The sequence below is a fragment of the Bubalus kerabau genome, chromosome 18, assembly GCF_029407905.1.
Source record: "Bubalus kerabau isolate K-KA32 ecotype Philippines breed swamp buffalo chromosome 18, PCC_UOA_SB_1v2, whole genome shotgun sequence".
Classification (NCBI taxonomy): domain Eukaryota; kingdom Metazoa; phylum Chordata; class Mammalia; order Artiodactyla; family Bovidae; genus Bubalus; species Bubalus kerabau.
This window is the reverse complement of record NC_073641.1, coordinates 58,095,216-58,671,931: the sequence shown is the minus strand read 5'-3', so window position 1 is coordinate 58,671,931 and position 576,716 is coordinate 58,095,216. Positions and strand designations below refer to the sequence as shown.

The 576,716-nt window shown below is 44.3% G+C and overlaps 4 protein-coding genes and 1 long non-coding RNA gene across 13 annotated transcripts; 1 reads left to right on the top strand and 4 right to left on the bottom strand.

Annotated features, from left to right (window-relative positions):
* The first annotated feature begins 36,819 nt into the window (after positions 1-36,819).
* LOC129633205 (uncharacterized) lies at positions 36,820-39,063 on the top strand. Of its 2 annotated transcripts, none has more exons than XR_008704957.1 (3): positions 36,820-36,856; positions 38,517-38,672; positions 38,873-39,063. It is a non-coding gene; the product is annotated as an uncharacterized LOC129633205 (long non-coding RNA). The 2 variants fall into 2 exon arrangements; XR_008704956.1 differs by lacking the exon at positions 36,820-36,856 and adding an exon at positions 37,271-37,404.
* Positions 39,064-58,901: 19,838 nt separating this feature from the next.
* On the bottom strand, positions 58,902-72,711 carry ZNF622 (zinc finger protein 622). Its single transcript, XM_055554759.1, has 6 exons — positions 71,943-72,711; positions 70,810-71,070; positions 70,431-70,593; positions 67,717-67,829; positions 60,316-60,459; positions 58,902-59,116 (listed from the first exon to the last, which is right to left on the bottom strand). The coding sequence occupies exons 1-6, from the start codon at positions 72,544-72,546 to the stop codon at positions 58,989-58,991; spliced, it is 1,413 nt and encodes a 470-aa protein (XP_055410734.1). The 5' UTR covers positions 72,547-72,711; the 3' UTR covers positions 58,902-58,988.
* Positions 72,712-79,829: 7,118 nt separating this feature from the next.
* RETREG1 (reticulophagy regulator 1) lies at positions 79,830-131,583 on the bottom strand. Of its 3 annotated transcripts, XM_055555129.1 has the most exons (8): positions 131,078-131,583; positions 121,918-122,062; positions 92,307-92,433; positions 89,310-89,394; positions 86,559-86,696; positions 85,722-85,786; positions 84,975-85,101; positions 79,830-82,054 (listed from the first exon to the last, which is right to left on the bottom strand). In XM_055555129.1, exons 2-8 carry the CDS (start codon positions 121,998-122,000, stop codon positions 81,561-81,563), a joined length of 1,119 nt encoding a protein of 372 aa, XP_055411104.1. In that variant the 5' UTR covers positions 122,001-122,062; positions 131,078-131,583; the 3' UTR covers positions 79,830-81,560. The 3 variants fall into 3 exon arrangements, with proteins under 3 accessions (XP_055411104.1, XP_055411105.1, XP_055411106.1); XM_055555130.1 differs by lacking the exon at positions 121,918-122,062 and having other exon boundaries at positions 131,078-131,577; XM_055555131.1 differs by lacking the exons at positions 121,918-122,062; positions 131,078-131,583 and adding an exon at positions 105,508-105,566.
* Positions 131,584-191,365: 59,782 nt separating this feature from the next.
* Positions 191,366-243,711, bottom strand: LOC129633245 (reticulophagy regulator 1-like). The gene is made up of 3 exons (XM_055555132.1): positions 243,392-243,711; positions 197,624-197,730; positions 191,366-191,501 (listed from the first exon to the last, which is right to left on the bottom strand). Exons 1-3 carry the CDS (start codon positions 243,697-243,699, stop codon positions 191,467-191,469), a joined length of 450 nt encoding a protein of 149 aa, XP_055411107.1. The 5' UTR covers positions 243,700-243,711; the 3' UTR covers positions 191,366-191,466.
* A 32,584-nt stretch (positions 243,712-276,295) lies between these two features.
* Positions 276,296-534,794, bottom strand: MYO10 (myosin X). Of its 6 annotated transcripts, XM_055554770.1 has the most exons (42): positions 532,522-533,629; positions 478,351-478,449; positions 429,080-429,425; positions 420,947-421,105; positions 401,425-401,612; positions 389,005-389,139; positions 387,059-387,183; positions 386,378-386,391; positions 386,177-386,261; positions 385,090-385,193; positions 375,711-375,840; positions 374,118-374,236; positions 372,324-372,470; positions 372,074-372,174; positions 371,896-371,962; positions 371,294-371,386; positions 370,802-370,870; positions 369,830-369,912; positions 366,924-367,032; positions 364,247-364,327; positions 318,471-318,595; positions 318,264-318,378; positions 310,907-311,013; positions 309,846-310,079; positions 308,769-308,814; positions 306,885-307,742; positions 305,830-305,953; positions 301,939-302,182; positions 298,203-298,298; positions 295,165-295,258; positions 294,169-294,224; positions 292,107-292,249; positions 291,407-291,601; positions 290,201-290,358; positions 287,029-287,152; positions 286,040-286,337; positions 284,960-285,167; positions 283,733-283,869; positions 282,422-282,542; positions 281,548-282,000; positions 279,316-279,507; positions 276,296-277,784 (listed from the first exon to the last, which is right to left on the bottom strand). In XM_055554770.1, exons 3-42 carry the CDS (start codon positions 429,212-429,214, stop codon positions 277,683-277,685), a joined length of 6,174 nt encoding a protein of 2,057 aa, XP_055410745.1. In that variant the 5' UTR covers positions 429,215-429,425; positions 478,351-478,449; positions 532,522-533,629; the 3' UTR covers positions 276,296-277,682. The 6 variants fall into 6 exon arrangements, with proteins under 6 accessions (XP_055410745.1, XP_055410747.1, XP_055410751.1 ...); XM_055554772.1 differs by lacking the exons at positions 429,080-429,425; positions 532,522-533,629 and adding an exon at positions 534,223-534,794; XM_055554776.1 differs by lacking the exon at positions 429,080-429,425 and having other exon boundaries at positions 532,522-532,540.
* Positions 534,795-576,716: the final 41,922 nt, after the last annotated feature.

The window sequence follows — 576,716 nt, the reverse complement described above, 5'->3', positions numbered from 1 at the left end:
AGCTGTGCTTCCTCCAACTTCGGAAAAGCTCAGACTGAATCACGGTTGAGTCCACTGAAGGCTGCCCTTCCCCAGTGCAATCCTCCAGATGCCGTGTCTGGGCAGTTGCCTGGCCACCTCACCCTCTGTCATCCTGGCCCGTTGCTCATGGGTGAGGAGTGTGCCCGTGGTTTACGGCATCCAGGTTTCCCTGGTAGCTGAGTTGGCAAAGAATCCACCTGCAATGCAGGATACCCCAGTTTGATTCCTAAGTCAGAAAGATCCGCTGGAGAAGGGATAGGCTACCCACTACAGTATTCTTGGGTTTCCCTTGTGGCTCAGCAGCAGAGGTGCCCAGGAAGATGGAATTTACTCAATCAGTCACATTGCCTTCACACACTCCACCCTTCTGGCTGGAAGCCCTTCCCGATTGCACCTGTTGACAATCGCCTTAGGAGCAGAGACTGTGCAGCCCGTGACATAAGGGAGAGCCAGCCACTAAGTAGGGTTGGTACAGTATTTCCTCCTGACAGCAGCTCCTGTATTAAAAAAAAAAAAAAAATTGGAGAACAACTGCTTTACAATGTTGTGTTAGTTTCTGCTGTACAACAAAATGAATCAGCTTTAAGCATACATGTCCCCTCCCTCTTGAGCCTCCCTCCCTCCCACCTCTCTAGGTCATCACAGAGCACCAAGCTGAGCTCCTTGTGCCATACAGCAACTTCCCACTAGATGCTTTGTGAGAGGAAGGTCTCTGAAAGCTCAGCTCCAGCTGTTAGCCCATCCCAGCTATTACATTATCCAAAACCACCTGGGAAAAGTTCCCCAACAGGGGAAGAAATGGACCAGCTGCCTGGCCATCTGCTTGTGAGCACTGGTGGCCTGTCTGCAGAACAGAAGTAATTCGGACACTGTGTCATCAACAGGACTGAGTGTTTACTTTAACTGCCAATTCACTTCCTGGTATGATTTCTCAAGTGAGAGAAAAACCTGTGTATAGAAATCACACTGCCCCCAATACTCAATTAGCCACATTCCTTGGTTTCTGTCTTAGGACAGAATGCCATTTGATGGAGGGAGGGGGTGCAGGAGGTAGAGTGGGGCAATTGGGATAAAGAGAGGATATTTAATTAAACAGATGACTTTGCAATCAAATCGGGGTCATGATGAACTTGTTGCTCTGCACCATTTAACAGAAAAGAGAAAAATGCGCATCTTCAGGATACTTGCACCTTCAGTGGAGGACTCGGGGAGGTCACTGCAGTCCTATGAAGCTAATCAGGTAGCATTTAGAACGTTGAACAGAAACTTACTCTCTCCCTCCTGTGAAAGGAAGCAATGTCATAGCTTCAGTGTCATCCTTATAGAAACACTTGGTGCCAGTTTGGAGGTGCAACACATGTAGCCGAGTAATGGAAGCACCCCCAGGCGTGTACTACCCTGGGGCGGGGGTGGGGGGCAAACTACCGTGAATCTGGTTTAGCTGATTTACGATCCCATCTGAGGGTCTACGGGAGTAGCCTTTGCAGGGCAGTGGGGAATGTGTGTATGTGTGGTAGAGGGGTCAGTGGGGAAGGATGCCTCGGCCTTGCTCTGTTCTGAAGCCACAGGAGGTAACCCACATCCTAGGTGATTCTCTGTAAATTTCTGTTATCACCACAGGACAGGCCAATAATTGGGAGAAGAGGCTTTGAGGCAAGGAATAGCAGCTTTGTTTGGAAAGTTAGGAGTCCAAGAGGATGGTGGACTAGTGACCTAGAATACCGTCTCATCAGAGTCTGGATGCCAGTTACTATATAGAACAGAGAGGGGGAGGAGGTGAGGAGGTAAAGAGGCCGTTCATCTTGCTAAGTATCTCCTGGCTTGGCCAGCATCAGAGATCAAGGTGGGCAGGGGCAGAATGTCTCCCTATGAGCTGAATAAAGGCACTTGAATTTAACATTGGGCACAGGGGCAGGTTCCCGGAGGCAGGCCATGAGGTGTGCTTACAGCTATAGACAGCAGCCTTCCAGTGATTATAGTAACAAAAGGAACGAAAAGCAAAGGTTAAAGGAACAGATCCAACATGGAGTCCACTTCTGTTGGTCCCTGCTACATTTCCCCTTTCATGGCATTAGGGAATTGTGAAAAAGAGTGACAGAAATAACTCCCCACCAGCCATTTCTCAAATCCCAGTCGGTTCGTGGAATTGGTGTCTGTGTGCAGGGCAGGCTTTCTGTTTGGGGCGCACCCAGGCAGGGGAAGACCTGACTCACCACTTGCATCGCCCAAAGCACCGCACACCAGGGCGCTCTGACCCTGCAGCTCTCCTCTCCTTCCTTCTCCTGCTACGTTCTTTCAAGATACTCATTTATTTATTCATGATGCGTTGAGGCTTCAGTTTATGATGGTCAATAAAGTGACATCACTATTAAATGATGCAGGCTCTCTCTGCTGGGGACATTGCCAAGCCATGAAAGCGGTACTCTCTCTCATCTTGCTGGACTTCTTTTCTCCCTCCACACATGCATCCCTGGTCGCCAGCTTTATTGCAATGGCACAGACCATGATCCATGGTTTGCTGAGTTGAGACCATGCAATTTACTTTTTTTTAGACAAGAACTCTGACTCCAGCATCTCCAAGATGTTGGACACCATTACACAGATTTCCATTCATTAAGTAGATCAGGAAGTTACTTATTTCTTTCACTGGGATTCTCTACATGAATCAACATGCAGAATAAGGAACAAGTGTAGATTAAGAAATAATATTGATTTTCCAACTACAGCTTATGTACTTAAAATATGTTCATATTCAAACATAAATGATGTATTATCAGAATATCATGTCACAGTCTCTTTCTGTTCTTAAGCGGAAGGAGTCCTACATCATTGGCAGACTTTCTAAATGGACTTGACAATTGTGATAAAAAGATCTTAAAGATCTAGGATAGAAAAAGGAATATCCTGATGGGAAGGACATGGCTCCCCACAGCTGGGAAATGGCTTCTTCCTAAACCACACACTCCCTATGCCCTGTGATCCCCATGAAAATTCTTCAGCCTGACTTGATATCACCTAGGAACAAACCTCTCCAAAGGAAGCTCCTCCAGCAAGCCTCTGCTATTCTGATGACGCTCACTGCTTTCCTCTCTTTGCACAGAGGTTTTCAATAGCCTTGCTTCCGAACATCTCTCCCATCCTCCCATCCCTTTACTTACTTTTGTCTTGAAAGCCTCCACCTTCTAGGGAAGCATCTTGGATGAATGCATCCAGACTTGTCCCTTCATCATCCTCTTCTCTTCCCCATCCTCTCTCCATGATATTTTGCATCACTTCACTTGCAGATATACATATATATACTTTGCATTTCTCTTGTGTCTTGTGTACACATACATGTGTGTGCTTGTGAATGTGATGTTTCTCCAACTAGGTCTACAGATTCAGGAACTGTATTATTTATCTTTCATATCTCTGCTTTCCTAGGGTCTCTAAGACAGTAGATGATCAAGATGTGTGCCCATCAGATAAACTAAATGGTGGAGGGCCTCTCTTGAGATCTTAAAACTCAACTCCAGAGTCACCCTTATTGGGAAATCATCCATCTACCTAAGTCCATGTTAGGATTAAATTTTCCTTCACTGGGGTTTTAGAGCACTTGACTTGTTCCTTTATTATTATAACATCGCATACTCCATCTTGTAGTATATATAGCTGTGCATACATTTCTCCCCTCAGGACCGACTGTGTGCACATGCATTGCCTCTAACCCATACAACAATCATTCTACGTAGATATAATCAATACTGTATCTATTTTAAAGACCAGAAAACTGTGGCTAACAGACATTAAAAGCAATAAACACTGAGTCATAACCTGAGATAAGATAGTGCTTACACAATAAGACTCCAGCCCCTCTCCTAGTGTTTTCTTTCAGTAAAAGGGAATCCCAGGAGTGGAACCCTCCAGGCCTCTCTCTGCTCCCTTACCTCTTCCTCCCCAGGAGATACGGAGCATCCTGATGTGATGGTTTAGTGTGGAGGGAGAACCTGGACACACTTTCCTCTTATCTCTCCCTCTCCCTTCCCTTCCTCCAGAACAGGGAACACTGAGATTCTCTGCTTTACATACCTTAAGTCTTTTGGAAGTAGCCATAGTTCCTGTGGCTAAAGGCATGACGGGTTACAAGTGGAGAAATTAACCATTTATTTTATTATTAAAATAATAAATGTAAAGTAATAATAGTGACTGTTATTTCCTGATCACTTACCCTACAACCGAGCATTAAGACCAAAAGCTGGAAATTGCTCTGTCAATATACTTATTGTATATTTTTGCTATTTTTTTTTTAAAGCTCTCTTAGTGAGCACAGAATGTTATTCTGGCAATCATTTTGGATGTGATTTTTAAATATTAAGTATGGATGGCTCACCTTGCTTCCAAACTTGGGGAAAAAAAAAAGTCATTCTCTTTTGTGAGTGGCAGCCATGTGTAATTTTTGGTCAGCGTGTAGATAAACTGTCATTTGAGGAATGAAAATAATTCATTTAGCCTCACCCAGAACTAATGTTATATGGCATGTCAGGCAATAATTCACTGACTTAAATGAGATGATCGGTTTTGACCCACACTCCCCACCTTAAATGCCCTAACCTCTTTACTTGGAGTGGTGGGGAATTGGATATAAATTTTTAAGCACTGTCAGAAAAGACTTACTATTTTGAAGGGAGGGAGAGACAGCTGGAATAAAAGCATGGTTTAGGAAGAGGCAGAAAAGATGCGGGGAGAGCAGCCACTAAATTTACATGGAGGAGGCAGGAGGGAAGAGGAGAAGATGGGTACCTTGAGAACCGGGCTGTGATGTGGGAAGTTTAATGCAGGTGTGGTGATTAGTGAGCATGTTTGCTAATGGGATTTTAGCATCAAAGAACTGAGTAGCAAATAGTCTTTAAGATGTTCCTAGAAAACCTGGAAATTTCCTACAGTGACAGTGAAGCGGTCACGTGGCAAAGTGGCCTTTGAAGGAAATTCTTGGAAGCCCTCCTTCTGACCCAGGAGAAGAGGAACCCAGAATTCCATGGAAGTCGACCAAAAACCAATGTGCCAAGGGACTTCCCTGGTTGACATCACCTTCTCATGCAGGGGATGTGGCTTCAATCCCTGTTTGGGCTGGTCAGGGAGCTCAGATGCCACATGCCTTGAGGCCAAAAAACCAAAACATAAAACTGAAGCAATATTGTAACAAATTCAGTAAAGACTTTTAAAATAGTCCATATCAAGAAAAAAAAGAAAAGATGTGCTGAGCTCTGCTCCACCCCAATCCTGCGCCAAAGAAGAATTATTAAGGTAAAATGTAATAGTACACATGAGTGGAAGGAAAGGCAAGTTTGGATTTCAGACTTCAGAAGCCCAATTTCTATGTTTCTGGGGACATGCACTCACTTGAAAGAGACCGACACGTATAGGCTAATGGAAGACCCAGTGACTTTGCTATTTAAGAATGGCTTAAGAATGGCTATTTAAGAATCACATATAATTAGGACATAGCAAGTATTTATGTAGAATGAGTGGTTTCAAATGTTTTTTTTTATTTTAATAACTTGAATAGTTTTATGTACTTCAGTGTCTTAGTCAATATTTTGTGACTAAGATACTGAAGTACTACCCCTTGACTCAATTCACTTCCGTCACTAAGTCGTGTCCAACTCTTTGTGACCCCATGGACTGCAGCACTCCAGGCTTCCCAGTCCGTCATCAACTCCCAGAGCTTGCTCAAACTCATGTCCATCAAGTCAGTGATGCTGTCAACTATCTCATCCTCTGTCATCCCTTTCTCCTCCTACCTTCAATCTTTCCCAGCATCAGGGTCTTTTCCAATTAGTCCATTCTATGCATCAGGTGGCCAAAGTATTGGAGCTTCAGCATCAGTCCTTCCAATGAATATTCAGGATTGATTTGCTTTAGGATTGACTGGTTTGATCTCCTTGCAGTCCAAGGGACTCTCAAGAGTCTTCTCCAACACCACAGTTCAAAAGCACCAATTCTTCAGCACTTAGCTTTCTTTGTAGTCCAACTCTCACATCCATACATGACTACTGGGAAAACCTTAGCTTTGAGTAGATTGGCCTTTGTCAGCAAAATAATGTCTCTGCTTTTTAATACATTGATAGCTTTTCTTCCAAGGAGCAAGCGTCTTTGAATTTCATGGCTGCAGTCACCATCTGCAGTGATTCTGGAGCCCAAGAAAATAGAGTCTCTCACCGTTTCCATTGTTTCCCCATCTATTTGCTGTGAAGTGATGGGACGAGATGCCATGATCTCAGTTTTTTGAATGTTGAGTTTTAATCAAGCTTATTCACTCTCCTTTTTCACTGTCAAGGGGATCTTTAGTTCCTCTTTGATTTCTGCCATAAGGATGGTGTCATTTGCATATCTGAGGTTATTGATATCTCCCCGCAATCTTTATTCCAGCTTGTGCTTCATACAGCCTGGCATTTCACATGATGTACTCTACATATAAGTTAAATAAGCAGGGTGACAACATACAGCATTGGCATACTCCTTTCCCAATTTGGAACCAGTCCATTGTTCCGTGTCCGGTTCTAATTATTGCTTCTTGACCTGCATACAGGTTTCTCATGAGGCAGGTAAGGTGGTCTGGTATTCCTGTCTCTTTAAGAATTTTCCACAGTTTGTTGTGATCCATGCAGTCAAAGCCTTTAGCATAGTCAATGAAGCAGAAGTAGATGTTTTTCTGGATGATCATCAATTCTATACTTATTGTAACAAGTGATTGAATTCTCAGACATTCTCTGTCTCATTGCCCCTGTTCATAGTCCTCCTCCATGCTTCCCATAACCACCCCCCACCCACCCACCCAAGAAGACCGCTCACACAATTATAATAGATCATCTGCCAGGAATTGAACCAACTCCTTAGCCTATGGATTATTTTCTGCATCTTCTTAAGGTCTAGTTGTTAGTTGTTCAGTCATGTCTGACTCTTTGCAACCCCAAAAGGCTCCTCTGTCTTTGGATTTCACCAGGCAAGAATACTGGAGTGGGTTGCCATTCCCTTCTCCAGGGGATCTTCCTGACCCAAGGATCGAACCCGGATCTCCTGCTTTGCAGGCAGATTGTTTACCAACTTAGCCACCAGGGAAGCCCTGTTCTTAAGGTACAGTTAGGTTAACTCAGTATGTTAATTTATTAGGCATATGTCAAGCTTTAATTTTTCCCCCTAAGTGCCACAAAATTAAAAGACAAAAAATAAACACAAAAATATTTTCTCCTCTCCGAGTTAGTTGACCTACTATGAAATTGCCTCAAATGACATTTCCTGATACGTGTTCAGTTGTTAAGTCCAGTTTGACTCTTCTCAGCCCTATGGACTGTAGCCTACCAGTCTTCTCTGTCCATGGCATTTTCCAGGCAAGAATACTGGGTGAGTTGCCATTTCCTCCTCCAGGGGACTTCACAACCCAGAGATCAAATCTGTGTCTCCTGCATTTCCTGCACTGGCAGGGGAATTCTTTACCACTGAGTCAACTGGGAAGCTCTTCTTGGTACAAGGTATTTCAAATATGTTGACAGTCTAAAACAAAATGCTAAATAGACTTGCCTTCATCCTGCATTATGTAATTATGGTGGGAGGGGGTGAAGGCTGGAGTTCAACTGTTAATTAGGAATATTCTGGATACTACAATTTGGTTTTGTAAACAGAAATTACTAGCTGAGTCGTTTTTGCAGATTTATGAGGAAAATTTTGGAAAAGACAGGTTTTCTTTGCTAAGCTATTAATTAAGTTTACAATTGTCAAAGTAACTGTCATTTTGATTTGTATATAAAACCAAAATGATAAGACATCACTGAAAAAAATAGTGGGGGGGCTTATGACTACATAAAGAATAAGCTTGATGATTTGCAGACTCAGTTGATTAGACTAGCTGACTCCAAATTTTCCAACTCATCAAACCCGTTCTTTGACTGAATTGACTGCTAATTCATTTTAGAAAATGAATAAGTTAACCCTGTATGTAGGACTTAAATTACTATTTTGCATCCTGATTTTGCCTTCCAAGAAAGGTAGCTGAGGCAGCTACCATTCATCAGAGATCGCAATTTCTTTTTTTTTTTATTTTATTGAAATATTGTTGATTTACAATGTTGTGTTAATTTCTGCCCCTTCATGGACCACAGCCTTGTCATGGCGAAGGGGCTTGTATAACTCAATGAAGGTATGAGCTTTGCTGTGAAGGGCCCAAGACGGACGGGTCATAATGGAGAGTTCCGACAAAACATTAACTTCTGCTGTACAACAAAGTGATTCAGTTACACTTATATATATTGTTTTGCATATTCTTTCCCATTATGGCTTATCACAGGATATCAAATACAGCTCCCTGTACAGTACGCTACTAGGACCTTGTTGTTTATCCATTCTATACATAATAGTTTGCATCTGCTAATCCCAAACTGCAACTGTCATTACAATTTCTATTTTCTTTCCTCCTGAGACACTTCTCACAACTCAGGTAAACCACATTCAATCAATGAAGAATCATTTACGTTCTTAGTAGTTATGTCACGAACTGCTATGAGACACTGCAGCCAGCCAGCCAAGATGAGAATAAAAATGGAAAATAGGGAAATAAAGGTGTCGGTTTCCAGAAGGGAGAGCGAGGCCTCCCTATTGTTCCAACTCCCTGATGAAAATTGTTACTACCCAGATGGATATTAAGGAATTGCAGGGAAGTGAACTGGCATCACTACAAATGAATGCACACAGCGATGGAAACTGCTAATTTGTTATCAGTGTAACTACATGAAAGCTATCAACATAATTTCCTCTGACAAGTGATTCATTCTAGGGAAAAAACATGAACAAGGAAGCCTCTGTGGTTAGTTATCAGACATCTGCAAACTGGTTTTTTTCCTTCTCCAACCCCATGCACTGGTATTGCAGACTGGCTGGATAGCATTAATGGTAGGCAAAGGGAAGGCTGTGATTTACTGAGACACAGGCTCTTGTGTAAACACAGCAAGCTTCATTATCACTTAGAGAAAGTGTCTCCGACGGGGTGACAACTCATGTTATAAATAGTGTTTTCTAAAGATCCAGAAACGAAGAGAGCTGGGCTCGGCATTTGAAAACACACGGCAGACAGACCAGGGTGAATTAGTATATGCCGCAGAATTATCTCAGCCTCCTAATGGTGCTAACATTTATTTTTACTTAATCGCAGAGAATGACAATCGGGAGAGGAAGACAATAATTATCAAAGAATGAAATCTACCAGATAGAGAGAACTCACATCCTGCACAATTCCAGCCTCTCTTGGGAAGCCTGTGTGTCAGCAATTAGAGAGGAAAGAGGGGTGGCACCATCTTCCTTTGGTTCTTCTGTTGATCCCTTTGCCTGCTGTTTGGGTCCCAGATTCAGCTGTGAGTCATCCCTGGTAGAGAGGGAGGGGTGGGGGTAGCAGAAATGGAAGCCATCCTCTCTTATCTCTTTGTGTGGGCTTTATTTGAAAAAGGCTAAATATAATTGAAGCTAATATTATTAGCGTGCATCAACTCTTGGATTGTTTTTTTCTAAAGACCCATTTATTTGATACATACATTTTCCTAAAAGCTTTTGCATGACTTCGATGCTTTTGACTTTTGCTCTATTAACCTAAAGTGGTCAGGAAGAAAAGGATTATTCCAGAGCAGCAGCGGGTTCTTGATTGAAGATCTCTACTGATCTCTGACATAGACTACTGGAGTCATGTTATTTTTCAGGGTGATGCTGCAATTCCAAACAAACAGGACTGAACGCTTTATCATTAGAATGATGCGCGCATTCATGCTCAGTCACTTCAGTTGTGTCTGACTCTTTCTGACTCTACAGACTGTAGCCCGTCAGGCTCCTCTGTCCATGGGATTCTCCAGGCAAAAATACTGGAGCGGGTTGCCGTGCCTTCCTCCAGGGGATCTTCCTGACCTAAGGAATCAAACCTGTGTCTCAAGTCTTCTGCATTGGCAAGCAGATTCTTTACCACTAGGGTCACCTGGGAAGCCCATTATTAGAATGTTGCTCCTCCCCAAAAATGCCTACATTCAGAAATGTGGAGGAAATAGTTTGACAATTTAAAAATGTTTATTGCTGATCTACTAACAGTTAAACCTTTGTCTCCACAATTCAGGAAACTTCTTTTTCCCCCTTTTTCCCAGCCCTCCCACATATACACTGCACAGCTGTGATGATACAATTGCATGGCACAGTGCCCAGTAAATATAGATGCTCAGATATTGCTAGCTGTTCTCCCTAAATGTGCCTTTCTAACATGGCTAACTCACAGGACTGAGGACTGATTGGTTTTGAGATCAGTACAGAACCACAGCAAGAGAATGAGGAAACAGCTAATTGCCACCAACATGGTGAAGAACGGACTTCCAAGGTGGTGCAGCGTTCAAGACTCTGCCTGCCAATGCAGGAGATGCAAGAGCGGTGGGTTCAGTCCCTGGGTCAGGAAGATCCCCTAGAGGAGGAAATGGCAACGCACTCCAGTTTTCTTGCCTGAAAAATTTAATGGACAGAGGTGCCTGGCAGGCTACAGTCCATGGGGTCGCAAACAGTCAGACAAGACTAACACACACATATACATGTGGTAAAAAATGAAGAGTCTACGTGTTCAGATTGAACTCGAATACCAGTTTGAGCATGTAATATGACTTTCTCACCCCAACGCTCTGAGTTTCTGTTCATCTTCTGTAAAATATAGTAAATAATACATGACAGGACATTTTTGAGGATACGAATTGGAATATACAAATCAAATATTGAAATTAAAATATATAAAACCCCTATTGCAATATCTGGCACATAGTATGTACTCAAAATATGTTTATCATTAATTTAAGGAAACACATACACTGGTAATAAAATGATTTAAAAGAAACAACAGCAATGTTTTCAGTGCACATGTCATAAAAGTGTCTTTTCTTGAAGGCATCCTTGCAGTAGAGCAAAGCAACTCCCTGCAAATGTGTTACGTCAATTTCACTATTTGAACAGAGCAGAAAAGAGAGGGAAAAGGCCAGGGGTTCAAGAAATGGGGAAAGAAAACAATGTTTCAGTGTTGGAATGTGTTCTCAAATTAACCGTTTAGAGAAGGTCAAGTGAATGTAGTTGCTGTGTCACTCGTAGGTCAAGTTTGACTCTACCCCATGGACCGTAGACCTCCAGACTCCTCTGTCCACGGAATTATCCAGGCAAGAATACTGGGGTGGGTTTCCATTTCCTCCTCCAGGGGATCTTCCACACCCAGGGACTGAACCCTGGTCTCCTATATTGTAGGCAGTTTCTTTACCGTCTGAGCCACCAGTATTCCCAGTAGCTCAAGTGAATGAGGCTCTTTACAACTGCCCCTTCTGAGGCTGGGCTTCAGATCTGTAGGGATGAAATCATGCCCTCTATATTTCTTGCTTAGGTCACTCCTTTCTTGGCTATAGATGAAAGGACAAACAAGCTAATGAGAACTTGAATCCAAGAGCCTACTGGATCAACATATTTTCCAAATGGCTGGAAAATCCGCAATATTTCTAACTGTAACCAAATGCAGTTTCAGCAACTGGTCACTCAATAGTCAATAAATTGAGGGGCAAGCTTCGGTAGAGAAGAAATTTACTTTTTTAGAAAAGCCGGCAGTCTGGGGAGATGGTGGACTTAGGTCCAGAGACCAACTCCAAAGATCCTGCTCAGCCAAGATGATTTTTAAAGGGATAAAGGGGAAATGATCTTAATGAATCATTGAGGCAGGAGGCCAGATTTTTGCTCATCTTTCCATCACGTGCAGATTTGCTGACTTCTGCCCATCTTCCTTGGAATGCTGTCCTACCCACATGCGTGGGTGCATGCTCAGCCACTTAGTCATGTCCGACTCTTTTATTACCTCATGGACTATAGCCCACCAGGCTCCTCTGTCCATGGAATTTTACAGGCAAGAATACTGGAGTGGGTTGCCATTTCTTCCTCTGAGGCATCTTCCCAACCCAAGGATAGAACCCATGTTTCCTGCATCTTCTGCATTGGCAGGTGGATCCTTTACCACTCAGCCACCTGGGAAGCCCCCTGCCCATGTGGTCCACCTGAAACTGGATGTTCTTTTGCCCAAATGGTCCACCTGCAAATTTACTAAGGGTAAACTGAGGGTAGAGGGTCTTTCTCTAACTACTTAATTCTTTCTTCTTACTTTTCCTAATCCAAGAAAGGAACTACCAGGTTAGGTAAAGTGTTGTATATATTTAGTAATATTTGTTGTATGTTGTATATATTTAGTAAAGCAGAAGTCAAGAACTAAGTTAAATGTTGTTGAATGATCTCATCTCTATGATTAAGGTCCAAAGAAAACAGGGATGATCAAACAGAAAAGAGGCAAAGGAGCTGCTTACATACCCTTGTTTTCCCAACAGAATTACATCTCCTCCAGACTGCTGATCCAAAAGGACACAGGATCTAATCTGTAATCTGATACCAGTTTAGTCACAGAGTCATGTTGGCAAATGACTAAAGGCCACTATGTAAGAAGCAGACATTCCTTTCCTAATTCAGCCACATAACCTCAAACTGAATATTTGAATTAAATGACATCAAATATGAACCTGGAAGTTCAACTTCATATCTGGGTTCAGGGAACTGTCCAAATGAAGCCCATACCTGTTACTTGTCAGATGTCTGCACATCCTGGCTGATTTCTAAATTCTAAATTTCTAAATCTGGCTGATTTCTAAACTCTAAATTCAAATTTCTAATGAATTGAGAAATTGGTTACAATACTCTAAGAAAACAAATTTAAGTGCATTGGAATACAGAGGGTAGCAGAGGATTTTGGAAAGAAAATATTGCTTGAGGGCCAAGAAGAGAAGAGGCACAGTTTTTTTGCAGGAGGCCACCTTCAAGCCCTTGGCCTGGTTTCCCCGGAGACCAATGTGGGAACAAAAAGGCTTTCATTGGTATCACTAGGGAGGCAGAAAAAGGCTAAGAAAAATCCTCAAGGACAGAGGAAAGCTGGCCACTGCAGGGGACTCTGGCAACAGGGACGACTCACAGCTGCCCAGGTATTTCTGTAATTTCCAGTGGCTGTGCCACCCTCCCACCTGCCTTTTCCACTTCAACAAATATCATTAAGCACCTACTGTGTGCCAGGGAGTGCTAGGTACTATGTGATCATGGTGAATAAAGAAAAAGTCTGATCTGTGCCAAAGTTCAACTCTGGAGGACGTCTCTTGCGGTTGGGCAGCTAAGACTCTGTGGCCCCAGAGGAGGGGGCCCAGATTCCATACCTGGTCAGGGAACTAGGCCCCACGTGGCTCAACTAAGTGTTCACATGCCGAAACTAAAGACCCTGCACACCGTAGCAAAGATCGAAGATCTTGCTTGCCACAGCTAAGACCTGGCACAGCCAGATAACAACATCAACAAAAAAGTCAAAGTCCAACTCCAGGAGCTACGCAACTTTCACACATGTGGATCCCATCACATCCGAAAGAAGTCCCATCTTACCAAGTAGACCCCAGAATTCCAGTGGCAAAATTCTATTTCTGGGTTTGAGCTCCTTGAAGACAATGATCACATTCCATATACTAAGCCCAGTGCCCCTCACATAACATATTCAGAGTGTATTGTGAATTAATTAATTAATTTTTGAGTGGACATTTCAATGGATAATCTTAAAATATTTTATAATTACAAAACATCACATCAAATAAATACTATTGTTGTTTCGTTGCTAAGTTATGTCCAACTCTTTGCAACCCCATGGACTGTAGCCCACCAGGGTCCTCCGTCCATAGGATTTCCCAGGCAAGAATACTGGAGTGGGTTACCAAGCCCTCCTCCAGGGGATCTTTCTGACCCAGGGATCAAACCCACATCTCCTGTGTCTCCTGCACTGGCAAGGTAGATTCTTTACCACTATGCCACCTGCGAAGTCCAATAAACACTATGTGCTGTGTGCTTAGTCCAGCTCTTTTCAACCCCAACGACTGTAGCCCACCAGGCTCCTTTGTCCATGGGGATTCTCCAGGCAAGAATACTGGAGTGGGTTGCCACGCCCTTCTCCAGGGGATCTTTCTGACTCAGGGATCGAACCCAGGTCTTCCACATTGCAGACAGATTCTTTACCATCTGAACCCCAGGGAAAGTCAATAAATACTATAATTTGTACTAACATTATGTCTATTATTAAAAGAATAATACTATAATAAAGGGCTTCCCCAGTGGCTCAGCTGTAAAGAATCTGCCTGCAATGCAGGAAACTTGAGTTCCATCCCTGGGTCAGGAAGATCCCCTGGAGGAAGGCATGGAAACCCACTCCAGTATTCTTGCCTGGAGACTCCCTTGGACAGAGGATTCTGTTGGGCTATAGTCCATAGCATCAGTCGAAAAGACTCGGAGACAACTGAAGCAACTTAGCAGGCGTGCATCAGTCAGTTCAGCGGCTCAGTCACATCCAACTTTTTAAGACCCCATGGAGTGCAGCACACCCAGCTTCCCTGTCCATCACCAACTCCCAGAGCTTGCTCAAACTCATGTCCATCGAGTCAGTGACTCTATCCAATCATCTCATTCTCTGCCATCCCCTTCTGCTCCTGCCTTCAATCTTTTCCAGCATCAGGGTCTTTTCCAATGAGTCAGTTCTTCGCATCAGATGGCCAAAGTATTGGAGCTATTTTACACATGGTATATCAATCCTCTTGCGCTGTTGGTGGGAATGTAAACTGGTACAGCCACTGTGGAGAACAGTGTGGAGGTTCCTTAAAAACTAAAAAGGGAATTACTCAAGCAGGCAGGCATGCATACACTGTAATAAAAATTAATTATGGTTTTCTCAGGGTATATGCCCAGGAGTGGGATTGCAGGATCGTATGGTAGTTCCCTTTTTAGTTTTTTAAGGAAGCTCCGCACTGCTCTCCACAGTGGCTGTACTGGTTTACATTCCCACCAACAGTGCAAGAGGACTGATACATGCTGCCACCCGTAAAACAGCTAGCTAGTGGGAACCTGCTGCACAGCACAGGGGGCTCGGCGCTCCGTGAGGCCCTGGATGGGATGTTGGAAGGGCATTCCAAGAGGGAAGGGAATGCGCATCCATAGAGCTGACTCACTTCATTGTGCAGCAGAAACTAGCACCACACTGTAAAGCAACTCTACCCCCAATAAGAAAAAAATTTTAATTAAGATTCAGTTGAACAAACAAAACATTTCCTAGTATTTGAAGGCCTCTCTATGTGTATCCTGAATTGCCTCTGAATTCTCTCTCATATCTTATAATTAATATCATTGTGTAAAACCTTGATGTCATTTAAGGCTCCTACTTCTTTATTCCTCAATTCTACTGGCTTCCCTATCTAGTCTTGTCGGTGGAAATATACTTCGGCCTCTAAAGGACCTTCCATGGCTCTATTTTTCTCCTCCATTATCTCATCTAGATTATTGTCTTCACTGTCTCCAGCAGCGAAATCTTCCTTCTTCACATTTTCCTAATTAAATGAACCTTCACTATGGTTTTATTTTTGTAGAAGAAAATCTGAGCAGTGAGATAACTTTTGTGGCTGTTTCAGTGCATTTCCAGGCTGTTGAAACCATAGAGGCCTCTATCTCTCAGTACATACAGCACACACAAGGGAACTGTGACAACAGATCACATTTCTTTTCGGTAGTTTATACAATATGAAAGCTGCTGGCAGTATGTCAACCACTATTATTGATGCTCTCCTTGTACAGGCACCGGGCAGTGAGCTGAGGGGCATCTAAACATATGTAAACAAGAACCATGAGGTCTACAGTCCACACAAACAATTCCCCTGGTTACAATGGTGACTATTTGAAATCTTTGTTATGTTCATGGGGACTAACAGAATTGTTCATCCTCTATTGTCTCTCTAGCCTTTAGCCCTTTAATTGATAAAGCCATAAATAATGCCATTTTTGAACCCTAGTTCAAAGAGTATTTTGCTTTCTCCCAGCCCTAACCCCGAGGATAACAGAACAGATAGGAAAGGCCACTGGCCTTGAAGACTGACTTGAATGCTTCCCTGACCTCCTTAAGTCTATCGCACCTCTCCAGGGACACTTATTTCACCAATTATTTAAGGGAAGCCTTTGAAACACTTACCCTTAAAAGTTATGATCATCCCATATGCACAGTAAGTTGTAAAGAATTTCATTTTTCCATGTTGAAAAGTACAACTGGGGGGACTTCCCTAATGATCCAGGGATTAAGACTCAGCCTTGCAACACAGCGGACAAGGGTTCCATCCTGTGTCAGGGAATTAAGATCCCACGTGCCTAGAGCAAGTAAGTCTGAATGCCACAAATACTGAGCCCAACCATCACAGCTAGAGAGTCCGTGCCCTGAAACGAAAGATCTTACCTGACCAAACCAAGACCCGACACAGCCAAATAAATAATATATATATATTTTTTTTTAAGTACACTATGTTTTTTGTGAAGCTGGCGGAAAAATTATAATGGGCTGAGAGTGGTTGTGTAATTTGATTCCTTCTAATTAGCAGGTAACTGAATGAGATTAAGATTCAGCTGAACAAACAGAACATTTCCTAGTATTTGACACCCTCTCTATGTATATCCTGAATTGCCTCTGAATCCTCTCCCATATCCTATAATTAATATCACTGTGTAAAACTTTGGTGTCATGTAAGACCCCTACTTCTCCTGTATTCCTCACTTCTCCTTTATTCCTACTTCTTCCTTTATTTCTCACCCTTGGTGATGGACAGAGAAGCCTGGCGTGCTGCAGTCCATGGGGTCGCTAAGAGTTGGACACAACTGAGCGACTGAACTTAACTGAATGAGATTACAATTGTTTGGGGAATCATCCTGGAGGGGGAATGAATTATACAAATGAGCCTGGAACCCACGGCTGGTGCTATTCCACCCAGAAGCAGGATCTGGCAAGTCTGATTTCTCAGAGTATGTCAGAGTTCATGTTTGTGTCACTTGATAAAAAATTAGTCCTTTTCATTTCTTATACAGTAACAGAAACAAATAAGTCACTATTCATGCTGTGTCAACTAAAAAAAATGAGGGGATATGAGAGTCTAATCAGAGTAGTCAAAATTTTGGTGACCATGGTTCATCCTGCGAGCCAGCAGCAACTCACATCTTTCATCAAACTAATCGACTGCCTGCCTCGTCAGTTTCTTACCATATTCAATTGTTGTTCAGTTGCTCAGTCATGTCTGACTGTTTGCGACCCCATGGATTGCAGCATGCCAGGCTTCCCTGTCCTTCACTATCTCCAAAAGTTTGCTTAAACTCAAGTCCATTGATTCAGTGATACCATCCAACCATCTTCAACATTCAACCATGTTCAATGAGGTGACCAAAAAGGGACAAATATTATTGACTTGAAGACTCATTGTTTCGGACTAAGCTTTTGAGAGCATAGTTACTAAGTGAGTAAATTGGTAATAATTTCAGTTTGCATGGGATTTTTCAGGTTTTATCACTAAACGTCCCGGATCCCAGGAAATCCCCGTCCCATGCATACTGGGATGCTTGTCCCACGGGGAGGTGTAAATCAGAATTTAGGAACTCAGGGTTGAATCAATAGCTTTTTCCTCTTGAAGTGAAAACAAAGGGCATCTTTAGAAAAGGTAAAAAACGGAATCCATTAAAGGGATTCATTATTCATTCATCAGTTTTCTTAGTGAATCATCTAGCATGACTTCTCTCAACATCTAATCAAGGGCAAAGCTGAGTTGGGTCACCTATAATGAAACTACCACAGGGAAAAAGTGGTTTGAAAACTTGACAAGCAGTTCATCAGGGCACAGGTGATGAGGCTTCTGTGACTTAACTCACATACATGTGTTGAAAATTCCAGCATAAGTAGAGACTACCATTGCTGTTTAGTCTCTCAGCCATGTCCGACTCTTTGCAACCCCATGGACTGCAGCATGCCAGGCTTCTCTGTCCTTCACTATCTCCCAGAGTTTGCTCAAACTCATGTCCATTGAGTCAGTGATGCCATCCTACCAGTTCATCCTCTGTCACCCCCTTCTCCTCCTGCCTTCATTCTTTCCCAGCATCAGCATCTTTTCTAATGAGTTGGCTCTTCCATTCAGGTGGCCAAAGTATTGGAGATTCAACTTCAGCATATGCCCTTCCAGTGAATATTCAGGGTTGATTTCCTTTAGGGTTGACTGGTTTGATTTCCTTGCTATCTAAGGGGTTCTCAAGAGTCTTCTCCAATACCACAGTTCAAAAGCATCAATTCTTCAGTGCTCAGCCTTCTTTATGGTTCGACTCTCATATCCATACATGACTCCTGGAAAAAACTGTAGCTTTGGCTGGATGGACCTTTGTCAGAAAAGTGATGTCTCTGCTTTTTAAAATGCTGTCTAGGTTTGTCATAGTTTTTATTCCAAGGAGCAAGCATCTTTTAATTTCATGACTGCAGTCACCATCCACAGTGATCTTAGAGCCCAAGAAAATAAAGTTTGTCACTATTTCCATTTTTTCCCCATCTATTTGCCATGAAGTGATGGGACCCGATGCCCATAGTCAGTCGTGGTTCTTCTCTGAAAAAAAGATTTCATGCCTGTTTCCTTGGTTGATGATCAACAAATCAGTTACCCTTTTCATCCACCATGTAATTGTCACAACATATATGAATCAGGTTCTCCAGAGAAGCAAGAAAATAAGATATAGATATATATAGAGGAAGAGACATTTTATTTTAAGGAACTGGCTTTCCTAAATGTGGACACTGGCAAGTTCAAAGTCTGCAGGATGGAGGGGCAGGCTGGAGACCCAGGGAAGAGTTGCAATTTGAGAATGAAAGCAGGATCACCTCTTCCCCTAGGGAAAAGGACTTCAACTAATTGGATGAGGCCTGTTCATCCATTTTATGGTGGGGAGCCGGGGTGTTAGCAGGTTTTATTGAAAGTTTATTGACTAAAATCATAACCTTTTCTAAGAAATAAGTTCACATCAACATCTAAAATAATGTTTGACAAAAATCTGGACACTCACCAAGTTTAACAGAAAATTGACCAGCATGTGACCCAAGTGGCTTAACCTCTCAGTAAGAGACACTAACCCAGGGTTTAACAAACTGTAGTTGAAAATGTGGCCTCATTTCAGTTGAAACTCAGGTTATCTTTCAGGAAATAATACTCAGTTCAGTAATAACCAGAGATGGGTAGGAAATTTCTGCTTTGTTTACCCTGTTTGATTTTATTATAACAAACAGGTACATATAGTTTACAATGAGGACTTGCACACACTTTTAAAACGAGTCTCATAAAATGAGATTTCAAGGAAAAAAAATTTTTTTCCATAAGCTCTTTTGGTCTAGGTGCCCCATCTTCCCCAGAGACATTTCTACTTAAACTTATTTTTCTTTGTTGTTTTGTTGTTCAGTCGCTCAGTCGTGTCCAACTCTTTTGCAACCCCCTGGACTGCAGCCCACCAGACTCCCCTGTCCATGGTATTTACCAGGCAAGAATACTGGAATGGATTGCCATTTCCTACTCAAGGGGATCTTCCTGATCCAGATATCAAACCTGAGTCTCCCACATTGGTAGGTGGTTTCTTTTTTTAAAATTAACTTATTTATTTTAATTGGAGACTAATTACTTTACAATATTGTAGTGGTTTTTGCCATACATTGACATGAATCAGCCATGGGTGTACATGTGTCCCCCATCCTGAACCCCCCTCCCACCTCCCTCCCCATCCTATCCCTCAGGGTTGTCCCAGTGCACCCTGTTTCATGCATTGAACTTGGACTGGTGATCTATTTCACATATGGTAATATACATGTTTCAATGTTATTTTCTCAAATCATCCCACCCTCACCTTCTCCCACAGAGTCCAAAAATCTGTTCTTTATATCTGTATTTCTTTTGCTGTCTTGCATACAGGGTCATCGTTACCATCTTTCTAAATTCCATATATATGTGTTAATATACTCTATTGGTATTTTTCTCTATTACTTACTTCACTCTATAATAGGCTCCAGTTTCATCCACTTCATTAGAACTGATTCAAATGTATTCTTTTTAATGGCTGAGTAATATTCCATTGTGTATATGTACCACAGTTTTCTTATCCATTCATCTGCTGATGGACATCTAGGTTGCTTCCATGCCCTAGCTATTGTAAACAATGCTGTGATGAACATTGGGGTACACATGTCTCTTTCAAGTCTGTTTTCCTTCGTGTGTATGCCCAGCAGTGGGATTGCTGGGTAGTATGGCAGTTCTATTTCCAGTTTTTTAAGGAATCTCCACACTGTTCTCCATAGTGGCTGTACTACTTTGCTTTCCCACCAACAGTGTAAGAGGGTTCTGGTAGGCGGTTTCTTCAACATTGTTATGAAAAATTGCTGTGGAGTGTCACCTTATTCATCTCAAGTTTTTGGCCACCTTGATTAGGAAATTTTCCATCAGCTGTCTCAGTGAAGCCTGACCACTTGGCATTGGTGGTATAGAACAGTTTCAACTTCATTCAGCAAAGAAAATAGGGACATGACTGGGTTCATTATTCTTAACCCAAGTAGGCAAAGGAGTTAACCATGTCTGTGAACATAGAGACCTGAGTCCACAGTTGGCTCAGTCTCTGTCTGCTTCCTGACCTCTGGAGGCAATACAGAGGGACAGGAAACAGTGGGAATTATGGCCAGTCATCACTGAGAAATGAGCCAGGACATGTGTCTTCAGCAGAAGGAATCTATGAATTAGTGTTTCCAATAAAAACAAGAGCATATGCCTTCCTTCAACCAACAAACATGCCTGGAGCACTTACTATATACTAACAGCCCTCTACTAGGGGTGTTGGTTAGGGTATGGCTTGTATTTGGTTCGTGCTGTCAGGGCAGGTGTGGGGAGTCAAGCTGAGATAAAAGGTAAACGGATGATGGGGAAGCTACAGCAGTGGGCTTCATCCTGAGTGTGCCTGTTGCATAATTGAACTGGATCGTCCATTGTAAGTCTTCGTGAAAAACCAGCTGCAGAAAGCCTTTAATTTAAAATGGAAAAACCCAATGATTTCCTCCTACTGGAAATTTAGAAGGGGAAAACCTCTATTATCTAATAAATTATCTGCATTAAAAATGCATCAGTCATCAATCTTCATACCATCTGCTGACAGCTACATTGCTTATTTAAAAACAACACTGTCCCCTTTCTCCGAGCGGGCTTTTTATGGTTCTTTTGAAAGAAACTCATTACACTCAGCCATGGAGGAAAAAAAACTGCTTTACAATGAATTTAGTATGTTATAAATAAGGGAATGTTTTGCATAATATTTTAATTACTGTTTTAATTTAAGGCCTAATGCATTGCTGCTCAAAATGTCTACTGCAGAAACCTGAAGAACATAGACCTTATTGTTGCTGGTAAACTCTAGAAAAAAAGACCAGCATTTATTTTTCCTTTGCTCTAACTGGATGACAGAGGATTCTTAGGTGCCCTGTGAACTATCCATAACAAACGGCATTTCCCTCCTTCCTTTGAAAGGTCCCTGAGCCCAGTTGTCCTAGATCCCCGGTTACCCATGGTTAGAAAGGCAGATGCTTCAAAAGGCACAATGGCTCTTGTAAGTGTATTAATATGCTGTATTTGACTCTTTTAGAGCTGTAAGTGTTTCCATGGTTCTTTGTACAGCATTTCAGGAGATGCAAAAAGTATCATAAAAACTAATTAGCGATGGATTTGTTTGTTTCAGACAAGTGGATGATTTCTATCTTTGGTTGCTGAAGAAGTATTATTTACACCAGCAGTACCCAGCCTCTTTGGCACCAGAGACAGGTTTCACGGAGGACAATTTTTCTGTGAACCGTGGGCAGGGGGATGGTTTCAGGATGATTCAAGTGTGTTACGTTTATTGTGCACTTTATATCTATTATTGTTAGATCAGCTCCACCTCAGATCATCAGGCAATAGATCCTGGAGGTTGGAGACCCCTGATTTAAACACTAGAAGAAGCTGGTACCCAACAAATGACTCAGAACTCCTTCTAGAAGGCAACAGTCCACGCTACTTCCTCTGTGTCCCAAGGGACTGAGTAGGAAAGGCGCTTCTGTAAAAAGAAAGCAGAAGAGACACCATATTACTCAACATCCTGCCAAGTGACAAGAGGCCAGCGGGAAAGTGAATGAGAAGAAGGAACCAATCAAGTTTGGGAGAAGGAGAAGGAGAGTTTCCCGCTGTCGGGAAGTGAGGACTCAGGAGAAGGTCGTGAGTAAGGGAGGTGAACAGTTATTTACTGTTCACCTGGAGATTGTGATGAAGAAATGATGAATAAACAGAGCCAACTTCAGAAAATGAGATTTTTCTCTTGTTTTGGAATACCTTCCTCTCTTCCCACTCCCAGGGAGAATCAAGTCCAGTGTTTTCCTCTTTCCTTTCTTTTCTCCACTCAAGTTTCTGTTTCTTTAGGGTCCAGGTGACCAGTTCCCTCCCACGGACAGTGGTCAAAGGAAAACCTTGGGTCCACTTTCTGTTTCCTCCATCTGCTGGATGTGTGACCTTAGGCAAATCTCTTCCTCTCTTTGACCTCAGTTTCATCTGGTGTAAACTCAGAACACCAGGACACAGCTCACAGGACAAGAATGCATAATGCTTTCTCTGAGATTGTTGAGGTCCAGCCCAGGGCTGGGTGACTGCCCATTTTGGGAGGAGGAATTCATATCTTTGACCCCCGATCCTCAGTGCTGACTGCCCACTTCCCCTCAGTGTATCCCCTACCTGCTCCAAACCCTTGAGTCCACACTGTGATGGCAAATTCCTCGAGTTCCCAACCTGCCTAACTCAGGTCACCTGTAAATCAGACAGGTCATCAGAATCACCTGTAAATCTTCCTCAAAAGAGAAATTCCAGGAACCAGTGAAATTAGAACCAGCGAAATTACTGAATCAGAATCCCAGAGGTAGAAGGAGGATGGTGTTGGTTCGTGATCTGACTGATCCCCACACAGAAGACAAGGAGACACAGAATAGAGGGAGTCGGTCCAGACTGGCAGGTGGAGGGTCTCAGAAGAAAGGGAACTCACATATGACATACGAGGCTTGCTGTGGTTCCTGCAAGAACCCTGTGAACCTGTGGTTCACAAGAACCAAGAACCTGTGAACCTCCATACATGCTCACATCAAACTTTATAGGAGGCCTTAACTGGGTTCAGCCACTCACTGCCCTATCATGGATGTGTTCTGGAAGACAGCTCCCACCGTGGGAACAATAGGCAGAATGTATGTTCCAAGGACAGGAAGGGGTGATGAGGAGCCTCCGATGACCCAAGTCCAGCTGGAGGGTCGACCAGTGGTCTTATCCTCTCGGTGACCTCCTGCAATAGGTAGGACATGCATTTCTTACAGAAGCTCCCCATCTAATAACTCTGATGCATTGTCAGGCTTGGGCTGCATTCAAGGTCTATTTCCTAGTGAGGAACATTGTGTTAAATACCTGCTTTTTGTGCCTACAGCTTTTGGTGACCTGTAATGTTCTAGATCTATAATCTTATGATTATTACAGTAGAAGTGAGAAATAGATTTAAGGGACTAGATCTGATAGAGTGCCTGATGAACTATGGACTGAGGTTCGTGACATTGTACAGGAGACAGGGATCAAGACCATCCCCATGGAAAAGAAATGCAAAAAAAGCAAAATGGCTGTCTGAGGAGGCCTTACAACTAGCTGTGAAAAGAAGAGAAATGACAAGCAAAAGAGAAAAGGAAAGATATAAGCATCTGAATGCAGAGTTCCAAAGAATAGCAAGAAGAGACAAGAAAGCCTTCCTCAGCGATCAATGCAAAGAAATAGAGGAAAACAACAGAATGGGAAAGACTAGAGATCTCTTCAAGAAAATTAGAGATAACAAGGGAACATTTCATGCAAAGATGGGCTCGATAAAGGACAGAAGTGGTATGGACCTAACAGAAGCAGAAGATATTAAGAAGAGGTGGCAAGAATACACAGAAGAACTGTACAGAAAAGATCTTCATGACCCAGATAATCACAATGGTGTGATCACTCACCTAGAGCCAGACATCCTGGAATGTGAAGTCAAGTGGGCCTTAGAAAGCACCACTATGAACAAAGCTAGTGGAGGTGATGGAATTCCAGTTGAGCTATTTCAAATCCTGAAAAATGATGCTGTGAAAGTGCTGCACTCAATATGCCAGCAAATTTGGAAAACTCAGCAGTGGCCACAGGAGTGGAAAAGGTCAGTTTTCATTCCAATCCCAAAGAAAGGCAATGCCAAAGAATGCTCAGACTACCACATGATTGCACTCATCTCACACGCTAGTAAAGTAATGCTCAAAATTCTCTAAGCCAGGCTTCAGCAATACATGAACTGTGAACTTCCAGATGTACAAGCTGGTTTTAGAAAAGGCAGAAGAGCCAGAGAGCAAATTGCCAACATCCGCTGGATCATCGAAAAAGCAAGAGAGTTCCAGAAAAACATCTATTTCTGTTTTATTGACTACGCCAAAGCCTTTGACTGTGTGGATCACAAGAAACTGTGGAAAATTCTGAGAGAGATGGGAATACCAGACCACCTGACTGGCCTCTTGAGAAACCTATATGCAGGTCAGGAAGCAACAGTTAGAACTGGACATGGAACAACAAACTGGTTCCAAATAGGAAAAGGAGTACATCAAGGCTGTATATTGTCACCCTGCTTATTTAACTTCTATGCAGAGTACACCATGAGAAACACTGGGCTGGAAGAAGCACAAGCTGGAATCAAGATTGCCAGGAGAAATATCAATAACCTCAGATATGCAGATGACACCACCCTTATGGCAGAAAGTGAAGACGAACTCAAAAGCCTCTTGATGAAGGTGAAAGAAGAGAGTGAAAAAGTTGGCTTAAAGCTCAACATTCAGAAAATGAAGATCACGGCATCTGGTCCCATCACTTCTTGGGAAATAGATGGGGAAACAGTGGAAACAGTGTCAGACTTTATTTTGGGGGGCTCCAAAATCACTGCAGATGGTGACTATAGCCATGAAATAAAAAGACGCTTACTCCTTGGAAGGAAAGTTATGACCAACCTAGATAGCATATCAAAAGCAGAGACATTACTTTGCCAACAAAGGTCTGTCTAGTCAAGGCTATGGTTTTTCCAGTAGTCATGTATGGATGTGCGAGTTGGACCATGAAGAAAGCTGAGCGCCGAAGAATGGATGCTTTTGAACTGTGGTGTTGGAGAAGACTCTTGAGAGTCCCTTGGACTGCAAGGAGATCCAACCAGTCCATTCTGAAGGAGATCAGTCCTGAGTGTTCTTTGGAAGGACTGATGCTAAAGCTGAAACTCCAATACTTTGGCCACCTCATGTGAAGAGTTGATTCATTGGAAAAGACTCTGATGCTGGGAAGGATTGGGGGCAGGAGGAGAAGGGGACGACAGAGGATGAGATGGCTGGATGGTATCACCGACTCGATGGACTTGAGTTTGAGTGAATTCCGGGAGTTGATGATGGTTAGGGAGGCCTGGAGTTCTGCGATTCATGGGGTAGCAAAGAATCGGACATGACCGAGCAACTGAATTGAACTGAACTGAATGCTCTAGAAGCTTCCATGGTGGTTTTCTTCCCCTTGGAGTTGACTAAGTTCTTTTCCTCCTATTTCACTACCTCAAGTCTGTGCCCTGTCCTGCCTTTCCCAGACTATCCAGTCCTCTGCATCCAAGGCCAGCTTTTCCATAAGCCAAGTTGACCATAACCTCTTATTTATTCTTTCCCCTTGAATTCAGACATCTGATTGCCCAACATTTGGAGTACAAATCTGACTATGTGTAGTGGTCACATGCTTTAGCTCTTATTTTAAGACTGCACGCCTATTTCCTCCCAAGGCTCCTGGCCTCTGCGGGGCATCAAGAATCCTTCCAGTTAGTCATGTGAACCCAGAGGGGCAGTTTCCCTTTCCTGACCTCAATAGAAATGCCTTGCATCCCTTATTAGGAGCCCACTCCTCAGGCATCTTTAGCCCTTTCAAAGCAAATCCAGCCTGTCTTGGATTTTCTGGCTAGTGCTGAGTCAACAGAATACAAATGTCTCCTTGGCAAGAGCCTCAGGAAAGGCATGATTAAAGAGGACACACCTCCCACACGTCTGTGAGACATCTCACTCATTACCCAGACCCGCCTGCCTCAGAGCCACTCATCACCTCTGTCATTTCACATCTGTGGATTCTGGGCTTCATCAATACTCCCTGGGCACTTAAATACATCACACACACACACACACACACTGAACTGAAAGGAAGAGAATGAAGGCACCGTGTGTGTGTGTGTGTGTGTGCACGCACACGCGAACTTGTGCATGTCTGTGCAGCCCCAAGCCCGGTGGCAAAGGACTGTTCCTGGACTATGAACTATGTCTGTGTTTCTGATGAGGGAGCTGCCTTGGGCATTGAAGCAAGGAACCCGAGTGTGCAGTGGAAGTTGGAACAAAGAGAATATACCAGGATATTTTCAGATGCAGGTTCCTACCTAATCACTCGAAAGTAGTTTGCACAATAACGACATCTATCTCATAAACCAAGAAGCTCAGAGGAAGGGTAATCCCCCAGGCTGCTGCGACAGGTCAGGGACAGCCTCTCAGGCTCTTTCCATCCTTCTGATCTGCACTTCCCAGTATTGGAATGTCCCTTCTTAGGACTGCAAGAGGACTGCTGCAGAGCCAGGCATCACCCACAGTTATAACCACATCCAGTGAAAAATATTGATACTTCCTCTTACGAATCTCTTTTATTGTTGTCCAATCACTAAGCCCTGTCTGACTCCTTGCCACCCCATGGATTGCAGCACACCAGGCTCCCCTGTCATTCACTATCTCCCAGAGGTTGCCCAAATTCATGCCCATTGGGCCAAAGACACCATCTAACCATTTCATCCTCTGCCTCCTCCTTCTTCTTGTCCCTTCAATCTTTCCCAGCATCTGGGTCTTTTCTTATGAGTCAGCTCTTCGCATCAAGTGGCCAAAGTATAGGAGTTTCACCTTCAGCACCAGTCTTTTCAATGAATATTCAGGATTGATCTCCTTTAGGATTGACTGGTTTGATCTCCTTGCCGTCCAAAGGATTCTCTCTTTTTTTTTAGAAAATCAACTTTTCTTAACATCCCTCACATATACATACAGCATTTTTTCCTTTTAGTTCCCTGCAGCCAGGACTGGCTTTAACAGAATCATCAAGGTGATTTAGAAACATATCTGGCTTGTGTATATCATGGTGGGAAGATGGATCTGGCAAGAAATAAGAAGCCAAGGGACAGAGACAGGGATAGGTTTGCTGTTGGGTAAACAGTCAACACCAGTTGTTCCAGGGGCTCGGGACTAGATAAAAAGAAGGATGGAAGAATTTCCTGCCTGAATCTTGAATGGTCCCTCCAGGTATATATGTAAAACAGATTCACTTTGCTGTCTACCTAAAACTAATACAACATTATAAATCAACTGTATTTCAATAATAAATTTTTAAAAATATTACCTAATCAAAGAGAAGCTATGACCAACCTAGACAGCATATTAAAAAGCAGAGACATTACTTTGCTGACAAAGGTCCATCTAGTCAAAGCTACGGTTTTTCCAGTAGTCATGTATGGATGTAAGAGTTGGACCACAAAGAAAGCTGAATGCCAAAGAATTGATGCTTTTAAACTGTGATGTTGTCGAAGACTCTTGGGAGTCCCTTGGACTGCAAGGTGATCAAACCAGTCCATCCTAAAGGAAATCAGTCCTGAAGGACTGATGCTGAAAGTGAAGTTCCAATACTTAGACCACCTGATGCAAAGAACTGGCTCACTGGAAAAGACCCTGATGCTGGGAAAGACTAAAGGCAGGAGGAGAAGGGGACAAGGATGAGATGGTTGAATGGCATCACCGACTCTACAGACATGAGTTTGAGCAGGCTCTGGAAGTTAGTTATAGACAGGGAAGCCTGGTGTGCTGTAGTCCGTGGGGGTCACAAAGAGTCAGACACGACTGAGCTACTGAACTGAACTGAATTGATAAGTGGAACTAATTTGGGTACTGATTGAAATATATAAAATAACAAGGAAAATGTGAATTGACAGGATATCTGACAATACTAAAGAATTATTATTAAAAATTTTAGGTGTGACAACAATATTGCAGGTATTTTTTAAGGAAGCCTTGTCCTCTAGAAATGCATCCTGAAATATCTTCATGTGAAATAACATCTGGGACTTGCTTCACAATAGCTTGGAACGGGGAGGGAATAGATGAAACAAGATTTTCTGGGTGTGGATGACTGTTGGAGCTGGTGATGGGAAGCCAGGGTTCATTAGATAATTCTTCCTACTTTTTTATATACTTGAAAATTTGCTTCCCTGGGCTTTCCTGGTGGCTCAGCTGATAAAGAATCCTCCTGCAATTCGGGAGACCTGGGTTCAATCCCTGAGTTGGGAAGATCCCCTGAAGAAGGGAATGGCTACCCACTGCAGTATTCTGGCCTGGAGAATTCCCCGGGGTTGCAAGGCCTGGAGAATTCCATGGACTGTGTAGTCCATAGGGTCACAAGGAGTTGGATGTGGCTGAGCAACTTTCACTTTTACTTTTTTCACTTGAAAATTTGCATAAAATAATTTTTAAATAAAATTACATAAACACTTTCTAAACACAAAAATTTCACTTTTGAGGAGTGATACAAATTATAGAAAAGATGTTTATTTTACGATTACTTGTAATGAAAAAAACTAAATATTAAATCATGGGTTAAGTAGATTATAGTAATTCCTTTCAATATAACAATATGTGCCCTTCAATTATGTTTAGAAATAGTTTTTTAAGACATGGGAATATACTTACATAATATTAGCTAAAATATATATCAAGATTATAATATTATCTCAAATAAATACAAGGTACATCGCATAAAAGGATGTTTCTAAATTGCCTTATCATCGTGATTTTTATTGAGGGGAGTATGACCTGGTGGTTAAAAGGGCAGGTTCTAGAGGGAGTTGGAGCCTCAGCTGAAACACATACTAGCTGTAACCTTAGGTAAATCCCTTTACCTCCATGTTCTAATCTCTTGAATGGGTACAGTTGTGGCACCTATCTCATAGGTTTTAAGAATTAAGCACATGGATTTATTTAAAACACCCACAACAATGCTGCCGCATGGTGAGCTCTTTACAAATGTTGGCGGTTACTACCATTCGCAGGATAGTGCGTATAATACACACTTGCCTGAAAACTGATGGTTTATATGGACCCTATTTCTAATTTTCCAAAGCACCATTGCCACATGATTCTATTTTATTCTTGTAACAGCACAGTGAGAAAAGAAGTCAAATAATAACTGGTTACAAAATGAAGACTAAAACTCAGTTGCAGGGAGTTGAAGGAACTTTCCCGAGGTGCCCCCAGGGATCTCCCAGAGGTCCTGAATGTCTGTCTTGGCCTCCTGGCTTCTTTCTTCCAAGACGCCTTTCTGTGAGCAATCAAGGTCATTGTGTGAAGGGCTGCTAGCCGCTGTCCATCAGGCCCAGACATTATTTTTACTCCCTCTGCTCTGGTAGATAATGGCTCCAAATTCCAGGGCTGGAGTGATAAGGCCTCCCCCAAGCTAAGCACTGAAGACTCTAAGACCGCTTAGTGTACCTGGAGCCCTCGATAACTGGTATCGCCCTGCCGCTCCAGCTCGGTTCATGTCTCCAGCCTGAGCTGGTCCTATCTGGGCACCTCCCGAAGGATGGTGTCCTCACAGACCATCCAGACTGTGAGGGCCTTTATCTGCATCTCCTGGTTAGCCTTCAATTTGTATGCAAATAAGCCCTTGCCTTTGTGGCTTGTGGATAAATGGCCACTGCAAGTTGGAGGTCTTATGGTGAAAGAATAGGAAGTGATCTTATAGAATAAGAAGTCACATTTGTATTTTTTAAAGACATGGAAACTCAGGCCCAGAGCAACCAAGTGGAGCTCCCAGGGGCATGTTGCTAGTGAGAGCAGCCAGTCCATATATTGAGATCCCCATAGACCATATTTTTATCTCTACCCTAGAACCCCAGTTGAGCTGGAAAAAGCAATCATCCATTAACATCAGTCTATCAGTTACTGTGTGTGTTCGTGAGAGAGAAGTTTAAAACAAAGAAAAAGAGAAAAAAAAAAAAAAAACCCGAAAGAGAGGCAGAGAGTGTGTGTGGGATGGGGGAGGAGTTTATCCCCAGATTATTGGTTTCTAAACTGTTGGACTCACCTCCTTAAAGCAGAGATTATGCTCCATTTAGTCTTCAATGGAAATCTATTTTTTAAATAAAAGGTATTTTCATTTTTAAAATAAATATAGATGGTTAATCATTGTCCATTTTTATTGGATTTAATTGATATCTTTAAATCAGTTAGACAAGTAGGCCGTTAGACAGAGGTGGCACCAAGACCATGGCAGCCTGTGTAAGCCAACAGCATTCCAAACCTCTAAAGGCCTCAAGTTTTGAAATCAAAATCTAAGGACGACCAAACACAAATAGCCAACTAGGCTTTAGGCTACAGCCAACCAATCATTTTCTCACTTTGTTCCTGTCGTTTCTGTATAATTCTCTCCCCTGATCCTGTCAGCAGAGCATTTCTAACCAGTTCCAGTTTGAGGTTGCCCAATTCAGATAGATTTTTGTTCCAAAAATCTCTTAAAATCTGTAATATGCCTCAGTCTTTTTTTAACAATACTAAAAGTCCAAGGACTTTCCAGCTGGTACTAATGATAAAGAATCTGCCTGCCAATGCAGGAGACGCAAGAGACATGGGTTCAGTCCCTGGGTTGGAAAGATCCTATGGAGGAGGAAATGGCAACCTACTCCAGCATGCTTGCCTGAAAAATCCATAGACAGAGGAAAAGACCAAATCAAATGACTGCCAGTAAATACAATATTTTAATGTGAAAAGAGAGGGAACCACATAATAAAGACTTTTTTCTTACCATATAAAACCAACTGGCTGGTGGGATTGGAGAGACACAGGGAAACTCTGAGAGGTATTGGCTGAGTCTATTGTCTCGATCATGGTGATGGAATCACAGGTGTTCCAAGATGTTCAAACTCATCAGATTGTCCACATTAAATGCATGCAGTTCTTTATCAATTGACCTCAATAAAACTATTTTTTAAAAGGATCAGATCAGATCAGATCAGTCGCTCAGTCGTGTCCGACTCTTTGCGACCCCATGAATCGCAATACGCCAGGCCTCCCTGAACATCACCAACTCCCAGAGTTCACTGAGACTCACGTCCATCGAGTCAGTGATGCCATCCAGCCATCTCATCCTCTGTCATCCCCTTCTCCTCCTGCCCCCAATCCCTCCCAGCATCAGAGTCTTTTCCAATGAGTCAACTCTTCACATGAGGTGGCCAAAGTACTGGATAGGGGAAAGTAATTATAAGTCAAAAGGCAAAGATGAAAGAGGGGTTAAAATAATCATTGGAAGATATAAACAAAGGGAATAATAGTCAAGATTGCTTAATAGTAGGATTTCCCTAGCAGTCCAGGGGTTAAGACTCTGTGCTAGCAATGCAAGGGGTGCAGGTTCGATCCCTGGTCAAGGAATTAAGATTCTGCATGCCAGTCGGTGTGGCCAAGAAATAAATAAATTAATGAAAGCATCAAAATAAAATTTTAAAAGGAGTAAACTAATTTTTTTAAAGGATTGTTTAATAAAAATGTAAATCATAATTGACATCCTCATACACACACAAAAAGTGGCAAATAATTCATGTTCAGCATCCTTGCTAACTTCAGCAGGACTGGAAAATTCCTGGAGTCAAAATCCAGGATCTTGGGCCCAGCCAGGATCCCAGAAAGACCAAAGCCTCCCGCAATTCTCTCCTAGCAGAGGAGAATGCTCCTCCTGATCCTAACACCACCTAATCCTGAGAAGAAATTCTTACCATCGGGGTGTGTGTGGAGACCTGCAGGAAGGGATCTGCCTCTGGAGCCAATACCTATCGGCTCAGCCTGCCAGCCTCCAGCAGAAACTAACTAGGGGTGAGGGTATTTGTATAGGCTCTTCTCCCCCAGCTCGGGAGTCATCTTGGTGATCACGGCAACACACTTAGAAATGCAACGCAAATGTGACCCATGGGCTTTGGCTGGTAAGATGGGCGAGAAGGTCCCATAGGGTGTGCACTGGCCTACAGAGGACACCCCAAATGATCTAAGGTTGTCCACAGGGCCTAGCAAAGCCAACCTGGTTCACACAGGCAGCCCCCAAGGCTGACACACCTGGGAGCTTCTGAGCTTCTTTTGTACCAGAACGAGGAGGGGCAAGTTGCTACTGCAAAGGCAAGAGGTCACGATGAGATGCGGACCACAAGGGAGAGCCCTCCTTCCCTGCCCACCCCAGCCCCTAGTCCGGCCAGACTAGATCTGAGCCCCAAGAAAGAGGTCTTAGGTCAAAGCATGAAGTAGCTAGGATCAGGGACCAGGGGGCTGCTTATATAGATGGCACCATTCCATTTACTTTACATACAAGATGTCATTTAATTCTGACCATCTTTGAGGGAGGTACTGCTATCATCCAGACTTTACAGATATGGAAACTAAGTCACAGAGAGGGTAAGCAGTTGCCTCAAAGACACACAGTAAGAGGGAGAGCCCAGATTCCAACGGAGAGCGTCAAACTCTTAACCACTGAGCCACATGGCCTCAACTCCTCAGGCAGCAGTGCTGCGACATGAGACAACACACCCTGGTCCTCCCAGGAACCCAGAGACATGACGTGGAGCAGGACTTGGGGGGGGAGGGGGCTGGGAACAGGGACTTCAGGGGCCCCTTGAACAGGACAGTGGAGCTGATGGAGTGAGCCAGAAGGTGCTGCTCACTTGGACACACCAGACACACCCAGGGTCCAGCAGGCCCTGGATCTGCTCTTGAGAGATGGGTGCTGGAGTCCAGGGGACCCAGGTTTCCAGCTCTTAAAAGGAATGGTCACAGAGAAAAATGAGAAACCCAGCAGCACTTCCTTTACCCCTCCTCCACGCCTTCCCTGTACCCTGTCCTCTGCTTTCCAGGGCAAGGCAGTGTTCTCAACGGCTCAAATTACTAGCATAGCATGGAGGAACCCAGCCATTACCATAAACCAAGCCAACTGCATCAGTTCAGAGATGTGCTCAGGATAACCACCAACCTCGCTGAGTCCCCAGGACTTAGCAACACCCTCTGAGCTCCCAAACTGGAGCAGGGAGACTGGCTTTTGGTGAGATGGGAGCTATGACACATGAAATGGTAGGTTGCGTTCATGATTAAAAAGGAGAAGCAGCAGCCAGATCACTATTTTCCTGGGAGCCCGGGGTTGCCTGTCAGGTGCATCAAAGGTATCTAATTGCAGCCACCAGCAGACCATAGGTCCCCTGGGGCAAAGGGAGCTGGCGGGGGGAGAGCCAGCCCTGCCCTCCCTGGGGACCCAGGTGACCACGCAATCAGGATCTTGCTTCAGCTAGAAGACGCCAGCTCCTCCTCTGCAGGCTTCCTTGTGTCCACAAAGGAAGCCAGAGCATTATCATTCCTCAGTCATCCTGCAAGTTGCTGAGGCTTGAAAGCTCCCACAGAGGCGGCTGCTGGAGCATGGCTGCTGGGGCCGCCCACGTTAAATTGCTTCACACGTGGGTACCATTTATGGGGCCTTTGCTCTGTATTTAACACCACAGCCAGTGATGGACTTTCGCTGTTGGAAAGTGCTCCGGTCCCCTGCACATCGCTTTATAACTGATGGGAGAAGATGTCCTCTCTTCGGTAAATTGTATCTGGCCTTTCCAGCCCCGCAGTAATTAATGTTTGTTCTCATCCAATGGGCAGATTCAAAGAATACAGCTCTCATTAGCTCTCGCTCAATTAAGAAAAATGGTCCTCAGCCCCCACGATTCAAACACTGCTACAAAGCTGGAGTTGCTTGAATTACACGGCTGGGAGGACCAGGAGGGCATCCTAGCCCTCTCTGGGGCTCCAGACCCATCCCCAGCAGCATCCAGCCTCCTCTAGTCTCCTCCAGTGTCCCCCCACCATACACATTCCACACCCACTTCCTAAGGAACCAGAAGGACAGTAATAGCTAGTGTTCATTGAGTGCTTACTAAGGTACCATCCTAAACACGCGTGAACCAGTTCATAAATGAGACATATGGACCATCACAAATACACATGAACCAGCTTTTACAGGATGAATATGAATTAGCTCATCATAAATGATGCTGATGAATCAGTTCATTGAGACATGGTCATGTATTTATGATGCCCAGAGGTCATGAGTTGAACAAGAACTATTTTGGGGATTTAAGACTATATGTTTATATTCTTCCTTAAAGAATTGTGTTTGAAATAAACACATAAAATATTTACATTCTCAGAGAAAACTTACAAATCCTCTAGCATATGTTGGTGGTCTCCAGTGTGAGAATCTCTCCTTGTAACATAATAATATGTTTTCACTCTCTCTACAACTTGAGCTGATATAAACAAAGACTAAACAGTCTTTAAAGGATTTTAGTTTAAATAGGCAGGACTTCTTTGAATTGTTCTTTTTTCCTCATTTCTTTTATTTTTGTCAAAGTCTGTGTATTTTCAAATTAATCTTTATTGGAGTGTAGTTGCTTTCCATTGTCATGTTAGTTTCTGCTGCACAGCAAAGTGGATCAGTTATGTTGCTGCTCTTTGGTCACCCAGTTGTGTCCAACTCTTTTGCAACCCCATGGATGGTAGCCCGCCAGGCTCCTCTGTCCATGGGATTTCCCAGGGAGTCAGTTGCCATTTCCTTCTCCAGGGCATATTCCCGATGCAGGGATTGAACCCAAGTCTCCTGCTCATGTCTGTTGCATTAGAAGTGGGTTCTTTACTGCAGAGCCACCAGGGAAGCCCCCAAATATATATATATCCAGTCTTTTATACATTTCCTTCCATTTCAGTTCAGTTCAGTTCAGTCACTCAGTCGTGTCTGACTCTTTGCGAAGAGAGAAGTGACCCATGAATCACGGCACACCAGGCCTCCCTGTCCATCACCAACTCCCGGAGTTTACCCAAACTCATGTCCATCGACTCGGTCGGTGATGCCATCCAACCATCTCATCCTCTGTCATCCCCCTCTCCTTCTGCCTGCAATCCCTTCCAGCATCAGGGTCTTTCCCAATGAGTCAATTCTTTGCATGAGGTGGCCAAAGTATTGGAGTTTCAGCTTCAGCATCAGTCCTTCCAATGAACACCCAGGACTGATCTCCTTTAGGATGGACTGGTTGCAGTCCAAGGAACTCTCAAGAGTCTTCTCCAACACCACAGTTCAAAAGCATCAATTCTTTGGCGCTCAGCTTTCTTCACAGTCCAACTCTCACATCCATACATGACCCCTGGAAAAACCATAGCCTTGACTAGACGGACCTTTTTTTGGCAAAGTAATGTCTCTGCTTTTGAATATGCTATCTGCTGCTGCTGCTAAGTCGCTTCAGTCGTGTCTGACTCTGTGCGGCCCCATAGATGGCAGCCCACCAGGCTCCCCCGTCCCTGGGATTCTCCAGGCAAGAACACTGGAGTGGGTTGCCATTTCCTTCTCCAATGCATGAGAGTGAAAAGTGAAAGTGAAGTCGCTCAGTCGTGTGCAACTCTTAGTGACCCCATGGACTGTAGCCCACCAGGCTCCTCCGTCCATGGGATTTTCCAGGCAAGAGTACTGGAGTGGGGTGCCATTGCCTTCTTTGGAATATGCTATCTAGGTTGGTCATAACTTTCCTTCCAAGGAGTAGTGAAGTGAAGTGGCTCAGTCATGTCCAACTCTTTGCAACCCCATGGACTGTAACCTACCACGCTTCTCCGTCCATGGGATTTTCCAGGCAAGACTACTGGAGTGGGTTGCCATTTCCTTCTCCAAGGGATCTTCCCAACCCAGGGATCAAACCTGGGTCTCCCACATTGTAGGCAGACGCTTTACCGTCTGAGCCACCAGGGAAGTCCAAGGAGTAAGCGTCTTTTAATTTCCTTCCATTTAGGTCATCACAGAGCATTGAGTTAAGTTTCCTGTGCTACACACTAGGCTCTCATTAGTTAACCTATTTTATACATAGTAGTGTATAGATCAATCCCAATCTCCCAGTTCATTCCTTCCCCCTTTTCCCCTTGGTAATCATAAGTTTAATTGAACAGGAACTTGATTAAGAGTTTGAATTCTACTACTGACACCTGTGAGCTGAGTGGGCTTGCAAGTCACCAGGTGGAGACCTACATCACTGTAACTGATCAAAGCCAAATAGTCCCTGTGTGCGGCTCCGGTGCTGCTATCTCCACAGACCAGTTCCCTTTGCTGTTTCCTTTCCTCAGGCTACACCTAGGCAGCGGATTCCCAAATGGTAGTGAATGGACCAGGGGCATGAGGGAAAGGAGAGAATGAATCAAAATCCATCACCACCCTTGAAAATAATGCCTGTGATTTATGTCTGGGCATCTGCAGGTTGGGTCTGAAAAGAACCAGCTGTGGATGTGTTAACTGGCAGGGCCTCTCTGGAGGACAATTTGCTAGTATGTCAGAATTTCAAATGCATGTCCCCTTGGACCTAGTAATTATACTTCTAGGAATCTGTCCTAAAGAATGGGGGTAGAGGGTGTATGTACCAGGATATTTATGACCATATTGTGTGTCCTAGTGTGGGACTGGAAACAACCTAGTTGAGGGACCTACTAAAAAATTATGGTATATTTGTTCAATGGAATAGTATGTAGCTATAAAAAACAAAGGCAGCTTTAACTAAATTCAAGTGGAACAATCTCCAAGATATTTTTCAAGCTAGAAAAAAAGCAAGATGTTATCATTGGCATATCATTTTAAAATAATCTGTACTCCTTTGCTCACCGGTGAATAGAATATCCCTACAAGGAAATCAACAATTGGTAATCGTTGCTTTGTCTGGGGAAGGGCCTGGGGTGGCATAAGGTCAGGAGTGAGGGGGATACTCATTTTTGTTGTGTATCATTTTGCATCTTGAATTTGTGACATAAGGTGAGCAGGTAGGGACTTCACCAGTGGTCCAGTGGTTACGAATCTGCCTTCCAATTTAGGGGATGCAGGTTCTAGCCTTGGTCAATGAACTAAGATCCCACGTGCTGTGGGACTATTTCTGCCATAACTAGAGAGAAACCTGAGTGCCACAACTAAGATCTGACACAGCCAAATAAATAGTTTAAAAAAAAAAAAAAGAATGAGAAGGTGGGCCTCATTCAATCAGCTGAAGGCCTCAAGTTTAGAAAAAAAAAAAAAGATTGATATTCCTCCTAAAAAGGAAGAGGGAGTTCTGTCTCAGGACTGCCTTCAAACTTGAGACCGCACCACCAACTCCTCTGGGTCTCAAGCCTGCTTGCCTGCCCTGAAGATGCCAGACTCACCAGCCTGCCGCAGTTGCATGCCTTAATTTCTTAAAATAATGAGGGGTGGGGAAGAGGTATGTGGGTTCTGTTTCTTTGGCTAATACACTGTCCCGAGTACTATCACACATTACACCTGGTGTAGCCAACGCTAATCGCTTATTTCCAGGTCCAGCCAGCCAGGCTGGGAGGTCTCTGTAAACAGGCACTCTATCTCCATCATCAGTGTTTTTCTAACACTCAGCAGAGAACCTGCATCAGGAATGAGGGTTCACTAAAGATGTGTTGTTGAAGGAAGCAACACTTTTAACTTCTTTGTTTGGCCTTACCGTGTGGTGTGTGGGATCAACACGCAAGATCTTATATTAGCTCCCCCACCTGGGATGGAACTGCGCCTGGTGCAGTGGAAGCACAGGAGCTTAACCACCGGGATGCCAGGAACGTCCCAAGGAAGCAATGCTTTTAGTGACGAGTTCAGATACCAAGTACTTGGGTTTGGCTCATCTACTGATCAGCATCTAAATCAGCTCATTGATGAGGGGAACACAAAGGAAAATAATAGGGAAAAAACAACCTTCCCCATTTATTGTCAATTTCCAGGACACTTCATTTTACATGTTTCTTCTTATACAGCCATCTGAGGACCTGTCCAAGGCAAGTCACTGTTCAGAATTTAATGAGTTGATCATGGTAGTCAGGTTTCCCCAATGTCAGACTTAGCCTACACTGACTCAAAAAATCAAGAATTCTCCTTGGAAATAAGATATATAAATAGAAAAAATAACAAAGAAAGATGTTAATATTATCATCCTCCCTTAAACCTCAAATCTGTAGAACTTTATCAACCATTTGAAAAGAAAAAATTAGGATCCCTGACTCCAAGAGCAAAACATCATTTCTGAAAAGCAGATTGAATCCTAGATCAGAATCCTCTGCAGATATCTTCCCCACAAGTTTTCATCATTTGCCATAGTTTTAAAGGATTACAGATGAATTCATCCTTGACAAGTCACTCTGAATCAATCTGAATTCTCAGGTGTATAAAGAACAGTTGGTTTAGCTTTCTGATCAATAAGACCATTTTCATTGTGCACCAACACAAACAACTGTGTCCCATAGGAAAGCTGATTTATAAGTGTGTCAAATGGAGATTTTATTTTACTTCCTGTTTTTACTGCTCTGCCATCAGCTGTCACCCCAGAACCTACAGGCTATCCCCTGGGAGAAGGAGGCAGAGAGCATGAGGCCCTCAGAGGTTATCCTTGAAAGCAGGACACGCTCAGCTTTGGCCTGGTCCATTGAAATCAATAGAACACGGTGTAGAGAAATGAGGCAGATGGCAGAGGTAGGTACATCAGTATTTTCCTTTATTAAATAATTTGCATTAAATCCTATTAAAGGACAAGGGGATTAAATTGACCATGAGAGATACAAAAAGTGTATGCAACGAATCATATCCCAAATGAATCTGCTTCAGCACTATAGGATTTATTGTCTAGGTTTATTTTTCTTTTAATGAAGTTACCTTATTTCTTTCCATTCTAGGTTATGTGAAACAGTAGAGTTAGAAGCATAAACAAGAGAATACATGACCTGTAGTCTCACCATCAAGAGACACCACTATAGACATGTTAGTATATTTGATCACAATATTGTCTTCATGTGTTTTTTTTTTTTAAGAAAATTGTGAAGCCTGCTTTTTCCACTTAACGCTATAATAAAATAATTCTGTATGTTATTTTAACTTCCTCTTCCTTATGAGTTTGTATTATCCTTGTGTTGTGAGATAAAACCTCTTCTGGGTCCCCAGAACTAGGATTCTTATCATGTTCTAACCACCTATAAAGCCACCTTCTACTATTTCAAACAGCCTTAAAGATAGCTATTCCTTTTGACCCCATAAATCACCTTTTGAAAATCTATATGGAATGTGAAATGTACAAGATGAACTTGGGACATCTCAAAGTGCAAAAAAGCAAGAAACTATTAAAGACTAAATAGATAATGTCAAAAGGAAGCCAACTTGAAAGAGAGCCCATTAGGCAAAATGGAACATTATGACTACTAAAAGAATAATAATCATACTCAATTAAAATATTATTTATATATGTAATTCATGATACTTTTCTTAAACTTACTAGTTGCCACTGGATGTCATAAGGGCACTAACTCATTGCTCTGGAAATTGATAAATATATGGAAAGTATAAAGAATTGGCCTGCGTTTCCTATACAAACTCTGTTTCGAGGAAGCCAAGAAACTGATGAGGATGAATTATTCTTTATAGAAGAATTATGGCTAACTAATGCAGAGAATCATGGCTAATTTGCTGACTAATTATGGCTAACTAACTGGCAAGAGAATTGAATTCAATCCTTAATGAAACTCTGCATCGAAGCAATGGTCATCAGTGAATCCTAAAATAATAGGTGAAATGTTCTTAAACTCGCAGGACATTCTGACACCACCTGGACGAATTGGTGACATTTCTGAAAGTGGGGTATTCAGATTTCCTAAGCTCTTGATATGATTCCATGGGAAGTATACAGCCTAAGAAATAATATGACCCCAAAAAACATCTGAACTTTAATCAAATCATGTCTCAGGTCTAACTACCAGTTTACAGCAAACACAAAGAAGAGCAAGTTAGAAACATCATATAAAAATAACTATACATTTCTAGAACTGGGTACAATTCTATAAAGGATGAGTAATCTGATTTCTCCAACAAATTCAATGGTATGAGAGGGGAGGGGGAACCACGTAGATTAAAATAAGAGATATGGCAAGCATGCCATTTATGAACATCATTGATTCTTATTACTTAAGTAGACCAACTGTAAAGAAAAATTTGAGATGACTGGAGACATCTGAATATAGCTTGGGTATTAGAATATGTAATATCTTATTGTTATTTGGGGTATAATAATATTCAGGTGGCTGCCTCTTGGGAAATTTGTATGCAGGTCAGGAAGCAACAGTTAGAACTGGACATGGAACAACAGACTGGTTCCAAATAGGAAAAGGAGTACATCAAGGCTGTATATTGTCACCCTGTTTATTTAACTTCTATGCAGAGTACATTGTGAGAAACGCTGGACTGGAAGAAACACAAGCTGAAATCAAGATTGCCAGGAGAAGTATCAATAACCTCAGATATGCAGATGACACCACCCTTATGGCAGAAAGTGAAGAGGAACTCAAAAGCCTCTTGATGAAAGTGAAAGTGGAGAGTGAAAAAGTGGGCTTAAAGCTCAACATTCAGAAAACGAAGATCATGGCATCTGGTCCCAGCACTTGATGGGAAATAGATGGGGAAACAGTGGAAACAGTGTCAGACTTTATTTTTTGGGGCTCCAAAATCACTGCAGATGGTGACTGCAGCCATGAAATTAAAAGACACTTACTCCTTGGAAGGAAAGTTATGACCAACCTAGATAGCATATTCAAAAGCAGAGACATTACTTTGCCAACAAAGATCCGTCTAGTCAAGGCTATGGTTTTTCCTGTGGTCATGTATGGATGTGAGAGTTGGACTGTGAAGAAGGCTGAGCACCGAAGAATTGATGCTTTTGAACTGTGGTGTTGGAGAAGACTCTTGAGAGTCCCTTGGACTGCAAGGAGATCCGACCAGTCCATTCTGAAGGAGCTCAGCCCTGGGATTTCTTTGGAAGGACTGATGCTAAAGCTGAAACTCCAGTACTTTGGCCACCTCATGCAAAGAGTTGACTCATTAGAAAAGACTCTGATGCTGGGAGGGATTGGGGGCAAGAGGAGAAGGGGACGACAGAGGATGAGATGGCTGGATGGCATCATTGACTCGATGGACGTGAGTCTGAGTGAACTCCGGGAGTTGGTGATGGACGGGGAGGCCTGGCGTTCTGCTATTCATGGGGTCGCAAAGAGTCGGACACGACTGAGTGACTGATCTGATCTGATATTTTAGAGCTTCCCTGGTGGCTTAGACTGTAAAGAATCTGCCTGCAATGCAGGAGACCAGGGTTTGATCCCTGGGTTGGGAAGATCCCCAGGAGGAGGGAATGGCTACCCACTCTAGTATTCTTGTCTGGAGAATTCCATTGACAGAGGAGCCTAGTGGGCTACAGTCCATGAGGTCCCAAGGAGTCAGACACAACTGAGCAACTAACACTCAACACTCATATGTTTTTATATCAGTGTTATATTTTTGAAGTCATATTAATTAAATGCAGATAAAATATTTTATGTGGAAAAGGATGCAGTGTCTGATATTTCTTCAAATATTCCAGGAAAAAATTGTGTGTGTGTGTGTGTGTGGTGGGAGCAGGAAGGAGGTGGTAAAGATGGGTAAATAAATAAAATTTGCAAAATGTTGATCCTTGTTGAAACTGAACAATGGGTGCCCAGGGGTCTACTACACTATTTCTTCTACTTTTGTGCATGTTTGGGAAATTCCCTAATTAAAAAGTTAAACACTAATAAATGATGTTTAAGAGGACATCAAGACCTATAGAAATGAAATTCCAAACTTGCCAAGGACTAGAAAGTAATGAAATAAACAATCTGAGGAAAACAAAACTCTCATAAAATCTCTCCATAATCAATATGTTGATTTCTTACATATATTTGAAATTTGGAAACACTCCAAATATTATCTAATTTAATGATTGAAAATTTGAAAAAAAAAAATGGATCACCTACAGTATGTTTGTTTGGGACTTAATACCACCACAAATTTAATAGAAAAACCATCAAAACTAACAGTTTAGGGCTTGTCTGATTGTCCAGGGGTTAAGAACCCACCTGGCAATGCAGGGGACATGAATTTGATCCCTGGTCCAGGAAAATCCCTGTCACAGGGCAACTAAGCCCATGTACACAACTACTGAGCCCACACTCCAGAACCTAGGAGCCACAACTACCGAAACCCAAGCACCCTAGGCCTGCCCTGCAACAGGAGAAGCCACCACAATGAGAAACCTATACACCACAGCTGGAGAGTAGACACTGCTCGCTGCAACGAGAGAAAGCCCAGCACAGCCAAAAACAAATAAATAAATAAATTTATATTTAAAAAACTAACAGTTCAAGAAAAAAATTCAGTGAATTGAAAGATCTACAATATGCTTAGTGAACATGTCTTTCTCTTTGCAAAGAAATAATTTGGAGGTGGAAAGAGAAGATCAATTTGCAGATCCGTTGTCTGTGATCCTCTTTAAAGAGGTTAAGATGATGTTTGGATTTTTTTCCCCAAAATCTGATGCTGGAAATCCCAAAGTGAAGCAAAATTAATTGTGAGTGGAGGGAAGAAAAGAACAGTTCTAACAACCCTTCTCTTCCAGGGAGACAGTGAAACAAGCTAACAGCATCCAGGGGTTAAAACTAATTCCATTTACCATCTGCCACACAGTCTATATAATGACAGACTGAGATCTAATTTTTTAAAAAACTTCCTACATTAAAAAATACTTCAGAAACATCTATCCAAACAACAGATTAGAACTTGATTAAAAAATAAATAATTGAAACACCAAGAGCTCACTGAGAGATGAGATGCTGTGTGGAGATGCCTTCCCACTGAAACAGAGCCCTTTGTGTTCAGCACAAGGTTTTCTGCTGAATGAAACTACTGAATATTTTAATTTTCAATTTGTAAGGGAAAATTATTCCCTCTTAGTCACAGGTCTTGGAGAAGGCAATGGCCACCAAGTCCAGTACTCTTGCCTGGAAAATCCCATGGACAGAGGAGCCTGGTGGGCCACAGTCCATGGGGTCGCTAGGATTCAGACATGACTCAGCAACTTCAGTTTCACTTTTCACTTTCACGCATTGGAGAAGGAAATGGCAACCCACTCCAGTGTTCTTGCCTGGAGAATCCCAGGGACGGGGAACCCTGGTGGGCTGCCGTCTATGGGGTCGCACAGAGTCAGACACGACTGAAGTGACTTAGCAACAGTCACAGGTCTATTTTAACCCCAGTTACAACTGGGAAAATGCATTTGTAAGATGCCTAAACCAGAGTGTGGTCTTAGGTTCCTGGGGACCAGCTTCTGAGATGGAAGGTCACACACAGGGGCTTTTGGGGGGAAGTGCTCTCACATACCCACCTTGAGGGCTGAGGGAAGCAGGATGGGGTGTAGGGAGAAGTGAGCTGGGATGCAGTTGCAGAAGGAGCCTTAGTGATACCAGAGGGAGACGGCCAGTGGACATGGCCCCTCGGAGACCCTCACAGAGGCGAGGGGGCCAGGCCTTTGTGTCCTTACAGAAGCCCATCTCCAGATGCCATTGGAAATTGGCTGTAACCTTGACTGAGGCATCGTCCTTTGGCCGAGCGCCATTCCTGAGCAGGACTCACGGTGAGTACCTTTGCAGAAGTCAGTCAACCCTTCCAACTACCTAAGCAATGAATGCTTCATTCCTGAAGGGGAGACCCCCTAGATCTATTACAGCTCACTCCTCAAGCCCTCCAAATCCAATTCCTATATACACTGATTTTGTCTCATGTGGGAATGCATGCATGCTAAGTTGCTTCATTGGTGTCCAACTCTTTGTGATCCCATGGACTGTAGCCCGCCAGGCTCCTCTGTCCACAGGATTCTCCAGGCAAGAATACTGGAGTGGGTTTCCATGGCCTCCTCCAGGGGCTCTTACCTCCATGTGATTCTGGATGATCCCTTTTTCTGGGGAAAATGTTAAGAAGAAGGGAGGTTGTTGGGATGAACTCCAGCTCCTGCCACTACCGCTGGTACCACTGTCTCCCTCCCAGCTATCCTTTCTAGAGCATCCCCGCTAGTCAGGGTAGCTTACCTGTGTGGGTGAACCAGTTCTCATCTCTAAGGGCTCTGAGCCCTCAAGGGGTGACCTTGAGGACATGGCCGTGGTGGTAAATGACCAAAGCCAAGCCATAGCTGCTTTACTTGTTCTTTTAGCTTAAAAATGTGGCCAGGGAGTCCCAAGGAACAGCCTAGTGAATCACATGAGTGGATGTGGCTGTAACGAGGCAGCAGCTGTAGCTTCAAGCCAAATGCAATTCTCACCGTGTCCCCTGATAGGAGCAACCTCTCCCTGAACACCAGGGCCTGAGAGACTAAATGTGCGATGACAAGGAACACAAATTCCCCAAGCAGGTCATTGAGAGTAATGGTCAATGGGCCCGGCCTCCTTCCAATCTTTGTTTTACGGACCAATCCATTCCACCTATTGGGAGCACAGCACTATATAACAGACATTGATTTAATGCTACCCAGTCCTCCCGGGGTATCATCTCCAGGCTGTCACCTTAGCTGTGTTTTCCAAAGGCTCTATTAGGCAGGCAGCTTCTGGGTGGTGTGTTTCTGTGTAGGTAGGCTCCAGTTGCTACTAAATGGGATTCTTGGTCCAAGGTCACATTGTATATAATCCCATGCCAGTTTATCAAATAACCTACAAACTCATGGATGGCAGTTCCGACTGAGTCCATTTAGGCAGGAAAGGCAAAGGTGTTTCCTGGAATACACATTAATTCTGGTCATTGCCACTGGCAGATTAAAGGGATCCCATGCCATCAAGTTGCTAACAAGTAACTGGTTGGTCAGGGGAGGACGTAGCTCTGGGATCTCAGAGTTGGAGTCTGTGCTGCCAGGTTGGATATGTAGCAATGGTAATGCACTAAGTCTGTTCTTAATGATTAGGATCCTGGTTTTATTTGTTTATTATATTTATTATTTTTTCTGGCTGCACTGGGTCTTCGTTGCTTTTCTATTTATTTTTTTTTTCTTTTGCACTGGCTTTCTCTAGCTGCAGGGAGCAAGCTTCTCATCGGTGCTGTCTCTTGTTTCAGAGAACAGGATCCAGGTGCATGGGCTTCAGCAGTTGCATCACTTGGGCTCAGAAGTTGTGGCATGGCATGTGGAATCTTCCTGGACCAGGGATCAAACCCATGTCCCTTGCACTAGCAGGTTGTCCACTGCACCACCAGGGCAGTCCAGGATTCTGCTTTCACATGGGGCAGAGTGGCAAATTAAATGGGGGCCTGATGGGGCCCACTACCCTGGCAGTGTGGAGTCTGTTAAGGGAGCAGATATTGCTGCCACTCTCCCCATCTGTGATACAGTTTTGCTAAACTACTCTCTCAACCATAGTGGGAACATCTCAGGGTCCTCCTCCACATGGCCTTCTCCTCTACAGCAGCTCACTCGACAAACCAGAGAGACAATGAAGAGATTCTGGCAACTGAAGGATGTCCATTTACTGACACATTCAGAGACTGAACCAATGATCTCCAAGTAGACCCATGGAGCCAAAGAACCTACTGTGGACAAGACTGGGTATCTTACTACCTAACCCCTGCCAACTAAGCCCAATTTGAGTAAAGAGCCATGATGAAACACAAAAATCTCTGCATATCAATGAAAACTGCCATGCCCGAGAGTCTCTGAAATCTTTGGGAAGCCACTCTATAGTTACCCAAGAAAAAGTTTACCCACAAACCTTTGGATAAAGACTAGGAAAATTATTACTGTATGCCCTTGCCTTGGTATAGCAGGATCCTTTTTCAAACCAGTCTTTCATTCAGGCGCCAGCTTTGAAGTTGAAGGACCAGCTCAGGTCTGGAAGTTGGCCATGACTTTTCACTGGGGGGGATTGTCAGCATTATCTTAATTAGCCACTCTTCTTCCTGCCCTTAACAACATCAAGTTCTATTGGTCATCTTCATGGCTTTCTGTGAGTGAGCGGCCCCTTAACTTGTTTAAATTGCATCCTCTTTGCTTCCATTATTTAAGTTTTGCTGCTGCTAAGTCACTTCAGTCGTGTCCGACTCTGTGCGGCCCCAGAGACGGCGGCCCACCAGGCTCCCCCGTCCCTGGGATTCTCCAGGCAAGAACACTGGAGTGGGTTGCCATTTCCTTCTCCAATGAATGAAAGTGAAAAGTGAAAGTGAAGTCACTCAGTCGTGTCCGACTAGTAGTGACCCCATGGACTGCAGCCTACCAGGCTCCTGCTACCTGACCTCAAAGCCCTAAAAGCTATGATTTTTCCAGCAGTCATGAATGGATGTGAGAGTTGGACCATAAAAAAAGCCAAGAGCCAAAGAACTGATGTTTCTGAACTGCGGTTCTGGAGAAGACTCTTGAGAGTCCCTTGGAATGCAAGGATATCAAACCAATCAATCCTAAAGGAAATCAACCCTGAATATTCATTGGAAGGACTGATGCCAAAGCTGAAACTCCAATACTTTGGCTACTTGATGTGAAGAGCTGACTCATTGGAAAAGACCCTGATGCTGAAAAAAGACTGAGGGCAGGAGAAGAAGGGGACAACAGAGGATAAGATGGTTAGATGGCATCATCAACTCAACAGACATGAGTTTGAGCAAACTGTGAGAGGATGAAGGACAGGGAAACCTGGTGTGCTGCAGTCCTTGGGGTTGCAAAGAGTCAAACACAACTAAGCAACTGAACAATAATGACCTGACCTCTGACAAACTGAGATCTCATCTTCATTGTTTCCAGGGAGCCCAATTCTGTATCAGCATCTTTTATAGCATCAGCCCTGCCTGCAGAGGTCAGCCCACTGAGACTCTCAGGGAAAGAGGATGTTGCTCTCACCGGTTCATTGCTTACAGCCTTGGTAACCAGAGCATCCTCTGGGTGCCCCTATAAAACACGGTGGATCGGTAGATTTTCCAATCATACAGAGCATATCCACTCTGGCGAGCCTGCTTCTTGGAGAATTTTGATCCCTTTCTCCAGTGTCAGCCAAGGCACTGCTCACATATATCCTCCACTTAGCATGGTCATTGCTTTCCTAAGTTTCCAAGAGCCAACCAGGAGAGTGTTTAATAAACCCTATATGTCAGGAGAGTTCTTTCATGTGGAGAAACGCTCCTTTATCCATCCTAATAATCCAGGCCCTTCCAAAATCAATCCCATGTGTACTCTTCCACTTCTGCTAGTATTTATTGTCTAAGACCTTCATCTTCTTCAGTGTATTTTCCCTTTACTCCCTTATCAGAACCAGCGCTTCTCCTGCTGGGTTTTATTATGACTTGACTTGAGCTCTGCTGCTGCTGCTGCTGCTGCTGCTGCTGCTGCTAAGTCGCTTCAGTCACGTCCGACTCAGTGCGACCCCATGGACAACAGCCCACCAGGTTCCTCTGTCCACGCGATTCTCTAGGCAAGAATACTGGAGTGGGTTGCCATTTCCTTCTCCTCAGATCAGATCAGATCAGTCGCTCAGTTGTGTCCGACTCTTTGCTACCCCATGAATCACAGCACACCAGGCCTCCCCGTCCATCACCAACTCCCGGAGTTCACTGAGACTCACATCCATCAAGTCAGTGATGCCATCCAGCCATCTCATCCTCTGTTGTCCCCTTCTCCTCCTGCCCCCAATCCCTCCCAGCATCACAGTCTTTTCCAATGAGTCAACTCCTCGCATGAGGTGGCCAAAGTACTGGAGTTTCAGCTTTAGCATCAGTCCTTCCAAAGAAATCCCAGGGCTGATCTCCTTCAGAATGGACTGGTTGGATCTCCTTGCAGTCCAAGGGACTCTCAAGAGTCTTCTCCAACACCACAGTTCAAAAGCATCAATTCTTCAGCGCTCAGCCTTCTTCACAGTTCAACTCTCACATCCATACAAGACCACTGGAAAAACCATAGCCTTGACTAGATGTACCTTTGTTGGCAAAGTAATGTCTCTGCCTTTGAATATGCTATCTAGGTTGGTCATAACTTTCCTTCCAAGGAGTAAGCGTCTTTTTATTTCATGGCTGCAGTCACCATCTGCAGTGATTTTGGAGCCCCCCAAAATAAAATCTGACGCTGTTTCCACTGTTTCCCCATCTATTTCCCATGAAGTGGTGGGACCAGATGCCATGATCTTCGTTTTCTGAATGTTGAGCTTTAAGCCAACTTTTTCACTCTCCACTTTCACTTTCATCAAGAGGCTTTTGAGTTCGTCTTCACTTTCTGCCATAAGGGTGGTGTCATCTGCATATCTGAGGTTATTGATACTTCTCCCAGCAATCTTGATTCCAGCTTGTGTTTCTTCCAGTCCAGCATTTCTCACGATGTACTCTGCATAGAAGTTAAATAAACAGGGTGACAATATACAGCCTTGACGAACTCCTTTTCCTATTTGGAACCAGTCTGTTGTTCCATGTCCAGTTCTAACTGTTGCTTCCTGACCTGCAGACAAATTTCTCAAGAGGCAGATCAGGTGTTCTGGTATTCCCATCTCTTTCAGAATTTTCCACAGTTTATTGTGATCCACACAGTCAAAGGCTCAGGGGTTAGCAAACTTTCTTTGTAAAGAGCCAGTCTTGTTTTAGGCTCTGTTGCAATGATTTGAGTCTCTCACTCTGGCATAAGAGCAGCCACAGACAAGATGCAACGGAATGAGCAGAGCTGTGTTTCAATAACACTTTATGTACAAAAAAACAGACTACAGGCTAGACTTGACCCATAGGGTGTAGTTGCTGGTCCCCATCCTGGTTACTGGTCTAGTGTCCAGGGATGGAGGTAGGGGTGGATCTTGGTTTGGGAGCTGGTTTCATGCTGATGGTGGACAGGCTGCTGCCTCATCTTCAAGTAAGGGGGCAGAGCTAACTTTTTTCATGGGGAGGAGCAGGCCCAGGGGGTTCAAGGGCATTTGGAGATTCCAGACTTTTAATAGTGCATGAACACAGCTGTCTGCATCTCAAGTCTCAGCATCTCATTTATTCCCAATTAGGGCCTTGACCTTGGCATAGCAGACTTGCTGGGGTTGAAAAATTCAAACTTCTCTGGAGCTCTGTTGGCCTTCTAATTAAGTCCAAGGTTGAATGCTGGCATTTTTTTTCTGCCTCTGGCTGCAGGAGATGGGAGTCTCTCTATAAACCTTCAAAGCCTTTTGGCTCTCACACTTAGCCTTAGATTGGTGATTAATCACTCCAGCCTTTCACTACTTCCTCTAAGTCGTTCCACAACACTCAGCAACAGCCATGTAATTCCACTGTACCTACGATTACTACTTCCCTTGAACCTCTCAGATGTACAGATCCTTTACCCTTCTATGCATTCCCTCCTGGCTGTCACCCCACAGTGAAGGTTTGAACAATTGCAGGACTACAGAGTACTGGGGGCTAGCTGTTCTCCACCCACCCCCAGAGATGGTGTTCTCGTTCACTGAGGTCAGCTTGCCAACAAAGGTGCAAACATGCATACTCAGTCACTTCAGTTGTGTCCAGTTCTTTGAAATCCTCTGAACTTAGCCCACCAGTTTCCTCTGTCCATGGGATTCTCCAGGCAAGAATGCTGGAGTAGGTTACCATGCCCTCCTCCACAGGATCTTCCTGATCCAGGGATCATACCTGCATTTCTTACATCTCCTGCACTGGCAGGCAGGTTCTTAACCACTAGCGCCATCTGGGAAGCCCCATGGTTTTTCCACTAGTCATGTTCAGAGTTGGACCATAAAGAAGGGTGAGCACCAAAGAATTGACACTTTCAAATGTGGTGCTGGAGAAGGCTTTTGAGAGTCCCTTGGACTTCAAGGAGATCAAACCAGTTAATCCTAAAGGAATATTCATTGGAAGGACTATTGCTGAAGCTGAAGCTCCAGTACTTTGATCACCTGATGATAAAAAGACCCTGACACTGGGAAAGATTGAAGGCAAAGGAGAAGGGAGTGGCAGACGATGAGATGGTTAGATAGGATCACTGATTTCACAGACATGAATTCGAGCAAACTCCAGGAGATAGTAAAGGACAGAGAAGCCTGCGGTGCTACAGCCCATGGGGTCACAGAGTTGGACATGACTTAGTGACTGAACAACAATAAGCTGGTAACCCAGCTCCAGATCTCATGTAAGAGCTTCCTGGGACATTTCCTACCACCATTGGCTTTCATTATGCTTTCTTGAACAAACTCTGAGATGGAGATTTACATTCAGGACTTTTTTTTTTAACTGGGGAGTGCCTTGGGGATCTTTACCTATAAAGAAGTAGAAGAAAAAGGAATCCATAGTGGGAGAAGTTGAACTATGATGCAGTTGCAGCAAAGGCCTCAGACGGTCCCATGGAGAGCCCTGAAGCTGGGCAAGCTGTCAGAGTTGACCTAATCTAGGCAAGGGGACCAGCCGCTGGATGCAGAGGAGGTGTGGCCTTCAGAAGGGCAGCCTACTTCTGCTAAGGGCTATTCCCAGAGACAGGCTCATCAGTGAGATATCAGAGGCCAGCTCTCCTGGCATCTGGGGGAGTGCCTCCGTCCTGGAGAGGAGATTAGGCAGCACACCACAGTATCCACCACAACACATAATTGAATTGTTGAATATGTCTATCCATGGTAACGAAACCAGATAGGCATCCCTGAGCCCAGGTTTACTGTCATACACTAGTTACTATGGATCTTGGGAGAAGCCCTGGGTTCAACTAAACGCTGTGATTGTAACTGCTGTTCCTGAAAGAATTCTAGGTAATGAAGGCAATGAAGTATCAGTGGTTTACTGTCCAACAGAAACATTAAAGTCCATTTTTGAGGGGTAAAATTAGAGGAAATAAAGAGGGAAGGAGGGAGGGAGGGAGGAAGGAAAATAAAAGGAAATATCAAATCCTCCCACCTCACTGCAGAGGCGATATCTACTGAAATCAACATCGGTAGTTTAAAAAGTTAGTATTTCTGCTCCCTTCCTTTTAACAAACATTTGCTGCATTTTGACATGGTCTAGGAGGGGACATTTTAATACTATGATGCTAAATTTTTACATGACAAGGAAACCTGGCATGCCACAGTTCATGAGGTTGCAAAGAGTTGGACACGACTTAGCAACTAAATAACAACAACAAAGGGATGTCAGTGCCTCAGTTTCCCCACTTGGATAGTTAGGGATATTACCTACCTCCCGTACTTGTGAGAAGATGATGGTCTAACACATCTAAAGTACACACAGCACTATCTGGCACATAATAAGCTCTGTTTCATTGTTATGAATGTTTACATATTATATATTCTTATGTTTATATTGTGAAAAACTCCCCCATGCTTCAAGATGAATAAAAAGAAGACACTACCAAATTATCCACATAGATTTCCTTCATTGAATCAGAAATAGGAAAGACATCTTGGAAGGGGGTTCATGCTTCAAGCATGAATGTCAGAGTAGTTCCCATTTGCTGTCAGTTTCATATTCCCATCACCAGTACTAATAAGAAAGCAAATCTCTTCACAAACACTAAAATCCCTTGCTTCTATAGAGTCTTATTCTCCACATTTGCAGATGCTGGGTTTAGAAATTGGATGTTCTTGGTCAGGGCAACATGTATGAGACACATTACTCCAGATGAAGATGGTATTTGTGGATGGAATATCAAATATGGTCATTAATAATGAAATATCATGGAGTTAACATAATAATGAACTCCTTGGATTTAGAGGTCTTATTCAATAAAATCAAAATTGTAGATTTCCTTAACAAACAGGCTTGATGTTTTAGTGTAGTTTAGTGCTTTTAATATATTTGTAGGTCTATGCTAAGTGAGCATTCTTTTCCTCCAAAGAAATGCATCATGTTTTCTCAGGAAATAGTTTATAATAAAAGGTTGTTTGAAAGAGTTGAAAAAAAGTTTGATTTTGCTGAGTCGTGTAGTGAGTATCGAGCCCAGCATGGAGATACTGGTTTTCCCATGCTGTCAATTACTGACGTATACCACAGAGGAGTCACGTGTCACCACCCGGAGCACCCGGGTTCTTGTATGTAACCCAGATGGGAGGGAAGAGGTGGGTGGTGGGAATTGATCTGATTCTGTTTAGAGTGTCACCAAAGCCTGAAATTCCATGACTCAAGCAGCACAGCTGGTAAAAAGCACAGTGATGAAGAACACAAGACCCTGGCAGCAATGCCTGAGATTCCTGAGCTGTACAATGGGAATAATAATTGTACCTACTTGATAAGAACATTGCAAAAATCAAGTAATAAAAATAATGTATGTAAAGGCCTTGCCCTTAAAGCCATATTGACAGAAAAACTGCACCTAAAGTTGGCAAAGGCTTTGGCATAGTCAATAAAGCAGAAATAGATGTTTTTCTGGAGCTCTCTTGCTTTTTCCATGATCCAGCGGATGTTGGCAATTTGATCTCTGGTTCCTCTGCCTTTTCTAAAACCAGCTTGAACATCAGGAAGTTCACGGTTCATGTATTGCTGAAGCCTGGCTTGGAGAATTTTGAGCATTACTTTACTAGCATGTGAGATGAGTGCAATTGTGTGGTAGTTTGAGCATTCTTTGGCATTGCCTTTCTTTGAGACTGCAATGAAAACTGACTGAACTGAAAGTTGACAAGTGGAAACCAAAATGCCAACTGGGCGAAACATGTGATGGTACAACAGTTTAGTGTGCTGATCACTGCTGTTGTATAAACCCAACGGTGTAAAACAATTTTCTGTCTTTTAAATTCTCACAGCCTCTATGAGTCAGGAATTTGGGGAAATCTGATTTGGGCAGTTTTGGGGTCGGATCTGTCATAAGGTTATGGTCAGATGTCAGGGAACGTTGCAGTCCCTTGAAGGTTTGACTGGGTGTGATATGCAAGATGCTGACCCTGGATGCTGGCAGTTGGTGTTGGCTACTGAGTGGAACCTCAGCTGGGACCATCAACCAGAGCACCTACAGTGACCTCTCCACATCACCTGGGCTTTTGCACAGCCTGACCTCCAGGAAAGGTGGGGGTCAGACGTCTTCCATGGTCAGGGGCCAAGAAAGCAACATGGGAGCCAAACTGCATTATGTGATTATCCGTGGAATTGGCAGCATCACGCCCGCCACATTTTATTGGTTATGAGCAAGTCATCGAAGGCCAGCCCAGTATCAAAGGAAGGGGAGGCAGACCCTACCTCTCCATAGGAGCAGGGTCAAAGAATCCGCCAGCATGTTGTAAGGTTGCCAAACAAGGTTAATAAAAAAAATATTCATTTTCAGTCTCTAGTGGGCTCCATGAGAGATCTGGGTTCGATCCCTGGGTTGGGAAGATCTCCTGGAGAAGGGAATGGCAACCCACTCCAATATTCTTACCTGGAGAATCCCATGGACAGAGGAGCCTGGTGGGCTACAGCCCATGGGGTTGCAAAGAGTTGGACACGAATGAGTGACTAACACACACACACACTCTCTTAAAATAATTTTTAAAAGAGACATGTTGGACACATTGACCTGAGCAAGTCCCATAAGATCATATCATTTTTCTCCTCACTGTTCCCCAATCCTGCATAACAGAACAATCTAGCCCACCTCTGTGTGAGAACAAAGGTAAGAGGAAAGAGAGGAACCCAGCAATTGCATCTCACATACTGTTGCCTTGGGCCAGGTCCCATGAGCATTACCCTGGGGTTTTACTCTGTTGGATTGTAAGCGAGGCAACTGTAACAGAAACGCTACCACACAGTGGCTTCAGTTTATCTCACATAACAGTCCAGCCAGGTCCGGTCAGCAAGGCAGCTCCACTCCATGATGTCATTTAGAGACCCTGGTGTCTTCCGCACGATTGCTCTGCTGTCTTCTGAGGTGTCATCCTCACCTGCACAGGTGAGAGTGGCAACAGCTCACCTCCAGGTGGGCAGAGGAAAAAAAGAGTCAGAGTGTGAAAATGCTGTTTGTCTCCAAGTCAGAGATGATCTGTACTTAAATTGAATCCAACCTCCACTCACAGCCATTGGCCCTAATTTAGTCACATGACCGCAGCTTGCTGCAAGGGAGGCTGAAAAATATAGTCTGGCTGGGAAGCTCAGTGCCCAGGAAGGAAGAACACATCTACAGAACAGTCTGCCCCACAGATAATCAAAAAATTATTATCCTAACATGGACATGTTGGCCGCGTTTAACAAGCTAATCAACTCTTCCTAATCCCCATCAATTTCAGTGGCAAAAATAGTTCAGTTCACTTACCAGCTACAAATGACTCTAAATTAAATGACAGGTAAAGCTCAATATTCAGAAAACTAAGATCATGGCATCCGGTCCCATCACTTCATGGGAAATAGATGGGGAAACAGTGGAAACAGTGTCAGACTTTATTTTGGGGGGCTCCAAAATCACTGCAGATGGTGACTGCAGCCATGAAATTAAAAGACGCTTACTCCTTGAAAGGAAAGTTATGACCAACCTAGATAGCATATTGAAAAGCAGAGACGTTACTTTGCCAACAAAGGTCCATCTAGTCAAAGCTATGGTTTTTTCAGTAGTCATGTATGGATGTGAGAGTTGAACTGTTAAGAAAGCTGAGTGCCGAAGAACTGATGGTTTTGAACTGTGGTGTTGGAGAAGACTCTTGAGAGTCCCTTGGACTGCAAGGAGATCCAACCAGTCCATTCTAAAGGAGACCAGCCCTGGGTGTTCTTTGGAAGGAATGATGCTAAAGCTGAAATTCCAATACTTTGGCCACCTCATGTGATGAGTTGACTCATTGGAAAAGACTCTGATGCTGGGAGGGATTGGGGGCAGGAGGAGAAGGGGACAACAGAGGATGAGATGGTTGGATGGCATCACCGACTCAATGGACGTGAGTTTGAGTGAACTCCAGGAGTTCGTGATGGACAAGGAGGCCTGGCGTGCTGCAATTCAAGGGGTCGCAAAGAGTCAACACAACTGAGCGACTGAACTGAGTGACTGACTCTTCCATGCACTTTGAAAGTATCTCTAGGACTGCAAGACATTCCCTTGCTAGAATGTCTGCTTGTTGAGTTGGAAACAGCAATTACCTGGTCTTCTACAAATGAATAACTGTGAACTCTGAATTAATCATGGCCAATGGAATCCTATAGAGTTTTGAAATATCTGAGGACAGCAATGAAGAGTCCACAAGTGACACAAAATTGGTTGAAGGCCAAATTCATTCACATTCCAGGTAAGAAAAAAATGTTATCTTCTTTTATGTGGTGACATTTATGTTAACTCTGTGTGCATAATGTAGGTAACATTAACATACATGTTAAATTTCACGTTTCTGGATTTAGAACAAGATTCTTTCACACCTGCTATAAATCGACTGCTCAACACCCCATGGACTGCAGCCTATCCTATCCCTCTGTCCATGGGATTTTCCAGGCATGGGATTTTCCAGGCAAGAGTACTGGAGTGGGTTGCCATTGCCTTCTCCAGCTATAAATTGAAGGGACTTGAATAGATGTTTACAGCCCCACTAAGTGTACACTTCAGGATGAGAAGCTGCTAAAAATTCTTTATGAACATGTTACAACATTAAGAACACTGGACAGGGGCCTCCCTGGTGGTCCAGTGGCTAAGACTCCACATTCCTAATGCAGGGGACCCGGGGTTCGATCCCTGGTCAGGTAACCAGGTGGCTCAGATGGTAAAGAATTCTCCTGCAGTGAGGAAGACCTGGGTTCAATCCCCGGGTAGGAAAGATCCCCTGGAAGAGGGTATCCAACCCACTCTAGTATTCTTGCCTGGAGAATCCCATGAACAGAGGAGCCTGTCGGGCTACAGTCCATGGGGTCACAAAGAGTTGGACATGGCTGAGCGACTAAGCACAGCACACAGGACAGGTAACCAGACCCGACATGCTGCACCAGAAATCCCACATGCTGCAACTAAGAACTGGTGCAGTCAAGTAAATATCTAAATAAGAACACTGGACCAGAACCTCTGGCTTCCTTTGGTTGTCTCCTTACCAAAGCTATTAAACTTCCCTAAATCTATTTTCTCACGTGTGAAATAAAAATGTTACCTACACCTCACTGTAGAGAAATAGAAAATGGCACAATGAAGCACTTTACACTCCATAAAACACAAACGCAGTGTCCACAAGGCAGGAAGAGCGCACGGTGCCATCACCAGACGAGCACTGCAACCCATCAGCAGAGCTGTATGGGACTTGGGTAAAATGCATGGAGGGGATGAGATTACATTCTCTCACTTTTGATCCCAGTGTTGTTATCTCAACCAAAGACAGACAGATCCACTTTCAAGGACCAGCCGATCCTGGGGTTACTCCCAGGATGAAAGAGTCCACCTGAGTCACAGTCAGTCAGCTGCAGCAGCCAGTGCTCACTCAGTCCTGATGCTGAACCGCTAATAAGATTACTTTTGTATCTGCTATCAGTTTGGACAACTATCTTACAGTCGCTATTAGGAAGTCTTGATGAGAATGAAGTACAAAATTTGGATTTAGTAAAAATATACTTTGGAGTTACTTTGGATAAATATTTAATTTTAAAAATGTGAATAAATAATTGGAGAAAGGAAAGCAGTATGTCAATACATTGTAAGTAGTGAAATTCAGAATGACAGAGTGTGAGGTGAAGGATGGCAGCTTTGCCTTAGACTCTAAGCTGGTATTCTGACACGTTCTGCCTCTTCTCCAGTGACTGGCTTAAGACACCAGGTAAAGAACATGTGGCCTTGAAAGGACTGAAGTGGGGAGGCCCGACTGCAAACTGCTGTGTGGCGATGGGCCAGGAAGCCCCAGGAAGCCCAACTACACAAGACAGACTAGGGCACAGTGCACCCAGAGACAGACAGAGACCCATCAAAGGACAGAATTACGGGGGAATTTAATTATCAGACACGTCCTCAGTTTCCTGAACCACAAAGAAGTGCCCCTCCCAAACAAGCTCCTTTCTCATGTTCTTTATTTAACCACGAGTTGTTCGAATCTTTTTTCTTTGCCTTCATTTCCACGTAGAATTTTACTCCAGAAAGGCACATAAACTGAAGTTGTAAAAGTTATTAAAATGATGTAGGTAGCGGTGTAGTGGATTCCTTCACAAATTTAAATCAGAACCGGTCTTTTGAAGCCTGGAAGGAGATAATAAATCAATGAAATATTTCAAACTGTCCTCATCGACACTCAAGAGGTAAAAAGGTCTTAAAATTAAAAGGGCACCTATACAGATGAGGCACACCAACAGTGCAGGGCTGCTGTGAGACCAGAGGCGAGACAGGAGGTGTCAGCTGCAAGGGAAGGGAAGTTCTGCGTGGGGGACACAGCATGGATGTCTCCCAGCAATTACATGATGAATTAAGCTTATGAGGCTGAGTGAAAAAATACTGAAAGAAAAACAAAACTGACAAGAACTATATAGCACAATATCACGTACCGACTCTCTGTAACCCCTGGGACTGAACTCCGCAAGGCTCCTCTGTCCATGGGATTCTCTAGGTAAGAAAACTGGTGTGGGTTGCATTTCCTACTCCAGGGGAAATTCCCAACCCAGGGTCAAACCTGCGACCCTTGTGTCTCCTGTATTGAAGGTGGATTCTTTACCACTGTGCCACCTGGGAAGGCCACATTCAATTAAGTATAAATTAAAAACATACCCCATGCCAAGCAGTGTATCATTTCCCAGGACATAGATTTAAAGATGTCAAACACAGCAGGGTGGAGGACTGTTGTGTGACGAGAATGTTAGGAAACAGGATGGAATAAAACCAGGGAGCCCTCCACTGTTGGACAGTGAGCCCTGTACTAAAGAAATAAAATGAATTCAATTCTGCATCCAAGATTTAAAGAAAAATAAGCGTCTCCATAGCAATCAAGGGCTGGTGAATGTACAGTGAAGTACGCTCTCTGGGCATCTCGGAAGCCACCCCTCAGGGAGATCATCACACTGACCAGACACCCCCTCACTCAGCGGGGCCCCTGCTCCACCCAGGAGAACGTGAAGCACTTAGTCTGTGCTGGGGACTGAGTGACTGATGGGTCCACTGCTGATTTAATTCATCACGCACCACCTGCAAGGTAGTAAACACCTCACTGTACAGATTTTAAAGATCAAGTCACTTTCCAAAGTCAGAAAGGTCGCTCAGTGGATTTGAACTTCATGTTTACTTTCATTTCCAACAGACCATGGCCTTTTCCCCAAACCACCTGTACTGAGCATGTCTTCAGAGATTGAACCCTGAGATCACTTTTGTTTCTAAAATGAAAACTCAACATTTTACATTTATTTTCTTCCTACTCTAAAGGGAGCACTGGCTCTCAGTTAGAAATAAAGAGGGACTTCTTCCCTCGTGATCCAGTGGTTGGGAACCCCCCTTGCAGTGCAGGGGACCCGGGTTCGATCCCCGCTTGGGGAACTAAGATCCCACATGTTTTAAGGCAGCTCAGCCCGTGCGCCACAACTACGGAAGTTCGAGAGCTCCAGAGCCCGTGCGCGGCAACACGAGACCCCTCATGACACAATGAGGATCCTGCACGCTGCACTATGACCCGCCGCTGCCAAAAATAAATGATAAATTCAAAAGAACTTTTACAGCCAGCCATTGACATGCTTTTTAACTCTGCTTGGATTTAATGAAAGTGCCCAGAGATCGTCGCCATCTCGGGAGCCACAGTACATTCCAATGAGGGACACTCCACTCTGCTCCCCCAGAAGCTTCAAAGCACCTAATGTGGGTCACGGCTCCAGGACACAGCAAGGTGTTCCTCTGAACATTAAGCCAGGCTCAGGGCAGACAAGCCAGTCCTGAGTCCCCCACGCTACTCTGACAGCCCTAAATCAGCTCCAAGCTGACACTACACAGCACCTCTCAGGAGCAGGGCAGGGCCTACGTCCAGCAGACAGTACTCACTGGGTGAAAAGATGACCCCTCAACCCTGTCCAAAAACGACACAGGAGAGCCAATTTGATCCTGGCTTTTATTATCAGGTCAGGACAGAGGAAGTACAGGGGAGTGGCAGCAGGAGGGCCGTCGTCCCAGCCCCTGGCCAATCAGAACAGCACCTGGGGCCGGAAGTGCATCTGCCGGGTGGCGTTGTTCTTCATCCCCATCTTCAGCATCCACTTCGACTTCATCCTCTGGACATACTGCATGTCCCGCTGGCGCACCAGAGCTGCTCCTAGGGTTGGGAAGAGGGTGAGAATGAGGAAAAGGGCTGTGAGCCATGATCAGAGAAAACCCAACTTGGCAGAGAATCAAAGCTGGTTTTGGGTAAGCGGGCTCTAATATTTAACCAGGAGTTATTATATGATGCCTCTATCCAACAAGCCCTGGGGGGTTCCATGCGCCCGCCACTGTGTACCAGGACTGCTCTCTATATACATGCCTCTTCAGTTTTCATCACCTGAAAAGGTCTAGAAGCCCAAAAGGTGAAGCCCACTGACCAAAGGCACAGAGAAAGGCAGATTAGAAACCAAGTCAGACAGGAATTCCTGAAAAGACTAACAGGAAGTCTGTCCACTACATTTAAGTGGCCTCACAGCTCCCAGGGAGCCCCAGCGAGGGAACCCACGTGCATATATGAACACAGAGGCCTTGACAATGGATTTTGGTTTCGGCGCTTTCCAGGCCATCGGAAAGCACCTCTCCCCACTCCTGTTTTCAGGGACTGACGTTCTCCTCAAAGATCCAAGCATAAAGAGCTGCACTCAGCAGACATCAGAATAGATTTAAATAAGTTTCATACTGATGATGTTTCAAAGCTGAACAATTTCAGTAGCGTGCTCTAGCCCTCTGAGTCTTACTAAGCTTTCTAAAGAAAAATTTCAAAACGAAGGATGATAGCCGGCGTTTATTATGTGCATGTACTATGTCATACAGGCTTTATGACGTTCAACCTGCACGACTCTATACGTAGATATTATTAATACCACCTCCATTTTATCAGTAAGAAAGCAGAGGCTTCGATTAACTAAATTACTCAGACTCTTTGTATAAGAACCTATAAGAATATCAGGTAAGTCATGTTTGACTCTACAGCTCAAACTATATTGCTTCAAGGACATTATTTAATTCCACTGTATAACCTCCAGAATTTCAACCTTTGATGATTATAAACAATTATTTTTGCAATTATACCTCCTAAAAGTGTTAATGGTTTACAGGCAGTTTTAAAAAGCTACTGTGCTGGGGAATATGAAATTTTTAAGTCATGGAGCTTTGGGTTTATCACCATATGTGTCTCAAGTGGTCATAGGCAAGAAGTTAAGTTTCCCCCAGAGAGGACCAATAAGGACAGAGGGAAGAGAACCACGTCACCCAAGCCCCTTTGTGTAACGCAAGTTCCTGGGCTGGCCCGGGAGGTCCCCAAGGACGTACCTGTGCTGCCAGTCCATCCCAGGGCTCTGTACTGCTGCAGGACCCGGCCCACAGCCTTCCGATTCTTAGTAACCGCCACAGCTCTCGACAAGCCAAACCGTTGCTTGTAGTATCTCATCAAGGAGCGATGACCCACCCTGGCACCTGGTTTTCAAAAGAACAGTACTGAAGTACGGAGGTGGATCATTTTTCAAAGCAGAGTTATAAAGCAAGGGCTTTCCAAATCACTTTTCATGTTCATCTAGCTGGCAAACGCATGTGCCAGAAAAAAAACACTCCTACCAGCTGAAGAAAGATGAAGCTGTATGTTAACCAACGAGGGAAAGAAGGCAAACCCGAGCAGAGATGCTGAGGGACATCCCTGGTGGTCCAGTGGCTAAGACTCCGTACTCCCAAAGCAGAGGGCCCAGGTTTGATCCCTGGGCAGGGATCTAGATCCCACGTGCTGCAACTAAGAGTTCACACGCCACAACTAAAGATCCCGAGTTTGCAACTAAGACCTGGTGTAGCCAAATCAGTGAGTAAACAAATATTAAAAAAAAACAAAACCCTGGAGGAGGAAATGGCAACTCACTCCAGTACTCTTGCCTGGGAAGTCTCATGGACAGAGCAGTCCATGGCATTGCAAAGAGTCGCACACAACTTAGCAACTAAACAACAACAACACACAACCAGGCAGACTGTGAACTGGGGAAATACTTCTTGATGGAAATGTGGCATAAAACAGAGTGAAGTGACCTAGCAACGTGGAATAGAGAGTTTTGTAAGAAATTAAAACTTGTGTATAGAATAATAGTTGCAAATATTCAACCAATTAAGTCTATGGTTAAAGGCGAAAAAAACAGTAGAGATGCTGACAAATGATAACAGTAGAGATAATGACAAGTCACTGTCAGGTGAAAAATGCAGCCTCCGTACTTACAATATGCCTCCATAGAAATTCACATGGCCATCCCTACTAATACAGATAACAGGATCCTAGGAGACAAGGAATTTTAACTTTCTTTAACAGAAAAAAGATTGAACCCATAATGGCCTGATTTTAGTTCTACAAGCCACAGTCTGGTTTAGAAGAGAAGCCAATCCACTTTCCCTTTGCTAACATTCTCTAATGGGGTGCTTCTCAAACAGGGGTGACTTTATCCCCAGAGGACACGTGGCAATGACTGGAGTCACAGGTAGAGGGAAGCTCCTGACACCTAGTGGGTCGAGGCCAGGGATTTGGCTAAACACCATACAATGCGCAGGACAGCCCCTCAGCGAAGAGTTATCTGGCCCAAAATGTCCACAGTGCTGAAGTGGAGAAACCCCGACCTACTGCTTTCTAAATGTTGGAAGTTTTTTGGGTAGAAAGACCATGAACAGAATACTATAACCATTATAGATGGCTATATTTGCTTTTAGAATCTAGATTTTTAACCTACTAGAAAAATCTCTATCAGGTTATTTTGTGTGAAGTCCCAGTACTTGACGAGCTACCTGCGTAACATTTTGCTCCCTACACAGATATGAATAAGTGATTACTTCCAGGTGATTGATTTGTGACCAGACTCAGGAGACAACAAAAAGAGAAATTTTCAATTCTAGGATGCTGTGGTCTCTGGATACTAACATGGATGAACGATGTCTCCCTGGACCCAATTATTCTGGTGGGGGAAGAATTAACAAAGCTCCCAGACCACCAGAAACAAGTGAGACGCAGCGATGGAGAAGGCTTGCACGTACATGGAGGCTCTGGCAGCAAAGCCCAGCAGTGCTGATGACAACTTTCTATTTATAATGTAGGTCAGGATGCTCTGAGTTTGCAACAATGACTTCCTCAGAATCATTAAATGATAATGCTGCTCATTAGGACTTACTAAATTGATTTATTTACATTTGTAAGCAGCATTTAGAAATACCTATTCTTGAGGGCTATCTTTTAAGACATGTTTGAAGAGGGTTCATGAATCAGTGCCAGGGTTTCTGACACCTGGCAGAACTGTAAGCGCTGTTTAGAGCCACCCCTTCCTGTAGCAATGACAGGCGCGCCTGGCAGTAAGCACCTAGCACAGGCGCTGAGAACAGCTCCGCTTCGTACCAGAACACAGTGTGCCTGTCCGTAAGTAACAGATGGGAAGTGTCTGAGTCAGGCTGAAGCTTCCACCTGTCCATCTATCTTCTGTCACAGTAATAACTGCTTACAAGACTGTCCACTCCTGATCTAAAATATGATACAAGTGAACTTAATAAAACAGAGCAGACTCGCAGACATAGAAAACAAGCTTTTGGTTCCTGAAGAGGAAAGAGGGTCAGGGAAGGAGAAATTAGGGCTTTGTAACTGCAGTAGCAGATACAAACTACTATGTATAAAATAGATAAACAACAATGTCCTACTACACAGCACAGAGAACTATATTCAATATCCTGTAATAAACTATAATGAAAAAGAACACACACACACATATACATATTTATGCAAAATGTAGAATCATTTTGCTGTACACCAGAAACTCACACAACAGCGTACATCAACTATACTTCAATTAAAATGAAAAAGACTGTCTGCTGCTGCTGCTAAGTCGCTTCAGTTGTGTCCGACTCTGTGTGACCCCATAGACAGAAGCCCACCAGGCTCCCCCGTCCCTGGGATTCTCCAAGCAAGAACACTGGAGTGGGTTGCCATTTCCTTCTCCAATGCAGGAAAGTGAAAAGTGAAAGTGAAGTCGCTCAGTCATGTCCGACTCTTAGCGACCCCATGGACTACAGCCTACCAGGCTCCTCCGTCCATGGGATTTTCCAGGCAAGAGTACTGGAGTGGGGTCCTACTTAACAAATAGCCTAACATTTGACATTAGACAGTGAAAAAGAAAGTATCTCTAACAGTAATTTCCCTAAGATTGATTATGTATCTCTTGTGGATCCAGTGGCAGATTCTTCTGGCTAGTCAGCAACTAACTAGAGGTGTCCTCACACCAACCTGCTCCACAGGAACTGAAGAGCAAAGTGGGAACTGAGCCAACCAGTCTTGGATACGAATACTCACGGCGCCCTCTACTGGATGCTTTATGTCACTGCCTCTGGGACCATCAAGATCACAGCATCCGGTCCCATCACTTCATTGCAAATAGATGGGCAAACAGTGAAAACAGTGACAGACTTTTATTTTCTTGGGCTCCAAAATCACTGCAGCTGGTGACTGCAGCCATAAAATAAAAAGATATTTGCTCCTTGAGAAAAAAGCTATGACAAACCTATACAGCATACTAAAAAGCAGAGATATTACTTTGCCAACAAAAGTCCATCTAGTCAAAGCTATGGTTTTTCCACCAGTCATATATGGGGATGTGAGAGTTGGACTGTGAAGAAAGCTGAGCGCCGAAGAATTGACGCTTTTGAACTGTGGTGATGGAGAAGACTCTTCAAAGTCCCTTGGACTGCAAGGAGATCCAACCAGTCCATCCTAAAGGAGATCAGTCCTGAATATTCATTGGAAAGACTGATGCTGAAGCTGAAACTCCAACACTTTGGCCACCTGATATGAAGAACTGACTCCTTGGAAAAGACCCTAATGCTGGGAAATACTGAAGGCAGGAGGAGAAGGGGATGACAGAGGATGAGATGGTTGTATGGCATCACCAAGTCAATGGATATGAGTTTGCGCAAGCTCCGAGATTTGGTGATGGACAGGGAGGCCCGGTGTGCTGCAGTCCATGGGGTCGCAGAGTCAGACATGACTGAGCGACTGAACTGAAACTGACCTGAAGCAACTACAGTCAAGGAATCCCAACTACTTGCTGCTTTTGAAACCAGTTTTATGCAGACTCTACTAAGGGTAGTTGATTAAATATCACTATGCTCTCCACATTAGAATCCTTCTCAAATCAGCTTCATGCTAACGTCCACACCACCCAGTCATATAACTGAACATAATCAGAGGTTTCTGAATGGTGAATTTGTTCAAAGAAATAACCAGGTGATTGAATATACTGCCATAATGCCACTACACGTCTAAACGGTATTTATTTGAGAGTTCCTATTTCCTTGGTTCATTAGAAAAAACCCAAACCAGTATTGAGGGAGAAAACAATGGACAATGAACTGTCATATCTCATTACAACCAAGACTGACCAGAGGATGATTGGTTTTTAAAATGAGATAGTAAAAGTATATGTAACTGTAGCGCTGGAAAAAATTTCAGAATATTGCTAGTTTATGGTTCACTAAGAAAGCCATGTACTATTGCTATTTAAATGAATTCTATTATAAGGTTTCAGAAGTCAGTCATCTGTGAAGAAGACCCAGGAAGGCAATGAATGATGTATATGTAGATAGTTCCTTTTCTGGCTCCAGGTCACACATGCTTTTTAGACACTACATACAGACTCTCCCCGGGGTGGGGGGATACACTTATCCACATGGTCAAAAAAATCTGTGTAGCCACACAGGTTACTTGATGCCGTTACGTTACGGCCTTTCCCCAGGAAAATGTACGTACAGAAGAGATGTGCAGAGCCTAGTTACCCCGGTTCGGGGAAGTACCTGGTAGTCAGTCAAGTCTCTCCAGAGGCTGTATAATGGTACAGTACTGCCTGGTACTCTAGGACCACAAGGGTCACTCACTACTGCCAAGTCTCCCTCAAGAGCTGCCTGAGGTCACCATCTGACACTTTAAAATAGCATGACCCGGTATGTGGACAGGCAGCTGTCAGTAAGGAAGTTCATGTTTTAAAAATGCAAGAATAGGACTCCTCTGGAAGTCTAGTGGTTAAGGCTTTGCCTTCCAATGCAGGGGGTGTGGGTTCGATCTCCGGTTAGGGAGCTAAGATACCACTTGGCCCAGAGCCAAAACATAAAACAGAAACAATGTTGTAACAAATTCAATAAAGATTTCTTAAAAAAAAAAAAAAAAGTCCACATAAAAAATATCTTAAAAATAAAGACTAAATAAAACCCAAGAAACTGGACCTACAAGTTAATCTCATGGCCCTTTCTTCTTTGATTGTCTGAAGAACAGGCAGAGCAATCTGCCACCTGGGGCTGTAGGCAAATATGACGCGTGGTCCCTGAGGCCACGTTGGAACCCAGGATGGCTCCTTCGGCTCTCTTTACGGGCCCTGTGGCAGGCCCGGGGAAGTCACCTCCAACCTTCCAGTCACTCAGTCAGCAGACGTTTACGTGGCTCCCATGTATCTGAGGCACTGTGCTGAGATGAAAGAAGCCAGTTTGGTCCTCAGTAACAGGGACAGAAGGCAAGTGAGTCAACAAGTACCAAGAAGAAGAGACCCATCAGGAGGGCCGTGCGAGTGTCACAGGAGCAGAAGAGACTCTCCTCACCCAGGGCGGGAGCTCAGCTCAGCCGCTTGGAGCAGGGAACCCAACTTGAGTCTCAGAGGAAGACAGGCAGTGCGTGTACAAAGGCCTAGAGGAGGGAAACCTCACGTGGGCAGGAAAAGGAAGCACACAAAGACATGGCGACAAAGTGACCCTGAGGGCCAGGGCTGCCCCTGGGAATTCCAGAGGGAGAAGAAAATGTAACAGAATGGTGTTTGTTTTAGAAAGAATGTTCCAGTGGCCAAGTGGCAATCAGACTGGAGAAGACCAGAGAGGAAGCTTTCATGGTAACACAGACAAATGGATAAGGAGGAAAAAAAAGAAAAAATATTCAAAACCCAAAGTCCTAACTAATTAGGAACTGCAGTTAGTTACCATCTGGATTTAGGAGAGGAATAAAGGATCCTAAGAAGACACTCAGTTTTGGCTTTGACGAACCTGAGGAGACTGGATCACTCTGGGCAATGTGTTGTCTAGATAGCTAAGGAGTCTTTAAGTTTCTGAAATTTTAAGTCCAGATGAAAATTTCTCTCAAAATAGGCTATATTTCTTAAATAGGATATGCTCACTGTTGAGCAGACTTTTGTCATGAAAAGTGCTAAAGTGGCTGCAAAACGAAGCCCACGTTCCTAGTGATCCTGCTACAGCCAGACACTGCTGGCAGGGACTAGCACATTCACTTTCTCAAAGTCTACTGTGATCTTAGTCTCCCAGGTGGAACCAGTGGTAAAAACCCTGGTGGGTTCCATAGGGTCGCAAAGAGTCGGACATGACTAAAGCGACTTAGCATGCAAGGAAGGGGACCCTAATAAAATAAGGGCCTAAGCAAATAGTTTTTGAAAAAGAAGTTTCCAAATTTATCTCTGAGGTTCTGCATTAGTATTTTCACCAGGGGAAGAGATCAGGTCCCTTGTGATACACTTAAGTCTGTTTTGCTACTGTGTATTGTACGTGCCACAATATTCTGCTGCATTATAGCTTTCTTGTCACTGTAGAGGAGTTATATCCTCAAGACAGGTTCTGCCGGCACTTTCCTCCAACTGTCACTGCATAAAGCTGCCATTCACCTTAGAAGGTTATTATTCCAGGTTAAGCAGGGCTGTCTGTTCCTAAACAGCAATATTCCATGTGGAGAGCAAACAGCACAAGCTGGTTCCGTCATGGCAGACATGTACCCACTGGCAGCATGGCTGCTCCTGCCTGCCCACCACCCCCCCATCACAGCAAATCCCCCAGGCAGTGGAGGAAAGGTGGAATGGGCTCTTCACTGACGAGGTCCCTGATCTTAGGCAAATTACTCATCCTGTCTAAGCTTCAGGTGGCTCATATGTCAAATAAGGACAACAGAATCTAACTCACAGACTTGATCTAAAGATAAAATAATGTATCTGCCTGAATATGCTAACTTCTCAGTAAATATACTATTAGAACCTTATTATCTTATCATTCCATTCCCTGTCATTTTAAAATGTATATTCTCTAGCTGCTCCCATTCCTATCAGCTAAGCACAACACTATAAACAATATTTCACACTTCTCATATTCATAGCTTTCCTTCTTCTTTTCATATCTGGGACAAAATTCGACCATTATGAATGCTGTTCCCCAAAGGAAAAGGCAGAATTCAAACTCCAAGTCTCTCCCTGCACCCAGAATATGAACAGGAAGCCTAGGTGCTGTCAATTATATCCAACCATGCCAGACTAACACACGCAGTCTGAACAACTATGGAAACAGGAATTAGTTCAAGGAATAAGGGCAAAGTCAAGTTTAACAAGAAAAATCCAGAGGGGCCAAAAAGCTAGATAATAAACAGAATACAAAAGGTTTATGTATTGAAAAGAAAGGAAACAGCCAATTAAAGCATTATAAATCACAACAAAGTGAGGAAAACACTGATGCAACTTAAACAAAATAGCTAAATCAGAGCTATGGGGCTCCCTTCAGAGGTGACCTTGTCCAAGGAACATAGACACACACTTGAAGTTGTAGGTTCTCTCCCCACAGCGTGGAAGGGAAGTGATGGGAACACGCTTCTCCGATAATCTCAATGGCGTGAAGCTACGTATTCTGGACAAATGCACTTACCAGAAGGGAGAATCAGCTCCATGGTTTCATCATCATAATCCAGGGTCTTTTCTGAGGGCAGCTCCTCAGTCTCATCATGGTCCTCGCCTTCTTTGTGATCTGGGTAGCTACTCCTGGAACCACGGAATGCCATTAACACACAGACCAAGACCCCAAATCTCATTAAAATACTGCCGACCTACTAGATCACTGAAGGGGTGGCGGGTGGGGGTTAACGTCTACAGGGACTACACTGAAAGCTTCTGGAGAGAAAACAATTTGCTAGCATTTTCTCTTTAGTAAAGTAAGCAAATAGCCTGTGAATTCAAATTGGATCCCAGACCTAAATCTAAAATACAAAACTATAAAAAATCCTAGAAGATAATATAGAAGAAAACCTGGATGACTTAGGGTTTGGTGATGACTTTTTAGGCATGACACAAAAGGCACAGTTCATGAAAGAAAGAATTGATCAACTAAACTTCATTCAAATTAAAAACTTCTGCTCTGTGAAAAACAGTATCAAGAGAATTAAAATACAAGATGAAAACTTGGAAAAAGTATTGACAGAAGACACATCTGATAAAGGACTGTTATCCAAACATAAAAAGAACTCTCAAAATTCAACAGTACGAAAATTACCGATTTGGCCAAAAATGGGCCAAAGACCTCAACAGACTCCTCACTAAGAAGAAACACATGGCAAATAAGCATATAAAAAAGATGCCCACAGCATATGTCATCAGAAAAATGGAAATTAAAACAGAGATATCACTACACACCTATCAGAATGGCCCAGACCTGGAACATCTAATGCTGGGGAGGGTCTGGGCAGTAGGAATCCCTCGTTGCCAGCAGGGATACAGGAGGGCAGAGCCACCTTGGAAGAGCTGGTCGCTTGTTGCAAAATCAAACATACTCTTACCATAAGACCCAGCCTGCTGCTTGGATTTACCCTAAGGAGTCGAAAACTTCTGTCTATACAAAAACCTGCAAGTGGATTACAGAAGATTTATCCAAATTCCTACAACTTGGAAGAAACCAACATGGACTTCAATAGGTGACTAGATAAACAAACTGTGGTACATCCATACAAGGGAATAGTTTTGGATTACACCAAAAAAAAAAAAAAAAAATGAGCTAGCAGGCCATGAAAAGACACGGAAGAACCTTAAAACCATGTTACTGCGAAAGAAGCAGTGAAAGAAGCCTGATAAGGCTACATTCTGTATGATTCTAACCAGACAATATTCTGGAAAAGGCAAAAATATGGAGACATCAAGTGTCACTGTTTTCTAGGGATCGGATGAAGGAGAATGATGAACAGGCAGAACACAGAGGATCTGTAAGCCAATGAAACTACTCTAAGGGTGGATACAGGTCACTATATGTACATCTGTCCACACTCTCAGAACAGACAACACCAAGAGCGAACACTGAACTATGGACCTTAAGCGATAACTGGTGGGTCAACTTGGTTCATCAAATGCAACGTATGTGCCACTGGGGGAGGCTGATAATGAGGGAGGCTATGCACTTGTGGGGTGAGGAATACATAAGAAACTGCTATACCTTCGGCCCAATTTTGCTGAGAACCTAAAACTGTTCCTAAAAACAGTGAGCAAATAACCTATACCAATTCTTCATCTGTGTTATCTGTTTCTCTCGAGGAGGGCTGGCAAACAGGGGAAGAGGGAGAGGCTGTACAGTGGGAGATGCAGCTCTCCTCAACTTAAATCCTTACAGAAACAAGTTCTAGAAGAGCTCAGTCCAGGAGAACTCTGTGATGATACAGATCTTCAGTCTGCGTGTCCAGTATGGTGGCTACTCTGAAAGCACATCTGCTTTTAAGCATAGGTCTTGAAATGTGGGTGGTGCAACTGAAGAACCAAATTTTTTAATTTTTAATTTAATTAATTATCCTAAAGAGTGACATGAGTACATCTAGAAATTAGCAAATTAAGACACTGTAGTTCTAGAAGAATCTCTGTCTTTCAGAAATACACACAGAAAATAATTGGAGAAAATCACACTAAAATGTTAACAGTAAGGCAGATAAGTTGACAGGAATGGACAAAAATGGACAAAAGACTAGATCAGACACTTCACAAGAGATATTCAAGTGGTTAAGACACCCAGTTAACACACAGTAAAAGGTTCTCAACTGCATTAGTTCTCATCAGGGAAACGCACATCAAAACCACAATGGATACCCCTACACAGCCACCAAAGTGGCTATAATGAAAAACTGTCAGGACAAGTGAGAAATGAGAAATCAGGAGGAAAAAGCAAAAGGACAACTTAAAAGACCAGGACTTTTCTGAGTACCTGTACCAGGTGGACTCTGCACTCCTGGCATGGTCATGACACACACCTGCCTGCAAAGCACAGCTGTGATGGGTCACAGGCACACTGACACTAAGCACCAACCACTCAGGCAAAACTGAACTTCGGACCGTTGACACCACAACAAACAAAAACAAGCTTTCAAACCAGACAAACTTACAGTTTGGGCCTGAGATCGTCTCTTTGTCAGATATGTGTGTTTAACTCTGTGATACTCAGTTTCTCATTTACAAAATGACAGGAAATAAGCACCTCTTATAAAAGTGTTCTAAGAGGTATTAAGAATAGGATATCCGACAGAGCCAGACACAGTTACCAGGGAGGGGCACAGGTGAATCCAATGCAAATGTGATGCGTTTGCTTCGCTCCATGTTACAAACCAGACTGACCTAAAATCATAGAAGTCCGCAAATTCCAAAAGAGCGTCCCCATCTGTGAAGAGCTTACAGTGACTCCGGTCATTCATGTGCGCCTGTACCGCCTCCGTGGAGTAGAAGGACTTCCCTCTCTCGTTGCACCACAAACAAATCTTCCCAACACCAACTTTCTCTCCTGGAAAAAAAGTTGAGAAAAAGACATGAAAGCAGCTTTTTGCAGCCAGATTATATCTCATCATCTATCTCATCACAATCAAAAACTTGGTGGTCAAGTTTTTGATTTTCACAAAATCAGTAGGTCATTAAATCCAAGACTGGTGAGAAACACAAAGTTAATGCCCCCCAATAATGCAGGTTTCATCATTAAAAAAGAAAAGAACATTATACTCACCCAAATATTTAATCAGTCCCTTAAGATCCGAAAGATATTCTACATCAGGAATAAAGAAGCTGTGGACTTTGGTCATATGAGCCACATTTTTTGTGAGGGAGCTTGAGTGATGTGGACAAAACAAACAGTCCGTTATGGGGATGGCACCAAGGGGGGTGCTTCCTCCTGCCTCTTCCTCTTCTGCATCCTGCTCCTCCTCCTCCTCCATGGCTTCAGCATCCTCACATTCCAAGTCCTCATCAGAATCAATATCCTCCCAGTCTTCAGGCCAGAGATTTTGAAAACAAAATTAGCAGATGTCAGTGTTAGCTATTCATTTACCACTCACCAGTCTGCATGGCTAAGGAATGCCTTAGTCTTCCTTGTTCAGGGCACAGTAAACCCCTTGAAGGGGGCTTTGGCTCCTTTTCTAGGTATATATGAACACTTTCAATCAGTGTTAGTGGGATGTGAGATGCCATAGGGGAAGAAAGGGGAAAAAAAAAACCTCACCAAGGAAGCTAGGTTGAAGGCTCAAACCTCCCGTTTCAGGTTAGCTGATTCTGAACTTCTCAGTGCACGGTTTTACCAAACTAGGTTAAGTGTAAAGCCATCATAACTAGATACCCAATAGAAATAACACATTCTACAGCAGAAGGTGTAGGGGGTAATGTGTACCCTTCTGCATATGTTAAAAATCTCTCCATTCAATAAACAGAGAAAGGATCTATTCATTCTACAAATATTTACTAAGCTAATTCTCACCCTTCGCCCATCTTAAGGTTTCAGTATCTCAATTTAATACATCAGTGAGGGGAAGACATAGGATGAGATGGCTGGATGGCATCACGGATGCGATGGACATGAGTTTGAGCAGACTCAGGAGTTGGTGATGGACAGGGAGGCCTGGCGTGCTGCAGTCCATGGGGTCGCAAAGCGTCGGACACTACTGAGCGACTGAACTGACAACTGACTTAACTGATAAAATGTCCTGTAAGGATGCTGGCCACACCGGTCAGTTCAGAAAGCATGGAAACCACCTTCACTCATCATCTTCACTTAAAAACTGACACCTCCCCGCTCCAACCTCAAGGATAAACTGAAAACCTAAGGACCAACCCCTCCCTAGCCCCGCCCCCCAGGCCAGTCCTCACCGTCCCCATCCAGGTCTTCTTCACTCTCTTCCTCCCCCTGCTGTTTCGCCAACTTCTTCGCCTGCCGTTCAAACCACCGCAGCCGGGGAGGTTTCTCGCCCGGGTCTCGCGGCTGAGGCCCACGTCCTCCGGCGGCCACGGGATACCCGGGCTCCGCCTCGGGCGCTGGCGACGCCTTCTTGGGAGACGTGGACGGCTGAGCCTTGATGACCTGCTGGATGGCCGCGTTCACCGCATCCTTGTCCACACTGTCTACGCCCAGCCCTTTCTCCAAGTTCTTCTCGTTCATGAGCGCCACTTTCCGACTCACCGCCTGCTTCTCGAGCTCCACGTGCCGCCGGGACCTGAGGTGGTTTTCGTAGGCCTTGAAGGAAGCAAACTTCTTACTGCAGACAGTGCAGTAGGTGGCCGCGCCCTTGCTCTCCGGCTCCGCCAGGGCCCGCTGTGCCCGCACCCGCTCCTGGAAGCCCTCGAGGCTGACGGGGGCCATGCCGGCCACTTTGCGCCTCAGGTTGTAGCGGTGCCAGTCCGTCTTGTAGTGGACCCGCTGCGCCTCCGCGTCTTCCAACACCGCCCGGCAGGTGTTGCAGGTGTAGGTCGCCATCCCCAGGCGGGAAATAAAGCGCGACCGAGGCAGAAATCTAGCAACCAGAGGCCTGACCACACCAAAAAAAACCGGAGTGCGAGCTGACTTCCGGACTGAATCGCGTCATCCCCAGCCGGACAGGAAGTCCCGCCTCTCAGACTGTAGCCACGCCTCCGCCGCGGAGAGTCCCGGGAAAGTGGGGGAAGCCAGTGACGCATCCGGCCCCGCCCAGTCGACCTGAGGTGAGTGTTGAGTCAACAAAAGTGGGCGTGGCCTGAGGTGGTTATTGATTGACAGGCCTAGCCCCGGCCGAATTAATATCTGGGTTTTTTTTTTTTTTCCTGTACGTTGAAACTTGAGGCCAGGAAGGGGGCCGCCTCGCGGAAACGCGGCTTGGGGAATCCGGAGGACTGATGTGGTTGACCACACGACGGTCGAGGGCTCTCTGAAGTTCGTGCCCCTGCAACCCCGGGAGTGGGTGTCACGAAAGCCAGGACTGCTGGTTAGACCGTTGGTCGGACCATCAGAGCCCTCGCCCCGAGGGCTGAGAGACTCAGGTTGGAGGCTGAGGGAATTCACAGGAAAACCAGAGAGTCCAGGCCAGAGCCTCGGCCTTACTAGGACGGCCCTTCCAATGAAGGGCGCAGGGGAACCTCCTGAATCAATAGTTTGCACCTGGGAGCACAGAGCCCCGTCCAGCTGCTGCCCAGTAGGAATAGAATCCCGGACATGCATGTCATCTTAAATCTAATAGTAGCCATGTTTTAAGAAAGCAGAAAGAAAGATAAGATGGCCATTTTTTTAAACTCCGTATCATGGCAAATAGATAGGGGAAACACTGGAAACAGTGGCTGACTTTATTTTGAGGGGCTCCAAAATCCCTGCAGATTGTGATTGCAGCCATGAAATTAAAAGACGCTTACTCCTTGGAAGGAAAGTTATGACCAACATAGACAGCATATTAAAAAGCAGAGACATTACTTTGCCAGCAAAGGTCTGTCTAGTCAAGGCTCTGGTTTTTCCAGTGGTCATGTATGGATGTGAGAGTTGGACTGTGAAGAAAGCTAAGTGCCGAAGAATTGATGCTTTTGAACTGTGGTGTTGGAGAAGACTCTTGAGAGTCCCTTGGACTGCAAGGAGATCCAACCAGTCCATTCTAAAGGAGATCAGTCCTGGGTGTTCATTGGAAGGACTGATGTTGAAGCTGAAACTCCAGTACTTTGACCACCTGATGCGAAGAGCTGACTCATTGGAAAACACTCTGATGCTAGGAAAGATTGAGGGCAGGAAGAGAAGGGGACAATAGAGGATGAGATGGTTGGTTGGCATCACGGACTCAATGGACATGAGTTTGGGTGGACTCCAGGAGTTGGTGATGGATAGGGAGGCCTGGCGTGCTGTGGTTCATGGGGTCGCAAAGAGTCGGACACGACTGAGCGACTGAACTGAATCCTGTAATAAGCCCAGTATAGTAGGCTCCCCAGGTGGTGATAGTGGTACAGAACCCGCCTGCCAATGCAGGAGACATGAGTTCCATCCCTGGGTCAGGAAGATCCCCTGGAGAAGGACGTGGCAACCCTCTCCAGTATTCTTGCCTGGAGAATCCCATGGACAGAGGGGCCTGGTGGGCCACAAGCCATAGGGTCGCAAAGAGCTGGACACCACTGAAGTGACTTAGCAGGTACAGCACACATCCTGAATATTATTTCAACAGGTAGTCAAGACAAAGGATTTAATGAGACATTTACGTGGTTTGTTAGTACTAAATCTTGGGATTCCAGAGTGAATTTACAAATAACGCCCACCTCACTTCGGACTCGGAGAAGGCACTGGCGACCCACTCCGGTACTCTTGCCTAGAAAATCCCATGGATGGAGGAGCCTGGCAGACTACAGGCCATGGGTTCGCTAAGAGAGTTGGACATGACTGGGCGACTTCACTTTCACTTTTCACTTTCATGCATTGGAGAAGGAAATGGTAGCCCACTCCAGTGTTCTTGCCTGGAGAATCCCAGGGATGGAGGAGCCTGGAGGGCTGCCATGTCTGGGGTCCCACAGAGTGGGACACAACTGAAGTGACTTAGCAGCAGCAGCAGCACTTCAGACTAGCTTCATTTCATGTGCTCAGTTAGCTCTGTCCTTTCATTTGTCCCAGCCCAGTTCTATAGGAGGCACTTGTGTTGACGGAAAGGGGAGTTCTTATACTTCTGTGCACAGCCTAACAAGCAATCAGCTTGTTTCAAAATTGAATGGCTACATGTTTTAAATACAAGGGAGCCAGAGCACCAAAGAAAAGACTTAAAAAAAAAAATCAAGTCTAGTCTTGTATTCTTCTTGCTGAAAACCATCCAGTGGATTCCCCTGAGTCACAATAAGATTCAAACACCTTCCTGCTCTGGTCTGAATGTTTGTGTTCCCCCACAATTCATAGATTGAAAACAGCGCCCAAGATGATGGTATTATTTAAGGTGGACCTTTTGGGAGGTGTTAGGGTGTGAGGTCACATTTCTCCCAATGGGGTTAGTGGTCTTCTAAAAGAAACCCAGGAAATGATACAATAAGTCTGAGACTATAAAGAGGGCCCTCACCAGACCATGCTGGCACCCTGACTTCCAGCTTACAGAAATGTGGGGGGAAAAAAAAGTTGTTTATGAGCCACCCAGTCTGTGATATTTTATTGTCCTTGTGTGATAAGTTGCTTCAGTCCTGTCCCAATTCTTTGCGACCCTATGGCCCATAGCTCATCATGCTCCTCTGTCCATGGGATTCTCCAGGAAAGAATACTAGAGTGGGTTGCCAGGCCCTCCTCCAAGGGATCTTCCCAAACCAGGGATCGAATCCTGCATTACAGGCAGATTCTTTACTGTCAGAGCCACTAGGGAAGTCCAAAGTGACGAAGAGGATCCCCTTTCTATTCTAGAGTGCCCACTACACCTACCCCTGACCTCCTGCCCTACCCTGCTTACCCACTTTAGACATACTGACACTTTTGTTGTTCCTCTAACAAAGCTAAGCAAGCATCTTTTCGTTGGTATTACGTCTCAGAAATCATTTACTATTCTGCTTGAATCAACTATTGCTGTCTTGCTCCCTTACCTTTAAGGTTTTTACCCAAATGTTGTTATAGGAGAGGCCTATCCGCACCCTCTTGTCATAGTAGGGCCTACTCCCAGCTCATAAATCTTTCCCGAGCATACCTTTTCTCCACAGCAATGTGTGTGTTAGTTGCTCAGTGGTGTCCAGCTCTTTGTGACCCCATGGACTCAACAGGCTCCTCTGTCCATAGAATTCTCTAGGCAATACTACTGGAATGAGTAGCTATTTCCTTCTCCAGGGGATCTTCCTGACCCAGGGATTGAACCTGGGTCTCCTGAATTGCAGGAGAATTTTTTTACCATTCTTTTCACATCACCGTACTAGACAGGTATTACTCCATATCACATTACCCCCAACATCTAGCAAGAAAACAACAGACCTTGCTTATTTCCATTTCTGTAAGTCAGGAGTTGGAGTGGCTCACCGTCTCATTAAGTTGCAGGGGATAGAGCTTAAGTCACATCAAGAATCTAAGGCAGCTGAAGATCTGACTGTGGCTGGTGGATCCCCTCAGAAGAGGCTTGTTTGCACACTGATAGCAGGAGGGTTTGGGTTCCTCCATGGAGCTGCTTGAGTGTCCTTGTAACACGGCAACTGGCTTCCCTCAAAGTAAGCAAAGTGGAAGTCACAATGTCTTTAAGTCACACACGGTCATTTCTACAATATGCTGTTACTTACAAAGGTCAGCCCTAATCAGTGTGGGAGGGAGTATGTGAGTACATGAATGGGGTGTCTTTGGGGACCATTTAGGGAAATTGGCCACCATTAGGATTTGTTGTTTGTTTCTAATTTCCCAATTTTAGCACGATAAGTCCAGCATCCCATGAACTGCCTCCATCCTTGGCAGACCAGAATAGTCAGTCCCATTATGGGTTAGTCCTCCATTTCCAGATTACAAGCTCCCTGGGAACAGGGACTCCTTTCCTTGCTATGTACTCCAAAACTAGAACAGTGCTGGCACATGGATTATTTAGTATGCATTGAACGATTCTTTTGTGATGATTTTTATTCCAGAAAATTCTGAGATTATCAAAATCTTTTAAAATAGCTGAGTCCTCTGGATACCCATCTTAAGAAATGTAATTAGTATGAATCCAGCAGGGATACACAATACAATATATATTTCCAAGCTTTCTCTAAAATTAAACCAGAGAATGGTTATGTTAAGTAAAGAATTTCTGTTTTCTCCTTTCCATTATCTGTGGTTCTTCAAGCATCTGTTCCTTCTTCAGGTCATTATTTCCTCCCTACCTCCTTCCATCTATTTCATGACTCATTTCAGCATCTTTAAACTCACCGAGTGTTTTTACTTTTCCTTCAAAGGGACTCTACTTTCTCCATCATGTGAATTTCCCCAAGGGCTGCAATTCTATTAATACTTGGTCTCCTGGAGAGCCTTCTCGTTCCTCTTAATCTACCCTCCAGCACACAGAGATCGTTACAATAATTCTCCTCAGCCATCTTTTCTCTTGTGTGGCTCCTTCTGCTCAAGAATGGTTATTGTTGCCCATAGATGAAGGTTACATTTCTTTGCCTGGTTTTCAGTATCTCCTATCACCTCTCCTCGCTACCTGTATCTCCAGGAACATGTGTGTTTTTTCCCAGACTACAAAACAGTTCTCCAGCACCAGCTAGTGTCCTCCAGTTCAACTTGATTCTAACACTGTCTACTTGGAGATGAAGTCAGATCCCACAGGTCAAAGTGCTCAGTCCTGCACGACTGACCCCACTTCAGAAGCCAATTCCAGGTCCAGGCTGTGGTGCTTCTGACCAACTGGCTGTAAATCAGAGGTTTCCAAGACGTCCTCTTCAGTCTTGAGTGATTTACTAGAGCAGCTCACAGAAATCTGGAGACTAGTTTACTCACTAGATTACCAGTTTACTACAAAGGAAACAGGGGTGACTGCTAGGTAGCTTCAGTCATGTCTGACTCTTTGCGACCCCCTGGACTATAGCCTGCCAGGCTCCTCTGTCCATGGGATTCTCCAAGCAAGAATACTGGGGTGGGTTGCCATTTCCTACTTCAGGGGATCTTCCTGACCCAGAGATCGAACTCACGTCTCCTGTGTCTCCTGCATTGCAGGCAGATTCTTTATCACTGAGCCACCGGAGAAGCCCTACCAAGGAAACTAAAGGATGTAAATGAATGGCCCAATGAAGAAATACTTAGAGTGAGGTTGGAAAGGTCCCAAACAAGAGATTCTCTCTCCCTGGAGTTTTGATTATGACATCCTTTCAGCTAGCCTACCCAGGGCTGTCCAAAAGTCACCTCATCAAGATAACAAAGACACATTTATCATTCTCATCATTTAAGACCTTCCAAGGGTTGTAGGAGCTCCATGCAAGGAATGGGACAAAGACTAAATATCTGTATTTTATTATCACAAAATCACATACATAATATCCTACTGGTTCTAAATTAATACACCTTTGTTTGAGATTTTTCTGTCTTGTTAAGGATAAGAAATTCACAAGTAACTAATAGCATAAAGATGGGTCAAGTACAATGAGATACAAAGGAAGTGGCGATGGGTATTTAGAATAGAAAAATGGCATCAACTAGGGAGATAAGTTTTCATTAAGAAGTTGACATTTCAGATGGGTACTGAAGGAGGTGGGGATAATGAAGACTTCATCTGTAGGTGGAAAAAAGGGGCTAGAGAAGAGATCCTGTAGACAGAGGAAAATAAGCGGCATATTTAGGAAGATTACATACCTAGCTTGTGTGATACAAAAGATATGGTAAAGAAAGGGAAAGAAGACAAGGAAGTATTAAGGTATCACCTTTGGGTAAAGAGTTGAATTCTAGAATTTGCCGTTCACTTTGCAGTTGGTAAACAGTAGAGACTCAGAGTGTTTCTGTTTTTATGGGCATGAGGAATATAACTGGACCTTGAGGAGATCCAGCAGCAGTATCTGCAATTGATTGGAAAAACAGTAGAAAAGAGCAGGTCTGTGGCCAACAGGTCCCTGATAAATGCGAGCCCACTGACCAAGAGAACTTTGAGTTAAATTTCTCCTCGGCATATCGAGGTATTATGTTAATATGTTTTCAAAAATCACTTCTGAAGATTTTTAGGGTGAAAACAGTAAAAATGTTGCAGAATGAGAATATAAATACTGCTTTAAACCTAGATTGACCTTCCAAAAGGAACTTGAGCCCTGCTTTACTGTTTCAGATCAAAATGCATGATCAAGGTATGCTTTTCCCATTATATGGTTTTGCTCAGCATTTCCTATGAGAAGTGAACAAGACATCTTTCTATAGCTCCTCTACAATTAAAAAAAAATCCATGCTTCCCATTTTAACGACTGTGTAAATTCTCATAATAAAGGATCTGTAGTTTCCCACTGAACTGAATCAATCACTAGGTTTATCATTACCACATCTTAAAACCGGAAACAGGACTATATGTAATGTCCCCTCCACCCCAACCTGCCAGAAACACACACACACACACACACACACACACACACAAGATGAAAACCCTCGACATCCAGATGTTTGATAGACTTAAGAGTACCATTATTACGTTGTGTGTATTTATAGTCACATAGGGCTTCCCTGGTGACTCAGTAAAGAATCTGTAAATTCGTAAAGAATCCGCCTGTATTGCAGGAGACCTGGATTCAAGCCCTGCATCAGGAAGATCTCCTGAAGAAGGAAATGGAAACCCACTCCAGTATTCTTGCCTAGGAAATCCCAAGGACAGAGGAGCCTGGCGGGCTACACTCCATGGGGTCGCAAGAGTCTGATATGGCTTAGCAACTAAACTACCACCATTCTTCAATAAATACTGTTAAAGTGCATATGTAGTTAGAATGCAAGTGTCCACAGAGAGTTGGTATGTCTCCACCATAGGGTGGTAACACATTTTTCTACCCTACCTACCTCCCTCCCTATCCCCAACCCCTTTTAATTTATAGTATATAACATTTGATTCTAGCTTTATGATTATACCATCAAATCTTGGAGTTTATCTCCTTTTAAGCTTTTAAGCTTCAGCCCATGGGGTCGCAAAGAGTCGGACACAACTGAGCGACTGAACTGAACTGACTGAAGCTTGTAACACATTCTTTAATTATTTGAGTTATTTAACTTATTTTCCTCCTCATAGAAGAAACTGAAAAGACCTTTAAACTTTCTAACTTCATGGCCAAGAGTATTTTTTCCAATAAAGAAACATACACATAAAAAAAGAAACCTGGTAACAAACTATTTTATAAATACGTGACTGTATTTTTCTTCATGTCCAGAAACTCTTGCTGAAACAGAAGTCAGGGATATTCCTCGCAAACCCACACAGCTCATAGATCTAACACCAGGTTTCCATTTGTACCAAAATGGGCAAGATGATGAAGGCACGGGCTCACTTTTGTATTGATAAAGGACATCAAACACAGTCACGAGGCACTAATAACACGGAAGCATCGTCAATCACGAAAAGCAAGCGGTCAGAGTCTTCAGTCACTTCTCTCCCTTTATCATTTGGCAAAATTTAGTCTAGATATTTTAATACCTCAGAAAGAAAAATGAAATATGAGATGTTACATTAAAATGTCAGGTGATGTATTATCACTCTTTAGAAACAGAAGGGAAGGGATGAAGTAAAGAGAGGGGACCTCAGATTTCCTGTATTCTTGGATTATCCTTCCTTTCTGAGGGGCTCAGATGTCTGTGTGCATCTGTCGAAATGTCAGCTCTACCTGAAGATTGAAGAGATGGTTGGTAGCTGCTGACATGGTCCCTCGACACTATTAAAAGTTTCTATAACACAAACAGAATTAGCTTGATTTCTGCTCTTTAGTCCTTTGTTAAAAACCTAAGTCGAATTTGATTAATTATAAGTGATCTAAAATGTTTAAAGTAAAAGAAAATATATATTCTAGCTTCCTAAGAAGAAACAGATTACAGGTTTTGACTTCAATGGCAAATAAATACACTTGAAAGCCAGGCAAGTTTCTCTCCTGCCAGGGAGTCAGACTATGAAAACAGTTCTTGTTTTTCTACAGTGGATGACCACATCACTCATAGAACATACCAGGAACTATTTTAAGAGACTTTTTCCCTAATATGAAAGATGAGGGTTTAACCTAGTTCTGAGCAGGCAGAATAGATCTGCACTCACAATATCCTTCTCACAAATACATGACAACTGAAACAACAAAGTGCAGCCTATCTCTGTTTACATCAAAACCACTTAGACACGTGATATCTAAGTACTTGCTTTCTATACGCTAATATCACCCATTGCCAAGACTCGAGCTGGCAGTCAATGGAGCATGCCATTTACAAGGAAGCCTAAAGTCTACAACTGCAGAAATAACATGGAAATGTATCAGCCTATCCAACATAAATATATTTTCAAAAAATTATCCTAGGAAATTGATTTTAATAGTATCTCCCAAGTCTTTCAACCACATTGACTTTGATAATTTTTGTCTTTTTATGTCAAAATCCACCGAAAATTTTTAACTGTGTCCAAGTATTAGGAACAAGGAGCCAATATAGCATGTGTTCACGATTGTTAATATTTCAGTGAGTTACAATAAATTGTTTTTGCATGCTTGAAAAATTGTGAAGAAAATGTAAGGAATACTTATGGGAGGATCTCAATAATTGGGTGTTTTCATTTTACTTTAAAAACAACCTCTAATGTTCAACTCCGACAACACAGTGTGTGTGTGTGTGTATATACATATATATAAAGTTCATTTCCATGCTCATTACATAAAAATAACTATGAGAAATATCAATCTATCAGTGTCAGCTGACATATATCCAATGAATTCACTGCAGAAGGAGGGGGAAAGACCAAAAAAATTCTAAAGTAATCAGTAAAGCTCACAGTTTGAAAAGATTTGATTTTTTTTTTTTTTGCTTGTTTGAAATTTTTTTGGTAGTTTGTGCTCTGTCATAATAAGCTGATTCCCAGACTAATGGCCTCCGAGCAGATTTGAAAGGAAACCTGAAGACTTCTTATTTTGCTGGGCTTCTGCTTCCTGGTCTTGTGACAGTCCCAATTCACTCTCAATTTGATCAAGCTCTGACTGGTCCAGGAGTTCAAAGTCATCGCCCTCCTCCGTGTCTGTGTCCTCCCCCGGGCTGGGAGCAGCCTGAGACAGCGCTTGGCGCACGCCTGCTAACTGGTCTTTGACCGCGGCGGTCACCGCAGCCGTGATGACGTCCCCAGCCAGGTTGCTCATCAGGTGCAGGGTCTGGTCACTGCTCAGAGGAAGGCTGAGACCAGCTGCTGACTTCTTCTCTGTGCTCCGTCTGGGACCGCTGTCCAACTGCTCCTTTTTTCTCTTGAGCTCAGTGGGCAGGCCAAGGCTCAACTCATCTTCATCGTTTGTTCCCGTGCCATTTTCTAGCGATGGAAAATCTGAAAGGTCTCGAGAGAAAACTTCCTCACTAGGTCGGTCAAGATCTGTAAAATGCAGAATAGAAGTTGAGGCTTAAGCATCATAATAATTTTTTTTTTAATGATTCAACTTTTAACTGATGAAGCTGTTGTTGTTTAGTCTTTAAGTTGTGTCCGACTCTTTGGCAATCCCATAGACTGCAGCCCATCAGGCTCCTCTGTCCATGGGATCTCCCAGACAAGAATACTGGAAGTGAAAGTGAAAGGCGCTCAGTCATGTCCGACTGTTTGTGACCCCATGGACTGTATACAATCCATGGAATTCTCCAGGCCAGAATACTGAAGTGAGTAGGGTAGCCTACTCCAGGGGAACAGCCTACTCCACAAAAACCCTCCAGGGGATCTTCCCAACCCAGGGATCAAACCCAGGCCTCACCCCATAGTCCATGGAGTCACAAAGAGTTGGACAAGACTGAGCGACTTTCACTTAAGAATACCGGAGTGGACTGCTGTTTCCTTCTCCAAGCGGGATCTTCCCAACCCAGGGATAGAACCCGGGTCTCCTGCATTGCAGGCAGATTCTTTACCATCTGAGCCACCAGGGAAGCCCCTGAGACAGGATGCTTAAGATCAAAGGGTTTGTTATCCTGGTCTTACAGATGTTTACAGCTTGTAGAGCTTGAGAGGACTTCAGTGAGCCTCTTGTTCTAATACACTTTAAAGATGAGGAAATTGAGATCCACAGAAATTATGTCACCTGTGCCAGGCCGTATAGTAAGTTAATGACAAATGCAAGGCTACACTTGGGTTTCCCAATCTCCCAACCTGTATTATTTCAACATCACACAGCCGCCTTCCTTCCTCTAGAAAAAGGAAGTGTGTTCTTGACTGTAAAGACATGTGTAAAATAATTTATTCATAATCCTTTATTATAATTGCTTATATTTTCAGTATATGGTTAAAATGACTTGAAATAATCCAATGAGACTAGCAAAAGTTATTGCACAAGAGTTGTCTGAAATTTTATTTTAAATTGTACTTAACCTAATTATAAAAGAGAAGAAAGCTTTTAAAAAAAAAAAAAAAACTAACTTGGAAGAAGAATATGAGCAACCCTGGAGTCAGCTTTTGATTCAGGAAACCTGTCTCCCATGGTTCAGTCCCTCTTAATGAGCGGTAGCTCTGGATACATGGGATTAGCTTTTCTCTTCCTCTCTCCCACAACTATGGTCTTTCCTGGTGGCTCAGATAGTAAAGAATCTGCCTGCCATGCAGGAGACCCGGGTTCCATCCCTGAGACAGGAAGATCCCCTGGAGATGGGAATGCCTATCCACTCCAATATTCTTGCCTGGAGAATTCCATGGGGTTACAAGGAGTTGGACACGACTGAGCATGTGTGTGTCTCACTATTTCCCATTACTGCTATAAATAATGCCACCAGATATTCCAGAATTTTTTTCATTGTCAATTATTTGTTTTCAAAATAAAGGAAGAATTGGACATTGACTGGCTTAGATTTTTTTCTCACACTCTTAAATAATAGATTTTGAGATATAATTCATATCCTATAAAATTTACCCTTTTAAACTGTACGGTTAGGTCAAGAAGCAACAGTTAGAATTGGACATGGAACAACAGACTGGTTCCAAATAGGAAAAGGAGTACGTCAAGGCTGTATATTGTCACCCTGCTTATTTAACTTATATGCAGAGTACATCATGAGAAACGCTGGGCTGGAAGAAGCACAAGCTGGAATCAAGATTGCCGAGAGACATATCAATAACCTCAGATATGACGATGACACCACCCTTATGGTGGTGAAGAAAGTGAAGAGGAACTCAAAAGCCTCTTGATGAAAGTGAAAGAGGAGAGTGAAAAAGTTGGCTTAAAGCTCAACATTCAGAAAACGAAGATCATGGCATCTGGTCCCATCACTTCATGGGAAATAGATGGGGAAACAGTGGAAACAGTGTCAGACTTTATTTTTTGGGGCTCCAAAAATCACTGCAGATGGTGATTGCAGCCATGAAATTAAAAGACGCTTACTCCTTGGAAGGAAAGTTATGACCAACCTAGATTACATATTGAAAAGCAGAGACATTACTTTGCCAGCAAAGGTCCGTCTAGTCAAGGCTATGGTTTTTCCAGTGGTCATGTATGGATGTGAGAGTTGGACTGTGAAGAAAGCTGAGCGCCGAAGCATTGATGCTTTTGAACTGTGGTGTTGGAGAAGACTCTTGAGAGTCCCTTGGACTGCAAGGAGATCCAACCAGTCCATTCTAAAGGAGATCAGTCCTGGGTGTTCTTTGGAAGGAATGATGCTAAAGCTGAAACTCCAGTCCTTTGCCCACCTCATGCAAAGAGTTGACTCATTGTAAAAGATTCTGATGCTGGGAGGGATTAGCGGCAGGAGGAGAAGGGGACAACAGAGGATGAGATAGCTGGATGGCATCACTGACTCGATGGACGTGAGCTTGAGTGAACTCCAGGAGTTGGTGATGGACAGGAAGGCCTGAAGTGCTGTAATTCATGGGGTTGAAAAGAGTCGGACACGACTGAGTGACTGAACTGAACTGAACTAGGTGGTCTTTGGTACATTCACAAGGCTGTACAACATCTCTACTACCTAATTCTAGAACATTCTCATCACCCAAAAGGAAACATATTAATTACCAGTCACCCACCAGTCCCTCATCCCAGCCCCTGGCAATCGCTCATCTAATTTCCTTCCACATGGATTTGTCTGTTTTGGACATTTCATATAAATGGAGCCACATAATGAGTGGACTTGTGTGTTTGGCTTCCTGCCCTCAGCATATCATGTTCAAGGTTTATCCATATTATAGCAAGTGTCAGTGTTTCTATAGCCCAGTGATATTCCATTGCACAGATGTAGCACACTTTATCCAGTCAGAAGCTGACACAGTTAAATACTTTTGCATGGACTCAAAATAACACTCAGAGCATCTACAGGTGTGAGCATACCATCAGAAGTGTCTGTCTGTGGAGTGTATCCTTCTGAGAGGTTGAAGGTCCCATTGTCCGTCCAGGAGATCTCAGACACATCGGTGTCAGACACAGACAATTCTTTGGCGGCAGTGGTGAGGCTAATCTGTATTAATATAAATGCCAGTGACACATTTCAAACTTCTATGGGATGTCTTTCTAAAAATCCAACTAACACCGAAAATGTCAGAATAGTAAGAACCAGATGAGTATTTTCCTTTTAACAGTTTAATCATCTTAGAGAAATAGGAGAAGTTGTATTAATGAAATTTAGAAAGATGGTAATGATAACCCTGTATGTGAGACAGCAAAAGAGACACAGATGTATAGAACAGTCTTTTGGACTCTGTGGGAGAGGGAGCGGGTGGGATGATTTGGGAGAATGGCATTAAAACATGTATAATATCATATAAGAAATGAACCGCCAGTCCAGGTTCGATGCATGATACAGGATGCTCAGGGCTGGTGCACTGGGATGACCCAGAGGGATGGTACAGGGAGGGAGGTGGGAGTGGGGGGTTCAGGATGGGGAACACGTGTACACCCGTGGCAGATTCATGTTGATGTATGGCAAAACCAATACAATATTGTAAAGTAATTCGCCTCCAATTAAAATAAATAAATTTAAATTAAAAAAAAAAAGGAAAATCATTCCAGTTTTGGTACAAGTAGATACACTGACAGGCAAACCACACAGGAACGAATTGAAAATTGAACAAAAAATACCTTAGGACAAAGAGCTGAAAAGTCTAATTCACTGTCATCTTTGTGACTCTTTTCTTTATCTGCTTCTGTTGAGAAAAAATTTGGAAGTTTTCAGTTTCCTGGCCAGCTCAGACAGAGTGTATTTTATCCATTATATATCCTGATCCCCCAATCCTCATATCCTTCGATGTCTCCATGTAATTAAATGTTTGCATATAACGAGCTTCACATATTTGCAAGTGTTTGGTTTCCGAGGGAAAAGGTCCATCCCGGTGATTCTCACAGCGTGGCCCCTGGGCCACCGCAGTGACAGCAGCACCGGGAATCTTTTAGAAATACAAATTCCCAGGCCCTCCCCCAGACCAACTCAATCAGACACGAACTTTAAGACGCTCTCGAGATCCATCTGGTGCTCGCTCTAGTTGAGAATCTATAAGGTCAGAGGCCAAGTTAAAATGTGAAAAAGGATCGCACCGGCCTTCCCTCTATTTTCTTTTCCTTCCCCTCTTCCATGGCTCCCACTCTCTGCCCTACCTGCGTCGTTTGTTATTTGCAAGCACCTACCCCGAAAGCAAACAGTATCGAGAAAGAAACAATAAATAGCAAATGTGGACCTCCGGAGCCTTTCCTCTTTCCCCCGATAGTTTGGATTAAAAAGCCACTTTAGTATATGTGTGAGAAAAGAGTAATAAACGCTTAAGTAGGAAAAAGCTATGTTACTTTGTGGGGGGATCTGCTTCTGTAATAATACGTAGTTAATGGCTAAAACACCCTAAAATGCATTCAAAGTGATTTCATAATAAAGAGCTAGCAATGCCTCCTTTCAGGTGTGGAATCTAAAATCCAAATGTTACCTACCAGATCTCTCACGTTTCTTCTGGTTAATATATTCTCTGATTCCAAAATCTAGTTTCAGGAGAAATGACTTGATTTTGCTGTATATTTTTTGTCCAATATCATTACACTTGAACAGTGGACACAAAAACGCACACAGCACTGAAAGATAAGGAGGAAGAGAGGTTAGGGGAAATGACCTTGCTTTCCAACTACCTATTGGTATTTCACAAAATTATTTCAGTTCCTTTACTGACAAACTGGGGTTTTTTTCCCTTGGGGAAATGCCTCTGTGAAATACGTTTATAATTTCATTTTCTCCTTGTAATGAAAACATTTTCTCTTACACACACACACGCCCCCCATGATCACTGTTCTCAAAGACTTGAAATTAGATAACCCATCCGCTCAAACTTCTTACACTCAAAATTCATACAAAGGTTACATGCTTCTCACACAACAGTCCTGGATGAAAATATCAACTCTACTTATTTGTTAAATGACATTTCTCCATAGAAAAGTTATCGCTATCCATTAGCCTTTCATCAGTCATATTAGGATAACACCACCATCTCTGGGGGTTGCTGTGACGAATAACTGAGATGAATACAGACCATTTGAATAATGCCGGGCCCGTATTTAGACACTTTTTCCCTGGCTCTCTTCTCCTTTCTCTCTTAAACAAGGCAGCTCAAGGGCTGAAACATTCCACATGAGTTCTACCTGGGAGAACGAATTTGAGCCCTGACCATCAGCCTTCCCTTGTAGCTCAATCGGTAAAGAATCCGCCTGCAATGAGGGAGACCTGGGTTCGATCCCTGGGTTGAGAAGATCCCCTAGAGAAGGGAAAGGCTACCCACTCTAGTATTCTGGCCTGGAGAATTCCACGGACTTTACAGTCCATGGGGTCACAAAGAGTCAGACATGACTGAGCAACCTTCACTTTACTTCATCTGCCTTTTGTGCTAGGCTTTAGGAATATGAAAAGAAATGAAGATCAACGCAGTATCCCCTAATCAACATTGCATGCCCTCATGTTTATTTCTTTGCAGTTGTTAGGACACATGCCCATTTACCTTTTTTAAATAGGAGTTGTAAATGCAAATATGTTTAGAAGCCGAGGAGGTATATGTAAAATGTAAAGGCTGGTGCAAGAAAAATAGGGAAATAAGGACGTTAGTTTAGTGGAGAGTTACTGCCCCATCTAAAAAGGTGGCAGGGCCAGAATGTCACATTTTTCAGGAAAAGCATGAAGTCACAACTTCTTTACAGCACTTTCGAGTTACAGTTGATATATGATAAATTGCATACATTTAAAGTGTACAGTTTGAAAAGTTTTGACACATGCATATAACTAAGAAATTATCATTATGACAAATAAGGAACATGCCTGCCAGCCCCTAAAGTTTCCTCTTGTTTCTCTTAGCCCTTCCTCTCCTGCCTTTCCCCGCCCCACCCACCCCATCCCCAGAGAATCACTTATGTGTGTTGTCACTAAAGATTACTGTGAATTATATATAAATGGAATCATACAGTGCGTAGTCTGTTTTTTAACCTGGCTTCTCCCACTCACCTAATTACTTTTATATTTATCCAGATTGTTGCATATATCAATTTTTTAGTGTTGAGTAGTAATCCACTGTATGGATATATCACAATTTGTTTACCCACTTATCTGTTAATGGACATATGAATTATCTTCTGATTTCAGCTACTACAGATAAAGTGAAAGTCACGCAGTCGTGTCCAATTCTTCGCAACCCCATGGACTATACAGTCCATGGAATGCTCCAGGCCAGAATACTGGAATGAGTAGACTACAGATAAAGCCTCTATGAACATCTGTGGACAAGTCTTTGTGAAGGTGTATGCTTTCATTTCTCTTGGGTAAATAAATACCTTGCTTTGAAATGGCTGGGTCATTTGAAAAATTGCCAAATTGTTAGCCAGAGTGGCTGCGCCATTTTACCGATCCACGAGAACTCTAATTGTTCCATATCCTGCCTAATACTTGATACAGTCAGTAGTTTTAATGTCCGCCACTTTGGTGGGGGTATAATGATGTCTCATTGTGCTTTTTCTAAAAAAATAATTCTACTTCTTTATTCTTTTTGGCTGTGTTGGGTCTTCATCGCTGTGTGGGCTTCTCTCTAGCTGCGGCGAGCAGGGGCTCCTCTCCACTTGCTGGGCAAGGGCCTCTCATTGCTGTGGCTTCTGTCGTGGAGCACAGCCTGCAGGGTGTGCGGGCTTCAGCAGCTGGAGCACGTGGGCTCAGTAGCTGCGGCTCCCAGGTTCCAGAACACAGGCTCAATAGTTGTAGTGCGTGGGCTGAGCTGCTCCAAGGCATGTGGCATCTTCCCAGACCAGGGGTCAAATCCATGTTTCCTGCTTTTGGCAGGCGGATTCTTCACCACTGAGCCACCAGGGACACCCTCATTGTGCCTTTAATTACGTTTGAGCTGCCAATCATGCACAATGGCAAAGGAATTAATGTGTTTGGGCAGGGGGCGTGGAGAGTATAACTATTGTTTTATTGACATAATTTAAAATAAAATGAGTTACTTACAATCCTGCTTTTTGACAGTGATTTGTACAATTGTGGAAAAGCAACATGTCTCTAGAAAAAGGAGAAACTTTGAAGAGCAGAAAATTAAATAGTCAACTTGCTTTATGATCAAGAACTCATACCGCTCTTCTAAGCTATGGAAGTTCTTATAGACCATTAAATAACATCATATATGTTGTATCAATTAGCCAAATGTTCTACATACTTACACAGTAGATAGCTGAGTATAACCCCAGGAATGTAACTTCCCAAGATGGTAAAAAAGGTGCACACGCTGCAGACCAGGAGACAAAACTAGAAGTAACAGAAGTAATGGGACAGTTACTCACTCGCTCATAACACCAAGACACTTCAGAGCACAGGATACACATACACCTATTGATCTATTTGTCATCTATCATGTTATGGCAAATGTTCTTCAAACACTGTTCTCTGCACTTAGATCTAATTACTGCTGTGTTTGATGAGCCTTAATTCACTTTCACATTTAATAATAATCATTTTGAAGGTTACAGAAGTTAATTTCTGGCACAGAGAACATCTCCCATTAATCGGCTACGTTACTAAATGCAAGAGACCTGAAGAGTAGTATGTGCCTGGAAACTTCTTTCACTCATGTTCACTCTCTGAAAACAATGCAGTCCAGGAATGAAATCTGTAAGTTCAAACTATACCTGTAAGTCCATGGAAATCCACAAATCCAGCAAAACATGTTAGAGAAATTAGAGGTATTTACATAAACATAACAGCAATTTACCTAGCTGGTAAGCAATTGTGATTGTAGATTACTAGTAGATTGTAGGATAAATCTACTGGCCATTACTATCCTCCTTTCTAATCACCTGCTCCTTAAACCGACTCCACTCCTAAGTCACCTGGAAACCAACAATGAGTGACACTAAATTCCTACGGCGAAATTCAGTTATTTTCTTTCTGTCAGTTGTGGCCAAAAGAATCTTGGTTGTTTTAGGAAATTAAAACATCAGGACAGAAAAATTGTCCCATAAAGTCTTCACTTCTTTCCCATACTCTATTCTTTAAACTATCTTACTCCTTTGCTTTAAATTATGGTACTAAATTTCACTGATAAGCCAAGAAAATTCATTAAGGGAATTTCAAAATAAGTCATGAGGACAGCATATATAATTCTGATCAATAACTGATAAACAGAAAGGGGATCTAAAATTCAGATTAATTTTGATTTTTCACTCCTGGCACAGGGTTAACAAATTCACTGCTGCTGCCGCTAAGTCACTTCAGTCGTGTCCGACTCTGTGCGACCCCATAGACGACAGCCCACCAGGCTCCCCCATCCCTGGGATTCTCCAGGCAAGAACACTGGAGTGGGTTGCCATTTCCTTCTCCAGTGCATGAAAGTGAAAAGTGAAAGTGAAGTCGCTCAGTCGTGTCCGACTCTTGGCGACCCCATGGACTGCAGCCTACCAGGCTCCTCCATCCGTGGGATTTTCCAGGCAAGAGTACTGGAGTGGGGTGCCATTGCCTTCCCCGAACAAATTCACTAGTCAAAAGGAAAACAGATGAAACTGTGGGAACAAAATTAAGAGTTGTTTCTCAAGTATCAGGGGACCTTGAGGAATATGGAGCTCTATTTGCAAAATGGAAGGGGAAGGACCATAAAAGTTAAAAGAACAAATAAAGGCATTACTATATACAGAATTCAGTTTTGCAAAGGGATTTCATATTATCCACTAAATCTGTATTAAGAGCATCATCATCTTAGGCTAACTGACTTGGGGCACATTAGTGTAACCCAATGCAAAAGTTTAAGTTCAGAATCTTCTGACAATGTGTTTAATCATCCCAGTAAAGGAAGCAACAAAAGCATGACTTATTCCACCCCCACCACCATATTGGTATCTATTCTAAAAATTGCCTTCAGTGATTAAAATGATTTATCCATATATAATGTTGCAACGTTAGTATGCTCAAAATGTGTCCAAGTATAGTTCTACTCTTCATTGAAGGTTAGATTTCCTATAAGAGAGGGATTTTAAATGAGGACATTCCTAGGTCCTTCCTTCCAATGACAGGGGGACGTTCAAGAAACCTGACTACGGCCCTGTAAGAGGAGGGTCTACTGATGGTGCCGGACCTCACCCGTGGTGTCAGGATACAGCGGGAGCTGCTTCTACACATAGAAACACTACAGTGTGCATTTCTCCATGCAGCCCCTTCAAACCACTCTTGACTCTGCTCCTCATGGGTTTTCATCTTCATTGGAAAAATACTCATTCCATTCATATGATCACTATGGATGTTTCTGCCAAAGGTTTCCTTTCTTAAGTAAATCATACAAGAATCTTCACTTTTTAGACTGAAAGTGAGATTCAGTTACCTCCAAAAGCATCCTCAAAGGGCTATGTGTTCATTCTATCTCCCTTTGACTTGAGAACCAGTCTGCTGCTGCTGCTAAGTCGCTTCAGTTGTGTCCGATTCTGTGCGACCCCATAGACAGCAGCCCACCAGGCTCTGCCATCCCTGGGATTCTTCAGGCAAGAACACTGGAGTGGGTTGCCATTTCCTTCTCCAATGCATGAAAGTGAAAAGTGAAAGTGAAGTCGTTCAGTCGTGTCCGACTCTTAGCGACCCTGTAAACTACAGCCCACCAGGTTCCTCCGTCCATGGGATTTTCCAGGCAAGAGTACTGGAGTGGGGCACCATTGTCTTCTCCCAGTCTAGATTAACATAAACTGAAATTCTTTTTTTAATTAGTTAATTCTTAATTAAATGATAATTGCTTTACAATGTAGTGTTGGTTTCTGCCATACATTAATGTGAATCAGCCATAGGTATACATATGTCCCCTCCCTTTGGAACCTTCCTCCCACCTCCCATCCCATTCTACTCCTCTAGGTTGTCACAGAGCCCCTAACACATTTTTATCTTTGGTCTCACTGAGTGAGAAGACAAATCATCATTCATTTTATTTTAGCTAATAAGCTACATAGATATTGATAAAATAGAAATCCAATTCCAACTAAATTATAAGGTTGAGGACTTTCTGGTGCTAACACACTAACATTTCCAGACCTTGCTAATATCAGTTTTTATGGCACAGTTCCCAGTATGTTACATTCAGAGTTGGAAAACTTTTACAAGCTGATGAAATAGGTTAATTCATTTATTTCCAAGTTTATTGCACATCTTAAAGCACACACATCATTCTCCTTCCCTGGAAAACTTGCCTTGCCAGGGCTCTGCTGTTTAAACACAGACATTTCTTGAAGAAATAGGCTGAAATTCATCCATGATTCTGCAAGACAGTGGCTGAACCTGGGTCTTTCATCCGGTTTAGAATTGATAACTTCCCAGCTAAAGAGAGAAAAAGAAAACAAAACTTTTAACTGAACTTTGGATAATTCACTCAATAATCACTGCTTCAGCACATATTCATTCAGCACCTCCTAGTGACTACACTCTCTGGAAAAGCCATATAAATTCAGAGAAGAACAAGTCAGATAGCTGTCCAAGGAAGTTCACAGGCCAAGGCCAGCATGGAACTCCATGATTATCTGGTCACAACAAAGGAAAAGCAAGGGTGGAGGCTCTGGGGCATCTTTGAAGATGTCACTTTTATGGTGCGATCTGCATTTGCACTATTTCCTATAAGGGCTTGGAAGGGTTCCAGACAAAACAGTGTACAGTGTGTGCAAGAGGCCCTGGTGTGAGATGGAGCTGAAGCACCATTGAGCCTGGTGTGGCTGCAGCAGAGCGAACCAGAGAATAACATTGCAGAGAGCTGGGACAATAGGAAGAGACCTTGTGGGATTCTTAGTAATGTTTTCAACCTTAAGGATACAGAAGCCACAGCACCTTGAAAGAAACCTTGGCATAAATCTTATCATCCTCAACATCAACACCAATACTGCATTTTCAGGACTCCCTTGATCCTTGCACAATGCTGCACTGAATCCACGTGTGCACAATTTATTGTTGGCCCTTCATGTTGGTCATTCCCCTGCATCCAAGGGTGTAGCCGACAACAGACCCTGTATATTTACTATTGAGAAATATCCACTCTAAGTGGATGCACACAGTTCAAGCCCGGGTTGTTCAAGCGTCAGTGGTACTCCATGTTGGTCAACTCAGTAGAAAACTGTTAAGCTCAAAAAGATCTCTCAATACCCCATATTTTTCTAGAGTACCTTTTCTAATCATCATCAGAAAACATGCTGAATGTGGTGTACATGCCAGGCACGTACTGTGGGTCCCCGTCTTCATTTTTTCTACAGGAACTAAAAACTGCTCACAACTGCTCCAGGAGGGAGACATGCAGACAACTGGGCATTTCTTACAGTTACAAAGCCATCAAGTTCAAATGCCACTCTTAACATCCTATCTTATCACATAAATATACCAAACAAGATCTACCAAGGGCCCCCCAATTCAATCATTTCACAGATAATTTTAAACAAATGTGTCCATAGAGGACACACTGTTAGTGAAGTGTCCTCCGAGCTGTGACTGCAAGGGTGCCAGAGTGAGACTGATCTCTAGATTGGACTCCAGGAGCCCTGGCGGCTCAGACGGTGAAGAGCCTGCCTGCAGGGCAGGAGACCCAGGTTCCATCCCTAGGTGGGGAAGATCCCCTGGAGAAGGGAATGGCAACCCACTCCAGTATTCTTGCAGGGAGAATCCCACGACAGAGGAGCCTGGAGGGCTACATTCCATGGGTGGCAAAGAGTCGGACGCGACTGAACGACTAACACTTCCACACACTTTCACTTTCAGTTCAGTTGTTCCGTTGCGTCTGACTCTTTTCGACCCCATGGATGGCAGCACTCCAGGATTCCCTGTGCATCACCAACTCCCAGAGATTGCTCAAACTCATGTCCATCGAGTCCGTGATGCCATCCAACCATCTCATCCTCTGTCGTCCCCTTCTTCTCCTGCATTCAACTCAGCCCTACGACAAATCAAAGCCACTTTGGCCCTGAGATGCTCAACTACTCAGAAACTGTTTCTTTTTCATAAATTTTCAAATCAACACCATGACAACTACAATCAATACAATTTCCCTTTTCAGTATAAATTTTAAGCTAATTTAAGTGAGTTCAACAGCATTAAAAAGGCAACAAAAAAAAAGTCTTGTCCTTCCTCTTTGCTCTATCAGCCTCAACCAAAGCTCTGCCAGACAGTCACTGAGCCTCCAGCGTTCAGGCTGATGCTACTCCATGAGGTAGACATTTGCCAAATGATTTCCCAACTAGTGTAAGAAATGAACTTTTGGGGACGTTTAGCCATCAGTTTATGTATTCATAAACGCTACCCACTCGTGACTCACTGAGCAAGCCTGTTGACACTGGCGACCAAGTCTAGCACTAGGTCTGCATATCCTGTGAATGATTCCAGACCTATTAAAAGAAAAGCAAGTGCATGGCTAGGAGGTCACTATCTGTAACAAAACCTTGCCAGTGTATCAACTTAATGGGAAATGACTTTGTACAGGGGAGTAAAAACTGAACTGGCTACTAACCTATGGCTTCTTTTCTACAACAACATAGGCTTGTTAACAAATTGCCAAGGGTAGGCTCCTCTGCGGCTGGCTCAGTGCATGACATACTGGGTTGGCCAGAAAGTTCATTTGGGGTAACATCTTATGGAAAAACCCCAACAAAATTTTTGGCTAACCTAATAAAGATTTTAATTTCTACTCTCTAGGCCTAGTTAAGTAGTATATGAGCATTTGGTTAAATTGACTGGCAAATACAATTCTAACAAAAATCTATGAAAAACATAATGGAACTAATTTGATTATTATTATTTTAATGATTACAATGGAATGAGTGAACATTTTGTATTTTGAAGCAAATTTAAGATATACTTCCATTAGGATAATGAACAAATAAAGTGAGCTGTGTTCAGAAATGAAAGACAGAACAGAAATAAAGGAATACAAGTTCCAAGTTTGTACATGAACCTTGGGATCGTAATATTGAGGGAAAAAATTCACAGAAGAATACACACAGCATAATTACATTTTTATAAAGCTCAAAATCACATTAAGCTAACAGTTCTTTAAGCAAGGAAACATTAAAAACAGAAAAAAACAAAATTCAGGACAGCAGTTACCTCAGATGAGAGTATGTAAGGAATAAGACTTAAGATGGCAATTCTTGAATATCCTTATGTTATATATCTTAATTCAAGTGCTGGATACACAAGAATGATGTATCAATATTACTGTTCTTAAGGCTATATACATGTACACATTCACACCCTTGATTTAAAACTCCTTGATTGTTGTTGCTTTTCAGTTACTCAGTCGTGTCCGACACTTTGCGACCCCAGGGACTGCAGCATGGCCAGCCTTCCTTGTCCTTCACCATTTCCTGGAGCTTGCTCAAACTCATGTCCGTAGAGTCAGTGATGTCATCCAACCATCTCATGCTCTGTCGTCCCCTTCTCCTCCCACCTTCAATCTTTCCCAGCATCAGGGTCTTTTCTAGTGAGTCGGCTCTTCACATCAGGTAGCCAAAGGATTGGAGCTTCAGCTTCACCATCAGTCCTTCTAATGAATATTCAGTATTGATTTCCTTTAGGATTGACTGGTTTGATCTCCTTGCAGTCCAAGGGACTCTCAAGAGTCTTTGACAACACCACAGTTCAAAAGCATCAATTCTTCGGTGTTCAGCCTTCTTTACGGTCCAAATCTCATATCCATACATGACTACTGGAAAAAACATAGCTTTGACTAAACGGACCTTTGTTGGCAAAGTAATGTCTCTGCTTTTTAATATGCTGTCTAGGTTGGTCATAAGTTTTCTTCCAAGGAGCAAGCGTCTTTTAATTCTGTGGCTGCAGTCACCATTTGCAGTGATTTTTGATGCTTAAGTGTATATTCTTTCTTTTAATTAAATCAGTAACATTCTTACACGAGTATATCCCACTTCACATCTTATAGTCAAAATACAAATGTTACCTCCTGTGACAGTACTTTGGGACAACAAATTCCACTGGTTCCTTATCTTTATTTTTAACAAAGTCCCCTTAGGGAGTTCGCTCATGGGCTAGTGGTTAGGACTCAGTGCTTTCACTGCCATGGCCAGGATTCAGTGTCTATGTGGGGAACTAAAATACTTGAGGCTTATCAAAACGTCTTTTCAAATGCCTTAAACTATTCTAATGATACCTGCATTACTGTAAAAATCACAAACAGAAATGAGAAATTCTTTGTGTAAATCATGAAAATATCATCTAACCAAACGGGTTTTGGAAAGAGTATAAATGTCTGAGATAAAAATAAATGTATAGATTGTCCTGAATAAAATTTAATGGAAATATGATTTAAGAAGAAAATGGGAATTCAAGGGCCAAGAAGAGATGTCACTCTACATGTACACTCTAAATAAAACATGCACCCGGCAGAGTTACTTTCTGGGAGTTTCATGATACTTTTAAATTGTCCAGCGGCTAATTCTGAGGACCAGTGGGCTATACATTTCTATTGTCTTCCATTATATATAGTCTACCGGTAACTGACATCACCACAGTTCTATTTAGGTAATTCAGTTACATAATATATTTGAATAATACAGTTATATAATTTAGAATGAGATGGGACACTTGATGGCAACTTTTCAAATTCCCTTCTTTTATAAATGGGGAAATGGAGATCCCTATTTTCTCAGCTAGTTCAGGGCAGAGCCTGATTTCCAATACAGTTCTCTTCCCTTTAAAACATGTGCCCTCTTCAAGGGAAGAATCCGTTCAATGACATCTTGGAAGAGGCTATGAACTGTAATTTAGAACAAGAAGGAACATAAGCTGATCAACCTCACTCCTTTAGAGTCAGGGGGAATGAGGTGTGACCAAGACCAACAGGGCATCATTAGGACCAACTCTTTACAGAAAGAAAAGAGTACTTCCTGTTCAGAATCCAAATATTCATCAGAACGTAAGATTCATGCTTGATGGGTGGTTGACAATACAGGTTACAGCTACACATACGTACACACATGCGTGGGTGCACACAGGCTCTGAGTTGCTCCATAAAGAAACTCTAGGTTTTCCTAGAGAGCCTCATCTGGAAAACAAATAACCAGAGAAAGGATCTCCTGTGAATACTGGACGATGCTAGGGAGACAGATCTTTTACATGGCATGTGGCTCTCTTCCCACCATCCCTGGCGCTGATCAACAGGCAACGAAAGACCCAACCAAGAGAAAAGGAGGCTGAAAAATGGTGTGAATCTTGGCCAAGTTCTTTTTTTTTTTAATCATTAAAAAAAATTTTAACTCTTTATTTTGTATTGGGGAATCGCTGATTAACAATGTTCTGATAGTTGTTAATCAGCAACTCAGCCATACATATACATGTATTCATTTCCCCCAAACTCCTCTCCCATCCAGGCTGCCACATAACACTGAGCAGAGTTCCCTGTGCTCTACCGTAGGTCCTTTTTGGTGATCCATTTTCTATATAGCAACATGATCATATCCATTCCAAACTCCCTAATTACCCCTTACCTCCATCCTTCCCCCCAGCAATCATAAGTTTGTGAGTCTGCTTCTGTTTTGTAAGTTCATTTGTATCATTTCTTTTTAGATTCCACATATAAGGAATGCCATATGATACTTCTGCTTCTCTGTCTGACTCACCAAGTTCTTCACCAAAGAGTGTTAAGTGTTCTATGACTGATGTTTGTTCAAGAGGAAAAAAAAAAAAAAGATACCAATGGCTTCATCATTAATTGCTGGGAGCCAGCATATTGCATATTGAGTGAGGATCTGGAATAGCTCAACTGGAATTCTATCACTGCCGGGAGCCAGCGTGAGGCACTCCGCCCATGACAAAGGTCATGAGGAAGGAGGCTCGGCATACGCAAAGGCGGTATCGAGCCTCAGGAGTCCCCCTGGAAATTCTTGAGCATCTACCCCCAAACCAGAGTCTGCCTACTTTCTGCTTTGTGCTTTCACCTACACCTCTGACTTTACGGGGGGCTGTCTCCCACTACCTCTCTCTGAAAAAAGAGTTAGCTTACAGCTCCAGTTAATAATTCTTGGATGTGACAGTGTTTCAACCTACAAACTCCTTTGGAAATCCTCTAGCCTGCCTGAATGGGTTTTTCTGGCCACATGTGATTGTTCAGAGCCTCCCAACTGTGAGAGGCAGGAGATGTTCTAAACTGCTTAAACACAGATTCCTTTGAGTAGTTAAAAGATTGATTAGAAATTGTATTGGTGAAGGGTTTTTCACTTGTTGGGCCAATGTTTGCTGCTAAGTCTCCATACTCCTTACCTACTGTGTCCTTGGCAGTGTATTGATTGATATAATGGGTGTATAGAAATGTAAAATGCAGCTTTGTCCAATGCTTTTTGGAAGGCTGGCGCCTGACTTTGGAATAATCACCTTTAGAGAAAGATAAGTTTCTTAAAATGTTAACAGGCCTCCGGGCCAGAAGATGATGTCTATCACCTGAACTTTTGCATGTGATAAGTTTACAAGAAAAAAGCCTGGCTTGCTGCATGGCTCTACCCCTTCCCCCATTATCCTCTATGCATAACTTAAGGTATAAAAACTACTTTGGAAAATAAAGTGCGGGCCTTGTTCACTGAAACTTGGTCTCCCCATGTCACTCTCTCTCCCAAATTCCAGCTGAGTGTCCATCTGGAGCGCGGATGTCCTCTGCGACCATTTATTTGCCTGGGCTTCTAAGACCCACTCGAGAAGGTGTCTAAGGTGGGGCACCTTCCGCTATTCGAGAGGGCGCCTGCGGCCTCCGTGGTCAGAGCTAACCTGGTGTCACGGGTTATATTGATTTTCCGCGTAAACCAAGCCACTCAGCTTCTTTTCTCTACTGAATTTTCCTACTGAGCTATCCTTATTTCAGCCACTTTTCTCCACTGAATTTCCTCACTGAGCTATCCTTATTCTATTACTCTTTATATCTTTGATGAATAAATAATTAAATAAGTCGCCGACGCCGTCCCCGCTTCGAATACCCTGGATCAGCCGGGGCTGGACCCCGGCAATTAATATTCCAGGGCTAAGGATTTTTCCTCCGAAGTTTCAGAGAGAACATGCACTTCCTTTCTTGGTCTACCTTTTCTTCTTTCCTTCTTTCCTCCCTACCTTCACTTGCTTCCTTCCCCCACTAATTTTCTCTCTCTCGAAGGAGTGAATCTTCGGCATACTCCTGCCAGGAGACAAGGACCATGTGAGAGTCCCTCCGTCATGACCATCAGTCCCAGCTTCCCAGACTCTCCAATAAACCAGGTCACATGGTTCCTGGAGAAGCCATACCTCCCAGCCTTCCCATCTGTCACCTGGGCTCTGCCCAGGAGTCTGCAGCTGTGCAGATCTTTCCAAAACGTCCATTTAGTTACATTCTCCTTTTTTTAAAAATTTATTTATTTTTAATTGAAGGATAATTACGGTATTGTGTTGGTTTCTGCCACACATCAACACGGATCAGCCACATGCTTACATATGTCCCCTCCCTCTTTAGCCACCCTCCCATCCCCATCCTGCCCCTCTAGATTGTCACGGAGCCCCGGTTTGAGTTCCCAGAGTCATATGGCAAATTACAGTCTCCTTTTTAAGAGAAACTAAAGCGATAGATTTTTGACAAAGAACATGCTCAAGACAAGCAGCTGCTTACTAAAGAACCAACATGGTTCCACCAGCCTGAGAAATTCTAAGGGAAATGGCTCCCGAGACAAGCAGCCTCACTTTGTCTCAGAAGGGAGCTCTGGGTTCCCAGGAGAAGTTGAAGCCAGCATCCCTTCCTTCTGCCTCCATCTCTGTGTGTGTGGGTATATGCTCGCATCATGCTCTCAGTCATGTACAACTCTTTTCAACCCCATGGACTGTGGCCGGCCAGGCTCCTCTGTCCATGGAACTGAGAAAATGAAAACTAAGTGAAAATGAAAGTCTCTCAGTCGTGTCTGACTCTTTGAGACCCCACGGTCTATACAGTCCATGGGATTCTCCAGGCCAGAATACTGGAGTGGGTAGCCTTTCCCTTCTCCAGGAGATCTTCCCAACCCAGGGATCAAACCCAGGTCTCCCGCATTATAGGAGGATTCTTTACCAACTGAACTATCAGGCAATTATTAGAATACACTTAGGCATAGACATTACATGTAGCCAAAGTAATCTTTTCAGGTAGTTCCTACGTGGAAAGTGTGTGTGAACTCCAGAGCACTGTTTAAACAGGAGTCATGGCCTTACTTCAGACACTCTGGTAGAGCAGGCCTGGAGTGACCTCAGAAATCTGCCCTTTGAAAATAGCATCCCAGGTGATTCTCAGGCAGGTGTTTCTTTTCTTTAAAATTAATTTTTATTGGAGTATAGTTGCCTTACCACACTGTGTTCTTTTCTACCACACCAAAGCAAGTCAGCTAGTTGCTGTTGTTCACTCGCTAAGTCTTGATTGATTCTTTTTGACCCCATGAACTGCAGCACACCAGACTTCCCTGTCCTTCACCATCTTCCAGAGTTTGCTCAAACCCATGTCCATTGAGTCAGTGATGCTATCTAACAATCTCGTTTTCTGTCAACCCCTTCTCCTCCTGCCTTCAATCTTTTCCAGCATCAGGGTCTTTTCCAATGAGTCAGCTCATCACATCAGGTGGCCAAAGTATTGGAGCTTCAGCTTCAGCGTCAGTCCTTTCAATGAGTACTCAGAGTTGATTTCTTTTAGGATTGCCTGGTATACGTATCATATATCCTCTCTGTTTTGGATTTCCTTCTCACTTAGGTCACCACAGAGCAGTGAGTAGAGTTTCCTGCGCTATAAGTAGGTTCTAGATACTATCAATAGTGCGTATATGTCAGTCCCAATTTCCCAATTCATCCTGCACGCCCCTCCCCTCCTTGGTGTCCATAAGTATTGGTTCTCTACATCTGTGTCTCTATTTCTCCTTTGCAAATAAGTTCATCTTGAGTCAGGTGTTTCTTATCCTAAGATCAAAATAAGAAACACCCAGTGAGAAAACCACATAGGATTCTTGTTTCAAAAATAAGAGACAAGAGGGAAACTCTGCTTCAGGCAAGATGGTATAGCAGGGACCTAACTACCAGAGTAGGGAGGTGCCACCCCCTCCCAAGGTGGTCCTGGCAACTAGCTGAATTGAGGAGGCAGCCATGATAGTAAACAGAGGCTGGAGTTGGCGGGACAGAGTGTGCGGGGGAAGGGGTAAGAGCTTGAACAGGGAACACAGGCCACCTCCAGGGTCCCCTGGACTCTCCAGCTGAGGGTGACCACAGTAGGAGTGAGGAACAAAAAGCATCAGAAAAGGATGTGAGGGAATGAGGGAAGGGAGTCCTGTGCTCACAGGGCTGGGGAGGACACTGGATCCCACTGACGGTACTAGAAATGCTCAGAATTCACACAACGGAGTAGAGTGCTCAGAGGTCCGACCTCAGTAGCGGAGAACAATGAATACAGACTGAAATGCCACTGTGGTCCTAACACGGCTTAAAAGCAAGGACTCAAAGGATCCAGCTGATTTAAAGTAATTTAACTGTGTCATGCCGTTGTTGTTTAGTCGCTAAGTCGTTTAGTCTGACTCTTTGTAACCCCATGGACTGTAGCCCGCCAGGCTCCTCTGTCCATGTAACTTCCAAGGCAAGAATACTGGAGTGAGCTGCCATTTCCTCCTCCAAACTGTCATACACAGGAATAAAAAGTGGTGAGTTTTGTTATAGACCAAATAACCCACATGGTCAAACTGGGATCTAAATGATTTTCTAATTTTTTCTTTCATACCTTTTTTTATTCAGTTGAGTTTTCATTTATTTATAACATAGAAACTTAAAAAACAAAATTTGTTTAAGTATATAATTTACAGTCTCATCAAAAGCCACCATATTCCTAGGAATAAATATTACAAAAGATGCATAAATCGCTACACTAAAAGCTACAAAATATTAGTAAGAAAAACTTAAGAAAACCTTAGTAAATAGAGGAATATGTTCACGGAGTAGATATATTGGCACATTGTAAATATGTCAATCCTCTCCAATTTGACCTACAAATTCAAAATCTCATCAGATTTTATGCCAATTGGCTGCCTAATCCCAAAATTTACATGAGAATTTTTTTTTTAATTTTTAATTTTTTTAATTTTTTTATTTTTTAAGCAACACACTTCTTTAGACTGGGAAGTCCAAGATCAAGGTGCTGGCAGACACAGTTCTTGGCCAGGACCCTCTACTTGGCTTGTGGATGACTACCATCTTGCTGTGAGTCCAAAAGACTGTTCTATACATGTGTCTCTTTTGCTGTCTCACATATAGGGTTATCGTTACTATCTTTCTAAACTCCATATATATGCGTTAGTATACTGTATTGATCCAGTTTCATCCACCTCATTAGAACTGATTCAAATGTATTAGAACAGCCAAGGAAATCTTGAAAACGATGCACCAAGGTTCAGACACACGCTACCATATTTCAAGATCTATTGTAAAGCTATTAAATATACATGCACACACAGATGTGTATGAATACATAACTATAATTTTGTTTTTCTTTTATCTTTTGTTTACTGCTTTTAGTGTAGAGGTTATGCACCCTTCATGACATTTGTTCCTAGAAATCTGATGGGTTTTGATACTATCATATATGATGTACTCTTTTAATATATGCATAGTGACTTCCTTGCACAGTATTTATTCAACAAAATATCAAACGAACAAATGATAATGGTGGCACTATAGTTCAGTGGTAGAGAATTTTCTTCATCTTTTTTCATGGAACTATAGTTAATTTACAATATTGTGTTAGTTTCACGTATACAGCAAAGTACCTTTTACTTGACTGTGTATCTTTTTTCTTTAAAAATCTACTTAACAAAAACACTGTCTAAATTTTATATTAAAAAGCAAACTAGGCTTTGCACAGTTTAAGGGCTCCGTACATGAACCAGGAATGCACTTGGCTTTCCGGGTGCAGCACACAATTCTCCCCGTTAGGGGGTTCTGTGAGACTAAGAAATGTGACGCCCCAGTGCTCTTTAAAAATAGACGGTAATTCCGGAGGAAAGAACACGTGCCGGCAGCCTGGTTTATCTTGTTCACTCCCAAGTGTCTTTGAGCACAACCAAAAATAATGCTGAAATAAATTAATCCTGGCAGAGAACAAACAATGCATTTCAGTATCATTTCCCTTTCGGTTCATTTCAATCAACCCGCATTGAGTGCGGCTGTCTGCCTGTCACCAGTCCCACCTCAGGGATCTCAAGATGACCAGTGAGTGATCTGACTGCATCTCAACTGGTGAGTAAAAGGGTTAGGTGTGACCCCAAAATGAGTTCTCTCCTGCTCACGCTATATATGAAACTCAGTTTTATAAAACGACATTTCACTGAATTGAGGGCTAATTGCTGGGGGTTGGGGGGGGTGGGTGGCGGAGACACTCAAAAACCAAGCTGGGGATTGGATATATGAGGAGAGCCTGTTGAATATGTTACAATCATTTCATTATTGTGTATTTTATAGGATAATAAATCTTTTTAGTATATACTAGTGAACCTTGGAGAAGGAAGTGGCAACCCACTCCAGTATTCTTGCCTGAAAAATCCCACGGACAGAGAAACCTGGCGGGCTACAGTCTACAGGGTCACAAAGAGCTGGACATGACTGAGTGACTGAGCTCAGTGAACCTAAAACTCAGAAGATATTTTTAAAACTGAAAGTAATTTTTCAAAGCAAAAGAACAGGTTTTAATATACCAAAGTTTAAATCCTTGCACATATTTCCTTTTTAATGTTTTTCTTTAATTGTGGTCAAAGTAGCATAACATACTATTTTAACCATATTTACCTGTACAGTGACGTGGCCTCAAGTCCAAGTGCATTGACACCGCTGAGCAACTCTCACCTTCATCCGTCTGCTGAATTCCTCTCCTTCCTAAACTGAAACTTTGTCCTTGTTAAACACCAACTCCCCGGCCCCCTCCCCACACCTCAGCTGGACCCTGGCAACTACCAATGTACTTTCTGACTATGAATTTGACTATTTGGCCGCCTGATATAAAGAGCTGACTCACTGGAAAAGGCCATGATGCTGGGAAAGATTGAGGGCAGGAGGAGAAGGGGGCGACCAAGGATGAGATGGTTGGATGGCATCATCAACTCAATGGACATGAGTTTGAGCAAGCTCCAGGAGAGGGTGAAAGACAGGGGAGCCTGGTGGGCTACAGTCCATGGGGCCACAAAGAGTAGAACACAAGTGAGTGATTTTCAACTTTTACTGTCTGGTTTTTTTTTTGTTTGTTTTTTTAGTTTTTAGTACTCAAATGGTTTCATTTGTTAGTTTTTTTTTTTTTTTAACTTTACATAATTGTATTAGTTTTGCCAAATATCAAAATGAATCCGCCACAGGTATACATGTGTTCCCCATCCTGAACCCTCCTCCCTCCTCCCTCCCCATTCCATCCCTCTGGGTCGTCCCAGTGCACCAGCCCCAAGCATCCAGTATCGTGCATCGATCCTGGACTGGCAACTCGTTTCATACATGATATTTTACATGTTTCAATGCCATTCTCCCAAATCTTCCCACCCTCTCCCTCTCTCACAGAGTCCATAAGACTGTTCTATACATCAGTGTCTCTTTTGTTAGTTTTTTCACCTTGTTTTGTTTGTACTTAAGTATAGTTGGTGTACAATCAACTTGTAATACTGATATACCATATTATATGTTATAGGTATATAATATAGTGGTTCATAATTTTTTAAGGTTATCCTCTATTTATAGTTATTATGAAATATTGGCTATATTCCCTCTGTTGTGCAATATATGCTTGTAGCTTATGCTGTATCTAATAGTTTGTGCCTCTTACTCCCCTCTACTCCTATTTTGCCCTGTCCCCTCCTCCCCATTGGTAACCACTAGTTTGTTCTGTTTTTTGTCATAGTCACTACTTTTTTATATTTTTTAGATTCCACATATAAGTGAGAACTTGCAGTATCTATCTTTCTCTGTCTGACTTATTTCACTTTAGCATAATACCCTCTAAGTCCACTCACGTTTTTGCAAATGGCAAAGTCTTATTCTTTTCATGGCTGAGTAATATTCCATCATATGTATACACCACATCTTTTTAATCCATTCATATGCTGATGGACACTTAGGTCACTTCCATATCTTGGCAATTGTAAATAATGCTGCTATGAATTCTGGGGTGCATGTATCTTTTCAAATTAGTGCTTTTTAGAAGTTCTATTTAGATGATGTTTTAATAAATTTAGATGATGTCTATTTAGATGATGTTTAAATAAAGTTTTAATAGAATGGAAGGATGGAAACAGAAAAAAAACTCACACCAAAGAAGATGATGAAAAGTTCAAGTAAAGGGGGTTTCAGACAATGCGAAATCAGAGTAACAACTAATTCTTACAAGGAGCCAAGCACCATGCTATGATGTTGAAAACTTACCATCACATTCAGTCCTTCCATCCAGCCTATGTGTGAGATGCGATTTATTATTCTGTCCTACGGATGAGGAAACTGAGGCTTAGATACATTAACTGCTGAGGTCAGAGTACAAATACACACAGAATAGGAGACCTTCATAAATGGAACTGAAAATGCTGATCATGAGAAGTGAAACACAGGAAGAACTTCCTGGAATGGAACTTGGCAGCATTTCAAAGATGAGTGGGAAAGAACACTAGAGCAGTAACATGGATGGATTACGGACTCCCACAGAACTAGAAACGCTGAAGGAGGTTCAGCCTCATCTAGGTTCCCAGGTGAAGCTTGGGACCCAGGAGTTTAGATTCCTATTTCCTCTCTCCACTGCTTCAGCTAATTATATTCCAGGACCCTCAAGTGAGTCCATATCCCATGCCAAGTCTAATGACACCATGTATGATTTTTATTCATTTATCTGAATGCTTCTATATGTTACCTATCACAATATTTAGCGTGTATTCCTTTATATGTGTAAGAATATACCATAGGCAAAAAGTCTAAATAATTTGCAAACTAACTTTCACTTACATGGAATGTTTCGATCTTTTCTTCTTGGAAATGGAGCATTAATGTGTCATTGAAATTAGGTAATAAGGAAATAGGGCTCATTTATTCCAAACGTTTCCTGAACTGGGAATTGGCGTTTTGGGTGGAATTCCTTCTGGTAAAACCTGGGTCTTAATGCCATGGAGATCCCTGGATCCAGGCCCACCTTCTGTTACTTTCAAGTGACTCAAGAGCACCAGTGAGACCCATGGAGACAGGACTGGGGCCCGTGAAGTCATCCAGAATGTGAAACTCCATGAATATTCATCTTGCTATTGGGACAGAAGGATATGTTTGTTGCTGTTGGACAATGTCAACCCATTAAAGAATATTTTTAGCTATTGCTGTTTTCTCTCAAACACATGCACAAGTACACACACACACACACCTTTCTACTCACTTTTTAGATTTTCCATATCCCTAAGCCCTCATATTGCAATAACCATTTCCAAAGATCTTTAGAAGAACTGTCAAACTACCTCCAGAGAAAATACATTATTTTACACTTTCTGGTTTTATTTTTAATCCATACGGATTGGAAGTTGAAGCTGAACCATATTTTATAGAAAGTTAACACGTTGACATCCCATATATTGACAAACTTTTGAAGGAGGGAATTTGTTATAACCTAAGCTGTCACCTAGCAACCGGGACAAATAGCTGCTTCACCCATCGCACCTATAAATAAACTTTGGCCCCGAGCCCTCCATCGCCCTGTCGTTCTCAGTTGGTGACTAATGGTCTCATGTTCTCTGTTGGTAGTGAACATCTGTTGATGTTAACTCCTGCCGAATTTTTCTTAGAAAGGTCAGTCAGTCTCCAGTTACAGATCTGGGCATTTCTTAGTGCGATGCGTTATGACTGTTTTTAATCCTCCAGATCCACGACGTGTTTCCCTGCGTGAGGGTGTATTTGCGCCTGAGGGTATGTAAGCAGAGAAACAAAATAAAAAACAGGGATTTGTTTCCCTGCACAAACACTCACAGAATTAGAACCATGACAAAGCAAATGAGATATGTCAACTGGAGGATAAAATAAGCAAACACGAGATTAAGAAATTACATAGCACTCCATGTGAAGCCCTCACTCTCTCAGATCAACAAGCCACGTGAACATCTTTCTCCCCAGCCAGGGACCACTCAGAGGCCCACCTGAGTGTCGGCTCTTCCTGCCCTGAGAAGCCAGGCCTCACCTCCCTCTGGGCAACTTGGTGTTTTATTCGGAGCTCTTTCTCTCTTTTTATACCACGTCACAAAGGAATTAGAGGTCAGTCACTTTGTGAAACTGCCCTTCCTTCCACCTCAATCTCTGCCTTGCCACTTCCCCAGAGAGCAGAGATCATCAATGATCAATTCACCAAGACCTTCTGGAATCCTGGCATTTGGTTGCCCATCACATTACTTTTGAAAAAAAAAAAAAAAAACCTCTTTGTATTGGGGTACAGATGATTTATAATGCTGTGATAGCTTCAGGTGAACAGAGAAGGGATTCAACCACACATATACATGTATCCGTTCTCCCCCAAACTCCCCACCTCAGTCCAGGCTGCCACACAACATTGAACAGAGTTCCTTGTGCTATACAGTAAGTCCTTGTTGGTTATCCATTTTAAATACAGCAATGTGTATGTGTCCATCCCAAACTCCCAAACTATCCCTCTTCTGCTTCTTCCCACTCCCCACCCCCCACCTTAAGTTCCTTCTCAAAGTCAGTAGATCTGTTACTGTTTTGTAAGTTCGTTTCTATAATTTCTTTTTAGATGCCCATCACACTACTTCTTATGATTCTAGCTTCTATGAACAGATGCCCGTAGTAGTTACTTTCCAGTGTTTTCATTTTGTTAATTTTTCAACAAGTAGACTTTCCTAAGCCGAGGGCATGAACAGTTTAAATTCCATTACAAGCTCCTAACAAGCTCCTACTTGAGACCTTCAGGAGAGTCAACACCCTTTCATTTGTAAACACTGAAATCTGCTTTAATAACTACCCCTGAGGAAAGAAAAGGTTTCTACTTTATCCCTGAAGGACAGACAATACCTGAGAACCAGGAAATATTCTCCAAAGAAAATAGAAATTGTTCTTGGGAAGCACATTTGCTAATTCATATATAAGCCTTTCTCTGCGTTCCGTATGGGATCTACATTTCCAATGAAGTACCATCCAGGATTTACTATAGTTGGACTCAAAAGAAAATGTCCCCTCCCTGCTTTTTCTTAAAACAAACAAATAAACAAACAAAACCCTTTGGCCTAGTTGCATGAAACCTAAGCTTCTGTGACAATACTGAAGAATGTATTTCTTATGGTGCAAAATTTTTCATTAACTGTATATAGTTCCTCATTTTGTTTTTTGAGAAACCTTAGCCATAGCACTGGACTGGAACAGGTATATACCACCCAAACAGGCTGAATAATGATCAAGTTCCTCCAAGAAGCATTTTTTTTTTTTTTATAAAGGTCAATGAACATCAATTTTGTTTCGAGAATTTGTTGGCAGCCTTTGTGTTAAAGGGGTACCTTGGAATATGGCAAATGGGAAGTCAGTGACTATCCATCACTGAGGTATTTATTAAAAATGCTGGGACTTTCCTGGTGGGCCAGTGGTTAAGAATTTACCTACCAATGCAGGGGACACGGGTTCGGTTCCTGGTCGGCGAACTAAGATCCCACCTGCCATGGGGCAACTAAGCTCAAGCACCACCACAGAAGAAGCCCAAGCACTGTAACGAAGAATATGTCTCACTATGATTATACATATATTTCTTGTCCCTTATATTTCTTCTGATTTTTGCTGTATGTATCTTTGTTTCTTTGTTGTTAGGTGTCCAAAGGTTTATGGTGTCTATCTTCTCTGTGAATTGCACCTTTCATCATTAAAAGTACTCATCTTTGTTTCATTTAAAAATAAATAAATTTAAACAAAACAAAGAAGACACAGCACAGCCCCCCCCACCCCCCCCACACACACACATACACATATACAAATGCTACACTGTTAAATCACTGGCCCCAGTCTTACCTTAGATCTTTAAAGAGTGAATTTCCTGTTTCTTTTCTTTTAAAAGCCAGTAAACAACATTGATGCTTCCTACAAGAATGTGTGGAGAAGGAAATGGCAACACACTCCAGTACTCTTGCCTGGAAAATCCCATGGATGGAAGAGCCTAGTAGGCTACAGTCCATGGGGTCGCAAAGTCAGACACAACTGAGCAACTTCACTTCACTTCACAAGAATGTGCCCCTACCAAGAAGATCACTGTTACCAGTCATAGAAAAAATGAGAGTTGCATTATGATGTCTTATTGCTTGCTAAACAGGCCATCAGTTCAGTTCAGTTCAGTCGCTCAGTCATGTCCGACTCTTTGCGACCCCATGAATTGCAGCATGCCAGGCCTCCCTGTCCATCACCAACTCCCGGAGTTCACCCAGACTCACGTCCATCGAGTCAGTGATGCCATCCAGCCATCTCATCCTCTGTCATCCCCTTTTCCTCCTGCCCACAATCCCTCCCAGCATCAGGGTCTTTTCCAATGAGTCAACTCTTCACATGAGGTGGCCAAAGTACTGGAGTTTCAGCTTCAGCATCAGTCCTTCCAATTAACACCCAGGACTGAACTCCTCTAGGATGGGCTGGTTGGATCTCCTTGCAGTCCAAGGGACTCTCAAGAGTCTTCTCCAACACCACAGTTCAAAAGCATCAATTCTTCGGCGCTCAGCCTTCTTCACAGTCCAAGTCTCACATTCATACATGACCACAGGAAGAACCATAGCCCTCCCTCAAAAGCAGATTTTTAACAATGAGCTACTGTGTTGATATTGCATGTTTTAATGGTGAATGAGTACAAGGCCATATCCAACAGCAGCATGGCAGAAGGTGGGGGTGTGTTTGGCACAAACTAGAAAGGAGTATGTGGTGGGTGGGGAGGAGAGGTGGGCCTGGCACAGGTTACCGAGGAGCCATGTTTTGTTGGGGGAGGGGGCGCAGTGGTTGATGCTGTGGAGTGAAGACAAACCTCAGAACTTATTTCTCCTAGTGATAGCTTTTTTAGGAAAACAAAAATTCTAAAAAGCAATTAACACAGCCTGTCTGCTTTTAGAGAGTTGTTACAGGAATGTACTTCCCCTACTTTCTCATACACAGAGCAGCAGTAAGAATCTGGCTGATACAGAGAAGGAGAAATAGCATATGAAATCCTTTATATGTGGAATCTGAAAAAAAAAAAAAACAATACAAAAGAACTTACTTACAAAACAGAAAGAGACTCACAGACTGAGAACTTAATGGTTGTGAGGGGCCAGGGTTGGGGGAAGGATGGGGAGGAAGGGATAATTAGGGAGTTTGGGATGGACACGTACACGCTGCTATATTTAAAATGGATAACTGACGAGGATCTACTGTGTAGCACAGGGAACTCTGCTCAGTGTTATGTGCCAACATGGATAGGAGGGGAGTTTGGAGAAGAATCAGTTAAGCTGCTCAGTCCGACTCTTTGCGACCTCATGGACGGCAGCACGCCAGGCTTTCCTCTTGAGTCTTCTCCAACACCACGTGGAGAAGAATGGATATGTGTATATGTATGGCTGAGTCCTTTTGCTGTTCACTTGAAGTTATCACAACATTACTAACTGGCTGATCAGCTAGACCCCAAGACAAAATAAAAAGTTAAAAAAAAAAAAAGAGAATTTGGCTGGTGATGAACTAAAAAGGAGTTACCTTCAGTGCATGTTTCACCACCTTGATAACTGTTATTGTTCATTTTATACCTGAAAAGTGAAGAGGTTTCTGCAAACACTTTATTTAAAGATTTCCCCCAACATTTCATATCCATTCACAATTATAATTTGCTTAGAAAACCTGACTCTAAAAATTCATATTCCCTTGTGCAATGTAGGTCGATGCAAATAAAGGAGACTGAAATGATCTAGGCTGAACTTCATGCCAGTGAGAGAGGTACCTGCCATCTCCCCCATCCCCTTTCATCTTTGCAGACACTCATGGCTGCCTCCAGAATGCAAATTCCTTCTGCGGCATTCAGGAGAATCTAAAGGCTGCCACAAGCAATTTCCCGGGGGATAAACTGCCAAGCCAGTACATTGGAGAACACCTGCTTGCCCAATATTGTAGCCATTTCTAAGAAACTACCGACACTGAATCAGATCTCCTAGGAAAGTGTGTGTTCACACCTCCCCAGCTTGCTTGGGCCCCATGTTATTGGCCAAGAAGTTTATTCCAGTTTTTCCATAAGAAGTTACGGGAAAAATCTGAACACACTCTTTGCCCAATATACCCATACCCATTACTCCTCTCCCTCTAGGTCACTGTTTACTGGATTGTCTAGTCAGTAAAACTCTACAGGCCTTCATGTTTTTACACACAGACTGTATTATGATCCCATGTTCTGCTTGTACTCTGTTGCAGGGGAGCAAAATCTGCTACCCCAAATTGTGTATTATTTTGAGCTGAAAACAACCAAGGCCCAAAAAACTCAGGAAGAAACTTTGACCTTCTCCCTAAAATGCCTAAAATAATGTAGATAGAGGGCCTGTCCCAGGAACCAAGTTAGAATCAGAGACATCGGCAAAGAACATGATCTGAGTATGGTGGGAGAAACTCGGCAGGCCTAGAGATCAGAGTCCACTCTGTGTCCCACTGCTCTGCAGGCCCAGCCAACCTTCACTTACCAAGCATTTGCTTCTGTTAAAATTTATTTGGTGGTGCCAGGTCTTAGCTGTGGCACGTGAGATCTAGTTCCCTGACCAGGGATCGAACTTTTGCCCCTTGCATTGGGAGTGTGGTGTCTTAAGCACTGGACCATCAGAGAAGTCCCCAAACATCTGCTTTTCTATCTCCATGTCAACTGCCTTCTAGCCTTAAAAGTCCGAAACCACTACCTTCGACATTCTCTGTGTCTTTATCTAAAGATGGTAGTTACTCAGTTCTCCTGAGTGTCTCTCATGTATACACATGCTAATAAACTTCTGTTTGATTTTGTCCTGTTAATCTAGCTCATGCCAATTTAATTCTCAGACTGGCCAGAAGTACCTAGAAGGGTTGAAGAAAATTTATTCCTCCCCAACACTATAATATAGTTACATGAAATAAACTTGAAAAGAGCCTGAGTAAGGTGAAATAGATATTTGATCAGCCTTAATTGTTTACTTTTTGTTGAGTCCTGCCCCAAGGCCACAGGTGTAAGGCTTTGTACCAAGGCCACAGAAGCAGAGCCCAGAACCAAGGTCATCTCCGAAGCTGACTGAGCCCCTTTGTGACTGTTGCCAAAAACCCCCTTGATCATCATGAGCAGGCTTCCTGACTCATATTAGGCAAAAATGCCTACCCTGGAAGTCACCTTATGGCATCCTAACCAATCGCCAACCTTCCAGCAGGAATTTTCCTTGTCTTGAAGCTATAAAAATTGGCTACTAACCCTCCCAAAGTGTCTACTCTCCCTGGTCTGTCAGGAGGTTGGCATGCTGCATTTGCAGTACCCTCAGTATCTCTGCTTTTTGCTTTTAATAAACTCACCCTCTTCTGAAATGCTGTGTGTCAGCAAATTCTTTTCCAACCCACACTTGGATTGCCTTAACACTTTTTGCCGTGTGGAACCATCCAGAACCACAAGGACAAGACTACTGTGACATGGCATGTAACTGGGCCTGGACATTCCCAGGGTGGTCTCCATCCAGTTAAGTAGATCAGTAAGTGAAAGTGAAAGTTGCTCAGTCATGTCCAACTCTTTGTGACGCTATGGACTATACAGTCCATGGAATTCTCAGGCCAGAACACTGGAGTGGGTAGCTTTTCCCTTCTCCAGGGGATCTTCCTGACCCAGGAGTCGAACCAGGATCTCCCGCATTGCGGGTGGATTCTTTACCAACTGAGCTATCAGAGAAGCCCTAAGTGGATCAGTAAAGTGGTGCTAAATATTTCATCCTGAGCTTCTTGTGAGTTCATCATCCTTGGTGAGAGTCTTAAAGATAACGGGTCTTCAGGGAACTGACCACAGCCAAAATAAAACCAATGGAGGCAGATGGTCAAAGAAAATCATCTATAATTAAACAACATGATGACTATTTTAAACAAATAATGTGCACTGCAAGAGAAAGGGAGCTCTTTTAATCATTGTCTTGAAAGATATTCTGTGTTTAGAATTGTATGTTGATCAGGACTGAATTTATCATGCACATTCTTTTTTTTTCCCTCTAGTTCATGCTACCATGCACTTTTAAGAAATGGAAAAGATAGCTCATAAAATGTTGGGCTCTAGAAAAGGTAATTGCTTCTATAGATAGATATATGCCTTTGCTTCTCTTGTCACAAACAAAAGCCTATACCTTCTAGTTTATGTACCTTTTAACAAAACTATCTAGTACTGACATGGTCTGAACAATCCCTGTACAAAGCGTAACCACCAGACACCCCAGATGCTAAGAATGATTAGGTTCACTTAAAAATTAAGTTTATTTTGAATATATAGCCCAAGAGGCCAAGAATGAATCAACTCTGTTATGAAGGGACTCTTTGGAATCATAAGAGGAAATGAAAATAATGTTTTTTAATGAATTATGCTAAAGAATGCATGAATATAATAATATACAGATCAGTGGCATAGCAATCCCAGAAGTCACTGGGGAGTCATTCTGCTGGACCAGACTGGATATTAACTAGTTTTGGATAATATTTAGCCTCCTTTGAAATATCTCCAGGATTCAGAGGGTTCATGGGCCCCAGGTTGAGTACGGCTGGATTTGATCATCAATGACACCTGTTCAAGGATTTTATAATCCATTCACATGTTTACCTGAACTCAGGAAAACTCTAGATATGTCCTCTACTTTCATGAAATAAACATTTATTTTCTACTATAAAGAGTCGATTTAGAAACTGGCATTAAATTTAGAGAGAACTGTTTAAAGCTGACAACATCCCTTAACACACCCCTGGTGATACCAATGGGAGAAAGAATTTCCGCCATTAGCTATCAGCCACCCGTCAAGTACTGATATCAAAGTGTCAGATCTCAGGCCAGGAGATGTTCCCAGCAAAGAGACCTCCTATTAAGCTGTGAGGGCCCCATCTGCTTCCATTCTCTGAGGCTGTGAGGATACTAAAGATGTAAACTGTCCATATCTGTGGTCCTAGGATGGAGAAACCTAAAACCATATAAGGAATTTTATGAGTTGGAGCAAACTCCGGGAGATAGTGAAAGACAGGGAAGGCTGGTGTGTTGTAGTCTATGGGGTCGCGGAGTCAGACACGACTGAGTGACAGAACAACAAGGAGGGTTCATCTTTCCTTTACTGATTTCCGGGCCGGGCCCTGGGGACTGCAAGGCCAGAGCAGACGCCCCATCCAGCCAGCCCACCCTCTGCAGGCTCAGTCAGCTGGACCCTGGAGGTGGCCCAAGGCTCCAACCTTCACTGGTTTGTTATCTTTCTTTATCAAAGTTGCTAAAACATGTGAGTCGAAATTCTGTGTCTGGTCAAAGCAGGACCTCTGATTTCACTGGAAACATTGAGCAGAAGATGGCAGAGATGAGGGTCAGAAGGCAAAGGCAAATTTTCCAGAAGCAATGGGTGCTCCTTATTGTCAGGGCCTAATTACCTGGTAGTGATTAAACTTCCTCTGCGCAGAAGTGACCCAGCTGCGACAGACCGTGCAGAGCGCGGCGAGAGGAGCTACCCCACGCCCGAGGTCAGGGCGGCAGCCAAGAGGAGCTACCACATGTCCAAGGAGCAGCGGCTTTGCGGGCGCAGGAGGGCCAAGAGGAGATACTCCATGTTCAAGGTCAGGAGGGGCTGCAGTGAGGAGATACCCCTCCTTCAAGGTAAGAAGTAGCGGCTGCACTTTGCTGGAGCAGCCATGAAGAGATACCCCACATCCAAGGTAAGAGAAACCCAAGTAGGATGGTAGGTGTTGCCAGAGGGCATCAGAGGACAGACACACTGAAACCATACTCACAGAAAACTAGCCAATCTGATCACACAGACCACAGCCTTGTCTAACTCAATGAAACTAAGCCATGACCTGTGGGGCCACCCAAGACGGACGGGTCATGGTGGAGAGGTCTGACAGAATGTGGTCCACTGGAGAAGGGAATGGCAAACCACTTCAGTATTCTTGCCTTGTGAACCCCATTCTTGCCAGTATGAAAAGGCAAAATGATAGGATACTGAAAGAGGAACTCCCCAGGTCGGTAGGTGCCCAATATTCTACTGGAGATCAGTGGAGAAATAACTCCAGAAAGAATGAAGGGATGGAGCCAAAGCAAAAACAATACCCAGCTGTGGATGTGACTGGTGATAGAAGCAAGGTCCGATGCTGTAAAGAGCAATACTGCATAGGAACCTGGAATGTTAGGTCCATGAATCAAGGCAAATTGGAAGTGGTCAAACAGGAGATGGCAAGAGTGAACATCGACATTCTAGGAATCAGCAAACTAAAATGGACTGGAATGGGTGAATTTAACTCAGATGACCACTATATCTACTACTGTGGGCAGGAATCCCTTAGAAGAAGTGGAGTAGCCATCATGGTCAACAAGAGTCCAAAATACAGTACTTGGATACAATCTCAAAAATGACAGAATGATCTCTGTTTGTTTCCAAGGCAAACCATTCAATATCATGGTAATCCAAGCCTATGCCCCAACCAGTAATGCTGAAGAAGCTGAAGTTGAATGGTTCTATGAAGACCTACAAGACCTTTTAGAGAACTAACACCCAAAAAAGATGTCCTTTTCATTATAAGGGACTGGAATGCAAAAGTAGGATGTCAAGAAACACCTGGAGTAACAGGCAAATTTGGCCTTGGAGTACAGAATGAAGCAGGGCAAAGGCTGATAGAGTTCTGCCAAGAGAATGCACTGGTCATAGCAAACACCCTCTTCCAACAACACAAGAGAAGACACTACACATGGACATCACCAGATGGTCAACAGTGAAATCAGATTGATTATATTCTTTGCAGCCAAAGATGGAGAAGCTCTATACAGTCAGCAAAAACAAGACTGGGAGCTGACTGTGGCTCATACCATGAACTCCTTATTGCCAAACTCAGACTTAAATTGAAGAAAGTAGGGAAAACCACTAGACCATTCAGGTATGACCTAAATCAAATCCCTTATGATTATACAGTGGAAGTGAGAAATAGATTTAAGGGACTAGATCTGATAGATAGAGTGCCTGATGAACTATGGACTGAGGTTCGTGACATTGTACAGGAGACAGGGATCAAGACCATTTCCAAGAAAAAGAAATGCAAAAAAGCAAAATGGCTGTCTGAGGAGGCCTTGCAAATAGCTGTGAAAAGAAGAGAAGCGAAAAGCAAAGGAGAAAGGAAAGATATAAATATCTGAATGCAGACTTCCAAAGAATAGCAAGGAGAGAGAAGAAAGCCTTCCTCAGCCATCAATGCAAAGAAGTAGAGGAAAACAACAGAATGGGAAAGACTAGAGATCTCTTCAAGAAAATCTGAGATACCAATGGAACACTGCATGCAAAGATGGGCTCGATAAAGGACAGAAATGGTATGGACCTAACAGAAGCAGAAGATATTAAGAAGAGGTGGCAAGAATACACAGAAAACTGTACAGAAAAGATCTTCATGACCCAGATAATCACAATGGTGTGATCACTCACCTAGAGTCAGACATCCTGGAATGTGAAGTTAAGTGGGCCTTAGAAAGCATCACTACAAACAAAGCTAGTGGAGGTGATGGAATTCCAGTTGAACTATTTCAAATCCTGAAAGATGATGCTGTGAAAGTGCTGCACTCAATATGCCAGCACATTTGGAAAACTCAGCAGTGGCCACAGGACTGGAAAAGGTCAGTTTTCATTCCAATCCCAAAGAAAGGCAATGCCAAAGAATGCTCAAACTACTGCACAATTGCACTCATCTCACACACTAGTAAAGTAATGCTCAAAATTCTCCAGCCAGGCTTCAGCAATACGTGAACTGTGAACTTCCAGATGTTCAAGCTGGTTTTAGAAAAGGCAGAGGAACCAGAGATCAAATTGCCAACATCCACTGGATCATGGAAAAAGCAAGAGAGTTCCAGAAAAACATCTATTTCTGCTTTATTGACTATGCCAAAGCCTTTGACTGTGTGGATCACAATAAACTGTGGAAAATTCTGAGAGATGGGAATACCAGACCACCTGACCTGCCTCTTGAGAAACCTATATGCAGGTCAAGAAGCAACAGTTAGAACTAGACATGGAACAACAGACTTTCCAAATAGGAAAAGGAGTACATCAAGGCTGTATATTGTCACCCTGCTTATTTAACTTATATGCAGAGTACATCATGAGAAACACTGGGCTGGAAGAAGCACAAGCTGGAATCAATATTGCTGGGAGAAGAAATATCAGTAACCTCAGATATGCAGATGACACCACCCTTATGGCAGAAAGTGAAGAGGAACTAAAAAGCCTCTTGATGAAAGTGAAAAAGAAGAGTGAAAAAGTGGGCTTAAAGCTCAACATTCAGAAAACTAAGATCATGGCATCTGGTCCCATCACTTCATTGCAAATAGATGGAGAAACAGTGGAAACAATGTCAGACTTTATTTGGGGGGCTCCAAAATCACTGCAGATGGTGATTGCAGCCATGAAATTAAAAGACGCTTACTCCTTGGAAGGAAAGTTATGACCAACCTAGATAGCATATTTAAAAGCAGAGACATTACTTTGCCAACAAAGGTCTGTCTAGTCGAGGCTATGGTTTTTCCAGTGGTCATGTATGGATGTGAGAGTTGGACTGTGAAGAAAGCTGAGTGCCAAAGTATTGATGGTTTTGAACTGTGGTGTTGGAGAAGACTCTTGAGAGAGTCCCTTGGACTGCAAGGAGATCCAACCAGTCCATTCTAAAGGAGCTCAGTCCTGGGTGTTCATTGGAAGGACTGATGCTGAAGCTGAAACTCCAATACTTTGGCCACCTCATGCAAAGAGTTGACTCATTGGAAAAGACCCTGATGCTGGGAGGGTTTAGGGGCAGGAGGAAAAGGGGACAACAGAGGATGAGATGGCTGGATGGCATCACTGACTCGATGGACATGAGTTTGAGTAAACTCCAGGAGTTGGTGATGGACAGGGAGGCCTGGCAGGCTGCAATTCATGGGGTCACAAAGAGTCAGACACAACTGAGAGACTGAACTGAACTGATTATACTTCCTATCTCAGATTTTCTTCATGGGGTTTAAAAAGCAAACACAGCCCATCTTTATCTGTTGCAAACCATGGTCACTTTTAAGCTGCTTTTTCAGTATTAGATAACTTCCCTATTCCAGTTGTTGTTATTATTGTTTAGTCCCTAAGCCATGTCCAACTTTGCAACCTCATGGACTCAGGCTCATCTGTCCATGGGATTCTCCAGGCAATGACACTGGAGTGGGTTGCCATTTCCTTCTCCAGGGGATCTTCCTGGACCCAGAAGGCAGGTGGATTCTTTCCACTGAGCCACCAGGGAAGCCCTATCTGAGCTCGTGTAGATGATTAATTCTCAGCCATGCTAATGAGTAGTTGGTGTGAATATCCTTAGGCTCAGGGTAGAACTTGAATGCTGACTGGAGACTGACAAAGCAAGCAGTACACTCGTGGGTCAGTCAACTCAATCCAGTAAACATTAATGTTGGCATATGTGCTGTGGGAATCATTATAAGTTTGTCTTTTGTGTCAAATGTCAAAGTGACAGGGGTTTAAACAAGAAAGCACTTCTGTTTTCCCTCAGGGACAGCAGAGCACAGTGGTCCAGGGCTGACATGAGATCTCTGTAATGCTGAAGACCCAGGTTCTTTCCATCTTGTTGCTCCATGTTCTCAACATCACATAACCATCCCATGGTCTATGGGATGGAAACAGAAGGCACCCCCTCTCCCTTTGAAATCACGACCTGTAAGTTGTATTTGAAGCTTCCAAGCATGTCCCACTGGCTGGAATGTCATCACATGGCCATGTCTGGCTGCATGGGAGCCTAAGAAATGTAATTAAATTGCTGGTGGCCATCTTCCAGCTGGAACTTGAGATTCTTATTACCAAAGGAAAGGAAGTCAAGGATTTGGGGACAGCCAGTAGACTCTCCCACAACAATACTCCTTTTGATCTCTTACTTCATCAGTTTATTATAATTTATAATTAAAATCATGCGATTACAGTAGTGACAATGGCCATTAAGAGATTTGAGAATGAACACACGACTCAGAATGCAGACAAACAGTGGAAGCTGGTACACCCTAGAGTAGCGGAGACAAATGTGTTCTGGAAAGCGCCAGAGAGCAAAGGAAGTCAGAGTAGCGGAGACAAATGTGTTCTGGAAAGGGCCAGAGAGCAAATATTTGGGCCCTGCTGGCCAGTCTGCATACGCAACTCTGCTTCACAGCATGAGGGCAACCACAGACAACATGCAAATGGAAGAGCATGGAGTTTCCCAGGAAAGTTTATTTATAAAAATAGGCCGCGGGTGGATTTGGCCTCAGGGCTTCACTGAACTTCTGGGTGCTTCTATGACAGGGATCACTGATTAGCCCAGCGAGCCAACCAGGAACCATTCAAAGGACTTCTAGTCCAAGGACACCTTCCTCGTATTGTGCACGTACCGAATGCGAGGAACCACATGCTGTTGTCACTAAATCGAGTCTGACTCGTCGCGACCCCAGGGAGTGTAGCCTGCCAGGCTCTTCTGTCGATGGAATTCTCCAGGCAAGAATGCTGAAGTGGGTTACCATTTCCTCCTCCAGGGATCTTCCCAACCCAGGGATCAAACCCCCATCTCTTGCCTCTTCTGCCTTGGGAGGCAGATCCTTTACCTCTGAGCCACCAGGGAAGCCCAGAAACTATATTAGGATCTTGATAACATTTTCTCTAATCCTCACAAATATCTGACAAGGTGGACTAAAAGCCCCCATTTTCCAGATGAGAAGGGGGACACAACCAAGAAGCGGCGGCACTCAGGATCTAAACCCAGGTCTTTCCAGCTCCAACCCACCAGCCTCTCAAGCCTGTGGTTACCAAAACAGTCCTTTTGCTAATGAAATATAAGCACACAATTTGTCATATTACTGGCTGAAGTTGTCGAATGCCAGATTTGGCCTGTCAAGTATTACAGTGAGAAAAATTTCCTCTGATCCTAAAATAGTCCTTGCCCCAGAAGTTTATCCAGGTCTTAGCAAAAGGCATCTAACCTTCAGACTTCTCCCTGGGTTAAGCTGCTAAGCTTCAGAACACTGGTATCTAATGGACAGGAAAAGTCAAGGTGCCATAAGTATCACTGAAAACTTTAGGGTCTTTCAAAGTTTATCTAAATAAACAAAGATTAGACCCCAGCCCCTCCAACTCCAACCCCAACTCCTCACCCTTGTGCAGTGGGCTTCATACACGTAACCACTCTACCCTCCCCAAGTACAGCAGACCATGCTAATTTGTCATCATACTCTTTCTAGAATCTTCCCAATGAGGCCTCACAATCCTGCCAGAGCTCCAGGCACCATTTCCAGTTTATAGGAGTTGGCATCAGAGAATGAAGTCATTTGCCACCAAACCTTCAACACTTATGGAACAAGCCGCCTCCTATTTTCCCCTCTGCAGTGCCCAAAAAAGGGATTATCTGTTTCTTCCTTTATTGTCGCTGCCAATGTCTGTCGTATCTTAGTTTACTGAGCAAATCTCTTCTTGTTTCAGCAAGCAAGTCAATTAAGTCTAGGTTTATAATCTATTGATGTGTGTATTCCTACGTCTCAAGTCTTCCTTCATACAAAAAACACACTTCTAAAGGGAAGTTTTCATATTACAAAGTGGGGAAACTATGACTATTTAGAATTCATATTCACTTTAATCACTTTGGAAGGAAAATTATCTACTACTTATGTAACAAGTTACTCGAGAAACACTGAGTTAATTTATTAAAGAAGAGAGCCACGTTTAAACATACATATGCCATATAATGGGCTTCCCTGGTAGCTCATATGGCAGGAACTACAATGCAGGAGCCTGGGTTCAACTTCTGGGTCAGTAAGATCCCCTGGAGAAGGGAATGGCAACCCACTCCAATACTGTTGCCTGGAGAATACCATGGACAGAGGAGCCTGCAGGGTTATAGTCCATGAGGTCACAAAGAGTAGGATGCAACTGAATGACCAACACATTCATGCCACATAATGAGTTCCACATAGAATACTCCCAGTAGTAGATGTTAATAATTCCCCAAAATATAGAAACACATCTGTAATCCCCTCATCTTCTCTGGGCTTCCCTGGTGAATCAGCGGTAAAGAATCTGCCTGCCAATGCTGGAAACACGGGTTCAATCCCTGGGTTGGGAAGATCCCCAGGAGAAGAAAATAGCAACCCACTCCAGTATTCTTGCCTGGGAAATCCCATGGACTGAGGAGCCTGGCGGGTTACGGTCCATGTGGTTGCAAAGAGCTGGGTATGACTGAGCAACTAACAACAACAATCACAACCTCTTCTCTGAAGACAGAGTCTATAGGCATGTTTCTACAGGCATAATGTGAAAACGCTCTGACAGATGGGCTTGTTTTCCTCTAAAAAATAAAACACTTGCTTAGTGTTCAACTAAAACACCAACCAGGAGATGTTCCTTCCTGAGTCACGGGATAATACTGGTGCATGGCTGCTCCTTCAGTTTACAGCAAGCAAAGAGGCTGCATCTCGCTGGTAATTACAAGCTGACGCCTCTGATGCACCACCACAAGTGGGTGTCTGCCCAGCTCTGGGGAGCCAGTCTCCACCCTGGAAACACACCAACCCATCATAAATCAGCGTTACGGAGAAGAGCAGGCAGGTGGGGGCCTCAGCCCTTCTCTTACCTCGTTCCGTATCTCCCCTTCCAAGGAAGACCATGTGGGCTGGTGACCCCTCTCGAGACGCTGCTGAATCCACAGAGTAGCATCTTTAATAGTCCTCTGTGGCACTGTGCCAGTGGGTGACAGTCACGCCCAGGGCAGGGCAACCCTGCAGAAATGAGGTTGTGGTGTGTGTGTGTGTGGTGGGGGGCAGCGGGTAGGGGAGTGTGTTCTGCCCGGAGGGCTCATGGGAGCCTCCTTCTAAGGGTCCCACATGTGTCCTCCTGAGCACTGAGCTTCTGCGTGCCTTCCGGGAGCAGCCAGGACACTCCCCACCCCACTGTTTCCCAACGTCTGCAACAGGACAGTGTGTGACCTAGATGTACTGCCATGCGTTGCTACATCCAGGCTTTTGGCAGTTTGGGACGAAGAGGTGGGTGAGTACCATGAGTGAGAAGGTAGTTCCTGTGTTGAAGGCACCAGGGAAAAGAGATTAGAGACAGAACGGATGCAGGAGAGGATGAGAGAGAAATTAGAGAAAAAAAAATACAGGGAGGAACGGCTCAGCTAGAATCGTCCTAACTGATCATCTCACTCACAAAACATGGGATGAGATGAGGTCACTTTGGCTGAAGAACCGGAAGCCAGGACTCCCTCAGGAGGTCACTTTTATTTTCCTATTCAGAGTTCATGGTAGTTTCACAAGAACAGCTGGAGAAACATCAACAGAGTTTTAACTCACTTCTGCTTGAAGGTCCTTCCTCTGACTTTGGGCTGGTCCTTATTATACACTCTTACTAGGCTGTGATGTGGCCAACCAGCCCCAGAAACCAACTGAAACTCCTTGATTTTATTTGAAAGAGCAATGTAATAACTGAAGAAAACTTCTGATTTTCAAAGCAACCTTCCTTTAAAAGACTGTAAGTGGATGCCCTATTTTCTCAAACACAAAATTGAGGCACTGAATTTCTTTCCCCTTAACTTCAACCTATAACTGACCTTCTCCAGTACTGAATCTTTTTTGTCCCCTTGTCTAAAGTTTAAAACTAGGTGAGTGGCACACTCCATTTTCTGTTTCTTTATACATGTTGCTGTTGTTGTTGCTGTGTCCGACTCTTTGCGACTCCATGAACTGCAGCATGCCAGGCTTCCCTGTCCTTTGCTATCTCCTGGAGTTTGCTCAAACTCATGTTCACTGAGTCGGTGATGCCATCCAACCATCTCATCCTCTGTCGTCCCCTTCTCCTCCTGCCCTCAACCCTTCACAGCATCTTCGTGTGTGGCAGAGGCTGTTCCCTTGGTAATTACTTTGTCTCACTCTGGTCCACAAAGGATTTGAGGTCGCTTATAAAAATACATAGTGAATGAGGGATAAATAAACAGCTCAGGAGCAGAGCCTGTTAGTCCACAGGCTGTATTTGTACAAAACAGTGCATCTTTTCCAGGAGATGAAGCGTCACTCCAGGGCACAGGGCTTGGGGATGGAGCCCAGGATGGATGGCAGTGGCCCCCACCTCCACTGACTCCCTCAGCTGGATGCCTTGAATACAACCCCTGCAGCCATGGGGCCTGTGGCCCTACAAAGGAACAAGACTAAAACGCCTGATGGGAGAGGAAATTAGAAGAGCCCAGGGGAAGAAGAACATACAGAAGGACATCTGGAGGGTCCCACATACCATCTAGAAGTGAGCTGTGATTTACCCCCAAATGGCTAAATCAGAGATGGAAATACAATTGTTTAGAAGAATCATGGTGCCCATAAGATTAAAGCAAAACACTTAGACAAGTGGGCTTGTCTGGTGGCTCAGGCCGCAAAGAAATCTGCAGGGCAGGAGGCCTGGGTTTGATTCCTGGGTCAGGAAGATGCCCTGGAGGAGGGCATGGCAACCCACTCCAGTATTCTTGCCTAGGTATCCCATGAACGGAGGAATCTGGTGGGCTGCCATCCAGGATAGCAAAGAGTCAGACACAACTGAGCGACTACCATACACACACGCAGACAAGGGGCAACACGTGCGCTGAACTCCCGCCTGTGGGCACTCAGTTCTCTGTTGGATGCACTGCGCAGACATCCTTGTTCCCTCAAGAAAGAGTAAGTACTTTGACTCAACACAGGTCACTGGCATGACACACTTGCTCACCTGGGTTACATCAATCCCAGGAAGAATCAAAACAATGTGAACTGAACACACATCCCGTTGTGGCCCTACCCAAACCGACTATCTCGACCAAACAATACAAGAATGGGCCAATTCTGTGCACACCCAAGGCTGAGTCCACCATCTACAGTGGATGGGTTACACACACTGAACAGCCTCTGCACGGATCATGACCAGCAATCAGAATATTCACGAGGATGAAACTACAGATGGTTGAGGTGTTTTCACTTAAAGGTGACCTATTCTATATTGCCTAAGGAAGTATATAACTTATGCAAGTATTATTATCATTAACTATTTCTTGAGGGCTTATGATAAGCCACTTATAAAGCTAAATATTTAATGTGGATTACCATATTTCATCTATAAGACAAACTGATAAAGGAAGTATTATTATCCCCATTTTATTGATAACAAAATGAAATTCAAAGATGCCACTCAGCTAGTCATTGGTGAAGTTGGGATTTGCAGCCAGAACTGGAAACAGCTTTGCATCATTGCACAGACCATGTATGCATTCTACAGAAGAGTTAAAATAGTTAAGTGTTTATGTGTAAAAATGTGAGCATGAACAAACTAAGAAGTTATTCTATATAAAAAAGTCACCAAGAGACCAGACCACTGGAGCATTCCTTAGATGTCACTAGCCTGCAATTTTTTTTAAAAGCTGAAGAGGGAGCCAGACTGTAATTTTTACCATTGATATCCTTTCAAATGACAACTGATAACATTTTATAAAAATCAGTAGTAAGTAAACAAGTTTTCCCAGTCTACAAGTTTTAAAATAAACCCCCCAAATTCACTGACATTCTTCCCAAGGAAAAATGGGGTTCATGTCCTCTCCCTTCAAACTGGGATTGACTGCTTGACCAGCAGGACACAGTGGGAATGATACTTGGACAGTTTCTGGAAGCAGGCCTTAGGAAATGGGCAGCTCAGACTTCTTAGCCCTGGATCTAAGCATTCCCCTGAGAAAAATTAAAGTGGTATACCTTACTCCCATTTATATATGATAAAATAATCTTGAACAACAGAGTAATATTAATCAATGGGAGCAATTCAAAGGTGAGAGTATTTTGAGGCATTAAAAAATGTTCCCCAAATCTTTAATGCCATTGAGAGGTGCTTAGAAGAGGAAGAAGCAACATACAAAACTGTGTGTAAAGTACATGATTGTAACTTTGCCAAGAAAACCTGTCCAAGGAAGTACTAGAAAAGACAGAATATCATATAACAATCCTCTTTTTTTTTTTTTAGGGTAGTAAGATTATGATGGATCTTTTCTTACATTCTTTTTTATATTCGTTTTTCTCTAATACGATTTTGGTTTCCCCAAATGAATAGTCATAACATCTTTAGTGGGAAAACCTTGTGTATGAGTTTTGGTCCTCAGGTGCGCCTGTGCCCTCCCATGCCTTCTATGGGAATCCAATTTCTACAGTGAGGAGACACCGAATGGCTCCAGACACAGATTTGCCCATGAAGAGACAAAAAGCTGGGAGTAAGGGTGGCCTGAACGAGGGGACAGTCCCTCTGTTGGGGACAGCTTCTCGCAGCAGCCTGGGGACAGGCCTCTCAGTGGTCTGCCATACAACAGCTGCAGCCCTCCTCCGGCAATGGAAACCAAAGCCACCTTCATCACATTTTAAGGATTGCAGAGAATGAGTTACCTTGTGTTGATAAAAAAGAAATGAGTTTCAACAGGGCTTGACTACCAGAAGCTTACTGGGGAGCCCTGGGGGTTTGGGAAGTTAACGGTTTTGTTAACTGGTGAGTAAAGATATCGCCATTAAACACTCTCTTGCAACAAGGACAGATCACATTGTTCTCCAAGCTCTTAATCAATTTTAAATATTAGCCCAGCTGGGTCAAAGCAGGATTTCGAAAATGGTAAACATTGTCTATGCCTGAGAGTAATTTTCCACGACCACATCAAAGGGTAGAAGGAAAATAAACCATTCATTCATTTGACAAAGCTTTCCTGAATGTCTAGTATACCTTGAGGATATATAAATGAAGATGGAGCAGTTTTTAATAGAATTAAAGAATGACTTTTGCACCACTGACTACTAGAGAAGGCTGACTTGGGCTTCCCTCACAGCTCAGTTAGTAAAGAATCTGCCTGCAATGCAGGAGACCCTGGTTCCATTCCTGGGTTGGGAAGATCCCCTGGAGAAGGAATAGGCTACCCACTCCAGTATTTCTGGGCTCCCCTGGTGGTTCAGCTGGTAAAGAATCTGCCTGCAATGCAGGAGACCGGGTTCGATCCCTGGGTTGGGAAGATCCCCTGGAGAAGGGAAAGGCCTGGAGAAGTCCATGGACTGTGTAGTCCAAGGGATCGCAAGGAGTCGGACACGACTGAGCGACTTTCACTCACTTCACGCGCACCACTTGTACATTGCAGCTGACCCTTGCAGGTTTGCAAGAACCAGTTTTTCCAATCTCCTTTGAACCCCACTTTCACTGACCGCATGAGGGAGGTTTGAAATTGAACACAGTGGTTATATTTACACCACGGGAATCAACAAATGCTAAAGAACAGAGAGCAGGTTGTTGAACGTTTACCAACACACCACTGACTACAAGGCCCAGTGAGGGGATCCTATACACCTCCCCGTCCCACCTCCAGCCACCCTTCTCCTTTCTCCGAGTGTGCTGACCACACTGGCCTTTCTAAGTGTCCAGCCCATGCTGTGGGTCACCACCATATAACTATGCATGTGTCTGGACAGACTCAGGAGGCAGCTGCCTGCCTTCACACAGCAACTCCTTCACTTAATGGCTGTGTGACCTTTATTTTTTAACTTCACTTCTCTGTACTCATTTCAAAACCAAATGGCAGGCAGCACAAGGACTTTGGCAGGCTTGCGAACGCTGAAATATACCTGCTCAGGGAACCCATCTCAACACAAAGCTTGAGCTGTGTGTATGTTGTGGTGGGCAGGGGGTACTGGTCAGACTTCTTTGTGAGGCTTTTCTCATTCCAACTTATAAACTCAGATTTGTTCTTAAAATGAGCATTTTTACCTTCAGAATCCACATTTCTATGAGAAATTAGAAATCGTGTTAAGGTCCTGAGATCAATTCATGAAAGCACGTATCACCTCATGACATCTCTAGAGTATTTAGGAGGCCCCCCGGCCCCTTGCCTCAGACCCTTCCCTACCTTCTCATGCCCTTGAGGACCATCCAAGCCCCTGCCGAGGCCTTGGAGGTGCTGCGGACTTGGCCAACCCTCTCTCCTAGTCACTGCTCTCTTTTCCTGTCTGTCTGCTTCTAACGGGTGTTGGGCTTCCCAGGTGGCTCAGTGGTAAAGAATTCACCTGCCAATGCAGGAGATGCAGGTTCAGTCCCTGGGTCAGGAAGGTCCTCTGGATGAGGAAATGGCAACCCACTCCAGTTTTCTTGCCTGGGAAATCCCAGGGACAGAGGAGCCTGGCCTGCTGCAGTCTGTCAGGTTGCAAAGAGTCAGCCATGACTTAGCAACTGAGCACACACACACTCAGGATCTTGACCCGAGCTGGGTCTCCTTCCTGGGGACCTGACACCCCAACGTGACCACCCCTTCACATCTCAGCCCCAAAAGGGCACTTTGTCAGACAGGCGTGCTTAAAGACTCTCTCACCCTACACACCCACCAGGTCATCTCCCACAGGACCATTCTTATATTTTATTCTAACCCTTATTATCAGAAGTATTTCTTTTTACTGATTTTTTTTAACATGTGAAGTCTCACCCCCATTCAGACTGTGTGCTCCATGAAAGCAGAGGCTCAAACCATCATACCTGGCACGGCCACCAGCTTAGATGCAGCTTGATTAAACACGCCCCAAGTGAACCAGGGGACATGTGGACAGAATGATCTCTTGTGGAAGGGCTTCTGTGATAAAACACACTCGGAACTCAGTCTGGGTGGCCTGGGGTCCACACCCTTCAAGGCAGTTGGAACAGAAAAACAGAAAACCAGTTCTCCCGTCCACACACATCCCCCCCCACACACATCCCCCCACACACACACCTCACTGGGCTATTGAAGATACCCCAGGGCCCGCCTGCTACCTCCAGGTGGGGCCCCCAAATGAGGTGAGAGGTGGGATAAGGGACCACGCAGTGCCCAGCTCCTGGCGCAAGGAGGACTCTCCTGGCGTTTCTTGATCCAGTGTGCCTCCCCAGCTGTGGCCCTCCCTTCCTTCTCCTTTGGCACTGACGCCTGGCTTTCTGCCTTCCCCACCCAGCATCGGAATGGCCTTCTCTCACACCCTCTCCCCTCATCTCCTGACCTTGAAACTGGCGTGGAGTCTTTGGAGGTTTTTACCAAGAGGGCTTATGACTGGCGATGCAGCGAGATAAATGGCCAGGAGGAGGGTCTCTCCCCTGCCTCCCCAGCCCACTGGTGGCTGTGATCACGTGAAATCCACTGGTGAATGTTCGATGGCGCATCGGGCCCGCTGGACCACAGCCGCACAGCAGTCCACCTGTGCGGTGCCCTAAGCGTGCATCCGGATACCCTCACGAAGTCTCCCCTCGCTTGCTTTCCACTGATGGAATTCAGGGTTGCCTCACTGCCATCTACAGAGCCATTCAGCAAATACCAAAATGGGACTAAAGTAACACAAAGGAGCCCTAAATGTGGGACTCACCCAGAACCTGCCACAATCAAGCTCCAACAGCTCATTTTATCAGCAGATTCGAGACTTACAATAGTTATTTCTCTTTCAGGAGTGACACCAAAGGGCATGTCCAATGACATTCCATCTCAAATTTAGCAAGAGTAAAATTCCCTCTCATGTAATATTTTACTTCTTGCCTGGCTCTAAACATCCCCTCTGTCTGGGGTGCCCTTTCTAACTCTCTTGCACAGATACAGTGGAAACAAACCATATGAGGCAAAGCAAAGTATATTCTATAGAAACCACCAACTGCTGAGAGTATGTCAGCAGAATAAACAAGGAGAGGCAGGGGTACACGACTTCAGAGCAGTGTGAGGGTGTTTTCCACTTTCCACAAGTTATTGGTCTTTGGGAATAATTATTATTAATAGATATACATGCACTGTGGCACTGTGTATTCAGGGTTCCCCTTCTTGCCTGTTTACCCTGTAACCAGTAAAACATTCTCAGAAAAAAACTTAAGTTTGTTTAGTTTATATCATAAACTGCTAGTTCAAAGTATTTATAATTAGCCACAATTAATTATGATTTAATTTAATTGTGGGAATGTTACATTTCATTAAGGCAACCTTTATTACATTTCTGCCAAGCCTCTCCCTTCAGTCTCTGAAATGATCAGGCCCCCTAGATACTTCTTGCAAGTGTTCAAATGGTTTATAAATACATTCCATTCACAAGTATTCATTAAAAATGCCTGTTCTATGCAAAAATTTATGCAGAGTCGTTAGGAATGCCATGATGTAAAGTAAAAAAGGGAAAGTCCTGCATTCAGAAATATTAAAATGTCATAAGGGGGACACATACAATCCTGGTAGATCACCCATCATCTCAAACCAAAACTGACATTTAAATGTCTCTGGAAATATTTTCTTAACTATTTAATCAATTAGTCTGTGTCCTAAATCTAGGCACGTGTATAATTGTCATCTTCAAGCACTTGATTTGATGTCTCATTTTATATAGAAATCTCTTTTAATAGGCAATTAAATGTGAATTTCATGTCCCCTCTTAGGGACTGGGAAGGAATCTGGAAGAAAATGAAAACTAGAAAACTAAAGACAAAAGTAGCTTTTGCTATGCTATGCTAAGTCACTTCAGTCATGTCCGACTCTGTGTGACCCCATAGACGGTAGCCCTCCAGGCTCCCTCGTCCCTGGGATTCTCCAGGCAAGAACACTGGAGTGGGTTGCCATTTCCTTCTCCAATGCATGAAGTGAAAAGTGAAAGTGAAGTCGCTCAGTCGTGTCCGACTCTTAGCGACCCCATGGACTGCAGTCTACCAGGCTCCTCTGTCCATGGGATTTTCCAGGCAAGAGTACTGGAGTGGGGTGCCATTGCCTTCTCCAAAAGTAGCTTTTAAGGACATGATTATAGCTATATTATAGTACACACACACACAATCATACAACTATGGCTGAAAAGGGATGCTCATACAATGATAAAAAAAATAGTGTTACTCTTATTCCTAGAGATTCACCAGTTTCTACTTTCTTTGACGATTGGCAATAATCTCTTGTCCTTTTTTTTTTTTTTTTTTAATTTTATTTTATTTTTAAACTTTACATAACTGTATTAGTTTTGTCCTTTTTTAAAACAAGTTTCTTTCTACTTTTTCACATACGAATTTCAATGACCCGAATCAGAATTCCAACGACACCAATTCACACAGATTTTGTTAACAGTGCAGTGGGGCTAGAAATGGAAACTTTCAGTATGGACACAAGTTATGTTCATATTAATAGAAATAACTGCCTGCTTCCTTTCCCATCTCCATACCCCTTCTTAGAGCCAGGTATTAATAAAATATTTGGTTAATGTACTGCATATGGGGGCCCCAGTGATCATATTTTCAAAGACAAGAACTGAAGTTTTTTAAAAAAAAGTGTTTAATATAAAAATGGGTATATTGGTCTAATAGTTAACTTTTAGAAATGTTCAACAAGTCTTTAAAATCCAAGCATTTTTGCAAAATGTTCACTAGCTTAAATTTCTAACAACTAAAATGTTCACCAGCTTAACTTTCTAACAACTACCACCTAAAGTTAAAAATGAAACATCAAAAAACTCCAAGTAGACTTTACAAGGTGTAGGTCGAAGCACTTTTTGATAATTTCAGGCTGTCCCTTCCTCGTTCAAGAAAAGCGCTTATTGGCATATGTTTCTAAGGGTATAGTCTGTTAATTTTAGGTTTCTCTCTTCGTGCTAAAGAAAATTCCCTTTCCTGGAATTAAAGGGTTTGCACTCCTTTTTAAATTTTAATTTCAACTACCTTTTAAATTAGTCATAATTTTTTAAAAAAAGATAACTGGCAAAGGAAATAGACTCAAGGAAAAAATAAATACAGATCATTATTACCTTTTGCCTGGTCCAAAGTCTTCACCTTCAGGCATTTCTGCCCTTTAAAAAATAATAACCAAGTGGAGAAAGCTGCAGCCCTTCTGTGCTATAGCAGTTTCTTCTCCGCACTGATGATGATTATCAGGAGGGGAAAAAAAACCCCAGTAGTGAAGTTCTTTCCTTTTTGGAGAAAAGCACTCCTCCCCTACTCAGAAAGTAGGTGTTTACAAACTTCCGAAGCGCCGGCCTGCCTTGAATGAAGCTGGGAGCCGGGTTATTAGGACTGTCCCCTTCTAAATATAAACAGGTCACCTCTTACTCCCGGGACCGTGACAGGCAGCTGGGAGCAAAGCGCTGCCTGGCTGCCCGGCATTTTCGCTCCAGTCCTGTGAGGAGGTGTCACTGCCCAGCTATTAACCTTTACAGGGATGACTTCACCGAAGCCAGCCTACCCTTTCTCTTTCCTGTTTTTTTTTCCTGGCATTGACAAGGCACCCCTCCGAAGGGCGGCGTGGCCACCGGGAGCTTCAAACTTCAGCCTGGGCTATCAGATCTCCAACTCACAGGAGGGGCTGGAGGGCGGAGAGCAGATGGGCAGGACTGCAAGAGCCCAGAGGCTTGTTTGTTCTGGAAACACTTAGCCACTCAGCAAAAAGATCACTTCTCACACACACACACAAAAGGGTTGGGGGTGTGGGTGAGGGGGAGATACTGATAAACAGTTGTGTTTGGAGCACTATTGTTTTGCAAGAAAATCTTCCTTTGAGTCATCTAGATTTCTCAACTCAGAAGTAAGCAAACAAGAGCCTGTGAGTTCCTTTGGGCAACAAGGTTTCTTCTGAGGGACCTCCCTCTGTCATCGGGGAGCACGCTGACACTGGGATGTGGCTGAGCTGTTGGCCTGAGATGTTTTGATAGCTTGGCCCCTCATCACGTGAATGTGAGCATGCCAAGTTGCTTCAGTCATGTCTGACTCTTTGTGACCTACCTCATGGACTGTAGCCTGCCAGGCTGCTCTGTCCATGGGATTCTCCAGGCAAAAATACTGGAGTGGGTTGCTGTGCCCTCCTCCAGGGGATCTTCGTGACCCAGGAAAGGAACCCATGTCTCTTACATCTCCTGCATTGGCAGGCAGATTCTTTACTACCAGCGCCACCTGGGAAGCCCCCATTATCATACACAGGTCATCAATCACCAGGTACCCTCATTCACTACAACTTTTAAGAGTAGGACAAAAATTACTTAATCCTGCTTTCAAAAGAGCTGGGCAAAACACTGAGATCCCTTTAGAAATGTAACCTGAAAGCTTTGCACAGAAACTTGAACCCATTTCTTTTCCTGGTTGGCAAAGTAAGGCCATAAGTAAGATCTAATTATTAAGAAACAATATATTTTCCTTAGATGAATGCACCCGTGTTCACTGCAGCCCTATTTACAATAATCATGTAAACAACCACATTTAGGACATGACCTCAATGTCATCTACAGATGAATGAGTAAAGTAGATGTGGTACATACAGACAATGGAGTATTACTCAGCCATACCAAATAATGAAATAATGCCATTTGCAGCAAGATGGATGGACCTAAAGATTGTCACAGTGAGCGAAGTACATCAGAGAAAGACAAGTATTATATGATCTCACTTATATACGAAATCTAAAAAAATTGTATGAATGAACTTATTCACAAAACAGAAATAGTCACAGATGTAGAAAACAAGCTATAGTTACCAAAGGGGAAGGGGGAAGGGATAAACTGGGGCGATCAGGACTGACACACACACACTGTGTGCACGCGTGCCTGCGTGCTCAGTCACTCCAGGTGTGTCTGACTCTGTGAGACTATGGACTGTAGCCCGCCAGGCTCCTCTGTCCATAGGATTCTCCAGGCAAGAATACTGAAGCGGGTTGCTGTGCCCTCCTCCAGGGGATCTTCCCAACCCAGGAATCAAACCCACGTCTCTTTCATCTTCGGCATTGGCAGGCAGGTTTTTTACCAGAGCACCACCTGGGAAGCCCAATACACACACTACTATATGTAAAATAGATAACTAATAAAACCCACTGCATAGCACAGGGAACTCGACTCAATACTTTGTAATGACCTATATAGGAAAATAATCTAAAAAAGAGTGGATACATGTATAACTGATTCACTTTGCTGTACACATGAAACTAACATAACATTGTAAACCAACTATATTCCGATAAAAATTAATTTTAAAAATAAAAAAACAAAATGGTACTTTTTTTTAGTATTTATTTATTTTTAAAATTAATTAATTTATTCTAATTGGAGACTAATTACCCCACAATATTGTGGTGGTCTCTGCCATACATTGACATGAGTTAGCCACACGTGTACGTGTGTCCCCCATCCCGAACCCCTTTCCCACCTCCCTCCCCATCCCATCCCTCTGGGTTGTCCCAGTGCACCGGCTTTGAGCGCCCTGTTTCATGCATCGAACTTGGACAGGTGATCTATTTCACATATGGTAATATACATGTTTCATTGCTATTCTCTCAAATCACCCCACCCTCGCGTTCTCCCACAGAGTCCAAAAGTCTGTTCTTTAGATCTGTGTCTCTTTTGCTGTCTCACATACAGGGTCGTCATTACTGTCTTTCTAAATTCCATATATATGCATTAATATACTGTATTGGTGCTCTTCTTTTCTGATTTACTTCATTCTATATAATAGGCTCCAGTTTCATCCACCTCATTAGAACTGATTCAAATGAAGTTTTTAAATAGCTGAGTAATATTCCACTGTATATATGTAAAACGGTACACTCTTCAAAATATGTGTTCCATTGTCACAGGATTAGTCATAGCTAATCCCAGCAATATCTCTATATTCAATGTACACTTAACATTCACAAGTCTCTGAAGTGATTTCTAGAGTATAATGAACAGTGGAAGCAAATATTGTCTACTTTCTTTGAGGAGTATTAGCTATTTTGTGATACAGGCATGTTGCAACTCAAGACAATCCTTTAGTATTCCACACAAGACCTAAAGTTTTAGACTTCAAAGACGAAGAGTAAGTTGCTGCAGTTACTCAAATACATAACTCAAATACTGTTGACCTTGGAACAAAATAATCATAAGCAGAGTTCTGAAGATCAGGGTATGCCCGAGCCTCCCAGGATTGGAGCAATGTGCTGTGTTAGAAATTCCAGGTCTAAATGAAGTGAAAAATTCATGAGACTATTATCCATGCGACTATTTCCCTTGATCAACCACAATGCTAATTCTATGTTCTAATTCTCAGTTCTCACAATTCTCTCTCATTAATTTTTACCTTTTCTTTATTCTTATAAGTTCCTCTTGTACTAATTTCTTGAATATCTATGTATAGCTGTTGCTGAACTCAGCTGTGGATGACTACAGAACTGACCACTAGATCTCTGAAACCATCTCTCAGTTTTAAAGGACAATTAACTGGTCTGTGTGAGAGGTGAATCACTCATCACTACCATAAAAGATCTTCTTTAATTTCCTTTAACAATACCTCCTTTAAGCACTCCTTTGTGGATTTTTGAATTTCTTGCTCCAACTGTAAATTCCCCTTTCAGCATATTTGTGTTAATTTCTGAAATTCACAGGGGTGAGGAGGGAGAAAGTAATGGCACAGATAACAAACTCCAGGGTACAGGACACACGGCATGGCTTCCTCGCCCCAACAGACACCTGTGGTCCTGCAGGGAGTTAGGATGCCCAGGGTCCCCTCGTCATCACCAATTCAAAATCTACTGGGCGCCCAAATTTAAGGTCTCACAGAATACAGACATGGGAAAGACCCCAAAGGGCCACAAAAGCCATCCAAGACTTTCAGTCTCTGGAACTGGGGCCCAGCAGTGAGGTGAGCTGCTGGGGTCAGAGCCAGCAACAGCCTCCAGTCCTGAGGGCTCTTCTCATTCCTCCGGCTGAACAGATGGCAGAGCCTCTCATTCCGGCAAAAGGGCACCCAGACGGCCAGACACGTGTACAGTTCAAGTTCTCTTATACCCATACTCTTTCAAAATTCGTATGCGTTTAATTTTAGTAGTATATTTTAAGCAAACATTTCCATTTTCTCTTGCTGTTTAATCACAAAATAAATGCCATTTCAAAGCTAAATGTCCACTTTTCTTTTTTAAAAAAATTAAAAAAAAATTTTTTTAAAGTTTCAGCTGTACTGTGTCCCCATTGTGGTGTATGGGCTTCTCTAACTTCTGCACTTGGCCTTAGTTGCTCTGCAGCATGTCGGATCTTAGTTACCCAACCAGGGATCAAATGGATGTCCCTGTACTACAAGGCAGATTCTTAACCACTGAACCACCAGGGAAGTCCCTGTCCACTTTTCTTAATGCACTTTTTCTCTCCACATAATCACTGGTCTCAGAGCTTTGTTTTCCCCATCACTCCTACAGCGGTGTGGACTGAGACTCTGGAACTTTCAGAGTCAAGAGGAGGGAAGCTCCCTCTCCTGGAAGTTACTGGGCAATATTAGGATGAATGGCTAAGAGATGGTGGTGGTGGTGGTGGAAGGAGGTGGTTGTCACTGGTAGAGAGAAAATTACTAAGAGGGGTAGGTTGCCTCTTTGCTGAACTGACCTAACAAAATTCTCACTGAAGGCTGGCCAGGCAATGAGACATGAGGGATTTGGTTAGGTATTGGTAGGTGGTTTAGTCGCTAAGTCGTGTCCAACTCTTGCGACCCCATGGACTGTAACCTGCCAGGCTCCTCTGTCCATGGGATTCTCCAGGCAAGAACACTGGAGGGGTTGCCATGCCCTTCTCCAGGGGATCTTCCTGACCCAGGAATTGAACCTGGGTCTTCTGCATTGCAGGCAGATTCTTTATCGACTGAGCTACGAGGAAAGCCCTTGGTTAGGTATTAAAGGTGATCAAATACCAAGGCTGGAGGATTCTTGATAAAGTGACTTGACAAGTTTCCTGCTAAAATTGGGTTCCTGAGGTCATACCCACGGACTTCGCCTAGGCGAAAAAAAAAAAAGAGCTTGCTGCTGCTGCTGTTAAGTCACTTCAGTCGTGTCCGACTCTGTGCGACCCATAGACGGCAGCCCACCAGGCTCCCCCATCCCTGGGATTCTCCAGACAAGAACACTGGAGTGGGTGAAAAAGAGCTTAGAGGAGCCTGATTAGAGTTTGGTCAAAGAGACTCCTCGTCACCTGCTAAGAACAAGACGCATTAAAAAAGTTTTTTTTTTTTTTTAATAGTACTCAGTGCTGTTGTACAATACTCTCTTGTGCTTCTGGACAGTGGCAGTGAGCCTGGGCTCCTGGTCATCCCAGTGATCACAAGGATCAATAACTGATATGCTTAGCACCACTCTGTACCCAGACAACCATTCTGCTTTATACTTTCAGTGCAGTGTCCAATACATTACATGAGATCTGCTAAGTTGTTTTAGTCGTGTCCAGCTCTTTGCAACCCCATGGACTGCAGCCCTCCAGGCTCCTCTGTCCATGGGATTCTCCAGGCGAGAATACTGGAGTGATTGCCATGCCCTTCTCCAGGGGATCCTCCTGACCCAGGGATTGAACCTGTGTCTCTTCTGTCTCCTGCATTGGTAGCCAGGTTCTTTACCATTAGTGCCACCTGGGACAATACATTACATGAGACAGTCAACACTTTATTATAAAATAGGCTTTGTGTTAGATGACGTTGGGCTTCCCTGGTGGCTTAGATGGTAAAGAATCTGCCTGCAATACAAGAGACCCGGCTTCAATTCCTGAATTGGGAAGATCCCCTGGAGGAGGACATGGCAACCCACTTCAATATTCTTGTCTGGAGAATTCCAGGGACAGAGAAGCCTGGCAGGCCACGGTCCATGGGGATTGCCAAGAATTGGACATGACTGAGCGACTACTGTTTTATTTTTATTTTTTAGATGATGTTGCCCAATTGTATGGAGAAGGCAATGGCACCCCACTCCAGTACTCTCGCCTGGAAAATCCCATGGATAGCGGAGCCTGGTAGGCTGCAGTCCATGGGGTCGCTAAGAGTCGGACACGACTGAGCAACTTCACTTTCACTTTTCCCTTTCATGCATTGGAGAAGGAAATGGCAGCCCACTCCAGTGTTCTTGCCTAGAGAATCCCAGGGACGGGGGAGCCTGGTGGGCTTCCGTCTATGGGGTCGCACAGAGTCAGACACGACTGAAGAGACTTAGCAGCAGCAGCCCAATTGTAGACTCATGGAAGTGTTCTGAGCACATATAAGTTCGGCTAAACTGCAATATTCAGTAGGGTAGGTGTATTAATGCATTTTTGACTTACAACATTTTCAACTTAGCGGGACATAACCCTATCATAACCTGAGGAAGCTTTGAGTCCTGTCACCCACTAGCTGTGATGCACCAAAGCTGCCTCTTATCTGCTCATGAAAACTCTTACCATTTCTTACCACCCCACATTCAGTGCTCTGAAGGAGGTAGCTTGCATTAGCCATGGCATGGAAACTGGCAAATGTTACATATCAGCTGCTATTCCCTACTGACAGTTACTAGAAATGTACCCACACAAAACTGCCTACTAAGCATCAGAATCTGTGTTAAATTAATTAAATAAGGACGCCATCAGATCCAGGTGGTTCTAAGGCCTTAGAAGCCTACGTAATACAATCATAACCTGAGCCTACAGATGCTGCAAGGTTAAGAAACATAAGAACAGCTAATCATATACATCCAACCAGGATTTCCCAAATAAGGGCAGTCACTTAGTTCAGTTTAGTCGCTCTTAGTTCAGTTTAGTCGCTCAGTTGTGTCCGACTCCTTTCGACCCCATGGACTTTCGACCCCCAGCACACCAGGCTTCTCTGTCCATCACCAACCAACTCCTGAAGCTTGCTCAAACTGATGTCCATTGAGTCGGTGATACCACCCAACCATCTCATCCTCTGTTGTCCCCTTCTCCTCCTGCCTTCAATCTTTCCCAGTATCAGGGTCTTTTCCAGTTCCTCACATCAGGTGACCAAAGTATTGGAGTTCCAGCTTCAGCATCCATCCTTCCAATGAATATTCAGGACTGATTGCCTTTAGGATGGACTGGTTGGATCTCCTTGCAGTCTAAGGGACTCTTAAGAGTCTTCTCCAACACCACAGTTCAAAAGCATCAATTCTTTGGTGCTCAGCTTTCTTTGTAGTCCAACTCTCACATCCACACATGACTACTGGAAAAATCATAGCTTTGACTAGAAAGACCTTTGTCAGCAACTACTTAGGCTAAAGCCAATCAGATGATTTCCTCTCTCTGCTTCTGTGTCTTCTCTATAAAAGACTCATTTGTCCCCAGTTCCCGCCAATGGAGCATCCTAACCACTTCTGGTTTGGTGCTGCCAGGTTCAAATAGATGTTTTTGTTCAAATAAACTCTTAAAATGCCTCAGTGTGTCTTTTAATACCTGGAATTCCCACAAACGTCTCTAAAAACAAGTCCAGAGAGGACCCACTGTCTCTCAGCAACCAGCTCTCCCTTATCCTTTCCTGTTTCTCCTCTTCTTTTTCTTTCTTTCTTTAGAAAAATCATTTCCCATATCATTCTCCATCTTATTTTTATGATGCATTTTCTTCATAGAATTTAGCAACATCTCCGTGGATCTTCACTACTTGTTGACATGCCAGCTATCTGAATCCCTCCCTCCCAACTAGGAGATACCCTGGGATCCTAGCCTCTTGTTCATTATTGTTTCTCAACAGTAGTACAGAGCGTGGTAGACCTAGCTCCTAGAATAGAACATACCATATTATTTTAGGGTGATATTATTAGTTAGTACTAGTTACATCAGTAAGTGAAGAAATGTTCCAAATGGTCAAATAAGACAAAAACATGGGGATTATATTCATTCTTCCCTCTCCATCACCAGCCAGGGGAGACTTCTCACTAAGTACTATCTACTCTAACACATTAGCTGTATTTGTAACCACCCTGGAGGCTGTGCCCGCTGTACTTATTGTCCTAATTCAGTCCAGCATCATCTGTTGTTTTGGCTAGAGCCCACCAAATGTTTGTGATCAAGCACCCCTAGCAGGACACACACTCCAAATCCATGGTGACTTCATCTTCATATATATTTTGATATACATACATGACTTGCAAATACTTTATGTATTTCATCCATCATATGTAAAGTAAAAACATGTAGAGATAAAATAAATACAGGCATTCTTTATAATTGCAACTCCTCCCCACCAAAACAACTTAGAGGTTTATCAGCAAGGGGTTAATTATATTTCGGTGCAATGAAATCTTATGATAAAAAGGATGAGATTATGAAAATCTTTCCATAATATAGTCAGCTTTAAAAAGAGACTAGAAAACAAAATGCATAGCCTCCCATTGATGTAAAAATATAATTATATATTGATGAAAATATCTGAACAAAGATATGAATGAAGAAAGGGAAACTAGGAGACAAAGGGAGGAGGAGCGAGGAGGGGCCGAGGAGGTGGGGCGGAGAGAAAGGAAAAATGTTTCAAAGGACCTGCTGTTGCTGCTAAGTCGCTTCAGTCATGTCCAACTCTGTGCGACCCCATAGACAGTAGCCCACCAGGCTCCCCTCCCTGGGATTCTCCAGGCAAGAACACTGGAGTGGGTTGCCATTGCTTTCTCCTGTGCATGAAAGTGAAAAGTGAAACTGAATTTGCTCAGTTGTGTCTGACTCCTAGCAACCCCATGGACTGCAGCCCACCAGGCTCCTCCATCCATGGGATTTTCCAGGCAAGAGTATTGGAGTGGGGTGCCATTGTCTACACTGAGCTATTAATTGTGGGGTTTTTTTTTTTCCAGCTTTAGAAAATAATAAATGTTTTAACTTGTATTCTTTTTGCCTGTTTTTCCATTTTTCGACAACAAATACAAATGGTTCATCTGATAAGAAAATGTTCTTAAAGTAGGAAAAAGAAAAAACAGTTACTTTTAAGTGGAAGGGAAAAAATTTTCTGTGGTTTCCTGTCACTAAAGGAAAAAAAATCTATATTCTTTCACTTGAGAAACAAGGCCTTCAGGATTTTTCCCACAAGCCAGATCAGAAAGAGCTCCCATCTACAAGCAGCTGACTGTTCAGAAAAAGATTCGTGTTGACTGAACGAATGAGAGAAAGAAAACAGAAGCAAGCCCTCCCTCCACCCACTGACTTGAGAGGATAAGAATTCCCCTTCTCCACCTTCTTCATGCGTGTGTGTTAAGTCACTTCAGTTGTGTCCGACTCTTTGTGATCCCATGGACTATAGCCCAGTAACCTGCCAGGGTCCTCTGTCCATGGGATCCTCCAGGCAAGAACACTGGAGTGGGTTTGCCACGCCCTCCTCTCCCGACCCAGGGATCAAACCTGTGTCTCTCACGTCTCCTGTATTGGCAGGCAGATTCTTTACCACTAGCACCACCTGGCAATCCCACCAAAGACTTTCAATGCATATTCTTCATAGAAGAAGGTGGTGTCGCCAACACAGAAATTGTTTCCCGTGAGAAGTCAGCATATACATTATGCACTTTGCAAAAGTGGATTAAGGATGTCAATTAGTATCAAAGCCAATGTATTTCTGGAACAAAATGGAAAAGGACTTCTTTCTCCTCTTAAAAAGGAAAAAAAGGCTCAAATGACTATACACATATACCATGTGAATAATGTCATTCAGTAGTGATGATCTGATGAACAGTCATAACATCTTACACTGAGAGATGGTATCTATCTCTTGCTTTCTGGTTGGTGGAGTCATACTGAGACTTGTCCTAGATCCGTGGCTTCCCAAGTGAAAAAAAACTCTTATTTTCCCTAAATGCTGTTATGACAAAGCTTTGTATATAAAAGACACAACAACCCAAAAGAGTGATTCAGGATTAATTGGGAGCAGGGCACTGAGAGGCGGACTCGATTCTGCACAAAGGCAGCCCCTGAATTGAATCCTTGGAAATCCAGAGTTGCATGAAATACAGATGGAAAACTGTGACCAGGATCATCTGGACGGCCAGGAAGAGAAAGTGGGAATCTTTTTTTCTCAGTTGCTTTTTATAATAATTAGGACAGAATCAACACAGTTGACTGGATAAAGAAGGCTGAGTGCAGAAAAAAATGATGCTTTCAACCTGTGGTGTTGGAGAAGACTCCTGAGAAGCCCTCAGACAGCAAGGAGATCAAACCAGTCAATCTTAAAGAAAATCAACTGTGAATATTCACTGGAAGGACTGATGCTAAAGCTGAAGCTCTAATACTTTGGCCACCTGATGTGAAGAGTCAACTCATTGGAAAGGACTCCGATGCTGGGAAAGACTGAAGGCAAAAGAAGAAGGGGGTGACAGAGGATGAGATGGTTAGATAGCATCACCCACTCAATGGACATGAATCTGAGCAAACTCAGGGAGACAGTGGAGGACAGAGGAACCTGGTGTGCTATAGTCCATGGGGGTCACAGGGTCAGACACAACTTAGCAATTGAACAACAAAACAACTCAGTTACCCATTTTATTTTTTTTTATGCTTAGAGTTATGAAGCATTTTCCTCAAATTTCTTTTCATCCAAACATAGCTGGTACTCTGTAACCAACACATGGAGCCTCTGAGGGCCTGTCCTCCAGCTTTCTGGTCAACCTCCTCCTTCCTTTCGCTGGAGGTACCACTGTAATCATCCTATTTCCAGCCTGGGACAGTCTTCATTTTCACCTCTTGTCCTGGTATAATCAATAACAGACCCCTTGCACTCTCATCAGTGTCCCTGTTTAGGTCATCAGTTGTAGGATAACCCAACATGTTACCATATTCTTACTTGTCAGAACTTCCATGCTGCTAATTTGTGCTCGATTCTTGTTTTCATTACCTCGTAATTTGTTACTGTCTCAACAGGGATGCCCCTCAACTGGAGCCAAGTCTGTGCCACAGATCATTCAGTTTAGCTAGGGAATGCCTCTCACACCTTTCCAGTCTGGTCCATACCACATGCATCATGTGACTTGTCATCGCGGATTGAACTGCGTCCTTTCCTAAAAAAGATACTGCTGGAGCAAAGCTGTCTGGAAACTGTGGTTTGGACATTTGTGGATGCAGCTGCCCCAGGGACAAAGGAGGAGCCAGCGCGCAGGAGTGGAAGGATCAAACTATGGGAGAAGAATCAGCAAATGGCTGAAGGGAAAAGGGGGTGAAGGAGTAGAGAGAAGTTTCGGGGTAGGGAGGAGGGAGGAAGCACAGTGAAAGACCCAAGAGCCCACAAGAGGTGGGTCCTATACCAGTACATTTTGCTCAGGCTGATCTCTGTGGGGCTGTATCTGATGCTCTGAAGTTTAAATCAAAATCTTTTTATTGATGTATATTTGATTTACCATGTTGTGTTACTTTCAGACATACAGCAAAGTGATTCAGTTTTATATATATATATATATACACACAATACATATATACACATATGTGTATATACATATATATAACGTTCTTGTCCAGATTCTTTTGATTAGAGGTTATCACAAGACTCTGAATATAGTTCTCTGTGCTGTAGAGTAAGTAGGTCCTTGCTTCTTGTTGTTGCTGCTCAGTCACGAAGTCGTGTCCGAGTCTTTGCCACCCCATGGACTACAGCATGCCAGGCACCCTTGTCCTTCACTCTCTCCAGAAGTTTGCTCAGATTCATGTCGATTGAGTCAATGATGCCATCCAACCATCTCATTCTCTGTCATCCCCTTCTTTTGCCTTCAGTCTTTCCCAGCATCAGGGTCTCTTCCAATGAGTCAGCTCTTTGCATTAGGTGGCCAAAGCTTCAGCTTCAGCATCAGTCCTTCCAATGAATGTTCAGGGTTGATTTCCTTTAGGATTGACTGGTTTGATCGCCCTGCAGTCTGGTTTGATCTCCAGCACCACAATTCAAAAGCATCAATTCTTCAGCGCTTAGCCAGAATCTTTATCGTCCGGCTTCCACATCCATACATGACTACTAGAAAAACCATAGGTTTGGCTTATGTGTTTCCTAATAAAAGTTCATTATGTGTTGTTAAATTTTAAATTGTGATATTTAGAAGTGAATGACTATTTGAAACTATGAAGGAAAGTGTAAACAACACAAGTAACCATTTGCCGATTCATTCGGCGGATTCACTGTGGGGTGATGGCAGTTGGGGAAGAGCAGAAAAGGGACGGTGAATTCCGGGGACAGGAGTAGCCTCAGGATACCTAGAGAGGAAGAAGAGGCTGCCTGGCAACTGCTTAAGGAAGAGCGAGGAAAAGAGGACTCTGGGAAACCAGCCAGGTGCTGGGACCTCATGAGGCACATCACCCTGTCTCACTGGCCTGGGTTGTGTGTCTGTGTGTCAGTTCAGTTCAGTTCAGTTTAGTCACTCAGTCATGTCCGACTCTTTGCGACCCCATGGACTGCAGCATGCCGGGCCTCCCTGTCCATCACCAACTCCTGGAGTCCATCCAAACTCATGTCCATTGAGTTGGTGATGCCATCCAACCATCTCATCCTCTGTTGTCCCCTTCTCCTCCTGCCCTCAATCTTTCCCAGCATCAGGGTCTTTGCAAATGAGTCAGCTCTTTGCATCAGGTGGCCAATGTACTGGAGTTTCAGCTTCAACATCAGTCCTTCCAATGAACACCCAGGACTGATCTCCTTTAGGATAGACTAGTTAGATCTCCTTGCAGTCCAAGGGACTCTCAAGAGTCTTCTCCAACACCACAGTTCAAAAGCATCAATTCTTTGGTGCTCAGCTTTCTTTATAGTCCAACTCTCACATTCATAAATGACTACTGGTGTATCATTTACTGAGACCCATTTCAATGCACTTAACAGGGTCTCTCCGAAGTCCTATTTGTGCTTCTCCAAGGACCTGTTGTCAATGGTGACTGGTTTCATTCCCACTTACTTCCTCATGCCTTCTTTAGAACATTGTTGATGCTCTTCTCTATCAGAGGGGTTATTTCTTTATCTCTTCTCCCTCCCATCCTTTTCAAACTCCTCCCCTCCCAATTGTATAAAACTCCAGCAGGAGTACAGATATGGTAGAAATCAAATTCCCAAGGCTTGCAATGTCACTATTGGTTCAAGCTTCCCTTCATAGAATAATCCTGAAGAATAACAATCCTGTTTCTGAATAATTTTGCATGCTTATTGAAAGCTCCTTTCTCAGGCTCTATGTGTATTTCAGGGGTTAAAAGTCCTTGACAGAGAATCTTTGGTTCCAAGAAAGTTAGGACAAATAGCCGTAGGAGAGAAAGAACTCTGGCAGGTCTTACTGCTCTTAGTAAACATAAGGAAATGGAAAATTCCTAAAGCCACAAATCGTAGAGACAGAGGTCTTTGTAGATGGTAAAGCATGGAGTGACTCAAATAAGAGTGGCACACAGCTCAAGCCAAAACTTATCTCTTGCACTTAAAAATACATTGTAGAGAGCACCAGGTTGAGCTCCCTGGGTCATACAGCAAATTCCCACTGGCTATCCATTTTACATATGGTAATGAGCATATTAGAAAGCAGAGACATTACCTTGCCAACAAAGGTCCATATAGTCAAAGCTGTGGCTTTTCCAGTAGTCATGTATGGATGAGAGTTGGACTGTAAAGAAAGCTGAGCACTGGAGAACTGATGCTTTTAAACTGTGGTGCTGGAGAAGACTTTTGAGAGTCCCTGGGACAGCAAGGAGATCAAAAAAATCAATCCTAAATGAAATCAGTCCTGAATATTCACTGGAAGGACTGATGCTGAAGCTGAAGCTCTAATACTTTGGTCACCTGACGCGAAGAACTGACTCATGGGAAAAGACCTTGATGCTGGGAAAGATTGAAGGCAGAAGAAGGGGACAACAGAGGATGAGATGGTTGGATGGCATCACCGACTCAATGGACATGAGTTTGAGCAAGCTTCAGGAGTTGGTGATGGACAGGAAAGCCTGGCGTGCTGCAGTCCATGGGGTCGCAAAGAGTCAGACAGGGCTGAGCATCTGAACTGAACATATCCGTTTCCACGATCCTCTCTCAATTCGTCCCGTTCTCTCCTTCCACTGTGTCCACAAATCTGTTCTCTACATCTGCATCTCCTCCAATTAAAAATAAATTAATTAATAAAAAAACACAATGAAAAACAGAGGGTAATTACAACCTATGTTTAACCAAGGATTATGTAACACTTTCATCTGTTAATCTTCCTTATCACATGTTGCTAAGTCAGTGTTAAAAAGTAGTTTTCATTCCTTAAATAGCACCTGATAAGATGCTTCTTGGTTGTACATTTACCCAGTATTTGGTGGAGAAGCCAAACTGAAATGGAGACTATCCAGCTCCATAGCCTTGTACTAGTTAATCATTATTAGCTTTGAGGATATGGGCCAGGGACCAGAGAATCCCTTTCAAATCCCATTTTACCACGCATCAACTGACACCCTTGTGGCCTTGGCTGGATGAGTTCCACCTGCTGCCCTGGCCTTGGGGAGGGCTGAGAGATCTCAGACACTGAAAGAACCTCCCCTCCAGGTAACTGCATTTCTGGGAATGTTCTCCAAGCCTGGCTAGCATCCGATGGCCTCCAGGCATTTCTGGAGACGAATCAGTCCCTTTAGAAATGTTTGCTACAAGAAAAGCTGGGTATCTGCTGTTCTTGTTGTTCAGTCATTCAGTCACGTCTGACTCTGCAACCCCATGAACTGCAGTACGCCAGGGTTCCCTGTCCTTTGCTATCACCCGGAGTTTGCTCAAACTCATGTCTTTTTATTCAGTGATGCCAACTAACCATCTCATCCTCTGTCATCCCCTTCTCCTCCTGCCTTCAATCGTTCCCAGCATCAGGGTCTTTTTCAGTGAGTCAGTTCTTCGAATCAGGTGGCCAAAGTATTGGAGCCTCAGCTTCAGCATCAGTCCTTCCAAAGAATATTCAGGGCTGACTTCTTTTAGGATGGACTGGCTTGATCTCCTTACTGTCTCAAGAGTCTTCTCCAACACCACAGTTTGAAAGCATCAATTCCTCAGCATTCAGCCTTCTTTATGGTCCAACTCTCACATCTGTACATGACTACTGGAAAAACGACATCTTTGACTAGACAGACCTTTGTCTCTTTCTGGTCTTCATCAGTAAAGAGAGCCTTCCCTAATAGATCGCCAGTCCAGGTTTGATGCATGAGACAGGGTGCTCAGGGCTGGTGCACTGAGATGACCCAGAGGGATGGGATGAGGAGGGAGGTGGGAGGGAGGTTCAGGATGGGGAACACATGTACACCCATGGCTGATTCATGTCAATGTATGGCAAAAACCACCACAATATTGTAATTAGCCTCCAATTAAAATAAATAAATAAATTTTGAGAGAGAGAGAGAACCTTCACTGCAGAGACCCCTATCTGCTTCTCGTGGCAGGGTGGCTCCCTCCAGTAAACTATAGGACCAGCATCTCCTTATCACCTCAACCCCTGTCTGCCCTCCTGATAATAAACCTGGCCTCTCAGAAACGCAGTATGTCTCCTTCAGGCCACCTCAAGGTTCCAGATAAGGCAGCCCTGAGTGAGTTTGTTTCTAGCATGCATGAGTAAAGCCCTCTCAATGACTGGCAAAAAGCAATGCATTTTAAAAACCCAGTGAAACAAATCCAAAAGGTGAACCTGAAGGAAGCCTTAGCAGAGAAACTGGGTCCATTGAGACTGACAGGGTAGGGACTTCCCCGGTCACCCAGGGGTTAAGACTTCGCCTGACAAGGCTGGGGGTGTGGATTCCGTCCCAGGCTGGGGAGCTAAGATTCCACATGCTTCATGGCCCAAATACCAAAACATAAAACAGAAGCAATACTGTAAGGAATTCAATAAAGACTTTCAAAAAATGGCCCACATTAAAAAAAAAAAATCTTTAAAAAAAAACCCCAAAACTGACAGGGTTCATCTCTGATCTCCAGCCTCTACAATGATTCCCCATGAAGGGCTTCCCCTGGGACCCAGCCCCTCACTCCTATAAGCATAACAAACGTGTTTTGTTTTAATAACGTTTTCATTTGGGAATGATTTGAGATTTACAGAAGAGCCATGAAGATAGTACCCAGAGCGCCTGCCCAACCCCCTCACTTAGATTCCCGTGGGTTAACATCTTACATTACCATGGCACGTCGGTCAGAACCACATGCCAGCATCAGTAGGTGACTATGATCACCAGATTTTATTTTTAGTTTCTTCCACTAATGTCCTTTTTCTCTTCCAGGATCCCATCGGGGCATCACAGTACATTCAATCATGATACCCCCTGAGCTTCTGTGGTCCGGGAGAGCTGCTCCTCTTCCCTTGGTTTCCTACCTAGACATGTTTTTTGTCTTTGTTTTTTTATGACCACACTGCACGGCATGTGGAACTTCCCCAACTAGGGATCAAACCGGGGCCTCCTGCCGTGGGAGCACAGGGCCATCAGGGAAGTCCCTTTACCTCGACAGCTGTGACGGCTACTTCGTAGCTATCAGGTAATTTTATAGGATGCCCTCAGTTTGGATCTTTCTGATATTTGTCTCGTGAGTCGACTGAGGCTATGGATTTCCCTGGTGGCTCAGCTGGTAAAGAATCCGCCTGCAATGCAGGAGATCTGGGTTCGATCCCTGGGTTGGGAAAATCCCCTGGAGAAGGGAAAGGCTACCCACTCCAGTATTCTGGCCTGGAGAATTCCAAGGACTGTATAGTCCATGGGGTCACAGAGAGTCAGACACGACTGAGTGACTTTCACTATGGATTTGGGGGCAAGATGACACCGGAGGAGAAGGGCCCTTCCCATCACACCGGGGCTTTCCTGATGTCCACATGACTTCTCCCGGGTGACAGTCACTTGATCACTGAGATTACACAGCATGTCTGCCAGGTTTCCCCATTGCAAAGTTATCGTTTTTCCCTTTCCATACTCTGGTCTTGGAAAGCAAATCCAAGTCCCACCCACATTCGGGGAGGGGGGGGGGTGGAGCCCAAGGGACACAGCTTATCTCCTGAAGGTAGGGGGAGCAACTTCAACTCTTCAGAATTCTTCTGGAAGGAAGACTTGCCTTTCCTCCTTCCCTCACTGACTCATCTATTCATGTATATCAATCAGGGCAGACTCATGAGCACTCAGAGTGTTCATGTGTATGTATGTCAGTCGCTCAGTCAAGTCTGACTCTTTGTGACCCCATGGACTGTAGCCAGTCAGGCTCTTCTGTCCACGGAATTCTCCAGGCAAGAATACTGGAGTGGGTTGCCATTCCCTTCTCCAGGGAATCTTCATGACCCCGGAATCCAACCCTAGGTCTCCTGCATTGCAGGCAGATTCTTTTACCATTTAAGCCACCAGGAAAGCCATAATCCAGAGCTATATGATGGACTTTTTGTTGTACAAACTGTTCAGCTGCCAACTCTGCCCACCCTGCCCTCTTCCACGACTCCTCCTCCAGCCCCTTAAGAGACCTAGAGAGGCCACCTCTTTGCTCCCCCCTTGACTGGTCCAACTCCAGCCCTCACTCTCCAGCTGGGCTTAGGATCAACCACAGTGCACCTGAACTCCCCCAACATCATCTTGCTTCCTTCCCACTCAGTGTAAGCACCAGCCAAGGGACGATATGGAGACTGAACTCAGAAGTCAGAGGTGGGCAGACACAGGAGCAAAAGCCTGTGCTCCACACATGCATGTCCATTTCCACAGACATGGGTGAGGTGGGGGTGCTGTGTGTGCCCCCCTGGGGGGTGCCACTGGTGGTGAGCAGTGTCCTCGGAGGTGAGCCATCTGCACACCAGCACGTTCTTACAAAACCATGACCACCTGCTATTTTTTCCTTACTCTCATAAAACGTCCAGGTTTATAACCAAGTTCAGATTTCCTTTCCACGTGTGCCATGCGTCCTGACGTTTCATGTGTCTTTCCTATTTTGAGTACAGAGGAAGTCCACAGTTTAAAAATGGAAAGGAGACTTGGCTTCTTCACCTGCACCTACTTTTAGCATCAAAACCATGGCAACATCATACACACAGTTCATCATACGTTTTCACAGCAGATTTATGCTGCCAGGGATGGCTTTCTGATCTGCTTATTTAAAACCAATGTGAATTTTATATCAAACTTGACTTAACACATGACAATGAAATCCTACACTGTACTGAAAGCTGGAGAGGCCCATGAGAGGTTAAGAATCCCCCTGACCCAGCTTCTGTGTTCATCAGGAGCAATAAGAATGTACACACCGCCTCGGTCCAAAGGCATCAAAGAGCAAGGGATGGGCTGTGTCAGGGGCTGGAACAGAGGCCAGGAAGCAACATGTCTTCCCACACCAGCCTCGATGGGTGTGCAAGCAGGGACACCACGTGTCCACGTGTCTTCCAGGGTGAGCTGGGGGTCCACTTCTCCTCCCATCAAGTGCAGCTGCTGTCACAGAAGGGGTTCACAGGGAGGCTCCCCAACAATGAGAAACAGCTGTTTCTGGGGTCTCTGCGATGGCACAGGATTACAAATCCGAAGGGCAAAACTGAGGTTCCTCTAGGGGCATCGGCCTGAAAAGTAGGCTTCACTGGATGCATGCCCACAGGCCCCCAAACAGGCACAGTTCTTTAAAACATGCTTTGCTGCATTGTGCTAGGAATTATCCCTCTAAAAGATGATTTCAAGCTGGAGAAGACTCTTGAGAGTCCCTTGGACTTCAAGGAGATCAAGCCAGTCCATCCTAAAGAAAACCCTAAATATTCTTGGAAGGACTGATGCTGAAGCTGAAGCTCCAATCCTTTGGCCACCTGATGTGAAGAACTGACTCACTGGAAAAGACCCTGATGCTGGGAAAGACTGAAGGCAGGAGGAGAAGGGGCGACAGAGGATGAGATGGTTGGATGGCATCATTGACTTAAAGGGCATGAGTTTGAGCAAGCACCAGGAGATGGTGAGGGACAGGGAAGCTAGGCATGCTGCAGTCCATGGGGTCACAAAGAGTCGGACATGACTGGGCGACTGAACAACGACAACAAATCCCTCCAAACAAGGAGCTGTCACATGTCTGTAATCTGTCACAGACCAGGGCTGTGAACTCAACTTTAAAATTTTGAATAGAAAAGCACTAGGAGAGGAAGAATGACTGAAATGACATCAGTCAAGGCTGGTTTGGGAAGCTTTTAGATGTCACAGCAGTTGCCTGATTGCCAGGGTGGGTAAAAACAATAATAACACTAATTAAAGAGATGGGCAAAAAATAATAACAAATTAAAAACACATTTAGCACAGATTTCTTAATTATTTTGGAGTGTGCAACTTCACAGCTTAAGTGGCTGTGTTATCGTAACATAAGCTTAGCAAAAATTTCTCCAAAAAGCAATATACTAGCACATGGATCTCTGTTCAATGTTATGTGGCAGCCTGGATGGGAAGGGAGTTTGGAGAAGAATGGATACATGCATATGTGTGGCTGAGTCCCTTCGCTGTCCAGCTGAAACTATCACAATATTGTTAATCAGCTATACCCCAATACAAAATGAAAAGTTTTAAGAAAATTATTATACTAAGTATTCGTGTGCCAAAGATGGAGCCATGCAATTCTCCAGAGATGGGGGTTGTGGGAAGGGAATTGGGTCAAAGTGGACAAAAGGTACAAACTTTCAGTTATAAGATAAACAAATCTTGGGGATGTAACATATAGCATGGTCACTATAGTTAATCACACTATATTATATATTTGAAAGTTGCTAAGAGAGTAAACCTTAAAAATTCTTGTCATCAAAAAAAAAACAATAAGTGGGGACTGCCCTGATAGTCCAGTGTTTAAGACTCTGTGCTCCCAGTGCAAGGGGCCCAGGTTCGACCCTTGGCCAGGGAAGTAGATCCCACATGCCGCAACTAAGAGTTCACGTGCTGAAACTAAAGATCTCCAGTGCCACAACTAAGACTCAGTGCAGCCAAACAAGTAAGTGAGGAACGAATACTAAAAAAAACCTGCAACTGTATGGCTGCTGTTGTTTAGTCACTAAATTGTGTCCGACTCTTGTGACCCTGTGAACTACAGCCCGCCAGACTCCTATCAGTAGGATTCTCCAGGCAAGAACACTGGGGAGGGTTGCCATTTCCTCCTCCAGGGGACTGAACCTGAGTCTCCTGCTTGACAGGTAGATTCTTTACCACTGAGCCACCAGGGAAGTCCAACTGTATGGCAATGGATGTTAACTTTGTTTGGTAATATGTATGTGTACTGAATAATTACCTTATATACCTGAAACTTATACAAAGTAGTATGGTTATTATATCTCAATAAAATGGGAGGGAGAGGGATAAATACAGAGTGAAAAAGTGATTGACTGAAATAGCTGTTTATAGCTTGGATCAATATCCATGACTTTAGTCCTCTATCACAACTCAGGAAAGAAAATAACTTGTTCTGGAAAACGTGTTAAGGCCAAAAACTGGCCCTCATTTTAATAAAATTGACGTGAAGGGAGAAGAGGAAAAACAGCATTTTGAAACTAAATATGCATAAGATGTTATGCAAATGAGTTGTGATTTTATATTTATCAACACAGTGAGCCAACAGTGATTTCACAATTACTACAAGTCAAAAACTGGACCCTTTCTGTTCATTCCAGGAAGCTGGCGTAGGCAAGGCGGCCTAAAACTTTTCCTGGATCTGGCGGTGGAAAGGAGGGCCAACATACGTTCGAGGTGCCCTTATGTTGCGTATGAATTGTATTCTGAATGGAAGGAGAAATCATCAAAATAGTCCTGGCTGCTACATGAAGACCCCTTTTCAGAGTTAAGAGGAAGTGCGGGGGTCAGTCAGGGGTAAGATCTGGCCCAGGGCCAAGGGGATGACAGAGTGGGGTTTGGGGGTCTAGGTCACATTCTGGAGATGGAGCCAAGCAGGTCTCCGTATGGACCAAACTTGTGAAATACAAATAAGAGGAAACCACATATGACTTCAGTCTATAAACCTGACCCCCATGAAGTCCTTAAAAGCACGTTTTTAAAGAATAGCTAATGGCCTAGGATACTTGACATATTAAAAAAGCTTTGAGAACTCTGCAAAATGGCCCCACACTAAATATTTTCAAATCTGTGGGCCATATGGTCTCTATCACAGCTAATCAACTTCACTACTGTAGCTCAGCTTTCCAGTAGTCATGTACGAATGTGAGAGCTGGACCATAAAAAAGGCTGAGCATTGAAGAATTGATGCTTTCCAATTGTGGTGCTGGAGAAGCTTCTTGAGAGTTCCTTGGACATCAAGGAGATCAAAGCAGTCAATCCTAAAGGAAATCAACCCTGAATATTCACTGGATGGACTGATGCTGAAGCTGAGGCTCCAATACTTTGGCCACCTGATTTGAAGAGTCAACTCACTGGAAAAGACCCTGATGCTGGGAAAGACTGAAGGCAAATGGAGAAGGGGATGGCAAAAGATGAGATGGTTAAATAGCATCACAAACTCAATGGACATGAATTCGAGCAAACTTGGGGAGATAGTGAAGGACAGGGAAGCCTAGTGTGCTGCGGTTCATGGGGTCACAAAGAGTCAAACACGACTTAGTGACCAAATAACTGTAGCTCAGACAACATGTAAAGGAACGAATGTAGGCCACAGTTGGCAAACCTCTGTTTTTTAAACACACCCCCACCACCAGTTAGAGTATGTGGTATTTTTAACTGATTAAAGAAAACCAACAGGAAGGAACTGTTGGAAGGAACCCAATATTTATAGCAATTGTCTCTACAGTTTCTATTTTCTTTTGTGTTTTTCAAGTATTTTCAAAAATTTCCCCACACAGATATATGTAGTCAGATAAAAATCTACCCCCCAAAAGTGTGAAATTCTACCTTTACAAATCTACAAAGAAAAAACAAAGTCAGGATACTATATTTTGGTGTCCTGTCATTGATCATACTTTCAAATGGATATTTTCTTTTAATATAAAAATACTTATGGAAAAGGTCATCAGTAAATAAATTCTAAATCTGCAGATGACAAGAAAATAACCTGTCATGCTTCCTAGAACTGGAGAGAGCTTGTGTGAGGAACAAGGAAGGCTGTTTTTCACTGCATTGGCCGAGTCCCTGGAAAAGATTGCATCTTGACTTAGCAGCTGGATGGTGTGCAGTCCAGGTAAATATTGTGTTGCTATGACCGAAATCGTCCTGCCATGTGGGTCACCCTGTCATATAATTAGTCTCTTATCATATCAGGTGCAAATCAAAGCTGTAGCAGTCGCTGTTAATGTGGTAACTGAACAAACCAGAAACTCTCTCTTCCTGGATCCGCCTCTGATTTGAACCAGCCCACCCTGGTGGCTCAGGCGGTAAAGAATCTGCCTGCAGTTCGGGAGACTCAGGTTCAATCCCCAGTTCGGGAAGGTCCCCTGGAGGAGGAAATGGCAACCCACTCCAGTATTCTTGCCTGGAAAATTTCATGGAAAGAGCAGCCTGGTGGGCTACAATCCACGGGGTCACAAACTGAGTGGACACGGACATGACTGAGTGACTTAACACTTCAGCCCACCAAAGACAACAGAAGGGTCGTCTGGAGGCATTTTTCAGAAGCAACTGAACGTCAGAGAATATGGACCATCTCGGGACCCCCCAGATGTCTCACTGCTTTCATTGTTCATCTCCTTGACTGCATACACTGACGAACCCCTGTGCCTCCACCCGTGGAACTGGGCAGAGGGTGAAATTTAACCTTGAAGTTCATGGATACCATCCTCAGCCTCTCCCATTCACCTCAGCCTGCACACGGTGATGTTCACGGTCTCCCATCATCTGATACCGTCCTCCCCGCCCAGAAGGCTGGGCCAAGTGGCAGCTCCACTTCTTCCCTGCCCTCTTCCCTCTGCCCCACCCTCCCAGGTCTTGATCCAGACAAACGTGCTGTAGCTCATCTCCATCCCCCACTCCACTTCCAGGAAACCCACCCCGACCATCAACCTCTCCTCTGTTGCCAAATGTTGTTTACTTCCAATGCCACTGTGAGTCCTCACCCCCAGCAGCAAACCTGCTGGTGTCTGGTCCTCTCGCTGTGCTGGGCACACGGCATGTTCCTTGGGCAGTAGTACCCAGTGACCCCCGCAGGCAGCCTGCCTGGGTCCTGATGCGGCTCCATCACCCACCAGTGGGGTAAGCTCGAGCAAGCGACTCGACCTCTCCGCCTGTTTCCTCATCTGTGCAATGAGGATCATAAAAGTACTGCCAACAGGGGCCTCGAAGACTTAAGGCACTTGTGAGTGTTGTAAGTGGATTAGACTGAGCGTGTAAGATTAAACGAGATACTGTCATATGCAAAACACAGAGGACAGCGCGGGGGTTCTGACTGTCCTACGTGTTGGCTTTAAAAACACACATGAGAGACAGAGATTCAGTCTCACGTTTTCCATGTTGCTCTCTCCAATCACAACGATCTTTCCTTTCTCTAACTCTCAGTGGAATATCAATATAAGAAATGAATGACCGACTCGATGGACATGAGTTTGAGCAAGCTTCGGGAGTTGCTGATGGACAGGGAGGCCCGGCGTGCTGCAGTCGCCAAGAGTCGGACACGACTGAGCGACTGAACTGATGTTTAGGCTTCCTATTCTTTCATTTTCTTTAATGTTTTTTATGTTTTATTATTTTTTAATTGGAGGATAATTACTCCACAATATTGTGATGGCTTTTGCCATACATCAACACAAATCAACCAAAGGTATACCTGTGTCCCCTCCCTCTTGAGTGCCCCTCTCCACCTCTCCCCACCTCCCTACCTCTCCCCCCAGCCCCCGGTCCCTCTAGCTATCACAGAGCACTGAATTGAGCTCCCTGTGTCATACATCAAATTCCCACTGGCTATCTATTTTACATATGGTAATATACATGCTTCCATGGTAGTCCGTCAAATCATCCTATCCTGAGGAAACTATAACTGAAAAAGACACATGGACCCCAACGTTCACTGCATCACTATTTAAAATAGTTAGGATGTGGAAGCAACCTAGATGTCCATCACAGATGAATGGATAAGGAAGTTGTGGTACACAATGGAATATTACTTAGCTATATAAAAAGGAATGCATTTAATTCAGTTCTAATGAGGTGGCTGAACCTAGAAACTATTCTAAAGCGTGAAGTAAGTCAGAAAGAGAAAGACAAATATTGTATATTCTTTCATTTTTTATCCTTCATTACGGCTGGCCAGTTCTCCTCTTGATAAAAACGGCACCAAGGACTGCTTACTATGGATCAAGTGCTTTATGTTCGTTATTTCATGTAATCCTTGGAACATCTTAGGGAAGGTGTTGTTCCAATTCCATTTCACAGAGGAAAAAAGAGACAGAGAGCTGCAGCATCTTGCTCAAGGCCACAGGAGGGACGTGGAAACGGGCTGAGCCAGGGCTGTGTTTCTTCTGCTGAATCACTCGTTGCTCATAGCGCCACTCTAGACTCATCTGAGTTGCTTATTAATTCTATCATTCGGCTACATGACTGATTCATCTAATAAGTGTTTATTGATGGCAATTATAGGCCAGACAGCAGGAAGGCAAAGATTAGAAAAGCTCCCTGTTATCACCAGGTCTGTCTGGTGGGGAAGACAAGACAAATCAAGGGGCAATTACAAAGTAATGTGATGGATGCTGTCAGGACAGGTCAAGGACAGGGTGATACGGAGAGGCACGTGATGAGCACAGGAGGGGGCGGGCTAGAGAGGAATGCAGGGGAGGGGGGTGGGGAACAAGATCCCCCAGGCATTAGACAGGATTTCTCCCAACAAACGAGGCAGTGGACAGCCTGTGTCGGGCTTTCCCTAGAGTGCGTGCGGCCAGCAACCTGGTTAGGAAGGTCTGTGCTCCTCCTCCCGCTGCAAGGTTCCTTTCCAACATGAGGAAGCTGCATCCTTGGGAACCATCGGCCCTTCTGGGCCCTGCACACTGTTAGAAGACTTAGACCACTAGGCTGGAGGGAATAGGCCACATCCTCCTTGGTCTTAGAAACCATCCTTTAAAAACAGACACAGGAAGGCAGACACTGAGATGCATCCTGATATCCACATGGAGCTAGTGGTAAAGAACCTGCCTGCCGATGCAGGAGACATAAGAGACACGGGTTCGATCCCTGGGTTGAGAAGATCCCCTGGAGGAGGGCATGGCAATCCACTCCAATATTCTTGCCTGGAGAATCCCATGCACAGAGCTGCCTGGCAGTCTATTTTCCAAAGGGTTGCAAAGAATCGGACATGAATAAAGCAACTTAGCACGCCTGCACAGCGTCCAATGGAGACCCAGTGACACTGAATATCAGTAGCCTGTCTGTCACTCACTTCTGTGGGTATCAGGGTAGTGATGCAGTTTCCCAGGACATCAGAGGTTTCATCTTAATTGACTCATTAGTGTTCAAAATGTTTTTCCTTTTTCATGTTTTTTTTTTTTTTTCCTTTCAGTTCCCTCATGCTGGGTCTCCATGCAGATGATAAAGGGAACACCTAAAGCAATTCAGTTCAGTTCAGTTCAGTTGCTCAGTCGTGTCCGACTCTTAGTGACCCATGAATCACAGCACGCCAGGCCTCCCTGTCCATCACCAACTCCCGGAGTTCACTCAAACTCACGTCCATCGAGTCGGTGATGCCATCCTGCCATCTCATCCTCTGTCGTCCCCTTTTCCTCCTGCCCCCAATCCCTCCCAGCATCAGAGTCTTTTCCAATGAGTCAACTCTTCACATGAGGTGGCCAAAGTACTGGAGTTTCAGCTTTAGCATCATTCCTTCCAAAGAACACCCAGGGCTGATCTCCCCTAAAGCAATTACCTAAATTAAAAGATGCTTGCTCCTTGGAAGAAAAACTATGACCAACCTAGACGGCATATTAAAAAGCAGAGTCATTATTTTGCCAACAAAATTTCGTCTCATGAAAGCTAAGGTCTTCCAGTAGTCATGTATGGATGTGAGAGTTGGATTATAAAGAGAGCTGAGCACCAAAGAATTGATGCTTTTGAACTGTGGTGTTGGAGAAGACTCTTGAGAGTCCCTTGGACAGCAAAGAGATCAACCCAGTTTATCGTAAAGAAAATCGATCCTGAATATTCATTGGAAGGACTGATGCTGAAGCTCCAATACTTTGGTCACCTGATGCAAAGAGCTGACTCTCTAGAAAAGACTCCAATGTTGAGAAAGATTGAAGGCAGGAGAAGGGAATGACAGAGGACGAGATGGTTGGATGGCATCACTGACTCGATGGACATGAGCAAGCTCCGGAAGTAGGTGATGTACAGGGAAGTCTGGCGTGCTGCAGTTCACAGGGTCGCAAAGAGTTGGACACGACTGAGCAACTGAACTGAACTGAAAGCAATTACCTAGATGCCATTTTTAAAGCATTTTTGCCAAGTGTAAAATCTGCATATTACACTGTATTATCTGCATATTTGTGAAGAAACGTTTACCAATTACCTGAATAAGAAGATAATGGCATGAAATCTTTGCCTGAAGTGATAAGCCAGAAAATTCTCCTTCAGGGCAAAGGTCTGGGCAACCAAAAAGAATGCCATGTTTTCTCTACACCCACTGATTTACAACAATGAGCATGTTATCAACAACGAAAAACCCCAGCATTAGAGTATGTGTTCCAAGTAACCGAGGCTCTGACTGTGAGAAGTGTGTTGTCTACACACACTCTAAGACACGAGATACGAGGTCCCCACTGGTGTGATGCCGTGTGACGGGATGCTCCCCTAGGTTACTGTGTGAAATGCAGGGCGCCCCACGCTTGCCCGGCCCCGCTGCAGAGTGCAGACGTATAGAGCGGGTGGAGAGGAGAGGCTGCTCTGCTTATTTCAGCCAACCTTATCAAGGCCAAGACCATCAGGTGATAATGCGTGAATGAATCAGAAGGGGTGGCCCGGGGGTTTCTGCACTCACAGCAACCCTCACGCTTCACTCCTGGCCAGCTCGCATTTTCCTCTGCTGAGCGCTTACCAGCCGCTTTTCACAGGCGACTCAGAACACCCATCTTACTAATTTGTTCAGGGCAGAAGCCCCGTTAGAATTATACTCTGTCTCAGAGATCCCTGCATTGCTACAATATCCCTGCCAAACTCCCGCAAGGCGGTGTCTCCTGCTGTCATTTTTCTTCTGGAAACAACAGCCTGTGGTCACTCATTCACTCATCAAGCATTGTTAGGGAGCACATATTAAGTGCCAGGCACTGTGCTAAGGCCCTGGGGAGAGGGGGTCACAGGGGCAGATCCAGGAGACACGATCTCCATTTCATAGAGCTCCCAGAGTAGTAGAGAAGTCATGGAGCTCCCAGAGTAGTAGAGAAGCTGAATTTGCAGCAACCGAAGACACAGACCAACATGTGTGTGCATGCTAAGTCACCTCAGTCATGTTTAACTCTTTGCGACCCCATGGACTATAGACAGCCAGGCTCCTCTGTCCATGGGATTCTCCAGGTAAGAATGCTGGAGTGAGTTGCCATGCCCTCCTCCATCAATTCTTCCAACCCAGGGGTCGAACCTGGGTCTCCTGAGGTTCCTGCGTTGCAGGCGGATTCTTTACCACTGAGCCAAGGGGGAAGCCCACAGACCAACACATAAAGGCCCATTTGGTTAAGAGCTAAGACCATTTGGTTAAAAGCTAAGCTCTGGGTCCTAACAACGAAGGATTTAAAGCAGACCACCCATGTTTTTTTCTCTTCTCTCCACCCCCAAGTATGTACAAGCATGTGTGCAGGCGGCATGAGTCCTCAGGAGATCTGAGCGCTTGGCCGATTTCAGAGGCACCGAGGGCAGGAGCGGTCTCCACGCTGGCGGGAGCTATAGGATAGGTGTGGGATGCACGCTGCACAGGGTTAGAAGAGCTGTCTGCCACGCCTCAGTGCCTGATTTAAAATCACACAAAGGGACTTCCCTGGTGGTCTGCTGGCTAAGACTCCACGCTCCCAATGCAGGGAGCCTGGGTTCCATCCCTGGCCAGGGAACTAGATCCCACATGCCACAACTAAGAGTTCCTGGAGCAGGGAATGGCAACCCACTCCAGTATTCATGCCTGGAGAATCCCATGGACAGAGGAGCCGGGCAGGCTACAGTCCATGGGGTCACATAGAGTCGGACGCACCTGAAGTGAATTAGCACTCAGCACAAGAGTTCACAGGCTGCAACAAAGACCCCGTGCAGCCAAATAAACAAATAAATATCTTTTTGAAAAAAACCACACAGGAACACATGAGAGCTTTGAGTCCTTTTCTCTTCTTTGCAGCCCACACTGCAAAGGCATTTTCTTGCCTTTTGCTCGAAACAGACCTTGCTTCAGTTGTGTCCAACTCTGTGACCCCATGGACTGTAGAGGATTGATGACCAGAGGATTGATGACAATTTTCTGACCAGTTTTCACCAACGAAGAAGCCTGCCTTTTCCCAGGGGTGGCCTTGAAGTCCGTGAGCCCTCTTGTTCATCCCCAGAGAAGCTCTCACAAACTGCCCTGAAGCTGATCAGTGTTGATAAAACCGAAACTCACTCCTTTGTGTCTCTGAACAGGAAGAATCCGATTACTCACAGTCGCAATGAGAGCAGCAAGGCCTAAGAGCGTCACCTCCCACAACGTGGAATTGAGAGGGTAACAGGCAGGAAGGCCAGGGGTCTCCAAATGGAAGAAATAGCCTGCAAGTGTCAGACATTTTTATCTCTTAAGCAGCAGGAGGAAACAAACTAGCAATATTTTTTTCCTTCTCTATACAAATTTAAAGAGAGGTTTCTCTTAAAATTCTGTGTTGCCATAATGACACCTGGTTTCACCTGAAGTTAGCTATTCTTGAGCCTAGAGATAACCAATGCCTTTTTCTTATGGAAATGTTTGTCTTAAGCTATGCTAATGTACTACGCCTTTACCCCAAACTCGGTCTCCAAGTCGGTTCCGCCTCTGGGCCCAAAACCTACTTGACAAACCAGTATGTTGTACTCAGATATTGTTCCCCTAATCTATGTAAATGAAACTATTTGTATGGTGGTCTGCCCTTCTTTAAGATTCAAGTTAATTATTTTATGGCCCAAGATAAACCATTTGGTGCCAAGATTATCCCAAAATGCATCTTAAGGGCGAGGGGCCTGGTGCTATTCTGAATTATAAGACATTCCTTTCTTTCATTAACAGACTGCTAGTGACTATATAACATCCAGCTGAAGGCTAGCAAGGGGGTACTCTTTCTGCCCCCTTCTGATGCCTATATGTCAGAAGCTTTCTCTATCTCCTTTATACTTTAATAAAACTTTATTACACAAAAGCTCTGAGCGATCAAGCCTCGTCTCTGGCCCCGGATTGAATTCTTCTCCTCCGGGGGCCAAGAATCCTGGTGTATTCGCGTGATTCAACAACAACCTTTCAGAATCGACGTGCCAGCCCTTCCACACATTTTAACTCCTCTCCCAAGGCTCCCCCGAGACACACAGGTCTCAGGATAAACACAGGTCTCTCAAGACACCCTAGTCTTCCGTGACCTTTATCCCCTCATCCCACCCAACAGGAAGTACTCAGGCCCGGGTGTGTCAGAGCCAGCTAGGTGGAAAACCACAGCGAGTCCAGAGGCTGATGGGCAATAGGCGCGTGATGCTGAGGACACCAAACCAAAGGGATGCCCAAGGCCATGGGGATTTTGACAAATTAAAATCAGAGTCTGGAAGAAAATGGATACATGTATATGTATAGCTGAATCCCTTCCGCTCTTCACCTGAAAATATCAGAACATTGTTAATCGGCTATGTGCGTGCGCGCTAAGTTGCTTCAGTTGTGTCCGACTCTGCGACCCCATGGACTGTAGCCTACCAGGCTCCTCTGACTATGGGATTCTCCAGGCAAGAATACTGCAGTGAGTTAAATTGGTTATCAGTTCAGTTCAGTCGCTCAGTTGTGTCCAACTCTTTGCTATACCACAATACAAAATAAAAAGTTTAAAGTTAAAAAAAATAAAATATTTAACAACAACAAAATATCAGAGTTGGAAGGTTTTACCACTAATGGGGCTTCCAAGTTCATCTGAGACTCCTGGGGGAGGATTTTGGCCAGAAGACCAGAGGAAGGCATTTCATAAATATGGACTTGCTTGAAGGTCCCCCCAGGATGAGCTCTCAGGGCGAGGAGGGCATATCCATAGAAACAGGGCCCCAAATGGCAAATGGTCCCATCTTAGCCAACAGTCCTTCTGGACCCCTGCCTGCTCTCCCCTGACCGTCACCCACCCATCCCACTCTGCCTGTCCTGCCCCCACACCCTCGAGGGGCCTACCCTCTGACCCTGGACGGTGGCAGAGATCAGAGAACCGCCCTCGTTCCTGGAGCCCCTACTGGGAAGAGTCAGGCCCTTGGCAGGGTTCCATGGGTTCTAACCCTCATTGTGACCCCTGCATTAACTAGCATTTCCCATGTATCAAAAATGAAGAAATGAGGGGCTTCCCTGGTGGTCTATGGTTAAGACTCTGTGCTTCCACTGCAAGGGGCCTGGGTTCCACCCCTGGTCGGGGAACTAAGATCTCTTAGGCTGCATGCTGCAGCCAAAAAAAAATGAGGAATTGAGGCTTTGAGGTTTTGGAACTTGCCCAGAGCCAGGTGCCTAGGAAGAGAGCTAGGCTGCAACCACAGGCAGTGAGCCTTGGAGCCCGTTCTGTAAATGCTGCCCCTGTTCTGCTTGGATATCTGCCAGCTGCCAGCATCTGCAGCGGCTCAACTGTGGGGCGTGGGCGTAGGTCCTACATGGCGTGTGGCTATGACCACAGATCAGACCAAGGCTCTGGTTCATCAAAGGGAAAAAAAACAGCGTGAGGCATGGGTGTGGGTGGCCACGGGGTGACTTTAGGTCCCAGGGGCCCCTCATCTGCAAAGAGGAGTGCGAGGACCCTGCCCCGGGCTGCAGGCAGGGGCGCTGCTGTGGGAGCAGATGGCAAGCAGATCAAATTCAGGAATTCTCCGCCCCCAATATATTCACAGAATACGGAGGAACTCAGCACTTGTGTATATTCAAGGATCTTCACAGGGAGGACTTAGCTCCTTTTACTAATATCTGTGGCTGTGCTTAGTCTGTGATATCTGATATCTTAGGCTGTGCGACCCCATGGACTGTAGCCCACCAGGCTCCTCTGTCCATGGGGATTCTCCAGGCAAGAGTACTGCAGTTGCCATGCCCTCCTCCAGGGATATCTGTGGGGACTAACAGAGAGTTCCAGCAGGACCCAAATCAGAGCAGGACATACAGAGCCCGGCCCCCAGAGAGGATTTGAAAAGTTAGCCCGCCACCACTCTGGGAGAGGTGACCCCGGCTCTAGATTGCTCTGAATGAAGGGAACCTGAGGGGTGACAGCTCCAGGCAGCAGGAGGGTTAGTGTACCTCCTGGCTCCCTGCGGAGGCTTGTTCTGAGCAGGGCAGCAGCTTTAGATCAGCAGTTCCTCTCATGCGTGTGCTCAGGCCTTCAGTCCTGTAGACTCCTCACGACTCCATGGACTGCAGCCCTCCAGGCTCCTCTGTCGGTGGGATTCTCCAGGCGAGGATACTGGAGCAGGTTGCCATTTCCTTCTCCAGGGCATCTCCTGAACCAGGGATCAAACCTGCGTCTCCTGCATTGGCAGGTAGACTCTTTACCGTTGAGCTACTTGGGAAGCCCCAGGGGCTCCTCTACGTCTCATGAAAATGATTCCAAGTAACAACAGCCATGGCAGCTCTGATGAACTGCAAGCGCACTACTCTGTTTGATGCCATACATACAGGATCTCCATCAAGCCTTCCCAGAGCTCTGGGAGGGGAATTCTATCACTATACCCATTTTAAAGATGAGTACAATGAGGTCAGGAGACGTCTGAACTCAAGTCTGTTGTAACCAGGACTCTGCCTCTTGGCATGACCTCTGATCTCCTAGAACACCCTGCACTCTGTCCTCGGTGTCCCCAACCCCGAGAACTGACAAGAGGTGACAGCGCTCTTCTCCAAAGGAAAGCTGGGGCTGGTTTGTAAGAAGCTGTTACAGACTCAGTTTGTATTTCAAAATTTTTCAGAAATGATTGAAATCATCTCTTCAGGCATCAAGTTCGAAATGGCCCTATATGCAGCTCAAAAATCTCTGCTTTGGGGGTAGTCCCCGGGAAGGGCCCCGCACTTCTCGTCCACATGGCTGGGGACATTCACAAAGGGGACACAGAGGCAGGGAGGCCCTGACTTGGCGGTCTGTTACAAGGAGCCTGGAGGAAATAAACAAGTTATTTTGTTCCTGCGCTCACGTGCTCTGTCCCGTCGCCAGCGGGGAGAGTCCTCAGAATTCAGTGACTAATCAGATGATAGGCTGTAAAGCACACCCCTGAATGTCATCAGAGCCCAGGCATTCGCACCGGGAATCCAGAAATAAGCTGTCACCGCAGGGATGTGTGCCGGCTGGAAATAATTTCCAGAACATGTTTCGTAATCTAGGGCCGGGACTCAGCGAGCCAGACAGGAAAGGTCAAGACCAGCCTCTCGTCCTACCAGCCCAGCCTCCTCTCCTGTCCTGTCTCCGGGGCCCCTGCTTGCTGCCCGGCCCTGGGCCCCCAGGTCCCATCCCCACAATTGCCAGCAGAGCCAACTGTCCTGGCACCATGTCTCACCATGCCACTTCACTCTCACTGAAGGCAGATCTCATTGTTACCTTGACTGGTCTTAAACATGTTTTGAGTAATCGTCAAAATTTGTTAAGTAGTTTATACACCAGACATTTAAATGTCAAGTGATTACTGCTATCAGATTCTTTACTTATCCTATACGCCTAAATTGAAAGACATGTTTTAAAATAACTTTTCCAAGTCAGCTTTGCTTGGAGTAGAAAATATAAATGACACGTTTAAATGAACAGATAAGAACTCTGCCTGAGGAAAGCGCACATTCAAATAATTATTTTAACATAAAACTTCTAAGTATCTTCTTTAGATTCTTGACTGCTTTTTTGGTTAGGACAAAGGATGTGGCTGCCGAAAAGAAAACAGACATTCAGTGAGTAGATTTATGAAAATTGGTTCTCTGGGAATACTTCTTGATGGGGATCTAAGCACCAAAGAATTGATGCTTTTGAACTATGGGGTTGCAGAAGACTCTTGAGAGTCCCTTGGACTGCAAAGAGATCAAACCAATCAATCAACCCTGAATATTCACTGCAAGGACTAAAAAGTTCAACCTAAAGGAAATTAATCCTGAATATTTATTGCAAGGACTGATGCAGAAGCTGAAGCTCCAATACTTTGTCCATCTGATGCAAAGAATCAACTCATTGGAAAAGACCCTGATGCTGGGAAAGATTGAGGGCAGGAGGAGAAGGGGGTGACAGAGGATGAGATGGTTGGATGGCATCACTGACTTAATGGACATGAGTTTGAATAAACTCTGGGAGTTGGTGATGGACAGAGAGGTCTGGCGTGCTGCAGCCCATGGGGGTCGGAAAGAGTCAGACATGACTGAGCAACTGAACAACAACAACAAAAGTGAGCCAAAGTCCACAGCTTTCTTGATGAAAACTGGGTACCCGACTAAAAACAACCAACACAGGAAGTTTCAGTTCCCAGGGCACTGGCCTCTATCCTACTGATGCCTTTTGCTGCTGCTGCTGCCAAGTCGCTTCAGTCGTGTCCGACTCTGTGCGACCCCATAGACGGCAGCCCAACAGGCTCCCCCGTCCCTGGGATTCTCCAGGCAAGAACACTGGAGTGGGTTGCCATTTCCTTCTCCAATGGATGAAAGTGAAAAGTGAAAGTGAAGTCCCTCAGTCGTGTCCGACTCTTTGCAACCTCATGGACTGCAGCCTACCAGGCTCCTCCATCCATGGGATTTTCCAGGCAAGAGTACTGGAGTGGGGTGCCATCGCCTTCTCTGACTGATGCCTTTTAAGCACTTGTAAATTTCTTAAGAACAAATCAATGACCTCATTATGCTTGTTTACGATCACAGTCATTTGTGAAGTCAATCACTGATAAAACTTGAGAGGACAAAGTGTACTGGCCTAAGGGGGAGAAGGAGACAGTGGGATCTGATGAGGCTAGACTCAGGGACTCAGGATTCATGTTTCTGTCACACAGAAGCTCCTGTCTCTGCAGACACAGGCCGGAGCTAAAGAATGAGCTCACCTCTACCACAAATTCAATTATGAGCAACAGCATCTTGAACACTGAGGATCTGAAACCCTTTGATTCTGATCCCTTTAGGAAATCCACATACCTATAAATTCACTTGGTTGCCGTAGGAAAATCAAATCTGAGAAAGATTTAGGCTGGTTAATGAGTAATGTGGAGCTGACTGATGATTATATAACAAGGGAAGGGAAGGAGAGGGATATCGGGGACCTGGGCCCAACAAGCAGGGGTGCTGGGCACTCAGGTCCATCAGTTCCACCGGGATCCAGGGAGCCAAACAGAAATGACCTTTCTGAGCACAGAACTGGGGACGCAAAGTGACTGGGAAGACATTCGCCATGGCTGGCTGATACGTCCTGTGTGTTTTGCAGGGATCAGGGAAACAGCAGTTGTGTAAAAGGATGATTCACAACTAAAGCGGAAAAAAAAGCATCAATTCCGTCAAGTGACAAGTAAACAAGAAACATTTATCATGTGGTATCATTGTGCTTGGGAGATTCCAGGACAAGCATCACCTTTGACCCTGCCCTGTCCCAGGGCTTGCTTGTCAAGGAGACATGACTGCGCATCACTTTCTCTCCTGTTCCATTGGCTAAATGGCTGCAAATTCACACTTGACTTTGTCCTTAGAAACAGAGATGTAAAGGAAGAGCATTCAAGTTTCATAATAAAATCTAATGTACCTGCCTATGCTTTCTTGTTCCAAGAAATACCAAGGAAGGCAACAATATTATTACTTTATTAAAACATAATCAGAGTGTGTGTGGAGGGGCCGTTATATTCTAGAGTTGAGAGCTGAGGGCAGACAAGGTATGGAGTTCTAAAATAACAACTTCGGACTTCCCTGGTGATCCACAGGTTAAGAATCTGCCTTGCCAATGTGGGGGACACAGGTTCAATCTCTGGTCCAGGAAGATCCCGCATGCTCTAAAGGCTGCCCCTTGAGAGCCCGTGTGCCGCAACAAAAGAATAGCCCCCACTCAGCCTGCGTGCAGCAAAGGAGACCCAGCACAGCCACAGATAAAAATAAAATACAACCTTAATAACAACTTCATGGGGATCAAGTTTCAGAGAATAAACTGCATGCATTTAAAGCATAAGACTTCCCTGGTGGCTCAGACGGTAAAGCGTCTGCCTACAATGCGGGAGACCCAGGTTCGATCCCTGGGTCGGGAAGATCCCCTGGAGAAGGAAATGGCAACCCACTCCAGTATTCCTGCCTGTAAAATCCCATGGACGGAGGAGACTGGTGGGCTATAGTTCATGAGGTCGCAAAGAGTCAGACACGACTGAGCGACTTCACTTTCACTTCTTTTCAAAGCATAAAATCGGGTGAGTTTTGACAGATGACAACACCCATGGAACCACCACCAGAAGCAAGATACATAACACTTCCAATGCTCCCCTACTGAACACCTACCTACCTTGCCCCAGCCACCGCTTGGTTTCCATCACTGCCCGGGAGCAATGGTGCCAGGGAGGAGTGCTCCACCTGAAGCCTGCCTGAGGGCTTTGTGTGTGTGTGCATGGAGGCATTAAAGCACAAGTATATTTTATTTTGCTCCACTGTATACAATACTAGCAGGGGACAGAGCTTTATGAAGACAGAAGACAGGTCGGGGGCGGGGGTGGGGGGGGGTCTCAGAGTCAGTAGAACCTATAAGTGAAAGTGTTAGTTGCTCAGCAGTGTTTGACTATTTGCCACCCCATGGACTGTAACCTGCCAGGCTCTTCGGTCCATGGGAATTCTCCAGGCAAGAATACTGGAGTGGGTGGCCATTTCCTCTTCCAGGGGATCTTCCCGCCCCAGGGATTGAACCCTGGTCTCCTGCACTGCAGGTAGATTCTTTACTGTCTGAGCCACCAGGGAAACCCTGGTGTGCTCCAAACATCCAGCCCTCTTTGGTGGTGGTTTTCCACGAAGGGCAAACGAGAAGGTTGAGACCCACAGCCCAGCAAACTCAGCTCAGAACTCAGGTCTATGCTGTCCATCTCTACACTGTGCCTCCAGAAAGCATCTCTTTTTGTTTTTGAATGTATGACACATTGTTTTCATAAGTCAAAGGGCTGCTTAATCGTTCCGACTAAGAAAAATACATGCCACACAGCACATGTGAAGGGACATCTCAGCCGCATGGAAGGGTGTGGGAACTAGCTTTGGGACTACCTGGAGAAAACTTCAGAAAATTCCTGCCAGGATTTTAGAACTGTCCTGTTGTGTTGGACTGCAAGGAGATCCAACCAGTCCATCCTAAAGGAAATCAGTCCTGACTATTCATTGGAAGGACCGATGCTGAAGCTGAAACTCCAATACTTTGGCCGCCTGATGCGAAGAACTGACTCACCGGAAAAGACCCTGAGGCTGAGAAAGATTGAAGGCAGGAGAAGAAGGTGACAACAGAGGATGAGATGGTTAGATAGCATCATTGACTCAATAGACATGAGTTTGAGCAAGCTCCGGAAGTTGGTGATGGACAGGGAAGCCTGGTGTGCTGCAGTCCACGTGGTTGCAAAGAGCCGGACACGACTGAGCGAGTGAACTGAACTGAACTGTGTCTGTCTACACAGAACAGCTCCTACTGTATTTGTGTCTGTCTCATGTATTGGTATCAATTGCTGTAGCTGTTTTGTTTTCTCTTATGAAGTATACTTGACGTACAAAAACCTGCATATTTAAAGAGGTCTATCTGATAACGTCTGACATATATACACACCCAAGAAACCATCACTGAAATCAATATAATAAACAATCCATCATTCTTCCCCAGTTTCCTGACACCCTTTTCACTCCTTGCCAATCACCCTTCCCTGACCACCCCACTCTGTTCCAAGGCAAGGACTGATCTGCTTTCTGTAACATAGATTAGCTTGCATTTAAAAAATTTGCTACAAATGGAATCTTACAGCATGTACTCTGTTTTGTCTGGCTTCTTTTATTCAGCATAATTATTTTGAGATTCATCCAAGTTGTTCCATTTATTCATCCCTTTTCACCGTAGCGTGCATGCGTGCTAAGTTGCTTCCGTCGTGCCCGACTCCTTTATGACCCCATGGACTGTTGCTCGCCAGGCTCTTCTGTCCATGGGATTCTCCAGGCAAGAGAACTGGAGTGGGTTGCCATTTCCTCCTCCAGGGGATCTTCCCATCCCAGGGATCGAACCTGTGTCTCCTGTGTCTCCTGCCTTGCAGGCAGATTCTTTACCCACTGAGCTACCTGGGAAGCTCTTTTCATGGTCGAGCAGAGTTCACTGTATGCTGCTGCTAAGTCGTTTCAGTCGTGTCCGACTCTGTGCAACCCCATAGATGGCAGCCCACCAGGCTCCCCCATCCCTGGGATTCTCCAGGCAAGAACACTGGAGTGGGTTGCCATTTCCTTCTCCGATGCATGAAAGTGAAAAGTGAAAGTGAAATTGCTCTTAGCAACCCCATGGACTATAGCCCACTAAGCTCCTCCGTCCAGGGGATTTTCCAGGCAAGAGTGCAGGAGTGGGGTGCCGTCGCCTTCTCTGGAGTTCACTGTATGGATAGACACAATTTACTCATCCGTTACCTGTCACAGAGCAGTGTGGGGCTATTACAAATAATGACACTGTGAACATTCGCATCCGAGACTTTGTGTGGACACGTTTCATTTTTCTTGTGTAAACACCGAGGAATGGGATGGCTGAATCACATGGCAGGTGTATGTTTATCTTTTTAAGAACTGCACAGCTGATTTAGCAAACAGCTGTATATAGTCTGACATTCATTCCGTCTATATGAATGTGAGGACATGACAACCGCAACTGCTCCGCATCATCATAAAACAGGGTATGGTCAGTCCTTTTAAAAGAAAAAACAGCCATTCGGGAAATTCCCTGGCATTCCAGTGGTTCAGATTCCTTGCTCTCACTGCCAGGGGTCCAGGTTCAGTCCCTAGTCGGGGAACTAAGAACCCACAAGCTTTGCAGTGTGGTACAGAACAGAACAGAAGAAAATAAAATACCATTTGTCCATTCAAATTGGTATGGGGGTGTCTCACTGTGGTTTTAATTTGCAGTTCTAGTGACTAACAATGGTGAGCACCTTTTCATGTGTTTATCTTTGTTGACATATCTGTTCAAACCATTTGGACCTCTTTTATTGGGATATTTATTAAGTTTTAGTTCTTTATAGACTCTGGGTGTGATTTTTTTGTCAGCTATATGACTTACAAAACTCACCCCCATCTGTGCCTTGACTTTTCATTCCCTCAACATTCCAGCTAAAGAATAAAGGTTTTTTAATCCTGATGGAGCCCACTTTGTCATTTTTCTTCTTTTATGGGTCATGCCTACAGCATTTTATCCGACAAACTTCTCCTTAACCCAGGATAATGGAGAGTTTCCCTGCTTTCTCTTCTGGAAACTTTATAGATGTAGATTTACACTTAGGCCTATGTTTTAACGCCCTTTTAAGTTATTTTTTGTGTGTATTGTACAAGGTATAAATCAGAGTTTATGATTTTGCATATGGATATTCAACTTTTTTAACACTATTTGTTAGAAGCCATCCTTTAATTTATGATTTTGCACATGGATATTCAACTTTTTAAGCACTATTTGTTAAACACCATCCCAGGTGGCGCTAGCGGTAAAGAAACCACCTGCCAATGATGGAGAGATGTAAGAGATGCAGATTTGACTCCTGGGTCGGGAAGATCCCCTGAAGGAGGGCATGGCAGTCCACTCCAATATTCTTGCCTGGAGAATCCCATGGACAGAGGAGCGATGAGCTACAGTCCATGGGGTCACAAAGAGTCGGACATGACTGAGCAACTTGGACTTTGACTTTCATCCTTTCTCCATTGAACTGCCTCTGAATCTTTGTTGAAAATTAGTTGTCATATATGTGTGAGTCTATCTCTGGACTCTATTCTGCCTGGATTAGCACAAGTTTTTAAGGAAAAGATAATTCAAAAACCACTTTATTTTTATTTTTTTGGAGCCACACCGTGAGGCTTGTGGGAATCCTAGTTCCCCAGTGAAGGACTGAACCCATGCACCCTGCAGCGGAAGCATGTGTCTTAACCCCTGGACTACCAGGAAAGTCCCAGCATAGCTTTAAAATAAGCCCATTCACTTGGTTTAGCTGGTAAAGAAACTGAGGCCCAAGAGCCGACCTTGTTTGCTCAAAGTCCAAACTGTCTTCCACTGGTGACACACCATCTCCTAAGATTCAGCTCTTTTACCTGCAGGAAAGTCTATGCCAAGAAAAGACTAGTTGATATAACAGGAATCAACATATTAAAATACAGTCTCATTTCTGTGATGAAAGCAAGGTTTACAACTATGAACAATCAGCTTTTAGCAAAAGCAAAGAAATACATAAATATATTTCAGTCACAAAGAAAGCACAACTCTCTAAATTTCAGAGACCCCTTCCCATCTCATTGGCTTCCCTGGTGGCTCAGACGGTAAAGAATCCACCTGCAATGCAGGTGACCCAGGTTCGATCCCTGGGTCAGGATGATCCCCTGGAGAAGGGAATGGCTACCCACTCCAGTATTCTTGCCTGGAGAACCCCATGGACAGAGGGGCTTGGCAAGCTACAGTCTATGGGGTCACAAAGAGTTGGACAGGACTGAGCATCTAACACTTTCACTTTCCCACCCCACTGCTCCGCTCAGGGCTCCACCTAGCTCAAGTGTCCCCAGAAGCTCTGAGCATCTCTAATCCTTGCACAATAATGCTGCCAACATTCCATTCATTTCTTCACTGCTGGCAAGTGAGGTGGTGAAAACATTTTAAACTCTTAACTATACCTTAATTTGTCTATATACTGTTTAAGAAGTTATGCTCTGGGAGGACTTCCCTGGTGGCCCAGCGGTTAAGAATTCGCCTTGCAATGCAAGGGACTCAGATTCAATCCCTGGTCAGGAAACTAAGCTCCCACAAGCCTTGGAGCATGCACCACAACTACGGAGCCCTCCTTCTCTGGAGCGCATGCGTCACAAGGAAAGATCCACACAATGCAACGAAAATTTTGTGTGCTGCAACTAAGACCTGATGAAGCCAAATAAGTAAATTTTGAAAAAGAGAAGCAGCAGCAGCTATACCCTGGAAAAGGAAATAGAAGCAGTTTAGTAAGAGATGCAGTAAAACGCTGAGGTAAACCCAGCCCTTCGGAGGTGGATGTGAGTCGATGTCTTCCCTCCATCACTTTAATCAGGTTAACCAAGCTGTGGTATCCTTGTGGTATTCTTTTCCATGGGGCCAGCACTTCCTGCCTGTCATGCAGGTAAAGCAGGCAAAGCTGAAAGAATATTATTTAGCACATGTGTGCGTGCTCAAGGGCTTCAGTCGTATCTGACTCTTTGTGACCCTATGGATGGTAGCCCTCCAGGCTGCTCTGTCCATGGAGTTCTCCAGGCAAGAATACTGGGGTGGGTTGCCATGCCCTCCTCCAGGGGATCTTTCCAACCCAGGAATCAAACCTGTGTCTCCAGCATTGCAGGCGGATTCTTTACCCACTGAGCCACCTGGGAGACTCTTTGAGATCCCATAGACTATACAGTCCATGGAATTCTCCAAGCCAGAATACTGGAGTGGGTAGCCTTTCTCTTCTCCAGGGGATCTTCCCAACCCAGGGATCGAACCTAGGTCTCCCGCACTGCAGGCGGATTCTTTACCAACTGAGCCACAAGGGAAGCCCAAGAATACTGGAGTGGGTAGCCTATCCCTTTTCCAGCGGATCTTCCCAACCCAGGAATCGAACTGGGGTCTCCTGCATTGCAGGCAGATTCTTTACTAACTGAGCCCATATTCAGCACAGCGCCTGGCGTATGTTTGGCACTAACAGATGATGGTTCTTCATAAGTTACCATCATGTTCATCCCAGGCCCTCCCCTTCTGTGAGCATCCCACCAGTCCCCTCTGACTCCTGGGGTGCCTTCTGGTAGCTTCTGTTCCAGTCATTTTCCAGCTCCTGTTCCCTTACGTTTCAGGGTCTCAGCCTTCATGTGATACCGAGTCCAAATAATAACCTCTCCTTCTTGAATGCTGGATGGAGAGGTTTCTGTCTGTTGTTATCACAGACACTTCCTTGGGAAGCCATGTGAATTAGCGTCTCCCGAGTGTGGTTCTCATGGTCCACCTCTCTCCCCTGGGTCATGTGGGGACACTGTTTCTCCACGGGGCCCGGGAGGAGTGCTGGGCTGGAGGCACCACTGGCTTCTGATGAAATGCATCATACATGTGGTAAGCTAAAGACCCTTATCCCTCAGCATCTAAACAAGTCTGGTCTTCACAGGTCATAAAAAGCAAGGCTTTGAGATTCAGATAACTGAAATGCCAAGAGAAAAAAAAAAAAGCACTAAAAAAATTTCTTTTGGTACCTCTGTTTTCCACAGAAGAAATCTTGAAATTTCATATTCCTGATAAAGAAACATTTGACATTTCAAAAGAGGTGCACTGTTAGAAGCAACACGTTACTTCAAAGATGCTATTATAGTTTAAATGAGATACAATAGGTAATTGGAAAACAGGAATAAGATAGGGTGCAGATTCAATGCACACAAAATTAATGCCACATTAATCAACGTGTACAAGATAAACCTGGTGGACTTCTTCAAGTATCCCTCCCTTTCTTTTTTCTTACTTTCTCTTGAAATTACCATTTCAAAAAGCAAAACCGAGTCAATCTAAATATAACTGCAGACTTCCTCCCCTCAAGACATAAAGTACCAATGAAAACTTTTCCTGATGATGTAATACAGCTATTTTCATTCGGGTCCCACTGGCTTTCTCCCTTTAGGTAGAGCAAGCAGCAACAGACTCTCTTTAGAATTATTTCAAAGTGAACTGACAGCTTCAACCCAATTCTGACAATGCACAACTCTCTTATTATTTGTACCACCTCTCTGATGTCTGAGAACTTTACCCCTTGTGCCAACATCAAGGGAAATACAATCAGCTCTTGACAGAACATGAGGGGCCATGCCAGACATCCAGTGGAGTGCCTTATACACAGCAGGCATCTACTTAATGTTGGAAGAATGGAGCCGCTGATTCAAGCTCAAGACACCAACAGGGCAAGTGGCCCCAGAGTTTAAGCAGGAATCCAAAATAGCAGCTCTGTAGCAACCGAAGGTGACCATGGACACCGTCACCTCCCCTTCTCCATTCATGACCCAAAAGATCGACATTTGTAAAGCGTTTCATCCCATTGCAAAGATCACAAGAAGTTCAAGTGCAGAATTTCAGAGTCAGGCCCAAGATGAAAGATATTTTAAGGGAGGGAAAGCACAGAGGGTTAACCATCTCCTCAGCAGATCACAGGAGACCTGGGTTTCCTCGGAACAAAAGGAACGCTTTTAATGCGTCCCACGTTCGCTTCCTACCACCCTCTCGCAGAGCCGAGAGCATAGCTGGCTTTCTGCTTTCTTGTGTTGAATAATAACCATGAGCGTGTTACCAACAATGGAGACAGTTTATGGTCCCCAAACAGTAACTCTTGCTTCAGCAGCATGAATTCTGGCTACAGAAATAGTTGGATGGTTTGGCCAAAGAATATCTCTGGTTCTTCCAAGTTCTCTTTTCAATGTGTATAATACAACCTTTCCATAAACACAAAGGTATATAATACCTTCAGTTCTGTTAACAGTAGGTTTTATAAAACCTTTCAGCTGTGTCTGGAAGAATAGATACAAATATGGCATCATCATGTCAAAAGTCCCAACAATTTCATATCCTGAAATTATGAGACTCCAGGGTTGGGGGAGAGGAGGATGACTAGGGTTGATAATCAGCTCTGCCCATGATATTGTCTTGATGCCAGGTGTCCCCGCCACATGACGTACTCCTCCCCTCAGTGCCTACCACAGAATTAGACCCAATCTAGTGGCTATAAAGTTATCTTCCCAAGGAGTCCAAATATAGGGACTTCCCTTGTGGTTCAGTGGCTAGGACTCCACGCTCCCTATGCAGGGGCCCAGGTTCAAAGATCCCGAGTGCCACAGTGAAGACTTGGTGAAGACAAATAAGCAAGTAAATAAATATGATATTTGGCAAAACTAATACAATTATGTAAAGTTTAAAAATAAAATAAAATTAAAAAAAAAAAAGAAAGGTGTCAAAATATAAATGATTGAAGGCAGTATGTGACTGAAAATGGCTTAGTCCCCTGCAGTCCACACTGAAATATCTACCACGTCCCTTAAAATAACCCTTGTAATTCGAGAGTCCCAGAGCTCAATTGTAATAGGCAGGAAAGAGTGTCTGTAAAGAATATGAAAGGGAGTGCTTCTCCTTTGTATCTCAGGGGGTCCTGAGATGCTAGAACAATTTAACCAAGGGTAGCCGCGTGTGTGTGCTTAGTCGACTCTTTGCAACCCCATAGACTGTAGCCCACCAGGCTCCTCTACCCGTGAAATTTTCCAGGCAAGAGTACTGGAGTGATTACCATTTCCTTCTCCAGGGGATCTTCCCGACCAAGGAATTGAACCCAGATCTTTTGCATCTCCTGCACTGGCAGACAGGTTCTTTACCAGCTGAGCCACAGGGGAATCCATTTAACCAAAACTGACCATGAAGTAATCCCTTCTGTAGGAATCTGAGTGCCAGATAGATTATCTTTATAACTTTGTTTCATTCAAATCTTTCTCTGAGGCTTAGATTACCTGTAGAGTCATCTTACTCTGTAATTCTGCCTTCTTTATGAATTTTATCAACCATTTCATTCCCCTTTCTTACCCTCATTATTAAATTCAAAAGGGTAAAATGGAGGAGATTGGCAGGAAGAGAATCTGAGGCCAGGAGGTCATGCAAAGTCTAAGTAATGAGCTCAGGCAACATCCAGCCTCACTCAATTCTCATTGACCTCCCTCTCTCTCTCAAAATCACATGCTTAGCAGAGGAAAGTTGCTTTTTTCTTTTAATTCTATAAATCAACTGGCAGTATTAAAAGGAAAAGCTTTCTCTAGGATTTTACAAATAGCTATCTGTTATTGATTAAATTATTAGCCCCACATTTTAATGAGCTGGATAAAATTCATTTATTGTAAGCCTTGCATTCTTTCACCATTGAAGGACTTCTGTGCCTCAAACAAGGGACAAAGACAAACTTATAAGTCAGTCTCAAACTTTCTATGTGCCCTACACAAAGAGCACAGACAAATTCCTCAAACCAAGGGCACTTCTCTCCTTCCCTGCGTGTGTGTGGGCTCAGTTAATTCAGTCGTGTCTGATTCTTTTCGATTCTATGGGCTGCAGCCCGCCAAGCTCCTCTGTCCATGGGATTCCCTAAGCAAGAATACTGGAGTGGGTAGCCATGCCCTCCTCCAAGGGATCCTCCCGATCCAGGGATCAAACCCGAGTCTCCTGCATTGCTGGTGGATTTTTTACCACTGAGCACCCCCTTCCATGAGGGAAGCAGAAATGATCCAACCCAGTCATCTGTGTATTCATGGAACAGCTCATCTACGGGCAGGAGTGGGGAGAAAGGCAGTTTTTCCAAGTCCATTTTACTGAGGACCTAGATTTGGGACAGTCCTGCTGTAACTACAAATCAATTTCAGATCCAGCTCTCAATTTTAAAATACAAATTTCTTTTTCATTTAAAGATCTTCTCAATTACTGAGTTTTCATTACATATTCCAAGCCTGGTGCATCTGTTAAAAGCCCTATAAAGGAGGATGATTTCATTCCAACTCAGCCCCAGGAAAAATAAATGTATTTAAGAGTGCAATTTATTAAAAATAAACATCCATTTCTGACTTGGGGATGTTCAGCTTGATAAGCTTCAGAGTTCAGTTAGTTCTCTTTCCAGAGCCGATGACTCCTGAGTCATGACTGAAAATATCACTCATTTTCATAAAGATAACAACAACATCTGAGCCCACCTTCCCCAAAAAAAAAAAAAAAAACCCAAACATCACGGAAAGGTGTTTTCAGCAGAAGCAAAAATCCTATTTAAAATCAAAAACTTGCACTTGGGCAGAAATGGATACTGAAAGCACTTCTTGTGCTTTAAATGACATTAGAGGGCTTTGAAAGTTAAGAGTTTAAAAATACTCTCTAAGAATACAAGCCAAATGACTGCAGGATTATAAGTTCTCTCCCAGTTGTTCAGGTATTAAAAACAGGCACAAGTAAGAATAGCCTTCAAAAAAAAACCTAAAACGGCACAGGAGTAATGCAATCTACCCCAACAAGGGGACGACTCCACAGCCCTCTTCCTTCTTTTATGAAGTACCTCTAAGTCATAACGCTGTCCCCTCCCACTTCCTAACTGCAGAGTCCCCTCCACTTTCAAAAAATTAAAAAGGACACATGACTAAAATGACAAGTGAAGGGCACATTCTTGGGTGTCTCTTCCAGAAGCAATGCTCTCATTGCCGGAGGCACGCAGCCTGCCTAGAATTCAGCTTCCCCAGCAGGCATTCCGGCATTTGCTGAGTTATCTCACACTATCTTCAATGCTCCAGAAGAGATTTATGGATGAAAAGCAATGCCAATCACCTGCCCAGGTCCACCTCTCCCGCAGACATCATCCTGCCCCGCGAGTGACTCTCCCTGCAAGTTCCACCCCAGGACCAGGCAGCCTGCACCACAACAGTCCCTCCAAGTGTGGCATCTTCAAGACTCTTTCAGGCCATCTTGACCTCCTGTTTCCTTTCCAAGCTCTCCAATACCTACTTGCCAGTGGGAACATTCTCCCCGGCCATCCTGGGTTCCCTGTCCTTTCTTGGAGCTGCGTCACCTCGCCTGGCATCACTTGAGGCCTCCTGGTTTCAGGAGGTGCTTCTCCCGCATGCTGGGGTCAGACAGCATCTCCTTCAGGGGATGGAGATGTGAGTCGGTAAACCTACCCTGAACCTTTTCAAACAAAGCCAGTTCTTTCCCATCATAAGGAACACTGTAAAGTTTCCCATTGCCGCTGTACACGTTATCAAATTAGTAGCTTAAAGCCACACAGATTTATCATCGTACAGATCTGGGGACCAGAGTCTAACATGGGTCTGCTGGTCTACCTTCCTCCTAGAGGCTCTGGGGGAGGATCTGCTTCCTGAGCTCTTCCAACTTCTAGAGGCCGCCCGCCCTTGGCTCGGGGCCCCAGGCTCCATCTCCAAGCCCAGAAGCATCTTTTCTCCTCTCCGCCTGCCTGCCTCCCTCTCCTAAGATCCTTGTGATTATACTGGCCCATGTGGATGATCCAGAATCATCTCCCATCGTAAAGACCCTCGATGTCATCACACCTGCCAAGTCCCTTTGCCATGTTAAGAATAAAATCACAGGTTCTGGGCATTGCAGATGGGCATCTTTAGGTGGGTGCTGGGGCGTGACTTGGTCTAGGACACACCTCAGCAGCCCCGTCCCTCTTTCGCACATATGTCCAACAAGCAGGGACCTTTGTCCTCAGTATTTCACAGATCAGTTGCTGAACAACTGACCAGACGTTGTTCTGATCAACTTGTTGTTGTTCAACTCAGAAGAAGCCCTCTCTTCATGAAACTGCAAATTAAGCCATTTTCTGGGATTCTTGATCCAAGGTTATTTACAGTTCTGGTGGAGAGGCGGGGGGGAACATTTCCCTGGAGGCTCAGTGGTAAAGAATCTGCTTGCCAATTCAGGAGATGCTGGTTCAATCCCTGGGTCAGGATGATCCCCTAGAGAAGCGAATGGCAACCAATTCCAGTATTCCTGCCTGGAGAATTTCATGGACAGAGGAGCCTGGTGGGCTACAGTCCATGGGATCACAAAGAGTTGTACACAACTTAGCAACTAAACAGCAACAACAGAGCTCTGTGGGAAGTTCTTGGAAATCACATAATAAAGAACATTCAGAAGATTTCTTAAAACACTGGACAGAAATACATAGGAACAGGGTGATACACTCAAAATACTACTGAGTCCTTAGAGGCTTTGAACATCGGCTTGTTTCTCATCTGAGAAGAGTCATCTGTCATTGTTCTGGGTCATCTGTATGTGAATTTCCTCCGCACCCAATCTGTCTTACTCTTCTTTGATGCTACTCTTCATCCTTATTCATTTCAGAGGATGAGATGGTTGGATGGCATCACTGACTCAATGGACATGAGTTTGAGCAAACTCAGGGAGATAGTGAAGGACAGGGAAGCCTGATGTGCTGCAGTCCATGGGGTCACAAAGAGTCATTATGGTGTGACTTAAGGACTGAACTAACACTAAAGTTTAACCTGGCATAGACGTGTACAGATACAGATGTGACTTTTAACTGGATTTTCATACTGTAACTGGAGCGATACCGATGTTTTCGCCCTGCTGAAACGTGCACGTACTGAAAACACTGGTGCCATGGGGCTAGGTTTCAAACAGCAGGCACCTTATTCTAAGCTTCTTCAACACGCTGATGGCCCAGCTCTCCTACGCTCTCTAGTGGCGGCCAGCACTAGAGCACTGCCAAGAATGCAAGCGTGCAAGGCAATCGTCATTCTATGAAAACAGTTGTCTGAGCCAAAGAAATGACGCAAACTTTACACAAGCTTTCAAACTACAGTATTCTGGCCTAGAAAACCATTCACTTTATGTGCTAAGTATTTGCCTTTCCCCATTTTCTGAGTTTTGGCACTGTCATACGGTAAACTCAGAAAGTGACAGAAGCAGTGGACAGTCTGGTAAAAAATGTCCCTAAGTCCAATGAAAGACAGCATATAAATCAACTGTGGTATAGCTACAGAGTGGAATATTATACAGCAACAAAAAGGAAGGACCCACAGCCACGCACAGCGGCGTGGATTCATCTTTTTGAAAAAGGTTTAGTGTTAAGACACTGGTTCTAGAAGATTACATAATTACGGTACCATTTTTTAATAGACTTCAAAGGTGGCGCAGTGGTAAAGAACCTGCCTGCCAACCAGGAGACAGAAGAGATGTGGGTTCAATCCCAGGGTCGGGAAGATTCCCTGGAGTAGGAAATGGCAACCCACTTCAGTACTCTTGCCTGAAAATTCCATGGACAGAGGAGACTGGCGGGCTACAGTTCATGGGGTCACAAAGAGTCAGATACGACTGAGCAACTAACACTCAAATCCATACATGACTAGTGGAAAAGCTACATTCTTCAACATATCAAATACAATCATTAAAAGACAATTAAGGAATATGGAAAGGTATAGACTATGCACCCTAACTAGATTGTACAGACAGAGATGACAGACAGACGGACAGACTGACTGGCCTACATAACCCAGAGATGGGGTATTCAGAAGAGAACACAATGGCTTCTCAGATTCATTCTTGTTTAATTGTCCCAAGACTGCAGTTTGGAGCATAGGATTGAGATATAAATAAGATATAAATCTTATCAGATGATACAAAGAGTTTCCAAATTTTACTTCGATAAGCTTTCCAGGGGCGTCTGAGTCAGGAGGCTAAGCACCGGGGCCTTTCACCTGTGCCTGCCACCGAGCCTCAGGAAGCAGGGAGCACTTTCATCCCGCCCTCCAATACCACCTGACCTTGGAAATTCATCATTTTAACTTATCACTTAATCACACTTTAGTCATTTTCTTTGCCCCAATCCTCAGAGGCTTTGTATCAAGTGACACTTGGGCTGGTCAGGGGCCCCTGTAATGCCTCTGATGTATCCCTGAGGCTCCGGCCTCTCCTCTGAGCCCCGCTGCATCTCTGGACTTCAGCCCTGACCTGTCTCCAAGGCCTGGGCTGTGCCATCCCGGTAACCAGAGCCCTGTTTCTGGACACCAGCTCACGGGCTGGAGCCCTCACGTGAACTGAATACCTGAAGCGACGCGTCACCTCCCAGGCCCACAGTCACAGGCCTCACCTGCCTGCTAGGACGCTCTCCCCTCTGAGTATCTGTCATCTCTCTTCAGGTTAAAGGCTGTGCATGCTCATTATAGGGGGAAAAATGTGACAAGGATAAATAAATCAAGAAACTAAAGACTATTTGTTTTCTCCTCACCCAGAGCTTCCAGACATGTACCAGCATATAGCTGTAATGTACCAGGTATGATATCACCCTACAGTACTTTAAATCTACAAATTTTTTTTACAATTAGCAGTAAATGATACATTTTCACATCCCATATTCCATTTTCATACTCTTTACAGAGTATGAAATTAGCTTAATGAAACACGATGAAATATGATCTTAATATTATGATATATAATATTCCATTTATTCTAGTTACCATAGTTGCATTTAAAAAATAAAAGTAATGACGTAAAACAAAAATCACCCTCATATACAACTCCTGGCCCAGGGTCTTTGCACTTGCTGATTCCTTTGCCTAGAAGCTCTTCAACCAGACATGATTCACAACCTCACCTCCTCCAAGTGGTCGCTCAAAAAGAATCTTCCTGAGGACTTTAATACAACTCAACCCTCACTTCCCACCTTCACACTCCCTAATCTCCTCTCCTGCTTCAGTTTCCCTTAAACATGGCTCACCACTTAACATTATATATTGTAGCAATTTATTTATTTTCTGGCTTCACTCAGTAGAATGTGACCTCCAGGAGGAGAGAGTTGTTTGTCATTGTTTTTGTTTAATTCCACAAATGCCTAGAAGTACTGGCAACAAAGGCCCTCAATAAATAGTTGTTGAAAGGATGAATGAGCAAATGGGTGTCCCATGTGGCTCCGTAGCAAAGAATGCACCTGCCAATTCAGGAGATGGAGGTTTGATCCCTGGGCCGGGAAGATCCCCTGCGGAAGGAAATGGCAACCCACCCCAGAATTCTTGCCTGGGAAATCCCATGGACAGAGGAGCCTGGTGGGCTATAGTCCATGGGGTTGCAAAAGAGTTGGACACGACTGAGCAACTAAACAGCAAAAAACAACAAATACATTTATAGAAAGACTGGAAAAGCATAAAATTGAAAATGAGTTTAATTTCTAGGTGACAGTTTATAAAGTTTGTTTTCTTTTTTCATCATCAGTTCAGTTCAGTTGCTCAGTCGGGTCAAACTCTTTGCGACCCCATGGACTGAAGCACAGCAGGCCTCCCTGTCTATCACCAACTCCCAGAGCTTGCTCAAATTTATGTCCTTCAAGTTGGTGATGCCATCCAACCATCTCATCCTTTGTCGTTCCCTTCTCCTCCTGCCTTCAGTCTTTCCCAGCATCAGGGTCTTTTCAAATGAGTCAGCTCTTCACATCAGGTGGCCAAAGTATTGGAGTTTCAGCTTCGGCATCAGTCCTTCGAATGAATATTCAGGGCTGATTTCCTTTAGGATGGACTGGTTGGATCTCCTTGCAGTTCAAGGGACTCTCAAGAGTCTTCTCCAGCACCACAGTTCAAAAGCATCAATTCTTTGGCACTCAGCTTTCTTAATAGTCCAACTCTCACATCCATATATGACTACTAGAAAAACCATAGCTTTGACTAGATGGACATTTGTTGGCAAAGTAATGTCTCTCCTGTTTAATATGCTATCTAGGTTGGTCATAGCTTTTCTTCCAAGGAGCAAGTGTCTTTTATCTTTTTTATCATAAGTTTCCTATATTTTCTGTTTTCTAAGTTAGCAAGTATTACTTTTTAAAATCAGGAAAAATTGTTTTAAATGCTACTAGAAAATATGACTATAAATATTGTTTTGGAATAATAGAGAGAGAAAAAGAGAAGGACAGAGAAAGAGACAAAGACAAGCAGAGGACAGAAACCTTCAACTACCTGTGAAATTTTAATTTATGGTCAAATAATCACAACAAAGGTCAGGGCAAGTTAAGATAAATATTATTAACTACTGATCATTCTTCCTTCTCTGGTAATTTAAATTTATTGAAGCAAGACTGTTATTAGGTAACAATTAGTCTAGCCTGCTGCTGCTGCTAAGTCACTTCAGTCGTGTCCGACTCTGTGCGACCCCATAGACGGCAGCCCACCAGGCTCCCCGGTCCCTGGGATTCTCCAGGCAAGAACACTGGAGTGGGTTGCCATTTCCTTCTCCAATGCATGAAAGTGAAAAGTGAAAGTGAAGTCGCTCAGTCATGTGCGACTCTGTGCGACCCCATGGACTGCAGCCCATCAGGCTTCTCCGTCCATGGGGTTTTCCAGGCAAGAGTACTGGAGTGGGGTGCCATTGCCTTCTCCTTATTTTATATATTTATAAGTGAACTGTATTCTCAAATGCTTAATAATTCAGGAAAAAAATGTAGTGAAAGTGTTAGTCACTTAGTCATGTCTGACTCTTTGCGACCCCATGGACTGTAACCTGCCAGGATCCTCTGTCCATGGAATTCTCCAGGCAAGAATATTGGAATGGGTAGCCATTCACTTCTGCAGGGGATCTTCCTGACCCAGGGATCCAACCCAGGTCTTCTGCACTGGCAGGTATATTTTTTACTATCTGAGACACCAGGGAAACCCAATACATAGGGTCCAGTACCAAATCAAACCTAATAAGCAAGGAGGCTAAGAGAATCTAAAACATGAATTAAAATGATCAAAGCTAGAACTTTCATTTCTTATCAAGTGGCTGTAGACACCTGTTGTGTGGCCACAGAACACAGTGATGGACACACAGTTTGAATTATGCAGAAATGGAGTTGCTCTAAAATAATGGGGGAAAAAAACTAATTGGACTCATTAAATCAGATTATCAAATTTAAGGAATGCCCCAAATTATAAAAACCAAAAACTATAAATTATTATAAAATATAATATTGAATGTTTTTCACTTAGGAGCCCTGAGTATTAAGTAAGGGGCTGCCGCTTCCAGACTCACCAAGAGCCTGGTCTGGGGTTTTCCACCCATATTCTGACTTGATAAATCTGCTTGAATATAAGGAAAATATATTACTCATGACAGGACTATACAGCCGGAAACAGGTCTAGCAATTTATCTCCCTTGTCAATGAAACATGTGGGCCTTGAAATGTACTTCCTATTTCATTTTCTTCATTTTATTGAGGTGTAGTCGATGTGCAAAGTTGTATAAGTTACAGGTATACAGCACAGTGATTCATAATTTTTAAAGTTATATTCCTTTTACAGTTATTAGAAAATATTGGCTCTATTCCCTGTGTTGTACAATATATCCTTGTAGCTCATTTATACATAACAGTTTGTACTTCCTGTTTCATTTTATTTTTAGTGCCTAAGAAATAGATCAGTTTGCAATTGTGCAGATGCACGTCAGTTTCAAGAAGGGTTTTTAGCTTGATGGGCTCCTGAGGAGGTGGGGAAAGCCCTTAAATGTCTAGCATGAAGCATTTTCAGGAAGTCAACACTCTATGTAGAGACCCCACAGATGGCGAAGAGACAGGAAGCAAGCAGAATTAGCCCTCTTGTCCTCAAACAGCTTTAAAAACAGCTTGCAGGAAAAAAATAAATAAATAAAATTTTAAAGCTTTTAATTAGAAAATAAAATGTAAATTTTTTTTAACTTTTCTTTTTTTTTTTTTCCAAAAAGGGGACTTCCCTGGTGGTCTAGTGGTTAAGACTCCATGCTTCCAATGCAGTGGGAGCGGGTTTGATTCATGGTCAGGGAACTAAGATTCCCACATGCCATGAGTGGCACAGTCCAAAAAACAAAAAAGAAAAAACTTGGCTTGTCCTTTGCTCTGTACTTGTCTTCAGCTGGTCTGACTGTCAAAGCACGACTTTGAGAAATGAACACAACAGACTGGAATCTGGATGAATTCTGAGAAATGTTCACGCGGCGGCAGCGCTGGCTGGGAGCTTAATGTCTTTCAGTCACTGAATGGGTCTCTTCTGCCCCATGAGAGGGGAATAAAAGGACTTCGGCCCTCCATGCTACAATAAATGACTACAGAGTTGTGCTCAGTTATGATTTTTGAAAAAAGGAATAAAAGGCCTATTCGCATTTTTTGTGTTGGCGGGGTAGAGACTTTCAAGGCGGCACTCTGCCTGCAGGCTGGCCAGACATCTGCAGCCTGAGACGCCACAAGCTCAGATACGCTTGTGCTAAAATCCAGCACGTTCTGAATTGAAGTGAGCATTTTCCTTCTGAGGAAAATAATTTTTCATTCATTCCAGGTAAATGTATGCTTCATATCTAGACTTTCCTTTAAAACTCTCCTGGCTGAGGTTAAAAAATACAGCTTCAAAACAGGATGCCTTATGAAAAAAGGTAACAAAATACAAGTTACGAGGCGATTTTAGACACTTTTGAAAATACTAAAAACTGTGAAATCTAGTAGTTTCAGCGCATGAGTCCAGAATTCCTGCTGTGCCAGCCTGGAGGGCTGCAGTCTATGGGGTCACAAAGAGCTGGACACAACTGAGCGACTAACACACACACACTAATAGCAAAGAGGAAACTTTTTAAGCTACCATGTGACTAGTTAATTCTTTTTACTTGGTAATTCATCCTGTCTGTGGAATTTTGACAAGTAATGATGATTCATAAATAAGAAAACGCAGTTTTCACACTGAATGCTATTCCTCAGAGACAATTTAGCAAATGCTAGATGACTCTTCACTTTCAACCAAGGCTTGAGTTTGTGCCCCAGGGTTTAATTAATTAGACAGCCCTCACGTCAGTGCTCCATTTGGTTCTGGGTCTATGAGCTGGGGCAAGCTCAGGACTGGGGTTTACGACCAATAGTTCTTGGCTCCTTTTCCTCGGAAAAAAAAAAAAAAACCCGAATCAGCTAGAATGCTTTGACTGGCAATGATCTGGAAGCAGACAAGACAAAAGGGCATTTCACTTCACAAAGTGAGGCCACAGAACTGCTTCTGCTGAGAGCAGGAGCAGGGCTGGGGGAGAAAGAGAGAGAGCGAGCGAGCAAGCTCAGAGGAGTCCTGAGATTTGGAGGTAAAGACTGAAGGTAAAAAGTCCACAACTCTCGCTAATCCCAGCTGGCTCTAGAAAGGCAGTGTCTGTTAATTCTCTGCTGTGCCCCCCAAGAATCAGCTCGAGGTCAGACACAATAGACCTGGCCCTCGTTACACCCCTGGACAGCCACTCCCCACTTTCTGTGAAAGACAACACCAAGGTATCGGGGTTCCAGGGATGTCTGTAAGAAAACCCCAGGGTTCTCAGCCATAACTCCCAAAATCTGTAACATTAATGAAAAAAAAAAAAAAAAAAAACATTTTCTGTAAACTGACACTGAACCATAAAACAGCGTTTATGATGAAAATAACTCTTTAATCTGGGTTATAACTCTTTAATCTGGGAAATTTTAAATGATCAGTATATATGTAAGTAAAAGTACTTCTTTGTGATTTATACTTACTTAGAAAAATCAGGCCAAACTGAAGCCAATTTTATGTTTTTAAAGGTAATGGGGACAATTTCTCCTATGTTAACAGAGGTTTTATTCAGTCACGGCCATAGTCACACGAGAATTAAGAGCTATGATACCCCAGGTCAGCTTTCATTTTACTAGAAATGAGCCACAGAAAATGCTAATTTGGTTCAGTTGACAGACCACTCTGTACAAATCCTGTTCAGAATGCAGAGCTGGGCCTTACTGTTTATTAAAGAATAAGGTCAAGCACAAGCTCTTCTTAGGACTTACCCACTGAGAATCATATTTGCACAAAATGAACTTTCCAGGTACATAAATTGGTATGTGAATGGCATCTGATTAAAATGATCCAATTTTTATTGTTGGTAACATCAGACATTTGATGCTGGCTTTACTGTTATTTACTAGTTAAGTGTAACACATTATACTTGAGAATATCCTTCATGCACACAGACATTAGGGCTTCCCAGATGGTGTAGTGGTGAAGAATCCACCTGCCAATGCAGGAGACACAGGAGACATGGGTTCGATCCCTGGGTAGGGAAGATAACCTGGAGAAGGAAATGGCAACCCACTCCAGTGCTCTCGCCTGGGAAATCCCACCGACAGAGGAGTCTGGCGTGCTACAGTTCATGGGGTTGCCAAGAGTAGGACACGAACGAGCACACACGAACGTGCACGCACAGAGATATCATTATCTTTGTGCTAAATTTTGGAGCAAGTACTTTAAGCTTAGCTGACAAAGCAAATTTTCTCAGACTCTATGGAAATAAGCCATTAGGACTGTAGGAAGGAGAAATTACTTTTCTTTCCAGTTTTATTGAGATATGATTGATGTGCAACATTGCACAAGTGTACAATGGTGATCTGACAGATTACCTGTTGCAAAATGATGACCACAGTGGGTAGTTTACACATTCTTTACCTCACATTATTATCACTTTGTCATGGTGGTGGTGGAAGCATTTAAGATCTACTGTCAGCAACCTTCAAGTAAATAATATGGTACTGTTAGATACAGTCACCTGCTGCACGTTAGATCCCCAGAACTCACTCACCTCATAATCGGAAGTTTGTACCCTTTGACCAACAGCTCCTCACTTCCACTCCCCAGCCCCCTGGCAACCACCATTCTACTTTTTTTTTTTTTTTTTTATGAGTAACTTTTTTAGATTCCACATGTAAGTGAGATCACATAGTATTTGTCTTTCTCTGTCTGATGTATTTCACTTAGCATATGCCCTCCAGGTTCATTCACGTTGTCATGAATGACAGAATTTCCTTCTTTTTTAGTGGCTGAATAATATCCCACTGTGTATATATACCAGTTTTCTCTATCAGGTCATCCATTGGTGGACGCTGAGTTGTTTCTATGTCTTGACTACTGTGAATAACGCTGCAGTGAACACAGAGCATAAACATCTCTTCAGGGCAGTGATTTCATTCCCTTCAGATCTAGACCTGGGAGTGGAATTACTGAACCACCATCAGAATGGCTTATTTTTAATTTTTTCAGCAACCTCTATACTATTTTCTGTAGCAGCTGTGCCACTCTACATTCCTAGCAACAGCGCACAAGAGTTCCCTTTTCAAGGAGCTCTTTGTTAATGGAAAAACTCTACAATGGCATCATGAAGGTAGAGTGGTCCATTGTGTTTTGTTTTTTAATTGGGATATAGCTGCTTTCCAATGTTGTGTTACCTTCTGTTGTACCGTGAAATGAATCAGCAATATGTATACATATATCCCCTTTTTTTGGATTTCCTTCCCTCTTAGGTCATCACAGTACATTAAGTATACTTCCTTGTGCAATACAGCAGGCCCTCATTAGTGATCTATTTTATACATATGAGTATATATAAGTCAACCACAATCTCCCAGTTCATCTCACCCCTTAGTGTCTCACCTTCCCTGCTGAGTGTCCATACATTTGTTCTCTACATCTGTGTCTCTATTTCTGCCTTGCAAACAGGTTCATCTATACCACTTTTCTCGATTCCACATATATGCGTTAATATATGATATTTGTTTTTCTCTGATTTACTTCACTCTGTATGACTGACCCAGCAATCCCACTATTGGGCATATACCCTGAGAAAACCAAAGTTAATAAAACACATGCACCCCAGTGTTCACTGCAGCACTGTTCACAATAGCCAGGACATGGAAGCAACCTAGATGCCCATCATCAGACGAATGGATAAAAAAGATGTGGTACATATATACAACAGAATATTACTAAGCCATGAAAAGGAACGAAATTGAGCCATTTGAAGAGACATGGGTGGACCTAGAGGCTGTCATACAGAATGGCCCATCATTCCATCCACCTTTGAACAGTGAACTTCATGGCCCTTAAACCCAGCCCTCAGAAAAGAGGCCGGGTTCATTCTGGGACCAAGCGCAAACCACTGGTGCAAAGCTGGGGTGAGGAAGGATAAAGCCAGGCTGCCAGACCTGGAAATCCAGCTGTACGGGCTGTGACGGGAGAGGGGAAGGAGAAATGCTGATGTCTAATTACTGCCAAGGGAGGGAGAGACTTCTGAGCTCAACACCACAGACCTCACAAGTGGAAAGACCCTCATCCCACCTGCCTCACAGGAGCAAAACCCCACCCCCTTCTGCCTACAAAGATCCTCCTACTCATCACTGCACTTTATTCTTAAAATAAGACGGTTTTGAATGTTTCAGTGCTCAGCATGGTGCTCCGTGATGACCTAGAGGGATGGGATGGGGGATAGGTGGGAGGGAGGTTCAAGAGGGAGGGCATATATGTATACTTATAGCTGAGTCATGTTGTCATACCGCAGAGACTAACACAACATCGTAAAGCAATTATCCGCCAATAAAAAAAAACTATGATAAACCATAGTGGAAAAGAATACTTTAAAAAGAACGTGTGTGTGTGTGTGTGTGTATAAAATCGAATCACTGTGCTGTAAAACAGGAATTAATAACGTTGTAAATCAACTACTTGGGCATGTGTGCAAAGTCGCTTCAGTTGTGTCCAACTCTTTGTGATCCTGTGGACTGTGGCCTGCCAGGCTCCTCTGTCCATGGGATTCTCCAGGCAGGAATACTGGAGTGGGTTGCCATGCCCTTCTCCAGGGGATCTTCCTGGCCCAGGGATCGAACCAGTGTCTCCTGGGTTTCCTGCACTGGCAGGCAGGTTCTTTACCACTAGCACCACCGGGGAAGTCCAAACAACTATACTTCAATAAAAATAAATTAGAAAAAAACCCACTAGCCAGTACCAGATACTAAGAGTCACTGTAAACAATAAACCAAACCATCAAAGAAATGAAAGAAATCCATATTTTAATTTCACATCTCCAGTGTGATGAACAGAGAACAGAATGCAATTATACAGTGGAAAATGCAGTAAGAAAATTGGGGGAAGTATCCCTTCTAGTGAGAATTAAATCACTTTGAAACAAGCACTGGCCAAACAGAAAGGTAAAAGGGTAACAATCTGAAAGGAACACTGCACGTATACACGTACTCGCTCAGTCATATCCGACTCTGTGGCCCCATGGACTCTGGCCCTCCAGGCTCCACTGTCTGTGGTATTTTCCAGGCAAGAATACTAGAATAGGTTGCCATTTTCTACTCCTGGGAAGCTTAAAGTAACACTAATCCCTTTGAATCACACTGCAGACTTTTTAGGGCTGGAATGAATTTTCTAGATGATTCTCTCTCTTACCTCTCACTTTGCAGATGAGAAAACTGAGGCCGAGAAGGCAGTAACTTGGCAAGACCACTAGGAGCAGGGTTAGGACCTGGATGGAAAATCAGTTGCACTTGAATATCCAATTGGGTGACTTTGAAGTAAAAGAGACCTCCCTAGAAAGGACTATTTCCATGAGCATGGCTTCTCTGGGGGCACACAAGCACTTCCCCAAAGGAGTAGAATGTTACAAATCTTTAAAAAGCCACAATGTAAGGAGCTAATTTCCAGTGGTCATGTATGGATGTGAGAATTGGACTGTGAAGAAAGCTGAGTGCCGAAGAATTGATGCTTTTGAACTGTGGTGTTGGAGAAGACTCTTGAGAGTCCCTTGGACTGCAAGGAGATGCAACCAGTCCATTCTGAAGGAGATCAGCCCTGGGTGTTCTTTGGAAGGAATGATGCTAAAGCTGAAACTCCAGCACTTGGGCCACCTCATGCGAAGAGTTGACTCATTGGAAAAGACTCTGATGCTGGGAGGGATTAGGGGCAGGAGGAAGAGGGGACGACGGAGGATGAGATGGCTCGATGGCATCACCGACTCGTTGGACATGAGTTTGAGTGAACTCCGGGAGATGGTGATGGACAGGGAGGCCTGGCGTGCTGCGATTCATGGAGTCGCAAAAAGTCAGACACGACTGAGTGACTGAACTGAACTGAACTGAACCCGACACTGGCAAAGTGAGATCCTTGGTCATGTCGGGCTCACTAACAGCTAAGGTTTTTCTCCAAACCCTTATCAAATACTCTAGTTAATTTCCATGCTGAGAAAGTGTGCCGTGGAAATTCTCCCAGGCAACTTGCAGCTACTTCAGAAGGGCTGTGGACAGCAAGGGCTATAGTAAAGATGGGCAATGCCTTAACCAGTCTGAGCAGATATGAAAGAATATTTCATCAAAAAGCTTTTAAAATTCCTTTGAAATTACACCCGCTGACTTGGTCAGATCTTCCCCCAGTCAGAATCAGGGAGCATGCTCAACTTCTCCATCTGACATTTGGGGAAGCATCTGCAGACATATCCTAGGAGGCTCAGTGTGTCAGCAAGGACAGGACAGAAACCAGGCCCTGGACGGCCAAGCTGGGGTGAGTCTGTGCCCGGAAGATCACATTTCCCTTCTTATAGCCAATGTCTCCTTCTGCTGAGTCTCTTGGCAAGTTTACATTCCCACCCACCCCACCCCCCCCCCCCCTTGAAAATCTGAGCTCCAAAATGAAGATGCACACAGATGTCAACCGGTCATAAAATTGGACTTTACACCTGAAATAAACACACAGCTTTTAAGGGTATGTTACGTACCAGGAAGAAATGATGCTAAAGCTGAAACTCCAGTACTTTGGCCTCCTCATGCAAAGAGTTGACTCATTGGAAAAGACTGATGCTGGGAGGGACTGGGGGCAGGAGGGAAAGGGGATGACAGAGGATGAGATGGCTGGATGGCATCACCGACTCAATGGACTTGAGTTTGAGTGAACTCCGGGAAATGGTGATGGACAGGGAGGCCTGGCGTGCTGCGATTCATGGGGTCGCAAAAAGTCGGACACGACTGAGCGACTGAACTGAACTGAACTGTCTCCTTTTTGAGGCTTCACTGCACACAGTCCACTTGGATATAAGTTGAGCACTCAACCCTCTCTTTCAGTCATACGAGAATACTTTGAAGGCAGTACTAAAAAATAAATAACTACAAAAATTTGTTTTACTGGGGTGTTAACCCTTATATCTTCTTCACTTTCCCACTTCTCATACATGCAGTTCGTGATATTGATTACTTTCCCCGCATCACCTGCCCCAGCTCTCTCCTCCGCATAGCAGAGCACCTTTACTTCCGAGTGGAGCACCTTTACTTCCGGGTGGGGCCCTTTACTTCCGGGTGGGGCCCTTTACTTCCAGGTGGGGCCCTTTACTTCCGGGTGGGCCACCTTTACTTCCGGGTAGAGTACAGCGGCTGAAAACGAAACTACTTTTCCTGCGGCTGCGCCAGGAGCCCAGACGCCGGTAGATACTTGCTGCCCACTCAGGCTTACAAACCTCCCACTCCTCTTCGCTGTTCCCCAAACCCACAGCTCTATCAACCAACAGCTCTCTCCTGGTTAACCTTCAGGAACGTTCCAGCAGAGTTCCAGGCCTCGGGGTCACCTGTTTTTCACCCACCTCAGCAGTGATGCTCACTCCCCAAAATGAGGTTGGAGAGGAAATCCCCAATGAAACCCATCCCCCAACTCTTCCCTCTCCGTACTCCTTCACACACTGTGACTCTCAAGCAATCTTGTAGCCCAATATTACAGCAGTTTGCGAGCTACTTCCAAGAGCTAGTCCCAATTTTATCCTCATCCTCAGTTCAGCTGTATTTTTCTTTATTTTCCCACTCTTGTAGATTACTTTTGTCATTCTTGTCGCTAAACTATGACTTCAGAGGCACATCTCGGTGGCCCAGTCACCTCCCCCACCCGCTCTTCATCAGTGGTAACACTGAAAGCAAGTTCCCTACCTTTCACTGAGGCTTCTCCACAACTGTGCACCTGCAATAGAAGTAAATGTGGAACGTTAGTGGAGGTATTTTCCTCTTAAGGTATTTCTCAACTTAGAAAGATTCTGGGCTACTTAAAATGGAATGCTTAGATCTTTAAACTCTAGAAACTCTCAAATCATACAGTGTCTACCTCTGGTACCATAACTCATTCAGGAAAATTGTCCACAAATATCCACTGAGATTCTAATATATGCAAAACCGTTGGATAGGTAGCAGGAGAGATGGAACAGCAGAGAACACATGGTCCTGCCTGGAGGGCTGTACTGTCCCCTGGGGCAGACCGAACCTGCACTCAAGTGAACATGAACCAAGGTAGGGGATGTAGGAACTCTACAAGAAACATAAGCCATGAGAGTTCAGGGAGGACAGAAAAATGTGGCTGGTCATGAAAGCACCAATGACAGAGGTGGTATATGAGGTGAACTCTGAAATGGTACTGACAAAGGGACAACTGTTATTTGAGAAAGGAGATTTTTTATCTATTCATTCTTTAAGTGTTTTGAGTGTATATCTAGGCTCAACTGAAATCAACATTAAAATGTATATACATGTATATATGTATAAACATACACCTAGATCTCATTTGCTTTCTTAATTCTCCAATGACTTTCTTCATTGGACTGTATCTTGATAGTACATTCCCAGATACCAGCTTTAATGAAGTTCAAGAAAAGAAATGGCCATGAGGCAGTTTCTGCTTTTTCCCATCAAATAAAGATGTTGTCCCTCTTGTGCTTCACTACATGCTTTTGTGTGCTCAGTCACTTCAGTTGTGTCTGACTCTTTGTGACCCTATGGACTGTAGCCCACCAGGCTCCTCTGTCCATGGAATTTTCCAGGCAAGAATACTGGGCTGGGTTGACATTTCTTCCTCCAGGGGATCTTCCTAACCAGGGATCGAACCAGCATCTCCTGCATTGGCAGGCGAGTTCTTCACCACTGAGCCACCTGGGAAGCCCCTCTCAAAGATCTATGTGATAAAGTCTTCTTAGAATTCAGCCCCAGGGAGTTTCTCAAAATTGCTTGCATCCTTTTATCAGATTATTAGAACTGTATAATTGATCTGGGTTCCCTTTCACCTAGATGAACAAATAAAGAAGATGTAGTGTAACATCTTATGGAAAAACTCAAATGAACTTTTTGGCCAACCTAATATACATATATAGTGGAGTATTACTTGGTCATGAAAAAAGAATGAAATCTTGCCATTTGCAGCAATATGGAAGGACTTGAGAGTATTATGCTAAATGAAATGAGTCAGAGAAAAAAATTCCACATGATTTCACTTACATGTGGAATCTAAAAAACAAAACAAATGAAGAAACAGAACAGAAATAGATTCATAGATACAGAGAACAAACTGTTGATGGTTGCCAAAGGGGAGAGGGGTCAGGGAGATAGACAAAATAAGTGAAGGGGATTAAAAGGTACAAACTTCTAGCTATAAAATAAATCACAGAAATGCAATGCACACACAGAGAATATAATTAATAATATTGTAACAACTTTGTGTGGTGACATGATGGATGGTAACTGGTCTTACTGAAGTTATCAGTTCATAATGTATAAAAGAGGGCTTCCCTAAGTGCTCAGTTGGTAAAGAATCCATCTGCAATAAAAGAGACCCCGGTTCAATGATTCAATTCCTGGGTTGGGAAGATCTGCTGGAGAAGGGATAGGCTACCCACTCCAGCCTTCTTAGGCATCCCTTGTGGCTCAGCTGGTAAAGAATCTGCCTGCAATGCGGGAGACCTGGGTATGATCCCTGGGTTGGGAAGATCTCCTGCAGAAGGGAAAGGCTATCCATTCCAGTATTCTGGCCTGGAGAATTCCATGAACTGTGTAGTCCATGGGGTTGCAAAGAGTTGGACTGAGTGACTTTCACTTTCAGTGTATAAAATATTAAGTCACTATGCTATACACCTGAAGCTTATATTGTATGTTAATTATAACAAAAAAATGGAAAAAGGGTTGCTGCCTAAGGGAGCGAGAAAATTAGAATGATGAAGACAGCAGCACCACCATCACTGAATGTAGACCAGGCTGTGGCTGCTCAGGGCTGAGGATGGGGCAGTGGTGAGAGGCTGAGCAGGAGCACACTTGAACTGCAGGCACAGAGCTGGTTCAGTGGCAGTGAGATTGAACAGAAGGAAGCACCCTCCAGCCTTGGCAGGGGTTGGAGACAGCACTTCCAAAGGCTGAGGTCCAAGATGCGATGACAGTCTAGGGGACCAAATCCAGGCCTTCACACAAGCCATGAGGGCACAAGCTGGAATGACAGCGCAGAGTGAGCACAAATGCCTACAGTTCATAGGCCATGATTCCAGGTGGGTCCATGTTCTGTATCAAATGGTTCCTGTAGATTTGGCAGGAGGAAAGGCATAAAGGGATGGTGGTTGGTCATGCTCCACAGGGAGCATGTGGGGCTCTGCTGAGTGAGCCCTCCTCCACTGCCCAGGGAAGTAGGTGAAGAGCATCTCAAGACAGTGAGGGGCAGGTGGGGTGGGGTGTGGAGATGACTGGTTCTTTCGTAAAGAGAGAGAAGGTGGTGATGGAGAAGTTGAAGGCTGTGGGAGGAGTTTCCCACACGACAGATGACTGCCCAGGGACCAGACTAAGGGGTTAATTCTGGGAGCAGGCACTTGGGCACAAAAAGCAAGACAGAAATCTATCACAGCCAGGGGGCATCCACACTAGTGACTCAGAAACCAGAGACGTGGGGCCCCATGGGTTTTACAACGATTAAGTTCCAAGGCAGTACAGCCACACTTTTGCTCATCTATTTCATATTAAGTGTCGAGATGGTGTTAAAGATATAATGAAGGGAAAGGAGGGATACAATTAAATTCTTAACAAGAGGATTTTGGTTAATATCTTTAGCCAGAAATGCTGTGGGAAGCAGGAAAGTTGGGGGAGAGGCGAGGAGACAGATAAGTTGGGGGTCCTTTCCTCACCACTCCTGCTGGGGGGCCAGGGTGTCTCATGAGAGCCCAGCAGCCCTAAATGAAGCCAATCCCCATATCTGGGTCCAACTTGAAGCCAATTCTGTGCCTCCTGGAGACCAATTCATCACCACAGGGCCTTAGGCTGAAGGCCTATAAGACCAGGCTCCTGCCAACCACACATGGGATTCAATGGGCCTTTGTTCTAAAAGACTGGATCAGGAAGAATGAAGCAGGCACCAGGGCTTCTTCAGCCACAGAGAGGGAGTCCTGGGAACGCATGGGGATGAATCTTGTTTCTCCTTTTCTCATGCAGCAGAAACTCTGTACTGAGAGCAATGTCCCCCAGTGAAAACTCGGACAGAAAGATTGGTCCATTCCAAATGCCGGCCCTACAGGCAGAAGCGTGAGAGCTGGACTTGGTCAGAGTGGCACTCACAACAGGCCCTGGCTAGAGGAAGGTCCTCAGTATGGACAAACTGATGGGTGACCAAACCCGTGATATTCAAGTGATGGGCCGGAAGCTGAACAGAGGGGCCCATACTGATGTAGGAACTTCTTTTTTAACGCTCTTGTCTGACCTCTACACAACTCTGTGGTATAAGAAGGATTTCTCATCATAGTTTAGCGGTTCCAATTATGTAGGAGGATGAATAACGGCCCCCAAAACTATCAGGCCTTAATCCCTGAATCCTGCAAAATGTTACTTTATGCAGAAAATGTTATGTGTGCACATTCAGTCGTGTCTGACTCTTTGTGACCCCAATGGACTATAGCCCGCCAGGCTCCTCTGTCCATGGGGATTCTCCAGGCAAGAATACTGGAGTGGGTTGCCATGTTCTCCTCCAGGGGATCTTCCCAAGGCAAGGATCGAACCCAGGTCTTCTGCATTGCAGGCAGATTCTTTACCATCTGAGCCACCAGAGAAGCCCCAACTCAAGGCAGAATTAGTATTTCTAGGGCAAACCGAGGGGCTTCCCCAATGGCTCAGCAGTAAAGAATCCCCCTGCAATGCAGAAGACATGGGTTTGATCCCTGAGTCGGGAAGATCCCCTGGAAGAGCAAATGGCAACCCACTCCAGTAATCTTGCCTAGAAAATTCTATGCACAGAGAACCTGGCGGGCTACAGTCCAAGGGGTCACAAAGAGTTGAACACAACTGAGCACACACGCATATGTTAGGGTGAACAGAAAGCATCGGGTGCCCGGTTAGGGTTAGAAGGTGTTCTCTGAAACAGAAAAGAGGGGCGTGGGGAGGAGAAGTACAGGGCAAGAAGGAAGAACATGTACAAGAATATAAACCAACCTATATAGATTTGAGAAAAGTGGTAACTGGACAAAACCAAATCTGTTCATGTTCCCAGAACAGGGACCTCCAAACCTTGGAGGTATCTATCACCTCCAAGGAATCACCTCCAAACCTTGAAACACAGCCATGTGAAACAATCTTTCTAAATGGTTTACACATGAGTTAATTTAAGAACCATACAGACTTGAAATATAAACCGGATTTGAAGTGCACAATAGAGCACTGTAATGTTCCATACACTGGCATCACTGACTCGATAAACATGAGTTTGAATAAGCTCCGGGAATTGGTGATGGACAGGGAAGCCCAGTGTGCTGCAGTCTGTGGGGTCACAAAGAGTCAGATATGACTAAGCAACTGAACTGAACTGATAGAACACTGTAGGGGCTTCCCTGGCAGCTCAGACAGTGAAGGATCTCCCAGCAATGTGGGAGACCTGGGTTCAATCCCTGGGTTGGGAAGATGTCCTGCAGAAGGAAATGGCAACCCACTCCAGTATTCTTGCCTGGAGAATTCCCAGGGACAGAGGAGCCTGGCTGGGCTACAGTCCATGGGGTCACAAAGAATCGGACACAACTGAGCAACTAAGTACCAGGACTAGCACTATGGAGCACTGTGATGGTGCCTCCTTAACAGATGATGGTACATCCCTAACCGCTTACATCCCTGGTCCCAAGAATGTCATCAGGGAGGTCCCACCAGCAGCCTCAGTGTCCCCAAAAGGGAACAGGACCCTGGACAGTTCTTATGTGCATCCACCCATAAGGACCCCAACCAAAATTACCCACTGGGGTTACATTCATTGGAATCAACTACCTCACTGTAACCCACTCTTAGCTACTTTTGATCGAATCAATCCTATTCCACTTAATTTCATGGAGCCCAAGTATTCCAAGCAGGGATTTTTGCCTACTTACAAACCCTTGCTCAAACCTTGGTAGAAAGAAGTCCCCCATTCCAAGTATGGAAACGCTTGACTCAGATGTATAGCATAGTTAAATCTTAAACAAATTTTTTAAATAATTCAAATTTTCACTTGAATTTTTAAAATTTGGTGTTTAAAATGAATTTATTTTTTTAATTCATTAAAAAAAAATGTATTTAACCATGACTTAATTGTTTTTAAGCCCTGAATTCACTGCTTTTCTCCACTGAGGCAGAGAAAAATTTTACAACAACTAGTCCATTTTCCTGGAGAAGGAAATGGCAACCCACTCCAGTACTCTTGCCTGGAAAAGCCCATGGTCCGAGGAGCCTGGTAGGCTACAATCCATGAGGTCGCAAAGAGTCGGACACGACTGAGCGACTTCACTTTCACTTTTCACTTTTCTGCACTGAAGAAGGAAATGGCAACCCACTCCAGTGTTCTTGCCTCAGAATCCCAGGGACAGAGAAGCCTGGTGGGCTGCCGTCTATGGGGTTGCACAGAGTCGGACACAACTGAAATGACTTAGCAGCAGCAGCAGCAGCAGCAGTCCATTTTCCAATGGCTCAGTTTCGTCATGTGGGATGTAATAAATATTTAACTGTCATCCTCACTGCGGCCTACTTGAATATCAAAATGCCATTTAGAATAACAGTGCTCGGAGCCAAAAGAGAAACCAGCACACACAGACCATTTGCCCAGCAGCAGCAGTTATGACTAAGGACACATCTGTTCAATAAATGATAAATACCTAAATAAATTTAATAAATTTAAAAGTAACACTTAACAAACATTTAAGCAGAAAAGCCAGTGCCTATACAATCTGTTATTTTGTTCCTTTTCAAAGACCACTTGGTTAAAATCTCTATACAAAGGTCAGACATTCAGGGTCTAGAAAATTAAATGCCATAAAAATGAATTCAAAGTTTTCTTACCTCTTGTTCTAGACAAAATCACATCCTTTATTATCTGCATAATAACACGCGTAAGGATCATGATGGAAATCAGGTGATACACTCTCCATGGAGTCAGTGCAAGGAACCTATCACAGCAAAAAACAGACAAATCATTGTTTCAATTTGAGGATTTTACCCTTTTTAAACAATTAGGTTTACTTTCTGCCACAGAAACAAAAAATAGATTCAATAAATGATTTCACTTGTCAAAAGCACCCACAACATGACCATATGAAAGTTACTTGGGACATCCCTGGTGGGTCAGTGGTTAAGAATCTACCTACCAATGCAGGGGACACAGGTTCGATCTCTGGTCCAGGAAGATCCCACATGTCTGGGGGCAACTAAGCCTGTGAACCACAGCTACTGAGCTCGTGATCTAGAGCCCACAAGGTGAAACAACTGACACCCGTGTACCTACAGCCCATGCTATGCAACAAGAAAAGCCACCACAATGAGAAGCCTGAGCACCGCAACTACAGAACAGCTTCCACTTGCCGCAACTAGAGAAAGCCTGTGCACAGCAACCAAGACCCAGAGAAGCCAAAAATTAAAGAAGAAAGAAAGTTACTTAATAGGCATTAGAGACAGTGAAATAAAAGCACCTGAGCCATGTGTACTTTTGTGCCAGGCTTTTCTGCTCTAACTGCCCATCTGGGCAGAGGATTTGCATTCTTGGATATGGCCCAAATAGCACTCTGCAAGATGGAATAGAATTGACCTGGAGCAGAATTATAACAAAGGCAGAGCTGCAGGGTCTTCTCAGGCAGTCAGTCAGTCAGTTCAGTTGCTCAGTCGTGTCCGACTTTTTGCGACCCCATGGACTGCAGCACGCCAGGCCACCCTGTCCATCACAACCCTTGCAGTATACTCAAACTCATGTCCATTGAGTCGGTGATGCCATGCAACCATCTCATCCTCTGTCGTCCCCTTCTCCTCCTGCCTTCAATCTTTCCCAGCATCAGGTTCTTTTCAAATGAGTCAGTTCTTTGCATCAGATGGCCAAAGTACTGGAGTTTCAGCTTCAGCATCAGTCCTTTCAATGACCATTTAGGACTGATTTCCTTTAGAATTGACTGGTTTGATCTCCTTGCAGTCCAAGGGACTCTCAAGAGTCTTTTCCAACACCACAGTTCAAAAGCATCAATTCTTTGGCGTTCAGCTTTCTTTATAGTCCAACTCTCACATCTGTACATGACTACCGATAAAACTATAGCTTTGACTAGACAGACCTTTGTCGGTAAAGTAATGTCTCTGCTTTTTAATATGTTGTCTCAGTTCAGTTCACTTCACTTTTTTTTTTAATATGTTGTCTCAGTTCAGTTCACTCACTTCAGTTCAGTCACTCAGTCATGTCCAACTCTGCGATCCCATGAACCGCAGCACTCCATGCCTCCCATGTCCATTGAGTCGGTGATGCCATCCAACTGTCTCATCCTCTGTCGTCCCCTTCTCCTGCCCTCAATCTTTCCCAGCATCACAGTCTTTTCCAGTGAGTCAGCTCTTCACATCAGGTGGCCAAAGTATTGGAGTTTCAGCTTCAACATCAGTTCTTCCAATGAACACCCCAGACTGATCTCCTATAGGATGGACTGGTTGGATCTTACTGCAGTCCAAGGGACTCTCAAGAGTCTTCTCCAACACCACAGTTCAAAAGCATCAATTCTTCGGCACTCAGCTTTCTTCACAGTCCAAGTCTCACATCCATACATGACCACTGGGAAAACCATAGCCTTGACTAGACGGACCTTTGTTGGCAAAGTAATGTCTCTGCTTTTTAATATACTGTCTAGGTTGGGCACAGCTTTCCTTCCAAGGAGTAAGCATCTTTTAATTTCATGGCTGCAGTCACCATCTGCAGTGATTTTGGAGCCCAGAAAAATAAAGTCAGCCACTGTTTCCACTGTTTCCCCATCTATTTGCCATGCAGTGATGGGACCAGATGCCATGATCTTAGTTTTCTGAATGTTGAGCTTTAAGCCAACTTTTTCACTCTCCTCTTTCACTTTCATCAAGAGGTTCTTTAGTTCCTCTTCACTTTCTGCCATAAGGGTGATGTCATCTGCATATCTGAGGTTATTGATATTTCTTCTCCCAGCAATATTGATTCCAGCTTGTGCTTCATCCAGCCTAGCATTTCTCATGATGTACTCTGCATATAAGTTAAATAAGCAGGGTGACAATATACAGCCTTCACGTACTCCTTTCCTGATTTGAAACCAGTCTGTTGTTCCATGTCCAGTTCCAACTGATGCTTCCTGACCTGCATACAAGTTTCTCAAGAGGCAGGTCAGGTGGTCTGATATTCCCATCTCTTGAAGAATTTTCCACAGTTTATTGTGATCCACACATTCAAAGGCTTTGGCATAGTCAATAAAGCAGAAATAGATGTTTTTCTGGAACTCTCTTACTTTTTCAATGATCCAACAGATGGTTGGCAATTTGATCTCTGGTTGGTTCCTCTGCCTTTTCTAAATCCAGCTTGAACATCTGGAAGCTCACAGTTCACGTATTGCTGAAGCCTGGCTTGGAAAATTTTGAGCATTACTTTTCTAGTGTGTGAGATGAGTGCAATTATGCAGTAGTTTGAATGTTCTTTGGCATTGCCTTTCTTTGGGATTGGAATGAAATCTGACCTTTTCCAGTCCTATGGCCACTGCTGAGTCTTCAAATTTGCTGGCATATTGAGTGCAGCACTTTCACAGCATCATCTTTCAGGATTTGAAATAGCTCAAGTGGAATTCCGTCACCTCCACTAGCTTTGTTCATAGTAATGCTTCCTAAGGCCCACTTGACTTCACATTCCAGGATGTCTGGCTCTAGGTGAGTGATCACACCATCGTGAGTATCTGGGTCATGAAGATCTTTTTTGTACAGTTCTTCTGTGTATTCTTGCCACCTCTTCTTAATATATTCTGCTTCTGTTAGGTCCATACAATTTCTGTCCTTTGTTGAGCCCATCTTTGCATGAAATGTTCCCTTGGTATCTCTAATTTTCTTGACGAGATCTCTAGTCTTTCCCATTCTGTTGTTTTCCTCTATTTCTTTGCATTGATCTCTAAGGAAGGCTTTCTTATCTCTCCTTGCTATTCTTTGCAGCTCTGCATTCAAATGTGTGTATCTTTACTTTTCTCCTTTGCCTTTTACTTCTCTTCTATTCACAGCTATTTGTAAGGCCTCTTCAGACAGCCATTTTGCTTTTTTGCATTTCTTTTTCTTGGGAATGGTCTTAATTCCTGTCTCCTGTACAATGCCACAAACGTCCATCCATAGTTCTTCAGGCACTCTATCAGATCTAATCCCTTAAACCTATTTGTCACTTTCACTTTATAATCGTAAGGGATTTGATTTAGGTCATACCTGAATGGTCTAGTGGTTTTCCCTACTTTTTCAGTTTAAGTCTGAATTTGGCAATAAGGAGTTCATGATCTGAGCCACAGTCAGCTCCCTGTCTTGTTTTTGCTGACTATATAGAGCTTCTCCATCTTTGGCTGCAAAGAATATAATCAATCTGATTTTGGTATTGACCATCTGGTGATGCCCATGTGTAGAGACTTCTGTTGTGTTGTTGGAAGAGGGTGTTTGCTATGAACAGTGCATTCTCTTGGCAAAACTCTCTCTGGGGTCTCCTGCATTGGTGGCAGATTCTTTACCAACTGAGTTATCAGGGAAGCCTCTTCTCATGCACAGAGAGTGGCTAAAGTAGATGCCCTTTACTTACTATTCTGTCTTAGTTTCTGTTTTATGCCATATTCATTTCTTTAACTCCTACCTGTTTTCCCACCAATCTCTTAAAAATAGCAGTTATTAGGAACCCAGTTTGCCAGCCCTTTCTCTCTAATATCACTGCTCTTTTGTCTATCTGCCTGCTTCCTCTCCAAAAGAAAACAAAGAATTCTTTATGATGAACAGCACACAAACCCTACAATACTTTTTTGGTTTGTTTGTTTTGATTGGTTTTATAAAGGAATGGAAAGGCAAAGAAGTCACAGGGAGCTTTGAGCCTTCATACAGAGGTTGAAGCCCATTTTACATAAGTTAGTTGGTTAAGCTGCTAATTAATACTTCTTTGCAATTCTGTGAACTGAAGCCCACCAGGTTCCTCTGTCCATGGGATTCTCCAGGCAAGAATACTGGAGTGGGTTGCCATTTCCTTCTCCAGGGGATCTTCCCAACCCAGGGATTGAACCCAGGTCTCCCACACTACAAGCAGATTCTTTACCATCTGAGCCACCAGGGAATCCTTTCACTTGGGGTGATCATAACTCAGAAAAATTAACAGATATATCACTTAACACTAACTGTAAAGTAGTATAGAATGTATTAATATAAAGAAGCAAAGAATACATGAAAACTGCCTTCTAGGAACTTACTTCCTCATCAGAGAAATGAACACAGGCTGTGCTAACAAAGTCCAAGGCAATGAGTCTTAATGCTATAGCAAAACATGGGCAAAGAGAAGAGAGAACCAAAGGAGGAGAAACTATTAACTCCAAATCAGGGAAGATCTAGAAAAGTGGCATTGAACTTGGTCTGGGAGGATGGATGTGATTCAGAGGAAAATAGAAGCTAAGTTCCAATTAGTGGATATAACATGAGTAGAAGAATCAGACAAGGGTGAGGTGTGCCTGGGGCATGCAGGTGGTCTGGGGTAGCTTCAGCAGAAGCAGAGGGAGAAAGAAGAGAGTTGGGAGACTGGCAGAGAGAAGAGATTGAGGTGCCAGGCTCAGGGCTGACTGTGGCAAGCCCTGAAGGATATATAGGGAGTTTGGTTTTAACACTACTGACAGTAGAGAAAAAGCCAAAGATATAGAGTAGGAAAATGAAATTGAATGATTTAGGGAAATCCCTGAGGGCAGCAGAGAAGATGAGGTAGATAGGGAGGAAACTGGCATTCAGGAAGGTTATGCAATGTGCTTGGTGAGAAGTGGCCAACATGAGATACTGGTGAAGTATAGGTAAACCCTCTCCCAGAATGTGGGAAACCCAAGTTTAAGGTCTGGTTCTTATGCTAATTGTCTGTGTGTGACCTGGGCCAGAGTAGGTAGAATAGGTCAGTGCTTCCTAAGTATAGTTCTGCAACTGTTAGCAGCCTGGCTGCCTGGAAAGCTTGTTAAAATACAGATTCCCAGACCCCAGGCTCCTCCCCCCAGATCCTCTGAAATAGATGGTTTAAATACTAGTATTTACATTCAATAAATATCTATTTAGGGGGCCTACACTGGGCCACTTCATGGCAAATAGTTGTGGAAACAATGGAAACAGTGAGAGACTTTTATTTTCCTGGGCTCCAAAACCACTGCAGATGGTGACTGCATACATGAAATTAAAAGACCCTTGCTCCTTGAAAGAAAAGCTATAACAAATCTAGACAGCATATTAAAAAGTAGAGACATTACTTTGCCAGCATGAGAGACGGTGAAGGACAAAGAAGCCTGGCGTGCTGCAGTCCATGGGGTCGCAAAGCACTGGACATGACTGAGCAACTGAACCACAACACACTGAAGTGGCAGTTCTCAGAATTTTTGATAATGATCCACTGTAAGAAATTCATTTATATCTACATACATACAGATGAAACCAGCTTCAAAAGTGATATTTGTCCTCATAATGTGTGATGACTTCTGATACTTTGCTTCAATTCCACTATATTTTAAAATGCTGACTGCGACTCACTTAAGTGACTCCACAATGAGTTGTAACTCAGTGTGTGACTCACATTGCATCAGAAGGAATCTGCAGATGTTAGATTACTATGTTTCATTAGAAAGGCCTTTGCTTCAGAGTCAGGTAAAGACCTAGGAGAGAAAGTTCCCTCAAATTTAAATATCTTTTGAGCTAACCAGGAAGCCATTTAAGGATCTCTTAAAAACCAAAGAAATGCAAAATGAACTGAAGCAGTGCTGATCATTACTTATTCTTTTAGTGGAAATTACAATCTTCCAGGAATACAAAAATTAGGGAATGATAGGACTTTGACCCATCGCCCTGGGTGCTAATAGCTCTCATTTAGAGGGCATTGCCATAGCAACTCCAAGAGCCCTGAGGATGCCCCTCATGTGCCCTGAGCCAGGGACTAGCTGGTATCTTGCCCAAGGGTCTCATTCGTCATTAAAGATCCTCAGCCAAATGAGAATGCAACCCAATCACTATTCAATACTTGGAGTAGAAATGCCAAAATTGTATGGGATTGCATGTCTCCTTGGTCAATGCGTGTCTTTGCAGTCCAAGAGCTAAGAATAGAAATGTCTAAGAAACAAAGTCCTAATATTAATAATTTGTACTTAGGAAAAACCTGCATATTTTTTGTATTTTAGTTATTTATACTGGTTATGAGGATTCATCTCATGGTTGCAATTAAAATATGTAGCATAATTTAGACTTCTGATTTTGAAATTCAAATCACGGGAACATTTATGAATGTATTTATTTTATGGGAATTGCCTAATATTTGGGAGATCTTGGTTGTCAGACAAGGTCATTTTTTTAAACTTTTATTTTAGTATCTTTCAAACATATACAAAAAGAGAGACTGAAGTATAGTAAACCCAGCTTCAACAATTCTCCATTCATGGCCAATCTTATTTCTTTATATTTCCACACACTGAAGCTCTCTCCTATTTTTATATCTATATCTGCTTTATTGACTATGCCAAAGCCTTTGAATGTGTGGATCACAATAAACTATGGAAAATTCTTCAAGAGATGGGAATACCAGACCACCTGACCTGCCTCTTGAGAAGCCTGTATGCAGGTCAGGAAGCATCAGTTAGAACTGGACATGGAACAACAGACTGGTTCCAAATACGAAAAGGAGTACGTCAAGGCTGTATATTGTCACCCTGCTTATTTAACTTCTATGCAGAATACACCATGAGAAACGCTGGGCTGGAGGAAGCACAAGCTGGAATCAAGATTGCCTGGAGAAATATCAATAACCTCAGATATGCAGATGACACCACCCTTATGGTAGAAAGTGAAGAGGAACTAAAGAACCTCTTGATGAAAGTGGAAGAGGAGAGCGAAAAGTTGGCTTAAAGCTCAACATTCAGAAAACTAAGATCATGGCATCCAGTCCCATCACTTCATGGCAAATAGATGGAGAAACAGTGGAGAAACAAATCTAAAAAATAAACAGATTTATTTTCTTGGGCTCCAAAATCACTGCAGATGGTGATTGCAGCCATGAAGTAAAAGGACACTTACTCTTTCGAAGAAAAGTTATGACCAACCTAGACAGCATATTTCAGAGAAGGCGATGGCACCCCACTCTGTACTCTTGCCTGGAAAATCCCATGGATGGAGGTGCCTGGTGGGCTACAGTCCATGGGGTCGCTAAGAGTCAAACACGACTGAGTGACTTCACTTTCACTTTTCACTTTCATGCATTGGAGAAGGAAATGGCGACCCACTCCAGTATTCTTGCGTGGAGAATCCCAGGGATGGTGGGCCTGGTGGGCTGCCGTCTATGGGGTCACACAGAGTCAGACACAACTGAAGCGACTTAGCAGCAGCAGCAGAGAGCATATTTAAAAGCAGAGACATTACTTTGCCAACAAAGGTCCGTCTAGTTAAGGCTATGGTTTTTCCAGTAGTCATGTATCGATGTGAGAGTTGGACTATAAAGAAAGCTGAGCGCCGAAGAATTGATGCATTTGAACTGTGGTGTTGGAGAAGACTCTTGAGAGTCCCTTGGACTGCCAGGAGATCCAACCAGTCCATCCTAAAGGAAATTAGTCCTGAATGTTCGTTGGAAGGACTGATGCTAAAGCTGAAACTCTAGTACTTTGGCCACCTCATGCGAAGAGTTGACTCATTGGAAAAGACTCTGATGCTGGGAGGGATCGGGGGCAGGAGGAGAAGGGGATGACAGAGGATGAGATGGCTGGATGGCATCACCGACTCGATGGATGTGAGTCTGAGTGAACTCTGGGAGTTGGTGATGGACAAGGAGGCCTGGCATGCTGCAGTCCATGGGGTTGCAAAGAGTCAGACACGACTGAACAACTGAACTGAACTGAACTGAAGCTCTCTCCACCACATACACAGCTAAATTATTTGAAGTAAATATCAAACTTCACAAAATTTTATTTTTTGTGTGTGTATTTGCAAATGTCATTTATCTTCAAAAACAAAAAGGGACTTTTAACCTAACAACAATATCACTATCACATCTAATAATCCTGCTCAGTGTCCTTAATGCAAGCATTCTTTGATGTCGTCAGGTGCCTGTCAGCATTCCCAATTGCCCACTCATCTTTTGTACACATATGCACACACACACACAAAAACACTGAAAGACTGAACCAGAATCTGAAAAAATCATACACTGAAACGGAGAGATGTGAGTTTTAAGTTTCCTGTAATTTGTAGGTTTCCTGTCTGCCCCTCATCTGTCTCTCTCTCTATTTATTATTATTACTGTTTTTCCTTAAAATTATCATGGAAGAAACAGACTCATTTGTCCAGTAAAGCTTTCCAAAGCCTGAGAATCATTTCTTGTATCCTTGTGGCTTAGTGTAACATTTTCCTTTACCCCTTCTGCAGACTGTGAAAACTGGCAGTTGCATCTGCAGTCTTGACCAGATTTCGGCTCAGTTTCTTCTTCTATAGAGCTGCACGACAGGTGGACCTGTGTGCTCCCATCAGCAGGTACCCAGTGACCGCTGTCTCGATTCTGTGATGTTAGCAGCCGTTGGTGATGGCTGCCTGGCTGATATTTCCTCAGGGGCTACCCGGGGGTGGGAGCACTTCGTTCTAGCTTCAGGTGTTAGCTGGGTCATGTCGATCAAGAGAAACTTCCCTTCATCAATGTCTGATGACCAGAAGAGATGGATCTCAAGGCAAAGGTGGGATCAACACTTGATTCCTTCTCTTTATTTACTAGCCTTCAAGAAAATGAGACCTTAGTGTTCTCTAATACTAAGATTTAAGGTAAAGGTAGAGAAGCTGGTCTCCTTCATTCCTTTTCAGTGTTTATGAATGATGTGCCACAGCCCCCAGAGTCTCTCCCCTACAGACCCTCAAGTGGCCCATCTTGGCGGGTGAGAGCTTAATCAGGTTGGTTCCTGAGTCCCTTTGGTATAAACTGTAGTAACCTTTGATAATAAAACACTTTAAAGGGACAGGAAAAATATAAACTTTACAAATGCAGTTTTACATGTGGAAAGAAGTATAATGAAAGTTTTTAATGAAACCATTCTCAGATGATAAAGAATCTGCCTGCACTGCAGGAAACCTGGCTTCGATCCCTGGGTTGGGAAGGTTCCCTGAAGAAGGGAATAGCAACCCACTCCAGTATTCTTGCCTGGAGAATCCCATGGACAGAGAATCTGGTGTGCTGCAGCCCATGGTATCACAACGAGTTGGACATGACTGAGCCACTAACACACACAATCATTCATCAAAGACTCTCTTGAAAATGACTGCTAAAATTTCTTGGATTTATAAACATAATAATGCTATGATAGCTAAAATTGAAAGCTCAAGAATAACAAGGGTTACAATCTGACTAAATCAAATTATACTTTAAAAAAAATAGTTGAATAGAGGGCTTCTCTGGTGGTCTAGTGGTAAAGAACCTGCCTGCCAATGCAGAGGACATGGGTTCGATTCCTGGCCCTGGAAGATCCCACATGGCTCAGAGCAACCAAGGCTGTGTGCCTCAACTATGGAGATCATTCGCCTAGAGCCTGAGTTCCGCATCAAAAGAAGCCACAGCAATGAGAAGCCCCAGCACCACAACAAAAAGTAGCCCCTGCTTGCTGCACCTAGAAAAAGCCTTCCTGAAGCAGTGAAAACCCACTGCGGCCAAAAATAAAATAAATAAGTAACATCTTTTAAAAAAATAGTTGAACAGAGTTGTTTCAAAGCGATCTTTTCTTTTATGAAAACTGTCTTATAGGACATCAAAAACAACAACAACAACAAAAAATCCCTGCTTGCCGGCCATAAGCGATTCTGATTCTGGCACTCTGTGGCACTATTCAGAGAAGACTACACTTTTTCATCCAACCCATGATTCCCTCGGTAAGCATCACCCAGTCCTACTGAAACACATCTCATATGGGGAAGCTCATCATGTCTTCTTCATCCAGCTCCCTACAGTGTCCTTTTATTATTGGGGGAAAGGGAAATCCCATTTCATTCCATAACCAGTGACTGTCAGGCCCTGGGCTAGCTGCAGGTATACACTGATGACTAAATCCCAGAGAAGCTGAGAAGCAGACAAGTAAACAGCTATGTTTAACCCAAGTACTTTCCACAAGACTATGGAAACAGGAAAGAGGACCGATGACCACATAAGAAAGGCAGAGAGCGCTCTTGAGAGAGGGTGGCGTTTAAGCTGTTGGACTTTGCCAGGTAAAAAGGCACCAAAGGCATTCCGGGTCTGGGAACAGGGGAAGCAGGGGAACAATGAGAGGCTTGGACAGGACAGTGAGAAAGTGCCCTTAACGCCAGCCTCCCTCGACCCAGAGGCTCAAGTTCTGCCATCCAGAGCCACATTGCAGTGAATAGAACGGCTGATGTCTAGTGAGTGCAAGCGTGGTTCTAGACATCATTTAATGTACGTATTCACTCGTTTAATCCTTATAACAATGTATGTATTTGCTCACTTAATCCTTATAACAATCCCATGAGGAAGCTACTATAGAACCACATTGCAGTGAATAGAATAGCTGATGTCTAGTGAGTGCAAGCATGGCTCTAGACATCATTTAATGTATGTATTCACTCATTTAATCCTTATAACAATGTATGTATTCACTTGTTTAATTCTTATAACAATGTATGTATTCACTTATTTAATCCTTATAACAATCCCATGAGGAAGCTACTACGATTAGCCCCATTTTGCAGATGAGCAAGGAGAGGTTAAGAAATTTTCTTAAGGCCCCAAAATCAGGGGAGGTGGGACCAAGATCCAGACAGGATCTGGGAATCCAAACAGCTTGGCTCTAAGCCAGCTCTCTCACCACCTTGCAAAAACACCTCCAAAACACAAGCTCCTCTTCTTCCTCCTCCTGTTACTACATGAAAACAGCTAGAAGGGCTGTTACCGAGTTTGGAGAGTATGTCTGCTCAGAGTGTGCTGAACTGACACAAGAGATCCCAAGAGCACTCCTCAGTGACACCAGCCACCACCACCAAGTTTGCAGAAAGTGGGGGTCATGATCATGCCTCGTCAGGACAAACATCCCTGGTCCCATCACCTCTTCCCCATGTGTCTAATCCAACTCTGGCCAGGCTCCAGGGGTGACTCTTTTCAGACCAAATGCTCCCACTGGGCATCTGTAGGGGAGCCAGGAAGGGCCTTGAATCCCTTTGTTCTGGATTCCAAAGCTCTACTTATACACTTTTTAAAAAATTAATAGGCTGTATTTTTAGAGCAGTTTTAGGTTTACAGAAAAACTGAGTAGACTGTGCAGAGACTTCCCATATCCCCTCCTCCCCTATCCTCCCATCCCACCTGCAGTGTCTCCTAGTATTAACATCTTGCTTCACTGTGATACATGTGTTATGACTGACAAACCAATACTGATATGTTATTAACCAAGTCCATAGATCACAAGAGAGCTCACTCTGTCACACATTCTGTGGGTTCTGACAAATGCAGAATTTTGCGTATCCATCATGACAGTGTCACCTGGCATATTTTCGCTGCCCTAAAAATCCCTGAGCTCCACATGGTCATACCTCTCTCTCTCCCCATAAACCCTGGGGACCACTGGTCATTTTACTGTACCTACAAGTTTGCCTTTTCCAGAACGTCATATAGCTGCAATCGCATAGCTGGTAACATTTTCAGACTGGCTGTTTTCACTTAGACTTTATTTAAGTTCCTCTGTCTTTTCATGGTTTGATAACTCGCTTCTTTTTATTACTGAGTACGGAGAAGGCAATGGCACCCCACTTCAGTACTCTTGCCTGGAAAATCCCATGGAGGGAGGAGCCTGGTGGGCTACAGTCCATGGGGTCGCTAAGAGTCAGACACAACTGAGCGACTTCACTTTCACTTTTCCCTTTCATGCATTGGAGAAGGAAATGGCAACCCACTCCAGTGTTCTTGCCTGGAGAATCCCAGGGACAGGAGAGCCTTGGTGGGCTGCCGTCTATGGGTCGCACAGAGTCAGACACAACTGAAGTGATGCAGCAGCAGCAGCAGCAGCAGCAACATCCCATCATATGCTGCACCACCGTTTATCCAAGTACCACTGTTTGTCCTCCTGAAGGACATCTTGGTTGCTTCCAATTCGGGGCAATTATAAATAAAACTTCTCTGAAACTGTGTGTGCAGCATTTTGTGTATTCATAAGTTTTCAACTCATTAACTCACTTGGACACAGCCTTTTTAAAAATAGTTCTATCAGCATGCTTTTCAATTTATAGGCAGCTAAAACCTTCACGGATTTTATTTTTCTGCTGCAACTTTTGAATCTCAGTATGCCTTATTACGTTGGTGCCTGTTTGACAGCCCATCAATCAAACCTACAGCCCTTATTGGTGGCATCAACCACCTTCGTTCTCGTACCCAGTGCCATGACACTCACACATCGGACATCTGTGTGTCTTCTGTCCTCATCCTCATCAAAGACAGATCAGGACTGGAGCATGGTGATTCCCACGGAGACCTTGTTTACTATTATTAATCAGTACTTTATGAATATTACAGACCATCCAGCTTGCCATTATCTTCTGCCCATGTTAGTCCATCCCATCCATAAAGATCTAATGAGAGACTTTTCTTAAACACCTTGTTGAAACCTGCTGCATTCCTCGGGTCTGAGTGTCTATAAGTGCTGATCTGCTTGGCCGACGCTGAGGATTACACTGTGAGGTTTGGGAACATTCTCAGTAGAACTAAACAACGTTAGGACCTGCCAGCAAATATCACATGGCACAGCCTGACCCGAGTCCAAGACCCAGGTGACCTTGCTGATCCACCCATTCACAGAATTCACAGACACACACAGTGACCCCCTCACCCAGGTGGCCAGAGGATTCCTGAACGCTGCTGAAGAACGATTCAGAGACGGGTTGCGGTCACAATGCAGGATGCCCATGAGGTCCCAGCAAGCAGAGTGAAAAAGCACAGAGTTTTAAGAGGAAGAGGCTGTGGACAGGTGTCTCTCACGCTGGGGCCTTCGTGGCTTTCCGAGTCCAGTGCAAGTTGAACATGTGGGCGCTGGTGGTGGAGAAATCAACCTCCCCTTCCCACCAGACTGCAGGCCCCACCCACAACAAAGGGGGGCTCCCTAAGACACTGCAGCCCCTACTCCAGGGCGGGTTCAGGACCTGGATCCAGGGCAGGGGTGAGGTCCCTGCCAACTGGTCACTCGGAGTACTGGGGCTCTCGGGGCCGGGCAAAGGTGGTGGTCTGTGTCTCACACCCACACCCCAGTGAGGAGCAGGGGGTCACAGTGGAACACAGGCCTCCTCTTGCCCACCGCCCTGGGGCAGCAATTCTGGGTGGGGTGGGGAGAGGGAGGCTGGCAGGGCCAACACCCACTGTCAGGGAGGGGGTGCCCATACCCCACCATGGTGAGGAGACCCCACGTGTGAGCTGAGGCTCCTTGCTCCCCTTGCTTCACTGTCCTGTTGCACTTCACCGACGAAACACAAATCCCTGGACAGAAGGGCTAAGAATTATAAGACTGCAGCCTCAGAGCATCAGTCTCCAAGTGCAGGGCCTTCTGGGCGCCAGGCTCTGCGTGTCTGCACAGGTCACACGCCCTTTCAGCCAGCCCTGGAAAGGTTTTTTTCTTTCACTTTAAAATCATTGTTAGTTCGATAAAAAGATCATAGACACTTTCTCCAAATTAGCCGAGGGATCCTGACTGTATCAACAGATGCTTCCTACAAGTGAGAACTAGTAAGAAGCCCTACCAGCCCCTAAGTCTCTGGCTCTGGTAAATATTGTTCTGCATGTGAGCTTTTCATAACCAATTAAATTCAAATACCATTTTGCATATTTTTTTAACTTTTTGTTTTGTACAGGGGTATGGATAATGAACAAGGCTTTTATAGTTTCAGATGAGCAGTGACCGAAGGGGCTCAGCCATCCATATACGTGTCTCCATCTTCCCCCAAACTGCCCTCCCATCCAGGCTGCCACACACCACTGAGCGGAGTTTCACGTGCTCTACAGTAGGTCCTTGTTGGTTACCCATTTTAAATATAACAGTGCGTACTACATGTACTTCTTTTATCTGACAATGGATAGTCCAGACTCAGAGAACCAAGACAGGTACATATTACACATGACAAACCATAATATACACATACACATCATGGTAGGTGAGGCTTGCCAGGTGGCGCTAGTGGCAAAGAACCCACTACCAGTGCAAGAGATGTAAGAGACGCAGGTTCAATCCCTGGGTTGGGAAGATCCCCTGGAGGAAGGCATGGCGACCTGCTCCAGTATTCTTGCCTGGAGAATCCCACAGACAGAGGAGCCTGGCCAGCTATAGTCCACAGGGTTGCAAGGAGTTGGACTGAAGCAACTTAGCATGAACATATTATCGTAGGTCAGTACTACATATGACAATCATACATTATATACAAATATATTAAATTATGTATGCTTATACATATAAAATCATATGTATATATGAATACCCATCTGTCTTATAAAGACATACTGTATGGTTTAACAGGTATTGGAAAGGTCAAGTTCTGCAACTCACTGTGTGTACTTGCTTTTAGCAAGTTGTGTCCAATTTCTACATCTCAGTGCGATGATTGCTTTAAAAAAACACTGCATGACCAGGCTGACTCATGTCTAGCTTGTGATAATTACAGTTTACGGATGATGTCCAGCCAGGCTAGTATAGCATCATTTCTGATTCATTTTTATACTGGAATAAATACATTTGTCTATTTGCTTTTTTCTTTCTGTCCTTTCTGTATTCTACACTTTCTTCTCCAGTTCAGGTACATCAATTTGCATTTGAATCTAGTTTCCAAGTCACCAATGGCCACAGTCCACTTGGTATTGTTGGGATGGATTATAACACTAGTCTCTGCTCTGCTAAGAAATAAGACTCAACCTGTATACTCAGAGACAAGGGAGGGTACAAGGAAAACAGACTCAGAGAAAATCTATATGACTGTGACTACATGACTCTTCTAATGGTGGGAAAAAAAAAAAAAATAGAGGAGACCAGGGAACTCCCAGATGATGTCCATTTTGGAAAGTACTGTGATTTTAAGTAGAAAATTTTCCTATCAAATTATAGGCTTTGACTAATATAAAATCAGTCTGAAATCACTGCCTATAAGCCATGGACAGGGGGATCTTCCCTCAAAGCTCATTGGTTTCAGGCATTCCAAAGGTGCGTGGGGCTCCAGGGTGCCTGCTCCAACTCAGGACTGGGGGCAGGCAGAGCACTGGGCCAGGCTGGGAGCGCCCAGGAAGGGCTGTGTGGACAGTGTGCACGATGAGAAGGAGGTGAAAGTACCACAGCAATCTTCTGTGAACCTCCCCTCCGTGGCCAACTACAGTCTCTAAACCTCTTTTTTTTTTTTTTTTTTTTGATTAGTTGTGTATCTATTTGATAAGAAAACACTAACTGAATCTTCCATTACTTCATTGATGAGCTTTGCAAGGCCAAATTAAATGGCTTGACAGGATACATTTCTTAAGAAGCAAAGAAAGGGATAATTCACAAAAGGAAACAATTTCTTTGTTAATGGATGAAAAGGACAATATTTAGCTCAACCCACATGTAAAAACCTAACCCTCCTTTCTGGGTAAAGTATAACTCACTTTTTACAATGAAATGAAGGCTGTTGACAGCTAAAAAAACACACTTTTTTTTTTTTGTCTCCAGAGAAAGAAAGACAAAAGCATTGAAACTCTCCAAGTTCTCAAGCACAAATTCATCTATAATGTTGGCTTTGTAGCTCTTTCAAAACAGAGATCTAAAAAGGAAGTTTAGTTTTTCTTTACTGAAATATACAGAACCATAGGCTTTGCCTAGATAGAGCTTTATTAAATATTACATTAACATTACACGCCTCTAATCATAAAAGAAGGGCCTCATATGATTTATCCAACATTATTCAAACTCCAGATCACATTTTTCTGGAAAATAATTCCATCATCTTGTCAAGAGTTAGGCGTACTGGCAGCAGTCCTCCTTAATATCACAAAATTCTGAATCTTCACTGAAGTTGGCTTTAATTTTTCCTGGTCTTTTATCCAGCAAAAATACTGTCTGAAAATGCCATGTGAAATAACACACCCACCACCAATGGGGAAAACACAGGAGACATGGGTTCAATCCCTGGGTCAAGAGGATCCCCTGAAGGAGGAAATGGCAACCCACTCCAGTATTCTTGCCTGAAAAATCCAATGGATGGAGGAACCTGGCGGGCTACAGTCCAAAGGACTGCAGAGTCAGACACGACTGAGCACACACACCACAAAAGGGGGAAAAATCTGCCAAATACACGATGACCCTCTGAATTGTAATAGCGTCCCAAATTCAAATCTGTTTAAACATGAAGATATGCCAAGGTGGGTAGGGATGTATTACTTAGAAATCAGCTAAATACACATTTTAAATAATTGAGAAAGAAGAGGGTAATCATGCAATCCAGTGAGATAAAGTAATGACTCAAGAAATTGCAAATCAGAGACTAAAACTCTGAAGTGTTAGTCTCCAAAGAAGTGCTTTTTTTTTCTTTCTCCAGAGAAGTACTTTAGTTGCAATGACCAAAAAAGTGAATCAGAAGCAAGAGAGGTGAGAAGTATGAAGAAAAATAAAGAGGTGAGCCTCTTGACCCAGGGAGAGGAGACATTTTGGAAGCCACCCATAGGCAGGGAAGCGTCAGAATGAGGCAAGCAGAAAGGGTCCACTGCAGCCGGTGGAGGAGGGAGTCCGGCTGGCTCCAGTAGAAACCAGTGGTGATAATCCAGTGAATTCAGGGAATGTGCCCAGCTCAGCAACTCACGGTGGACAAACCACAAGACTGTGGGGAGGAGCCACGGGGCGTCTGTGTTCTTGAGCCCAGGGAGTGGGAGAAGCCAAGGGCACAGCTGGAGAGGAACCAAGTCCAACTGAAGTCAAGGCAAGGCGAACTCAGGCCTACCCTACCCCAGCTCTGCAAAGGAATTAGGAGAAAAGCCACGGGCAAATCAAGTCAGGAGCGCCCGGGCAAGCAGTGGGTTTCTAGCACCACCACCTGGGCTACAATATCTGCCCATCCACCATGCCCCACACCTGTCCCAGGTGGTCTCTGCAGCTCAGTAGAAGCTGACTTTCAAGTAGGGTTAGTGAGTCAACCTCTACAGCCCATTCCAGCGAGTTCCCAGTAAGTTAAAGACTAACTCCAAGATTCCATCACAGAAAGGAGCTAGAAAAAGAAGAAATAGATGCTATCAGAGCCATGCATTGCAATGGGGCATGACGGAGGGAAGGCAAGGGTAAGTGGGGTTTGGTGGGGCGGGGGGATGGTGGAGACCAGAAAAGGGACAGTGAAACCCAGAAGCACAGAGGAGGGAAAAAAATAAATACAAGGTCAGGCATCCGTTTTCATGGCATTGCTGTTGGTTTTGTTTTTCAGTCGCTAAGTCATGTCCGACTGTTTTGTGACCGCATGGACTATATTGCCCACCCCCTCACCACCAGCTCCTCTGTCCAGGGAAATTTCCAGGCAAGACTACTGGAGTGGGTTTCCATTTCCTTCTCCAGGGGATCTTCCAGACCTAGAGATTGAACTTGCATCTTCTGCATCAGCAGGTGGATTCTTTACCAGTGAGCCACCTGGGTTTACATAGGCTTTTATGCCAATAGCAAGGAGATATATGGTGTGTCTGCCCAGTGGCAACTGCAAAGTTTGAATTTCAGCCCCAAATCACATGGCCGGTGAGAAACACCTCCATCCTCCTCTCTACGCTTCAGTATTTTCATCTGCAAAGTGGCTAGATAAGTCCTTCCCCAAACTGACTGACCATCAGAATCACGCAGGACACTTTTCCCAAATACAGATTCCTGGGCACCACACTGCACCTGGGAGAGCAGAAGCCTTGGGGTGGGGCACAGGAGTCTCCGTGTTAACAGCCAGGTTTGCAAACAATGAACTGCAATGATTCCCCTGGGCATTTCCCATCCAAACATCCTCTTGAGTTCATGAACCGTAAATGCAGAAGTAATACCTTTCGGCTGATCCAAATCCGAGCTGAGCTTGGGGCCTCTTCCTTCATAAATAAATGAATGTAAACACTGAGTTCAATCCACAGTGGCAGGGGTGGAAGGCGCTTCTAAGATGACTAGCTCTTGGGAAGAGGAAAGGGGGGCCAGACACACAGTAAGGAATTCAATGAACCTTTATGAGAGCCCAAGAAAAAAAGAAGCTGAGGTGTCATGAGGACTTACCATGTGCTAAATATTTTCACATGTTCATCTCATTTTATTGTGTTAGTTTCAGGTGTATAGCAAAGATATTCAGTTATATATATATATATATTTTTCAGATTATTTTCCATGATAGGTTATTGCAAGATAATGAATATAGTTCCCTGTGTTATACAGTAAATTCTTGTTGCTTATCTCTCTGTGTGGGCTTCCCAGGTGGCATAAGTGGTAAAGAATCTGCCTGCCAATGCAGGAGATGTAAGAGATGCAGGTTAGCTTGCTGGGTCAGGAAGAGCCCCTGAAGGAGGGCACAGCAATCTACTCCAGCATTCTTGCCTGGAGAATCCCATGGATAGAGAAACCTGGTGGGCTACAGTCCATAGGGTCACACAGAGTTGGACACGACTGAAGCAACTTAGCACACACAGACACACACCCCTCTCTCTTGTGCATAGCAGTTTGTATCTGTTAATCCTATACTCGTAATTTATCCCTCCCTTCCACTTCCTTTCCCCTTTGATAACTGTAAGTTTTTCTACATTTTCATCTCATTTAATGCTCCTGCACAACCTGGGAAGCTAGATATTTGGAAATCATACACTTATAAATAGACTGCTGCTACTGCTAAGCTGCTTCAGTCGTGTTTGACTCCGTGCAACCCCATAGATGGCAGCCCACCAGGCTCCCCCATCCCTGGGATTCTCCAGGCAAGAACACTGGAGTGGGTTGCCATTTCCTTCTCCAATGCATGAAAGTGAAAAGTGAAAGTGAAGTTGCTCAGTCGTGCAAGACTCTTAGCGACCCCATGGACTGCAGCCTACCAGGCTCCTCCGTCCACAGGACTTTCCAGGCAAGAGTACTGGAGTGGGGTGCCATTGCCTTCTCCAATAAATAGACTAGGTTAGAGCAATTTGTCAAAAAACGTGCAGCATATAACCGAAAGTTTGGGTCTTCTTGACTCCAAGTCCACTGCTCTGTTTACATACCATCTACAGAGTCCCTCAGCCTCCCACTTTAACCAACCAATCTAAAGCACCAGAATGTTCTAGATAGCAGGGGAATGGTTGTTTTGCTTGGATTCTTTAAAAAAATTTGAGGCCCTGGTGAGGCATGCAGGGGTCTTCAATCCCCAACCAGGGATTGAACCCACACCTCCTGTGGTGAAAGTGAGGAATCTTAACCACTGGACCACCAGTGAAGTCCCTAGATAGCAGGGTTGAAAGAGCAACTGTCATATGGGCTCCTCTCATTCTCATTCCTTCCCAGACCCCGTTCCAACGCACCCTGTCCAGGGCCCCACAAGGGTCAGACACTGCAGTTCTGACAGCACTGCCCCAGCTGTCGATGATCTTACTCCTCCAGCTTCGTCACTCTGAAAACCCAAGGATGGAGGGAGCTGGACGCCCTAGTCCCGGTGCTTCCATGTGGCCCCCGCCCCACTTGGTCTTGCCCTGTTGGTCAGCCTGGTTCTCCAGCCCATCCCTACCCTGGTCCTTCTCTTCTTCCTCATGGGAAGCCTGGCCAGGACTCTGCTTCCCCAGCTCCAGCCAACCCCTATCCAGGTGATCAAATTTTGATCACACCCTGATAATACACTGTACAGGGTCACAGTCTCAACTCAATGGGCCTCCTGGAATGACCATTCCCTGAATCAAGATCCTAGGCTCAGCAACAAGATTCACACAGCCCAGACCCTCGCCTCGAAGGTCTGAACCCATAATGTTCTAGAACTAGGACTGAGGCTTTTACAGCCCTTGGGCCAAGTGTCTGGACTGAACTGCTCATGGCAAGGTCTACTTCTGTGTCAAAATGAATGAGTCTAAAGTTGCCCCAGGGCCACCCTGCAGAGCTGAGGACCATCCTGTCTCTTCCCTCCCGGCTAGGGAAGAAGACATTCTCTCAGGCTGCTACACTCAGTTAACGAAGACGCCAAGGCTGAAAGAGCTGAACAAACTATAAGAAACTGCAAATTAGAAGAGACAGGTGACTTAAGACTAGAGAAACCATAGTATGCAACCTGACACCTGGTCCGGCGTCCTTAGGATAGGACAGAAGATCACACACTCACCCACTAAAGAGCCAGACAAATACACAACACAGAGAAGCACCAGTTTAATTTGCTTCAAATGTCGAAAACATCAAACAGACTGAGCACTGAGTTAGTAATTCTGCCATTCTGGGAGGGCCATTTATTGGAAGGCCAAGATCAAGTGTCCTTTATCAGTATACTGAAGCCTCATGGAAGAAAAGTTATGACCAACCTAGATAGCATATTAAAAAGCAGAGACATTACTTTGCCAACAAAGGTCTGTCTAGTTAAAGCTATGGTTTTTCCAGTAGTCATGTATGGATGTGAGAATTGGACCATAAAGAAAGCTGAGTGCCAAAGAATTGATACTTTTGAACTGTGGTGTTGGAGAAGATTCTTGAGAGTCCCTTGGATAGCAAGGAAATCTAACCAGTCAATCCTAAAGGAAATTAGTCCTCAATATTCATTGGAAGGACTGATGCTGAAGCTGAAGGTCCAGTACTTTGGCCACCTGATGTGAAGATCTGACTCATTTGAAAAGAGCCTGATTCTGGGAAAGACTGAAGGCAGGAAGCGAAGGGGACAACAGAGGATGAGATGGTTGAATGGCATCACTGACTCAATGGACATGAGTTTGAGCAAGTTCCTAGAGTTGGTGATGGATAGGGAAGCCTGGCCTGCTGTAGTCCATGGGGTCGAAAAGAGCTGGACATGATTGTGTGACTGAACTGAACTGAAGCTTCATGGGTCACCCCATTTACCAACATTCCCCCCCTAAGAATACAAGTAAGCAGCCTCCCCACATAAACACTCCCTTAATATCAGGAACACCATACCCAGGACCTATGCCAGGAAAAAAGTCACCCACCTTCATCTGATGCAAAAACATTCAAAAAACTATATACTACCCAGATCTTGTCATCACATCACCCCAGAATCGTGTCATCACCAGTTTGCACAGGTACATTCAGGGGACACAGCAGTGATGACAACAGGTGGGCGTCTGTCCCCACAAAAGGCAACATGGGGACAGGCCAAAGTGAAAGTGTTACTTGCTTAGTCATGTCCAACTCTTTGTGACCCCATGGACTGTAGCCCTGCCAGGATCCTCTGTCCATGGGAATTCTCCAGGCAAGGATACTGGACTGGGTTTTGCCCTCCTCCAGGGGATCTTCCTGACCCAGGTATTGAACCCAGGTCTCCGGCATTGCAGGCAGATTCTTTACCGTTTGCGCCACAAGGGAGACTATAATCCTACTTGGGTGACTGCCTGACCAGCACAGGGTGGGAGATGTTTTCCAAACTTGAGTAGAAACCAAAAGCATGTGTGCAGGTCCGGTGGATGTCCTTCCAGTTGCTGGCACAGGAGGGGAGAACCCAGGCCACCAGAAAGGCCCACTCTGGATGCACGGCCACTGCCTGCCTGGATTCTGATTGACAGGGCTGCCTCCAGGTCCAAGACCGTGCTCTGTCATCCAGGTAAGAAAACCCTTTCTGGTTCTTTCCTATGAGTCCAACGAAAAGAGAAAAGAGAGACAGAGACAGATACACGGGGCTGGGGAGGGGGGTTATGTTATTCATCAGTACACAAGGCATGAGAGAGGACCAGAAGCTGCCTCACGGACCCCTGGCCTCAAATGTGTTTCTGGAGTGTTCCAAACCAAGAGTAAATTTCGGATATGAATGAATTTTTTAATTTTTACTTTTTTGGCCATGCCTCGTGGCATGTGGGAGCTTAATTCTCTGATCACAGATCGAACCCACATCCCCTGCCTTGGAAGCGCAGAGTCTTCACCATTGAGCTGCCAAGGAAGCCCCAGGAACGAATCTTTTTTGATGGATGTCAATTCTTCAGGGGTCCCCAACTCCAGCCCCTGGTCCTGGGACCTACAGGATCCCTGAGCAGGCGGAGCAGAGCCTCTCCCGCCCTCCCGGACGGAGAACACGCGGGGACTTGCCGGTGGGAGGGAGCGCTACTGTCACGAAAGTGTCCTGCCCTGGATTGGGGGAGCCTGCTCCCGAAAGTGCAGGGCGACCTATAAATCAGGCCTCCAGCCCCTAAGAAGTTATTTTTATTTAAAAGAATATTTTAATGTCTTCTTTCTCATCTTATGATGAAAAAAAGAATAACTTTTGATACACAGCACAAACAAGTGGTAACATACAATTTAATGGAGCTTTTTTAAGTGGGAAACTGTGATTCTGAAAAAGAGCCACGAGGCAAGGGCACGAGCCTGAATGAGTTCACAGCTGGAGTGCTGAGAACGTGAGGCATCTGGCTCCGAAATCCTCACTGCTTTTGACAAACGAGCGCACCGAAGCTCAGAGAGATTAAGTCCTTTAACCAGGCTCATCTTGCTAGAAGCTAGTTCACCTCCCGTTCACCCTCCTCCTTAGCCTCACACAAACACACACACACAAACACACACACACACACACACACAATGAGAGAGGCAGACACACACACACACACTTGTGTGCCTCCATGAGCATTTATTTCTACTCTATCTCAATCCAAAAAGCAACTGAGAGAGGAAAAATAAAGAAAAGACAATCATTCAGGTTTAAGTTTAGCCCACGAGAAATCAAACCAAGAGTTGAGATGCAAAATGACAGCCACAAATCTGGTTCTGAGATGACCTCCTTGGGGTAAGAACTTGCTGTTTCATCACTAGAAAAATCCTTCTCACCCCCAATAGTAGAAGGCAAACTAAAACAGTGAGCATTTCCTCATCTTCTTAATAGGAAAAGAATTCATCAATTAAAATATAGTTGGTGGGTAAGTGAAGTTGTGAAATCATAGACAATCACGTCAAGGGTGTGGAGAAAAGGGAACCCTCTTACACTGTTGGTGGGAATGCAAACTAGTACAGCCACTATGGAGAACAGCATGGAGATTCCTTAAAAAACTGGAAATAGAACTGCCTTATGATCCAGCAATCCCACTACTGGGCATACACACCGAGGAAACCAGAAGGGAAAGAGACACGTGTACCCCAGTGTTCATCGCAGCACTGTTTATAATAGCCAGGACATGGAAGCAACCTAGATGTCCATCAGCAGATGAATGCATAAGAAAGCTGTGGTACATATACACAATGGAGTATTACTCAGCCATTAAAAAGAATACATTTGAATCAGTTCTAATGAGGTGGATGAAACTGGAGCCTATTATACAGAGTGAAGTAAGCCAGAAAGAAAAACACCAATACAGTATACTAACACATATATATGGAATTTAGAAAGATGATAACAATAACCCTGTATACAAGACAGCAAAAGAGACACTGATGTATAGAACAGTCTTATGGACTCTGTGGGAGAGGGAGAGGGTGGGAAGATTTGGGAGAATGGCATTGAAACATGTATACAATCATGTATGAAATGAGTCGCCAGTCCAGGTTCGATGCACGATGCTGGATGCTTGGGGCTGGTGCACTGGGACGACCCAGAGGGATGGTATGGGGAGGGAGGAGGGAGGGGGGTTCAGGATAGGGAACACGTGTATACCTGTGGCGGATTCATTTCCATGTTTTGCAAAACCAATGCAATTTTGTAAAGTTTAAAAATAAAATAAAATTAAAAAAAAAAAAACCTCACTATGAGAGCCTGGGAGATGCAATAATGACCTGAACGACAATGCATCCCTGACTTGTTAAAAGTGAAGTCAGACAGAGAAAAGACAAACATCATATGCTATCCCTTGTATGTGGAATCTTAAAAAATGATATAAAAGGTCTTATTTACAAAACAAAATAGATTTACAGACATAGAAGACAAACTTATGGTTACAAAAGAGATGGGAGGAAGACAGGGTTTGCGACGAACACATAAACACTACTACGTATAAAATAAACAACAAGGACCTAACGTACAGCTCGGGCAACTACACTCAGTGTCTTATAACAACCTATAAAGGGTCTGCCTGCTGGCTCGGACTGTAAAGGATCCCCCTGCAATGTGGGAGACTGAGGTTCAACCCCTGGCTCAGGAAGATCTCCTGGAGGAGGGAATGGCTACCCACTCCAGTATTCGTGCCTGGAGAATCCCATGGACAGAGGAGCCTGGAGGGCTACAGTCCATGGGGTTACAAAGGATTAGACACGTCTGAGCAACTAACACGGTCACATTTTCGCTTTCATAGAGGAAAAGAACCTGAAAAGAAGACAGATGTGTGTGTGTGTGTGTGTGTGTATAACTGAATCACTTTGCTGTACATGAGAAACTAAACACAACACTGTAAATTAACTGTATTTCAATTTTTAAAAATGGTTACAAAAAAAAGGGAATCTCTGGAGATGCTGGGTTTAATGCTTTTGACTGTCTGTCCAAAAGGAGCAATAAAAGAAAGACAAGATAAATGGTGGTTGGGAGTGTTATAGGAGGAACCCAAGCCACCTGCTCTAACACACGCAGTTTCAAAACTCCTGTGGGTGTGCTAGAAGGTGTGAGCATCACCCGACAGGCCTGTCCTCTTGTGCACACCTGCACAGCAGCGGTGCAACTCTCTCTAATTAAACAAGGGAGACAAAGCCGTCCCCTAGCATGGCCCTCACCAACCTCCAACGGAAAACATGTCCTCCTGAGAATGCCACCTGAGATTCCCAGCGCCAAATTAACTCTCCAAACATATAGACAACGCCCGTGAAAAACAATGTCTGGAAGCAGAGTAAAAGCAAACATAATGAGCAAAGACAACAGTTTCTCACTAAGGTCTCTAAATGAGCGACTCTGCCACTGTGTTTATAACATCTGACGTTAAACATGAACGACAAGAGAAAACGCCTCAGTGCAACGGCAAACAGCAGACACGAGGAGCCTGACACCGGATAGGATCCACATTTCAGGCATAAGCAGGCATTTCAATCAGATGAGAAGTGAATGTGAGGTAAAACTGCTTCCCAGGTGGCACAGGAGTAAAGAACCCCCCTCCCAATGCAGGAGACCCAGGTTTGATTCCCGGGTTGAGAAGATCCCCTGGAGGAGGAAATGGCAACCCACTCCAGTATTCTTGCCTGGAGAATCCCATGGACAGAGGAGCCATGGTGAACTACAGTCCATGGGGCTGCAAAGAGTCAGACACGACTCAGCACACGTGTACGCACACACACACGACAGAAAGATGCCTTCGGTCAGTTGTTAACATGTCTTTTTTTTTTTTATTTTATTGGGGAATAATTAATTTACAATGTTGTGCAAGTTTCAGGTGCAGAGCAAAGTGAATCCACTATACAGATGCCCACATCCACTGTTTTTTAGATTCTTCTCCCATACAGGCCGTCACAGAGAATGGAGTTCCCTGTGCTATACAGCAGGTCCCCAATAGGTCCACATTAGTTATCTATTTTATATACAGTAGTGCACAGGTGCCAATCCCAATCTTCCAGTTTATCCCTCTCCTCCTTACCCCCTGGTAACCCTACGTTTATTTTCTAAAGCTGTAACTCTGTTTTGGTTCTATAGATAAGCTCGTGCTTGAGTGCTAAGTAGCTTCAGTCTGTTCGATTCTTTGCAATCTTATGGACTGTAGTCCACCAGACTCCTCTGCCCATGGGAGTCTCCAGGCAAAAATACTGGAGTGGGTTGCCATGCCCTCCTACAGGGGATCTTCCCAACCCAGGGATGGTTTAATTTGTAGCCTTTTTTTATATTCCACATATAAGCACTATCACATAATATTTGTCTGACTAATTTCATCCAGTGTAAGAACCTCTAAGTCCATCCATGTTGTTGCAAATGGCATTGTTTTATTTTTTTTTACATGTGAGCAATGTTCTATTGTACATATGTACCACATCTTCTTAACCATTCTTCTGTTGATGGACTTTTAGGTGGCATCCATGTCCTGGCTATTGTGTACAGAGCTGCAGTGAACACTGGGGCACATCTATCTTCTTGAATTATTTTTTCTCCAGATACATGCCCAGGAGTGAGATTGCTGGATCACACTGTAGCTCTCTCCACCCACCAGAAAACAGGTACAGGTACCAGTCCCTCCCAACACATCTTTTAAAAATGACCCCAACCACGCAGTCAGCTACATCAGAACATCAAAACTGCTTTCTCAAAAGGGATTGGCTATTTTGATCAAGGATGACAGGAGTTCTCTGGCAAAGGGCGTTTTCAAAAGCTTGGTAAAGGCACCCGGTGCAAACACTGCCCCGTGGTCACGCTCAGTAGCAACAAAGCCCGGAGAACCAGTCTCCTTGGCTGACTGTGATCATGTTCGTCACCCTACTGCTTTCCCAGAAAAACGTTTATTCCTTTCATGACTCATCTTGATTCCTACCTGTACATTCATTTGCTTGTTTATCATTTGCTGACACCAAACCATTAGCTCCAGGAGGGAAGAATCCCTCTGCCCAGTTCACCAAGGTCACCCCTGGACGAGGCCACCACCTGGCTGGTCCCAGGTGCTCAAGAATGCCTTTTGGTATTGTGGCTCATTCAGTGTTTACTAAATGGATGGGTCAATTAACATAATTAAATAATTATGCATGTAATTAACGTTATCGTGAATCATGAACTCCCTAAAGCACACCATACTATCACAACAGTAACAGCTTGCCAAAATGGAGGGGGTAGAGGGGAAGGGACAGTAATTGCCTATGGAGCATAAATATTTCTGCAGAGTTTTGGGATACCTTTTGAAAAGCAACTGATAAAATGATGGCCCTGGGACTCTGGCCTAGGTGAATATGTATCTCTCTAATAGGAAGTCAGTCTGGCCCTCTGAACTTGCCACAGTGCTGAATAAAGCCCTGCTGCAATGATGTGATTGGTCAGGTCCCTGAGGACGGTGCCCTGGCCGATGACGGCACGCTGTCCAGGCAGCCAGGCTTACGTGAAAGCAGTATGAGCCAGGGCTTCTTTCCACACATCCAGGAGCTGTAACTAGAAGAAAAGATCATTTCTGACACTCTGAAGACAATACCCAACAACGGGTCTTCTCTTAACAGCCTCAATTTTGGATGCCAGAGGCACTCGGCAAGCATGGCATGAATCAGGGGCTGATAAGGCTTTAGACATCCACGTTGTGCGCCAGGCAAACCCACACACAGCAGAGATTCCATGGACAACATCAGAGCTAAAATACTCAGGATATTACTAAAACTGAAGCTTTGAATGAAAATGATCAATTTCCACTTTGATAAATGAAAACTAGAGTCTGCTCCTACTAGTGAATTAAAAAAGCAAAAAGCAACCTAAGATCGTATTCTCCATTTCCACTAGCTTATACTTTAAAATCTAAGAAACTTGGAACTAGAGCGAAAAGGGAAACATCATTGTTAAATATCTTTAAATATTTGGATGTAATTTATAAGAAAAAGGTTTGTAGTTTCACATATGTACCATATTTTTCATAAACTATAAAAATAAACCAGTTAAAGTTCCTTGCTATAACTCTCAGATATCCTACACAATGTAACAATTTGCAAGCTGTTGTTTTGAACTTATCCCAAAGGTATTTGGAAGTTAAAACCATCAGGTATGACAAGGAAATATATATTCATTCTAAAAAGATGACTTAGATGAAGTAAGGTTTCCAAGCTACAGTCAATAGTCCAAGACATATCCATTCAAAGACAGGAACTCAGCTGCAGAAGGAATTTCATTACCATCCCTTCCTCCAGTTTATGAGCCGTTTCCTCCATTGACAAAGATGGATTTGGATTTTATGCAACTCATGAGCAACAGAGCCCCAAGCAAGAGCACACAAGGCCACCTCTGGACCACCCGTGAAATTCCCCTGGGGGGACTAGAGTTGGGCAAATCAGTAGCAGCTGCAATCTTGTGTAAGTAAGTAAATGAAGTCGCTCAGTCGTGTCAAACTCTTTTTGCGACCCCATGGACTGTAGCCTACCAGGCTCCTCTGTGGCTCCTCTGTCCATGGGATTTTCCAGGCAATAGTACTGGAGTGGATTGCCATTTCCTTCTCCAGTGGATCTTCCTGACCCAGGGATTGAACCTGGGTCTCCTGCATTGTAGACAGACGCTTTACCGTCTGAGCCACCAGGGAAGTCCTGTGTCAGATCAGATCAGATCAGTCGCTCAGTTGTGTCCGACTCTTTGCAACCCCATGAATCGCAGCACGCCAGGCCTCCCTGTCCATCACCAACTCCCAGAGTTCACTCAGACTCACGTCCATCAAGTCAGTGATGCCATCCAGCCATCTCATCCTCTGTCGTCCCCTTCTCCTCCTGCCCTCAATCCCTCCCAGCATCAGAGTCTTTTCCAATGAGTCAACTCTTCATATGAGGTGGCCAAAGTACTGGAGTTTCAGCCTTAGCATCATTCCTTCCAAAGAAATCCCAGGGCTGATCTCCTTCAGAATGGACTGGTTGGATCTCCTTGCAGTCCAAGGGACTCTCAAGAGTCTTCTCCAACACCACAGTTCAAAAGCATCAATTCTTCTGCGCTGAGCCTTCTTCACAGTCCAATTCTCACATCCATACATGACCACAAGAAAAACCATAGCCTTGACTAGACGAACCTTTGTTGGCAAAGTAATGTCTCTGCTTTTGAATATGCTATCTAGGTTGGTCATAACCTTCCTTCCAAGGAGTAAGCGTCTTTTAATTTCATGGCTGCAGTCACCATCTGCAGTGATTTTGGAGCCCAGAAAAAGAAAGTCTGATGCTGTTTCCACTGTTTCCCCATCTATTTCCCATGAAGTGGTGGGACCGGATGCCATGATCTTCGTTTTCTGAATGTTGAGCTTTAAGCCAACTTTTTCACTCTCCTCTTTCACTTTCATCACCAGGCTCTTTAGTTCCTCTTCACTTTCCGCCATAAGGGTGGTGTCATCTGCATATCTGAGGTTATTGATATTTCTCCCAGCAATCTTGATTCCAGCTTGTGTTTCTTCCAGTCCAGCATTTCTCATGAAGTACTCTGCATATAAGTTAAATAAACAGGGTGACAATATACAGCCTTGACGAACTCCTTTTCCTATTTGGAACCAGTCTGTTGTTCCATGTCCAGTTCTAACTGTTGCTTCCTGACCTGCATACAGATTTCTCAAGAGGCAGATCAGGTGGTCTGGTATTTCCATCTCTTTCAGAATTTTCCACAGTTTATTGTGATCCACACAGTCAAAGGCTTTGGCATAGTCAATAAAGCAGAAATAGATGTTTTTCTGGAACTCTCTTGCTTTTTCCATGATCCAGTGGATGTTGGCAATTTGATCTCTGGTTCCTCTGCCTTTTCTAAAACTAGCTTAAACATCAGGAAGTTCACGGTTCACATATTGCTGAAGCCTGACTTGGAGAATTTTGAGCATTACCTTACTAGCATGTGAGATGAGTGCAATTGTGCGGTAGTTTGAGCATTCTTTGGCATTGCCTGTACCAGTCCCTAAATCTCACTGTTCGAATGAATAGCTTTAATCCTTATTTTTTTATTTGGCTGTTATTTCCCCTGAAATTTTGAATATTTTAAAAATATTGAGTGCGTACATAATTTTTTGTTTTTTTATTATGTGTAGCTGCTACAGGAGAGCTTGAGGGGAAGAGGTCAAGAGCTCTTTTCAAGAGACTTTATCACCAACAAAAAAGTCCTTCAGCTGGGTTTGAAAACAAAGCTACCGAGTACGTTGTCGAATTTAACAGGTCTCAATGATACTTGAGCAAATGTTATCCATTTGTAGTTCAAGAACATGTAAAAATATTTCCTTTGAATAATAAAGGCATAGTCAAGTGACACCAAGTCTCCCTCTGAAAGGTCTCCCAGGATGGAGTTACCTCATCACTTGAAAGAAGGCGGAGCTCCATCACCTGGACCATAGACTTCTTGTTTCCAGTAGACGCGATCAAACGTAAGCCTTGACTACTGAGAGAGGAGAAAGTCCCCTTCTGTCAAAAGTGACTTTTACGAACTGGCTCCTGTGACAGCAGGTAAGAAGTGCAGGTAAATCTGGAGGAAATGCCTGAGGTTAAGTCTTGGGGAGACCGTCAATATACCTACTGCAGATGCTCAAGACCCCCCAAAGACATGGTTGGATCAACTCAGCAAAGCCTCTATACAGGCCTGCAAAACCTGAAGGGTGATTCTGCCCTGGGAACCTTATGATTCCACCTTTCTAAGTTTCCTCGCTCACTGCTTCCACACTTGGCAGCATGCAGTTTTCAAAAGGGGTTGGGTTGGACTCCCCACTGGGGGTCCAGTGGTGAAGACTCCATGCTTCCACTGAAGGGGGCGCGGGTCTGATCCCACAAACCATGAAGCCAAAAAAAGGGGGAGAAGGCAGAAGAAAAAGAAAAATGTATTGAACTGAATAAAACTGAAAATACAACATATCAGCTTAAAATATTTTTTTAAAGTGGAGGAGGGTCTGCATTGTCACCAGCTCTCTGTGAGGCCTGGGGCCTCAGTTTCTTCATCTATAAAATGAGGTGATTAAACTGAAGCAAAGATCGCCTACCTTTTATTTCATCACACAGGTGCTTGCCTTTGAAAGGTTTTAGTTACTAACAAAATAAATAATACAGTTTACTAGGTCAGAGCAACTGCAACTTGACTGTAGAATTAAGCCTCTTCCCCAGTTGTTTGAAATACCAAAAGCAGGTCAGTACCATCAGAGAACTGGGGCATTCAGGGTCTTAGCTGATTTTAATAGATTTACTCGATGACTCTTGGGCTGCAACCCGCAACTCCAGATGTCCATTTCATCCAGCGCTGCACAGGTCAGCAAAGCACACACAGAGAAGCACCCATGAGGCTTTATGGAAGCAGACAAAGCAGAAGTGGGCACCTACGTAGCATTCGGCTCCACGCCAGACCCAGAAAGTGAGAAGTGACTCTGGACTCAAGCGTCCTGGTCTATGACAAGTAAGGAAACTATTTGTTCTGTGGTTTTCATCGTTCAGTCACTAAGTTGTATCTGATTCTTTGTGATCCAATGGACCACAGCACGTCAGGTTCCCCTGTCCTTCACCAACTCCCACAATTTGCTCAGATTCATGTCCATTGAGTTGGTCATGCTATTTAACCATCTGTTTTGAGGGCTGTGCTAACAAGGTCAAGGTATGAATTCTCCCAGCCTTTTAGTTCAGTTAGGCCCAGCCTATACTAGGATGTATGCTATGCTAAGTCACTTCAGTCGTGTCCGACTCTGTGCGACCCCATAGACGGCAGTCCACCAGGCTCCCCCGTCCCTGGGATTCTCCAGGCAAGAACACTGGAGTGGGTTGCCATTTCCTTCTCCAATGCATGAAAGTGAAAAGTGAAAGTGAAGTCGTTCAGTCGTGTCAGACTCTTCACAACCCCATGGATTGCAGCCTAACAGGCTCCTCCGTCCATGGGATTTTCCAAGCAAGAGTACTGGAGTGGGGTGCCATTGCCTTCTCCGATCCTAGGATGTAAGTTTCCACAAAGCCAGGTCAGGTACCAGGCCTGATGCCCAGGGGGCACGACTCAGCCAAGCTTGTGGGAACAGGGGGGTGGGCATGGGGTGGGGCAACAGGCATTACTCAGGCTCGTTTCTGCGTGAGCAGCCCTGGCAGGTACACCTGGCAGGTATACCTGGCAGGTACACAGAAGCCTGTGTTCAATTCCATCCACCTCAAGAATGGACCACCGAAGTCAGATGCAGCCTTCACAAGACAAGCGGACTTTAGGTCCCAGAAGTCAGGCAGGCAGAGAGGAATGAGCTTGCCCCAAAGAGCTAAAGCACGAGCTATAGTAACAGCACTCAGGCCAACTCCTGAGTTTATTAACCAAATACTGGAAATGATAAACCATCGGGTGGACCAACTATAGACGATCTACCAAGATAGGGTACTGGAAAGGTATCCATCTGTGAAAAGCCACCCTGGATGCGAGTGAGAGAGGGTGGTGCTTCAAAATTCTAAAGGAAGATGACTCCAAGCTCTGAATTCTACGCCAAACCAAACCAGCAGCCCACTGGATGGGTGAGATATAGACGTTTCCACACACAAGTTCCCAAAATGTGCTGTTTCCTCTGTCCTCTCTCCAAGGTAGAGGGTGTGCTTTCTCAGGATGAAGAGTCTACCAAGAAAGAGTGCAGCAACACAGAAAACAGACAGGCAAAGCACGAACACAAGGAAACCTTAAACCATCAGGAATAACCTCAAGGAGAAGAAACAGGGGCTCCCCCATTTCAGCTGACTGTCCCGACCCTGCTCTCAGCAGCAGGCCAGTAGCAGAGGCTCTCACCCTTGAGGTGGGGGTAAAGTGATGATGCAGATATCCTGGGGGAGAGGAGGTCCAGGGGACAATGTGTGGGGTGAGGACTCCAAGAAATGGGGCTCCCTGGGAGAGACAGAGAAACTGAAGTGTGGGCCTGATAGGCTTGACCTTTATCAGAAGGAGTTTTCTAGAAATGCTGGAGAGTTACAAAGACCTAACAGAAAAAAATGCTAGGAGCAAGGGCAAAATAGTTGTACCAGAAAGGGACCATAAACATGGCATCCTCCTCCAGCTCGCGTATGAACCACACTGATGTTGAGACAGAACCTGAAACGGTGACCTCATTTTAGTAGAGGGAGGAGGTCAACGGATTGCTAAATCCAGAAATGGCATTGTAAAAAATTTTGTAACTGTGCGTGGTGATAGGGCTTCCCTAGGGGTACAGTGGTAAAGAATCCTTTACCACTGCCAATGCAGGAGGTGCCAGAGACATGGGTTCAATCGCTGGGTGGGGAAGATCCCCTGGAGAAGGAACTGGAAACCCACTCCAGTATTCTTGCCTGGGAAATCCCATGGACAGAGGAGCCTGGTGGGCTACAGTCCACTGGGTCGCAAAGAGTTGGACACGACTGAGCGACTAAGCACACACTCATGTGTGGTGATGGATGTTGGATTTACTGGAGTGATCATTTCACAATGTATATAAATGAAAGTCAAGGAAGCGAAAGTGCTAGTCAGTCGTGTCCGACACTATCAAATCATTATAGTGTACATCTGAAACTAATATAACGTTCATCAATTATACCCCCAAAATTTTACTAATGTAAATATAAAATAAATGCAGGGGGAAAAAAAGAAATGGCATTTTAAGCACATTATCTAGAAAAGCCTAAACAGAGCTAAAAGCAGAAAATTAACAACAGTTTCCCTGAGAAACAGGACTTGGAAGTGGGAAGAGGTGAGCAAGAGACTGCTCTAATTTTATTAAAAATCTGGTGGAATTCATTGATCTAATTAAGAGGGAGAGGAGAGACGAAAAAGAGTATTTTATTTTCCTGTATAGCATTCTTCAGGCTTCCCAGATGGCGTTAGTGATAAAGAATACACATGCAGATGCAGGAGACATAAGAAAGGGGGGTTTGAGTCCCAGGTCAGGAAGATCCCCTGGAGGAGGGCATGGCAACCCTCTCCAGTATTCTCGCCTGGAGAATCCCCATGAACAGAGGAGCCTGGAGGGCTACAGTCCATGGGGTCACAAAGAGCTGGACATGACTTAGCAACTAAACAAGATGAAGATGCCGCCTGGAGTGGGAGGTAGTCACACCTCGCTCCACCTGTTTTCCTTTCAGGAATGCTGCCTTCATGCCCGAGACAAAAACACTTACTGCCCCAATGAACTGAAATCGGCAGAGAACAAAGAATCTTTGAAAATACCTGCATTGTACACTTCTGACAGCATGTGTGTAGCGACATGTGCAAACCCCAGACACAGGCAATCTCGCTTCTTCAGCAAATGGGAAACTTCCCCGAAAATATTTCCTGTTAAGCTCACAGACCACAGAGGCAACCACAACACTAAATTTGGTGCTCTTCTATGAAACATGCACCTTGAAAACTCATTGGTCTATGAGGACAAAGATGAAAATACATGATAAAATGTATTTTCATTTTTGTGCTGGCCAGGAAAGGGCACTTGCTGGTTGGAATCCTAGCAGACCCAGCTGCGAGCTGACCTGGCCCCTCGGAGACACCATGCTTTGACCTCCTGCCTGATAAAAATGCATTCACTGAAGAAATGGCCAAACACACACACATAAAGCCAAGAAAATGTAATCGAGCTTCCCCCCCATGCCGCACCCAATAGTTTCTGGGTTCCTGTTATCCTTCCCCATGAAATCAACAGTCAGGTTCCTCCTCCCTAAGCCGCCTCAACCTCAGGAGCTCATCCTCTTCCTTCAAAGAGATATTAGCCACCACTGGCAGGGGCCCCCAGCCACCTGCCCGCCAGGTCCTGGTCCTCAGCAGTCAGAGGAGGAGGTGTCCTTTAAGTCCAGCCCCCGTGGGCCCCCCAGAGCCCCTGCCGTCCCTGTCCCCCAGATCTCCACCCTTCCCTCTCCCTTCCTCCAAGCTCACGAGGGCCTACGCCCTTCACAGGACTCACCAGGCATCTGGGGAGCAGCAGGGGGTGGAGAATGGCATGGGGAGGCGGTGAGAACTCTACGGAAGGAAGGAATGAACATGGAAACAGCTAAAAACCCCGCCGCTGACATTCAAAATCAGATATCTTGATGGGCCTGAAGGGCAGGCACTGGGAAGAGAACAGATTTCCCCTGCTGCCTGGACTCAACGCTGGCCAAGGCTAGAGCTGATCGGAGGACCTAGACAAAGAGGGGACCAGGCAGACCAGGACAGGGAGTCTCCACAGAGACTGAGTCGTGATGCTGGGGCTGGAGGTGGCAGGGAGGCGCTGAGAGGAAGGGAGGGCCCCTTGTCTGGGGTGACTAGGAAAGCCAGGCTCTCGTGCTGGCCAGGAAAGGGCACTTGCTGGTTGGAATCCTAGCAGACCGGGCTGCGAGCTGACCTGGCCCCTCGGGGACACCATGCTTTGACCCTCCTGCCAAAGATGGTCCTTCAAAACCACCTTCCTGCTGTTGGTTTCCTCCACCCTCCCAGACTCTCTTCCCATCTGACCCAGCAGGTGGTCCTGGGAAACATCACCACCCCAAACCTGCATCCCAACACACCCTGTCCTTCAATCCAACCTGTCCCTAGGCATCACCCATATATCAACCTCGTGGGGACTGACTTGGATAACTTCAGTGGATGGCCCATGGGCACAGCAACCCCCCCAATCAGGAAAACACCCTCCTCCCCTGTGACCCCAACCTGCTGAACCCCAGAGACCCTCAGAACAGTTAATACCAGCTACTCCTCACTTACCCTGAGAGGCTGAGTCACTCCCCCCTCCTTCTCCCACAAGAAATCACTCAGCCCCTGCAGTGTTACCTCCGGAGTCTCCCCCACCCCATTGCCTCTCCTCACTACCACATGTTCCTCCAAAGGGGTCCTGACCCACCTCTGGCTCTGGGTTTTCCCTCTCCTAATTCATCCAAGGAGGGGTGATGGAAAGTCAGCAAGCAGAATCTGGTCCACTCGCTACATGAAGCTCTGAGCTAGAACTAACAGGGTGTCTCCCTTGCTCACCCAGCCCCAGTCACACTGGACTCCATGCTGTTCTGCAAACCCCCCAGGCTCACTTACCACAGGGCCTTTGCACACCCCGTTCTGTCAGGAGCATTCCACTACAGAGGTAGCTGTTTGGATCCTTCCCTAACTTTCTCTTTGGACATCAGCTCATGGTCGCTCCTCTGAGAGGCCAGCACTGACCATCCTCCAGGAAGGTAGCATCTCCTTGTCCCTTCCGGTCCCTAACCCTTCCTTTCCCTTGTCTCTGCTTTAGTTTTAGCCCAGCACCCAACATCTGGCTTCTCCTATTGGGCTTCCATTGTAGCTCAGATGGTAAAGAATCCACCTTCAATGTGGGAGACCTGGGCTGGGAAGATCCCCTGGAGGAGGGCATGGCAACCCACTCCAGTATCCTCACCTGGAGAATCCCCATGAACAGACGAGCCTGGCAGGCCACAGTCCATGGGGTCACAAAGAGTTGGACACAACTGAGCGACTGAGCACAGTATGTATAAATGAATATAAGTGTTTATAAGCACTATGTATACATTGTTCAAGCGTCCATGAATTAACTGAGCACCCAGCATATAATAACTGCTCAATACATATTAGTTCTCTTCCACTTTTATATACTGATCATCCTGTCTTCTCCCCAGTCTCCATACCCTCATTTGCTGCCTAAGGAAATCCTATTGGCTCCTCTTGGCCCATGTGTGATAGTTTAGTGCTCACAGCATAACCTCAGAATTACTTGCTTACTAATCTGCGCTTCTCACCAGGGATCAGAATGTGTCTTAGTCATCACTATATTCCCAGCAGCTAGGGATAATGATACAACACATTTATCTGTACTCGTTTGGATCAATCAGGCAGCTTAAAAACATTCACGCACAGCAGGACAAGAAGAGAAAGAGTAGCAAGAAGAAGCTGAGACAAAGTTATTACCCAAATAAGCATAACCATAAAACTGTGAGAAATCACTAAAAATGAGCTTTGTGGTTATTACACTAGAGAAGAAAACCTGATGGGTTTCTGGAATAAACATTAATCTGGTTAAAAACAGCCCTTTTTCTTAGGACCTCCCACCAGCAGCTCCTGGTCTTCAAAGACCAAGATCTAGAAAACAGCCTTACAGAGAAGCTCGTGAAAGGTACCCCGGATCTAATAATAAGCACATGCGGCCACCACTCAAGAAATGTTTGCTGAAAATAAAAATTGTCCACGATTTTCAATGACCTGAAGATTCTCTATTTTGCAAGACCTTTCTTAAACCATCCTCACCCTATCCAGGATAACCATGCATCTTTAATCATTTTAATAGTAGTAGTTTGACAGGCTATACCTGCCTATATATATATATATATATATACACACACAAGTATAGTATAGGGGAATATCCTCTGCTGCTGCTGCTGCTAAGTCTCTTCAGTCATGTCCGACTCTGTGTGACCCCACAGACGGCAGCCTACCAGGCTCCCCTGTCCCTGGGATTCTCCAGGCAAGAACACTGGAGCAGGTTGCCATTTCCTTCTCCAATGCATGAAAGTGAAAAGTGAAAGTGAAGTCACTCAGTCTTGCCCAACTCTTCACGATCTCATGGACTGTAACCTACCGGGCTCCTCCATCCATGGGATTTCCCAGGCAAGAGTACTGGAGTGGGGTGCCATCGCCTTCTCCAAAATATCCTCTAGTCCAGCCCAGTTCACTAAACCTTTGTGAGTATCTATAGCATTTCAGACCCCACAATGGTTCCAGGTATCTGAGAATAAGAATTTCTCAGATATATATCCTCAGCCTGAGGCAGGTGAGTCTCCCTAGACTGACAACAGCCAGCGCTTGTCCCCCATTTATTCCTGGGTCTGTCCCAAACAGAAAACCCTCATTATTAACCTTACTTTTACAGTTACATCTTCTCTTCTAGGGCTATTTTGTCGTGGTTGTTTAGTCACCAAGTCCTGTCTGACTCTTTTGCGACCCCATGGACCATACTCACCAGGCTCCTCTGTCCACAGGATTTCCCAGGCAAGAATACTTTAATGGGTTGCCATTTCCTTCTCCAGGGGATCTTCCCAACTCAGGGATTGAAACCGTGTCTCCTGCATTGGCAGGAGGATTTTTACCTATAAGCCACCAGGTAAGCTAGGCTATACATACAGTAAATCATACAAAGCTTTTATCAACTATTCCAAACCTTTCTGATATTCACTATTCCTAAACTGTAAAGCCCCAGAGAGCCCGTGGCATGCAATTTAGAAGTGTGATACATTGTTTCAACCAATTCACTGAACCAGCTGTATCTCCAAAGAGAGTAAGCTCTCAAAGCCAAGTGCAGACCAGGGACTTCTGGTATACCCTCTGGGCCCAGCGCCATGTAGGCCTGAAGCAGACACTCTTCCATGGCTCCTCAGGCCCAGATGGAGCTGATATAAGGTGGGGGATGTGAACCAGACTTGCTAATAGGCTTAAAAAGATCCCTCTCAATGTAGAAACAATCCTCTCCCAATAAAGTTATTTTCACCTATGCTGAAACCATTAAGTGAAATTCTGTAATACTTGTAAAATGTAAGCCCTAATTTTTGGCTCCCATGTGTGCTGTGCTGTGCTTAGTCGCTCAGTTGTGTCCAGCTCTTTGTGACCCCCTGGACTGTAGCCCTCCAGGCTCCTCTGTCCATGAGGATTCTCCAGATAAGAATACTGGAGTGGGTTGCCATGCCTCCTCCAGTCTGCTCCCATATCTGTCTTCTATTATTCTTTAGAGTGATAGAATTAAAGAAAAAAAAAGAAAGTATGTGGCTTCATGACCTAGGCCCATGAGCCAGGTTAGGACTGTGCTATTGATATGGCAGCCACTAACCACATGTGGCTATTTAAATTGAAGTTTAAATTCAAGAAAATTTAACATACAGTTCCTGAGTCATACTAGCCACACACTGTAAATTCAATAACCACAGCAGGCTATTTGCTACCCTATAAGACAGAGCAAATGTAGACCATTTCCATCACTGCAAATTTTCTATGGAACAGTACAAAGTCATCTTTAATAATTCAATTAACTTCTATGGGCCTGTTTCCTCTTCTGTAAAAAGAGAACAATATCTGCTTCTCTTGTTGCTGTAAAACTTAAATGAGGTGCTAACTGTGAGCATCTTTAATCATTTTAATATTTGTAGTTTGACAAACTCTACCTGCTTCTACATTTATATATACAGTCATAGTTTGAGGAGAGCAGCAGTCATTAATAGTAGCGGCTGTGAAAGGAGTTACTATCAAGTAGAACAAAGAATTTCTATTTCAGGCCATGTGAACAGAAGGATGCTGTCCAGGAGGATGGGGGAAAACCCACACTGTTCAGATCATCTCAGAATGCTGCATTTGAGGAAGAATGTGGATAACTGAAGCGTGTTCAGAAGAGCCTGGTGAGTCGAAGGAGCCCAGGATTTCTCACCTGGGGAAGACAGACTCAGTGGAAATGGAGAACAGAACAAATCTGGAAACAGACAAAGGACTGTCGTGGGGAGGGAGCCCAGATCTTGGGCAGCTGGAGAGGTAACAAAGAGGTGAGTTTAACTCAGTATTAGAAAAATAGTTGCTAGTCAAGAGTTGTCCTGCAGTGGAAATGCTGCCTTATGGAGAAGACTTCATGACCCAGAGAGTGCTCAAATGCAGTGATTCTTAAACTTGAGTCACCTGAGGAGCTGTAGAAAACTTAGATGTTCTGGCCCCACCTCCAGGGATTCTGGTTGAAGGAATGGGGTGGAGCCCACGATCTGCATCTCTACAAGCACCCCGGAGATCGCCATGAAGATGCTGGTGGCTACTGGCTCTTTGAGGGATACTATTCTGACATCAGCTGACCGAACCCAACAGTGATGGCATAGAGGGGGCTCTTGACATCAAGTGAGAGTTGGATTCTGCAACCTTCCAAACCAACTCTAGAGGACAGGCCTCCAAGGACTCTCAGTGGGTCCTGGGCATTTCAGACTGCACAGGTGCCCAGTCTGAGAAATGGAAAAAGTCAGAGAACTCAAGGTCTCCTGCCAGGCACACCCTTGTGTCATCACCTCAGACTAATCACCTTCTTGCAGTTGAACTAACCATGTAAGTGGAGTGTACTGTTACCATGAAGTGCCAGATGCTCTGAGGAAAAAGGCCCAGCATAGACTTCTCTGCATGCATGGTCTCCAACTGCGGGTTCAAGACTAAATCACATCAGAATAGCTTTCTAGGTGGCATCGTGAAGGACTCAATTTCAGTATCATGACCATCAAGGAGCACAAGAGGGACCTTCTCCTCCAGCCCTTGCTATCCAAGGCAATCACCATATGGCCATTCAAAACACAGTGAGAGCTCGTCACTCCTTTCACCAAAACCAGACATTTCATGCAAAGATTTGTGCCTGAATTTTTTCAAAAGCTTCACTCATAACAGCCAACCATGAAAATAACCCAAAAGAACATCCACTGGCAAATGGATAAACAAATTGTGGTATATCCCTGAAGCAGCAGCGCTGTGCTATGCTCACTCAGTCCTGTCCGACTCTGTGCAACCCCATGGACTGGAGCCCGCCAGGCTCCTCTGTCCATGGGATTTTTCAGGCAGGAATACTGGAATGGCTTGCCCTTTCCCCCCCAGGGGCTCTTCCCAACCCAGAGATCAAACCCGCGACTCCTGTGTCTCCTACATTGGCAGGTGAGCTCTTTACCACTGAGCCCTCCAGAAAGCCCCCAAAGAGGCAGACTAGTCAGCAAAAATAAGAAACAAGCCACTGATAAACACAATAAGGATGAATCTCAAAGCTTTACGCTGGGTAAGCAAAGCCAGGCACAAAAGACATCATATTATAAGGTATCATTTACAAGAAACTTCAGGGAAGACAAATCTAATCTATAGTGAGAGAAAACAGATCAATCCCTGGGGTGGGTGTGGATGGGAAAGGAACTCAAAGTAATCTTTTTTTTTTTTAATTTTATTTTATTTTTAAACTTTACATAATTGTATTAGTTTTTTAAGAGAGGTGAAATGTTCTAGATCTTGATTGCCATTTTGATTCCACAGGTGTTTACACTTGGCTGTTCCCTTAGAATGTGTGTGTTTTTATTGACAGTATACTGCACGAAGTTATTTCTTTAAAAACAAAAGCAAATGGGGCATTTTCTGTTCCACTGGGTTCATTCTATTTGATGGTGTACTTAAAACTGGTGTCACTGGTTGCCTCTGGGAAGAAATAGGCAGTCAAGGACAGGCGTGGGAAAGACATCTAATTTCATACTTTTAAACTTCTGAACTATGAGGCATCATTAGCCATTTTTAAATCCATAAAATTTAAGATAAGAAAAAGAATTTATAAACATGTCCCTCATTGGTAAAGTGAGAGAGACCCAACCCTATGACTACTGGACTATTGCCCAATCTATTTCAGGTTGTGGAAACCCTGCTTCTTGAGACAGGAACTATATGGTCTGCATTGTACTAAACTCCTCTGCTGCTGCTGCTAAGGCGCTTCAGTCGTGTCCGACTCTGTGCGACCCCAGAGACGGCAGCCCCCCAGGCTCCCCGGTCCCTGGGATTCTCCTCTGAGCTCTGAGTAAATAACAACTGTTTAAAGCATTATTTAGGAGTTTAGTGTTTTTCAAAAATACATCAAAGATAAGAATGTGCACACACAACCACAGTTTTAAAATAATTATAACTTGAACATCAGGTAACTACCACCACCGAAGTCAAAAAACAGAACACTGCCTACAGCCCAGAACCTTTCATGTGCCTTCTGTGATCAAACCTCCTCCCTCTACTCTTGATTTTACAGATAAGAATGTCTTTTATCTATATATCCCTAATCAATACTGTTCAGGTTTGGACATCTTAAAACTTTCAAAAAACTGAATCATTCTGTACATATTATTAAAGGTGCTTTTCTTCCCCAAATTGCATTTGTCAAATTCATCTACATTGTTGCCTATAGCTCTAGTTTATTTTTATTGCTCTATGGAAAGAATTTTATGGTAAGAATAAATGAATAAACCACAATTTACCTGCCCACTAAAATATTCCTGGGCACTCACACAAGGCATTTTGGGGTCTCCATTGCCTAAAGAAAAAACAGATCCAAACATGAAGTATGACACTCAAGGCAACCACTGCCCCCAGATGGGTCGCCAAAATGCCTAGCCAGTCTCATCTCCCCTACTTTTTCCCACTACCTCATGTGGCACTGCATCAGTTGAATATATTGGTGGAAATAAGTACATTAAGTACAATTCCTTAGGCCTGGAGTGTTGTCCACCATGCACTGCTGCTGCTGCTGCTAAGTAGCTTCAGTCGTGTCCGACTCTGTGCGACCCCATAGACAGCAGCCCACCTGGCTCCCCCGTCCCTGGGATTCTCCAGGCAAGAACACTGGAGTGGGTTGCCATTTCCTTCTCCAATGCAGAAAAGTGAAAAGTGAAAATGAAGTCGCTCAGTCGTGTCCGACTCTGAGGGACCCCATGGACTGCAGCCTACCAGGCTCCTCCGCCCATGGGATTTTCCAGGCAAGAGTATTGGAGTGGGGTGCCATCGCCTTCATGCACTAGATCTACCCAAATCATTCCTGTCCGTCAAAATCTGATTCAAGCATGGTCTCCTTAAGAAGACCCCACAGCCTCATCTATCCAGGATGTCACCTGCCCAACAAAAAGCTGCATCAAAATGAATGATTCCTTCTCTGACTCTTCAACCACACTCATGCCATTCAGCCTTGAGTTATACCCATACGGTCATGCCCCTGTCTCAGCTTTTGTCCTTCCAATACACAGCACTAAAATCTTGCAAAAAATGGGCAGATAATAAATGTTAAGGCTTTTGAACTCAAACTCAAATTCCTGAGAGCTACTGCTGGTACCAGGTACTAAACAGTCAAAAATATGTATTTAAAAAGTTAATTTTCACAAACATAACATCAGTGAAAGTGAAATCATCATGATTGCTTCATACAAATTTGGGTTCTTCATGCTTCTAACACTGATTTTTTATTTAAAAAAAACAAAACAAAACAGAGCTTTATGTTATGCTGTATACTTAATTATACTTTGCTAACTACATGATCTACTCTTTAGACATAGTACTTCAGTTTATGAAACCACTCTTATGTTTTGCCATTTAAGTTTTATTCGATTTTCACTATTATAAATAAAACATTAGTGAGCATAAAAATACAGAGTTTTAGAGTTCTTGGGACACAGAATGTCAGTGCCAGATAATTTAAGATAGCTTGATAAGAGGTACACTATTTAGAGAAAACAAAGTCCTTGAAAGAATATTTCAACCTAGGAGCAACAATGGGGAAAACTACAACATTTTAATGAAATTAATAAATGGGTCAGAAATTCCAATTAACAAGTACTTCAAATTTCAAAAGCAGGACAGTCATTTTTCTGTCCATGAAAATATACAATAGGATTGTAAATTCTCCAAAAAGGAGAAATAAAACAGATAAACAGAAAACCTATGGCCAGTGTTTGCCTTGCTATCATACTTATTAAAAAAATATATGGATGGAAGACATCATTCACAAATAAAATTAAATATGCCTTTCAATTATTTAATGCAAAAATCATTATTTTCAATAGACATTAAAAATATATCACAGGAAAAAATGTTTGCAACTCATGTTACAGAAATTAGGCTAAAGTTCTTAATATAAAAAGAGTTCTAACATAGGAACTCTAAATAGGAAAAGCCTAATAACTCAATTAAAAATATGGATAAAAGTTTTCTGTAAACAGATAATGCATAGAAAAGATAATTATAATGGTTCCTGAACATAATAAAAAATGCTCAAGCTCAGAGAAATGCAAAACCATAACACGATAGCGGATAGCCTTTTTTACCTATCAGATTTACAAATCAAAATGTTTGCTAAAATGCTGTTGCTGCTGCTGCTGCTGGTAAGTCGCTTCAGTCATGTCCGACTCTGTGCGACCCCATAGACAGCAGCCCATCAGGCTCCTCCGTCCCTGGGATTTTCCAGGCAAGAACACTGGAGTGGGTTGCCATTTCCTTCTCCAATGCATGAAAGTGAAAAGTGAAAGTGAAGTCGCTCAGTCGTGTCCGACTCTGAGGGACCCCATGGACTGCAGCCTACCAGGCTCCTCCATCCATGGGATTTTCCAGGCAAGAATACTGGAGTGGGGTGCCATTGCCTTCTCCAAAATGCTGTTGGCAAGGGTATAAAAAGAAATAGGCAGTCACATGCATTGTTGGTAGGAGCATAAATTGGGAACACTCCAAGGAAGTATAATAATGCAATGACAGCCATCAAAACTACAAGGGCGCATCCCGTCTGACCCAACAATTCCACTTCTGGGACTTCCTCCTACAGCAATACTTGCTTACATGCAAAATAATGCACGTTCAGACCCTTAGCTATAACGCTGTCATAGCAAAAGTTTGTAAAGAATCTTATTCTGTCAGTAGGAGACAGGTTAATCTGTGACATCCATACAGTGGGGCTCAGCTGATCACAAGAAAGTGATCGCCAAACTGCGCTAAGAAGAAAAATAGCCCAGATAGTAGTCCACAATTTGCAGAGAATATTTTGTATGTGTTGAAATATGCACTATCTGGAAAGACACACAGGAAACTGGTAACACTGGTTGCTTCTGGTAGGAAAGTGGGTAGCCAGAGGCATAGGAAAGACATTTACAGACTGTTTAACTTTTTGTACCTTAAACTTGTGAACTCTGAGGCTATTAGCTATTTTTTTTTAATAAATAAAGTTTAAAATTAATAATTTTAAAAACATGTTCCTCATTGGTAAAATGAGAGAGATACAGCCCAATGACTATTGTTGCCCAATTTACCATCATACATATATCTTCCTGATTTTGAGTGCTCACTATAACTTCATAACAGGTTAGAGAAATACAGAATAAGCTCTAGAAACAATGATAGCTAAGAGACCCAAAGTAAGGTTAATTCACACTCAGGGGCTCTATTAAGAAACAGTTTGTTTCAAGACAAGATCAGTCTGGCACAGATCTGCAGATAAACATTATGGTTAAACGAGCTAACTGAGGAGGTGGCAGGTTGTGTATGTTTTGGTCGTTTATTTCCTAACTTTATTAAGGTTAAGAAACCAATGTCCTGTGTCAAGATATGTATGGGTCACTGAAGCTCTGCTTATTTTGCACAGTGTCGGTCATGCTTGTTATGAGAACACAGGTGCAAACAAAGCAGCTTTTTCTCCACCCCCATTAGACTGGTAACAGATGACCAGGCAGGGGCTTCCACGAAGGAGCCAGACATTTCCGGTCTTTAGGGCGAAGGGCGCTTTTGGAAGAGACAAACCTGTTGATCAGGGGCTTTTCAGAGAACATTCCTGGGTAGTCTCTTTATTCTTCAGCTAAAAATAAGACTGTTTTTTACACTATGCACACCTGGGGAGCGGGGTGATGTCCATAATCCACCTGTCTGCCTCCTGTTTTCTTCTCGGGGAGCAGAGACAGTACACCCAAGCCTCCGGGTGGGATGGGAAAACAAATCACTCGGTGCCCGTCTCAGCTGACTGATGGCGACGGCTCACTCTTGAGCGTGTGCCCAAGCTGGTCCAGATATGCCCTCTCTGGGGGCAAGAACGGACACAGGTTCAAGTGCGTGTGGTCCGGCGGGCTTTGGGCGAGCAGGTCACGACCTGCGAGTTTCAGAAAGCCAAGGGTCCAGTGCGCTCGGGGGCACACCTGCCGGTCCAGGTGCGTGCGGGGTCAGCCCATCGTCTCGCCCGCGAGGCGGGGCTACCCCCACGGAGGATGACAGCTGCTTACAGCGGGAGGTGAGTCTGGAGGAAAGTTGGGAGTGTGTGTAGACCTGTGCGGGGAAGGGTGGCCGCGAAAGCGGGCCAGGGCGTATACCTTCCTCCGCAGGGTCCGCCGTGCACCGCTCCCCACCGCCCCATATCGGGTCCCGGGCGCGCCCTCCGTCCGCTCCCGGGCGCCCCAAGGTCACCTGCCCGCACCCCCCGCCCCACCCATCCCGAGCTCTCACCAGAACACCAGGTTGGCCCCGACGAAGGCGAGCAGGCTGTGCAGCGGCCTCTTCCAGCTCAGGAGCTCGTCGGCGCGGCCGCCCAGCCACAGCGCCGGCTCCCCCAGCAGCCAGGTCACCACGGCGGCCACCCCGCCCGCGGCCTCCTCCACCTGCCTGCCCGCGCCCGCCGCCGCCCCTTCCTCTGGGGGCGCGGCCCCCTCCGGCTCCTCTGGAGGAGCCCGGGTCAGCGGCGGCGGCGCCTGGGGGGCGGCGGCTGGAGCCGGGGATCCCTGCTCAGCAGGCTCCGGGGGCGCCGGGCTCGCCATCTTCGGCGGCGCGGGCGGGGACGGGCTCGGGCGCGCGCGCGCGCCTCGGTGTCGCGCCGAGAGGGCGGCGGGTCCCCGCGCGGGGCGCGCACCGCGGGGCGCCGGCGGCTGGGTGCCTTGTGACGTCAGCGTCGGCCGCGGCGGGGCGCCTCCCGGGGGAAGTGGGTGCGGCCGGGTTGGCGCGGGGCTGGGCGGGGCCGGGCGGCGTCCCCGGGGGAGCGGGGGCCCTCAAGCGGGGCCACCGGAGTGATCCCCTTTTCCCTTCCCAGCCGCCGCCCGCCCGCTTATCTAAAAGGGAGTCTCCGGGCCACTGGCGGAAGCAATTGGCCGTCCTCACTTTCTCCAGCCAGGGCCTCCGGTCGCTCATCCTGCAGCTTTAGAGGGCATAATGGGGCGCCCCTGAGCCTGGCAGCGTGTTTCAGCCCCCAGTGATCCCCACCGAGTGCCCTTGCAGGGGCAGATTGCACCCCCATAGCCGAAATCTTCAGGACTCTTAAGAACAACGTGATGATTTAAAGGCTGGATTGAGAAAGGAAAGGGCCCGGGAGGAGAGGGGGTGGGGGGCGAAACATTTTGGGTCCATTCGGAAGCATGTGGCCCTCTGGTTTTACAAATCAGGAACCGCCAGGCCACCGCGTTGTGGCAGGGGGCTTCCTCTCTCCGACTTGTGGACAAAGTCATCTGGCTCCAAAATGCACGCTGGTCTATGGAGGGCACAAGTCAGCGGGGACCTGAGACGCAGGACAGCTTGGGTGTGTTACACAGGTTTGGCCAGAGTCACTGTGGTCGCAGCAGGCATCAGGGCAGGGGTCAGGTGCTGTGACGGAGTGACCAGGAGTTCTGAGATCTCTCAGACCTGGCCTCACTGGTGCTTCTGGGTGATTGGGGAGGCTGGGATAAAAGGTAAACGATTATGTTCACTTTTCCCTATTTTCATTTTTTAAATGTTCTCTTCCTTCATCCCCATTGTCACTTTTCTCTAGAATAAAATGTTCCTTCCCTTTGCAGAGCATTCTACCTTGATGAATCAGAGCATCTTATATCCTCTTGGAGTTTACTACTGGCAACCAACTTCTTTCACAGGATGGATGGGGCTCATTCTCAGAGCTATTAAAGCCTGGTGTTTCCAGGGAGCCTCTGGAGAATGTTCTAGAGTGTTCATCTGGGGGTTATTATATATGTTTATACCTCGGTGTACACATACGAAGAAATTCACTGATGTACATTGCAAATGTATGCACTTTCCTGTGTGTATATTATACCCCAAAAGGGTGTAAGCCTAATTTACTCAGAGGTTTATTGAGCACCTACTATGTGCCCAACCCCTTGCTCAGCTCTGTGGGTATGGCTTCCACCTGCAGGAAGCTCACAGTCCAAGGAAGGGCCAGTGACAATTGTCATTACTGCTGTGACGGAAATAATCACTCAGGGCTCAGAGTCCTTACAGCAGTCATGCATCAAAAATTAGGGACAAGTGGAGGAGTCAGGTTTCCGGGAGCTTTTTGGAATAGAGGGTGTCTGTCCTGAATTGTAAGCAGGAGGGCAGCAAAGGAATATTCATTGGAAGGACTGATGCTGAAGTTGAATCTCCAATATTTTGGCCACCTGATCTGAAGAACCGACTTACTGGAAAAGACCCTGATGCTGGGAAAGATCGAAGGCAGGAGGAGAAGGGGACGACAGAGGATGAGGTGGTTGGATGGCATCACCAACACGATGGACATGAATTTGAGTAAGCTCTTGGAGTTGGTGATGGACAGGGAAGCCTGGTGTGTCGCAGTCCATGGGGTCACAAAGAGTCGCACACAACTGAGCGACTGAACTGGGCAGTAAAGGCAGGATAAGGTAGGGAAGAGGAGGCATCATGTCTGTCAGGAGATCAACACAAGTAAAGTTGTGAACTGGCAGGTGGAGGTCATGGTTCCTTATGTGTATCTGCAGCAGATCACCTCAGTTGATCCACTAGTGGAAGGAAGTTTGGTTTTTGACCTGCTGGCAATGCAAAGTCTCATGTTTCTGGCTTGTCTGTGAACAGATTCATGACAACCCAATACAGTAGCTGGGGAGGCATGAAAAAGCAATATGCAAGCAATTCTGGTGTTTTTACCACAAAAGAAAAAACAGTCTTTCCCTGGGGCTTCCCTGGTGGCTCAGTGGTAAAGAATCTACCTGCCAATACAAAAGACACAGGTTTGATCCCTGGGTGGGGAAGATCCCCTGGATGAAGGCAATGGCAACCCACTCCAGTATTCTTGTCTGGAAAATCCCATGGACAGAGTATCCCAGTGGGGCATGAGGTCACAAAGGAGTCAGATATCACTTAACGACTAAACAACAACAACAATTTTTCCCTGAGTGTTGTGCCCTCTCTTAGCATTGGTGCAGGAGCTTTTGAAAGATTAAGGATGGTTTATTGTGTCATCTGGCCTTTGCTTAGCAAAGGACTGAGACAGCCCAAGGGTTGCCCTAGACTCTACAACTGGAGGGAGGAATTGAGAAACCTGATATCCCCATTTTCCAAACCAGGGTGATGTGCTTCTAGAAACATGTCCACAAGATCCTACACATTCCTCTTCTCCCTGGAATTTAATTACTGTCATCAGGATATGCTGAAGTAGCAAAAGCTGTTGACAGCCAAGACACATAAAAGCTCAACTTCAGTTGCTACGTGTGGGTTGCAACGCTTACCTCCACTTATTGATAAAGCTCCCTCCTCACAGCTTTGTGAAATCTTTCCTTCTCTCTTAAAATGCTGCACAGCTGGAGTAAGTGCCGCCATCTTTTTCACCTCTGACCTCTAATGATTACCAGCAAATAATGTCACAGGAGCAGATGCTGGCCTAGACACATAACTGGGTGCTACTGGGTGTTTTTGCCTAATTAACTTTGTGATGTGTGAATAATGTATTCACTGCTAAGACTGCATCAAAATAATACTGATGATGCTTAGATGATGTCCCCTCATCTCTACAACATGTCACATTTAAAACTCCTGTGAGTAATCTTATCGTTTAAGAGTCTCTTCTGAATTTTGTACAACCATGTACGGGGAACAGAGTGATTCACACTAATGAGGTAGACAATTTGAAAATATAGATCCAAGGAAAACAGACTGGGGATATGTCAGAGGGAAAAAAAGAAGAGAGTGAGACAAAGAAAACAGTTGTAGCCACTGAATCTAAGTGACAGTTTAGAAAATAACCAGTCAGGCAAAGAAAGCCAAAATACACACAAGAACTCTTAAAAGAGGTCACTCGCCTTTCTCTTCCAAAAGTAGCTAGAAAGCTTGTAATAGGAGAAAAAAGCAATGAATAATTAATTCCTACTCCAGGAGGCCACACAGGCAACCTCAAGCTAAAGCCTTAGGACAAGAGGGAAATGCCTCCATATTTTCTTCCCCTAAAATGTTTCGTGTTAGACTCCTAGGTCCTTACATGAAGGAGCTGTGTAGCCATGTTGTGTCCTATTGCTCTGGCAGATAGATCTTTGTGTGCTGATAATTTTGTTAAGCTTTGTTAATTTTGTGAAGCTCCAATACGTTGGCCACCTAATGTGAAGAGCCAACTCATTGAAAAAGACCCTAAGGCTGGGAAAGATCGAAGACAAAAGGAGAAAAGGGCGGCAGAGAATGAGATGGTTAGATGAGATGGTTAGATAGCATTACCGATTGAATGAATGTGAATTTGAGCAAACTCCGGGAGATAGTGAAGGACAGGGAAACCTGGTGTGCTGCAGTCCATGGGTCACAAAGAGTCAGACATGACTTCGAGACTGAACAGGAACAACAAGAGAGCCTAATAGATCACACCGAGCAGAGAGAAATAGGAACACCACACCACGACAGCAACAACAGAGGGAATGGAAAGGAAGATTGTGCCTGGTTTCTAAGGCCCAAGTCACAAAAGGAATTGGTTTTCTGTGTGGATTGACTGTTGTGCTTATAAGAACTGCAATATCCAAACCAGAAAAACCTAATTTGACAAGCATTCTGTAAGGGGGATGCTTACCAGAAATGAACTCTAGCATGGTGGCCAACCACACCAAGTTGGGGTACTCAGTGTTAGGTATCATTCCCTAATAATATACAAAAGAGCTTTTGGAAGTCTTCAGGAGGGTTTATTGAAGGGACCTGGAGTCACACTGCAGGAGTGTGTATCCTGAAAAGGTACTATTTCATCCACCCACAGGCACACACATCAGCACAGACATCAGCAGCAGCAATGATTTCAGAACATTAACTGCCAACCCCTTCCCACGGGCCCAGCAGTTACACTCACCTTAGCGGACTGGCCGCCCTTCTGGTCCTATTGAAGGAGTTCACCAAGAGGACGTGACCTCTAATTGACACTCAAACTAGACCCAGGCGATTGGAGGCGCCGCATCCCCTCCTCTGTCCTGGGATGTATGTTCTGCCCACCGTTCCCACAGTGGGAGCGGTCCCAAGGACACGGCCGTGAGAGACAGGTGTGGTGTTGAGACCATTCGGGTGGTCAGTGTGACTGAGCTCCACTAAGGCCTCTGTGGAAGGACACAACTTAGGGACTAGACACCAACAACAACAATAAACTCTTAGGATTCTGGCAGGTGGGGATGGAAATCTACTGTGTCCTCCAATGGACCGCTAAGAAGTCTGAGCTTTGGGACCCTGGGTAGGCTTCCAGCAGGAGAGTCAAGTGGCCTGGCTGGTGTTGCAGAAAAGTATCTGGGGCAACGGATTATACAGAGCCTGGCAGAGACCCTGGGACAAATTTTTTCATTAAGACCGGGGAGACAAGGAAGGCATGTTTGGAGCATCTTTGGAAAAGCCAGGTAGCAGGTGGGCAATGGTTTCTGTGGCTCGGAGAGCAGCAGGGCTTCTGAACAAGAGCCAGATCAGAGGTAGGAAGCAGCCTGTATGAGAACTTGGCAGAGGGGCGAGGTTGGTGTGAGCTCACAGGCCAGATCAGGTTGACCACGTGCAACAGAAAATGCGATGAGACTTTCGGACAGACAGATCAACAGAAGGGAGTTTTGAGCATCATTTGCAAGTTTAGACCCAATTCTGTGAGCAAAGGAGGAATCCTGAAATTTGTGAGTTCCTTTTTTATTGTCTTTTTCTTTGTTTTTACCACAGAACCGATAGAATTCCAGTCTCCTGAGGCCCAGGAATTCCAGCTGGACGTCCATCATCAAAGCAAAACCGTGAATATGATTGTCTCTAAATGCAGGTCTCCAAATCAGGCCTTCAGTCTCGAGGGGTATTCTTGAAGCTAAAATTAGAGTAGTGGAATGTCATGGAATCGCTGCAAGCGTTACATCCCACGGATATCCCTCCAAAGTCTGTATTTGGTTTGTCGCCTCTTACTAATTTTAGTTCATTGGAAATCGGGCACAAAACCTGGTGACTTTTTGGGCTGATATAGTGGTCCAGACACTGCCAACATGTGCAATCAGGCATGTCACCTGCATCCTCCGAGACCTGTGCATGGAGGGGCCCAGCCAGGGCTGTTCATGGGGACCCTTAGGCTTTACAGGACTCAAGTGCCCTCTGAGTCATCAAAGGAACTTGGAGATTGCATTTAATATAGTTCATAGTATACTACAAGGGCTTCCCTGGTAGCTGAGTTGTAAAGAATCCCCCTGCAATGCAGGAGATGCAGGAGACCCGGGTTTGATCCCTTGGTCAGGAAGATCCCCTGGAGAAGGGCATGGCAACCCACTCTAGTATTCTTGCCTAGAGAATCCCATGGACAGAGAAGCCTGCTGGCTACAGGGCAGGGGGTCACAAAGAGTCAGACACGGCTGAAATAACTGAGCATGTGTCCACAGTATACTATATTGGCTTGGAGACCAATTTATTGAAAATTGATGGTCTCTGTCTCCCCCATTGCACGCTCACTCTCATCCCACCCCTGCTCTAAACCAGGTCTCCCAAAATGGCCTTGGGAGCTTCCCCTGGGTTGCATGGACAAGGGCTGGGCTGGGACTGAAGGCCTTTCTCTTTTCTCCAGGGAGAAGATGCATGTGAACTTAAGGTCCCACAGACTCAGGGGCCTCCACTTTCAAAGCCAGCTACCCACAGGCTCTCATATTCCCCATGTTCTGGACAGCTGGATTTCCCAAACTCTGCCAACCATGCATCCAGTGGACCTATAGACCATTTTTTCTCCCACTGATGAAGTGGTTCTCGCATGTGTGTTTGTGCTAAGTCACTTTGAGTGATAGTGATGGTTCTCAGTCATGCCTGACCCTTTGCAACCCCATGGACTCTAGCCTGCCAGGCTCCTCTGTCCATGGGATTCTCCAGACAAGAATACTGGAGTGGACCTCCTCCAGGGGATCTTCCCGACACAGGAATCAAACCCATGTCTCTTTGATCTCCTGCATTAGTGGATGAGTTCTTCACCAGTAGCGCCACCTGGGAAGCCCTGAATTGGTTGTCACTTTTGCCCTGTAAAGAAGGGAGGGGACAGAGTTGGAAGGAAGAGACTCCTTCTTTGGGAATGCTCCCCCACGATGGGCCCCAGAGAACTCCCCAGCTTCAACATTTCTTTTGAGTTAACCCATCCCATGTGGGACTGATTCCTTACAAGCCCTGTTGGAGAGGAAAAGGGGAGATCACAAAGAGAAATCCCACTGCAGCACAAGAGGGAACATTTATGACTGCCTTGTCAACCACAGTAACACACAGTCTCCAAGGCAAGAAACACTGGGGTGAGTTTTGAGTCTGGTCTCTCCCTCCTTCTCTGTCTGGAGTAACCATATGTCGGGTTTGCCCACGACAGCCCTGGCTTATGCTTGCTGTCTGCCATGGTTATTAATAGCACTTTGCTTTCTTTCTCAAGGTGTCCAGGTTTGGATGATAAATTATATAGACTCCCCATCCATCTCTCATTTGTCAGCGACCGCTGAGAACCCTTCTTCCCAAATGTTCCCATGCCTATCTCTCTTATTCTCCAGTCTCAGAGCCACCTTCTCTGTCCCAGATTCATCACTTGCTGCCTGTCTGAACTGCACTAACCCCTTCACTTCCGATCTATACCATACATGTTTCATCCAAAACACGTCTTGCAACATGGATTGCTATTGCTAAGTCACTTCAGTCGTGTCCGACTCTGTGTGATCCCATAGACGGCAGCCCACCAGGCTTCCCCATCCCTGGGATTCTCCAGGCAAGAACACTGGAGTGGGTTGCCATTTCCTTCTCCAATGCATGAAGTGAAAAGTGAAAGTGAAGTCGCTCAGTCATGTTCTACCCTCAGCAACCCCATAGACTGCAGCCTTCCAGGCTCCTCCATCCATGGGATTTTCCAGGCAAGAGTACTGGAGTGGGGTGCCATTGCCTTCTCCGCTTGCAACATGGAACACCCACCCAAATGCTTCCAACAATGCCAGTTACCCAAGACCCCTAAACTGAAATAATTATAAGCCACCTTCTAAAGTCTTGGGTCACCTCTCTCTAAAAGTCACACTTCTTTGTAGGCAGATTGTGCTACTAAGCCACTTCAGTCGTGTTCGACTCATTGCAACCCTATGGACTGTAGCCCTCCAGGCTCCTCTGTCCATGGGATTCTCCAGGCAAGAATAGGAGTGGGTTGCCTTACATTCCTTCAGAGGATCTGAACCCATGTCTCTTATGTCTCCCACATTGGCAGGTGGGTTCTTTAACACTAGGGCCACCATTAGCTAATGCTAATCTGAACACTCAGCTATAGTCAGATTAACTTTTCACTGAGTCCACACTCCAAGCAAGCCCTCTCATTCACGCCTTTGCTGACACAGTAAAACCTTTTCCTGTCTTCTCAAGCCCTAGTTCCCCAATCTGTAGCTTTCTACTCCTTGTCCAGAAACCCTTCCTCAAGTGCAAAGAGCCTGGGTTTCAAAGTCATGAAGATCTTACATTAATTGTAGCTCTTAGTGTCCAAGCACTGAAAGTGAAAGTGAACTCACTCAGTTGTGTCCAACTCTTTGTGACCCCATGGACTGTAGCCTGCCAGGCTCCTCCGTCCATGGGATTCTCCAGACAAGAATACTGGAGTGGGTTGCCATTCCCTTCTCCAGAGGATCTTTCCAACCCAAGGATCGAACCTGGGTCTCCTGCATTGTAGGCAGACGCTTTACCATCTGAACCACCAGGGAAGTCCAAGCACTAACGTCTGCGTTATATCGGTCTTAAGACTCACTTTTCCCCTATATTTATTTACTTGCACTTGTATTGGGTCTTTGTTGCCGCTCGGGCTTTGCTCTGATTGTGCTGAGCCGGGGCTACTTTTCTTTAAGGCGCATGCACTTCTCATTGCGGTGGCTTCTCTTGCTGTGGGGCACAGACTCCAGGTTCCCACGCTTCAGTGGTTGCAGCTCCCGGGCTCTAGAGCACAGGCTCAGTGGTTGCACTGCATGGGCTTAGTTGCCCCAGGGCAGGTAGAATCTTCCTGGGCCAGGGATCGAACTCCTGTCCCCTGCACTGTGAGGCGGATTCTTATCCACCGCACCACTGGGGAAGTCCTCCCCCACTCCATTTTAACATACCTGGGAATGAAATATACCTTCAAATCTATGCCGTCTTAGAATCAATATAGTGACTCTCTAGCTTTCTGTTATAACACTAAGTCTTGGTTTCCTCATCTGTTTTTAAAATAGGTGGATGCTGTGTGCTTAGACATGTCTGACTCATTGCGACCCCATGGACTGTAGTCACCAGGCTCCTCTGTCCATGGGGATTCTCCCGGCTAGATTACTAGAATGGGTAGCCTAGCCATTCCCGAGGGAAACTTCCCAGCCCAGGGATCAAACCGGGCTCTCCTGCATTGCAGGCAGCTTCCTATACTAGCTGAGCTATATATGTATTTATTTGCCTGTACCAGGTATTAGCTGCGGCATGTGGTATTCAGTTCCCTGACCAGGGATCGAACCCAAGGCCCCTACATTAGGAGGACAGAGTTTTAGCCACTGGACCACCAGGGAAGTCCCCTCCTCATCTTTTTCTTTTTAAAAAGCTTTTTATTTTGTATTGGGGTATAGCCTATTAACAATGTTGTGATAGTTTCAGGTGAATAGCAAAGGGACTCAGCCATGCATATGCTTATCATCCTCCCCAAACTCCCCTCCCATCCAGGCTGCCACATAGTACTGAGCAGAGTTCCCTGTGCTGTTCAGTAGGTCCTTGTTGGTTATCTATTTTAAGTATAGCAGTGTGTACATGTCCATCCCAAACTCCTTAACTACGCCTTCCCCCCATTCTTCCCCTCTACAACCGTAAGTTCCTTCTCCAAGCCTGTGAGTTTGTTTCTGTTTTATAAGTAAGTTCATTAGTCCGATTTCTTTTTAGATTCCACATATAAGGAATGGCTTATTTCTCCTTCTCTCTCTGATTTACTTCACTCAGTGCCATCTCTGGGTCGATACATGAGTCTCAAGAATGTTGTGGGAATGACTTGAGATAATATAGTCATGACCTAGGGTGGGGAACCTAGATGCTATCCCCAGCCAGTCTGTAATAATCACCCAGTATCTCACAGGAAGACATAAACCACATGCAAAAATTGTTGCAACACATACTAAAGTTTGTATACTAATAGAATCTCACAGCATCCTCTGCACAGTGCAAAATCAGAAAGAGAAACCAGTCTCACCCCCAGGGGTGGCTTAACCACAACATGCCACTGAGAACCCTGTTCAGAGGAAATAAAGGGGACCTTTCTCCAGGGGTAATGTGTCAAGTAGCTTTGAGTGGTAAAGATGTCATTTGTGCAGAGGAAACAACAAAAGCAGCTTTGTCCTTAATTTGTTCCTAAGTAGAAAAATCTTCAAAAGCTGAAAGTGAAAGTGTAAGTCGCTTCAGTCATGTCTGACTCTTTGCAGCGCTATGGACTGTAGCCCGCCAGGTTCCACTCTGTCCAGGCAAGAATACTGGAGTTGGTTGCCATTCCCTTCTCCAGGGGATATTCCTGACCTGGGGATCAAACCTGGGTCTCTCCCATTGCAGGCAGATTCTTAACAGTCGGAGCCACCACTTAACAATCAGAGCCACCAGGGAAGCCTGATTTTATGTTAAAAAAAAAAATCCACAGGCAGGTAAGTATTGGATCCCAGGTGGCTGTTCTGATAATGTTCATTTGGACAGTTGCCTTCCCTTGTGAGAGGTCCCTCCCTTTCTGTACAGAAGTTTGTCCACTTCAAGAAGCCCTGCAGGCAGTTGCCCTGGCATACAGCTAGCTGACTGGCTCGGGAATCTTTCCTTCTGTGTGATTTTGCCACCACCTATGTGCTGCTAGTGGTAAAGAACCTGCCTGCCAATGCAGGAGATGTAAGAGATGCCAGTTAGATCCCTGGGTCGGGAAGATCCCCCAAAGGAGGAAATGGCAACCCACTCCAGTATTCTTGCCTAGAGAAGGCCATGGACAGAGGAGCCTGGCGGGCTACAGTCCACAAGGCTGCAAAGAGTCAGACATGACTGAGCACACACACACACAAGTAAGGCCCAGCTTTTGCAGAAAAGCCTCAAATCCAGATCATCAAAGGGCTGAGGTGTAGGATTTGAATTGGAGATATCAGTAAGTATGAGGTCATGATCTGATAATATTCTAACTCTGCCCACAGAAAGAGCCTGACTCAACGATACCCCATAGCAATGAGCTCACTTAGGGAGCAGATGGCTTCCAACTTATTGTTATTGTTTGTTGTTGTTCAGTCACCAAGTCGTGTCTAACTCTTTTGTGACCCCATGGACTGTAGCCCGCCAGGCTCCCCTGTCCATCGGATTCTCCAGGCAAGAATACTGGAGTGGGTTGCCATTTCCTTCTCCAGGGGATTTTCCCCACCCAGGGAGTGAACCTGCATCTCCTGCATTGGCAGGCAGATTCTTTACCACTAAGCTACATAGGAAGCCCCTGGTTTCTACCAAAAAAAAACTAGGCTCCTTAGAGAATTGGCTGATGCTAGGTCTGAGTTAGGAACATGTTGCCTGCTGGAAAGCAAAGACGTGTTTGAAGATGATTCAATAGTTCATATCAAAAGGACACAGAAGCCAACTTGGAAGGGATTCCATTGACCAAATCTGGAAAACTTTGAGGATCAAAAGGAATAATCTTGGCGAATGATTACAAAATACTGAATTAAAAAATTTTTATGATTCCATAGTGACTAGTCAAGGCTATGGTTTTTCCAATGGTCATGTATGGATGTGAGAGTTGGACTGTGAAGAAAGCTGAGCACCGAAGAATTGATCCTTTTGAACTGTGGTGCTGGACACGACTCTTGAGAGTCCCTTGGACTGCAAGGAGATCCAACCAGTCCATTCTAAAGGAGATCAGCCCTGGGTGTTCTTTGGAAGGAATGATGCTGAAGCTGAAACTCCAGTACTTTGGCCACCTCATGCGAAGAGTTGACTCATTGGAAAAGACTATGATGCTGGGAGGGATTGGGGGCAGGAGGAGAAGGGGACGACAGAGGATGAGATGGCTGGATGGCATCACCGACTCAATGGACTTGAGTTTGAGTGAACTCCAGGAGTTCGTGATGGACAGGGAGGCCTGGCGTGCTGCAACTCATGGGGTTGCAAAGAGTCGGACACAACTGAGCGACTGAACTGAACTGATAGTGACTCAAAAGAGAAAGAGACCAAATTCTGCTTTATAAAAGATTATAGGCTCTCTGTTACTCTTTCCATACATGTCACCCTCATGGAAACTTACATTACAATATGTGAAATAGATAGCCAAGGGGAATTTGTTGTATGGCTCAGAAAACTCAAACAGGCGCTCTGTATCAACCTAGAGGGGTGGGATCGAGAGGGAGATGAGAGGGAGGTTCAAAAGGGAGGGGATATATGTATACCTATGGCTGATTCATGTTGAGGTTTGACAGAAAACAGCAAAATTCTGTAAAGCAATTATTCTTCAATAAAAAATAAATTAATTTAAAAAAACATTATAAGCTAGTAAGTATAGACTAACTTACAGATTTAGAAAAGCACCCTTTTGTAACTCTCAGTGTAATAACTGATTCAAGCAATGCTCGTCAATGAAAAATACAAACCACTGGGAAAAAAACTCTAGGAAAGAGGGTATAGACATAACCCCACGGTTACTTTTTAATTACAAAAGCAAAAGTGTGTCTTTGCACTGGAGAGACCTTATCTGCTTCTCCTCATACTTGGCATCACCAGCACTGTGTCAATCTGACCTTCTGAAGAACAGACCTCCTGCCATGGGTGAGATGCAACAAAACCTGCTGGAAACATTTGCTCTCGATCAAATCCTGACAAAACAGAGGAATCTGGAACTTAAGATGTTCTGCAGGTCAACTGGATTGAATCTTCAGTGTTTGATATCAAGAACAGAGGAAGAACTTGAGGAGAATAAAGGAATACAACAGCCAAGTCGGTGTGTGAAACTTAATTGGATTCTGGGTCAAAAGCTAGCTATTAAGGACATTCGGAGGGAAAATTAGGGAAATTTGAGTCCCGACTGCACAGAAGGTGATTTTGTTGAATTAATGTTGCTTTTCTTAGGTGTGATAATGGTGTTGTGGTGGTGTAAGGGAATGTCCTCCTTCTGAGTGAGGCGATATGAAACATTTAGAGGTGAAATACCAGAGGGGCAGCCATCTGCTTTCAGCAAAAAGGAAGTGTGTGTATAGAGAGAGGTATATAAATACAGAAACAGAGGAAATGGGTGTGGCAAGACACTACAGAGTCTATATGAGGGGAATCTGGGTGTTCATTGTTGTGTTCTTTTGACTTTCCTGTGGGTTTGAATGTGGTCAACTATTTTTTAGAAGACTATGTGAGAGAATAAGAAATAGAGAAAGTTTTCATATATAAATATCTTAAAACACACATCACTTCTATTTTCTTTTGCCCAAGATTGTGACCTTTGATGATTTCTCCTTTCCAAGGACTCTTGCTTGACTTAAACTCATTGTGACAACAGAGCATGGGAATCGGATGATTTCTGACATATGACAGCAACGGGAAAGGAAATATTTAGGTTTTCTCCAGAGAACTGTAGCTTATCTATGGAATTTAATCTTCTTCCATTGAACATCAACTGTATACAAGATCCTCTGAGAGATACCACGCATGCCTTCAAAGGGCTTAAAAATATCACATAAACATGGACTTGACATGTTTTGAGTGGTTCGTATGAGCCAAAGGAAAGACTAGGACTGGGGATCTGATTATGAATAAGACACAGTCCTGGCCATCCAAAAGCCCCTTCCTTGTCTTTTGAGAAATACAGACACATACATGAATGTTAATAGAATAAGCTAAGATTTATGAAAAGATCTTTATCATGGCCTAAAAATTATGACCAGGCATCCAGGCACAACTTTGGAACGGAGTAGCTCTAAGCTAGAATTTGAAGAGGAAGTCAGAATGTTTTCAAGACAGACTGGTAGGCATTCCAAGCAAATGGAACAAAGTGTGCAAATGCATGAAGTTATCAAGGGGTCACAACATGTTTGGAGATCCCCAAGTAGTTAAATAAAGCTCAGATTTAGGGGGTTTGTGGAGGAGTAAGAGAGATGGAGGCTAGTTAATCAGGAGATCTCATGTTATACTAAAGAGTTTGAGCTGTATCCTGCAGATGCTGGGAAGGTTCTGATGGTAAGTGACATGATCTGATTCTTATCTTTAAAGATAACCCTGGTGGTGGAGTGGCAGGAGATTGAGAAAAGATGAGACAGAGAGACTGACTAATAGACTTTTGTAATAGTTGAGATGAGAGATGCTAACTGACAGCCTAAAGCAAGATGGGGTAGGTGGAGACAGAGAAAGGGTCGACATGACAAAGCACTGATTGGCTCTCATGACGGAAGGAGTGCTGGGAGGGGAGGAGAGGAGATGGTCCAGGATAACCCCTGTATTAGGGTTCTCCAGAGAAACAAAGCCAGCAGGGTGTGTGTGTATGGCAACAAAGGGAGGCAGTTTTAAGGAATTGGTTCATAAAGTTGTGGGCACAGGCAAGTCTGCAGCCTGCAGGGGAGTTTGGGAGGCTGGGAATTCCCACACGAGTTGATGTTCAGTCTTGAGTCCACATGTAGTCTGGAGACAGAATTCCACCTTCCTTAGGGGATTTCAGGTTCTTCTCTTAAGGCCTTCAACAGATTGGTGAGGCCCACCGAAATTATGGAGGGTAATCTGCTTTACTCAGGGTCTACTGATATAAATGTTAATCACATTTATATTTATTTATTTATTAAAAGTTTTATTTGTTATATTTAGATCATTTTTTATATTTATATAATTTATTTATCAATAAATTTATTGTTTATTTATTTATAAAAGTAACTTCACATTAATATCTAGATTAATGTTTGAACAGTTGGGCACCAAAGCCTGGCCAAGTTGACACCTAAAATTAACCATCATCATGGCCCTTTTAAAGACTGGTTATATTTTTGTGCCCTTACTAAAATGTGAAATAGAGGGGAATGGTTAGGAACAAATCTGGGGGATGGACATGGCAGGAATAACATCAGCTTGGGAAATGTTGAATTTTAGTTGATCCTGTTGCATGGTCAAATACAACACAGGGACAGATCTTTTTAATGGGCCAAATGTAGAGAGCTTACTGGAAGCCGGAGGACCAGATGAGGCTGTTCCATAAGAGACTGTTCATTCATTCAACAAAAAATGTCTTCTGGGTATCTCCATGGGCCAGACAGACTGGGGGACCATGGTGTACCCAAGGTAAAGTTCCTATCCTTCACAGAGCTGAAATTTTAGAAGGGATGGCAGGCAATGAGCAAATCTTCATGTGTATATACAATTTCAAATAGTGACAGGTATAATTTACTGCTGCGTAAAAAACCATCCCCAAACTCAGGGGCCTAAAACGACTTTTTTGCGCTCATGATTCCATGGGTTGGAGACTGGGGAGAGGCTAGCTGGAGAGGCATGTCTCAGACCCACGCCGTGGTGTTGCTGGCCCCACTTATGCATTTGCTATCAACTGGCATTTGGTGCATGGCCGCTGGGGGAGGCTGCCAGCTCTCCCCATACGGCCTCTCCAGTAGGCTAGTTCTAGCTCCTCATTTGGCAGCTGGGGTTCCATGAAGGCAATCGAACATGCAAGCTTTTATCTGGCCTCTGGTTGGGTTAACCCTTTAATGTCCCAATGGCCAAGGTAAATGGCATGGCTAAGCCCGGAGTCATCATGAGAGGGGACAACACAAGAGCATGGGAGTCATTAGGAACTGACCATAAGCAGTGGAAACAGTGACAGACTTTATTTTGGGGGAGCTCCAAAATCACTGCAGATGGTGACTGCAGCCATGAAATTAAAAGATGCTACTCCTTGGAAGAAAATTTATGATCAACCTAGACAGTATATTAAAAAGCAGAGACACTACTTTGCCAACAAAGGTCTGGCTAGTCAAAGCTATGCTTTTTCAAGTAGTTATGTATGGATATGAGTTGGACTATAAAGAAAGCTGAGTGCCAAAGAACTGATGCTTTTGAACTGTGGTACTGGAGAAGACTCTTGAGAGTTCCTTGGACTGCAAGGAGATCCAACCAGTCCATCCTAAAGGAGATCAGTCCTGAATATTCATTGGAAGGACTGATGCTGAAGCTGAAACTCCAATACTTTGGCCACCTGATGTGAAGAACTGACTCATTTGAAAAGACTCTGATGCTGGGAAAGATTGAAGGCAGGAGGAGAAGGCAGGAGGATACATAGGATGAGATGGTTGGATGGTATCACTGACTCAATGGACATGAGTTTGAGTAAACTCTAGGAGTTGATGATGGATAGGGAGGCCTGGCATGCTGCAGTCTATGGGGTTGCAAAGAGTTGGACATGACTGAGAGACTGAATTGAACTGACTGACCATAAGCATAACAACCTAATATGTGCTAAATGCAATGAAGAAAATCAGAATAGGGCAAAAAGACAATTAACTCAGAAGAAGGGGCTTGAACAGACAGGGTAGTCAGGGAAGTGACTTTTGATAAGAGACCTAAATGAAGGAAGACAGCCAGTCATGTGAAGTTCTGGAGGCAGGGACATGATGGATGGAGGAACAGCAGGTGCAATGATCCTGAAGCTAGGGACAGCTTGGTGTGCTCACGAAACAAGAAGAAGGTTAAAACAAGGAGAGCAGACTGCACACAGGCAGTGATCAGATCACATCAGATCAGTCGCTCAGTCGTGTCCGACTCTTTGCGACTCCATGAATCGCAGCACGCCAGGCCTCCCTGTCCATCACCAACTCCCGGAGTTCACTCAGACTCACGTCCATCAAGTCAGTGATGCCATCCAGCCATCTCATCCTCTGTCGTCCCCTTCTCCTCCTGCCCCTAATCCCTCCCAGCATCAGAGTCTTTTCCAATGAGTCAACTCTTCGCATGAGGTGGCCAAAGTACTGGAGTTTCAGCTTTAGCATCATTCCTTCAAAAGAAATCCCAGGGCTGATCTCCTTCAGAATGGACTGGTTGGATCTCCTTGCAGTCCAAGGGACTCTCAAGAGTCTTCTCCAACACCACAGTTCAAAAGGATCAATTCTTCGGCGCTCAGCCTTCTTCACAGTCCAACTCTCACATCCATACATGACCACAGGAAAAACCATAGCCTTGACTAGATGAACCTTTGTTGGCAAAGTCAAGTCTTTGCTTTTAAATATGCTATCTAGGTTGGTCATAACTTTCCTTCCAAGGAGTAAGCGTCTTTTAATTTCATGGCTGCAGTCACCATCTGCAGTGATTTTGGAACCCAGAAAAATAAAGTCTGACACTGTTTCCACTGTTTCCCCATCTATTTCCCATGAAGTGGTGGGACCGGATGCCATGATCTTCGTTTTCTGAATGTTAAGCTTTAAGCCAACTTTTTCACTCTCCACTTTCACTTTCATCAAGAGGCTTTGGAGCTCCTCTTCACTTTCTGCCATAAGGGTGGTGTCATCTGCATATCTGAGGTTATTGATATTTCTCCCAGCAATCTTGATTCCAGCTTGTGTTTCTTCCAGTCCAGCATTTCTCATGAAGTACTCTGCATATAAGTTAAATAAACAGGGTGACAATATACAGCCTTGACGAACTCCTTTTCCTATTTGGAACCAGTCTGTTGTTCCATGTCCAGTTCTAACTGTTGCTTCCTGACCTGCATACAAATTTCTCAAGAGGCAGATCAGGTGGTCTGGTATTCCCATCGCTTTCAGAATTTTCCACAGTTTATTGTGATCCACACAGTCAAAGGCTTTGGCATAGTCAATAAAGCAGAAATAGATGTTTTTCTGGAACTCTCTTGCTTTTTCCGTGATCCAGAGGATGTTGGCAATTTGATCTCTGGTTCCTCTGCCTTTTCTAAAACCAGCTTGAACATCAGGAAGTTCACGGTTCACATATTGCTGAAGCCTGGCTTGGAGAATTTTGAGCATTACTTTACTAGCGTGTGAGATGAGTGCAATTGTGCGGTAGTTTGAGCATTCTTTGGCATTACCTTTGGGATTGGAATGAAAACTGACCTTTTCCAGTCCTGTGGCCACTGCTGAGTTTTCCAAATTTGCTGGCATATTGAGTGCAGCACTTTCACAGCATCATCTTTCAGGATTTGGAATAGCTCAACTGGAATTCCATCACCTCCACTAGCTTTGTTCGTAGTGATGCTTTCTAAGGCCTACTTGACTTCACATTCCAGGATGTCTGGCTCTAGGTCAGTGATCGCACCATCGTGATTATCTGGGTTGTGAAGATCTTTTTTGTACAGTTCTTCTGCAGTGAACAATTATTAATTACTGCTGCGAGGCCAAGTTTTACTTCCTCATAGATATTTGGCCGTGTTCTGAATTACTGAGCTTGCCAAATAAGTACCATATGGAAAATTTATTATGTCATTTATTAAGCTTCAATTATATAACTCTCTTTGAAAATAATTAACCCTTTCCTAAACATCTTGTATGGGCTTCTCTGGCGGCTCAGTGGTAAAGAATTCGCCTGGCAATGCAGGACATAAGGATTCGATTCCTGGGTCAGGAAGATCCCCTGCAGGAAATGGCAACCCACTCCAGAATTCTTGCCTGGGAAATCAACTTGGACAGAGGAGTCTGGAGGGCTACAGTCCAGGGGGTTGCAAAGTCAGACATGACTTAGCGACTAAACAACAACGAAACATCTTGTGTATCTTCAGACATACAGTTCTACCTTCTGATTTCAGTTCACTTGAAATTAGTTCAAAGAACAATTCCAAGGCAGAATGAATGTTAAATCACACACAACACACACTGAGGCCAGGCTATTCTGACCCAGCCATGAGACCACATCTGTCACAGCAACCGGGATGATGTTTGGTTGAGTTTGCCATAGTTCACTGGCCGTGTTTGGTTTTCTCAGGGTCCAGACTTGTGCATTAAAAGGCAGCATGGTGGGGGCCTCACCCTGACCCTCTAGGTCTTTAGGGATGACACTGATTTCTGCCATTTCACCCAGGGCGCCCTGTCGGTTTTGACTCACCATCCTGGTCACGGAGGGGATTCATTTCAGAGCACTCTCCCTGGCCTCTGCACTCTGGTGGTCTTACTCTAAGCCAAGGAACACATGTGAGGTCGTGCAACCACTAAGCATTTGGGCTCTCAGGAAATGACCACTAGCTGGGGCCACAGACACAGTGGGCCCACGGGATGTTGGATCTGGCCAGGTCTCCATTTCTATATGTGTGCCTGCTCAATCGCGTCCAACTGTAGCCCGCCAGGCTTCTGTCTGTGGGATTTTCCCAGCAAGCATACTGGAGTGGATTGACATTTCCTTCTCCAGAGCTCCATTTCTACTTTAGTCCCAGTATTCTTGTTCTCTGACCAGAGGCCTGTGATTGTGATTAGTGTTTCTAGGTACCAATGTCTACTAAGACCTTGCCTGCTGGCCACCAAAACTCTTGGACAACATTCAGAGTTCACTTAAGTTGCCCAAGAAGGTCCCTTTGGTAAAGGACTGGGAGACCCAAGACCACATACTGTTGTGTAATGTTGTAGGGTTCTGCCTCCTGCACATACAGTCTTGCGTCAATCAGTGGGCCTGGGTCCAAACACTGGCTCTGGTCTGGAACCTGGACAAGGGATGGTGACTTTTTATTGGGAGGGCAGCCTCAGCCTTCTGATCATACATCCTTGGCTCCTTTTCACTGTATAGGCTGAGCAGTCTCATGTTGGCTACCCATCTGTCTTGCTCCTAGAGACTCAGTACCTAATAGGATTTCGAGTTAATTCCCTTGTTGTTTTTCAGTCCCTAAGTCATGTAGATCACGACAAACTGTGGAAAATTCATAAACAGATGGGAATACCAGACTACCTTACCTGTCTCCTGAGAAACTTGTATGCAGAACAAGAAGCAACAGTTAGAACCAGACATGGAGCAACAGACTGGTTCAAATTGGGAAAGAAGTATGTTAAGGCTATATACTGTCACCTTGATTATTTAACTTATATGCAGAGTACATCATGCGAAATGCTAGACTGGATGACTCACAAGCTGGGATCAAGATTGCCAGGAGATATATCAACACCTCAGATATGCAGCTGAAACCATTTTAATGGCAGCAAGCAAAGAGGAAATAAAGAGCCTCTCGATGAAGGTGAAAGAAAGTGAAAAAGCTGGCTTAAATTCCCTTGAGTGTTCCTTTTTAGCTGGAGGAAGAGTTTTCCATATTTAGGGGAAAGAATCTTCATGAATAGTTCTTGTTCAGAGGAGCAGCTGTCCACCAAAGCTTCAGTCTCCCCTTATCTAATGTATAGTTGTTACTGAAAAGCCTGAAACTACATTTCCCAGCATCCCCCACATAGAAGTAATGCTATGTGACTAGATCTTGCTGGAGGGCTGTAAGCAGAAGTGATGTCACTTCCAGGCCGAGGAGGTTAAGAGGTGAACGTCCTTACCCAACCCACTGTTCCCACTCTGCCACCTGTTTATGTCTAAGGTAGCTTGAATGGTAAATGTAGAAGAAAGCAAGGCCTGTATCTGCCAGGGCCCCTGAATAGCCACAGGAGCAGAACCATCATCCTTTCTACAGGATGCCCATATTGGACGGATATGTAAGTAAGAAATCACCTTTAATTTATTAGGCAGTCAAATATAGGAGTTTGTTTGCTAAAGTTACCCTCATACAGTTCAGTTCAGTTCAGTCACTCAGTTGTGTCTGACTCTTTGTGACCCCATGGACTGCAGCACGCCAGGCCTCCCTATCCATCATCAACTTCCAGAGTTTACTCAAACTCATGTCCATCCAGTCGGTGATGCCATCCAACCATCTCATCCTCTGTTGTCCCCTTCTCCTCTCTCCTTTAATCTTTGCCAGCATCAGGGTCTTTTCAAATGAGTCAGTTCTTCGCATCAGGTGGCCAAAGGATTGGAGTTTCAGCTTCAGCATCAGTCCTTCCAATGAATGCTCAAGACTGATTTTCTTTAGGATGATATAAATTGTACATCAAATCTACATTAAATAAAATTGTTTCTGCCTCAGTAGATTATGAACAGATTTGAAGGTATGTTTGTGATGGTCTGACTCAGATACAGATTATGGGACAGTACTGAATTCACTCTTGGAGGCCCAGGGAACTAGGCAGCTATTCTTTACCATGACTGGAAAGGAAGTATAATAAAATGCAATATTAATACAATCAGCATGTACACATTTCCTCCAGTGGCTCAGTGATAAGGAATTCCCCTGCAATGCAAGAGATGCAGGAGATGAGGGACCCAGATATCCCTGGGTCAGTAATATCCACCGGAGGAGGAAATGGCAATCCACTCCAGTATTCTTGCCTGAAAAATCCCATAGACAGAGGAGCCTGGCAGGCTACAGTCCATGGGGTTGCAAGAGTCGGACTTGACTGAGCAGGCAACTTCTTAATATACATGGTCATTTAAAATACCAGTCCCTGGGCCTTCCCCAGTGGTCCAGTGGCTATGACTCTGCGCTCCCAATGCAGGGGGCCCAGGTTTGATCCCTGGTCAGGGAACTAGATCCCACATGCCACAACAAAGACCTAGCATTGCCGAATTTCAAAAAAATAAAAATAAATAACAGTCCCTGTATTGTGTACCTGTCATGTATCTCCTCAGGTCCCCTGGCCTGGTCAGACGCCAGGCTCTCAGAGTCAAGTAGGCTGATAGCCACTCCGCGGGCACATCCTTTTCCACCCCTTGAGACTGACTTGTGTCTGCATCTGGGGGCCTCTGGATCCTCCTGCCATAGATTTGGAGGAAGAGCTCCCCCTACAGGGCATGTGTGTTAATTTCCTGTCGCTGCTGGAACAAGTTAACACAGACTCAGTAGTTGATTCTCTTACAGTTTAGGAGCTCAGACGTCTGAAATGAGGCTCACCGGGTAACACCAAGCTGTCAGCAGGGCTGGTTCCCTCTGAGAACTCCAAGGGAGAATCCAGCCCACTCCTCCCCTAGCTTCCAGAGGCTGCCAGCATTCCTCGGCTTGTGGCCCCTTCTTTGCATCACTCCAACCTCTTGCTTCCTTCTCCTCTCCTCCTGCTGACTCTGATCTCCTACCTCCTCCTTATGACACGTGAGTACATTGGACCCACACTGATAACCCAGAATAATCTAAAAATCCTCAATTTCATGACATCTGCCAAGTTTCATTTGCTTTACAAGGTACCATGTTCAGGTCCTGGTGATCAGGATGAGGATGTATTTTTTTTTTTAACTTTTTATTTTATATTGGAGTACAGCTTATTAACAATGTTCTGATGATTCCAGGTGGACAGCAAAGGGACCCAGCCATACATATACATGTATCCATGCTCTCCCAAACTCCCCTCTCATCCAGGCTGCCACCTATCATTGAGCAGAGTTCCCTGTCCAGTACATAAGGCCTTGTTAGTTATCCCATTTTAAATACAGCAGTGTGTACATGTCCATTCCAAACTCCCTAACTGTCCCTTCCCCCCACCTTTCCCCCCCCCATGCCCCTGTAAGTTCATTCTCTAAGTCTATAAGTCTGTCTCTGTTTTGTCAGTAAGTTCATTTGTATAATTTCTTTTCAAATTTGGCATATATGTTTGGCAAGTGATAATCATATGCTAGTTATCTTTCTCTGCCTGACTTCCTTCACTCAGTATGACAGTCTACACGTCCATCCATGTTGTTTCACATGGCATTATGTCATTCTTTTTAATGGTCGAGTAATACTCCACCATACATATGTACCACATCTTCCTTTGGGATGAGGGTATCTTTGGGGACCACTGTTCAACCTGCCAACGTGAGGGATATGGCTTCCCACGTGGCTTTAAAGGCACCAGATGACATGGAAAAGTGAGGGAGGAAGCGAAAGTCGCTCAGTTGTTAGAGTCCTTTCAATCCCATGGACTATACAGTCCAAGGAATTCTCCAGGCCAGAATACTGGAGTGGGTAGCCTTTCCCTTCTCCAGGGGATCTTCCCAACCCAGGGATTGAACCCAGGTCTCCCACATTGCAGGCAGATTCTTTACCAACTGAGCCAGCAGGGAAGCCCCAGAATACTGGAGTGGGTAGCCTATCTCTTCTCCAGGGGATCTTCCTGACCCAGGAATCGAACCAGGGGCTTCTGCATGGCAGGTGGATTCTTTACCAGCTGAGCTATTGGGGAAGCCCAAAGGTGAGGGACCTGACCCCCTGTGTGGCAAAATTCAACCAATGGGAACCAGGAGGCAAGACCTATCCAAGAAGACATTTCTTTCCTCCTTCCTGGAGGAGAACTCCGAGGCAGGAATTCCCTGGGGGACCTGTGCAGAGACATCGCCCGTGGCCCCAGAGAGGCTCCTACTGAGCACCTGGGGGGGGGGGGGTCTCTCACGGTTCCCTGGGAGGCAGCGGCTGGCACAGCAACACGGTCCTTTGCCTTGCCTTCCATCCTCCTCCACCTCACTGCCTTAAGCTTGCTGCCCTGGGATTGCCCTTTTTAAGCCTCAGCAGTTAATCTCTGCCATGGGCTCTGTTCTCTAGGGAATCTCATCTGATGTGCCTCCCTCCCCCAGCTGAAAGTCACCATTTATTCCTTCATTGATTCGAGAAATAATTACTGAACATCTACTATGTTCAGACACCATTCTAGTTAACAGAGTCACAGTGATAAATATAAAACGATTTCTGTTCTCCTGGAGCTTACATTCTAACTGGGGAAGACGTGCAAGAAACAAATAAGAAAATACCATAATGGCAAAATTACCATAATGGCAAGTGCTATTTAAACCACAGGGATGTGATAAAAGTCTCGCCATTTTATATTTGGTGGTGAAGAAAGGCTCTTCTAGGGAGATGACAATCAAACCGAGACCTGCATGGCAGCCATTTGTGCAGAATGAGGGGAAGAAGAGGCGACTTTAATGGCAGGTATCAATTTGCTATCTCACATGGATGATTCTGGGTAGCATGCTCTGGGTGAATAGCAGCAAAAATTTACTTCTAAAAAATTCATGATTCTACCAAGCAACAGAAGGCCAGATGGTTTAAAAGACAAATATTTCAAGCAAAGTCTTCCAACTTAGCAATAGATGGGATTTTCTTTGTCATGAAAGGATATATTTTGTCATATTAGAAATCAGATTATTTTTTACACCAAGCATCATTTAAGAGGACCATGAAATTCAAGTGATGAGTCTAGCTACTTCACCTGTATAATAAACTGGGTTATAAACCGATTTCCTCCTATTTTTGTTTCTAGGGTTAGCTGACATCTGCTGCCTAAGCTATCTTTCTCCCTATAGCTTTTTATCTGGTGTCTCCAGTACAGTGACTGTTGTACCCCAAAAGCACACATCCCATGAGTCAAAAAAAACTGTTGTGTCCATTTTCATGACTTGGCTTTGGGAGTTGAACATTGTTCCTCTGCCACATTCTATTTTTTAGAAAGAGAGGAGAATCAAACTCTACCTTCTTATGGGAGGGTTATCAGAGAATTTGTGGATGCATTTAAAGCCACCATGATTGGTCCCCTGGTCCAAATCATCGCGTTTTCTCTTTCATGCACTTCTGAAATTCACTTAACACATGACCAGGACTCAGTTCTACTAACTGGGATCATTCTCCATGGGTTCTTGGGTCTATCCTCTGAGTCATTATTCTTTCTTTTTCTCTTTATTTTTAATTGAAGGACAATTGCTTTATTGTATTGTGTTGGTTTCTATCAAATATCAGCATGAATAGGCCATAGGTTTACCCATGTCCCCTCCCACTTAAACATCCCTCCCACTCATTATTCTTTAAATGCTATGGATTAGTGACTGATAAGAAGGCTGAGCATTGAAGAATTGATGCTTTTGAACTGTGGTGTTGGAGAAGACTCTTGAGAGTCCCTTGGACTCTCAATCCTAAAGGAAATCAATCCTGAATATTCATTGGAAGGACTGATGCTGAAGCTGAAACTCCAATACTTTGACCACCTGATGCGAAGGACTGACTGAGTCATTGGAAAAGACCCTGATGCTGGGAAAGATTGAAGGTGGGAGAAGAAGGGGATGACAGAGGATGAGATGGTTGGATGGCATCACTGATTCAATGGACATGAGTTTGAGTAAGCTCTGGGAGTTGGTGATGGACAGGGAGGCCTGGCGTGCTGCAGTCCATGGGGTCACAGAGTCAGACACGACTGAGCGACTGAACAATTACAACAGTGACGGCCACGTGCCTCCTGCTGCTGCTGCCGAGTCGCTTCAGTCGTGTCCGACTCTGTGCGACCCCATGTTCTGCAGCCCACCAGGCTCCTGCATCCATGGGATTTTCCGGGCAACAGTACTGGAGTGGGGTGCCATTGCCTTCTCCCATGTGCCTCCTACCTTCGCCCTTTAAAAATTAATGTCCACAGCTGTTATCTTTTGCCAGTCCCATTATGGTATGGGAGCATAGAAAACTTGTCTCTTTAGTGCAGAGACCTTCCACTCAACAAGACTTTAATCAATGAGCTATATCTGGGGGCCACACCCAAGGAGCCTCATTCACAGTGGAGCTTGATTTAGATGACAAGGTCTTAGGCCTCAAGCCTGAACTTGATGCCTCAATAGATAAGACTTTGATGGGTCTGGAGAGGGAGGGAGTGGATTTTGCATGAAGGGTGATTTAATGTTAGTGGCTGAGGGACTTCCCTAGTGGAGGAGCAGTAGGAATCCGCCTGCCAATGCAGGAGACCTGGGTTCGATCCCTGATCCGGGAATATCCCACATGCTCCCAAGCAACTAAGCCTGTGAGCCACAACTACTGAGCCCGTGCTCTGCAACTACTGAAGCCCAAGTGCCTAGAGCCTGTGCTCTGCAACAAGAGAAGCCATCACAATGAGAAGCTGGGGTACCGCCATGAAGAGTAGCCCACAGTTGCCGGAACTAGAGAAAAGCCTACAAAACAACAATGAAGACCCAAAACAGCCAAAAATAAATAAAATTTTAAAAAACAACTGTTTAAAAAATGTAAAAATAAGTTAGTGGCTGAGATGATCTAAAGACCCTCACACATTATGGTTGAGATTTACGGGACCAACAGTGGGTGACGGTCCACTCGGGGCTTGTCTTTCTCTACGTGACCTCCTGACGTAATCTTTTCAGCAATGCCGCTTCAGGTTAGGGGGATTTCCTGTCAGTTCAGAGCACTTAGGGTGTGGTTCCCAAGAGAGCAGATGAAGATAGGCCACCTTTGCTGACCTGGCTGGTAAGCTAGGCAGGATCACTTCCACCACATCCCGTTTATCAGAAGTGGAGTCACTAAACTGGTATTTAGTCGCTCAGTCATGTCTCTTTGGGACCCATGGACTGTAGCCTGTCAGGCTCCTCTGTCCATGGGATTTCCCAGGCAAGATTATGGGAGTGGGTTGCCATTTCCTTCCCCACGGGATCTTCCTGACCCAGGGATCAAACTCAAGTCTCCTGTGACCCCTGCATTGCAGGCGGATTCTTTGCTGCTGAGCCACCAGGGAAGCCTGGAGTCATTATGGCTGGTCCTTTATTCACAAAGTGAGACCTCACCTTTTTATGGTCTGGGTATGAGGAAGTTGCAGTGTATTTTAAAACTACCACACACACACACACACTAAGCTGCAAGGGAGGCTGGGAAATGTATTCTGTAGCTGAGTATCTGTTGCAAGCTAAAGCTCAGGGGAATTCTTTTACTATAAGGAGAGAATTTACTATAAAAGGAGAGAATGGATAGATGCCTGGTGGATGGTTAGCCATCTCTGCAACAGGCAGCTTTGTGAAGGAATTGACATCTAAACCAGATTGCCAAAGATGAAGAAAAGATGCAAGGGGAGAAAGGGCGTTTCAGGCAAGGGAAGAACATGAACAGATACTTGGAGGAGGGAGTAATGTGGGCATGTGTGTCTGTTTACATTAAGAGTGATTAGCTATCCAGAGGAAGCCGTCGGCGGGATGCTAGCAGACTGTGCCCCCTAGGATGGGGGTGGCCTTATGAAGAAACAGAGAGGAAGTATTTGGATTTTAATATAGCTTTGTGATACGAGCAAGATTTCACATGAACCCAGGTTTGAATTCTCTGTCCATGGTAGTTTTATGATTTTTCAGCCAGCAAGGCAGATTACAAAAACGGCTACAATTCTCCACACTCTGACTGACTGACTTGGCAGCAACTTCCATCAAGCCATGGAGTTTGTTCCCTCATCTCTTGGTTCTGGTCTGGCATTGGGTTTTGCTTTAGCCAATAGAATGCTGCTGCTGCTAAGTCGCTTCAGTCGTGTCCGACTCTGTGCGACCCCCATAGACGGCAGCCCACCAGGCTCCGCCGTCCCTGGGATTCTCCAGGCAAGAACACTGGAGTGGGTTGCCATTTCCCTCTCCAATGCATGAAAGTGAAAAGTGAAAGTGAAGTCGCTCAGTCATGTCCGACTCTTAGCGACCCAATGGACTACAGCCTACCAGGCTCCTCCGTCCATGGGATTTTCCAGGCAAGAGTACTGGAGTGGGTTGCCATTGCCTTCTCCAATGGGGCAGAATTAATCATGTGACTATTTTAAACATAAGTCTCAAGAGACTGCCTGCTAGCTTTCTTGAGGTCTTGCCAAAATGTCCTGTGAATCAGCTAACACTAGTTAAGTAGTACACAAGAGACCCCATAGAGCAGAGCTCAACCACCTATCTGAGGCCCCAGTTCATCTCAGTTCAGCCGCTCAGTCATTTCCTACTCTTTGCAACCCCAGGGGCTGCAGCAGCCAGGTTCCCCTGTCCCTCACCAACTCCTGGAGCTTGCTCAAACTCATGTCCATCGAGCTGGTGATGCCATCCAACCATCTCATCTTCTGTCATCCCCTTCTCCTGCCTTCAATCTTTCCCAGCATCAGTCTTTTCCAACGAGTCAGCCTTTCGCATCAAGTGGACAAAGTATTAGAGTTTCAGCTTCAATATCAGTCCTTCCAATGAACACTTAGGACTGATCTCCTTTAGGATGGACTGGTTGGATCTCCTTGCAGTCCAAGGGACTCTCAAGAGTCTTCTCCAACACCACAGTTCAAAAGCATCAATTCTTTGGCGCTCAGCTTTCTTTATGGTCCAACTCTCACAGGCACAGGACAAAGACAAGGCAAGATCAACAAAGAGAACTGGCTGCAGCTGACTTGCAGAGTCATGAGTGAGACCATCAGGAAAACTGTCCCCTATAGAATCATGCTCTCAATAAAGGCTTGTTGCATTAGCCACTGGATTCTGGAGTGACTTGTTACACAACAAAGCTGTTACAGCTAGTTAAATAAATGACCTTCTACACCCCAGTGTCCTCAGCATAAAATAGATTTGCCAGCATCTACATCACGGCCACTGAGGGGACACAATGAGATGATGAGGACTGTGTACTTGACACCAAGCCTGAACCATTACATGTGCTGAGCAAATGCTAACTAATGCCTCTGGTCACATCAGAGAGAGATGGTCAAGGGAAAAACACAGCAAAAGGGGAGTGTGAGAAGGAACCACTCATACCACCAACGTGAGCTCTCATCATACATCACAAACCTGCATTTTCTGGCTCATTATTTACCTTTGAAAACTTTCCTCCTCGAATTCTTGTTTTCTGGACACTTCAACACATATGAAATGGTCAGCATATGTTAGAATCAACTTCTGGCTTCACGTATTTATATATTTTATCTCCAGCTAGGCTCGGCTTCTCTCCTGGCTCAGATGGTAAAGAATCTGCCTGCAATGCAGGAGACCTGGGTTTGATCCCTGGGTCGGGAAGATCCCCTGCAGAAGAGAATGGCTACCCACTCCAGTATTCTTGCCTGGAGAATTCCATGGACGGAGGAGCCTGGTGGGCTACAGTCCATGTGGTTACAAAGAGTCAGACATGACTAAGTGACTCATACTTTCAACTTTCAGGCTCTAAGCAATTTAGATAATTCTTGGGTTTCCTTGGCAAACCCTGCTGAGATGGTGTTTTGCTTTTTTATCCAAAAGAATGTAGTAAATACTCACTAAATTAAGTTAATTAAATTATGTTCTGGTTGGTGTTATTTTGGGGTTATCATATCTTTAATCAAGAGGACTATTAAATTTCCTCAGTGTCAAGTAAATGCACAGAGAATGATTTCCCCCAAGACATCCGAGTTAGAGGAATTATTCATTTTCTTTCCTGGCATGTCAGGAGGGAATAGGGAGACCTCTAATCTGGCAACTGGTTCCCACCAAACAAACGTCTGGATGCCTCTGGGACAGTAGACCCTGTTTATGTCTCAAACTGCTCATCAATTCTGATCCTGTTATTACCTGAAAGAGAAAATAAAGGTGCCTGGGTGAACTAAAGATAGGCACTGTCTCTATACTTTGAAAACATCTTTAATTTTCCCACATCTTTCCCTCACTCAAAATGCTGCAAGCTTTCTAAGCATCTTCCTTTTTACTTCATTCAGAGGGTTTCCTCTAAGATGCTGCTTTTTATTGAAAAATTATTTATTGATGTGTCTTTTCTGTTGGGGGTAAAGGACCCAGCTTCTACCAGCTTTGGGGAGCCGACCAAGCATCTCGCTTCAACTCTGCGTGCAGCAATGTCACCTCGGAGCTTGCAATCAGCCATAGTGGGAATATTGCCACCTTGGAAATCAGCAAACACCACAAAGTGGGACTGTTTTCCCTGGGGAGCCCAGAGATGAATTTATCTGCCAGCAAGTCACTGCTGCCAGAACATCGGGTGCTGCAGAATTACAGTCTTGTCGTCCTGACTCAGACACTAGGTCTCAGCAGTAAACGTCAGGGTCACCTTCTCACTGCTGGGCAGAAGAATGCTCTAAGTTCGGGTGACAAAGAGGGGGCAAAATTAAAGTAGGGCCAGCCGGCCGAGGTATGTGCCACCGAGTTGGAGCCAGCAATATGGGCTGACACATGGGTGAGGCAGAGTGTGCATCAGACAACGCTGGACGCAGCCGGGCAGAAAGCACAGGGCGTGTAGTAGAGATTCATCTTTTGGTTAGGTTATAGGAGAGTTTTCAGTGCAAGAGTGTATTGGGCTTCCCAGGTGGCACTCTGCCAATGCAGACCTAAAAGACTCAGATTTGATCCCTGGGTTTGGAAGATCCCCTGGAGGAGGGCAACCCAGTCCAGTATTCTTGCCTGGAGAATCCCATGGATAGAGGAGCCTGGTGGGCCACAGTCCATAGGGTCACCGGACACAACTGAAACGACTGAGTACGCACGCATATTTGGATTTATGTTTGATAAAGACATTCCAGGCATCTTGTCTGTGGATAACAGCATATGGGGATGGGGTGAAGGGTACCAAAGATGGAAGTATGGAGACCAAGAAAGATGCCATCTGGGGCTGGGGAGCTAGGACATGGCTTCTGACCTTCGTCCTGACACCTGCTCCATGCCTACCGCTCTGTGCTCAGGCTCCTTGAGGGGCCCTCCCCCCAGGAATTCCCTCTGCCACAGGGCAAGACCCACTCAAGGTGCCCCACTCTTGCGGGAGCTCTTCCATCCCCCTCCCAGTCACATGGACCTACGTGCTTTGGGCCCCTGGAACACTACTTCCTGGATTTCCTGGAACTCACCTGACCACTGCTGTGTCACCTCGGGTGGTCACATAGCATCTTCACCTGCATTTGTCTGATCTCCACAACTCCTTGAGAGTTGGGGCTGGGACTTGATCACTATGTCTGGCTAAACTCAGCTTCTGGGGCATTCCCGGAGGGCACCATGCTGGATTTCTTGGGCACGTGGACAGAAGACATTTTCTGTCCTGAAGAAGCTCTTGTCAAAATCTAGGGACTGATCAGGTAGAAACCAGATCTGTGCTGAGAAATGCAAGGAGGGCCGATCAGGAAGGTCATTCAATATGGTGGACAAGACAAAGCAACAGATCCAAAACCAGGGACTCTATTCTATGTCTGACATGTAGAATCAAAATCCCAACTAGAGCTAACAGTTAGTCACAAAGGAGATAGCATACTTCTGTAATTACTTAAAACAGGGGTCCACAAACTCCTTCCACAAAGGACCAGAGTGTAAATACTTGGGCTTTGCAAGAGCTCCTGTCACAACGCACCAACTCTGCTGCTGAATGGTAATCACACTTCTAGATACCACACAAACCAGCAGGCAGAGATGTGCTCCAATAACTATTTAGAAAGCAGTTGGTCTCTGGGCTGTAGTTTCCTGACCTCTGACCTAAAAGATCAAAATTACAGATTTGAAAATGGTAATGCCAAACTTAGAATCCAGATCCAACGCTTTCCCAAATATCATGATATTTCTCTGGTCAGTTGTACAAAACAGGCATAAACGTGCTGGTTAAATTTGGGTGAGTGAGTGCAAGTCAGTCAGTCATGTCCGACCCTGTAGGACTCCATGGGCCGCAGCCCGCCAGGCTCCTCTGTCCATGGGATTCTCCAGGCAAGAACACTGGAGTGGGTTGCCATTCCCTTCTCCAGGGAATCTTCCTGACCCAGGGATCAAACCCAGGTCTTCAGTTTTATATATTGTTTTGTTCACTATTATTAATAGATAACAAGGTTTAGTGGATCAGAATTTTTATGTTCTTTAAAGCACCTATTTGTATACCCAAAGGACACATGTATTTCTATTATATATCAAAGATCCCAATGGATGAGATAGATTAAATACAGAATTTTACTAGAAGCGTGTATGTGACCCAACTTAAGGTGCTTAGTAAAAAGTCTCACAAATGTTTGCTTTCTTACATTTCTGAACTATTTCTAGAGATAAATCAAGTGGGCTTTTTTTTTTTCCTCTCCAAAGCTGTCTAGGACACAAAAAGGACTAGGCACCTCTAGAGATACTATGTACAGTCATATCTAAAATATCCTGGGAGAAAAGGAAGGTGAAAGAGTTTATGCTTTTGTGTATTTCTTAAAATGGAAGGGGTTGGGAATATTTATGTGAGTATATGCTTGGAATATTTCTGGAAGGACATTCTAAAAAATGGTAAAAATAATTGTTTCTGGGGAATTAAATTGGGTAAACCAGGGGATCACAGCTGGGTGGAAAAGTCATTTTACTCTCACTGTTTGAATAAGAAAAATCCCACCTATGTGTATTATCTTCTAAAAGAATTAAAAATTAGAACAAATGAAAAATCTAGGTTGTCCAACTAGTTGTCCATTTTGATGCCTTTCTCTGTAGTAAGCAGAGACTCCACATTACTCCACAGGTCACGTGCACAAACCTATTAGCCTCACACACAAAGAGTGCATGTCAATCTGGTGAAATCAGAATAAACTGCAGATGGAGGAAACTCAGTTTCTTAGCTGTGATCTTTTCTGCAATTGTTTGAGATGTTACCCCTGAGGACACCCATGTGAAGGGTGTAGAGGCCTTTCTGTACTTCTATTCCAACTTCCCCTGAATCTGTAATTACTTCTAAATAAAATGTTATATTGAAGCTATTGATGGGTAAAAGCTTCTGTGTAAAGAGACCTGGGTCCAAGTCTGGCTCTGCTGCAATGCCTCAGCAAGTCACTTTGCCTGTCTCTGCCCACTTCCTCATTATGTGACTGGGGGCATGGGGCACCCTTCCGGGCTATGAGAAGTTATAGAGGAGGTCCTGAGTGGTCAGCAGGGGAAAAGGCACTTCTGCCGGCTGCTCTTGGGGCCTGAAATGAAAACAGTGACAAAAACAAAATACCGGAGCCTTAGCTCACTTTTGTTTGGTCACCTCCAGGCCAAGTGCTGGGGGGCGCTTGGCTTCGGATCACCTCCTGATCGCTCCTGGGAGGCGGCAGCTGCAGAACACACAGGTGATGAGAAGGGCACTGGGGGCCAGTGACGTCACGGGCCACATCTGACTGAGGAGCCTGTGTAGGTTCTTTGGGGGAAATCGGTCGCTGAACAAATTCCCTGTGTATTCCGCTCACAAGCAGGTGGCGGGACAGAGGCTCCGCCATCAGGCGTCTTGCGGCTCGGCTACAGGACACAGTCCAACATCCACAATTCAAGTCCTCAGATTTCTGCGATTTCACTGAACCTGGTGTTTTACCTTCTCCGCTTTCTGGGGGTCATGCTCTGTGTCTAAAAAGCTGCTGAAATGACTACGTGGTTGACATATAGTCCTGATGATCAAGTGCATGAAACACACAGCTTTGGCCCTTTGAAGCCTTAAGCATTAAAATGAAAACCCAACAAAAACACAAACAAAGCCCATGTGGTATTGAGAGCCACCCCATAAAGAAAAGACACTGAACGTTAGCTAGTATCTTTTATTGTCAGACTTTCTTGAGCCAAGAAACAATGATTCTGCATGGCTATCCATAGGGATAAGGCAAGTTTCTTCTCTTGGTGGGTAGACTTAGTTGGCCTAAGTCTTTACAAGTTTTCTGTATAAAAATAGAAGTCCAAGACCAGATTATCTTTTGTCTGGTCATAAATGCTGATTTATTTACAGGGGCCTTGTTCAGGCCACCATTATAAACTTGGGATAAAATAGGTGTGTATTTTATTAAAGCCTCAGCATTGAATGTCAGGGTCCTTTAAAGATTTGCTCAAGTTGCTTTCAAGGAAGGTGACAGCTTTCCCTCATATTCAAACAGGGTTAAGTCACAATCTATCCACAGAGTGATTCAAACTAACCTTCCAGGAAACATTTTTTAACTTAAATCTCTTAGAAACTGAAGACTCCAAAGTGACTTCATACAGTTCTAAAAACAGCCTTGGAGCCAGCTGTTTAAGAGTGGCTTATAAATACAGTTATTTGCAGGCTGCATATCTGTTTATAATACAGCAGACACAGATTGCAGACTTTGCTACACGTAAAACAAAACTGGAGTCAAAAATGTGGCTTTCGAAATACAGCAAAGACAGGAAAAATTCAGGATTCCGGGTTGTTAATAAAACCACCTTGCAAAGTTAACAGTTGAGGACTCTTGACTCTGAACGATTAAAATATACAGATGCTACACCATTCATTGCACATCCTCTTTCCCTTCGCTTTCAAGGCTCGCGGAACAATGATGAAAGTGATGTGTTTATGAACACATGCGTGCACAGGCAAGCACATGCACGTTAAAGATGAAACAGAGAAAAAGTTAATAGGCGTCTGTGAGGAAGGCTGCCAGCAGCTCTCCACCTAAAACAGACCATCCCCTTACGCTCTCTCTCCGTCCCGCTCCCCACTCCCTCACCTTCCTCCCAGGGGAAATCAGGCCGGGAGGTTAGTGCAGAATTGATGGATCGACGCCCCTCCCCCACCCCAAGCTCAGCAAGCCTTCCTGTAAAGCAGGGGCGAGCATCTATCTCCCTTCAGTAGCACAGTTACGGGGGGTTCATGTCGGCTCCACGGAGTTAAGGCACTTCCGGCTGCTTTGGTGGCAGCGTGGGTTTCGTTTCCTCTCTTTTTAAGGCATGTGTCATCTAGTTAAGTAAAGCTTTGGACACTGGGTTAAGGTGGTACAGCTGAATACACCGATCGCTGGAATGGACAGGGCGAAAGGTCCCCCAAGACACCTCCCTCCGACGAGGGGCTTCTGCAAAGTCTGGGGCGGCCGCAATTCAGACTGCAGACGCGGGAGCCCCCGGGGGCCAAGGAGCAGGGTGGCGCGTGCAGGTTTTGAGTTCGCGTGGACGCAGGCTGCCTTCACCTGGAGCTGCCCTGGCTGCTCACGGAGCGCGAGGTGCTGTAGCGCTTCTTCACGATCATGCTGATGTAGGCTTTCATGAGCTTGGCCACGTCCACCACCTGCCGGGGGAGCAGAGTCGGACCACGGTCACCAAGTGTCCGCATGGCCAGGGTGCCCAGGCTAACAATCAGACATCCTCCACCCAGCGCGGGCAAGTGGGGGTCCGTCCCGCCTGCAAAAGCCAGCAGCCTGCCCGTGTGAATCCACGGATTCAGCCAAAAGTTCAACTGCTTTTGCCCTTTTGCTCCTGGTGGGGAGAAGGGACTCGTGGCCTCCCCCCGCCACTGCGCCACCTGGTGGTTGCCTGATGTAAAACTGTCGCATTTTGCAGGTAAAATAAAGCCCCCACCTAATCACATTAAGGGTCTTGGTATGATCAGGGCTGGGATAACTGTCCCCATTGAAAATAAGGGCAACACGACAGAGGTCACATCACAGCTTTTAAAGACTGGATCCCATCCTGCCAGTCAGCATCTCGTGATACAGCTGGAGAAACAGAACTGAGGGCAGGGGGGCGGCGGGCGGAAATGGGGACCACCACCTCCCACCCCACCAAGAGCTACCCATGCACGTTCTGCTCCCTGCCGACTCTGTACATGCAGGGGCTCTTTCATGTGTGTTCACTGCCGCCCCTTTCCGGCCCATTCCTCCTGAAGGCTGGCCTGCGTCCCTGCGGAGACATCCTAACTGGCTTCCGTCTCCCTGATCTCTCTTCCTTCTAATCCCACTGGACATCCCTGTAAAAGCAGTGTCCCGACACACCATGCACAGAGATCTCACAGCGGTTCTCTGCTCTCTACTGGAGTTGACCAAACCCAGCAGCTGGGCACCAGGGACCCTCCTTCCACCCCATTGCACACCTCCTGCACCACATCCGTGGTCCAGTCATCACCTCCCAGCACATCACCCTCACTTTACACCAGTAGCCAAATGGGAGACATGGGATTCACGCCCATTTCTCACCTTTGCTTGTTAGCAGCTCCCTGTGTGGAGACCTCAACAGGCTTCCTGCATTCTCATCATGATTACTACATTTTATGCTTTGGAGTAGGATGGCATATATACAGAGGTGTTTTTGTGATTTTTTTATTGTGAGAATTAGCTCTTCCCAGGGTGGTCTGCACTCACTCCCTCCTGCTCCTTGGACGCTGCCTGGCCCCAGTCTCATGGCTATGATCCACTGCCACCTTGTCTAATCATTTTCGCAAGGCTTTATTGCCAAATTATATATAATTTTTTGGACCTCTGTGTCACTTCTCTTTCTCCGCCTTCAAGGGTAAGAGCCCCCTGACAGCTGGAAACCAAATCTCTTCATTTCTATGTCACTTCCCTTTCTCTTCTTTTCCTGCAAGGGTAAAATCCCCTGACTGCTGAAAACCAAATTTCTCCATTGCAAAGGTATACAGAAGAAACGTGGGACTGTCAGATTTTGGCCTGTGAGAAACCTGCAGCAGGGAGGGACCACCATACTGTATTTTCCTATGTCTTAGAGCGAAATATGCAAATAAAGCTATTTGGTCAAAGGCATCAGGAACTGGGATGTTGTCTTGCTAGTTCATCAAGCCCACAGACGAAAGGTTTGCCTCTTACCTCACTGGTTTCAAAGAGCAGCTCCCTCTCATCGACGACGATCTTGTAGGTGTTGGCCAGGGGGGCACCGAAGGAGAGGATGTGTTCGTACTGGAAGACTTCCAATGGCCTCCCCTCCCCACGCTTGTAGACAGAGACCGCATCAGCACTGACGCCCAGCCAGAGGTCCTGGGGAAAGCCACCTTCCTTGCACTGGGGGGCGGGCAAGAGTTGGGGCAAGATCAGATCAGCAAAGTCAGAAACAGGACACAGAAACCACAAGATGGGCTCTGAGCCCAGCCCTCTGCACGGTGTACTGAACACATTCAATGTGTCTTTATGCAGAGGGCAACTGAAATACAAGATGTGAGAAATGGTAGCTCTCTGCCTTGATTGATTTCTGACCAACTCATCAACCCCATGCATTTGGAGAACACCCAACTGGTAAATTCAGCATCTTGCTTGGACTCTCCACCTCTCAACATCACTGTCTTGGCCATGTGAATTAGCTATGTGAAGGTGGCCACAGGTGAGAAACTTGACACTAATTTCCCATCAAATCAAGCAGCCTATTGCTGCATGCTAAGTGACTTCAGCTGTGTCTGACGCTTTGCGCCCTACACACTGTAGCCCAGCAGGTTTCTCTGTCCATGGGATTGTCCAGGCAAGAATACTAGAGTGGGTTGCCATGCCCTCCTCCAGGGGATCTTCCCTACCCAGGGATGGAACTGGCATCTCTTACATCTCCTGCACTGGCAGGGGGGCTCTTTACCACTAATGCCACCTGGGGATTCCTGTCTATCCCTAGTTCCGCCTCAATCCTGTTTTGAATGGTTGTTCTTCAAATGCAAAATCTAGGATCATAGAGGGAAATTCTCCAAATATGTGCTACACAGTTTCAGCTCCTCCTGAAAAATACAACTTGTGACAAGTAGCAGCAATGGCCTTTTGTGTGTATGGTGGTTGATCTCATTCGTTTACCAACAGACTTTTTTGCACACATAAGTGGAGAGAGATAGGAGCTGGGATACAGGCATGACAACACCAGTCAATGGGACTCAAGAGGGATATGCATCGGTGAAAACAGGAGACGAGGTACTTGTACAAAGCATCTGACTTAAAAACAAATGTAACCGACTCAATCAACCCATCCACCCAAAGATGGCATCCAGTGAAAACTCATGGAATAGAGATCAATATTTAGGGTTTTATAAAGCCTTCTTTAAAAGTCAACAAATAACATGCTGAATGACTCTGATCATAAGAAAAATAGATGCTCATCTAGACCAAGAGTTGGCAAAATTATCTGTTAAGGAACAGACAGCAAATATTTTAGGTTTTGTGGTATTGGTCACAGCTATTCAACTCTGCCATTTCAGCCTGAAAGCAGCCAGAGAAAAATACATAAAAGAAAGCACCGCTGTATTCCAATAAAACTTTATTTACAAAAAAAGAAGGCAGGCAGCATTTGGCCCTCAGGTTGCAGTTTGTCAAGGCTTGATCTTGATCATTAATAAAATTCTCTTTCAATAAATGGTCTACTTAAAAAAAGAAAAAGGATATGAATCAGTACTGGGTTGATGCAAACTTAGCCAAATTCCAATTGTATAAAAGAAATTTTTCCCTACAAATACTCATGAGAAAAAAAATTAAAATCCAAATATATCCAAAATTTCTAATTTTATGGACATACTGCTAAGCTATTTTTAAAAACTTTAATGCAGATTTTTACCAGCACTTTTTCATTGGGTGTACAGCTTGAATAAGAGTCAGTTATTTAAGAATAAATAATATCGTAATTTTCCACTTGCTTCTAACATTACAAGTAATTACTGAAAAAGAGGAAGAATACTTTGGGTGGGTACAGGAGGGTGTGAAGGGTAAAACTGGGGAGCTCTAACCTATAAGGGCAGGGCTTCCCAGGTTGCGCTAGTGGTAAAGAACCCACTTGCCAAAGCAGGAGACATAAGAAACACGGGTTTGATCCCTGGGTGGGGAAGAAGCCCTGGAGGAGGGCATGGCAACCCATTCCAGTACTCACCCCTGGAGAATCCATGGACAGAGGAGCCCAGTGGGCTATAGTCCACAGGGTCACAAGGAGGCTGATATGACTGAAGTGACTTAGCATGCATGCAACCTCAGAGGGTTAAGAGAGCCACATGTTCCACCCAGTCCTCCTTCCCTGTGACCTTGACCGAGGTCACACTGACTCAAGTGTGCAACCTGGTCCAGGAAGCAGCAGCCCGCTCTCACCTCCACGTCGAAGAGCGTCGACCCGTACCCAGGCCACTCCTTGATCAAGGCCATGTACTTGGCCATGGCCTGTTCCTGGCTCATGCCCTGGAACTTCTTCCACTTGTCCAGGATGCTGGCCCGTGCGGAGCACACCTCCTCCTTGACCCACATGTCCACCATCTGCTCCTCCTCTGCCTTCTGCCGTATCGCGGAGCCCGTCCGGAAGCTCCGCCGCAGGGTCCCCTCCAGGAAGCTCGTGCGCCTCTTCTCCAGCCGCTCCCCCGGCGTGAAGCTCTTGGTGGATTGGCTGATGCGGGCCTTGAGCCTCTGCAGTGAGTAGACCTCCTCGAGGGGCGGCACCGGAGCGTGCGGAGTGTAATCCCCCTGCAGGTACTGGAGCCGCAGGGCAGCCAGCACCTGCAGGTTCTCCTCGGGGGCCGGGTAGTGGCCATGGATGACGGCTTCGTGGGCCTGCGAAGAAGTGGTCGATGGCTTCATGGGGCCAGACACTGCCGTGTCACACGACGCCCACCTGGCTTGCTCCCTCAAACCATCAGGATTTCTCTCAAATGTCATCTTCCATTAAATGGTACCCTAACACCCCTTCACGGCTTTAAATTTCTCCCTGGCAATGGGTACCACTGAAAACGTGTATTTATTATTTCCTCTCCCTCTCAATCCTCCCTATCCCCAACTAAGACAGTTCCTGGTACAGGCATTCATATGATACATACCCAAGTTTCCTTCTACCAGTGAATAAGAGCATCCCTCACTGGTGACGCTGAGAATTCTACGGCCATGCCTGGGGTCTAAGGACTAGCAGTTACCCTGAGAAGGGTATGAATGGGTTCACCCCTGCGTGTCTGCAAAGGAGCCTAAGAACTCCATTTACCTGTTCAAACATAAAGGCGAATTCCACGCTGTCTTTTGGCACGTTGTCTGTGTCCAGGAAGCAGTAAAGTTTGAAGTAGAATTTCCAGGGCTGCTCGCCCACCTCTGAAGTGGCGGCCAGCCTACAGACAGAAGTGGAGAGACACGGATAAAACCGGATATGGGCCAAGAGTGACCCACAGGGCCATCAGCGCATGGGATGTATCCGACGTCAGGATTCAGACACCCTGTCTGGGCTCAGAGCAGAGTGTGGAGGTGGGATGGTGGGAGAGAAAACAGAGCCAGAGTGAACCCTGCTAACTTATCCAGAAGCGAAAAACACGCTTTCATCCCAGTTTTAAAGACAACAAACAGGCAGCCTTCAGTTAAATTGGGCTAACGAGTATTTTCTGAGTGCCCATTCTGGTTAGTTCCAGCTAAGCATTCTGATGCATTCAGAGGAAGAAAAGAAACAAAGCCTATTCCTTCATTCCCTTTGCCAGCTCTCAAATATTTATAACAACTGACCTGAGGATTCCCCAACAGTCCAGAGATTAGGACTCTGCCCTTCCACTGCCCAGGTTTGATCCCTGGTCTACTAAGATCCTGCAAGCGCACAGTGCAGCAAAAAAAACAAACCCAACCTGAACAAAAACTGACAAGAATAGCAGGGAAGCTGTGTTTGCATAAAGTAGAAATGTCTGGTTGGTTTTTTTTTTTTCCCCCATTTTGGCTTATTTCCAACAAAGCACTTAGACCAGGCCCACCCAGAAGAGAGGATGTCACTTCTCAGAGACTTGAAGTTTGGGGCTGCTGTAAACCTCGTGGTCCCCTGCCACATTTCTAAGTTAAAGCTGCTTCTGCCCCTTATGCAGTCAGGAGGGCGAGGGCCCAGCCTGGCCAAAGTCTTGTTATTGGCACTAGCATCTTTCTAAAGTAGGAATATCTTCTGTGTTACTTGGGGGCTGTGAATATTGTAGGTCCAAGAGATACTAAATGGGGTTTGAAGAGTTTATAAGCTGGCTTCTGTCTACTAGTCCAGCTTCAAAGCTAATGACAAGTGAAGATCTGAGAAAATCAGAAAATTCAGAGATAATGGGAACAACAGGGGACTCAAAGAATGGGGCAGAGGAACAAGGATGAGTGAATCCTATTTAAGACAGTGGCTCTATAGGGAAACAGGCAGCAGAGAGAGATGAGAAATTAAATATGCTTCAACACAGGTAAAATGAGGTGGATTCAAACATGTGCTAAAGCTGAAAATGGAACAGAAGTTCAAACCCTTTCTCTTCTTTCCTCTAATCTGCTGGCACTTCGGGGAGAAGGAACTTACTTTTCAAACTTTGCCAACACATCTGCTACGATGGTCCTGCTCTCGATGGCTTTATCGACGTGTCCATTGTACTCAAAGAGTGCGAACATGTTTCTGCTGTCCTCCATGGCCAGGCCTCGGATCAGCTTCTCCACCACCTGGAACACACGGGGGCCTCAGCTGTGGTTCTAGAACATGCCTTTATCAGAAGCCAGAGGGCGCTGCCAGCACACGCGAGGGTCCAAGCAGCTTTCTCATACCATCCTGTGTGGAATTTCAAAGGTGCCGTACCCCCTGGTTCTCTTGAAATCAGTTCTCTGTCTTCCTTGCCAAAAAGAACACAGGCTATTCTACCTCCTGGTAGGGGCAGATACTGGGCCAGTTTCTTGCAAACTAGCCAAGTGCATGAAACTAAAGTCCTTTTGGGGACTTGCCTGGTGGTCTAGTAGTTATGAATCCGCCTTCCAATGCAGGTGACGCGGGTTTGATCCCTTGTTGGGGAACTAAGATCCACATGCCACAGGGCAACTAAGCCTGTGTGCCAAGACATGAGAAGCCCACACACCGCAACAAAGACCCAGCTCAGCCAATTTAAATAGATAAATAAAATTGTAAAAAACAACAAAAATAAAGCCCCTTTGTCTAATAGTGATTTCCGTTGATATTTCTGCTACACCAGCTTTCCTGGGTTTTATTGTACTATTCCTTTTAGCCCATTAGTTTTACAATATTAACACTAAGTTTACATTGAAAAAAGAAACTGTGTTCCCTTCTCCTAGTGTTCTAGATTGTTATTGTTGTTTAGTCACTGAGTCATGTCTGTCTCTTTGTGACCCCATGGACTGTAACCCGTCAGGCTCCTCTGTCCATGGGATTCTCCAGGCAAGAATACTGAAGTGTTGCCTTGGTCTCCTCCACGGGATCTTTCCCACCCAGGGATTAAACCCATGTCTACTGCGGCCCCTGCACTGGCAGGTAGATTCTTTACCAGTGAGCCACCTGGGAAGACCCCATGTTCCAGATTATCTGTGTGGCAAACAGAAATACTTTACTGCAGAAACGATCAGATACACCCTTGTCATGGTGGCTGAGTTAGGTCCATAATGTCTACTAGACATTCCACTGCTTCTCAGATTAGCAGGATTATGGGCACGTCCTTGTTTACTGAGCAGCTGCAGTACGCCAGCCTAACTGCGCACGATTTTCCTGATCTGAGGGAGCGCGTGGGCACTTGGGCCTCCCGCTTACCTCCCCAGCCGTGGTGTGGGAGTTGATGGTGATCTTGCATGAACCCCCACCGTGGCAGTACACTGTGGACGTCATCTCTTGCCGATGGATCAGAGCTTCTATCTCATCTCGCGAAGGCACAAACTCTCTGCATTTGGTTTTCTTAAGAGATTCGTAAATGAAGAGGGCGTATTTTTCCATCTCAGTTCCTGGAAACTGTTCCCGTATCCTAGGAGACAAACACCGACTGTTAGTTGCCAGACTGAGCATGGCTGGCTACGGAGAGTTGGGCAGCTTCAAGGCGCCGCAGACCAAGGTGGCCAGTGGGGTCCCAGTGGTGAGCGGGGCCAGTGCCAGCCACTTCTGTAGCTCACCCTGTGCTGTTTAAAGACGAAAGCAGCCGAGAGGGAGAGACAGACAGGAAGGAAGGAAGAAAGAAAATCCAGAGACCAAAGAGCTCAAGTATGACTGGGAGCAACTTTTGCTACCAGCTGACCTCTGCAGAGCTATTATGATTGAAAAAGCCACGTGCCTCATACTGTCCTATGAAAATCCCTTTTTCACAGTTAATCTGCATTGAATCAGTTTCCACCTGCTTGATCTGAAACAAATATCTAAGGGTTTTTTTTTTTCCTGTTTTTATAGAGTTTGCATGTGCTAAGTTGCTTCATTCATGTCCAACTCTCTGCAACCCCATGGACTACAGCCCGCCAGGCTCCTCTGTCCATGGGGATTCTCCAGGCAAAAATACTGGAGTGGGTTGCCATGCCCTCCTCTAGGGGATCTTCCCAACCCAGGGATCGAACCCATCTCCTGCATTGCAGATGGATACTTTACTGCTGAGCCACCAGGAAAGCCCTCATATAGAGTGGTGGCATTCAATTTATCCAACGTCCCACACATCAGGACCTCAAAGTGACCTGGTCCCTGGACCAGCCCCATGTGGTTTAGAGACACAAAGGTCGTTTGCCCCTGGTAAGCTGCTCAAGTGACCTAGGAGGCTGACCCACACCAGGCGTCTTCTGTTCTGGGTCTGAGTTTTCAGAGCCACAGGCCACTGCACCCCACAACGTGAGCAGAGCTGCCCAGGCCACCTCGTACCTTCTCAGGTGGAACTTGAGGTACTTGAGGATCCCGCGGCTGGGCAGGAAGGTGCAGCTCAGGCAGGTGAGGATCTGCCAGCTGCAGAGGTTGCCCACGCTGCCCGGGTGGGGCACCTTGTTGGTCTGCTTGATGAGCTGGCAGTACAGCTCGTCTCGCAGAGGCCGGAGGTCGTGTCCCGTCTGGAGGATGCCCTGGATGATAGGAATAGGGTCGGACATGGACTCCAGCTGCTGGAGGGAGTTGAATATCTTGATGGCTTCGTCCTGAAGCGTCGTGTAGCCCTTGTCTTTGAGCACTACGAGGAGCAAAACAAACACGAGTCACACGAGGGGTTCAGAGATGGTACCCTCTGAGCAGTGCCCACCATGTGGGGTTCGGAGAAGGTACCCACTGAGCTGCGGACAAGAGGCAGGGCTGGGGACTAGAGCTATTTCAGGATGCAGTGCCAGCATGTGCCCTGGACACTCCAATCAGCCAAACTGAGGCAGGCTAAACTAAATTATTTTTAGTTGTTTAAACTATTTAAACACATAACTGAACTATTTTACTGTGCAAAATGCTTACTGAGAAGCTGGTCTATGCCAAACAAGTTCCACATTTGACAGGTAAGACACCTGTTTAGCGTCTGCTTCTTACAGCGTTCCCCAATCGTTTTCGCACCAGAGACCGATTTTGTGGAGGACAACTTTTCCTGGACCAGGTGAGGTGGGTGGGGATGACTGGGGATGATTCAAGTGCATTACATGTATTGTGTACTTTATTTCTATTATTATTACATCAGCCACCTCCGATCACCAGGCTTTGGATCCTGGTAGTTGGGAACCCCAGTTCTAGTATACGAAGGGTACCGTGAGTTCCTGGGGAGAACTGGCATGTTCTTTAATACAACAATCCTCATGCCACTATAACTAATCAACGCGTATCTGATGGAGCTCAAGAGTTCACAGAGAATCGTGTCCCGGGTCTGGGTGGAATTTGGGACTCACGGTTGAGGTTGATGTCTCCGTAGGGCAGGGGCAGGAGTGGTGAGTGCAGCGGGTGGTGGGTGTGCCTCAGGATGGGGTTCCGCTTGTATATCTGCTCCACCACGTCCGAGTTCAGGCAGTTCTCCTTGAGAAGAATGGGGCCATGAGAGAACGCCCACGAGCTTATTGTAAGCCCCATACACATGAAAGAAAAAGCCACCCATATCCACCTGCACATGAACGGTTTTCATACATCACAGAACACCTGCGGCTTGGGGATGGTGGTGGGAATCCAGCATTAATCATCTCAAGCACCAAGATACCCACAAGTGATGTTTCAGGACAAATCACACATTTCTGTTTTTCTTACATAACTTATTCTCATTCTCTTTGGGTCTGTATATATTTTCCTATGTTACTAAAAAACCTTCCCTCTGGAGATTGTTGGTGTTGTTCAGTCACTAAGTTGTGTCTGAACAACCCCATGGACTGCAGCATACCAGGCTTCCCTGTCCTTCACTTCACTCCTGGAGTTTTGCTCAAACTCATGCCCACTGATGCCATCCAACCATCTCATCCTCTGTCATCCCCTTCTCCTCCAGCCCTCAATCTTTCCCAGCATCAGAGTCTTTTTCAATGAGTTGGCTCTTCACATCAGGTGGCCAAAAGATTGGAGCTTCAGCATCAGTCCTTCCAATAAATATTCAGGGCTTGTTTCTTTTAGGATTGACTCCCTTGTCTCCTTGCAGTCCAAGGAACTCTCACGAGTCTTCTTCAACACCATAATTTGAAAGCACCAGTTCTTCCACACTCAGCCTTCTCTATGGTCCAACTCTCATATCCACACGTGGCTACTGAAAAACCCATAGCTTTGACTATACAGACCTGTGTCAGCAAAGGGATGTCTCTGCTTTTTAATATGTTGTCTAGGTTTGTCATAGGTTTTCTTCTAAAGAGCAATCTCTGGAAATTACATATACTTAAAAAATTAATAATTTCTCTTGCTAATTATTTAGCCATAAGTCATTTGGCAAATCATGCTATCCTGGTTTGTAATTCATTTTAAAAACAGCAATTCCCTAGCTCTTCAGTGATTAGGACTCTGCATTTCTACTGCAGGGGGCCTGGGTTTGATCCCTGGGTGGGAAACTAAGATTCTGCAAGCTGTGTGGGGTGGCCGCTAGAAAAAAAAAAATACATTTTGCTAGTTCTCTCACTGGTCTTTCGTATCGTCCATCTGAAAATGACACTGTAATAGGCATGGAAATGACACTGTAATATGCTATCCGTGAGACTGTTCTTTCCTGAGAACTCCTGAAATATAAGAGCTCCTCTCAGAGAATTTCATCATGTATTCATGTTCTTAAATCATTAATTTGGGGTCTGAAAAAGTCACAATTATTTTTAGAACTTTGAATCAACAGAAATTTTGGAGGAGAGGGAATAAATCATTCTATCGTGGCAATTTCATTTCCACTATGAAACTTTTTCAATAACACTCAACTGAAAATGAGAAGGAAATATGTTTTAATTACTTTAAAAATATGATATGGAAATAATTAGGGCAACTTGACTCATTTCTTAAGAAGCACTGCTTCATATCAAAAAATTCTCCTTACTTTTTTAACATCTGATTTCATTTAACAAATGAATTAAATGTATTTGTCTAAGTTAAGAAGTGCTTCTAAATGTTAAGAATCACAGTTTCACAGTTAAAAACTATTTACTCTTTCATGTTTGATTTATATAATAAACAGAAGGGTAGATAAGATATAGCTTTGAAGAGAACGTTCAGCTGATACATGCTTTTTTCTTTCTTTTCTCACAGGAAAGCTTCAAAAAATTCATTTTTTTTCTTTTTTTGCGACAAGAAATGACATTATTAGTTTCAAGTGTTCCTAATGACGTATTAGTTTCAAGGGTTCCCCAAACAGCTCTGCAGTTTGTAGGATAACTGACTTGCAGGAATTTGACTCCAAATGTCCAGAAAACATATCATTTTGGAGTCAAGAGGCTGACTTGAATTTGGTGGGTAGTAATATCCTATCAATGCATTAGACCCTCTCCCACCTTTACAAAGGCACAGCTTCCCTCCTGGATCTGATGCGTTCCTTTCCTTTGACGTAGATCAGTAAATAAATGCCTGCCTCACTATCCTTGTGGTATCTTTTCTGTCAGAGCTCTGGCTCTTTCCTTCATACTGGAACCCTGCCCACATGGAAAACTTGGAGGAACAGCATAAAAATAATTCCCCTGACTTGCTTCTGCACGAGGGACTGACCCGTTATGTGAACAATGCAACCAGAACATCCCATGTCTGCATTTCCATTCCTGGAAAATGAGCGCCGTGCCGTGATCCTTGCTCATGGCTGCCACTTAATCATTCATTCATTATCTACTCAGAGCAAGTAATCTTATCAACAGAAAATCACAATTTAACAAGGTCAAAGTTGGTCCACAAACTTGGGAGCTTCTTTTGTGAGTTTAGAGGCACCTGACAAGGATTCCAATTTTCTAGACCCATCTTGGGATTCTCCCTGGTGGCTCAGGGGTCAAGAATCCACCTGCCAATATAGGAGGTGCAAGTTTGGTCCCTGGGTCAGGAAGATCCCCTGGAGGAGGAAATGGCAGCCCACTCCAGTAGTCTTGCTTGGAAAATCCCATGGAGAGAGGAATCTGGTGGGCTATAGTCCATGGGGTTGTGAAGAGTCAGACGTGATTGAGCACTAGGAATTAGTTTTAGATTATGGGCTCTTAGTGAATCCACTTGTGTGGTCTAGAAACCATTGAGTGAAAATAGAATTATTTTGTGACTCCTAGAAGGGCCCCAACTTGGGCTCAAGTGGAATCTGTGACATGCAGGTTGTCCCCCACACAGATCACACCACATCCCTGTGACTGGGGAGCCCCCACCCCAAATTACAGACCACTGTCCCTTGGCCTACAGAGCTCTACAGCTGGGTTTGCCTCGCCAGCCATGCCTAACACCTCCCCAGAGACATGACAGCTTTAGCATCACATTCCACGTGCAGTCGAGCATTTCGATTTTTTAAAACCCGGATGCACAAACATGAAATTGACCAAGAGTTAGTTTTGATTACAGAGTGAAAATGAAGCTTGACTAATGCTGACATCTTGGTGTTCTGAGGGTGGGAATCTGCGGGCTACCACAGACCACTATGGTCACGCTCACCTTGATATCTTGAATCAGCTGCTGCGTGGGCGTGTCAATTGGGGCCTTGGTGTCGGTCACGTTTTGAATGGCGCTGGACCACCTGGTGGCCTCATTGAGCAGCTTGGTGTAGAGCCGGTAGCAGTGCTTGCGTCCGTACACGGTGACGTTCCAGTAGCCTGTGAGAGCAGAGACACGCACGTATCAGTGTTAACCTTGGGGGCCAAGGTGACATCCTCACGCCAGAGTCCCAGAAATCCAGCACCCACGTCGTCTCCACCTAAGTCCCTTATTATTTAGTTCAGGAGCTACTTGCTGACTTCTTCCAAGTGCCCTGCCCTGCACTAGATACCCAAAGTCACGTGGAAGTTACAGTTGAGAGGGAGAGACAAACATTAAAATGATAAGCCCAGAATCAAACATATAATTAGTACCATCTGCTCTAAAAGAAGCAACAGGCATAAACTAAAGCCCTGTTCAAGGCTCTGGACAAGAGTCAGAACTCTTGCCTCAGATTTCTGACTTTCCTCCCCCCGCCTTCTGTTCCTTCTTTTCCTTTCTTTAGGATTCTCCCTCCTCCCTTCAAAAGAAACTGTTTATGCAAAGCAAGCCGTCCAAGTGTTCAGACACCAGATGAAAGTGTAATGGAGTGATTTCAGTTAAAAAAAAAATACATGAGTATTTTTTGAATGGAGTAACTATACTACAAAAGCACAAAGTCACAACTAGCAACAAAAATCAAAATAAACGATCTAGAAACATCTTTCATAATACCCAAAAGGGGAAAAGAAAAAGAAGCTTGTGTGACTGCTTTATATTCTACTGGGTTATGTTCACTGACACTCAGAATTTACCTTGTTTTTAGGCTGCATTATGACTCAGGGTGCAAAGGTGAGAAAGACAAAAACACAAGCACAGAAAAACAAGGCGTTCTGCAGGAAAACCTTTGTCTGTTTACATTCCATTGTCCTGAGAAGAATCTTTCAGCAACTCAATAAATCAGGATCCTTTACTATGGTTTACATTATCAAGTGTTCATATAGGTAACCATGGATAGCCTCAAAAGATAATTAAGCAAGGAAAGAGATATTTTTGGAGGGGAGAGGAGGGAATATACACACGCTAGGTGGGGACCTCGCCCCTTTGCTCTGAGCAAACCCAGAACTCCTACAATCAATCGGGCCATGTCTCAGACATGATCAGCCCAAAGCACACCGCACCACTTACCCGTCTCCTTAAAGATCTTCTCATCAGGTGGGACGACCGAACAAAGACTATTGAGAACCAGGGTGCCCAACTTCAGAGCGTTCTTTTCCGAGCTCTTGTAGTAATCCAAGGAATTGTGCGTGAGTACAAACCACCGTTTCTTCAGTTTGAGGGATGACATCTTCGGACTGTTTTTCACTTCTTTGTGCAACCACCCTGGAAAGACAGACTTAAGTGTTAATTCAAAACCAGGATGAGCAGCATCTCATACCAGGTGACAATCGGCTTACAAATGGGGTGTCTTTCTATATATCTGCTAGCAATGGCCACAATCCTTCCTTATTTGGTGATTTTTAACAATGCCAGCATACAAAATCATCCAAGGAGGAGGGGATATATGCACACATACAGCAGATTCAGTTCAATGTACAAGAGAAACACAACACGGTAAAGCAATTATGCTGTTCAGTCACCAAGTTGTGTCCGACTCTTTGCGACCCCATGGACTGCAGCACGCCAGGCCTCCCTGTCCCTCACCATCTCCCCAAGTTTGCCCAAGTTCATGTCTATGAACTTGGACAAAGCAATTATACTCCAATTAAAAAAAAAAAAAAAAAAAAGAGGCAAAATTATTCAGAAAAGAGGCTCAAAATGGAAATGTAGCAGATACTCATGTAGATGAAAACAGGGCTCCATAAGTCAGAAAGCCTCAGGGCATCACCTCTCACTATGAATTCCTGGCCCTCCACTCTGGTGTCGCCCTTGGACCTCTGCAGCAGCGTTATCCAATGGTGCATCTCCTCCGGCGTGTCGGCGTTGCAGTGAAGCACCCGGTTGGCCGTGATGATCACGAACGAGTTGGGTCTGAGCGGCGGGGAGAGAAGGAAGCAAAACCGCTTAGCTCCACTGAAACCGTCACCTCCGTGTGAACCAAGACTGAATGTCTTTTTCCTGGCTTACGGATCATGGGGAGAAAAATGGCAGTGCTATTTGTATTTTCTGCCGAAGCAAACCTCACTCATTTCTGCAGGATTTGTTTCATGCCTCATTAACCTTTACACTTGGAGCAACACATTCTGAAAGGTCCTGGAAGGAAAAACATTTCTTCATGCAAAACTTTCCAGACGAAATTCGGTTCCGGGCAGGCTAACCAAGGTGACCGTGGGGGAAAGATTTTTTTTGGATGCCTCTCCAAAGTAAATTTCTTCCTGCCTTGGATAATATTTCTGTGGGTCGGGAATGAAATGTCATACACCAGTAACAGAAGATCAGTAAACAGCTGTAAGTGGAACATCTTATACACTTGACTATGCCTGGAACAGAGAGCCACCTGGATCCATGACCTCAGTGTGAGCTGACAAGGGGGCCTTTTCCAGGCAGAGATAAATTAATAATGGAAATTTACTTTCTCCTGCATCTTTTTATCTGGCAATGCCCTGAATCTCTCATAGGACCTTGCTTCTATTAATTCTTAATCACTGGAGCTAGGGACTATGAACAATATTTTGGAACTTTTCAAATGTTTGCTGAAGCTAAGTGCTGCAAAAATTCAAGGAAAAGGAAGAGGAACAGGACTATAGTAGGGACAGACAGGTGGTCCTTAAAACACAAGATTTTTCTAGAGTCGGGAAAGGAGAAAGGTGAGCACTTGGGGAAAAGGGAAAAGCCAGGTAGGGATGGAAATTTCTCTCGTGGATCATCACATGCCCAACATGCCAGATGAAGGGGTTTAGAAGAAGAGAGATGCAGGCAGGAACGTGACCGTCAGAATCAGAACTTGGGCTTTGATGACTGACGTGACATGCACGTGTTCACATTCCTGAGCCAGGTACGGGGAGGTGCGGGGTGACCAGTAGAAACAAAGAATACAGTTCAGAAAAGCCTTCGTGAACAGTGAGTGACGGACACCTCAGAACTCTCATTTGGCCCAGGAGACATGATTTTTGTTGTCAATTTGAATTCATTTCTATTCTCTCTAAAGCAATGTTATTGAAGGCAGAAGTCAATTTCCACTTGTACTCAGAATTCTTAAGTGGAGAAGCAAAATAAAGATGGTAAAGATGATGGTCACTGGGTACAAAGACCCCTGAGACCACTGCCAAAGACAATCTGCCTTCAAAAACAAAAAAAGCAAAACTGAAAATATGCTATATTTAAGGGCACGGGTAAGGAAGGCATGGCAAGGAAAATAAATGACTGTGGTTTAACTTATTAATACTCTACATATAAACTTCCATCAAAATCCTTTTCCAGTTCATTATTAAAATATAGAAGGGGGAAGTTCACCCACTCCTGTGTTGGGACACAAGCATTTTCTTCCTAGATGAATCCCAAGTTTCTCCCTGTTTTCTTGTTGTTGTTGTTGTTGTTGTTTAATCGCCTAGTTGTATCCGACTCTTTTGTGACCCCAAGGACCATAGGCTCTTCTGTCCATGGGATTTCCCAGGCAAGAATACTAGAGTGGGTTGCCATTTCCTTCTCCAGGGGATGTTCCCGACCCAGGGATTGAAGCCACATCTCCTGCACTGCAGGGAGACTCTTTACCACGGGGCCACCTGGGAAGCCCGTTTTTCTCTATGACTGTCTAAATTAGGTTTCCATGGTCTCCCTCACCTCTGATCCCCCACACACCAAAGACACCCAGAGAGGAAGACCGTGATTGCTGGAGCAGACCAGGTGGGAACACGAAGCCTAGAGTCATCTCCAGGGCCAGAGCATAGAGGCCTGTGGGTGCCTGGAGGTAATGAGCAGGTACTTTTGTTAACCATCACACCTGAGCTTACCTATCTGGGCTGTCCGAGGCACACACAGAATCGATCAGCCCCACATCCAAAGTGCCCTGGAAAGGAGCAAAAAGCAGAGAAACTCAGAGAACCACTGGGGTACAGCACACATCATGATAACACCCCTAGATGATGCCTTTCCAAGCAGGCAAACAAAAAAGGCTCCTTCTTTTTGTGTTAACTGTGAAGTAATAGTCATCTAAAGAAACATTCCCCTTCATTCAGTACAGACAGCCTTGAGACAGGGCAGAATCTACAGTCTACTCATTAAATAAATTATAAGCGAATCTTTCTGTCTTGTTCCTAAAATACTTTCAGTAAAGAGTGTTTACGAACTTCTTTCAATCGTACCAATTTTCTGATTTATATTATAATCGATCTTGAATTTTATATTTACATGAAAAGGAAACTACTTCTAAAATAGGTTTTGTGGCTCCGTTTATATGTGTCTGGGATAGAATAACTATAGAATGAATACAATTTGTAATTCAGTAAATCTTTTGAAGAAAATATAATAAGCTTAAATGATTTCATAAAAACTGGAATTTTTTTGTTCCAGATGGGCAATCTGTAATCTATTACTACTCACAATCTTCTATAATTTCTTGTGTTTCTGAATGATTTTTACCAAGATATTCCTGTTTCTCTCTTTCATTATTATAGTGTGTGTGCTTAGTTGCTCTAGTCATGTCCACTCTTTGTGGCCCCATGAACAGTAGCCTTCCATGATGCAGGACATGGATCCACTGTCCATGGGGATTCTCCAGGTAAGAATACTGGAGTGGGTAGCCATGCCCTCCTCCAGGGGATCTTCCCAATCCAGGGATCAAACCTGCATCTCCTGCATCGCAGGTAGATTCTTTACCAACTGAGCCACCTGGAAAGCCCAATTATTATACTCTTACTTACTTAAAAAAAAAAAAAACTGCCCGCAAGTTCCTGGTCCCCTTCCCCCACTTAGGATTTCCCCCCTCCACCCTATCGCAGCTTACATACCACAGCGTTTTGTGGGTTTGCCTGCTCATCATGCATCTCCCGAATCTCCTGGTCTGTGGATGCGTGGACCTGACTCAGCACACTGAACCACTGGCTGTAGGAAAGAGACAGCAAGGGTCAAGGGATGGCCAATCTCTGCACTTACAAAACAGGGACACCCTGTTCCACCTCCCCTGAAAAAATGACATCTCTGAGCAACTTTCTTAACTTGCCTGTTCCTCACGGGTAAATGTAGATATACTACTACCAAAGGAGCAAGGGTAGAACAAGCAGCCAAGGTACCTTGAAGTACCATTTGATGTAACTTCCAATCAGTGGGAAAACCCTTTTCTCTGGCCCTACATTCACATGGACATTTAATGGTGATGACAATGAGCTTCTAGAGAAATTGGCAGCAAGAAATAAGACCCTCAGTTCTATCCAAAACCCTGAGGTCAAGAGTCTTTACTGAAGATATTATTTATAACCTACGGAACATGCAAGTGCCTTCTCAGCTTTAAAAAGTGTATTCTGAGATAAGAAGACCTATAATATAAGAGCATCATCTTGGGTGTCTACTCAATCCCAGGATGAGGTTTCCAAACCCCTGATGGATTTCTACCTAGGTGCATAAAACCACAGGAGAGTTGGAAACAGAAAACAAATGCTTGAAGCAGAAAATTATTTTGACTAGAGAACTCTTCTGTCTTCATTTCAAAAGGTTTTTGGTACTTCCAGCCTCATTAGATTCAGATAATGAAGGAAAACAGGTCAATTCCAGAAAAGTCAAGCAGAACAAAAGTTATGTTGTAACTAGAAACACAATACACGCTTGAGAAAAATGACTACACATGTCCAGTTGTCTGTTGGTCCGTCAATCCATCCATCCGTTATTTACTAAGCAACTACAAGTGAGAGGTACCAAATGTGAGATTCCAGGACATCCTTCTCCTGCAGGGGGCTGAGCAGACACATATACACACTCCTGTAACTAAAGCTGAGAAAGTACTTGGTATACAATGGCATGTTTAAGTAAAAAAATTAATATCTATATTTAAAGGTAAGTCATGTAAATTATTTATAGCAAAGCACTAAAATTTTCTGTGATTCCTAAAGCAGAAACATGTAATGAAGAGCTTGAAAATACTCAACACAGAGAGACTCTTAGGGAGACCAATGGAAACATTTTAATATGAATTTGTTCATCAACTCTAGTTAATCCAAAGGCAAGACTTCAGTCATTGCTTTATAAAGCTCAAAAACATCCCAAGTCAAACACTGAGCAACATATACATTTAAAATGTAGGTCACATGGGATCAGATAGACAGATACACACACACAAAATCTGCTGTGGCTTTCATCTGTACAGGTGACCCCCTCAAATCTAAAAAATCTCTTCTCCTAAATCAAGTACAACTCAGAATCTGAAAAAGAATTTGTAAAAATGTGCTCCATTGGTCAGGGCAAAAATTCCTTGGCTACAATATTCCAAATGTTAAATTTAGCAGGTTTATTATGGCACAAAACAGACAGGGCTGCTGCCAAGAGCTGGGTCTATAATTCAGTTGCAAAGCCATGGGCATTCCCTGGACCGCAGAAAACCACACGTGGTCTCCAGGAGTCCCAGACAGAATGATGGGGCTGTAATTCCAGGTTTGCTTGTTTTTCCAGTGTGTGTCATGATTTATGGATCTGAGCGGGGGTTTTAGTTCGTTCCCATGGGAAGAAATTATTTTCTTTGCCCTTAATGCTGCTGCCATGGTGTTGTATCAACATAGAAACATCCAAAGGGCAAGGGGTCATAAAGGCCCCGAGAACTCTCTGGAAGATTCTAGTGATTTCTGAGCTGAAAAGTGAATTCTCCAGGCAAGAATACTGGAATGGGTTGCCATTCCCTCCTCCAAGGGATCTTCCCAATCCAGGGACTGATCTGGATTCTCCTGCATTGCAGGCAGATTCTTAACCATCTGAGCCACCAGGGAAGCTCTGAAAAGTAAAGAACACAGGCCAAAGGATGTCACCCTCATAAATTAGAAGGTATTTTGTGGCATTGCTCAGATGAGCATTTTGAGGTCAGACAAGCTCCTTTTGTTGGCGCTGGATGACAGGCAGCTCCAACCTGACCCGACACACCCAGAAAGCAGCAGGGACAGACAAGACACAGGCTCTCCTGAGTGATCCTGCCATGCATCATACTGAGGGGCAGACCCCAGTCCTTGATTGGTGCCCACTGGCATAACAATGGACATCGAGGTCCAGGAAAGTCAGACAACCTGCCACAGCCAATAAGAGACACCACGGTCTTCTGAGCTCAGTCAGAAGTCTAAGCTCCTAACAGAGGCTTTCTGCCTCTGTTCACCAGAACTGAGCTTGCCTTACTTTACAGATTATACTAGCTTTTCTCTGTACCTCAGTCTCCTACTCTGTAAAATCAGGTAACAGTAACTCCTGCTACCCTATTGGGCTGTTGTGAGAATTAAATGAGTTAGTACACGTGAAGCATTTTGAACACTGCTTGAAATGTAGTAAGTTCCCGCTAAGTGTTAACTAACTCTCCAGCCACAGAATTCTTCCCTGTCACAGCCTTAAGCACCCTCCCAAAAGCCACAATCCTGGCATTTGTTTCAACAGCCAGTGGTGAATGTTCCTGCTTTTTCAACGCTTAAGCAAACAGAAGCTGCTCTTCCAAAGCTCAGAAGCTTCCAGAGGGTGGCTTTCAGCTGTGTGTAGGAGCGCAGTTTCCATATGCCACTGGTGACAGTAAAAGCCTGAGTGCACCCAACAAAGGGTCTGTCCAGTGGCAAGTGAAGCTGGAAATCCACGTGCTTTGTTACTGTAACAGCCATAAAGCCCAATGAAAGAGTCCCCAGGAGACAAGTGTGCAATACATTCAGCTCTTCCAACTCAGTCCTTCAACCATCCTAACAGAAACACCCAACTAGAAAAATCAGCTAAGAGCTTTTCAGGGCTGGTCAGCTCCACAGTGACCCATGTGACCTCCAGGCCGGCAGAGGAACGAGGATGTAGTTACGACCGAGTTGACAGCACAGCGCCTCACCTGGCGTCTTCCGGGGATTCCGCGATCAGATGGAAGGTCCTGTCGGCCATGATGATGTCAATCCCGTTCTCTTTGCTGGTGTTATCTATGATCTCCCTGCAGGGGAACACAAGCACCCAACGCAGATCGGGAACAGAGAATGAATGCTTAAGGAGGGGCAAGAAGAGAAATTTCACAGTAATTGAAAAATCAGACACCAGTCCTTCAGCCTTTCACTTTGAGAAATGATGAAGGGGCCTCTGAGGGTGGGAGAGTCCTTCTTGCTCGAAAATGGGTGGGGGGAGGTCTGCTGGGGGGGGGCGGTGTGGAGAGGTGGGAATGGGGTTGGGGGGCATCCTTGACTTTTCTAGGGAAGGGCCTCTCTTCTCCCACTGGCCCATCCAAGGCCCACCCAGTTCAGGTGCCCCAGTCTGCCTGTACCTTCCCTTGGCTCCCCCACTGCTCTATAAAGGACCCCCACATTGCAGCCAATCTGCAAGAGCGCTTTCATTCATCACAGCATTCCATCAAGGTTTAAGGCTGTTGCTGACACCTCTTGACTTCCTCTGATAAGGGCACACTATTTCTACCAGGGGCTTCGGGGTGAAGAGCAGGACTTGAGTGTCTCTAGATCTCAATTCCACCTGGATCTGATCCTAACAATCTTAAACAACCCTAGAGGTTCAAACTCAGTGGACCAGGCTACAAAGAGCAGGGTAAAACACATGCAGCTATTGGGATGGGACCAGAGGTGGTGATCTCCTTGATGAAGAAGGGTGTTGGGGATACAGACAGCTTGCTTTGACAGCTGAAGTAGCACAGCTGTTTCCAGTAAAACACTTATTTTACAACTAGAACATTCAGCAGTCCACTTAGAAAAAATAAATACCGTATGACCTTTTAGCTAGAATCACTGAGATGAGACTTCTTAAAGGAAATCAACCCTGAATACTTATTGGAAGGACTGATGCTGGAAGCTAAAGCTCCAATCCTTTGGCTACCTGATGCGAACAGCCCACTTACTGGAAAAGACCATGATGCTGGGAAAGATTGAAGGCAGGAGGAGAAGGGAGCGACAGAGGATGAGATGGTTGGATGGCATCAATGACTCAATGGACATGAGTTTGAGCAAACTCTGAGAGATGGTGAAGGACAGGGAAGCCTGGAGTGCTGTAGTCCCTGGGGTCACAAAGAGTTGGACATAACTTGGCAAGTGAAGAACAACTAAGATAAAATATTTTGAAAAACCAAGAAGATCAGAATTCACACAGGAGTCTATGATGCCTTCTCAAGAGTGGAAGAGAGAGGTGACCCCGATGGGGGAGCGATCAGCCAGGTGTCTGATACTGCAGCCTCTGGAGCAGGGTGACAATTTTCAGGGGAAATCTAACCAGACCACATCATCCCAGACCAGCCCCTTAGATTCCTGGGAACTCAGTTACCTTGTGTATAAAATGAGTGGGTGCCGTGGTTCTGAGCCACAGCAGGTCCACCAGAATCCTGGGGAACATTCAGAAAACCCAGGTGGAGTTTTTCAGGGTAGAACCCAGTGACTTGCATTTATAAAAAGCTTCCCTGGAGATGATGATACTGTCAGGGTCTCAATATACACAGCCTGTCAACTACAGGATAAATGAGGCAGCATCTCCAATAACAGACGGGGAGTTAAAGAAAAGATGAAGAGGATGGTATATAAATTGAAAGCAATTTGAGAGATCTGTCAACTGATCAAAAACTATGAACCTCATTTGGATTCTGATTTGAAGAAAGAAACCAACCTGAACCAATAACACTATCACCTCCATTTATAAGATAACTGGGGAAATCTGAATAATGACTAGAATTTGGATGACAGGAGTTCATTTTGCTTTTTAAATGTGATAATAATATTGTGATTATATATTTTTAAATGTCTTAATATTTAAGTGAATACCAAATATTCACAAATGAAATTATATGGTTAGGGCTTGCTTTAAAAATGTAGTTTGGGGAATTCCCTGGCAGTCCACTGATTAGGACTGGGTGTTTTCACTGCCATGGGTGTGGGTTCAAACCCTGGTTGGGAAACTAAGATACTATGAGTCACATAGCTCAGTCAACCACAACAGAAAATGTAATTTGCAGGGGGGAGAGCAGGGTGGGATCACAAATGAAACACCACTGGCTGGGAGTGGGTAACCACCAAACGTTGAGTAATGAGCACATGAACTTCATTCTAGTTTCCAACCTATGCTTGCGTATGACTGAAATTTTCTATAATACAAACTATATATTTTTTATATAATAAAATAAAAAATGAAGAAAACCTTATGATGGTGAAACCTTAACAACTCATTGCCTTCTCTCTACAGAACATGACCAACAGCTGAAGAACTAACACTTCTTACCTCTATAATTTCTACAGAACACCTGGAGAACAGGGCTCCATTAAGCATTCATTTGCTATACAGTGAGCAGCAAAAGGAACATCCATCAAATTTACACTGGTGAAATTCACGACTGTAATTGTCTCTCTCAGCCTCCTAACATCTGTGACTCCCCCCGCCTATGGGGTGAAGAGAGGACCATCGTGGTATATACGACAGGGGGAAGACTGTAGGAGGCTCAGAGCTGGGCCATGCTGCAAACACCTGCAGGACTCAGACTCAAATGCCCACGAACCCATCTGACTATGGAACATGGGATCCTCCTAAGGAACCCCAAAGCGGCAGCCTAGAAAGTTCCAACACTCTGCTGTTTGCATTTCAGTATTTGTCCTTAAAATTAAATACATAACTGATTAAACTCTCCACTTTTCAATGAACCATTTTCTAAAGTTCCTGATGCTGGTTGAGTAGAAATGGGATGTCGTTTCTAGGTCTCATGAATTCAGGGGTTAATTCAGTCTCTCAAAGCTTATTTTTACCTGTTTTCTAAACATACATGATTGCTCAGTTTGAGTGGAGAGTAGCTACATTCCATCCCCGAATGTTATGCTCAGTATTTAGTTATCCAAGAAAACCAGCTACTCCTCAATTCTCAGTATTTTCTGAAAACCTTAATTTTTAACAAATACAACAGGCCCTCAACAGTTAAATGCTTTGATTCAAAAGAACCCGGAAGAAGGGAATTCCCTGGTGGTCCAGTGGTTAGGACTTGCTGCTTTCATTGCCATGGGCCAGGGTTCAATCTCTGATTGGGGAATAAAGATTCCACAAGCTGAGTGGTGTGACCAAAAGATAAAAAAAAAAAAAGGTGGCAGAAAAAGGAGGGTGTTGGATTCAAACCCCAGCTCTGTTGCTCTCATTGTTGGCATGAAGAGCCCAGGAAACCCAGCAAAGGTGGGACACAAATGATTCATTTCACTCCCCTCCAGATGGACTGTCTGCTCCCAGGATAGCCATCTGTTGGCTACAGTTGGGTGTGGGAAGAAATAAAAGTGATTGGCTGATCCATAGAAGGATGACGAGATGCTCAACCAATGGATCAATATCCCCACCATGAGTTGTGTGTACGGCCAATCACGTTTCCAACAGGTTAGTTCTATGTTCAGCAAGCATCTTATAACCCAGAGCTGAATGTTTGAAAACTCAAGTGAATTTTCCCAGATGGTCTATTTCTCTGATTTCCTAATAATTCAACGCACTGAAAGGAATGGTGAGGACTCTCGATCACCTCCTACAACCTACTGCTTCAGAGAACGTGTCCCAGACAGCCTGGAGTCAGGGACCAACTTGATGAAGCAGCCCCAAGCCCCTGCCAGGGCCCATCAACGTACTTGGCCGCCCGGACCTCCACGGTGCCCTTGAGCTTCTCCTCGCTGTCATTCTCGAAGTACATCAGCTTGGCCTGGCGGAGGACGAACCAGCGCTTCTTCCAGTTTCTCCTGGACAGGGTGGAAGAGCCGCCACCCTTCTTGTGCAGCCAGCCTTGCTTGAGGGCCTCCTGCTTGGAGCGGAACCACAGGAACGTCTCGTCCTTGAGCACGCACCAGCGGCGCTTCCAGGAGTTCATGAGGCCACCTGTCTCCCCAGGGTTCGGGGGGAAGAGGGGGGTTTGAGGAAAGTCCATCAAGTTGGATGTTAAGATCAGTAGGTCTTAAGGTTCAGCCCATCCTTAACTTTGCACCAAATGTCCTCCCTTCAGACATGCCCCCAACGATGGATCATAGCCTGCAGGGTCATGCTCGGGGGGAACAGGGGAGGGACCACACTGGCTTGCTTAATTATATCAGAAGCCTTCCTGGGACTTCCTGGGTGGTCCATGGGTTAAGACACTGCACTTCCACTGCAGGGGGACACAAGTTCAGTACCTGGTCAGGGAACTAAGATCTTGCACACCATTAAATGCAGCCAAAACAAGAAATACAATCTTTCCTTATTTCCAAAGAAGTTCCTACTCACTTAGCTTAGAAATCTTGGTGAGGAGCTTAACACCAAGGCTACAAAGGGACTGATATTCTAACCCTGGAGTGAGGCAGGACCATGGGGGTTGGGGCAGAGGGTTGGGGAGAACCATTTCCATGCTTATGGATGGTGTTTCTGTCCAGACACCCCAGGGAGGGGAAATTAGTTTAAACGGGGTCCAAGTTAACACTTTCCTTCTTAATCTAGTCAATGTGAGGAACAACATCTATAAGATTCAGGAGTTCAGCAATAAACTCTAACTTACATAGGAAAATAACATGTCCCTTTTTCCAATAAACATCTTCAGAGAAAAGCATCATTATCTGAAAATGGTTTACATGTACAAGGTATAAAATTTAGACTATGAAACAAAGACTCCAAACTGTGACAGCACCGTGAACATGAGAATTTAGCTGTAATTTCTTTCATGAAAATAAATCTGGTTGAAGGAAACTAGACCAGGATTTACAGATATTATCCTTTACAACATAAAAAATATTTCTAATAGTCTTCCAGCAGGATAATTTGATTATTCTTAGATTCCCAAGACACTCAAGAGTGACATTTTGCCACCCTAAGTCACGAATCTGTTTTAACAAATCCACCGAAGAATACTGCATCTACTTCAGTAACTGTAAAATGTCCATTAGTTATCTCTTTGATCTACCAGTATCACAAATAAAGAGTATCTAAATGTGGATACTGAAAATAAATATAGAGGAAATGCTTTCCTTTTACAGATTAGAAATATATTTAAAACAGACATTCTCAGATTAATTTTTTCAATGGTTGCTCAGTGATTACAGATCTCAGTCTCACAGTGGAACAAGAGAAGCAAAGATAACACTGGTTTGTGTGTGCCTTGCAGAGCACACGTTTCGCTGACTTGTACAGACGACAGTCCTGTCTCGTATCTACGGAATGTCCTGCTTACTTAGCTGAGAAGCCTTTGAGATCATGCCAAGAACCAGAGCTGTTTCCTAACAAACAACAAACTTGCCGGGGACTACCAGGAGAAAACTTCTTTTCCTTGATTTGTGGCTTTAATCTAAGTTTCTCAAAATAAGCCAAGAGGAAACTGTAGTACAAAGTTATCCTATTACCTTATCGTCTTTGAACGATAAGGGTTATTCACAGTTGTTTTAAAGACACAGATTACAACAGTCACCACTACCAGTCACGCTGTTGTGCTTCCGTTATTGATGGGACTCACGCCCAGCCCTCCCTCCCCCATTCCGGGGGCCCCCTTCATATTTCATCTAGAGAATCTGATCAGTGTTCCTAGTTTCCTGACTGTAAACACCTTCAGGAGGTTATTAGGCTGGTGCAAACTCATTTACACTCACAAAATATAATCTGATGGTTAGATCTGCCTTATCACTTGTTTCTTTGAAACTTTTGGTCACAACTTAAGGCCTTATTAAACATCAAACAACAATGTATCGGCGATTAAATGGTGATGCAGTTACACAATAATTTGTTTTATTAAGAGATGAGTTTGCCAAAAGTTCACTTGCTTACCTTCTTGAGCTTTTAACAATTTAATGTTGGGATCTGAGTGCTCTGAATGTATATTTACTTTTTCATTATCTTATTTGTTTTAATCAAGATGATTATGTAATAAATGAATGCCATATATTACAATTAAGAGTGATTTACAGGGAATTTTTAAGCTAACTTAGAGAACTAGATTAATTGGGGGTGAGGAAAATATAAGAATAATAAAAAGCTTAACTTTATTCTGGGAAATGCACAAGAAAATCTTAAAATGCTATGATTAGATACTTATTACATTATTAGACTCTGCTTTGTGATGACTTTTTTTTCCTCATCCGATTATTTGGTTAGAATTCCTCAATCTTTTTCATCCCAATGCAACTACACGAATTTCCATCAAAAAGTACCTTTCACCAATAGGAAGATCTCCCCTAAAACAAACCTGGAGAGGTTTCCATGGGCCCTTTGAGGCTGAGAACAGCAGAAATTTGAAAAGTAAGTGACTGACGTTAGCAGCTACACAGATGTCAAAGAAGGAAAGTGAAGTAGCAAAAAAGAAACCAAGTTAAAAGGAAAAAAAATAAACACACAGAAAAAGTATTAAGGAGAATAAAAGAAGTATGAGAAAAGAAAAATATACCAACAGAAAACAGAAGCAAAGGCAAAGCACAGAAACAAAGGGTCAGAGAAAACACGAAGAACTCAAACCATCTGGGGAGGGTGGGTCTTGTTATCTCCACTCGACCCACAAGACTTGGCCTCTCCCTTCATCCAGTCCAGGGCCGAGCGAGAAGCCAGACAATCCCCTCTTCTGATGACCTACATAAAACTGGTGATGATTATGGTTTCTCCCCATCCCTCTTCACTGATTTGGAAGTCAAGGTCGAGAACATGAATAAGCCACAGGGACAAGGTCCTGATTAAGTACTTTTCCAGAAGGAGGGTTCTTCAAGGTCCCCAAGCATTTTAAGGTCCAGTTCGATACTCCAAGTTCCACGGCAATGAGAAAATAAACTTAAAATTCTCATCACGAGCAAGGGACAGACAGTAGGTGTCATAGGCAGTTCAAGCCAGGGGCAGCCCGCTCTCAGATCTTTACTTTTCTGTGTATAAGACATCCCTCCAGGGTCTCTAAGACTCCTGTGGGAGGCAAAAATGCAGCTTTATTATTGTAATGGGTTGCACCAACCACAGCGGCAGCACACAAGTGTGTCTGTACATGTGTAAGAAAGAGAAAGGGGAAAAGATGTAGGGACAGAGAAAGGAAGGGAGGAAGACAGCACAGATATGAGATGTGAAGGGCTGCCCTGGTGGCTCAGATGGTAAGGAATCTGCCTACAATGCAGGAGACCTGGGTTCAGTCTCTGGGTTGGCAAGATCCCCTGGAGCAGGGAAATGGCAACCCACTCCAGTATTCTTGCCTGGAGAATTCCATGGACAGAGGAGCCTGGTGGGCTACAGTCCACGGGGTCATAAAGAGTCGGACGCGACTGACTGATTCACACACACACACACACACACATGAAACATGGAGGCAACAGAGAAAGATGGCTTGAAAACGGTGACAGAGGCTGCAGACCCTTCATCCTAACGCACAGTCTGATCGGGGGCATGCCACACCACCATGGCGCCCCTCCATCCACCTGACAGGGCCTAACACCAGGGAAGGGGGGTGTGGGGAGATTTTCCCGGTCCCTCTTCCATCAGCCTCAGTTTCCCATCGCTTTACCCCCTGACCCAGGCACCAGGACAGCTGCAGGTCATACCTTTCATGTACAGGAAGCTATGGAAGTAAGGCAGCGTGACACAGCTGTACACAGAGTCCCGCCGGTACGAAAGCTCGTCGTCTGTATCAAACCGAGAATCGAAGTCCTCTTCACTATCTTCAAACTGAACCAGGGGAGAGAGAGAGAGCGCCAACAGTGAGCCACAAGGACAGAAAACAATCACCAGAAATGCCCAGCACAGATCAACACTGAAAAAATAAAAGTAACTGACGAAGAAGCCACAGGCTGATTTGTGACAATAAAATGGAGTGTGGTCATCAAAAGAATTCAGAATTACGAAATACTGACTGCTGGTGTAGAGTGGTCGATGGACTTGAGATGTAGCACACGAGACATACTTTAATCCCAAGACTCTGTATTCTAAGTACAACACTACCGCTTAAACATGTAATTTTAATCAAACCACTCAAGAGTTATCCCCTCTAGGTTACTGTGCTAAATATATCTTTCAAATCTTAGCAAAATCCAGAGAGTATTTAACACATGGTCAACGAACAGAAAGGAAAAAAAAAGTAAACTACAAATAAATCCAGAAGCTACAAAGGGCCTGCTGAAGCCTGCAAAGTTTCCTCCCTTACAATGAGAACAATACACAATATCCTGCAGTGAGCCTGAAGCTACTGTCTGGAGCATTCTCTGAAAGGTCCCTGGTGAGCCTCATTAGAGCTTACAGCGGGCCTTATTTCCCAACCTCCTGCAAAGCCAGGACAGACACGGGCCAAATTCTCCACTGAGCATGCCAGTTTTCTTAGACTTTGGGCAAAATGCAGTTCTCTGGGTTTTGTGTTGAAGCTCCAACAGGGCCATTTTCTCACCCGATTGCTTCTGGCAAGAGAGATGGGTCTCAGACCAGCTCTAAGAGTCTGCCTTTGGCCCATCCTGTGGGGGTATGTCTTCATCCCAGGGAGGGTGCAACAGGGGCGCGGATGACAGACAACTTCCAGCCCAATGAAGGCCGGCAGGGGGCGGGGGGTGGGGGGTGGGGGCGGGGCGCGCGCAGGGAGGTGGGTGGCACCTGGCCAGCGGGTACTCACCGAGGACTGGGCGCCCTCCGAGCTGAACCGGTAGGCCCCCGAGCTGTTGTAGGTACCCACGGAGCATCGGTAGTCTGGGGACCACTGGCTGCTGCAGGAGTTGGAGAAGGTCACGCTGCTGCCGGAGGTGATGGCCCCATCCTCGTAGTCGTCCTGATCGTAATCATAGTCGCCCTCTGGGGCGGGCAGGGCCCCCGGGGTCTGGGGCAGGCAGTAGGTGCGCTCCCCGGCAGAGGAGTCGTGCTCCGAGGGGGCCAGCAGCACGGTGCTGTCAGCGCTGGGGCTGGTGGGCACTACGGTGTCGTTCATGTAGGGGTCCTCCTCCGAGGACTCGTCGCTGGTCCGGATGCCACTGGTGCGCTGGTCCGAGTGGCCGTGCTCGCTGGGGTTGGGCGAGTCCTTGAACGCATCGTCGTCAGCCTCGAAGCCCTCGTCCACCTCCTCCTCCTCTGGGTAGGGCTGGCTGAAGTTGAAGCTGGGCTTCTCCGCCCCAGCACCCTGCTCGCCCGCGCACCCGCTCCCGACCGACAGCGAGCGCTCAATGTTGCGAACGCACTCGTCAATCTCGTCGAAGTTGAGCGACTCCAGGAACTCCTGGGCGGCGCGGCAGGCCTCGTCCTCCAGCCGCCGCAGCTCTTCATCCCGCAGCTGCTGCAGCTTCTGCAGGGACGCCTCGGTCAGGGACAGCTCCTGCCGCTCCTTCATGCGCTGCAGGTCCTCGATCTCCTTCTCCAGCCGCAGGATCTCCTCCACCTGCTTGTTCTCCTTCTGTTTCTCCAGCTCCCGGCTCAGCTCCGCTGCCCTCTGACTCTCCTGCTGCAAGGCTTCCCGTTCCCGCTGCTTCCGGGCTGCTTCCTCCTGGATCCCGGAGGAAGGAAGAGGTCAGGAAGTGACCCTGCAGAGAAGGGGGGGCAGCGGCCCTCCCACATGATGCTATGGGGCCCGTTGTGTGCTGATGTGCACCCCTCCTTCTGCCAAACTGCCATGTGAAGCCCTAACTCCCAGTTCAGTTCAGTGGCTCAGTCATGTCCAACTCTTTGTGACCCCATGGACTGCAGCACGCCCAGCTTCCCTGTCCATCACCAACTCCTGGAGTTTACCCAAACTCATGTCCATTGAATCAGTGATGCCATCCAACCATCTCATCCTCTGTAGTCTAACCCCCAGGACCCTTGGAATATGCCTGGATATGGGGACAGGACCTTAAGGAGTGATAAAGTTACAGTGAGGCCCTGAGGTAGGGCTCTAAGCCAATCTAACTGATGTCCTTATAAGAGGGGACACACACACACACAGACACCAGGGAAGTACGCACACAGGTATAAGACCATGTAAATGACACACCATGAACCTACAGAGAGAAGCTTCAGAAGAAACCTACCCTTGCAGAAACTTATCTTGGGTTTGCAGCCTCCAGAACTGTGACGCACTGGATTTCTTTTGTTTAGTTCCCTCCGGGCTGCGGCACTATATGTTATAGACTGAGCACATCAGTACCGTGGTGCTACCGGTTTAGAGCCAGCATGCTTTTGTGATTGGCACAAAAATCTTAGACATTCACACATTTTTACCCAACTGTAATGGGTTAGAAATGGCAGCAGAAACATCTCCTCTAAAATCCTTCTTCCTGTGTCTTTAGTTTTGAATCCTTCTCCCTATATCATTATTTTAGTTTCTAATCCCTGGGGCAAAGTGTCAGTGAAAGTGTTAGTCACTCAGTTGAGTTTGACTCCCTGTGACCCCATGGACTGCAGCCCGCCAGGCTCCTCTGTCCGTGGGATTCTCCAGGTAAGAATACTGGAGTGGGCTGCCATTTCCTTCTCCAAAAGTGTCAGTGGAGGGAAGGTAACAGACAAGATGCCACGTGGTCATGGCGTTTTTCACCTGTTGGGCGCGGAGCTCTGCTTCTCTTCGTTCCCTCTCTTTTTCTCTAAAAATAGTCAAGAAAAAAGACAGTGAAAATAAATGAAAGCAATGAAAAAAAAATCTGAGAACCACTTTTCAGAAAGCCAAGGTTTTTTCCCCAAGATTATTGTTTAAAAAACAAGTCACAACACTAAGCTTCTGGCACAATCTGCTGATGCACAAGCTACAAATGCTTGCTCAGCAGTTGAGGGGCACACTTTGGTAGCATGCTTGAAAAGTCAATAAAAATCCACATAAAACAAATATTCAAATGGTTTCCAGAGGAACATAGATTACTGTGATCCCATCTCCCAGTTTTCCACATTGTTGTATCTGCGCCAACCCTATTCACATAGACATCTCAAAACGAGCACTAACTGGGCTTCCGTGGTGGTCTAGTGGTTAAGAATCTGCCTGCCAATGCAGGGGACTTGGGTTTGAACCCTGGACTTGGGTTCGATTCCTGGTCCAGGAAGATTCCACATGGTGCAGAGCAACTAAGCACGTGTGCCATAACTATTAAAGCCTGTGAGCCTAGAGTTGCGCCCACCATAAGAGAAATCAGAAGCCCACACACTGAAGAGTAGCCCTGCTCTCTGCAACTAGAGAAAGCCTGAAGGTGGCAATGAAGACCCTGCTCAGCAATAAACAAATCTTTAAAAAAAAAAAATAGCAATAATTAAGTTAACAATCCCTCCCAAACCCTTAAATCAAGCTAAACTCACCGTTAACAGCTACAAGAATGGCATCTACCATTACTAGGAGCTAAGAGTGAACTTTTTAACAAAAGCTTTGCTAAAGACGACTTAAAAGGCATGAAGGATGAATGGGGTGTCTTCCTTGGGCAACACAGACAACTATTTGCATGAATAAAAATATGCACAAAACTGGGTCTTCAGTGGTGCCAAGGAATTTTATCTGACCCACCAAGAGGTACTGTTTCCAACAGCAGGTTCAGCAGCATGCTCTGGGAATTATGGCCTCAAGGCTGGATCCAGAGCATAAAAACTCCAAAGGTGTCCTGTCTTGTTTCATGCAAATAAGGGAAGTCCATACCTTTCCTCCTCCTCCCGTTTCCTCTTTTCTTCCTCTTCCCGTTTCCTCTTTTCCTCCTCTGCCCGTTTCTCCGCCAGCAGCTCTCTGTAAACTCTTCTGGCAATCTGACCTCGGAGCTGCTTTTGGAAAACCACAGCTGCTTTTTTCAGGTGCAAAAATCTCCTCCTCAGGAGGAAGGCCCTGTAGTTCTTCTGTATGATCACTACACAAGCAAGGACCTTCTTGTATTGTTTTCTGAAAAATGAGAACGAAAACAGCATAATAGCATCGCTGAGGACGGAATGAGGCCACGAGCTCTTCACAGGAGTTTATGTTAATGTTACACGACAAGAGAGCAGGATCTCATTTGGGGCTGATCCACTCATTATGGGACTCATTACAGGGAGCCAATGAGCAGGCCCCTGTGGGCAAAACAGAAGAAAAACAAAAGAATAATAACAGAACTCAAGCAAGAAGCCTATCATCATATTGGCTAAATAAACACATCACTCCTAATAACTGACTTTGCAAAGTCCTGGCAGGAAGTGAGGCTGTAAACAGAACCAAGGGATGTGATACTTTCTGCCGTTCTTAGGAGCAAAAGGGAAAAGGATTCACCACCGCAGGATGGCTTTTATGTTTGAGAAAATGTAATGTATGATGATGAGATGATGACCGGTGGACCAGCCCACTGGTCTAGGGATACACAAGAAAGTACCTGTCTCATTGGGCAAACCCGGGAGAAGGAGCCGCTGTGGACCCCATGGGTTGACACCAAGGTAAACAGGCGAGCTGCCTGTGGCTTCAGTATATGGCCCCAAGGAACTAGGGAAACTATTTAAATATCTCACCCGGTGCCCTCCAGTGACGCTACTGCTCTGAGACATCACGAGCCCCTGTTCCCACTTCCTGCCCACGTCAAGCTAACTGGCATCACCAATTAGGAGCATTGCTCTGGCCCTCTCCTTAGTCTGGTCCTGATAAGAAACCATCTGGGTCTATTTTAGATGAAAGCATATAATAGCCTGCACCATCAGGTGAAACATACTAGACACACCCCCTCCCCTCTGCACACTTCTTACCTCGCCAAGTAGCCCAAGACATGGGCCCGGATCACCATGGCCGCCCGCGTCACCTCCTCTTCCCGGCGCTTCTCCAACTTCTGCTCCAAGGACTCACGAAGGAAGACCTGCCCAGGAGGGAGTGACATGTCACAACCGCAGAATGTGGCAGGTATAGGGAAGGCCTCTCAGAGTCAGAGATTGCTTTGGGTGGGTAGGGGGGTGGGGGTAAGGCTTTTTTTCTTTCTCCGATTTTTGCTCCAAACACAAAAAGCAATGCTGCCCAGCAGAGGGAATCTCAGATTCCTAGTGGGGAAAGGATTTTTTTAATATCCCATCTGTCAAAGACTAAGACTTTTGTAAAATGTAGTCAAAAATATATTACCAGAAAGAAAAAAAAACTAAAGAATATTTAACATAGAAGTCTTACTTTTTTGTTTATTATTAGTTCAACAGGCATAAGATGACTGTGAAATTGCCACTGAAGTTTATAAACACTTATCTAATCGTGGGCCAGGGCAAACAGTTCAGGGACCAGCACTAGTCTACACCAAGTAACAAAAAACATGAAAAGACTCCCTAACGAAAGAAACAGAGGGGGAGAATAACCAAAACATTTGTAAAACGTTATTTGTCATCACGTGGAAAGTCTCTCTTCATGCTGTCAAGTGATTACAATCAAGCTTCTTGGCCTCAAAAATAAAGCAAATTAAAAAATTGACATTTAAGAGTGTAATTCTGTAAACTGTTTGAAATGAGCACTGAATCATTGACGTTACAGCCACCATAAGACAATCAGAATCAGGACTAAACAGATGGTAGCTATCTGTTGGCCTGTTTCTGGCTATGGGCACTTCAATGCTAAGCTTGTCATTTACATAAAATAAGTGTGTCTGGTAATTGGCATTTGTATCAGAATCCCTAATATTTGAAAAAGTATGAAAATAAAAGACCCTCCCCTCAATCATGGCAGGGCGTCCCTGGAGGCTCAGACAGTGAAGAATCCACTGGCAATGGAGAAGACCCAGGTTCCATCCCTAAGCTGGTAAGATCTCCTGGAGAAGAGAATGGCTACCCACTCTAGTATTCTTGCCTGGAGAATACCATGGACAAAGGGGCCTGGCAGGCTAAAGTCCATGGGGTCACATAGAGTTGGATACGACGGAGCGACTAACACTTTCACTTTTCAATCACAGGAGCTTTTAATTTTGTAGTTTCCAATGTGATGCACACCTAAGAAGTTTTGAATTATTACCTAAAAAAACTAATCCCAAATACTGGCCGGGGGTTAAATGACACACTCCCTCATTCATGATTTCTTGACTTATGCTCCTGTGACTCATTCTGGCCTACGATGATGCATCATGTCCCCTGATGGCACATTCTTCCAGACTTTCTGCTCTGTTTCTTCCAAGACATTTGAACAAAAAAGCAAATAAAGAATTCTACCACCATGTGACTCACAGAAACCTTACCTACTCCTGCTGTGGATTTTTGAACATGTGTAAAACTCTCCCACAATACCTCTCCCAAAAAACCTTTTCATACAATGCTTTTCCGACAATTGCAAGTAATATGCTCCACTGATGCATAAAGAGACTGCAAGGTTAGTAAAAAAAAAAAAAAAAAAGTAAAAAGCAGAAGCTACAAGCATAAACTGTATTTGTTTGATAATGATAAAAAGTTTCCAGAAATATGAATCTCTACCAAAACCATGGGTCAGCAGCAGTTTTCACCAAGACTGGACTTCAAAGAAATATTTAAACTTCTCTTTGAGATGACTCTTCTACATTAAGGAGCTTACTCAAATTCTTCTGCTTACTGATTAAAAGAAAAAGTAATAAAGTCTTTTTTTTTTTTTTTTAACATTCGCCATTTACTTTTTTTTCTTTGGCAGAGCTGTGTGGCATGGCATTCCAGATCAGGAGCCAAGCCTGCACCCCTTACAGTGGACATGAAGCTGTAACTGCTGGACCCCATGGAATTACTAAAGTTAAATCTTGATGAAGAGTGATGATGGTGGTGGCGACATAATAAAACAAAAGCATTAATTCCAAAGAGCCATATATTTATCACATGAACAAACAGGAAGCTTTATGAAGGAAAAAGATGCTTGCTTCTTAGAAGGAAGACTATGACAAACCTAGACAGTGTATTAAAAAGCAAAGACATCACCTTGCTGACAAAGGTCCGTATAGTCAAAGCTCTGGTGCTTCCAGTAGTCAAGTAGGGATGTGAGAAAGAAAGAAAGTGAAAGTCACTCAGTCGTGTCTGACTGTTTGCAACCCCACGAAATTCTCCAGGCCAGCATACTGGAGTGGGTAGCCTATCCCATTTCCAGTGGATCTTCCTGATCCAGGAATCGAACTAGGGTCTCCTGCATTACAGGCGGATTCTTTACCAACTGAGCTATCAGGGAACCCCAGGAATGTGAAGGTTGGACCATAAAGAAGGCTGATCACCACTGATGCTTTCGAACTGTGGTGCCAGAGAAGACTCCTGAGAGTCCCTTGGACTCAAGGAGAGCAAAGCAGTCAATCCTAAAGGGAATCAATCCTGAATACTCATTGGAAGGACTGATTCTGAAGCTGAAGCTCCAATACTTTGGCCATCTAATGTGAAGAGCCAACTCATTGTAAAAGACCCTGATGCTGGGAAAGACTGAAGGCAGGAGGAGAAGAAGGCAGCAGAGGATGAGATGGTAGCATCACTGACCATGGACGTGAACTTGGGCAAACTCTGGGAGACAGTGAGGAACAGGGAGGTCTGGCATGCGGCAGTCCATGGGGTTAAGAGGGTCGGACATGACTTAGTGACTGAACAGCAACAATATGAAGGGAAAAGCGTTTTACACTGTATCAGAAGTCTAAAGACTCTCTTGACTGGATCAGAATCAGAGAAATACCTGTTTTAGTTTCATGCCCATCAAAGAGAGCTCTCTGCTCTGCCCATTAGACTTACATCCGCATCTTTATCTAGATCCTCTTTCCATAATGGAAAACAGAGCAAAATACTTTAGAGACCTGACTCGGCTTCATTAAGAACATCTACCCTGAATTTACGCCGTGACACGTGGGAATTGATGCCAGTTCTTCCAGCCCAGGGTGTCTTTTGCCACATCACCATGTTCCCAGGACACAGCCAAGATAAAGTTAGCAGGATCCAGCTGCTGTGAGTGGAGGTCCTTGTCGGGAATCATCAAACAGCCTAGGAAAGGTCAACACCCACTCAGGGGGCTGCTCGGCCAACCTTGACTCACTACCCAATATGAATATTTTCCTGTGGCTCTTTTTTTAAAAAAAATAAAAAACAAAACTTTCTTTAGATAGCTTAAGAGCCTATGGATTATTCTCTTAAACAGGTCTTTTTAGAACACCTCTTGCAGACTTCATTGCCACAGAAGAAGTAAGGTCTGACAGTGTAGCCCAGGTGACCGGAAAAGTGAAACGTGCTCGAGTCACAGGGCAGAGGGAAAAGTCTAAGCCAGGCAAAAAAAAAAAGAGGGGAGCAGCTGTCCACCTCTGCCTCCCTAAACTCAGCTTCTCAGGAGGGACACACATCACATCTCCTGCTCGGGCTGCTCCGGGGGCTCAGCCAGCCTCCCGTCTTCTTTAGGGGTGCTTCCCCAGCAGATACGAATCCTTGCCTTCCAACAACTAGATGTGTTTTTTAAGCCTGTGAATTCAGTCCTGGTGCCATGTTTGATTTTCTGACTATAGCGCTGCCCACAGTTCCCTCTACCGTGTAAGTGTCGACAGAAACTTCTTATCCAGAAGATCTGGATGTTCCTTAGTGGTTTACGGGTTTAAATGCAAAGACCTCTGGCAGTAGCACAGAAACACTGCTAGCATATAATTAAGTCAAAAGTTGGTCAAGGTCAAAGCTATTTAGCGGATACAATTCAAATGCTCTCCATGTTTACATTTACTTCCTAATATTTACATGAAATGATAAGCTTCCATTCTACTGCCAATGTGTCACCAGTTAAAATTTAACTCCTCTTTAAAGACTTCCTTTTCTTGAATACTTTTCTGATCGTTTCAATTCACAGTGAGCTCTCTCCTGGAGCTGTGTCCTCATTCCTTAAAGAGATCACACTATAATTTATTAGTTGTATTGGAAAAAACTCTGATGCTGGGAAAGACTGGGGGCAGGGGACGACATGGTTGGATAGCATCATCAACTCAATGGACATGAGTTTGAGCAAACTCTGGGAGACAGTGCAGGTCAGGGAAGCCTGGAGTGCTGCAGTCCATGGGGTCGCAGAGTCGGACACGACTGAGCAACTGAATAATAATAATGCAGTGACATCTCCCAGCAAATAAGTAAACCAGGGGTAATGCTTTTATGTCTCTATAACCCTGTGCAACACCCAGTTCTAAGTTGTGCTGGGGTCTGACTTCCATTTGTAAATGAAGTTGGATTGGTTTTTTGGTGCTCATTGCTCAGAAAAGTGACTGCTATTGGCTTGGTAAGTCAATGATCTTTGATATTATTCCAATATACAAGGAAGTGAGATAGGAGGAAGGTATACTATAGAGAATGTAATATATTATAGAGAATGTAAGATTGCAGGGAATCTTCCTGACTCAGGGATTGAAACTGGGTCTCGTGCATTGCAGGCAGATTCTTTACCAACTGAGCTATGAGGGAAGCCATGACAGAGGAGGGGGCTTAATCCAATTTAGGGGTGAGTTTTCATGCAGGGGGAGATGAAGCACATCAAAAAGGATTCCCAGAGAAAGACAAATACCATGTGATGCCACTTACATGTGGAATCCACACTATGTCACAAATCAACGGATCTACAAAACAGAAGCAGACTCATGGACACAGAGAATATACTGGGGGCTGCCAAGGGGGAGCAGGTGGGAGAGGGGTGGATTGGGAGTTTGGGGTGGACAGATGCAAACTACTATAGGATGGATAAACAACAAATTCCCACCGTATAGCGCACGGAACTCTATTCAGTATCCTGTGATAAACCATGATGGAAAAGAATATGGAGAAGCAGGTATATATGTGTATAACTGAGTCACTTTGCTGTACAGCAGAATTAACACAACACTGTAAATCAACTATACTTCAATTTTGGGAAAAAAAAAAAAAAAAAAAAAAGGATTCCCATCAGTCTGCATCCAAGCAGAGTTGAAGGATAGACTGGCTAAAACAAGGAGAGGGGAGAGTTCCCAGTAGAGAGACCTTCAAACCTGCGAGGACACACACCCCAAGGGACCCCAAACGCCCCAGTGAGTTACACCCTTGCTTAATCCGACTGGGGTGGGTGGAATCTGACTTTCTCCTAGGATGTGGCACAGGTGAAGGGGTATCCCTCTTGCGAGTGTGTTACATTATATATAAGACTCCACCAAGCTTCTCCTGCTGGCCCCGAAGAAGCGGGTGGGCCCAGGGTGAGAACACCAGTGGGTGTTTTCCTGAGACTGAACATATAACAAGCTCGTGTCATTCCCTAACGGGGTGTGTGTGTGTGTGTGTGTTTTGATTTAAGCACTTAACTGACGCTGACTGAGCTCCTACTATGTGCACTGTGTAGTACCATGTGCATGTACTACATGGGGTAAGAAACTGGGTGGGAAACTCTAGAAGCTGAGAGTAATTTCAGGGTAGCAGCCTGCAGGAAAAGAGAGACCTGGGAAAGACTGAGGGCAGAAGGAGAAGGGAACGACAGAGGATGAGATGGTTGGATGGCATCACTGATTCAATGGCCATGAGTTTGAGCAAACTCTGGGAGATAGTAAAGGACAGGGAAGCCTGGTGGGCTAGAGTCCATGGGGTTGCAAAGAATCAGACATGACTGAGTGACTGAACAACAACAACAACAGTCCTACAACCACAAAGAACTCAATTCTAGAGCCACATGAGCTGGGAAGAGGATGACAAGCTCTGGAAGCGAATGCAGCCCTAGCTGACAGCCTGAGACCCAGAGAGAGGACCAGCTACGCTGTGCCTGGAGCCCTGACCCACAGATACTAGGAGATCACCGCCTCGTGCTGTGAAAGCTGCTAAGTTCATGGCTGATTGTTACACAGCAAGAGATAACTAACACAATACTTCTGCATGCTATTTCTACCCTAATAGATGCGCATGTACTAAGTCACCTCCAGTTGATGCCTAAATACCTGTCATTAATTTCACATCAGTGTTACAGACTGAATGTCTAGCACCCCTTTGCCCCCAATTCATATGCTGCAGCCCTAACTGCCAGTGTGATGGTATTTGAAAGTCGGGCCTTTAGGAAGTAATTTCATTTAGGATGGTGAGCTCCCATGATGGAATTAGAAGGAAGACAGACCAGAACTCACTCTCCACCGTTTGAGGACATAATAAGAAGGCAGCTGACGGTAAAGAAAGAAGGAGCCCTTTGCTAGAACCTGACCACGTAGGCACCCTGATCGCAGATTCCAGCCTCCAGAACTTTGTGAAATAAACGTTTGTGTTTAAGCCACGCGGTGGTCTTTTATTAGAGCGGCTCTAAGATGAAGATAGTCAAACTGCAAGATACCTGTCTCTCTTTCCCTCTTCTTCCTCTCTTTTTTTTATACAAAGAAACTCCTAGGTTAAAAACATAATCTGAGCAGCGACTTTAAAATACTTCTCTGACCCTACACCGCTGCTTGCAGGGTCAGAAGATGAGGTTCGAGGAATACCTCCAACTCTGAGGACATCCATACACTCAAAGGCCAGGCCTCAGCTGCCTGCATTTCTGCCTCTCCTGTGTGGTAAAACACTGGAGGTGGGAGGGGAGACAAGGCTGGAACCCACATGGGGGTTTTGGCCATTTCTGATACTGGGAGAAAAGGTTGCACTGCCCATTTTATGGCTAATTTTTGCAATCGAGGCCAGACCACTCACCACTTAGCTCAGGGGTAAAGGCCTCATACCTGCATGTGTAAAGAATGGATTTCACCTTGGCTTTTGGGACTGGACTTTGGGCAATCTACATGATTTCAGACGATTTCTGGTCTCCCACAGAACAGCTCCCGTGGTGCGCAGGGAACGCGCAGTGTTATGACAACGCAAAGTTAGAGGGTCTGGTGCCTCACTTCTTAGATGCTGGAGGCTGCCCAGCTCTTTTCTGGCACTGAGTTGCCTATCAGCCAACATCTGTTGACTGACTGAATGAAAATATACACAGGACCTGATGCTTCAATGGGTCCCCAAGAACAGAGTCCCCAGAGAGTCAAGGACTTCAAATAAAAGGTTAATGGTGGAAGGACAAAGAGTGTTGGCCAGCGTGATACCATGATACCATCTTCCCAATGCTGAAAAACAATTGGTTAGCAGTCATCACAGGACACTGAACTCAAACATCTCTCCGGGGGTTGACGGGCCAGCCATTCGCTCTCTGAAATCTTACCTTCGTCTTCCCCAGCTGCCACTCACTGTTGGAGGCGTCATAGAGCTGCAGCAGGGCCGTGCACTTGCCCCTGATGTCCTCAGGCAGCGCCACGTTCCTCATCAGCACCTTATACCTGCAACGTGAGAACGCCCAGCATCACCTCGGGCTACAACCCTTTCCCCAATCTCTTTGAAAAGAAAGAGGGTCTCTGCAACTCCATCTTGCCTTTTGTAAAAGTCCTGGAAGGGTCTCCGGACAGCATAGCCAGCTTTCCGGATCCTGACCGTCTCCAGCATCCCCGAGTACCGCAGCTGGTTGACCACAACTGCCTGGTCAAACTGGTCGGGCATCTAAAATGTGCAAAGAGGTGAGAAGATAAGGTTATTAACAAGACCACCCACACCACAGCTGTACACACGTACACTTTAGGCCTACACAAATACATAGAAGAGAAAATGAACTCATCCCGTGTACCTATAGACTTGTCATAATAGCCAGCACTATCAACCCTGACCCATCCTTAGCCCACGTACTCTTTGTTCCTGGATGTTTTGGGGCAACAAGTCCCAGACAGCACACCTTCTCATTTGTAAACATATCAGTATCATTTTTTTTTTAACTTTTTTTTTTTGGACCACACTGTGTGGCATGCAGGATCTTAGTTCCCCAAATGCGGATCAAACCTGTGCCCCTGCAGTGGAATCACAGAGTCCTAACAACTGGACCACCAGGGAAGTCCCCCCATCAGTATCACTTTTAAATAGAACTACAACACTGTTATGAGTCTTCCCTGTGGCTCAGATGGGAAAGAATCTACCTGCAGTGCAGAGACCAGGGTTCAATCCCTGGGTCAGGAAGATCCCCTGGAGAAGGAAATGACTACCCACTCCAGTATTCTTGCCTGGGGAATCCCCATGGACAGAGGGGCCTGGTGGGCCACAGTCCATGGGGTTGCAAACAGTCAGACATGACTAAAAGACTAACCCTTCGATCACTTTTTATCACAATACTATTATATTTAAAAGATATCAATAATTTCTTGATATTAATATCCAGGTTCAAATTTCTGATTATTTTATGATATCATAACCAAACCACCATTTTTAATTCTACATTTTCCAAAGAAGCTCAAGTGTCATACATTTGTCACTTTGTTTTAATACTTCAATTTCCAGGCATTTTTTTAGCTGAAGAATGCAGTGAAGTGACCCAGGGAGGACTAGGGGAAGAGTTAGGGGCTAGAGAGGAAAAGGAGAGATTGTAAGTGGAGAAAATTCTCAACTTCTAGTCAAACACGCTGTTTATCACACTCCATACTATGATCACTAAATATATTAATCCCGGAACATACAAATGAAAGACAGAGGAAATCAGACCAAGACTTAACATTCTGAACCGCATTCTCAGATCTGCTCAGTTGCCAAACAAACTGGCATTGCTGACAGGACAATGGTCTTTCAGGGAAAAGCCCCAAAGTAGGCCATTTCCCATTCACAGCTTTTTGAGCAGTGATTTGTTTTTTAATCCAGACACCCCATTTCCTTTAATTAACTTGTATTTTGTTATCTTATAGAACTGTGTATAAGATGACTGAAAAATAGTGCCATAGGACTCAAAGGTGTTGTTAAAAAGTGCAAAGACACAAAGTGGCTTAAATTCGTGAGCTTTAAAAACACAGCCAGTTATTAGCACAAAATCAGGCTGAAAGGCACGTTATCCTGTTCGCTTTCCAAACTAGCAAAACATAAATCTGAAGAATGCTCTGCAAATCTCTGCAGCGTTTGATGGAAAAGTTGCTGTCCCATGCAGCAGAATGACCTCTCTCGTATTTAATTTCTCCTAAAACACTGTAGTCAAACTGTCTCTACTCAGCAGTATTCTACCCGAATCTAGCCAACAAACTAGGGCAAATACCCAAAGAATTGTGGTTCACTGCTTTCTAGTCTTAATTATTTCAAATATTCTTAGACAAGAAAGAATAGAATAAAAGCATGAAAAAATTAGCCTTGGTTACTCCTCTACTTAATCTTTGGATTAAAAAAATGGAGAGGTGCAACAGTTCTGAAGGTATGTGGTTAAAAGTTCTTAAAATTATTTGGGGATATAATCTGAATCCACAATGACCACCAGAGAGCTAACATAAAACAAACACTGAATAAGACATCAGGCTTAGTTAACTATTAAATTCATAGTCAGAGAAATCTACAAATTTCATGTTTAATCATTTGATGCTTCGAGACTTGTCCAATTTTAAAAAAATCTCTCTAAACTTTCACCATTCCTCACCCATACTGTTTTTCCCTTGCTCCTTTTCTTCCGATCTCTACTTAACAAAGTCCATACAACTCCTTAGTTTGGTACTAGTTATTAAAACGCTGAAAAATACTACTCATCGGATACCCCTATCCATAAAGTTCAGCCGCACTTACCATCTTCCAGTCCCTCCAAGGAACATTCCACATTCAGTTTCGCTCTCAGGCCAAAATTCATATGGAGAACAACAGCCACACTGACCTTTTCGCCACAGCTAAAGACACTGAACAATAATGAACACCATTCCTGTGCTTTAAAAAGTGCTCGGTCGCCATGACAACCCCTTCCATTCTCGGGCTAATTAGAGTGGTGTGGTTGTAGGGTTTCATAGAGCCCAGGGAGGGGAGGGCGGGAGGCAGCCACCAGGAGTGGCCACTCTTTCCAGGCTCCCATTGTGCCTGTGCTTCTGCCCCTTCACAGAAATTTAACCAGGGGAAGGCGGATCTCTGGGCAGATTGTCACCCTGGGCAACTCACAGGGCCATCGTGAGGGGAGCAGACCTCTATTTCCATTGGTGGGTCTCTTCTGAGTTTTAACTTCCTTTTCTTTCTGGTTCAAAGATGATACAGCTAGTGGGGGTGGGGGACAAGTCACAACTCAAAGGCATGTGTCCTTTTAAAACTTTCCTCACGGCGTCCAGTCCACACTGGTAACTAGTTGTCCTGAACTGGAGGGCCCCCCTTCAAAGACTCCCTGCAGTGTCCTAACTGGGAAGTTTTGCAGGCCAAAAGCTAAGGAAGATTTGGGAAATAACAGCCATGAACTAGGGTAATTAAAGTCCCAGGAGATCCATTTACCAAATATTAAATGAATAAACACCTACTAGGCATCAAGGTTTTGTGATTCATGCTTGGGGAGAAGTCATGAAATACACGTGCTAGATTCTTGTGTGTCTTAAACCAACAGCCCTCACCAGAGTAGTGCATTCATTATAACCAATGAACCCACAGGATACATCCTACTCACCCTGAGCCCACAGCTGACGTCAGGGTTCACTCGGGTGTTTACATTCTGTGAGTTTTGATGAGTGTGTAATGACACGTGTCCATCATCAAAGCCTCACACACAGTGGTTTTGCTGCCCAGAAAACCTGTGCTTCATCTACTCACCTCTACCTCTCCCCAACCCCTGGCAACCACTCATATTTTTACTGTCTCCACAGTTATTTTAAGAGCAGTTTTAGGTTCACAGCAAAATTGAGAGGAAAGTAGAGAATCCCTTATACCTTCTGCCCTTCACTTGCATAGCCTCACAGGCTGATTCTGTCTCCAGTGACCCTGGAATTTAGGAGGGTGACAGGTATGCCAGACGTCAGTGCTTATATAGTAGACAGCCTAATATCAAACTTCATCTATCCACCGACAGATGAATGGACAAAGAAGTTGTGGTATATATACACTGTGGAATACTACTCAGCCATAAAAGGAAGGCACCTGACTCAGTTCTAATAAGGTGGATGCCTATTATACAGAGTGAAGTAAGTCAGAAAGAGAAAGACAAATATCGTATATTAGTGCATATGGAATCTAGAAAGATGGTACTGATGAGCCTATTGCAGGGCAGCAATGGAGACGCAGACATAGAGAACAGACTTTTGGACACAGTGGGGGAAGGAGAGGGTGGGACAAATGGAAAGAGTAGCATTGGAACATACACATTACCATATGCAACATTAGACAGCCAGGGGGAATTTGCTGCATGACGCAGGGAGGTCAAATCTGGTGCTCAGTGACAACCCAGAAGGGTGGGAAGGGGTGGGAAGCAGCAGCTTCAAGAGGGAGGGGACATATACATATACCTATGGCTGATTCATGCTGATACATGACAGAAACCGACACAATATTGTAAAGCAACTGTCCTCCAATTCAAAGTGAATTTAAAAACACACTGAAAATTAAAATCGTGTTCCTTGGGAATACAGAAGAAAGAAAAGTACCGAGATGGTACAGGCGGAACATGAATTTGAATTAAGATCCCACAAGTCAGAGTCTGGACCCTCACATCTACAACTCAGTCCCGTGGGGATGGGACATTCTACACAGAGAGCAGAGCTCACACCAAAAAGGCGGAGAGGGAACCTGCGCTGACAGTGGACACGGCACTCAAGTCTGAAGCCACTGCTTCCAGGTTCAGGGGCTGCCGGCCGGGGTCAGACCTGGGCTGTGGATGGACGTCCCCACCCCTCCCCCTTCGGTTGGTAGTGGCAAAACTGGAAACCAGACCAGAGGAATGGCCAGGTATACGCTGATACCATGCCCATCATGAAATGTTATGTGCCCATTAAAAAATAAGCACAAATTAAAAATGCCCCAGTAGGGACTTCCCTGGAGATCCAGTGGTTAGGACTCTGCTTTCACTGATGAGGGCGTGGGTTCAATCCCTGATCGGAAACTGTGATCCCACAAGCTGAGTGGTATGGTTAAAAAAAAAAATTAACAAATTAAATAAGCAATAAATATTAGATACAAATAGTATATAAAATGATTAAATAACATATAAATGGGCTTCCCTGGTGGCTCAGCTGGTAAAGAATCTGCCTGCAGTACAGGAGACCTGGGTTCAATCCCGGGGTTGGGAAGATCCCCTGGAGAAGGGAAAGGCTACCCACTCCAGTATTCTGGCCTGGAGAATTCCATGGACTGTATAGTCCATGGGGTTGCAAAGAGTCAGACATGACTGAATGACTTTCACGTCACATAGAAATAAGTATTAAATGTATTTTTAAATACCCCAGTTAACTCTCAAGCCTTTTGTAAGGTGAGAAAAACAAGATGCAGAGAAATATGTATGAGAATCTCATTACTGTAAAACAAACAGTAGTCCCATCAAACATCACACCTGTTCTATGTATGCACGTGTGTGTGAATATACACATCTAGATACACAATGTGCAGAAAAGGGTAGGAGGAGACATGCCAGGCTGTTGTGGAGTGGGGGGCACTATTCTGGGTGGTGGGAAGAAGAGACAGCTAAGAAAACAGGGGGAAATCAGATGGCACTAAAAGAAGGAAATAATCACATACATACCACATGAGAAATTTCTGTTTGGCTGTATATCTTTGAAGACACTTGAAAAAATTTTTTTACAAAGTAAAAGAAAAAATCAGGTACAGAAGGGATTCTAGAGGTCCTTCATGGAGTAAGGTGGAAATGGGGGCAGAGAAGCAGGGAGAACAGGGGAGAAGCTGCTGGAAGGGTACTTTAAGGTGGAAGCAACCCAAATGTCCATCAACTGATGAGCAGATGAAAATGTGCTTCGTATCCATAACATGGAATATAATTAGCCATAAACATGAAGTGTCGCTACCTGCTATAACATGGAGGAACCTTGAGAACACTACACTAAGTGAAAGCAGCCAGTCATATACAAGACCACATGTTCCAGGATTCCATTCATGTGACATGTCCAGGACAGGAAATCTACAGGGACAGGAAGTACAGTGGTGGCCGCTCAGGGCCAAAGAGACAGGGGGGCAGCAGCTGACAGGTAAGACGACTTCTCTTTAAGCTAATGAAAATGCTTTAAGCGTCGGGGGTGAGGGTTGCACAGATTTGTGAATATGTGAAAAACGACTGAACGGTACGCTCTAAATGAGTCAATTGTATGCTATGTGATTTACAGCTTAATAAAGCTTAGAAAAAAGGTATTGTAAAAGCCAGACTGACACAGAGGCATTTAAAACGGACAAAAAGAGATGGATGCAAGAGAAAATTTACATTCTGGAGACAGGACTAAATACATTTAGCTTCAGGTAATTTAATTCTACAAACAAAACAAAAAATAGAACCTTTCCCCTTACAATCTGAAAAAATAAGATTTCATAATGCCTCAATAAAACAAGTGATGGATAACAGAGCATGCTAAGCCCTCCACAAAAATCAATTATGGGTCAAGGCAAGCTTTGGTAGCTAAATGTCTACATAAAGGGCAACAGAAGTGCTGGCAGACAGGGACACAGGACAGGGGAGGTGTTTTACAACAAAAAAGAAAAACGCATCTACGTGCTGATGAATACGATTACCCTGAATATTACCTAGCCTTCCATAATTCCAAAAAGACTGCAGAGAGACAGTAAGAAGTTGACAGTGGGACTTGGAAATAGTCACCTGTCCATAGTAAGGGGATGCTCAATCTGTGCTTATTTAATTAACGAAAATAGGAGTTAATTATCTGTGGACCCTGGAAGTTCTAATGCTTTTCAGTGTTTGAGCCTCACGGATCTGAGACGTCCTAGATTTGAAACCAAGGAGCTCTGAGAAGGGCCCAGGGAGAGGGGGTGGGAACGCAGCCTGCCACACAGAGGCAGGGGTGTGTGTGTGTGTGTGTCTGGGACCAGCCAGGACTGCAGTAGAAGGCATCCCCTCTCCTCTGATGGGAAAAGTCACACACACATACATACACACACGCACACACACACTGATTAAGCATTACATAGACCAGAAAGGAGGGTGTATGTGTATCTGTCTGGGTCCAGCCAGGACTGCAGTAGAAGGTATTCTCTCTCCTCTGATGGGACAAGTCACATACACACACACACACACACACACACACACACACACAGACTGATTAAGCATTACATAGACCAGAAACCAAGTGCAGGGGGTGGAAATCCACACACACACACGTATTAAGCACTACATAGACCAGAAACCAAGTTGGGGGTGGTGGGGAAATCCAGTCCTCCTGCTAAGGTGAGACCCTCTCCACGCCTTGGAGTCTCCTGAAGAGAAGACCCCCTAAGGGGAGAGAACAAGCTGGACAAGGACATAGGGCTGGCACAGAACCAACTCTTATTTCATCTGCTGGCATCCACTGTCATGTAATATCACTTAACATGGATCTATGAGACCAATTGTTTAAAAATTTGCTATGAGGGGAGAAAACTATTCTCTCTAGAAGAAATGCTATGCGTTATCTGATTATACACTCATAAATTGATGACTATCCTAACTCACTGTGATTTACTTAAGCACACTGTGCCAAAGAGGAATTAGGCAAGATAAAATGGAAGATAAACACATGATTAAAAGGGAACAAAGAGTAGAAAATGCATCTCATTCGCCTTTTTGCCTTGGTTGACAGGAAGTTCAAACTTAATTTACTTCTCAACAGTAACTTTTGTTAACCAGGTAGTTTATTTTGCCTTAATTTTTGGATCAGGCTTCACAGATGTTAATCAACAGATTATCAGCTTCTTTAAGGAAGCTATGTTATTTTTATAGTCTAAAATAAGAACCATAAAAACATAATCTTAAAAACATTAATAATTTTTAAAAAGAATTCTATTATTCTACCCTCAAAGAACTACTGATGAGTATACACACAGGATTTCAAATGGTTTCTTAGAAGCCTTGCAGGAATCAAGTCCTCTTATTTGATACGCGGGAGATTCCCACAGCTATCCTTCAACTCATACAGCACTTGAACGCAGAAATCCGATGGGGTGGGTGTGATGAGTAGTAGTATTCCATCTTGCAGATGAGGAAACTGGAAGTGAGTAAGGCTAAAAGACTTGTTCAAACCAGTTTTAATATTTGCTTAAATCACACAAAGTTCAAAGTGCTTTGCATTCCTGAAAACTAGTATGTGAATCAAACTTGATTCAAACCATATTTTCCAACTGATATGTTATAAAATTGGAGGCATATTTCCCTAGGATACTATTCTCAAAGGAGTGAGCTAGAAACTTCTCTAGGGAAAAGAGTACAGTGAAATCTAGGCAGAAAATGTGCCTTGGATTGTAGCATTTCCAGAAACTCTGGGTCTTCCGGGCACAGGAAGACAGTATCTAAAAATAGCAACACTGAGGAGGGGCCTTAGAAACAACCTGTCAGGTACAGACGTGATGTAAACACGGGTGATCAAAGATTACAATTCTAAGGGCCATGACAATGTAAAGCAGAAATGGGTTCACTGCCCTGTGAGTTCAGTCAAATATCTATATATGGAAATAACGAGTGAACAGATGAAACCTTTTGGAAAATCTAATAGCAAATTCTGAGCAAATCCATCTTTGCTAACTGTTAACACAGACAATGAAAGACTGACAACACATTTCATTGCATCTGAGCCCCAGAGAAACGACAGAATTTAACTGTTCTTTGAGCCACTGGTGGCTGCAACTCCTCCCGCCTCTCCTCCCCGCTCCTTGGGTACCAGCTGCCATGGACAGGGGCCGGAGAAGAGCTGACCCACAACAGGCACTCACTGAACCCCACCCCATGGCTTGAGCCTGCCTGGGGCAACACGTTTCATGCTGACTGCTCCTGCTTTCACAACAAATGCAACTTGATCATTCAAGCAGGTGCTTCTGAACGCAGGTTACAACTGATTTCCAGAATGAGTCCTTTTGTCCCTTTTAAGGAGATGCTTAATTTGTTCAAAGTCTAAAAACTAACCACTTGATAGGATCACAATGTCTTAGAGATGAGGTAAAAGTAAATATTACTATCTTCATCAATCGAAAGTATTTATTAAGAATCTTCCATAGACTGGGGGCTTCCGTGGTGGCTCAGATGGTAAAGTGTCTGCCTGCAATGCGGGAGACCCGGGTTCAATCCCTGGGTTGGGAAGATCCCCTGGAGGAGGAAATGGCAACCCACTCCAGCACTCTTGCCTGGAAAACCCCATGGATGGAGGAGCCTGGTAGGCTACAGTCTATGTGGTCACAAAGAGTTGGACATGACTGAGCTATTTCACTTTCACTTTTCCATAGACTGAACAACCATAAGCTCTGGGATGTACCAGAGCAAATCAGTCCCTGCTTTGACCCAACAAATTCAGGCTTTCTTGGTTCCAATCTGCTTGGAATGCAACAGGGAGGTGAACCCTGGGTCTGGCACTATGAGTCCCCAGAACACAGAGTAAGCAGACATGGGATCTGAGCCTGATACCAACAGGTGTCTCATTGTCCTACTTTAGTAGCCTAATACATTTGTTTTTGACTTCATATTCCAGGGACGTCCCTGGTGGTCCAGTGGTTAAGAATCTGCCTGCCAATGCAGGAGACACAGGTTTGATCCCTGGTTCAGGAAGATCCCACATGTTGCCGGGCAACTAAGCCCGTTTTTCACAACTACTGAGCCTGGGCTCTAGAGCCCAAGAGCTGCAACTACTGAAGCCTGCGAGCAGCACTGAAGACCCAGAGCAGCCAAAAATCAATTAATTAAAAAAAAAACTTTATATTCTCTGAAGACTTACCCCCAGAACAACACTGGTAGATTGAAACTGAGTGGTGTAACATTCTAAAACTAATAAGGAGTTCTATTTTTTTTACTGTGTTTTTTAATGGCTTCTGATTTGCTTCCTCGATGAAATATTGTCAACTTTATTTACGTACATGGCAGCTCTGCAGTGGAAGGACTTGTTACATAGTCCATATTATGGAGGATTAGTATCCAGCATCCCAAGAAATGTTAAGTTGATTCTTGCATAAAACCATTACATGACTCTTCATTTTGATAAGTAAACATTGTGGAGTAAAAGAGAGACACTAGTGTTATAGAGAGGACTTAATATATTAGGTATATTTGTGTTATGATCAGATCATGGGATATGGGCCTCCCTGGTGGCTCAGACAGTAAAGAATCCACCTGCCATGCAGGAGACCCAGGTTTGATACATGGGTCGGGAAGATCCCCTGGAGGAGGGCACAGCAACCCACTCCAGTATTCTTGCCTGGAGAATCCTGTGGACAGAGGAGCCTGGTGGGCTACAGTCCATGGGGTCACAAAGAGTCCAACAAGACTGAGCAATTAACACTTGCACTTTTTTCATGGGATATACCTTTACCCTAATTCAACTTTAAAAGCAAACAAATATTAAGAAGGCTGATAACTCTTCATCAACTTTAAGAAGTAAAAAAATTGCAGAAGGGTTTACCAAAAATTGATCACACTAATAAAATATCTTTCCTGGCCTTAGAGTGACTGAGTCTCCGTAAGACTCCTGTCCTCATATCTTACTAATTTAACAAAAAATTAAGATGTAAGACCTCTCAATCTTTATTTCCTGTTTCATTACATCAGATTCTCAAAACCAGTTAATAAATAGCAGACAAGGGTTTATCCTATCCTGCTTTTAAACGGTTTTCAAAAGCACAGTTACTGAAGCTACAGTGTAAGTTCCCTGACCTTGAACAGGAAGTAAACAACAGCCAATTAAACTAGAGACAAAGATTCTTTGTCTCACCATCAGTCACTTCTCTCCCGGGCTGTTCAACATTCGAGGCAGTTGCTGCCACTTGTTAAGTTTTTTATTTTGAGAAAGAGGCAGAAACAAATTTCCCCTGGAGAAGAAGCAAGCCTACTCCCCTCCCAGGTGAGGAATGGCAAGCATCTTGGTTACATGAGTGGCTGAAGCTGTCAGTCAGTCCTGGGGGTCGGATTATAGAGCCTGGAAATTTCTCACCCACCAGATACAGCCTTCAAACCACACCCTTCCCAGATGAGTGCAGTTAAAAAAAAAAGCAAGGCAATCCAAGCTGTTATAGGTGGGCACTGTGGTCCTCACCTCAGATCCACACAAACCCCAACTACTTAATGGGGAAGAGAACTCTGAACGTAAATAATTCACAGGTGCGTCATGAACCCTTACTAAGGCACTGTGTTAGCACTGTCCTTCCTCTGCCTGTTCATGAACTGACCACACACACCAAATTAACACAAAGGCTTCAATTTCCCACTGAAGCCCCCCACCCAATATGTTCCAATCTATTTTCCCCGTCAATGCATCCCACCCACCCTCTACATCTAACTCAGGTAAGAAGTAACTCTAGCAGCTCCTTGACTAAAACTTCCTGTCTTGGCTCAGCTGAAGCCAGCTTCCCCACCTGAAATGTTCCCCTGTTGTCTCTGTTGCGTTTCATGGGTCTTTTAAGGGCTTCGCAAATACTCCCTCCTCAATAACATTGTCCTGGATGCATCAAATTCGTGCCGTCTGTGACCTTGTCACGCTCTTTCTCATGTCACTTTTTTTAAAGTGACAGTTAATTTACAATCGTGTTAGTTTCAGGTGTATAGAGACGTGATTCCGTTATTTTATATATAAAAACCAGATTTACATATATTACATTTATATATGTATATTACATATATTTACATATATGTATTTCTTTTTCAGATTCTTTTTCATTATAAGTTATTACAAGACACTTAAATGGCAACCCACTCCAGCATTCTTGCCTGGAAAATCCCATGGATGGAAGAGCCTGGCAGGCTACAGTCCATGGGGTCACAAAGAGTCTGACACGACTGAGCGACTTCACTTTTTCTTTATTACAAGACACTAAATATAAGTCCCAATGCTATACTGTAGGTCCTTGTTGTTTCATAAATCGTAGTGTGTATCTGCGAATCCCAAACTTCTAATTAATTCCCCTTCCCTTTCCCCTTTGGTAACGGGTAAGTTTGTTTTCTGGGGGCTTCCCAGGTGGTGCAGCAGTAAAGAATCTGCCTGCCAATGCAGGAGACCGAAGAGAAGTGGTTTCAATCCCTGGGTTGGAAAGATCCTCTGGAGTAGTAAGTGGCAATCCACTCCAGTATTCTTGCCTGGAAAAGTCCATAGACAGAGGAGCCTGGCAGGCTATAGTCCACGGGGTCCAAAAAGTTAGCCATGACTGAGCAAATGAAGCGTGTGTGCACACACACACACACCTGCATATAACTTATACAAATCCTCCTGTATAATTCACCTCAGTGCTTAGTCACTCAGTCATGTCCGACTCTGTGTGACCCCATGGACTGTAGCCTGCCAGGCTCCTCTGTCCATGGGGATTCTCCAGGCAAGAACCCTGGAGTGGGTTCCCCTGCCATGCCCTTCTCCAGGGATCTTCCTGATCCAGGGATCGAAACCCAGGTCTCTTGCATTGCAGGCAGATTCTTTACTGTCTGAGCCACCAGGGAAGCCCATAATACCTGATACAATATAAATGCTACCTAGATAGCTATAAAAAGAATGTAACTGCTATATAAACAGTTGCTGGTAAATTCATGTTTTGTGTTTTGGAACTTTCTGGAATTTTTTCTCCTGAGTATTTCTGATCTGAGGCTGGTTGAATTCCCGGATGTGAAACCCTTGGATCAGGAGCGTTAACTATATTTACTCAATTGAGTTGAACACTTCCATTCATACAAAAACACACGTGAATGTTTATAACAGCTTTATTCATAACCATCAAAAGCTGGAAGCAATCATCATCCCCTTCAATAGGTGAATAGAAAAATAACTGCGGTATTCCTTCAATGGAATTTTACTCCGATTCTTTTTTTTTAACTCTCAAGTCTACAGAAGACATGGTGGAACCTTAAATGCACAATGCTAGGTGAAAGAAGAGCCTCTGAAATGGGCATATACTGGGATGGCCAAAAATCTCATTCGGGTTTTTCCAGAAGAGGTTACAGAAAAACTTGAATGAACTTTCTGGCCAACGCAATACTATGTATGTGATTCCAATTACCTGACATTCTGACTAAGGCAAAGCTATAAAGTAGGAGTCCGCAACCTTGGGACTGCAAACTAGTACCTCCTGTCAGCGGTGGCACGGAATTAGAAATACAGAGCACAATGCATATAATGTGCTTGAATCATCCTGAAACCATGCCCACCCATCCCTGGTCCGAGGAAAAACTGTCTTCTACGAAATCATTCCCTGGGGCCAAAAAGGATGCAGACAGTAGAAAGAGATAACAGAAAGATGAGTGATTGCCAGGGCCTCGGGGAGGGCTGAACAGGTAAAAAATAGGAAAATTCTAGGTTGAGGAAACTGTTTCATATGATACTATACCTGACATGATACACATGAATCTTTCTGTTATGTGGAATCTAGAAAGATGGTACTGATGAACCCATTTACAGGGCAGCGATGTAGACACAGGCACCCAGTACGCACCTGTGGACTCGGGGTGGGAAGAAGAGGGTGGGCTGAACTGAGATGGTGGCATGGAAACAAATACACTACCATATGCCAAATAGATATGGAGCTCAGATCAGGCCCTCGGTGACAACCTAGAGGGGTGGGATGGGGTAGGAGACGGAAGGTGGTTCAAGAGGGAGGGGACATATGCACACCTATGGCTGATTCATGCAGATGTATGGCAGAAACCACCATAATACTGTAAAGCTATTACCCTCCAGTCAAAAACAAACAAAATTTTAAAGACACACACAACTTTACAGCCAAAGAAGGAACCTTGGAGGATCCTAGGAAATAACTCAGATTATCACAAAATAATCTGAATGTATTACAAATGTATGAAACAACATCACGGGAAGGACTGAGCGGAAAAGCTGCAACTAAAGTACAATAGCGTTAGGCACGGAGTCTATCCTAAGACTTAGAGGCAAAAGGAGTCACATAAAAGCACTATATTGTGGTGGATAAAGTTGTTTCCTGGGGGCTGTAAACGAACAATTCTGATACCACTATACCTTTACACTGGAATGGAACAAATAAACAGATGCGTGGTGGAAGAAGACCTTAAGGAAATGAATTCTGCCCAACTAGAGTTGACTCACTTTCATGAAAACAACAACAGAAAAACCCAACTTTGATGCTGTCTCAACCTCAACTCTAAAGGATGCCAGTCACAAGGTCCAAGCCATCCTCAAAATGTGTTTGTAGGGAACAAGCCCAAAACTCAGCTCAACAACCACCTACTTTTTCAATGATTTACATGACATAGCTGGGATGTGTTTCTACGGGGAAGAGTTCAGCCCACCATGTACCGAAGCATGTTTTGGCACAGAGTTTAATGAGGACAGATGTAAAATACTGGGAGATGCAAGGAAAGCCTGGTTTTCTCCATTATCGTTGAAGGAAAGAATAATGCATGCCAAGGGGTTTTAAAATAAAAAATATAGAGAATATATGCAATGAAAGCCCCACAGCTCTCCTGGAGAAAACCATTCTTGCCAGCTTCCCGTGTTTTCTTCTGGATGTATTCTATGCGCACACGGATACGGATGTGCACCTGTGCATACGGATGAACACATTTTTGAGCTGTTGTTTTTCTTTTTTTTTTTGAAAGCAAATAAAGACATGTTCGATGCTGTGCTCTGTTCGCCCATGGTAATCTTGGGGAGCTCCCTGTTACGACACACAGAGCTCCCATGTTTTTTTCACAGCAGCACACTATGTCTTTACCAGAACGGGTGTGTAATCAGCTTCCTATGGAGGAACACTGAGGTTGTTTCTCCCCTGAGCTGTTTTCTATTTCACTTTTATGGAATGAATGGAAATAAAGTGGAACCTTGGAGTCCCCACACCAGAGAATTTCCTATCAGTACCTCCATCCCAGGCCCCCTCTTTGCTTCATGGTGAATGAATCCTGTACTTCTGATGCCAGTGGTTAGAAGCCCAGAGAACAGAAGGTAATTACCCCAGTGTGAAGTCTTACAACCTCCTCCAAGATGGAGATCATCCACCTCTACTGGCAAGGAAAAACAATTACTAAGACGCCTCATATGTGAGACAGGCTCTTGATCTATGAGAAGATTACACCATGGACTCCCAGATTATATAAAGTGTCAACAACACTTCAATACATTTTAGTCAATCAATCAGAAACTACCAGTGAGATGATTAACTAGCAACGCAATGCTGCAAATTTTCTATTATGTTCCAGCATCTCAGACCACGGGACTTTGGGAGCTTATCTGTCACCCTCTAACAAGGTCATTTAATAGTATTTCTAGTCCACATGATGGATAGAAACCTAAAGAGATGGGTTACTTTAAAAGGTTGTATCTTAAGTAATTTAACAATAAGAAATAGCAGCTACCCTACCCATGGAACAGGGACCTCTTTCCACTTTACGAGTATCTCAATCTTTACAACCTCCCTCTGAGTAAATCAGTCCACGATGATCAAATGAAATGTGTGATTAAGGTGAAGACAGGCAGACGTTCAGGAAATGCTACCAGCTGACATTTGCACAGCACTGTGTAGATCAGATGCCATGTGTTCATCTCTACTGCCCTGTGAGGTGGGCAGGGCAGCAATTAGCATCTTTACTACACAGGTCCAAAGGATGTGAGTGATCTAACCCGAGTCACACGGCAGTTACCAGGACACAGGAATGATAGGCATCCACTTCTAACATCAGAATTCCTGCAAATTCTGCCGAAACTTCCCTAGAACGTAGGAACTCCTCTCTTTATAGACAAGTTCAGGTCCAAACTGACATCATGTAAGTAGCTGCCATGACTGTCTGTGAGTGGCTGATGTACTTCTGTTCTGGTGCATGGATTAGTCTGTGTTTATGAACGCTTAGGGCGGTGGTGGTAGTAGAACAGTACTAATACTACTAGTAGTAACGGACTAGTAGCAGCAGTGGTCAAGGTAGCAGTATAATGACTGCTCACACACATGTGTCATGCTGTACGCTCAGCTCATAATACTAGATTTTATTTTTATTTATTATTTTTGGGAGCATTTGGGTCTTAAATTCCTCCACCAGGGATCAACCCCTCACCCCCTGCAGTGGAAGCCCAGAATCTTAACCACTAGACTAGCAGGACAGCCCCTAGCTTTTATTAACTTTAGCAACTCTTAAGGTAGCACTCATCATTCTCGTTTAACAGATGTACAACCTCAGGAACAGAGAGGTTAATTAACTTATCTAGGGTCACAAACCTAGACAGCATATTAAAAAGCAGAGATATTACTTTGCCAACAAAGGTCCATCTATTCAAGCTATGGTTTATCCAGTAGTCATGTATGGACGTGAGAGCTGGACCATAAAGAAGGCTGAGCGCTGAAGAATTGATGCTTTTGAACTGTGGTGTTGGAGAAGACTCTTGAGAGTCCCATGGACTGCAAGGAGATCTACCAGTCAATCGTAAAGGAAATCAGTTCTGAATATTCATTGGAAGGACTGATGTTGAAGCCAAAGCTTCAACCCTTTAGCCATCTGATGCGAAAAGCCAACTCACTAGAAAAGACCCTGATGTTGGAAAAGACTGAAGACAGGAGGAGAAGAGGATGACAGAGGACGAGATGGTTATATGGCATCATCGACTCAATGGACATGAGTTTGAGCAAGCTCCAGGAGGTGGTGATGGACAGGGAAGCCTGGCATGCTGCAGTCCACAGGGTCACAAAGAGTCGGTCAGAACAGGACTAAACAACAAGGATCACAAAGCTCCTCTGAGACAGAGTCCAGTGAGTGAGGACCAAGCCTGCACTAGACCCACAAGCTATCCCGCTGGTCTGCAAGGTGCTCTTTTAGGAGACGGAGAGGGAAGTTCCTGCAGTTCAAGAGTATTCATTATTTAACAATGGAGTTTGTTTCCTGATACATTTGCCCTAAATATTTCTGAATGAAATTCATCACAATAGCTATCTTGGTAGCAGACTTTAAGCCAAAACAGATATTAATTTATTGGATTAAAATACAAATGAGACAATATATTCAGCTGGAGCAGGGGCTAGCAAAGGACAGCCTTGGAGTCACATCTGGCTTGCCACCTGGTTTGTAAATAAAGTTTTATTGGAACACAGCCATTCATTGTGACTGCTTTCACAGGGCAGTGGCAAAACTTAAAATATTTACTGTCTTGCCAGTATTACAAAAAGTTTGCCAACCGCTGAGTTGGAGAATCAAAGCCAGGGAAAAGATGCACTCAAATAGCACAAACTGAATTGTGTTCCAAGGGTAACTCTACACGAGATTTTGAGAAATCAATATGCAAATAAAATATAAAATGTCAATAATTTTGAAATGTATTACATGTTGAAATAACACCTCAGATTTATTGGGCTAAAGCCTAATTCCACAAAAATTCCTTCCTTTTAAAGTGGCTACTGGAAAAATTTTAATTACATACATGACTCACATTTTATTTCTACTGGACAATGCTGCTCTAACAAATTAGGCTGAACCTCTGCCCTGTAATGACTGGGGCTGTGAAAGAATAACAAAGCTTAATACTGTAATTCTACTTTGAAACTTGGAGCATATTTTATATAAATGAACTGTCAAGACTATTTTAATACAAGGCTTATAGAGAGACAAACAACACCTATCACTTCTCATTGAAAACATTATCCATTGTTCAAAGATGAAAAGCAACACTCTCACGAATAATGTGAAATAGAAGAGACCGCATGAAGAAGTTTTCATGAGGGCAATGACGCTACACAAAAAAATGAGATGTGAAGAATTTCCATTTACTTCAAATAAAGTGTAAAATACCAATACAGTGATTCTCAAATGAAACATGTTGATTTCATTTTCCCAATGATTTTATGTTTTGTTCCCAAAATCACTCCAGAATATTTCAAGCAATTAAATGTGTTTTCTTGTTTGACAAGTCATTGAACCTAGCATCTTCTGCACCTATGGTGATGATGAACTAGAGTCCCACAGGGGGAATCTCTCATAACATTAGACTGAACGGGCCAAAACAGGAACACATACATTCTCATCTTTCCCCCAAACTTGGCAAGTAAATGCCTGGAAAGGCTACACAAGCTAACAGCTCCCAAAGTTTGGCTGGAGCATCTGAAGTGGATCCGTGGGGCATTTCCTCCTTTGATTCTTAGCTGCCATTGTGCCCATGTCCCATACTTGTTTCCAAGCCCCACAAATGGCCTGAAAACCGCACGTATTTTACATTTGGTCGAATGGTTCCTTGAGTTACAAGAATACAAGCCCCCCATCCCCCCGCCGCCCCCACCTCCCATGGCTTCTTTCTTCCATTCTTATTCCTTTCCGGTTTCCTGCCTTTAACAACCAGCCTTGCACCTGCTGCTCTGATCGCCCTTCCTCTTCTTGCTCACTATGCACGTGGAATACAGCTCACTGCTGGGTTTCCTCTCCTCTCCTGCATACACGGAAGGCACTCTGACTCCCTCTGGGCCACAGATCCCCAGGAAACCCTGCAGGAAGAGCCTGGTCTTCAGGCCTGCACTTCAGACCCCTGTTGGGGACCAGACACCCTAAACTTTTCTAGTATGCCCTCTGCCTCTCAAGTGAGGCAGACAGAAAGAGTTCCTGCAAACTTGAGACCCCTGGATTGCTAAAAGTGGAGCTGGCATTTAATTCTCATCACTGAAAGGAAGTGATGGCTTTCTTCTAAAATGCAAAGCAGCAAATAATGGTTATCTATTATTTAAATATGAGTGACTATCTATATCAAGGATTTTGGTACCTTATTTAAACCTGAAAGAACTCTATTAAGAGAAGTGGGCAAGCCAGAATGATTATTCCATTGCATGCATCGGATACAACTTGTGTGCTGTGTCCGAGGTCCTGTGACTGGCAGGCACTAGGATCTGTGCCTAGATTCTGGGTCTTCCTTCTTGTAGGAAAACCAGGAAGGCGTGACTCCAAGTGTGGCCTGTGACAGGTGCTGGCCCATGAGGAGATGGATCCCGAAAGAGAGAGGAAGCATTTAGGAACTTTAACAGCGTAAAGAAAGCTGAGTGCCGAAGAACTGATGCTTTTGAACTGCGGTGTTGGAGAAGACTCTTGAGAGTCCCTTGGACTGCAAGGAGATCCAACCAGTCCATCCTAAAGGAGACCAGTCCTGAATATTCATTGGCAGGACTGATGCTGAAGCTCCAATACTTTGGCCACCTGTTGTGAAGAGATGACTCATTAGAAAAGACCCTGATGCTGGGAAAGATTGAAGGCAAGAGGAGAAGGGGCCGACAGAGGATGAGATGGTTGGATGGCATTACTGACTCAGTGGGCATGAGTTTGAGTAAGCTCTGGGAGTTGGTGATGGACAGGGAAGCCTGGCGTGCTGCAGTCCAGGGGGTCACAAAGAGTCGGACAAGCCAGAATGATTATTTGTGAGCAACTAAACTTTGAACTGAACAGCAAAATGACATGGCCACATCATTTTTTATTCTGTTTTTCAGAAGTACCAGTCCACAACGAATTAGCAAGAATTAAAAGGGTTCCTCTCTTGCCACAGGTATTTTGAGAAGTACTGCTGAACTTGTGGTAGTGCTTATCATAAATTTCTTGATAATCATGTGTACACAAATCTGCTGTTATTACATCATTATCAATCTTGCATGAAAGTACTAGACTTACTCCCCTTTCTATTGTTTAACATCAAATCAAGCTCAACAGATAAGGAAAATGCACTTATCTAAACCCTTCCTCAAAATTGTCAAGAAGCACAAAGTACCCATTCAGAAATTCTGATATCACATTTGTTAAAAGTTCTCCGAACTGTACACAAGATATAATTCAAACATTTTTGTATTTCCTTATTTCCAGCTTCGTCCTTTCCACTCTTCTTCTAAACCTTTAGTTTCCACTGGGACCCATGAATGCTCCCTTGTTAATGGAGCTCCCACTGTACTCAGGGCAGCTGTCCTGGGAATGAGATCATTCTAAGTGAGCTCTGCAAACCCATTCCCCTTTGCCAGATATTCACTCTAAACTTTCTATGGAGTGAGGCTCAGCAACAGGCTTCAAGCTGGCCCTAGAACCAAGCAGAGAAGCCAGGACCAGGGAGACGTGAGGCAAATCTAATGAAAAAAAAATTTTTTTTTCTTTCTAATTAAAGGACAGCTGTTCCTTTTGGCACAGTCCGGATTCCTTTCAGAAGTAATGTTTACTCCAAGAGGGCAAAGCCTTGGTTTGATTTATTCAGAGATGCATCCCAAGAGTACAACAGATTCTCAATGACTATCTGCTGAAAGAACTAAATGAGGATGTTTTGTGAAGATGTGATGGTTGCCACTATGGCAGCCATTTTGTGACCTTGAGGAAGAACCAATGGAATTGCACATGCATCAATGTGAAGCCCTGATATTGCAAAGTCTCTGAACAAATGCTTCTTATTAAATGTGATCTGTATATTCTTGTGTAGGTCACTGTTGGCTGAGTTATTTTGTCTTATCACTGGAGAGCTGGGGCTCTGCCCAAAGGGACACTGAGGGGTATCATGTACGTGTGTGACACATCTGTACGGTCTGATGGTAGATGGAAGAGGTTAAATTTTAGAAGCAAAGGATCACCCCTGGGAAGTATGGGGTTCCAACACGGAACAGACTTAGACCAGAAAGATCAAGCTGCATGGTGAAAATGCAAGGCTGATATATAGCTTAAAACTCGACAGTGGTTAATACTGTCGGCCACGAAAACACCCAGAAGGCAAATGAGCCGTGGAGCAGAGGTCACCAGTGGCAACGTGAACTGGTGTGCTATGCCAAAGCCAGACAGACAGCCCACAGTTGTGGTCAAGTTCAAATCTAGGTCTGGAAAGTCGGAATCAAAGACAGAATGAATGGACCCAGGTTCTGTGAGCATGGTGAGGACCAGTAGGTGGTGGTATCATGGGAAACAATCAGATAGGCAGGAGGCTTTTGACACGGTGGTTTGAGGAAGGAAGTTCTCAAAGTGTAGCGAGGACCTGCCGAAGAAGGGGAGAGAGGAGGAGGAGGAGGAGGAGGAGGACGAGGAGGGCGGGGGAGCTGGCAAAGAAGAGATGTTCTCAGGCCTTGGGTGGGTCATGAGGTGAGGTCATGTGCAGAAGTGGAAAGGCTGACATCAGGTGAGGGGTGTGGGAAGGCTTCGAGGGAGGGAGGCAAGGGCACAGAGGTCACCTCCTCCAAGGCTGGCGCCAATGTGCCCTAGAATCCACTGGAGCACTTTTCTCAATATTGTCCAGCAAACCATGGAATCTGAGACAGAGGAGAACATGAGTATCACCCAAGACAAGCCTGTCCGTCTGGAGGGAGGTGAGGTCAGTGAGCCAAAGGGACCTCACAGACTCCGCCGGTTCATGACTAAATGGCTCACCTCTCCTCCCAGACCTGAGACGCCGTTTCACGCCTGGGCTTACCATGTGATTATACAAAGCTGTACAAGTACGGTTTGATGGCTCCTTAAAATACGTGTTCCGTGTTCGCATTTTTTGAACATGAAAGGCCCACAAATGAATCCAACTGAAGCAAGAAAACAATGAAATCCCAACACGGGTTCATGAGCAAGAGGAACTAAGGGACCCAGGTCTGTGCGAAGGAAAGGAATGAGTTAGTTCTCTTAAACGAGGGAATAAAAACAATGGAAGAATGAGACCGCAGGTTGGACGGCAAATTTAAATTCTGAACAGGTCACATATATGTAAAATTAGAGATTCAGTAGTTCAAGATTAAAAAAAAAAAAAAAAAAAAAAAGATCCTGAGAGTCAACTAATATATATATTATTATATATTATAACAACCTTAAAAAAACAGAGCAAATGGGGAGGGAGGGAAGGACTAAAGATTTGTTTTAAATCAGACCACAAACCCTGACAGAGCCAACAGATGATCCAAACCTAAAGCTATAAACCCTATCTGGAAATCCTCACAGAGCAGCCTCCCTCTTGGGAATCAACTGCTGTGATTTTATCTAATGATTGTAATTAAACCCTTTTTATCTTGCCAAACTAAGCCCTGATCTCACTCTATTCACTGCTGGACTATTTCGACTTCTCCGTCCACCATATAGGACAGGTTACAGTCCCTTTTATTCAGACTTGCTGTGAGAAAGCATGCTGAGAAATACCAATTGAGGGGCAGCCATCACTCTTTGTAGATGTTGGCAAGAAAGCTCAAATCAGTCCTGAAAATGCTGAAATAGCTGTGAAACTTACCAAGTCGCTTCTGCAATAACCCAGGTCATGACGATATGACAAGGATGCTGAGGCAGAGAATGTAAAGCAGGGGATGAGGAGGAACGACAGGTGGGTGTCCAGGAGCCAGGCGTCCAGGAAAATGTGTCCACCTGAAAGCTGTCATAGTCCACCAGAGTTATTACTCTTATGATGGTGATCAGCTGGGACTAGGGCATGCCATCATGATAACATAAATCAGTGTACAGATAACAATCAGGAGAATAAACTTGTGATTTCTTGCTTTAAGGTAATTGAACTTCTGAGACAAAAAACACTTCTGACCCACTGAACACTAGAGACTGTTCACCATACTTAAGCTTCAAAAAATTGTTCTTTTTAAAACATCAGGATACACAGAAAAACAACAGTGCTTAGAGACAGAAGAACCAATGGTTCTTAGAGACAGGAAGGTAAACCAGTCAAGCCTAAAGGAAATCAACCCTGAATATTCATTGGAAGGACGGATGCTAAAGCTGAAGTCCCAATACTTTGGCCACTTGGTTCAAAGAGCCAACTCATCAGAAAAGACCCTGGGAAAGACTGATGTTAGAAGAAGGGGATGACAGAGGATGAGATGGCTGGATGGCATCACCGAATCAATGGACATGAATTTGACCAAGCTCTGGGAGATAGTGAAGGACACGGAAGCCTGGCATGCTGCAGTTCATGGGGTCACAAAGAGTCTGGCAAGACTTAGTCACTGAACAACAGCAGAGACAAATAAATAAAAATTCATATTAGGACCAAAGAGCTTGAAATGTCAGGAAGTATGAACATAGCAACTCGGAAAATTTTGAGCTAAAACCTAGAATGTCATTAGAAAGACATTATTAGTTATTAGAAAGAATGTAATTTCATCAGATTCTCAACTGTTGGTTTAGAGCTGGAAGGAGCTTAAGAAATTATCCCATCTCATCATCCCATTTATACAGGAAGAAACTGAGAGGAAGCTACTTGTCTACATTTGTCTAAAAGAATGTGCTAAGAAAAGAGTTACCTCATGGATAATGGATGTGGCTGGTTTATAAATATTCATCAATACAGGTTGGGCTATCAGAAAAAATCAAACGCAGAATGCTACTTGAAAGCCTTTTGGTGTGGTCTGGCCTGAGAGAGGTGGCATCGTATTGGCAAGTCCTTGGTAAAAGTCTACTCTCCCAAAGGAAAATGAGGGCTTGATGAGCATGGCCTCCTAGGAGCCTTTTCTCTTGCTTATTCATGTATTAAAGTGGCTGTCTGCAAGTCATAATGGGAAATTAGCCAGCCTTAGACATAGCCAATATCTGTTAAGTATAAATTAGGAACGCCACAAAATATTCCGCTGAGCACTTGAAAGTTGCTAGGAAACAGGAGGTCAGGCGATGCCCAAAGGCCAGGCTATTCCCATCCCTAGGGCCTGGACAGGACTGGTTCCGGCTGGAGTCCCAGCATCCCAGAGTTGTGTGACTCAAGATGCTGAAATCTAGAAGCCCTTTTTGATGCCCCTACCTGGGGAGAGGACCCAATGAGAAAATTCAAGGAAGGCACAGGAAACAGAAAGCATACTTAAGACAATAACACGCTCTTTCTCCTCATCCATCCTTAGAAAAACATATTTCACACACTTTCCCTGGAAGTGTTAGTCCCTCAGTTGTGTCCAACTCTTTGTAACCCCATGGACTATAGCCTACCAGGCTCCTCCATCCATGGGATTCTCCAGGCAAGAATACTGGAGAGGGTTGCCATTTCCTCCTCCAGGGGACCTTCCCCACCCAAGGATTGAATCCAGGTCTCCTGCTCTGCAGGCAGATTATTTACCATCTGCGCCACCAGATAAGTCCAAAAGCCATATTTGACAAGGATGGGACTTGAACCCATGGGTGCAGAGCACAATGGATTAGTAGTCCATCACCATAAACCCTTGACCACCTTGACACACTTCCCTTAGCAATCCAATTTACTTATTAACACTCACCACATTTCCCATTCACACGCTAGTAAAGTAATGCTCAAAATTCTCTAAGCCAGGCTTCAACAGTATGTGAACTGTGAAATTCCAGATGTTCAAGCTGGTTTTAGAAAAGGCAGAGGAACCAGAGATCAAATTGCCAACATCCATTGGATCATCAAAAAAGCAAGAGAATTCCAGAAAAACGTCTATTCCTGTTTTATTGACTATACCAAACCCTTTGACTGTGTGGATCACAATAAACTGTGGAAAATTCTGACAGAGATGGGAATACCAGACCACCTGACCTGCCTCTTGAGAAATCTGTATGCAGGTCAGGAAGCAACAGTTAGAACTGGACATGGAACAACAGACTGGTTCCAAATGGAAAAAGGAGTACGTCAAGGCTGTATATTGTCACCCTGCTTATTTAACTTATATGGAGAGTACATCATGAGAAACGCCGGACTGTAAGAAACACAAGCTGGAATCAAGATTGCTGGGAGAAATATCAATAACCTCAGATATGCAGATGACACCACCCTTATGGCAGAAAGTGAAGAAGAACCAAAGAGCCTCTTGATGAAAGTGAAAGAGGAGAGTGAAAAAATTGGCTTCAAGTTCAACATTCAGAAAACGAAGATCATGGCATCCAGTCCCATCACTTCATGGGAAATAGATGGGAAACAGTGGAAACAGTGACAGACTCTATTTTTTGGGGCTCCAAAATCACTGCAGATGGTGACTGCAGCCATGAAATTAGAAGACGCTTACTCCTTGGAAGTAAAGTTATGACCAACCTAGACAGCATATTAAAAAGCAGAGACATTACTTTGCCAACAAAGGTCCACCTAGTCAAGGTTATGGTTTCTCCAGTAGTCATGTATGGATGTGAGAGTTGGACTATAAAGAAAGCTGAGCACCAAAGAATTGATGCTTTTGAACTGTGGTGTTGGAGAAGACTCTTGAGAGTCCCTGGACTGCCAGGAGATCCAACCAGTCCATCCTAAAGGAGGTCAGTCCTGAATATTAATTGGAAGGACTGATGCTGAAGCTGAAACTCCAAAACTCTGGCCACTTGATGTGAAGGACCGACTCATTTGAAAAGACCCTGATGTTGGGAAAGATTGAAGGTGGGAGGAGAAGGGGACGACAGAGGATGAGACGGTTGGATGGCATCACTGACTCAGTGGACATGCGTTTGAGTAAACTCCGGGAGTTGGTGATGGACAGGGAGGCCTGGAGTGCTGCAGTCCATGGGGTCGCAAAGAGTTAGACACAACTGAGTGACTGAACTGATGTTTCCCATTCTTAGATCTAAAGCATAGTTTTCAGGGTTCTGGTAATACTTTTTCCATGAATTTACTTTTCCATACATCTACCCCATATTGATATTATGCCCTTCATAAATTCTATCTGAGGATGTGGTCCTAAGTTAAGAAAGTGGTGAACAAGTTCAAGAGGAAACAAAAGCCTCTTCATGCTGGGACAGCCACAGTCAGTGTGGAAGGGCTCCACCAACACACAGATGTTGTCTCTTTCCAGAGAGACAAGTATGATCACTATTATTTATCTCCCACCTTGACCAGCAGTGGCCAGTGTGTGCCAGAATCTGAGCCAACAGACATGATCACAGCTAACCTTACAACCACCTTAAAAATAGGTGACTTCGGTCCTCACACCATCAAGGAGGCAACTCGAGTGGCTACACCAGCGTCACATGGCTGGTGAAAGGCAGGGAGTCCAGCATTTCCTATAAGACTTCACTCTGTCCACCAGACTACATGGCTTCTAATGTCTTTGCTAATCATTTTAATCTAGAACTGTTGAAAGATTAACCAGTTTTATCAGTCTGTGTACTACAGAGTGTCTGAAGGACAGCTTGCCTTATTCACTAGCAAACAGAAATACAATCAACTTGTCCCCTGAGAATCATAAAACCTTATGCCATTAGTTCTAGAGTGTGTAGAAAAACAGGCCCAGGTTAACTGACAGCTATAGAGTCACTGGGCAGACTGGGATTAGGTTTGAATTAGAGGTTAACTTTTGGGATTCAGGCCACAAAACCACGGGACCAGGCCCGGTGGGACCAGTGTGGTGGAGAGACACATCGTACACCGGTGACTGTTCTCACAAGTCCTCCTGGGTCTGGCTTCACCTTTTCCCATATCCATGATTTGGCCTCATCATCTATATCTGAGGCCAAAACATGATTTATTAACTGAAATGGAAATGATTTAGAGACAACCTATTCATCAGTTCATTTTCTTCTGTACTTTTGCCCCCAACCCCTCAAATACAGTTACTAGTCAACCAAAGAGTATTGCTTCATCTATGCCCATATGTCAGGAGGAGAAGGGGGTAACAGAAGATGAGATGGTTAGATGGCATCACCAACTCAATGGACAGGCGTTTGAGCAAACTCGACCAAGCGAGTGAATACCAACAAGCTCCATCCCATTCACAGTACCATCAAAAACAATAAAATGGTTAGGAATAAATGTAACCAAGGAGGTGGAAGGTCTGTACTTTCAAAACTATGGGGCCGTAAAGAGTCAGACATGATCGAGCAACTGAACAAGTGATGATATGTCCGTTAGTCTATTCATCTCTCTCTACACCTGCTCTCAGCTCTACAGTTTACCGACTGTGCAGCACCCAACAGAGGGCAATCCGGGTTTTAGGCTGAAAGCAGAACCAAGAAGAGAAAAGCCTGCACACCCGCGCCAGTTGCTAAAGGCCCTTCGAATATTCCCAAACCTCTTTCTCAACTGTTTCAATACTTCATGCCAACATGTTGTAACAGGGAGAGTGGATGTGCTCTGGGCAGGCAAGGTGAGTAATGCAGAACAAGTGGCGATTGTTTGTAGTTCATTTTTTGTGTGTGTGTGTGTGTTTTTTTTTGATCAGGCATGGGAAGGGAAAGGCTTTAACTCAGTCGACACTGGCAGAGCCCCAAGCCTGTGTGAACCGGGAAATGGCCCAGCACAGCTGCCAACGCAGCCAGCGCTCCTGAGCAGGAGTGGACCGTGTGCTGATGCAATGAAGCGACAGACCATCACTGGTCCAAGAGCTGGTTAGCGGCACTGAGATTTGCAGTGTTTCATACATCTGATCCCAAACCCCGGCACTAACGGGCTGCATCTGAACCGTGGAAATCCAAGTCACGTGACACCACCACCAGGTCTGACCTGCCCTTCCACCTCCACTCAGGACTCATTTTCCTAATCTGCAAGGCACCTCCAAGCAGAAGGCTCTCTGGGGTGCCTTCGTGTGCACCCGCAGCTCAGTGTAAACTGAACAGTCCATGCTTCATTGGAATCAATGTAATGAAGGCATGGAATCAAACACGGAGGCCAACTTTTCAGAGTTAACACCAAAATCAACAAAAGGAAAAGAGAAAAAGAAGCCAAGCCAAGCTAATTTCCCTTCAGTAATTTCTCAAGCCACAATCAAAATATTAAAGATTCTTTACATTTGGGGTTGGTTTCACTGGCTCAGCACAATTGGCCTCAGTCCTCTACTTCTGTAGTATAACAACCTTATTTAAACCATCCTCTACTTATATGGCACCATCAACTCAGCAGATACACATTTGAGCAAACTCCGGGAGATGGTGGAGGACAGGGAAGCCTGGCATGCTGCAGTCCCTGGGATCACAAAGAATTGGACACTACGGAGCAACTGAACAACAATAATTACTCATATGTGTTACTACCTTATTTAAACTGTTCCGTTGAAAACAACATCAAGGGATGCCTGAAAGATTTCATATTCAAGCCTCCATCCTGTGCCTAAAGCACGAAGGCTGAAATCACAGGAACTCAAACTTCTTGTGCATATTCAAACTTCATCTTCTGGTTTCTAAAGAGACTGTTTACAAAAGCATCGCTAAACGGTATCTGAAACATTTGTTCGCTGGTGAAATTTTCACCGCATTTTTAACACGGACACTGTCATTTCATAAAGGCCAACTCTGAGTCTATCACAGAATTCGAAAGCTGAACAGTATCCCCTTTTAAGTGAAATACTGGCAAACGAAGCATCTGGCGCACTTTAATGGGCTATTTTATCCTTTCACAGTGGCTGAAATTAGGACAGCCATTCATCTGAGCAAGCGGAGAGCACAGGGCAATTACGTAATCCTTCAGGGCACACTGATACTCAGGGTGCTCCACACCTCCACCCAAATTTAAAATTTTCTAGTACTACGTACGAGGAAAGAAAACAGTAATATACGTTTCACTTAATGACTCAATACCTGTGAAAAATGTGAAAGGATACTCTTTTCACCATAAATTTAACAGTTAAAACAAGGTCCAAAGTCATAACATGTGTTATAATAAAAATTCAATTGTGGATGTTATTTTTTTTTTCTTTTACCAAGAGCAATGGAAAAATGAGGATAAAGCCCAAGAAATAATCAGCATTGATATCTTAACCCAGTGACTTTCAGCCAAGGGTAATTCTGCCCTCTGGGGGACACTTGGGGGAGAGTGGTTTGGTACTGGCATCTATGGATGTTGTTACAAATCCTTATAAGGTGCACTGGACAGAACCCCCACCCCACCGCCAGCAGAGAACTGGGTCAACAGTGCCAAGGTTGAGACACTCTGCCCCAAACCGATACATTAAAAAATATTTAAACAAGGAGGTGGAAGGAAAAGGATGTGAAATCCAATTATGGACGCCTTTCAAGTTTGAAGTGCAACTCAGGAAAAAAAAAAAAAAGTAGGTTACAAAGCTGGACTAGGAGGCCAAAGCTTAGAGGGGGGTTTGGGGCTGGAAAAACACAAGGGAAAGGTACTCACCTGGGCTGAGAGCAGGACAGGAGTGAGTGTTCCTATGGGAACAGCACAGGTGAGGAGGTAAGGGCTGGCCCTTGGCCAAGCCCACACCCAGGGAACCAGTTAAGAGCGGGAGGGGAGAGGCTTGGTCAGAGAAGTGCCAGGAAGGAGGGGGTGGCTGGTGATGCCACGGGGGTGGGAGGTAGGGATTAGGAGGGCAGGGCAGGGAAAAACTGTACCTGCAAGCTTTCAGCAAGACAGAGGCAGAGGCAGCCTGGATGGCAGAACCTCGGAAATAAGAAAATGTGCATGGCCTCTTTTCAGAAATGTTTCAGCACTGAAAAGAAGGCCACTCAACTGAAGCTCTTATTCATTCCCACCCCCTCTTTCTTTTACATAAATAAATATGTATATTTAAATACAGGAGGTGTATGTCTTCCCTGGTGCCTCAGATGGTAAAGAATCCACCTGCAATGCAGGAGACCCGGATTTGATCCCTGAGTCGGGAAGATTCCCTAGAAAAGGGAATGGCTATCCACTCCAGTTTTCTTCTCTGGGAATTCCCGTAGATAGAGGAGCCTGGAGGGCTACAGTCTAGGGGGTTGCAAAGAATCAGACACAACTGAGCGACTAACTCTTACTAAATGGGACCCCCAGGGTAAAGTGACAGGGAATTCATTCCCTGTGGATGAAACTCCAAGACGAGAACAGAACAGTTAAGAGAGGTGGCTGGGCCCTGCCCAGATCGCAAATTTCTCAATCTTGAAGTCAAGAGACCTCCCTGATCACACATGCACAGAAAGGCTCCTTGGAGGTCAAAGGGGGAGTGAGTGATGTTAAGCTACCCACAGGCCTTTTCAGTAGAATTCACCTTGGCTAAAAGATGCACGTGCATACATGGGAGGACCCTGAGAGATATCAAACATGGGCTGTGAATCAGGCAAATCAAAATGACTGGCCAAAGGAAACCCGGAAGAAGTGCCCCATGAGAGTAATTCAAACTGCCACAAGGGCGGGACTCAGTGACTCTCTCTCTGAGTCTGCCTGTGTGTCTACCCATATGTACTGTACTCTTCTCCTCTTAATAAATACTTTACTACTTCACTACTTTCCATCTTTGTGGGAATTTTTTTCTGCAAAGCCAAAAGGCCAGGGCCCTTGTCACTGACCACGGGTCTAGTGGGTAGGATATGGTGCTTTCACTGCCACAACCTGACCTCAGTCTCTGGCTGGGAACTCAAACTCCGCTCCAAGCCACTGCAGGCTGAGGCCACCTGAGATCAAAAGTGTCAGCCAGGAGATGGGCTCCAAGGCGAAGGAACTCTTTACAGCCCAACAGAGGAAAAATGACGGGCTATGGTCTCGGGAGAAGCAAGAAAATGTTAAACCAAGATGACAAGGTGAGACTGTTCTTCAGAAAGCCTGCAACAATTTAAACTTCCAGCAGCAAAGTACATGAATGCGAGTTTTCTCAAACAGTCACAGTCTCTGGGATGTGTTACTGATAACAGAAAACCAAAAACTCATCCAGTCTTCATATCGGCAATGTTATCTCACTATTTTACATTTTACTTCTTTGATGATACTATTGAGGTTGTCAGGTTATTTCCCATTTGTATTATGACTTTTGCAAATTTCTTGCTCATGTGTTTTACTCATTTTTCTGCTAAAATATTTATTATTTTCTTATTAATTGGTGAGGGCTCTTTACATATTAAAGCTCTAAATCCATTGTTATACTCTGGAAAAACTTCTCTGGTCGTTGCCTTCATGAAACCCATGCTGCCTCTGTGTGTATACATCAACAGCATAACAATGTGCAGACTCTCATTTTAGCAAATAAACTTCTGACAATTTACCTTAAGGAAACAGTCTTAAATGAACACAAGGATTTACACACATGTGGATAATATACTAAGCAGCACTGTTTACAACAAGAAATAAAGGAAATAATCCAACAATAGAAATTTGACTTAAAGCACCACCACTGATAATTATATAGTCATGGAAAAAAAGCACAGGAATGTTTTAAGATATATTAATAAAAAAAGTAAGTTACTAAAAACAAAATTACCATATGATCTAGCAATTCCAATCCTGGGTATATATCCAGACAAAGTGAAGTCGCTCAGTCATGTCCAACTCTTTTTGACCCCATGGACTAGCCTGCCAGGCTCCTCCATTCATGGGATTTTCCAGACAAGAACACTGGAGTGGGTTGCAATTTCCTTTTCCAGGGGATGTTCCTGACCCAGGGATCGAACCTGGGTCTCCCACACTGCGGGGCAGATTCTTTACCATCTAAGCCACCATATCCAGACAAAACTATAATTCAAAAAGATTAATGCACCCCCTTTGTTCATAGAGAGTCCCTTGGACTGCAAGGAGATCCAACCAGTCCATTCTAAAGGAGATCAGTCTTGGGTATTCTTTGGAAGGAATGATGCTGAAGCTTAAACTCCAGTACTTTGGCCACCTCATGCGAAGAGTTGACTCATTGGAAAAGACTCTGATGCTGGGAGGGATTGGGGGCAGAAGGAGAAGGGGACGACAGAGGATGAGATGGCTGGATGGCATCACTGTCTCGATGGACGTGAGTTTGAGTGAACTCTGGGAGTTGGTGATGGACAGGGAGGCCTGGCGTGCTGCGATTCATGGGGTTGCAAAGAGTCAGACACGACTGAGCGACTGAACTGAACTATGTTCACAGCAGCACTATTCACAACAGCCGAGACAGAAACAACCTCCATGTCGATAGGTGAACGGATAAAGATGTGGCACATATATACAACGGAAGACTACTCAGCCATACAAAAGAATGAAGTAATGCCACCTGCAGCAACACGGATGCAACCGGAGATCACTGCACGGAAGTGCAGAGAAAGACAAATGCCAGGTGATATCACTTACATGTGGAATCAAAAATACGACACAAATGAACCCATCTACAAGACAGAAACAGACTCATGGACAGAGAACAGACAGGTGTTTGCACATGGGGAGGGGGTTAAGGGAGGTAATGAGTGGGAGGCTGGGGTTAGCAGATGTCAACTTTTACACATAAAATGGATAAACAACAAGATCCTACTGCATATGTATAGCACAGGGAACTATATTCAAAATCCTGTGATAATAATGGAAAAAGAATTTTTTTAAAAAAGAATGTATATATGTAACAATCACTTTACTGTACAACAGAAATTAGCACAACATTGTGAATCAATTATACTTCAATAAGAATCTACTGGTTTTAAAAAAAAAGGTTGACCATGATCCCAGTTTAAAGAAAAAACTACGCATACAACAAAATGTAGGCAGGATTGTCTCTTGGTAGTAAAATTATAGGTAAATGTAAAGAGATTTTTTGGGGATTCTGCACTGTTTCCAAATATTTTATGATCAGTAAGTATGGCCTTTGTATTGGAGAGGGGTGGAAGAAAAGCCTAGTGACTACTGTGATAATGTTTTTTATTATAGCTACTCTTCATGGCAGTAGTATTTTTGAGTATCAGGGAAAGAACTGGCCTGAGGAAGGAAAACAGGAATCTCCCCAGGGTCAAAGGCCAGCACAGGGAAGTGCTGAGGAGAGAAGGCGGCAGACTGAGCTTTCTCCAAGGCCGTGAGGAAACCCAGGGACACGAGACTCTGAGCCTAGGCACCACACTGCAATCAGCCCCCAGCGCCCACCCTCTGGGCTCCAAAACCTGGACCCTTTGCTCTAAGGTCACTGAGGAGAAACACAGCTTTTAGAACCCTTCATCCAGATGCAGGGTGAGCAGGGTGTGCTTTACAACAAAGTCACAAACAGAAATCACACATTAAGGAGGCTGCTCGTGAAACTACTAATGCAGAGCCACTTAGGCTAGAAAACACACACCCACACACACACACCTACCCACCACACACCCACACCCACACCCACACGCCTGCCTGTGACTGACAGGTAGTCTGGGACTGGGGTTGGCTCAAACACTGTGGCTTAGATGGTAAAGACTCTCCTGCAATGCAGGATCCCTGGGTCGGGAAGATCCCCTGGAGAAGAAAATGGCAATCCACTCCAGTAGTCTTGCCTGGAGAATTCCATGGACAGAGGAGCCTGGCAGGCTACAGTCCATGGGCTTGCAAAGAGTCAGGCATGACTGAGCAACTATCGCTCACTTTGGCTGGATGCTATTCAAGAAGTTCATCAAGACCAACCAAAATAAAAATGCACCCCTGGAGGGTGCAGGGAGGTGGCATGGCTCTCTGGCATGGTGGGAACAGGGGAGACATGTACCCTGTTATGGCAGATGGCACCTTCCAGGTGGGAAGTAAGCAGGTGGGTTGGGCTGCCTTTGCCAACATGCTCTTCACCATGCCATGGTACTCTTCACAGTGAAATATTATTCATCCAACAGGGAGTGAATTTTCTCACTGCAAACAACAATAGGATTCTGGAACTGGGGTTCCATACATTGAAGCACAGAAAGACAGGCGAGAAAACCCAGATGTCCAATACAATGAAAGAGCCAGAAACATGTGGCACTTCATCCTTCCCTTATGATGGTTATCAATGTTATGTCTAATTAATTTCCCCTATGGTGGCTCAAATGCCTGCAATGCAGGAGACCCAGGTTCAATCTCTGGGTCAGGAAGATATCCTGGAGAAGGGAATGGCAACCCACTCCAGTATTCTTGCCTGGAAAACTCCATGGACAGAAGAGACTCCAATGGTACAGTCCACAGGGTCGCAGAGTCAGACACAACATAGCAACTAACACACAAGGTTGAAAAAAACTCACGGTTAAAAATAAAACATTCTAACATTCAGCTTTCACTTGGCACTAGGAATTTATTTCTGTGAAGGCAGATTTGGCTAAGCGGCAGTCAGCCACATTATCATTCATTTCTTTTAAATGCAAGTCAGTTTAATATGAAAGCCCACCTTCACATTTAAAACACTTATTCTCTTAAAGGGCACTTTTAGCAACTGAATAGAAATCAGCTAAACACATTCAGGTGGCAGTAGAGGCAGACATTAGCATTTCAGACGCTCTTTTATTATGTTCTTTAAATCTTTAGGGACTTCTACTCCGAGGAACAAGAGGATCTCAAGAAAATGAGTCTTACCAGGTTTCTCCAGGCAGATTGCAAAATATCAGCAAGTTCACGCTTGCATGAAATAAGCACAGGATGTTCAACAAATGACCATTCAGTTCCCGTAACTTCTCCCAGTTCCGTCCTTGTGTACCAGCCAGTTTATAATCCAGCTTAGAAAGATGCTGATCCTTTTGCCCATTCTTTAAAGGTTGGTATAAAGCACAGGGCGAGAAAAAGCCCCGGAACTATAGCATATACTCTTCCAAAGGGAACTTCTTTGACATCACAAATTCAAACAAAAGAACACCCCCCCTCACCATTTCCCAGAGCGACCTAATAAGACAAATGATTTTTTTTTCCTATAAAAGAGGAATTCCATAAACAAAATACATTGCATCACCAATGCCTTATCCATGTGGTTAAGTCTTTTGTTTTTACACAGCAACAGCAGTTCAGACTTGCATATACAATCAAAATCAGCACATACCCATTTGCTTAGAAACTAAACACTTCTGCTGCTCAGGGAAACCTGAGGAAAACGGCAAAAAACCTGTTTTCCTCAGGCTTGAAAAATTCTTCCATACAAAAATTTCAGAACTGCAATCATCGTGAAACTTTTAAACAGCGCAAATAAAGAGAAAAAAACCCTACCTTGGGTCTCTCTTGCCCCCTTCAGCTTTTGTCCACTGTAAACGGCTGCATCTTTAGCAGTCCGGGCTGCAAGCATCTGAGCCCGCAGACACAAAAACGGGCTTTCTTCAGCTCGCTGCTGTTCGCAGTCTTTTATGTGGTGTCTTGGGCCCTGCTTGTTCAATTCCTGATTTTACTGAAAGAAGTCCAGCCTGGCGAGGCTGGGGCAGGAGAGCAACTGCCCGAGACACTTTCGACCGTAGAAGCAAACGAACCACCTTCTACGCGCCAACACGTGTGTGGAGACATTAGGAAGGTCCAAAAAGTTTGACTTTTCAAAGATGATTAGTATTAAAAAGAAAAAAAAAATGTCCCGGGACAAAACGCCACAATTTAGTGGTGACCTTGGAAACTCCACCCTGAGAACAGCAGCCCTCCCTTGAGCCCCACTTCATTTATGGCTATTTATCCTGGTCTTTGCATTTGGCTCCTGAATAGTTGCCATGACAACTCAGTAAACAGGATTCAAGTGACCACTGAGGGGTTTAGTGGGATTGTTTTGTTTAGGGAGAAGAATGGTAGCTTTAAGGCTTCCCCTACTAACATTTCCTGAAAAGGTAGAGCTGTCTTTTCTTAGACTGTGGTTAGGTGATGGTCTCAAAAATCACAGATACAGGCGATGAGGCGACAGGAGTCGCAGTCAGAACGACAGGAAGAGTTCTGGAAAGTTACTGCTTCCAAGGGGGCTTTGTCCAGTATGGATGCAGAGAAAGTATCATCTCAAAAGGCTGTAAGACTCAGTGAATGTGGGGCGGAGTCAGTCTGATAATCCAGACAGTTCTAAAAAAAACCCTGGCTCCTGGGTTCTCCTTTGCTCTCCCTGTGTCTCCATTTTTTTCATTTCGTCTCTCTTCAATAAAGCAGTGGCTCAGTGGTAAAGACCCGCCTGCAATGCAGGAGATGTGGGTTCGATCCCTGGGTCAGGAGATCCCCTGGAGAAGGAAATGGCAACCCACTCCAGTATGGAGAATCCCACGGACAGAGGAACCTAGGGGGCTACAGACCATGGGGGAGCAAAAGAGTCAGATACAACTGAGTGACTCAACAACTATAAAGCAATATCAATCAGACTGTGAACCACAGAAACTTCATTCTCAATCTTCATCACGTGGCTAGGCAATCGAAACTATCCTATTTTTATAAAATATTATTTGCTCACCAGGTTGTAAACAGATGATGAACATTAATATTTTGACACATCACGATAGTACGCCTTTGTCAAAACTCAAAGAATCTACAACACAGTGAACTTTAATGATAATTTTCGATTTCAATAATAATGTATCAATATTGGTTCACTAATGGTAACAAATGTACACTAACGTAAGAAGTGCCTAACAGGAGAAATTGTGTGTCTGTCTCTGTGTTGGAGGGGAGAGTAATAATGGGAACTCTTTGTACGCTATGCTCAAATTTTCTGTAAATTTTAAAATATTCTAAAAAATAAGGTTTATTCATTCTTTATTTTCAATTGGAGTATGTTGGTGCTCAATCATGTCCAACTCTCTGTGACCCCAGAGTCCACAGGCTCCTCTGTCCATGGGATTCTCCAGGCAAGAATATTGCTTCTCCGAGGGATCTTTCTGAGCTAGGAATCAAACACAGGTCTCCCGCATTGCAAGCAGATTCTTTACTGTCTGACCCACTAGGGAAACCCCAAGTTTCAACCAGAGGGTAACTGCCTTACAATATTGTGTTGGCTTCTGCCACACATCAGCGTCAATCAGCCACAGGTGTACGTATGTCCCTGCCCTCTTGGACTTCGCCCCACCCTCCCCACCCACCCCTCTAGGTTGTCACAGAGCACCCCACTGAGCTCCCTGTGTTAAAGAGCCATTTCCTATTAGCTGTCTATTTTACATATGATAATGTATATGTATACGTTTCAATGTTACTCTCCCAACTCCTCCCACCCTCTCCTTCCCCCTGCTGTGTCCAAAAACCTGTTCTCTATGTCTGTGTCTCTATTCCTGCCCTGCAAATAGGTTCATCAGTACCATTTTCCTTGATTCCATATATTTGGGTTAATATACGATATTTGTTTTTCTCTTTCTGACGTACTTCCCTCTGTATAACAGGCTCTAGGTTCACCCATCTCACTACAACTGACTAAAATGTGTTCCTTTAAAAAAAAAAAAAGAAATTAAAATGTTCATCCATAACCATGTCAAAGGCTAAACGGAAAAAAAAAAAAAAAAGATTAAGAAGCTAGTTACACAACAATCTTCCAAAAGTATTCTATTTAAAACTAAACTCCAAAAGGAGGAGGTCTGGACATAGTCTGAGATTTTCCGTGATTCAGCTTAAACTGGGAGTTAAACTTGTGAGGATGAAAGGAGCATATTTTTCACCCCACACATGAAATGCAACTACAGACTGTTAGACACTGAAGTGTAGCTGTTTCATGTCCCTGTTACCTCATTTAATACTCACAGCTGCTCTCGTAAGTGAGGCTTCCCTGGTGGCCCAGATAGTCAAGAATCTGCCTGCAAAGTGGGAGACCTGGGTTCCATCCCTGGGTTGGGAAGATCCCCTGGAGAAGGGAATGGCAATCCACTCCAGTATTCTTGCCTGGAGGATCCCACGGACAGAGGAGCCTGGCGGGCTCAGCAGGCACCTTCAGTACGCACACTTGGGAGAGTAGGCAACAACCCCAAGGCCATATGACTGCTTGGTGAGAAGAGGCTGGACGGACCGGGCACACACACCTCTGACTTGTATGAATTCCACTCCAGTGCTTTAGGGGCCTTGCACCTGGGCGGCTGTGCAATCTCCTTCCCAAAAGGGTGGGTCCTCAGGGTTTCAGAACTCCCCAGACCCAGGGCACCTTGCACCCCGTGTCTCAGCAGCAGTGAGCAGAGCCGCCTGTGCCCTTGGTGCGGCGCATGAATGAATGACCTAAGTCACTCACGTTCCATGGGTGACCCGGGAGCACGCAGAGGGCAGCTGGGGACATGTGGGGCAGTGGTCAGAGCAGCCGTGGGAAAACAGCTGCACTGAAAAGAACTGGAAAATCAAAGGCGTGAAAGACACAAGCAGAGTTAGGAATAAGGCGAAGCCATATCAAACCCAGCTGTCCTCAAGAGCCTAGAGATACTGCAGTCTGATGTAGGGATGTGTGACGGAAAAATTCTAAGATAACATTTCTTGCAGGCGGCTGGTTACTAGACTAGGAAAAATGTATACTTATTCAGAGCTTAAAATATTTGACATACTCATACAAATAAATATTTGCCATTTTACTTTCATCTCAAGTGACTGGATAAAAATCAGCATATGGAAGATAAAGAAGTGCAGATTTCATTCAGTAGGAATGAAGACCTTTCTCATAAATAGTAAGGGCATAAAAAGAAAGAAAAGATAACAGGGTCCCTTTAGAGGTAAACAAAGAGTAAATTATCCATTCCTGAGGATTAGATTAGGAAGAGGGAGGCGGATCCTTTGGTGTATCATTTAAAGGGGACAAACAGATCATATTTCATCAATTCTTTATGCAAATGTTCCTTTCTCCGTACGCCTGAATGTGTCCACGGCTTGCTGACATCTGAACAGCCATCATGATGCAATTCCATACCCGCATGTGCATGGATTTCATTACAGCTTTTCATTGTCTTTGAAAATCACAGGCACTATTGGAACTACTTGCACTGAGTCCAGCTGGCCATTAAATGTAGCCTAAATATTCCTCTTTAGAGTCATCAAAGAAATGGAAAGTCATTTTATCTGCAGAAAGGCCTGGAAACGGAGCGACAAGGTGTAACTCTTACCAGCAGAGCAAGGATCTGTGATGGACAAACGACCTCCATTTCATTGACCATTTCAACGACCCCCCTTGCAAAGCAAAAAGCAAGTGTCTGGAGACAGGACAGCATGGTGCTCTAGCTAAGTGGCTTAGGAACAGCTTCTGCTTTTACAGTGATGTATAAAATAATGGTGCCTTTACAACCATGGGAATCTGAGTCAATAAAATACGGTAATAGATAATGTTTGAACTGGATGATGTATAATTCTAGAAAGTGAAAAGTGAGAGTCTCTCAGTTGTGTCCGACTCTTTGCAACCCCATGGACTATAGAATCCATGGAATTTTCCAGGCCAGAATACTGGAGTGGGTAGCCTTTCCCTTCTCCAGGGCATCTCCCTAACCCAGGGATTCCACACTGCAGGTGGATTCTTTACCAGCTGAGCCACAAGGGAAGCCCACATTCTAGAAAGTTCAATCAAAATGCTAAAATATAGCATTTAGCCTTTCAGGTTCAATCTTGTTATCCAGCAGGTTTGTACACCCAAACCTCCTCGCCAAATCCTGGCAGAGAACACATTCCCTAGGGGAATCCCACTTAAGGATTTGAATGTCTGTGTATGAAGCAGCAAGGCCAACTCTCAATATTTGTGAATGAGTCTCCTGCGCTGTGATTGGCTCTTTCCAAAGGGCTCCAGATCCTAGGGGTGGGGGACACTGCATCTGAGAAGGGGTCATCTGGGAGAGAGAAAGATAGCATATTAACACAGAAAGGCTGAATCACAGTAAGAACATCACTGTAATACTGACTTACTGGTTTATCCCCAGGGTAACTTCCGACTGCAGAAATCAAAGATGATCCAGCAAAAAACAGACCAGAAATAACCAAACTAGAATGAAACCTACAGCAGTAAGGATTAAAGATGGTGCATAAGTCTATCTCTGGCAAAGTCAAGTATTCACACACCATGAGCATAATCATGGTGTCCTTTGACAAGCAATTCAATTCAACATTTACTGAGCACACATGAGGGCCTGGATGTAGACTGGGCTACACAGCAGCATGCAAAGATGAAAGACACAGCCAGCAAAGCTGTACATGGTCAAGATCTTCTGTATTTATGGAATACCTTATTCAGAAAATAAGCCAGCCAGGGCTTCCCTGGTGGCTCAGATGGTAAAGAATCTGCCTGCAATGCAGGAGACTCGGGTTCGATCCCTGGGTCAGGAGGATTCCCTGGAGAAAGGAATGACTACCCACTCCAGTATTCTTGCCTGGAGAATTAATTCCATGGACGGATGAGCCTGGTGGGCTATAGTCCAGAGTCGGACACGACTGAGCGACTAGCTCACTCACTCACTCACTCAGAAAACAGCACTGGGGTAGAGAAACCAATGCCTAAAAAGGAATGTAAAGGGTCACTGGAATAAACTCAGAAAGGCCCATGAGAAACAAGATGAGTAAAATGAGAGGGGAAAAGATCTAGAAAGAATAAGACAGGACAAAACAGTCAAGGTAGGAAATGCACTATAATAGTATCAGAACTTTCTAATATGCGGACTCTGTTAAAACAAACAAAAAACCTAACGAAAAACATAGCAGGCAGCACCCCTGGGGGCCACACAAACACGATTCCCTGGGACTAAATGTGCCGGATTCATGAAGCCATTCATCAAATCACCATGCCTCTGGAAACAAAAGGCTCCCATTTCCGTAACACTAACATGGCACTCTCAGTTCGTGTGTGGTCCTGAGTGTTGTCTTAAAGAGGGACCTGGGCCGGTGTCAATAGCGGCTGCATGAAGAGAGGGACACAGGTCAGCAGGACTCACTTAAGGGGAAAAACTGGCCTCCCCTGGGTCTCTAGAAGACGACTTCGGTGTGAGACGGTTGGGCCATCCTCGTATCTCGGAGCCTGGAGACGGTGCTTTAAGACAAGGCCATCACAGCGGGGCCGGCCCTGTGTGTCCAGCTCCACTGTCCTTCTGGATGTTCTATTTTCCAGCAAACATGGCTGCACTCCAACTCACAGACTGCAGGGCTTCCCTCCTGGGACGCCTGGTCCAGGGCTCCCCTTGGCGTGGACACCCCTCTTCCCTTAGAAAAACCTGACTCCACGTAGCCACCTCTGCTACAAGCTTCCCCTCAGAGGCCCCCAGCGTCAGGGCCATTCAGTTGACCCATATCCTGCCTTTTTAGAGCAGACCTGATAGAATCTTTGAGGGTATGGTTATGCGGAGTTAAAACTTAAGGTGACCCTGCAGGAATCAAAGATGCTTCTGCCTAGAACCCAAGAGCTCCTCACATCAAAAGACACAAGGAAGAGTGAGGAAAGCCAGGCAGATCCTTCACATTTCCTTTTAAGCTTTGGCTTCTCTACCCCAGTGCTATTTTCTGAATAAGTGAGTGAGTGAGTTGCTTATGGCATCTGACTCGGCGACCCCATGGACTGCAGCCCACCAGGCTCCACCGTCCTGTGAATTCTCCAGGCGAGAACACGCCCTGCTGCTCCTGTAGCAAGTGGGCCTCGCACTCAGGGCTGGGAAGTGCAGAGAACCAGTTCTCACACCCGGGAAGTCTCTCCTGATATTTATCCGTCTGTCCCCTTCTTTAATTCTGAACTGAGGAATGTTAATAATGGACTTTTCTGACTAAAAATTATTTGCTGAAACAACAAGCAAGGAGAGAAGGCAGAGATCACAGGCCACAGGACACCCTGGGGGAGAAATTCTGAGGAGGCAAAGCAGGTTTTCTCCGGTAACGATATCTTCTGGGGTTGGTCTGGACACATCTGGCCAGAAACTACTACTGCCTAAGCAAATCACAAAGGTCCGTATAGTCAAAGCCAAGGTGTTTCCAGTGGTCAGGTATGGATGTGAGAGCTGGACTATAAAGAAAGCTGAGCACCAAAGAATTGATGCTTTTGAACTGCGGTGTTGGAGAAGACTCTTGAGAGTCCCTTGGACTGCAAGGAGATCCAACTAATCCATCCTAAAGGAGATCAATCCTGAATATTCATTGGAAGGACTGATGCTGAAGCTGAAACTCCAATACTTTGGTCACCTGATGTGAAGAACTGACTCATTGGAAGAGACCCTGATGCTGGGAAAGATTGAGGGCAGGAGAAGGGGATGACAGAGGATAAAATGGTTGGATGGCATCACCAGCTCAATGGACAGGAGTTTGAGCAAGCTCTGGGAGTTGGTGATGGACAGGGAAGCCTGGTGTGCTGCAGTCTGTGGGGTCGCAAAGAATCGGACACGACTGAGCAACTGAACAACAACAAGCAAATCACAATAGGAAAAAGCTACAGGGTCACATCACCAATTGAAAACCGTCTGATGGAGAAGCCTGCCCTCTGTAAACTGAAGATTGTAAGCTGACAGGAGGACTGCACTCCCCAGTGTCTTCTGAGGCAAAGACTTGGCTGCAGGCCAGCCCCTATCAAGAGGTATGCCTTTATTTTCTTCATAACTTAGTGCCAGGAGGACTTCCCAGTGACGCTAGTGAAGTGTCTTCTATACAATACCCAAGGTTCGCTCCAATCCAGCTTCTGTTTCTATTTCTGTTTTGTATTTCAAATGGTTCACAACAAAGGCCCACAGACTATATAGCCGAACTGACAGAACTGTTTCAGCAAGTCAGTTATAGTCTCCCCACTTACACCAGCTTTTCAAAGCAAAATACACTGGGCTTCGCAGGTGGCTCAGTGATAAAGAATCTGCTTGCGATGCAGGTGATGTAGGTTCGCTCCCTGGGTCGGGAAGATCCCCTGGAGGAGGAAATGGCAGCCCACTCCAGCATTCTGGCCTGGGAGATCCCATGCACAGGGGAGCCTGGCGGGCACAGTCCACAGAGTTGCAAAGAGGCGGACACGACTGAGCACAGACACATAGGACTTTTTCACACCAGTTTTTTCAAAGCACAACGTAAAAATCCCCAATAATGAAAACCCATAATATTCCCCAAAGAGGATTAGACGCTTCAGGCCAAGTCTCCACCCTGAGTGTCACGCTCTTGCCAAGGAGAGGACGCAGCCTGTGACACAGGCCTGGAGCGCATGAGCCGTGTGTGCGCACGCTCGCTGGGCCACCACGGGAGCCTTGGATGTGTTGCACAGGCGCCTAAAGCAGCTCTTCAGGCAGCTCCCCCGCTTTTCTGAGGCCACGGACTTCACAGCCATTGTTCTCATCCCCTTTCGGGTCACAGAATCGCCAAAAGGAATCTCTAGAAGCTGCCAAAACCCATGATCTAAATTCCTGAATGATGTACAAAAGACCTCCATATACATACATTTTTAAATACATCCCCAGGACTTCTCTGGTGGTCAAGTGGTTAGGACTCCACGCTTCCACTGCAGGGAGGACAGGTGCCACCCCTGGTCAGGGAACGAAGATCCCTCATGCCAGGTGATATGGCCAAAAAATAATACATCCTCTCAAGGCCCCCTGATGAATGTCTGACTTGAGAAAGGTATGAGATGAAGCCTGGAAATACACACTCCCCACATCAGGGGAAAGACAAGCAAGATTTTCCCTGTGACATTCCTAGAAGCATTCATCTTCGGACAAAAGTCCTAAGAAACTACAAACGAGGGTTGTTTACATACATTTCCTATATCATCACCAGTAACACTCCAATATTTCCAATGGAACTAAACAAATGCTAAGCGAGTCATAATTTACCTTTCCCATAGTCTAATTAGTCCCTTCACACTTGGTATCACACCTACATCTTAGGCCTCAAACAAGTCAGTTCTCCTGTCTGACTTGCTGGATGCCTTTAAAATGGTACCGAGATGTGTTTTCAAAGTCTTTGACAGTCCTATCCATCTCCTGGTGGGTTATTAATTAGTGCCTGCCATAGGTCAGGAGGTAGGAAGGGCTGTGAGCCAAGAAAATAGAAACAGAAGCTGGATTGGCTCTTTTTTTTTTTTTTTAATGCAAACACTAAAGCAATTAGACACAACCAAATCCCAGTAAGGAAAACTAAACATCAAAAAGAGGCAGTTTCTTCAACATTCCGAATGAAGTGCTTTCAAACAGGCCTAATTTCAAAAGTCATTACAATTTAAAGAAAAAAACTAACTCCATGCCATCCAAGAAGGAAAACAAAAACACGGAGGACCAAGGTTTTAAAGTTAAAATTTCTATCCTTAAAAATAAGGCCTGGCAAGGCCGGCTCCCCTCATTTCATTGAATCTAAGATGCCAACGGCTGTAAAACTGCACAATTACTACATCACTAAGAAGAGAGAAAAAGTTCCCAATTAAACTATGGTTTGCCAAAAAAGCTGTACATTTTATCTCAATACCCATGGCCTTAAATTTGGGACAAACATGCAGGTTCAAACTACAGTATTGTTGGGACTTCCCTGGTGGTCCAGTGGGTAAGATTCTGTGCTCCTGGCGCAGGGGGCCTGGGTTCAGTCCCTGCTTAGGTAACTAGATCCCTGCACACCTGCCTCCACTGAGAGTCTGCATGCCTCAATGAATATCCTGTGAGCTGCAACCAAGACAAAGAACAGCCAAGCAACTATTTTTTAAAAGATATATAAAAAACCAAATTATGGCACTATTAATGTTATCCTTCTTGTAAAAAGAGGAAAGAAACACTGGCAGAGGTTAACAGCTCCTGTAAGTGTAGACGTAAACACAAAGCTCCTCTATCCATCATGTAGATACCGCCAATTAGGGTTTTAGAAACTGTGAAAGTCGTTCAGTCGTGTCCGACTCTTTGCAACCCCATGGACTATACAGTCCATGGAATTCTCCAGGCCAGAATACTGGAGTGGATAGCCTTTCCCTTCTCCAGGGGATCTTCCCAACCCAGAGATTGAACCCAGGTCTCCCGCACTTGAGGCGGATTCTTTACCTAGCTGAGCCACAAGGGAAGCTTTATAAAGCACAGCTACTACTGCTGCTGCTAAGTCGCTTCAGTCGTGTGTGACTCTGTGCAACCCCATAGACGGCAGTCCACCAGGCTCCCCCGTCCCTGGGATTCTCCAGGCAAGAGCACTGGAGTGGGTTGCCATTTCCTTCTCCAATGCATGAAAGTGAAAAGTGAAAATGAAGTCGCTCAGTTGTGTCCAACTCTTAGCGACTCCGTGGACTGCAGCCTTCCTGGCTCCTCCATTCATGGGATTTTCAGGCAAGAGTATTGGAGTGGGTTGCCATTGCCTTCTCCATAAGGCACAGCAAAGGGCTATAAACCAGCTGACATGGGACATGGTTATGTTTAACTTTTCTGTTGAGCATAGTTGATTAACAATGCTATATTAGTTTCAGGTGTACAGCAAGGTGATTCAGTTAATACACATACATATATCTACTCTTTTTCAAATTCTTTTCCCATTTAGGTGATTACAGAACATTCAGCAGACTTCCCTGGGCTATACAAAAGGTCCTTCATGGAACACTGTTATGTTTTAGCTATTACCTTTCAACATTCTGTCCAAAAAAAACCTATGTATTGTTAAGCTACTGTTATTTTGTGATAACCTAAAAAATTTTATTAAAAATTTGAAAAACAAAAAGATGAGCTACTAATTCAACTGCCAGGCCTGATGGACTGTAAGTCATCACAGATCTACAGAACCTCAATCTCAGTCACTTTAGGCCACACAAATGACAAATTCTCCCCATCACACCTCAGAGTAACAAACCAAACAGATTATAATCTCCCCTTGTTGAGGTTTTGCTTCCTAGAAGACAGAATTCAGAATTGTGGTTCTTATAAAAAACACCTTAAACTCTAAAGAAGAAATTACTGTAGTATTAAGCCAGAGATAACTGGAAAACAAAAGATCCACACCACCAAAGTTATGGACACCAGCATTAGGGAGCATAAGACAAGTCTTGTGGGAAACAGTCGAGGTCAGATTCCTTATCTGAGTCCTTATGAGGATGGCATCTAGTTCCCCACGAGGGGCCTTGACATTATTATTTTGTTGAGGGATTTCCTTTCTTCACAGGACTAAGAGCAGATGTTTGCCAAATCAAGATCATGTCAATTCTTTAACAGCATTTGAAGGCAAGTTACCCATTTAGCCTTAGACAGAACAGCTGTTTTCACCTAATACTAAATTTTCTTAATTGAAGACAAAAGGAGATGGAGGTGGCAGAGGACGAGATGGTTAGATAGTATCACCGACTCAATGAACATGAATTTAAGCAAATTCCAGAGACAATGAAGGACAGGGGAGCCTGGCTGCTGCAGTCCATGGGGTTGTAAAGAGTTGAACACGATTTAATGACCAAACAACAACAAATTTTCTTTTCTTTCTTCAGATAGATTCTCTGTATAAAACTCACACTGTTTCTGATCAGGGCATGGCATTAAAAATCTAAAACCGAGAGCCGAGACACTAAAACTTTTGATGACAGGAGTCCTCTAATTAGTTACAACTAAAGTCCCTGAAATCCATTATTTACCACATAGAACACAGACTCTGTCATGTTTAACAATAAAGCAAAAGAAAAAAAAAATGAAAAAGAAATCTATCGAAACAAAAAACACACCAATCATTTCTTCCAAAAGGTACATATCACATTCTGGAGCTTGCCCAAGAATCTGAAAGCAATGTTAAAGGAAAAATGTGAAGGTTTTGCAGTATTTCCTTTTAAACTAGGTTTCTCTAAAGTGTAATGGCATCATTCAAAAGCAAACAGGTCCAAAAGACAAAGGGATTTTTTTCCCACTGAATGTTATAATAATGTCATATCCATCTCCAACCATCTATAAGGAAAGAACTTTGGAGAAACCAAATCAGCAAGTAGCCATGCCAGAAAGCAGTAGCCTTAAATAAGACAGTCTCAGGGGAGAACTGTCGTAAATCTTACCTTCTGCATGTTTGGCTTGATACAGCGAACAAAGAAAGGATTAGAGGCGCTTAGCGTTGCCATTAAGGAATGCAGGGAGTCCTATGAGAAAGAAAAAAGTATAGGTTGATTTGGTCTCTTTTTATGTCTTTAAACTTCTCAGCACCCTAGGCACTCATCAGAAACAAGAAAAAGAAAACAAACCTGAGGAATAATAGTGATTTTATTTTTAATCATGTCACTCTAATAAAAGTATTATAGTTGTCATAGAAACTATTTCACATATGCAAAACTCATTTGTTACTTCTTTGATACTGGAGTGGGTAGCCAGTCCCTTCTCCAGGAGATCTTGCTGACTGACCCAGGGATCAAACCTGGGTTTCCTGCATTGCAGGCAGGTTCTTTACCATCTGAGCCACCAGGGAAGCCCCTTTGATTTTTAATCATGTTATTCTAATAAAATAAAAGTATTATAATTATCATAGAAATTATTCCACATATGCAAACATTTATTACTTCTTTGATATAGTACCATTTAAAAAATACTATTCTGTTAACCAGCAAAAAAATAAAAAACAAAAATAAAAAAATACCCTGGGATATTTCAATATTTATACAGAAAACCTGAGAAGTATCACCTCTCCTTTGGAGTTGTTCCTCCTCATTAATTATTTCCACGGAAATGACAGCTTCCACAAGTATCTCACTGGTCTTTGAACCACAATCTTTCAATCACCAGGCAGATCAATCTCCTGTAATACTGCTGTCTTTTCTTTAAAACATTTTTTTTTAATTGTGAAGAATTTTTAACATTTACCAAAGCAGACAGAGCATGTAAGGAGTACCCGTCATCAGCTTCAACTCCTGGCTAATCTCATCTCATCCCTGCTCTGTACATACCACACCCACTTCTAGCAGAAAAACAAATCCCAGACATTGTGCTATTTCATCCTTTAACATTTCAGTATGTATTACCAAAGGCTAAATACTTTAAAATGTACAGAGGTAACCGCAATATGATTCCTGAAAAGAATTAACACACATTTCTCACTATCAAGATGAAAAGGTACAATGAGTTCAGGATTCATTTTTAAATACTCAACTGTCTCAAATTTCATAATTTTTAAATGGTTTATTCTTTGAAATCAGAATGCAAATAATTAGACCCATACGGGGGAGCCTGGCGGGCTGCCGTCATGGGGTCGCACAGAGTCGGACACGACGGAAGCGCCTTAGCAGCAGCAGCGGCAGCAGCGCAGTTGGTTGGTATGTCTTTTCAGTCTATTTTAATCGGTTGGTTTTCCCTCAGTCTCTATTTGTCCGTTTCTTTCTTCTTATAATTTTGCTGTTGAATAAACTGGGGTGTCCACTACATTGACTAGTTACTTCTGTGCTCAGAAAGCCTTAGGATTTCTCACAGATGACGGAATGTCCTGGTATTCACGGCCCCTCATACTCTGGTACCCATTTATCATCATACAAGGAGTCCAGTCCCCTGGGAACAGGACTCATTCCTGACTTGGGACCTTGCCTCCTGCCTTTGTCTCTACCTCTGCCCATTCTCTTCCATTGCCTGATTCCCAGTTCAATTTAAGTCACCAACATGGCAAAGTCTTCCAAGACAACTCCAGGCAACACTGACTTAGAAAAAGACGACGTAATGACCCCACTGGATGAATAAGAGCCTAGGGTTTAGAGTCAGATAGACTCAAGTTCCGTTCAAATCCTAGCTTCAGTCCTCAAAGGGACTGAGCAAGCCTCCAGTTCTCTAAACCTCAGCCTCATCTGTAAAATGGGGACAATAATACATACTTCTAAGATGATGAGCCAAGTGAACAAGACAGCATATATAAAGGGATTAGCCCCATGACTGTAACATAAGAGCATATAATAAATGGCAGCTGTGATTATTAAGCTATTATTAAATTACATCCTATCCGCCTCACACCTGCCAGTACTGTCAGCAATGGGACTGTGGGTCGAACTGATCCCCAAACACATCAAACAACAAACCTCACACAGCACCCCCCATCTCCACGGCACCCAACTGAGCAGCTACATGAAAGAGAGTCTCCCAGAGGGCAAACTTAACAAAGGTCTGATGACTGACAAGCCTCCATTCCCCCTCATTTAAGGATGTGGGAGTAAAACAGGACAATTAAATTAGAGGAATGGCCTTCTTGTGCTGTGCCTCTAAACTCTCTAAAAGGCTTACATATTTATGATGCAGATAAGAAAGTTCCTTATTTTCCCTGAATTCTGGACATCTGGACAAGGTGACTGACACTGATCTTATTTAATCATGCACTTGGTTACTCTTCCTAGTTATGATACTGTAAATCTACTGAGTAAAATTTTTTTAAAAATCCAGACACAGGAAGAAATATACTTTATATGCACCTGAGCCTTTAAATACAAATCAAAGCAATCCCAAATAACCAAACAGTCCTTAAGAAGAATGACTATTTCACAAACTTAGAGTAAGTAGTTATTTATCTTTAATAAGACAAAAAAAAACCTTTTTAAAAAAAATCTGGCTCAGGGAACAAAAGTATATTTTTCTTCCTAAAATCCTGTTTTAACAGGATGATAGAAAACAAGTAAACCCTTTCATAGACCTCATAGATGCTCATTCTGATTTTCAGTTCCTAAAGTCACAATAAAGATGGCTCCATCCAGACCAGCAGCATAAACTAACCTTGAACTGCGAGCTGACCGTGGGCCGCCGGTGTTTGCTTCCGCATTTCAAGGTATCCTGATTATTGCGGCTGGAAACGTGTTCGAAGAGGTCGTAGATGAAGTCGAATCTGCGTGAGCAGAGAGCAGGAGGGCCATGAGGGGTGCACACCCAATTATTAGGCGCTCGATCACTATAATTATAATGCAGGTTCCCACTGAAAATAACACACCAAGGCCTGCAAGAGCTAAGACAGCGTTCCAAGATTTCACACCCACCACCGCCCAGGAGCTTCAGGCACTGAAAGCAGATGTGGCCGCTTCGGAGTGCTGGAGTCTTGCCGGGGAGAAGAAGACGGGTGAAAATGACCCACGTGACCAGCCACTCCGGAGCTGAGCTTTGCAGCCCAGCGGAAGGGAAGCGTTTGTCTTGTGCAACTTGGCGTGGTGAAGATGCAGTCAGTTAACAGGTGGAAGGGCATCAGGCTGGAGTGAGACCGACCTGGGTTCAATCCTGCCGTCCCCTCTTCCTAGCTGTATGACTCGGACATGATGCTGGTCTCTCTCCACACCTGTTTTCTCACTTGGAAATGGGAGTCATTTGAGGATGTATCCTAGGAAGCTGGGGTAAGGATGAAATGAGGAATGGAGGCAGAAGGCTGTGTGACGCCTGGCTCATTCTAAGTGTTGATGATCACTGTTATTAAAAAGTTCTGGAAAATCTATTGCCACTACTGATAAAGTAGAGGACTTCTCAGGAGCTTTTTTTTTTTTTAATTTGTATTTCTGGCTGCACTAGGTCTTCGTTGGCATGAGGTCTTTTCTCTAGCTGCGGCGAGCAGGGGCTGCTCTCCAGTTACTGCGTGTGGGCTTCTTGTTGCGGTGGCTTCTCCTGTGGACCACGGGCTCTGGGGCACATGGGCTTTAGTAATCGCAGCACTCAAGCTCAGTTCAGTCGTTCAGTCGTGTCTGACTCTTTGCAACCCCATGAACCACAGCACGCCAGGCCTCCCTGTCCATCACCAATTTCCGGAGTCCACCCAAACCCATGTCCACTGAGTCGGTGATGCCATCCAACCATCTCATCCTCTGTCGTCCCCTTCTCCTCCTGCCCTCAGGCTCAGCAGTGGCGGTTTGTTGGCCCTAGAGCTTGCGAGCTTCAGTGGTCGTGGTGTGCTGGTCCAGCAGTTGTGGCTCGAGGGTTCTAGCGCAGGGCTCAACTGCTCCAAGGCAGGTGGAATCTTTCCAGACCAGGGATTGAACCCGTGTCCCCAGCACTGGCTGGCGGATTCTTATCCACCGCACCACTAAGGAAATCCTCAGGACCTTTATGATCTTCTTTGAATGGAAGATGTTCTGGGCTATAAAAACCAGGGGTCAGGGGTGTAGGGGGTAATGGCTTTGCTAGAACCAGGAGAAAGACTCTGGCTTTCACACCCCATCAAGGGGACAATGTCAGTGCTTCCCTCATCACTTTACACTCTGTTCAACTCTCTCGCTTTCATCCTAAGGTGATATTTCATTCATTCTCGCTCTTTGAAGTCTCTGTACTTTGAGCGCTTTGGAGAAAAGCCTTGGGTGTCATTAAAATGTCCCACTGGATGAAGAAATAGCAACCCATGGACAGAGGAGCCTGGTGGGCTACAGTCCATGGGGTCACAAAGAGTTGGACGTGACTGAAGAGACGGAGTGCAAAATGTCACAGATGCCAAAGGCAAAAGAGAGCAGAGAGGCAAAGACACGAAGCCCCTCCATCTGCAGAGAGAAACCTGGGCTAAAACAATGCTCTTGCCTTTAATTTCACTTAATGTTATGATAGCGGCAACCAGTGGAAGGCCATCTTGCTGGCCTCCAAGCCTCGGCCCTTCTCATAACCAAATGTTCCATTTAACCTCAAGATCCCGCTTTTACTTAAATGGATCGATTTAAATTTCCTTTGAGACAGAGGTAATCTGCTATGGTTAAAACATCATCATTTTTACAGGTCTGAAAAAGTACCTAAAAACAAAAATAGCCGACAAGGTTGTAATTAGGGAATCTTCATAGGGGAGGGTTAAGACGCATTGAAAGATCAGCCACTTCCACCCTAGGTTTCTAAGCTGACACTTAAGATAGGTTCTCTTCACCCCGGTTCACAGCTATTTAAGCGACAGGGTAGCCACCTGGGACTTTCATTTCTAAAAGTATTACAGCTTTTTTACTGATTGTGCTACTTTCCTTCCTAGGATATTGAAAATTTGTGTAAGAGATTCATACTGGATCTTAGACACATATTGATGACTTTAAGGGCTATTTTCCCCTCTTTCTCTCTGACAAAGCCTCCTAAAAGCAGGAAGCCTCCTGGTTTAATATATACAAACAAATGAATTCATCATCAAAACTTTTCAGCATATTTTCCTTAATTACTGATTTAATGGTGTGAATTTACAATTCATGAAAGAATAAATGAATGGGTAATTGTAGCTGAATACTTGTTTATTTCTCTTGATAACCCTTACACTAACTAGAGACAGAAGGTCCTACAAGACCTGAGGCTGACATCAATTTAACGCATAGCTCTAAGCTTGCTATGAAGAAACTACGTCATGCTGGTTAAAATCTTAGATTCTTGAACCAAGCAGAACAGATCAAATCTAGTTGAAGAATCCTGGGCAAGTCACTTCACCACACCACGCTTAATCTCCTCACCTGCATAACAGGATGAATAAAAGTATCTAATCTATGGGTTGGGTGTTCCAACGCCACCTCATTAAATGGTAGCCACTACCACTAAGGCCATTTATATATCTCTCAGGTCACTTTATTAATCAAATATTGCCCAGGGAAGAACACACTACATCAAGTTGCCCCCATATTAATTTTTTCTATGTGAATTAAAAGCATCTGCACAGACATCACTCTGACATCTCAGAAAAGAGACCAACGCACCGGCTTTCTCTCAGAAGGTTGAGAAGATCGTCCCTGAAGGTATCCCTGTTCTTCTCCAAGATGCCCCGCACGTCATACTGAACCTGGTTTGCAAAAACAAATGAGAAAAGGAAGAACTGATTAAAAGAATCATTTCAGGTCATAAGCATCCCCTTTAAAAGCTGGACCCATCGTTCAATATATTTATGATTGATTTCTGAAATTACTATTCTCTAAATACCAAATGGGCAAATATCAGCCGGGATCTTGATTAAGAAGTTACCTGCCTAAGGGTGTGGGGAACCTTCCTACACTGTTGGTTGGATTGGTTCAGCCACTATAGAAAACAGTATGGAGGGTCCTCAAAAAAATGAAAAACAGAGTTGCCATATGGTCAAGTCATCCCCTTCCTGAGCATCTATCCGGACAAAACTCTAATTCAAAAAGACACAGGCACCCCTGTGTTCATAGCAGCACTATTTACAATAGTCGAGACATGGGAACAACCTAAATGCCCGGCGACAGATGAATGGATAAAGATGTAGTAGATGTATACACAGGGGTATACTACTCAGCCACAAAAAGAACAAAATGCCATTGCAGCAGCATGGATGGACCCAGAGATCACCATACTAAGTGAAGTAAGTCAGGAAGACAAATATCATGTATCACTTATACGTGGAATCAAAACATGACACAAGTGAACTTATCTAAGAAGCAGAAACAGACTCACAGAGAGAACACACCCGCGGCTGCCAAGGGGGAGAGGGGTGCGGGAGTCTGGGGTCCGCAGAGGAAAACGGTTACGTATTGAATGGATAATCAGGGTCCTACTGTACAGGGTAGGGAACTATATTCATTATCCTGGGACAAACCATAATGGGAAAAGAATATATATGTGTGTGTGACTGCATCACTTGGCTGTACAGCAGAAATTAACACCACACTGTAAATCAATCACACTTCGAGCATACAAATTCAAACAGGAGTTACCTCTCCAGCATAGTGTTTCACTCCAAAATTGTTGACTGCAACTCTGGGCTTCACGTAAAAGTGGTTATTCTAAAAAAAAAAAAAAAAAAAGTAAATGCCTAATTTCACTCACTGATTTCCTGACAGTATAACTACAACTGCCAGTGAAAACAATTTCAAAATCCACGACATATAAGAGCTTTAGGCCATATTATGTGATGCACTTCATCAAAATCATGCAACTCTGGTCTGTGTCATTACAGTAGGTTAAAAAGGTTAAATTTTATACTCAAAGTAAACGTGGGCATGTTCTGCCAAGTAGCCTCAAATCCATGCCTTTGGCTTATTTCTATTTAGTTCTGGCAGAGCAAAGCTTCCGTTTGAGAGAGAAAAAAAAAAAAATTCAATGTGAGAGGCACCGTGGGGCCAACAGCCCCTAAATCTGTCCTCCATCATCTTAATCCACAGATGAGCTACCCAGACACAATGAGGAGTTGGCAGGTGTGGACATACAGCATGCTGATTGTGCAACTTCTCCAATAAGGTGCTATCAGTGGCTTGAGGAAAATGGCTTTCTTCATTGATAAGGGCTAGGAGACCAAGTTTCTAGAAGAAAAGGTTAAATGTGAATTAAACATTGAATTTTTGCCTCTGTGTATTTTTACAGCTCCTTTCCTCTCTACTCTCTATCAAGTGGCAAAAAGGGCATAGTTTCTCAGATTGAAAAATTCAGAATGATACACTATAAAGAACTCCAAACTCTTTCCATACTGCAAACACTGAACCCCCTGTAATCTGGTGACCAGGATGTTTACAATTGGCCAATCCACTACTGGGATGGCAAAGTTTTTGATGCTGACTTAAAATCTCTGGGAAGCCAATCTGCTCACTGTTGACTCTTAAAATATCGACTTCAATGAGACAATGGGCTTGAAGCAGCCAAGTCCTTAAATTCAACCTTGCACAGTTACATGTATGCTTCCAAACGGTCCATTGTGTTCTAAACAGTCACATCTTTCACGTGCGTGTTCCTACAAGCTCTTTTGTTCCCGTAAATATGAATCAGCCCAGCTGGACACCCTTGGGACTGCGATAATTCTTCAACAGTGCGTTACCTTCTCAATCAAGTCCAGGCATTCTCCATTGTCTATCCAGTCAATATCTTCCCACACTAAGCCTTCTCTGTGCAAAGATTAAAAAGGTCCAGGTTGTAGTAAAATATCACTTCAAAACTATCCAACGTAGGGACTCATTTTCTTAGACATTTTGAAACGCAATTCAATGAGTGCTTACCTACTATATTCCAGTTGTTCTAAAGAAAAGATATGCTTGTTGAAATATTCCTGAAGTTTCTCGTTTGCATAGTTTATATTGAACTGCTCAAAGTGATTCACCTAAGGGGGGAAACAATCCAACAAGAGTCTTTAGCACTCTCGCTCTTACATAAAAAGGTAAAGAAAAGGCCAACTAAAATCTGCAGAGAAAACAGCAGTGTTTGTTTCACGAGCTCTGCTTAGGAGGATCCCACTCATTGGTAGCACACCTCAAAGTTTTCAAATCCAAAGATGTCCAAGATGCCAATAGACTTGAAGTCATCTTTGCCTTTGATCCTGCTGTTGATCTTCTTGATCACCCACTCGAAGCAGCGTGCGTAAAGTGCCATGGCCAAGGAGTCCCTGCTGTCTGCTGCCTGAGGGGAGAGGAGACAGAGACGCGATTTGCCTGATGACTGCAGGGAACCCGGATGGGCACGTCTATCCGTGCTGCACTCAGGAGCCACTCACTCTACATCCATGCAGGCTGTGTCAAGTGAATCAATACCATCCAGGAAAACACAGCTGTCTAAAGAAAGGGAAACCTGAAGCTTGCTTATTTGCAGCAAGATTCACCTTGAAGCATCAGGCTTTCAAATTCAGCTTTACATATTGAGTTATAAGAAGGAATCGGAACCAATATATACAGCTCTAAATTTGATCAGATTTATGCCAATAAGTGGGCTTTCCAGGTGGCTCAGTGGTAAAGAATCTGCCTGCCAATGCAGGAGACTAGGGTTCGATCCCTGGGTTGGGAAGATCCCCTGGAGAAGGAAATGGCAACCCACTCCAATGTTCTTGCCTGGAGAATCCCATGGACAGAAGAGCCTGGTGAGCTACAGTTCATGGGGTTGCAAGAGAGTGGGAAATGACTTAGTGACTAAATAACAACAACGACATGACATTAATTAAGACTTGACTTCACTCATTATCATCTTCTCATATTTTACTTTATGTACACACAAGTTTTCTTCATGGTATGGTTAGCATTTTTACTTATCCAATCCAGAAACAGCTATTAGATGGGCTAGTGCATGTAACTGGCTCAAGGCAGTTGCAGAGACAAAAATAAATCATACAACACACTGTTGCTTTGCTTTCATTATTAATAATAATAATTTATTAATTATAATAAAAACACCAATTAATAATAATAATTATTACAGCTGTTTATTTAACTCTACTCTGCATCAGTCACTAAGTTTCAGTTCAGTTCAGTAGCTCAGTTCTGTCCAAATCTTTGTGACCACATGGACCGCAGCACGCCAGGCTTCCCTGTCCATCACCAACTCCCTGAGCTTGCTCAAACTCACGTCCACTGAGTCGGCAATGCCACTAAGTTTTTAGCATTTATATATTTTTTACTATCATCCTTATACATGGCAACCCACCCCAGCATACTTGTCTGGAGAATTCCATGGACAGAGGAGCCTGGCAGGCTCCCGTCCTTGGGGTCACAAAGAGTCAGACATGACTGAATGATACTACTTTCACATCCTTGTCTTGGGGCTTCTCTGGTGGCTCAAAAACTAAAGAATCTGCCCGCAATTTGGGACACCCAGGTTTGATCTCTGGGTAGGGAGATCCTCTGGAGAAGGGAATGGCTACCCACTCCAGTATTCTTGCCTGGAAAATTCCATGCACAGAGGAGCCTGGTGGACTACAGTCCATAGGTTCACAAGGAGTCGGACATGACTGAGCAACTAACCCTTTATTTTCATCCTTGTCTTACAGAAGAGGAAACTGAGGCACAGTGAATAAATTCCCCAAGACCAGAATATAATAAGCTGAAGACTCAGGACTCAGACTCAGGAAATCTCCCCCAGTCCTCTTAAAGATTCTGCTATGCTGTCTCTAAGATGACCACTGAACCACTTTGTCTATCCCCTCAACGTGGATGTCTTATTTTGATCCTGAGCCAAAAGCATTCAAATGGATCATTACAGTTACTTATTCGAATCAAAGCCATGGATCTGCAGACCCAGAGGCATCTTTAGAAGTTGCTCTGAGGGCCACACACGTACCTGCTGAACATTGAGAGGTGTAAGGATCTCCTCCCCCCGGAGGAACATGGACCTCTGGGTCAAGGCGTCTGTGAGCTGCGCCGGGTCCAGCCCAAGTAACTCTGCAGACCTGCCTAAGGCTGGGGAGGAAGGACAAGGTGAAAATGGATGCACAACCCCAAGAAGGGACAGCCCATGAGACCCCAAATGGGTGCAAAGCCAGTGCCACAAAGCGACACAGCAAAACAGAGAATATTCCTAAGCCCCTCGGGCAGGACCTAGAGGACACATGTTCTGCTGGCAGGCTTTTCACTCCCTTAATGTGTCTTAGGTTTACAGCAAACGACCTGGTACTTGGAACAAGTACGGTCCAGAGACCCCCCACTGGCAGCCTCCCCAAGATCCTGTCAGAGGTTTGCAAGGTCCATGACTATTTCAGTAATAAGACTAGCTTTTTTTTTTTTTTAGTGATAAACTCTGTTATTTGCTTTTTCTCCCTCATTCCCTCACAAGTATACAGAAGAATATTCCAGAGGCTACATGACATGGGTAGCTCAAGAAGCTGAAGGCAGAAGTAGAAGCCAGCTGTCCTTCATTACATCAGATATTTCAAACATTTACAAAATCATTAGACAATGTCAGTCGTTATTGACTTGTTCTTTTTTGTTTTGGAAGATGGCCTTTCAAATAAAATACTATTTATTTTACTATATGCAAGGGGTTGGTTACGGTTATTTTAAAGTGAATCTATTATTTTTAACTATCTCCGCTTTTATTTCTAAAGGGCTTCCCTGGTGACTCAGATGGTAAAGAATCACCCTGCAATGCAGGAGACCTGGGTTTGATCCTGGGTCAGGAAGACCCCCTGGAGAAGGGAATGGCAACCCACTCCAGTTTTAACTGCCTCTGTTTTCATTTCTAAAGCAGTAAACATCAACAGGTATGATCCATGGGAAGGAGAACTACAGGCCTCTATCCCTGGGCAACTCGAGGGCCACTTTGAACTTACGCTCATCCATTTCCCAGCCTCCATGCCCTCATCCACTGCATCCATCAGAAAAGTTTAAAGAATAAATCACTCCAGGAAAATGACAACTGACATTGTTACATGTATGTTAACTCACTTAGTCTTAAGACATCTCCGCTGTGCACTTTACTTTACAGTGAGAAGTCATGAGTGTTGAAGGGATAAGTAACCCAAGGAAACAGCTTGGGGCAGAGCCGGGCTACGAACCAGTCATCCTGGCTTAAAAACTAACAGTCTTAACCATCCCACTATGGCAGCCCTCAGTAGCCAGGAATTAACTACAACACTACACGCCTGACTCAAGACATTCTTCCTACATCAAATTCTTGTTGCCCCTATTTCCTCTTATTGGGCTCACTTTCCTTCTTTCTTAGCAGAAAATGAGAACACAGCCAGCATTCCACGCAGTAATCACTTGTTTGCGAGGCTTTGACCCTTTATTAGCTGACCTTTCACATCAAACTTCTGTAGCACTTATTCTAGGGCTCAAAATATTTTTTTGTCAAAGGCCAGACAGGAAATATTTGAGATCTACATTTCTTATGAGGCAAAAGCCAAGGAAGTGAAGCAGGGAGAAGCAACCTTACCCGTTTTGAAGGAAACTTGCGCCCCACCAGCAGTGATAAATTCTATGTTCCCGAGATGTAATATACCAGCAAGCAACCTCAACACTTCCCGAACTTCTTCCTTGCTAAACTGCATGACCTCCATAGCCATCTGGAAGGAAACAAGGTTAGTTTTTCATGTTTTTTCATACTAAAAAAAAATGAAAATGGTCACTACTCAATAAAGTTACTAAGTACAAGGCAAGAAAGCAAGAAATATTGGGGTGGCCAAAAATTTCATTGGGGATTTTCCATTAGATACTGCAGGAAAAAAACGAACACATTTTTTGGTCAATCCATTTTATATGACAAACACTTTAAATGGGTACACATAAAAGAAAAGCAAGACATTAGGAAAGAATTGTACAATACTTAAGTGATAACCCAATCAATAAGATAAAAAAAAATAAATATCTGCTTTACACACAAGACTCCTGTTTATGCCAGAAAAGAATTACTCCAGAGAGTCATAGTAATGATAGTGACAAAGAAATACTTCTGTGTGTATCAAAATGTAATGGAACATTTTTTATTTTCTTACACATAAAAAATAGGGGGCATGGGGTGGGGAGGGAGGTGGGAGGGAGGTTCAGGTTGGGGGAACACAACTGCACCCGTGGCTGATTCATGTCTATGTATGGCAAAAACCATCACAATATTATAAAGTAATTATCCTCCAATTAAAATTAATTAATTTTAAAAAAAAGAAAAGAAAATGTCAGGGGTGGGGGATACTTCATGAGACTCCTCCAGTATTAATTTGGGGACTTGTCTTAACAGTCAAAAGAAGCAGGGACCCTGATAAGTAGAATGAAATTCTCCATCAGGGGTTCTACAAATAGAAGAAACTTCTGCTCCTTTTGTAAAAGATGCTGATGGAAAAACTGAACGGATCTAGATTTGTCTTCCCTGACAGTCATCACACTGCTATTCTCCATTTCTCCAAAGGATTTTTAAGGTCTTATTTTGGCCTCTGGATACTAAATAGAAGTTAACACAATGCTGATTTGAAAAAAAATAAAATAAAAAAGAACAAGCACCAACAGGGGCTTTGTTCCACAGAAAGTTTCTAAACTGAAGCCAGGCATCTTCTGAATCAGACCAAAGATTTGCTCATTATCTCTGAGGATTTAGGAGCCATGTTCTTGTCAGGAAAAGAGCCAGCTACCCTCTCCCACTCCTACTCTACACATACGCACACGGATGCACGCACGCACACACACGTGCAGAACAGAGGGCGGAACTGCTGGCAATATGGATGCAAAGAACCTACAAAGAGAACTCAGACCCGTGATCACTACAGTGACCACTGGAACGGGAAGGAGGAAGCCACACAGCACTGTGAAGCCACAGAAGCTGCAAGCGGAAGCGACTGGAGATTTTAAAATAGGAAAAGTAATTTCTTTACGAGGAAAGGAAAAAAAAGCCAGAAACAAAGGGCAAAAACAATAAACAGGAAAACAAAATTAAAAGAAAAAACTGCATAAGCCAAGGAACCAACAGCTATATTAAGAGACACATGATGCAGTAAAATAAAATAGGCACCTTTTGTAAGAGGAAATGCTTTTCCTTCCTAGAAATCCAACACATGCATATTGAAGAAAATGAGATAACTTCTATTAAATTAACAAAAATTTTTCTGAATAAGAAAGTGGGAGGAAGTGGGGTATTTATGCAGGGCTCACCGCTGGTAGTGTAAGTCAGTATAAAGATTATGGGTCAGCGTTGGGCTGGACCACCTAGGTACATAACCTTACAATGTTCAGAGAAGTTACACAAGTTTCTCAGGGTTACAAAACCAAGATTCAAAGTCAGGCCTGACGAACGCAAAGTCTAGGAACTTACTCTCCATTCGGTTGTATGCTTTTTTTTTCTTTTTACGTCCTTAGAAAGTCAGTGGCCTATGTAATCACCCTTAATTTCAGTGCTGGAATTTTTTTATTTTTAGCTACCATATGGGGCATGCGGGATCCTAGTTCCCTGAGCAGGGATCAAACCCATGCCCCCCTGCATTGGGAATGCAGAATCTTATCCACTGTACCACCAGGAAGTTCCAATGCTGAAGATCTGTTTCAAAGAAAATCTCGACAGGAAAGAAAGCTTTGTAAAATATTCACTACAGCATTATCTTAACAACACTTTCAGAGAAAAAAAAAGTCCTAGCTCTTCTACAAGCAGACAAGTCAAATATAGTAAGTAAACTTGTTATGGAACAGTATATAGTTTTTAAAGGAAATTATCAACATTACATAGAAACATGATATTTATGATAGCTTTACGCAAAAAGTACTAAATTATATTTGTGCAACTAGTTTTTTGACAAAATCAGGCTGGGAAGAAAATCTACAAAATTGAAAATAGTTGCAATGTTACTGCTGGCAGGCTAATGGACATTATATTCACATCTTTTAATACTGTTGACATGTTTTTACTGTAACAACTGAGTCTATTAATGGGTGAATGGATAAATAAATTGCTGCCTCTTCAATGGAATACTATTCATTGTGAAAAGAAACAATTCTGTTAGGTGCAGTTTGGATGAGTGAAAGAAGACAGAGAGAGAAGAGATTTTGTATGATTTCATTTTCAGGAAACTCTAGAAAAGACTAAGTTTCCTAGGGCTAGGGAGTCTGGGATTGTCTAGGAAGGGGGACAAGAAATCTTTAGGGTGTAGAATTGTCCTTCGGTTTGATCGTGGTTGTGGGTACACGAGTGCATAAATTCAAATTTCACTTTATATGCTTTATATGAGGGCATTTTATTATATGTACATTATAACTTAATAAAAGGGACTACAAAAAAAAAAAAAGGCCATGAATTGTTTAACAGAGTAAGAGAGAAGACTATCATTTTATGGGTACAGACAAAAATTGATGCCAAGAACTATTGGTCAAGTGCTCATCAATTTTTAAAAACCTATGGGAAAGTAATTATTCAAATTTATTTATTCTAAAAGCAAAGAAATATGGCTAAGAAATACAGAATATCTGTTATGCTCAAGACTTTTAAAACAGTAGTAGTAGTAAGGTTAGTTGCTCAGTCGTGTCTGATGCTTTGCGACCCCACGGGCTATATAGCCCACCAGGCTCGTCTGTCCATGGAATTCTCCAGGCAAGAATACTGGAGCCGGTTGCCATTTCCTTCTCCAGGGGATCCTCCCGATCCAGGGATCAAACTCGGGTCTCCTGCATTGCAGGCAGATTCTTTACCATCACTGCCAGCAGGGAAGCTTTTCAAAACAGTGGTAAGGACCAATTTAGATGTTGGCAAAATAACTATAAAGCATCTCTGCCATGCTAAAGTTAATATATTTTTTTTTTTATTAAAGTTTTCCTCATGTAGCACAGGAGCTCTTCAACACTAATTTATAAAAATTTTCTAAGCTCGTCTTAGGATGACCATAGAGAGAAAAGATTTCATTGTAGCTCACCAGCCTGGACTTTATATAACACTAAACAAATAAGATCTTCCGTAGAGAACAGACTTGTCAAGGGGGAGAGGAGTCAAGAGAGGGCTGGATTGGGAGTTTGGCATTAGTGGATACAAAATATTACATACAGAATGGATAAACAAGGTCCTATTGTATAGTACAGGAAACTATCTTCAATATTCTAGAATAAGCCATAATGGAAACTATGAAAAAGAATCTGTATACATGCACACATATATAACTGAATCATTTGGCTGCACAATAGAAACTAACACACTATAAATCAACTATACTTCAAGTCTAAAAATCTCCTCTATACTTGCAGGAAAAAAAGGAAGGTCTTCAAAAAATAAGTTCACAGTAGCAGAAAACTGCAAACTGTAAAATAAAAAAATATCAAAAGACGCTCCATGAAAAAAATTCTTGGTTAAGTTCTGAAAATACAAAGCTTACATATGGAGACATGAAAGCCAATGAGTAAAATGTGCTTTCTGTATGAACCAATTTGTGACTTCTTCACTCTCAAGTTTAACTCTAAGTGAATTAGGAGTGTGGTGACAAGTATCAATCATGTGCCACGGGGTAATGTAATGGCTGGAACCAATTAACACCAACCAGCATAGGCGTGGCCACTCACCCCTGCCAGCAAGTCTCCATTCACTGTCCTATTTACAGTCTTTTCAGTAGCAAGCTCCACCCCTTTGGCAAAAGTAGCCACTTTAAGACTTTTCTAAAATTTTTATTGAAGCACAGTTGATTTACAATGCTGTTAAGCCTCCTTATAATTATCTTTTCTCAACAACATGGCTCAAGACTTAAAAAAAAAACAAAAAAAACCCTGGGAAATTCTCAGTACAATTCAGAAGCGTGAAACAGCAATTTAGCTATAAAACTGGCACAAAGTCATACAAAATGTTTTCAATAAAGTCTTTAATAAGCACATAAAAAACAGGTGATTGTGAAAGTGTGGGGTGGGAGGGGAGTGATGACAAATACATAATACAATCCCAACCACTAAGGTCAGAAGGAAGCCAGGCTTTTCACAGTGGAAACAAACAGGGAAGACGAGTGAATTTCAGGTACAAAAGGTAAATCCACTCAGGGTCTCAGCTGTGAGGTGGGGGCACCATCTAAGGAAGCCAAGGGTCCTCAGGTGAATCGTGAATAAATGGATTGAATAAGATGGGGTGGGAAGGGAGGTGTCTGGGCACAGTAAATCATGAGTGAAAGATCCATACTTTGAAAATTTATTATCTAATTTTATATTAGGCGAGATTATAGCATTGTATAATATAAAATTAGCTTCCACTCCCGAATTTTCCAACATTGAAAGAGACTGAAGTTTTCAAATGTGGCAAAATCGAGGTATAAAGTCAGTCTTTTACTTTAAAATTTCTACTGGGGCATAGTTGATTTACAATGTTGTCTTAAGTTTCAGCTGTACAGCACAGCAAATCAATTATGCATATACATATATCTACTCTTTCCTGGGTTCTTTTCCCATACAGACCATTACAGAGTACTGAGTAGGGTTCTCTGTGCTATACAGTAGGTCCTTATCACTTACCTATTTTATACCTAGTAGTGTATATGTGTCAATCCCAATCTTTCCATTCATCCCTCTCCCCGACCCCCCCAGTGACAATAAATATAAATTTATTTTCTACAGTTGTAATACTTTCTGTTTTGTGGATAAGTTCATTTGCAACCTTTTTTTAGAGTCCACAAATAAGTGATGTCATATGATATTTGTCTTCCTCTGTCTGACTTACTGCACTCAGTATGACAATCTCCAGGTCCATCCATGTTGATGCAGATGGCATTATTGCATTCTTTTTTTATGGCCGAGAGCCCTCTAAATCTTTATAAGGTCAGACTGATGAGGAGAGAACGTAGGGGTAGATGGGTTCACACTGTTAAAAACACGGGTACGCCCAGTAAAACCTACATGGTCAGGAAACCCCAGTCCTGGTAGATGGCTATGAACACCATTACCATGTAATATTTATGGAGTCAAAAGAATAAAGAGATTATCACTCAAAGACTCTTGTTATCCTCCTCACATTTCAATAGCTACCATTCTGGTAGGTCAAGTGCAGGCAATAAAAATAAATTAGTTGTTACTATTTTCTTGAAATAGTTTTTCATTCTGACTCAGCAATTTATAGTGCAACATGGAAGACTACAAAGGAAAAAAAAAAACAAAGAACTATGAAATTTAGTCTGTGTTCACTGTCTCTCCCCAGGAAAAACTGGATCCCCTAAGAATGGCTCAGGATCCTTTACAGGTACATTTATAGTAATTTCAGGTTGTATCAATGAAGAATTTTAAAAATACATAAATTCTCAATGAAATAAGCAAAATTCCTAAAAGGTCCTATTGCCAAAGTATGTTGACATTAAAGCTGATAAAAAGAACAATGATCTTTTTTTAGTAGCTGAAAATACCAAAGGTGACATTTTCATATGTAATTCACAGGAATAATTTCTCTCCGTTAACATTTTAACACATTCTGTAAACAAATGTTCTTGAGTCCCAACAGAATGTGGTCCCTTCCCTTTCTTCAATCCCGAAACCTCTGGGAAAAGGAGCTTTATGGAATTAAAAGTAGGAAGATACAAATTTCAATGGTACTTGATTTTGGAAAGAAATTGAGACAAAGCTATGGTTTTTCCAGTAGTCATCTATGAATGTGAAAGTTGAACCATTAAAAGAAGGCTGAGTGCCAAAGAACTGATGCTTCCAAATTGTGCTGGAGAAGACTCCTGAGAGTCCCTTGGACCGAAAGCAGATCAAACCAGTCAATCCTAAAGGAAATCAATCCTGAATATTCATTGGAAAGACTGATGCTGAAGCTGAAACTCCAATCCTTTGCCTACCTGATACAAAGAACAACTCACTGGAAAAGACTCTGATGCTGGGAAAGATTGAGGGCAGGAGAAGGGGGCAACAGAGGATGAGATGGTTAGACAGCATCACCAACTGAATGGACGTGAATTTGAGCAGGCTCTGGGAGATAGTGAAGGACCGGGAAGCCTGGCGTCCTGCAGTCCATGGGATCGCAAAGAGTCGGACATGACTTAGCAAACGAACAACAATAGGAGACAAATTACATGATAAAACAACAGCATAATCTGTTCCAGTCATCCTAATTTAACAGAATATAGCGATTATATAGATGGTTTGCTCACTACAGTCTCCTTGTTGCTAGAACAGTGCCTGCCTGGCACACAACAGATGCTTAAAAACGTTGAAGACAGAAAATCAACTTTATAGCCAGAAGTGTTCAGTGTCTCTTTAACCATCTGTATCACTCTTGGTTATAGAGCGCTATGCAGGACAGAAAGATGGGTTGGCTGGTACTGATATAACACTTTATAGTCCTATATTTTAGAAATTATGATTTGATAAAATGTTAGTCACTCAGTCGTGTCAACTCTGTGCAATCCCATGGACTGTAGCCCACCAGGCTCCTCTGACCATGGAATTCTCCAGGCAAGAATACTGGAGTAGGTTACCATTTCCTTCTCCAGGGGATCTTCCTGACCCAGGGATTAAACCTGGGTCTCCCACATTGCAGGTGGATTCTTTACTGACTGAGCTACCAGCCACTATGATTTGGTGATATAATCATATAATCATGAAAACTGACATATTCATTGTAAAAATATTCTAACAGAATCATAAAGAATAAAATAAAACCCTAGAATTCTGCTCTGAGATAACACTTTTGAATTATTTTAGCATATTTTCTGCATACATACTATACATACATGACATATATAAGCTTACTTTTCAAACGAAAGATCATATCATGCTGTATTATGCTTTCCTCACTTATAGAATAAACAAGTTTTTCCTTAGTGTTAAACATACATGAACATGGTTTTGCGAGCTACAATGGATCTTAAAGATATAATAAATATTAGAGCCATCCCCCAACTGATTATTTTTGTAGGTTTTGGAGGAGAGAATTTCACTTTTTTATAGAAAAGAATATTTTTTCCTCCTTTCTGAGAAGTAGCACATTATTTTTTTTTTTTTTTCTGGCTGCATTGCTTCAATCTTCCTGAAGAAGGCTAAATAAGAGCAAAAATTACATGCTCCTGATTTCAATGAATACCAGCTAAGTCTTCACTGACATTTCTGATGGGTCAACACTAAAAAGTAATTGCAAAGCAAATATTTAAGAATCTATAAATAGAATTCCTCTAAGTCTGTTGTGTACATTCATTATGTCAATTTCACATCTAAACTTTTCTTCCCAAAGATGACATGTCCTTTCATCACAGGACCAAATTTCAAATCCCCAAAACCTATCATTTCAACTTAAAAATAAAAACTAGCAATCATTGAAAGAGGGCCAAGCTCCACAAGTTTCCTTGAAGCCTTCAGAAGCAGCACACAGTTTTGAATCAGAAAACGATGCCCCCATAGGAAGCCATCAGACTACCTTCCCGGGGCACTCCCAGGACTAAGAAGGGCCTCGCTGCCCCCGCACCCTGGCAGCCAGTGAGCCGCTCAGTGTGGGCCTGCAGCAACACTGTTACCTGGATAACAAGGAGTCTCTCACTGCAAACATCCACTTTCTAGCACAAAGTGAATGGAGGAAGCTCGAGTAGTGAAAGAAGTCTCGGGCATCAAAAGAAAATTGAGAGAAAATTTTAAATAAATACTTAAACATTTCATAAAATTCAATTAGCAGGGCCAAATCCTGTACTGCCTTGGGTAGATATATGGCAACGGTGCTGTTAGCAGAGGTTTTTTGGTTAACAGGTTGAAGGAAGGAGAGATGACAAAGACATCTCTTTGCGTTACACGTGGCAGAATGTGACATCTTTAAAAGGAAGGCTGAAGCAAAGGTGATCATAATACTATAAGCCTAGTCTGCTTTTATTTTCATTTCAGTTTAAGGGCACATACATTAGACATCGGGAAATGACGCGTGATATATATCCACTTAAAAATATACTTTGATTCCATTCCAGAAGGTATTCTCATGAACAGTCTAGAAGAGCAAACAGCGATACGGAACCGAGTTGTTGACAACTAGAAAGACAAATCTAGGTGCACGGAAATCAGGGGCTACCTACCTGCCTCCTGGTTAGAGTCTAGGATTTGAAGTTAAGACTGTCTAGATACTGGTTCTGTTAGGTGCTGTGTGTGGTTAGGCTGGTCACCAACCTCTCTGAGTCACAGAATATAGACAACCATATTTCTACCCTCACAGGGTTGTTAGAAGCAGAGGGATGGTTAAGTCCTCATAGTAAGCACTCAATCAGTGTTAGCTCCATTTATGAATGAACTCTACAGACTCCAACTGCTGAAGGAGCAGAGGAACAGACCACACTGATGAAATCTACTGGCCACACTCAACCATGGCCAGGCTTCCTAAATGCATCCTTGGGGTATTTAAGAACTGCAGGATACAGCAGGGGTCCACACCAAAGTGTCTTAAGATGACCACTGTTTGTGCAGTAAGAATCATTTACCAGAATCAGGCTATGAGAACAGGATGAGACCCAACAGTCACCTGGTCTAACCGTCGACAGATTTCTTTTGAACTGTGGAATCAATTACTTAAAACCATTTTTAATTGTAAGCCCTGAAACAGATGATCTGCTTACTACAGTACCACACCTGTGATTTTTCTTTTGTTTCATTTTTCTGAACACTATTCCAAGCCAATCCCCATCTCTCCTGAATGCAGACATTCACCCATCTTCTAAGAGAGAGGATTCCCTTCCAGGACTTGGAATAAGAAGAAAGGACCTATTCTCACAGAGCAGTACAAATGTGATTATTAAAAATTTTTTTGAAACAGAAAATGAAAGTTGTCAATTTCAGTCATTCTTTTTTTTTTTTTTTTTTGCAGGGGTGGGGGTGGGGGTGGAGTCACCCTTATAAAGGAAGATAGGCAAGTAACTTACAATTACTTCCCTAAAGGATTCCTGGTCACTGATTGTCCTGTCTGTTACACATCCAGACTGATTCAAGTAGTGGTAGTTTTCTGGCACAGATAAATAAAATTCTTCTACAGAAAGAAAAACAAAAACATAACATCAGTACTTGACTGGCCAGGATAAGACAGAACTCAAAAGAGTTTCCACTTTGCAACTTTATTTTTTAAAGTTTGGAAAATAATTCTATGCTTGTAATAGTTCACTAATAAGATTAAAATGTTCTCAGACTGTATGATTTCAATACCTTTAGACCATGAAATTTTTGTACCTTGTTTTATGTCCCTGGATGTGCTCTTGTGTCTCCTAGTTTATAGTCTATGGAAACTTGAATAGAATTTGTATCCTACTGTTGTGTGAAAATTGTACAAATCTTAATTATGTTGAATTGGTTCATGCTGCTTTTCAGGTCTACTATATCCTTCTACTTTTCTGTATATTCATTCTATTAATTTCCGAGAGTTTGATACTGAAACTCCAACTAAAAATCATAATTTATCTACTTACATAATTGCAATATATACTGAAATTATATGTAACTTTGTTCTATATTTTCCAAGTCTCCTGTAAATGTGTTATCATACTTTCATAATCTAACAAATAAAAAAGTAAGAAAAGATTAAAACATTCTCTCTTCATCATCATCTAGGGAAAATAAAATTATCAGATTAGAAGGGATGGAAGAAAACACTACTGAAAAAAGTAACTGATGAGGATCCTGTGTTGATTGTTGTTGTTTTTTTTTTTAAAATCAAATGTTTAGAAATTTGCTTTATTAGGGTATGATTTAAAAGTAAAGCCAGCTGTGATACATTATATATTTTTCACAAATATACTTTAAATCAGAAAAGAACTAAGATGCCACAACATATCAAAAAAACTCAAGCTTTCTCTACTGATGATTTTCGCTCTACGGCATCTGGCTCTACACGCACTCAGCATCTTTGATCATCTCGCACATTTCGTTTCAAATGGTGGAAGCCCAACAAAGTCCAGTCTTCTCTTTCACAGATGGGTTGTAAAGGGAAATGTCTCTGCAAGCGGCTCCATCACTCACCTCTCTCTTCATGTCCTAGCCCTGCCAGCAGCGCATAGAATATGTGATAATTCCTTTCCCCAGGGTTTTGCCTTACTACTCGGTTCTGTGAAGAGAAGAAGTCAGATTTCTATTCAGAGATGTTTCCTCTGATTAATGACCAAGAACTAGTAATTGCTGAAAACTGTTAAAGATAATGTGAATTAAATCATGCTTGCTTACTTTTTCTAATAAATCTTCATGTGAAAAGCAATGGCAAGTCAAGGAACAAAACAAGGATACAGGATGCTCCATTAGTCCTTAGTTTTCTACTTTTTGTTACCCAAATAATTACAATTCTTTGTGTCTCGGACTTCCAGTGCCGAAAGATAAGCAAACAAAACAGACTATTACATCAAAATCCAACTTCAAACGGGATACATGTGCACTAGAAGGCATCGAGCTATTTGAAACAACTGATTATTTCAAACAACTAGTTGCTCAGTCATGTCAGACTCTTTGGGACCTCATGGACTGTAGCCCCCCAGGCTCCTCTGTCCATGGAATTTTCCAGGAAAGAATACTGGAGTGGGAAGCCATTCCCTTCCCCAGGGGATCTTCCCAACCCAGTCTCCTGCACTGCAGGCAGATTCTTTGCCATCTGAACCACCAGGGAAGCCTATGATATTTAATGAGGAGTCCAAATTTTCAGATTAGGGACATGAAATCAGAGATTCCCAAAAGAAAGAGGGCCCCTTATTTCCTAGGATAATTAACAGGTCAAGCAGAGTAAAACAGGAGCAGTAATGAGATAGAACCAGAAATGAATGTTTCATATTCTATGTCTGTTTTAAGAAAAAGCAAAGAAGAGTTTCTACTATAGAGTCAAACACTAATACACAAAAGCCAAATGAAACAGGATACAATCTACAATTCTCCCGCCCTGGATGTTTCCCTTCTGGCCGATGTTCAGCTGAACAAACTTCCCGAAGCGACTGGAGTTATTGTTGTACACAGTCTTGGCATTGCCAAAGGCTTCCATGATGGGGCTGCAAAAAAAAAAAAAAAAAAAAAAAACCAGGACAACAATGATAGGCAATCAGAGTCCATGTAATTAACAACAGTCCTCACCAATGGCAAAATAGACAAGTGCAGGAGAAATCTGAAAGCAAAGGGCCCTACAGCAATTATGTTTATTTATAGAAGGGCCAGATTTCCCAGCACTTGCTGAAATGGGTTTATAATGCGTGTCCATCCCGAGGGGGAGAGCTTGCAGCTGGTTGTGTGGCCAAAGGATGCTACCAAGCATCAAGGAGGCCATGCGGGCTGGTCCTCACCCAAATTAGTTTATTTACGCAAGTCAAGGGTTGCACGTGCACACACACGCGCACACACACAAACCCACATGAACTCTAGGAACTGAAAAATTCCCCAATCCTGGAAATTTCACTCATTTGTTGTATGTCCCAGGGGAGCTCATTTAACTTCCTTGGGTCTCCTCCAGCTGTAAAATGTGGTCAGACTAGGTCTGCGGTCAGACTAGGTCAGGGGTCAGCCATCTTTTGCTGTAAAGGATTGGATAATAAATTCTTTTTGGCTTTGTGGGCCATGTGGTCTCTGATGCAATTACTCAGCTCTGCCACTAGAGTACAAAAGCAACTATAGACAAGATAGCAAATGAGTGTGTCTGTGTTTCCATAAAGTTTTATTTATAAAACCAGGCTGCAGGAGGAAAATGAAAATGGCCCAGAGAAAGACTGGCGGTGATGGCTGCACAACATGAATGCACTTAATGCTACTAAGCTGTAAATCGAAAAATATTTAAAGTTATACATTTTGTTATGTATACTTTAGCACAATTTTAAAAATAAATTTTGAAGTCTAAAAAGGCAAACCAAAATAGGCTGCAGGATACAGATGTCAGGCTGGAGTCAGCTGACTTCTGGACTAATTTTTAAATAACAGGACATATAAAGTCTCTATGGGTTCTAGGATGAGATGGTTGGATGGCATCACTGACTCAATGGACGTGAGTTTGAGTGAACTCCGGGAGTTGGTGATGGACAGGGAGGCCTGGTGTGCTGCGATTCATGGGGTCGCAAAGAGTCGGACACGACTGAGCGACTGAACTGAACTGATGGGTTCTAGGACCTTAAAAGGCACCAATCAGACATGAAGCAATTACACATTTTAATTAGAATTTCAGAGAGCACTGTACCAAGGCTCTCTTTCAAGCTCTGAGGTAATTGCCATTGATGCTGAACTGTTTTGCCACCTGAGATTGAAGTGAGGTGGAAGTTGCTCAGTCACGCCCGACTCTGCGACCCTATGGACTGTAGCCCACCAGGCTCCTCCGTCCATGGGATTTCCCAGGCAATAAAACTAGAGTGGGTTGCCACTTCCTTCTCCAGAGGATCTTCCTGACCCAGGGATTGAATCTGGGTCTCCTGCATTAAGGGCAGATTCTTTACCACCTGAGTCACCAGGGAAGCCCCTGGTGAAGAGGCTACACAATACCATTCTGCTCACAAGACGCCTCCCAAGAGTTGACCGCTAAGCTCTCTGCGATGTGCTGGATAGAGGCTGAAATTTCTGCTGATAACAAGGCCTCCAAACAGCCATCAGGAGCTGCCCAGTAGGAGGCAGCTCTGAACGTTCCTCACTCCTTTGCTCAAACCTGGCCCAGCAATGGAGGGTCAGGTCACCGGAAATCTCCACCTGCGTGTAGAGCCTTCTCCTTGAGTGATCATGAAAGCCACATCAAGAAACAGAGCAGAAGAACCCCGAGTTTCAGCTGCTTCCTTAAATAAGTCGTACAGTGAGCACAGTGGATCCTGTTCGCTGGAACAAGAAACACGATGGAAAAATACCTGCTCTCAAGAATGGCTTGCTCGACAGACGAGGTCTTCTCCTTCGAGGACAAGTCCACAGACTGCTGACTGATGGCTGATAAAAACTTGAGGATCAGCTTTGTGCTCTCAGTTTTCCCTGCACCACTTTCACCACTGGAAGATAAAATGGAGAAGTTTATACTTCTAGTGAAAAAAATAAATAAAGAAAAACCAACTTGGCCGGAGTCACTCCAATGTGTCCACAGAACAACTGTTGAACAGTGGGAAAGAGACTCAAGTGCTGAGTTACAGGGAAGTGAGGGTCCCTCCTCCTGCTAGCCACATGGCCTAGGTGTTGCCAATGCCTCCCACTAAACAGAAGCCTCCTCTTTGACTAAGCTCAGGTAATAAGACGGACGGTGCCTTTCAATTCCCTGGTAGCTCAGTTGGTAAAGAATGCACATGCAATGTGGGAGACATGGGTTCAATCCCTGGGTCAGGAAGATCCCTGGAGAAGGGAATGGCTTCATTTGGGGCTTTTCAGATGGCACTGGTGATAAAGAACCTGCCCGCCAATGCAAGAGATGTTAGAGACGTGGGTTCGATTCCTGGGTTGGGAAGATCTCCTGGAGGAGGGCATGGCAACCCACTCCAGTATTCTTGCCTGGAGAATCCCCAAGGACAGAGCAGCCTGGCGGGCTACAGCCAATGGGGTCGCAAAGTGTCGGACACAACTGAGCGAATAAGCACACAGCACAGCAAGCTCTGCAGAGGCCGAAATAGGGGTTTTGTTCACTGAACTGTCCTCGCTGGTGGCCAGCACTTAATAAGCATTAACTATATGAATGAGCACATTAATGATATCTTTCTGGTAAGCAAGTAAATATTAAGTATACGAATGAGCACATTGATGGTATCTTTCTGGTAAACATGAATAAAAATGCAATCTTTCATAAATATCGAGGGAACAAAGCAATGAGCCCGAAGGTGCTCGACCCACACTTAGGCATTTTTATTCATTTTTATTCTTGTAATAATACCATGAGGTGGGCAGTGGCTAAGTGTCGGGATCCGAATTGAAGAGCAGGTCTGTTTGCGTCCAAGGAGTAGTAAAAAGACAGAGAACTTATGAGAAAAGCAAAGCAATCACAGAACAGCACACAAACACCAACACCATCGTGGGGTAACAGGCTCACAACTGCTCAAGGGGTGAGATAAACACACGTGGTCCCAACAAGTTCTAAAGAAGCAGTCCCCACTGAGTGTCGAGAGCTGGGAGGTTGTGAACAAGGAATTCTGCAGAAAACACCACGGATGATTAAGTGCATGTAATAAAGGAGAGGAAATGACTCAGAGATGACACCATCCATGCCCGGCTGGATACTGCAGGCCCTGGGGAATATCCATTGATCAAGGCCAATCACTGTAACTCCATTCCCTCTGCAGGTAATAGGGTGGTTGGTCATGGGAAAGACTCAGGATTCCAGCCAAAGAGACTTAAAGTGAAGCATGCTGAGGGCTTCTGGGGAGACGTGCATGTGCATGCGGTGTGTGGGTGGGTGGGGTATGCACACACACACAAGACCAAGCAGAGTGTCCCCCTGACTACAGATGACAAATACCTGGGAAGCCACACCTTTCTTGAGATCGGAAAGCAAAAGCCAAGATAATCAGAGAAGCACCCAGTGGGAGTGACTGAACCCACAGCCCTGACCCCGCCCTGCCTTGCTGCCTGAGATGATAAAGGCCCACACAAGTGACACCAATTCACGTCACCTTTTCTGTTATCGGCAACCAGAACCTCCCCAATGTGGGGCTGCACGTTCATCTCTGCATCTCTGGTACCAGCCAAGCCCAGGAGCTGGCTCACCGGAGGCATTTAGCAGGAAGGATAGCAGAAAGTAAGAGAAAGTTGCAGGAAGAAAATTTAAATAATTCTTGATATTTAAAAATACATATACCATCTCCCTAGCAGTTAAGTTTTGTTAAAACAAAACTGAAAGTGACAACTTCTCTAGTTACAATGTATGAAACAGAAATATTGTTTTACACGGTCCCCAAACCCATCTCTGTATCTTCCAGCACACAGAGGGGGCTGGCATGTCAACCTCCCTTGTATGAAGGACAGTGAACAGTAACCAGGAATGAACGTGGCCAATTGAACAACACAGCAGCTAAACTGAGCCAGAGGGGTGTATGTTATTTCCACGTCCGGTGGCTAAACCCCCTCAAGGTCCTCTGGGCTTCCTATCTTACCAGCCTGGCATCTGGGTGCCCTCAGGATGGCAAATCTCCACAACAAACTGATGGGTACAACAAAGTCAGAGGTCTCACCTTCCCACACGGGGCTGTGAAAGTTCTTCAGTCATGTCCGACTCTTTGCAACCCCGTGGACCATACAGTCCATGGAATTCTCCAGGCAAGCCCCCGTTACAGCAATCAGCACGGCAACGAACCTACCGTGATGAACACGGTAACCATAGAGCCGTGGAGAAGAGGCTCTTTGAGGTGGAGGGCAAAGACTCATCAAGGAGAAGAAAACCCAAAACTTGCACTGTCCTTCACCAGCCTAGGATACTGATCTATCTCTAGGCGTCAGCCCATATCTTTTCTCACTGTATCAAATTTTTTTCAAGCATCTTCTGTAAGTACATCTCTTTTAAAAATTTGGGGTATCGCTGCTTCACAATGCTGTGGGAACAAAGTGAATCAGTTATGTGTATACACACCCCCTCCCTCTTGGCCATCTGTCTCACTCCCACCCCGCCCCATCCCTTTAGGTCATCACAGAGCACTGAGCTGAGCTCCCCGTGCTACAAGAAGGTTCCCACTAGCTGTCTGTTTTACACATGGCAGTGCCCATACGTCAATCCCCATCCATCCCCACCTCGAAAAATGGTATAGGTTCTCCGGTGGCACTAGAGGCAAAGAACCCGCCTGCCAATGCAGGAGACATAAGAGATGGGGGTTCAGCTCCTGGGTCGGGGAGATCCCATGGAGGAGGGCATGGCAACCCACTCCAGTATTCTTGCCTGGGGAATCCCATGGACAGAGGAGCCTGGTGAGCTACAGTCCATGGGGTCCCAACGAGTTGGACACGACTGATGTGACCTAACACAGCACACAACCTATTTAGGCACATCATTGATCCATAAAGTAAAACTTAAAAACAAAAAAGGAACTCAGATTTGCACAACAGTAATTCTCAAACTTGGCTGTACATGAGAACTACCTGCTGTGTTCCTAATTTGAACCTGTAAGGATAGAACTTAATCAGTAATTTTTTCTTTTCTTTTCTTTTAAACAAATTTCCAGGTGATTTTACTAAGAAGTCATGGCTGGGAACAACTATTCTCAAAAGCCCTTTCACCTAATTCAGATTAGGACTGCACCAGATTACAAAGGGGACATATATAGCGGGCTGGGGAAGTGTGCCATGAACAAGGCAAAGAATAAATATAAATGACTCACAAATTGTCAAAACTCAGAAATATGCCAATATTTCAATATGTTGAAGCAATGGACAAAGAGCATCTCTGCAGGAACTTCTTCCGTGATGCAGCAGGCTTCACTAAGGGCTGGGAAGACAGTCTGGAGGAAACGGCCACAGATGGTATTTATGACCCAGCAGCAGCAGGAGATAAAGAGCCACAAATTATGGCTAATGCTGTCAAGTATGAACCTCAGGAGACAGGAGGAATCATAATTTAGGTGGAGAGTAAAGGTTCAGCAAAGACCTTTCCCGGGAAATGACATTTGGACTGAAATGCAGAGACATGCACAAAAGTGAGCTGGGGGAAACCTGAAGGATGAGGAGGGGAGGGTTTGGAGCCTTAGCAGGGGGGGGAGATGCCCACAGAGCCAGTGGAGAAGGGAAGGGGGACTGGGGTCCCACCGAGAGGCCACTGTTTTCCAGGCAAGTATGGAACTGGTTCTTTTCCATAGAAGAGAGGGGGAGAGGCTGGTGATGGACTTTCATGGCTAATGGGTTAGTCAATCCATCACACTATGGAATGAATCCTTCATAAAATCCAAAAGGATGGGTTTGGAGAGGTTCTGGGCTGGGGCACACATGGAGGTGGAGAGTGGCTCCCCAGAGGGGGCGGGAACTCCTCCCGCTTCCCCACACCCTGCTGTATATCCCCTCTTCCATCTGCTGTTCCTGAGTTAAACACATCCCTCTATAATACAGTGACTCCCCGCCTCCACGAAACTTCAAAGCTGCAAACGTGCCCCTGTTCGCCAGCTGTTGCACTGTACCACTGTACTCCTCAAAGTACTGTGTACATTCATGTGTTTTCTGTGTGGTTTTTCATGTATTATTTGTGTGAAAAGTATTATAAACCTATTACAGGACAGTACTACATAGCTGATTGTGTGAGTTGGGTATGTGCGTGTGTGTGTGCGCGTGTACGCGCGCTCACCAGACAATGCTAGGGGTCAAGAATCCGCCTGCCAATGCAGGAGACATAAGGGATGCAGTTTCCATCCTGGGTCAGGAAGATCCCCTGGGAAGTGGGCTTGGCAACTCACTCCAGTATTCTTGCCTGGAGAATCCTGAGGACAGAGGAGCCTGGAGAGTTACAGTCCATAGGGTTGCAAAGCTGGACACAAGTGAAGCGCCTTAGCATGCATGCACACATTATTATTCCTGATTGCATTAGTTGCATACCTAGGCTAACTCTGTTGGACTTAATTGGACTTAACGAATGTGCTCTTGAAACAGAACTCATTCCTACATAAGGGACTTACTGTAACTGATAATCGAGTAACTAAAAGGTTTGAGTTCTGTGAGCTGCTCTAGAAAAACAATGTTTTTGCTCTAGCAAATTAATCAAACCCAAGGAGGGGGTCATCGGAAGCTCCAACCTAGAGCTGCTGGGTCAGAAGCACAGGTGACCACATGACCAGCGTCTGATGTAGAGGGGGAGGCAGTCTCGGAGGACCAAGCTGTTAACCTGTGGGATCTGATGCTGTTTGGTGGTGGACAGTGACAGAAATGAGTTACTTACTTGGGGAACTTGATAACACATGCTATGCGACAGACAGCATCTATATTATGGCATTCTAAGGATATAACTAAATATATCCTGCTTTGCTTAGTGCACCACAGAACTATGGAGCCAAAATAAATGTTAGACTCATAAACTATCATACCTATAAAATCTAGATTAACAAGACTACCTTAACCCCCTGGTTAATGTTGCTTTGCTAAAACTGAAGCGCTCTTTGAACCGCGACTGCCCACTGCTTCCCCATGAGCCTGGCGGCCTCTTTGACCACAGGCACTGCGATGAGTCACGTATTCCACCTTAGCTCCTCTATTCTAGCCCCGATAAAACAGTCACTTGCACAGCAATCACGCTGTTAATTCCCCTTCACTGACAGCGAACACATCACTGACATATCCAGTCCTGCATTTGTCTCATTAGCCCCTGACGATTACAGCCCTAACCCCTGGCGCCAATGTGACCACAAACACAAACACGGGCTTCAGAGAAAACACGTGTGGCCAGATAAGCCAAAATGAGTTGATGCTGTTAAAAAAAAAAAAAAAAAAAAACTTTATAAATAGTGAAAATTTAAAAAAGGGAATGAAAAATAACTACGGCATTGATATGGGGCCTGGGAGACCATATTAGAAGTTCTGAGAACTTTTTGTAGGCAGAATGCAAAGTTTCAAGAATAGTTTTTAAGCAGAAGGATGTCATGATCAGGTTCAAGGTTCTAACGAATCACTCGGTGTGGAGAATGGATTGAGGATGGATGGATGGAGAGACATGAGAAAGGAAGTCAGGGAATGAGGGCAGAGGATAAGGAGAGGGGGAGCAGAGGGGAAAGCCAGAGGTCCCCAGAGGAGGGAGGGGATGGCTGGGGTCCTGGTCTGGGTGCTTGGTGACAGGGAGGTGGGGGAATGAATTGGGAGTGTCCAGGGAGTTTCCCAGCCAGTGTGATGACCTGGACGCTAGTAACACAGCTGGGCATCTTTGTCAATCATCACTGAACTGTACATATGAGATCGGTACAACTGACTGAAGGTAATCTGACCTTCATGTTGGGGGCGGGGTGACTCACAGACCCAAGACCAATGTCCTGATCTCCAGCTTGAGACCTTGCTAAGAACAAGAAGCATGATAGGAGGGACACCGATTTTCTGGGAGAAAATTAGAGTGAACTGAGGAGGGGTCACCCTTGAGATGCCCAAAAGAGACCTTCGTGACGATGCCCTGGGGGCAGTGGACACATGGGTGGGACACAGAGAAGCTGGCAGGGGAGCCCTGAAGTCTGGGGAGGCAGGGAGATGCACAGAAGGAAAGGCAGGCTGGCAGAAGCTGAGGAAGATGAGCCAAGAGAACAAGGAAGAGTCCAGAATGGTGGAGGAGCTTGGAGGAGGGCGGGGCAGTGTGTGGAAGCGGCTGCGGAGCCAAAGACGATCTTTTATCTTTTCTTATTTCAAAAATAAAGAAAATAAGTAAGTGTGTTAGTCGCTCAGTCATGTCTGACTCTTTGCAAACACATGGACTGTAGCCCGCCAGGCTCCTCCGTCCATGGGATTCCCCAGGCAAGAATACTGGAGTGGGTTGCCATTCCCTTCTCTCCAGGGGATCTTCCTGACCCAGGGATAGAGCCCTGGTCTCCTGCATTGCAGGCAGATTATTTACCGTCTGAGTGCCCAGGCAAAAAAGTTCAAGTATCCTGTAAAAGATACTAGAAATTGTTGGGTAATAAAGCCAATGGCCCAGTAGAAAAGGAGAGATCCAAGAACCGGGGGCAGGGAGGCTCAAAGGTGGAGAAGTCCCCAGGAAATCAGGGAGGAGGGATCAAAACACACCTGAAGGAAGGCGACTCTGCTGTGAACAGGGCTCTTTATCCACCCGCAGTCTCCCCTCCAGCGCACATGTCGGCCAACTGAGGCCTCCAGATCTGCCCTTCTATTTTTATAAATAAAGTTTTATTGGAACACAGCCTGGCATTTCACACGCGCTCTGTCTGCAAGCACTTCCGCACTCTAAGGGCAGAGTAGAGTAGTGGTAACAGAAATGATCAGGCTCACTGAGCCAAAAATAGGTCCTCTTTAGAGAAAATATGACCCTCTAGAGTCTATCTCTAGATGTTGAAGCTGAAACTCCAATACTTTGGCCACTTGATGCGAAGAGCTGACTCATTTGAAAAGACCCTGATGCTGGGAAAGATTGAGGGCAGGAGAAGGGGACGATAGAGGATGAGACGGTTGGATGGCATCACCGACTCAGTGGACATGGGTTTGGGTGGACTCCGGCAGTTGGTGATGGACAGGGAGGCCTGGCGTGCTGCAGTTCATGAGGTCGCAAAGAGTCGGACACGACTGAACGACTGAACTGCGAGGCTACCTCTGCGGACACCTGACAACCATTCTCCATCCCATGAATCAAATTGTCCTGATTCGTGTGATTTTCTCAGAGCACACATGGATCACTCCACTGCTGACTAAGACAACTTTGGACACTTCTCTACTGCCTAGAAGATACAGTCGGCAGGTCTTAGCAAGCAGGACAAAGCCCTTAAGGTGTGACCCTGCAGCAGGAAGTAGGACTCTGCTCTGAAACTAACACAAGGAGAAAACAGTTCCCAGTCTCCTTGGCAAGCCACTCCACAGCTCCCAGCCTCAGCTTCCCCACAACGTCTTATCTTTCTCAATGAACAGCCGTGCACCGTCTTTGCCTTTCCAACCAAGCCTGGTTCCTACATGTCCTTATTAGTAAATCCCACACTTTACAGGCATGCTTTCCATTTGCTGATCCTTGTTCTTCCAGGGCCTCCCTGGTGGCTCAGCTGGTAAAGCATCTGCCTGCAACGTGGGAGACCTGGGTTCGATCCCTGGGTTGGGAAGATTCCCTGGAGAAGGGAAAGGCTACCCACTCCAGTATTCTGGCCTGGAGAATTCCATGGACTGTACAGTCCAAGGGGTCGCAAAGAGTCAGACACAACTGAGCTACTTGCACTTGTTCTTCCAATTTTTTCAAATGCTTCTGGACCCTTCCCCCGCTCTGCGCCTGCTGTGTTCCCACAGACTCTTGGGCTCATAGCCACACAGCCCTTCCTCTGTGATATATTTTCTCAGTTCCTTCTTGAGCATCTACCGTCATCTTCCCTGAGCAACCACGTACACGTTTCTCAGACAGCACTGGCAGGCTGTACTGAAATTACATGTTTACGTCAGTTTCTTCCCATTAGAGCAGAAGTTTGTAAAGGGCAGTGGTTGGGTACTTTTGTTTTTTTTAATCCTAAAAGTCTAACAAGGTAACCTTCCATATGATATGAGCTCAAGGCATGCCCCATGCCTTATTCTGGTTAGTGACTTTTTAATCCAGGATGCAAGCTTTGTTCACTATTCCAATTCAAAGATTTCTAAATATACCACTAGAATTAAAAAAAAAAAAAAGACTGAGAACCCAAGTATTATTCCCAAATATAAAAGACATGTTGTTGTTGTGTAGTCGCTAAGTTGTGTCTGGCTCTTTTGCAGCCCCATGGTCTGTAGCAGGTCAGGCTCCTCTGTCCATGGGATTTTCCAGGCAAGAACACTGGAGTGGGCTGCCATTTCCTTCTCCGGGGGTTATTTCTGACTCAGGGATCGAACCCACATCTCCTGCATTATAGATTTCTTCTTCTGTTAAGAAGAAATCACTACTATTTTGAAAAAAAAAAAAAAAAAAACTTTTCGCAAAGCAAGCAGAGGTCCTAAAGCAACAGCTGCTCCGCCCATCAATCCTTTGATTGACGGATGTTGGATGCTGACCCCTCTATCAGGCACTGTCCTGGGCGCTGGGTTGCACAGATGAATTAACCACAGGACTTGACATTAAAAGGTCACATATCCAGAAAAGACCATAAAAGACTAAACAGACTAAACTCTGCTTGCCCCAAACTGAAGTTAACCTGAAATGTACTAGACAAACCAAGATCAAATGCAGACCCTGTTAGATTAAAAAGCTCATGGAGATTTAAGTACATATTTTAGAAATTATAATAGTGTAAGCATTGGCTTAAATGTACATAATCAAGTAAAATAAAACTAGAGCTTAAGGGAGGTTCAGTTCAGTTTAGTCGCTCAGTCATGTCCGCCTCTTTGCAACCCCATGAACTGCAGCACGCCAGGCCTCCCTGTCCATCACCAACTCCCAAAGCCCACCCAAACCCATGTCCATTGAGTCAGTGATGCCATCCAACCATCTTATCCTCTGTCGTCCCCTTCTGCTCCTGCCCTCAATCTTCCCCAGCATCAAGGTCTTTTCCAATGAGTCAGCTCTTTGCATTAAGGGAGGTAAACTCTTGAAAGTGAAACAAACAATAAAGGCCTGGACTAGAATCCTGGAGACTGGAAGTAACAGAGGCCCATAAAGTGAGAGAAAAAATGATCTATGAGGTCCCTGCCTAAAACCAAATAGGCTTATTTTCTTAGTTTCCTAGGTAATTAGCCTGAAAGTTTTCAAAGTAGTACATGTTGTAGCCACCAGGGGGCAGATCATGCCCGAGGAAATCTAAATGGGCTACTGTGCCCTACAGTTTTTATTTTTATACTCAATTTTCTCTTAATTCCCACAGCCCCAAGTCCCATTTAAAAAAAAAAAAAAAAATCCTGCTGGAGTGGTCTATTAAAAACCAAAACACATTTTAATGAGAAATCTATTCTTAAAAATGCCGTTTCCTGATTTAATTTAAATACTCTTCACATCAGAATTACACAATGAGAGCTTTCTGTTTGGGGTCCCCTCTCCCTCCCGGCTACCCCCGACTTTATTTTTAAATACCACAGTCTTTGGCAGGAACATGCTAACCCCTTTCCGCTTTTATTACACATACATATATATGCACAATGATCTCATTTGATTTTTCACTTTCTTCCCTAACTGCTCTGTCTAGCAAGTGATATATGAGTCATGCCCTCACTTTTTCCACTGTAAGTAATAAACACAGGCAATTATCAATGGCAAATATTTAGGTACCTAAGTGTGGAAACCAGCTTGATCTTCTTTAACTCTCTGTTAACCTTATCAAATTATATTCTGCTAATCTTATTATATTCTGTATGCTGAAACAGTGATCTTAAATTCTAACTTCTAAACTTCACTTTCAACTTTCGTGAAACCATATCAAAGAGCCCACAAACACTGCTTCAATCAGAAGGCAAGTCAATTCACTGGGAAAGTGACTCTTAAACGCTCTGTGTTTATACCAAGTGTTAGATTCATTTTTTATTAACTGCAAGTTACAAGGATTCATATTTACTTAACTGGATTAATGGACAGTCCCTCTACCCAAGTTGTTTCCACAACCTGGTGAGTGAGCATCCTTAAGGTAAGAAAAGAGAATATATCTGCCCAGGTGTTTCCCTTTCCTTAAAGAAAGTAACTGATGGAGGAAGCAGGGAGAGAAAAGATGAAGGAGAAATGCATTGTTCTATCCTCCACATTCACATAATTCTGATTTATCGCAAATGAAGGATCCATGAACAAGAGTAACGGGTAAACCACTGCCAAGAAGAACAACACAGTCCCCTACATGGCACTTGCAGAGCATCTGCGTCAAAGGGCTGCTGGAAGGTTTCAATGAGCTGGTGCATGGAAAGTTCTTGGCACAGTGTTCAAACCCTTTGGAAATGTTGGTCATTATCTATCACCCATCTTCCATCAGATACCATGTGGGACAATGTGCCTGCGTGAGCTCAGCTGTATCAGACTCCTCGCGATGCCACGGACCCATCGGGCTCCTCTGTCCATGGAATTGTCCAGGCAAGAATACTGGAGTGGGTTGCCATTTCCTCCTCCAGGGGATCCTCCCGACCCAGGGACTGAATCCATGTCTCCAGCATCTCCTGCACTGGCAGGCAGATTCTTTGCCACTGAGCCACCTAGGAAGCTGGGACGGTGGGTGACAGTGTGAGGACCTCCCAAATGGCCTCCTTTCTCTCTCCTGGAGTTTCAAGGAGGATTCTCCTCTGGTACATCTGCTCCTGACTCCCTCCCCAAAAGAGCAGGGGTGGTTTCCTGGACAGGTGAACTGTGTGGGCGGAAGGGCTGGTCAGCTCCTCACCATCTGAGGACTGGTTTCGACAGTGATCAACCCTTACCAGGGGGTCTGTCTGTCTGCAATTTGGGGCTGGGAGTCTAAAGCTGATACATGGCTCTCCGCCTGTCTCCCGAGCCTCACTTCCACTGGATCAGAAATCAGGGAGTGGGGTCCTGATATGATGTCCTCTTTAATTCCAAACACCTTTTTTTCTCCCCTAGAAATAATTATTTTGCCACAAGTTGGGAAAGAAGATCTTGACCTCTGTTTTTGATGGCTTTCCAGTCCCATCAGCAGTTTTAGTGATTCAGTCGGGTCTTAGCAACAGCTGAGCTCCATGAATGAGTGCCTGGACGAAGTGCTTGGATATTCCAGGGCACTCAGCATGTCTGCTCTGGATCTCATCCAGCAGTGTTCTGATCACCACTAAGACACATGTGAGTGTGAGTGTGTGTGAGTGTGAGTGTGAGAGAGTGAGAGAGAGAGAGAGAGAGTGTGTGAGTGTGTCTGTGTGTGTGTGTGTGTGTGTGTAGTGTTCAGTCACTCATTCGTGTCTCACTCTTTGCAGTACTATGGACTGTAGCCTGCCAGGCTCCTCTGTCCACGGGATTCTCCAGGCAAGAATACTGGAGCAGGCAGCCATTTCCTTCTCTAGAACATGATCCCAATATAAATAATATAAGCCAACAGGGTGTCACTAGAAATTAGGTGATAAGGGCAATTTGAATTATTATTCAATAAAAATTATGTATCTTCAAAGTAATACACTATGATTTTTTTAGGTAGTTCCTAGTAATAAGTGTTTTGAGAGTGAGGCATCTGGTAGTTTATTTTAATAAATGAGTAAAACTTGGCTAAAATAGATGGCAAGACCCTTTTCTCACCTCTCCCCAAAATTAACAGAAATCATTATGCCTTTCTATCATTCCCTCAACATATAACAAAGTAAGTCCCTCTTCTGTGGCTAATACAAAGCTCAACTTTAGGAACATCCAATTATTAAATTCCTTAAAAATCCTTAAATTTGGGAGATTCTAGGGTAATGTGATACTGGCAAAAACCAAAACCTTGTTCAAACAAGCAAGCATTATAATGAGCACTCTAGAATACAGAAAACATTTTAAATTTGGAAGTACTAGGCAATGCTTCCGTAAGTCAACAGAAGGACGATGCCTGGTCATTGGAACAAACCAAAGAATAACTAAGGTAAATAAAATAAAGACCCGAAATGGAGAAATCACACTGAGGACAAGAGCCAGCAAACACGGTACATCTTGCTTTTTTATCAAGTCCTCAGTTTCTTTCCGAAGCTGTAGTCGTTGGGCTATTCAAAACGGAGAACTCCGTCTGGGAAATCTGGGGGTTGACGTGCTCGGAGGCGGGCTCTGTGTTTGGGGGCCGGCTGGTTACCTGATGAGCACGCACTGGTTGTCATGGCGCTTCCACAGGCAGCGGTAGCACTCGTTGGCGATGGCGAAGACGTGGGGGGGCAGCTCACCCAGGTGGCACCTGCTGTAGCGATGCACGGCGTCCCTCGAGTACAGGCCCGCGATGGTCTTGTAGGGGTTCACGGAGGCGATGATGGAGCCGATGTAGGTCTGCGGGGACAGGGGGAGAGGAGACAGGAACTTGGGTTACAGGTGGCACTTGGGGAGGAGAAGGGGGCACCTGGGCATGGGATCTCACCCCCACCCGCCCTGGGGTGGAGACCGAAGCAGCTCAAGGAGGCTCCACACTAAGAGGGGAAGAGATGACGTCTCTCACTGGGGCCACTGTCTGAGCCTAAACAGAATCCACCGAGTGCATGTTAAAGGGACCAGGGACTCCTGAGCCCCCACTCACACACTTTTCTCTGTACTTCTGGGGACAAGTCTTGTGCAAAGGAATGAAGCCATTTCAAAGAGGGCTGCAAGTAAACAAGAGAAAGACAATGGGGACACATCAAAGCCCAGATCCCTAATTCTCCGGGGACCTCCTGACCCCATCAGGTGGCTGTTAGGAAAGGTGGGATTAAAGCAATAAGAGAAGGCAGGGGCAGGGGGGACAGGGAGGGTGACTGCTTAGTGGGCTTCTATTCAGGATGGTGAGAAAGTTCTGGAGGTAGATAGTGGTTATGGTTGCACAACACAGCAATGGTATTTAGTGCACTGCACTGCACGCTTAAAAAGAGTCAAAAAGCTAACTTTTATGCTACAAATCTTTGACTTAAGAAGTAACAAGAACATTTTACTTGTGGAAACACTCGCTATTCTTCCAGTAATCTCAAATACCTCCTGAAATGCCATGTAACTTACCTGGAAAAATAGCTGACTGGCAATCTTCCCTTTTCTGGAACCAAATCCAGGCCAGAAATTAAGCAAAATCTTCAGAACAGCAAAACAGAGGCTACAGAGTTATCAAAGCATCATGCTTCATGCCTCCTCCACGTGGACACAGACTAACTCATCTGTCCTTCTTTAAGAAAGGCTAACGAAGCTGGGTTGCTGGTTCCCAGGCTCAGACACAAGTGGAACAGCAGATGAGAAGGGCAGGCGCTAAGGTCCTGCAGGCTCCACCACTCACCTGCCTGCTTCCACGGTCTGTTCATGGAGCCCTGGGCTTGACAGCGTGCTATGGGCTCTGTCCCCTCCTCCAATTCATGTACCGAAGCCCTGACTCCCAGCACCCCTGAATGCAACTCTATCTGTAGACAGGACCTTTTAAAGATGATTAAATTAAAATGAGGCTGTTCAGGTGGGCCCTAAACTTGTCGTTGCATGTGCTAAGTCACTTTAGTGATGTCTGACTCTGTGTGACCCTGTGGACTACAGCTCGCCGGGCACTTCTGTCCATGGGATTCTCCAGGCAAGAATACTGGAGTGGGTTGTCACACCCTCCTCCAGTTATATTCCACACTCAGGGATCGAACCCACATCTTCATCTCCTCCATTGGTTGTTTAGTTGCTCAGTTGTGTCCAACTCTTTGCGACCCGCAGAGTTGGACTGCAGCCCGCCGGGCCTCCCTGTCTATCACCAACTCCTGGAACTTCCTCAAACTCATGTCCATAGAGTCAGTGATGCCATCCAACCATCTCATCCTCTGTCATCCCCTTCTTCTCCTGCCCTCAATCTTTCCCAGCATCAGGGTCTTTCCCAAGGAGTCAGTTCTTCGCATCAGGTGGCCAAAGGATTGGAGCTTCAGCTTCAGCACCAGTCCTTCCAATGAATATTCAGGATTGATCTCCTTTAGGATTGACTGGTTTGATCTCCTTGCAGTCCAAGGGACTCTCAAGAGTCTTCACCAACACCACAGTTCAAAAGCATCAATTCTTCGGTGCTCAGCTTTCTGTATGATGCAACTCTCACATCCATACATGACTACTGGAAAACCAGAGCTTTGACTAGACGGACCTTTGTTGGAAAGTAATGTCTCTGCTTTTTAATACGCTGTCTAGGTTGGTCATAGCTTTTCTTCCAAGGAGCAAGCGTCTTTTAATTTATGGCTGCAGTCCCCATCTGCAGTGATTCTGGAGTCCAAAAAAATAAAGTCTGCCACTGTTTCCACCGTTTCCCCATCTATTTGCCATGAAGTGATAGACGCAGAAGCAATGGAAACAGTGAGAGACTTTATTTTTTGGGCTCCCAAATCACTGCAGTCACCACCTGCAGCCTGCATTGGGAGTCAGGTTCTTTACCACTAGGGCCACCTGGGATGCCTCAACTTGTCATTGTATGAAGAGAAAACCTGGATACACAAAGAAACACAGGGGATGTGTATGCACAGATAGACCACGTGAGGACCCAGCAAGAAGGTGGCCATTTGCAAGCCAAGGCAGGAGCCCCCAGGAGAAACCAACCCTACTGATACCCTGACCTCAAACGCTGAGCTTCCAGAACTGTGAGAAAATAACTGTCCTGTTGTTTCAGCCAGCCAGTCCGTGGTCCTTTGTTATGGCAGTCAGAACAGACTAATATAGAGGGCCTGAGACTTTGAAAGCACTCCCAGTATTCCTAGGAGATTCACGGTATTATTGCACCTATTTTTCAGATGAGCAAATTCAGGTACAGTGATAAAATTTTGCATTTGGTCATACAGTCAGTAAGGGGCAGAGGTGAGATGTGAATGCAGGCCACCTAAAACCCAGAGCCTTCTCTTCACATTCGCCGGCAGGGGGTGGTAACACAGCAGAGTTCAAGAAAAGCAAGAAACACAGACAGAAAGCTCAAACATCCTGAGTGCATCTGTACCATATTATAGCAATATGTAATCATCTATATTTACAGAGACTTCCAGGAACATCAAGCAAAATATCCTGTGTCCCGTGTAACTGCTTTCAAATGTAAGATGGTCGAGAGCATGCTTTGGAAACATTTTAAACCAAAACAAGGTTGAAAAGGTCAAAGAGTTATTACTGTATGCACCAACAGTTCCGCTCCTAGGTATGTACCCCCACAGAATTAAAAACAGGTACTCCCAACAAAAATACAGCAGCATCATACACAAGAACCTAAAGGGAGAAACAACCCAATGTCCACCATCAGATAGATGGGTAAACAAGATGCAGAGCAACCATACTGCAGAATGTTATTCAGCCGTGCTAAGGAAGTACTGATACAGGCTACCATGGAGATGAACCTTGAAAACATGACGCTAGGTGACAGAAGTCAGACCAACACTGGAGGTAGTTACCATGGGCAGAAGGGAGGGTGGAGGCAGGAAGGACTGAGAGCTGACTGCTTTGCAGGCACAGGGCTTCCAGTGGGGTGATGAGAACATTTTGGTGCTGGTTGTACAACACTGGATGTACTAAATTAAATGCCACTGAATTTACCTTCAAGTGGTTAGCTTTCTGTTACATAAATTTCGCTTCCATTAAAAAACAATGAAAAGATGCAGAGCTTTCAGGAGTGAATTTTCAGGTCTTCGGAAACCTGCACTCTCTAGAGGGCCCCCGTTTCCCCATCAGAGCATCAGGCGAAGGATGTGGCCGGAAAGAAGAGTGCATGCAGCCTTTTCCCCTGGGGAAGGAAAGTGCCCTACTTCTACAGGCGAGCAGAGAATCACGTGGTCCCCTGGGGGATGCCAGATACCTTCCATCAATGCCTGGACCACAGGTGCTGGCAGCTTATTTTATTACAATTGCAGAGATGAGGGAGGCAGGCAGGTAGGTGATGCTTGAGGCTCTGGAGTCTGTCTGGCTCCTTCCTCTTGTAGGTCTAAAATGTCAAGCTTGTTTCTACCCTTTGGTAGCTGTCTGCATTATTATTTTTATTCAGTGAAATACCAAGACTTCATTTTCTGTGAATGAATGTTCACAGAATATTTAGAATGTTTCCCCCTCCCCACTTTGGCAGAACGCAAGACAATCAGTGAAGACACTCTTTATACAGATAGGTAGGCATGCTGCCAATCCCCTGTCTCAGCTCCAAGTAAAAGAGAAAAGCAGAGTCAGGGCATCAGTTTGATTATTAAATGAATATTAGAAAAGTAACCCATCATTAACATATCTGAAAAGAGAATAATATGCCCAAATTGTGAAAATTTTGGCACTCCTGTTCATATCCAGGAGATACAGGTTCAGTCCCTTGGTCAGGAAGATCCCCTGGAGAAGGAAATGGCAACCCACTCCAGTATTCTTGCCTGGGAAATCCCATGGACAGAGGAGCCTGGTGGGGTACAGTCCACGGGGTCACAAAGAGCCAGATATAACTGAGCATGCACTGCCTGCCTGCCTCCCGTTCATAGCATAATGGCAAGGTGGTTATAAAATTCTGAGATGAGTTTTTTAAGTATTGATTTATACATGAAAAAACATCATAAGCTTTTAATACAAGCTTTCTTTTGAAAGTGATGACTTTGGTCAAAACCTCATAGGCGTGCTCCCCTTTCCCAGTTGGGGAGCCAGTCCCCTAGAATCACTTAAGAAAAAGAATCTGCCTTCCAATGCAGGGGTCAGGGGTTCAATCCCTGGTCAGAGAACTAAGATTCCCCCTGCTGCAGAGCAACTGAGTCCACATGCCACAACTAGAGAATCCATGTACCACATGGAAAAATTCTGTGTGCCACGACTGAGACCTGACACGGCCTAAATAAATAAGTAAAATTAAAAACAAACAAAAAAAAAGAAGTCACTTATCCTGACACAGCTGACGTGGATTCTGTATGGGGGCAGGAGACCCACAGGACATTAAGTTTGTTAGTAAAGGTGAAGACAGAACATCCAGAACATCTGATGCCTCGTTTTGTTTCTGAGTAATTCATGGCACTTGCCCAGTGAAGCAGTGTTAAGGTCTTTCAGAAAGATAATGAGGTCCATGGTGTGGCCGTTACAGACAACACACCCGTGCCTCCCACCCAACCCCCAGAGACTCTAGGGGCAGGAAGCGGGGCTCTCCGAACAGCAGGTGGTCAGCACTAAGGCAGCCCCTAGGATGGAAGGATCATGCCAGTGGTGGTTATGCCCATGACCCACTAACATTACCTTACCTTCCCCAGTTGAGCCTGGTCCCCAACACGCAGTTAGAGCTGGTCCGTGAGCTCACGCCCAGCTAGTGTCTCTGGCTCAAAAATCATTCCAACACGTCTGAAGACTGTCCTACTCTTGAATACTTTGTCTTATAGATTTTGTGGATGCCAATAAATTCAACCAATGGACTCCCCTGTGCCAGCAGTGGGGGAGAGAAAACCAGTCTAAATTTGATTGAGCCCAAATTCAATCATCTGAATCTCTCCCCACTTTCAAAAAAAAGAAAAGGAAAGCATATGTGAAATGTGTGTTCGGCTGGTATGGAGAAAGAACTCAGTTCCTCACTGCTGTTTTTTAAGACTGTGGGAAACCATGCCTCGTGTAAAGTTCAAAATGCCTCTTACTGTAAGCACGTCCACTTAGTTCCAAAGGTAGGCTAAGGCTTTTATAACATGAGAGCACACGTTTTACAGTTTCACCTCCTCACTAATGACCTGAGTCATTTCTCAACAGGCCTGACACCAGATTTCAAATGACAATTAGGTCTACGTGTTTGCAAAACACCTTGACTGACGTTTCAGAACCGCGGGGCACAGAGCACAACTGACCTACGCAAACACGCTTCGACATAACCTTGACCTACAGGCAGCCCAGAGGCCATGGTTCAGAGGAACAGAGCTGCGTCTGCTGACAGAGGATGGAAGAGAGCCAGCGAGCAAGGGCAGGACCCTGGATCCTAATCGGGGGGTGCTTTCCCACAGGTCTGCGGTGACTCCCCCGTTCCCCACTTAGCCACACGCATATAGGACGGGAATCGTCCCACTCTCCAGCTTCACAGTCCGTAGCCACTGTCTCCACGTGCTGGCCACACCCCACTTTCAATTAACTCTACAATCAAACCCCTCTTTCTCCATCCACACCACCCTGACCACACTTGCTCAATAACCCCTAGAGTCTCCTTCCTCATCATTTCCCACTCAAGTCTTGTGTGTTCAATCCTAGCTGTACCCTTGACAAATGAACACCTGCAGACAGACACTCCCCTGCATAAAACTCCTTCATAGCTCCCACAGTCTTCAGGGTCAACCCACAGAATATTTGAGAAAAGAGTCTGAGCACCTCCAGAAAGGTGACTGAACACCCACATCCTAACCAATTTTTCTCCTAACAGTTACAGAAGTGGGGGCAGCTTCAGTTACTTTCTCATTTTCATTGTTTGCATCCATACTGGTGCCAAATGATACTTTTGGGCCCTCCCTCCCCCCAGCAAAGGAAGGTGTAAATCAACATGGCAATCAAAGTCAGAGTTCCTAATGGTTTCTTCACATTAGATGAAGTGGTTGAGGTCCATCAGCAAAAATAAGTACAGCCAGGGGCACCTTTATCTTTTCTCCCACTACCTTGAACATACCACCTTGCATGGATTATTTTGTCACCAAAACAAAGGCTGCATGGATAAGAGATTTGTTGGATTATAGGAAAGTTTGACATGGGAGTAAACATGGAGACTGAGGAGTGGAGTGGGGAAGAGAACAGCCTAGTTGTTAGTTAAGTATCAAGGGATGCAAAAGATGCAATGTGGTAAGCAGTCACAAGAGCGGTGAGAAAACATGTGTTCCATGCTTGTGCCATGGACCACTCTCTTGCTGTTCAGTCGCGAAGTCGTGTCTAACTCTTTGCTACAGTCGTAGCGCACCAGACTCCTCTGTCCATGGGATTTCCCAGGCAAGAATACTGGAGTGGGTTGTCAATTCCTTCTCCAGGGGATCTTCTTGAACCAGGGATTGGAACTGCATCTCCTGCATTGACAGTTGGATCCTTTACCACTGAGCCAGCTGGGAAGCCCAATAACAAACATCATAGCTGTGCTTATTTGTATTTTTGTGTTTATTAGTGAGTTATAGTCATTAAATGCTAGTCTGAATTTGAATGCTGGTTCCACTGGTTCAAGTTACTTAAATTCTTGGTGCTTCAGTTTCCTCAATGGTAAAGCAAGGATAACAACATTAGTAGCTGGTAGAATTAAATGGATTGACACCTATGAATTTAAAAACCTACTACAGTGAAAGCTGAATGCCTCAGTGAAGAGCCTGTGTTTCCACGCTCACTCTATAAAAAGGCAATTGCTGTCATTGCTCCAAAAACGGTCATGAACGCCGTGCACTTTGGGACTCAGGGTACATGCAGCTCTCAAACACCAGGTGGGGCCATGTGCTGCTTCCCTCACACCAGATTCCGAATTTCATGAGAATAAATCGCCTGGTCATTTTAACGGCTTTTCCGAAATAGAAAGTATATTCTATTTTGGAGCACATAAAATTTTTTTTCTAGTCAGAGGAGTTCCACATAACTCACTGAAAAAATACATTTCCTTGCCCATTTTAATAATCGGGAACAGCTGCAGTGCCTATTGCTATAAAACGCTGCGAGAGACTCCCTTCATTGCTTTAAGACATAGCCTACCAATTCAAGGTTTCAAAAGGCTTAAGTACAGCAGAGTAGAGACATCATGACAAAGGCCCATCTAGTCAAAGCTATGGTTTCTCCAGTAGTCATATACGGATGTGAGAGCTGGACCATAAAGAAGGCTGAGCACTGAAGAAATGATGCTTTCAAACTGTGGTGCTGGAGAAAACTCTTAGAGAGTCCCTTGGACAGCAAGAAGATCAAACCAATCAATCCTAAAGGAAAGCAACCCTGAATAGTCATTAGAAGGACTGATGCTGAAGGTGAAGGTCCAATCCCTTGGCCACCTGATGCAAAGAGCCGACTCACTGGAAAAGATCCTGATGCTGGGGAAGATTGAGGGCAAAAGCAGAAGGGAGTGACAGAGGATGAGATGGCTGGATGGCATCATCCACTCAATGGACATGAGTTTGAGCAAACTCCAGGAGATAGTGAAAACCAGGGAAGCCTGTGTGCTGCACTCCATGGGGTCACAAAGAGTCAAACATGACTTAGCGACCGAACAACAACCACAACAACAAAGGTTGTAATACCTAGTATCTTGTCCCCCGCCCAAAAAAAAAAGAGAATAAAAGAACACTAAAAGTGACCCAGTAGCCTCAGATACATTCTGCTGGTAGATATGGAGCATCCGTGTTACTGTTGGAAAGTCATTTTTACAACACAGGAAGAAGTGATAGAGACAGCAAGGTGTGGTCAGGTCAGAAGACCCCAAGTCCTCATCATGGACCTACCTTCCCTGGTTCACAGCTTAACCCCTCCAGGGCCCAGATTCCAATCAATAACAACACACCCTCTGTTACTCCACCCAATTATCATGTGAAAGTGTTACATAAATCACAGGTGTGTATTACTGTTTTCATTCATGAAAATAAAGCTACAATGGCATTTCAGCACATGGTCCTGAAAAGCTGGATGTAGATCAAGTAACCTCAAATGCACCAGGGAAACTGGTTCAAGTCACTGCCATGTCTTCCCTACAGGGAAGGTCCTTGTTAAGAAGTGGGGACCACTATCCAGATTTATTTTCCACCCACCCTTCTCTGGGGCTTCCCTGGTAGCTCAGCTGGTAAAGAATCCTCCAGCAGTGCAGGAGACCCCAGTTTGATTCCTGGGAAGATCCCCCTGGAGGAGGGTACGGCAACCCACTCCAGAACCCTTGCCTGGAGAATCCCCATGGACAGAAGAGCCTGGCGGGCTACAGTCCATGGCATTGACTCACTTCTCTAAATCTCTTTCTGGAGCGCAGCTCTGGTTTGAAGTTGTTGATCTGTGTATGCAAGAGTCTGCTGGGCATCTGCACCTGGCTGCCCTCAGCTTGGCTTCCTGCAAAACACCTACTTCTCTATGCACAGCCACATCTTCACAAATGGCACCACGGTCTACCCAAGGGGATAAACCAGAAATCCAGGAGTCATCCTATAGCAATACAGCGTGCTGCCCCCAAACCCAGCCAAACACCGAGATTCTACCTCTTAGTAAATATCATACTCTAGCTCCCCGAGGACTTGCTTTGAACCCCAGCATTTCCCATCTGGTTTGCTGGTCACCTCTCCTCCTAGACCGGATATACCTGCTGCACTCATCCATCACCCACAGTCAGAGTGAGCGTTCCCAGAACTCACCTTTGACGTTGTCCCCTGCCAGCCTTCATGAAGTCAAGGTCACTAGCACACAGGGCCCTTCCTCGCCTGCTCCTGACCACCTCGCCAGTTGGGTGCACAAAGCCTCCACTGCAGGTTCTTGCTTCTCCTGCAGGTCGACAAATCACGCTATTCCAAGTCTTTGTTGATCTTCTGCCAGGGAAGAGCCACCCTCCCTCTTGGCTGAATTCCCCTAGGAATGTTTCAAAACTCCGCACTAGTGCCCCAGCTGGGATCCTTTTCTGGCCCCTCGGCTCTTCTTGCGATGCCCATTCTTTGTGTTCCCAGCACTTTTATCACAGTCATTGTCGCCCCGAGCCACTGTCAAAGGTATGATGTGTCTGCTTTCATCAACAAGCTGGGAGGTCCTGGAGGGGCGCTGTCTTTTGTTCATTCATTATTTTAAGGAACGGTTACCACGGTGAAGAGGAATTTTGAATCCTTGGAGCCACAGCATAGCCTGGCACACAGGCAGGGCTGAGTCAACGTAGAGACATTGGAGGCACCTGGATTCATTACCAATGTACCAATAAGTTCCCTTTTTAACTGAGTTCTCATGCTCCACACCCACCTTCTTCCCTAACAAAACTGCTTGCCATCCTCATCCAATTAAACAATTCAAACTGTTAAGCATTCAACTTCATTGAAAACTGGATCACAACCAGTAACTCAAGATATATGACTAAAGTCAAATTCTTACATTTAGAAGTGACATTTCCACTTAATTTGAGTGTGTTTCTGACTCATATTCCTCCCTCGTTGAAAGCAATCTGACCCAAGAGAGGCCAGAAAGGGGAGAAAAATGAACAAAAACAAAGCTTCTAATTGCCACCGCCATGTGCCGATGTAGAAATGGCAACTCAAGAGGATAAATGTTTGGTCAAGTTTAAAAATACACAGAGTCAGACAGATGGTTACAATCATCTTCTGGCAACACCAGTCTTGATTTCATGTGAAGAACAAAAACCCTACAAACCACACTGTATTCAGCTGTTCCTGGTATGAGACAAATGCCAAGCCTGCTGGCCATCCAGTCTTCAGGCCATCCCTGAGAGGCACGCTGTTACTTGACACTGGGTTTGGAAACGGGTGGGAAATAACCCCCAAAAGTCTCCTTTGGGAAGACTGAATGAACCAAGGAAATGAATCGCAGGTTGAGATCCGCACGCCCGTAACACTGAACCCTGCAGCTTGGCTGGCCTGACGTGGACACTGCGGGCAGCCCAGGTGAACTCACTTGTAATTCACATGGCTTCAACAGGCAGCTGCCTGCCAGCACCTTTTACAGGTCTGGAAGTTAATTTGGGAACAACAAACTCATTTTCACATTCGGTCTGCACGGCCACCTTACCAGAGGAGGGTTTTATTTTTGAAACACCTAAAAATACACGAGCTGTGAAGCATCTTCTGTGCTTTCACAGCGTTTATCTTTAGACACAGCTCCACGTCTTAAAACGGACTCATCTGACTCTCAGCTCTGCCGTTTGTTCGGCAAGACCAACAAACGAACCCACGAGGTGGGTGGAACAGAGTGGGGCTTCCTCTGGAGCCATCCTCAAGCCCATAATTGCAGCCGAGCTCTGATGCGGTTTCCAGCCCACTCCTTAGACAGGAGGCTCCCACAGGCAACTGACCCAGAGCACGACAAACCCCGTGATGGAGACAACGTGTTTCTCTTCTGTTGGGCAGAAAACAAAACTGCCACACCACAGAGCTGGCCAGGCCATCCCTTCACTCTGGACACAGAGCTGACAGTCAGTGCAACAGAGACCTCATCTGTTTTGGTCCAGTGGGTTCTTAGATGCTGGGTACAGAATGTGAAATGATCCAGGCTCCAGAGAATACAATGCAACAGGCATCCAAAACCCAGCTCATCTCTCCCACGTTCCTCTCCTGGAAGAACTGTCAGAACTGTTCTTGGGGACATCAGGGCATCATTACAGCCAGCCCTGCCTCCCTCACCCCCTCCCCCTTGGGTATCACATGCAATTTTCTCTTGCTCACTCCCATCTCTGCTGCACTTGTTCAGTCGCTCAGTCGTGTCCGACTCTGTGACCTCCATAGACTGCAGCACGACAAGCTTCCCTATCCTTCACTATCTCCTGGGGTTTTCTCAAAATCATGTCCATTGACTCGGTGATGCCATCCAACCATCTCATCCTCTGTCATCCCCTTCTCCTCCCACCTTCAATCTTTCCCAGCATCAGGGTCTTTTCCAGTGAGTCAGCTCTTTATATCAGGTTGTGGTCCAAAACCCTCATATCTACCCGCTTTGAGATATTGCAACACTCTCCCACCCAACCTACCCTCTGTAGACTGTATCACATCACTTCCCTATCAACCCTTCTAAACTTTTTTCAAGGAAACTGCCTCTTCAAACGGAGAAGGCAATGGCACCCCACTCCAGTACTCTTGCCTGGAAAATCCCACAGACAGAGGAGCCTGATAGGCTGCAGTCCATGGGATCGCTAAGAGTCGGACACAACTGAGTGACTGAGCAACTTCACTTTTTACTTTCATGCATTGGAGAAGGAAATGGCAACCCACTCCAGTGTTCTTGCCTGGAGAATCCCAGGGACCGGGGAGCCTGGTGGGCTGCCATCTATGGGGTCGTACAGAGTTGGACACGACTGAAGCGATTTAGCAGCAGCAGCCTCTTCAAAAGCCTTTAGCAAGGACAATATAGTCTCTTTACCACCAAGCCCAAACACTGCTGCCTAGCTTTAAGTAAGGCAGGGTATCTCAGCATGACTGACATCTTAGGCCAGATAACTCTTTGTAGGGGGGCTGTCCTCTACATCTGGGCATGTTTAGTAGATCCCTGGCTTCTACCAACAATTAACAGATACCAGGATACCAGCAGCATCCTCTGCCCTCGCTATGGCAACTGGAAATGCCTCCAGGTACTGCCAAAAGTCCCCTAAGACCCACACATCTGGTCCAGAACCACTCCTTTTAAAGGTGTCCTGACCCCCACCTATGCATTCCACTAACTATCGGATGTTCCCCAAACATCAGGTTCCATAAACAAAGGAACCTTCTCCCAGTTTAGCAAAGCCATCACACCAATACACTCTCATCTCTCCACCTTCAAAAAAGGCATCTCTCTAGCCTTTTCTTCGAATCAACTCTCAGCCCTCCTTTGCAGTATCATTGCTGCCGCCCTTCTCCAAGAGAAGCCAGCTCTCCTCCTCACCCATCAACTTGTTCCCTCCCCCCACCTCTTCTCGCTCTGTACAACACACGCCCCTCCTCTCCGAGTCTTTAGGGGCTTACAGGTGTGGGGACGTGTCCACATCAGGCCTCATCAGTGGCGGGAAAAGACACTTCTTCCCAGGGTGGGACTCAGGGGACCCTCTCCAAGGTGCCGGGAAACACAGAGACAAGAGGTTTGGGGTGAAAGTCTGGGGCAGGATCACAGATCGGGAGCTGCTGTGATAAGCAGAGTTCTCATCTGGGAAGTCGCCAGAGGATGGGAAAGCTGACTAAGTGGAGCATTAAGTGAGAGAACCTGAAGTTCTAGGGAGGGAATCCTGTATTGGGGCAGGAGGCAAGGGTTTGGGCCAGGCAACTGTGGGAAGAACAGAGCTGCTCTAACCCGGGTTATTATTGTTGTTTTTGTTTACTCACTAAATTGTGTCTGACTCTTCTGCGACCCCATGGACTGTAGCCCATCAGACTCCTCTGTCCCTGGGATTCTCCAGACAAGAATACTGGAGTTGGGTTGCCATTTCCTTCTCCAGGGGATCTTCCCCACCCAGGGATCAAACCCGAATCTCCTGCATTAGCAGGCAGATTCTTTACCACTGAGCCACCTGGAAAGCCCTCTAACCCAGGGGTCAGAGCCAAACTGGACCAGTGGCAAGGCTGGAGTCACAGAGACCAACAGACCCCAAGGTCTGCAAAGTCTCTGTGGCCGGAAGGAGCAGCCCCAAGTTCCAAGTGGGAACTTTCCAAATAATGACCCATGGTATTAGATGAGTAAGATGGGGAGAGAGGTACTGATACAAAGGTTAGCAAGGTTCTTAAAGCTTTCACTGGCCATTCTATTGTGAAACAGCCCCATCAAGTACGAGGGTTATGACACGTGGCCTTTTATTTGTTGAGTCTAAAAATTATTTTTTAATATTGATAAGTAAAAGTGAAAAATCAAGAGAAATTTGGCAAAAAGATGAATATAAAAATTGTAAAATGAAGTTTAGATCTTCACGGAACAGTCTTAAAGGGTCAGAAAACCATTCATGTTATTTTGTGCTAAGTCGCTTTAGTCTTTTCTGACTCTTTGTGATCCTATGGATCATAGCCAGCCAGGCTCCTCTGTCCAAGGGATTCTCCAGGCAAAAATACTGGAGTGGGTTACCATGCCCTCCTCTGGGGATTTTCCCGACCCAGGGATCAAACCCGTGTCTCTTATGTCTCCTACAATGGCAGGCTACCTGGGAAGAAAACCACACAAAAGCCTGAAAGCTTAGAATGTTCAGATCACCAAAGAAATAAGGATACTATCAGATGACACCTGACCTTTAAAATTTTTTAAACTGACATAAAAAACTTAAATGGTTAATATAGAGCCCAAAGGGAGGTGAGTAGAGAAAAGTGGACTCAACTTTGATTTGTCTACTGAGTGCTCTACGCCTTCATAGTTCTCCACCCACATATGAATTGTTATTTAATCACTAAGTCATGTCCAACTCTTTTGTGACCCCATGGACTATCAAGGACCCCATGGACCCCAAGGACTCCAAGCTTGCCAGGCTTCTCTGTCCATAGGATTCTCCAGGCAAGAATACTGCAGAGAGTTGCCATTTCCTTCTCCAGGGGATCTTCTCAATCCAGTCGGATCAAACCCATGTCTCTTGCCTCTCCTGAACTGGCAGAAGAAATTCTTGATCACTGAGCCACCTGGGAAGTCCACCCACATCTGAACAGAGGATGCTAAAAGCTAGAAGAAATATTTTATTGAAGTCTTATAATGCTCTCAGTCGATAAGAGTAGCCCTCCATGTCCTGGCTATTATAAACAGTGCTACAATGAACATTGGGGTACATGTGTCTCTTTCAATTCTGGTTTCCTCAGTATGTATGCCCAGCAGTGGGATTGCTGGATCATAAGGCAGTTCTATTTCCAGTTTTTTAAGGAATCTCCACACTGTTGTCCATAGTGGCTGTACTAGTTTGCATTCCCACCAACAGTGTAAGAGGGTTCCCTTTTCTCCACACCCTCTCCAGCATTTATTGCTTGTAGACTTTTGGATCGCAGCCATTCTGACTGGCGTGAAATGGTACCTCACAGTGGTTTTGATTTGCATTTCTCTGATAATGAGTGCTGTTGAGCATCTTTTCATGTGTTTGTTAGCCATCTGTATGTCTTCTTTGGAGTCTATTTAGTTCTTTGGCCCATTTTTTGATTGGGTCATTTATCTTTCTGGAATTGAGCTGTAGGAGTTGCTTGTATATTTTTGAGATTAGTTGTTTGTCAGTTGCTTCATTTGCTATTATTTTCTCCCATTCTGAAGGCTGTCTTTTCATCAGCAGATGAATGGATAAGAAAGCTATGGTACATATACACAATGGAGTATTATTCAGCCATTAAAAAGAATACATTTGAATCAGTTCTAATGAGGTGGATGAAACTGGAGCCTATTATACAGAGTGAAGTAAGCCAGAAAGAAAAACACCAATACAGTATACTAACGCATATATATGGAATTTAGAAAGATGGTAACAATAACCCTGTATATGAGACAGCAAAAGAGACACTGATATATAGAACAGTCTTTTGGACTCTGTGGGAGAGGGAGAGGGTGGGATGATTTGGGAGAATGGCATTGAAATATGTATAATATCATATATGAAATGAGTCGCCAGTCCAGATTCGATGCACGATACTGGATGCTTGGGGCTGGTGCACTGGGACGACCCGGAGAGATGGTATGGGGAGGGAGGAGGGTTCAGGATGGGGAACACATGTATGCCTGTGGCGGATTCATTTCAATATATGGCAGAACCAATACAATATTGTAAAGTTTAAAAATAAAATAAAATAAAATAAGTAGCCCTCAAGGAGAAGAGAAGTTAATGGTCCTTCTTAGCACAAACAACAGACCCCTCTACCTGGAGATGAGTCTGCTTACCAGCAACCTGTGGTGCCCAAAACAGAAAGCCAACAAATGATGCAGAGTGGTGGGGGAGACACACACAGGTTCCTTCTCAATGACAGGACTCGAAGCAGGGCACCTGTGGCAGGCAGAGCAATGCACCGCTCCCTGCCCCACCAAGTAGTCGTAGTGGTGGTAATCGCTCAGTCGAGTCTGACTCTGTGTGACCCCGTGGACTGTAGCCCGCCAGGCTCCTCTGTCCATAGGATTTTCCAGGAAGAATACTGGAGTGGATTGCCATTTCCTCCTCCAGGGGATCTTCCCAACCCAGGGATCGAACCCACATCTCTTACATCTCCTGCACTGGCAGGCAGGTTCTTTACCAATAGCACCACCTAGGAAGCCCTTGGGAAGATCCCCTGGAGAAGGAAAAGGCTACCCAGTCCAGTATTCTGGCCTGGAGAATTCCATGGACTGTATAGTTCATGGGGTCGAAAAGAGTCAGACACGACTGAGCCCCACCAAGATGTTCACCTAATTCCCAGAACCTGTGACTTAAGCGATGTTGCACATAAGAGACTCAAGATATGATTAAGGTTGTAAGCTCTGAGACTGGGAATTAACCCAGGTGAGCCCTATCTAATTACATGAATTTTAAAACCTGAGAACCTCTCTTGGCTCTGGTCAGAGATCAGATGAAAGGAGGAAGAGATTTGAAGCATGAGAAAGACTAGGTCCAGGGTTGCTGTCTTTGAACGTGAAGGAAGGAGGCATCTACCAGCCGGGAATCAGCAGCCAGCCAGCAAGAAAATGAGGACCTCAGTCCTACAACCACAAGAAACTGACCTCTCCCAACACTGGGGAAGAATAAGAAACAAATTCTTCCCTAGAGGCTCCAGAAAGAAGCCTAGCATGCCCACACCTGGAGTTTAGTCTGGTAAGACCCTTTGAAACAAACCTACAAAACTTAAAAAAAAAAAAAAAAAATCATAGCTATGGTAATTTGTCACGCCAGCAAAAGAACACTAACACAGCACCTCTGTTACAAGTCAAGCCATTTTTCCCTCTTTTAAAACATGGGCAAGCATCGCTTTAGGGCTGAGATAAAGGTGGAAAGCTGTGCTTTTCTGATAGGTGGTGGTTTTGTCTCCTTGCGGCAGCGTCTGACAGGTACCAGCATCCAGTGAAAACAGCTTCAGTAATGGACATCAAGATGGCTGCTTTATATACAATAATACAATTACCTAGGTTATAAAAGGAAGGCATATAGGGTATAAGTAACTGACCTGAGCTGTAAATTGTACAAAAATCCTGTGTTTTTTCCTCAAAGGGGAGAGAAAAGATCTTCATTCCAGGAAAAAAGAAAAAATCAAGATCCTATTCATATGGCTTATTCAGGTTTACAATATCATCATGGTGGAGGGGAGCTTTAAAAGCTCTGTCCTTTAATCTTCTTCAGCAGTTCTCCCCTTAATCAACTTTTTCACGACTTTTTCATGACTATTAAATGTATAACAAAAACATACATCTAAAGACAGAAGGATATGAATTCTGAAATACTCATTTATAACAGATAGGTACCAATAAAGAAATTTTAAATCCAGCTTCACTTTTATCATCAACTATGTTGCTTCTAGTATGAATGGCATCTGTTTTACAAATATATGGCACAACTGCCAGGTACCTGACTCTGTCCTTGGCTCAAGAGAGACAAAATCAGTCCTTGACCAACTGAGCAAGGAAACTGCTGTGTAAACAGGTACACAGCAGTGTCAAAGACTTAATGCTGAAAGCACAGACATGGCACACGGGCCCCTGGACACCTGTGTAGGTGGGAAGGAAGCGGTTTTGAGACGGGAACAGGAGAAAACCCACGTTTGCTCAACAAGCACATGTACAAGGCAGGATACACAGCCACTTTTACAGAAACATGTATGAACGTGACCTTTTCTGAAGAACATATGGAAAATACGGTCTCTAAAGACTGAGTGTAAGCAAGGTTAGTCAGAGGACTAGAAGGCGACTCCATTTCTCCAGACAAGGCTGTCTGAAGACATTTGCCAAGCATTAGATCAATCTGGCAAAAATGCCACTTTCCCATGATTAAAAAAAGGCAAATAAACACCTTCTTTTCTTGAAGCTGAGGACAATTTTGCATTAACAAATATTTACTTCTTCCCTCTTTCCCAATTCTCCTCTCCTGGTCTAAGGATGGATAAACTAGAGCAACCACAATACTGAGAGGATCCCGAGTTTCAGTTAGCACCTGCTAGCTGTTGGAATGTGAAAAGTGAAACTTGCTCAGTCGAGTCCAACTCGGTGACCCCATGGACTGCCAGAATACAGGAGTGGGTGGCCTTTCCCTTCTCCAGAGGATCTTCCCAACCCAGGGATTGAACCCAGGTCTTCTGCATTGCAGGTGGATTCTTTACCAGCTGAACCAAAAGGGAAGCCCAAGAATACTAGAGTGGGTAGCCTATCCCTTCTCCAGCGGATCTTCTGGACCTAGGAATCAAACCAGGGTCTCCTGCACTGCAGGCGGATTCTTTACCAGCTGAGCTATGACGGAAGCCTAGTTATTGGAAAGGCTGATATTATTATTCATCATAATCACAGGCATACTGCCAAAACTGAGTGTTAACTCCTAAAGAATAAAAACTACTGAAAGATGAAGGGTTTTTACAGTATTAAAATTTGGGTTTTTAAAAAACTGCATGAATTTGAACTTGACGAGAAAAATAAACACCTATCAGCAGTTGCCCAGTAAAGACCTGCTAACAAAGGCAGGTGGAAAACAGAAAGTCTGCAAATCATTCTTGACACATGATGTAATTTATACTTTAATGTCAGAAAGGGATGACTACAGAAGCAATTTTTAGGTATTACTTTTATAATATAGGCACAGAGTTCATAAAAGTTGAGGAGAAATGTGCATGACTGCTTTTTATACCAGGACGTGTCTCCAATCAAAAGAGCAATCCCAAAGGAAGATGGGTTCCCTTGAAGCCAAATGTCCCCTAGATAGAACCGTCCTGCATGCTCGTGGGAATGTACATCAGTGCAGCCATTCCAGAAAACAGTATGCAGTTTTCTCAAAAAACTAAAAATAGAGCTACCACATGACCTAGGAATTCCACTCCTGGGTATGTATATGGAAAAAAAACAAAATGAAAACACTAGTTCGAAAAGATGCATGCACCCCAGAGTTCACAGCAGCATGACTTACAGTTGCTAAGATACGGAAGGAACCTGTGTCCACCAAGAGATGACTGGATAAAGAGGATGTGATATTTACATGCACACACACATACATACATATACAAAATGGAATATTACTCAGCCATAAAAAGAATGAAATTTTGCCATTTGCAGAACATGAATGGACTTGGAGAGCATTATGCCAAGTGAAGTAAGTCAGACAAATACTGTGTGACATCACTTACATGTGGAATCTAAAAAATACAATGAACTCATGAGGGTAACCTAAAAGAAGCAGACCCACAGAGAGAGAGAACAAACTAGGGGTTACCAGGGATGAGGGGAGGGGTGCAACAGAGGGGTGGAAGAGAGAGAGGTACAAGACAGATGCAAGGATGGACTGCATAACATGGAGAATATTGCTAATATTTTGTGATAATTGTAAATGGAATGTAACCTTTAAAAATCATATATAAAAAAAGAAATCTCTCCATAGATGGGCCTCAGAGCCAGAAGAAAAAAAAAAAAGTGGAAATCCATAAAAGGAGAAAAAAAAATCAAGAAGATGAGAAATAAAAAAGCTCGAGCTCAGGTCTGCTTGTTTGTAAAGCCACATTTCTCCTCTGCCCTTAACTGAGGAAGTCAAACCACTCTGCATGACTTCTTTATGGAACAGAACACTTAGGAACAGAATGCACTCAGGAGAAGAAAGAGGTCAAATTACCCTTCGCTACAAAGCCATCCCTGCTAATAAAGTCCAGGCAATCAACATGAGAACATGATTTATGGACCCACATCTCTAATTTGGCAAAAAAAAAAAAAAAACTAGAAATATCGCTTTTACTTAGAAGAACGGGAGGTTCTCAAAAAGGAAATACTTTCTGAGAACAAAAATAAACAGACTCAACTGGAGGGAGTTTGGAAACTTCCCTGGTGGTTCAGTGGTTAAGACGCTATGCTTTCACTGCAGGGGGCATGGATGTGATCCCTGGTCCAGAAACGGAGATCCTGTATGCCATGTGATGCAGCAAGAGGAAGGAAAAGACTGGAAGGATTTTTAAGGGACTGAGAGCGGAACTTACATAGATTTGGTCTCTCTTGTAGCGCTGGTACAAGTTGTGCATGATGGCACCCCCGTGGAGCTCTGTCAGGGTGGCCATGTCATCCACGCCCTCCTCATCCATGGGGTGCATAGGCATCACCTTCTGGTGTGTAATTGTGCTCTGCTTGTACGTGAATACCTGATGAGGGGGAATGAATTCACAGCTTAATTATGGGCAATGAACAGTTTCCACTGACCGTTTCCCAACTTTCAATACAGTCTCAGTACAATACCAGGAAAAGGATCCTGAATCCACCAGCAAAAATCAGACTGCAGAGAACACTTTAATTTCCTTCATGCCACCTACCTATTTTTGTGCTAGGTTGCTTCAATCGTGAATGACTCTTGGACCCTAAGAACTGTAGCCCACCAGACTCCTCTGTCAGTGGGATTCTCCAGGCAAGAATACTAGAGTGGGTTGCCATTTCCTTCTCCGGGGAATCTTCCCAACCCAGGGATGGACCCCACGTCTCTTATGTCTCCTGCACTGGCAGGAGGGTTCTTGGCCACTAGCACCACCTGGGAAACCTCACCTATTTTTAAAGGTAGCAAATTATTTTGACAATTGACATTCGATGTTCCAGAAGACACCGGTTCAAGTACTAACCCGCCTATGGAAATCACAGAAATGATAACATTTTCAGTTTACTTTTCTCCCACTGAGGCAAAGCAGTAACAGTTAAGAAGCTGGCTGACCAACCTTTCAGAAAGGAATTTGATTTCACTGTATAATCTATTCAAGGGACCATGGGCTATAGTTCAAAGCTTCCTAATAAAGCTCTGCAATTTAAGTGTTGCCATAAAATTCACTACACAGTCTGTACATTTGTTCAGAGACTGAAACACAGCTTCTCAGCAAAGTCTGAAAAATATTCTCCCTTCTCAGCTGATATATATAAATAGCATTCCTGTGATCTTTAGGAAAACAAATCCTCTCAGGTTTAAAATACAACTGGTTTGGGACTCCCCTGGCTGTGCAGTGGTTAAGACACCACGCTTCCACTGCAGGGGGCACAGGTTCAATCCCTGGTTGGGGAACTAAGGTCCTTCATGCAACAGGGAGCAGGCGAAAAAAAAAAAAGTTAAATAAATAAATTAGAATTGGTTTGCTTGTTTGACAGTCTGAAAGTGAAAGTCACTCAGTCGTGTCCAACTCTGCAACCCCACTTTCCCTTCTCCAGGGGATCTTCCCGACCCAGGGATCGAACTGCGGTCTCCTGCATTGCAGGCAGATTCTTTACCAACTGAGCTATCAGGGAAGCCCTATCTTGTTTTAAACTCCAAAACCAGTGGTGCTGCATTAAGTGCTGTTGTCTATTTGCTAAGTCATGTCCAACTCTTCTGCAACCTCATGACTATAGCCCACTAGGCTCCTCTGTCCATGGGATTTTCTGAGCAAGAATACTGAGCAGGTTGCCAGGTCCTTCTCCAGGGGACTTTCCAAACCCAGGGATGGAACTCACATCTCCTGCAATGGCAGGTAGGTTCTTTACCACTAAGCCACCAGGGAAGCCCACTGTATTGTATACCGGAGACAACTCGGACACTGCAAGACTGATTATAGAACACGCGTGGACTTCTAAAATCTACACACGGTTCTTTCATCACCATTGATTGAGTAGAGTATTAACTGCACCCATTCAGCTTCATATGCTAACCAGTTTGACCAGATTTACAAACTCCAGAACATAAAACAATCATTCAGTGATGGAGTCTATGCCCTATTTATTCACTGTATACTTTTATATACAGTGAATAATCACAGAAAACTAATCAAACTGATCACATGGACCACAGCCTTCTCTAACTCAGTAAAACTATGAGCCATGCCGTGTAGGGCCAACCCAAGACAGACGGGTCATGGTGGAGAGTTCTGACAAAACATGGTCCCCTGGAGAAGGGAATGGCAAACCACTTCACTACTATGCCTTGAGAACCCCATGAACAGTATGAAAAGGCAAAAAGATAGGACACAAAGACGAACTCCCCAGGTCGGATGGTGCCCAATATGCTACTGGAGATCAGTGGAGAAATAACTCCAGAAAGAACGAAGAGACGAAGCCAAAGCAAACACAACAACCAGTTGCGGATATGACTGGTGATGGAAGTAAAGTCCAATGCTGTAAAGAACAATATTACATAGGAATCTGGAAGGTTAGGTCCATGAATCAAGGTATATTAGAAGCAGTCAAACAGGAGATGGCAAGAGTGAACATCAACATTTTAGGAATCAGTGAACTAAAATGGACTTGGAATGGGTGAATTTAACTCAGATGACCACTATATCTACTACTGTGGGTAAGAATCCCTTAGAAGAAATGGAGTAGCCATCATGGTCAACAAGAGAGTCCGAAATGCAGTACTTGGATGCAAACTCAAAAATGACAGAATGATCTCTTTTCCAAGGCAAATCATTCAATATGACAGTAATCCAAGTCTATGCCCCAACCAGAAATGCTGAAGAAGCTGAAGTTGAACAGTTCTATGAAGACCTACAAGACCTTCTAGAACTAACACCAAAAAAAGATGTCCTTTTCATTATAGGGGACTGGAATGCAAAAGTAGGGAGTCAAGAAATACCTGGAGTGACAGGCAAATTTGGCCTTGAGTACAGAATGAAGCAGGGACAAGGCTAATAGAGTTTTGCCAAGAGAACACATTGGCCATAGCAAACACTCTCTTCCAACAACACAAAAGAACTCTACACGTGAATATCACCAGATGGTCAATACCAAAATCAGACTGATTATACTCTTTGTAGCAGAAGATGGAGAAGCTCTATACAGTCAGCAAAAACAAGACCGAGAGCTGACTGTGGCTCAGACCATGAACTCCTTATTGCCAAACTCAGACTGAAAGTAGGGGAAACCACTAGACCATTCAGGTATGACCTAAATCAAATCCATTACGATTATACACTGGAAGTGACGAATAGATTCAAGGGATTAGATCTGATAGACAGAGTGCCTGAGGAACTATGGACAGAGGTTCCTGACACTGTATAGGAGGCAAGGATGAAGACCACCCCCAAGAAAAAGAAATGCAAAAAGACAAAATGGTTGTCTGAGGAGGCCTTACAAATATCTGAGAAAAGAAGAAGAACAAAAAGCAAGGAGAAAAGAAAAGATATACCCATTTGAATGCAGAGTTCCAAAGAATAGCAAGGAGAGATAAGAAAGCTTTCCTCAGTGATAAATGCAAAGAAATAGAGGAAAACAATAACATGGAGAAGTTTAGAGATCTCTTCAAGAATATGGGCACAATAAAGACAGAAATGGTATTGACCTAACAGAAGCAGAAGATAGTAAGAAGAGGTGACAAGAATATACAGAAGAACTATACAAAAAGATGTTCACAACCCAGATAACAAGGGCGTGATCACTCACCTAGAGACAGACATCCTGGAATGCCAAATCAAGTGGGCCTTAGGAAGCACCACTATGAATAAAGCTGGTGGAATTCCAGCTGAGATATTTCAAGTCCTAAAAGATGATGCTGTGAAAGTGCTGCACTCAATATGCCAGCAAATTTGGAAAACTCAGCAGTGGCCACAGGACTGGGAAAGGTCAGTTTTCATTCCAATCCCAAAGAAAGGCAATGCCAAAGAATGCTCAAAGTACTGCACAATTGTACTCATCTCACATGCTAGCAAAGTAATACTCAAAATTCTCCAAGTCAGACTTCAACAGTATGTGAACCATGAACTTTCACATGTTCAAGCTGGATTTAGAAAAGGCAGAGGAACCAGAGATCAAATTGCCAACATCTGTTGGATCATAGAAAAAGCAAGAGAGTTCCAGAAAAACATCTACTTATGCTTTACTGACTATGCCAAAGCCTTTGACTGTGTGGATCATAACAAACTGTGGAAAATTCCTAAAGAGATGGGAATACCAGACCACCTTACCTGCCTCCTGAGAAATCTGTATGCAGGTCAAGAAGCAACAGTTAGAACTGGACATGGAACAAGAGACTGGTTACCAATAGGAAAAGGAGTACACCAAGGCTGTACATTGTCACCCTGCTTATATAACTTACATGCAGAGTACATCATGAGAAACGCTGGGCTGGATGAAGCACAGCTGGAAACAAGACTGCTAGGAGAAATATCAATAACCTCAGATATGCAGATGATACCACCCTTATGGCAGAAAGTGAAGAGGAACTAAAGACCCTCTTGATGAAAGTGAAAGAGGAGAGTGTAAAAGCTGGCTTAAAACTCAACATTCAGAAAACTAAGATCATGGCATCCAGTCCCATCACTTCATGGAAAATAGATGGGGAAACAATGAAAATAGAGACTTTATTTTTTTTTTTTTTTTTAAATTTTATTTTATTTTTAAACTTTACATAACTGTATTAGATTTGCCAAATATCAAAATGAATCCGCCACAGGTTTACATGTGTTCCCCATCCTGAACCCTCCTCCCTCCTCCCTCCCCATTCCATCCCTCTGGGTCGTCCCAGTGCACCAGCCCCAAGCATCCAGTATCGTGCATCGAACCTGGACTGGCAACTTATTTTTTTGAACTCCAAAATCACTGCAGATGGTGACTGCAGCCATGAAATTAAAAGAAGCTTACTCCTTGGAAGGAAAGTTATGACCAATCTAGATAGCATATTCAAAAGCAGAGACATCACTTTGCCAACAAAGGTCCGTTTAGTCAAGGCTATGGTTTTTCCAATGGTCATGTATGGATGTGAGAGATGGACTATAAAGAAAGCTGAGCACTGAAGAATTGATGCTTTTGAACTGTGGTGTTGGAGAAGACTCTTGAGAGTCCCTTGGACTGCAAGGAGATCCAACCAGTCCATTCTAAAGGAAATCTGTCCTGAATATTCATTGGAAGGACTGATGCTGAATCTGAAACTCCAATACTTTGGCCACAATATGTGAAGAACTGACTCACTGGAAAAGACCCTGATGCTGGGAAAGATTGAGGACAGGAGGAGAATGGGATGACAGAAGATGAGATGGTTTGATGGCATCAGTGACTTGATGGAAATGAGCTTGAGTAAGCTCTGGGAGTTGGTGATGGACAGGGAGGCCTGGCATGCTACTGCCCATGGGGTCACAAAAAGTCAGACACACTGAGCGACTGAATTGATTCTTTTCACTGATACTTTATGTTTGTCCTTCAAATAAAAACACCAAGATGTAAAAGCAAAATGTAAACAACACAAAAAATGTTATCTATACAAGCTCACATGTGCACATACATACAAAGTAACTTTCTTGAACAGTACAGGCAGATTGGGGAATTCTAATTTTCAGTGTCAACCAGTTGTCTGAATATTCATTGGAAGGATTAATGCTGAAGCTCCAACTCTTTGGCCACTGATGCAAAGAGCTGACTCACTGGAAAGGACCCTGATGTTGAGAAAGACTGAAGGCAAAAGGAGAAGACGGCAGCAGAGGATGAGATGGCTGGATGGCATCCCTGACGCAATGGACACGAATTTGAGCAAACTCCAGGAGATAGTGAAGGACAGGGAAGCCTGCCAAGTTGCAGCTCACGGGGTCACAGAGTTGGACCCTAAACAACTTAACAACAACAAGTTGCCTGTAAGGAAACAAATAGCATGTTATTGCACAAGGGAATGGCACACGAAGAAAAGCAGAGGTACCAACCCAATGGTTCCATAAACCATGGAAAAAGGTGCCATGTTTCTTTTATGTTCCAGAGAAAAATGAAAACTTCAGTGGTGGCATTTCTGCCACATAAACCACAAGGGTCGGTCAGAACCAGTTCTGAGAGACTCTCGAGGCCAGGGCAGACCCCAGCCATCTCTTCTGAGGTCCAGCCACCTTCCCAGCTGTTTCCCGGGCACAGACACCTACCAGGAAAAGTGCCGGCCCCAGAGGCCCCACCTCATAGGGAGGTGGCCACCCCACCACGTAAGTGCCCCCCACGGGGTAGGACAGGTCTGTGGCCACTGAGGGCATGGAAGGGGGCTATGCCATAGCCAAGACGACCAGGTATTAACGGAAAATACCAAGACATTCAAGAGTGTAGAAAAACACAGGATATCAAACCCTGATTTTAATTCATTAACATCATACAAGAAAGTCAAATACATTTAGGCTAACAGTAGCGGCCATCTTGGGCTTCACAGGTAGCTCAGCAGTAAAGAATCCATCTGCCAATGCAGGAGACACAGGTTCAATCCCTGGGTCAGGAAGATCCCCTGGAGGAGGAAATGGCAACCCACTCCAGTATTCTTGCCTGGAAAATTCCATGGACAGAGGAGGCTGGCGGTCTATAGTCCATGGGGGTCACCAAGAATCGGACACGACTGAGTACACACCCCCTACCGCTGACACTTAAAAAATGATATCCATAATGACTAAGTATTTATGTCACATTAACATTCTATTGCCTTTTTTTCACACCCTGGGAACAGTAAGACAATGTATAGTCAAAGTAAGCAGCTCAGAGCTGGGCACATGGTCTCTGAAAAAATGCCTACCACTGTAATTGAGTCCCCACCTTAGCACATGTGATTTCCTTGTATGTTTTCAGATACACACATTATCAGATGTGGGCACGTGGCCCTTCCGGGAGTGGAACAATCAAGAGAATGAGTGCTATTCCTTCTCCTGACCTCAGAAAGAAAGAATCAGGATAGACCATAACAGTTACATAAATAAGAAGTTATGTACAGAAAAGAAATATCATGCCAAGACAGGGCTGCAGCTGATCAAAACAGTGATTATTTCAAAGAACAGTGGGTAAAGCAGAGAAAATATATGTGTGAAGGAAAGGCAGAGAGAACCATCCATTCAGAGATGGGTTAACATTTGCAAAGATTTTACAGTGATGCCTGGTACATTGATAAGTGATAAATTAACAAAGAAAATCCATACATTCAAACAAACATTTACTGATATGTTGTAAGCATTGGGAATACGGTGTATGTTCTAATAAGGGGAAGGAAAAAAGTAGAAATGGACAAGTAAATATAACACTGTGCAGATGGTGATGAATATCTATGAAGACATAAATGAGGGTAAAGGGATTAAGCACCCAGAGGGGTTACTTTATGTTGTGTTTAAAGACACCCTCACTGATCAGGTAACATCAAAGTAGAAACCCTAAGGAAGTAAGGAATGGAATCAGGCTCCTGCATTCAGTGTGTTAAAGCATATTGGTTGAATAAATAGCTAATTTGTAAATATTTCAAAGGATTAATAAGATTCACAATCTTGTTCAAGAATTTTTAAGGAGAGCCCCTTGAATTACCAGAAGTCTTTTCTGTGCAACAACAAATGGTACAAGTTGCACAACTTTATCCCCAAACAGCAAAAGAGAAAATTTTAGGGCTAAGGAATGGAATTCTTTTTTCAGGAATTTTTTGGGAACAAACAACAGCCAAAACAATAGCAGCATGAATTCCTCCAAACCCAACTCAAAACAGAGTGACTTCAATGGGGCATATATTAGAAGAAAGGTGGTAAAGGTTAAGAAACAGGGCAAAGTATGGAAGATTAATAGACAGGAAATCAATTTAGAGAAAACGGGGCCTCAGAACAAATAGCTCCTGTTATAGAAATAAAAGCCACTGGTCACAAGATGGACTGGATTAAGCATGGGAACAAAACTAAGGCCACCCATCAACCCTACTGGGGCCTCAGAGAAGGTTTGCCCAACACTGGGTCTACCTCTGTATGAAAAATGAAAATCAAGTAGTTAATTGGTTTAAAAAAAACAGCTGAGCCATTTTCAATCCCCTTTTAATTCTAGGAAAGTACACATATGGCAGGAAACCCCTATCAGGCTTATGTGCAAGTTTTTATAGTCTATAGGGGCTTCCCTGATAGCTCAGCTGGTAAAGAATCCACCTGCAATGCAGGAGACCTGAGTTCGATCCCTGGGTTGGGAAGATCCCCTGGAGAGAGGAAAGGCTACCCACTCCAGTATTCTGGCCTGGAAAATCACTGTATAGTCAGTCCATGGGGTCCCAAAGAGTGGACACAACTGAGCGACTTTCACTTCACTTCACAGTGACATACATAGATTTCTCTTATTACAATTCGTTAGCAACCCCCAGTCACAAAAATCTAACTTTTCTGATCAAAGAGGAAAAAAATAGAAAAAAGAAATCTTATCACATCCTCTCCTGATGGACAGATGGGATAGACAGCATTCTCAGTCTGGGCAACTTCATCTCCTGTGAGCTTGGCATTTCTTCTAGAGAAGTCCTCAGTTTTGCTCTCCAGGGTACAGTTGGCAAGGTTTGTAAACATTTTCGGTTCTCACAACTGTTGGGGGTGGGGGGAAGGGTGCTACTGGCATCCAGTCGGCAAGGTCAGGAACGCTGCTATAAACATCTGAGAATTATCCAGCCCAAATGTCACGAGGACCAGGTGGAGATATCCTGGTCTAGGAATGCCCTGATGTGCCTTCCAACCAGATGTTTAGGTAGATACCAGGAAAAAATGATGAGTCAGCCAATGCCTGTAAGCAAAACCTTTCATTATACACAGACAAATCTTTTGGAAACAATTTTAAAGATAAAAACATTTAACTCAAAGGTCAGCAGGACACTGTTATATAATTTAGTTTTTGATTCTTATTTGACCCAAGTTAAGAAGGGTGATAAGGATGATTTACAATGATGATGGTCACTAAGCAGTGGGGTTTGCTTCTATTTGTTACCGTTTTGTCTTTTAAGGAAAATTTTTTACTGGAGTAGAATTAATGGTTTTGAACTGCAGTGTTGCAGAAGACTCTTGAGAGTCCCTTGGACTGCAAGGAGATCCAACCAGTCCATTCTGAAGGAGATCAGCCCTGGGATTTCTTTGGAAGGAATGATGCTAAAGTTGAAACTCCAGTACTTAGGCCACCTCATGCGAAGAGTTGACTCATTGGAAAAGACTCTGATGCTGGGAGGGACTGGGGGCAGGAGGAGAAGGGGACGGCAGAGGATGAGATGGCTGGATGGCATCACTGACTCGATGGACGTGAGTTTGAGTGAACTCAGGGAGTTGGTGACGGACAGGGAGGCCTGGCGTGCTGCGATTCATGGAGTCGCAAAGAGTCGGACACGACTGAGCGACTGAACCGAACTGATAGTTGATTTACAATGTTATGTTAGTTTCAGGTGTACAGCAGAGTGAACCAGTTATACATATACAACTATCTACTCTTTTTTAGAATTTTCCCATATAGGCCATTACAGAATACTGAGTAGAATTCCCTGTGCAATGGCAACCCCACTCCAGTATTCTTGCCTAGGAAATTCCAGGGACAGAGGAGCCTACAGTCCATGGGGTTGCAAAAAAGTTGGACATGACTTACCGACTAAACAAGTGTGTATGTATGAATCCCAATCTTCTAATTTATTCCTCCCTCACCTCCTGGTAACCATAAGCTTATTTTCTACATCTGTAAGTACTTCTATTTTATAGAGTTACAGATAGTATCATTTTCTAATTGTACTGTATTATGGTCGGACAACACGTTCCACACGATTTCCACCCTGTCTCCCTGACCCAGGGCTCTTGGACCTGACGTTTCTGTGTCTGGGCCACTGACGTCCCACTAGTCTCCCTGACATCTCCACCCAAATGTTACTTCTCAGAAGGCACCAGTGCTTCTGTGTGAAGGACACCCTGCCACCTTCCTCCTGATTCTATCACATGTGCTGCTGCTCCTGTGATAGCTTGTAATCACTTATCTATTATCTCCCTTGTTTCAAAACCATCTCACTCCCAACTCAGAAACCTCTGGTCAGTGTATTTCAACTCTTTGGACCACAACCTACAGGGAAAAACATGTGTTTTACACTGTGAAGTACTATACACGTAGTTTCACAAGGGTTTCGTAAAACACCATGAAGTTTGGTGCATCCCAGGACCTTCTCTTTCTTTTAAATGTCAGTTGTAACTCTCTAAACTGACTTCACACCTCACTAGAGAGAAGACTCAGTCTGGAAACTACAAAGGCAGGGCACATGCCTATCTCGTTTCTCAGCGACCAGCCTCTGCCCACCATAGAGACTCAATAAATATTGAATAAATGGTCCTGGCCTTCAAAATGGGTACAATACACAGGGAGAAGCAGTGTTGGGTAGTGACCAGACATGGCCTTAAGAGTCAGACCTGGCTGGACTCTGTTCTCCTAGATTTATGCTTTCATAGCCCAGGGATAATGAGGCATACACTTAACCTCCCTGGCCCGTGATTTTCCCCACTGATAAAGTAAGATTGGTGATGATAATCCGTCACTCACAGAATTACTGTGAAAACTGAAAATAATGTGGTAAGTGTTAATCAGTTGTGTCTGACTCTGTGACCCCATAGACTGTAGCCTGCCAGGCTCCTCTGTCCATGGGATTCTCCGGGCAAGAATACTGGAGTGGGTAGCAATTCCCTTCTTCAGGGGATCTTCCCAACCCAGGTCTCCTGCATTCCAGGCAGATTCTTTACCAGGGAAGCCCAAGAAGACTGGAGTGGGTAGTCTATCCCTTCTCCAGTGGATCTTCCTGACCCAGGGATCAAACCAGGGTCTCCTGTATTGCAGGCGGATTCTTTACCAGCTGAGCTATCAGGGAAGCCTATAATGCAAAGAACAACGATTTCCACCCTGTCTCCTTGACCCAGGGCTCTTGGACCTGCCGTTTCTATGTCTGCCTCTGTGGCTATGCTCTTATGACAGGCTGTAAAAGGAAGCCACTTACTTAACTGAAACTCTGCCCTGACCTGTTCGGTGGCTGCCCCAAGCAGACTGGAGAAAGTATTTGGGACACAAAAATGTAAAGTCTGCTAGAAAGTTCCACTAGAATCTTATTAAAGGCAAAATGATACACGTCTACTCTCCTAGTGAGCAGGGGGAAAAAAATGGTACCAGCGCTTTGCTTTCAGTTCAAATTTGTCAGAGTAAATACATCTTAATTACACGGTCCAGGGGGGTAAAATGATCTTTCCATAAATAAAGATTCTGTTACTTTAACCTCCCCCTTGAGTTTGTGAGATGACTGACTTCTAATTATAGATAAAACAAGATTATTTTCTTTTTCGGAGACTCAAACTAGTTCTGAGATTAAGTCATTTAAACCATCAGTGGGTTTGCAATGTGCAGCAGGGCGAGATGCATGGCATGTGGGTGTCAAACCAAAATAGCAAAGACAGGCGGGCAGAGGGCACTGGTATGTATTCAGCTCTGACTGCACACATCAGGCACATTTGAGCCTCAGGGGCAAAGGAAACACCATTGCTCATCTGTTAAAGAAACCATTCAAGAAGATTCAGAGAAGTTGGGAAATCTACCCAACAGCACAAAGCATAGTGAGCAGTCAATTCCTTGAGATCATGGCAAAGGCACGTCCCACCCTAGAGAGACACTAGGTCAGAGACAATCCCGCCTCTGCCACTAACTGGCTGGGACTCCCTGGCACGTTCAGTGGAGTCAATGGTTACGATCCTTGGTCCTCTGGAGGAGAGGGGAGCAGAAAGCACGTGTGCACTGCCCTCCCAGCGTGCCGGGTTTAATTCTCTCACTTACCCCGTGATTTTCTGTTTGTTTACTCTCTCCAGTTCCCTCGGTCATTAGTGCCAGGCTGAGCGCTGGACCCCAGGAATACAAAGATGAATTAAATGGTCTCTTTTCAGAGGGCTTATCGACCACCAAGGGATCAGAAAAATAAAGAGGCAATCCTCACCACGTGGTGGAGGCTGTCACAGAGTCAGATGGGAACTGGCCACGTGGGATGGCCCAGGGCCAGGCAAGAGCACACAGCCCAGGGCATCCGAGTAGCAGAGTATGGCTGGGGTGGGTGGAGGGCTTTCTGTCCGGAGTGGCCCTTGCCCTCTGACCTAAGGAACACAGGGCTATGTATGTAGCTAAGGAAAAGGGGGCAGACACTTGTTATCTATTCATCATCATGAATAAGTCAGTATCAAACATGACACTAAGATTGTCTTTCGAGAGACAAAAGAAGAAATCTCACTACAAAATGCAATTCAAGGAGATCGATTTTCTAGAAATGCCACAGGAAAGCAATGTCTGAATCGACACTAGGAGTGCTCAGTACACACACGGTTGTCCCCCAAATGGCCAGTGTGTCTTCCTGCTTTCATGTGTGAAATATCACTAACAAACGCGTCAGCGATGACAGGTACGACCCAGAGTCAGGAAGCTCCGGCTACCAGTCACTGACAGTCAGACTTAACCACTGAGCCCGAATCTTTCTGATGACACTGCAGAGTGTGCAGGCAGGCGAAGACCATTAAGAGTCCAAGAAGCCTAAGGCAGCCAGGAAGCTAATCTGTGGACAGCACGTCTGCTCAGGCACCCAGGGAGCCTTGCCACGCATGATGAAAAAAAATTAAGTCGCTCAGTCGTGTCTGACTCTTTGCAACTCCATGGATTGTAGCCCATGGAATTTTCCAGATAAGAGTACTGGAGCGGGTTGCCATTTCCTTCTCCAGGGGATCTTCCTGATCCAGGGATCAAACCCGGGTCTCCTGCATTGCAGGCAGAGGCTTTACCTTTGAGCCACCAACCAGCAGACAAATGCAACTCACTCACTCACTCATCCCGGCAACTGCCTGCCAGCCAGGAAGCGTTCATCGCTCAGTCCTGTCCAACTCTGCAATCCCATGGACTATAGCATGCCAGGTTCCTCGATCCAGTCAAGAATAATGGAGTGGGTTGCAATGCCCTTCTCCAGGGGATCTTCCTGACCCAGGGATCGAACCCAGGTCTCTCAGATTGCTGGCAGATTCTTTCCTTACCATATGAGCCAGCACAGAAGACCCAGAGGATACCCTGGCCCTGGCCCCTTCCTGGTGAACCTCAGAGGAAAAGGTTAACAGTCACACTGACCTGGCATGGTCGTAAGAAATGACTAACACAAACAAACACACAAGAACATATTACCATATTTACATATTAAGGATAATAAGATATCCAATCGGAATTTATACACACATTAAGAATTGTGATTTTTATAGAAGAATTTAGGTTTTTTTTTAGACATTAAGAAAAATTTTTAAGAAAATCATCTGCACAAAGAAAAGTCACACTTGTTCCAGCTGAGCTAGGTTCTAAAGCTTCCTCATAGCTGCTGCGACCACCCAGGCCAAGTCTACCCAGAAAAGGACTACCTTCACGCTCCGTAGGTCAGTCTTTCCACATTGAAGAATTCAGCGTTCGGAAAACAATCACTATATTTTAATGTGTTTTCATTATAGAGTTACACTGAGTTATGGTAAGATAAATCTATGATGATATTAGACTATGCACACACACGGTATAATCCTAAGTTTGTTTTTTTTTTTAAATACACACACAAGGACAAACACACAGGCACACACATATGCACATACACACCAGCAACTGTACTCCTGGGCATTTGCTCTAAATAAATGAAAACTTAACGTCTGCACAAAAACACACACATGAATGTTCACAGCAGCTTTATCTATAACAGGTGAAAGTTGAAAAAGATGGTACCAGAAGGTTACATGCCATATGATTCCATTTCTATTATATAAGATTCCCGATACGACCCAATTACAGCAAATGAAGGCCAGATTGGTATGGCTGGAGGCTAAGGAGGGGGTGGGGGAGGAGACAACTTGCTGGATCCTTGTGCTGACGGAAAGGTTCTATATCGTGATTATCTCATATCCTGGTTGGGATACTGTGGTTCGGTTTTGCCGGATGCTATCATCAAAGGAAACTGGGTAAAAAGGTATACAGGATCTTTCTGAACTAGTGCTTACAAATGCATGTGGATCTACAATGATCTCAGAACAAAACACTTAATTTAAAATGAAAAAATTTAAATATGTGCCGAAAGCCTAGAAGAAAATAGATCACAACTCCAATAATGGGTCACAAACTTATAGGTGTTTGTGTTTTAATACTTTTCCATGACTTTTTTCTGTTTTCTAAACTTCTTAAACAATTTCAGGCTGAAAGAGAAATCAGTCCAATCAAAATTATTATTAATGAACATACCCAGATACATGTAACTAATTCAATGAATTTTTGAAAAATGAGTACTGCAGAACTGCTTTCAAAAAATAACAAAAACAAAATGAAATAGTAAACCTCCCCCAAGGGTCACCAGCTACTGGAAAAAGAAAGGGCTTCCCTGACCCGCTTGTTTTACATAGAGTAAGTTCAGCCCTTTACACAGAGTAAGTTTCTGCAAGCCAAGAAGTGGGGATATGACAAAAGCCCAGTAACCCCAATTCTTGAGACAAACATTCGACAAGCTCTCACTTCCTCAGTTCCTTGCCTTCATAGGCAAATTCTACCAAAAGTTTAGAGAAGGGCTAACATGTATCCTGCTCAAATTCTTCCAGAAAATCGCAGAGGAAGGAAAACTCCCAAATTCATTTTACGAGGCCCTCATCACCCTGATATCAAAACCAGACAAAGATGCCACACACAAAAAGGGAAATTACAGGCCAATACCACTGATGAACATAAATGCAAAAATCCTCAACAAAATTCTAGCAAAGAGAATCCAGCTCATTAGAAGGATCATACATCATGATCAAGTGGGCTTTATCCCAGGGGTGCAAGGATTCTTCAGTACATGCAAATCAATGTGATATAGCATATTAACAAATTGAAAGCTAAAATTATATGATCATCTCAATAGATGCAGAGAAAGCTTTTGACAAAATTCAACATCCATTTATGATGAACAGTCTCCAGGAAGCAGGCACAGAAGGAACATACCTCAACAAATTAAGGTCATATAGGACAAACCCACACCAAACATGACTCTCAGTGGTGAAAAACAAAGCATTTCCTCTAAAATCAGTGATAAGACAAGGGTGCCCAGTCACATCACTATTATTCAAAATGGTTTTGGGAGTCCTAGCCACAACAATCAGAAAAGAAAAAGAAATAAAAGGAATCCAGATTTGAAAAGAAGTAGACTCGGTTTGCAGATGACATGATACTATACATAAAAAACCCTAAAGATGCCATCAGGAAATTACTAGAACTAGTCAATGAATATAGCAAAGTTGCAGGATATAAAATTAATACATAGAATCCTTTGCATTCTTATACACTAACAATGAAAAATCAGAAAAAGAAATTAAGGAAACAATCCCATTCACCATTGTTAAAAGAATAAAATACCTAGGAATAAACCTACCTAAAGAGAAAAAAGACCTGTATGCAGAAAACTATAAGCCACTGATGGATGGAATCAAAGATGACACAGAGGAACAGATATTCAACCATGTTCCTGGACTGGAAAAAAAATCAATACTGTGAAAGTGACTATACTACCCAAAGTGATCTACAGACTCAATGCAATCCCTATCAAACTATCAATGGTATTCTTCTCAGAACTAGAACAAAACTTTAAGAGTTTGTATGGAAATACAAAAGACCTTGAAGAGCCAAAGCAATCTTAAGAAGAATGGAGCTAGAGGAATCAACCTGACTTCAGACTATAGTACAAAGCTACAGTCATCAAGACGGTATGAAAGAAAGAAAAGAGTTAGTTGCTCAGTCATGCCCAACTCTTTGCAATCCCATGGATTGCAGTGCACCAGGCTCCTCTATCCATGGGATTTTCCAGGCAAGGATATTGGAGTATTTTGCCATTTCCTTCTCCAGGGGATCTTCCCAACCCAGGGATCAAACCTGGGTCTCCTGCACTGCAGAGAAACTCTTTACCGATTGAGCTGTATGGTACTGGCATAAAAACAGAAATATAGACCAATGGAACAAAACAGAAAGCCCAGAGATAAGCCCATGCACCTATGGGAACCTTATCTTTAACAAAAGAGGGATACAAAAGACTATACAATGGAGAAAAGACAGTCTCTTCAATAAGTGGTGCTGGGGAAATTGGACAGCTGCATATAAAAGCATGAAATCAGAACACTAAAAGCATACACAAAGATAAACTCAAAATGAATTAAAGACATAAATGTAAGGCCAGAAACTGTAAAACTCTTAGAGGAAAACATAGGCAGAACACTTTTTTGACATAAGTCACAGCAAGATCCTCTATGACCCACCTCCTAGAGTAATGGAAATAAAAACAAAAATAAACAAATGGGACCTAATTAAACTTAATTAGGAAGGAAACTATCAACAAGGTGAAAAGACAATCCTCAGAATGGGAGAAAATAACAGCAAATGAAACAACTGACAAAGGATTAAGCTCTAAAATATATAAGCAGCTCATTTAGCTCAATACCAGAAAAACAACCCAGTCAAAAAGTGGGCAGAAGACCTAAACAGACAGCTCTCCAAAGAAGACATGCAGATGGCTAATAAACACATGGACAGATGCTCAGCACTGCTCATTATTAGAGAAAAGAAAATCAAAACTACAATGAGGTATCACCTCACACTGGCCATCATCAAAAAATCTGGAAACAAGAAATGCTGGAGAGATGTGGAAAAAAGGGAACCGTCTTGCCCTGTTGGTGGGAATGTAAACCCATACAGCTATTATGGAGAACGGTATGGAGATTCTATGAAAAATTAGGAATAAAACGATTGATCCAACTATTCCACTACTGGGCATATACCCTGAGGAAACCAAAACTGAAAAAGACACATGTATCCCAATGTTCACTGCAGCACAATTTACAATAGCCAGGACATGGAAGCAACCTAGGTGTCCATCAACAGATGAATGGATACAGAAGTTGTGGTATACATACAAAATGGAATATTACTGGGCCATAAAAAGGAACACATTTGACTCAGTTCTAGTAAGGTGGGACAAACCTAGAACCTATTATGCAGAGTGAAGTGAGTCAGAAAGAGAAAGGCAAATATTGCACATTCACACATATATATGGAATCTAGAGAGATGGGACCAATGAACCTATTTGTAGGGCAGCAGTGGAGACACAGACATAGGGAACAGACCTGCGGACACAATGGGAAAAGGAGAGGGAGGGATCAATTGCGGAAGTAGCACCGAAATACACATTCAGTTCAGTTCAGTCGCTCAGTCGTGTCTGTCTCCTTGCGACCCCACGAACCACAGCACACCAGGCCTCCCTGTCCATCACCAACTCCCGGAGTCCACCCAAAACCATGCCCATTGAGTCGGTGATGCCATCTCATCCTCTGCTGTCCCCTTCTCCTCCTGCCCTCAATCTTTCCCAGCATCAGGGTCTTTTCAAATGAGTCAGCTCTTAGCATCAAGTGGCCAAAGAATTAGAGTTTCAGCTCAACATCAGTCCTTCCAATGAACACTCAGAACTGATCTTCTTTAGGATGGACTGGATGGATATCCTTGCAGCCCAAGGGACTCTTAAGAGTCTTCTCCAGCACCACAGTTCAAAAGCATCAATTCTTCAGTGCTCAGCTTTCTTTATAGTCCAACTCTCACATCCATACATAACTACTGGAAAAACCATAGCCTTGACTAGATGGACCTTTGTTGGCAAAGTAATGTCTCTGCTTTTTAATATGCTGTCTAGGTTGGTCATAAGTTTCCTTCCAAGGAGTGAGCATCTTTTAATTTCATGGCCGCAATCACCATCTGCAGTGATTTTGGAGCCCAAAAAAATAAAGGCAGCCACTGTTTCTGCTGTTTCCCCATCTATTTGCCATGAAGTGATGGGACAGGATGCCATGATCTTAATTTTCTGAATGTTATAGTCAGAGGAAATTTACTGTATGACACAGGGAGCACAAATCTGGTGCTCTGTGATAACCTAGGGGGCGGGGTGGGGTGGGAGGGAGATTCATGACAGAGGGGATATATGTATACCTATGGCTGACTCATGTTGATGTATGGCAGAAACCAACACAATATTGTAAAACCATTATCATCCAAATAAAAAATAAATTAATTCATTAATTTCCTTAACCGGGTTTCCCTACAGAGCCTTTTCCAAGGGGTCCCTGCAGCTTCTCCTGGCAAGCTGACTCCCGCCCCAGCAGTCGCTCACCCTCTCCCCCATGCTCCCCGGATTCCACACAGTGATAAACCTCCCTGGGCACCGTCCTTCATTTCTCCAGGTCGCCCCTCCTCCCGGCCTCGGGCACCAGTCCCCAGGACTGCAGCGCACTTCTCTTCCACAGCACCTTGGACAGACCCCTCTCCAGTCACCACAGGACACTGTCCTCTCCCTTTTCCTATCTCTGCCTAGGGACCAGAAGTAGCCCATCTTTAGGCTCCTGTGTGGAAGTGGCTGACTTCCTGGAGTTCCATGATGACTGCAGATGGCCGGTGAAGGACAAATCGTGGTGTCTACAAGAAGTGAGCTGCTGTCCTTATACTGGACCTAGACTGGGTCTCCTTAAAACCTCTGTGTCCTCACTGCCTAGTCAAACATCTGGCACCAGTTGTTCAGCTGCTCAGTTGTGTCCAACTCTTTGTGACCCCATGGACTGCAGCACGCCAGGCTTCCCTGTCCTTCACCATCTCCTGGAACTTGCTCAAACTCATGCCCGTTGAGTCGATGATGACATCCAACCGTCTCGTCCTCTTGTGGTCCCCTTCTCCTACCTTCTGCCTTTCCCAGCATCAGGGTCTTTTCCAATAAATCAGTTCTTTGCATCAGGTGGCCAAAGTAGTGGAGCTTCAGTGTCAGTCTTTCCAATGAATATTCAGGACTGATTTCCTTTAGGATTGACTGGTTGGATCTCCTTGCAGTTCAAGGGACTCTCAAGAGTCTTCTCCAACACCACAGTTCAAAAGCATCAATTCTTCAGTGCTCTGGCACAATTAGTAAGCAGTTTCTGGCACCAAAAGCTGCTTACTAATCATCTGTTAAAAGGATGAGCACCTTGCCCTTCTGGGATACTGAGGTCATATGATGAGCATCTTGCATTTGTCACCTAACTCCAAAGGCTGAGTTGTAAATGAATGTTTTTCATTTACTGGCTGTCTTGAAACTGCTTTTACGCTAAATAATATGAGAGCAATGCCTTGGCTACTCTTAAGTGAAATGAAAAAAAGCATATTTGAGCCAAATACCATACATCTTGGAGTTTCAAAACAAAGTCAAAATCAAATTTATGAATCCTACCTTTAAGCATTCCATTTTTTGCATGCCACTCATTTCCAAGTGTCAAGAAAGAATCAGAAACCACGCAAAGTATTTATTAATTCAGTGAACAAAAACAGAATCAGAATGACTCCAGATTCTAGACTGAAACCAGAAGTCATTTTTGGCTGTTAGTTTGGTAAAATATCTACAAAGGGGCAAGAGGTCAGCTTGGCTCAAAGGGACAGTACAAGAACTAAGAGAAAACACACCATCAAGAAGATAATAGGAAAGGCCAGAAACAAACAGAAACTTGGAACATGGAATAGTGAACTCCCACGCTTTCCCTGCGTGCCAAACCCACTCCTGCAGCCAAGGAAATCTCTCAAAATGTCAGGAAAACGCTACTTGAGTTACTGAAAGGACTAGGAAGGGTCAGAGACTAGGAAGAAAAAAGACTGAAAAATATATAGGTCACCAAGATGGCAAGATATCTTTAAAAAAACTGTAATTAATAAGAAAAATTAATACTAATTACTGAGATATTTTTGAAGATAAGATTGAAGGCAAAAGGACAGGAGGACAGCAGAGGATGAGATGGTTGGGTGGCATCACCAACTCAGTGGACACAAACTTGGGCAAACTCTGGGAGATAGTGAGGGACTGGGAAGCCTGGCGTGCTGCAGTCCATGGGGTTGCAAAGAGTCGAATATGAATTAGTGACTAAACAACAACAAAAACTGAGACTTTTTCCTAATAGCACATGGACCATGAACAAAATAAGTGGCCAAAAAGAATTCTGCTTGTTTGTTTACCCGTGGAAGGTAACAACAAGGAATTGTTTCTCAGTAAATTTCTGTGAATGAAAAGGATATAAAATCTCCACACACCTTCTGATAGAAATCTGGTCTGAAGATCTAAAAGTCAGAGCACCTGAGCTTTAGAGAAAATAAAGGGAATCTGGTTGAAGTCTTAATCTTAAAAACAAAGGTTATATGGGGAAAACTTAGCCATGTTTATCAATTTTTTGTCAATATCATCATTCTCTGTATAGCTTGCCATCCTCCATTGAATTTTTCCCAAAAAAGAGAGTTTGGGCATCCTGCCTTTCCTTACAAGCTTGCATCTCTTCAAATTCCAGTTTTAGAATGCATACACTCTCAGTACAAAGACAAAGGAGCCCTTACATCCTCGCACTTGCTCCCAAACGGTCCATATCTCCATCTGAGAGCAGCGCCTCTTCACGGGTGCAGACCCAGTACTGTAAGCTTGACCCCCACCCCTACTTCCACTGTAACAAAGCTACAACGCTCAGGCTTCACCCACCCATGCCCATCCACCCTCATCTACTATCCGGGGGCAAAGCCAACAGAGAAGGGGAGATGGAAACAGATAAGAACACGATGATGAAAACTCACCAAGTGAGAGCCTCCCACCTCATGGACTACAGGAAGAGAAGCTGCATCAAACTCGAAGCAGTCAATTTCCTCAAAGACCCTAAGATCTGCTTTAGCAATGACTGGATAAATCCACATTATCCACAAAGTTCTTTAATTCCCCACGTCTTGATAGCTACATATGCTCCTGTTAAAAGTAAGAGCTAACACAGTGCTAGAAGGAGTGTAAAATGGGACACCTGCTTTGGAGTCACCCAAGAAAAAAACCAAACAAATTTACCACCTGTCCCAGCAATTCCACTCCTAGGAATATACTCAAGAGAAGTGAAAACAAATATCTATGGAAAAGTTATACACAAATATTTCTGGTAGCATCATTTCTATATGCCTCAAAGTGTCAACAAAAGTCCATCCACATGGATAAACATTGTGTGGTCTACCTATACAAGGGAATATTATTCAGCAATAAAAAGGGATGAAGTACTGATATATGCGAATGGGGGTGACCTTGAAAGCATTATGCCAAGTCAAAGAGGTCAGACCCTAAAGGCCACACATTATATGATCCTGTTTATAGCAAATATCCAGAATAAGCAAATCTCGAGACAGAAAGCAGATTAGCAGTTGTCAGGGGCTGGGGAGGATGGGAAAGAGGAAATGAGGGATGACTGCTCATGGGTCTGAGGTTTCCTTGAGGGTGGTCAAAATGTTCTAAAACTGGTTGTGGTGATGACTGCCCAACTCTGTGACTCTACTGAAAACCACGTAACTGTACACACTCAGTGGGTATCATCTATGGGATGTGACTCACATCTTAATATAGCTATTGTTTAAACATATATATATACTGGAATTAAGCAACTGGCCCAGAACGTGACACAGGCAGACACCTCATATACACTGGGCACTGGCACTCTGAGCCTCCTCAAAGGCTGAAACTCACCAGCTGGAGCCCCTCAGACACCATGCTGACCACCACTCTGCTGGGCAAAAGGCAGGCGCCAACGGGACAGGAAGGAACTCAGTAAAGCCGGCTCTCCTGGAACAAGGAAGGTCTTCCCGAGCATGACAAGCAGACACATCCCATAAATATCAGAAGCCCAGAGCTGACCACAGAGCAAGAAAGCCAAGCCCCCGGCAGTCTGGAGCGGCTGGGCCAGAAGAGGGCAAAGGAGGGAACAGGCTCAGGAGGCCCACGTCCCATTTACACCAGTCCGGCCTGGTCCCTGTCCCTGGCTGGGCCCTGCTTCCTTCCATGCCCCTCACTCCCTGGCAGCTCTCCTCCACACACATCTCCCCCATCTTGCCACCAACTTGCCCCTGTCTGGTTTTACATCTGTTTGTGTAAAAAGAACTGCAACACTAACAAGGTCTCGGAATACACGTTTTTGTCTGGGGCAATGTGCATGTCCACTATTCAGACAGGATGGACCCTTCACTGTCCTTGTTCTGGGTGTTTAGCACCCAGCCCCGGGCCCCTAAATGACTCTGGCCTTGGGGTAAGTGGCAGCAGGAGAGAACCCCGCACACTGCCAAATGCCCTAAGGCCCCTCTCATGACAGCATTCAGCTCCAGAAAGCATGAGCATCTTCCTGTGGCTACAAGAGGCGGACATAGGTACCCTGGGCCCCTGCCTCAGAGGGTTTGCCTGGGCAGAGGTTTGCAGTGGAGTCAATCAACAGGGTTTCTGGAGTCAACTAAGAAGAGAACCATGTGGGTGACAGCTGAGAACCCCTGAAGAGCCACCCAAGACCAGTCTCCCCTCGACCCTGGATCACAGTCTGAAAGCTCCTGCCGTGGACCTGCCGGGACACTGAACATCACTGGAGCAGAAGGCTCGTGGGGCAGTGAAACGAAGGTTATAGAGAGCTTGGCACAGCACCCAGCAGTGGTCCACACATGCTGACTCATTATTACTGATGCTCTCGTGAGGTGGCCCCGTGGGACTGGGTCGGGAGAGAGAACCCAGGAAAAGGCCCATGAAATAATGAGCATGAACAAATGTGGATCTGAAGTGAAGGCACCATCCACAGGACAGAATCTAATAGGATATGAACCAGCCAAACATTATTTTTGGAGCACCTTTAGTATTTATGTGCCTGGGTGGTTTACTAGGACATTTCAGGAAATAAAAAGTGCGGAAGAGGAAGATTTCAGAGATTCTGGTAGCAATTCAACACCTACGTAGTGAAAAAAAATACCCACCTCCCCATTCAACATTATCTATAGAACAGGGTTCAAGTCTCCATTCCCCCCCATGCCCTTGACTTTGGCAAACTGCTTCATTACAGTCATGAGAGGCTGTCGATATAGTTTAATTGCAAGTGCAGTGGGTGGCCAGGTAAAGCGGGGAGACGTGTGCATGCATGAAGGAGGTGAGAAGGAAGGGGGGTGAACAATCTAGCAAGCTCTGGCAATCTCCAGACAGGCTTCCTACTGACAGGCGGTGGCTCAGTGATTCAAGAGGAAAAATAAAACAGAGGCACATAAGCATACCTGCCCTAAGAGACTCTCTGCTTTACAGTTTCACTGGCGACATCTCATTCTTTCTGTTGGTAGAAGCCCTTGTGAAAAAGGCTACAGTCTAGTACTGCGTTGGCCATAATGTTCATTTGGGATTGTTCTAGATGTCATGGAAAACCCAGAACAGACTTTTTAACCAAACCGGTACCTCGCATTACATGAATACAGGTTTCTCCTGACACGCCATAACTGCATCAAAATGCTCACATGTTTTCAGAGCAGATGATACAAGTTGCCAATATGGTACAACAAAAATAGGCTATAAACCCTTATTTTAAAGGTCTGGCTGCTACAAATAAAGTTAAAACCAATATATATATGAGAGGGGAAAAGTTTCAACATAGAGAGAGCTGTATCTTTGTTTAAAAAATAAAAGAGGTGGTTTAAAATGTTTAGAAGCTGCTTACATAACCCTAAAGACAGTCCCCCACCCCCACAAAAAATATTATCCAGAAACAATGCACGTTTTCAAAGGAATTCAGTTTCAAAGCTGTTACGGTCTTTTCATTGTGTATTACAAGAATTGAGATATTATGGGTAATTATTTTGTGGGTTGAGCTAAGCCTATTAAAATGGAGACAGTATTTCTGTACAAAAGGTTGGAACAAATTATTTACAACGTGAACAATTCGGTTAAGTGGGATAAAACTCAGCCAAGACGGATTTTTCAGATTTTAAGAAAATGGCTTAACGTGTCTTTCCTTCTACAGACATCGAAATTTGCCTCCATGAATTTAATACCCTATAAATTATGCATAAGCAAGCATAAACGGCAGAGCTGGAGGTTTGCTTTCATTTGAAAATGTTTAAGATTTCTCCAAGACAGAAAGGATGGTTATATTTCACAAGCTCCACGGACCATCAGAATGGGGGAACCTTTGAGGTCTGAGACACTTAATCACTAATTCAGGCTCTCCAAAAGAGCCATGTTCTATTTGAATTCTTTAACAATGGCAGCTGACTTCTATGCCAACTCTACTCGCAAACTTAATTTTCCATTAATAAGCTTTTTGTAAGTGTGTCTCATAATTAAAGCCCATGACCTCTTTGTCCTGGCCTCTATTCCAGACTCTGTGGGCTCGGAATTCTTTCACTGGTCCGTCCAGTGCATATTAGCTCATACCCAGGCACAGCCGTAATGTCTTCTGTTGAGATGAGCACAGTATCTGATAACAAGATAAAGAGGATGGGATCAGAGAAGCCAAGAGACTCATCTTTTGGGAGGACTGAGAGGAATTTGTATTGTATTACTATGGGATCAGTCCTGGGTGTTCATTGGAAGGACTGATGTTGAAGCTGAAACTCCAACACTTTGGCCACCTGATGCGAAGAGCTGACTCATTGGAAAAAACCCTGATGCTGGGAAGGATTGAGGGCAGGAGGAAAAGGGAATGACAGAGGATGAGATGGCTGGATGGCATCACCAATTCGATGGACATAAATTTGAGCAAACTCCAGGAGTTGGTGATGGACAGGGAAGCCTCGCGTGCTGCAGTTCATGAGGTCACAAGGAGTCAGACACAACTGAGCAACTGAAGTAAACTGAACTATGGGATAAACAGAAAATGAAAAGGACATTATATTCTTGGTTTCACAGTATAAAATAAGCCCTGAGAAAACAGCATCTTATGGAAAATCCTTTATAAGCATATGTACACTTTCAAAAATGTGTCTTCACCTCTGTTGAAGTTTAAATAAGTGTCATTTCTGATGCCATGTACTGACTGGGATGGGGGTTTGAGGCATCTGCTCACCTGCTTTTTGCAAAAGCTCTTTTGTATAAAATGCATCACCTCCAGGCCTGGCCCTGTGCAAGAAGCCGAGGACACAGACAGATGAGAAAGGATGCCAGGAGCCAGTCAATGGAAGGGGCAAATGGGGAAATTGATTCTGAAATTGCCTCTAAAAGGTGTTGTAATAAACGTGCCCTGGCTCTAGGCAGAGGGAGACGAAATCTTGTCAGGAAAACAACCTCCTCAGAGGGGTCCCATTACTCTGGTGATGTGACCTGCTGTGAGTCAATCCACTACTTCCCTAATCTGTCCAAAGATGTTTTATTTTTATTTTATTTTATTTTATTTTTAAACTTTACATAATTGTATTAGTTTTGCCAAATATCAAAATGAAAAAACCGTCCCCAGTTACAGGGCTATGTGAGCCTCAGACAGGTGGTTACCAGGCACGGGTGGAAAGGACGTGGGAGCTTAGGCATCGTTGCTGCCAGTACAAGCCGCCCACTTGTTCCCATCGGCTCAACACTAAAACTTGTTTCTTTGGCAATTCTGCTGTGGACTCAGGCTTTGCTCACCTCCTTCCCTCCGGTCTCCCTTGTACCCTGAGCCCATGGTCACTCATTTACGAGGCCAGTCCCACCAGTCCTGGCAGCCAGCCAAAGCCACACACAGCCGGCCCAGGGTAGCACCCACCTCCACACATCACAAAACCTCCCCTACCTGCCCCAGGCTCAAGTGTTTTCCCCATTCCACCCTTCCCTTTTAAAATTCTATGGAAATGGCTTCCAAATATTTCTGTAATCTCTGTGTACATATCTATACACACATATATGCATCAAAATGTACACATACATTGGAAGGACTGATGCTGAAGCTCCAATACTTCAGCCACTTGATGCGAAGAGCCAACTCAATGGAAAAGACCCTGATGCTGGGAAAAAACTGAAGGCAGGAGAGGGGGAGCGACAGAAGACGAGATGGTTGGATGGCATCACTGACTCAACGGACGTGAGTCTGAGCAAGCTCTGGGAAATAGTGAAGGACAGGGAAGCCTGGCGTGCTGCAGTCCATGGGGGCGCAAAGAGGTAGACATGACTTAGTGACTGAACAACAACAATATACATACATGGTTATGGCAGTTCTTATCTATATAACCTGGCAGATGCCTATATTCTGTCTGGCAATCAGTCTTCTAGGAAGGTGCTAATCTCAATTTTCTAAGTAACTGAGAAAACTGAGACCCAGGGAACCCAATTAACTCGGCCAAGGTCAAGCATGTCGACAGGCAGGGCTGGTTCCCAAAGGTTCATCTTTGGCTTGTGTACCCCCAATGCATGTTATCTTTTCCTATTTCAAAATATGCTGCTTTGTTTGTTTCCCCAAGGCCCTAGAACCTCCTTATCTAACTTTGTAAATAATAGGAAAACAGTCACTCTTGTCTGCCCATGGCTAACAACCAAGTTCAAAAGAAACAGTATTTTAAAACTGCATGTATGAGAAGTACGTGGTCTCAGCACATCAAATATATAGTGATGGTAAAATTAGTTTTTGTTTTTTAAAGGAGAGTAATAGTCACGGGACACAGAAAGTTAGACACTTAACCAGAAAGCTTCTAGGTCTCCTGAGGTTCACTAAAAGCATCAAAACTAGTTCGAACAAGTTAAGCTAGGAAGGTTAAGTGAGGACACCAATAAAAAAAAATTACCTGGTTGCATAAGAGCTTCAAATACTTAACCCATATTACTTCATTGCAATTTATCCCAACAAACAAAATGCCTTACACACAAGAGGAAGTAAGTGGGAACAAGGAAAATGGGCTGGCCTACATCACTCAATCAATCAGCCCCAAACTAGTTACAAATCACAATTCACGCCCCCTTTTCTGTCGCCCCCTCAAAAAAACACCTCTGTTCCATGTTTCCACCTAGTTTTCAACCTGAATCCTTAAAAAGATTCTTTCAAATCATATACCAGGAAACCATTTTCTTTCAAGAAATTTTATCCACTTTTTTCCTTTGAATAATTAATTCTTTTTCTGGTTCAAGGTCGGTCAGTTGGACCCTGAGTAATTTACATAAATTGAAGAAACACATTTCCCTATCAGATCCACATCACATATTAACACAGATATTTAATTTTCAGTTTTATTTTTTCAGTCTCAGAGCACCTTAGTGAGGTAAGTGAACAGAAAATAAAGATTCCTAAAAATAAAGATTGTATCCAATGACTCCAAGATTTATCCACATACTTTTCCCAACAACCTTAACAGTGACCATTTTTTTTAAAAGAGCCCATCAAAGCAGGCAAATATATAGTTATGAAAGTAATTACAGTATGAAATGGAGAGTATTAAGAATTGAAAAAAATGTACTCACTTTATTTTTCTGCTAGTTAATCCGCCAGAACAAAATATCTTTTTTTTTTTTTTTTTTTTTTTTTTTTTAAGAAAAGAAAGTGCAGTCTTATAGCATTATTAGAACACAAAACTGGTATAAACAGGATCCTAGAACCTAATCCACATTTAACCATTAATTCTAAATTTCACCTTGTATACTAGTTTTTGTCCTTAAAACTAATGTCAACCCAGCTGTGAAGTTAGGTGAAAGTTATACTGACATTAAGAACATGTGTTATATTGACTCCATTATTCTCAATTAATGGTTCTTAAATCAAGGTCTGTACAACTCTGAAAGCATCACAAAAACTACAGCTAAGAAATGATTGGAGGGAGTGGGGGAGGATTTCTACCCACTCCTCCTCACATGGTGTGTAAAATTTGTAAATTCTCCTAGTAAAATTTCATCCAAAACAGAGGAGCTCCAGATATATATATATATATGTATGTATATGTGTGTGTATACATATATACACACATATATATTTTAAATGGATATATAATTATTTTAAAAGGATATATATTTTATATTTTAAATATAATTTAAAATAATATATTTAAAATAATATATTTTATTATTTTAAAAGGACATATAATTATTGCATAAGTATATAATTAAAATAATTTTAATTATATTTAAAAGTATATTTTATATGATTAATTACTAATTATCAAGATTTAATAATGAAGTAATGTAATGATTTAGTTTAATTAATAACTAAACATAATTTAACTGAAGCCTTAACTAGAAATGTTAAAATGATCAAAAACCACATCTTTACACAAAAGGAAAGAGAATCATTTAAAAGTACCTGCCACAAAACTAAACCTCTCACTGAGACAAAGCCCAGAAACTACAAACCTGGAGTTGGGAGTACATTTCTCTCATTAGGTCAAAGATTCCTATAGCTGAGTTAATTGTAGCAGAGACTTTCAAATGCTTAACTGGGGCTGCTAATATTCAACGGCCAAATGAGATATCTAAGGCAATGCAATGGGTTTTTCATAAAGCTTAATTTCTTCCATTTTAAAAGTTGTCCCTTATTCTGAAAATTTGCACTTCCTGCTTTCTGTGTGTTAAAATTGTTTTCAAAATTAAAATGATGGCCAGAGAGTTATTAAGTGTCCTTACCCATCAGTGTAAAAGACGGGATAATCCTTTGCTGGTCTCCTAGAGTATCTGGATGTAGGAACCCAGAGGCCTGGGAACCACTGAGCTAAAAGGATCCAGTCACAGGACAACATCAACTACAGACCAATCGTAGCAGAGTCTTTGCTGTACATGGATTTTGTTTTTCAAGTAAAATGAGGCCAAACAGAAAGTCAAGCTATTAGAGGACTAATTACAACATTACTTTTGATTCAACAGGATTTGGATGAAGTTCCCCCCACGCCAAGCTTTTCCCAACTGTGAAAGCCACCTTGAAATCACTGAAGGATGACGGTCACTTCCAGCTGTGAGACAAAATGTTCTAGGATAAACATGTTGAGTCTCTCTTATTCTTTCTCACATCTAAGCATGAAGACTAATTCCTGGCTCCAGAGAGTCCAGAGTCCAGTCCTAAAAAGAAATTCTCTGAGGTCTGGCCATTCCAAGAAAGCACACGTTTCAATGACCATCTTCTAACACCTGTATTACCTTGGTTCTTTGCTGCCGAAAGTAGCTAAAATAGGATGAAGAGAGGCTGGATGGCCACAGACAGGCTTACAGTGAGCCAGCTGGTACTAAAAGGTGGGGAAGAGCATCGTGCAGGGTTTGCCCCTGCAATGATGCTTCATTAACACATGGCAGATATTAAGCGCACATGACGTCAGCACATCCCTAATCACGCTCACACTCCCTTCTCTAGTCCTCAAGCCAACTCGGAAAGGCAAGTATGACCATTTTAGTAATTGTCCAAAGTCGCGGGTCAGTTGGTATAGAATCTGCCTGCCTTGCAGGAGATCTGGGTTTGATCCCGGGTCGGGAAAATACCCTGGAGAAGCAAATGGCAACCCACTCCAGTATTCTTGCCTGGAGAATCCCACAGACAGAGGCCTGGCTACAGTCCATGGGGTTGGAAGAGTCGGACATGACTTAGTGACCACCACCAAAGTCATTCAGTTGCTGGCAGAGTCATTCGACTCTGCACTTTGTCACCAAGTTCACTTTTATAAAACACACCTCTTCAGTGGAGAATGGAATGGCAACCCACTCCCATATTCCTGCCTGGAAAATCCCATGGACAGAAGAGCCTGGGGGTCTATGGTCCATGGGGTCACATGGAGTTGGACATGACTGAGACTGAGCATGCGCACACGCATACCTCTTCTGTCTCATAAATCATTTCCCTGTAAACTCAACACAGTTGTAACTAAGTTCATCTTAGGATGCTACAATTTAAAACGTATACAGTCCAGAACACCAAACCCATCCTCATTTCTAAATTCATTCAGTATTTATTGAACACTTATTTATGGGGCGGTATTCTGGAAGGCACTGAGGTGATGCAGAGAAACAAATAGGTCTCTATCCTCATGGAGCTCACAGTCCAGAGAGGGAGACACAATAACCAAACACATTTTTTAAAGTTATTAGGGCCTCCCTGGTGGCTCAGGCAGTAAACAATCTGCCTGCAATGTGGGAGACCGGTGTTCGATCCCTGGGTTGGGAAGATCCCCTGGAAAACAGAATGGCTACCCACTCCAGTATTCTTGCCTGGAGAAGCCCATGGACAGAGGAGCCTGGCGGGCTACTGTCCATGGGGTTGCAAAGAGCTGGACACAACTAAGTCACTAACACACACAAAAACAGTAAAACATCTGAGAGAGAACATGTGCAGACTCATATACCAGAGAAGGTAATACTGGTATTAGCTGATTAACATTGATAATAAGAACCCAAATAAAAACCACGACCACAAAAAATGAAGCATCCTCTGACTCAGAGGTTCCCAAAGTGAAAGTACATTAACAGGGATTAATTTTAGGAACTGCTTCTCTTGCTGTTTGGGAAGCACTATTTGTTTCCACACATAATTTCTTTGCTACAGAAATAAATTAAACACATGCTCTTAATTTCTGAAAAATGTAGCTATTCCAAACCTTTAACCCATCCCACCCCACTGCTTCTCCCAATTTCATTTAGGACTGGTGTTCCCCAGTTAAGTCATTGGGAAACACTAGTAGCTAATACTCGGAGAAGGCAATGGCACCCCACTCCAGTACTCTTGCCTGGAAGGCTGCAGTCCCTGGGGTCGCTGAGGGTCGGACACGACTGAGCGCCTGCACTTTCACTTTTCACTTGCATGCATTGGAGAAGGAAATGGCAACCCACTCCAGTGTTCTTGCCTGGAGAATCCCAGGGACGGGGGAGCCTGGTGGGCTGCCATCCGCGGGGTCATACAGAGTCGGACATGACTGAAGTGACTTAGCAGCAGCAGCAGCAGTAACTAATACTGCTGGTAGGAGATGGTACCTACCAGCTACATACAGAGGACCAGTATCTCACCAGACAACTCATGAGACTAGTCTACATCAGCATCACCACCAATATTACCAGTTGCAGTTACATGCAGGTTAAGTCACTTGAGTCATGTCCAACTCTTTGCAACCCCATGGGCTGTAGCCCACCAGCCTTCTCTGTCCATGGGATTCTCTAGGCAAGACTACTGGAGTGGGTTGCCATTTCTTACTCCTGGGGATCTTTCTAACCCAAGGATCAAACCGAGTCTCTTACTTCTTCTGCATTGGTAGGTAGGTTCTCTACTACTAGCACCACCTGGGAAGCCCTTGTGCTAAGTCACTTCAGTCAAGTCAGACTCTGTGCAACCCCCTGACTGTAGCCCGCCAGGCTTGCCTGCTTCTCCAGGCAAGAATACTGGAGTGGTTTGCCATGCCCTCCTCCAGGGGAAGGCTTTTACTTGGTATAAGTCCTCTAGGGTTGAGACTATGACTCTTCTTCCATAGCCATCAGCATATTTTGTGGGCATATGAGGTTTAACTACATTTAGAAATATGATAATTATTCAGGAAAGTTAAAAGAATCCACCTGCAATGCGGGAGACCTGGGTTTGATCCCTGGATTGAGAAGATCCCCTGGAGAAGGGAAAGGCTACCCACTCCAGTATTCTGACCTGGAGAATTCCATGGATTGCATAGTCCATGGGGTCGCAAAGAGTTGGACAGGACTGAGCAACTCTCACTTTCAGGAAGGTTAAAATAACAAATTATTTGCAGTCCTTAAATTCTTTGAATTACGTTTAAAGCATTTTTCTACTTCCATTCCAATAACTGAAAAAATAGCTTCAGGCCATCATTTGCACATTACTTGCATTTAGCTATTGCTACAAACTAATCCCTGGCTGGACAACAGTAGAGACAATACTCAGCCTCACCTTAAAAAAAAAAGTATACAAAGGCTGGTCCGCGGGTAACTAAAAATAAACTCAAAAGACAGCTTCTAGGTTTAAAAGTATTCTTAAGAGTAACATTCATATAAAAGTCAGTTAGGACTAAATTTGCATCATTAAAGAGTGTCTTTGTCTCTGCCATCAGAATAAACTACATACCTATAAAAGCACAAGTCAGCAAAGAAAAAAGGCTGAATTATGAGGATGCATTTAGAGACTGTTGCAGGGTTTGTGGTCAGCAGGGAAAACATCTCACAACCCATTAATACAAGACCAAAATACTTTAGAACCTGGCTTTCTTTTCTTGTGTATACTGAAACCAAATCCTGGTTGCACGCTTCAGACATAAGTTAAACATCTGGCCAAAACCCAGATGAACAACAAATTTAGAGAATCATCCAGTGGTGTTAAATAAATGTACTTACCTCGGAGGACACTTGTTCACAAAATATTTGAACTAGTAAACCTGGTTGTGGGGGGGAGTTTTATTTTTTTCTTCCCCAACTTGGTCTGAAACATTTCCAATGTTTCAAAGCAGCTCAAATACATGCCAACTCGAACAAAAGAAGTTAACACGGCAGGTTGGTACATCTGACTTCATCTAAAAACAGAAGCCACTTTGGTCTTAGAGCCTGCGTAAAACAAGCACCAAAACCCCAGATGGTTCAGATTCTCTTTACACAAAGTAACTGAGAAGACTGACATCTAAACTATTTATTCAGCAAGTCTGATCCTAATGGCAATTTTAGACCTGGAATTTCTATAAGACAAATAGAAATGCTTTCAGGCAAGTAAAAACCTAACTGTTCTATACTGATATCCCTCTGCATATGAGTCCCTCCTGTCTAGCCCATCAACTGTAGGAAAGACGCTTTAATCAAAGAGCATCATCAAATTATTCAGCTATTTCTTATTTATACCAGCATGACATATTAAATCTGACACTCCAACCCCCAACGGCTAAGCATTTTTTTAAAAAAGAATTTTACAAAGCAAAATAAAATAAATTCTCAGTTAAACAGCCTACGAACAGGAATGGACATCAGCAAGGAGAAAGATGAGGAAAAGCCCCTTCTAGGTGACCTCAATCTTCTGGCAATTCTGACACCTTCTAGCGGATGCTCTAAAAAGCTGCTGGGGGAGGGGGAGTGGTAAATAATTTACCCTGGTTTTTTCCTGCCATGTAAAATGATTTTTCATTAAAATAGTAGACAGCATAAAAACTATTTCTATCCTGGGGTCAATTTTACATTTTTGAACTTGAAGACTTTCAGGGAGAGGATGAAAAAGTAGCCATTGTGTTCTGGCGGATTCCACCCGGCCCCCGGCCTACCTCCACCATGACTTCATACTTAAAAGTTACACTTAAACCCAGAAGTGGGGGAGCCCCTCAGGAATTTCACCCCCAGCTGGCTGGCTTCCTTTTATACTAGAAAGTCAAGTCCCAAGAACTGACCACCCTGAAACTGCTCTTGTCTACACAATGGAGAAGTGACAACACACGTATCTATATAAATGATACTTTTAAAATCAGAAATTTGGGTCACATGGTTGTGAGGATCAAATTGAGAGCAAATGAAAGTTATCTTTCAAGCTGTGGAGAATTATGTAAATGTCAGCCTTATGCAACACTGTCACCCTTTATTTTAATGCTCACAAGGAACAATGTGAGACAGTGACCTAGGGAGACTTTCCAGACATGCAAACCCTCATGACTTTTCTTCTTTTTGCTGACTTCACTTCTCCAGGAAGATTAAACCAAATAAACTCAGAAAAACACATCAGTATCAACGAGTATGCTATGCTATGCCATACTAAGTCACTTCAGTCGTGTCCGACTCTGTGCGACCCCACAGACAGAAGCCCACCAGGCTCCCCCGTCCCTGGGATTCTCCAGGCAAGAACACTGGAGTGGGTTGCCATTTCCTTCTCCAATGCATGAAAGTGAAAAGTGAAAGTGAAGTCGCTCAGTCATATCCGACTCTTAGCGACCCCATGGATTGCAGCCTAACAGGCTCCTCCATCCATGGGATTTTCCAGGCAAGAGTACTGGAGTGGGGTGCCATTGCCTTCTCCGATCAACGAGTATACACACATGGTATTACTGGTTAATTTAGCTGAGAAACCAGGAAAGATTTGCAAATCTTTGGTTACAATGGATGGATGGATGGACCAGAGACACAGATAGAGATGCAGTGGGAAAGTCCTATAAAATTAAAATCTACATATAACTTTAGGCACATTAAAAGGGCAATACAGTTGAGGGTATAGATTTTAAAAGTCACAAAGCAACACAAGTATAGATTTTAGGTCACACATGACATTTATTTATGCTGTCCACAAATGACTATGCACACCTAACCGTAGATGTAGTCCTTCTCTCCACGCAGGTGTAAATTAACTTCCTCATTAGGGTCTTATTTTCAGTTTTATCCTAAGTGCATTCATTCACAAGGCTTTACTGGATAGCAGGTACCCTCCCCACCCCACCCACCCAACCCCGCAAACAAACAAACAAACAAACAAAAACCTCACTTTTTTGCCTCTAGCTTTCAGACACTAATGGAATTTCTTAACAGTTTGTGAATCACTGTTGCGATTCCCTAACCAGCTGGCTGACTACTGAATGTCAGCACCACTCCTCAGGTTCTGTTAACTCTCTGAGGCCCATCACGTCCAAGCAGGATACGGCCGCACGGAACCACGTTTGGTCTGGACCACATATGAGAGGCTCTCTTTGCTGCCAATGTCTCCTCTCTCATGTAACCTTGAGCAAAAGTGCTCTGGGCCAAGTTCACTAGTACAGAAAATGAAGCCAAAACAAGACAATCCCCTAAGTCCTTTCCTCTCCCCTATTCCCTCTGTTCACCCAATAAATCCTTGAGTTAAAATGACCTGTAGAAACCCCCCTGGGAACTTCTAGGAATTCCTCAAAAGTCTTTGCCAGACAGCCATTGAGCAGCTGAAGAATCACAAGTACCCACGGGGACCAGTGAGGGGAGAACTGGAAATGTGGATAACTGGAGACGTCACTTCAAGAGAATCTCAAAACTTCATTATAAATAATTCACTATTTCTTAAAATTACATGGGGCTTCCTGGTGGCTCAGACGGTAAACCATCTGCCTACAATGCAGGAGAACCGGGTTCAATCCCTACGTCAGGATGATCCCCTGGAGAAGGGAATGGCTCCCCACTCCAGGTTCCTGACTGGAGAAAGCCCATGGACAGAGGAGCCTGGCGGGCTGCAGTCCACAGGGTTGCAAAGAGTCGGACATGGCTGAGTAACTAACACTTTCACTTTGCTTTTAAAGTTACATCTTCTCTCGAAACACTGCTCCGCTTGGACGAGGTTGTCGAAGGTCAAGCAACCCACAGTGACCATTGTTCATCCCTCTGAAGTCAGGATGATAACAGTCTCATGGGTACAAGGCAACAGTCAGGAAACCTCTCACCTGCTCAGACAGTGAGAGCAGGAGGAACAAGATCCCTGGAGATCCCAGGGCTAAGATCTATGGCAGTAAGAGGCCAACTACTTCTTCTCAAAGGCTAAGTCAGCCACCGCTCTGCAATCAGACCACCCTGTCCTCAAGTTCCTCAGTGTCTGGATATTGGTCCCTGGACCACCAGCCGTCCCATCTGGACTGGTCCATTCTTCCCAGTGGGAGAGAACAGCTAGTCCACACCATCAAAGGATCCTAGCCCCCTCCTCACTAAATAACCCACTTCTCGGGCTGCTTCCAAAGAACCCGTCCTGTGAGCTTTCATCATTTTCCCATCTCCTCTGAACTATGGGAGGGGAGGGGAAGAAAGGTGCTCATTTTCAGATATGAGATGATAACTAGAAATAGTACCTAAGTCTGAACTTGTTTTAAAACATTTTATTTACCTCACTGCTCTTAATTGTTACTCTGATCTTGAGCTTTCACATTAAAATATAACCTTTAGAAATATTAATGTGTGACCCACTATAAACCCTATAAAAAGTGGCTGTATATGGTCAGCCATGCTCATGCTTTTTACTTTTTGTTTTTCTATTCTACTTAGTTTTAAAAGACTATTCCTTTTAAATAAAATGTGGTATAGCCATACCATGGAATATTATGCATCAATAAAAAGGAATGAAGAATTTACTACAACACGTGTGAACCTTGAGAACATTATGCCAAGGGCAAGAAGCCAGTCATAAAACATTCCATTTTGTAGGATTCCACTGAAATGAAATATCTAGAATAGGCAAATATTAGAGAGTATTTGCAACTGTAATCGTCCTGGAAGGCAAGGTGGGAAGGTTTAGAGATGACAGCTAAGAGATGCAGGGCTTCTTTTCAGGGCAATAAAAATCTTCCAGTTGTTTGTGGTGTTGGTTATACATCTCTGCAAATATAATAAGAGCCACTGAATTGTACACTCTAAGTGGGTGAATTGTGTGGGATATGAATTATCCCAATTCAGCTGTTAAAAAAAGCTACTCTTTGCATTTCAGACTATAGCTCAAACTTCAGAAAGTTATTAGCTAATCATATTCCTTCTAGGTGCTAAAATGTGGCTACAGCCTCCCTTGCTCTGCTAAAAGTAACATCTGCAAACTATTTTAAAATCTCCATCAAAGACAGCAAAGAGCCAATAATGGATACTTCTGAGCATGACTTTCCTCAAAAGGAAATTATTTTCTCTATGGTTTATTTACATCATCTTACCATTGCAGAGAGATGTCTCAAACAGGGAACATCCAAAATAAGGCTCGGGATCTGGGTGCCAACTGGAGAAGGACACGGCTATCCACTCCAGGATTCTTGTCTGGAGAATCCACACGGACAGAGGAGGCTGGCGGGCTACAGTCCATGGGCTCGCACAGAGTTGGGCACTGAGCGACTTTCACTTCTGGGTGCTGACACCTACTCTCCCTAGTGGCCTCCAACCAATGTTAATGAGACTGTGTACTATTTTTCTAAGCCAAGTTAAATCCCTTTGGTGAAAGGGGGAAAAAATAAAGCTCAATAAATGTCTGAAATGAGCAATGTTTACATTTTAATTTTGGATGCTTTTAAATCAGAAAAAAAAAACCCCATAAAAGTTGAAAAATCTGCAATTTTAATCTCCCTGGTGTCTTGCTGCTCAGAGAAGGAAATTAGGTTATTCGGACAGGATTTGCTCTACCCAGAGGCATGCTGGCCAATTTCCCCAGTGGCCTGATCTCTTTTGAGTCCTCTGTTAACAAAAGCTTCCTGCAACCGGGAACAGCATATGCTCCAGCCCATTGTCACAGCAAAGGGGGCTTCTCGGCATCAGCCAGCAAACATCTGTCATCAGCTCCCTTCGCAAGAGCAAAAGCAGATGCTCGGAGCGAGCCCACTGTGAACTCTGACATGGCAGGAAGATGGATGCATTTCAGAACAGAAGATCATTGCAGAAGACAAAAATCCTTGCTCAGTTTCTCAAAGGGCTAACTACTCGCTTACCCTCACTGGAAGGCTCAGAAATGCTATTAATTATTTCAAAATTATTACAAGACCCATTTGGAACACCCAAATAGCAGCTAGATTAAAGACCGACTTGAACCTCTGAAATTAAGCCACTGCATTTGGCAATTCTAATACTAGCCATGTGCTGAACTTAAAATGGAATGTTAAGAGTTTTATGGGAGAATGCACACATCCACTAGAAAGGCTTCATCTCAGAAACCCTTTGGGGACATTTTCCCCTCAAAAACTCATGGGAATAATCAAACCCATCATATTACACAGGGCAGTGCATATTGCAGTAATTTAATCATAAACAAGTTCACTAAGATGTATTGAAGCAAATACTTGAAAGTATCAAAGAAAGGACTGTTCAAAATGAGTCACTTCTTAGAATATTTTAAAAGTATCAGGGAATCATTTAAGCAAAAGGAGGGGAAGACAGGCATCTGATTCTGCACATGGGTCTCTTTATTAGGGTTGTTGTTGTTTAGTCACTAAATCATGTCCAACCCTGCAACCCCATGGACTGTAGCCCACCAGGCTCCTCTGTCCATGGGATTTTCCAGGCAAGAATACTGGAGTGGGTTGCCATTTTCTTCTCCAGGGGATCTTCCCAACCCACAGATCACACCTGCATCTCCTGCATTGGCAGGCAGACTCTTTATCACTGAGCCATCAGGGAAGCCCCTTTCTTAGGGAGCCTTGCTTAAACTCTGAGGTTCTGATCAGGACTGGGAGTAGGATAAGGCAGGTGTCTGAGGTGTACAATTTAAGGATGAATCAATCCTGGGGCTCGGGCAAAGGTAGCTCCCAGCACTTGCAACAACCCTGAGTGATGCTTAGCTCTCCCTGGTACCCTGCTTGCCTTATCCCACGTGGTGCAGTGGTAAAGAATCCTCTTGCCAACACAGGAGACACAAGAGACTCAGGTTCGATTTCTGGGTCAGGAAGATCCGCTGGAGGAGGAAATGGCAACCCACTCCAGTATTCTTACCTAGAAAGTTCCACGGACAGAGAAGGCTGGCAGGCTAGAGCCCATGGAGTTGCAGAGTTGGACATGACTGAGCAACTGAGCACAGCACAGGCCCCCTTTCTGGTCACCAGTCCAGTATTCCCTGTGCCAGAATGGCACAGACAATGTGATAAAACAGCATCTTAAAGCTAAGACTATGGAGAGCTCGGGAGTTCTAACAGCATCTTCTAAACATGGAATCACCCTCCCTTTCTTCTCCGGCTTTGGTACCCCACTTAGAAAACGAGGGTGATATGTTGTAATTGCCTAGCATGGCAAATGGTTAAGTTCACAATTTAACTGCCCTTCAATATTAAAAAGAAGCACTAACTCTCCAACTTACACAGCAACCTCAGAAGGTGTATGAGCACAATCAACTCCCTTTTGAAAATTCTTCCAACAATCAACCTTCCTTGGAAATGTGCTTCACACATAACACAGACTTCTCTTATTTTTGCTGTGCCTGGGCGTGGCTGCCCACTAACCCGGGAGTGGGGGAGGGGGGCGGTGGGGAAATACAGTTACAGACTAAACCACTGACAGGTGTTAGTATTTAAAACTGAGATCAGCAGACAGCTTCTGCCAGGATACTGTTCAAGAATGAGTCCCTTATGGCTGCGGGAATCAAAAAAGGTACCTAGACTGTGAGAGTGACCATCCGAGCTAAAAAGGTACCTGGACTGTGAGAGTGACCGTCCAAGCTTTTAAAAAACATGCTTTGGGGGAAGTCTGTGTATTAGATGTTTTTATTTAGAACAGGGATTTTAAAAGGAAAAAAACCCACACACAGCCTGCCAAGCCCTACACATTGGCCCTCCAAGTGTGCCTGCCAGACCAGTGGCATTGGCAGCACCTGGGAGCTTGTTAGAAACGCAGATTTTCAGACCGCACCTGGGATTTGCTGAACCAGAAATTCTGGGTTGAGTCCGAGGAGTCAGTGATTGAATAAGTCTCTCCAGGGGATTCTGATGCCTGTTCAGTTCTGAGCACCAACTACCTACAGGTGGCTCAGAGGGTAAAGAATCTGCCTGCAATGCAGGAGACCCGGGTTCAATCCCTGGGTTGGGAAGACCCTCTGGAGAAGGGAATGACAACCCACTCCAGTATTCCTGCCTGGAGAATCCCATGGACAGAGAAGCCTGGCAGACTGAACAGTCCATGGGGTCACAAAGAGTTGGACATGACTGAGTGACTTTCGCCCAGTCACTTTCACTTACTTTTGCCCTACAGGTAGGGGTCTTGGTAGCAGGACCCAAGGGTTTTACCATTGTCAATCTTTGTCCTTTGGGGGCAGGCATTTCCCTTCATGCATGCATGCTAAGTCACTTCAGCCATGTCCCTCTCTTTGCAACCCCATGAACTGTACCCTGTGAGGCTCCTCGGTCCATAAAATTCCCCAGGCAAGAATACTGGAGTGGGTTGCTATTTCCTCCTCCAAGGGATCTTCCCGACCCAGGGATTAAACTCATGTGTCCTGTGTCTCCTGCATGGGCAGGCAGGCTCTTTACCATTAGTGCCACTGGGATGCCCTCTCCAAATGATGGGGTTGAGGACTTCCCTGGTGATCCAGTGGTTAAGAACCTGCCATGCAAATGCATGGGATGTGGATTTGATCTCTGGAACTAAGATCCCATGTGCCATGGGGCAACTAAGCCCACGTGTCACCACTACTGAAGACTGCACACCACAACTGGAGAGTCCCCGTGTCACGACAAAAGATCTCACATGATGCAACAAAGATCCCACAACCAAGACCCAATGCAGCCAAATAATTCTTTAAAATGATGGGGTTTAACAATGGGTCCATCTAATAGCTAGAGGTTCACAGAATCCTGCTGGCTGGCTGCACTGGTTTCAAGTACAGCTTGCTGAGCTCACCTCCAGAGAAGCTGTACCACTGGGTTCCAGGTTCACCTGTACCACTGGGCAAGGCACAGAGGCCCAAGCGTCCCCATCACTAGTCCCGCCAGTGGTTCTGATGTGTAGCCAGGACTGGAGTCCACTAGAAGGCCTCCTGCAGCACTAAAACATCACATCAGAAGTAACGGGGGAAATGATCCTTCAGCTAAGTGTTCCTGCCAAGGACCAGATGGTTAACTTCAGGCTTTCTGACTCCCAGACTGTGCTGCTATAGCTGGAACTCAGTCTCAGACAAACCAATGAATGGGCGTGGCTGTGTCCAATACAACTTCACTAAACGTGACTTTCTTTATCATCTTCTTGTGTCATTAAAAAAAAAATCATTCTTTTGATGTTTCTCCAAACATCTAAAAGTTTAAAAACCATTCTTAGCTCGTAAGCTGTATGGAGATGGGCAGCAGGCACGGACCGTGGTTTGCCACTGTGCTTCAGTTCAACACGGAGTAATTACACCAACTTTACTTGGTTCAGTCAGGCTGTGTTTGTGACACATGTAACTTCAATACACACAGCTGCCTTCAAACAAGCTAGATGTTACTTTTTAGAAAAACACCAAGGTTTAATGTGCACACGGCACAAACGGACAGCTTGACAACTCAGAGTAATACACTGAACATACTGGTCATCTCAGAAAGGTTAGGCATGCCCTTCCAAGCAACATGCCTCCCAAGTACCATGCAGGTTTAATCCTTACCTTTAAGACAGCAGTGCAATCAGTCTGAAATAAAAGCTGGAAGTCATTCATGCTTTCACTGCAGTTCTAAGTAACAGAAACTTCTTACACAGAAGTTATAAAGGAGCCCCCTTCCTCTCCAAGGTGGGGCAGCTGACTGTGACGTACACACCCCTCCACTGCTCTGCCGTTCATGCAGCCCAGGTGGGGTCATTCAAGCCACAGGACACATGTGGGGCTGAAGGGGTGGACAAAAGAAGCTCTTTCGAGGGACACTGTCTTTGCCTGCATCCCAGGGTCTTATCCTTCCTTCAGTCCCCAACCCACTTTCTCTTTCCTTGAGGTAGAAACAGGGAAGATTTCATTAGAAACATAACTGAGTGGTTTGAACTCAAAGACCATTGCTGATGGCCTCCATGCACGAAGCTCAGTGGAGGGATTTCAGGAAACTGTTTACCACTGGGATTTCTCTCAATACAAATCAGAGACACCTTCACAGCATCTCACTGCCAGAAGGACAGGTGCTTCTAAAAGCCCCAGGTTCTGTTCCAGACACGGAAAGAAAAGGAGGCCAGACTGCAGAAAAAAGGAAGATGCAGACCATGAAAGAACCAAACCCGTCTGCAGAGTCAGCACCAGGAGGGCCAGGTCCTCCCGGGAGCCGCGACCTCGCAGGGCAGGGGGCAGCCCAACAGGAAGGAGACAGCAAATAGTGCGGGAGGGGGTGGGGGGATTTGTCTCACGCCACAATACCCACTGAGTCCGTGGTTCTCCACTTTTGCCATGAACAGCATCATCCAGGAACCTTGTTAAGTCACAGACCCCTGGACCGCACACAAAGTCGTGGATGCAGCAGATTGGAAGTGGGACCAAGGAAGCTGTATCTTTCACAAGGGCCCCGATGACTGATTACAGCAGCTAGTCAGAGAATCACACACAGATAGACACCGTACTAGCGTCTGTGACATTTAAACCCACATGTCCCACTCAAACAGAGCATCTAACAAGAGGATGAGACTAGAGAGGTAAAGACCGAGAAGACCAAAAACAGGTCAATTTCCCAGAGAAACAGAAGACCCATGCACTGGGGACCCCCTGGACGAGAGGACGGACAGAGGGAACTGCATTCACAGAGATAAAGTGGGCATCAGAGTCATTCCACAGAACCATCTAAGTGTCCAGAAAAGCAGCTGTAAAAGAAAAATCAAAGCCTAGAAATCATGGATAATATTAGCCAAGCTTTCTAAGCTCAGAATGCAAAAGTTGTGCCTTCTCAACAACTTTCAACTGTCCTACTGTATGGATAGGATGTTCATTCAGTCTATGAAACACTTCTGAGCTTGCCTGATTATTAAGTGGCACCCAGAAAGCTTCCTAAAAGCACACCAGGGGTCCCAGGGGAGACTCTGAGTTCATGATTTGGGGGCAGGGCCAAGGCTCTTGGCAAAAGCTTCCCAGTGAATGTAAGATGTGTCGGGGTTGATGCAAAGAGTCGACTCATTGGAAAAGACCCTGATACTGGCAAAGACTGAAGGCAAAAGGAGAAGGTGGGCAACAGAGGACAAGATGGTTAGATAGCATCACCGACTCAATGGACATGTATTTGAGCGAATTCCAGGAGATAGTGAAGGACAGGGAAGCCTGGTGTGCTGTTGTTCATGAGGTCACAAAGAGTTGGACACAACTTAGTGACTGAATAACACCAAAAAGGTTGAGATCCTTTGGAGTAGGAAGTGGCAACCCACGCCAGGATTCTTGTCTGGAGAATTTAATGGCCAGAGGAGCCCACTGGACTACAATCCATGGGGTTGCAAAGAGTTAAACATGACTGAGTGAGCACGCGCATGCGCGCGCGCACGCACGCGCACACGCGCACACACACACACACACACACACACACACACACACGGCTGAGAACCACTCTGGCAGAAGCCTGGAAGCAAGACTGTGAACACAAGGTGATGAAACATTAAAATAAAAAAAATGTTAAAAATGGGAATGTTCACTGGCTCTTCTGTTGCCCTGGAGCAATAAAACCAAATAAAGGAAAAAGCCACCACACAAAGGAGGAGGGACCTGGGTAGGTGGTCTGAGAAGCCACCGATCTTCAAGAGCAACTTCAAGAGAAAACACAAAGGTCATGATCAGACAGAAGCCAAGGATACTCAACCCTGGGGACTAAAGAGGGAAAAGAAACGACCTTGGGGAACAGCCAGGATGGGGAGGCACAGGGCCTGAGAAAGTCAACAGGCAACAACCCCCATCACACACCATCTCCCCATCCCCCCTCACGTTCCTCCCGAAGAAGTAACGTCATCAAGTAGAAAGTTGATCAAGTCTGGACCCAAACCCCACCTCTATCAACTCATCACCGACCCAGCACGGCTCTCGGACATGTTATTTCATGTAAGTTCCACCTTCATGTCAATACAGCTGACCATGCCTTCTTACAGGAGTCACGAGGATTGAATAGAACAAACAGGAGGAATGCGCACCAGCACGGTGCCTGCTAGAGAGACATCTCCCAGAAAACAGCACCCTCTCCCCTGTAACCCCTGGTGGCTCAGTCAGTAAAGAATCCACCTGCAGTGCAGGAGACCCACCTGAGTGCAGGAGACGAGGGTTCAATCCCCGGGTTGGAAAGATCCCCAGGAGGAGGAAATGGCAACCCATTCCAGTATTCTTGCCAATGACAACCCGCTCCGGTATTCTTGCCTGGGCAATCCCCTGGACAGAGGAGCCTGGTGGGCTACAGTCCATGGAGTCACAAGAGTCAGAAACGACTGAGCAACTAAACCACCCCTTTACCCATCCTCAATGCCAACCATCATGAGGAGGACATGGCTTAGAAGTGGGGTGTCTCCATTTTCCACAGCTCTCCAGGGAGGCGACCTTAGGAAGAATGCGTTGAGAGCTCAGCACACGTCTGAAGCTGAGTTCATGCAGGAGAGGTCTGTCACACCCTCCTGAGCCTTGCCCTGCAGGTACTGCTGCAGGTCTCTGTAGAACACTGAGAAACCAATTCCCTGTGCATATTACTGAGTCTTTCAGAAAACTAGTTCCCAATAACAGGCCTATAAATGAATTTCTCCAATGCATTTGCACCTCCATCACAAGCCAACAAGTGCCTAAACTTGTTCTAATAAGTGGCCTCTGCATTTTCTATTGAAATTACACCCAGCATCCAATGGTGCTATGTCTGCGTCCCATAGATCATTTTCTGAACTATTTTTGGTTTCAAACAAGATCTTCACATCCCCTTTTCACATAATGATACTTATAATAAAGGTATAGTAGTTAAGCCTCAAAAAAAATAAACAAAACTGAGTTTTGATTTAATCAGTTTTTGACATCGCCTCTTCCAAAGTCACCACCTGGTGACTTTGCATTCAACAAAGCTTAGCATTTGAGTGAGCTTAGCATTCAACATTAATGAAAACTATTTTTTCAGTATTCATAGGTATCTAGAACGCAAAGCACTATCCTACTTACCCTCAAGTACGAGCAGTCTGACTTCCTCAACTAACTACAAAATTGAAAGCAACCAAAGATCCAATGGTACAAAACCACCGAACGTGACCATGGATCCAATGGTACAAAACGCCAGCCCCCGTTTCTGCTTGGACACAAGTGTCGCAGGACCAGGAATCCCGGGGACTGCAGGAAGGGTCTGGACATACCACAGGCTCACAGAGGCACAAGCCGGCTGAGCGACCCAGAACAGAGCCTGGAATCCAGAGGTTGACCGAAGATAAGATGCCCAGGCAGGTCAGAGTCAGGCTTGAGTCCAAATAAACACATCAAGCCAAAGGAATGGGGAGAGGAGGCTCATTCAATGAACCCGGGGAAGAAAGAGGAGGCCAAAGTTGAGAAACAGCCACAAAGGAAAAAGTCAATAAGCTGACCCAACCGGGGATAGGGAGCCACAGAAGGTCATGACCCTAGGCAGAAACCATTTACTCCCTCCTGCAAAATCATTGTGTGTGTGTGTGCGTTCAACTAGAGGCTCACTGGGGCCAGTAAATACTGTTAACAGAGATCCAACCCTTCCCTACCCATCCACCCACCCAATGGGGGTGTCAGACAGGGAGGGGCCTGGCTGTTCAGTCCAAATGGTCTAGGCTGAGGCGAAAGGCAAAAGCCTGCTCTGAAAGCAAAGGTCAGAAATAAACTGGATTCACTTAAAGGAGCAGGGAGACAGGCCCCAGAGACAAGGGTTTTTTAAGGTCTTGTATGTAAGTGTTAGCCGCTCAATCATGTCCAATTTTATGTGACCCCATGGACTGTAGCCCTGCCAGGCTCCTCTGTCCATGGAATTCTGCAGACAAGAATACTGGAGTGGGTAGCCATTCCCTCCTCCAGGGGACTGTCCTTACCCAGGGATTGAACTTGGGTCTCCCACATTGCAGGCAGATTCTTTATCATCTGAGCCATTACTGATGGATTTTTCAGATGTTGGGACTAGGGCAGGTAATGGAAATGGTGTGCACCCTTGGCAAGTTAAGGTCTATGACACTTGATACAACTCACACTCATTAGAACACCAATGTACCTAATAGTATTTGTTACTGTAAGCCACGTCCTGTTTCACTGTAGATGTTGAAATACATAGAACCATCTCAGGTTTTAAAATGTCAAACTTTGGGAAAATACTCTGAACCAAACTCAACAGCCAACCACTCCTCCTCAAAAAACAAAAGTGCATGTTATATGGTTTTGGAGTCTATCAAGTACAATAATTCCTTTGAAAAAGTTATTCCTTTTAATTATTTTCAATGGCTCTTTATTTTGCTCTGGCCGTATATGGCCTAAGGGTGGTTCTTATGTGGCCAGGACAGAAATAATCCAGCCAAACTCCCAACATGACTCTTGTGACAAGGAGGTTTTTTCTTCTGTCACTTGTGGTCCTTTCAGACTTGTGATTTCCTTCTTAAAATGTAATATGGTAACAGTCTCAACAGAGCACACATCCTTCTAATGACGTGTCCTCCTAACTGGCTCCATGCTGACTGCAAATAGAGCTTCAGAGGCATTCAGCACTCGAGTGTCTTCATGGGCCAGCTCTGCTCCCTGATGCTGAAGTGAAACAGTGTTAGTCGCTCAGTCGTGTCTAACTCTTTGCGACCCCATGGGCTGGGGCCCACCAGGCTCCTCTGTCCATGGAATTCTCAAGGCAAGAATACTGGAGTGGGTTGCCATTTCCTTCTCCAGGGGATCTTCCTGACCCAGGCATTGAACCTGGGTCTCCTGCATTGCAGGCAAACCCTTTACCATCTGAGCCACTAGGGAAGCCTGAAGCGCTAAGGACCCAGCAATGACAGATTCCCATTCTCAGAAAGCTTGCTGAGGAGACATAGGAGGAAAAAAAAAAAGATAAAAAAGTCAAGGTAATGGTCCTCTTGGAAACAGAGGTTGGAAATGCTTCTGTGGAAAGGTCTTCGTCTGGGTGTTTGTCCCTGGGTGCAGGTGGGCAGGACCAGAAGCATCTCTGCAGGAACCAGGTTCTCGAAAGGGAAACACAAGCCCTCAGCCTGCATGAATGACAACCTCTTTCCAAGTTACAGAAAGCAAGTGTCTAAGCAGAGCTAAGCAGATTTACAAATATGCACTTTTTTTTTTTTTCCTGGAGCTAAGTGCACCAACAATCAGATATTGTTTTTTTCCTATATTCCCAGAGTAAAAATTAATGGAAACATCTGACTTTCCATCTTTGAGCCACAAGATGCCAAACCAGATTCTTGGAAGAGATCTAGAGAGTCAGTCACATGGTTTTCAGGCCTACAAACATTTTTTTTCCCACTCTAAACCAAGTCAGATGGACAAACTGTATTTTACTTGATCTTTAAGCAAGACAAAGCTCCAGTGGTGTTCAGTCTCTGGAGTATATTCTGACTCTAAGAAACTCCATGGGCTTGTGTTTAATATCCATCTCAGAGACAGGTATTTTCAGGATGAAACAGCGAAATGTGGGAAGAACACAGAGAATTTAAGAGCTTCCCAGCTCAATGCTGACTTTTTAATACAGCTGCACTGTTTTTATGGTAGTGAATTCCAAGAATAACAGATGGACCCATTCTGAAGTTAACAAAAAAAAACCAAATACATCTGATTTTTTAAAAATTATCTGCCATTTCTCACCAGCACCTCCCTCTTCCCTCTCATTTTTTGGATGACTGTGCAACCACCTTCCTCTTGAAAAGGGCCCTTCATCCACCACAGAGGCGGGGCTGTCCACCCCCGAGCACACATCACAGGCTCAGTGCCAAACGCACTTTGGGGGTTAGCAGATTCAAGTCACCATCTAATTCTCCATCCTTGGACTCTGGAGCTAAGTCAACAACACTTCTTTCTTGGGATTAACGTAAACACACTATTATATATAACATAATCAACAAGGACCTACTGTGTAGCACAGGGAACTCTGCTCAGTATTCTGTAATAACCTATACGGGAAAGAATCTGAAAAAGGACAGACATGTGTACATGTATAACTGAATTTGCTGTGCATCTGAGACCAGCACAACATTGTAAATCACCTATGGTGGTGGTGGTTTAGTTGCTAAGTCATGTCTGACTCTTGCGACCCCATGGACTGTGGCCCGCCAGGCTCCCCTGTCCATGAGATTCTCCAGGGAAGAATACTGGAGTCGGTTGCCATTTCCTTCTCCAGGGGATCTTCCTGACCCAGGTATCGAACCCGGGTCTCCTGCACTGCAGGCAGTTTCTTTCCCAACTGAGCTACAAGGGAAGCCCCAAAATAAACTAGAGTCCAATATAAAATAAAATTTAAAAAAAATCAAAATAAAGCAGATCTTTCTGACAGTGTCTATTCCGTAAGGAATACAAACCAGAATCTCTAATGCACTTTTATATTCAGGAGCAGCACAAAAAAGGTATCCAAGAGGAAAGTAGGTTAAAAACAAATTGCTTAGGAAGTTAGTGCTTACTGGGTACAGAGTTTCTGCTTAGGATGATGAAAAAGTTTTGGAAATAGTGGTAATGGTTGCACACATTATGAATGTAATCAATGCCATTGAATCATACACGCAACAACAGTTCAGAGAGTCAAATTTATATTTACCACAATAAACACACAGACACAAGAAAACCCAAGTTCCAGTTCAAAAGATCAACTGTAGATTTATCTATCCATTTTTCTTTCAACTCAAATTCAGACATTTACTGGGAGTCAGGCAGAGAAAGACAAAATCAAGAGCTATCATGTCATGTGGAATCAAAAAATGAACTTATTTACGAAACAGACTCACAGATTTAGAGAAGGAATTTATGGTTACCAAAGGGTAGAAGGGAGGGATAAATTAGGAGCTTGGGATTAACACATACACATACCCTACTTTATATAAAACAGCCAACCTATAGCACATATATAGTATATGTATATATGTATATGTATATATAGTATATATTCAATATATATAGTAAATATTCAATATGCTGAATATTCAATATCTGTGATAACCTAGAAATCTGAAAAAGAATACTATTTATACATGTATAAATTACATTTGAAACTAACACAGCATTGTAAATTAACTGTACTTCAACTTAAAAACTGGTGAAAATTTTTTTTAAAGATTTGGACATTTGTAGAAGAGATCATAGTAAATATTTTAGACACCCATCCAAAAAGCTGAAAACCCAAAAGGAATACAAATGTCACAGCTGCTAGCACATACACATACCCACAACAGAATTCAAGCCCAAAAGCCAGGGCTGTATATTCTTTGAGCGACACGCTTTGCCTCTCAACTGGACTGCAAAAAAAAAAAAAAAAAAAAAAAAAAAAAAAAACCCTTCTTTGTTCAACTTACTGTCATCAGAAAAATTCTATCTTTAAATCAAACACATTGATAAGCTAAAACACACGATTAAAATAGAGGGCAACCTACTCCAGTATCCTTGCCTAGAAAACTCCATGGACAGAGGAGCCTGGTGGGCTACAATCCATGGGGTTACAAAGAGTCAGATACAATGGACTGAGCATGCACACATACACACACACTCTTAGGCTCAGAGGGGTCGTAGAGTCAGACAGGACTGAGTGTGCACAAGTGTGCACACACACACACACCACACTATTAGGCTCAACCACAGAAAACTGCCAATATTCAACTCTTTCATCCTACAGAGATGGCAACTTCCTTTGGTTCAACCAAACCCACAGGTTAATCAGGCCGAAAGCACCCGCTGCAATACAAGGGCCACCGGAGACTTGAAAGGCTGAGATGAGGGGAAATATGTTTCTTTACTTTTAAGGGAAACAAAAAATGTTCCGCAAAAGCTTCCCCCAAATCAGTGCATTAATATCAGAACGCTTCTCTTTATGAAAAAGGAGGGAAAAGGTTGAGAAGGGGCCAGAATACACATTTTGTTTTTTAAAAATAATGTAAAAGCAAGGGATTCCTGTGCCGGCCACAGGAAGAAATCTGTCCTGTGGTCCCAGACTCCAGCTTTGAGAGTCACTGAAAGCATCTGAAAGACACTATTTCTTCATCATTAACGTCCCCCAAGCTCTTTTCCTCCATCTTCCTAAGTTGAGTTGTCTCCTTGCTGGTTCCGGAGCTGCCCAGGGGAATCCCAGATGGCCCCACCTGATGTGGGGATGCTGAGCTAACTGCAGCTCACTCATTCCCCAGGCACTGTCAGAGAAGGGGCTGGCAGGCAAGATCTCTTTACCCCGCAGCTGCCTTAGCCAACAGCTGGTTCTGCCTGCGAAGCCAGGAATGCCACTTCTGCAGCTGCTGACAAGGGTGGGCGTTTCTGGGCTCCCGGGGGCCCGCGTGCGCAGGCAGCTTCCTTGCAGATCAAACTCTTAACTCGGTTAAAAGATGGAGGCTCCATCACTTCCCTTCCAAAGGCTGATCTGACCTGTTCCATCAAGCTGAAATCACCGAGTGCTAGCTGTCTGATTCCTCACAATCAGTGGAGCTTCAGGCTGACATTTGGACTGTGAGATAGGAGACTTTCTAGGGGGTCCCATGGTCAAGTTTTCCAGCCCTCCACAGGCTTGGGGGAGATTCCTCTGCTCCACGTAGAGGGCTTGTACGGGGTGTGATGAAGTCCCAAAGCTGCCACATCCACATGCCATTCAAGGGACACAAAAGGGCACCAACGGGGGCAAAGTGAAGGAGTGAAAAAAAGCAAAGAAAAGCAGCTGCACAGAGCAGAAATTGTATGAAAAATAACAACAACAAAAAAAAAAGCAAGGAAAAAAACCACTACACTAACTCATCATCAAATTTCACAAAATTAGGCCCATAGTGATGCCCACTGTTGGATGGCATCACCAACTCAATGGAGATGAGTTTAGGTAAACTCCGGGAGTTGGTGATAGACAGGGAGGCCTGGCGTGCTGCAGTCCATGGGGTCTCAGAGAGTCGGACTTGACTGAGCAACTGAACTGAACTGAGGTTCACAGCATTAATTCCAACAAGTCAAAGCGAAAGTCAAACCCAAAGAGGTTACAGATAGCGTTAAACCGGAGATGTGATTATTAATAATGCAGGTGATGTTTCCTCTCTGGCCTAAGGAAGTCTATCTGGGTGGGGTTGAAGGAGGTGGTACAACTTGAAAGTACCAGTCAGTCTAACGGCCATTTTGTCAATTAATAAGATGAGAAGAACAACATTTAAAACCAACTCTGTTTCGACGTGGTGCAAATAAGCGAAGGGCACAGAGGAGGGCATGGCAACCCACCCCAGTATTCTTGCCTGGAGAATTCTAGGGGCAGAGGAGCCTCACGGGCTACAGTCCATGGGGTCTCAAAGAGTCAGACACAACTGAGTGACTAACGCTTTCACTCTTTCACAGTGGAAGGCATTTACTTGTCTACTGGGATGACAAATTCCCCAGCCAGCAAAATATTTCCAAAGACCCCACAGAGGGACAAGGCAGACAAAACAGCCAACAGGATGGCTGCAGTTATAAGCTCTTGAAGTTGTCCGGGGTGAGTTAAAGAACTTTCCCTTAAAATCCAATCAGGTACACTGCTATCACTCTAAGTGATTTCAGAGCTTTCAAAATAGGCTCTTTTCAGGACAGATCTCAAAATAGTTGACTCTCAAAGTGAAAAATCTAATCGAGAAGTTATCAGTCAATTCTACACTGTTTCAAAAGGACGCTTCCTGGATTGCCCAGCATGCCTGGTGAATGTTATGGAAAGGACACACATTTAGTGCCAGCTTCCATCCTATCCTCTTCACCAGAGTTGATCCTAGAGCCAGATCCGCTCCCTACAGAACCTGGGAATCGTGGTGCTCTTTCCTACATCTCTGTCCAAGGCGTGCTGTGCAAATAGACAAGTCATCGCTCACTGGAGCACGTGCTGACCTGCCCACGTGCTTCCTCCTCCGGAGGCCACAACTATGCATTTTTTCAACACAGCGTGTTCGCATGTCGCTCGCACGTTTCTTTTTCCATCTGCAAATACTTCACGGCGAGTATAACATAAGTTATGAGTCAACTGGGAACGCTTTGGTCCTCTGTATTCCCGGGACCAACCTACAGTAGTTTAAGCTTTGGCCTGGGATGGAATTTTAGATTAATATAAAAGTTATCTCCCTGGGGGGAAAAAATATAGAACAGCTGAGCACATGTGCAAAATCTTAAGAGACTGACTGAAAGAAGAAAACAAGGCCCTTCAGGGCTCTTAGCAAAGCAACGTAGTATTATCTCCGACCTACCCCACGGTCCCACACCCCATTTCAGGACTTTAGTTACTTGCGGCTCTGCTTGGTTTCCAACACAAAAACAGGATTTTGAAAACTGCTCTTTAATCCACCTGAGCATTACTTCACTGCAGTCAGCACAATCCCAGGCCACACTTCAGGTGAAGTAACTGCTGGAATTAGGGGGTGCACACAGGGAAAAGGGGCTTCCTTGGGGACTCAGAGGGTGAAGAATTTGCCTGCAATGCAGGAGACCCTGCGTTTAATCCCTAGGTTGGGAGGATCCCTTGGAGAAGGAAACGGCAACTCATTCCAGTATTCTTGCCGGGAAAATCCCATGGACAGAGGAGCCTGGTGGGCTATACTCCATGGGGTCGCAAAGGGTCAGACAGGACCAAGTGATATACACACACACACACACACACACGGGCTCAGGCAGTAATGCAAGCCATGGGAGTGGTTGTCAATAAAAATGAAGCGTCACTGAGTCACCCACCACTCACCTGCCATGCGGCCCAGGTTCTAACAGGCTACAAATCAGTACCAGTCCATGACCCACAGGTTGGAAACCCTTGATGTAGGAGGAAAGAGCACGTCCCACTCCTCACTGGAGAAGCAAAGACCCTAAGGCAGTTTGCCACAATGTTTCGTAAATCCACTCAAAATGTGGACCATGGACCAGCGGCACCCCCGCCACCAGGAAGCTGGTGAGAAATGCAGACTCTCAGCATCACCAACCCCCACCCCCTCAGACCCGCCAACCAGAATCTGCATCAGAAACAAGACCCCTGGGTGATTCCTGTATGTAAGGTTTGAGAGGGACTGCTGCTGCTTCTGTTGCTGCTGCTAAGTCGCTTCAGTCGTGTCCGACTCTGTGCGACCCCATAGACAGCAGCCCACCAGGCTCCCTCATCCCTGGGATTCTCCAGGCAAGAACACTGGAGTGGGTTGCCATTTCCTTCTCCAATGCATGAAAGTGAAAAGTGAAGTTGCTCAGTCGTGTCCGATTCTTTGCGACCCCATGGACTGCAGCCTACCATGCTCCTCCGTCCATGGGATTCTCCAGACACTGCTCTAAACCAAAGGGAGACTCAGCTAACAGTCTGAAAACTGTTCATGGATTCTGAGAGGTCATATTTTGGTAGCATAAAAATTTTACTGAAATTGTTAATAAAGATACAGAAAATGAGATAGTTTTCACCTATTACCATTTGATCTCAAACACTGATATCTTTTTAATTTAAAATTTATTTAAATTTTGTCAGGGGATGGAATTCCAGATTGCGTTAAGAGGCTGAATGAAAGAACAAAACGGGCCCTTCAGGGCTCTCACCAAAGACAATACAGTATTAACTCCTCTGTACCCCATGACCCCATGGTCCCATTTTAGGGACCCATTTGTGATAAGATGTACACACTCACATAAAATCTGCTACTGTAATCTTTTTTTTGAATTTTTATAATAGAAGGATTTATTTAGTTGCACATTGCCTTTTAATCTCACAGAGACTTGACTTAGAAATAATCCGCTCTTCCGCACACATTTCATGAAATAATTTTGTTCAGCCTCTTCTCACGCATTAAGACCTCAGTGTTTCTGTCATCACCAGATCCCCTTGCTGAATCACCTAACAGGTTTCTAGAATTCATCATCATCACTTTGGTTAAAGATGTTGACGGTACAGCACTTTAAAAAACCTGCATATGATTCTGTCCCTATAAAAATATTTCCCAACCACAAGCAGTCATTCTCCTGATATAGCATGGCTGATGTCTTTCATCCGTCCTGTGGCTTATCCATGATGTGATCCCTAACCACACTGCCCTTGTGTTGTTGTTTAGTCGCTAAGTCATATCTGACTCTTTTGAGACCCCATGGACTGTAGCCCGCCAGGCTCCTCTGTCTATGGGTTCTCCAGGCAAGAGTACTGGAGTGGGTTGCCATGCCCTCCTCCAGGGGATCCTCCCAACTCAGGCACAGGTGGATTCTTAACCACTGAGCCACCAGGGAAGCAAACTGCTTTTAATTACCTTTAAAAGACTTGTTTACAACATGCCAACACTTAAAATTGTGAGGGTCTAATCCCAAGAATAACTGCTAAACCTTCTAACATTCTCTATCATTATTTCTCTTTTAGCCAGGTGACCTTTGCATTAATTGCTCAGCCATGTCCAGCTCTTTGCGACCCCATGGACTAGCCTGCCAGGCTCCTCTGTCATGGGATTCTCCAGGCAAGAATACTGGAGTGAGTTGCCATTTCCTTCTCTCGGGGGGTGGGGGGGGGGGGTCTTTCCAACCCAGGGATCGAACCTGGGTCCTCTTTCATTGCAGGCCGATTCTTTACTGTCTGAGCCACCAGAGAAGCCCTAGGCAACCTTTCAGTTCAGTTCAGTTGCTCAGTCGTGTCCGACTCTCTGAGACCCCATGAATCGCAGCACGCCAGGCCTCCCTGTCCATCACCAACTCCCTGAGTCTACCCAAACTCATGTGCATCGAGTCGGTGATGCCATTCAGCCATCTCATCCTCTGTCGTCCCCTTCTCCTCCTGCCCCTAATCCCTCCCAGCATCAGGGTCTTTTCCAATGAGTCAACTCTTCACGTGAGGTGGCCAAAGTACTGGAGTTTCAGCCTCAGCATCAGTCCTTCGGATGAAGACCCAGAACTGGTCTCCTTTAGGATGGACTGGTTGGATATTCCTGCAGTCCAAGGGACTGTCAAGAGTCGTCTCCAACACCACAGTTCAAAAGCATCAATTCTTCGGCTCTCAGCCTTCTTCACAGTCCAACTCTCACATCCATACATGACCACAGGGAAAACCATAGCCTTGACTAGACGGACCTTTGTTGGCAAAGTAATGTCTCTGCTTTTGAATATGCTATCTAGGTTGGTCATAACTTTCCTTCCAAGGAGTAAGCGTCTTTTAATTTCATGGCTATAGTCACCATCTGCAGTGATTTTGGAGCCCCTAAAAATAAAGTCTGACACTGTTTCTACTGTTTCCCCATCTAATTCCCCATGAAGTGATGGGACCGGATGCCATGATCTTCGTTTTCTGAATGTTGAGCTTTAAGCCAACTTATTCACTCTCCTCTTTCACTTTCATCAAGAGGCTTTTTAGGTCCTCTTCACTTTCTGCCATAAGGGTTACCTTTGAAAGCACTTAAAAACCAGCACTAAGTTAATACAAGGCTGAATAATGTCTTTTCTAAAGGATACTTTATTTCCCAAAGTAAAGAGGGCACCTCACAAAAGCTCTTTGTAAAGGATTTGGGTGTCAAATTCTTTGTAATCACTTTTAAGTGTACCTTTCAGTGGCATTAAGTACATTCGCATCGTGACCAACACCATGGTTCATCTTCAGAACACTTTTATTTTCTGAAACCAGAACTCCGGACCCATAAAATAACTCCCTATCCTCTCTTTCCCTCCGAAACACCAGTATCTTAATAATAACATAACCAGATTGGTCTGAAATTGGCCGGTACTGTAAAAGTTACCACATGTTTGACCAGGACAAGGCCATGCTCTCCATCTCTGAGCTGATTCTCTCTCTGTTCAGATAAACAGTGGGTGTGTCCGGCCTGGGCACCAGGACCAGGTAAAGAACTTCTAATCCTTGGTGCTTATGCCTGTTATGTTCTGCTGTGAAGCTGTGCTGTCAGGGTAGGAAGAAGTAGGTCAGAAGAAAAAGAAACGAGAAGTCTTTCGGCCACTGCCAGCTCTCGAGCCACGTCGGAGCCACGTCTTTCCAACCTGTCTCACTTTCCTCATATTTCAAACCATTTCCTACATGGGTCACCAAGTTAATTACAGTTGTTATACTTGGGAATGACAGAGCGGGCAACGTAAGACCAAGGATTTGATGACCGATTGAAGACTCCCAGGTCGGGAGTCGCCTTCATGTTTAAGTATATACTTTTCTGGTTTAGTTCTTTCTGAAACCCATGGTCCATAAATACAAGTCAAGAAGAACAAAACTGCTGGCTTGACCATCCCTTTCGATGCTGAGGGCTACCCATCAACCAGCTGGCAACAGCATCACACGTCCCCAACTGCTGACCACATGACATAGGCAGGAAGCTTAGAGGCTGTTAGAAATGCTGTGCGAGAAGCCTCTGCTGAGCAAAGCGTAGTTCAACAGGAATAGAAAGCATCTTTGGAATATTGAGGATGCTATGTTAAATCAAACAAGCCAGTAACAAAAAAGGACAAAAACTACATGATTGCACTCATATAAGCATTGAAAAGAATCAAAATCATAGAGATAGAGAGTAGAAAGGTGGTTACCAAGGACGGGGGGAATTACACGTTTGTTGGATACACTGTCTCGGCAGATTATCACAAGATGGAAAAAGTTCAAGAGACCCACTGCCCTACAACGGGAATGCACTTTACAGCTACTGAACGGTACACTTCAACGTGGTTAAAATGGGAGTTTTAACATCATGTGCTTTGCATCACAATTTTTTTAAGAGGAAAAAGGTGGGGGGGAATAAAGTATCTTTAGGATTAAAAGTAAGTTGGAAAAAAAAGAATTTCAGGAAGCTCCGTCAGGTCAGATACACTGCTTAAATGTTATTTCGTCTTTTTACCTCATCTTGAGAAGTATGTACAAGGACTGAAAGGAGCTGAATTCTCATCTGGGGAAAGGGAGAAGGCAAGACACAAAAGTGCTGGCCAGGTCACTTGGTCCTTAGTTTACAGACCACATCACCCTACCTGAGAACCTGATGAGAAAGAGCCCAGACTGTGCAGCGGTGGCTGTAAGACAGGTGGTCTCTTCAGCCCCCTCTCCCTGCACCCACCACCCCTACTCTGTATCTGCATATCACACCTGTATCGTCACCACCAGATAAATCCTGAAGAGCATTCAAGATGCTCAGATGAAAAAGGAACTGAGAAACTGTGAAATAGCCCAGAAACACCACTGCTTATCAAGCCAAGAAATGAGGAGTGTACAACAAAGAGGCTCATCTCTGCTCAAGGTCTCGAGAAACAAGTGGCCCATCAGCCGCATACTACACAAGCCTGACCTTGAAGTGTCTGTTCTCAAAGCAACTCGCAAACAAATTCAGAACCTATGAATTTTAAATAGTGGCACACAACTTCCTTTCGTTTCTTTATGTCTTTGATTTTAATGTGCCTCTGAAGGAGGGACCCACGTATAACATTAAAATTGGTTTCCTTCGGGATTAACAAACTACTATATATAAAATAAACAATAAGCACATACTGTATAGCACAAGGAACTGTATTCAATACCTGCTAATAATCTATAAGGGAAAAGAATTTGAAATATATGTATGTATTTACATTTAACCGAATCACTTTGCTGTATACCTGAAACACAACACTGTAAATTAACTATGTATGTGTCTGTGTGTGCGCTCAGTCATTCAGTCATGTCTGATTCTTTATGACCCCATGGACTGTCGCCCACCAGGCTCCTCTTTCCATGGGATTTCCCAGGCAAGAAAACCGGAACAAGTTGCCATTTCCTCCTCCAGGGGATATTCCCGACCCAGGGATCCAACTCACATCTCTTGTGTCTCCTGCATTGGTAGGCCATTCTTTACCACTGAACCACCTGGACTTCAATTTTTTTTTTATTGTAAATTGGTTTCCTTATAAAATGGAGAAGCTAGGCTCCTTTTCAACTGTCCAAATACAATCAATGGGCCAGTTGGTAGATTCAAGAATTCGTTCTCGGTCATCTTCACTTGTTTCACACTAAAGAATGGGCACCCTGGAGCAGTGGTTCCTACAGACAGAGGAGCTTCTTCAGTTGCTTCACAAGGTGGATAAGGAGGCTCAGGGGACATGATTTGCTCCATCCTGTCTTTACAGGGACCAGGTCACCGCTACAGTCTCACTGGCAGACCAGTACTCCCAACACTAGGCAAGTTTACAAACTTGAAGGGAAGGTCGCCGTGAAACCGATGACCACCCTATACTCCTGCTTAGTCCTGATTCCCAGGAAGGAAACCAGCCAAGTACAGTGTTCCTCTGTCCTGTCCTGGTTGGAACACTTTGTGTTCCATTTGGGAGAATTTTTTTACTGTGTCTCTCACACACTCAAGGTGTGCATCACACATTCCCCTTTTAGGATTCTGTTTCATCACTGAGAAAAGATGCCTAGGGCATGAGGGGTGGGGAGCGGGGAATGAACACACGTGCCCTCACTCAGGGCCCCCCGAGGAAGCGAACACGGCTGGTACGAAGCGGCAGGCTCTCAGCTCACCTGACCATAGTCCGTCTGGAAGACCACAACGCCCTCCGCACAGGAATTTACGGTACTGGGGAAATGCTGGCCGTTTTCTCTCAGCCAGACCCGTGTTCCCTGTAAATAAAACAGACAGAATATAACTATGTGTTGGAACTGCACTATGTGGCAAAACACCACCCATAAAATTACTATACTTAACTAAATTCCTTAAAAATCACTTTTTGAAAAGCATATGTCTTTCTCAAATAAGCAAGGAATGAATCTTCAAAGAAAGCATCACCCACAGCCTTGTGTGTTAGTTGAGCAGTCGTGTCCGACTCTGCAACCCTATGGGCTGTAGCCCTCCAGGCTCCTCTGTCCACGGGATATTCCAGGCAAGGATACTGGAGTGGGTTGCCATTTCCTTCTCCAGGGGATCTTCCCGACACAGGGACTGAAGCCAGGTCTCCTGCGTTGCCAGTGGATTCTTTACCATCTGAGCCACCAGGGAAGCCCACATATACCCACAGCCTTACATATATACAAGTGTGACTGAGAGCCCCACTAGACAGAGGAAGAAAAGAAAGGACAGAGAAAATCGTACTAAAATGCAACTGATGTCTGTGGATTATCTCGTTTCATTCACACACACCCACCCTTTGAGGCAAGCGTCATTACCCACTGTATAGATGGAGAAGTGGAGATCCAGAGGTAGCCTGCCCAGCGTCTCACATGAAGAAACTACAAGTTTAATCAGGTCACCACACTGCTTCGCCCGAAGTTCAGAACTCTACAGAACGTTCAGGCTCCAACTTCCCGAGTCCAAGCCCCAAGCACTGGCCCACTTGGAGGGCACTGACTTCCTCCTTGTATAAAATCCACTGACCTCTCCAAGAGAGGGATTCCGTTTTAGTAAGTATTACAACCCAGTCCCACCAGTATGAATTTTGGCAGGATTCCACCAGATAACAAACGCACCCCAAAGTTTGGAATTACAGCCCAACTTTCAGATCCTACTGTTTTAACCTGGGGCAAAATGTTTTGGCATCAATTTTATTTCTCTTTTTTTACTTCCCCACTGGATAAATGAGATGACAATCAAAATACTTGGCTTTCCAATGCTGAATTTCTTCTTTCTTTGATTTCCCAACATGAAAACCGTTTGTTTTCAAGGACAAGTGATAAAAATGTTTGCAGAAATTACTGGGTGTTCACTGGTCATTCAAATTATAAACAGCTACCTTTATGGCAATTCTTATACATGTGATGGGAATGGAAATTGGCGCAGCCACTATGCAAACAGTATGAAGTTTCCTTAAAAAACTAAAGTGGAACTACCACATAATCCAGTAATTCCACTCCTGAGTATATATCCATAAAAGGAAAAAATATTAGTTCCAAAAGATACATGCACCTCAGTGTTCACAGCAGCGCTATTTACAATAGCCAAGACAGGAAAGCAACCCAAGTGCCCATCAGACAACTGGATAAAGAAGATGTGATGTATAGATAAACATGAAAATTACTTGGTCATAAAAAATAATGAAATACTGCCATTTGCAGCAATGTGGATGGATCTAGATTAATTGCTGCTGCTGCTGCTGCTAAGTTGCTTCAGTCGTGTCCAACTCTGTGCGACCCCATAGACGGCAGCCCACCAGGCTCCCCCGTCCCTGGGACTCTCCAGACAAGAACACTGGAGTGGGTTGCCATTTCCTTTTCCAGTGCATGAAAGTGAAGAGTGAAAGTGAAGTTGCTCAGTTGTGTCCAACTCTTAGCGACCCCATGGACTGCAGCCCACCAGGCTCCTCTGTCCATGGGATTTTCTAGGCAAGCGTACTGGAGTGGGGTGCCATTATGTTTAGTGAAATAAGTCAGACAGAGAAAGACAAATACTGTATGATATCACTTATATATGGAGTCTAAAAAAATAAAACAAACAAACATATATGCAAAATAGAAACGGACTCACAGGCATGGAAAACAGACTAGTGGTTACCAAAGGGAAAAAGGAGGGAAGAGGGACATATTAGGGGTGTGGGATTAACAAATACAAATTACTATATATAAAATAGATAAGCAAAAAGGATATACTCTATAGTACAGGGAATTATATCCATATCATACATCATACCCATTAATCCACAATGGCATATAATCTGCAAAAATACTGAACTACTAAGCTGTACACCTGAAACTTACGCAATAATCTACATCAACTATACGTCAATTAAAAAATACTTAAAATTTTTCCACTGGTCATGTATGGATGTGAGAGTTGGTCTGTAAAAAAAGCTGAGTGCCGAAGAATTGATGCTTCTGAACTGTCGTGTTGGAGAAGGCTCTTGAGAGTCCTGTGGACTGCAAGGAGATCCAACCAGTCCATCCTAAAGGAAATCAGTCCTGAATATTCACTGTAAGAACTGATGTTGAAGCTGAAACTCCAATACTTTGGCCACCTGATGCGAAGAGCTGACTCACTGGAAAAGACCCTGATGCTGGGAAAGATTGAGGGCAGGAGGAGAAGGGGACGACAGAGGATGAGATGGTTGGATGGCATCACTGACTCAATGGACATGAGTTTGGGTAAACTCTGGGAGTTGGTGATGAACAGGGAGGCCTGGCGTGCCGCAGTCCATGGGGTCACAAAGAGTCAGACACGACTGAGCAACTAAACTGAACTAATTCAAAAAAAAAGAATTACTTTTATGACTTAATGTATACCCAATGTGCTGCAACCACTTTATTATTCATATTATTTCTACTCTGCTCAATTTCATCAACTCCAACAAAAATGAAACAGTGGAAACACACCAAAATTATCATTTGATACAAGAATAGCACTTAAAGCTCCTTTTACTAGAATTTTCAACCTCATTTCATTGATCTGCTTATTGTTTTAATTTGAGATGTTAAATGAAATAGTCAAATATATTGGTTATACATTTAACTTCTCATGTAAGGGACTACTACTGATCTCAACACAGAGAGAGATGGAAGGGGATAAACAATGTAGAAGTGAACTAAGTATACTCAGCACTTTATGGTACTTTAAATTATGTTATTACTGGCATAAACAGTAGCTTCCGGTAATAGGGTGTCCATGAGGTGTCCCAGTCATGTGCTAAGAGCCTCAATAACCCTGATGCTAACTTAACCTTTGGTAAGATAGGAATCCTTGCCCTGAAACTCAAGTTCAGAGCTTAAGTCCTTATCTAAAGTCACAAGCTAGTCTCTTTTCAAATCCTTATTCCATACTCTTTCCACACATCACACTATTTGTCTCCTTAAAGAAATTCATGAATAAATAAAATGCACTAGTAGGTCAGAAAACAACTAAAACATCCAGAAAGAAGGACACAACTGCTGGGCAGTCCTGATTTCTTTATTAGCAAACAGCTGTTTTCCAAGAACATTTACTGCAGGCATCTCTAAGACTGCTCTTTTAAATGCCATTTCACACCAAAACTGCAGTATTTGTAATGTTCTAGATAGAGACTTCCAAGCGTCTTAACTACTTTTTCAGCCTTTTTAAAACGCACAGGTCAAGACACTGCAGCACTGAAGGCTTTCAAATACCTACATGGAAAGAATCCACCTGCCAATGCAGGAGACTTGGCAGACTCTGCTTCAATCCCTGGGTTGGGAAGATCCCCTGGAGTAGGAAATGGCAACCCACTCCACTATTCTTGCCTGGAAAATCCCATGGACAGAGGAGCCTGGTAGGCTACAGTCCATGGGATCACAAAGAGTCAGACAGGACTGAGCACGCAAACACACACTCAAATGGAAACTTTCAAGGTCATAACACAAGAGCTTTTACTCATTAGGTAAAACCATAAAATAATCACAGTGGACCTCCATCCCAGAATCCTGAGTCCAAAGCTTTCTGTTTGCTATGACTACCACCTGCACTGCTTTGATCAAAAAGGATTTCATGTCTGTTTCCCAAGTCTCAAAATTGTCTATCTATATGAATTAAGATTCTGTTATGAAACATTACTGAATTAATATAAATTGTCACCAGGATTAATATAAACCTCCCGACTCCCAGAGGCTACACAGTGTGCCGTTTCTTTCACTTGAGTTTTGCTGTAGCTCTTTTAGAACCTTCTCATTTGAAAGTATTACCAAGCCCTTTGTTGACACAGTCCTGCCTACACGAAAAACACACAATTCAACTTCCTTAGTCCAAAGGTCTTTCTCAACAGGTGTGAAGAGCTGCTGAAAAACAAATCTTACAAAATCCAGCCCTGATTTCCAATCCAGAGCCCCCTAACCAGTTTTCCTGAACACTGTCTTCCCCAGATAGGAAGGGAAATGCATTCAAAACACCCGCTTTTTTCTCTGAAAAAGTTTAAACAGGCAATTTTCATAGAATCAGACTTGCAAAGTAAAACTGGTGCAATGGATATTTTTTTACATAGGTTGTTCTGGGTGGTTTCTCTCAGCCCTCCAACTTTCTGCTTCCATTCTATTCGAAAAGAACACATACACCCCGGTCCAGAAAAGAGGCCACCCACAGGCATTTGAAAACGAAGTCACAGACAGACATTTACCAGAACATCCAAGTTTGAGTGGAGAAGAAAAATGCACCCAACCATATGCAAACCATTATATTCTGTCATTGTTAAACAGACTGATAATTTAATGTACAACACAGACATATGGAGAAAACTCCTAGCATATGGGGAAAATTCACAACTGGAGTAAAAATATGCCTTTAAAAGCAGGTGGAACAAGTTGTATCACAAAATAACACCTTTTATTAAAACTATGGATGTTTTCATCTTAATCTGAGACAGGTATGTGTTAAATTCAACTTCTAAAAAACTTTTCTGCACACAATCACCATTAACAGTTTTACAAGATAAAGCACTTGGCCAGAAATTCCCATCTCTTTGAACTTGAGGGCAATCTTGTAAGATAAGGAGACAAGTAATACCATTCCTTTAAAAATTAGGTTCACAGAGATTCCATTTTTCCATTGCCAACGAATGACTTCCTGGCTGTACTTAAAGACCAACCACACCGAGTGTTGGTGACAATGTGGAAAAACTGGTGGCGATATAAAATGGTATACCCAGCTTGGAAAACAGTGTGGCAGTTTCTTAAATTCAGAATATAATCTTGCCATATGTCCCAACAATTCAACTCCCAGAGATCTGCCTACTCCAAGTTTTTCAAAAGCCTTGTAAGCTAATATTCACAGCAGCATTATTCATAACAGCTGAATTCTAGAAATCACTTGTCGACAGAAGAAAAATGCACAACCTAAAGTTGCAGGTTAGATTTTATTTGGGGATCTTACAGAGGATTACTGCCCGGGCGCCAGCCTCTCCGCTGAGTTAACAGTTCCAAACAAGCAAGCGAGGAGCCAGGATATACTGGAGCTTCTGCTGGGGGTGGGGAAGAAAAAAAGTGGTCCAACACCAAGAGATTACTGCTAATCACAAAACCCAGCATCTCAAGTTAACAATTACAGTGTTTTTCTATGTACGGGAAGATGCAAGAGTCTGGGCTCATTGAATTTATTCCCCAGATATGCATCTTAACTATCTAAGGCCAGGATGCTATTTTTGTGTATGAATGAGAAGATGAATCCCCTCAAGGTACACTGTTGTGGGTGGCTACAGTGGCTGATGGTGAGAACCCTCATTTTTTTTCTTTTTTTTTTTAAACGGGAAAGGCAGGCAATACTTTTTTTTTTGTCTACACATTCAAATGTCCATCAGCAGGTATAGAAATAAAATGTGATAAATCTATACAATGAAAGGCTCAGCAATAGAAGAAAAAACCAAATCACAGAATCACCAACAAGGATAAAACTCAAAAACATTACACTAAGTAAAAGAAGCTACACATAAATAAGTATATATCATAGAATTCCATGTATATGAAATTTCTGGAAGAGGTAAATTCATAGATGCAGAAACTAGATGAATAGATGCCAAAGGCTAGGTGTCGGGGCAGGGAGACGCACTAACTGCATGTGGAAGAAGGAACCTGGGTGGGGAGGACAACGGAATCATTCTAAAACTGAACTGTGCTGATGGCGGCATGACTGTCTAAATGCAGCAACTGTCTAAATGCCCTCAACTCCATTCAACTGTAAATCTACAATGGGTGGATTTTCTTGTATGTAATTACACATGGTCATTTCAAACCATTTAAAAACTTTAAATCCCAGCCTATATACTTCTCAGTGGTACATGAATATTCTTAACCATTCCATAATGGGAAAAACCCAATCATGTCTCTATAACTGACCAATGGTGATGTCAAGAAACACACACACGGGAATAATGATTATGTGTGCGTGCGTGCATGCTTAGTCACTTCAGTCGTGTCTGACTCTCTGCGACCCCATCGACCATGGCCTGCCAGGCTCCTCTGTCCATGGGATTCTTCTCCAGCTGTATTAAAACTCTGAAGACTGATTTGTGTTGGGTTCATTAAGTCCCCGCTCTCTATTAACATAGACTAGGAGGGGGATACAAGGCTATCAGGAGCCATGTCCAAGCTCATCTCCAGATAAGACTGTTAGAGGAACATGTTGTTTTTTAGTCACTAAGTCATGTCCGATTCTTTTGTGACCCCATGGACTGTAGCCCACCAGGCTCCTCTGTCTATGGGATTTCCCAGGCAAGAATATTGGAGTGGGGTGCCACTGCCTTCTCCAGGGGATCTTCCTGACCCAGGGCTCCAACCTGAATCTCCTGTATTGGCATATGGATTCTTTACCACTGAGCCACCAGGGAAGCCTGTGGTAGAGAGTATCTCTGCTCCAATTATCGGCCTCCCTCCCTGGAAGTGCTGCACTCAATATGCCAGCAAATTTGGAAAACTCAGCAGTGGCCACAGGACTGGAAAAGGTCAGTTTTCATTCCAATCCCAAAGAAAGGCAATGCCAAAGAATGCTCAAAGTACCGCACAATTGCACTCATCTCACACGCTAGTAAAGTAATGCTCAAAATTTTCCAAGCCAGGCTTCAGCAATATGTGAACTGTGAACTTCCTGATGTTCAAGCTAGTTTTAGAAAAGGCAGAGGAACCAGAGATCAAATTGCCAACATCCGCTGGATCATAGAAAAAGCAAGAGAGTTGCAGAAAAACATCTACTTCTGCTTTATTGACTATGCCAAAGCCTTTGACTGTGTGGATCACAATAAACTGAGGAAAATTCTGAAAGAGATGGGAATACCAGAACACCTGATCTGCCTCTTGAGAAATTTGTATGCAGGTCAGGAAGCAACAGTTAGAACTGGACATGGAACAACAGACTGGTTCCAAATAGGAAAAGGAGTTCGTCAAGGCTGTGTATTGTCACCCTGTTTATTTAACTTATATGCAGAGTACATCATGAGAAACGCCGGACTGGAAGAAGCACAAGCTGGAATCAAGATTGCTGGGAGAAATATCAATAACCTCCGATATGCAGATGACACCACCCTTATGGCAGAAAGTGAAGACGAACTCAAAAGCCTCTTGATGAAAGTGAAAGTGGAGAGTGAAAAAGTTGGCTTAAAGCTCAACATTCAGAAAACGAAGATCATGGCATCTGGTCCCATCACTTCATGGGAAATAGGTGGGGAAACAGTGGAAACAGTGTCAGACTTTATTTTTCTGGGTTCCAAAATCACTACAGATGGTGACTGCAGCCATGAAATTAAAAGACACTTACTCCTTGGAAGGAAAGTTATGACCAACCTAGATAGCATATTCAAAAGCAGAGACATTACTTTGCCAACAAAGGTTCGTCTAGTCAAGGCTATGGTTTTTCCTGTGGTCATGTATGGATGTGAGAGTTGGACTGTGAAGAAGGCTGAGCACCGAAGAATTGATGCTTTTCAACTGTGGTGTTGGAGAAGACTCTTGCGAGTCCCCTGGACTGCAAGGAGATCCAACCAGTCCATTCTGAAGGAGATCAGCCCTGAGATTTCTTTGGAAGGAATGATGCTAAAGCTGAAACTCCAGTACTTTGGCCACCTCATGCGAAGAGTTGACTCATTGGAAAAGACTCTGATGCTGGGAGGGACTGGGGGCAGGAGGAGAAGGGGACGACAGAGGATGAGATGGCTGGATGGCATCATTGACTTGATGGACGTGAGTCTGCGTGAACTCCGGGAGTTGGTGATGGACAGGGAGGCCTGGCGTGCTGCGATTCATGGGGTCGCAAAGAGTCAGACAGGACTGAGCGACTGATCTGATCTGATCTCCCTGGAAGATAATCACAAATCCCCAGCCAGCTGTGTGACCTGCATTAACTCCTTGGGCAAGAAGTTGTACCTGGCATCTTCCTGCTAACATGGAAACACAACGTAGCTTTGCAGAGCCTAAAATACTTACCTTCTGGCCCTTCTGCACAAAAGTTGACTGACCCCCAATTAAGAAGCTAAAAATCACTATTATAGGCACCTGTTGCTGCCCCATTAAAAAAAATTTTTTTTTCTCTTTTTAACTACTACATTTATCTTCTGATTTCAAGAATGATTTTCATCCCTGAACTTTTTGAAAAAAACTAAGTTTAAAAATAAGGTAGGAAAACAACCCTAAAAAGGGATAATGATGATGGACTTTAAATACCATACTGTGTGGCATGTTCTAATTACAGATTCACAGAAAAGAAGACATTCTTTAGTCAAACACACAACTCAGTCTTAGACCCACAACACGGCACCACACCTATTTTTCTCCCATAACTGCCTACTCGGCCCATGTTGACTTCCACGGTTCAGGAGTCCTAACAACCTACACGATAAAATCAGTTTGTTTCTGGAATGTGATCTGCCTTTCCTTTTTAAAAAAAAAAAGAAAATCTAATAACATTGTAATGGATAAATTAATATGGCTATTTTTTAAAAAATGTATCTTGAGGAAAGCACTCTATCTTGAGATAGAGGAAATTAACCAACAACGTTTCCCTACCTACCTACTTAGCTGCACTGGGTCTTTGCTGCAGCACGAGGGATCTTTGATCTTCTAGCTGGGGCATGCAAGATTTTTAGTTACAGCATGTGGGAGTCTAGTTCTCTAATTAGGGATTGAACCCAGTCCCCCTACATTGGGAGTGTGGAGTCTTAGCCACTAGATCAGGGAAGTACCTAATATGGCTATTTAAATCCGCAGTATTTTCAACAGCCAAAAGAAAGCTCTTCTTTTTAGCCTGCAATGACTTAGCTAAGAAGTAACCTGGATTTGAAGACGTCTAATATAACAAGTGGGCTGGTGGTTCAGTGGAAGATTCGATCCGTGGGTCAGGATGAGCCCATGGAGAAGAAAATGGCAACCCACTCCAGTATTCTTGCCTGGGAAATGCCACGGACAGAGAAGCCTGGAAGAGTACACCACAGGGTCACAGGAGTCAGGCACAACTTAGAAACTAAACACCAACAAATGTGGCAGGCTGGGACATAGGAGACCCTTGTTCTTAAAGATACTGAATTCCAGAAAGGAGATGTGGGTAATATATCATAGTATAAGAATTCAAACAGCATTTTTAAAACTGAGATATAATTGACATGTAACACATTAGTTCCAGGTGTACAGCATAATGATTAGATATTAGTATCTATGGAGAAGTGATCAAGACAATAAATCTAGTTAACATCCATTACCACACATGTTTTTTTTTCTTATGGCAACTTTTAAGATCTACTCTCTTAGCAACTTTCAAATAACCATACGGTATTATCAAGCATAGCCACCATGCTATGAGATCTGCAGGGCTTATTTTACAACCGGAAGTCTGTAGCATTTGAAGCTGTTCATTCAATTCCTCCACCCCTCCCTCTGGCAATCGCTTATCTGTTTTCTGTACGAGTTCAGAGGGGTGGTTCTGATGGGGAGGGTCCACATATAAGTGAGATCTCTCCTCGTTTATAGTTACCTTTGTTGTTGAAGTAGGAATACCTTTTCATCAACTGAACAGATCTTTTTTTTTCCCTAATCCTTATTACTCAAATCTGTCTCAAAGGACACACGGCGTTTATAACATACAAAGTTCTAACACAGGGTCCTCCACCTCATCTGTACTGACATTTTTGGTGAGGGAATTATTTGTCATGGAGGAGGGGACTGTCCTAGTTGAGAACCACTGGTCTAGAGTGAACAGAAAGTTCAGAGCCACGCCAAAGGAAAGGAGCTTTCAAACACCATTAACTGAAAGCAGACTCCACTGTCTCAATTCTAGGAATTTCCACAACCTCCTGAAGTCGGATCAGCCCAGACATGACCTACCTGGGGCAGATCTAATTTCCGGTGACCTTGGCTCGGTGCTTACAGAAGGAAGGGGTTGGGTGCGGGGAGGGAGTGCTGCAGAATGTGATTCAAAACATCTGACGACAGAAGGAGCGAGGTCTCCGCGGCAGCTGGCTGGATGGCAGTACTAGGGGCCCTCTCTCCTTTTTCTCTTTTCTGTCTACTCAGCCGTTTGGGGGTTTTTTTTACAGGTACTTTTCATGTTTCCTGGAGAAGGGAATGGCAGCCCACTCCAGTATCCTTGCCTGGAGAATCCCATGGAGAGAGGAGCCTGGCAGGCTTCAGTCCATACGGTCACAAAAAGTCGGACACGACTGTGTGGCTAACACACTTTCATGTTTGGATCTAACAACGTTTTTATGCAGACAATTGGAATCCACACAGACAAAAGCCCGCTCAAAACCTATGCTCTTTCACCTCGGGGGAGATTTCAACCCTAAGTGCTTGCAAACCTCAGTGCAAAACTTGTCAACAGGTCTGGAAACAGTGAAGGTGAGAACGAAGTACAGCGTCATCACGTGTCCAAAGTGAGTATGAAAAATGCGGTGCGAACAAGAGTGGCGGGGACAAAAGGGGCCCTGCTGGCTGGAGATGGACTCAGGAGACTCAGAAATGAAAGGAAAAGGGGCAACCCAAGACGTCTCTCCTGCAGAGACAGCCGCAGCTCAGGAGGGGGCCCGGGAAAAGTGAAGCAGCTTCGTGGCCACTGACCCCAACGTCCTGGCCGCCATGGGTGATCTGCGGGCCCACCTGCCACAGGGCAGGGAGAGCAGAGCACGGGGCCACCAGGATGAGTGGTCCCCGGACTCACTTCCTGCATGTGACCACAGGGCTTCAGACCTAAGGCTGGCACCCTCTTCAGCACTATTGCATCAGAGTCTGAAAAGCAGATGGTTTCGGGCTCAGTTCTCAAAGGGTGCAGAATTCAGCTAGCACGGGGCCAGCACCGACTGCTGAGGACAGAAAAGGAATGTGCTGTGAGCATATCGCCCGGGATGTCAGAAATACGCAGTATGAAGATCCCCAATGTGTCCCACGTCACCAGGGCTGTGGAGCAGCAGTGGCATTTGCTTTCTATAATAAGCAACGCCAAGGACAACTGTTCTACACCCTTCAGAGCTGAGGCCACCATTAAATTCCAGGGGAAAATGTGTGGCTGACACTTGTTCAGGACTCACAGACATAACCCCTCCCCTACAACCACTCCCAAAGGCTACGTGACAAGCGCTGCGTAACTCCCCAGACTGGCCTATAGAAGCCCTTGAAGGCACTGCTCTTCTAATAAGGGATGTATTCCAGCTCTCTGTAGCTGAAATGTGTTTGCGGCTATCAGCTATGTCATCATTGTCATCATAAACATCATTTCTTGGAAATATGAGCCTCAGTATCTTTTACAGCACTATTCCCACAGCAAGATATGTCATGTCCCGAACACCTAAACACAGTACGGCTGTAAAACGAGGCTGCCTACATTCAATCAAGTTCACCGTCTGTCCCATGCCTCGCCACAGTTCCCAGTGAGAAGGGCCACGTGGCACGCATTTCCCGCTGTCCACCCGTAACGTCAAACTGTCACCACCGTGAGCCACTGCTTTTGCGGGGACAATCACATGTAAAGTACATGAGCAGTAGGAGGTAGAAAGGGAAAAGAAAAAAGAAAACGCTGAAAGATTTTGCCAACAATAAACTAATCTCTGCTCAATGTTCCTCAGGTAAAGATGCAAAGACTCATCGGTGTCCCCCACTCATAATTAAAACCAAAGCAAACTATGCTAAATGGCAAGACACCTGACTTATGAAATTGGAATTCTTTTTGTTGTTGTTTGGTCACTATGCTGCGTCCTACTCTTTGCAACCCCACGGATTGCAGCACGCCAGGCTTCCTTGTCCTTCACCATCTCCTGGAGCTTGCTCCAACTCATGTCCATTGAGTCGGTGATGCCATCCAACCATCTCATCCTCTGTCGCCCCCTTCTCCCCACTGCTTTCAATCTTTCCCAGCATCAGGGTCTTTTCCACTGAGGCGATTCTTCGCTTCTGGTGGCCAAAGGATTGAAGCTTCCACTCCAGTATCAGTCCTTCCAATGAATCCTCAGGGTTGGTTTCCTTAATGAGTTTATTCCCAATTCTGGGCTTCCAAACTTGCCAACTGATTCCATCCTGGTTTTATATTTTGATTTTCCCTACCTTCTTCTCAACTCCTCCTAACAACTTTTCAGTTACTCTACTGAACTACAGTGACTAGAAGTAATCCCAGAAAGAGTAACACTGAAAGAAATGAATCATCTCCAAGTTGCTGAGACAATCTCAGACAGTGTAGGAATGTGACAATCCAAGGACCAAAAAACAAATTATTCTGTCTAGTAGCTAACCAATCATCACACAGCTAACACATGTGTCTAAAAGACAACAGAAAATGAACCCAAAGAATCAGCCAACACATTTAAAATTCATTCAATCTGTAAGTCATTTCACCCATAAATCCATCTACCCATCAATCCAGCCACCTTTCCACAAGTCCATCCTTCCTACCAGCATCTTTTGAGCCCCCTCATATGTACCAGGCACTCTGAAAGATTCACCAGTAAGTACCCTACATACAAACGAGTTCAGTTCCAAGAGCATGTCTAGAAGTCCAATTTGTTCATAAATCCAACAAGGTTAGCCCAAGTACTCAACTACAATTAGACATATAGTACTGTAATAGGTTTATAATACTTTTTATGCAAATAGTACGTAAAAAAACAGACACAAAAAATGAAACATTTTTAATCTTAAGGTACAGTACCTTGATAAGTACTATAGTACAACAGCTGGCATATGGGGCCTGGCATTGAGTGAACAGGCAAGAAGAGTCACTGACTAGAAGAGGGAGAGGAGGTGGGAGATGGTAGGGCTGAAGGATTGTGAGCAGCAGAAGACAGAGGACCAGCTGCAATTGTCCTGATGCTGATGGAACAACATCATGACAACATGATGGAACAACATCAGACAACTCATGCCTCATACTGATGGAACGTATGTTCACATCTTGGAAAAGTTTGCAACTTGAAGGTTCGTGCATAGGGGACTTACTGTACATAAAATCATTCCTGCTCTAAAACATTTACAATATATTGGAGGTAAAACTATGCCTATTCTAATACCCTCTACCTATAGTCTTTCTTCTGAAGCAAGGAATTATGTAACAGGAGGAGCCGAAGAACAAGACAAGAAAGAGAAGTAGGTAGCTGAGAGAAGGCCAAGCAGACTTTATAAAATGAGCACAACTGTTCTAAGAACTCTTAAAAAATAGTGGGAAATCCTCTCTCAGGGACACAAAACAACTGGCTTCAGAACTGCATTCCATTCTTCCTTTTAGTGGAAACAGTAGGAGATACAGAACAGGAGGGACAATAAAAGGCCATCACATGGTGTTTCACTCCTCACGGAACATAACACCAGGTGTCCTTTACCTCCCAGTTCCTGGAGGTTTGTCCTATCCTATTCTTGACAAGAATAATTAAAAAAAAAAAAAAAACTCCAACAAAAACTGGTTAAGATAATCTTGATGAAATCCTGGCTGTGTTCTGGCTACCATCTGTTTTTAGAAAAAATACACAAACATACTCGAAACAGGAGTTTGTCGTTACTTCATAAAAACGAATGACCCAAGAACACAGTAGGAAGTAAATAAACTTAAAACAGCTATTTCTCATTTCAGCTGCGTGCATACTCATTAATTCCTTTGCAGAATTTTATTGAAGTTCAAGAACATTTAATCTTTTTCATAAAATCCTACTTCCTGAATTAAGAGTTGCTTAAGAGATCTTCTAGCACCATCAAAGAGACAGACAACATGTTGGTGAGAACATGAAAAAAGTAGAACACGCAAACCCTGCTGGCGAGAATGTAAAATAGTGCAGCTGCCATGGGAAACGGTCTGGCTGATCCTCAGAAGGTTAAACATAGTTACTATACGACCTGGGGATTTCACTCCCAGCTATATATCCACGGGAAATGAAAACATATGGCCACACAAAAACCTGTACACAAATGTTCCCAGCAGCATTATTCCCAAGAGCCCAAATGGGGAAACAGACTGAAGGACAGATTCTTTCAAAATGTACTCAGAGAAGGGAGTATTGTTCAGTGATTAAAAAAGGATGAAGAACTGATACATATTACAACATGGAGGAGCCTTGAAAACATTACTCTAAGTCAAAGCTCTGGTTTATCCAGAAGTCATGTATGGATGTGAGAGTTAGACCATAAAGTAAGCTGAGTGCCGAATAACTGATGCTTCTGAACTGTGGTGTTGGAGAAGACTCTTGAGAGTCCCTTTGACTGCAAGGAGATCCAAGCAGTCCATCCTAAAGGTGATCAGTCCTGAATATTCATTGGAAGGACTGATGCTGAAGCTCCAATACTTTGGCCACCTGATGCAAAAAACTGACCCATTGGAAAAGACCCTGATGCTGGAAAAGATTGAAGGCAGGGAGGAGAAGGGGACAACAGAGGATGAGATGGCTGGATGGCATCACTGACTAGGTGGACATGAGTTTGAATAAGCTCCGAGAATTGGTGATGGACAGGGAAGCCTGGCATGCCGCAGTCCATGGGGTCACAAAGAGTTGGACACGACTGGGCGACTGAACTGAAGTCAAAGCACCCAGCTTCCAAGGACCACATATTGTTTGATTCCATGTATATGCAATATCCAGAAGGAAAAGCCATAGAGACAGAAAGTAGACTGCTGGCTGCCGAGGGCAGGTGTAGACAGTGACTGGAAACAGGGGATGACTGCTAAGAGGCGTGGGGTTCCCTTTTTGAGTAATGAAAATATTCTAGAGTTAGAGACTGGCGATGGCTACACAACTTTTAGTACATATTAGTAAGAATCTGCTTGCAATGCAGGAGACATGGGTTTGATCTCTGGGTCGGGAAGATCCCCTGGAGAAGGGAATGGCTGCCCACTCCAGTATTCTTGCCAGGAGAATCACATGGACAAAGGAGCCTAGTGGGCTATGGTCCACAGGGTTGCAAAAAGTTGGACACAACTGAGCGACTAACATGCAAATATTCATTCTAGTACTATATTTAGTGAATATACTAAAACCCACTGAACTGAATACTTTAAAAGGCTCACCACTTTATGTGAATTGTCTCACATATAACAAGAGGAGATGGGGAGAGAGAGAAATTGCTGCAAGAAAAACAGGCTTGTACCCTCATTCACTCCGTGGATCCAGTTATTCCAAAAGCCATCTTTACCTCTGGCCTCGCTCATGGCATAGGCCAAGAAAGTCCTCTTTCCAGTTTACGCTGGTTTGGACTGAGTCACCATCATTTACAGGCAAGGGAATATCAGCTATTACTTTTGCAGCAAAGGTCATGACTTTCAGAAGCCATCTAGAGAGCAATGCACTTAGTCCTGTCAACGACCACAAGTTGATATGTTTTCCCTAGATCATCAAAACAAGAGTTATTTCAGTGCTTTGACTATGTGACACGTGTTATACTAGAACTTTTATCAGCTGTATGATAGGAGGTGGGCTTCCCTAGAAGCTCAGTTGGTAAAGAATTGGCCTGCCATGCAGGAGACCCAGATTCGATCCCAAGGTTGGGAAGATCCCCTGGAGAAGGAAATGGCAACCCACTCCAGTATTCTTGCCCGGAGAATCCCATGGACAGAGGAGCCTGGCGGGCTACAGTCCATGGGGTCACAAGAGTTGGACATGACTTAGCAACTAAACCACCACCACCACGACAGGAGGCAAGAATGGGTTTGTTTCATCAGCCAGTGGATTCCCAGCACCTGGAACAAGTGACAAACAAGTGTTCATTCACTCAACCCCAAATCCTAGCTCAGCACCTGCTCACACATCAGGGAACAGACAGTAGCACCTGCAGGAATGGTGCTGCTCACAGAGAGACAGAGGGCCACTCAAGACGTCAGTAAGCGGCCATAGAAACCGCACTGAACATTGCCCTGGAAGGTGTGGACTCAAATCCAGCCCTACTACACGTAGCTCAGAACTGCTGTTAATGACTTGAGACTATTCCACACTAAACAAGGAGTCATTCAATTTGTCTGCTGTACGAGAAGATCACACGAGATGGCTCGCCAAAGTGCTCCAAAGCCACAGGGCCCCTGACACAACGTGGCAGTGTCTGTATTTGGGGTCTTGCTGCCAGCGCCTCCCACGTCATACCCAGGATGGCTTTCGGCACTCGGCCGGCTTTCATTTCGCTTTCCTCTAAACACCGTGCTACAGAACCTAAGAACACACAGGCCTCGTTTAACTAACCACGGGAACTAACCTCTCCTCTCAACCACCAAAACTACAGCTTTGGCCGTGTTCCAGCCACCAGGCACTTAAAAATAACTTACAGACACGCTACACCCATCAGGAAGGTGACCAGGGGGCACTGGGGAGGATGAAACAGTTTAAATGAACTAAGTGCCTGTGTGTGTTCCACTTGAGATCTACCAAGACTTTACCTAAATAAAATGATTTCTTTCCTGTGACAAAACTCAGTCCATCTCTTCTGGGGTTCCAGAGAAATCTGGGTAGAGAATGACATTTTCTTTAAGAGGCAGCCTACGTGCCAGCCCCGTGGCAATGCCAGGTTATGTCTCCATCACTAACTCAGGCTGAGATCCGAGATTCTTCTCCAAGGATACAGACCTCTGTGTCCGAGGATGAGTACAAGACACAGAGGAGGGCATACAGGCATCGGGCATAGGAGAGGCCAGAGAGGCCACAGAACGCGCTGGGTTTTGTGGTGGTGGTTCTGCCGTTTAAGTCAACCTTTTCTTTTTGAATAGTTTTGGATTATAATTTATAGAGAAGTTGCAAAGCTTCAGATGGTCCGCACACATTTATTCAGGCAGGTTCCCCCAACTGCTGACACCTTATTACATTCATCACAGAGAAGGAGCCAAAACAGGTGCATGACCATGAACACAATCCAATCTTCCTGTGGATTTCACACCAGTGTTTCCCTAATGTCCTTCTCCCATCCCAGGATCCCATCCAACACACTCTACCTACTTGTCACGCCTCCTTAAGCCTCCTCTGCTCTGTGACAGTGTTTAAAGGCCTGGACAGTTGTGAGGAATACAGGTCAGGTGTTCTGTAGAATGGTCCCTCCAAGCAGGCACTGTCTTAGGTTTTTTTCTCCAGGTTAGATGCACGTGTCGTGGTTTCCAATGATGGTTCAAATCCAGCGGTCCAACTGCCTGAATGGGAATCCTGGCTTCACTGTCTCTTAGCCTCTGGGACAAATTACCTTTCACAGCCCTCGATTTCCTCATCTATAGAAGAGCATAAATAAACCTTCCTTCCCTCCAGGGCACTGTGGGGCTAACTCTGAGAATGAAGGGGGCTGATAATCAGGACTTTTCCACCGAAAGCCTAAGTGGCCACCGATGGTTTATCAAAGATGCCGGGCCAGAGACACAGAATGAAGACTTGTGACAGACAGACCTGGCTTCCAGAAACCTGCGGGCCAATGGAGTTTACGTGGATCATTTAAAGTTGACACCATAGGACTAATCTGGCCACAGGTACAGAGTACCCACATGTGTGGTGTGTGGGTGTTGGTGAAGGAAGCAGGCCTCACAGGAACAGGATTCTGAGAATGAACAGGACAGACCCCATGGGCCAGGGGGAGTCATAAGGTGAAAGGTCCCATTTTCTGCAAATTAGCCAAGGACCAGTATAGATGCAGATACATTATCAACTGGCTTACCTGCTCTACTTATTCAGCACATGTATTATGAATGGGCTTCCCAATGGCACTAGTGGTAATGAACCCGCCTGCCAATGCAGGAGGGCACAGGTTCCATCTCTGGGTTGGGAAGATCCCCTGCAGGAGTAAATGGCTACCCACTCCAGGAGAATCTCAAGGACAGAGGAGCCTGGTGGGCTACAGTCCACAGGGTCGTAAAGAGTCAGCCACGGCTGAGCATCTGAGCACAAGAGCACAAACTACAAAAAGCTTAGCACATCGAACAACGAAGGTATGCACCTTCCTCTAGTCTAAGAAAGAGAAGTCTCAAACTCCAACCAACCAAGCTCAAGGAACTACTGAAGTCTCCCCAGTTACTCATAAAATGAGGCCAACTTACATTATTTTCCAATGCAATGGACTTTTTTACAACTATGCTTGTTAAAAAATACACAGAAAAACCCAGCAGCCCAGTCTTTGAGATATTAACTTTTAATTCCACCTCAGTCCATAAGACTCAGTCACTCATAGCTTGGAAATTCTCAAGCTCTTGTTGAGTAGAATCGATGGGTAGGCTGAAGAGGGGCCAGGGGCTGTAGTAAGACCCCACTGGGGTGGACAAGAATAAGCCAAGCCCAGGGACAAGGGGGTGGGGTGAAGTCTGGGGCCTGCAGACAAGTAGGCCCCAGGGCCCATGGGGGCAGGTAACACAAAAGCCTGGGTCCTGACATTCAGGAAGTTCCTCTGGGCTCCTCGGCACCCTCTCCCCGACCTCTGAATGCCAGGCCCTACCCAGACCAAAGTGGTCTCCCCTTTCCATTCCTAGGGAACCTCTCACTACCTGCCGGCCAGTGGTGGGAACAGGCTCAGTCTGCAAAGAGTTGCTTCCCCAGCCATAGACCTGAGGAAATTTCCTAGGAGGGGAGTCTTCCCTCCCACACCCCTCAACTCCATCCTTCCCAAACCACTCCAGCCACAGCTGAAGCCAAGTTCTGGGGACGGACACACACATACACAAACCCAGACACACACACACCCACACACACACATACACACTACCCTACTCAGTCAACAGCTGAATTCATGATTGGGAGCAAGGGACTCAGACACCAGGCCCAACAAACGCCCCATAAGCCACCACAGGATGAATGGTCTAGAAGGAGGCTCTGGTCTGTGACTCCACAGCAGATCCAAATGCCCGCGGAGCTTGGAAACCCCTGCAGTGCCCAGGGACCAGCTCCAGATGGATGGAAATGCAATGGTGGGGTGCCCCCAGCTCTGGGCCCAGGCCTTTCAGGGGGACCCGAACAGACCAGGGCTCCTTCCTCCCCTCCATCCACAAACTCACCAATTCAGAGATTCTCACACCTCCTTTGACTCCCAGGAAACACCTGATGCCTTTTCTGCTGCTTGCTCCAGCGAACTCCAGCTTAAACTATTGCATCAGCCAAAAAGTTCCCTCCGGTTTCTCCATAACATCTTATGGAAACCACTGATCTGAACAGCTGCCCCAAGAGAGGAAAGCATTAGATCCAAGTAAAACCATGAAGGAAGAAGGGCAGGGAAGGAACAAAGAAAAAGAAAAGGAAGTGGAAGGAAAAGGAAGTCAGTTAACAGTAAACCGTCGCCCCCACCTCCCAAGCAGAATGCATTGCTCCCACATAATTCACTACACATGTGGACGGACATCTCCACCATTCTTATTTACTCCAATAATTAATGCTCACTGCAGTCCAAGTGTTTGTCTTGAAATTATTTAGCTGAAAGTCATTTCCGGACATGTTATTTAAAAATCATTTTAGACGTTCCTACAAAACTATGCCTGTAACAAAGGTGGGGCTTGCTAAACATTACCTAAAAATATACCCTTCGTAACTGAATGTCCTTTACAAGCATTATTTAGGGACTCTGCAGTATCATCAGCATTGCATTGGCCTGCCAATAGAACACCATAATATCCAACTCCAAGATATATAGGAGTGAAAGTCGCTCAATCGTGTCCCCTTCTTTGATACCCAATGGACTGTAGCCCACCAGGTTCCCCTGTCCATGGGATTTCCCAGGCAAGAATACTGGAGTAGGTTGCCATTTTCTTCTCCAGGGGATCTTCCCAACCCAGGGACCGAACCCAAGTCTCCCGCATTGGAGGCAGATTCTTCACCATCTGAGCCACACCATACTAATGCATGAAACCAGCGTGTGCATGCTCAGTCACTTCAGTTGTGTCCAACTCTATGAGACCCTATGGACTGTAGCCCGCCAGACTCCTCTGTCCATGGGGTTCTCAAGGCAAGAATACTGGAGTGGGTTGCCATGCCCTCCTCAAGGATCTTCCCGACCCAGGGATTGAACCCTCATCTCCTGCATCTCCTGCATGGCAGGTGGATTCTTTACCACTGAGCCACAGGGGAAGCCCCGCATGAAACCAGCATCCCTGCACAAAGCCACATAAATCCGTGTTTAATCATAACTCGGCTCTTCCCGACCCAGGGATCGAACCCTCATCTCCTGCATCCCCTGCATGGCAGGTGGATTCTTTACCACTGAGCCACAGGGGAAGCCCTGCATGAAACCAGCATCCCTGCACAAAGCCACATAAATCCGTGTTTAATCATAACTCGGCTGTTCCAGTGGCCATGCATCTTCCTTCCAGACGTCCACAGAACGCCTAGGTACTGCTCTCTCTTGCCAACACCAGGACAACTCAAAGGCCTCTTACGTCATACAATCCAACTCTCTTTGTTCCCCTACCAAGTGATAGTGATTTTTCCACACACACTGGAAACCCAGAGAGACCTCCATTCATCTCCATGGCCTCAATTCACGGGTGACAGTGATGGGTGCCCTGGGGATATCCCTTCTGGGCTCCAAAATCCAATCACTCTCCTTCAACTGACTGAAAAGAGCAAACCCTTCTCCCCAAAGAGGTTTGTTTAAAACTCAAGTGAATCACAGAACGCTAGCAAGGCCAAAGTACTCCTGCCTGGAAGATCCCATGGACGGAGGAGCCTGGTGGGCTGCAGTCCATGGGGTGGCTCAGAGTCGGACACGACTGAGCAACTTCACTTTTCACTTTCATGCATTAGAGAAGGAAATGGCAACCCACTCCAGTGTTCCTGCCTGGAGAATCCCAGGGACGGGGGAGCCTGGTGGGCTGCCGTCTATGGGGTCGCACAGAGTCGGACACGACTGACGCAACTTAGCAGCAGCAGCAAAGCCAAAAGGTGCCTGGTGGCTAACCCAGAATTCAGTCCGATCAGGGTGACCCACCAAAGGCCATCAAGCATTTAAAGAGTATCCCTACAACTCACAGACCCTCCTCGTCTCAAACTCCTTGAACTCTTTTTGTTCTAAGAAAGCGCTGACCTATGAGTTTGTGCGTCCTCTCGCGGTCATCCATCACAGACCGGGAGATAAGCTGAATTCTTCTGGGAAGCGCTGCTTGCAGGCCGAGAAGGCCTGGCGCAGCTGAGCCAAGTCATGGACGAAGCTGTGCTGCTCTCCCTGGAGGTGAGAGCGGTAGGAGTCACCACTGCTTCCCTGAGGGCTCAGACGGTCAAGAAGCCGCCTGCAGTGCAGAACGGTGTTCGATCCCTGGGTCAGAAAGATCCCCTGGAGGAGGGCATGGCAACCCACTCCAGTATTCTTGCCTGGACAATCCCATGGAGAGAGGAGCCCGGCAGGTTACAGTACATGGGGTCTCATAGTCAGACACAACTGAACGACTGACACTTCCCTGCTCCCTGGGGGACAGGTTCCTGAGAACCCTACTTCCTCCTGGGTAGTTTTAGCCCACTGCTGCCCAACAGAATTGATGCAAGCCACACAGAGTTGTAAACGTTCTAGCAATCACACTTTGCAGTGGGTGCGGGGTTGGGGGGAGGTGAGATTAACTTTAATAATATGTTACTTAACCCCATAGATTGTATGCTTTAACTTCAATACACAATCAATATAAAAATGGATAATTTAATCTCATATTCTTTTGTCCCTCCCCGCCCACCAGTAATTCTCAAGGTCTGGTGGGTATTTTATATTCACTGCACATCTCAATTCAGAGCAGCCATTTTCCAGTGGCTCACTAGCCACGTGTGACTACCGGCTACAGCACCAGACCATTAAGTTCCATGAGACCAAGAGATGTAATTTGTGAGCTAAGGCAGTGACGTGTGTACAAAGGCATGAACGCAATGTCTATTTTTATTTGCTTTTTTCTTCATTTCAGGGAACATATAAAACTTCCCAGTGACAACCAGCAAAAGTATGTATGAATTACTCACCCTCACCTGCCCCAACCTCACTTACCTGAGTTCAACATTCACCTAGAGGAGATGAAAAAAACAACCTTTCCTCTAATCTCCAAAATAACAATAAAAGAATGTGATAAATCAGAATTACTCTAAGAATGCAAATTCTACATGCCCAGTATATAAGATGATTAAAACAGCTTGGGGGAACACCTGGTACATAAATTAGCCTGTGACTTTTTTTTCCCCCCAACCAAAGGGAAGAAGCAAAACATAGCTGTTTACTGTTATATGAAGCCCACAGCCATTTCAGCAGCTTCGTTTTTTTAAATTCTTGAACTCTTAATCACACATGTCAGCTCATTATCTGAGTTATTGGTGGTTTAGGGTTAAGACAAATAAAACTAGACAATTAATTATACACCAAGCAACAGAAAGTATGTGCTTTCACCCCAAAACTTGCCCTCTCCTCCCAACCATGACCAGATATTTGGACTGTGATAACAAGAAGAGGAAAAAACTCTTACAGATGCAATAAGAGTTGTCCAGAGCAAATGTATTTTTTATTTGGGGTTTCCATGAGCTAGAGGCTGGAAAGTGGAATACTTGAGAAACAGTAAAAACTACCCTAGAACCCAGTGTGCAGGGATCTGAAGACAGACAGCAGGAAAACTGGTAAATTTGCCCCAAATATCCAGCAGAAAGGGAGGTGAGCAGCTCTGAGAGGCGCACTGAGAGGCTCTGAGAGGCTTTTCAAAATCTGGAGGGTCACCTCAGTCAAGCCACTGGTCCAACCCAGCCAAGCCACTTGTTCTTGCCACTCCCCATGTCCGATCCCAACCTCACCTTCCCCTCCCCCTCCAACACCCAATCTTATCCCTTTTTTTTATCTATGAGCTGCCTCCTCGGAACCAGTGTGACCTTTGCAAACCCACCTCCCATCGTTGCTTAAAGCCTCTTGCATTCAGACAAAAATCTCTCTTGCAGCCAGTACATGCCCCAGCCCCTTCCTCCCTGCTTTGGCCTCATTTGGATTTTTCTCAGGTCCCATCCAGCTTGCACTGAGTCCCTGCCTGCTGCCCTACCAGGAAAAACCACTACACCCTTCTGGCCTGGTCATCAACCTCACCCACCCTGGGAGGCCCTGGCCTGCTCGTTGCACCTTTGTCCCATGACAGAGAAATCAGTACATAAATAAATAACTCACACGTGATGCCAGCCCTCCCGGCTAGATGGGAGAGCCAGCACCACCTGCGTAGGAAGGAGAGGATGGACTTCTAACAGTGACCCAAGACCACGGTGGAGTTCAGCACAAACTCCACCCATCCTGATGCTGGGCTAAGGACAGTGTCTTTTACCAGCCCTGCCTTATTAACAATGACCCTGACCTTCCGTGCTGTCCTGAATATTCATTGGAAGGGCTGATGCTGAAGCTGAAACTCCAATCCTTTGGCCACCTGATGTGAAGAACTGACTCATTTGAAAAGACCCTGATGCTGGGAAAGATTGAAGGTGGGAGGAGAAGGGGACGATAGAGGATGAGATGGTTGGATGGCATCACCAACTCAATGGACACGAGTTTGAGTAGACTCCAGAAGTTGGTGATGGACAGGGAGGCCTGGCGTGCTGCAGTCCATGGGGTCATAAAGAGTCGGACACAACTGAGCAACTGAACTGAACTGACCTTCCAACGCCATACTTTCTCCTAAACTTACTTATACAGCATTTAAACAGATGAGAAAATTTGTATTACAGATTCTGAAGTCCACATTTGTGGAAACCAATGATAAAAGCTATACCCTAAAAAACACAGCATATCTTGGATAATCTACCGACAACCACTGTTGCCCAGAGCTCCTACCACTAGCAATCCAGGGTTACTCACCCTGGAACCCAGACACCGGGCCTGCTCACCACCAGCCCTCCTGTGCTACTCCCAGGGCTGGCCAGAGTCCTTTTCGAGAGCACAGAAGGGCGCTCGTAATTCCTACTCACCCGCCCACCTCCTAGTGCCTTGGCTCCCTGGAAGCTTCTAGAACCAGCCCATCATGAAGCCACATTCTCCACAGTTAAAACGACTCGACTTGAGAAGCCGTTTGCTGTCTCAGCCCAGGGAAAGGTGTGCAAAATGATTTTCCAGAATTCTGACCTGGTGTCCTACTTCGTTCACGAATCCCGAGGTAGATTCTTTTAGCAAACTCATTGTATCTAGAAAACCACCACCACTCAAATTCCAAATGTGTTCACTCACGCTGCAAATGTTGACTTAGCCCTTGCTGGCTGACATGGCACCGTGTCAGGGCTAGAAGTGACAGAATTCAGTGACAAGGACATGGGCTTTGGGATTTAGCAGCCCAGATTCCAATCCTCCAACCCCACTGACCACGAAACCCTAGAGAACAGCAGTAACAGGAGACACCCGTGTCAGCCACTGTTCCAAGAACTTCACTGACTGGTTTAACTCTTAACACCCTATGAGTGAACAATGACTAATGCCCCCATTTAACAGATGTGAAAAACAAGGCACAAAGCAATGAAAAAACCTGCCCAAGGTCCCAGAGCTAACAGGTGGTGAACCAGGTTTGTTTTTTCTTAAAAAAAAAAAAAAAAAAAACAGCGTTATTAACATTTAACTTATACCCCATTAAATGATTTGCACCCAAAGCAAGTCCACCTTCATTATCATTCCACATAATTCTGCCTCTCCTGTCACTTAGCTATCCCGAGCCACAGTTTCCTACTTTACAAAATGCAAATGATCAACAGTCACAGGGGGAACAAAGGGAATGCATCTTAAAGCAGCCCAGCCGGGCACCTGGCTCAGGAGCCACCCAACAGCCTGAAAATGAAGAAAAGACAGTCTGCGCTCCAAGACCGTAATCTAATCACAGACAAAGCTAGTAAATACAGAAAATAGCCATAATAAAACGCAGAGAGAGAAATGACCCAAGAAGGGCAGATTAAAATACAAAGGGGAATTGTGTGTTTAAATGGGAGGCTCAGTGTTCCCGGAGCTGAGATATTAGCAACAGAGAAGCCTGGCTGGGGAATGCTGAGTTTTCCATCACTCAAAACACAAACTGCAGTAAAGCGGCCCAGACCTCTGTTAGCAAGATGAGTCTTGCATATCTGACACGGAGAACACGAGGCAGTGAATCACGCTTGCTGTGGAGGGCGGTCTAAATCCCCTTTTTCCAGAGATGGATTTGACTCTTTCAGCAAACCAACACATGCCTGGAAACACTACCAAAAACAAACGCAGTGCATTCAACCTCATCCACGTGTTTGGTCTCCCGCTAAGCTCACTGCTGTCTTCCGAGGTTCATCATCTCCCTTCCTGACCTTGAAACTCTCTCCCCCAAACTGTTACTGACCTTAGGGCCGGAGTCCTACCCTTGTCAAGAGGAGAGAGGGAGGTTGAGCAGAGAAGAGGGGTGACCAAGGAGCGGGCCTCCCACCCTAAGGCCAGCTGTTTTCCCTCAATCAAAGCCCCCCACCCACCAGGGCCATGCCTATGCCTACTTCAGCTCCACTGACTGACCAGGGCCACCAAGCACGGAAGTTCTGGAGAAACCACAGGCAGCCTTACCCTAGATGCAACCCACTTTCAAATACGTTTTTATGGCTCACAGGAACCCAGTTACATCGAGGGATCATTGTCCTTTGCTTTAGAGAATAAACTCCCTTCTATGGGAGAAACTTTTGAAATTTAACTCCCAATTTCAAAGATATTAAATGGCCGGTGGTGGCTCAGACAGTAAAGTGTCTGCCTGCAACGCGGGAGACCCGGGTTCGATCCCTGGGTTGGGAAGATTCCCCTGGAGAAGGGAATGGCAACCCACTCCAGTACTCCTGCCTGGAAAATTCCACGGACAGAGGAGCCTGGTAGGCTACAGTCCATGGGGTTGCAAAGAGTCAGACAAGACTGAGCAACTTCACTTCTTTCTTCTTCAGCACCTTTGCACGCAAATCATCCTGGGGGCTGACCCACACATAGACACTGCTGGGTCTGGGGTGAGAGATGGGATGGCGGGGAGCTGGGCGGGGTGCTCACAGCAGGGGGAGGTGATGAGCAGCTTGTTTAATAAAGTGACATCTGAGGAAGGGGAACAATCCAGGCTTTGTTGAGTCCAACTTCCTGTTCCATATCTTTCAAGGCAAATTTAAAAAAAAAGGAGAAAAGCCCCCTTAGATTAGGACAGACCCATCATCAAGGGCAGTCTCTGTCAGAAGCAGCTGAGATTTCTGGGCATTTTCACAGCATTGGTAAGTGTCACACACACAGCCCATACCCATGGCAGGCCCCGAGGGCACCCGCCGGCTATCTGAACAGCAGCTGTCCCATCCCCGGGCCACCAGCAGGCTTCAGACAGGGGGTCCCTGGTGGGAAAGAAGGGCAGGGTCTCGGATGAGCCTTCCCAGCCCTCCACCGCTACAGAGTGAAACAAGCAATCAGCAGGTGGCTCTGAAAACCAAAGGAACTGGCTTCAAGAAGCCCGTTGAAGCTCTCACTTCAAGAAGGGCCTGAGGCAGGTTTCTCAATATCAGCAAAACTGACAATGTTGTCATTCAGTCACTGTTCAGTCATGTCCAATTCTCTTGCGACCTCATGGACTGTAGCCCACCAGGCCCCTCTCCCCAAGGGATGCTCCAGGCAAGAATACTGGAATGGGTCGCCATGCCCTCCTCCAGGGGATCTTTTGCACCCAGTGATTGAACCTGGGTCTCCTGCATTGCAGGCTGATTCTTTGGCCACTGAGCCACCAGGGAAGCCCAACACTGGCAACAGATGCAGAGAAGTCTCTGGTGTGGGAGGCTGCCCTGGGCACTGTAGGAAATCTAGCATCATCTCTGGCCTCTATCCACTATATAACCCCTGCTCCCAGTGTGACAAGCACTGTCAAATGTACCCTGGGGGCAAAATCACCACCCTCCCCATTGAGAGTCACTGGTCCAAAGGAAAGAAAACTGTGTCAGGCCCACTGACATCCCACCTGAAAGCAGTTTTAACTCATTAACCAACAAGGACTGGACATCAGAAGCCAACATGGCCAAAACCCACCTCAAATCAGCTCTCCAGGCTCCCTCCTCCTCCACCCCCCATCCTGAAAGGTCTCCACCACCACCAGGTGCAAAGCTGACATCCTCAACCATCCCATCTCCCAAGGCAAGAAGTGCCAGAATGCTGTAGACCAATGGTCCCTGGCCTTCTTGGCACCAGTTTTGGGATGATTCAAGCGCATTACATTTTCTGGGCACTTTATTTCTGCTATTATTACATCAGCTCCACCTTAGATTAGTAGGCATTAATCCCAGAGGTTGGGGAGCCCTGCTATAGATCCTGCTAGTCCTTCCATGGAGATGTCTCCTGACCCACCCAACTCCCTCCTCTGAACCCTCTTGGTTACAATGGAGAAATCTACATTCAAGAACCCAGCACCATTTCTAAGTCACTTGAAAAACTCTGCTCCCTCTGTTTCTGCTCTTTGTTTCCTTCTAACTTTATTACATGGCAGAGCCAAGATTCAAAACAGATGTCATTCCAGGGCACGTGTTCCTGTCATCACACCACACCGCCTCTGGAGTGGGAGACAGAGGAGCAGCCACCAGAGGAAACAGGAAGAGGGAGAGGTGGTCCCAGGAAGCACAGCAAAGCCTGGGAAAACTGGTGGAGAAAGAGTCAACTGCTATGAAGAGGACCAAAGAAACGACCACTGGTCACTCAACCTGATGACCTGATCACGGCTGACGGCGTTTCATTTACAGTGATTTCCTGAAACATGAAAAGCCACAGGACAATTTCATCCATCCTGAAGTAAGGCCCAACTGCTGCCTTAAGGGGCAGGGGAAGGGAGGTGGGATGAATTGAGAGATTGGGATTGACATCTACAGACTACTACGTATAAAGTAGATAACTAATGAGAACTTACTGTATAGCACAGGGAACTCTACTCAATGCTATTGTGATGGTCTATATGGGGGAAAAAAATCCAGAAAACACTATGGATATATGTATACGTATAAATAATTCATTTTGTTACATGGTAGAAATTAACACACTATTGCAAAGCACCTATACTCCAATTTAAAAAAAAAAAAAAAAGGACAAAGTGGGACCTGGGTTAAAGCCACCCTGACACTCTGCTCCAAGGCCACAGAAATACATCCATTCCCTTCTAACTGTAGACTTCTTGCCAGATAGAAACCAACATAAATATAGAAATATATATATATATATATATATATCTATATATATATATTTATCATGCTTCCCTGGTGGCTCGGATGGTAAAGAATTCACCTGCAATGCGGGACACCTGAGTTCAATCCCTAGGTTGGGAAGATCCCCTGAAGGAGGGCATGGCAATCCACTTCAGTGTTCTTGCCTGGAGAATCCCCATATTCAGAGGAAACTGGTGGGCTACAATCCACAGGGTCACAAAGAGTCAGATATGACTAAGCAATTAAGCACACACACATATATTTATCCATAAACATTTTATACACATTTATATAAAATCAGAGCCAACACTGGAACATTATTCAGCTGTAAAATGGAATGAAGTACTGATACAGGTTACCAAGTGGATGGAACTCAAAAACACGCCAAGTGAAGAAACTCAGACACAAAAGGTCACATTATTGTACAATACCCTTTAAATGAGATATCCAGAACAGGTAAACCCAGAGTGATAGAAAGCAAATCGGTAGTTATCAGGGGCTGGGGGAGGAGTGAATGGGTGATAAATGTTGACTGGGTTGGAGGTTTTATTTGAGGGTTAAATTAGGTCATAAGGAGGAAGCGCTGATCTAACAGGATTAGCACCCTTCTCCGAGACCTCACTCACGCCCACCTGCTCGTCTCACATCCATGTGAGGGCACAGCCAGAAGCCCTCTGCAAGGCAAGAAGAGAGTCCTCACCAGAAACCAATCTGCCAGCACCTTGATCTTCGAGCTCCAGAAACAAAGAAAATAAAAGCCTGTTATTCAAGCCACCCTGTCTGTGATATCTGGTGATGGCAGCCCAAGCTGACTAAGACAGTGGAAAGTGGAAATGTTAGTTGCTCCGCTGTGTCCAACTCTTTGTGAACCTATGGTCTGTAGTCTGCCAGGCTCCTCTGTCCATAGGGTTTCTCAGGCAAGAAGACTGGAGTGGGTTACCAGGACCTTCCCTCTAAACTATGCTCTGTGGGGAGAGGCCCCGTCTTGGTGAATGAATGCAAAGTGATAAAGAGGGATGAGAGAGAATTTTGGTATAGCACCCCAACCTCCAAACCTCACACTTCTGCAAAAAAAAAAGCAAACTTTAAAAACTGAAAAATAAAGCTTCCCCCCACCCCCACTCCAGAAGACTATTCCTGGCTATTCCTATCCAGCGTCTATTCCTGGCTTAGCCAAGTAAAACAATGAATGGGCCAAAAAAAAAAAAAAGGAATCATGTGGGGATCCACTCAAAAACACAGAAATTCAACCTAGATATCACTCTTGCAAAATGGTTTCACAATGAACATTTTTTGGAAGCAAGCTAAAACTAACCCCAAAGAAAACAGAGGCCATTTCAGTCCCTTCCTCTGCTCCAAAGTTAAGAAACATCACTGCTTCACTGGGTGGAGAGTGCAAGCTTAGTCAAGTTTTGTTTGGTCCACTCAACGAAAACCAAAACGTTCTGCATTTCTTGTCAACACTTTACACACTAGGAAAATTCACAGAAATCTACTTATCTAGTCCCTCTGTACGGAGAAGGCAATGGCACATCACTCCAGTACTCTTGCCTAGAAAACCCCATGGACGGAAGAGCCTGGTAGGCTGCATTCCATGGGGTCGCTACGAGTCGGACGCGACTGAGCGACTTCACTTTACTTTTCACTTTCACACAATGGAGAAGGAAATGGCAACCCACTCCAGTGTTCTTGCCTGGAGAATCCCAGGTTCGGCAAAGCCTAGTGGGCTGCCGTCTATGGGGTCGCACAGAGTCGGACACGACTGAAGCGACTTAGCAGCAGCAGCAGCAGCAGTCCCTCTGTAAAAATGAGAAGACCTGCCAAGACGGAGCCTTAATTCTCTCAGGTCTGTGAGCTCCTGTTGACCACAGTCCCCACCACTCCCTATAGCACACAATCTGCATCATCTCACTTACCCTTCTTACCTGTCAGCCCCTAATTGGCAACCCTTTTACCCAGTGCTTCTTTTTTTTTTATTTGGCAGTTTAGTTGCTTTACGATGTTATTTTCTGCTGTACAACAAAGTGAATCAGCTATATGACATGCATATCCCCTCTTTTTTGGATTTCCTTCCCATTTAGGTGGTCACAGAGCACTGAGTAGAATTTCCTGTGCTACACTGGAGGTTCTCATTAGTTATCTATTTCATACATAGCAGTATATCTATGTCAACTATAATCTCCCCATTCATACCACCCCTGCCTTTCCCGCCTTGGCGTCCACACATTCATTCTCTACATCTGTGTCTCATAACTGTGCTTTGTAAATAGGTTTATTTGTACCATTTTTTAAGATCCTATGTGCATTAATATATTTTTCTCTTCCTGACTTACTTCACTCTGTATGACTCTAAGTCCATTCATGTCTCTGCAAATGGCATGATTTTAGACTGGGTCTCAACGCAGGTTTTTAAAAATGCATTATTTTGTACATAATGCCTCCATTCATAGTAAGATTTTTGAGGAAAGTGTTTCAATTATTTAGCGGGCCTGTCAAGCAGTGCTCTTAATTAAACTTGGCTCAAATCAAAAGAAAAGGAGTATGTTTTTAGACCCAGTCTTGGGCATAATACATTAAATCATATCTTAATTCTGACCAAATGGTAGAATAAAGCCCTTTTTAAAAGCATGAGTTTTAGCCACCCAAGTGAGTCAGTCTTCCATTTATAGCTGCCATGGGTTAAGGCTTCCAGCGTCTTTCACCCACCACCCTGCCCCACCACTAACGCACACACCCCATGTCACTGCCTCAATATTGAATTTCAGCCTCCAGCAAGACAGACTGTTTCCATTAGTTTGGTTTGGGATGATTCCTGGACTGTAGGCACGCTTCCTGGCCAGCTGCCAGCTGAACACCAGAATGCAAGGAAATTGTTTATTCCTCAAAAAAATGAAGAACTGATTCTATCTTCCCTTTGGTTTTCATAAAAGTTCACTAAAAAGGAGCCTACATTTCTCACAGTGTTTCCATTCTGTTGGTATTTAGGTCCTAATCCAAATCTCAAAAATTGCTGCTTTCTCCCCAGTGATAGAGCAAACAATTTTCACATTCAGAATTGAAAGGTGCTAAAGACAAAATTTAGATGGTCTAAGCAGCTATCAATATTTTCTTAACAGTCTTACTGATTAACTGAAAACTCCAAACCTTTGGTAACAATCAACTCTTCTTTGACTCATAAGAGAGCAGGGAGGCGAATGCTTGGGAACTTTGGAAAGGATCCAAGTCTTTGTGCCATGAATTACCTGTGAATATTTCAAACTGCGATTTTCTGCTTCTCCTTGCCTGGCCATCTGAAACTCAAGACTGAAAGATTAATTTCAAGTTTCACCCCCGGTGTCGCAGAACCTCCTTCTTCACAGCTCTGCGAATAAGGTTAACTTTCTGAGAAACGGCACGTGTAGGGTGGATACTCCAGGTGAAGAAGGAACAAGAGATCTGTCATCACTGAGACCCCCCCCAGGACAGCAATGAGTCAGAGAGTGGGGGCGAGGGGGGCCAGGAGGGGCCAGGTACACACAGAAGCAAGATCAGCCCTCAGCAGTGGCCAAAGCAAGGGGCAGGTGTGTGAATGAAGGTGGCCAAGGAATCAGTTTCCTTGGTGGGCTTCCCTGGTGGCTCACACAGTAAATAATCCACCTGCAATAAGGGAGACCTGGGTTTGATCCCTGGGTTGGGAAGATCCCCTGGAGGAGCGCATGGCAACCCACTTCAGTATTCTTGCCTGGAGAATCCCCATGGACAGAGGAGTCTGGCGGGCTACAGTCCATGAGGTCACAGAGAGTCACACACGACTGAGCAACTTAAAGCACAAGCAACCACAAGATCTGGAGTCAGAACAAGAAAGGTAAGAACTCCTATTAATGTGTATGCATGATGGTTCAGAATGAGGACAGAAAAACCAGAGCTTTAAATACAACAGGCAAAGCCAAGCTCAGAACTGCAGTGGGGTGGGGGAGTACATGGGACACAGCTGCTGAAGAGACACCAGGAGAAGGAGGAACGTCCATCATGTGGGTTACTTTGTGTACCTCCATGCTCCAAAGTTTTTTATCATCTCAGTCAAGGTGAGAGAAACAATACACCATACTCATCTAGCCTGAGCTCCTTATGGGCAGTAAGCTAGGTCAGGAAAGGCAAACGCATGCTAGCAACTTCTGAATCTGATCTCAACAAAACGATAAAGACCTTAACATTCCAACATGAGAGCAGCTGCGCCAAGAAGGCTCCTGGCTGATCCCACTTACTGGCCACACGACTACTCCAAGTAATCCTCACCCGTGACAAGCTTTACAAGGACCATCATAAGCTTCTGCTGGAATCCTCTATGAAGCCTGCATGGCCCATTTTTGAGAGCACTTTCATGTTGCTGTTTTTCAGTCACTAAGTCGTGCCCATCTCTTTGCGACCCCATGGACTGCAGCATGCCAGGCTCCCCTGTCCTTCACTGTCTCCCAGAGTCTGCTCAAACTCATGTCCATTGAGTCAGTGATGCCATCCAACCATCTCATCCTCTGTCACCCTCTTCTCCTCCTGCCCTCAATCTTTCCCAGCCTTAGGGTCTTTTCCAACAAGTCAGCTTCGCATCGGGTGGCCAAAATATTGGAGCTTCAGCAACAGTCCTTCCAATGAATATTCAGGGTTGATTTCCTTTAGGATTGACTGGTTTGATCTCCTTGCAGTCCAAAGGACTCTCAAGACTCTTTTCCAACACCAATTGATACTCATCGTCAGTAAAGCTATGCTCTCAGAGAGTGGCCAGCAAAAGGGCAAATCAAAGTGTCCGTGACCATCTCCTCGTTGGGACCAGAGATGGCCCAACAAGATGGCTGTGTCATGGTTAATTCTGCCGAATCCACTATTTTCATTTTTCCAATTTGCAAATATTGAGTTCTGAGCCTCAGCTAATGTCCTATATTTGAGGGAGCCCTAGACAAAACACACCCTTCACTAGGTACACAAGCCACAACAATAACCTTAAAATAAAGTAGCTGCCAAGTCTGAGATCCTACCGCCCTGGGAAAAGTCCAACACTTGATAAGACTCAGTCTTCCAGACTGACAATCCACCTGGCTGGAGAGCTGTGATAAGCTTGAAAGATATCAACCTGGAAGAAGAGAAATGAACACACAAGCCCCAGAGTCAGACAAGAGACCTGGAATCCCACCTACCAGCTGTGCGACTTGACTAGTTACTGAACCTCCTTAAGTCACAGGGTGTTCAACTCTCTATGGGATTAACAATAGTTCCTAACATGCAGAATATTCAATGAGGTGATGTATATAAAAGGCTCAGTACAGCACATGGCCTTAAATAAGTATCTCATAAGTGTCCTCTATTCTTGATATCAGTTTTAGAGGTTTATAGCTTCTAGATAAATCTGAGGGACCTTTCAAGGTGCATCAGTTGGTCAGCTATACTTCCCTGGTGTCCTATGGAGACCCCTCCATCGAGTCATGGACTCAGTAAGGGCAGGTGGGAATCCCACCCACAGCCAGAGGCCAGCTTTAGCACAGCCTTAGACTTCCCTGGTGGCTCAGATGGTAGAGAATCTGCCAGCCACGCAGGAGAGCTGGGTTCGATCCCTGGGTCGGGAAGATCCTTTGGAGAAAAGAATGGTAACCCAATCCAGTATTCTTGCCTGGAGAATCCCATGGACAGAGGAGCCTGGCGGACTACAGTTCATGGGGTCGCGAAGACTTGGGGATGACTGGGAGCCTAACACTCTCACTTGGTCTCTGACAAGCATTTCAGGTTAGTCACAAGTTGGCACAGCTGGATCACGCTGAATTCCATCAGCACTGCTCCTGAACAAGCAGTGTTCTCTGAAGCAAAGAAATCACTCACCATCCTCGAGTTTCTTATCATTAATCTGAACTAACCAAGCTGGTGAATAAGTCCTTGGTGCATGTCCCTTACCACGCATGGCTTGGTCCGGAGTGCTGAGTCCAAGCCTTGGTGATGACGTCATCGCCGAGGTCTCATTACCAAAATCAAGCCCAGATTAATTCCTTAATTCCACATCAGGGTCAGTTAGTGCCCAACAAATTATCCACTTAGTAAATTAATCTTATGTTAGCAGATAGTGGTGTTGACTCTTGTTCTAACAAATTAAACATCCCATTTAGAGCCTCAAGGAGTCCTTTTATTTAAATGGTTTCCAAACAACAAGCAAAGCATGGGTGACAGTAAAGTTCACCTAGAAAGATGTCTCACTCATTAGGTTAAAAAGCAACAAAGCCAACAGAAAATAAGATTATTTCCTTTTTTTGGTCTACCTGCTAGACGAGGGGGAAAGGTGAGAAGAATCATGGAAAGAATTCACTCCCACTACAAAGCACACTTAATCTTACAATTTTATATGTCAGTTACATCTCATTGAGCCAAAATTTTAAAAAACTCACTCCTCAACCTCAAATTAAATCCAAGAATTTAAAGATGAACCCAACCTCATTTCCCTCCTACCTGAAGGTCTGGCAGAAACAGTGTGAATTTCTAAGTATTTTTCCATTGATTTTCAGCAAATGAAAGCTGCCTGCTGATTCAACCACCCTCACCAACTTTTTCAATGATTTATTACTGTGGCTTTCAATAAAGACACAATAGGTGAAAATTAAGCAGAAAGCAAAAAAAAAAAAAAAAAAAAAAGTCACCCTTATTCATCAAAACTGGGAGAAGGGGAAAAGAATGAGAAGGTGTGGAATTTGTTGATAAAGGTTCACTTATCCTGTTCCAAGAGTCTGCCTCTTGCATGATCAAGGTCGCTACCCTCTGTGCTTGGTAAGTAATATTATTAAATGACAAGAGGCCCAGAGAGAGAGGGCAGATCTCACATGCTGGCCCCTGCTAGCTTTCTCCCATCTCAGAAATAGACACATCCGTTTTCTCTGTTCTGTGACCAAATGTGTCCTGCTGCCTGTTCCTCTGCTTTTTCAGACAAGTGAAAGCTCATAGTTAAGAAAGCCAAGGAAAATTACTTTATACCCTACTACATAAATAAAAAGATTTGTGTGTGTGTGTGTGTGTGTGTATATATATATATATAAATATAAATATATGAAAGTTAAAGTGTTAGTCGCTCAGTCCAATCCAACTCTTTGCAATTCCATGGACTATAGCCTGCCAAGTTTCTCTGTCTGTGGGATTCTCCAGGCAATACAAGAGTGGGTTGCCATGTCTTTCTCCAGGATATCTTCCCGACCCATGGATTGAACCCAGTTATCCTGCACTGCAGGCAGATTCTTTACCATCTGAGCCACTGAATGAGCATACACACACACACACAAACATACATGCATATATATACACACACATATATATATGTTTTATTTTTCACTAACGCCACAGAAAATTTTGGAATAAATATAACTAAAATATAACTATCGATCTAGATACATTGTATGCCACTACAGAAGCTATTTTGGCCAAAAAAATTTTTTTACTTAAAAAGCAAAGAAAATTAAAATACAACAGGGTTATAGAATCAAGCCAAACTTTCACCCCAGGATTTCCCAATCTTGGCACTGCTGAGGTTTGGGTTGAATCAACTTGGATCGTGTGGGGCTGTTCTGTGGTTTCTAGGATGTTGAGCAGCAGTCCTGGTTTCTACCCAACTAGAGGCCAGTAGTACCCTCCCCACATCAGTGGTAACAGCCAAAAATGTCTCCAGACACTACAAGACGTCCCTGGGAAGGCAAAGTCACCTCCTGTTGAGAACCACTAGTCTGTATGAAACAGACTTTTAAGTCCATCCCTAATGATACCAAGCCCTTGGCAACAACCAAAGTGTACATGTGATGACAAAGAACACATCTGCTGATTCAACCAGGCTAGTATTTTCCTTTTCAAAATCTGTGACTTCTTAGGAATGAAAAACATTAGCAGCTATCATATTGCTACCTTAATTGAATTACTGCTTTGAAAAGCTGGTTGCAACATAAACCATTATCTTTTAAAAATCTCACATCTGTTGAAAAAAGATCAAAGCCCAAAATGGTTTCTTAAAAGTTTTATCACTTGCTGTTAACCTAAAGCTGCTCTAGAATAAGGTTTTTACCACACACACACACACACGAAATGTATCCTTAAACTTGAATGACATAGCAGTTTAATCAATTTCTGCTAGGAAAGATGTAAACAGTCCAAATGCCCTAAACCTTGACCAGTCAGCTGAGGGTCACCAACATCTCAGGGTTGTTGTTGTTGCTCAGTCGCTCAGTCGTGTCCGACTCTTTTCGACCCCATGGACTGCAGCATGCCAGACTTTCCTGTCCTTCACTATGTCCCGGAACGTGCTCAAACTCATATCCATTGAATCGATAATGCCATCCAACCATCTCACCCTCTGCCGTCCCCTTCTCCTCCTGCCTTTCATCTACATCTGTAGGGCAGACAGAGCAATCAGCACCGCAGACGACCAGCAAGATTCACAAACTGCCCACAGACCCCAAAGCAAATACGCCTTCTCCCAACATCGCTCCATGGGAATCTGGAGTTTATCATAAACAGACAAAAGCCAAGAAAAATGACTCCAGAAATTCAGTGTGACCTTCGCCTCCAGAGAGATGCTCCCCAGAAACCTACAAATATTTCACTGAAACTATTCTCTGAATCTTCTCTCCAAACTCAACTCCTACCTCGCCTGTCACTCAGGACGATGTTCAGCTGCTGCCATCACAGGGCTGTCAGGACTGGCAGAAGCATCAGAAGGACTGTCTCTTTGGTTTGTTTGATTACAGGAAAATTTTTTTATCTCCTGTTGCAGTTGCTGACAAATTAGGTCATTCTCCTGGGGCTTGTATCTCATGACTCTGGTCTGCCCTCTGGGGAAAGACAAATACACATGCGCAAAGCTCTCACGCGATTCTACCTTCACTCCCGTAACACAAACCACTGTCATCACCTCCGGATGGATCCCAGCTTCACACAGCTGAATATCTTTGGGTCCAAACCCTGGTTCCACCACTGCCCAGCTGTGTGAACTTAGACAAATGACTTCACTTCCCTAGGACTCTATTTTCATATGTGAAATGGACATGAGAATGGCACCAACCGTATAAAACTACAGGGCACATTAAGTGAATTCATCCACGTCAAGAATTTAGCAGAACCACAGCCCACGCTGAGCGAGTGATCAATACACTTTTACAAGTTAAAAAACTGGATAAAAGAAAATGCAGATGGTGTGGAAGCTGGAAAGAGCACGATGGCTAAGCCATAAAGCAGATTCCATGTCTTCAAATCACTACCAACATCCCACACTATATTCAATCTAAGTCTACATCCTATTTCCTCCTTGGACAGATAAGCCACTGACTTGAGTAGATGACACTGGTGGAATGTACTTCTTTCTTTAAAAGGTAATTTTTTCCTAAGCTGGGGCAAAAAGACAGGATATACCATTTTTTAAAGCATATTTTCATGTGATTTTAAAGACAGATTTTTAATTTACTTTACGCTATTCATTTGGGGGGACGCACCCTGCAGCATTAAAATTAGCTTCCAAAATTCCACTTTCCTTGAGGGAACAGCTATTCAACTTCATCAAACATTTTACAATAATGCAAAAGGACACCCTCAAGGGACCTTTTATTCTTCTGACATATCCTGTTTCTTTGTCTCACATGCACAAGCCAACTCTAAAGATCTCCATTTAGGGATCCAGTGGAGGTTTAAAAGCCCTCAGAGATTTTAAGAGATTCAAAGGACACAATCTAAGTTATATTTCTGATCCCATCATCTGGTGATAAACCTTGGGTCCAGTAACCTTGTCCTCTGTGCCTGGGGTTAAAGGAATCCACCTGACATCTCATAAATACGTAAAGATAAAGTTACACTCCCACTGAAGAGCCAACCAAGTTGCCTAAAAGATTTTACCTATTCATTTCAGAGGTACATTTTCTCAACACTGCCTGCAAGCCACAGAAGACCACAGCCCAAGGCAGCCAAACTAAACGATTTTGCCCCCCATTTTTATTCTTAGAGCCGATGACTCATGTTTTAATTTTTTGTAGTAAAATACTGGAAAAGAACTATGGTGAAAATAGATGACCGACTCACCCTTCACAACACATGCGGAGAGTCCCTGACTTGCTCATTTTCCAGAATACTGTCTGGCAGACACCAGTCCTGCTAACATTACAGTCTGGAGCTCATTTTATCAGATGTCTTTTCTTCTTATAAGTACTTGGAAAAACAACAAGAGGTTCCATCTTTAAAATATTTACAGAAAAGGTGCACTGGCCTTTTCAAAGAGAACCTTAAGTGAACATGGTCTTAGAACCTAAAATACAATGGGCTAGCCCACCAGATCTACTCAAAGGCAAGAAAGAATTTGTTACAGCTGAAAAGCTACATTACCAAGAGACACATCCAAGAATCTCAGTGGTTCTCAAGGTCTGAAAATTAATGCCAGAATTTGCCATCTGCACCTGACTTCATATCCTTGAAGTTGAACTTGGCATCTTCTTTTGCGAGAATTCCCAAAGGAGTGAAAATCTTATGGAAACACAGAATACCTAGGATTAATAGGGCAGTATTCCGATGACCCCATCCTAACAAGGCAAGTCGTATGCAAAACAGTGGGAAGGCTGCTTCTGATTCTCTTCTTAGAAAACTGTAAGTTCAGTATTCACTGCCAATACAAAGTCTGCTTCTGGACACCAAACGTCTACTAGATGTGACAAAAACCCTAGGCAACATGGCCTTGGTCAAGATACTTCAATCCCCAACAGCTCTGCCTGCCTCAGTCAGAAACCGTGACGTTGTGCTGCGCTTAGTCACTCAGTCGTGTCTGACTCCTTGTGATCCCATGGACTGTAGCCCTCCAGACTCCTTTGTCCATGGGGATTCTTCAGGCAGATCTTCCCAACCCAGGGATCGAACCCAGGTCTCCCGAATTGCAAGCAGATTACCGCCTGAACCACCACTGAGCATATATGTGTATATATGTTTTCATAAGGGATTTCCCTAGTGGTCCAATGGTTAAAGCCCTGTGCTTCACTACAGGGGACAAAGGTTTGATCCCTGGTAGGGGAAGCAAGCGGAGAAGGCAATGGCAACCCACTCCAGTATTCTTGCCTAGAGAATCCCATGGACGGAGGAGCCTGGTAGGCTGCAGTCCATGGGGTCTCAAAGAGTCAGACACGACTGAGCGAGTTCACTTTCACTTTTCACTTCCATGCATTGGAGAAGGAAATGGCAACCCACTCCAGTGTTCTTGCCTGGGGAATCCCAGGGATGGCGGAGCCTGGTGGGCTGCTGTCTATGGGGTCGCACACGACTGAAGCAACTTAGCAGCAACAGTAGCCGCAGGGGAACCAAGATCCCACAAGCCACCCAATTACTGAGAAGGAAATGGCAACCCACTCCAGTATTCTTGCCTAGAGAATCCCATGGACAGAGGAGCCTGGGAGGCTACAGTCCCTGGGGTCTCAGAGTTGGGCACAACTGAAGCGTCTGAGCATCCATGCACATGTTTTTATATGTATGTATAAATTACATATATTGGTACATATGCATACATATGTACACATGCACATCTATGACATGTTAATTTCATATATATAAACCAGTTTGGGGCTTTCCTGGTAGCTCAGACGGTAAAGAATCCGTGCCTAGAATGCAGGAGACTTGGGTTCGATGCCTGGGTCAGGAAGATCCCCTGGAGAAGGGAATGGCTACCCACTCTAATATTCTTGCATGGAGGATCCTATAAACAGAGGAGCCCAGCGGGCTACAGTACATGGGGTCGCAAAAAGGACACTGGGCAATGAAGCATGCACGCTAATCCAGTTCAAACCAAAAAAATCTATTTTACACTTGAGAAGTAACAGCTTACCTACTTGCTGTTGAAACACTGGTCACACTCTATACACATCCTTGCCGAAAAACAAGAGCAGGTGGACATTATTCATATAAAACAAGAGTTACAAAGAGAAAATTCATATGCGGAAAAACCCTTTGATAGACAACCCAGGAGGCGAGAAGCAGAGCATATGCTAGTATGGGGGGCTCACTCTGGACTCTGATTTTTGTCACAAAGGAAGCAGGTAGCAAGGGCAGGGATCTCAGGCAGAGACTGCAGACCTGGGCGGAGGGCTGGCTCAGAAGCCAGCAGGAGGTATGAACGGAGTTCAGACTGTGTGCCCCCAGACTGGGGGGACTGTCACGTGGCCCCTCACCTAGGGGATTTTAAAAGGTATCGAGAGTTCCTTTTCAATGGATTTATCTAAGCTCAGTTGGGAAAGAATCCGCCTGCAATGCAGGAGACCCTGGTTCAATTCCTGGGTCGGGAAGATCCGCTGGAGAAGGGATAGGCTACCTACTCTGGTATTTTTGGGCTTCCCTGGTGGCTCAGTTGGTAAAGAATCTGCCTGCAGTGCAGACGACCTGGGTTCAATCCCTTTGTTGGGAAGATACCCTGGAGGAGGGAAAGGTTACCCACTCCAATATTCTGGCCTGGAGAATTCCATGGACTGTACAGTCCATGGGGTCACAAAGAATCAGACACATCTGAGTGACTTCACTTCACTTCTTCACCTCTCTCAAGACTTTTTCCCTCTGTGCCCAATAAACTTTTTTCAAAGCATGGGATAAAAAGAAGCAAGAAGGCGGCAGTAAGGAGAAGCTGGTGACCAGTAAGAAATAACTGGGTAATACCCTCTTCTCTGCTGGGTCATCCTCACTTGGGATTCCTCCCAAACTGGCCAGACCTGAGACCAGAGTGAGGGTGCTTCCCTGCTCTGTGCTCCGAGACTCCCAGCCTGCAGGGCGACCAGCCTTTAGGTGGAGGCTGGATCTCATCTGTTCCATTCCTCTGGTCACACCTCCCAGCCGGATGAGTCCTCCCTGCTGCCAACATCACCTACCCAACAAGTCAGGGCACTTTCCCTGCCCTTGGATGTCTTGTGTGCTGTTTGTCGCGTGCTAAGTCACTTCAGTCGTGTCCGACTCTTTGTGACCCCATGGACTGTAGCCCACCAGGCTCCTCTGTCCAAGGGATTCTCGAGGCAAGAATACTGGAGTGGGTGCCATGCCCTCCTCCAAAGGATCTTCCTGACTCAAGGATCGAACTTGCACCTCCTACATCTCCTGCACTGGCAGATGGGTACTTTACCACTAGTGCTACCTGGCTCACATCAAAAATACCCACCCTTCCATCCCATCCTGTCGAGATACTTATGGATGGCCAGAATATCTTGTCACACTCTCGTTCAGCATCCCAAGAAGTCTAGGTTCTAAAGAACTCCAACACTGCTCACCTGGCTGTTCCATGTGGGGGCTGTCACGTGTGACCTTGAAAGTTTAGCTATTAAGTCAATGATTCACAAAGCTTCTGTCTCAGGGAAAAAGACGACGAGCAGGAATCTGCTGCTTGGTGAGCAAGGGTTCAAACGCACTAGGTCTGAGTGAATCTACCTCAAAGTGCTTGAGACGGAGTCACCAATCAAAACATTTTTTGACAGCAGCAGTGAAAGAGACTGCAAGGAGTAAACTAGGACGGCCATGAGAACCTGAGCTCCCAGCAGCCAGGGGACAGAGTTAACTTCCTACGCAAACAACTGCTGGCCTCAGAATGATAAGGGATGCTAGCACAGGTATTAAAAGGGTAACAGTCCACTGGAGTATTGCTCAGCAATAAAATGGAACTAGTGATGCACACCACATGGATGGGTCTCAAGAGAAATGAGTGAAAAATGCCAATCTCAGAGAATTTACACACTGATTCCATTTATGTAACAGTCTCGAATGAGAAAGTTATAGAGAACAGATTACTGGTTACGAGGGACTAACCAGGCGTAGCATGGAGCAAGAGAAAGTTCTGTATTATGGTTGTGCTGGTGGTATGCAAATCTATAGATACAGTAACATAGCCTAGAACTGAGTACTGAAGAATCGATGCTTTTGAACTGTAGTGTTGGAGAAGACTCTTGAGAGTCCCTTGGACTGCAAGGAGATCCAACCAGTCCATTCAAAAGGAGATCAGCCCTGGGATTTCTTTGGAAGGAATGATGCTAAAGCTGAAACTCCAGTACTTTGGCCACGTCATGCGAAGAGTTGACTCATAGGAAAAGACCCTGATGCTGGGAGGGATTGGGGGCGGGAGGAGAAGGGGACGACAGAGGATGAGATGGCTGGATGGCATCACCGACTCGATGGACGTGAGTCTGAGTGAACTCCGGGAGTTGGTGATGGACAGGGAGGCCTGGCGTGCTGCAATTCATGGGGTCGCAAAGAGTCGAACACGACTGAGCGACTGAACTGAACTGAACACACATGCAGAAACAGATGAAAGGATGTAAAACATCTGAATAAGATCTGCAAACTGTACCCTGATGCTGGGAAAGACTGAAGGCAGGAGAAGAAGGGGATAACAGAGGATGAGATGGTTGGATGGCATCACCGACTCAATGGACATGAGTTTGAGCAAACTCTGGAAGATGGTGAAGGACAGGGAAGACTGGCATGCTGCAGTCCATGAGGCTGCAAAGAGTCAGACACAACTGAGTGACCAAACAACAACAAACTGTACCAACGACAATTTCCTGCTTTTGATTCTGCACTACTGTTATCTATTGTTATGTAAGACATCACTCCCAGGGAAGCTGGGTGACAGGTACACAGGGCCTCTCTGGGCTATTCTGGCAACACCTGAGTCTATATTGCAAAAAAACAAAACAAAACAAAACAAAACAAAGCACGCCAGAGTAAGACTATATGAAATAGAGAGGGAAAAGCAATAGATATAATTTACCTCAACATGTTCTCAAAACTTTGAAAAAAGATGACCTCCTTTTATCCTAGTGGAGAACAACGGTTAGTTTGATAACACAGTATAATAAACATTTCTCTAGTGATCTAAGCAGAGGACTTTGGAAACACCAGGTAAAATGCTAGGAGGGAGACCAACAAAAGCCTTAGGGCAGACAGCACAGCTGGAAGTCAATATTCCCACCAGATGGAACAACACAACTTAGATAACGTGCGTGCACGCTCAGGTGTGTCTGACTCTTTGTGACCCATGGACTGTGAGCCCACCAGAGGCTCCTCTATCCATGCACTTTTCCAGGCAAGAAAACTGGAGTGAGTGGCCATTTCCTACTCCAAATTTAGATGCTAAACCAATTCTAAGTGTCCACATCTCACGGCGAGAGTTTGGATCCTAAATAGAATAAAATTTCAACACTGATAAACGTGTGCTTCCCCATCACTCAAACAGACAAAAAAAAGCAATCAGGAATGGATATAAACAAGGAAGGGTGAAAAAAAAATTCTGGCAAAATCCAAATTTAAGCTGTGGCCATAAGAGCATGGCCCTGGTACAAGGGTTCTTCACTACAGCGATTCTGCATCCCCTTCCTGACCAGGAAAAAAAGTGTGAAGTCACTCAGACAAGTCCTACTCTTTGCAACCCCATGGACTGTAGTCCACCAGGCTCCTCTGTCCATGGAATTCTCCAGGCAAGAATACCAGAGTCAGGAGCCATTCCCTTTCTCCAGGGAATTTTCCAGACCCAGGGATCGAACCTGAGTCTCCTGCATTGCAGGCAGATTCTTTAACAGCTGAGCCACCAGGAAAGGATCAGAGGCCAGGGATGCAGCTCAACAGCCTCCAAAGCACAGGACAGCCCAGAGCTACTATGACTAGCCCAGCTGGAATGTCAAGGGTGCTGCGGTTGAGAAGGCCTACAAAGAGGGTGCGCTTGACCACCTCTGAAAATCTGAGGCTGAAAACTACAGGAGGGTTGTACAAAGCCTAAAAGAACAAACTGCGGGCGGAGACAGACAGAAGCAGACCTGCACTAAATGACTAGGGTATACACTGTAAAAGGCGGAGTGTCCTTTTCACAAAGCACTCAACACTTCCATTTCCAAGTCCATGGAAAGATTTCCTGAGGGTAATTAATAAAAACAATAAGCCTTAGGACCTCCATGGTGGTCCAGTGATTAGGAATCTGCCTGCCAAGGCAGGGGACCTGGGTTCGGTCCCTGCTCTGGAAGATTTCCACATGCCTCAGGGCAGCTAAGACTGTGAGCCACAACTACTGAACCCTGCAAGCTCTAGAGCCTGCAACTAGAGAAAGCCCATGCACAGAAATGAAGGCCCAGCGCAGCTAAGAGAAATAAGTTTAAGAAATAATAATAAGCCTTAAAGTCACACACACACACACACACCCCCCACCCCCAACAGTGTTGCATGTTACCTAAATCCCTACAGTTGGAACCACCCCCACATAACTGTTACAGCCCAGGGTTAACTCACAAGGATACTTACAATTCAAAGGAATGAAAATTTAAAAGAAAAATTCATACAAAAATTCCCCAAATGGCCAATGGCTCCCCAGGCAGCATGAAGCCAGGACCCTGTGCGTGCTTTGGTCTTAAATGAACATCAGGAACCACAGTGGGATTTTCTGGGGTTGGATGTGGATAAACATCCCACTAGTAATTAACTGAGAGAACGCCTCCCTCCTCCACTTTGCTTCAGAGAAGAACCCAACCCACCTGTGGACACAGAAATCAAGTATCATGTGTTTCCCCTGTGAAACAAGGCATGTCATCAAGACTCTAAGAGCCTGTTATCACAGGTACGTCATGACAGGCTGTCTCAGTTGTGCTTGCTCCAAGCTGCACAGACACCTCTCAGAAAGCTTTTCTGCCAGACAGTCTAAGTAAACATGTGCAAACCCTATGAGCCAACATCTCCACTCCCGGAAAGTCTAACCTCAAGAAATAATCAGGCAAGAGTGCAATGACCTGGGTATAAGAACGTATGTATGCTATTTTCTGTAAGAGCAAGCACCAATAAACACCTAAAATGGACATGTACATAGGAACACATGCCCAGGAAGATGAGCAGGACCACTGAGACCAGACACCCAGGACACCTGTCTTGGACTGTAGGCTTTAGAGTAGAGCTCTGTACATCACAAAGAAAAAAAAAAAAAGAAGTTAACAAACAGAAACTCAAGAGTGAATCCAATCTTTGGCGGAAAATTATTAATTCTGAACTTGCAGTAGCAGCAATTATTTGGTATAAATTCTTGTTTACTATAAATAATAGCAAAAGCTTCCAAAACCCCAAACAAACCTAATTTGGCCACTTCACTTTTTAAAAATTGTGGGGCTTTTTTAATTTTAGAGAAAAATTTCTTCAAATAGAAACTATCAATACATGTGAAACATGCAACAAAATTGGTATTTTCAGGAAATGTAAGGAAATAAAAACATTTACATGACTAGGAAGAAAGATTAACACATGCATAATCCCTTAATACATCTTTATATGTAAACTATTTTCTGACCAAGATATGTTAAAATTTAGTCTCATCTAAATACAGATTTTTAATGAATTACTTCTGCTTTCAGTTTCCTTTATAATAGACACAAGATTGAAAAGTTTGAGGAGTATTTTCAGAAATAGTGGAAATTCACAATATTATTTACATGACTCATACAATAAAACTAGAATATTGTGTACTTCTTGCACTATCAATAACCTATAACAGGTCATCTCATTCCTTTTTTTAACCTAAATATTGCTGTAGGAATTTTGTTGACAGTGCCAACAACTAACGTCTGCCTTAGCAAAGCCAGCCTTCCCCAAACTGAAATGAACTAAAGAACCACAATGACTCAAGAAAGCTCTTCTACTTTAGTGTTGCTGTCAGTAAAACAAAGTTATTGCGAAAATCTTGACTGCAACCATATAATTAATGATTCTACTGAAATATGGGCAAGAAAAGCAGGTCTGTGGAAATTTTACTATGGAACATATGTCTATTATTCATGCAAACATCACTTGTCCATCAACAGAACACCCACGAACATGCAACTATACTTATCTTCGTTCGTCTTTGATGATCTGACTTTTGGCAAAAGAAAACCCATAGCTTTAGACATTTTTTTATTACATCCCAGTGAATGTATATCTGTCAAAGTAGGAGATTAGAAGACACTTATTTACCAATTTGGAAGCTTGATTTACAACACACATTTAGAGATGTGATTCAGGCTGTGCATTCGTACTCTTGTCCCTGGCCCTGAAAACGATGGGGGCTGCCTGTACAGACGCAAGATTCTTAAGATCTAATGCTTTTCTCAAGTAACTCTTAAGTGAAAAACATTGCATATGTGCTCTCACAGAAGCAGATACAGAAGCAAACGGAACACTAACAGTAAGACCGAGGAAGTTTTTGTCCTTTGTTCACGGCATTTTATGAATTTTCTAAACACAGTACATACTCTTTGCAGGATAAAAGGGAAAAAAATAAATCTAAGAATGACACAGAAAAGTAATATACAGTATCTATGTTTATCAAGGCTTTTTTTTTCTTAAGAATACTCCTAATACTGATATATTTCTAGTAACCCAATTTAAGTAAATGAAGCTGATAAACCCAAAATTCAACAGTAGCCACACATATAAGCACGCAAGCTACTAGAAAAGCTTCTTTTAAAATAGACCTTTATAAAAAAGGTCTTGAAATTTTCTTTTTTAATACTTTTGTGAATGAAACTCCTTTCTTATATATTTTCAGACAGTTCAATGCTAGCATAAAGAAATAGTTGTTTTTTGTATATTGATCCTGTATCTTGCAACCTTGCAAAACTCACTTATTAGTTCTAACATATATGAATACATACATACATATATACAATCTTAGGATTATCTATTTGAAAAGAGTGAAAGTCGCTCAGTTGTGTCCAACTCTTTGCAACCCCATGGACTGTAGCCTGTCAGGTTCCTCTGTCCATGGAGTTCTCCAGGCCAGAATACTGGAGTGGGTAGCCATTCCCTTCTCCAGGGGATCTTCCCAACCCAGGGACTGAACCCAGGTCTCCTACACTGCAGGCAGATTCTTTACCAACTGAGCCACTGGGGAAGCCCCCTAGGATTATCTATATATAAGAGTATAAAGCCTTTAATTTCTTTTCTTTGCCTTATCACACTGGCTGGTTTTAACAAAGCAGACATCATGAGCACAGACTCTACAAAGAGGTACTTCTCTCTCTCTCCACAATGCACATCACTGTCAATGGATACTGCTTGCTGCTAAGTCACTTCAGTCGTGTCCGACTCTGTGCGACCCCGTAGACGGAAGCCCACCAGGCTCCCCCGTCCCTGGGATTCTCCAGACAAGAACACTGGAGTGGGTTGCCATTTCCTTCTCCAATAATGGATACTGCTTACATGTTATTAACTGACCCCCCAAAATGACACAAAAGAACTATGGGATTTTTTTGGAACCCAGTAGATCCAACCAGTCCATTCTAAAGGAGATCAGTCCTGGGAGTTCATTGGAAGTACTAATGCTAAAGCTGAAACTCCAATACTTTGGCCACCTCATGCGAAGAGTTGACTCATTGGAAAAGACTCTGATGCTGGGAGGGATTGGGGGCAGGAGGAGAAGGGGACGACAGAGGATGAGATGGATGGATGGCATCACTGAGTCAATGGGCGTGAGTTTGAGTGAACTCCGGGAGTTGGTGATGGACAGGGAGGCCTGGTGTGCTGCCATTCATGGGGTCACAAAGAGTCAGACACGACTGAGCGACTGAACTGAAGTGAATTAGGTAAGAGGCCAAGTGAAAAAGCCACTGTCTATGCCACCATACAAACCTCATCCTACCCTGCCCTTGAACCACTGACAGGGAGTCAAGATAAACATTCCATCCGCAAAGTACAAAAATTCACCTTTACCTACCTTTTCTAATATAAATCTCTTTTTAAAAGAAAATAATTATCAGAATGTTAAATGCCTGTACACAGAGGCAATTTTCATCCTGGAAGAATGGATCCTGAAGCTGGGGGGAAGGTAAAACTATGAAATGCCTAACTGCCATCTGGTCGTCCCCTGCTCTGGCCATGTTTCAACAGATGCGTCATGGCTTTGCCACAAGAACTCTAACACTTTTTCCTATAACTGGCAAAGTCAGATGATGTGATGTCATGCAACATGAGAGGGTAGGTTTAAATTGGGAGTTTCGTACATTAAGCCTGGCGGACACATTTTCCGAACGGCTCTTAGCAAAGCAGAAAAATGTTTTATTCAAGGATGCTCTTTGGAAAACGTTCCACTCCGCTGTCAATGATCAGCCCCCTCACAAACATTCATAAGCTAACAAGTAAAACAACAGACACAGAGGCAGTCCGGAAGGTAGCCAGAATCTTTAACTTAAAGAAGATTCCATCAAAAAACCTCCAAGAGGAATTCTCTGATAACTTGAGAGTTAGAACTGGGGAGATAAATGAGTTCTACCCTTTCTTTCAATTAAAAAAAAGAAAAGAAACTTCTCAAAACTCTAGTTTTCCAAGTGCCTTACTATCTAAATCTCCCTACCATTCTCATGAGCTTGGGGCCTGCAGCTTTAGAAGCTACATTTTATGAGGATACATGTCCTTCCTGAGTAAAAAAGCATACCAAATAAAAATTAGGGGCATGCTCAAAAGCTGATGAACATTTTCCTGCTGGGTTTGCAGTTTCTGGGGGGTGTGGGCCAGGTTTTCCCAAGCCTCCAAGCAGTTTTCAACTCAAAACCTATTTACTAACTGCCTAAGGTTGAAGGTACTTCAACAAAGAAACAGTGATGCAAGCATAAGACAAATGACACCAACAGAAAAGGAAGCATGGCAGTGAAGAGCGCAGAGGCCCTGGAGACAGCCTGTCTGGGGTCAAAGCCTGGCCATCACTGTGTGACCTTGGGCCAATCACTTAACCTCTCTGGGCCTCACTTTCCTCATCAATGAAGCCCTACTCATAAGGCTGTCAATTACTTACTGAACGAATTACTGAATGTAAAGTGCTCAGAAACATGCCTGGCACATAGCACTCAATAAACTGCAGAAGTACTCTTCACTGTCTTGAAAGAATTATAAAATGCTTCATAATCAAAAGGAAAAGTCAGAACCATCTCCCCTCCTGACATTGAAAAAAAGAAAAAAACCTGTACTTAAGAGGACAATAACAGCTACATAGGCTAGCATCCCATGGTAGAGGACCTTTGAGTGCAAACAAGGTGATAAAACTTATAAATCAAATATTTACCTTCTCAAGACTACACATTTGAGAAGAAAAAAATCAACGCCTCTAGCTAAAAGGGGGAGAAGGCAATGGCAGCCCACTCTAGTACTCTTGCCTGGAAAATTCCATGGAGGGAGGAGCCTGGTGGGCTGCAGTCCATGGGGTCCTGAAGAGTCGGACATGACTGAGCGACTTCACTTTCACTTTTCCCTTTCATGCATTGGAGAAGGAAATGGCAACCCACTCCAGTGTTCTTGCCTGGAGAATCCCAGGGACGGGGGAGCCTGGTGGGCTGCTGTCTATGGGGTCGCACAGAGTTGGACATGACTGAAGGGACTTAGCAGCAGCTAAAAGGGGGTAAATTCCTAACACAGTTCAGTTCAGTCGCTCAGTCATGGCCGACTCTTTGCAACCCCTTAAATCACAGCATGCCTGGCCTCCCTGTCCATCACCAACTCCTGGAGTTTACCCAATATCATGTCCATTGAGTCGGTGATGCCATCCAACCATCTCATCCTCTGTTGTCCCCTTCTCCTCCTGCCCTCAATCTTTCCCAGCATCAGGGCCTTTTCAAATGAGTAAGTTCTTCACATCAGGTGGCCAAAGGATTGGAGTTTCAGCTTCAACATCAGTCCTTCCAATGAATACCCAGGTCCTAACACAACCAGGACAGAAAGAAATAGAGCCAAGTCCACAGGAAAGAGAGGAGTGACCATGAACCAGATCTGTGGAGATGGTTTCTAAAAGGAGCTAGACAGGCAGGATATCAGATCGACAGAGAGGACAGGACAGATAAAGGTATGGTGTAGGCCGGGTAACAGATCCTGTGGAATCCAATTCACAGAGGGGAAAAGAATAAAGAGTTGCAAATCAGCAAGCCTTGGAAATTAGACTAAGAATGTGAACTTGACTTTATAAGCAATGTAGACATGCTTCTTACAGAATTCTGGAACATCAGCCAGACGTGTATTGGTCAAAAGGGAGAAAATAAATGCAGTCCAACACCAGAAATGACACTGGAGAGAGCTCCGAGGCCAAGATTTCCCTGCTCCATTGAGGAATGGAGTTTCAGTCACTATCAGAGGCCACTTGTTCTTAATTACGAAGTTACTCTAACCTTGTATTATTACTCACCTACCAAGTGCCAAGTGCTTTGTAAACCTTATCTTGAATTCTCTTAACAACCATGCAAGGTCAACACTACTATGCTCACTTATAGACAACAGAACTTGGGCACACCCTGGGAGACAGTGAGGGACAGGGAGGTCTGGCGTGTTGCAGCCCATGGAGTCACAAAGAGTCGGGACACGATTTAGCGACTGAACAACAACACAGACAGAGAACTGAAGCCCTGGAAGGTCAGATAACCTGACTGAGAGCCTGTAAGTGCAGAGGGGGTGTGCAGCCAAGCTCCCAAAGCCCACATCTTTTCTACTCTTAGTGATGAGGTGCTTTCATCCAATCTGGGGGCATGCAGGCCCCAGGAATGAAGTCCAGCTTCCTGCAGACTGCCCGGAAGGCTCCTGCGTGAGTCATGTGTATGTTAGTCTCTCAGTCGTCTCCAACTCTCTGCGACCCCAGGGACTGTAGCCCACCAGGCTCCTCTGTCTATGGGATTCTTCAGGCAAGAATACTGGAGTCGGTTTCCTTCTCCAGGGACCCAGAGATAGAACCTGGGTCTCCTGCACTGCAGGCAGATTCTTTACCATCTGAGCCACCAGGGAAGCTGGAGTGCTCCCTGCAAATCAATGACCTGAGAGCATTACCCAACAGTTATCCTGAAGGCAAAATTTTGAAACCCATTTATAAGAAGGTATCCTACGTCGCCCTGCCCAATCTCCACAGAAGAGCACATTCAAGGCGCCTGTCCTTAAAGGTGACCCCACTTAAAAGGCTGCTGGAAAAGCAAACACACCGCCCTCTCTCTGTCTGGCTCTGGTTAAACAGTGCTTGACCCGCCCACACTGCTCTGGGCCTGATCTGGTGAGAGGTGAGCACCCAGGGGACCACGGCTCCCTGCTTGCCTCTGCTCCTGCGGCTTTGCTGTACTCAACATGGCAGGGCCAAAAAGTGCAAGAGAAATCCCTGCAGGTGTGCAGAAAGGGCAAGGCACTGTGACTTCCCTGGTGGTCCAGTGGTTAAGACTCCACACTCCCAATGCAAGGGACCTGGGTTCAATCCCTGATCAGGGAACTAGATCCCGAATGCTGCAACTAAAGAATCTGCATGCCCCAACTGAGATCCGGTGCAGCCAAATAATTATTTTTTTTATTTTTTAAAAATTAAAAGGGCACGGCACTGTGACTTCACTGCGGGACAAGAAGACACCAGGGAACGCTCTGATTTCATTTTACAGTCATCAAAGGGGTCACCTGCAGGATGCGGTGGAACAAAGAAGTCCTGAATGTTTGCCTTTGCCCTTGAGGGATGATGGGAGGGGGGTGGAGGGTGGGGGGTAGCTGCCCAAAACAAGAGTCTTCAGTTTTGTTTTGCTTTTTTACCAAGACAAAAAAGTACCAATAAGATGCAGGGGGAAAGGGGGAGGAAAATAGGCTTAAGAACTCGTTCCAGCTTAAAATAACTATTTGAGCTTCCAGGTAACAACCAAAACTAAGACATCCTTCCAAATTAAGTGGAAATAAGGAAGATGCTTCCACGTAACACCTTGAGAGGTGGGTTTGTTCCCACCCAGGCTGAACCAGGCTGTGAGAAACAGGTACAGCTGGAATGTTTTCCACTGACAATGTAGTCCTTAAAACATCAATACCTGCTTTATGTGTTTATGAGCATCTTACTTGTGTACATTTTACATATTCTGAAAATCCAAGTGTTCACATATGTCCCATTAATAGCCCTCAGAAGATCTTTCGCTTGATCAGCCATTACGCCACACCTGTTCCTACAACAGAAGACAGAGAAGTCCAGCTGTTTGAGGTCCAGCCAGCACTGACTGGCCCTTCCAGTATTGTAAGCACTCTACCCAGCCCTGGAGAAAAACAGCAGCCACTTCAAAACATCAACACATCTGCGTGGTAGTCTTGCCACTTTTCCTAGCTGAGCCTTTTCACTTTTAAAAGTGCATCTGGTTTCAGATATACGTATCCTTAGGTTCTTCCTGAAGTCAACTTTTGAACAGCTTACCTCTAAACGTTGAAAAGGCAAATTTCCCAGAAGTGTGCACACAGTTCACTCGAGAGAAGTCATAAAAGATCTAAGACAGCGCATGAAGAAACGGAAACGCAGTTGGGGAGCCTGGGGCCCTCAGTTTCTCCAACTCCCGGGTACATTGTGAAGTCAAGAGCCATCAGCTGCCGGGCACAAACCTCATGCACTTCCAGCTGAGCGGCAGCCCAGTGCTACTTAGAGCAGACAAGAAGGCTGTGTCTGCAACACAAAAGGAATTAATTCCACAAGGAACTGCTCCACGGGTCTAGCTCAGTGGTTCTCAACTGGGAGTGATTTTTGCCCCCCATGGCTCATCTGGAATCATCTGAAGACACTTCGGTTGTCATGACTTGTGGATGCTACTGACACCTAGTGAGTCGAGACCAGGGAGGCGGCTCAACACCACATGATACACAGGACAGTCCCCCCATCAAAGAACTGACGGACCCAGAATGTCCATGGTACCCAGCTTGAGAAACTCTTGCTCTAAGTGGCAGCTGCTAGTCACAAGGAGCTCTTTTCTTGCTATTTGGCCTTTCACACAGAAAGCTAATAAATGCAACAACATTTTTTTTTTCCAATTGTTAACATTAGCTTCAAACTGCTGCCTGACAAGCAACAAGTCATTATGCCTAAATCACAAAGGGAAAAGGTACCAAAGAACAGGACATCACTTGGCAATACAAGAGGCCCTAGAAATCTGCTGTCCTTGGAAATATATCACTTCCACACTTACTGTTCCTGCTGTAACAGGACATTACAAGATGTTCTTTGCTGGACAATTTAACAAAAGGGTGCTCTGTTATAAGATACTTAAGAGAGACAGGATCTACAGTAGAGGAGTATGTCTCCAGAGAACACAACACTGCATAGCCGATCTGGCCCTGCTGACTTCCCATCCAAAGTAACTATGGTTAGGGGAGGAACTCTGATTAGAAATGAATATTGACTAGAAATCAATTAATCAGAAATTTCTGATTAGAAATTAACATTGCAATACAAATACATCACAAGAGTAAAAGTATAACTTTAAGCCCATAAAAATTTCCCCCAGTACTAAAGTCACCAGCAACAGACGATAAAGGCTGTGGGTTCTGTAACAACCTCTTCAACCTTGGGCAAGGGTCAACCTTTGGGTTAAGATTTTTCATCTAGGACAGGCAGGGAATGGAGAAGTTGATCACTGAACGCCAACTTCAATATTATGTTACTCACGGATATAATGGCACCCCACTCCAGTACTCTTGCCTGGAAAATCCCATGGACAGAGGAGCCTGGTAGGCTGCAGTCCATGGGGTCGCTGAGGGTCGGACACGACTGAGCAACTTCACTTTCACTTTTCACTTTCATGCATTGGAGAAGGAAATGGCAACCCACTCCAGTGTTCTTGCCTGGAGAATCCCAGGGACAGGGGAGCCTGGTGGGCTGCCGTCTATGGGGTCGCACAGAGTCGGACACGACTGAAGCGACTTAGCAGCAGCAGCAGCATGGATATAAAATCCAACAACCAGGTCTTACACTAAACAAAAGTATAGTGTAAGGAGAGAGTTATTTCCAAGGCCAAGGGTAGAATACCAGGGCAGGAGGCTGCAGCTGTTCCACGTTATCCTGCAGTTCTCCCCACGTGCACTAGGGGGCAGAGTTCTTCCAAAGGGGAGGTCATTAGCCTCCCGCGGTCCAGACAGGCTTCATGGGGACCCAGACCCCAACAAATCGAACACAAATTCTATGTCTCATCAAATTTCCTAAGAGACTCACAACACAAAAGCAAAATAAGGACCTCCTTCCTGCCACCAAAAAAAAGTTAAGAATTAGTGTCCCGCAGGCAGAGCCTCAGGTTTTCTTACAGATGAAAGCAATTAAACATAGCCCGCTGGTCTTTCTTCACTGGTTAACCTGCAACTCCTGCAGAACGTTCTGGTGCCTTCTTACGGGCATGAAAACAAAGGTCTATGGATTAGAAAACGCTAGGCTTACAGTTATAGTGTTCATTAAAAAAAAAGTAGAAATATGCATTAATGAATGATTAATTACTTTCCAATTCACATTTCATCATGAATGTAGGCATCACACGTGAGAAGCCACTTTTTGGAAAAAAATGGATATTACTATTACACAAGAATATACCACTTTGGCCATTATAGACTATTTATATTACAGTAAGTGGGCACCTGGAAAGTACAATGACTTGAAATAATAAATCCAATTAACTCTGATATAGCCAGATAGCCAACACAGAGGCAAACCCTCACCAATCTAAATTGCTGGAAGGTTCCAAAACTGTCCTGGGTTTACAAAACATCCCCTGGCTTTCAATGAAAGTCACATCAGACTCCTTAAGCTAACTAAGTTTACTCTGAGCCACTTCAAACCTCAAACTTAAATAGAATTTGTTAAATAAACACAACCAAGAAAGGAAAGGGAGCCAAGAAACCACAGTAACGCTCGATCCCAGGGAAAAAAAAAAAAAAAAGGTTCTCAAGTCAAGGGTTTCAAGTAACCGTGGTGTCCCGCCCTCAATGACCCTAAAAGGAACATCAGTTCCATCTCTCAAAATAACCAAAGTGCGCCCTAAACGATTTTCTTTACATTCGAATTCAAAATCTGCCAAGGACAGTCAGCACAAACATGTGATCTTTTGATCTCACGCTCTGGAATGATCTCAAAGCCTGAAGGAGCACTTCTTGGGGAGCACTACAACCTACACTCCAAAGGTCCGACGGGCGAAGAACTCAAGTCAACGACTGAACGCTCGCCGCCCCCTTCTCACACTTCATTAAGCTTCTCCTCTGGAAGTGTTTGCGCCCCTCTCACAGGAAGCCGGCACGTTTTGCAAAGGAAATACCAGACCAGACCTTTCTTGGAGAAAAGGCACGTCCCCGATGAGCTTTTTCATGGGGTTTCCCGGACCCCGGCAGCGGGGCGGGTAGCCCTCCCATCGGGGCCCCTCGTCCGCCGGCTCACCTCGCCCGGGGCGCCGCGGGACAGCTGGTAAGCCAGCCGCCCCTGCGCCAGGACGCTCACCTTGGCGGCATCCCGGAGCCGAATGAGAGCGCGGGACAAAATAAAATCCCTCCCCGGCTTACTCAGCCGTGAGACTCCCCACCCCGGGGCTCGATTTCTGGCGACTCCCCGAAAGTTTCGCCCTCTCGGGCTTAGCGCGCGCGGTAGCGGGTGTGCGCGCGGCGCGGGGGGCGCATCTCTTCCCTCCCCGGAGGCCAGGTCCCCGGCAGGAAGGGAGCCCGCGCCCGCCCTCCCGGCCGCGAGCTCACTCACCTCGGGGAAGAAGTTGTCCATTGTTCCCCGTGCGCTCCCCAAGTTGCCCGAGTCTGGCTCCCAGCTCTCGCGGAAGTCAATGCAGCCCAAGGTCCGGGGGAACCATGCGTGTCACGGCGCGACTCCCAGAAACTCGAGCCCGCGGGGTTCCCCCGCTGCCATCTCCGTCTCCCCCTTCTCGGCTTTCGCACCTTTTGTTTGCCCAAACCCCAGTCTCTTAACGCATCCGTCCCAACTGCAGCCTTTGTCTCCTCGGGCTCCAAGTTCCTCACTCCTGGGCGCAGCGCTCGCGAGCGGAGAAGAACAGCTGGTGGCACATTCTTCGCCCAGGCTGGGGGAGGGCGGCGGGGGGCGATTGGGGAGCGCGCCCCACTCCCTCTGCGCTCCTGCCCGAGGCGCTTGGGGCGGGCAGGGGAACAGCGGCCACAGAGCGAGCCCCGGAGGTGGCTTTCCCGGCTCGAGCGCCGCGGCGGTGAGGATTCGGGCGCCCGGGTCTCACCGGCTCACGGTCACACCGAGACTCGCGGACAGGGGCGCACGGCCCGCCCCGCCCTCTCGTCCGGGCCCGCCCACTCGTTCGTCTCGCCCCGCCCACAGCTGAGCCCCGCCCGCTCAGCCGGACAATCAGAAGCTCGTTGGCCACGCCCTACCCCTCCAGGAGCCCCGCCCTCAGCCCGCCCCTCCCCGCGCTTCCGCCAGGTTAGGCTTAGCCCGGCCGGCCACCCCCAACTTCGCCCAGGCCCCGCCCACTCCGCGCCTTGGGCCGCCGCGGGCTTGGAGGCTCGGAGGCGGGCGGGGCCCGAGCGGCTCGCGGACTACCTCCCCGCCTCCTCCCCTCCCCATGGTGGGGAGGGGAGGAGAAGTTGACTCCCCTCTGGTGATAGAGACCTAATAGTCACCAAGGAGGAGGAGGGGTTGGGGGATTTGTGTGTGTGTGTGTGTGCCTTTGATCTTTAGCAGACCCTGGAACCGGCTCAACGTGGATCTCATTAATGCAGCTCGGCAGATGAGCGACCCCAGGGACGGAAGAGCGATCCGAGGAGCTGCCCCGGCTGTTAGGCCAGATCAAAGCAGAGAACGGAGGCTGATCAGAATTTCTGGAAGCCGCCTACCCATGTGGAGTTTCTCTCCTGCACTCAGGTTACAAGTTTTCGTCGCGGCGGGAAAATTCAGTTTTGTAAACTGGAAGAGGACGTGGCCAATTACACCTTAAAAAAATGTAACCCTTTCCACGGACCCAAAGAAAGCAGATAGCCAAATGGAAGCGGGTAAAGGCTCAAATCCTCCCATCCCCGTACCGAGTCCTGGGTTCTCTGGGGCAACTCCTCGAACTTTAGCGTGCACAGGAATCATTACCTGGGAATCTGGTTAAAATGCAGATTGGACTTGTTTAGGGTGAGCGCTGATAATCTTGCATTTCCAGCAAGTTTCAGCTGCCTTGTGCTCTTCTGCAAACTGGAACCTGTCTGTAACAGAAAATGGGAGCAAAGGTTTAAAAACTTTTGTAGCAATGTAAAAAACACCACGACACAGAAGCACGTGATTGGTGGACTCTTTGAACCGAGAATAAACCAGTTTGGGTGTTGTCAGACTCCTGGTGAGTCATACCTGGCACAGCAGGGGTTTCGTATTGGTACCTGGCATATTGGGAACAAAAACGACTGGTTCTTAACCACAGGTGGTTTGAGAAACTCTCTCTAGGGGATTTGGCAACTGCTCATCCTTTAAAACTCAAGTCAGAAAGACAGCTTTCCTGGGAAGCCTGTCCAGAGGTGTCCAGCCACTCATGCCGCTGCCAGCTCCACTTAACGACCAGGTGTGGCTTATCCTAAGACTTTTGAGGAAACTATATCATATTGGAGTAAAACTATATTCTATAGGGGTTTTTTTAAATTGATGTCCTTCCCATCTTCAATTGAGAAAATAGAAGTGCCTTGCTTTCAAATATCCTCAGACTGTTTCAGAGAATGAATGAATATCATTCTTGTGTGAAAACTCAAGCCTGTTTGTAACCTCTGTCAGAGCAGTTCTTCAGCATTAATATCGTTGTTCCCATTCCCTTTAGAAAGAGTCAGGGTATAAACTAATACTTGATATTGTGCTCTGTGACTGCCCTGTTTCACAGGTTTACACATGTAAGCCATTAACGATTGTGTCCCAGGTTGCACGGAAAGTTAGGATGGAGCCAGGATAAATACCAACCAGGCACCAATCACAGGGCTTAGTCAAATGAGTCCTGCTGCCACCTGTGTTCAGATACTGGCACAGAGCAGTTACAGCCATTATGGTGTTAATCTGTACAGAACATCTTTCAAGAGAAAGTACCAGGCAGCTTGTTGAAGCGAGGGTGTGGATATGGCTTGCTTCCCAGCCGCAGCCCAGCCAACTGGCAGCCTTGGCCATGGTCATTTCAAAGTCACTTTGCAATACTGGCTCATCAGTTGTAACAGACGTACCATGCTAATACGACACGTTCATAATAGAGGAAACAAATATAGGGACACTTTGCCCTCAATGTTTCTGTAAAGTTAGAACTGCTCAAAAAAATAGCCTGTTAACTTTTAAAAGTCACTTCCCTATTGATTGAGAAGATGAGGTTAATAATTACATACCCCCAACTTGCCTCCTAAAATAATTTTGAGTGAGATCCAATACATAAGGGTTAAATTTTACTGAATTGGTGGTGGTGGTTATAGGCACTGTGTCATGTCTTACTGTTTGCAATCCCATGGACTCTAGCTCATCAGGCTCCTCTTGTCCATGGGATTTCCCAGGCAAGAAACCTGGAGTGGGTTATCATTTTCTTCTTCCGAGGATCTTCCCCACCCAGGGATCAAACTCTCATCTCCTGTGTCGGTAGGTGGAATCTTTACCACTGAGCCACCTGGGAAACCCTTTACTGATTTACATTTCTTTAGAAAGTTTATACCACTTTATCAAAATCCCCTAGGACAATTGCTTAAAAGAAAAAACAAACCAAAAATCTTATGACTGTATTTCAGGGTGGCCTGGGTGCCTAAGAATCTGCATTTTAGTAATCACTCAAGTAGACAGTTCTGAGTTTGAGGATCATTGCTTTGGGTTGTCAACATTCATCAGATTTTCCATATAAATGCACAATCTCAAAAAGCTGTAAAGATAAACTGTATCAGTAAGCTCCTATTTACTGAACAGACAGCAAAGTGCATGTTATTTTAAGCATTCTAAACAAGATACCAAGGGCTTCTAACTGCTTCCCTGGTAGCTCAGTTGGTAAAGAATCCACCTGCAATGCAGGAGACCCCAGTTCGATTCCTGGGTCGGGACGATCCCCTGGAGAAGGGATAGGCTACCCACTCCAGTATTCTTGGGCTTCCCTTGTGGCTCAGCTGGTAAAGAATCTGCCTGCAATGTGGGAGACCTGGGTTGGGAAGATCTCCTGGAGAAGGGAAAGGCTACCCACTCCGGTATTCTGACCTGGAGAATTCCATGGACTGTATAGTCCACGGGGTCGCAAAGAATCAGACGCAACTGAGTGACTTTCACTTTCAAACAAGATACCAAACTTTCAAGTATTTGGGGTGGAATCAGTTGTTTTAAAAAAATATGTTAAATTTACAAGGGCTTTGACAAAATTGGACTGAGAAGGCGAAGCATTTTAAATCAGCAGATTTCTAAGAATATCATTCTTGTTACCATTGTTGAAAAGTTAAGTACTTCCTTTCAAGGGGCCCTGTGACCCAATGGTCAAAGCTGTTTGGACTAAAACATCAAACCCTGTCCCCTAAGAAGTGACAGAGGGAGACTCCAGAATGTTAATACCAGAATGGACACATTCTTAGTTATCCTACTTATTTCTCAAACATGCTCATGGAATGTTACATTTGCAAAATAAAGCAAGAAAAAAGGTCAAGTGACATTCTCTTCTTTCGCTGCAAATATTAATCCATAAGGGACAGAAACGTACTTGTATATAGATGGGACAATTTTCCCATTTTAAGGAAGACTTTCCTATGGGCGTATATGTGAATAAGAACTATAATCTTCTGTTTTTATTTCCATCACGTGTTTGTTTGTTTTCAGTTGAAATGAGTTGTGATTTCCTTGTGGTTTTGGACTGCGTTCTTTTGTTGTTGTGTTGTGTTGTGTTGTGTTGCTGCTGGCAGGTCCTAATCTGGATGTGACTTTGTGTATAGTCGCTTCTTCATTACCTCTGTTTTTATAAAATACTCACCTCTAATTGCTCCAGTCAGACTAATGGTTTAATGACTAGTTACAGGAAGAGAAAGTTCTGGAGTTTCTTCACACAGATTAGAAGTTAATAACTGACACAACCCTAAAATCCTGTTTTTCATGCTTAACTGAACAGCAGTTCCTTTCAGTTCACTTATAGTTTTGGATCTTTAAAAATTCACATGCTTTTGCATTTTGAACAAACAGAAATTAAGGGAATCTCTTTGTGTTCTTTAAATTTTTAATCAAGTTGTTCATTTCCCATAACAATTCAAAATCCTCAAGGGAGTTTTGGGTTTTGTTTTGTTTTTTGTTGTTTTTCATGTGAAACTTAAAACAATTGTGAAAGATTTCTTTAGAAAGAATTAAATTTGGAGGAAAAAAATACCTGAAATGTTTCACATTATAGTAGAATTAAACAAGTACCAACACAGAAATGAAGCACAGATAAGACACTCAAAAAAAATGATTTGCTAGCAGTCATTTTTCTAAACAAGACAGGTTACAGCTAAGGTGTAATTTACCTCATTAGAGAGCCCTCAGTGGACAGCCAGTGCCGGCTAAATCCCCATCACTTCACACTGCAGCGATGCTTTCTAAATTACAGAGAGTTGTATTCATAAATGAATCCATTTCCAGTTAAAGTGCGGTGTCCTGGTGTTATTGAGTGTGATAAATAAACGGTATAAAGATCCATGAAACCCTCCATGATGATATATTCTACCCACGTGGAGTATATTTCTCTTTGATTTCTTTGTATCTTCACACTCTCTCTTAGATCAGAGTGGCTCCCTGACTGACTTTCCAAAGCTTACTGTATTTCCAACTCTGTTGTTAATCACAATATCTCCCACTTACAAACCTTATGTCTCTACTTACTCCCTGCTTCCTGCATCTTCAATCCTTCCTGCTCACATTTTCCAAGCCAACAAATGTGATCATGTCTCTTTCATTTGAAAATGGCTGCTTCTGAACCCAATTACTTCCTGAACTGGGCAATCTTTCTTCAAACCCCTGACTTTTCACTGTCTGCATACCATCTCCAAGCACTTTACTCTTCAGTAACTTATGACTGAATTTTTGCCCCCACCCTGTTTTCTTGAAGATCACTGTGACCTCGAAATAATCATATTCAGCAACCTATTTTCAAATTCCATGCTCCTGGACGCCCACCCTCTTTTGAAACTCTCACTTCTCAGCTTTGGAGCCAGCTTCAGGGGAATGCAGCAGTAGTTAATTGCACAGGACCCAAAGCTCAGAAGAGGCCCCAGGTTTGGCTTAATACTCTGTTGTATTGTCTTAAATCCTAATAAGTTTTGAGTCAGGGGCCCTCCTTTTCCATTTTGCACTGAGCTCCCAAAATTATGTAGCCAGCCCTACATAGCTTTAAAGCGCTGCATTTGTCTGGTGCTCCCATCTTTTTGACCTCATTCTCTATCACTTTTAAAGGCTCCCCTCCTCCCTCCATTCTCCAAAATACAGTCAACCCTAAGCCCACATTCTTTTCTCTGCTCTCACATCATTGCCATTAATTCTCAGTACTTCAGCTTCCATCTCTTCATAAATGATTCCCAAGCCCATAACTCAAGCACAGTGAAGTCCCAGCCCCACGTTTCCAACCACCTGTTGGATTTTCTCCTAGTGAGGTCCTTCTCATCTCTCATGTTCCTAAAGTAACCATTCTTCACTCTCCATCCATTTTTACCAACTTTCCTATATTTATGCATGGAATAACCCCAAGTTAGTCATCTTGATGAGTCAATATCCATCCTTCAGGGCTGCCCAGGATCTTCCAAAGGTCCTACCCACATGCTGAGAGTGTCCTCACATTGGGAATCCCTCCAACCCACGCGGAATCTTCATGCATCCTTTGCGCCAAACATGTGATTTCAGTCCTACCAATTAATTAGACATACCCACTTAAGGATTAACCTGGGGAATAAACTACATGGGGACAAAGGGGAATTCAGAAAGTCAGTGCTGGTAGCAGAACTGGGGCCGAAGGTATGTTTTCAGCTGTGGGGACACCGCTCCTAGGCTGCCCAGTCGGGACACCGCTCCTAGCCTGCCCAGTCGGGTTCTTAAGTTGGTAATTGAAGCAGCCTCCTACCAGCTGGGCCTGCCTTGGGCTCTGTTTCTAAGAATTGTTTCTGGAAGCTTAGCCTAAAGCTCATTCCTTCAGCCTTTCCAACGATGTGGCAAGCTCTGTCATACTGTTTAATAATCTCCTCTTGTTTAAATTCTTCAAAGTGGATATTGTTTTCTGCCACTCGCCAGTACCTTAGGAGAGATGATGCCCTTAGATTGAGGAAAGTGGGGTCCTGTGCTTGGGGGTGCTTTCTCAAAATGCTCCAAGTCCCACTTGGCGCCTGGGATTGGCTGGGGCCAGCGGTGCCATTCAGAGAGGCCACCCTGGACCCAGATCAGGTCCTCTGTGTCTTCAGTCTCTGCCTTTTCTCTTTGGGGTACTTAGTAACCTTCTACTGCGCACACAGTGTCATCCGAAAGTCCAGAGCTGGCGTTTATGGGGGGTCCTCATGGAGCTAATAGCCAGACCTCAGTCCCAGAAAGGCAGCCACCTAGATTTTCCTGCTGATCCACGCAGCGTGGTTTTCACAGGATTGTGAGCAACTGGGCCACCAAGGTGATGCTGACAGGCTGATTCTGTGTGACTTTCACTCACTTTGGGCACAGGAGGACTGAAGTATTCTTTGCCAGCAGTCTCCCAGTAATATTGGACTTAGCCTGTGTGTAGACGCCTGTGTCAGGCCTCACCCATGTGTTCCAACTTGCAGTGTTACTGCCTGAGCCTACAGCATCATTGGACAGTGGGTGCTGATGGGGAGCTGGCAGATATGTTTGCCCTGTGTGTTTCCCATGCCTGGTAGGCAGAATGGTCATTGTCTTTCTTCCATGGGACCTGCTCCTCATGTCAGGCCATCTTCCTGGGTTAATTGCACCTGTCTCCTCCTTGGTTTTCTAGACAGTTGTCCTGCAGTGTCAATCTGTCCTTGACATCAACATCCGTACTTGCCTTCAGTCAGTGTGGTGGTGTTTTATTCCTGTGGGTGGACTTAATCTGAACTAGATGAGAGATGGAGATGGGCATTTCTCAAGAAAATGGGACCCACTGTACTCATGGTCCTCTCGCTTGGCCTCCCCATTGGTGTGTGGACAGCAAAGTGCGGTCAACATTGAAATTGACCTTGTGCTCAGAATAACTCGATTGCAGCCTGAAGGGTTCAAGAGCAGATGTAATAGGAAGATGTGTGGCTTAATGGTTCTGCTAAAAATTCTCACTGGTTAATGTAACATGACCTGAAGATGAATTATTATCTGAATTTTCCTGCATACTCAGGGTTGGACTTGCATTTGTGGCCACCATCAACAAAGCACAGTCACAACCTTTGAGAGTGTCACTGGCAGCCAATTTCACAGGCACAGGATGTATGACGTAATATCATAAACGATGATGCAACAGCCATGAAATTAAAAGACGCTTACTCCTTGGAAGAAAAGATATGACCAACCTAGACAGTTTATTAAAAAGCAGAGACATTACTTTACCAACAAAGGTCCATCTAGTCAAAGCTATGGTTTTTCCAGTTGTCATGTATGGATGTGAGAGTTGGACTATAAAGAAAGCTGAGTGCCGAAGAATTGATGCTTTTGAACTGTGGTGTTGGAGAAGACTCTTGAGAGTCCTTTGGACTACAAGGAGATCCAACCAGTCCATCCTAAAGGAAATCAGTCCTGACTATTCATTGGAAGGACTGGTGCTGAAGCTGAAACTCCAATACTTCGGCCACCTGATGTGAAGAGCTGACTCACTGGAAAGGACCCTAATGCTGGGAAAGATTGAAGGCAGGAGGAGAAGGGGAAGACAGAGAATGAGATGGTTGAATGGCATCACCGACGTGATGGACATGAGTTTGAGTAGGCTCTGGGAGTTGGTGATGGACAGGGAGGCCTGGCGTGCTGCCGTCCATGGGGGTGCAGAGAGTCAGACACGACTGAGCGACTGAACTGAACTGATGATGCAACAGCATTAAATAAATGACATGAAGAAACTGCAGAGGTCAGAATTTCTATATTATTTTTAAATAACCAGGCTCTGAAGAGCTATGACACTATGGAGACATTTCCCTATCCTTTTCTCATCATGAGAAATAAGAAATGACCCACTAATGGCACGTTTGACAATAAGAACGTGAGGAGGTCTTTCCTGGATGAGAACAGGAAGGGCTGGTGCCCGGACCCTGAAGAATCTTTGTGTACACTCAGAGGAATAAACGAATACTGATAGGTTCATTATTGTGAATCTTCATGGAGGAATCAGTGTACATTACATGGATTCATGCATTTTGTAATATATTTTATATCAAATTATTAATATACACAGGAGTCCCCAAATCCTAAGGGAAAAAAGTACAAGAACAGCTTATGGCTGACCTACAAGTGAGAAATTTGGGGTTATAATTCATGGGCTGCATCCCAGGGCTGGTTTTCCCAAGTGATGCTAATGGTGAAGAATCTACCTGCCAATGCAGGAGAGGCAAGAGATGCAGGTTTGATCCCTGGGTCAAGAAGATCCCCTGGAGAAGGAAATGGCACCCCACTCCAGTATTCTTGCCTGGAAAATCCCATGCACATAGAAGCCTGGCGGAGCTTGGGGTCACAAAGAGTCTGACATGACTGAGCGACTAAGCACATCCCAGAGCCGGTTCCATACAAAGTCTAATAACCTGGCGTGGCCTTGACTTCCACACCTGAAATCGCCTGAAGTCATTGCAACTGCTTTGGGTTCTTAAATGAGTTAAGAACTTCTGAGTTAGGAATAGGTTTGGAATACTGTTTTATGTTTTTGGGTTTTTCCCCTAACGTTTCCATTAAATGCATTTGTGCTGCTGCTGAGAATATTAGGAAAAAATCAGATAAGTACAGAAGATCATTTATTTTAAAAAGTCTGGGGTAGAGTTATTTAGAATTATTACAAAGCTGGATGCAATTTAGATGCCCCTCAGCAAGAGATGGGTTGAGTAAATTATAGTAAATGTGCCCTGCAGAATATCTGGATGTGAGTTACTGTTTCTGCATGATGAACCCCCTCAAACAAAATGGCTTCAGACAACAATGACTTATTATTTCTCGCAGTTCCCGGCCTGACTGCCCCTGTCACCTGGGCTCTCTGAGGCAGCTGCAGGAGGACAGGTGGCAGCTGTGTCTGGTGAGGGGACCCGGCCTTCCTCCTGGGGTGGAGGCCTTGCTGGGGCAGCTGGCAGCTCTCTCCCGGGTCTTCACATCGCAGAGGACTCAGGACTCCATTTGTGCACATGCAAAGAAGTCACAGGATGTTGCTTCTGCCACATTTTATTGGTCAAAGCCTGACTGTTGCAGATTCTAGGCTGTTTTGATGGAAGGAGGGGAGAGAATGTTAAAATGTACATGATACCATATTTACCATTTTAAAGTAGACAGAGGCATTTGGGGACTTCCCTGGTGGTCCAGTGGTTAAGAATCTGCCTTGTAATGTACGGGACGCAGTTTCGATCCCTGATTAGAGAACTAAGATCCACATGCTACAAAGCAACTAAGCCTGTGTGCCCCAACTACAGAGCCCACCACCACAACTACAGAGTCCTCAACAGAAGTCCCCTGTGCCACAATTAAGACCCAACGCAGCCAAATAAATAAATAAATATTTTAAAAATAAAAAATAAAGTATACAGTGGCATTTAGTACATTCACAATGTTTACAACCATCTATCTAGTTCCAAAATATTTTCACCACCTCAAAAAGAAACCTCATAACCATTAAACAGACACCTAGATTCACACCTACCCCTAGTCTCGGGCAATTTCACTTAAATGGAAGTACGCATACCTTTTGTGACTGGCCTCTTTCACTCAGCACAATGGTTTTTTTTGTTTGTTTTTTTAATTTTATTTTATTTTTAAACTTTACAATATTGTATTGGTTTTGCCAAATATCGAAATGAATCCGCCACAGGTATACATGTGTTCCCCATCCTGAAGCCTCCTCCCTCCTCCCTCCCCATACCGTCCCTCTGGGTCGTCCCAGTGCGCCAGCCCTAAGCATCCAGGATCGCAGCACAATGCTTTTAAGGTTCATCTGTGTTGTAACCTGCATCAGTACTTCGTTCCTTTTTACAGCTGAGTAATATCCCATCGTATGGATAGAGCACATTTTGTGTATCCGTTTGTCTAACCAATGGACATTTGGTTAGTTTCCATGTTACAGCTGTTGTGAATACTGGCACTATGAATACTTAAATACCTGTTTTCAGTTCTTTTAGGCATATCCCAAGAAGTGGAATTGATGGGCCAAATGGTAATTCTATGTTTCCCTTTTTTAGGAACCACCAAGCAAAAGTTGTAGAATGACATGGTTCATCTGCAGACTACAGAAATTTAAGAAAAGTAAATGATGGCTGTAAGCAGACATGTTTACTTTGCTCTCATAAACAAAGGCTGGAGAGTTGGGATGCTCCATAAAGCCTTCAAGAATGTCAGCTCCTTCAAGTTCTCTCTCCACAGTGGGCCACAGTGGATTTTAACCTCAAAGTTCAAGAAGGCAAATGTCCAGTGACAGATAAATGGATAGAGAAGATTGGTACATATATACAAGGGAATATTACTCAGCCATAAAAAGGGAGGAAATTGGGTCATTTGTAGAGATGTGGATGGACCTAGAGTCTGTCACACAGAGTGAAGTAAGACAGAAAAAGAAAAATAAATACCGTATTATTAAGGCATATATAAGGAATCTAGAAAAATGGTACAGATGAACTGATTTGTGAGCAGGATTAGAGATGCAGATGTAGAGAATGGATGTGTGGACACAGCAGGAAGAGGGGTGGGATGAACTGGGAGACTGGTGTTGACACAGGTACACTGCCGTATGTAAAATAGTTAGCAGGAAGCTGCTGTGTATCACAGGAATCTCAGCTCAGCTCTCTGATGACCTGGATAGGCGGGACGAGGAGGGGGAGGGAGCTTCAAGAGGGAGGGGATATATGCGTACATAGAGCTGACTCACTGTGTTGTCCTGCAGAAACCAGCACAACATTGTAAAGCAACCATACTCAAATAAAAAGACAAGAAGAAGAAGGCAGTCTCAGCTTCCTAGGCTGCAGGAGGCCGTGGGGGACAGCGGCTGACAGAGCGGGCAAAGGGCACACCCACAATCCCTTGGGGCAGATTCCAGGAGTTGTCATGGAGCACACCTACTCACTCTTGACCAGTCACCAGGGACAAGGATTACCGAGAAATGGGATATTTATTCTGGGCTTTTATTTACCCAGCTAAAAACTGATACTTCGAAGAAGGAAAGAATAGATACTAAAGAACAGGAAGAAAAAAAGCAAAAATGTTGAACAGACATTATCTCTAGATAACAAGTACAGGGCAATCAAACATTATTCTTGACCCTTTTCTATATTTTCTGAATTTTTTTTTTCTTTTGGCTGTGCTAGGGCTTTGTTGCAGCATGCAGGGGCTTCTCTAGTTGTGGCATGCTGGCTTAGTTGCCCTCAGCACATGGGATCTTAGTTCCCCGACCAGGGATCAAATCTGCGTCCTCTGCATTGGAAGGTGGATTCTTATCCACTGGACCACTAGGGAAGTCCCTATATTTTCTGAATTTTTTGATACCTATATAATCAAAAGAATTGTTCTTATTTTGAAAAATAAAAATATATTTATTTTATCAGAGCAGAACTTCATTTAGTCTCCCTTTCTTTCAATTGTATTTTTTTCTTCTTCTTTTTTTTTTTTTACATTCTCTTCCATTATAGATTATCACAAGATACTGAGTAGAGTTCCCTGTGCTATATAGCAGGTTCTTGGTTATTTAATATATAGTAGTGTGTATATTGGAGAAGGGAATGGCACCCCACTCCAGTACTCTTGCCTGGAAAATCCCATGGACGGAGGAGCCTGGTAGGCTGTAGTCCATGGGGTCGCTAGGAGTTGGACACGACTGAGCGACTTCACTTTCACTTTTCACTTTCATGCATTGGAGAAGGAAATGGCAAGTCACTCCAGTGTTCTTGCCTGGAGAATCCCAGGGACGGGGGAGCCTGGTGGGCTGCCGTCTATGGGGTCGCACAGAGTCAGACACGACTGAAGTGACTTAGCAGCAGCGGCAGCAGCAGTGTGTATATTTTAATCCCAAACTCCTAATTTATCCATCCACGTCCCCTTTCCCTTTGGTAACTATAATTTTGTTTTATATGTCTATTCAATTACTTTTTTTAAATGTTCATTTTGTATCTATGATGTCATGTATTAGAATATATAAAGATGAGTAAGACAGAGTCTCTAAGGAAATCAATAGACCCGTTGCAGAGTGATACTAAAAGATAATTTTGAAATGACTGGAAATTTCTGTAGTAAAAGCATACACAAAGTTTTAAGGAAATGTTTAAAATAAAAAGCGAAGCTTAAGGGAGTGTCATGAGCTGAATTATGTTCCCCTAAACTCACATGTTGAAGCCTCACTTAGCATGAATTTGGAGACAGGGCCTTTAAAAGGTGATTAATAAAAAATGAGAGTGTTAGGATGGGCTCTAATTCAACATGACTGGTGTCCTCACAAGAAAAGGAAATTTGGACACACAAAGAGACACCAGGGATGCTCACACAGAATAAAGAGCACATGAGGACACAGCAAGAAGGCAGCATCTGGAAGCCCAGGAGAGAAGCCTCAGAAGAAACTAACTCTGGACTTCCCTGGTGGTCCAGTGGTTAAGAATCTGCCTCCCAGTGTAGGGAGGCAGGTTTGATCCCTGGTCTGGGAACCAAGGTCCCATGAACCACACTTAGAGAATCTAAGTGCAACAAGACCAAGTGCAGTCTAATTAATTAATTAATCAAAAGAAGAAGAAACCAGCCCCACACCAACACCCTGCTCTGACTCCTAGCCCATCCCTTCTCCAGCAGATTTCCTGGACCCAGGAATTGAACCAGAGTCTCCTGCATTGGAGGTACATTCTTTACCAATTGAGCTATCAGGGAATCCCGTCCTAGCCTCTAGAACTGTGAGTAAACCAGTTCTGTTGTGTAAGTCACCAAGTCTGCAATATTTTGTTATGACAGCCCTAGCAAGCTAATACAGGGAATCAGAAGAAAATTCCCAGAGAGCAGCACTGGAACCAGGGCTCAGTGGATGACAAGGCATCTACCAGGTGAGGAAGAGAGGAAAGCGCATTCCAGGAAAAGGGAAAAGCTCAGAAATAAGAAAAGCAAGTTCAGCCAAGCATACCGAGGATGCTTAACACAGAGACTGTGTGTGTGGAGCTATAGGAGACAAAGCTGGGAAGCATGCATTAACCTCTCGTTAAGTTAGTTTACACCTAGTAGGATGCTAGTACATGCTTGATGATTGACTCTACAGAAAGGATAGCACTGATTTGTTGTTTAGTCACTCAGTCATGTTTGACTCTTTTGTGACACCTTAGACTGTAGCCTGCCAGATTCTTCTGTCCATGGGATTTTCCAGGCAAGAACTAGAGTGGGTTGCCATTTCCTTCTCCAGGGGATCTTCCTAACCCGGGGATTGAACCCATGTCTCCTGCATTGTAAGGCAGATTCTTTACACTGAGCCACCTGGGAAGCCCTCAACCCTGATTTACAAAACATCATTTGCCAGTTTCTGTGGCCATAAATGGTCTCGTCATGGCTGACTTCAGGGATTCACCAAACGTGGTGTTGGGAAGAGCCCCACAGAAGCACATCATTATTCAGTCTTTCCACCCAATAAAATACAAGAGACATCACTACCTTCAAGTGCAGAGATAAGAGTGAAATGTACTAGTATAATTTATGAGCAATGTGTTGAGTATTTACTATTGGGGGTTTTAATGTAATTTATTTAATTGTAAGTTTAAATAACTGTAACTGATGGCTGTGTTTAACAACTGGCTCACAACATTTTGGAAAAGTTAACAATTTGTTCTCATGAATCACGAGCACACCCCTGTTTACATCTACTATTTTATAAATTATTGCTCTTGCCCTTAGGGGGTGTTAAGACTCAAAAAATAATGCATAGCACTTTTTATCATCAAGTTGAGGAGATAACACCCACATGTCCAAAAAACCTGGGATAATTGTTAAGAAGTTAGAGGGTTGTGGGAGGCAGGAGGAGAACTCTCCATGGCTGAAGCGGTAGTTAAACCATCACAGAAGAGGTGGGATTAACTGGAATCTTCAAGAAGAAGGGTAAGGGAATTTTTGGAATGTGAAAGGAAGATAAAGAAGGATGGAGACCATGAGATAGACAGCAGGATGGATGGATGGACTTTTCAAATCAGATGCCCTCCATGGGCTTAGCTCCTTAGTCAACTGAGAGATCAGGTGATTTGCACATTTGCTCTGATAAATGTGCTGGGTTAACTCATTGTTATCTTGAAAGCCAGAGTATTGTAGCCTTTGGAGAGTTAGAGGTGAAGGGCGCCTGGCAACATAAACCATAGGGTAAGAGGGTTTAGGAGAGGAAAGGCAGTGTAATCCGAGCAATGCAGGATCAGGTCCAAGTCAGGGATAAGTGCGAAGGCATCAGGAGAAGAAGATACAGAAAAACTAGGCTGGGGATCCCACACTCACTGAGGTCACAGACACAACCACGTGGGGATTCCGCCATCTTCTCTCTGGAGACCACCATTCTACCCGTGGCTTTACTTCCTGCCCCCACCAGACAGCATCATTTCCACCTTGCGCTCTCTGGTCCCATCTTTCCTTACGCCCCTCCTCCTCGCTCCAGCATCATCTTCCCTACCAGGCCTTTCTGGTCAGCTCACAACATGCTCTAGCAGCCCCATCTCTAAATCTCTCAGTGAAGCTACGTCATCCTCCAACTCCCACACCTTGATCTGCACAACAAAACATCCCCCAGGCATTCCCTCTCCAGGGACCTCCTCTGTCTTTCCGCCCCGTCTTCCTCAACTGTCCCTCCTCTCCACTGCCAGTGTCACCAGTGATTTTTCTGCTCCACAGATGCTGGAGCGATATCTTAAAATGTATATCAACACTACTTTACAGTTGCACTTGAACTCTGCAAGGAACTCCTTTACATTTAGTATCAAATACCAGCTCCTTCCAGGCTAATAAAACTCTGCAGGAACGACCCTGCAATCACACTGGCCTTCTGGAGCTTGATCCTGCCTCAGGGGCTTTGCACAGGTGTTCCCTATACCTGTGATGTCTCCTCACCTTCCATCACCCCCTTCGCTCTGCACGGCTGCCACATTTCCTGGTTCAGGGTTCAGCTCAGGTGTCCTCGGACCAGCCCATCCAATTCTGCATGGACACACCTGTCACACGCTGTCATGTTGCATCACTTATTTCCTTCATGGTGTTTATCTCTCATTGTTTATCTATTTATTTGGCTGCTCCAGGTCATAGTTGCAGCATGTGGGATCTAGTTCCCTGACCAGGGATCAAACCCGGGCCCCTTTCAATGGGAGCTGGGAGTCTTAGCCACTAGACCACCATGGAAGTCCCGAGTTTATCACTCTGAAATTATCTTATATTCCCTTTGTTTTCCACAGGGATCAGCAAATTATGGTCCATGGGTCAAATATGGCACTAAACCTGTTCCTGAAATGCAGTTTTATTAGAATGAGCCGCTTCCATTTACTGACAGATCATTCATAGAGCTGAGTAGTTGTAAGACATGGTTAGACAGCATCACTGACTCAACAGACATGAATTTTAGCAAACTGGGAGATAGTGAAGGGCAAGGAAGCCTGGCGTGCTGCCGTCCATGGGGTCGCAAAAAGTCGGACATGACTTAGCAACTGAACAACAACAAAGACCTCATGGCCTACAGAGCCTAAAATATTTACATTTGTCCCTTTCAAAAAGATCTGCGGATCCCTGGTTTCCTTGTTTACTGTGTTTACGTGTTTGCTGTCTGCCTTCCTCTGTTAGCATACCAGTTCCCTGAGAGCAGGGGTGTATCTCTATCACCCGCTGTATCTCAAGCGCCCGAAGGAATGTCTGTCACTGTAGCATAAATGAAGGGGTGATAACGAAGAAGTGATAGTATTGTTAGCCCAGCGATTTGTGCATTAACACCCGTCCAGTCTAATCACAACACCAATACTACAGCATTGTCATTACCTCTAAGGGTTAAGGTATATCAACAAGAACTAGTCTGTGCTGCTCTAAATGCTTTGCTTGCATTATCCTATCAGCAAAGGAGGTTTCATTTTACCCTTTTTATGCAGGAGCAAATCAAGACTCCGGATTCGAGCAATGGCCCAGCTTCCCTCTGTTGAGCAGAGGCACATAGCTGGGTGAGGTCGCTCCAGTTTAAGCTCTTTTTCTGTCCTACCCTGGAAAGACCCTGAACTTCAGAGCAACACAGGACTGAGTTCAAAACCAGACTTTACCTCTCTACAACTTTGAACTTGGCAATTTGTCTAGGGTGAGGCTGGCAAATTACTCACTGATTTCCAAGATGGAATAAGATACAGAAAGTAACACCTGACTCAGAGTGGGTGCTCAGAAAAGTTCATTTCCTTCCGTCTTTTTTTCAGATGATGAATGGGACAAGTTTCATTCGATCCACACTTGACCTTACACTTGGCAGTGGGCCAGGGCGTGTGCAGCCTGGTGTTCTGCCTGGCTGGGCAGCGGTGCTTCTGTTTTCACAATGGGGACAGCCCTGACCTGGCCTGGAACCCCTGGGAGCACCTACCCTCCCATACCTTTCTCGTTTCTAACACTGGCCACTTACCTCGATTGGAAATGATCCCACCCCCTCTTCAGCTGCTTTGCCTTCGGGACATAGAGTTCTGTTTAGCCGTCTTCTGTCTGTACCCTCTCATACTGATCACTGCTGTAGAACAAACAGAGAAACTGCAAATGAACATAATATTCAGCAAGAAAGAGAATGCCAGTGGTCTGGGCACTGGTGTCTGAATAAGCGCAGAGAATGATGCAAATGGAGAAAGTCATGAAAAGTTTTGTAGGAATCTCAATATGTTAAAAATATATTAATTTGGTGTTGCCAGAAAAGAGCACTGGGGGTGGTGGGGGGGCGGTGGTGACATCAGCGACAGGGAGATATATTATGGGTTATGACTTAGTCATGGGACTCTGAACTAAGCAAGGAACCGAGCGCTGGTAGGCTTAAGGGGGAAAGGAATTTACTTGCAGCATATGGGGCAGCTGGTAGAAGCCAAGGATGGGATCAGAGGGCAGGGGCTTCCTCTTTCAGCATCATGTTGAAAAGATAGCACCTCCCACCTGATGCGAAGAGGTGACTCATTGGAAAAAGACACTGATGCTGGGAAAGACTGACGGCAAGAGGAGAAGGGGGCGACAGAAGATGAGATGGTTGGATGGCATCACCAACTCAATGGACATGAGTTTGAGCAAACCCCAGGAGATGGTGAAGGACAGAGAAGCCTGGTGTGCTGCAGTCCATGGGGTCACAAAGAGTCAGACGCAACCGAGCAACTGAAGAATAACAACTCACCACAAACACCTTATTATGTTGGGTACAATACCATGGTGGTGGTTCAGTTGCTAAGTCTGTCTGACTCTTGTGACCCCATGAATTGTAGCCTGCCACGCTCCTCTGTCCATAGGATTTCCCAGGCAAGAATACTAGAGAGGTTGCTGTTTCTCCAGATAATACCATAGGCATCCTTTAAAATTCATGTCTCTCTAAAATGAGAGGCATTCTACAAAATTCTTGACTAGTACACCTCAAACTGTCATCAAAAATAGAAAGATAGAAGCTGTCACAGACCAAGGAGGCTAAGCAAACATGAGGACTAAATGCAATGCTGGATCCTAGAACAGAAAAGGGATATTCCTGGAAAAACTAGTGAAATGCAAGCAGTCTAAAGTTTAGTTAAAAATAACATACCAGTGTTGTTTTCCTCATTTTGACACATGTACAATGTAACGTAGGATGTTAACACAAAAGGAACAGTCTGTACTATCTTAGTGGCTTTTCCATAAACTAAAATTATTCCCCTCCCCCACCCAAAGTGTGTTTGTTTAAAAAGATTTTAAAGATACACAGGGAATCCACAAAGGTCCAAAGAAAGACAAGGTAAAAACCACAGTGGCAAGTAGGTCCCCATGTCTAAGAGAAATGGGACACAAGGCTCCCATGAGTCACAGCTGAGACTCTTACATAAAACATGAGTCCTCTAAGGCTACACCCTCAGTAGTACCCAGCCTCGAAGGTTCCCAACTCTTGTCAAAGACACTGACAAGAAAACTTGTCAACTAGGGCCTTGATGTGAAGTGAAAAATAGAAATTTTCTTGGGAGCTCATAAACACAGGCAGCTCTTATTCTGGTTTAGATTTTCAATTTGTACTACCACCACCCCCTCCATTCATATGTTGAAGTCCTAGTGTCCAGTACCTTGAAATGTGACTGTATTTGGAGACAGGGCTTTTAAGAGGTGATTAGGTTCACATGAGGCCATCAGTGTGCGTGCTCAGTTGTGTCCAACTCTTTGCAACCCCATGGACTGTGACCCACCAGGCTCCTCTGCCCACGGGATTTTCCAGGCAAGAATCCTGGAGTGGGTTGCCATGCCATCCTCCAGGGGATCTTCCCAACATTGACAGGCAGATTCTTTACCGCTGAGCCACCTGGGAAGCCCCTGAGGCCATTTGGGTGGCCCTTAATTCAATGTGACTTGTGTTCTTATGAAGAAGAGGAAATTGGAACAGACAGAAAGACACCAGTAGCATGTTGGCGCACAGAAGGAAGACCATGTGAGGACACAGCAAGAAGACATCCACCTACAAGCCAAGGAGAGAGGTCTCAGAGGAAACCAGTCCTGCTAATCACGGACTTTTAGCCTCCAGTTCAGTTCAGTTCAGTTTAGTCACTCAGTCATGTCCAACTCTTTGTGACCCCATGAATTACAGCACGCCAGGCCTCCCTGTCCATCACCAACTCCCAGAGTTCACTCAAACTCACGTCCATCGAGTCGGTGATGCCATCCAGCCATCTCATCCTCTGTTGTCCCCTTCTCCTCCTGCCCCCAGTCCCTCCCAGCATCAGAGTCTTTTCCAATGAGTCAACACTTCGCATGAGGTGGCCAAAGTATTGGAATTTCAGCTTTAGCATCATTCCTTCAAAGAAATCCCAGGGCTGATCTCCTTCAGAATGGACTGGTTGGATCTCCTTGCAGTCCAAGGGACTCTCACGAGTCTTCTCCAACACCACAGTTCAAAAGCATCAATTCTTCGGCACTCAGCTTTCTTCACAGTCCAACTGTCACATCCATACATGACCACTGGAAAAACCATAGCCTTAACTAGACGGACCTTTGTTGGCAAAGTAATGTCTCTGCTTTTCAAAATGCTATCTAGGTTGGTCATAACTTTCCTTCCAAGGAGTAAGCGTCTTTTAATTTCATGGCTGCAGTCACCATCTGCAGTGATTTTAGAGCCCAGAAAAATAAAGTCTGACACTGTTTCCATTGTTTCCCCATCTATTTCCCATGAAGTGATGGGACCGGATGCCATGATCTTCGTTTTCTGAATGTTGAGCTTTAAGCCAACTTTTTCACTCTCCACTTTCACTTTCATCAAGAGGCTTTTGAGTTCCTCTTCACTTTCTGCCATAAGGGTGGTGTCATCTGCATATCTGAGGTTATTGATATTTCTCTCTGCAATCTTGATTCCAGCTTGTGCTTCTTCCAGTCCAGCGTTTCTCATGATGTACTCTGCATATAACTGATTAATAAGCAGGGTGACAATATACAGCCTTGACGTACTCCTTTTCCTATTTGGAACCAGTCTGTTGTTCCCTGTCCAGTTCTAACTGGTTAGCCAGGACTGTGAGAAAATCCATTTCTGTTGTTTAAGTATTCCAGTCTGTGGTACTTTGTTATGACACCCCTAGCAAACTGGTAGATAACCCAAGTGCCCAGGAAGACCCAAGCAAAAAATCCATTTTAAACACATATAGTAGGTAGAGAGCCCTTTTAGGGCAAATCTTCTGGCTAAGAATTTACTCTCATCTCAACATACTTGGGATTCTCACTGATGGAGACCAGCCGTGCATGTACACACACTAAAACAGAAAACCCCAATAACCAGGACTTTCGAAAGGTAGAGCTTTTTTTTTTTCTCTCATTCAAATCAGGTAGGAAGCTGTCTGGAGCTGATTCAGGGGATCCAGGGTCCTCAGGGACCTCCAATTTTTTCATTTTCTATAAAGCTTATTGGAATGGGTTTAAGAAACAATGGAAGAAGGGATGGCATTAAATACAGACCTGCTAGGAGTTTTGTTATGAAGGGAAGCAGAGAAATGGAGGTGTACCTGGAGAGGAAAGTAAAGACAGAAGAGGAGCTTTATTTTAAGATGCAGACACCATCCACGTTTGGATGCTGATGGGAATGGCCATATTGAAAGGGAAACAGAGATTGATTGGAGTGGGAAGAGGGTTGGGTGGAATACTGTCTCAGCATTGGTGAGAGGGGTGGGGAGTTTGTATCCAGACTGTACAGTGAGAGCTGAGAAGGAAGGAGGGCTGCAGAGAAGAAACCACACCCCATCCCACCCCCTGCTGACCTTGGAGGTGAGTCTGGGAGGGAAATGAATAAGGGGCTCACCTAACTTAAGCCTGAGGGCCTGTCCTTGGTACAATGTCTTCTAAGCCCTGGGAACGACCTTGCCAATGTATTCCTATGGTCCCAGGGTTTTGTAAATCTTTTATGAGATGCTTTCATTGTAATTGATTCACCTGAAGATGGCTCTATGTTTTCACTCGGAGTCCACTCTGGCATTTTTCTGAACATCCCGGGGCATTGGAGTGGTGGGAGCATTTTGGTCCATCAGGGGGAGTTTAGTTGTGTATTAGCCAGTATTCTCCAGAGAAACAGATTCAATAGAATGTGTATACACTCACACACACACACACACATATATATACACACACACAGAGATACACATGTATACATATATATGTTGTCGTTTAATCACTCAGTGCTGTCCAGCTCTTTTTGACCCCATGGACTGTAGCCTGTCAGGTTCCTCTGTCCATGGGATTTCCCAGACAAGAATACTGAAGTGGGTTACCATTTCCTACTCCAGGAGATCTTCGCGATTCAGGGATCAAACTCACCACATCTCCTGCATTGGCAGGCTGATTCTTTACCACTGAGCCACCTGGGAAGCCCCATAAATATATATGCACGTATATACAAAGAGAGAGATTTATGTTAAGGACTTGGCTCCCACAGTTGTGGAGGTTTGGCAAACGCAAAATCCTCAGGGTGGGCTGACAGGCTGGAAACCCAGGGGAGGCTTGCAGTCTGAGTCCAAAGGCATTCTGCTGGAAGAATTGCTCCTTGCTCAGGGGAGGTCAGTCTTTGTTTTATTAAGACCTTCAGCGTTGGAGTGGCCCACCCACGTTATGGAGAATCACCTATTTACTCAAAGTCTACCAATTTAAATGTTAATCTGAATAAAAAAACACCTTCTCAGAAACAATCCCGAATACTGTTTGACCAAGTATCTGGGTACCATGGCCCATCCAAGTTGGCACTCACAGTTTAACCATCACAGACGAGATGTATCTGTGTGTGTTCAGGAATGCTTTCTGTTTGCCTTAAGTGAAGGTGAACTCTGAGTGTAGGAATCACTTCGGTGGATTCTCCAGCCTTGTACATGGCTGACTCTTCGGGTATGGAAACTGGGGATGTGAAACCAGGGGTCTTATGAAGATGTGACCTTGACCCCATTCTGGTCAGCGCCAGAAGCAGAGGAAATATTGAGTTTGAAATAAATGAACCAAGTCTGCGGAAAGCTCTTCCAAATCTCACAGCTCATATATAAAAGAAACTTGAAAGAAGTCTGTCCAAACTTGCCAACAATCCTAAAAATGTACATGACATTGCCATTTATTCTTTGTGAAGTAGAAATAAACCCTTCTACACTATCAATAATAAAAAGCAAATTCATCGTCTGGAGAAACACTGAACTGCCAACTTTTATCCTCAGTATAGAAAAGGTTATTACAAAGCAAGCTATCATTTGAAGATGTGATTAAGGGGTGTGCAGACTAAAATGTAGGCAAACTTTATTAGAGATGAGTGTTCATTAGCAACGAGGTTTTTAAGATTTGCAATTTGTCGTGATTTCTTTATTAATTCTACATAATACTCACTTTTGCCCTCATTTTGTACTTGTGTGTTGTTTTTTAGAACATGAGGCCCCCAAGTTGAATAAGCTCTGGGTCCCACAAAACCAGGATCCACCCCTGGGTAGGACTGAGGAGGAGCCGGTGAGGAGGGAAAGATATCATGAAGATTCATGGAAGTCAGCGAGAGGACTGTTTCAAGGAGGGAGTGGCTGGCAGTATAGAATGTTCTGGGACTTGAGATACATTACTGTCAAAAATCACACACCTGTTCATCAAAAGATTTTCAGGGCTTAAAGACGGCTTCATCATGGAAAATCTTGGAAGTTTATACGTGTTCCCTGTGTCTCGAAATCACCAAAAAATATGGCTGCCAGACTTAGCAAATAAAACCATAGGAGGCCCTGTAAATTTAAATTTCAGATAAACAACAAAGAACGTTTTTAGTACGACTACGTCCTATGCAGTATTGTATCTTATTTGACAACACAGCCTGGTGAGTTTCTTAAAAATATATTTAAGCTCTAGATTTAAGAAAGCATTATTTTAGGCATGTGGGTCTCTTTTCGGGAGAATCCTGTGAACTATCCAAATCAGCTTCTCAAAACTGATTTCCAATCCAAGTCCACAGGTTTGTTTCGTACTCTCTATAATTAAGAGGATGGAGTTTAACTCGGAACAAGTAGAGTGATGTAGCTGTAACAGAAGTGGAGATTAACCTCTGAAGTAAGGTGACTGTGATCAAAAAGCATTGACCCCTCTAAAAGAACTGCCCCACCCCCACACACAAAACAACCCACAAACAAAAACAAAAGACACTGACCAAACAGGTTAGATGTTGGGATCCTCATTTCCCGCTCATTTTAATTGCATAATTTATTTTTGTTACTAATTTTTCATTATTATTGAGGTATAACTGATAATGTAAATAATGCTTCAGTGAACATTGGCATCCAAGTATCTGAGTCTCTACTTTCAATTCTGTTGGATATAGACCCCGAGGTGGAATTGCTGGGTCATATGGTAATACTAGGTTTAGCTTTTTGAAGATCTACAGAAACTCCCTACTCACCGTCTATAGTCTATCTGTTGTACAAGAACAGCCACTGGGCTCCTACATAAGCGCACCTAGGGCCAGCTTCTTGGGCACGTGTCCTGTAGGGGCCATTTCGCAGGACTGCGTGCTCAGGAGCGCCCCCACCCAGAGAAGCCCCAAGGCTGAGAAGGGCTTCTGCTGCTAAGTCGCTTCAGTCGTGTCCGACTCTGTGCGACCCCATAGACGGCAGTCCATCAGGCTCCCCGGTCCCTGGGATTCTCCAGGCAGGAACACTGGAGTGGGTTGCCATTTCCTTCTCCAATGCATGAAAGTGAAAGTGAAGTCGCTCAGTCGTGTCCGACTCTTCGCGACCCCATGGACTGCAGCCTACCAGGCTCCTCCGCCCATGGGATTTTCCAGGCAAGAGTACTGGAGTGGGGTGCCAGTGCCTTCTCCGGAGAAGGGCTTCATGCCGGGTTTAATCCTCTGCTGCCGCCATCTTGAAATTCTTGATTATCGAGTCTCTGGATTTGTGTTTTCTAAGTGAAGTCCGATAGGACAGTGAAGAAATGTCCAGTATCCCTGATCTCAGTCATTCCTTGCTGCTGCACTTCTGGAGTGTCCGTTTTGTCCCAGGAGCACAGAATTCAGGAGGACCAGGGTGCGTGGGAGTTGAGTGCGACTCTGAGTGAGCACCGGAGAAGTGTGTTCCATCTCTGACTATGTAAAATGGGTGAGGGGTGCTGATAACCCCAAGTGAACTCACTCCTTTTTGCTTTGAACGCTGAGGCAAACCACCCAGGACCTCCGTCATATCCTTTCTTTTTCAGGTTATTTCTCTTATTTACCAGCTGTGTATGCCAGGGTGATGACATAGAAGGAAACGGAATGACAAGGCAGTGCCTGGTTACTTTTCCTTTCAAGCCTTCCTTCCTCATCATTAATTCAAAGACAGAAAGTGGTGGTAAAACTTGCGTGCAGCAAGAAGTGAAATCAAAACGGTTCAGTGAGCATGGTGTAGCAGTTCCACCATTCTTGTAAGAATAAAATACGTGTGATGAATGTACAAGCAATGCAATATGAATTGTGTAACTTCTGTGATTCTGCATATGAGTCAAACGCTTGATATTTTATTTAAAGTTGGCTTTGCACAATCAAAAGAGGGACAGTGAAATTCCTGCTAATAATGTACATTTAAAATTTTTCTTTACTTAAATGATAGTAAATAGAAAAACACCATGACAAGTCAAGACAGAGAACACAGGAAGGAAAAAGCTTTTTATCTTAGTGCTTTTAGTGGAACTTTTTTCTTGCTTTTTGAACAAAAGGTTGTGCATTTTCATTTTGCACAGTCCCCGTAAATTATGTAGCCAGCCCTGACAGCCCCCTATTCTCAAATGCTAGGACAGTAGTTTTATGTGCAATTAGGGTCATGGGGGAGGGGTGAGGAAGAACTTGAAGTGCCACGGTGTTATTTTAGGAAGGGTGGAGTTGACCATGATTTTGAGAAGGAATGCACTTCAGAAAATAAGTACATAGATGAAAGAGCCTGGAGACTCAAGCTTTCATTATACACTGTCTTAGCATTCTCACTCCCAAATGAATGACAGATAGCCTGTTTTAAAGAAAGAGAGAAGGGGGAGGGGTGAGACATGGGCAGACAAGTCAGATGAGCTTCCTTTTTCACTAAATGTAACATATCACACAAACAATGACTTATACATGAAAATGGGACTCCCAGGTGGCTCAGTGGTAAAGAATCTGTCTGTCAAACAGGATGTGCAACAGATGTGGGTTCGATCCCTGGGTTGAGAAGATATCTGGAGGAGGAAATGGCAACCCACTCTAGTATTCTTGCCTGGGAAATCTCACCAACAGAGGAGCCTGGCAGACTGCAGTTCATTGGGTCGCAAAGAGTTGGACATGACTGAATTGACTAAACAACAAACAACAATACATGAAAATAAGGGTAATAATAGGCTCTATTCCATTGGTAAAGTTATGAAAGCTATATGAAAGATAAAATTTGTTTTCATTCAAAAGTTCAGTCTGTATAAACTTCAGTCTGATGGTCTGAGGGATATTTAAGAAGACTTTATTTTGATTAACTGATCAATAAAGTAAAAATAAACTCAATTGTCATGCCTCAGCCTTTTAGATTTTTTAACATAAATATTTTATGGCAATTCAAGTAAGCCAACAGATACAGGTATATTATAACACTAGTATCAGAAATAATAGTCCTGCTCTCCTTTGACATATTTCAAAAGTTTGTTTTCTTTAAAAGGTACTTTAAAAAGCAGATCAAATATTTTGGATTAGCAATTTTTGAGTTTTTTTTTTTTCCCTTTCAGAAATTCTAAATATGTCCTTGCATAGAAAACTTTTCTCAAGAGAAAAACTAAAAGAAATGGTGATATTCCCCAAGTTGCTCGGACGGTCTGCTGCTTTTAGTATTCTACCAATTAGGATAACCAAGTGACACTCCAGAAAACCATCAAGACATGTCTAGTCTTTACAACCAGCTTGTGTTGAATCTATGCCATCTGTCCTGGAGAAAAAACTATGAAAGCATGCCACCTAACATTTTTAAGGAATTTGCAGTCAAATCCCCCAAGGACTAGGCAACATCTGGACTATATTTAACTCATCATGATTTCTCTTATCTCACATGAGAGTTCAGCAAGAAATAGGTGCGCCTTTTTATTTGCTAGATTCATGGTAGGCTGAATAATTGACTCCAAAGATATTCAAGTCCTAATGGCCAGAACCTCTGAATGTCACCTTTTATGGCAAAAGGGGCTTGCATCTGTAAATTTAAACCAATAATTTTGAGATAGGCTCCTAGATTATCTGGATGGACTTAAATGCAATCACAGGAGTTCTTATTTAAGAGAGAAACAGAGACTGGAGAAATAATTTTGAAGATGAAGGAAAGAACTGGCCCTGTAGACACCTTGATTTTACTTCTGCAAAATTCGTTTTACAGTTCTAACCTCCAGAAATGTAAGAAAGTAAATTTGTGTTTTTAAGCTACTGAATTTGTGATCATTTGTTTTAGCAGCAATGTGTGCCTGCTCAGTCACTTCAGTTGTGCTCAGCTCTTTGCGACTGCATGGACTGTAGCCCACCAGGCTCCTCTGTCCTTGTGATTCTTCAGGTAAGAATACTGGAGTGGGTTGCCATCCCCTCTTCCGGGGAATCTTCTCGATCCAGGGATGGAACCCAAGTCTTCTGCATCTCCTGCATTGCAGGCAGATTGTTTACCACTGAGCCACCAGGGAAGCCCTTTAGTAGCAATAAAAAACTAATATGGAATCTAAAGCAAAGTTCCTTTTTTTGAGATGAAACAATCATAATAATTAAGAGGTGCGATAGCACATCATACTCAGAGCTGCTGAAGCTTCTGGGAATGTTTAACCTGAAAAGGAAAACACATGGGTGAGGTCTGCTCTTTGTGGACACAGAAGCCAGAACGTGATCAGTGAGTTAGACGGTTTGGCTCGTGATTTGAATGAAGTTTGTTCAACATTAGAATATGCTGTCTTTGTGCCACTGGATGCTGTTGTTGTTGGTTCAGTTGCTCAGTCATGTCTGACTCTTTGTGACCCCATGGACTGCAGCACACCAGGCTTCCCTCTCCTTCACCATTTCCCAGAGCTAGCTCAGACTCATGTCCATTGAGTCCGTGATGCCATCCAACCATCTCGTTCTCTGTCATTGCCTTCTCCTGCCTTCAATCTTTCCCAATACGAGGGTCTTTTCTACTGAGTCGGCCTTTCACATCAGGTGGCCAAAGTATGGAGCTTCAGCTTCAGTATCAGTCCTTCCAATGAATATTCAGGGCTGATTTCCTTTAGAATGGACTGGTTGGATCTCCTTGCAGTCCAAGGGACTCTCAAGAGTCTTCTCCAACACCAGTTTAAAAACATCAGTTCCTCAGCACTCAGCTTTCTTTATAGTCCAACTCTCACATCCATACATGACTACAGGAAAAACCTTGTCTTTGACTAGATGGACTTTTGCTGGCAAAGTAATGTCTCTGCTTTTTAATATGCTGTCTAGGTTGGTCATAGCTTTTCTTCCAAGGAGCAAGCATCTTTTAATTTTGAGGCTGCAGTCACCGTCTGCAGTGATTTTGGAGCCCAAGAATATAAAGTCTGTCACTGTTTCCATTGTTTCACCATCTATTTTCCATAAAGTGATAGGACTGGATGTCATGATCTTAGTTTTTTGAACATTGAGGTTTAAGCCAGCTTTTCACTCTCCTCTTTCACTTTCATCAAGAGGCTCTTTAGTTCCTCTTTGCTTTCTTCCATAAGCATGGTGTCATCTGCATATCTAAGGTTATTGATATTTCTCCCTGCAATCTTGATTCCAGCTTGTGCTTCATCCAGCCAGGCATTTTGCGTGATGTACTCTGCCTATAAGTTAAATAAGCAGGGTGACAATATACAGCTTTGACATACTCCTTTCTCAATTTGGAACAAGTCCATTGTTCCATGTCTGGTTCTAACTGTTGCTTTTTGACCTGCATATAGATTTCTCAGGAGGCCATTGGATGGAGACTCCAATATACTGGATCACTCATTGGTCAAGTATATCGTCAGAGTGAATCCCACCTTGGATAGGGAGTTTGGATAAATAACTTCTCAAGTTCCTTCTATGATTGTATTTTCTCCTGTATCTAGTCCTGATCATTACCAGATGAGTGACACATAGAGTTTTTCACAGGTGTGGGAGGTCCTAGGGCTGGGCTGAAAGGGGCTCATTATTGGCCCACTGGCTGGTAAAGGTGAAGGTCAAAAGGAACATGTGCAGCTCAGAAAAGAAGTCAGTCCAGTTGTCTGGAGTCAAGAAGGTGCCCATTCAGAGCTCCTTGAAGGAGGAGCTGAGACAGAAGACCTAGAGGATGAGGCTTTGCCTTAAGTTAACTGAGGCTTAAATGGGTCAAAAGGGGAGGAGGATGGGTTCTGGATGGGCACCTTCCTGCCTCTGGACACCTGGACAGCTGGACAATGGGCACCTTCCTGCCTCTAGGCAATTGACCATAAAAATGATCAGTTGTGTAGCTTAAGAGTTAAGGCTAGATCTTCAAGGGACCACACAGTCTGGTCTCTCTTCCCTCTATGACTTTGCAGTCACTTTTACTGACTCCATCTCCTCAAGCCATCCTTTGAGACCATGTTTTTCTCAGCCCCATATGCATCCTGATCAGCGGGGATGCTAATAAATAACGCCAGGTCATGGAGGTGGCACCTGAGAATCTCAGTTCTTAGCCAGGTTCCAAGGCTCCCGAGCTGAATTCTTTACTCCTTTAGGTATATTATCCACTACCTTAACTACTAACCCTCTCTGAAACTATACTCTTACAATCTCTTCCTTCTTTTTTTATGCTCCTGCTAGCCCATCACCTGGCCTAGAGTAGATAAAATACTTGTGAAATGAATGAATAATGTCAATCACAGCTACAGTGTCAGTGATTGCCTATATGTTGATGAAGATTCCTTGAATCAGATCTCTAGCCACTTCTTTTCTGAGCCCTGAACCAAACTCCCACCTGTCAATCATATAACCAGTACCTAAACTTAGCATTTTGCAGAACTGAACTCATTATCTTCTCTCTGTAATTTCCTTCTCCCGTGCAAATGTATTATTTTTTTCAGTTTTTCCATAGTTAGCATGATCACCATCTACCTTTTAAAATTAATTTTTTGGCTGCACCACACAGTATACAAAACATTAGTTCCCTGACCCAGAATCGAACGTGCACCCCTTGCAGTGGAAGCTTGGAGTCTCAACCACTGGACGGCCAGGCAAGTCCCACCATCTACCTTGTGTTCCAAGGGAAAAAAAGCAAAACTGAAGTCTTCCTTTACTCAACCTCATACCTATTGGGGTACCCATCAACCCCAAATCCTGTTATTGTAGTATCTTCTGATTGTGTCCCTTATCTTTTATTCTTCACTACAGTCGCCTTAGCACAAATCTGGATCTTCTGTTGTGCCAGGAAAACTGCAAGAGCCTCACAACGAATCCTTCAGCTACCGATCTCTTCCCACTCCAGCTACTTCACTACTGCCACAAGAATTAATATTCTAAAAGCACATCTGATCCCATCAGCTCCCTTTCCTTTCTGATAAAATGACTTTCGGATTCTCCAGGGTGGGGAACAAAACCCTTCACATCCTATTTTAAGGCTATTCTAATTCTGTCTCCCCTCTACCCGCAGGCACACTGCACCTTATGGCCTTGACACACTGAGTATCTCACGATCCTGGACTGAGTCAGCCCTTTGATACCTACATGCCTTCAAACATGCTGAGTCCTCTGCCTTAAATACTTACCTCGAGGGACTTCCTTTGGAGAATGCGATGGCACCCCACTCCAGTACTCTTGCCTGGAGAATCCCATGGATGGAGGAGCCTGGTAGGCTGCAGTCCATGGGGTCGCTAAGAGTCAGACATGACTGATCGACTTCACTTTCACTTTTCATTTTCATGCATTGGAGAAGGAAATGGCATCCCACTCCAGTGTTCTTGCCTGGAGAATCCCAGAGCCTGGTGGGCTGCCATCTATGGGGTGACACAGAGTGGGACACGACTGAAGCGACTTAGCAGCAGCTTAGCAGCAGGCTCAGTATGGAGTAAGACTGCCAGTTCTCTAAGACAGATGCAACTGCCTAAACTTTTTCCCTGTTCTGAAAGACCTTTCCTGGAGTTTGCACTCCATTTCTTCATGACTATCTCCATGCCCACTGGAAGATCATAACTGTTGATGACAAGAATCAAAGAAAGAAAATTCCCTGTTTGGTTACAGAGCACCAGTCCAGTGGCAACTTAAAACTTGGTCTTGGAAAAGATGGAGTAGTGACTTTAAAGTGTACAATCTGTCTCTTACCTATGTCTTTAAGGAATGGATAAACACTAATAAAAGGAGCAAAAAACAAAAACAAAAAACAACTGTCAATAGCCAAACAAGGGAAAAGGTATAGCTTCATGTTATTACTTACACTATGGGGTTTGATGTCAAGCGGGGGAACAGAAGTTTCTGGTGGTGTTTCTTTTAACCTCTAAAAATGCTCATCAAGCTTCTCCAATTTGGAGAGAAAGGGCCTGATGGGTAAGTCCAGGAAAAGATAAGGCAAAGATAGCAGAAGAGCCCTGTCTTACTTTTCCAGAATGTAGTAGTGAGCAAGGGATATGTCAAGCTTTTCCACTGTCCAGGGCTCATCGCTAAACTGTGGGGTTAAGCCAAGTCTTGCAGGAACTGCCATGAACACAGGCTACATCCCTGACTTGATGGAGTGAACCTTGATGCAGAATATTTAATATAAACTCAGACAGGAGAGCAGATCCTAGGTGTTGGGTGTAGATGACTTTATATTTTAATCTTTGTATTGTTCATCACTCAAATGTTTTGAAATGAGTGAATGCCTTTAGAAAAAAAAAAAAAAACAGTAAAGTCATAGTTACTTAAGAAAAAGAGAGAAGTCCATAAAACACCCAATCTCAAGAAAGTCCTTTTTTGGCTTTTCCCTAGGATCCTGTTAGAGAAGGGATTTCAGCTTGCTAGTCAAAAACTAGCTCTCCCACGGACTAATTAAAGTAATTCATCACCTCATGAGCTTTCTTTCATATGAGACCAGTCAGTACGCTATCACTTACCTAATTCAATGTGTTTCAGAAACTTGAGAAATTGGGAGTTGGAACTGGTTAATGAAGAACGTGGTTGAAAAGGCTCCAAAGAAGTACTTACACTGTTAAAGACAAGCACATTTGGGAATGAGCTGGCTTTTTCATTCTGTCCTACCAGTATTTCTACTTCTTTCTTAACCCCAGAGAGTTGGAGTGACGAATCCTCCTGGCAATTTCATTGCCAAAGTCAGAATTCCTTATGGAAGCTTAGTCCCCATCACGTCCCTTCCGTTGGAGCCTCAGGTTGTCTTGGCTCCACGTGTTCCTCACATCACTTTTCTGCCTAGGAGGCAGTAATATTTCAGGTGTCAAACGCACTGCATGGACCTGCATTTGATTGTAGCTACAGGAGGCTTAGATGACAATATGATATAAGTATGAAAAATGTTAATGTGACTATTTGAAACTAAATCCAATTAATAAATAATATAACCATTACATTCTAGGCAGTAAGATTTATAGTCTTTACATTTTTCTTTATTTTCCAAATTTGCAAAAAGGACACATATTATTTCTATACCCCAGAAAAAAAAATATATATATATATGGGGTATAGAAATAATATGTAGGGCTTCCGTAGTGGCTCAGCTGGTAAAGAATCTGCCTGCAATGTGGGAGACCTGGGTTCGATCCCTGGGTTGGGAAGATCTCCTGGAGGAGGGCATGGCAACCCACTCCAGTATTCTGGCCTGGAGAATTCCATGGACTGTATAGTCCATGAGGTCGCAAAGAGTTGGACACGACTGAGTGACTTTCAAAACAAAACAAATATATATATACACACACACACACATAAATAAAGGATTCTGAGGAGATTTTAAAAAACATTTCTATCCCCTGGCCTCTCCCCACCCTCACCACAACAAAACAGTTGAATTAATTTCTTCTTTAAAAGTTATTCCTTAAACGAAGCCAAATGGCTAAGGAGGATATTTAGATCAAATAAAAGGAAATAACTTCTTCATGCAACTTGTGGTTGGTTAGAGGCATTGCTGTCACGTTCAAATGGTCAAATGCAGTTGTTAGAAAACTTGCAAGGCCCGTGGAATGAAGGCATTTGCAGGCTGTGCTGGCTACAGGGAAGGTCTGAAATATTACTGCCTTCTAGGCAGAAAAGCGATGTGAGGAACACATGGAGCCAAGACAACCTGAGGCTCCAACGGAAGGGACGAGATAGGGACTAAGCTTCCAGAAGGAATTCTGACCTAGGCAATGAAATTGCTAGGAGGATTCATCACTCCAACTCGCTGGCAGCGGGGGCTGAAGGAAGGCAGGTGGGGTTGCTCTGATCATCAGCTGTTAGGAGGAGACCAGATGTCCAGTTTTAGGGTAAAGAAGAGTTTCAGTTTCAACTGGTCAGAGGAACATTGTCCTGACCTTGATTTGAATACTCAGAACAAGATCTTACTGATACATTTTGAAACTGAAACTACTTTCATTTTAATGCCATATTTGACCTTTGGTCTGCCCAGAGGATGAGTCGTGTGGGGTCATTGTTATTCGTGGACACCCTTGGGCAGCGATTGAGTTGAAGGCATTGTGCCAGGAACTGGCAACGCAAAAGCAAATCAGAAGAGAAGAGCTCAGAGTCTATCAAGAAAAAGAAAGACGTAACAGAGAATTGTAGAGTGACCTGTTAATGCTGTGATACAAGTGAGAAGAAAGTGTCATGGGAATCTGAAGGTAATTCATTTTGTTGAGTTGGGTGTCAGAACATGTGTGGTCCCAAACTTTCCTAAAGTAAGAATCATCCCGGTACACTTGCTGGGAAAAAAAGCTTCCTTGATTCTAACTCAGACCTACAGAAGGAGAAGGTCCAGAGAAAGATCAGGAATCTGACTACAAAACAAGTGTCCTAACGGGTTGTCACCTGAGGGCCACTTGAGAAACTTGGGTGAGTAGGAGCGTGTCAAGTGAAACAGGGAACAGAATGCACCCAGGATAAAAAAGAGCTCAAACTTCTGCGTGCAAAACCCCCCAGGCCACTGTTGAACCGCAGATGTTGATTCAGTAGTTCACCTTGATTCCACTTTTAACTAGCTCCCAGTAATGATGAAGCTGCTGGTCAGTTGACCACATGGGACCTCTCATTGTCCTTATAAGAAAATACAAACACTGGATCTGAATACAGCATCCTTTGTGATCCAGTTTCACATGTCTCCGGTCTCATCTTTTCCTTCCCATCCTGTACGCTGTTCCGACAGACTTAACTGTGCTTTGTCTACAAATGTTTGCATGTATCTTCTCTTCATGCACCCCCTTTTTCTTTGTTCAACAAACTTCTGGCTCCAGATATAGGTTCCTAAGCATTCGTTAGGTCCCAGTTAACCAGCATTTCCTTTAGGAAACATCATCTGAGGCCCCCAAACCTGGGGTGGGCACCCCTCCTCAGAGTTCAGACAGCACCTTTACTCTGAATTGCTAACTGCACGTTCACTTTTCTGACTAACTCAACTGTAAGGTCTGTTTTTCTTTTCCCAGGATGCACGGTTTGGCTGTGAGGAACTGCTTGTGAAATAGATGTTCGTGAATTGAATCTACTTAAATCAAAGGTCCACATCTAACTGACTGAAAGGCAGTTGTGAAGGTTCAGACACTTGAAAGTTGTGCACGATGTCTGGGGATCCAGGTAATATCAACTCTAATCAAAGGAAAAAGTAACAGTAAAAATACAGCAGGTTTTGAGGGTCTTTGTAGCCACAGAACTGGCCCTGTAGGCTCCTCAGTATTAGAACTGAGGACCTCAGATTTAACCTTTTTTGAATCATAGAACCTTTGAGAATATGATAAGAACTATGGAGTCTACCCCTGAAAAACCATCATGCAAACAAAAAGATTTATTAATACATTTTTTGCCATTGATATCAGGCAGCTTAGAAGCCTAAGGATTTTGATGTTGAAAGAGACCCTGTAGGAAAGTACAACTTGGCAGAAGAATATGGATTAATTCAGGCTCATGGGCTCTTTTAAAAGTAAACATATTGGAATCCAATCATGTCCGTTCATTTCTGTATCATCTATGGCTGCCTTGGAGCTACAAAGACAGAGTTGAATAGCTGTGGCAGAGATCTTAGGGCCTCAGTTCAGTTCAGTTCAGTCATTCAGTTGTGTCCGGCTCTTTGCGACCCCATGGACTGCAGCATGCCAGGCTTCCCTGTCCATCACCAACTCCCAGACCTTACTCAATCTCATGTCCATAGAGTTGGTGATGCCATCCAACCATCTCATCCTCTGTTGTCCCCTTCTCCTCCTACCTTCAATCATTCCCAGCATCAGGGTCTTTTCCAATGAGTCAGTTCTTTGCATCAGGTGTGCAAAGTATTGGAGTTTCAGCTTCAGCACCAGTCCTTCCAATGAATATTCAGGACTGATTTCCTTTAGGATGGACTGGTTGGATCTCTTAGGGCCTGGACAACCTCAAATGCTCCTAGCTAGCTCTTTATAGAAATGTTTGCTGACCTCTGGATTAACTGCAGGAGCAGGACCAGGGAGGGGATGCTGTGTGTGTTGGGGTCCAGTGGGTTTCATGCACATATATGCTACTGTTGGTGCCTTTTAAAAAAGTTGGATTGGAGATGACGATCTGAGATCCTTTCTCCTCCATTTCTGCAAAGGGGAGGGTGGCAGCTCCCAGACACAGCAAGGGAGCCTCCTTCGGGGCCTTAGGTCAATTACTTAGCGGTTCAGGACCTCAGTTTTCTCTTCTGTAGTGTGGAGTGATCGGTGTTCATTTTCCCAGGAGCACTTGTGAAGATGAAATGAGATAATGCTGCCCTGGCAGAGAGCTAGTTCTCATGAAATGTTAGTGATGCACAACATTGATGTTTGAAAGGAGTCACTAAGTGTGGATTTTACTTGGCCCTGGTCTCCATACAAAGGACTCTGTTTACAACATAATTCAGCTCACAGCACACTGCCTGGAGCTGTGCTTGGTTCTGGATCGAGGTTTGTCTAGTGATTTGATTAATGAGTGGTGAGAGTTTTTGTAAACTTCAGCGGATGGAAATGTCTCTTAATGAACTACGTGAGAATCCCATATAATTTCATGCCTTTTAAAAATACGCACACACACAAGGGATTTCCCTGGCCGTCCAGTGGTTAAGACACCATATTTCTACCATGGGAGGCATGGGTTCCATCCCTGGTTGGGAAACTAAGATACCACGTGCCACGTGGCATGGCCAATAAAACAGAAAACTAAATGAATGAATGAATGAATAAACCATGGTTAAAATGTGAAGGTAATCAAAACAGAAGCAGCTCTGAGCTAGATTCTATTGTGATGAGAAATAAATTATGCAAAGGATAAGTAACTCTCAAATCTTAAATAAAGAGCAAAAGCCTCATTGAAGAGGCGAGGCAGGTATTCCAGGCTGACGAGGACACTCACCATCTTCTTTGACCCGAGCTCCTGCCCTTTCCCATCCTCCTTCCCCCTCTTGTCAGCTGTAATTCACTGCATTCCCATCAGAAATATTTAAAGAACCCTTTGTCATGCTGCAGTTGTAGATTGGGATACAATTTATCTCTTAAAACCTTCATAGAGGCCTTTTGTTTCCTGCCTCCTCAGAGTCTCTGGTCATGGATGTTGAAACAATTTATGAGATGTGCTTGCATTTCCTCTTTTTCTGTTGTTTCTCCTAGATCCTTTATTCAATGTTCCCAAGCACTTTTAACTTATTAACTCTTGCTAGAGGATTTTTTTGTTTGTTTGTTTGAAACTTTGTTGTGGTCATTTCATATTAATTTCTCTCTCTCTCTTTTTTTTTTTTAACTGTGATGAGAACAGATGACATGAAACCTAGTCCCTTAACAAATTGTTAAATGGCTGTGAACTTTTTTTAACTGTATGGACAATCTTGTTCACTGGATCTCTAAAATTTCATTCTGCATAACGGAAACTTGCTACGTGGTGAACAGGTCCTCTCCTCTCTCCCCTTATTAGAGCATTTAATTTTAACGACACTGAAATATCGAAAGAATGAATGGGATTATTTTAGGACAGGAAGGGGAGGAAAGAGAAAAAAGGTGTAAGGGGAGAACTGACGGAGAAGGCAATAGCACCCCACTCCAGTAGTCTTGCTTGGAGAATCCCATGGACGCAGGAGCCTGTTAGGCTGCAATCCATGGGGTCGCTAAGAGTCAGACACAACTGAGCGACTTCACTTTCACTTTTCACTTTCATGCATTGGAGAAGGAAATGGCAACCCACTCCAGTGTTCTTGTCTGGAGAATCCCAGGGACGGGGGAGCCTGGTGGGCTGCCGTCTATGGGGTAGCACAGAGTCGGACACGACTGAAGTGACTTAGCATAGCATAGCAAGGGGAGAACTGATCTATTATCTGAAGGATTTCCTCCCTCCCCACCTGGATACATTGCATTTAACTGGGGGGCATGAGGAGCCTTGGAAGTCTGCAAGAAAATACAGACTCTTTCTGAATCACCGTGGCAAGGAAGGCCCTGAATTGTCAAATGCACACTGAGACCAAGACAGTTACAGAAAGACAGTCCTGTGGAAACCCAGCGGACTGAGCTTCAGCCTTCGAGTTCAGTGTCTCTGGGACTCCTGCCGTGCCAGAGTGGTTTTCACCAGGAACCTTCTGGATCACTTTTCTCCGTGAAGACAAGGTATAGATCAGCATGGCTGTTTCCTAGTAAGAGTAGTCTCTTCTATCACCTTCTTTCCAACCCATTGCATTGTTTGGAGTTACCTGTCAGTTTTGCTTTATCACTGCAAAGAAGGGAAGGAAGGAAAGAAAGGAGGGAGGTGGGAGGATGAGGAGGGAAAAAAAGAGGAAGGAAAGAAGAAAGGAGGAGGGCTTCCCTGGCGGCTCAGTGGTAAAGAATCCACCTGCCAGTGCAGGAGACATGGGTTCTTTCCCTGGTCTGGGAGGATCCCACATGCCATGGAGCAGCTAAGTCTGTGCACCCCAACTATTGAGCCTGTGCCCTGGAGCCCAGGAGCTACAACTACTGAAGCCCATGCACCTAGAGCCCACAACAGGAGAAGCAACTGCAAGGAGAAGCCTGTGCATCTCAGCTAGCGAGCAGCCCTGGCTCACGCAACTAGAGAAAAGCCCGCGCAGCAACAAAGCCCTTGCACAGCCACAATAAGTAAATCAAACCACATTAAAGATTATTTAAAAAAGAAAGAAAGGAGGAAAGGGAGAAACAGAAACTAAAATTTTGCCCTTCTGTAAACACATGAGATTTTTTTTTCACTTTTAAAAATTATTTTTGAGGCTAAATTAGTACATCTTTATAAAGTGCTCCAATATTTTAAGAGAAGTATAATCTGTGGGTGGGCTTAATCTGTCCTGAAATAGAATTATTTCAAATAAAGCCACAGGGTTTAGGATTAATACCTTTTGTTTTTCTTCGGCAACCTGGTGTTTAGGAAGTATGAATTAACCACCAACAAAAGAGTGGGTTCACTCTGGAGAATATTTAGTTTTCTCTTAAGGTTTACTTTAAACTCTTTAGGAAGCAGAAGAGCAGTAAAAGAGTCTAGTTCAGGGTATGAATGCAGTGGATAAAAGTGTGTTCCTTCCATGAAAATTTGTTTTTTGGAAGTTATATCATCATCTGAAAACCTGTGAAACTGACATGATTTAAGTTAAGAAATTTAAAGAAAAAAAATTGAGAAATTGCATGGAGCGCAGGGCTCAAAAGTGTTAGGACAAAAGAGTAACTTGTTAAAAAAAGAAAAAAAAGTAGGGAAAAATGCCATATGGTTACTATGGTTACTGATTTTTTATTTTTAGTTACCAAGAAAAAACATATCAATGAATCTCAAAACAGGACTTTATGTTATTTATTTTACCATTTGTGTTTTCATTTAAAAATGGAGATACATGATCTTTCTTTCCTACCCTCTTCCTTTTTCCATTTCTGCCCTCATTCTGCCCTCTTTGGTCCTCTTTTGAAACATGGATGAAGGGAATCATTTTACTGCCAGTTGAGCCACAATGACGTTAACCTTTAGAGGGAGGGAAAATCAAGCCTCCTAGACTGAATTTTGCCCGTCACACCTCTGCATAGACTGGTGTTCTGTTGAGCTTTATGACTAATGTGGGGTGTGGTGCTGAAGCAGCAACACTGTTGCTGTAAAAATAACCCTGGATACCTCAGTATATCAGTGGTGTTGTCCACATGTGGACTTGCCCAGGACATAATGGCACCATGATGCAAAGAAATTCACTGTGTTAAAGTGTGATAACTAAAGGAAAAGGAAGTAGATATACTTCCTCAGACAGCATATAAGGCTGCTGGCTTGGTGAACCAGTCACACTTCCTATTAATATTATAGTTTGTTATTTTTTTCTTTTCTTTTTTTTGCAATGAATTCGTCATGCAGGATCTTAGTTGCAGAGGAAGAATGAAGTCTTAACCAATGGGCCACAAGGGAAGTCGCTTATTATAGAATATTTTGACATCTGTTCTGATAGTTGGATGAACATGGGAGATACCAGTTTTGATATCTGTTCTGACAGTTGGATATATATAGGAGACACCTGAAAGATGGTGGCCTCTTGGCTGTGTGAAGTGATTTTTATGCTCAGCTGTGTCATTTCATGTCCACATTTCCCTCCCCTGTCTTTTGTCTGAAGGCAGTGTTTGTGGTCTTTGTAGTACAGGTGGGAGGCTCTTTCTGTTTCATTAAGTAGATAGACACTCATGTGTTCCAGTTAATGAGTGGGTTTTTCCTGGAGAGCTGGTAACTTTTCTTTGGCATATCAAACTTTGACTGTTTTTTTCTGTCATTACTCTTTTGGGGATTTTTTCTTATGGGCTTGTTCATTTCCTGCACCTGGGCCATGATTTGTTAATTACTTCAACAAGCCAGTCCCTTTTCTTCCCATTAGTCAAGAAGAATGGGATGGAGGGGAAGTGGCCAGTCTTCTCTCCCAACAGAGTCCATTTCTCTTTCACTTTTCCACTACTTTTCCCCCTCACACTTATGTGTTGAGTCTCTGGAGCAGACTGAGATTATCTGAGAGAATAATCTGTTTCATTCATTCATCAGTTTCTTCAATGAGCACCTACTAGTTCTGTCAGAACTTCAAGACCTATTCTGAAAGCTTGAGTTAATGCTGGCCGACAGACGCTTATGATATAAAAATTGGAAGGAGAAGGGAAGAAATGGGTTGATGTGCACAATGGGGAAGAAAGATAGAAAACAGAGGTAGGAGAGAGCTACAGAACTGAAGGAAGAGGAAATGGATGGCAGTGAACAAAGTGGGCAAGAAAAGAAAAAGGAGCAAATGAAAGATGAATTCAAAACCAAGTACAGCAAGTGATTTTGCCAGGAAACTAGGGATCATGTAGATGAATTAGTCTTAGTTGCTAATTTACAGTTAAGATCAGAAGTCAGATTTTAAAATGTGTGTGTGTGTGTGTACATGCGTGTGTGCACACGTGCGCTCAGTCATGTCTTTGAGACCTTATGGATTGTAGCCCGCCGGGCTCCTCTGGCTATCGGTTTCCCAGGCAAGAATACTGGAGTGGGTTGCCATTTCCTTCTCCAGGGTATCTTCCTGACCCAGGGATCAAACCAGCTTCTCTTGTGTCTCCTGTATTGGCAGGTGGATTCTTTACCACTGAGCCACCTGGGAAGACATAATTGGCCACACTTGTGTCCTAAGATACACATGAAGAGAACTTTTTTAAAGTAGTTATATTTTACTTCTTAAAAAGGAGCTTTAGGTGAGTGGAATAATAAAATCTAAAAGGTTTAAAATTTGTAATTTGTGTTGCTTATAAGGGCTTCCCTGGTGGCTCAGTGGTAAAGAATCCACCTGCAATGCAGGAGATGCAGGTTTGATCCCTGGGTCGGGAATATCCCCTGGAGGAGGGCATGGCAACCCACTCCAGTTTTCTTGCCTAGAGAATCCCATGGACAGAGGAGCCTGGCGGGCTACAGTCCACAGGGTTGCAAAGAGTTAAACAAGCCTGAAGCAACTTAGCATGCACGCACATTGCTTATAAATCCCCTGTCTTGTAGCCCAGGCTGGGGGCTTTGCGACCCCCAGGATGTGGCTGTGCCCCAGTCTCTCCAGAAGTCAGGACGCCTGCTGCCAGAGAACCTATAGGGAGAAAGGACATATTTTCTCCTCCTTTCCAAAGCTGTTAATGTTCTGTTCACCAATACTCTATTGTAACAATTGATCTCTGTGTGAACTGGATACCCATTACATCTTGCAGAGCAAGGCACTTAATCCGTTGTATTTCCTTTACAAACGACCTCTTCTCTCTCCTAATGGACGCTCATCACCTAAACAGTTGTTGGTCCAGGTCACTGGCTCACGGCCTCCAGCCACGGACACAGTCTTTGGAGCAGGGAAGCGAGAGGGACAGGAGTCCCTGAAAGACCTCAGTGTGCTTTGTCTTGCGTTAGGCAAATGCTCAGGCGCGCCTGAAATTCCGAAGGAAGTCAAAGAAAGGAAGTTTGCCAGCGGGGTGCCTGTGATATTTTTGGCAGCGAAATTTCCCTACCTGCCCTGTGTGTTTGTGTCTGTGATGATGTTTACTGCAACTTGAAAAAGAACAGCTACTAAATTAGGATATGATGAACTTCTCAGCTGGAGAGAGCAGGGGATCCAACAGAGAAAACAACAGTTGCGACTTGAGATACTGTATTCTCTCTTTGAGGTTACATTTAGACCTCAGGATAAGCAAGGGGAAAAACACTTCCAGAAGACAGAAGGAGCTCGGCTGTGTCCAGTCCTTGTAAGAAAAGTGGAAATGTTTGACGTGAGCTTTACGGTTGTTTTGTCTATAAAGATTAAGGGCTCTTGGCTGTGTCCACCTCCTCACCACATCCTTTTATCCTTTAAGTTTGGTGGGTGAGATTTTTTCCTCCCCCTCGAGGTGCTGCTTTATTTCAGCAAGTGTTTGGTGGTTCTGGGTGATAGATTTACTATACAACTGTTTGGATTTTGATCACTTTTCAAGACCAGTAGCTTTTGGGGTGGTCACTGAAAGGAGTTTGAAAGCTCTGTAATCTCTTCTGTCTGCCTTCAAGGGAAAAATTTGCACCACAAATACGATTGTTTTTAGACTTGTCAAGAGCCTCTAGTAAAACAATTCAATACAGTTTAGGGCTGGACGGAAGAGATGAATGCTCTCCTTTTAGAGGCAAGTGACTGGGGGTCTAGGTGAAAGAACCTCTGGGCAAAAGCCTGCTCCCTGGAAAGATAATTAGAGTGTACAATGGTGAGTAGTGACTGTTCTCATAGAAAATTCCCTGTAATTACCCCATCAGGAATGTTCTCAGGACTAAATTGGAGGAACTGGAGGATCATTGAATCATCAATGTTTGGCCTTATATCCTAAGGAGAGTTTCACAAAGGCAAAAGCCCCTTTTCTTCATATTTTGTCTATCAGGGAGAAATATCTAAAAGCAGTGGTTCATTTGTGAGTTCACTTTTTAGGTCTCTCTCTACACTGATAACCACACGCACGTGTAAGTGACACATAATATAATATATATGTGTGTATATATATGTATATTTAATATAACACAGTGCTTAGAAAGGTTACCACTTACATATCTTCAAAGTATATGTAGTATCACTCCAATGATACTTGGAGTTGAGAGACATTTTCAAAAACAAGACATTAGTGTTAATAAAAGGCATTTTATTAAAATTAGACCTTTGAATATGGTATAGATACACAATGGAATATTACTTAACCATAAAAAGAATGTATTAATGCCATTTGCAGTCACATGGATGGACCTAGAGATTATCAAAGTAAATGAAGTCAGAGAAAGACAAACATCATATGGTAGCACTTACATGTGGAATGTAAGAAAATGATCCAAATCAACTTATTTACAAAACAGAAATAGCCTCACAGACACAGGAAACAAGCTTTTGGTAACCAAATGGGAAAGTGAGGAGAGGGATAAACCAGGAATTTGGGATTCAAGTGGCTCTAGTGGTAAAGAACCCTGCCTGCCAATGCAGGGACATAAGAGATGCAGGTTCGATCCCTGGATCAGGAAGATCCCCTGGAGGAGGGCACAGCAACTGACTCCAGTATTCTTGCCTGGAGAATTCCATGGACATCCCATGGACAGAGGAGCCTGGCAGGCTACATTCCATGATGTCACAGTCTGACATGACTGAGTGACTTAGCACGAGCACCACATGTAAAATAGATAACCAACTAGTGCCTACTGTATAGCATGGGAAACTATATTCAGTATCTTGTAATAACCTATTATGGAAAAGAATCTCAAAAAGAATAGGTATATATGTATATGTATAACTGAATCACTTTACTGTATACCTGAAACTAACTTGATATTGTAAATCAACTATTTTTCAATGAAAGTTAAAAAAATAAATTAGACTAAATAATAAATTAAAATAATAAATAATACTTAT

Excerpts from the sequence above, each read along its gene's own strand:
- MYO10 (XM_055554770.1), bottom strand. The coding sequence starts at position 429,214 with ATGTTTACAAACCTTGCCAACTGTACCCTGGAGAGCAAAACTGAGGAC. Across the intron at positions 371,387-371,895 it reads GCCTGGACTTGATTGAGAAG|AAACTTGGTCTCCTAGCCCT; the intron begins GTAACGCACTGT and ends CTTTTCTTCTAG. Across the intron at positions 285,168-286,039 it reads CTCAAGTTCCACCTGAGAAG|GATACGGGAACAGTTTCCAG; the intron begins GTACGAGGTGGC and ends TTTGTCTCCTAG.
- RETREG1 (XM_055555129.1), bottom strand. The coding sequence starts at position 122,000 with ATGCTACTCTGTGGATTCAGCAGCGTCTCGAGAGGGGTCACCAGCCCA. Across the intron at positions 89,395-92,306 it reads AACAGCAGAGCCCTGGCAAG|TTTTGTCTCCTGGTCTGCAG; the intron begins GCAAGTTTTCCA and ends TGTTACTTCTAG. Across the intron at positions 82,055-84,974 it reads ACAGACAGACACTTCTGATG|ATCTTGACCGACCTAGTGAG; the intron begins GTATGCTCACAC and ends TGCATTTTACAG.
- LOC129633245 (XM_055555132.1), bottom strand. The coding sequence starts at position 243,699 with ATGGCGAGCCCGGCGCCCCCGGAGCCTGCTGAGCAGGGATCCCCGGCT. Across the intron at positions 197,731-243,391 it reads GGGGCCAACCTGGTGTTCTG|GTTCCTTGCACTGACTCCAT; the intron begins GTGAGAGCTCGG and ends TTGCTGTGATAG. Across the intron at positions 191,502-197,623 it reads GATTTTGTCTAGAACAAGAG|GTGCACAGTTGTGGAGAAGC; the intron begins GTAAGAAAACTT and ends CTTCTATTGCAG.
- ZNF622 (XM_055554759.1), bottom strand. The coding sequence starts at position 72,546 with ATGGCGACCTACACCTGCAACACCTGCCGGGCGGTGTTGGAAGACGCG. Across the intron at positions 71,071-71,942 it reads AGAAGACCTGGATGGGGACG|ACTGGGAGGATATTGATTCT; the intron begins GTGAGGACTGGC and ends TCTGGCCTGAAG. Across the intron at positions 59,117-60,315 it reads GGGATGGACTGGCAGCACAG|GAGCAGCTCTGGTGCGCCAG; the intron begins GTACGTCCTTGG and ends TCCCAACCCTAG.